The sequence below is a fragment of the Ovis aries genome, chromosome 2, assembly GCF_016772045.2.
Source record: "Ovis aries strain OAR_USU_Benz2616 breed Rambouillet chromosome 2, ARS-UI_Ramb_v3.0, whole genome shotgun sequence".
Lineage (NCBI taxonomy): Eukaryota > Metazoa > Chordata > Mammalia > Artiodactyla > Bovidae > Ovis > Ovis aries.
The window spans coordinates 204,827,072-205,329,226 of NC_056055.1; the positions used below are offsets into that span (position 1 = coordinate 204,827,072).

General features: G+C 37.3%; 7 protein-coding genes, 1 non-coding gene and 1 pseudogene across 51 annotated transcripts; 5 read left to right on the forward strand and 4 right to left on the reverse strand.

Annotated features, from left to right (window-relative positions):
* Positions 1 to 24,434: 24,434 nt before the first annotated feature.
* On the forward strand, positions 24,435 to 103,866 carry FAM117B (family with sequence similarity 117 member B). 2 transcript variants are annotated; one of them, XM_042244965.2, is made up of 8 exons: positions 24,435 to 25,251; positions 61,179 to 61,330; positions 68,303 to 68,395; positions 69,381 to 69,494; positions 82,632 to 82,775; positions 84,110 to 84,335; positions 86,419 to 86,539; positions 102,349 to 103,866. In XM_042244965.2, the coding sequence occupies exons 1-8, from the start codon at positions 24,651 to 24,653 to the stop codon at positions 102,506 to 102,508; spliced, it is 1,611 nt and encodes a 536-aa protein (XP_042100899.1). In that variant the 5' UTR covers positions 24,435 to 24,650; the 3' UTR covers positions 102,509 to 103,866. The 2 variants fall into 2 exon arrangements, with proteins under 2 accessions (XP_042100899.1, XP_042100897.1); XM_042244963.2 differs by lacking the exon at positions 102,349 to 103,866 and adding an exon at positions 91,840 to 95,737.
* On the reverse strand, positions 100,633 to 160,962 carry ICA1L (islet cell autoantigen 1 like). 2 transcript variants are annotated; one of them, XM_027965101.3, is made up of 13 exons: positions 160,810 to 160,962; positions 140,012 to 140,180; positions 137,096 to 137,168; positions 132,801 to 132,924; positions 131,444 to 131,642; positions 126,383 to 126,508; positions 124,939 to 125,037; positions 123,649 to 123,734; positions 121,749 to 121,792; positions 116,500 to 116,574; positions 111,711 to 111,965; positions 110,493 to 110,582; positions 100,633 to 103,741 (listed from the first exon to the last, which is right to left on the reverse strand). In XM_027965101.3, exons 2-13 carry the CDS (start codon positions 140,171 to 140,173, stop codon positions 103,626 to 103,628), a joined length of 1,449 nt encoding a protein of 482 aa, XP_027820902.1. In that variant the 5' UTR covers positions 140,174 to 140,180; positions 160,810 to 160,962; the 3' UTR covers positions 100,633 to 103,625. The 2 variants fall into 2 exon arrangements, with proteins under 2 accessions (XP_027820902.1, XP_042100900.1); XM_042244966.2 differs by lacking the exon at positions 160,810 to 160,962 and adding an exon at positions 160,123 to 160,691.
* On the reverse strand, positions 128,638 to 131,436 carry LOC101111780 (transcription factor Spi-C-like). Its single transcript, XM_042244967.2, has one exon. The coding sequence runs from the start codon at positions 129,503 to 129,505 to the stop codon at positions 128,756 to 128,758; it is 750 nt and encodes a 249-aa protein (XP_042100901.1). The 5' UTR covers positions 129,506 to 131,436; the 3' UTR covers positions 128,638 to 128,755.
* Positions 160,963 to 163,223: 2,261 nt separating the features above from the next.
* On the reverse strand, positions 163,224 to 194,239 carry WDR12 (WD repeat domain 12). 4 transcript variants are annotated; one of them, XR_009599404.1, is made up of 14 exons: positions 193,520 to 193,711; positions 189,016 to 189,110; positions 186,675 to 186,769; positions 185,710 to 185,816; positions 184,661 to 184,776; positions 183,902 to 184,056; positions 182,611 to 182,656; positions 180,340 to 180,425; positions 171,877 to 172,017; positions 171,604 to 171,709; positions 170,838 to 170,970; positions 169,903 to 169,975; positions 165,076 to 169,105; positions 163,224 to 163,981 (listed from the first exon to the last, which is right to left on the reverse strand). XR_009599404.1 is itself a non-coding variant. In XM_060410275.1 (14 exons), exons 2-14 carry the CDS (start codon positions 193,558 to 193,560, stop codon positions 169,028 to 169,030), a joined length of 1,272 nt encoding a protein of 423 aa, XP_060266258.1. In that variant the 5' UTR covers positions 193,561 to 193,567; positions 194,185 to 194,239; the 3' UTR covers positions 163,224 to 169,027. The 4 variants fall into 4 exon arrangements, 3 of the variants coding, with proteins under 3 accessions (XP_060266258.1, XP_060266257.1, XP_060266256.1); XM_060410275.1 differs by adding an exon at positions 194,185 to 194,239 and having other exon boundaries at positions 163,224 to 169,105; positions 193,520 to 193,567; XM_060410274.1 differs by adding an exon at positions 194,037 to 194,234 and having other exon boundaries at positions 163,224 to 169,105; positions 193,520 to 193,567.
* Positions 194,240 to 194,340: 101 nt separating this feature from the next.
* CARF (calcium responsive transcription factor) lies at positions 194,341 to 280,910 on the forward strand. Of its 33 annotated transcripts, none has more exons than XR_009599389.1 (23): positions 194,341 to 194,399; positions 198,763 to 198,926; positions 201,552 to 201,704; positions 204,022 to 204,151; positions 204,591 to 204,818; positions 208,653 to 208,773; positions 209,800 to 209,929; positions 210,803 to 210,887; positions 215,345 to 215,534; positions 222,085 to 222,205; positions 228,479 to 228,622; positions 229,214 to 229,447; positions 231,289 to 231,451; positions 232,423 to 232,486; positions 239,504 to 239,634; positions 240,020 to 240,386; positions 242,372 to 242,831; positions 244,629 to 244,657; positions 259,425 to 259,568; positions 269,583 to 269,778; positions 272,974 to 273,142; positions 279,370 to 279,572; positions 280,731 to 280,910. XR_009599389.1 is itself a non-coding variant. In XM_060410267.1 (17 exons), exons 4-17 carry the CDS (start codon positions 204,083 to 204,085, stop codon positions 242,488 to 242,490), a joined length of 2,166 nt encoding a protein of 721 aa, XP_060266250.1. In that variant the 5' UTR covers positions 194,341 to 194,796; positions 198,763 to 198,926; positions 201,552 to 201,704; positions 204,022 to 204,082; the 3' UTR covers positions 242,491 to 245,553. The 33 variants fall into 33 exon arrangements, 15 of the variants coding, with proteins under 15 accessions (XP_060266250.1, XP_042100904.1, XP_060266253.1 ...); XR_009599393.1 differs by having other exon boundaries at positions 242,372 to 242,550; XR_009599392.1 differs by having other exon boundaries at positions 242,372 to 242,550; positions 273,026 to 273,142.
* NBEAL1 (neurobeachin like 1) lies at positions 279,472 to 438,330 on the forward strand. Of its 4 annotated transcripts, XM_015093498.3 has the most exons (56): positions 279,751 to 279,869; positions 280,731 to 281,009; positions 301,089 to 301,180; positions 306,137 to 306,298; positions 316,807 to 316,888; positions 317,442 to 317,569; positions 322,406 to 322,488; positions 326,465 to 326,550; positions 329,164 to 329,470; positions 331,142 to 331,248; positions 337,528 to 337,614; positions 339,981 to 340,064; positions 342,010 to 342,108; positions 342,200 to 342,780; positions 343,688 to 343,820; positions 344,430 to 344,549; positions 345,504 to 345,807; positions 348,488 to 348,573; positions 349,350 to 349,439; positions 352,442 to 352,610; positions 353,036 to 353,169; positions 353,625 to 353,784; positions 353,893 to 353,995; positions 354,496 to 354,652; positions 355,928 to 356,086; positions 358,879 to 359,038; positions 362,154 to 362,242; positions 365,230 to 365,805; positions 366,143 to 366,318; positions 367,147 to 367,300; positions 367,584 to 367,712; positions 374,112 to 374,417; positions 374,513 to 374,662; positions 378,530 to 378,687; positions 381,831 to 381,955; positions 384,979 to 385,105; positions 390,924 to 391,072; positions 391,672 to 391,805; positions 394,174 to 394,275; positions 395,637 to 395,732; positions 396,130 to 396,254; positions 398,703 to 398,843; positions 401,778 to 401,908; positions 404,730 to 404,839; positions 407,799 to 407,916; positions 410,570 to 410,667; positions 413,718 to 413,834; positions 416,316 to 416,405; positions 417,880 to 417,989; positions 418,432 to 418,604; positions 419,588 to 419,682; positions 423,570 to 423,686; positions 424,065 to 424,226; positions 425,759 to 425,907; positions 428,266 to 428,401; positions 431,064 to 438,330. In XM_015093498.3, exons 2-56 carry the CDS (start codon positions 280,959 to 280,961, stop codon positions 431,163 to 431,165), a joined length of 8,169 nt encoding a protein of 2,722 aa, XP_014948984.3. In that variant the 5' UTR covers positions 279,751 to 279,869; positions 280,731 to 280,958; the 3' UTR covers positions 431,166 to 438,330. The 4 variants fall into 4 exon arrangements, with proteins under 4 accessions (XP_060266249.1, XP_014948984.3, XP_027820909.2 ...); XM_060410266.1 differs by lacking the exons at positions 279,751 to 279,869; positions 337,528 to 337,614 and adding an exon at positions 279,472 to 279,572; XM_027965108.2 differs by lacking the exon at positions 337,528 to 337,614.
* LOC105610298 (uncharacterized) lies at positions 310,177 to 311,949 on the forward strand (annotated as a pseudogene).
* A 5,806-nt stretch (positions 438,331 to 444,136) lies between the features above and the next one.
* LOC101104050 (cytochrome P450 20A1) lies at positions 444,137 to 486,992 on the forward strand. Of its 4 annotated transcripts, XM_060410272.1 has the most exons (14): positions 444,137 to 444,261; positions 444,890 to 444,950; positions 449,316 to 449,365; positions 449,979 to 450,145; positions 451,422 to 451,564; positions 464,290 to 464,457; positions 468,375 to 468,453; positions 470,348 to 470,463; positions 471,264 to 471,318; positions 474,111 to 474,231; positions 478,576 to 478,687; positions 479,750 to 479,814; positions 486,455 to 486,544; positions 486,719 to 486,992. In XM_060410272.1, exons 2-14 carry the CDS (start codon positions 444,927 to 444,929, stop codon positions 486,867 to 486,869), a joined length of 1,341 nt encoding a protein of 446 aa, XP_060266255.1. In that variant the 5' UTR covers positions 444,137 to 444,261; positions 444,890 to 444,926; the 3' UTR covers positions 486,870 to 486,992. The 4 variants fall into 4 exon arrangements, with proteins under 4 accessions (XP_060266255.1, XP_027820910.1, XP_042100910.1 ...); XM_027965109.3 differs by lacking the exon at positions 444,890 to 444,950; XM_042244976.2 differs by lacking the exons at positions 444,137 to 444,261; positions 444,890 to 444,950 and adding an exon at positions 444,957 to 445,039.
* TRNAR-UCU (transfer RNA arginine (anticodon UCU)) lies at positions 455,253 to 455,325 on the reverse strand. Its single transcript has one exon. It is a non-coding gene; the product is annotated as a tRNA-Arg (tRNA).
* Positions 486,993 to 502,155: the final 15,163 nt, after the last annotated feature.

The window sequence follows — 502,155 nt, forward strand, 5'->3', positions numbered from 1 at the left end:
GCCTAAAAATGCTATTCATCCTTTGACCCAGCAATTCTGTTTAGAAATGTATTCCAAGAAAATAACAGGACATGTGCCCATAGAATTAAATACAAGGAAAAAATTAGAAACAACCTATACTAGTTTGCTAGGGCTGCCCTAACAAAGCATCACAGACTGGGTGACTTAACAGAAGTTAATTTCTCACAGTTCTGGAGGCTAGAAATCCGAAGTATCAGCAGGATTGATTTCTTCTACGGCTTCTGTTTTTGGCTTGTAGATGGCCATCCTCTTCCTGTAACTTTATAGTCTTTCCTTTGCGTATGTCTGTGTCCAAATGTCCTCCTCTTATAAGACACCCATCATAGTGGATTAACGCCTGTGCTAATATCCTCATTTTAACATAATGACCTCTTTAAAATCTAATCTCCCAAGTATACTCCCATTCTGAGACACTGGACTTCGGACTTCAACATAAGAATTTTAGGAGGACATGATTCAGCCCATATCATAACCTAATCCAAGAATTGGAAGTTAGGTAAATACTTTATGATTTATTCACATAATTATACATTCACATAAGATATACATTCTAGTTCGTGTGCAAACTTTTAATATTGTCATTAAAAATAGCCCCAGTAATCTATATTTCACATGGAAAGAATTTCATGATGTAGGTTACTCAGTGAAAAGAATAGGCTACAAATTAATATGTGTATTATTATTCTCTTCTATGTGAAGAACATACACAAAAGCATAGAAATTACATTAAGGGTATGATGAGTGTTTTTCCTTTGTTTTATTTTTGTTAACTTATTTTTTCCTTAATTGTACATTTAAATTTTTTCCACGATAAATTTTTGCAATATTTAAAAAAAACTCCTCCCCCCTGCCCCCTCCTCCTCCTCATCACACACACACACACACACACACACACACACACACACACACACACACAGAAGATGAGGAAATCTACCTTTTACCTAAAGCACGTTTTAGGTGGTTTTCCTTCAGCTTTCTTGCTGCTAAAGTGAGTTTCAGTGGGATATGAAAGCTTACTCAATGTTCCTGACTGGTTCTATTTGCCCCTATATAGGGTTGGCCTGCTCATTTAAAGCTCAGTGAAGTTCTCAGTGTGCCCTTTTCCACTGTGCTCAGACTGTACTTAGTGTAGTCTTTTTTGGATGCTGTTTGGAAAGGTTTTTGTGTAATCATAAGACGTTGCCAGTGACATTATAACTGAATGATTCATCTTGGTTTAGAGCTTATGATCAGACAGGCTCAGAACTCTATTTTCAAACTTAGAGAAGCAAAACTTTAAGAGGGTAGGTTCCCAAAAAGAGAGCAGGGTAGATATGTTCAGAGTCCTAATCTCTATGATTTCTAGTTTAGGAAGCAGAAGGTGCTTATTCATATCTCATTCAAGGGAGAATTGACTATAGGCATTTTTCTTTTAAAGTCTGCTATTTCTTATAGGCTGGGCCTACCACTCTACTTATTTTCTTATAGTCCTGTCTCTTTCCTTTCCCCCACTTGTGTAGCATGGGTAATTTATGCTCCAAACAGGTACTGCTTGAATAAAAGTTCAAGATGTCATAAAGTAATTCAAGGTTGCCTATGCACACAACTCAACAGGGTAAGCTTTCACTTTGTAATATAATACACCTACATGGCCATCAAAATGCAGCTACTACCCTGGTTGTTACATGGAGTAGCAATGGATTAGCACACTATACTTGTATAAGTAGGTAGTGTGCAACAATGGCAGAACTTGAAATTTTAATTTTACAATAAAGAGGGTCTCTTGAATTAAGCACGTTGCTTACACTTCTGAAAAATCTTGAGACTACCTCTAGAATGAAGAATCCTCTGCAGAGGCACACATGTCACAGACCCCTTCTGGCTCTCAATTTCCTAAACAGAAAGAGATGCTTATGCCAAGTTGTCCACTTTCAGAGAAAAGTCATGTGTGTGTGCGCTCCAAGTTCCTAGCATTTTGCTTTGATCCCTGATAAAATGTAACTTAATGGCTATTTACATCTATTGTGTATAGTACTCTCTGTGAACAGCTTTGATATTCCAGCGTCTGACCTACCATGCTACTGGCCAGTTAGCATGAATTAGGAATGCTCTTCAGGTGGGTTTCTGCCCTGACCAGGCAGCTCCTACTCCTTGCAATACTTGGGACTTGTTGGAGATGCAAGAAAAGAAAAGAAACCAGGAAGTTGCCTACTAAGATGCCTCTGGCAAAACCTTCCTGAACAGACTGAATTTTGTTTGATCTTTGGTCAGACCGGTAGTACTTAGATTAGAGATTATCTATGAATACAGAGTCTTAGAGGTGTTTCCTCTAGGCCATCAGCTCCTCAAGAGCGTGGGTGGTATCTTTTTTGTCCTGAGAGTGAAGGCCAGGCACAGAGCAAGCAGATAAGAGATCAAAGGGATAATAATTATAATTATCTCTTCGGTTGAGTTCACAATCAGCTATCTACTTGCTCACCACCTTCTTTACATATATATTTTTCTGTTACTAATCTGGGGTAAGATGAAACTGTGTTAGTGTTGTGAGGCTTGAGTGCTGTCCTAATATTATTTTAAAACATTAAAGATGAAGTAGACCTTAGAAATAGCTTACTGTAGAGTACAGCCTTGAAAGCAAAAGATGCTTGCTCCTTAGAAGAAAGGCTATGACAAACCTAGACAGCATATTAAAAGCAAAGACATCACTTTGCTGACAAAGGGCCGTCTCATCAAAGCTATGGTTTACGGATGCGAGTTGGACCATAAAGAAGGTTGAATGCATATGAATTGATGCTGCAAACTATGGCGCTAGAGAAGACTCTTGAGAGTCCCTTGGACTGCAAGGAGATCAAACCAGTCAATCCTAAAGGAAATCAACCCTGAATATTCATTGGAAGGACTGGTGCTGAAGCTGAAGCTCCAATACTTTGGCCACCTGATGGGAAGAAGAGCTGACTCAGTGGAAAAGACCCTGATGCTGAGCAAGATTAAGGGCAGGAGGAGAAGAAGGCAACAGAGGATGAGATGGTTGGATGGCATCATCCACTCAATGGAGCTGAATTTTAGCAAACTCTGGGAGACAGTGAAGGACAGGGAAGCCTGGAGTGCTGCAGTCCATGAGATCCCAAAGAATCGGACACGACTGATCGACTGAACAACAACAGCCTTCATTTTGTTAACCTCTGGGAAACAGACACCCAGAGGTTAAATGACTTTTCAAAGCTAGTTAGTGGCAGAAATAGAGGCAGGAGAATGCATATCCCCCTGGCTCCCAGTTTGCTACTAAACACTCCAAAGCCACTGAGGAGACTGCTTCCGCTTTAGCTTATACTGTTTTGTTTTGATTTTTTCCTTTTTCTTCTTTCTCTCTCTCTTCACATGCTTTATCCCACTACTTTTACAAGAGATCAACAGGCAAATCAGAGAATTTAGAACTTTTTATAAAAATCAGGGCTGTTGTGTTGTGGCCCAGTGTGGTGGGGGTGGAACTTTCTCTTTCTGGAAAGGTTTTATATTTACTCATGTTCTCTGGGCCATAGTTGAATGTGGGAGCCTTGCCCAGGTGCGAGCATCTTTACTGTTCAGTAGAAGTGCCTTGCCCTGGAATGTCAGGAGACCTGAGCTCTCACCTTGACTTTGTCACACTTTTGTGGCTGTGGGAAAGTTAATGTTCCTCTCTAGGCCTCAGTTCCTCCTTTAAAAAGCATGAACTTGAACTATATGAGCTCTAAAATCCTATGAGTTTACCTGTTTCCACCTCTGAATTATGAAGAATTAAAACTGTTTTCTATTTTTAAAGTAAAAGCCACACCTAAGCTCCATGGAATTTGATCACCCTTACATTTTTGTGTGAGTGTTGACAGGCCTTCTTTGCTCTGCTTGGTATAACTGGAATGATTTAATTTCATTTCAGAGGTTTTAATTATTGGCTTCCATTTGTCATTCTACCAAGGAAGTAATTGGCACAATTGTTAAAGGTGATCTATGACTCAGTTCTTTTGGGTCCTGTTTCAAGTGTTACTTTGAAAATCTCTAGACCTCCTCCCCTCTATCTGTTACTCATCCGGAGTTGGAAGATATCCATGGAACCTATCTTCTTTTTCTTCTTGTGCAATTGGGAGAGAGGGCATAGGGTCTCTTTAGGATCAGGGATCCAGGGAAATGCCTGGAAGGGGGAACATTTTCTCTAAGTAGATGGAGGGAAAGCTGCCAGGTTGCTGACTCTGCTATAGCAGGTGATAAGGAGTTAGTTGCAACCTGACTCCTCTCCCCACTGTGGGGTTACTGACTTTGTGTTGTCTCGGCAAAGTCCCCTAGACATGTCATGGCAGCCTATCCCTTGCCTTCTTCTGCCTACACACCCAGGAATGGAGAATCAAGAGATCAGCTTTCTGGCTGCTGTTGAAAGGATGCCCTGTTTTTCAGAGGCAAGTGGCCTGCCTTACACTGAAAATCGTCCTGATGTGCAGAGCTGCAGAACACATAGATATGATTCCTGCTCTTAAAGGAACATAAGACCCAGTGTCACATTACTTTGTTTGCCTCTAACAGAACTTTCTTTTTTCATCGACTGTTTCACACCATTCATCACTCAACAGCATTTATGAAGCACTTCCTTTAAGCCTGAAGGAAAGGTTGGAAAGGAAGAAAAACGATGATCTCTGGCCTTGAGGACTAAAAACTTGCTGAGGAGAGACTTGAGAATGCATAAAAACATGAAGTACTACACAAACAAGTAAAAATTAACATAATGCAGAGTATTTCTGGACAAATTTAGAAGTTAATTGGCAAGATCAAACTTGGGGGGAGTTAATCAGAGAAGGCTTCTTAGAAGAAGACTTCCCTGCAAATGTAATTTTTAGACTATACTAACTTACTTACCAAAGAACCCAGGGACAGTTTTCCAAAGTTTAAATGATTAAAGAAAGCCCCACAGAGTCATATTCCAGAGAACACAAAAGTTGCAAACATGGCAAGCTGTGTGGAAAGGGTTGAATAGACAGAGAATGAGGAAGCGAAACAGGGTTTTGTAGAAATATACCTGAAGCCCGAGTTGAAGAATTTGGATCTGATAAAATTTGTGATAGAGAGCCTCTGGAGATTCTTAAGCATGGTAATGGTATATGAAATTGTCTGAGGAAGATTAATCTTCCTCCTGTGTATAAACTAACATGGAAAAGCTAGTAGCGGTGCTCAGATTAGAGTTGCAGCTATGAAAATGGAGAGGTGACCTGGAAGCATAGGATGGACCAGTGAACAGAGCTTGACCATCACTTTGACAATTATCAGGACCACCCCACCCCTCACTGAGTGCTTTCTCTGTGCCTGTCACAAGGTAATAGCTTGCTATGTGAATTAATGTGTTTAAACTTCAACAGAACTGTTTGAGAAGAAATTAAATAACTTGCTCCAGATCATACAACTATAAGCAAGGAACCAGAGTTTATATCCAGGCACTCTGGCTCCAAAGCCACTTAAGAACTAGGCTGCATCTCTGAATTCAAAAAAAGTTAGGAAGAAAATTACCCTACCGCCATGGTTGAGACTATGACCCCTAGATTCAGATTCCCTGGGATCTCTGCCTATGGCACTGACTAGCCACAAATGCCTAACAATCCACTTAAAAGTCTACCTTTCCTTTTCCTTATCTATAAAAAGAGATAATAGCACCCAAGTATAGGGTTGCTATAAAGTATAAATGTGCTATAGTGTGTGCTGTACTCAATCCAGTTCCTGACACATAGTGAGTGTTCAATAAAGGTTAGTTATCAATAAAATGGTTATTATCACCCCATGTTTTAGAACCTGGCAGGACAGTACTATAATTGCCAGAATAAGAAAAGGGAGGCATTTAGTTACTTCCCACACACAAGTCCTTTGCTCTTGAGTTAGAATATTTAGGGATCAGTAGAAATCATGCTGCGGAGAAGGCGATGGCACCCCACTCCAGTACTCTTGCCTGGAAAATCCCATGGACGGAGGAGCCTGGTAGGCTGCAGTCCATGGGGTTGCTGAAAAGTCAGACACGACTGAGCGACTTCACTTTCACTTTTCACTTTCACTTTTCACTTTCATGCATTGGAGAAGGAAATGGCAACCCACTCCAGTGTTCTTGTCTGGAGAATCTCAGGGACGGGGGAGCCTAGTGGCTGCTGTCTATGGGGTCACACAGAGTCGGACACGACTGAAGTAACTTAGCAGCAGAAATCATACTGAGAGAAGTGAAGAGAAATTAAAGAATGTTCCAAAGAGAAGAATTAACTGAAAATGCCAGTCATTCAGAGCATTGGAGAAAAACTATATAGAAGTGAGAGAAAGGGAGGGAGGCTAAGACTTTGGTTGGTGTGGAGCCTCTGTTTTGTGGGCAGGAAGGAGTGGGATTGTTACTTTATTAACTTACATATTGAATGTGAATTTAACTTCCCTTTTGGTTTCTGCTTTTTCATCCTCACTGTTAATAGATGATGCCCATATTAAGAAGTAATCCATGCTGCAACTCTCCTTCAAAACTCTGAGTACTTAAAGGGAGTTATGGGTGGGTTTTAAAGGACATTGCTTTAAAATATAGGAGAAGGCAATGGCACCCTACTCCAGTACTCTTGCCTGCAAAATCCCATGGATGGAGGAGCCTTGTGAGCTGCAGTCCATGGGGTCGTGAAGAATCAGACACGACTGAGCAACTTCCCTTTCACTTTTCACTTTCATGCATTGGAGAAGGAGATGGCTAGCCACTCCAGTGTTCTTGCCTGGAGAATCCCAGGGACGGTGGAGCCTGGTACACTGTCGTCTATGGGGTCACACAGAGTTGGACACGACTGAAGCGACTTAGCAACAGCAGCAGCTTTAAAATATATATATATACAATGAAGAGAACATGATAGGCAATTGTCATTGTTCATAGGTCAGAGCTGCTAGTTCTATACCAGCTTTTCTCTCTAAAGAGATCTCTAAGGAGAAAGGTCTTTGTGCCCCATGTAATGACTACTTGGGAGCTGAGTCAAACAAGCAGTCTTATTTCAGTTCTCTAAAGACCAAGTCTGGGCAGGCCTATGCTTTCACTACATGGGAGGGGTAAGTGATTAAGTTTATTCACATGTGAACTGCCTAAGTCATCTCACAGGGTACCATGGCTCAATTAATTCTCCCAGCTGACTGGAGACACATGCATGGGGGGCTAAGCTACTCCCCACTGAATCTAACAGGAAGCAGTGATTTGGCACTCTGCTGTTTGGATTTGTTCTGTATTCTGGCATGACTAAGTGATACTGAGCAAAGATAGTGAGTGGTAATCACTGGTGAAATTAGTGACCTAAAATTACCCATCCACAAATATTTATTGACAACGATGAGTATAGAACACAGTACTAGTACCTAGTAAAATCTCACATTTTGTTGACTCCAAACCAGTGCTTGGACTGTACATTTGTCAATATACAGCATTGAACTGCATTTCTTTCAGCAAAGTTCAACTGTATCTATAAAGCAAAAGCTTAGGTAAGAAGGAGTGATTAGGTACAATGTAAACTGACTATTTTTCTCTCTTCTGTTTCCCTCTGTTAAGAAATCCAGCTCCAGTTCAGCAATGGTACAGTGACTATTACATAGCAATGATTGGTAGCCTGTGAGCTCACGTTGAATGCTTGTTATAGAATTTGAAAGGGCAAACCATATTTTGTGTACCAGCCCTCAACTATCTCCATCAAGTTGTCACCATAGAGACAGAAAATGTAGAGGCTTCCTTACAATCATTTGAGAAGGGAAATGTCTATTTCTGGCTGAGACTTGGCCTCTCCAGGGTAGAGCTTGTGAAGAATTTCTTACTGTCTGCCATGTAGTGAAGAATTTAAGACAAAATATGGAGCAACTTTATGGGGTAAGATGATCAGCAATTTTAAAAAAGGAAAAACCTACTTTGATTACCGTAGAGGTAGATCCTACAGGTCAGTTATGACCTGGAGGTAATTTAGCTACTTTTGCTTGCTTGCTAAGTCACTTCAGTCGTGCCGACTCTGTGCGACCCCATAGACGGCAGCCCACCAGGCTCCCCTGTCCCTGGGATTCTCCAGGCAAGAACACTGGAGTGGGTTGCCATTTCCTTCTCCAATGCATGAAAGTGAAAAGTGAAAGGGAAGTTGCTCGGTTGTGTCCAACTCTTCACGACCCCATGGACTGCAGCCCACCAAGGCTCCTCAGTCCATGGGATTTTCCAGGCAAGAGTACTGGAGTGGGGTGCCATTGCCTTCTCCATTAGCTACTTTAGAAGTAGCTAAATTGGGCTTCTCAGGTGGTGCTAGTGGTAAGAACCTGCCTGCCAATGCAGGAGACGTAAGAAATGCAAGTTCGATTTCTGGGTCGGGAAGATCCCCTGGAGAAGGGCATGGCAAGCCCACTTCAGTATTCTTGCCTGGAGAATCCCGTGGACAGAGGAGCCTGGAGGGCTACAGTCCATAGGGTCGCACAGAGTCAGACACAACTGAAATGACTTAGCACACATGCACTTTAGAAGTAACTTAACTTCATGTTCTGTGGCCTGCCTCTTTCTGGAGTGTGGTTGAATAGTTTCTTGCCCTAATTATTCTTGTAACTTACAGAGCAATCACTGCCCTGAGATAGATCTCCCACAAATAATTAAGTCATAAATTAAAATGTCAGTTACCAAAGATCATTTGGTTTAAACAAATTTTTTTAACTGCTACTTCCTTAGGTCCTTATAGGTAAATAAGACCAAGTACCTCTTTATAAGTTTCCATTTTTGCCTCTATTGCAAATGGCCTTTATGGAGAATCTAATTTTGTTTTCTAGAAAGGTGAGAAATTCTTATCTTTCAAATAGCCTGTATTAGCACTAATTCTGAAACCAAGTAGGACCCATGGGGAAAAAAAAAATTATTTCAGTCTATTTTACCTCTTGGAATGTTAATTCCATAAGGAAAGCATTTTATTAAATTCTGCTGACATTTAAAACTTATAAAATGCATTTACTTAGTTCTTTTAAACCACATTAAACTTTTTTCTTTGGATGCTTCTAAAATTGCATTGGAATCTATCAAATTTTAAAATGCATACCCATAGATACCACAATTTCACCTCAAGGAATTTTTTCCAGAAAAATATTTCCATTAAATAAAAGTCTATTCTGAACTTGAAGCTACTCAGCCTAATTTCTACACTTGGCTCCAAGAATACCAGACAAGATATTGGTGGATTCTCTTTTGAAAAAATGTAACATCTCAAGAGAAATTATATTTGGGGGCTCTACAAATAAAGCAGGTGGATTCCTGCTTCATGACCCCAAAGTAAAGCCTACCAACAGACAAGCACTATTGGAGTACACAGAGCTACTGATCAGCTATTATGTGAAAGTCACTTGACCTTTGAGGATTGCCTCCATCATGAAAGGCACATTCCAAAACAAAAGGATTTAGAGGGAAAAAGAGACAATGCAGGAAGATAAATTATATCCACAAAACACGAATAAACAACAATGGAATGCTACTGAAAAAAAAAGGGGGAATGATCATAGAATAAAGGGAGCTTTTGGAAATGAAAAATATAGTGACTGAAGTAAGAAATTTGTAGAAGGGTTCGGAGATGAAGACAAGGAAATTTCCCAGGAGGTAGATCCAAGAGATGAGATAGAAAATAGAAGAGAACATTATGGGGTTAGTCCAGGAAATTCAATAATTCTTGGAAAATGGAAAGAGAGAGAGAGATTGAGAGCAGATTGTAGCAGTCAGAGTCCTAACAGCAAACCCAACTGACCCTACATGGTTCTGATAAAGTCATTTCTGTAAATGGACTCCTTATGGAAATGTGAGAAGGAAGGATTAAGGGAAAATAAGGGTGGTATAGTGTCAAGGCTCTTCCCAAGTTGTGCTAGTGGTAAAGAACCTGCTTGCCAATTCAGGAGATCGAAGAGATGCAGTTCAATTCCTGGATGGGGAAGATCCCCCTGGAGGAGGGCATGGCTACCCACTCTAATGTTCTTGCCTGGAGAATCCCAAGGACAGAGGAGCCTGTAGGGTTGCAAAGGGTCGGACATGACTGAAGCAACTTAGCATTGCATACATGCGTAGTGTCCAGAGACTAGCAACAGTGAGAAGCTGTTACACTCCCAGGGCTAAAGGGATGAGGTTGGAGGAGGTGGTATACACAGAGCCCAGTGAGAACTGCAGCCAAGGAAGTAGGGCTTCCCAGCAGGAAGAAATGTACCCAAGAAATGTGGCTCCACTTCAGGGATTCATAAGCAGGGAAGAATCTGACTTCTCTGACTACTCTGACTTCTCTCTTTGTGATCTGATCTCACATTGGCCAAGCCTAACCAGAAACCAGTTGATATAGTCTATAGTGTACAGGGGTCATTCTCTCAGAGCAGGGCAGGACTAGCATATGAAAGGAAATAATTTACTGAAGAATAATACTGTAACAATTTCCCTTCTGAAAACCATCTGGTGACCATCCCAGAGAATGTGACAAAAAAAAAAAAAAAAAAAAGCCCAGCAAAAGCACGGAATAATGAAATTTCACAACCCCATTAATAAAGAAAAGATCTTAAACGCTTCCACAGAGGGAAAAACAGATCTTATATAAAGGATCAGAAATCACAATGGCACTAGGTTAGATCAACACTGAATGGTGTATGACAATGAAAAATTCTTTCCAAGCCAGATCTTCATTAATTGTAAGGATGGAAAAAAAACTTTGGCAAACATACAATGTCTCAAAAATTTACCCTCTAGACACCCTTTCTTAAGAAGCTATCACAAAAAACAAAGGAGTGAACAAGCAAAGAAGCAAAAACAAAAGTTTCCTGGGTTGAGGGAACATGTTGCATAGCCAAGAAGTGAAGAGAAATCCTGGCTGACAGCTAGGCAGAAACCCTAGAATATTTCTAGGATTTAAACAGAGCAGGAGAGAAAAAGCTTCCCTTAAGGCATCTTTAAGGAAAAAGACAAACTACTAATCATTTTCAGAGACATTTACCAATTCTTTGGAGGATTTGGGAAGGGCAATGAAAGCAAATGGCCATTTAAGAAAATCATCTTTCTAAAGCTATTTGACTCCTTAATTTGTGTATATATATAACTAAGATCATGGCATCTGGTCCCATCACTCCATGGCAAATAGATGGGGAAACAGTGGAAACAGTGACAGATTTTATTTTGGGGGGCTCCAAAATCACTGCAGATGGTGTCTGCAGCCATGAAATTAAAAGACGCTTACTCCTTGGAAGAAAAGTTATGACCAACCTAGATAGCATATTAAAAAGCAGAGACATTACTTTGCTGACAAAGGTCTGCCTAGTCAAGGCGAAGGTTTTTCCAGTGGTCATGTATGGATGTAAGAGTTGGACTATAAAGAAAGCTGAGCGCTGAAGAATTGATGCTTTTGAACTGTGGTGCTGGAGAAGACTCTTGAGAGTCCCTTGGACTGCAAGGAGATGAAACCACTCCATCCTAACGGAAATCAGTCCTGACTGTTCATTGGAAGGACTGATGCTGAAGCTGAAACTCCAATACTTTGGCCACCTGATGCGAAAAGCCGACTCATTTGAAAATACCCTGATGCTGGGAAAGATTGAAGGCGAGAGGAGAAGGGACGACAGAGGATGAGATGGTTGGATGGCATCACCAACTCAATGGACATGAGTTTGGGTAAAGTCTGGGAGTTGGTGACGGACAGGGAGGCCTGGCGTGCTGCAGTCCATGGGGTTGCAAAGAGTCAGAGACGACTGAATGACTGAACTGAACTGATTGCATTTATGCAACATTAAATTTAAAATACCCTCACAAGAATGCAAAGTATATGTACAAAGATATCATTCCACCATGGTATGCTATCTCAAAAAGTTGAAAATAAACGAAATGTCCATTAGTGAAAGATTGGTTAAATTATGGTGCTCCCAAATGATAGAATACTATATACCCTTGAAAAGGAATGAAAAAGAATCTAGATGTATACTGAGCAAAAAGATGTCCAGGCTATATGTGTAAAAAAAAAAAAAAAAAAACAGATCTCAAAATTTTTATCCAAGATGTGACTCTATTTTTTAAAGTAAAAAACTTCTTCTATATATTACTTTATACATAGAAAAACAAAAGTTTGAGGAACTGTGGATTTTTTTTCCTAATTAAAAATTTTGGTGTTGAATTGTTGTTCATACTGAGGATGGACTTCATGTGCTAAGAAAAATCAACACAGATGAATTTTTAGTTTTATTTATTTTCATTTTTTAAAATACAGTTGATTTATAATGTTGTGCTATCTCTGCTGTACAGCAAAGTGACTCTGTTATACACATATAGATGTTCTTTTTTTTGTATCCTTTTTCCTTATGGTTTATCACAGGGTACTGAATATAGTTCCCTGTGCTATACAGTACAACCTTATTGCCTGTCCATCCTATATGTAATAGTTTCAGATGAATTTTTAATAAGATTACTTTGGAGCTTAGAAATCAATTTTTCTATACTTTCAGATATCATGATTCATTCATCAAAATACTGTGTTTGGTACTAAAAGACAGAGATGGATAAAATACCTTCCTTCAATTTTATCACAGTCTAGTGGAAAGGTTTTTAAATTGTCTAGTGCTTTAGGGATGGAGTAAATGTTTGATCTGAATTTCATTTCAAGATATATTTAAATATTAAAACACCTATAATAAAATCAATTAATTTAGTATAATAAATATAGCTGTGTGGCTATCAGCACTGAATTTTTCCTGTTATTTCTGAGCATATATTTGAATTTATTGTAAACATGTCATTACTTAGAAAGGTGTAGCTTTAGGCTTCCCTGGTGGCTCAGTAGTAAAGAATTTGCCTGCCAATACAGGAGACACAGGTTCAACCCCTGATCCAGGAAGATCTCACATGCCTCGGAGCAACTAAGCCTGTGCACCACAACTACCGAGCCTGTGCTCCAGAGCTCGGGAGCCCCAGCTACTGAGCCCACATGCCACAACTACTGTGGCACGCTCACCCTGGAGCCCAAGCTCTGCGACAAGTGAAGCCACTACAATGAGCAGCCCGCACACCACAGCTAGCGAGTAGCTCCAGTTCACAGCAACTGGAGAAAAGCCTGTGCAGCAACGAAGACCCAATACAGCCAAAAATAAAATAAAATAAATTATTTTTTAAAAAGATTGTAGCTTTATATCGGTCTTTTAAAAAATCTAATCTGCGTAAATGTGCTTATATAGTAATTGCAATGAGACTATGCAACCACATATGTACTGAACCTGACTAAATACACAGCAAAGTTCAAGTTCATCTGCTTGATGGACATTCTTATGTGCCGTAACAGATAAATGTATAACAGGTAGGGTAGATAGGATTTTGCAGATCCTTAAAGTTTTATTAAGTTTTCATTGTTTGACTTTTGTAGTAAAGCATGTGAGCAGTGGTTGGCTATTTTTGTGAACCAATTTGTAAATCATTTTATTATGAACACTTTGAAATAGATACAAACTGAACAATATAGTAATGAACAACTTTACACTTATCTCCCAGCTTCAACAGTTATAGTCTGCCATTCTTACATCATCCAAATCTCCATCTGTTCCCTACTTGATTATTTTTTCTAATAAACATTTTCCATTATTCCTTTTAATCTGAATCTGTCCAGTTGAAGAACAATTACAAGAACACTGTTACCATTTGTGATTCCTTATCTTTGTTAATCAGGATTTCCTCAATATTACTCAATCGAAACAAAATAGAGAAATATTTTGAATAGAGAAGCTTATATAAGACTACAGTTTTAAAAAAAAGAAAAAGAAAAAGAAGAGATTTTCCTGGTGGTCCAGTGGCTAAGCTTCTGGGTTCCCAATGCAGGGGCCCTGAGTTTGATTCCTGGTCAGGGAGCTAGATCCCACATGCTGCAACTAAGACCCAGGACAGCTAAATAAATAAAATTTTTTAAAAAGATAAAGACTGCAATTTCAAACCTGAGTGTTTACCAAAATAATCTGGTTTTTGAGAATTTTTTATATTTTTTTTTGCTAAAATTAATACATAAAGATGCTTTAAAAGCTTCAAATATAGTACAAAGAGCACACATAAAAAGAACATTTTCCTCCTACCCCTATCCCTCCCAGTTCCTCTTTTCAAAGACCAGATTCTTGGGAGAATTTCCAGAAATATGCTATGTGTACACATACAAGCGTGTGTGTAACTATAATCCTTAAAGAGAAAAGAAAAGCCTTATTGGCAGTGCACACTGTTCTATATCATACCTTTGTTCATTAATGTTTCTTCTAATACACAGATCAAAGAGTTTCTGAAAAGATACAAAACTGCTGGTTTAATGGGAACCATATCTCTGACAGCACAAGATCAAGGAACAAAGAGAGGAGGGAGTGAATACCTAGGTTTTGGGAAATGAAAAAGGCCATGTGATGTTTTAGCTGAATCTCGATGGAAAGGCTCGCATGGCAGAGAAGTACGAGAAGCTTTTTTTTAAAAAAATAATTGTATTTATTTATTTAGTTAGTTATTTTTGGTTGTGCTGGGTCTTTATACCTGTGCAGGCTTTTTTCTAGCTGCTGCGAGCTGGGGCTACTCTCCAGTTATGGTGTGCAGGCTTCTCATTGCAGTGGCTTCTCTTGTGGAGCACGGACTCTAGGGCACGCAGGCTATAGTAGCTGGGGCTCCCAGGCTCTAGAGCACATGCTCAGTATCTGTGGTGCATGGGCTTAGTTGCTCCGAGGCATGTGGGATCTTCCCGGATCAGGGGTCAAACCTGTGTTTCCTGCATTGGCAGATGGATTCTTTACTGCTGAGCCACCAGGGAAGCCCTAGAAGATTGTTTTAAGTAGTAATACTCACTGTTCCAAACCTGATTCCTTGTTTTTTCTTTTTTCTTTCTTCACAGCACATGTGAATTAGTAGGTACAAAAGGTCTGTCTAGTCAAGGCTGTGGTTTTTCCAGTGGTCATGTATGGATGTGAGAGTTGGACTATAAAGAAAGCTGAGCACCGAAAAATTGATGCTTTTGAACTGTGGTGTTGGAGAAGACTCTTGAGAGTCCCTTGGACTGCAAGGAGATCCAACCACTCCATCCTAAAAAAAATCAGTCCTGGGTGTTCATTGGAAGGACTGATGTTGAAGCTGAAACTTAATATTTTGGCCACCGGATGCGAAGAGCTGACTCATTTGAAAAGGCCATGATGTTGGGCAAGATTGAAGGCAGGAGAAGTGGATGACAGAGGATGAGATGGTTAGATGGCATCACCAATTCAATGGACATGGGTTTGGGTAAACTCTGGGAGTTGGTGATGGACAGGGAGGCCTGGCGTGCTGCGATTCATGAGGTCACAAAAAGTCAGACACGATTGAGTGACTAAACTGAACTGAACTGAAATACCCAGAGCAGCTGCTAGTCGGTTGAAAGTCATCCCTGCTATGTTGAAAGAATGCTTAAATTTGAATCAAAAGACCTGGGTTCTAGTTTTAAGCAAGCCCATAATTTCTGTAATTTTCTATAATTTCTGTAAGAGGGATACCACATTACTTACATTTGTCACCAGGCTTTGAGACTGTCTATTGAACTAGAGTAGCATCCTATGGTGAAAGCAGATTAGATTGCCTTTGGAGTCTAAGACACACAGGTATGAAAAGACTGTTTTGAAGCTGTGAATGGTATAGTTGCAAAATCATTTATTTCATTCACAGGACATTATTGAGCACCTGCTGTATGCTGGACACTGTCCTAAGTGTGAGGATATAAGAGTGAACAAGACAGATAGGAACTTAAGTAGTTTTGAGCATTTGTTATGTTCCAGGCTCTGTGCTAAGGCTGAGAAGTAGTGGTTAATTCTTTAGTTGTCTCGTTTGCTCACATAGCTACAAATAACATCTACATATGAAAACTCCCAAATTTATACGTCCAGGACTACTGTTTCTGAACTTGACTTTTTTTTTAAACTTTTTTTTTTTAAATTCTTTTGTTGTTGTTGTTGTTTTTATTTTAGTTTACAATACTGTATTGGTTTTGCCATATATCAACATGAATCCACCACAGGTGTACACGTGTTCCCAATCCTGAACGCCCCTCCCAACACCACTTTTATATATACAGTGCCTTTTTGATGTTGTTGTTTAGTCACTAAGTCATGTCCGACTCTTTTGTGACACCACGGACTGTAGCCTGCCAGACTCCTCTGTCCATGAGTTTTCCCAGGCAAGAATACTGGAGTGGGTTGTTGCTTCCTTCTCCAGGGGGTCTTCCCAGCAGGGATTGAACTTGTGTCTCCTGCATTGTAGGGTAGGTTATTTAATCACTGAGCCACAAGGGAAGCCCGCCCACCTTTCTGATGACTCCTTTTAAATAAATTTCATAAGAAACTCAAACATAATACATCCAAACCTAGACTGATTTTGATCCCAACGCTGTTTGTCCCTCCTCTTGTCCCCATCTCTGTAAACAGACCGCCATCCGCCAAGGTGTTCAAGCTGGAGACCTGGGGGACTTGCCTGACAGCTCCTCTCCCTGACCTCCCTCCTGCAAGACAAATTAGTCCTACCTAGAAGGCAGATCTTGACACCATCTGCTGTTCGCCTCCCTGCAACCCTCCTTGCTCAGACTTCCTGCAATAGGTGCTCTACTATTTTCCCTGCTTCCTCTTGCTACCTTACACGCCCTTCTCTATACAGTGGCCAGAATGGATTCCCAGTGTGAAAGCAACAGCTACAGTACTGGTAACAAACGCAGCACACAACAAGTAAACAAAACTAAAAATATAAGTATTCTTCATTCCCACTCCTTTCTGGGAAGATTCTTACCCCTGGGCCTGGGGCTTCTGTTGTGTTGTTGAGGATAAATTGGTAGAGACAAAGAAATGATGAGATCAGAAAGGACAGATTGATTTACATGAGCAAGAGCACGAGGTTATTCAAGGATCAAGAATGGTCTCTTTAAAGGTTAGAGAAGGAGGTCAAGGAAAGAAGAGTCAGGTCCAGGTCTGGTCTAGGTTGGGGGTCCTATTTAAAGAGAAGTGCAGTTGCAGACTGTTGTGCTGCGATAGGTAGAACTTAGGGAAATAGATAGATCAAGATTTTTTAAAAAGTACTGTTTACTGAGACTCATACACAGAAATTTCCTTTTGTGCTTATTTCATAAACTTCTATAACCATTTCACTTTTATTTTTAGTACTTGCTGTTTCTTTTGAATGAGACAGGCTATGATGATATAAGCAATGAGGGGGCTCAGCTTTATTCCAAATCCTGTACCAGGGCCTAAAGGATGGCAGATTCTTATTTTAGGTTCTATCTTAAATGTCATCTTTTCAGAATGTCCTGTGCGTCTGTCTTAGCTGGCTTTCCATTGTTGTTCTCTTTGATGGCCCTCTGTGGTTTCGTTCATAGAACTTTGTAATTGATAATTTATTCATGTGTGTGTGCACGCATGTCTGCGTTGTTCATTGTCTCTTTCCAGCAGATGTGCGTCTAAGAGGACAAGGAGTTTGTGGCTTTGTTCACTGCTGTACAGCCAATGCCCCTCTCAGTGCTCTGCACATAGGAGGCTGCAAACGAACACTTGCTAAGTGAACAGATAAGCTCTTGTAGAGCTTAAAATTTTGAGAAGACAGATACTGAACAGATGATCATGTTATGACGACCGCAACAGGGAAGTATGTTCCCTGGGAAGTTACCGTAAACCTGAAGAGGATAATTTATGTAGGGAGCAAGTCAATCCAGGCCTCCCTGATCTAAAAATGGGTTAGGAGTTGGCCAAATGACTAGAGTGAGGGTTGTTTCAGGCAGAGGAATAACACCTGTGAAAGCCTCAGGATACTCTATAGAGTATGGAGTATTGGGGAGAATCAAAGACGACCGCTATGGCTAAAGCCTAGAGAGGAAGAGGTGGGCACATGTGAATATGTGCTAACCCTCAGGATTGGGAGCTTCATTCTAAGGAAATGAAAATCTTCAGGCAGCAGAGTGAGATGATTAGGTTTGTGTCGTTTTTTTCTTTTAATTTTTATTTATTTGCTTTTGGCTGTATACGGGGCTTTCTCTAGTTGTGGTGAGCAGGGACTACTCTTCATTGTGGTGCCTGGACTTACTGCAGTGGCTTTGCTTGTTGCAGAGGATCGGCTCTATGCATGTGGGCTTCGGGAGTTGCAGCACATGGGCTCAGTAGTTGCAGCTTACAGGCTTAGTTGCTCTGCAGCATATGGGATCTTCCAGACCAGGAACCAAACCTGTGTCCTCTGCCCTGGCAAGCAGATTCTTAATCACTGGAGTACTAGGGGAAGTCTGGAGTCTGTGTTTTTAAAATACCACTACAGCTGTGTGGGGAATGGATTACAGGTGAGAAATAGAGCACAAGGAGAAGGGAGGAGCTTGGAGGAGGCCAGGGCTGAGATGATCTTGGCTACAGTGGCTACGTAGGAGCACAGGCCAGAGAAGATAGAGGCTTGTCTAGAGAAGTTGGCAAGTTGGCAGAATAATGGTAGATCCATTAGAGATTTAGGAGCTACAGTAATTAAGATATGGTGGGTTACTGGACTTGCTGTAAGAGAGCCAGAGTGGGAGGAGCAAGATGATTTCCAAAGTTTTGATTTAGATGACTGAGTGGTACCATTGAGAGAGATAAGTGAAAACTGGAAGAGGAGCCAGTTGTTTGTGGGTAAGTGGTGGGAGAATGATGAATTCAGCTGTGGACACAATTTGAGGCACGTGTGAGATACAAGACATGAGGCTGAGTAGACAGTGGAAAAGATGGCAATATAATGGTCAGCGGGAGTCTGTGTACACATGAATCTATCTGTCTATCTGTCTAGGAAGTGAGTGGAGTGAAGGGCTTAGGATGAAATCCTGAGATCCTCTCACCACTTTAAGGATCAGGTTGAAAAGGAGCCAGCAAAGTGACCAAGGAATAGTCAGAGGGTAAAAGTAACACGGGACTGTGTGGTGCTATGGAAGGCCTTGAGGAAATGGCCTAAGACCAATGTTTCAGTGAATTAGCAGTCAAATTTTAAGCAGAGAACATCACTCAATAATTTAAATTCTGATAATTCTCCCCTTTTATTAGGAAATTGTATATCAAAATTTCTTGGGGGAAAAAACACCTCCTTTACTCCCACCTTAAAATAACTATTTTATTTTCCTATAAGTATTTTATCTTCCAGTATTTATTTATAATGCCTAAACATTTTTGCATGGCTGTAGCTAAAATGAATACATACTTTTAATTTTTTCCATTTGAAAGTGAAAGAAACTTAATGACTTCCTAACTGTCATTTTAGTGGCTGTGTAATGTTACATTCAATGACCTTTCAGAGATCTGTAAAGAGATATGGCCTAGTCTATCAAAACTATAGGAAGAAAAAAAAATTACAGGAAGATCAGCTTTTTCTCACAACCCATCCTCCTTTACCATTAACAAGATCATTTAAAATAGTTTAAAAACCATGGAAGCAAATGAGTCTATTGATAATCCTGTCTTCTCAAGATTAAATACCAATAAGCCAATTCAATATGTTGCTTCTTCAACTTCATACAGTCAACCTTGGAGAGAAAATGGAAAATTCAAATTACATCCTAAGAACAGGGTTAAACCACAGGGAGGCATGTTTATTTCACTGAGTCTTGAAATACATGGACTGTGTTTGCAGATCAACTAGCAAACTGAGTATCAGTGATGAGCTGGTTGGATGGCATCACCAACTCAATGGACATGAGTCTGAGCAAGCTCCAGGAGTTGGCGATGGACAGGGAAGCCTACTATGCTGCAGCCCATGGGGTTGCAAAGAGTCGGACGTGACTGAACTGAACCTTGATGCATGTTGTTTTGAATCTTTATCAACAGATAATGTAAGTCAAGGGCAAGAGTTAATAATGCTTTTATGCATTGCCATCAAATCTTAAAAATGGATTGAAGAGTTCTCAGATATCCAAACAAGTATTTTTTTTAATAACATAAAATTCTATTATTGTAAAAAAAACAAGAAGAATAACAACATGCACATACTAATAGATAAATAGGTTTAACAGAAGTTTTTCTCCCAGGGTAGAACTATGGTTATTTTTTCTTTTTTTTCATTGGAGGATAATTGCTTTACAGTGTTGTGTTGGTTTCTGCCATACAGCAGTGTGAATCAGCCATTAAGCATACACATCTCTCCTCCCTCTTGAACATCCCTCCCACCCCGTCTCTCCCATCCCATCCCATCCCTTTAGGTTGTTACAGAGCACTGAGTTGAGTTCCCCGGCATTATATAGCAATTATGTTTCAATGCTACACTCTCAATACGTCATACCCTCTCTCCTTCCCCTACTGTGTCTAGAAGTCTTTCTCTGTGTCTGCGTCTCTATTCCTGCCTTGCAATAGGTTCATCAGTACCGTTTTCCTAGATTCCATATATATGTGTTCATGTATGATTTTTTTTCTCTTTCTGACTTACTTCACTCTGTATATCAGGCGATTCATCCACCTCACTAGAACTGACTTGAATTCTTAGTTCCATCTTTTAATGAGACTATTTCTTGAAATACTGCTTAAAAATGACATCTTAAGTATCCAAGGGTTTTGTCAATTTTGGAACAGATGAATGGATAAAGAAGATTTGGTGTATACAATGGAATATTGCTCAGTCATTAAAAAGAATGAAATAATGCCATTTGTAGCAACATGGATGGACCTAGAGATCATCATTCTCAGTGAAGTAAATCAGAAAGACAAATACCACATGCTATCAGTTTGTGTAGAATGCAAAATATGACACAAGTGAACACACCTACAAAACAGAAACAGACGCACAGGCGTATAGAACAGACTTGTGGTTACCAAGGGGGAAGAGAAGTGGGGGACGGATGGATCGGGAATTTGGGATTACCAGATGCAAACTATTACATATAGGATGGATAAACAACAAGGTCTTACTGTATAACACAGGGAACTATATTCAATATCCTGTGATAAACCATAATGGAAAAGAATATGAAAAAGAATACATATACACACATGCACCCATACACAACCGAGTCATTTTGTTGTATAGCAGAAATTAATACAACATTGTAAATCAACAAAACTTCAGTAAAATTTTTTAAAAAGTAATTGATCAGGAAGTCTAAGACATTCAGTTCAGTTCAGTTCAGTTGCTCAGTCGTGTCCGACTCTTTGTGACCCCATGAATCGCAGCACGCCAGGCCTCCCTGTCCATCACCATCTCCCGGACTTCACTCAGACTCACGTCCATCGAGTCCGTGATGCCATCCAGCCATCTCATCCTCAGTCATCCCCTTCTCCTCCTGCCCCCAATCCCTCCCAGCATCAGAGTCTTTTCCAATGAGTCAACTCTTCGCATGAGGTGGCCAAAGTACTGGAGCTTCAGCTTTAGCATCATTCCTTCCAAAGAAATCCCAGGGTTGATCTCCTTCACAATGGACTGGTTGGATCTCCTTGCAGTCCAAGGGACTCTCAAGAGTCTTCTCCAACACCACAGTTCAAAAGCATCAATTGTTTGGCACTCAGCCTTCTTCACAGTCCAACTCTCACATCCATACATGACCACAGGAAAAACCATAGCCTTGACTAGACGGACCTTAGTTGGCAAAGTAATGTCTCTGCTTTTGAATATACTATCTAGATTGGTCATAACTTTTCTTTCAAGGGGTGTCTTTTAATTTCATGGCTGCAGTCACCATCTGCAGTGATTTTGGAGCTCAAAAAAAGAAAGTCTGACCCTGTTTCCACTGTTTCCCCATCTATTTCCCATGAAGCGATGGGACCGGATGCCATGATCTTCGTTTTCTGAATGTTGAGCTTTAAGCCAACGTTTTCACTCTCCTCTTTCACTTTCATCAAGAGGCTTTTAGCTCCTCTTCACTTTCTGCCATGAGGGTAGTGTCATCTGCATATCTGAGGTTATTGATATTTCTCCCGGCAATCTTGATTCCAGCTTGTGCTTCTTCCAGTCCAGTGTTTCTCATGATGTACATCTAAGACATTAGGGCTGTGCAACTCCCTCAGTTTAACTCGGTGAATATGTGTTGGGTTACTATTTTTCTTCCTGATAGTTCAGTTGGTAAAGTATCAGCCTGCAATGCAGGAGACCCTGGTTCAATTCCTGGGTCAGGAAGATCTGCTAGAGAAGAGATAGGCTACCCACTTCAGTATTTTTGAGCTTCCCTTGTGGCACAGCTGGTAAAGAATCTGCCTGCAATGTAGGAGATCTAGGTTCCATCCCTGGGTTAGGAAGATATCCTGGAAAAGGAAAAGGCTACCCTCTCCAGTATTCTGGCCTGGAGAATTCCAAGGACTGTATAGACACAAAGAGCCAGACACAACTGAGCGACTTTCGCTTTACTACTCTGCATAGGACAAAGTGCCAGATAACAGTTTCTAGGGTAGCCTTGTGGCTTATCTTCTCTCTTACTCATTAAGACTAGCTTTAGCTGTCTGCATGGGTGTTTGCAACTTCCTTCTCCTTGTCTAGGGAGAAATTGCTTTTGTCTTCATTCCAGGTTATTGGGATGAGTAGTGATGTTAGGTCTATCTAGAGCACCAGCCAATTTAAGGAAGGTCCTGGGATAAGGCCCTGGGGCCGTTCTTTCTGGTAGGGAAGAGAGGAGGAATGCGTGATAAGGAGAGACATGGGCTTCTGAATCACATGGAGACTCAAAGTACTGAGTACTTTGTATGTACCATGAAGTGAAGTGAAGTCGCTCAGTCGTGTCCGATTCTTTGCGACCCCACGGACTGTAGCCCACCAGGCTCCTCCATCTATGGAATTTTCTAGGCAAGAGTACTGGAGTGGGTTGCCATTTCCTTCTCCAGGGGATCTTCCCAACCCAGGGATCGAACCTGGTTCTCCCTCATTGCGGGCAGGCGCTTTACCGTCTGAGCCAGCAGGGAATCCCTAAAGCGTCCAGCAGAGGGAGCCAGAAGGTGAAAGTGAGGTCGCTCAGTAGTGTCCGACTCTTTGCGACCCCACTGACTGTAGCCCACCAGGCTCCAGGGTCCTCCATCCATGGAATTTTCTACGCAAGAGTACTGGAGTGGGTTGCCATTTCCTTCTCCAGGGGATCTTCCCAACTCAGGGATCGAGGCCAAGTCTCCCGCATTGCGGGTAGACGGTTTACCTTCTGAGCCACCAGGGAATCCCTTGTATGCACCATACTCTCATTTAACTCTTGGTTGAAAACCACAATTGTATGAAGGAGGTGGTATTGTTTAACTGCATTTTACAGATAAAGGAAAGTGGCTGGTGACTTATCCCAGCCACAGAGTATGCTGTGGATCTGGAATATGAATCTCTTTCTTTAGGTCCTCAAAGGCTCTCCACCACAGTGTATAGGACCCAGCAGAATTTCAGGTCCAGAGCAAATCAAACTGGGCCCTCCACTCCCATATTTTTATAGGATGAAATCTGTCTAGAATATTTATCTAATAAAGTACTAAAGGGAAAACAGGTCATGGACAGGGAGTTTATAGCTTGGGAAATGAGTATGTGGGGTATGGGTTCACTTGTTTTTTTATTTTTTTTGTCTTGATGAAGAACCTTTCAGGTTATTTGAGAACTAGTGTTACTGATTTCTTGCCCATTCTACAAAGACCTGTTTTCTCCACTAGACAAAAATATGAATGGCTGTCCACTTCTGTCTCAAATAATGACTGTGAGGATAAAATAGGCCCTTTGAAAACTATGGCACTTAACAAACTTGTAAGGCAGCAATCGTCTTTCCAAGGTATCGGGGAACTCAGAAGTAGTTGATTGAAATAAATTCTTGATTACTTGAGATACAGGAGATGTAGCAATAGCATTTGGTTACTGCACTTCGTTGATACAATCTAAAACGGCATTCTAACCAGCAGTTTTAATCTTTCTAAGATTTGGCTCTCTACAGAGCTTAAAAAAGAGACAAAGTGTAAAATGCCAATAACATTCGTTAAATTTCTTTTCCTTTGAACCCTGTCAAGACGTTGATGGAATTAGGATAGAACAAAAAGATCAAGGGAAAACAAAAGCCAGAAAGAGACTCAGGAACACAGACTGTGCTAGTAAATACCGATTTAAGGAAATGAGTTGGGGGGAAAAGACTTGAGACATCCCTGGGGACCGCTCTGGTTCGGGGGCAATCCCTTTGGCAATATTCCAGAATCTGAGTCCCCAGGGCTCCCCCCAGTGGGAAGGGAAAGATGCGCGTGGCCAGGCGCGCGCGTACGCGTGTACACTCACGTGTACACTCACACGCGCGCGCGCGCACACACTACACATACACACAGCCTGTCTCCTCCGCTCCCCCTCCCCCCGGGGGGGCGGGTCTCTTTCTCTTTAAAGAGCAGACGGTCTCCGCGCAAACCCAGGTTCTCTAAGGCCCCGGGGCCCGGGACCCGAGCTCCTCGCAGCCAATGGGCGCGGTGGAGTGGCTCGAGCGCGGCTGACGCTGCACCAATGGGCGCTCGCGAGGGGCGGGGGCAGCGAAGGAGACACTATTGTTGATGAGGAGGAGCAGCGGCGGCGACGGCTGCACCACCTCGTTGCTGCCGGCCGCGGCCCGGGCGCCCCCAGCACCCCAGACTCCGGCTTCGTCACCCCGTCGCGGAGGCCTTCCCTCCAGCCTCGAGAATCCTCCCCCTGCCTTCTAACAACAAAACCACCCCACGTCTCGCCCAGTCACCGGGGAGGGGGGACCATGTCCCAGCGGGTGAGGCGCAATGGGTCCCCCACGCCGGCCGGCTCCCTCGGGGGCAGTGCGGTCGCCACGGCCGGGGGATCCGGGAGCCGCCTGCAGCCCATGAGGGCGACGGTTCCGTTCCAGCTGAAGCAGCAGCAGCAACATGGCAGCCCCACGCGGAGCAACGGCGGCGGCGGCGGCGGCAACAACAACGGCGGCTGCTGTGGTGGCGCCTCAGGCCCCTCGGGCGGCGGCGGCAGCGGCGGGGCCCCGCGCACCGCCTCGCGCAGCACTAGCCCCACGCGGGGCGGCGGGAGTGCGGCCGCGCGCACCAGCCCCACGGTGGCCACGCAGACGGGCGCGTCCGCGACGTCCACGCGAGGCACTAGCCCCACGCGCGCCGCCGCGCCCGGGGCCCGCGGAAGCCCCCCTCGGCCGCAGCCGCCGCCGCCGCTACTAGGTACCGTGTCGTCGCCCTGCTCGTCGCCCACCCACCTGTGGACTGGAGAGGTGAGCGCGGCCCCACCCCCAGCCCGCGTCCGGCACCGGAGGAGGTCCCCGGAGCACAGCCGAAGCTCCCCGGAGAGGAGGAGCCCGAGCGCCCCGGTTTGCAAAGCTGGTACGTGCTGGGGGCTGCGCGAAGAGGGAAAAGGCAGCGGCGGGAAGGGGTCCGGGGCGCGCGCCGCTACCGCGCGGGGACTGCGGCGATACCGCGGTGCCGGGGTGGCCGTGGGCGGGGCTGGGGGCGGGACCTGGGCGGTGCGGCCCCGCCTTCCCCGGGCCAGCCCCGCGTCCCCTCCGCCGCTCCCGGGCCGCCTCATTCATCCCTCGGTCCGCCTTGAGTTGGTGCTGCTCCGTGGAGGTGCGGCCGCTAACCTTGTGCCTAGGCAGATGTGTTAATGATAAACCTGGGGTTCTGGCCGCCCGCTGGCTATTGCTTACCCTCCCTTGGGAGTGAGGCTGAGTAGTTTGTCACTTTAGTGACGTGGTTAGTGTTAGTATATTACATGTTTGTTGGTAAGCATTTCTCTTTGACAAAACAGTGTCAGATTTGGGGAACTTGAGTGCACTAGCATAGCAGGTTTGGTTGGGTCCCTGAAGAGACGTGAGGCTGGGAGTGTGTTAGCATTTCCTAAGACTAAGTGGGTAGCAAGAAGTGAGAAGTAAGTTAAGCAAGATTCCTGTGGAAGGTTTATGGGCTTTGAGGGTCTGGTATATTTCTGATACACTGATTTTGTGTTTAGGATATAAAACCATTTTTTTAAAGAAAAGAACAAGACCTAAAGGTTTGTCTCCTTGTTATTTTAGAGACCTAAAAATTGTTTTTCTCTGGACCTGGGAGCTTTTTTTGGAAAGGTCCAGAATGGAGCTGTTGAATTCCTCAGGAGTCATTCATAAAGAGAAATTCAGATTGTAGAAACTGAAAGAAATAATATTTATCATCTGATTGTCTTTGTAGAACCTCCTGAAAAGAGGAATATGTGGTTTCTAGCTTGTGTTTTAATACTGCCAGTATCTACCGTTGTCTTACCCTGTTTGAGAAACTTGTTAGAATTTTTAGGCAGAATGGCTGGTAATTTCAGGAAACTTAGTACTGTACTTCCTAACCAAATAAAAATGATAATGAAATGGTTTCAAGGGTTCATTCAGAATTGGAGGGAATGGGATGAATCTTTTCTACCATTTATTTTATCAAAGATTTTAGATGGTGGATACTTTGAGGGGAGAGTATTGTCCTGAAAAATGATTGATACTGTTTTCTGACTAAAACAAGAGTACTGTTTTAAACCTTTCAAACATGCAAAATGCTTTTTTCTAAACTTTGTTGAAGAAAAAAATCCCTCCTCCTCAAATAATAGCTCTTATTTATTGAGCTCCTACTTACTCTGAGTGACTTACCTCCTGGTTCTTTCTTTAACTCTCACAGGAGATTTTGGAGAGCAAGCAGTGGAGTGGATTTTTGAACTCTGAAGAGTGGTACTCCAAAACCATGTCTTTTACATTGTATCAAGGAGGAAGCTTCATGGTGTGTGAGATAGTACTGGGGAAATATGTAGCACACCAAAAATGACATGTGCTTAGTTTCCCAAGCAACTCTTAGAGATATCTGGTGAACATAATTGATTCAGTTTGCTTTCAGCCTTCTGGAGACGGTATAATGTGGCAGGTGGAAAGAAAGGAGAGCTACTTAGGTAGGCAGTTAAGATGGAGGAAGCAGGTGGTGATCTGATGGTCTGATAACAACATCTGAATACTCTCTCAACTATTTGACCCTTAAAAAGCAGCGACCTGATGAGATCCGGGTTAAATTAAGTATTGGGAATGTGTGGAGGAAGGTGCTCTTTTCTTATCTTTCTAGAAGGGCTCTATTTTCCAGCATCTCAGACTCCTCATATGCCCACTTTTCATGTTTCCCAAAGCTTCTTTCTCTCAGATCTGTCATTTCATAGAGTATTCATGCTGTGAAATTGACTCTTTTCATTAGCCCTCTCCTCCTCCCCTCCAACAAAAACAGAAAAATAAAACCTTTTTCTTCCAATGGAGTGCTCTCACTTGGGTGTGAAAAAGGGATACTGCTTGTTACTGAGTTACATCATCTGAGTATCTGACAGCTTCCTTCCCAGGAATGTGTTCTTGTTTCACTCTGGTGAACTTCTATGCAGAGTGGGACAAGTATTTTCTGATTTTGTCCTCTTCAGTTCAGTCACTCAGTCGTGTCTGACTCTTTGTGACCCCGTGAATCACAGCCCGCCAGGCCTCCCTGACCATCACCAACTCCCGGAGTTCACTCAAATTCATGTCCATCGAGTCGGTAATGCGATCCAGCTATTTCATCCTCTGTTGTCCCCTTCTCCTCCTGCCCCCAGCATCTCCCCCCTCCTCCCAGCATCAGGGTCTTTTCCAATGAGTCAACTCTTTGCATGAGGTGGCCAAAGTACTGGAGTTTCAGCTTCAGCATCAGTGAACACCCAGGACTGATCTCCTTTAGGATGGACTGGTTGGATCTCCTTGCAGTCCATGGGACTCTCGAGAGTCTTCTTCAACACCACAGTTCAAAAGCATCAATTCTTTGGCGCTCAGTTTTCTTCACAGTCCAACTCTCACATCCATATATGACCACTGGAAAAAACATAGCCTTGACTAGGTGGACCTTTGTTGGCAAAGTAATGTCTCTGCTTTTCAATATGCTATCTAGGTTGGTCATAACTTTCCTTCCAAGGAGTAAGTGTCTTTTAATTTCATGGCTACAGTCACCATCTGCAGTGATTTTGGAGCCCCCCAAAATACTGTCCTCTTAGCACAAACTAAATCCGGAAGAAAAGGAATAAATCATGAGAATTCCTTTAAAACTTTCTTATTCCTTTTTTTCCCCTCTGGGCGCCCTACATGGCATGTGGAATCTCCCCTGACCAGGGATCCAACTCATGTCCCTTGCAGGGGACGTGTGAAATCTTTACCCCTGGGCCACCAGAGAAGTCCTTTATTATTTTTAATTGAAACATAGTTGATTTACAGAGTTTCAGGTGCACATCAGAGACTCCCTTTTTGATTGAAGGATATTGTGCTAGTTTTCAGCTTCAGTGAAATGCAGACATCCTTATTGGTAGAGGCAAGGGTCTACCTTATTAAATAAACCTCATGTAACTCAAATTCCAGGGTCCATCTAGATCAGGCAGTTAGCTTGTAGGTGAGTTGGATGCCCTAATCTTTGTTAGGAATCCAGTCTGAAAGTCCCCTGTTTGAAGGTCTCAGGATCTTTTGAGGGGTGTCCCTATTCAGTCAGCTCCCTCCCCAGTTGCTTTATTCCCCTGGGGTTACAGTTAATCATTGGCTAATTGAGAACTTCCTTCTCTTGAGGACTATAAGGTAATCCAAGCACCTGTCCCTGGGAAGTTGATAGCTTCAACTTCCCACCTTCAGTGCCTGCCATTTCCAGGGCCAGGTGATTTGTCATTAGAAGCTGAGATAGGCTTAGAGAAGATAAGTAGGCAGCAGTGTTAGATGTAGATTAAATGGTGAAGAAGGTGAAGTTTTTGTTCCTTCCCTCCTTTTACCTGACTTTGTCTTACTCTGTATAATGTCAGATGGATGCATTACAAGTAGAGAGGTGGCACAAAGAGGGCAGGAGCACAGGCTTTGGGTAGACATTCTGTCTTCTACCACTTAGAAGCCATATGACATGGGGAAGTTTAACTTTCTCATGTGTATTAATATAATCAGTGATGATGTTTACTTCATATGGTGGTAAGGATTAAATGTAAGAAAAGTGAAAAATACCCAGCTCAGTACCTCAGTATAAAAGTTAGCTTTTGTGTGTCATACTAGTTTTTGCTTCTAGTTTTAGTGGATATAGCGTGAATTGCCACTGTAGGCTTAGTTTTCATGGTTGTATGAAATTTCAAGTTGCCAAGAACATCCAGAACTGTTTGGAGTGTGATCTGTGGTTCATTTGTATCAGAATCATTTAGGGTCTTTGTTAAAAAATGCAAGTGCCCAGGCCCTACGTACTCCACATCTTGAAAGTACCTTGCCACCTCTTTGATTTTGCTGAATTCTGTGTTTGAAAAACAGTTACTAGAAGCAACAAAGGGAAGTAGTTTGAAAACTCCTCTTTGGAGAAAAAGGCATTCGTACAGTATGTGGAAAAGTTATTTTTGCAGTATGGCTGACTAATAGGTAGACGGCAAGTTGTGTTTCTGCTCATTTTCCCATTACTTCGGATGCATTTGTTGTGTATGAATATGGTTGTTAATTGAGCTGGGGGTGCGGCAAGAGCAGCAACAAGAGATGGACTTCTCTGGACTGATAATAAGGAAGTAGTGAAAGGGAACTTCATATCGGCGCCATCTTAGACGTCTGCTTTCTAGGACTTTGTGAAGTATGCAGCTTTGAGACTTAGGTGTTTCTAACCATTTGGAGGATTGCTGGTAATCTCACACTTTCAGGGGAATCCTTTTGGTTTTAATATCTGTATTTTACAAACATTGAAGACAAGGCAACTGGAACCTTATTATTAGTTCAGCATCTTGGCTAGTAAAATTTATATTGAATTAAGTTCAATTCTGTAATCTTTGAACTACTCTATGTGTTAGTAACTGTGCAGTGTGCTTAGTTGCTCAGTTGTGTGCAACTCTTTGTGACCCCTTGGGCTCTAGCCTGCCAGGCTCCTCTGTCTATGCGGATTCTCCAGGCAAGAATACTGGAGTGGGTTGCCATGCCCTCTTCAACTGTGCATCAGTTCAGTTCAGTCTGTCAGTCGTGTCCGACTCTTTGCGACCCCATGAATCGCAGCACGCCAGGCCTCCCTGTCCATACCCAACTCCTGGAGTTCACTCAAAGTCATGTCCATCGAGTCAGTGATGCCATACAGCCATCTCATCCTCTGTCGTCCCCTTCTCCTGCCCCCAATCCCTCCCAGCATCAGAGTCTTTTCCAATGAGTCAACTCTTCGCATGAGGTGGCCAAAGTACTGGAGTTTCAGTTTTAGCATCATTCCTTCTGAAGAAATCCCAGGGCTGATCTCCTTCAGAATGGACTGGTTGGATCTTCTTGCAGTCCAAGGGACTCTCAAGACTCTTCTCCAACACCAACTGTGCAATACAGGAATGTAAAAGAGAACTCCAAAGACACAAACCAGCCTTGTAAGACAGGTTCCTAAGTATGTAATATGAGTGATTTGGGTTCATAGAGAAGTGAGTAATTCTGTAGGGAGTGGGTATAGAAATTCAGAGGAGATGGATTTTGCTTTGAGTTGGAAAGAGAGGACCAGAATTTTATAGTTGGATTATAGAGGTGTGAACAGATGCATATCATATTCAGTCCTATGTCTTAAAATGTAGAGTATAGGATGTTTGGGGAGGAAAGAGAGCAAGCAGTCGAAAAAGAGAGTAGGAAGGTAAGTTTACAGAATGGCCTGGAATAGAATATGTGAATTCAGATGTATCCCATGCATAATACCAGTGGAGCCAGACTGTCAGGTTCAAATCTTGGTATTACTGCTTACTTAGTAGCTGTTTAACTTTGGGCAAATTCACTTCACCTGTAAAAATGGGGTACTAACTAATATTTAGTAATAAGTTGACCCTTGAACAAAGCAGGTTTGTATTGTCCTGCTCCATTTATACATGAATTTTAAAAGTCTAAATCATGCTATAACATACCAGATCTGAGCTTGATTGAATCTGGACATGTGGAACTGTGGAACCAGATGGCCGACTCTAAAGTTATATTCGAATTTTTTTCTATGCAGAGAGTCGGTGGTCATAACCCCTTGTTATTCAAGGTCATTGTTGTTCAGTTGCTCAGTCGTGTTTGCCTCTTTGCAGCCCCATGGACTGCAACATGCCAGGCTTCCCTGTCCTTCACTGTCTCCCAGAGTTTGCTTAGACTCATGCTTATTGAGAGAGTGATGCCATCCAACCATCTAATCCTCTGTTGCTCCCTTCTCCACCTGCCCTCAATCTTTCCAGCATCAGAGTCTTTCCTGGTGAGTCAGCTCTTTGCACCAGGTGGCCAAAGTATTGGAGCTTCAGCTTCAGCATCAGTCCTAATGAATATTCAGGATTGATTTTCTTTAGGGTTGACTGATTTAATCTTCTGTCCAAGGGACCCTCAAGAGTCTTCTCCAGAATCATAGTTTGAAAACATCAGTTCTTTGGTGTTCAGCCTTCTTTATGGTTCAACTCACACATCCATACATGACTACTGGAAAAACCCATAGCTTTGACTAGATGGCCCTTTGTCAGCAAAGTGATATCTCTGCTTTTTAATATGGTATCTAGGTTTGTCGTAGCTTTTCTTCCAAGGGGCAAGCATCTTTTAATTTCATGGCTGCAGTCATTGTCTGCAGTGATTTTGGAGCCCAAGAAAATAGTCTGTCACTGTTTCCATTTTTTCCTCATCTATTTGCCATGAGGGGATGGGACCGATGCCATGATCTTAGTTTTTTGAATGTCGAATTTTAAGCTGACTTTTTACTGTCTTCTTTCACTTTCATCAAGAGGCTCTTTGGTTTTTCTTCACTTTCTGCCATTAGGGTGTATCATCTACATATCTGACGTTATTGATTTTCCTCCTGGCAATCTTGATTTCAGCTTCAGTTTTATCCAGCCCAGCATTTGTTAGAAGGACAAAATGTTTGTAATTTCTGTGTGGGAATAATAAGGAATCTCTTGATATTAGCTATTTTCACATTATTTTTATCATCCTCATCATCCAAGGGTTTAGGCATTAAAAATGAATTGATTACATTACATTGAATACATAGAGTTGGTAAATATCTCGGATGAGTAGACTACAAATGTGAGATGGGAGAGACTGTTGGATAGTACTAACAAAGGCATCAAGCACATGAATTTAGTTGCTTTGGCAGTGGGAGTGGCAAGGATAAAGGAGACTGAGGAAACTTGGGTTCAGTAACCTGTTGGATGTAGGGGTGGAGAAAGGAGGAGTTGAGGGTTGGATGGTGGTACTAACTGAGATAAACAACACTGTGAGTAATGCCAGTTTGGGAAGAGAAAAATGAGTTCAGTTTTGGGTATACTTAGTTTGTGCTCTCAGGAAATTCAGGTAATTTTCTAAATTGTGGCAAATACAGTTTTAGAACTTGGGGGTACAGTTTGAACTGGAGGCAGAAAATTGGGACTTGTTTATTTCAGCTCAGTAAACATTGATTTAACTCACACTTCATGCTGAGTGTTTGTGTATGGGTGGTAATTGAAATGACTAGTTACTAGGATGGATAAGATGATGGGAGAATACTGAGGATACAACGGTGGGAGAATACAAGCATTTTAGCATACTATTGACTGGGGAAATTTTTGTAGAAACTAATGCCTGTGGCTCTAATAAGTCTCCGGTCAATAATTTGTTAAGTGAAAGTTGCTCAGTTGTGTCCGACTCTTTGTGACCCCCATGGATATACAGTCCATGGAATTCTCCAGGCCAGAATACTGGAGTGGGTTATCTTTCTCTTCTCCAAGGGATCTTTCCAAGTCCCCTGCGTTGCAGGTGGATTCTTTACCAGCTGAGCCACCAGGGGAGGGTAGACAGAAAAGCCAAGGAAGAAGCCTGAGAATGTGGTGGTAGGGTAGTTAGTGTTGAGAAAGCCAAGAGAAAGATTTGGATTTCAAGGAGGAGATGGTAAAGATTTTAAAATTCTGTGGTGGTAACAAGTAGGCTGAGCCTGGAGAATAGGCTTTTGAATTTGACATTTCAGTCCAGTTGTTAATGTTAGAATAGCATGTTGGGGACACAAATCAGGTTAAAGTATTGGTCGAGGAAGTAGAGGTAATGATTATAGACTGCCCTTGCGGAGTATTAACTACTGTCTCACTGTAAGGAAGGTGACAAAATGGGACCAAGAGGTGAGCTGAAGTTCACTTGTTTACTTATAGGATGGGGAAAACTGCAGCATGTGTTATAGGTTTGGGGAAAGGATTCACAAGAAAATGAAAGACTGCAAGTTCAAAGGGAGGAAGTGATAGATGGAGCAAGGTCATGGAAAATGAGAGAGGCAGTGGGCTCCAGCACAGGGTGTAGTCTGGAAATCTCAAACAATTAAGGACTTCTTTCTCCGAGGATGGAGAGGAGGTAAGGGTGGGTTACGATGATGGGTGACTCAGCAGTAGACAGGAAGGGAGTAGATAAAGTAAGCTATTTCCGTTGCCAGACTACTTGAAGAAGAAATAGTATGTTTGTCAGATACCGTATTTTAAAATTTAAATTTTACTTTTATCAAAGTACACGTATGTAATTTAAAATGTCAAGTAACACTAGAACTTATAATCAAATGCAGTGTTTCCCTGCCACATCTCTTTCCACTCCCACTTCTTGCCACTTTGAGACAGCTGCTTTCACCTCTTAGTGGTTTCTTCAGGTGTTTGCCTACATAAATCTAAATACCTGGTAACTGCTTCAGGGTTTCTTTGTTCATCTTTATGTGTTATACAGTGACTTCCTACTTTGACAGCTGTAGACTTGGTCCCTTATTGTCCTACCCAGTCCTCCCATTGTAGTTACAGCACTCTTGGTTAAATTATTATTAATGTTTACATTATTATGACTGTGTAAATACTGTTTACAGCAGAACCTTGTGGTATGCTACAATTATATTTCCTTTCTTTTATAACTTTTTAGGCTCCTTGAGATTGAAAAGGCTTTTGGTTTGCTTTATTTTCTGTGTACCTCTGACTAAGTCATCCCCAAACTTTTCATAACAAACTTTCTTTTAAGTATTTTAAAACACATCCTGTACTTGTCAGCTTTATTATTTTCTTGAAGATCGCCTTTCTGGAATCGCCTATCCTCCTATTCCCAACTGTCACATTGATTTCCAGGTCAATGCCATGGCCTTTGCCTTGGAACGTCTCTGGAAACTCCTTCACCTCTGTTTTTGGACACCCTGATCTCTGGGACTTGTTTTACTAGAGCATAACCTCCAATGTTTTTTTTAAGACCTTGAATGTCGGCACTTATCTGTCTTTGCCCTTAATGGTTTAACTCGGTATAGAATTCCAGGTTGGAAATAATGTTTCTACTGATAGTTGAAAGGACTTCATTTTTTAGGCTCTAGAAAAGCCTTCGGGAAGTCTGAATGCCATTCCGATTCTTAGTCCTTTGTGTATTGTGTGTGTGTGTGTGTGTGTGTGTGTGTGTGTGTGTGTGTGTGTGTGTGTTTCTTTATGAAAGCACTACCACTGTTCTGAAGTGATTGCCTTGGTGTACGATTGGTTTTCCCTCATTCAGTTTGCTGGTTACTCTGTGAATTTTATAATCTCAGGACTTTGTTTCTGGGACCTTTTCTTCTCTCATTTGTTCTCTCTGTTATCTTTGTTTTATCTTTTTGGAACCACCACTATGTAGAACCTCTTGGATTCAATCTATAATTTTCTTATTTCTGTCCTAGTTTCCATATCTTTTTTTTTGTTGTTATTCTAGCAGATACATTTTCTATCACTTCAACTGAATTTAATTTTTTTTTGGACATAATCATTTTTGGGAAGGATTTAACCTTACTTTTTGTGTTAGTATCTTTTAAGTTATTTTTTGTCTTGTCAGTGTCTTGTGAAAACATTTATAAAAGGTATAAATACCCTCCAAGTTTTCTTTGCCTTCTTCATTGTCCTGAGAGCCCTTTTTGTCTTGAGCTGTGTCTTTCTGGTTGGAAACTTTCCTTAGTTTTCTATTAGTATTTAAATAAGATACAAAGTTGCTGATTAGGTTTTCAGTCTGAGTGCAGGTCAGTCTGGTAGATGGGTGGATCTCAAAGTTGAATGATGATGCAGGGTCTCTCAAAAGTAGGTTTTTTTTGTTTTTTTTTTTTCTTCTCTTAGGCCAGTTTCTCCTGGGAAGAGTCCTACAGTAGCATGCCTGAGGATCTGTCTTGTGTCCTTAAATACAGAGCCTGTCTAGTTAATCTCTCTCAAGCAGTTTCTCCCAGTCTTTTTGCTCTGGAGACACCCTTGGAATAATTTCCATTTCTCAGGGAACCCCTGCATTAGTGATCAGTAAGTTGAGATACAATAAAATAATATTGTTCTGAGTACAGACTAGTTTCTCTGTGGATCTTTTTATTTGGCCAGTTTATAAGCCTATTCATTTTATAAGTGTTTAGGTGTAAACAGATAGCTGTATAGCTTTTACCTCTACCCTTCTTGGATACAAACATAGTTGAGCTTAGCTTACCTTTCTTGGTATTAATCCCTTTTCATAGATTTTTTTTTAAAAGCTCAAAGGCAACCAAAGTACATTGTGATTAAATAATTGGCTTAAGCCAAGTGAGGTTTAATTTTTCTAAAGGTAGACACAGTAGTTTTAATGGGGCTTCCCTGGTGGCTCAGACAGGAAAGAATCTGCCTGCAACGTGGGAGACCTGGCTTTGATCCCTGGGTTGGGAAGATCCCCTGGAGGAGGGCACTGCAACCCAGTCCAGTATTCTTGCCTGGAGAGTCCCCATGGACAGAGGAGTGTAGCAGGCTACATTCCATGGGGTTGCAAAGAGTTGGACATGACTGAGTGACTAAGTACAACACAGCAAAGGTAGGCTCAGTAGATTTAATTTAAATAAAATTAGTAAATTTATCCTTTTATAATGTGAAAATTTATTGAGAAGATTGTACAGTAAAACTACTAAAACTATAAGCCAAGATAATATGACAAAAATTTAGCCTGAAATACAAGTTTGTTTGAATTTGAAAAATTTCCAGTAACATGTAGCTGCTCAGTTGCTCATTTGTGTCTGACTGCAGCTTCATGAACTGTAGCCCGCCAGGCTCCTCTGTCCCTAAGATTTCTCAGGCAAGGATCCTAGAGTGGGCTGCCATTTCTTCCAGGGGATCTTCCCAACCAGGGATTGAACCTGCGTCTCCATCATTGGCAGGCCATTCTTTACCATTGAGCTACCTGGGAATCCCCTTGAAGTAACATCCCCTGTCTCAAATGTAGGTTTAGCAGAATTACTGGCATAAATTGACTTTGTGACCTCATTTATAGATCTATACATAAAAAGTGATATTTTAAAATTTATCTTTTTAAAGTGAAATGTGTTCTTGAGGTGTTTTTTTTTTTTTTTTGTATGTGTGTTTTCTGTACAAATAGTCAATTCTGAGTTGAACTAGAAATGAACACACCCACATTTCATTTTCAAATGAAGTGAAACATTTGTTTCCTAGCTCTTGATACTTGTTAAACAATTAAATTTGCTTATTCATATAAGAAGTTGAAAATGCAGCAAATTATTCACTGCTTTCCTGTGAATGACAAGATACTTTCCTTGCCACAGAAATCTAGAATTTATATCAGGGCAGATCAGGAAGTCTTGATTTGAGTTTATAGTCAGACTGCAGCTAAGTTACCACTTAGACATCTGCTTTGGAAACTTCATTGAAACCTCTTTTCTGCTCTTGCCTCCTTCCCTGTCTGTTGTCTTTGTAAGTAACATGTTTTTATTTCTTCAGTATTATTTTAATTGGAAATCTTTGCTACTTTTTCTGATAAAGGCTAGCATGTAGTCAAGGTGAAATTAACTATAGTTTATTCCAAAATGAAAATGCATATAACATTTTTAATTGACCCACTTTTCTTTATGAACTAGTATAAATTTCTTTTGGAAGTAAATTTAAATTTGGTGGGATTTCTTGCCTCCAAGGAGCTAATTCTGGAATTGTGTATTTTACAAGTTTACCTCCTGGCCTGTATTCCTCTTTCCCTCCTTCCCTCTTTTACCCCCTTTCTTCCTGCCTTCCCTCCTTCCCTCCCTCTCTTTCTCTTTTCTTTCTTTCTGTGCAGTTAATATATCCACATGATAAAAATTATAGATAATAAAAATAATACAGTAAGTAGTCTTCCCCTACTTGTCTTTAAGTTCACTCTTCTCAGAGAAATAGTTAGCTGCTGCTTTTGTATTATTCTACAGTTATTCTATGCATGGGCTTCCCTGTGGCTCAGATGGTAAAGCGTCTGCCTGCAATGCGGGAGACCCAGGTTTGATTCCTGGGTCAGAAAGATCCCCTGGAGAAGGAGATGGCAACCCACTCCAGTACTCTTACCTGGAGAATTCCGTGGACCGAGGAGCCTGGTGGGCTACAGTCCATGGAGTTGCAGAGTCGGACATGACTGAGCGACTTCACTTTCACTTTCATTCTGTGCACATATGCATATATGGGTGTGTGACTTTATGTTTGGGTCTGCTGCTGCTGCTGCTGCTGCTGAGTCGCTTCAGTCTATAGACCATGTTATTTCCTCAGACTTCTGTTTTGAACGTTTAGATCATTTTCCAGTCTTCTGTTGTTAAATGGTCCTATGTTGAACATTCTTATTTATACTTCTTTATGCACTTATATATATATAAATGAGCTTATCTGTAGATAATTTTTAGAAATGAAATTCTTGATCAAAGAGGTACATTTTTTCTTTCTATTGTAAAATATATTTCAGGAGTCAATATCAGTTCAGACTTGAATTCTAAGACCCTGCTTCTTTTTTCCTATCTTTGTTTGGATTATTTTTATATTAATTTTATCTCTACTATTAGTTATCAGTTACACCTTTTTTCATTACACTCGCTGTTCAAAAGAACTTGGTGCAGTGATGGAAATGTTCTGTATCTGTTACCTAATACTGCACGTTAGAACCTTATAGTAATATACTTCTGTTTCCTGCCTCACATCTTTTGTGCTATTGTCCAGTATTTTGTTTTTCTGTTGTAAATCCCACAGTACATTGTTACTCTTTTTACCTTAGATGGTTATTTTTTATCTTTATTCTCATTTTCATCATTCTTAATTTCTTTGTGTGAAATAGGGTGGTTGTAGTGTGAGTGAAAAAAGGCTTATTTGAGAAGCAAAGAAATAACAGACCTTGTTACCTGATTAGATTTGCTGGGTGAGAAGATGAGAGGTCATCATTTTGACTGAGATTTCCAACCTACCTGAGTGGTTGAGTTAATAATGTTGTCATTATTAACTGGTTTGGTAAATTCTATTATATTCAGTATGCATACAGAGTAGGCCATAAACTTCTGAGGCATAATGCGCTAAAATTTTTTAACATTTCAAAAGAAATAATATGGAAAATTTGGAAGATAAAGCCTAATTTTTTTTCTGCATATGCTCTTTCCAATTTATTATTCTTAAAAATTTGTAATAGTTATTTTACTTACTGTCCTACTGTGGTTACTGAGATCTATGTAGTATTTTCTGAAAAACTTTCGCATTAATTATGTTTTCCCATTGTGCATGTATGCTGATATTTTTAAAGATAAGGATGAATGATGTCTTTAAAAAATTGTTTAAGGCGCCTGCTGATCTTTGCTCCTTTTCTCTGGTTGCAGTGAATGGGGTTACTCTTTGTTGCAGTGCACAGGCTTCTTGTGGTGGCTTCCTTTATGGAGCACAGGCTCTAAGCACGTTGGCTGCAGTCGTTACGGCTCAGTTGTGGCTCGCAGGCTCTAGAGCACAGGCTCAGTAGTTGTGGCGCCTAAGCCTAGTTCCCTGGCATGTGGAATGGTCCCTGACCAGGAATCGAACCTGTGTTCCCTGCGTTGGCAGGTGCATTCTTATCCAGTGCACCACCAGGGAAGTCCTGGTGATGTCTTTGTATTCTTTTAGAATCCATGCTCACTCTGTGCAGAACAACATGTAAGTCATTGAGATGGCATCTCTGACCTTATGGGCTTTAGAATTAAAGAGAGAGACAGTGTGGATTTTCGTATTATTCAAGGATTAACAATAAAAGTAAGAAAATATGTAGTATTACTAAGAAGAGTATTACTTAGTTGCAAAAGCCTGCTCTGGCCCTGTGGGACTCTGTTTTGATTCTGAGTGCTTTGTGTGCAGTCAGGAATTGCTAGGTGACTTGTAGCATAGACATTTGTCACTTCTCTAGAAAGCAGTTGCCATTAATACTGTGCCTGGAATTCTTGGAAAGTCTGCTCCTGGAAATTGATTTAGTGTCACAGGAATGCTGTTGTCCTACTTCAGAGATGTCTCTATTGTATTAGGAAGAATTAGGATCCACAAGTTAAACTTATATTCTCCCAGATAGCCCATCCAAAACCTCCTTTGTAATTAAATCCGTTACTCTCTCCCCTCAGTTGGGGTATTAATAAAATGGCAAGATTTAAATGAGACCCAATAAAAACTTTGAATGAACGGATGGCTTCCTATTTTAAAGCAGTGTGAGCCTGAAGACCCATGCCTGTCTTCTGTGTGTCTTTTGTCTGTTCCCTGGTTTGGAGTTCTTGTGTAGCACTAGGTTTTAAGCACTACTGTTTTCTTATAATTGAGCTTTGCTTATGAATATTATACTGCTAGCTCAATATTGAGTAGAATATCTGTAATAATCCTTGGAAGGCCTGTTGGACATCCTGCTGGATAGGGAAGTTGCATATTTCTAGTAATGGTTGATGAGATTATACTGATCCATCTATTAATACATACTCTTGTCTGATACACATATTTTTTTGAGGGGGGCGGCCTGTCCTGGGTCTTTGTTACTGTGTGGGCTTTTCTCTAGTTGTGGAGAGTGGGGACCACTCTGTAGTTCTGTGCAGGCTTCTGATTGCTTTTCCTATTGTGCAGCACAGGCTGGAGGGTCCGTGGGCTTCAGTAGTTACGGCCTGCAGTCTCTAGAGTGTGGGCTCAGTAGTTGCGGTGTATGGGCTTAGTTGCTCCAAGGCATGTGGGATCTTCCTGGACCAGCGATTGAACTGATGTTCTCTGCATTGCAAGGCAGATTCTTAACCACTGCACAGAATCCTGATATATGTTTTTATTAATAGTATACTTTTGACTGGTACCTGGGTTTAAGGCTAAGTATAGTGAGAGGTTATAGAACAGCTTCCCCTTTGTAAAACTTTATAAACTTTGGCTTAATCACTCTCCTTTTTAGTGGATTTCTATTTTCTTTCCTATAAATTACCTTAGTAAAAATATATTTAAAAATGTGTGTGTTTGGGGACTGGTATAAATAAGTGTATGTTGATATATATCCTCTTTAAGAAAAAATATTTCCAAGATTGAGATTATTTAGTTGTTTTAAATAATTTGCTGCTTTGTAGCACTACTTACCAAAAAATAATTGAGTCAGTTTACCCTGTGAACAGAAAGAAGTGTGTCTACCTGTTGCTGTGAAGCCTTGTCATAATTAGACTTCATATCTTTTCTTTAGTTTTATCAATTCAGTGTGTGTAATAGAGTACCTCATTGCTTCCATTGATATTTCCTTAATATCTATTTCTTGGAGTCATAGAGAGTACTTGAGATAATATATTTAATAGCTTCATGTAGTAGCCATGTAATACCATTTAATAAGAAATAATAGTTGTTATTAATTTGGCATGGAACAACAGACTGTTTCCAAATAGGAAAAGGAGTAAGTCAAGGCTGTACATTGTCACCCTCCTTATTTAACTTATATGCAGAGTACATCATGAGAAACGCTGGCACAAGCTGGAATCAAGATTGCCGGGAGAAATATCAATATCCTCAGATATGCAGATGACACCACCCTTATGGCAGAAGGTGAAGAAGAACTAAAGAGCCTCTTGATAAAAGTGAAAGAGGAGAGTGAAAAAGTTGGCTTAAACTCAACATTCAGAAAACGAAGATCATGGCATCTGGTCCCATCACTTCATGGGAAATAGATGGGGAAACAGTGGAAACAGTGAGACTTTATTTTTTTGGGCTCCACAATCAGTGCAGATGGTGTCTGCAGCCATGAAATTAAAAGACGCTTACTCCTTGGAAGAAAAGTTATGACCAACCTAGACAGCATATTAAAAAGCAGAGACGTTACTTTGCCAACAAAAGTCCATCTAGTCAAGGCTCTAGTTTTTCCAGTGGTCATGTATGGATGTGAAAGTGGGACTATAAAGAAAGCTGAGTGCCAAAGAATTGATGCTTTTGAACTGTGGTGTTGGAGAAGACTCTTGAGAGTTCCTTGGACTGCAAGGAGATCCAACCAGTCTGTCCTAAAGGAGATCAGTCCTGGGTGTTCATTGGAAGGACTGATGTTGAAGCTGAAACTCCCAATATTTTGGCTATCTGATGCGAAGAGCTGACTCATTTGAAAAGACCCTGATGCTGGGAAAGATTGAAGGTGGGAGAAGAAGTTGACAATAGACGATGAAATGGTTAGATGGCATCACCGACTCAATGGCCGTGAGTTTGGGTGAATCCGGGAGTTGGCGATGGACAGGGAAGCCTGACGTGCTGCAGTCAGTGCGGGCGCAAAGAGTCGGACACAACTGAGTGACTGAACTGAACTAAACTGAATATTCTTTTTATTTATTCTATTTTATTTTTTTTGTCCATGCCACAGGCTTGCAGGATCTTAGTTCCCCATACTGGGATTGAATCTGGGTCACGGCAGTGAAAGCTCTGAGTCTTTTAACTACTGGACTGCCAGAGAGTTCCCGCATATGGTATATAGTACTATAGGTATATAATACTGTACTGTGGTGGTTTAATTGTTAAGTCGTGTCCGACTCTTTGTGACCCCATGGACGATAGCCTGCCAGGCTTCTCTGTCCATGGGATTCTCCAGGCAAGAATACTGGAGTGGGTTGCCATTTCCTTCTCCAGGGGATCTTCCCAACCCAGGAATCGAACCCGGGTCTCCTACATTGCAAGTGGATTCTTTACCAACTGAGCTATGAGGGAAGCCCAATACTATACTGTAATAGTTTATAATGTTTTTCACACAAATAATACATAAAAAAACCACAAAATTAAAGAAGACGTTTTTAATCTTACAGTACATTAGCTTGAAAAGTATAGTATAGTTCAGTACAAATGCTGGTTATGGGGCTGGCCTCGAGTAAACAGGCAAGAAAAGTTACTAACTGGAGGTGGGAGATGGTAGAACAGCTACATCACCATGCTTTTACGCTTGCTTCCAGACATCCTGGTCTTGAAATAAAGACACTGTACTATTGTACTCTATACACTACTGTACAGTACAGTACACAAAAGCACAACCAGTTGTAGAGGATGCACGCGTGTGACAGTGTACATGTGTGAACTACACGATCGGACATGCGAATGCACATTCACATCTTTGAAAGTTTGCAACTTGGAGGTTCGTAGGGGACTTACCTATATTCTTTTTAAGTGCTTGTTCACTCTTTATGTGAAATATATAATTCTGTTTATATCTGTTAACTGATCATTTTACTCCTTGAAAGTTTAACTTTTTTAGCTCTTACTGTTTTAAAAAGATTTTCTTCATTTGGTAGTTGTGTAGAGTATGAGGTTTATTGAGGTATAATTTACATACACTAAAATTCATCCTTTTAAATATATACTGTCGTATGCACTTTGACAAAGAACACAGTTGCATAATCTCAACCACAATCAAGATATAGAACATTTCTGCCGCTGCTGCTGCTAAGTCACTTCAGTCGTGTCCGAGTCTGTGCGACCCCATAGACGGCAGCCCACCAGGCTCCCTCGTCCCTGGGATTCTCCAGGCAAGAACACTGGTGTGGGTTGCCATTGCCTTCTCTAATATAGAACATTTCTATCACCCATAAAGTTTCCTCATACTTTTTAAAGTCATTCCTGTCAGTGGTTTGCTGCTGCTGCTACTGCTGCTAAGTCACTTCAGTCATGTCCAACTCTCTGTGACCCCATAGACTGCAGCCCACCAGGCTCCCTCGTCCCTGGGATTCTCCAGGGAAGAACACTGGAGTGGCTGCCATTTCCTTCTCCAATGCATGAAAGTGAAAAGTGAAAGTGAAGTTGCTCAGTCGTGTCTGACTCTTCATGACCCCATGGACTGCAGCCTACCAGGCTCCTCCATCCATGGGATTTTCCAGGCAAGAGTACTGGAGTGGGGTGCCAGTGCCTTCTCCTCAGTGGTTGCTAGGCCATAGCAACTGCTGATTTGTTTTTGGTTCCTGTAACCTTTACTTTTTTCAGAATATTATTTATATATTTGTACAGTACTTAGCCTCTTTGTCTTCATTTGCTTAGCATAGTGCATTTGAGATTCATTCATGTTCATGCATGTATTGGGAGTTCACTGCTTTTATTTCTGAGTAGTATTCCATAATATAACTGTATCCCAGTTTGTTGATTCATTTCCTAGTTGAAAGCTATTTGGTTATTTTCATCCCTGATATTGGAAATTTGTATCTTTTCTTTTTCCCTTAGACATTTTTACTACAAGTTTATGATTTTTATATACCTTGTCCTAGAATCAGCTTTTAGTTGAATTTACATTGTTATATTTGTTTCATTGCCACTCCTATCTTTATTTTTTTCTTTGTTCCACTTGCTTTGTGTTTAGTTTTTTCTTTTTCTAGTTTTTCTCAGATGGAAACTTAAATTATTGGTTTGAGACCTTCTTTTCTAACAAGAATTTAATGTTTAATATTTTTCTTTAAGCAGTTGTTTAGCTGCTTCCCACAAAATTTATTGTATTTTATTTTCATTTTAATTCATTCAAAGTATTTTCTAGTTTCTAGTTTCTCTGAGGCTTCTTTGATTTATGGATTATTTAGAAGGGTTTTGTTCAATTTCTAAGTATTTGAGAATTTTCCACATAGCTTTCTCTGATTGATTTTTAGTTTGATTCCATGCCAGAAAACATACGTTCTCTGAGTTCATTTCTTTTAAATTTATTTAGTAGTTGTGGTGCCAGCTCAGCAGTTGCCATTTCCCAGGCTCTAGAGCACAGGCTCAGTAGTTATGGTGCCCTGGCTTGGTTGCTCTGTGGCATGTGGGATCTTCATGGATCAGGGATCGGACCCATGTCTCCTGCAGTGGCAGGCAGATTCTTTACCACTGAGTCACCAGGGAAGCCCTCAAAAATACTTTTTTTTAATTGAAGTATAGTTGATTTACAATGTTCTGTTTAATTTCTTTTTTTTTCTGTTTAATTTCTGTTCTTTGTATACTTTTTTGTCATTGATTGTTATGAGAATTATAATATACATACCTAACTTTTCATGTAATCAGATAAAATGTAGAAATTATATAATCAATTATGTCTTTCTGGCCTCTTCCCTTTATATTAGAGTGTTCATGTATATTATATCGTTAGACATTGAAAATGCTGTACAGATCATACATATGACCGTATGTATATGCCCTTACAATTTTTCCTTAAGAAACTGTGCATGAGTGTAATAATTTTTACAAAGGAAAACCCTTGATGATAAAGGCCTTAATTGATAAAATTTGAGTCAAAAGCAGATTGCATCTTTGCTGTAAGCTTTACATTAAAGGGGATTGAAAAAAGAAATTATTTTAGCAAAATAAACACAAAAATTGAAAAAAATTAAAAATAGTCTACCTATCTTCTTTAGTAAAGTAATAAAAAATTAATGGACTCATTAGAATTTGCACTGAAAGAATACTTTGTTGATAAAAGATTAATTAATGTTACACATTCAGAAACACATACACAACATACTATATAAACACAGCTTTGGTCAGGATGGACGGGATGAAGGCTTGAAGAGTCAGAGAAGCTTACACTGCCACATCTGTTTTTTTAAAAAAATTGTATCTGAGTGTGTACATATGAACATTTATATTCTGAAAAATCTCAGACTCTACTGCCTGCTAGCTGGGTTTCCACTGATGGCATGGGGGAATGCAGCACAAATAACTTTTCACTTTCTGCTTTATCCAGTTCCATTTCTCTTAATATTTTGGTAGCATGCTTCATTTCTATAATAAAAAGCTAATCAAAATTCTGTGTTAATAGCAGTGACTTACAATGGAATTAAGTGTTGAGAAAAGAAAGGATGAAAAACAGTAAAAGCATTACCACTGAGATTTGCTCTAAGGTTCTATTTGGGCTGTTTTGGTAGAGTTTTCTTTTTAACATGGTCCTAAACAAGCTTCTTCTGTGTGTGTCCCCTATTTCCATAAGAGAAGTGATATTCTGTATTGGATCCAGTTATTATGATGAAAATAATTGCATCTAGAGAGAGAGTTGTGTCAGGATGCCCTTGGAAGGTATTCCTTGTGTTGTGTTTTAGACTAATCTCAAAATGAACCTTAGCCTTTGGGCCCCACTGGATTATTTCAGGATGTAAGCTAAACTAAGTAAGTTGGGTTACACAGTTCAGTAGTATTCTGGGTGTGTTGATTTCTGCTAGGTTTCATTCTTTTTGAAGCCTTTGGAATAGTGGCTGGTGAGGAGATAAACAGGTATGTAGTGGAGTAAATTAAAAGACGCTTACTCCTTGGAAGGAAAGTTATGACCAAGCTAGATGGCACATTCAAAAGCAGAGACATTACTTTGCCAACAAAGGTCCATCTAGTCAAGGCTATGGTTTTTCCAGCGGTCATGTATGGATGTGAGAGTTGGACTGTGAAGAAAGCTGAGCACCAAAGAATTGATGCTTTTGAACTGTGGTGTTGGAGAAGACTCTTGAGAGTCCCTTGGACTGCAAGGAGATCCAACCAGTCCATCCTAAAGGAGCTCAGTCCTGGGTGTTCATTGGAAGGACTGATGCTGAAGTGGAAACTCCAATACTTTGGCCACCGCATCCAAAGAGCTGACTCATTGGAAAAGACCCTGGTGCTGGGAAAGATTGAGGGGAGGAGGAGAAGGGGACGACAGAGGATGAGATGGTTGGATGGCATCATCGACTCAATGGACATGGGTTTGGGTGGACTCCGGGAGCTGATGATGGACAGGGAGGCCTGGCATGCTGCGGTTCATGGGGTCACAAAGAGTTGGACAAGACTGAGTGACTGAACTGAACTGAAACATCTGGCATGGCTCAACCACAGAAGAGTGGATAAGGCTATAGAATAATAGTGCTGTTAGAAGTAAAATCACTGTCACAGCAACATACATATGCCTGGTCAAAACAACTAGGTCCTAAACATCAATGGGCAGAACTGCCCTACACACACAAACATTGGTTTATCTAGAATCTAAACACACCCGGAGTACAATTTTTAAGAAGTCTGTTTTCTCTTTCTAAGGAGAGATTAGTAATAGTAGGATAGCGAATAGACTGATAAATCAATGGATGGAAGGGGTCCAGGAAAATTTGTAGAAGAGGTTAGAAAACAGGGCATTTTAAGTAGAAATACTAATCTCAGCTCTTGATTTCGTAAATACAAATATTATGCTGTGATGTTAGAAATTTTCAAAACAAATATAGTTTAAAAAATAAAGTGATTCTAGGAGAAAAAAATTTTAGTTTCTAAAAAACACATACTCTGCTCTATCAGTCATGTAATATCAGAATAGATAGGTCTGCTTACTTGCCAACAGGTTTGTCAATCACACATAGTGTGGATCCGAGTTTTTTAATTTCTGGAAACCTGATTTTATTGCCAGAATTACAGCAAGAAATGTCAGCTTTGCAAAATAAATTATATAGGGAGGATAAAATTTGCTTATTTTTGAGGGGCAGCAATCTAGAAGACATTTCCCCCTGAAATTCTCCAGACTATTTTTTGAAAATTACTTTGTTAACTGAGACAAGCTTAAATTATAAAACCTATCCTTAGAGATATTTTGGCCAAGCAGGAACATAACTAAGGGAAGTGTTCCTCACATTGTTTCAAGTGGAATTTTGAGACATGTCATTGTGAAAGTATTTCCTTAGATCATCTTTTAGAGGAGTATTGCTTTTTTTTTTTTTTTTCCTTTGAAATCCTTATTTTTGAGTTTTTTATTGGGTCGAAAATGAAGGAGTATTGAGGCACCAATTTGATTTATGCTGTTTTTTGTTTGCTTGAGGTAGTTTTTTCTAGCCTCTTGGTTGTAAATGACAAACCAACTTAAATTAGGTCGAATGACAGATTTGATGAAATTCTGAACAACTAAGAGCTTGGATTGATCTGTCCACAAGGATCAAATGCTTTCAGGATACTTTCTGGTAATCCTTTAATTTTTCATCTTTGTCTATCTCTTAGCTTCATTCTGTCCTGTTGACTCAAATCAGTAGTCCTTCATTGAATACGTATTATGTGCTAGACATGATTTAGGTTGGTGGAGAAGCAAGTGCTAACATAAGACAAACTAAGTCTGTGTCCTCAAGAAGCACTCTTTCTAGTGCAGGGACTTGTTCTGCATAGCAGGGGACAAGGCCAGAGACATTATGGACTTGATTTTCATCTGTAAGACCCAGGAGGCAAGAGGGGGTCTCCCTCACCTGCTCTCCTAGAAAAATTCCAGGGAAGGACTGTGTTAGGTTGATCCCATTCTGCAATCAGTAACTGCACCCAGAAGGGTAAGACACTGTTACTAACTAAGCCTGGGTCATTTAAACTCAGTATGCAAGGACCAGAGTCTGTTACCAAAAGGAGGAAAGGCAAAGATAGTAGCTCTTCTTGGCATTTGCATTATGAAGTTTGACTTCTTGTATTTGTGCTTCAGATAAACATATCACATATGCGAAAGCTTTACTGATTTTGAAAACTTTAAAAAAATGTTAGTCTTTCTCCTCACGTCTAAATCTAAAGTAATTGTGAACTTCAGTTTGATATGCGAAGAGCCAGATAAATAATTTAACATGTTGCTTCCCACATAATTCACCACATTGATAGGAAAGTTGTTGTCTTGTAGATTATAAAGACATGGTTTTGAAAGCTAATGTTGCATGGTGTTTTAGTTTGGTTTCTCCAAAACACGGACTTGTTTGTTTGATTCCAGGAAGAGATGTTAAGGAAGTGGTGAAAAGATGGGGAAAGGACAAAAGCCAGTATGAATGTGTTAATAAGTAGTATACCACAGTGGACAACAGGAGCTCAGGCCTACTAAGCACCTCTGATTGGTCATGTGGAACATACCTCAGAATTGTCTCAATGAGGAGATAAGGAAGCTGGGGTATTTATCCATCACCTTGTGTCCCTCAGTGGTTGGTGGTTTAAGGGAAGTTGACTTCCAGCCACTTCCTGTTTGGCCTGCTGCCTGTTGAGTGTTTTCCTTCAGTTTAGAGAAAGCTCTGAGGCACAGAGGGACAGATGCTTGAGAATTGTTCAGAGAACTATCCATAGAAACTGCAGGTGTTCTCCATAGTGGCTGTGAATGGATATGGGTAGGGCTTTGATAGTTTCTGTCCTTTATCAAGCCCATCTTTGCATGAAATGTTCCCTTGGTATCTCTAATTTTCTTGGTGTTGTTTTCCTCTATTACTTTGCATTGATTGCTGAGGAAGGCTTTCTTATCTCTCCTTGCTATTCTTTGGAACTCTGCATTCAGATGCTTGTATCTTTCCTTTTCTCCTTTGCTTTTCGCTTCTCTTCTTTTCACACCTATTTGTAAGGCCTCCTCAGACAGCCAGTTTGCTTTTTGCATTTCTTTTCCATGGGGATGGTCTTGATCCCTGTCTCCTGTACAGTGTCACGAACCTCCGCCATAATTCATCAGGCACTCTGTCTAGCAGATCTAGTCCCTTAAATCTATTTCTCACTTCCACTGTATAATCATAAGGGATTGATTTAGGCCATATTCAAAAGCAGAGATATTACTTTGCCGACTAAGGTCCTTCTAGTCAAGGCTATGGTTTCTCTAGTAGTCATGTATGGATGTGAGAGTTGGATTGTGAAGAAGGCTGAGCGCCGAAGAATTGATGTGTTTGAACTGTGGTGTTGGAGAAGACTCTTGAGAGTCCCTTGGACTGCAAGGAGATCCAACTAGTCCATACTGAAGGAGATCAGCCCTGGGATTTCTTTGGAAGGAATGATGCTAAAGCTGAAACTCCAGTACTCTGGCCACCTCATGCGAAGAGTTGACTCATTGGAAAAGACTCTGATGCTGGGAGGGATTGGGGGTAGGAGAAGAAGGGGACGACAGAGGATGAGATGGCTGGATGGCATCACTGACTCCATGGACGTGAGTCTGAGTGAATTCCGGGAGATGGTGATGGACAGGGAGGCCGGCCTGGCTGCGATTCATGGGGTCGCAAAGAGTCAGACACGACTGAGCGACTGAACTGAACTGAACTGATACCTGAATGGTCTAGTGGTTTCCCCCACTTTCTTCAATTTAAGTCTGAATTTGGTAATAAGAGTTCATGATCTGAGCCACAGTCAGCTCCCGGTCTTGTTTTTGCTGACTATATAGAGCTTCTCCATCTTTGGCTGCAAAGAATATAATCAATATAATTTCTGTGTTGACCATCTGGTGCTGTCCATGTGTAGAGTCTTTTCTTGTGTTGTTGGAAGAAATGGTTTGGACCTAACAGAAGCAGAAGATATTAAAAAGAGGTGGCAAGAATACACGGAAGAACTGTGCATAAAAGAGCTTCACGACCAAGATGATCACGATGGTGTGATCACTCATCTAGAGCCAGACATCCTGGAATGTGAAGTCAAGTGGGCCTTGGAAAGCATCACTATGAACAAAGCTAGTGGAGGTGATGGAATTCCAGTGGAGCTATTTCAAATCCTGAAAGATGGTGCTGTGAAAGTGCTGCACTCAATATGCCAGCACATTTGGAAAACTCAGCAGTGGCCACAGGACTGGAAAAGGTCAGTTTTCATTCCAGTCCCAAAGCAAGGCAATGCCAAAGAATGCTCAAACTACCGCACAATTGCACTCATCTCACATGCTAGTAAAGTAATTCTCAAAATTCTCCAAGCCAGGCTTCAGCAATATGTGAACCGTGAACTTCCTGATGTTTAAGCTGGTTTTAGAAAAGGCAGAGGAACCAGAGATCAAATTGCCAACATCTGCTGGATTGTCGAAAAAGCAAGAGAGTTCCAGAAAAACATTTATTTCTGCTTTATTGACTATGCCAAAGCCTTTGACTGTGTGGATCACAATAAACTGTGGAAAATTCTGAAAGAGATGGGAATACCAGACCACCTGACCTGCCTCTTGAGAAACCTGTATGCAGGTCAGGAAGCAACAGTTAGAACTGGACATGGAACAACAGACTGGTTCCAGATCGGAGAAGAGTACATCAAGACTGTATATTGTCATCCTGCTTATTTAACTTCTATGCAGAGTACATCATGGGAAACACTGGGCTGGAGGAAACAGAAGCTGGAATCAAGATTGCTGGGAGAAATATCAATAACCTCAGATATGCAGATGACACCACCCTTATGGCAGAAAGTGAAGAGGAACTAAAAAGCCTCTTGATGAAAGTGAAAGAGGAGAGTCAAAAGTTGGCTTAAAGCTCAACATTCAGAAAACGAAGATCATGGCATCTGGTCCCATCACTTCAAGGGAAATAGATGGGGAAACAGTGTCAGACTTTATATTTTGAAGCTCCAAAATCACTGCAGATGGTGATTGCAGCCATGAAATTAAAAGGCGCTGACTCCTTGGAAGGAAAGTTATGACTAGCCTAGATAGAATATTGAAAAGCAGAGATATTACTTTGCCAACAAAGGTCTGTCTAGTCAAGGCTATGGTTTTTCCTGTGTTCATGTATGGATGTGAGAATTGGACTGTGAAGAAAGCTGAGCGCCGAAGAATTGATGCTTTTGAACTGTGGTGTTGGAGAAGACTCTTGAGAGTCCCTCGGACTGCAAAGAGATCCAACCAGTCCATCCTAAAGGAAATCAGTTCTGGGTATTCATTGGAAGGACTGATGCTGAAGCAGAAACTCCAATACTTGGGCCAACTTATGCGAAGAATTGACTCATTGGAAAATACCCTGATGCTGGGAGGGATTGGGGGCACGAGGAGAAGGGGACGACAGAGGATGAGATGGCTGGATGGCATCACTGGCTCAATGGACATGAGTTTGAGTGAACTCCAGGAGTTGGTGATGGACAGGGAGGCCTGACATGCTGTGATTCATGGGGTCGAAAAGAGTCAGACATGACTGAGCGACTGAACTGAACTTAATAGTTTCAGCTATAAATGGTGAAAGATATGGTATATCCTCAAGTAGGTGGGTTATTCCTTTGATTTTTCACCAAAATTCTAATGTAGTGCTAGAACAACATAAGTACCTATCCTGACCACCCACCCCAGTTCAGCTCATTTTCTCTACATTATTATTGTTGACACTGTCGGGGGAAATATACTGCAGAAATTTCAGGGGCTCAACAAAGGTTTATTGTGGCCAGTGTAGGTTCGGTGGCTTTCTGGAATTGCTTTCCTCCAAACAATGACTCAGAGCTCCAAGCTGAAATTCTACTGTCCCAGAGTACTCCTTGTCCACCAAGTGGACAGGAGAAAGCATGGAGAGGGGACATGTCACTTCAGTCACATAGTGTGTGGCCAGAACCAGTTACAGGGCTCCAGCCTAATTTGAAGGAAGGCACTGTCTCTGACCCATTTGGCAATGAAGAATTTTCACTCAGCTGTCAAGATTTCATGAATGTTAATGGTGGTCTGCAAGACCCTTAAGTCACATTTCTTCTTCCTTAATAGTATTCATATTTTGCACATACACAATAATTACCATTTCCTTTATTGATGGTTAAATCACAAATGGTAAAAATAAAGAGCAGTTATTTACTATTCACAAAACTGAAGATTCTTGCTTTGTCATTAATTTGGCACCCGGCAAAGAATTACAGCAGAATTTCTTAGTTTCCCCTTTAAAGTTTGGCACCACTTTTCAAAAGGATTGTTTCAGTGGCTAATTTATTCTACATGAACAAATGGTAGCAGAGTGTAGGATGGGATGGTGGGAGGAGAAGCCAAAGCTGATTGATGTAATTGTCAAAGCACGAAGTGATGAAACCTGAAATTAGGACAGATGGAAAGAGTCTTCCTGTAATGCCAGAGACCCAGGTTTGATCCCTGGGTTGGGAAGATCTCCTGGAGAAGGAGATGGCAATCCACTCCAGTATTCTTGCCTGGGAAATCCCTTGGACAGAGGAACCTGGTGGGCTACAGTCCATGGGGTCACAAAGAGTTGGACACAACTGAGTGACTAACACTGATGGATATGGAAAGGAAGGAATGATAAGGAAGTATTGTCTTGGTGAATCTGACAGTTTTTGTTTGGGAGAGTTTACAGGAGGGGAAAAGGTAGAGTGATTTTGGAAGCCCAATAGTGCTTCTCCCGCAGAGCTTTTTCCCAAGCTGCTCTTCTCTCCAGCTGGGCCACCCCTCATATACTCTTTCCTCTCTCCTGTGTCTGTTCAAAGGCCTTCCTAAGTTCTGTATAAAATGGCAACCTCACATAGCTCGCTCCTCTGCTGCTTTGCCCTGCTTTCTCCCTGTTATTAGCACCTACCATATTGGTTTTATGAACAACTTCCTCTATTAGAATACAGGTTTTGCAACGGCAGGCATCTTTTCTCTTGTTCATTCCTGTATCTGTAATAGGTACGCAATAAATGTTTATTGAATGAAAGCCGTGGAAGGTAGGCCACTCAGGAGATGAATAGACGTGGTAGGTTTAAAATTGCTTTGTAGCTGACTTCTTTAGACATACATGGCAGGCAATTCTAAAATGTATTTCTTAAGGGATAGAGAATTGAAGCTAGTGGTGTAGATGTTAACAAGTGCAACATGACTCATGTACTGATTGGTATTAAAATTCCAAGTACCTCTTGAAATAGGAAATTTAAATTCCTTTTTGTTTTTTGTATTTTATTTATTGTTGCTCTTTGAAGACTCGTATTAACAAGTTTTTATTGGTTGCAAAAGGATCTGTTTATTTTAGTTTTTTAAAAGAATTGTTTGCAAGAGAAGTGTAAGACTGCAGTGGAAGCCCAGAAAGGAGCTGTGGCATGCTGTGAACTAAGATAGCATGAACTTTGGTTACAGCTGGCTGATGCCGAGAATGCTCAAGGGCTAAGTCCTTGCTTCACTGTTCAGTATTTCCTCTTAACTGTTTGTTTAGACTTGAATTTAGTGTAAAAAATTTGCTAGCGCCTGCTTTAGAGTGATGAGTTAAAGGCCAGTTATTCCTTCTTCTCCATTTCTTTTTAAAAATTTTATTGAAATGTAGTTGCTTTACAATATTTTATCAATTTCTGCTGTAAAGCAAAGTGATTCAGTTATACATTTATATATTCTTTTTTATATATTCTCCCCTTCTCCATTTCTTAAAGGTTTTACTTTATACTCCTTTATAGGGAACCTTCTTTAAAGGGTCATGTCTAACTTCTCAGATCCTATTAATGCCTCAGACTGTACAGTATGACTTCTGCCTGTTGACTTTATTGACATATCTCTTGAAAGGGAGGGAGTACAGTGTTCTCTACATGCCAGGTATTTTATGTATTTTTTTCTGTTTGATCCTCACAGCAATCCAGAGACAGCCTTTCCCCCAAACTTCTCTTTGCAGGACCCTGAAATGTTCTTGTTTCCCAAGATTCCATTCAGTACCCCCGCTTCTCTTACGCTTCATCCGTTGTGTATGCACCAGTGGCTTTACCCTGTATAGACAGATTACTTCTAAGTTTCTCCTTCTGACGCAGCTCTAGACAAACTCACTAATGTGTAAAACTGACTTAGGTCTCAATTTAATATCCTACAACTATATCAAACCCAGAGTTTGAAACTGAATTATAGACAAGTTGCCTAAGCCTGCAACTTGGGGAAATCATCATCATGCTAGATGCTATTTACTAGATTTGCGCTCTGTACAGAAATATTCTCATTTAATCCTCACAACAACCCAGTTTATTTTACAGAAGCACTAAGAGAGATTTAGAACAGTAAAGGAGTTTAACCAGTCGGCAGTACAACAGATGGAGTTGGGTTTGAACAGAATATGTGTAGTTGCAAACTCCATATTCTGTCGGTTCTGTGGCACTTCTGGTCCCCGTCCCTTCAACATGAACACAGCACATGTACACACCCCTATGAGCACCCACTACTGCTGACCTTTTGAGTTGCTCTGAAATATTTCATGTTTCTTGATTCTGGTTGCCTTCCTTACTTGGATTATTGCAATAGCCACTTAATAAATCTTCCTGACTCAGTTTCTTTTACATCCATACTGCTGTCAAAAAATTTCTTCTAAAATGCAAATTTGATTGTGTCATTTCCCTTATTGCCTTTGGGATAAAATACTTGGCACAGTATTCAAGACCTTCTTTGTTTGCAGTCATGTTGTGAGCACGGTCCTTTTGTTTCAGCCATTATAAGGTACATTTACGTCCTAGAGCTATATTTCAGGATTACGTATGTTCTTCGGGCATGCCCTTTAGTTGTTTCATCACTGTCAAATTCCATTTTTAAGACTTGCATCAAGTGGCAGCTTTTCCACAAAACCTCTGCTCTTTCAGCATTTCCTTTCCCTTTGAGTATCCTCATTTGTGATCACTAGGACCTTGGTCCTTATAGGTATGACCTCTTATAGGTGGGGAAAGGAAAGATGCAAATGATGATGGAGAAATTTAAATTTGGACTATGAGGAAGTTGTAGTTGAGAGCTCAGAAGGAGATGAGAAAGATGTTGTTGAGACTGGAGAATGGGGCATCCTTGTTATGTTGAGGCAGAAAATTTAGCAACACTGTTGACGTTAGTAGCATGGAAAGTAGGGACTATGCCTAATAAACAGGACGATCTAGCTAAGGAGATTTCTAAGCAGTGTGAAGGTGCCAAGCAGTTTCTTCTGGCTGCTTATAGCAAAATGTGTGAGGTGCCCTGTGACCTCTTAACACTGTGAACTTATCACTCTTCTCTCTTTTTTTTTTTGGTGTGTGTTTTCTTAATGGAAGTAATAGTTAATTTACAATGTTGTATTAGTTTCTGGTGTACAGCAAAGTGAGTCAGTTATACATACATCTCTGTATGTGTGTATATATATTCTTTTCATATTCTTTCCCATTATGGCTTATTGTAGGTTAGTGAATATACAGTAGGACTTTGTTTCAATCCCAGTCTCCCAGTTTACATGTCCCTTAACCCTTCTCCCCTTTGATAACCGAAAGGTTTTTTTCTGTGTCTGTGGATCTGTTTCTGTTTTGTAAATGAGCTCATTTGTGTCATATTTTAGATTTCGTATATAAGTGATACCTTATGGTATTTGTCTTTCTCTTTCTGACTTCACTTGGCATAATAATCTCTAGGATCATCCATATTGCTGCAAATGGTATTATTTCATTCTACTTTATGGCTGAATATAGGTTATGCACCACACCTTCTTTATCCATTCCTCTGCTCATGAATATTTAGGTTGTGTCCATGCCCTGGCTATTGTAAATTAGATTTTTAAATTTCTAGAATAGACTTTTTTTTGATACCATGTCTATAGGAAACCAGTTTGGCTAATTTGATTATTTAGTTCTTATTAGGGTTAATCATTAATTTGGTACTGCTGTGCCTGCATCAGTTCTTGATGTTATCTGTTTATGTTTCATTGAAAACTTAATCAAAAAATTAACTGAAACCTGGAGTAACTAAAGAAAGTATGAAGTAGAAATAAATTATGGAAGCACATACTTTTCCCCTAAATTTCCCTTAACAGATGATAATAAAGTTCTCATGTTTATCATTTTAAAACATAATTTTTAATAATTTTACTATTCCGTTATATTTTCCATCAGTTTCCTTAACCTCCAATATTGGCTATATTTTTTATGGTTTTTACTATTGGAAATGTTATGAATGTCTTTGAATTTAAAACCCTTTCCACATTAAAAAAATACTTAATTTATTGGCTGCATCGAGTCTTACTTGCAGTATGCAGGATCTTCGTTGTGGTGTGTGGTCTTCTCTTGAGTTGTGGTGCGAGGGCTCCAGAGCGTGTGGGCCCCAGAGTTTGTGGCCCACAGACTGCCTAGTTGAGGTGCTTGTGCTCAGTAGTTGCAGCACACAGGCTTAGTTGCACTGAGCTGGGTGGGATCTGAGCTCCCTGACCAGGAATCGAACCCACATCCCCCGTACTGGAAAGTAGAAGCTCAACCATTGGACCACCAGGAAAGTTCCCCTTTTCTACATTTGATTATTCTATTTACATGCCTAGATAGAGAGTCGTTGAATCAAAGTTTATGAATTTTTTAAAATACAGGTAGTAAATTCACATGTAAATTTTAAAATGTATAATTAGAAGTACAGTGAAATAACTCCCTTGCACCTCTCTTGTCTGCCCACCATGCAGTTCCCCTTTGTGGAGTCAGCCATTGTCATCAATTTTTTGTGTTTCTTTCCAGAGACATTTTAAGTATGTGGATGTCTGTGTGTGTGTAGGAGGTGGAAGCTTAGACAGTGGATGAGTAGACATACACTGTTACAGGCATTTAATCATACTATGTGTACTATTTATGGAGTAGGAGATGGCAACCCACTTCAGTATTCTTGCCTGGAAAATCCCACGGACAGAGGAGCCTGACAGGATACAGTCCATGGAGTCGCAAAGAGTTGGACATAACTAAGCGAGCACACGTGTACTATTTAAGATAAAATTAACTACATGTAACTTTACTAGAATTTAATAAAAGAAGAGGAAGGTAAAATGAGATTGAAGGAATTTCTTTTGATTTAACTATTTCTTGAGGATTCCCTGATGGTCCCATGGTTGGGACTCTGCTTTCACTGCCTAGGGCCTGTGTTCAATCCCCGATCAGAGAACTAAGATTTCTCCTGCAAGCCACACAGCACAGCCAGAAAAAAACACAAAAGCATTCTTCATCAGAAGAAAATTAAAATACTTACAGTACTAGTAATATATAAGAAATATAAATTAGCAGTAAAATTACAATTTTTAGAACTCAACAACAATTGAAATGCAAATAAAATGATATTTTTAATCTTTGGGAAAATTGAGGAAAATTAATGAATATACTTAAGGATGTGGTAAATGAGTATTCTTATAAGGGCAAAATTCTTTCTGGTGGCAGGTAATTTGGCAATATTTAAAATTTTAATACGTGTTTACCCTTGGAGATACAAAATTTGATGTCTAGAAATTTTTCATAAAGAGATAAGTAAGTGTAAAATGATATATATCTGCTGCTGAAAATGTCCATCACTATAAGATTAAGTTATGATGTATCCAATCAATTGGATACTGTACAGCTGTTAATATTAAAAATGGTGATGAAAGAAGGAGGGGACATGTATACCTATGGCTGATTCATGTTGATGTGTGGCAGAAACCAACACAATATTGTAAATCAATTATCCGTCAATTAAAAATAAACTTTAAAAAATGGTGATATAGATTCGTATTTATTACAGTGGAAATAGGTCCTTGACATGCCCTTTTTCTTTCTCAGCAATAAGTAATAGCGTGCCTAATGGGACCTCATTTATATAAAATTGTACATGTGTGTAAATGTAGACAGATTTCTGGAAATAAATACTGATTAAAATGATTCTCTGAGTGGTGGCCTTTTGGGATTTTGTGGGGTTTTTTGTTTTGTTTTGTTTTAGTACTGTTTGGTTTCTTTATATTTAATCTTTATCATTTTTATGCCTGAAGAAAGAAGAGTATTTTTCCCCTTTCTGAACAAATAAATATGTCTAATTTATCCCTTCTGCTTGTTAATTGACTTTGTGGATAACAAGAAATACAGCTTTTAAGCCAATACCTGATAAATTCTAGAAATACCTAACTCTAACAGTGTCTGTAGAAACTTTCTAATGTGAAATCTGAGGGCCATGGTTTGGGATGCTCTACTGCTGCCATTGAAATTACCCAAGAACTGGTGCCTATAGTTGCGGAGTTCTGAACTCCAGACCCCAGGGCATTTACTGAAATTTTCATTGCCACACCCTGCTGTAAGTGCTTTAAGACTTAATTTTTAAAGAACAGAGTCAAGTTTGAACCCTTGTTTTTGTTGCTTTGATTTACTTTTTCTCAGCTTTGTTTATACTTAACGAAGAAGATTGTTAGATATATAAAGCATAGCTCATAATGATGTAATAAATGTATACATTGTGAAAAGATTCCTCTCATTTGGTTCATTAAAGCATCCATCACTTCACATATTTATCTTTTTTTCATTTATGCGAGAGAACGTTAAGTTCTACTCTTGCAGTGAATTTCACTAATACAATATAGTGTTAACAATTGTATTACCACCTCAGACCTTATTTATTCATTTATAGCTGAAAATTTATACTCTTTCATCAGCCTTTCCCTGTTTCTCCCATACCCCTGGCCATCACTTTTCCTACTATCTGTTTCCATGAGTTTGACTTTTTAAAAAAGATTGTACATGCAAGTGATACTGTGCAGTATTAGTTTTTGTTGATTTACTTTGGATTAACAAAGTATCTGAATTTATTGCACACACCTGCCCTTGTTGATAAACAATAGAAATATTAGAAACCATTCTCTTTTCTGCATATATGTCAGGTATTGTTTAAATCATTGGGTTGAGGAAAGTAAAATTCCTGCCCTCCAAAATCTCACTCTCCTAGAGCACAGGGACAGTCAGGAGACCATTTCAGTGAACCATGCTAAGGCAGCACACAGGAGGGCTTTTGACCTAGATGCTGATGTATCGTTTTTTTGGGTTTGGGTGACTATTCAAGGAAGATTTATTTTCAGAGGAAACATTTGAACTGAATTTTGAATTTCAGTTCAGACATCTGAAGTTTCAAAGATTAAACATAAATTAGCCAAACCCAGGAAAGGGATATGAGGGTAATGTAGGTAGAGACAAACTCTTAGAGGCAGACAGGGCATGGCACATGCTGGGAACTGTAAGGCCTTCAGCGTGGTTGGGATTAGAGGCAGTCCAGGCAAGAAAAAGGAGATCATGAAGGGTCTTGTCAGCTGTCAGCTGACAGTTTCTTTCTCTGGAATTCCATGTAAATACAGCCTTTGTTCACATAGACGGGAATTCTTTGAGTCATCTTTGACTCTTAAGTCTTCCTCCCTTCCCTTAAACTTCCTCATAATTAGGCACCAAATCTTGTCAATTTGGGGAACTTGGATTGAAATAGAATAATGACAAGCTAGATGTAGACTCGGTGTTCTTTATGGCAGGCTGTAACTTAGTCTTTTTAATTTCTAGGGCTTAGCACTGGCTTCCAGACCCTTAGTAAATGTTTACATGAAGGGAGTTCAAAAGAAAATGTTTAGTGTTTTTATGTGTGACCACATATAATTTTTCTATTCTCCCTTGTGTTATGGAAAATCAGTCTTAGAAAGTCTAGTTGAAAAGTCAGTGCTTGGATAATATAAAATCTTGATGAAATCAGACCTATTTGATTAATACACTGAACAGTGATGGAAGCAATGTTGTAGTTAAGGAAGAGAAGGGCCAGACAGCTTTTAACAATTGGATTTTAATGAATATACTCCAGTTTACATAGTCTGTGTCCCTTTTTTGTGGCCAAGAACAATAGTTTTGTGACCATCCCGGTAGAGATTCATTTTTTAGTTAAAGGAAAAATCATGTACATGTATATTTATTGCTTTTCACTTGTTATAGGTGAGTATATGCTTCCTTGAACTTATGGATATGTACTGTATTTATTTTGTGTTTAACTATAAAAGGAAGACACTGCAGAGATATGGTTAGCATTTGCAACATTTAGGCATTGTTTTAGTGAAATAATTGTGCCATTTTGAAAACAAATTATGTATCTGAGGCATATCTTGTGAAGCAACTTTTATGATTATCAGCAACACAGCTGATAAAACTATTATCTTGGTGGAATTGAATCTCTTATTATTTGGGTCACATAACCAACAACTGAACTTTTATACTTGTAACTATATAAGACCCTTGTCAAGAAATAATGTGATATGATTAGAAGAGAGGCATCCTAAAATGTTTTCATATATGGCCTTAAGAAAAACAAGGTATTTGTTATATAGAGAGAGCTAGAATGGTAGCATTATAATGTTCATGTTTCATATTTTTAAATCCTTTAATTTAAAAATTTTTGTAATATAATTAGCTAAGCCTATTACTTTCCCCCTTCAAAAAAGAAAAAAAAAGGAAATAGAGTATTTTTTCTGTATTGCTCTAACTTCCTATTACCTCTAGTTTCTTTTCTTTTTTTTTTTATAGTTTTTATTTTTGGCGTATATCTAAATACATATCCTGTATCTTGAAATGGAAAATATATTTGCATATATGTCTTCAAGTATAGCTCCTATAGGCTGGTTAGTTTGGTTTCTTGAAGTCTATTTATTATAACAAAACTCAGTAAGACATGTGCCTGACAGAGCTGATTAAAGTGAAATTTTACCTGTAACTTTATCTTAGCTGCCTTATTTCCTTTTGAGTGAGTATAGGTGGTGTAATAACAAGTGATATTTACCTATTACACGTACTTAATCTTAAACCCAAGGTGAGCATTTTAAAAATGGGTAGATAAGGATGGTGGCCTTTCTTATTATGCCTTTTTGTCTCTTAGGACACATTAAGCTCGTAAATCCTCTCATGGGTAATATTGATACATTTGTCTTATTTTCTGTTTTTTTGTAGAGATTAATTGTAGTTGTAAGAAATACAGAGATCTTTTGTACGTTTAGCCTATTTTCCCCAGTGATAACATTTTTGTAGGATTACGTAGGATTTTGACGTTGTACAAACCACTGTTCTTACTCAGATTTCTTCCGTTTTTACTTGTACTTGTGTGTATGTGTTTTAAATTCTCTACTGCTTAATCTTCTTTTTATGTTTGTACATCCCCACTACAGTCAAGATGCTGAATAGTTTCCTGTCACCAAAGGGTCCTGCATATTGCCCTTTTGTAACATCTGCTCCTCTCCTGTACTTCACTTTCCCTCTTCCTATCTGCTAGTGGATCCCTGGCAACCATTAATCTTTCTTCCATTTCTAACATTTTGTCATGTCAAAAATGTACAAATGAAGTCATAAGTAGCCATTTGAGAGTGACTGTTTTTACTTAATATGTCTGGAAATGAAATGAAGTTGCTTCAGTCATGATCAACTAAGTCTTTGCGACCCTGTGGACTGTAGCCTGCCAGGCTCTTCTGTCCACAGGATTTTCCAGGCAGGAATACTGGAGTGGGTTGCCATTTCCTTCTCCAAGGGATTTTCTCGACCCAGGGATTGAATCTGAGTCTCCCGCATTGCAGGCAGACTCTTTATCTTCTCAGCCACCAGGAATCCCTTAATGTGAGAGCCATCCAAGTTTGTGTGACTCAGTAGCTTATTCCTCTTTGTCACTCACATTTTATATTTAAGTTAGAGAAACTCTACCTAGTTTCTGCTTTGTTTCCTTCCTAAGCTATTTTTTAAATAAATGTATCTGTCTTAAATCTAGGGGACAAAACGAGACCACCTTCCTCCAGCCCCTCTAGCATCATCCGCCGTACCTCCTCCCTGGATACACTCGCTGCTCCGTACCTAGCAGGGCACTGGCCTCGTGATGGTCATGGGCAAGCTGCTCCTTGCATGAGGGACAAGGCCACACAGGTAGGTTTATTACAGTTCTTATCTTGAAGTGTTTCACTCTGAAACCATTTCTCATAATATTGTTTATTCTACTCTGCTCTCAAATTCTTAAAACTAGTATGTATTAGCATTATCTGGGAAGCTTATCAAAAATGCAGATCCCCAGGCTTGACCTTGAATGTTCTCCAGTAGGTTTTGGTTGAGTCTTAAGAATGTGCATTTGAAACAGTTCTCAAAGGAATTCTGATATATGCAGTAATTTATGGACATGTTTTCTCTCACTTTTTTATAGTTTAGAACATCACAGTAAATTTAATTTATGGAATTTGGACTTAAAAATTTGTTACAATAAAGGTTACTTTTTCATCCCACCTTATATTTTTGTGCCAAAAATCTTCATGTTTTGGGAAATGGGGATGATTTTATATTGCTGATAGAATCTATAAATGTAGATATCCTGACAAAGGGACTCTGGAAACAAAGTTTTGTACTTTTAGATTTATAAAAAGTTTTAATTAAAGGGATCTTAAAGGATCATTTGATCTAACTCCTAGTTTTACGGGTGAGGAAACTAAAGTCCAAGATCATAAAGCCAGTTGTTGACTGTGTCTTAGTTGGGTGTAGTTTCTGTTGCAGCAACTTAACTACAATTATAATTTAATTAAATCTTTGTATAATCATTTAATGTTTCTCATAGTCATTAGATGGCAAGCCCATGAAGGCAGGAACTGTCTGGCTTGCCCATTTTTATATTTTCATCCTCAGAAATTAGTACTATACTAGATGGAATAAGCACTCCAGGAATATTTGCAATGGATTGAATGAGCAGAACAGTTAAAGCTTTTTGGCTAGTGAAGAATGAAAATCATTTTAAAGAGTTAAAAGATCCTTGATACTGACTGTTGAAAATCAACTAAGGTACATCTTGATTTAGACTTTAAATTTACGTCACTTGATGGTTGCTTGATCTCAGCACTTTATGAGAGAGCGTTCTTTTACAGGACCAAGTACATACACTTTGCAATGGTTTTTAGATTTACATATTGGTTTCCAGAATTCCATTAGTTTGTTTTCTGTTTTCTGTTCTGATACTCTTAAAACCGAGTCCCACTATTAGGGTAGATACTTAGGATTCGAAATTACCTCGAGGGTTATACTCCAGTTGCAACTACAGAAATGAAAGTGCAGAGTCTGTATTCTGCATTGAGTCTTGTACTCATCAAAAGTAATGAGTCTTTTAAGAAATTGTGACCTTTTAAGCCAAAGAGTTCTGCGGTGGTGGTTTGGTGGTTTAGTCGCTAAGTCGTGTCTGACTCATTGCGACCCCGTGGACTATAGCCTGCCAGGCTCCTCTGTCCATGGGATTCTCCAGGCAAGAATACTGGAGTGGGTTGCCATTTCCTTCTTCAGGGGATCTTCCCAACCCAGGAATCGAACCCAGGTCTCCGGAATTGCAGGCAGATTCTTCACCAATTGAGCTATGAGGGAAGCCCTCTGCATTTATTCTAAATCTGTAACTTTATTGAGATTAGGGCATGGTCATATAGAAAATGAGTAAAAATTCTTTTCCCATTTAGGTTATTACAGAATATTGAGCAGCATTTCCTGTCCTATACAGTAGAATTTGAAAAAGAATAGAAGCCCATATATGTATAACTGAATCACTTTGCTGTATACCTGAATCTGGCACCTTATTAATCAACGGTGCACCAATATAAAATTAAAAAAGGAAAATGAATACGGTCTCTACTTGATTTAGCTTCATCCAGATGTGATGTTTAAATTTGTGTGAGTGTATTTCCTTCAATATTTCTGCAACCCTCTTTATTTCCTCTGCAGTTTCAGATTCAGTGGGTTCAGATATTTTGCCTTACCAGTAAGAATATATGGTTTTATAAATCGCTGGGAGCCCCTTGTTCTGTGGAAGTTCAGTAAGTCTCTTCAGCGAGTTGCTGTGATCTAGCTCTAGCTATCACTTGACTGGTGTTCCTGTCGTTTGTTTTGTTTGTAATGCTTTCCCTGGATAGTTTACACACTAATGCTCACAGCAGCTGCCCCTAATCCCATAGAATCTTGCCTGCCTACTTTTCCTGTCTTTCCAGGTTTGGATTAGGTGCCTTTCTTAGGGGACCTCAGTCATCATGAAAGGTTGTTGTTGAATCACGACGCCGGGATTCTTGGCCTCCGGAGGAGAAGAATTCAATCCGGGGCCAGAGACAGGCTTGATCGCTCAGAGCTTTTGTGTAATAAAGTTTTATTAAAGTATAAAGGAGATAGAGAAAGCTTCTGACATAGGCATCAGAAGGGGGTAGAAAGAGTACCTGCTTGTTAGTGTTAGCAATGAAGTTATATACTCTCCAGTAAATCCAAAGAATGTCTGGATGTTGTAAAGACCTCACCAGACCTACTCCCGTAATTTACATTTTAAGATAACAAAATTAGCCAGAAGGTTTAATCCAGAGACTGTCCTCAGGCAGAATGCATTGTTGTTATATAATCCTTATAAAGAGCAGGTCTACTTCCATAATTGACAGAATTAGCCATAAGGTTTAATCCAGAGACTGTCCTCAGGCAGAATACATTGTTGTTATATAATCCTAAGGAATGTAGAGAAGGAAAAAAGTTTGTCCTTTCTTCCTCCTTGAGAATTCCAGACCCCTCTCTCCTTGGGGACCCCTAGACTTCTTATCAACCTGCCTAGGAAATGACTCTCTCAATCACATCGTATCCAAATTGGCTGTTTATCCTTTCTCTCCTAGAAAAAACTCTTTGAGCATAAAAACTGTATTTTCTCTCTAACTCCAACACCTAGTGTAGGACCTGATAATGTTAGAAGATACATATTGCTTTCCAGTACACAATGCAAAATTGAACAAAGTTGAAACATACTTAATTAAAACTCAATTTTACTTTGTATTAATTCTTGAGTGTCTTATAATAAAGGCTTGGCTTCTTAGTTGAACAAAGAAAGCAATTATCTTTTGAATTAGGAGGTTAAGTAAAATTAACGACTTTTGCTGAATATTTTTTCCTGCCTGAACATCTTATCACTGAAATTAACAACGCTGTCTTTTGCTCTTTATGCTTATTTTTATTTGTTTTGCTAATTAATACTCGTTTACTTTGTTCTTAAATCTATAAGATTTAATGCTGCTCCTTTGCTTTTCCTTGAATTTTTATACTTATATTGAATATCTTTAGTAATTTGTCTAATTTTTAAAAGCTTTTTGTTTGGAAAAGTCTCAAATTTATAGAAAAATCACAAGAATTAAGATTGAGCACCCAGGTACTCCTATATTTAGCAATAAACATTTTTGCATATTTTGTGTTCTTTAATATATAATTGTTATTATCACTGATGTTATTATTTGCTCTTTGTAATTTACAGACATTGTGACTCTTCTCAAATACCTCAGAAAATATATACGAACACAGACTTTAAAAATTTAATTATCAAATTCAGAAGATTTAGCGTTGATGCAATTCTGTTCTTTATTATGTGGATACATAGACACATGTTTTTTGGTTTGTTTCCCCAGTTATGTTCTCTGTAGCAGTTTCTTCCTTAAGCTAGGATCCAGTGAAGGAGCACAAGTCAACGTTTAAATGTCATATTTCTTTAGAATTCTTTAATTTGGAACAGTTCCTCAGCTTTTGTCATTTGTGACATTGATATTTTCTATGGGTGCAATGTGGTATTTTGTTGAATCTTCTCAACCTGGGTTTATCCATTTTTTAAATGATTCAGTAATAACATTTTTTACAGAAATACTGTAGTTGACCTATGTTCTTTGTGCATGTGCATCAAGAAGTGCCCAATGTCAGTAATGTTGTTTCACCCGCCGGATACCCTTTGTAACTGTACCTGCATAGGCTGTGGGGAAATACTTGAGACTATAAATATCCCATTCCCCAACAGACTTTCACCCATTGTTTTTAGCGTTTGTTGATGATTCTTGCTTAAATCAACAATTACTGTAGAAGTTCCAGATGATGACTTTCTAACTCTTGTCATTCTTCCTGCCTTTGTTGGTCTAATACTTTTTGATAGAAATGGTTCTTTATGAAATTGTCCAAAATGGATTTAAAATGTCAATTGATATGACTTAAGATTTTCTTTCCCCCTCTTTAACTTTTTACTAAGAGAATGTTCAACATACAAACAACGGGAAGGACATTCTAGCTGTCATTAGATTCAGCAGTTTTAAACATAGCCATGTTTGTTTTACCAACCTTTGTGCTTTTATGTGTGTACTTGCTGCACTTTCTCAACGCGTGTTGCAGATTTCACAACATTTTATCCCTAAATCTTTCAGCATATATCTTCTTGTATAATCACAGTACCATTAGCTCACCTAGGAAAATGAATAATTACAAAATATCACGTCACATCCAGTTCATGTTAAATTTACACAAGATTTCTTTCTTTTTTACCAGGATCCATTTGGAGATTCAAGCATTTTACTTAGTTTCTCTTAGTTCCTTTTAATTTAGAACAGTTCATTTTCATTCTCATACTTTCTTTCAGTTTTAATAACATTGTTACTTTATGTTATTTTATGAATGACATATTTGTAAAGGAGATACTTTATCCTTTTTGAATTAGGAAGTAACTGTAGAATATGTCTCTGCACCAGTGACTATCCTGTTCCTTAGTAACTTTTCACCTAATGTTTTAGTGTCCATTGATAATCCTTGCCTAAAGGTGATTTTTTTTTTTTCCTTAAACACAAGATAGCATATTCTATACATTATTCTGCAATTTTGTTTTCACTTAAAGGCATCATATAGAAAAACTTCCCCTGGTGTTAAAAGTTTTTTTACATCATATTATGTAAAGAGGTATTATTTTGAATAGGCTATGCATTTTTCATATAGTACAGAATTTGAGAGACATCCTCTCCTGAGGCAGCCACTGATACCAGTTTCTTTTGTTACCATGTATACGCTACATGTGTATATATTCTTTCTAGCAGTCCTATCTATAAAGGTAGTTGCTGTACATACTGTACTGAGCCTTGATTTTCTCATTTAACAGTAGCTCATGGAAATTATTTTGTATAAGTATATTTTAGATTTCCTTATTCATTTTTATAGCTGCGTATTATTCTGTTGTAAAGATAAGCCATAATTTATTTGGCCAATCCTCTGTTTGGTTATGGTGGTGATTATAGTCGCTAAGGTGGTTAAAGTCCCTGATGCTGGGAAGGATTGATAGCAGAAGGACAAGAGAGCATCAGAGGATGAGATGGCTGAATGGCATCACTGCTGCAATGGACATGAACTTGGGCAAACTCTGGGAGGTGGTGAGGGACAGGGAGGCTTGGCGTGCTGCATTCCATGGGGTTGCAAAGAGTCGGACAAGACTAGGTGACTAAAAACAATAGTCACTAAGCCTTGTTCGACTTTTTCAACCCCATGGACTGCAGCCTGCCAGGCTCCTCTGTTCATGGGATTTCCCAGTCAAGAATACTGGAGTGGGTGGCCTTTCCCTTGTTCAGAGGATCTTCCTAACCCAGGGTTTGAACATCTCCTGTATTACAGCCAGAATCTTTACTGCTGAGCCACCAGGGAAGCCCAGTCCTCTATTAACATTTTTCTAATCTCTTGCTTGCACAAATGGTGCTGTAGGGAATAATATATGTCATTTTGTGCATAGAGGCATAAATCTGTAGATCTGTGATATAAAGTACCAAAAGGTCATTGTGTCAAACAGTATGTACATTTGTAACTTTGACAGCAATTGCCATGTCACCTTCACTAGACTGTACCAATTTTACATTACACCAGCAATGGAGGAGAGTGTATGTAATCAAATTGCCTAGTCTTAGTGACCTTAACTTGCATTTCTTTTATTATGGGGTGAGGCTGAGCAGTATTTTCATGTGCTGAGAATGACTTTTTCCCCTGATACAGTGTTTTTAAGTTCTGGATTTTGTGTAACCACTAAGAATGTAACATTTTTGAAGCTGTACTCTGCAGTTATTTAAACCAAGAAAAGACATAATTTAGAGATTAAGATGATAAACTCTGGAATTTTAGGTTTATATCTTTGGCTTCACTACTTCCTGGCTGTGATACCTCAGGCAACTTCCCTAACCTCTCATTGTCACAACTTCTTTATCTACAGACCTTGAAGAACTTTGTGTATGTTAAATCAGATAGCACAGTGATGACCTTTCATTTACTTTCATAAAGCACAGTACCTAGCACATAATAAGATCACAGGAATGTTGGCTATTATCCGTATGCATTTGTTCAGTAAATGGGATGCTTATAATTTATAAAAATAGTAATTTTTATTAGTAATAGAAATGAAAAATAGGCTAAAGTATTGCAGTTAGGTAACTTGTGCTGAAGAATTATGGGTAAGTTGTGTTATTTTAAATATTTTGTAATACCTGATTTTTCTGTAATAGGCATGTATTTTGTAATAGAAAAATATGGTATACTTTTTTTAGAAAGGAAAAATGTTTTCAGGTTTATTGAGATATAACTGACATATAACACTGTAAAATTAAAGCCGTACAGCACAATGACGTGACGTGTGTAGCAAAGTGATCACCATAGAAACATCCATTACTTCAGAGTTGCCAAAAAAGTCCTTTTTCCTTGTGATGAGATCATCTAGGATCCACTCTCTTAGCAACTTTCTAATACACCATACAGCAAGTGTTAACTATAGCCATTGTGTTGTATATTATATCCTCAGTACTTATTTGTCTTGTAACCGGGAGTTTCTATATTTTGACCACCTTCATCCAGTTCCCCCTCTGTTAACCACAAATCTGATCTCTTTTTCTATGGCTTTTTTCTTTTTTGTTAGATTCCATGTGTGAGATCATACAGTATTTTTTTATGTTTGTCTGTCTGACTTATTTCATTTAGCATGATGCCCTCAAGGTCAATCCATGTTGTTGCAAATATGGCATTCACTATTGTTAAATGATTAACTATTTTATTAAAACCTCTTTCTTCTCTTTCCCATTATAGACAGAGAGTGCATGGGCTGAAGAATACTCTGAAAAGAAGAAAGGGTCTCACAAACGTTCAGCGTCGTGGGGCAGCACAGATCAGCTTAAGGAGGTCAGAAAAATGGTTCTAAGGAAGTGGGTGTGAAAATTTGATCCCTTGGTTGACTAGTTCCCAGAGGCTGTGAGCTGCAGAGATTTGTCAGTTCCATTGTTTTTTAATTTCTTTCTTGTTTTTTTGGTGGTGGTTTTGTTTACTTGAGAAATAACACCAGGAAAACAGAAAGATTTGAATAGGGAAATATACATGTAACTTACCTGATTGTTTTTTTATTTTTTTCATGAGACTCCATAGCTGTTAATATAATTAAATATCAAATGTATGAGATTGTAGTGATACAACAAATTCACTGTTATTATTTCTATATACAATGGTAAGTATTTTTGATATTTAGTAACCCAGTGTAACCAAGTTGATTATGGCCCTATGTTATGATTACTTTTTTTGTGCCTATAATTAGCACATTTGTGTTTTAAATATAATGTAGCATAAAACAGAAAAATTCAGTCAAGGAATAATATTATTAATATTAATATAATCAATAATCAGATATTAATCAAAATTATATTTGTTATTTAAAGATTGTATCTGAATGCATTTCATGGCTGGAATTGATTTTTAAATAATACTGTTTACTTTTTTGGAGCTGTTGAAGGTAAGGTATTTGATAAAGAAATCTAATTCTGAATAAAATGTGACTCACTATAAGGAAAATCAGAGAATAATTATCATTGTTTTTGAACTGTGAAAGCTATACGGTATAATTGCTAAAAGCTTCATTTGTTTAATACTTTTGGGAAGCTTAAAGGTGCAGAACAGTGTTGGAACATAATTTTTTCTTTGAAAGAAACATACATTTATACGTATATAGATATGTGTATATATACATATAAATTTTTAAAAGTAAATCAGATATTTGTGGTATGGTTTAAAAACTCAAAAGATATAATAGGGTTGAGTTTTATTGGTTATTATTAAGCAAGGATATGTTTTATGTGATGTGGAAGACACTCTGACGCACTTATTTTCCCCTTTTCAGATTGCAAAATTGCGCCAGCAATTGCAGAGAAGTAAACACAGCAGTCGGCATCATCGAGATAAAGAAAGACAGTCTCCATTCCATGGCAACCACGCAGCTATTAACCAGAGTCAGGTAGGAGCACAAGATACCACAAGATCCAGACAAGGGATATGTTGTTTTCCTGGTGTTATGTTATTGCATAGGTAAATGTTTATGATAAAGATGTTCAAAAGCATGTTTGAAACAGTGATTAAATACTGAATCACAGCCTTCATTAAAAAAAAAAACCACAATGCTAAGTTGACAAAAATGATATTTTCCTTTAATGATATGACTTCTAAGAGATATAGCTGGTTACATATTCTGATTTTTGTCTTTGTCAGTTTGGTGTATTGGAGGCAGAATAATACAGATGAGCTTGGCTGTGGAACTAGAGCCTGGATAAGTAACCTGTTCAAAGTCTCAGTTTCCTCATGTGACAACAGAGGATGATAATGATACCTGGCGAATGAAGTCTTTTAGTAGAAAAGGTCTTTAACTGCTTTGATTTCTTAATTGAACCCTATGAACTGCTCTTGATTGCTCACCCAGGGAGCATTTCTCTTCATACTGAATTGAAATTGGATGGCATCCCTTGGCAAAGAGAGAGCAAGAAAAATTTTGCCTGTTCCTTTTTTAGGTTGATAGCTTCTGATGATTGTTAAGTATATGTGGATTGTTTTCAAGAGAAAGTATGGGTGAAGGTATATATTTTTTTCACGCTAACTAATTATGTCTTAAAACAGTGATAGATAGGCCAAACTTGATTTTACAGATTTATAGTTTGATTGCAGTTTGGCTTCCAGTAACTTTTTTCCGTATATAAGGCATTTTAATTATAAAATATGAATATACATTGATGCGTTTAAAAGCCTAAACAAACTGCATTTATATTTGGAGAAATGGAAAATGCAAAACTGACCAAGTAAGAAGTGAAAAATTTGAATAGACTATTGGAATACTAAATATTCCACTCACTCACAAAAGGCCACAGACCCACCTGGTTTTACAGGTGAGTTTGCCAACCTTCTGCTCCCTCTAATTCATCCATAAGTAATTTAGATGTATTTCTAAGAGATAAATCCAGTTCTTATTTCCTATTCATATTTTTACTCCAAGTAGAATAGAAGTTAAAACTGAGTTTTATTGAATTTTAATTGATGGATTTTAGCAGTTTATAACTTTCTGAAGTGGTTTTTTAAAAAGTTGTATTTAAATTAACAATTACTATGGTAAAATTATGCAAAATTTTTTTCCCCTGCAAGTTGAATTTGCTTAATAAAGACTATTGAAGTTCACATGAACTTCATTTTTGTCTAAATGAAGGTGCCTCTTTGTGGAGAAGGTGAGGACTAGAAAATAACTTGAAAAATAAATTCACGTGGCTTGACTTTTGTACACTTGACACGTCAATCATCTGACTACTTGACTTGCTTTATTGAGTGTTAAAGCCAGTCAGAGAGCAAGCACGTGTATTACGATAGCTATGCCAGTAGTATTCAGAGTTAATTGAGACTTTAAGACTGTGAACATGAAAATATTACTCAAGTCATGATTGTGGCTTTGTTTAGTGGATTTTCTCTCTAAAGGAGGAAGTACCACTTTGAGATATGTGTGCTTTGAGGCCATTCCTCCATCCATGCAACATTTATCAAATATCTGCCATATGACTGGTATTGTAGTACTCATTAGGGGATGCAGTGATAAATGAAATGTTGGGGCTTTCCCCCCACCAAATCTCAGATAATAAGTAAACAGTTAATTTTTATACAGTATAATGAGTATGTTGATCAGGAAGTGTTCAGAGTATTGTAGAAGGAGCATTTATGCTTGAATTGACAACGAGCCGTCTAGAAAGACTTCTATAGAAAGTGGTGTCTAAGTGATCCATGAAGGATAGGTAGAATTTAGCTAGTTTTTGGGCTTCCCTTGTGGCTCAGCTGGTAAAGAATCTGCCTGTAATGCAGGAGACCTGGGTTTGATCCCTGGGTTGGGAGGATTCCCTTGGAAAAGAGAAAGGCTACCCACTCCAGTATTCTGGCCTAGAGAATTCCATGGACTATATAGTCCATAGGATCGCAAAGAGTCAGACAGGACTAGAGATTTTTACTTTCACTTTCTGGACGCAGAAGAAATCATGGCTCTAGGGATAGGTGATAGTAAGAGGTTAGGTTAGCCAGAGCTGAAAGTCTTCATGTCTCAGTTGTTAAGAAATTTGGACTTTGTCCTTGAAGCACACCTGAGAGCTATTTTCTCCAATGCAGGGTGTTAACAGGTGGTCAGATATGCATTTTGACATGATCATTATGAGTTCAGAGTAGAGAATGAATTTGGTACAGGACAAGATTAGGATAGGGGCAGGAAAATCTATAAATAGATTTATAATCCATGTAAGAAATGATGGTGACCTAAAGTAAGGTAGAAGCTATGGAACTGGAGAGAATGGACAAACCTGAGTGATATTTAGAAAGCAATAATTAATAGTTGAACTCTCGTAAGTATTTCGGAGAAGGCAGTAGCAGCCCACTCCAGTACTCTTGCCTGGAGGGTCCCATGGGCGGAGGAGCCTGGTGGGCTGCAGTCCATGGGGTCGCACAGAGTCGGACACGACTGAAGCGACTTAGCGGCAGCAGCAGTAAGTACTTACAGTATGGGAACACTGTACTCAGCTTTGGTATATTTAAGCATTTAATCCTCATCTTTGAGATGGAGATTGTTACTATTCCAATTTACAGGCAAAGAATTAAGGCTCAGAGAGTTCATGTATCTTGTTCAAGGTCATATGAGACAGAGCTGGGATTCTAATTGAAGAATTTTGACTTCAGAGTCTGAGTCTTTAAACTTTTTTAGCTTATGGTTGATGATATGGGAATGATGGACATATAGGAGTAAAAGGTAAGGCCAATTCTAGCCTTTAAACGTGATTTAAGAAATATATCCACCTACCTCACACCATGTACAAAAGTAACTGAAAATGGATCAAAGACCTCAATATAAGACTAAAACTAAAACTATAAAACTAAAAACTCTTAGATTAAAAACACAGGCATAAATGTGATGTTGGATTAGGCAATGGTTTGTTAGATATGACACCAAAAACACAAGCAACAGTAGAAAAAGTATAAAAATTGGACTTTATCATAATTAAAAACTTTAGTGCTTCAAAGATAAACTACAAAATAGGCAAAAATTTATACAAATCATATGAAACACTTGTATTTAAAATATGTGAAGAACTCTTGAAACTCAATAATAAAAAGACAAGCAGTCCAATTTAAAAACGGACAAAGGATCTAAATAGAGAGTTCTCCGAGGAAGATATGCAAATAGCCAATAGGTATATGAAAAAGATATTTATCATTATTTGTCTATAGGGAAATGAATACAAATTCCAGTGAGATACTACTTCATACCCACTAGAACAGCTAAAACTAAAAAGACAAATAGCAGGTTTTAGAAAGAATGTGGAGAAATCAGAACTCTTATATATTGCCGATAGGAATGTAAAATCCTGTCAGCACTGTATAAGCTGATAGGAATGTAAAACAGCCTCGTAGTTCCTCAAAAGGCTAAATAAACATAGAGTTACTGTATGACCCAGCATGTCTTCTCCAAATTATGTACTAAAAAGACAGTTGAAAACATATGTTCATGTAAAAACTTGAACACAGATGTTCATAGCAGCATGGCTCAGAGTAGCCCAAAATTGGAAACAACTCAACTGTCCTTCAACCAATGAATGGATAAATAAAATGTAGTATATATCCATACAATGGAACATTCAGTTCAGTTCAGTTGCTCAGTCGTGTCTGACTCTTTGCGACCCCATGAATCGCAGCACACCAGGTCTCTCTATCCATCACCAATTCCCAGAGTCTATCCAGACCCATGTCCATTGAGTTGGTGATGCCATCAACCCATCTCATCCTGTTGTCCCTTTCTACTCCCGCCCTCAATCTTTCCCAGCATCAGGGTCTTTCCAAATGAGTCAGCTCTTCGCATCAGGTGGCCAAAGTACTGGAGTTTCAGCTTCAACATCAGTCCTTTCAATGAACACCCAGGACTGATCTCCCTTAGGATGGAGTGGTTGGATCTCCTTGCAGTCCAAGGGACTCTCAAGAGTCTTCTCCAACACCACAGTTCAAAAGCATCAATTCTTTGGTGCTCAGCTTTCTTTATAGTCCAACTCTCACATCCATACATGACCACTGGAAAAACCATAGCCTTGACTAGACGGACCTTTGTTGGCAAAGTAATGTCTCTGCTTTTTAAAAATATGCTGTCTAGGTTGGTCATAACTTTCCTTCTAAAGAGTAAGTGTCTTTTAATTTCATGGCTGTAGTCACCATCTGCAGTGATTTTGGAGCCCCAGAAAATAAAGTCAGCCACTATTTCCACTGTTTCTCCATCTATTTGCCATGAAGTGATGGGACTGGATGCCATGATCTTAGTTTTCTGAATGTTCAGCTTTAAGCCAACTTTTTGACTCTCCTCTTTCACTTTCATCAAGAGGCTCTTTAATTCTTCACTTTCTGCCATAAGAGTGGCGTCATCTGCATATCTGAGGTTATTGATATTTCTCTCAGCGATCTTGATTCCAGCTTGTGCTTAATCCAGCCCAGTATTTCTCGATGTATTCTGTATATAAGCTAAATAAGCAGGGTAACTATATACAGCCTTGACACACTCCTTTTCCTATTTGGAGCCAGTCTGTTGTTCCATGTCCAGTTCTAACTGTTGCTTCCTGACCTGCATATAGGTTTCTCAAGAGGCAGGTCAGGTGGTCTGGTATTCCTATCTCCTTCAGAATTTTCCACAGTTTGTTGTGATCCGCACAGTCAAAGGCTTTGGCATAGTCAATAAAGCAGAAATAGATGTTTTTATGGAACTCCCTTGCTTTTTTGATGATCCAGTGGATGTTGGCAATTTGATCTCTGGTTCCTCTGCCTTTTCCAAATCCAGCTTGTACATGTGGAAGTTCACAGTTTATGTACTGTTGAAGCCTGGCTTGGAGAATTTTGAGCATTACTTTACTAGCATGTGAGATGAGTGCAATTGTGCGGTAGTTTGAGCATTCTTTGGCATGGCCTTTCTTTGGGATTGGAATGAAAACTGACCTTTTCCAGTCCTGTGGCCACTGCTGAGTTTTCCAAATGTGCTGGCATATTGAGTGCAGCACTTTCACAGCATCATCTTTCAGGATTTGAAATAGCTCAACTGGAATTCCATCACCTCCACTAGCTTTTTTTGTAGTGATGCTTCCTAAGGCCCAGTTGACTTCATATTCCAGGATGTCTGGCTCTAGGTGAATGTGAGTGATCATACCATCATGATTATTTGGGTTGTGAAGCTCTTTTATGCACAGTTCTTCTGTGTATTCTTGCTACCTCTTCTTAATATCTTCTGCTTCTGTTAGGTCCAAACCATTTCTGCCCTTTATTGAGCCCGTATTACTCGGTCACAAAAAAGGAATGGAATACTGATACATACTACCATTCAGGTGAACCTTGGAAACATGCTAAGTGAAAGAAACCAGACACAAAGGAACACGTGATTTCCCTCATATGAAATGTCCAGGAGAAGTAAACCCATAGAGACAGGTTGTAGACTGGTGATTGCTTAAAGGTAAGAAAGTTGAGAGAAGATGGAGAATGACTGCTAATGTGTGAGGGACTTTTTTTGTTGTTTGACTCTAAGATTAATTATGATAATAGTGGTACAATTCTGTTCAATTAATGGTGTACAATTAATAGTGTACTGCTGTTACTGCTAAGTCACGTCAGTCGTGTCTGGCTCTGTGTGACCCCATAGATGGCGGCCCACCAGGCTCCCGTCCCTGGGATTCTTCAGGCAAGCATACTGGAGTGGGTTGCCATTTCCCTCTCCAGTGCATGAAAGTGAAAAGTCAAAGTGAAGTCGCTCAGTCCTGTCCAACTCTCCGCAACCCCATGGACTGCAGCCTACCAGGCTCCTCCGTCCATGGGATTTCCCAGGCAAGAGTACTGGAGTGGGTTGCCATTGTACAATATTTTTCAATTAATAGTGTACAATTGTGTTCATAAGCAGAAGTTGTACACTTGAAATGAGTGAGTTGTATGATACTGTGAATTATTTTTCAATAAAGTTCTACCAAAAAATGTGTACTAACCAACATAAAAATGAATAGATAAAATGCAAATGTAATTGTCTGGAAATAATAGATTAGATGCTAACAAAGAACCCACAAGTAACCCAGGAGGTCTTATAACTGTAGAAGATGAGCACAGGTGCTCTGAGCTCAGATTGTTTAGCGTAAGATCTGAGTCATGCTGCTTGCTAGCTGTTCGAAGTTCCTTGGGTTCTCTGCATTATATTACCTGTTTGTTGTGTTGTTCTGAGGATTAAATGGTGCGTGTGTGTGTGTGTGTGTGTGTGTTAGTCACTCAGTTGTGTTCGACTCTCTGTGTTCCATGAACTGTAGCTCTCCAGGCTCCTCTGTACGTGGAATTCTCCAGGCAAGAGTACTGGTACAGTTAGCCATTCCTTTCTCCAAAGAATCTTCCCAACCCAGGGATTGAACCTGGGTCTCCTGCATTGCAGGCAGATTCTTTGCCATCTGAGCCACCAGGAAACCCACTAAATGGTATTCAGTTCAGTCCAGTCGCTCAGTTGTGTCTGACTCTTTGTAACTCCATGGGCTGCAGCATGCCAGGCCTCCCTGTCCATCACCAACTCCCAGAGCCTGCTCAAACTCATGTCCATCGAGTTGGTGATGCCATCCAACCATCTCATCCTCTGTTGGCCCCTTCTCTTCCTGCGGTTGGCCTTTCTCAGCATCAGGGTCTTTTCAGTTCTGCACATCAGGTGGCCAAACTATTGGAGCTTCAGCTTCAGCATCAGTCCTTTGAATGAATATTCAGGACTAATTTCCTTTACAATTGACTGGTTTGATCTTGCAGTCCAAGGGACTCTCAAAAGAGTCTTCACCAACACCACAGTTCAAAAGCATCAATCCTTCGGTGCTGAGCTTTCTTTATGGTATGCTGCTGCTGCTAAATCGCTTCAGTCTTGTCCAACTCTGTGCAACCCCATAGATGGCAGCCCACCAGGCTCCCCCGTCCCTGGGATTCTCCAGGCAAGAACACTGGAGTGGGTTGCCATTTCCTTCTCCAGTGCATGAAAGTGAAAAGTGAAAGTGATGTTGCTCAGTCATATCTGACTCTTCGCGACCCCATGGACTGCAGCCCACCAGTCTCCTCCGTCCATGGGATTTTCCAGGCAAGAGTACTGGAGTGGGGTGCCATTGCCTTCTCTTTATGGTATAGAGTATTACAAAACAGTTAATGTAGTTCTTGGCACAGAATAACTGCTTAATAAATCTTAGGTTGCCTCCAGTTGGATTTTTCTTTAGGCTTCTCTGCCAATTCATATTTAACTTATTTTCTAAAACTTTAATTATTATAAAAATATTTACATGCTTATTATAAGAAAGTTTAGAAACTAAAGTCAATAGAGAAATTATATGTCTATACTGTACATTTTAAAATTATATAATATGTCAATTATCTCAATAAAACTGGAAGAAAAACTAAAAATAAGAAATATTAGACCTCAGTCAAGCTGTTACTTTAAAAAAAAAATAAAATAGGAAAAAAAAATCATCCAGAGTTTCACTCTCTAAAGATAGCTATTCCTTAAATTCTTTCTTTTTCCTTTTTCATTCCTTGCAGAGAGCATACCATGTATTAGACTATGTATTTTAAAAATTTTATTTAGTGTGGAAAAATGTTTGTTATTCAGAGGGCTTCAGAAACATTTTTAATGTTCCAGATTCTGTAGAGCAATTCTCTGACTTTTTTTGTCATTTAGTTGGGTCCAGTTACTGTGTTCTTAAAGCTTTTTTCTACATTATACTTTTCTAGGGGTAGAAAAATAACTTTCCTTATTTGGTTAATAAGTTTAAATATCTGGAGGCTCTTTTACTTTCCTCTTCCTAGGCTCTCCAAGTTATTACAGTTTTTTTGTTTGTTTGTTTGGAGTTCATGATATGTAGATGATTATTTTTGGAGGGGAGTTCCAGGTTTTATCTTTCCCCCTTTACACAAAACAAAACAGAAGAAATGATACAGGATTAAAACCGCAAAAGTAGTTAATTGATGGAACACATGCATAAAAAGCCAGATAGGAAGATAAGCTTATTTATAATGAGGGACCCAGTGCTCTGTGACTACCTAGAAGGATGGGAGGTGGGGGGCGGGGGGCAGGTTCAAGAGGGAGATGATATTTGCATGCCTATGGCTGATTCATGTTGATGGATGGCAGAAACCAGCCCAATGTTGTAGAGCAGTTATTCTCCAATTGGAGATCCCTGGTGGCTCAGAGGTTAAAGCATCTGCCTGGAATGCAGGAGACCCCGGTTTGATCCCTGAGTTGGGAAGATCCCCTGGAGAAGGAAATGGCAACCCACTCCAGTACTCTTGCCTGGAGAATTCTATGGAGGGAGGAGCCCTGTAGGCTACAGTCCATGGGGTTGCAAAGAGACACGACTGAGTAACTTCACTTCACTTATTCTCCAATTAGAAAGAAAAAAGGAGACATATGTAAATGACAGTAGTTTGTAGTTTTTACAAAAGACATTAAAAAAGAAAAGTCAAATAAATACATGTTGCTATTTGTAGCACACTGTTTACATCAGTATTAAAGGGGAGAAAACACTGATCGAGGGACAGATAAACCACATGGTCCAGGTCTTTAGGAAGATTATTGGGAAATTCCTTTAGCATCCCTTAATGATCAAGGACAGTATTGTTCTGATAGTGGATAGTATGTAACCACTGGCTAACATGAGATCTTTTTCTTGGGCTACAATGGATTTTTTTTCAGTTAGAAAAGAATTCTGACATACTTTTGAGTGATTCTTTCCCTGGAAATTCAGGAGTGGGAACTGTTTATTATGAAGAATAACTGCTGCCAAGTTTCTTAGGAGAGAGAAACTTTTCACGTGTCATTGGTTTCCAAAATTGACAAAACTCTTGGATACTTAAGATATCATTTTTAAGGAGTATATCAAGAAATACTCTCATTAGAAGATGTGGCCAAGAATTCCAGTCAGTTCCGGTGAGGTGGATGAACCTAGAACCTGTTATACGGAGTGAAATAAGTTAGAAAGAATAAAATATTATATATTAACACATATGTGTGGAATATGTGAAAAATGGTACTGATGAACCTATTTGCAGTGCAGGAATAGAGACGCAGACATAGGGAACAGACTTGTGGACACTGCAGGAGAAGGAGAGGGAGGGACGGACTGAGACAGCAGCATTGACCCATTAACATTATCGTATGTAAAACAGATAGCTGATGGGAATTTGCTGTATGATGCAGGGAGCTCAGCCTGGTGCTCTGTGACTACTTAGAGTGGTGGGAGGTGGGAGGGAGGTTCAAGAAGGGGGGACATACGTATACTGGTGGTTAATTCATGTTTGTGTATGGCAGAAACCAACACGACATTGTAAAACAATTATCCTCCAGTTAACAATAAAAAAAATTTTTTTCAAAAAGATGTAGCTAACACATTTCAGAATTGTTTGATGATTAGAGTCAGATGTTAGTAACAGAAGAGCTGGAGATGTAGCATAAACTAATTTAAGAGTGCAAATTTTAAAATCATGCAGGTGTTTCTAGCTGTGATAGGCTCAAACAAGAAAGCCCTCCCATAGGATTTTCTTATTGCTTCATCTGGGCTGGGCACACGATAGTTTTGTAATAGCTTAGGAGGGTTTGAGAGCAAAGGGATCATGAGAAAGAACAGGTTGGGGGGAAACCTGTTTTCATCTGAGAAGTGAGAGAAGCATTGCACTTTAAAGAGAAAATTGCAAAAAAAAAAAAAAAAAAAAAGAGAAAATTGCTTCTTGGCACTGGAATCTTTGTGTGCCTGTCCAGGACATGATTGCTGTGCTTGAAAGTTTCAAGATTTTGCCACTGAGAAATCAAAACAGTAGGTGCTTCAGATGTGACCTTCATTAGAGAATAGCTGTAGCTTAGAAGAGATAAAAGAGGGAAACACATGAGAGGACACTGATCTCTGGAGGACAGAAATAAAGTGATGCTGATGGGACAGGAGGAATCAAGGCCACGTGGAGCCCCCTACCAAAGCCCCTATGATGGGAAAGCTTTTTTTCCCCAGTGCTTTCTAATTTTTTAAGGAATCCATTCTAAACATCAGTTGTGACCACTGTTTTGTTTTATTAGGGTTTCTGGCTCACATTTCTCTCCTAGATTTCTGTTGAATTGCTGAACAGACCTTTTTTTATCCTACACAGTTTTCTTCCTTTGAAAATTTAGCTCTCTTTATCTTTTTCCCTGCTCAGCTACTACTTCAGTAGGTATTCTTCCCATCTTTCCTGAGTCTGCTTGTCTTGCCACAATTTTATCCCCATGCTTTGAAACAGATATTTAAGTTATAGTGTAGACTGGATTCTAATGAAGCTTCAGGGTTAGCCAAACCCTCTCTTGGAGTTCTTTGTTGGTTAATTCACAGCTTTTATGCAATTTGATCTTTAAGCTATAACAGACGGAGAATGTAAATAGCAAAAAGAAAACTTTAAAACCGTGATTCACCTAATTGAAATCTTACTTGAGTGGAAAACTCTGATTTGAACAGAAAGAATCAAGAACTGAGAAAAATAAGAGATCCTTGTTGTTTCCAAAGGTCAAATCTTAGGAGAGAGAGATTTTTCCTTAATAATGGAAGGATTTTTAACCTTTCAGAGCTGTCTAAGGATACCTCTCAGTTAATATGATAACCTGCTTGTATTTGCATATGCTGACATATTTAGAAATACACATTTTTATTACAGAAAGCTATGTAGATGTGGGAAAAATAAATTAAATACACACACACAAAATTCCTTAAGAACCCTTGAAATGAAGCATAAAGTATAATCATTTTTTAAATTTTTAAATATTTTAGAGCATAGTTTATGTAAGGAATAAAATCAAAGGCCTATTACTTTTTATTTATGGAATAATAACAGTATGCTTAATGAAGAAAATATTTCCCAGACAGCTTGGGTAGATTATTTTTCTTCTAATCATATAACTGTTTGCTAGTTAAGTGAATTGCTGTTGAACCTTTGCTTCATTTACCTAAAATGGTGTGTTGACCTTAGGAAAGTGGCCATTTTCTTTTTTTTTCCTTCCGTTCTTTCCTTTGCTTTAAATAAATTAAACTGTTGACACTTGCCACTATTTTAGATTACATTTGAGAAGAACTTCTTACCAATTATCTAGGATATGACTTCTGTAGCTGCCTGGAAAGGCAGTAACAAGATGTCCAGTTAGTTATTACACTGGTGGGTTCCTGTTATGTGCATTTCTCAACATGACACCCAGCAGACTTAAGCTTTCTGTTCCTTGAAGACTTACTAACAGATCCTTATGGTTCCCAAATCCAGAAAGGTCAACATTTTGCAGAAACCTTGACAGCTCATCTTCCCCTTCTAGTCTTCTCCTTCCTCATTTCTGTAACGTTAGCTACAAACCAGATGCAGTCTGGAAATGGCATCCAAAGCAAGCCATTATTCATGTTGTTTTGTGACTTTTAGGAGAGAAAATTAAGTTTAGAATTGAGTACCTTTCACTAAATATAAAAAATAAAATCAAAGTTCTGTTTGTAGTATATATACTGATAACTCCTGAAATCTTAGTCTGTAGCAGTTCTCTGTTACCTCATTATTTTTTGACAGAGGAAGAGTCCAGAGGAAGGATGCCTGCCTGACAGAAATGCTCTGACATGCTCTCCACTGCAGACTAGTGAGCTCTGGGTTTCTTTTAACCCATAGGTGCTTCAGTCCAAATCAGTTTCCTTTCGTCCCTTCACTAGTTTTTGTTTTCTCTTGCCACCACTTTGAGAAAGGTTTCTTTCCTTCCTTGACCTGTCATGAACCAAACCATATTCTTAGCTTCATTCTCCCACTCTTATCCCAAGAGTAAGTACATATCTAATTGGAGAGAGTTTCTTTTTTTTTTTTTTTTAAGCCTGTTTTAGATTATTCTTTGGAATATTATTCTGTTGCTAAGGAAACAAGAGGGTGAGAATAGGTAAAAAAAGAAAAAAGTACCCTTCAAGGTGTTAGTGACAGGTCTCGGGGATATAAAAAACTGATGGGAAATAGCCAGTTTCAGTGACTATCTTAGGCATTGTTTCACTGAAGTAGGAAAGTGAAGACCTTGGGGTGAGAGTAGGGTGGAGGGTGGAGAATGCAAGTTCTCAGAAGAATGGAGGGGAGGGCTCTGGTGTTTACTTTCCTCTTCCTGTCCTGTCTTATCACAGTCCTGTCACAGGGTGAACCAGGGCTGGACTGCTGAGGAGGCTTTCGGGAAGTGAGGGAAGTTACTGGCTTTGTAGCACCAAGACGGAAGGATTGAAGAATAGGGGATCTGAAACCTCCCTGAAAGAGAGGTTTCTCAAAGAGACCTCCCTAAATGAAGGATGAATTAATCACATTTCTTTACCAGACAGCAGGACAATACAAGATGACCTTCTGGCACACTGTTGCTATGAACTTTGGCAGATACCTTGCAATTCTTGTTTCATATTTTATTTTGAGTATCTTGTCAGGAAACCAAGTGATATCCTGTAATATAATCAGTTATTTCTTTTCAAAAGTAATACTGTGCCAGTGGGAACATTTTTTTTAACTAGAGATAGGCTTTGAAACAAAACATTAAAATAATTACAGTGGAAGTATAAATAGATTTCACAGGGAAGTTACTGTATCATCTTGCTACTGTATATGGACTTTGGAAGTGATTTTGTTTTTCCTACCAATTTTTTTTTTTTTGGATAAATTACTTTTTGTTACTTATTTTCTGGAATATAGATAATTATGGCACTGGAGGACTTTAAAGTTATGTTCTGAAATCTGAACTCCTGTAATCATGAAAGAATGTCTGAGGTTAAGATTCTTTTAGTGTTTTCCTGTATCCCTCTTCTCTTTACAGTCCCTCATAAATGTGAATTAATTTCTGAAGTTCTACCTTGATTGTCTGGGATTTTTGCTTTAAATTATATTTTCGTGTATACCAAGGAGCAGGTTTCGTTATTCACGCCTTTGTGAGGTCTGTAAATTTTGATTTATTTTAGAGTTACCCAGATCAAATGGAAGTATGCTTCCATCTAGTGAATGTAAAGGTAGGTAGTAATAAATGTTTTTTCTCCCCCGCCCCCCACCACTTTTTCTTAAGGCTCCTGTTCCAAAGAGTGCACTTATTCCAGTAATTCCCATCACCAAATCAACAGGCTCCCGGTTCCGGAATAGTGTGGAAGGATTGAATCAGGAGATTGAAATAATAATTAAAGAGACTGGGGAAAAGGAAGAGCAACTTATAGTAAGTAATCTTCTACCTTAAAATCAGCCTTATACATTAATTCTTCTAATTATTTTTTTTAATCACAATTTTGGTTTCCATATTTACATGTTTCTTGCTTCTTGTTGAGAATAAAAATTTATCTCTTTTGAAAAACTCTGACCTTGCAAGTGAATGACAGTTTTTGTTTCTTTGCATCTCATAGAGACAACTGATATGACTTAAATTTGGGTCCTTGAACAGAAACTATTTTTTGTTTTTCTGTATTTAAAAAATCACAGATATGCTTCTCATTGTCTATAACTCCATTTAACAAAAGTTCAGCTTAACTGGTTTGTTGGTGGTGGCATGGAATATCTTCTGAGTATGAATATATATCTTACTGTTTGTCAGTTACTGTTTGGTTGACTTTCTCATCATGAAGCACAGGTCTGCTTACCTATAACATGCATAGAATGTGTATTCTATTAACTGTGACATACAAAAGTACAGTTTATATGTAAGACAGACAATTTCCTGTTTATATTTAAAAGCATGTTACAGTATCCTGAAGCTTTCCTTCTTCAGTGAAGGGAGGAACTGGGGAGTTTAAAGCAGTATTTTATTGACGTCTGAGATTTCTCTCCCTTAAGATGAAAGGCTGGTTTAGCTTAGAGAAAACACCACTGCCCACACCCTAACCTCCTCCACTGCACAATGGTGAAACTTCTCCCGATGTATGATAAAGGTAAACGCAGCAAAGGTGTACGGGGAGCCAGTTTCCCTGCTAAGTGAGTCACATAAGCCTTCCTCTGAGCCTTCTCCTTGATTTCCCTCTATAATTAGCAGTGCTGTGATTAACCGTTCTCTCCTTTAGGAAGGTTTCTTGGAGAACACTGTTTGAGGAGGAAGTGAGCAGGGTGGGAGGGCGGCAGGGGCTATCATCAGGTATTACTGGTTCACACAGTGCACAACCTTTTCTTCTCACGTGGAACCTAGAGTTACACCTAGGCTTCTCCTCTGTTATAATGGGGTGTCTTGATCATTTTGAAAATAACAGCACGTGATAAGTAACTCAGTGTTGTTTCATCCTTCAGCGAGCACCGACCACTCATGTGCCAGACCCCTGGGAGTTCAGAGGTTCTGCTCTGCCGCTCCATGTCCAGCAGCAGGGGAGGGCGGGCGACGAGACAGGAATGGCTGTCCCCACAGCCAACACACAGGCGTCTCCCTCTACCGTGAGGCCCGATAAGGAGAGGGTTTCTGACTTTTGAGTCTTCTGCAACAACAGGGGAAGGTTGAACCTTGGGTGCCTTTCTAGGGGAATTTCAAAATCAGTGACCAGAACACATACATTTGAAACATTTCTGTAACAGCCCCAAGACATTCCCGACGGCCACCGTGCGCCTCCGCCCCTTGCGCAGAGGAGCAGCAGCACACGCAGCACCGACACGCAGACGCCCGGCGGGGCCGAGCGGGGGAGCAACGACAGCAGCCGCTCCCAGTCCGTGTCCCCCACAGCCTTCCTCACCATCTCCAACGAGGGCGGCGAGGAGAGCCCGTGCTCGGCTGATGACCTGCTTGTCGACCCCAGGGATAAAGGTACAACACGGGAGGAGTTTGCTGCCACGGGATAAGTGACACCGCTGCTGTATCCTGGTTTCTGTTCATTTTCTAGCGGAACACTACACTTAAGGCCACTAAGATCTTGACTTTGAGATGTGTTCAAAATACAGATTTTAAAGAACTGTAGTACAGAACCATAGGTTTTACTGCAGTACTCAGGTGATGGTCAGGTTGGCTGGGTTTATGGGCTTTTGTAGGTATACTTTTTTTTCTTCTTGCACTTACTAATACAAACTCCTTAATAGTGAGTAACATCCTTTTTGGTATAAATGAGATAAACATTTGTCCTGAAAAGCATTTGTTTTCTGTTACCTTGGTTGTCATGTTTTTACTATCTTACTACTTTTTAATTGAATGTGAAGCCTTCAAGTTAGTGTGTTTCAGGATCTATATTTGTGATATTTCTAATAAGAATTAAGCTGACTTATATCAGTGCAAGATGAGTATTCCAGGCAAGCCTGGAGTAAAAGGGGAGGTGGGATACTTATTAAACCACTTGCATGATCCAGAAAGTAATTGGAGACATAGCACTTTGAATATTAGTTACTAATAATGTTTTACAAATATGATCATCTATCTTTACCAAGGCAGTCTTTTCTTTTAGCCTAAACTCTAGTTATTACTGCATGAGCTTGAGAAAAATGATAAGATAAATCCTATGGCTCAGTTCAGTAGTCATTTATTTAGAACCTCCTACTCGCAGTGTGTTGATTGTCCTAAAATGTTGCACGTCTGATGACAGCTGGTCATTAGTGCCAGTCATCTGAAGTACGGAGACTATAGCGCGTGCAGAAGACCTAAGATTTACAGAGGAAGTCGCGTCAGACTATGGGCAATTGTAAAATCATACTATTTGGGCCCTCTTTTTGTCATCTACAAGGTTAAATAAAACATGGCTATACCCTAGACCAGTTATTAATAAATCACACCCCCTGGGGGCAGGACATAGGCACCAGCAGTTTTCGGTGCTCCCAGGCAATTCACATGCACAGAATTTTGACACCACTGAATTAAATCTTTTGATTGGGCCTTGTGTTTCTTGTCAGGAGTTGACATAATTAATTACTTCTGATACTTGCTGTAAGGATTAAAAGAGAGAGTGATGCAGCTCCGAGTACTTAAGCTCAATCAGATGTACCTGCCCCACCCAACCCACCCCCAGACTAACCATAGCTATTAAAATCTGCCCCTTGATTTTCCGTACTTTCTACTTTTACTTCAGCAGCATATAGGAACTCTGTAAGTTTTGTGTCCTGCTGTATTTGACTATAGGAGTGACTGGTTAACTTCTCTGGATTTCTTTTCTAAGAAAGGGCTACTGTCAGCAAGGACTTGTAGTTTAGTTGACACAGACTGTACATTTAGAACACATAGGTTACATATCAAGAATTCTAAGTTAATGTGGTAGAAACTGAGGACATCAGCACTGAACAGAATCACCAGAGTAAAGAAGTGTTCCCTTGGGTAGGGTTAATTTAGAAAGATAACAAAAACTTTGAGCCAGACTTTGAAGGAGGTTTTGGAAAATAAGCAGAGAAGGACCTCTTAGGTATAGAGAAGTTTGTAGGCAGAAGAAAGTCTCTGCCATACACTGTGCATAGACTGACTATCTGGAGCAGAGATTGCAGTCAGAGAGTAGAGGATCACCTGAGAGATTCTGAGGGGCAGCCAAGAATGAATGACAAGCCACCAGTGAGGAACCATGTTAGTTATTTGTCTTGGGAAGAATGGAGGTGGCATTTGAGCCCATGTGCTGTGTATAGAGTAGAAATAAGAGCAGCATACCGCAGTATTCAGTGCTGAGGAGTAAGTTATACAGGCCTAGGCTGTGGTAATTGTAAGTAGAAAGGAAAATCTCTGGTTTATGCATTTTTTAACAATCAATCAGTCTTTTTTACCAGGAATTGTGTTAGATATTGGGGTAATGTGGATGAGTAAAGCCTTGCTACCCTCAAGTAGTAGCTCATAGTATAGGGGAGGCCAGGAGCAATCAAATACAGTGGGACTATGCACATATGTGCTAGTATTTCTTAGTAATCCAGCATGTTGTTTCTTGCAGAGAATGGGAACAACTCTCCTTTGCCCAAATATGCAACCTCACCAAAACCTAACAACAGTTACATGTTCAAAAGGGAACCTCCTGAGGGCTGTGAGAGGGTCAAAGTCTTTGAGGAATGCTCGTAAGTATCCCCCCCCATCCCACCCCCACCCCAAACTTTTATTATGAGAAGTAATAAAAGAATTTCAAATAGGCTGAAGAACAGTACAGTGACCACTCGTATATCCAACACTAGATCCTATGGTTAACATTTTGCTTTGTCTCTTTTGTGTTTTGGTGTTAGTTTTTACAGAAATGTTTGAAAGTAAGTTGTAGTCATGACATTTAACCTTGAATCCGGTTTAATACTTATTTCCTAAAAGTAACCACTCCTACATAACCACAGAACCATTGTCACACCAAAGAAAATTACGGTTATGCTTAACATCAACTAGCATCCAGTTATTATTCACATTTCCTCAGTCGTCCCCAGCATATCACCCGTGGTTATTTTTGGACCTGTAAACAGTCAGTGCCACACATTGAATTTAGCAGTGTATTTATTTAAGAGACCACAGATCTCAATGCAGGGTGGGTTTCCTCCTTTCAAGGATCAAATTCCCTTCAGTTTTTAGTCTCCAGTTCTTTAAACAATTAAAATATTTTCCTGCCAACATGGGTAAGAGAACTCTATTACTTAGCAGAAACATGTTGCTGTGATCAAGATCATAGAAGAAGCAGAACTTTAAACAGCGTCTGGTACCCTTGGTATGCGATCTGCTGTACTCATGTATTTCTGTTGGCTTTTACTCTAGTCAGGGACTCTGAATTTTAGACTCAGAACCTGCTTAGAAACTATTGCAGCCACGGCCTACTTTCAGCAGCCTTGGCCCCTTGCCTTGTAAGTGATGGCTACAGGGTTGTAGGTATGTATGATGCTGAGCAAATTAGGTGACAAACATTATTTGAAGAGAGAAAGATGGTACATATATAAATCTCACTTTTCAATCTCGTTGCAAGACTAAGAGACACCTTCTGGCTTTTTCTCACTATGAAACTAAAAATACACTGTGGAGCTCGTCCAGCCTTGTTTGGTTCACATAACTTCTTTGTTCCATCATGAGTATCAGAATCGTTCTGAAACATGGCATCCTTTTGCTCTGTGTGCCCCTCCTGTCAGTGCTTCCTTTAATGTCAATTCTAAACAGTTTTCCACACAAAGAGCATTGTCTTTGAATCCCTTCACCTTCTCTACTAGGAGATCCCAGCTGTCAGTCTTTTTGCTTTTGTGACAATAATTGAAAACCCTGTTTTAGCAGCTGCTTATTTACTCTTTGCACCACGTAAGTCTGAAGACATGCTTGGTGCCAGAGTTTAAGCAGTATTTCTCCACACATGTGTTTCATGGACTCCTTGCACCATAATCATCCAGGAAATTAGTTCAGACTACAGAGTCCCAGGTCCCACCCTAGCCCTAGCCCTAAGGAGTGAAAAAATACGGAGGTAGATAGGACCGGGAGTATGCATCTTTAACATATCTCAGAGGACTTTTATGCTTCACTTGAACATGCTGGCTTAGACCTTTTCATGAGAGTTCTTCAGAAATGGTCATTTTCATAGGTAAAAGTTAAATGGTCCATGTGGAACCTTTTGGAGTATTTGACTCATGGCTGATGGACTTAAAAAGCAATTTGAATTTCTGTATAAATGACTTTGAGTGAATATTGGTTGTGTAGGTTGGTGTCCTGTGGCATCTGCCTAGACTGTTATGTTTGGAATAGTTCTCAGTATCTGAACTGTATACATACAGCTGTGTTGCTTGTTTCTAAAGAGGGAAGAAAGGATGGGGAATATGTATGTATTGTGTGTGTATGTATGTATGGATAAATAAAAGGTGAACCATGACACATAAAATGTTTTATGGCATATCTGTTATTAGAAGGTAAATCTCTTCTTTTTTAAATACATAGTTTATTATAAATTTTACTGACATAAAGGATGTGTAGCACACAAAAACCTATTTATTTTTAAATATCATTTTGTATTCCAAAAGGAAATTAATAACAGTAACCCAAGAATGGATTTTTTAGAGCTAATTTTAACCTTCTATCAATAAAACAAGTTACTCAAAGTCTGAAATATTGGTTTCTTTTTGCCTCAGATCTGCATGTCATAATTAGAGCAAAATCCTCTGGACGCACTAGCATTAAAGCAAGGGTGATTATTGGTCCTAATCTTAAAATTTTAGCTTATTTAATCATTCTTTAAAGTATATTTTTCTAAGTCTCCATTTTTGTTTAAAGATAGACTTAAAGATCTGAACCAGCTGTTGTAGTCAGGTGAGGGGTTAATCTCTCATTTGCATGTTTATTTGCCTGAAAGAAAATAGGTAGTTGGATTGGGGCCCAGAAAGGACAAGATCAGATTTTGCTTTTTTTTTTTTTGATACAGCAAAGACCTTAGCCATTCCTTCTGCACTTAGCAAGTCCTTTTTAATGCAGTCACATAGGCTGTTTCCTGATCCCAGTTAATGAACTCCTTGACCTTAGTTATCTTAGGTTCCTAGATATTATGGCCTCTTTGCAGTATAGAGATTTTTTTAAAAGTATGACAGAACTGCTCTTTCTTCCTTTCTTTCCTTCTCTCCCATTCTAAGTGAATTGGAACCACCATTTCTTAGCTGATAATTTATTCCTGACTTTGAAAATTGAATAAGGCTTTTAAAAAAAAAAGCAAAGAATTCCTTACATCAGTATGAAAATATCTATAATAATTATCCAGTCTGACCATCTATTTTTCAGAAATCAGCTAGCAAGCAGTTATCTGTTTTGAGAAACAGTCACTTTTGGTATAACTTATGGAAAAATAAAATATTTAAATTAGTTCTGAGGTCTGTACGTATTTTGTTTTTTGTTTTTTTGGTTTCTTTTGTTTCTTTTCTTTTTGTGTTTCTTTTTGTTTGTTTGTTTTGTTTCTTAAATTGAAGAAAGCTTTGTAGTAGTATTAGAACTTTCAGCTTCTATTAATAGTGGCATAAGTATTACACTGGTCATGCACCTCCGGTAATGAATTTCTTGGAGAATCTTCTCCTAAAAGTTAAATGGAGTAAAAATTGATTGCTTTTGGTGGACTGGGGTCATGATTCGAAGAGGGGATACTAGAAGAGGGGTAGGGGGCGTGATGCTTTTTTTTTTTTTACTGTTAGTGTTTTGTTTCTTGATCTGTGTGCCTGTTAGACAAGTTATGATTTTTTATGTTATTTTGTGTGAGATCTGTTGCCTATTCTGTTTTCGTGAAAGCAGAAAGGGAGTTAAACTGATTTTAGGTTCTGTCATTAAAAAAGTCACAGTTATCAGATCATTAGTTGAAGAAAAACTGAACAGTTTTTTTGACTCTTAAGTATAAATATATGTAATTTTTAAAAGTGTATTTTTGGTGCTGATGGGATATAGGTGAGAGGGAATTTTAGATTCTCTTTTAGCAGTATAGAGGCTGAGAAACTTATTGATAATAATGATGCTATATAATTAATGTTGTATTGAGAATTCATTTGAAATGTGATCCCATTTAGGCCAGAGCTGAAACTTGGAGTAGGTACCTACTTAATAGCATTAACAAAACAAATAAATTAGCCTTAAAAAAAAAAGTCAGTAAGAAGTTTGTCTGTATTTCAGAAACACGAGTTTTCATCCTCAAGATCCATTAGCAGCATTGTGTCTTACGTGATTTTTAGCAAGATAACATCGAACAGTAAATAATTAAAAACCTAAGCCTCATTTGGAGGGTGTGGAACTTGATTAGCCCTTTTTTCCCCTAATATAAGAATGAAAGTTATCTACTAATTCTTTGAAAAAAAAAATGTAAGCATTATTTAATTATACAAACATAATATCAAGTTCCTATCTGCTTTAAGGAATTGAAAACCATTTTGTCAGTAAAAAGAGAGGTGTATGCCCTTCTTACGGTATATCCAAATACACGTGACCCTAAAAGTACTCACCATCTAAAGTGTCCAAGAATAGCAACACACAAGTAAAACAAATTTAAGTGATGTAATTTCTTTCTTCTTAAATTATTCTTGCCAAAGCTATCCATGGGTAGTATTCACTATTAATAAAATATGCCTACCCAAAGCACTGCCTATGTGGAACATTTTTTTTTTTTTTTTGCACCTGCTCCCCAGGTTTGTTGTTTATTCATTCTTTAAAACCCAGCTCAGATGTTCCTTCCTCTGGAAGTTATCTTCCTACCAAACTCCCCCTCTTTCTTTGTGCCAGAGGTTATTTACTCGCTTGTTCTACCTCTAAACACTTTACAGACCATTTTTATCACATCTCTCAGACATGCTTGTGCGAGTTTTTAACCTTTTTTTGCTGTGGACATCTCTGGCAGTTTGTTAAAGCCTTTGATTCATAGCTTCTCTGAATTATGTTTTAAAAACACATTAAAAATTATAAGGGAGACTGATAATACTGGAGTAGAGTCTGTCCCTTATACCTCTCTCGTCCCAAGAACTACATATTTAGTATGTCTCCATGTATGTCACTTTATCTTTAGGTTTCCAGAATCTAGTGCAGACTTGGCACACTTGGGTTTTTATTTATTTTTTATTAGGAGAGATGAGAACCATACTTTCATCGTATGATCATACTACCTTTTCCCACCTGAATCTTGATTTATTTAGTTTCTTCCATTTGAGTTTCTTCTTAATTTTGTGTCACTTCCATGTTACTTTAACAGTTTAAATTTTGTATTTTTACTTTCAGGGAATACCACTAACACTTGTATCCTTTTCCAGCCATTTGGGTTAATTGTCAAGAGCTCCTGAGGAGAGGGAAGGATTTGGTTTCAATAAAACCTTTAGAACAGAGGACTATCATTAGTTTTACCTTGATTTTACATTTACATTATGCTATTCAGGAAATCATTATGGCTGTTAACTCAGAACTGTTTCAAAGAGATTTTTAAGCATGCTTGGAGAAGCCAAGCCCAGCAAGGTTTAGTCACGCAGTGGCAAAGCTCAGCAAAAATAGACATCTTGGGTCATTCATTTCCTTGCCTTTGCCCTTCAAAATAGTACAGACTTTGGAACAATCATAGTGGGACATATTTTTGTCTTTAAACAGCTGGAATATCTTTTGCTTTAGGAAATTCTTTATTCACATTGGCTGTCTTAGAGCTTCACTGAGATGCCTAAGCATCCTGTTTGGAGCCTGGGCTCTCCAGGGAGCTGAAATCAACAGTAAACTCATGTCCTTCCAGCATTCTGAGATGCATAATTCAAATCATGTGTCCTTTGGTTGATGGCATTTGGAGCCTTAGACATAGCTTGAGTTTTGTTTTCCTTTTTTGTGTCTATAAGTTGTTGTTGTTTTTAAAGAAAAAAACTTACTTCTGGTGTTTCGTGACTTAAAAGTCTTGGGTTATTTATTCTGTGTCTAGGCCAAAACAACTTCACGAAATCCCGGCCTTTTACTGTCCTGACAAAAACAAGGTGAATTTCATTCCTAAGAGCGGCTCTGCCTTCTGCCTCGTCAGCATCCTGAAGCCACTCCTCCCCACACCAGATCTTACCCTCAAGGGCTCTGGCCATAGCCTGACCGTCACCACTGGCATGACCACCACTCTGCTGCAGCCCATCGCTGTGGCCTCCCTGTCTACAAACACAGAGCAAGATCGAGTCTCTCGAGGAACGAGTACAGTCCTGCCCCCAGCCTCTCTCCTCCCCACGCCAGAACCCATTGAGGAAGCAGAAGGATAGGTCCCAGTGCTGCGAGGCTGTAGTTCTGGGCAACTGAGAACCTCCTCGACCCCTTGGCAGCGATGGCATCGTGGCTCCTGGTTGGCTGTGACGTGCCCCAGCTCTTCCACACTGATGCGGCGTGGCGTGGCTGCTGGAAGGGAGCGGCCCCTCTGGAGGCCGGCCCTCAGCGCCGAGCCTGCTTTTGCTTAAAGCACCAGTTGAAACAAGAAAAAGGTATCATTCTTTCCTTTTGAAGGGCCAATATCACGTTTTTTGTTCTCAAATTAGACTTTTTTGAAAAAACAAAAACAAAAAACTGATCCCTGCAAACATGATTCCTGAAGGGAGACGTGAATGATGCTGCAAGAACCATCTTTTCTATGAAAATGACTATTTTATACCAATGTTACATTTTCTGGAAACGTAGCAAACAGGATGTTCTTTGGTGGCCTCTGTTTCTTGTTTCCCTTTCTAGATGTGTGCTTTTCTCAGCTGTTTTCAGCTTTGGGACCAAAGGGATTGTTGACATTTTCCTAGCAATCTTAATCTCATGACTGTGTTCTTCTCCCAAACAAGAATTGATAGGTTAATAATACCTTGAACCAAGTATATATATAAAAAAGATAAAAAGCAATATGAGTACATTATGTGACTTATGTTTTCTGATGTCAGAAGTTTGTGCTTTGGGTGAAATATTTGTAAAACTGCTGTTTTCTTCACTACTCCTGTACACATTTCACCACGTTGTCAGAAAAATTATAATCTGGAGACAAGTGCTTTAATATGTTCTCACCCATCACTGGAACTTGGTTTAAAAGTCAGTGAGCCGAAAGGAAACTACTGCCCAGTGTCGACTGCTAGCTAGGAGTAAGGAGCCCCTTGGATTTTCTGCGCAGTATTTATCACAGGAATGCCCTTCTGTCCCGCGGGTGTCATTCTGCCTTTAACCGTCACTGTATCATAGCCCCAAGAGATCCTGGAAATGGCTGTGCATGGATTTCCTCCTCTGCTTTTGTGATGTTGTCGTCTTGTGGATTTGGTCTGGGTTAGTAGTTTGCCAGGAGTGTGATCCATTGAATAGCAACCCTTAGTCACAGAATCTTGAGACTGACGTTTCCTTTGTGGTGGCTGGCACTGAGATATGTTGCCTACAGATTTTGCTAGTTTTTGCTCCAACATTCCACACAGAGGGGGAAAAACAGGCCAGAAGGGCTCTGGAGCATAAACAGCAGGCGCCTTTGAAGAATTTGGGATTTAGGCCGATCTTAACACAAGCACTGCCGGAATCGCATGAGAGCAGACTTCGTGTCTGGACATGTGGTATCAGGAGCAGCGCTGCTTAAAAAGTCACAGCATTGCTGATAGAAAGCATCCTTCTAAGATCTTCATGAACTACCTTACGATGCAATAATTTAATGTTCCTATACACATTATAGGAGGAGAACATTTAAATACTGTAAAAGGGATTCAGTTTAGAAGGTTAATATGTCAGTTCGTCCAGATATATCCCATCAAAGAAAACCTAGTGGTAGCAATAAATCTTCTGAAAGGACTTCTTATATTTAAGTACCTTTAAAACATCTAAGTAATTAAAAATATGCCCTGTTAAAAATGGAGATGGATTTAGGCAAATTAGGTAAACTCAACATTTGAATAGTCTCAGGTTTCAGTTGGTAGGCCTGATGAATTTTAGTACTTTTTCCACCCAAAACTGATTTAGCTGGAATTAGTACATTGTGGCTTCTAAATTGGAAAAGCTCAGTTATTCAAGGTCTAAATGTTCTCTGGTGGGGTGGTTTTTGAGAACCTTGATCATTTGACTTTACTATTTCACCACTGAGAACTGCTCTGTCAGAAGTACAGAAGAAGGGCAAAACAAATCAGGTGAGCTGGTGTTGAAGGTTGGAAGTTAAAAGTAAGGTTTCAGAAAAATCCCCAATCAGTTTTTGGATTACCTGAATTCTATTAAATCTCTGTTCTTTTCCTTGCCTCAGACTTACTTCTTTTGCCGTCTGGACGTGGTCACAGGGGTGTTTTACTAAAATGCCACTTTGTAAAGTTTTTCTTCTTACTCTGTTGTGCACATTTGTCTAACATCTCTCTGTAGAGTATTCATATATCCTTAATCTAAAGTAATTTAAAATCAGAATGGGAGACAGTTTTAAGATACTGTCATTTTCATAATCTTATAGGTGGAACTTTTAATGTTTGGCTGTAAGGAGAATGTGAATTTGCAGGTAAATGAATTATATGGCAACCAGACATAGCCCTCGTGTTTGGGAGAAATAGAGCCTGAGGTATGAAGGAAGGAAAAAAGGTACAAGGTATAAAAAAAACTCTTAACTGCCAGTGCCAAAGGGCTAAATTTTAAGTTTATGAGCTTTACGCCGTCTTGAAAAAATATTGATTGTAGTCCATTTAGCTTTTATTTAACCTTGGTGCACAGGTGGTTGACTTTTTTTTTAAATGGGTCTACTCTTAATAGAATGCATAATATTGTTTTCTAAAATTACATTCCATAATTATCTTGTTATTCTGTAGAAAACTGTACAGAAGGTAAGTAAATCAGAATAGCTTCAATGGAAATACCATTTAAATTTTTTTAAAATTTTGAATAAATTTACTTCCATTGCGGTAAAAGAAACAGGTGGCTTGTATATTTCAGCAAAAGGAAGCTATTCTCTGGTTATTAACTTTGTCAGTGTTGTTATTTTTACTCTTAAACAGTTTCTTCCTTGCTGTGATAAAAATATACATTTACTGTTTCTGATCATGACCAAGTCTGTATTACTTGTCAAATTTAGATCTTAAGTTGTCATGGCTTTTGTGAACAGTTATTCTTTGATTAATATGGTGAGCATGGATGCCAAAATTATTTTTTAATTAGGTTCATTTTATTTAAACTATTTCTGATATTTGTGACAAGCCAAATCAGCCTTTTAGAAGGTGCTACTGCTAACTGTGGAATAACTGGCAACAAGGAAGCCCCCCACCCCCCACCCCCCTTTTTTTTTCTAATGGTTGGCTTTTACTGGGAAAAGGTATTTAAAAAAATAACAGAATTTATAGCCTCCTCTGTGTCCATGATTAGGACTGGATTGTCAGAATTTTCTTTTGTTAAAGGAAGTAAAAGAAAAATCGCCACTACTGAATTTATTAAATACTACTCTGAAGATTCATTCATTAATGCTTAGAATTTTGATGTTTCAAGACTAGATCGGTGGAAGTGCTGAATCTGCATTTAAAAAAGCTAAAATACTTAATGTCGCACTTTAAGGTTTAAGTTTTACTCTTCCTAAATTAGGGATAACCAGATAAGCCCTGAACAATATTTTGTTTATACAATCCTGTTGATGGATATAATTTATGTTTTTTAAAAGTCTTTATTTTTCATCCCTGTTAAAGCTGTGTAAATCTTTTTCAAATGCAATTTTAAAAGTTTTGTTTTTCTAACAAAATTCTCCCAAAAAACTGCATTTCTGATGGTGATAAATATTGTTACTGTGTACTTATGTATTCCCTATATCTGAACACTTGTTGCTGCCTCACAAGAAAATAGAACTTTTATGTTAAAAATAAAGTTTGTTCTTCTTGAGAGTTTTTTTTCTGTGTACTTTTATGAATATTGCCTCAAATGCAAATTTCTTTTCAGATATTTCTGGCTTGAAAAAAGTTTAGTATATTCTTTTTCACAGGTAGAATAATGAATTTGTGTTAAGTAGCAGGATATATAATATTCTCAGTTGTTCTTCCTTATTTCCTTGCTACCTCCTCCTCACCTTCCTCTGGAACTGAGAGCGCCTGGTGTTTGTGGTACGTGCTAAGCAGACATGAAAGTATCAGCAAGCGCACTGAACGATGTACCTGTTTAAATTCAGTACTTTACAGGTTAAGAGATTTAGCTGGGGGCAGTCACTTAATTTCATTCTAAATTACACATAAAGGAGTTTTTTGCCTTTTGGTAATTCATTCTTGCTAAGCCAGGTATATTCTTCCTTTGTGACAACGGTTTATAGATGCAAGGCAGTTGTTTAGGCTGAGGGGTTTAGTCTGTATGAAGATTGTATGCAGTATAATCTCTTAGAAAGCAGGGTCACCTTTTAAGTGTAATAAGTGTCACCATGGCTGCCTGTCATAAAAAGTGGTTGCCAAATTACTTTGTAAGGAATTCTAAAAATTATTTCTGGGGGGAAAAAGTTAACCATAATTTGGATATATATGTGTATGTGTATATATACATACACACACACACATATAAATACATAATGTAACATAGCATCAAATATGAAGAGAATCTCTCAAACTGGTGTAACATTTTCTTCCATTTTTCTTTTTGCTGTCTTTTCCTTCCACCTTTAGAGAGGTTGAGAGGAGAAAATTAGATCATAAGTTGGGTGTGCCTAACTTTCTCTGTTTGATTTTTTTGCTTTGATTCATTAATATTAAATATACCCCCTTCCCCAAAAAGTTTTTAGGTCTATAATGATTCTTTCCCTTTAATTTCTTTTAATTTCTTTTAATTTCTTGGTTGTGAAATACTTAGCATCCCTTCCTAGGAGTTCCCTGCTAATGTTTATCATTTTTTCCCTTACTAAGATTGTTTGCTTTTTAAATATCTTTATTTTAGACCTCTATTAGAATGGGCTTCCCTGATGGCTCAGACAGTAAAAGAATCTGCCTGCAATGCAGGAAACCCAGGTTTGATCCCTGGGTCAGAAAGTTCCCTTGGAGGAAGAAATGGCAACCCACTGTAGTACTCTTGCTTGGAGAATTCCATGGACAGAGGAGCTTGGTGGGCCACAGTCCATGGGGTTGCAAAGAGTCGGACATGACTGAGCAACCAACACTTTCACTTCCATTAGAACATGGCAGGATAATATAGGTGACTTCACAGGTGGTGCAGTGGTAAAAGAATCCACCTGCCAATGTATGAGACTCGAGACGTGGGTTTGTTCCCTGGTTCAGGAAGATCCCCTTGAGTAGGAAATGGCAACCCACTCCAGTATTTTTGCCTGGAAAATTCCATGAACAGAGAAGCCTGCCAGGCTCCAGTCCATGGGGTTGTAAAGAGTTAGACACAACTGACTGATGATGTAATATAAATAACCTTTGTATCTCTTTAGTTCAGTGTTTTCAAACTGTTTGGGTCTTGAAATGAATTATATAGGTCTAGCTAACATTTTTTTAAAATGAAGTATAACAAAAAACATAAGTATATTCAGACATGAGGAGAATAGTATTTGTATGTAAAGCTTTTGCTAGCCTTGAAAGTGAAAGTCACTCAGTCCTGTCAAACTCTTTGCGACCCCTTGAATATATAGTCCATGGAATTCTCCAGGCCAGAATACTGGAGTGGGTAGTCATTCCTTTCTCCAAGGGATCTTCCCAATCCAAGAATTGGGAAGGGATTTGACCAAGGGATCAAACTCAGGTCTCCCGCATTGCGAGCAGATTCTTAACCAGCTGAGCCACCAGGGAAGCCCTTAGTAGCCACAGGGATACATATGTACTAGGTTGTAAAGTAAAATATATTTCTTATTGTGAGCTGTCATCAAAAATGATTTGAAAAATACTGTTGTAGATACAACTTTTGTATATATGTGTTTTGGGGTTGGTCTGCTATCTTAACAGGGAGACTGCAGTCTTTAAGGATACTGTTTCTACTTCCTTTTAGTAACTATCTCCAAATTGCTGGTTTTATTTAAAAATTTCTCTTCAGTGGTTTGCATCTTCTTCACGTGGAGAGTTTAACTCCATATACTCTTTGTTTGATTTTACACAGGAGTATGGATGCATCATACTACATCATTATGTTTTGGAGAAGACTATCATGGAGCTCAGGGCTTCCCTAGTAGCTCAGTTGGTAAAGCATCCGCCTACATCGCAGGAGACCCCAGTTTGATTCCTGGGTCAGGAAGATCCACTGGAGAAGGGATAGGCTACCCACTCCAGTATTCTTGGACTTCCCTTATGGCTCAGCTGGTAAAGAATCCACCTGCAATGTAGGAGACCTGGGTTCGAACTCTGGGTTGGGAAGATCCCTTGGAGAAGGGAAAGGCTACCCACTCCAGTATTCTATCCTGGAGAATTCCATGGACGTATAGGCCATGGTGTCGCAAAAAGCCAGATATGACTGAGCGACTTTCACTTTCTGTCATGGAGCTTTGATGGCCAAAAAACCAGGAGTATGACCATTCATCTCATTTCCATGCCTTCAGCAGTTATTTTTGAGATCATGGGGATCATTCAGAGGAGATCCAGGAAAAGCCCAAGATTTAGGGCCACAATTTGGGAACTAGTTCTGGCTCTGCAGCTTAATGGTCATGGGATCTTAAGCAAAAAAGTCACCTTTTTGAACTTCAGTTTTCTTGTGTTATTTCAGGAAATGCTGATGACAGTGCTAGTCAGTTAGATGGCCAGTGAGTATGAAAATAACAAAACTGGAAGCAAACACATGTTATCTTCTCCTTTCTGTTAGGTAAGTTTATTCATTCCTTAGAAAAGCCACAAGTTGTTGATCAGGGAAAATGATCCCATGAAATTCATTTTACCTTGTAAAGTATAATACAGTCCAGGGTGTTTAGCTGAAATCATAATAAAGGTGGGTAACACTTTCTGATAGCTTTCCACATGCCAGGCTTAGTGCTTACAGAACCCTAGGAAGCCAGATACTGCTAGTTGCTATCTTATAAATCACAAGATCAGAATTAGATTAAGTAACTTATCCATGGTCATATACCTGAGAAATGTCAAAATCTGGCTTTGAACCAAGTCTGACTCCACAACTTAGACTTAACCACAAAGCCTCACTGCTACTTCTCCTGTAACAGTGACATTAATAAAATAAAAGTGTCCGGTATCACTGCAGATTATGTGCCCTTAGGTCATTGCCTCATTTGTTCTTTGTGGTATTCATTGGTTCAGCTGCTGGCAGTTTGGTTCAGAGGGCAAAGAGAAAGTAAGCTGGTTAAACACCAGTTCCTGACCAAGCAAGTTGGTGACAAAAATCCTCAAGCTCTGGTTTTTAATGTTGCTACAGCTGCAGAAATTCAAAAGAAATATTTTCTTCAATTTGAGAAGCATATCTTTTAGGGGCTTCCCCGGTGGCTCAGTTGGTAAAGAATCTGCCTATAACGCAGGACACCCAGGTTTGATCCCTGGGTTGGGAAGATTCTCTGGAGAAGGGAATGGCTACCCACTCCAGTATTCTTGCTGGAGAATCCCATGGACACAGAAGCCTGGCAGGCTATAGTCCATGAGGTCTCAAAGAGAAACGACTGAGTGACTTTCACTATCTTTTTTGGAGAGGCAAAAAGTGGGGCTTTCAATCACATTTTTTGGTGAATTTTTTTTTAATGTGACTTTTTGAGGTAAAGACTTAGAAAAGTAATTTTTAGTCTGTTACTTTGCATGCCCATTTCAGACAGACAGTAAAATCACCCACTTGACAGTTTAGTTCCTGTGTAACATTAACAGGAGTTACCCCTAGATGGTCAGGCTGTGGAGGATTTCTTGGTCGTCTACTTTTCCATACTTTTTAAATGACAACATTATTTTGAAATGGGATGAAGAAACTTTTTTTAAAGGTAGTAACACGCCCTTCAAAATCTTACCTGTTAACACTCACCTCACCTTTATCTCCAGTTTGTACTTAGTTTTTGGATGTTGATTGGTTTTATTTACACCACTGAGGAGAGACCCATGTCTTGAATTTAGATGCCAAGGACAGTTCTTAATGAACTCTGTGTGTGTGCGTGCTTAGTCACTCAGTTATGTCCGACTCTTTGCGATGCAATGGACTGGAGCCCACCAGGCTCCTCTGTCCATGGGGATTCTCCAGACAAGAATACTGGAGTGGGATGCCATGCCCTCCTCCAGGAGATCCTCCCGACCTAGGTGTCAAACTCACGTTTCCTGTGTCTCCTGCATTTCAGGAGGATCCTTTACCCACTGAGCCATCAGGGAGCTCTTTAGTCTTCTTTTAAGTTGCACATAAAACATGGGAGAAGATAGACTGTGACCCATCCTAACATTAAGCATTTCTCTTCCCATCCTGCTCTGAAGGTCTTCTTTGGTGTATTTAAACGAACCCTTATTGTTGTGTGTTTTAAATGCATTACTTTCAATACTGCTGAATTGGTTAATATGTTAAAGTTTAATGTAAAGTTAAAGTTTCCCAGTTTAATGTCTACATCCCAAGATTCTGGGTCTGTTTCACTGCTCAAGGTAAGGAAATGCAGGGCCCTGCCAGTGCTGTGGAAGATAGAAGTAACTGGATCAATTAACCCTGGCTTTCTGTTCTTCCTGTCAGCAAATCAAGTTAAGTAATATGGCTTATATTTCACTGGTTATTGCATCCAGGCTCAGAATTTTGCTGTTTAGTATTCTGTATTTTGTTACTAACAGTATTTACACAAAGAACACACATTCTGTTATTTCCCATATCTTACAAAGTCCCTCCTGCATGAAACAGAATCAGTCTCACAAGGATATTAATTGCCCTGGTTTTATTTTCATTCTGTGGTATCTATATCATTCAATCTATCTTCTTATGGTCCTGAGGTAAAACCAAAGTTTTTGAATAGGGAAACAATAACTACATTTGTATTGAACACTTTAGAAAATAAACTTTTTTATGCCATCTTATAATTTTATTATTAATAAAAGAGGCTCAGAAAAATAGCACATTCAAACTTCCTTTGTTGATACACAGTTAAGACCTTTACATTTTCAGATGGTCTGAAATACAAACTTTTTCATTGTGCAAATACTGAAACCTGTTTTGTTAAAACAGGTTGTTTCTAATCATATCAGAGTTATGTTTTACAATTACTGAAAAATTTCAAAAAATACAAAGTCACACCAATTTGATCTTAATCTGCCCTAAAGTTGGTTGAAGAAAGATTAGGCAAATTTTAGTTCTTCTGGGGGCTTTTCTAAGTTTAAATGTATTTTTGTCTGGTACTAAAAAGTATAAGATAGCTATCTCCCCCACTTAATATATAAAAGCATTCATTTATTTTGATAAGAGTTCTCAGCTCACCCTTGGTTAAGGTTAATTCATTTATTTATTGAATGGTGGTTCTAGATTTAACCAAATAGCAACTAATCACCTTTCTGTTCTGTGTTTATCCTGTCCTTCCTTTCACTCCCTACTGAATATGTGCTTGGTTTGCTATTACACCTATTTTAGGTGTAATATAGACAAATTTCTGTTTCTGGCTCTTAAATTAATGACTGAGCTTCAAATAACTAACCTTGAGAAAAAATAAAGTTTTAAATGTGCACTTCAAAAATGGAGTCATTAGACTTGCTGAAGTTATAACTGGACTTTCTAAGGCAGTGTTGCTTTCGGGTTAAATGAGGAAATGGATACTCTGTTGAAAGCAAAAATGTTAGAGAAACTAAGAACTGAATAATAAAAGTTCTGATATGTTTCTGTTTTTTTTTATAACATTTGCTCTTGGAAAACTGGGGGGCAGTATCCCCCCTACATCCACTCTCAGGGATTTAGGTCTAGTGAGACTAGTGGTTTTCCTCTGCACTGAGTGTCTTTGTTTACACCATAACAAGGACTGCTCTGCATGGATGTGAGGGAGCTATACGAGTAGTTTTTAACTAATGCATTAGTGAAAATTAATGAGAAAAATGGCAAAACTCAAGACAATTAACATTTTCTGAGGTACTCCCAAAGTTGAGAGCTCAGAGTGACCATAGATACAGACTTTAGATTGTGATTCATAATCATGACCCCTGGTGATGGAGTTTTGGTGGAACAGTGTACTATACTGTGGTGAATTTCACTGAATAAAAAGGGAGAGCTACAAAATGCTTCTTAAGGGTTAAACCAAATAAAGAAATAGGAATAAGCACGTGAAAATATTTTAAGGAAAGTTTTACAGAATCTTTTAAGTCCATATTTCTGACCCTCAGTTAAGGTCTCTCTAGCCTACCCACTACTTGACCACAGTTGTGGTTTTCCAAAGAGCCTATGGGCAGTTCAGATCGTAGTTAGGCCAGACTGCTATGGATGGGAAGTGGACTGTGATTTACCTGCCCTAGTCCATTCCTAAGAAAATGTTTTTTCTATATATAGTGACTCAGAGATTACAAGCAATTCTCCTGTAAGTAATAGTTAAGCTTGCTTGGAACTAGGAGTATAGTGAAATCTGCTGTGAACATGTTTGTGAAAATGGTCGTTTATACAGATACAATGGACTGGACCACGATGAAACAGGATACCGGGTGAACTGCCTCGGAACTAAGGCTGGGCAGGAAGAAAGAAGAGGACATAGAGTGACTGTGTCTACAATGGCTGTGCTTATATCAGCATATACTTCAACTTTCATTAAAGCACCTGCCTTCTGATACTTAAGACTCTAAACCTTCCAAGGGTAAGTTTGTCCTTAGTAATCAAACAGAACCTCAGCTGATGCCACCCACAGAAAAGTGAAAAAATGAAAGACTGCTTTACTGATGGTATAGAGCTTTCTGTAACTTTGCCAGAAAGTATTCTGGGTTAAATCATGTTAAGAAATACTGGGTAAGTATTGCACATCTCTTTGAGGGTTAATTAGATTTTTCCCTCATTCAAGTAGACGTTTCCAGGTAATTGCAGGAATACGACTGCCAGTTGCCCAAGGAGTATCCTCCCCTTGGCTTCTTTCAGGCAGCATGTGAATACAGTGCATTGTGATAGCAATGTGTGAAGACTTAGGCCTGAAGACAAAGTGAAATACAATGTCTGAAATACTGTTGGACAGTCCCGTGGTTTATAAGATGGGAAGAGAATTTTCTGTTTCTACAGAGGGTGGACTTAGCAAATATCTCGTCCTGCTACTTTCTCAGAAAATTCAATAATGAAATTGGAGGGTGTCCATGATTTTGTATGAAGAAAAAGAACTGAGAACTACATTTAGCCTCCAAGTGGAGAGAACAAGTACCAAGTTTCTTTGTGATTTCATCAAAGAAAACTGAGTTCTCAAATCTTATTCTACCTTTCTAAAGACAAAACTAGTCTTGTTTCTAGTGCTATATTCCACAACAGAAAATTCCCCCTGCCAGTGTTTTATTTAAAAACCAACCCCAAACCACAACCCAGTTTACATGCTATCCTTTATCTACATATAGAAATCTCACAGCCAGCAAGGCAACTCATACATAAAAGGCTTTCCAAACAAATAAACCCAATCCCTACTGACAGTTATCCCTAACTGTTATTTTAAGTTTTGGTATCAATTTCAGACTCAATAGTTTCTAAAGTTTTCCATATATTACCAACTGCTGCAAATCCAAGATATTAAATAGACACTTAATGTATAAAAATGTGGTTGGTCCTTACCATCTGTCTAAAGTTGGCTGTCAATGGTTAACTTTGCAAACACACTGTCTTTGTATGTGAGTGACAACATAAACTCCTTTCCACTAAGGCAGTAAGTTGCAAAACTGGTGTCTCAAGGCCACTGAAGTGGCATCGTAACTTCAGTCAAGCATTAAGAAGTTCATCATCTGAGTGTCCGATAGCATCTGGGTTTGAAAGTGGATCCAAGTCTGCAAATAGACTGAACCAGGCTGACATGTCTTGGTTACCACTGTTGGGAGCTAGTAAAAAAGAAAAAAAAAAACACATTGAAGAGTCCCAGATTTTTAAAAAATCACATCATTGTACCACACTTATGATTTTAAAGTAGATGCTGCTTCTTTTGAATCAAATTTAAGACAACTGACAAGAATAAACATCGATTATGTCTCCTTGAGGATAATTTTGAAAAGCTAATTGCATGTTGCTCTGAGAAGGACTTGATTAAAAGTGAAAAGGCAGGAAGTAATAGAAGACTCAGATAAGGCTCAAGGTTAAAAGTGACCTTTGTTCCTACACTTGAAAACTTAGTGCTTGGAATACATATTTATTATCAAAGTAATCTTAAAATACTAGATGTAGGGGGGAAAACAATTCCCTAATCCTGTCACTCAGCAGTTGTCATTTTCATTTACAGTTGTTTTGTCTTTTCCATGTGTACTTTACAAACTTTTGATAAATATATTATGGAGTGAATTATGTCTCAGATACAACTTCCCTGTTAACCAACTCTCCTTGTGGAGAATGGAAAATTGCACATATGGATAATTTACAAGTAATGGGCAGATAGTCAAGAATAATACATTTATGCTGAAGGCTGGGACTAGTGAAAGACTGTTCAGTGGCATAGACAGTGGGTCATCTCAGAAGGCCAGGGGGTCCAGAAAGCAGGGCTGAGACCCAGGGGACAATCTGAAGATTACACATGAGACCAGAGACGCAGTGGACAGAGGACGGAAGGCAATCCAACTCATGAGGGTAAAGCAACCCTCTCTTAAAATCATGGCGATCACTTCACACAGATGAGGGGGCTGGAGCCTGGGCTGTGGGAATCCCAAGCCTCAGGGATCCGGACAGAGCGAAAGGCAGCCTTGTGTATCCAGTTCTGTTTCTGGGAACCCCAAGGTAGTGTCAGTGATGCCCACACAAAATTCTGGCTCTGAGTCCTGGGTGTACTACCTACTAATAAGTAATAATGAGCAAGTCATTTAACCTTGGGTCCCCTTGCTTCATTTGTAAAGATCATATAATTTATTATTAAACCAGGATACTTGAGAGGAAGTGGGGTGGGGTGGGGGGAGGCTATTAATAATTAAATTTGAAGAACAGTGTCAAGCAGGATATGTGATCATTTCATTAACACCTAAACTCCCTCAAACAGCTGTTGAGAGGTTCTGATGAGCATACAAAAATCGTACAACACTCTACAAATGTGGCATGGTTTTATATTTATCTGTCACAATGGGAAATGAAGGTCTTAATTACGTTATTTTCATGGGGGCTTTTCTTGGGCACTTTTCTTGCCTACAGAGATTCTTAAGAGGACAACAACTAGAGGGTGAATGAGTGAGTCAGGCGGCACTAGCGGGAAAGAATCCACCTGCCAGTGCAGAAGGCATAAGAGACGTGGGTTCGATTCCCTAGGTTGGGAAGATCCCCTGGAGGAGGGCACGGCAACCCACTCCAGTATTCTTGCCTGGTGAATCCCTTGGACAGAGGAGCCTGCTGGGCTGTGGGTGGCACAGAGTCAGACATGACCACAGCGACTTAGCATGCACACATGTATAGAGGAAAAGAGCCTAAATAACGAATTTTTATACAGTAAAAGCAACCATAAAAATACCGACATCAAGAAACAGAGCATGACCACTCCTTAGAAGCTGGCACCCTTCCAGGCACTACTCACACCACCCTTACCCAACCCCTCACCCAGCATCCCAGATAAAATAAATACCATTTGGGGCTGTTAGCAACAGTGCTGTCAAAACATCCTTTTGCATCCATTTCAGCCAACAGGGGAATGCACTTCTGTTGGAAATGTACTTGGAGTGGAAAGGTACATGCATCTTGTGGTGCGTGTATTTCAGTTTTAGCAGAAACCGCCAGTTTTCCAAATGGTGGTAATAATTTACACTCCCACAAGCAGTGTCCAAGCTCTTCCATATCCTTGTTAGCATGAGCGGTTTTCAGTTTTTATTTAAGCTGTTCTGATAGGTGGGTGATGGTATTATTGCATTTTTGGTTTTAGTTTGCATTTCCTTAAGGTGGATCAGCTAGTAAAGAACTCACCTGCAATGTGGGAGACCTGGGTTCAATCCCTGGATTGAGAAGATCCCCTGGAGAAGGGAATGGCTACCCACTCCAGTATTCTGGCCTGGAGAATTCCATGGACTATATATAGTCCATGGGGTTGCAAAGAGTCAGACATGACTGAGCGACTCACCTCACTTCACTAATGACTAATGAAGTGGGGGGTACTTAATGAGTAAATTTTAAAATTGTTAAGAATTTTATTAAAATTCTAAGGCTTAATTTTGTTGTAGCTTTTTGCTGAAAGCTTTTCCTCTCTATTTTCCCCCCACTAAGCCTCAAGGATTACAGGCAAATAGCAGTGCTCCCAGTATCTCAGCTTTTCTGTGTTCAGCGGTAAAATTTACTCACTTTTTTAATGATTAAACACAATTAAATTTTAGTGAGTTGAAAAAGAGAAGACTAAATAGTCTGAATCCCTAAGGGTGTCTGTGTTCAGAATTGGCTGCTGTGAATCTGTGATTTGCTTGGAATTGACAGATTCCCCAACTGATTTATCCCAAAGTATTAGGAAGAATAAAATAGGATTCCATGAGTCCACAATGATACATATCAACAAGTGAGTAAAAGTGAGGACAAGACAAAGCTTTTCTGTACAGCAGAACGCCAGCTAGTAAACGCAGAAGGAATGACGAAACAGATCTATCATCTGGCAACAACCATAGTAACAGACGTTTCAACCACAGTAACAGGCTTCATGCAGCAATTATCAAGGAATGCTGAGTTAGTGGGTGAAACTTTGATCATCAGGAACAACCCATTCTCACAGTTTCAAAATATTTTTCCACATGATAATCATTCATCACAAAGGAAAAAACAGAATAGTAATTGGATAGTGAATAAACCACCTTAACCAAGTGACTGAAGTTAATAACATCGTAAGCAACGGGGCAAAAGAGGCACTGTGTGCCCCCTGGGGTGGTTTACTAAGAACACACAATGTCCTTCCTGTGCTGCTAGTCCTGACAAAATGCATAACCCGAGTCTATGAGACAGCGTCAGATAGACTCAACTCGAGGAATATTCTACAAAATAAACGACACACACACACACACACACACACACACACACACACACACACACAGCCACAACAATGGAAGGCAAAGATTGAGGAACTGTCCCAGATTAAGAGGCTAAAGAGACGTGACAACAAACACAGTGTGATCCTGGATTGGATCCTGGATTGGTCTAGGAAAATAATCGTTTTCTCTTGTTATAAAATACATTCTATAATTTATAACACTACTCTTTTTATAACAACTGAAAGAATATGAATAAGATCTACGGATTGGATAACAGTAGTAAGGTAATGTTTAATTTCCAATTTTGATCACTAAATTGTGATTATGTAAAAAGATGTCCTTTTTAGGAAACAGATGCTAACATTTTTAGGGGTGAAGGGCATTATGTCTGCTTCTTAAGTCTCAGAATAATTTCAGTTCACAAGAAATTACATATACCACAAACACAGAATAAGGCAAACATGGTAACATTTTTTGAAATCTAGGTGGGAAAATATGAGAATATTTGCTAGTATTTTTGCAAGCTTTTTTTGTAGGTCTAAATGGTTTGAAAATTTTAAAATATTGATACTACGAAGATTTAGACATCAGCCTGAAACTGCTCCCACTGGTCAACATGGGGACAATTTGAGAACCAAAATGATTAAGCACAGTAGTGATTATAAACCACAGAAAAAGTATGAATCCATTCTGACAGTGAATACATATGTAAATAGGGAATAAAAGATAGTTTTCTGCTTACAGCAGAAGGGATAGGCCACTCACTCTAGTGTTCTTGGGTTTCCCTGGTGGCTCAGATGATAAAGAATCTGCCTGCAATTCGGGAGACCTGGGTTCAATCCCTCGGTTGGGAAGATCCCCCTGGAGGACATGGCAACCCACTCGAGTATTCTTGCCTAGAGAATCCCCATGGACAGAGGAGCCTGGAAGGCTACAGTCCATGGGGTCACAAAGGGCCAGACACAACTGAGTGACTAAGCACACACAGCATTGGGCAGGTCAGTCAGGCAGTTCAGTCGCTCAGTCGTGTCTGACTCTTTGCGACCCCATGAATCACAGCATGCCAGGCCTCCCTGTCCATCACCAACTCCCAGAGTTCACTCAAGCTCATGTCCATTGAGTCGGTGATGCCATCCAGCCATCTCATCCTTGGTCGTCCCCTTCTCCTCCTGCCCTCAATCCCTCCCAGCATCAGGGTCTTTTCCAGTGAGTCAGCTCTTTGCATCAGGTGGCCAAAGTACTGGAGGTTCAGCTTCAACATCAGTCCTTTCAATGAACACCCAGGACTGATCTCCCTTAGAATGGACTGGTTGGATCTCCTTGCAGTCCAAGGGACTCTCAAGAGTCTTCTCCAACACCACGGTTCAAAAGCATCAATTCTTTGGCGCTCAGCTTTCTTCACAGTCCAACTCTCACATCCATACATGACCACTGGAAAAACCATAGCCTTGACTAGACGGACCTTTGTTGGCAAATTAACGTCTCTGATTTTTAATATGCTGTCTAGGTTGGTCATAACTTTCCTTTCAAGGAGTTTAGTGTCTTTTAATTTCATGGCTGCAGTCACCATATGCAGTGATTTTGGAGCCCAGAAAAATAGTCAGCCACTGTTTCCCCATCTATTTGCCATGAAGTGATGGGACCAGATGCCATGATCTTAGGTGGAAGTGCCAGTTGTATGGCATGTGAATTATATGTCAATGCTGCTGCTGAGTTGCTTCAGTCGTGCCTGACTCTGCAACCCCATAGACGGCAGGCTACCAGGCTCTCCCGTCCCTGAGATCCTCCAGGCAAGAACACTGGAGTGGGTTGCCATTTCCTTTTCCGATATATGTCAATAAAGCTGTTTAAAAAAATGTGATTAACGGATGAGTGGATAAACAAAATGTGGTATATCCATACAATGAAATATTATTCAGCTTTAAAAAGGAAGGAAATCCTGTCACATACTACAACATGGATGAACTTTGAGGACATTATGCTAAGTGAAATTAGCCAGGTACAAGACAAGTACTGGCAGGACTCTGTTTATACGAGGTGTGTAAGGTAGTCAGATTCATAGAAACAGAAAGTAAAATGGTGGTTACCAGGGGCTGGGAAGAGAGAATAGGAAGTTACTGTTTAATGGGTACAAAGTTTCACATTTTTCACAGCAGTGTGCATATACTCTACTGAACCATACACTTAAAAATGGCTAGGATGCTAGATTTTGTTCTGTGTTTTTACTACAATTTAAAAAAAAGTGTGGAGAGAGTTCTAGGGTTGGAAAATCATCACTTTTCACCTGTAACAGGACAGGCTGAATCAGACAAAAAGCAAAAATGGATGCTAAACCCAAGTGGAAATTCTGACAAAGAGAAAAGAGCAGGACGTGTACAAGGTTTCACAGTGTCTTCCCACAGACTGCTCAGTAATTGTCAGGGAGGATAGAACAAAACAGTGATCATATAGGAGAGAACCTGGGCAACACCCTGGGTGAGTGGCCAACGTAACACCCCTAAGGCAGAGAGGGGCAGCTCTGAGCTGTGAAACGCCGAGAAAGGAACAGCACTTATGTGTACTCCAGTCAGGACAATCTGACTTATTCAGGAAAACTAACAACCTAAATTTAATTACAAGGAGACCTCAAATCAAACTGCATAAGGAGCCTTCTATTAAAAACAACAGTGGAGCAGAGGGACGATATTCTTCTAAGATGCCCATGTCCAAAAAAGTCAAAAGTTGTGGAAACATTTCAGATTAAAAGAGTCTAATGAAATATGGCAACTGAATACAGCACACGACCACAGACTCCCCCCGCCCCCTGGCCTGCCAGGCAGACTCAGGACAGTGCTATAAAGGACATTACTGGGTCAACTCAAACACAAGATACAAATACTTAGTAGATTATAGAAAAGTGTGTTAACATTTCCTGACATTACAACCATGTTGTGGTTGTACAAGAGAATATACCTGTTCTCAGGAAACGCAAGCTGCAGCGTTTAGGAGGAAAGAGTCATGGTGCGTGTAACAAGTGGTTCAGATAAAACAACACATGCATTACACACACGCCTGTATAAAGCAAATGGGATAAATGCTAACAATAGGGAAATCTGCACGATGTTCTTTGTGCCATTTTCATTTATGAAATATTTCTGTGTGTCTGAAATTCTGTCCAGTTAAAAAGCTAAGTCAACGTCAGTGGCTAGGATTAGTACGTATAAGATCCTATAAGACAGGGAATGGGTCTATTTTCTACGTATATCCTACATGGTAATTACAACATGAACCAGCTATGCAGACAAAATACAGTAAGCACTCAATATATGTTAGCAATTACTATGTACCAGGTCCTATGCTACAAGCCTGAGTGCATTCTCTGTCAACAGGCATCTTGTGCACAAAGAACATGTTCTATTCTAATGGGATTATCCATTATCAATAAACTTTAACACAAAACACACAGGACTGAAGTAGAGGATACAGTTTACCATGGCAAGCCCACAAAGCCTAGTCATTACTTTCCACAGTGAGGGACAGCCAAAGACAGCTTTCATTTTAATTCATTATTAACAAAATAATTTTCTGGACAATATGAGGCAAAGGCTATAAAATGATTCTTTTCTAAATTTACTTGAATTTGACTTATTATGATGGCAGATAATGTAAATAAGTAACTTACATTTTGTTAATTTCTTTGGACTCTGTGAAGGCACTGGCTGGTTATCAATGTGTGAAAGAGGAAATTCTAATCTACCATGGGAGGCCCAGCCTGGGGAGAGAAATAATGAATAACACACTGTTAATCGAATGGAAAGTAGCAACAGAAAAACAGGGGAAAAATATCTAATAAAAGTCCTCCAATCTTTGTACCAGGGTAATATTCCATAATATAATTAGGGTTTGGGAGACCTGTTAGGTGGAGTCACAGTAACCCAGGAAACCTAATGAGGTTCTAAATGGAAGAGCAGTGGGATATTTGAGACACATCTTAGAAAGGTAATTGATAGGACTTAGGAACCATTATGGAAGTGGGGAACAATATGATTCCTAAGGAGTCGAGCTGGACACAGAATGGTGGAACAGCAGGTGAGTGGAGAGACTCCCTGACATGTAAACAAAGCAGGTGGCCCTTTCCTGCTCCCAGCTTTCCACACAGCCCTGCACTCCCATCACCTTGCCCGGAAGGCTGTCATGGAACCAGCTCTGGAGTTGTTCCCTTTTCTTGTGTCATCTCTGAGCTCACAAGAAGAGAACGCATCAAGTTTTGCTAGGTGGAAGAAACAGTGTCACCTGCCCTAGGCAGGGATAACTTAGCAGATCAAGAATTTTAAACAAGACACAGTTTTCTACATAGAGAAGATACCTGGGAGAGTCAATGAAGAAAATATGGGGCTTACGGGAGGTGGCAGGAAAACAGCCTTTGTTTCACTCTCCTTGACAGACTCCAGTGATATCTGTTGTTTTTCTTGTTGACTGGTATGACTGAAGATTTTATCTAGCAGTAATGATGGAGAAGGCAGTGGCAACCCACTCCAGTACTCTTGCCTGGAAAATCCCATGGACGGAGGAGCCTGGTAGGCTGCAGTCCATGGGGTCGCTGAGGAGTCGGACACGACTGAGCGACTTCACTTTCACTTTTCACTTTCATGCATTGGAGAAGGAAATGGCAACCCACTTCAGTGTTTTTGCCTGGAGAATCCCAGGGACAGTGGAGCCTGGTGGGCTGCTGTCTATGGGGTTGCACAGACTCGGACACGACTGAAGCGACTTAGCAGCAGCAGCAGCAGTACTGAAGCTAACTTAGTGTCCTTGTTGATTTCAGCATCCACATGTACCTAGTTTTGCTTCACAAATATACAGCAATTCAGGGGTGTCCAAATGATGCACAGACACTTACTATTGAAAGCTCCAGCAGCATGAAGGCCAAGGTCAAAGAGCTGTGAAGGAAGGAATCCTGCGGAGTGAGCAAGAGGCTCAGAGCCCCCAGAAGGCTCCTGGCATGTGAGACCGGCTTTGGGGCTTCCAAAGACAGCCTGGCATTCCTGGGAAGATTCACCAGCACTCCAACAACCAGGACTTAGGAGGCTGTTCAGAAACGAGAATTCCTTCTCAAAATCATCTTCCAATGAATCTACCGGCAAATCTTTTGCAACTGTTGAGTGAACATAAAAACAAAATGGCTTTTATCTTTTCAAGGAAATAAGAGTAGGATATATGGCAAATCAAGTTTGTTTCATTCTCATATTTTATTAACATAATTTTAACAAAGTGATTAGAAGTTTATGTGAAGATAATTTCTAATTAGGTAGGCTACGTATCAAAATTCTTAAATTCTTAAAGAATTCTTAAAGAAATTTGTGGAAAATTCTTAAAGAAATGGGAATATCAGACCACATTACCTGCCTCCTGAGAAATCTGTATGCAGGTCAAGAAGCAATAGTTAGAACCAGATGTGGAACAACAGACTGGTTCCAAATTGGTGAGGGAGTATGTCAAGGCTGTATATTGTCACCCTGCTTGTTTAACTTATATACAGAGTACATCATGAAAAATGAGCACAAGCTGGAATCAAGACTGCCAGGAAAAACATCAATATCCTCAGATATGCAGATGACACCACCCTTATGGCAGAAAGTGAAAAAGAACTAAAGAGCCTCTTGATGTAAGTGAAAGAGGAGAGCGAAAAAGCTCGCTTAAAATTCAACATTCAAAAAACAAAGATCATGGCATCTGGTCCCATCACTTCCTGATAAATAGATGGGGAAACAATGGAAACAGTGACAGACTTTATTTTCTTGGGCTCCAAAATCACTGCAGATGGTGACTGCAGCCAGGCAATTAAAAGATGCTTACTCCTTGGAAGAAAAGCTATGACCAACCTAGACAGCATATTAAAAAGCAGAGATTACTTTGCTGACAAAGGTCCATCTAGTCAAAGCTATTGTTTTTCCAGTAGTCATATGGATATGAGAGTTGGACTATAAAGAAAGCTGAGCGGTGAAGAACTGATGCTTTTGAACTGTGGTGCTGGAGAAGACTCTTGAGAGTACCTCGGATTACAAGGAGATCAAACCAGTCAATCGTAAAGGATATCAGTCCTGAATATTCACTGGAAGGACTGATGCTGAAGCTCCAATAGTTTGGCCACCTGATGTGAAGAACTGACTCACTGAAAAGACCCTGACGCTGGATAAAATTGAAGGCAGAAGGAGAAGGGGACAAAAGAGGATGAGATGGTTGGGTGGCATCACCGACTCGATGGATATGAGTTTGAGCAAGCTCCAGGAGTTGGTGATGGATAGGGAAGCCTGGCGTGCTGCAGTCCATGGGGTCTCAAAGAGTTGGACATGACTGAGTGACTGAACTGAAAGATCAAAATGACATTTCACAATGAAATTAACAGCTATAAATATTTATGTATAAAATAACTAAGCAACCACCTGTGTAAGACAGAAACTACAGGAAACGTGAGGAAAAACAGAAGCTAGTAACAGGAGACTATAATATACCAAGTTAAAAAACAGGCCACGAGGACAGAAGGAAAGACATAAAATATCTAAACAACATAATCAATAAGTAGTTTTTTTTCCCCCCAGGCATGTGAGATTTTAGTTCTCCAACCAGGGATCAGACCTGCAACCCTTGCACTGGGCATACAAAGTTTTAACCACTAGACCTCCGGGGAGGTTCTACTGTGGTTGTTTTTGAATATATACAAACCCTAATTAAAATATACCTTCTTTTGAAGCACAAACTGAAAATTCATGGAGATTAGTAACTAAGGCACACACACAAATCAGTTTCTTAAAACAGAAATATTACAAACAACATGCTCTGATTATAATGAAATAAAATGAGACAATTCTTGGAGAAGGGAATGGAAACCCACTCTAGTATTCTTGCTTGGGAAATCTCATGGACAGTGGAGCCTGGCGGGCCACAGTCCATGGGGTCACAAAAGAGTCAGACATGACTTAGCAACTCAGCAACAACCACAATTGATTACAGGCAGGTCTTTCAACTGTCGGAGGATGGGGGCCCAGAACCCCCACTGAGTTCAAGTATCAACTGTATTTGGTCTTGTGACTCCTATATTTATGTATGAAACAAAGACTTACTAAATTAGTACCTTGAATAAAGTTTGACTAAGGGAAAAAAATGAGATCATTTTTAAATGAAACCAGAAACTAAAGGGTCTTCTGCCTGCACGTTCTTAATACCTTCTTTTAAACAACTCCTGGTTGAAAGGTGAATGTAATTTCTGAAGACTAGTGATAAAGAAGACATTTCATATCATAATCATGGGGTATTTAAATAATAATAGAAAAATGACTACATTTATCAATAAAAATCAAAGAGGCTTCTGGCATGACAGAATGATGAGGTCTAGGGACCTGCATATCAGTTTTTAAGTAACTGGTGAAAATTATTTTAAAATCTCTGGAAATTTTCCAAGGACATACTTCAAATGAAGAAACATTTACACAAGAAAATCTATTACAGTTCAAAAAGAATGAAAGACTATGGTATTTGAACTAAGAACCATTCCTTTCCACCCCCCCTTTCTCAGTTCACCAAGATGAAAACTTGCTCTAGTCTGGTGGGAGTCAGGGAGGGGGCCAGGGAATAATTGCAAACAAGCAAGAGAGAATTTGGAGGGCAATGGAAATATTCTAATTCTCAACTGCGATGGCTGCCCAGCTCTATAAATACACTAAAAGCCACTGAATTTTACACTTACAATGGGTGAATCTTATGGTATTTAAATTATATCCCAATAAAACTGTTAAAAAAAATCAAAAGAGACTTTGTACAACTCTACGCAAATAAATCTGAAAACCCAGGCAAAATGAATAATCTCTGAGAACAATATAACTTACTAAAATTGGTCCCAGGACAGGTAAAAAGGTTAAACTGATCAATTTTCACAGAGAAGAAAACTAAAGAAAATCACAGGCTGAGATATTTTCACAGGGAAATTAATATCAACATAAACATAGTAAATAAAATATCAACAGACAATGCACGATGACAAAGCTGGATTTATAACTGGAATCCTATTAATATAGCTCACCATCTTAATGTATTTAAGAGCAAACATCAAATAATCACTGGTATAGATGCTGAAAATGCTGTTGGCAAAATTCAACAAGGAGTGGGTATGCAACCATTCCTAATAAAATCTCTTGAGAAAACAGTAATGTGTGGATACTTAACATTATAAAATATATACCTCAGTCTAAAAGCTAGCATCTTAATTCAGAAACAGGCACTGACACCAAGATCAGGAAATGCTTGCTGTTATTTCACATTGTTGTGGAGGTAGAAACCAATTCAATTTTAAAAAATAAATTAATTACAGTCACAGGAGTTGTTAAAGAAAAAACTAGACTATCTGTGTTTGTAGAAGACATGATGGTTTACCTGGAAAGTTCCAGAAAATCACTCATAAAACTAACTCAAAGTATAAACAAATTTAGCAAGGTAGCAGGATACAAAACTAATATGCAAAAATCAATAGCACTTACATACACAAAATAGTAACCAATTAAAGATGAAATGGAAAGAAAATGTCATTTATAATCACAATAAAAGAGAATATTCAGAGATGATCTTAACTAGAAATGTTCAAAACCTACATAAAAAGACTATATATGAAAGCTAGACAAGTAAACTTTAACAGAAAGATTCCCCTTGTTTGACATCATCAACCTGTCAGTTTTCAGAGTTAATGTGATCACAAAGTATCAATGAAACTTTCTTACAGAGCTAGACAATAAGTCTTTAAATAAAAAATGTGGCAATGGTGCATTGACACATCTATAAGCTATAAAGGAAGTCTAGAAATAGACTCAATTACGTATAGAAATCTAGCATATGAGTGGAAGTTAATCTCAAATTACTGGGGCAAAGATGGCATTTAAAAAAATGAAGGATAGCCATTTGGAAAAATATAACATTCAATCCATTGTTCCAATACCACTTACGTGAATAAACTCCAAATGAATTGGAGATCTAAACGTTAAAAAAAAAACAACTATATAAATACTAGTAGAAAGCAGTAGCAGTAGCAGCAGAAAGCATAAATGAACTCCTCACAATGGCACCCCACTCCAGTGTTCTTGCCTGGAGAATCCCAGGGACGGGGGAGCCTGATGGGCTGCCGTCTGTGGGGTCGCACAGAGTCCAACATGACTGAAGCGACTTAGCAGCAGCAGCAGCAACCTGGGCTTTGCATAGGACATAAATCCACATCCAATAAAATAAAAGATTAATAAATTTGACCTATATAAAATGTTTAAAATTTTTTCATGGCAAAAAACAACTATAAGAATAGTCAAAAGACAAATAAGAAACTGGGAGAAAACGTATGCAACATAATTGCTTGGAAGAAATGTTCAGCGTAGTATTCACTGAGTGCCTACAGTGATAGGTGGTAGAGAAACATGAGACAGTAAGATAAACAATAGTCCTGCATGTCCTCACAGATACAGATGCATCCCACAGGGCCGAAACATACAGAATAAACAATTTTCCACTGTGACATGCTATGAAGTAAAAGTGCAGGACTGCATTCCTGTGTAAAGACCTATCAGATTTTCATGTTATGAAAATGAATATATAAATAAAAACTAAAGAATTTTAAATAATAAATTATCTATGTATATAGTGAAATTATAATATACCATTTTCAGAGTCAGAAAACTGAGGTGCTACAAATTCTTTTATTCGAGAATGTTTTTCCTTATGATCTTCAGTTGCTGAAACAAAAGCACATGAAAGATTAAGTTGAAGAAGAAAAAATTTAGCATGCTTATTTACTATAGTAGTTTATAATAATTTAAACCCAACTGTTCAGCTGACCAAATCAGATTATAATCCATATATGTAAAATTTAAAGATCTATAGATAAAAATTACATATGCATAAATATAACAAATAATTTTATAATATCCACAAATATTCAGGTCCTCTGTTATAGCCATGCCCTCTTAAAAGTTTTCACATTCCATGTAATTGGCACAGTGGCTATGGAAAACAATATGGAGGTTCCTCAAAAAAACTAAAAATAGAACTACCATATGATCCAACAATGCCACTTCTGAGTACTTATCCAAAAAATGAAAACAAAACCACTATTTCAAAAGGATATATGACCCCCCATTCACTGCAGCATTATTTACAATAGCCAAGACACTGAAAGAAACTAAGTGTCCATCAATGGGTGAAAAAAGAAAATGTGGTTCATGAACGCAAGGGAACATTATTCAGCCATAAAAAGAATAAAATCTTAACATTATGACAACATGAATGGATATTGAAGGCATTATGCTAAGTGAAATGGGTCAGACAAAGACACATACTGTACCATCTCACTTATACGTGGTGTATAAAGAACAAACGATACCTGAGCTCATAGATTTAGAGAACAGTGGTGGTTGCCAAAGGCTGAGGTGGGGGCACAATGAGTGAAGGAAGTTAAAAAGTACAAACTATCAATTATAAAATAAACAAGTCATGGGGATGTAATGTACAGAATGTTGACTATAGTTACTACTTTGTTACTATTGTTCAGTGGCCAAGTGTCTGAAGGAAGTTAAAAGTACAAACTATCAATTATAAAATAAGTAAGTCATGGGGATGTAATGTACAGAGTGTTGATTATAGTTAGTACTTTGTTACTACTGTTCAATAGCCAAGTGTCAGACTCTTTGCAACTCCAAGGACTGCTGCAGATCAGGTTTCCCTGTCCTTCACTATCTCCCTAAGTTTGCTCAGATTCATGTCTATTGAGTCAGTGATGCTATTTATAACCATCTCATCCTCTGCCACCCTCTTCTTTTGCATAAAATCATACCCAGCACAAGGGTCTTTTCTGATGAGTTGGCTCTTCACATCAGGTGGCCAAAGTATTGGAGCTTCAGTTTCAGCACCAGTCCTTCCAAAGAATATTCAGGATTTATTTCCTTTAGGATTGACTGGTTTGATCTCCTTGCAATACAAGGGACTCTCAATCAAGAGTCTCCTCCAGCACCACAGTTAGAAAGCATCAATTCTTTGGTGGTCACCTTCTTTATGGCCCAACTCTCACATCTGTATGTGACTACTGGAAAAATGATAGCTTTAACAATATGGATCTTTGTCAGCAAAGGGATGTCTTTGCTTTTTAATATGCTGTCTAGGTCTGTCACAGCTGTCCTCCCAAGTAGCAAGCATCTTTTAATTTCAAGGCTGCAGTCACGGTGTGCAGTGATTTTGGAGCCCAAGAAAAGAAAACCTGTCACTGCTTCCATTTTCCCCCCTTCTATTTGCCATGAAGTGATGGGACTGGATGCCATGATCTTAGTTTTCTGATGCTGAATTTTAAGCCACCTTTTTCACTCTTCTCTTTCACCCGCATCCAGAGGCTTTTTAGTTCCTCTTCACTTTATGCCATTAGAGTGGTATCATCTGAGGTTGTTGATCTTTCTCCTGGCAATCTTGATTCCAGCTTGTGCTGCATCCAGCCCAGCATTTTGCATGATGTACTCTGCATATAAGTTAAATAAGCAGGGTGACAACATACAGCCTTGATGTACTCCTTTCCCAATTCTGAACCAGTCCTTTATTCCACGTCCGGTTCCAACTCTGGCTTCTTGACCTGCATACAGGTTTCTCAGAGACAGGGAAGGTAGTCTGGTATTCCCATCTCTCTAAGCATTTTCCACACTTTGTTAATATAGACGGTCAAAGGCTTCTGCATAGTCAATGGAGCAGATGTAGGTGTTTTGCTGGAATCCCCTTGCTTTCTCTATGATCCAGTGAATGTTGGAAATTGGGCCTCTTGTTCCTCTTCCTTTTCTAAACCTTATACAGCTTATACAGTTAGTAATCCTTTCAAATACTGCATACTTGAAAGCTGCTAAGAGAATAAATCTTAAAAGTTTCCATCACAAGAAAAAAATGGTAACTGTGTATGAGGATGGATATTAACTAGACTTACTGTGGTGATCATTTTATAATATATACATATAGCAAATCATGTTGTACACCTGAAACTAATATAGTTATATGTCAATTATACCTCAGTATAAGTAACAAGTGTACAACATAGTGATACGCAATTTTTTGCTTATGCTCCACTTATAATCATTATAAAATACTGACTATATTCCCTGTAGTTTATTTTATACATAATTGTATCTCTTAATCCCTTAGCCCTATCCTGTCCCTCCTCCCCTCCTTGTCCCTGATGGTAACTACTAGTTTTCTCTATATCAGTAATTCTGGGTTTTTTGTTGTTATGTTTAATAGTTTGTTTAAGTTTCTAGAGTCCTCATATAAGCGACATTATATAGTATTCGTCCTTCTCTGACCTATTTCACTTAGTTCATCCATGTTGTTGGAAATAGCAAATTTTCATTCTTTTTTATGACTGAATAGTACTCCTATATGCACACCACATATTCTTTCTCTATTTTCATCTGTTGATGGACACTTATTGCTATGAACAATGGGATTCGTGTATCTTTTCCAATTATTGTTTTGGGGATTTTTTTCGGATATATATACCCACGAGTGGAACTGCTTGCTCATATGGTAATTTTTAGTTTCTGAGAAACCTCTATACTGGTTTTCATTGTGCCTGCACCAATTTACATTCCCACTGGCAGTGTAAGAAGGTTCCCTTTTCTACATATTTTCACAGGTATTTATTATTTGTAGTCTTTGTGGTGACAGCCATTCTGACAGGTGTGAGATGATATCTCATTGTAGCTGTATTTATTTTTAAACAGTTATTTGGCTGTTTCAAGGCCTTAGCTGGTGCACACACGCTTGTCAATCTTCACTGCAGCACGTGGAATCTTTAGTTGCTGCATGTGGGGTACAGTTCCCTGACCCAATAGTGAAACCAAGCCCCCTGCATTGGGAGCAGAAAGTCTCAGACGCTGGATCACCAGGGAAGTCCCTCATGGTTTTAATTTGCATTTCTCTGATGATTAATGGTGTTGAGCGTATTTTCATGTTCCGGTTGGCCATCTGTATGTCTTTGGAAAGATGTATGTTCAGGTCGTCTGCCCATTTTTTAATCAGGTTGTGTTTTTGATCTTGAGTTGTATGAGCTGTTTATATATTTTGGATAATAATTTCTCATAGGTCATATCACTTGCCAATTTTTGTCCCATTCCACAGGCTGTCTTTTGATTTTGTCAATGGTTTCCTTTGCTGTGTGTGCAAAAACTTTTAAGTTTAATTAGGTCCCATTTGTTTATTTTTGCTTTTATCTCCTTTGATTCAGGAGAAAGATCCAAAAGAAAATTTTGCTGTTTATGTCAGCAAGTGTTCTACACAGGTTGTCTAGGAGTTTCGTGGTTTCTAGCCTTACATTTAGGTCTTTAGTCATTTTGAGTTTATTTCTGCCATGTATAGCAACATGGACGGACCTGGAAGGTATTATACTAAGTGAAATAAGTCGGACAGAGGAAAACAAGTGCTGCGTATCATTTATATGTGGAATCTACAAAGCAGAATAGACTAGTGAATGTAACAAAAAGGAAACAAACTAGTGATTACCAGTGGGGAGGAGGAGGAGGGAAGGGCAACTTCGGGATAGGAGGTTAAAAGATACAAGCTGTTATGTACAAAATAAGCTGGAAGCACATTATATAACAGTTTATATAACAGTATAACACAGGGAATGTAGCCAACAATATCTATAAATGGAGCATAATCTTTAAAAAGTGTGATCTGTTGTGTATCTATAACATATAATATTACATCAACTGTACTTCAGCAAAAAGGGGATATAACTACTGATACAGCAGGTTTTAAAAGATAAAATAATACTATAAGTGGATGTTGAAACTACAATGCCCGTTATATTTCATTTATGTTGGTTAAAAAAATATTCTCTAATTGGATACAGGATTATGTATGCACAATTAGATAACATTTGGGACGTATGTTTGATGGTATGTTAGATATATGAGCTCATGACTATTATAGTTTTTAGTTTCTTTCATCAGTATGGTCTGTATTTATGTGTATGCTTAAAAAATATTGGACACCTACTATGTGCTACATAGTTTATAAATATATCTAGCATCCTGCCAGGTAGGAGTGTATGAGTCATTTTTCTAAAGAGAAATATGAAAAAGGCATAAATGACTCATTTTTTAAAAAATGTTAGCGTTCAAATCCAGATTTTTCTGGCTCCAAAGCTACAGTAATTCATATATATGTTGATTGTACATATAATGTATATTTATTTTAAAATAACATACATTTAAATATGAGAATAATTTTTGAAACAATCATACTGCCCTGTGAAATGAATATCTACACTAAAAGCAACTGTCTTTAAGAAGGCCAGAATTCCCTAAAGAAGATAACTGGACACTCTAATTATGATCGCCTGAAAGCTAACTCGTTGCCAAGCACAGCCTCCAGTTCCACCCGAGCAGGAAGCCTGGACTGAGACCCTGGGCGGCTGCAGAGCAAATCCTACCACCTGCCCAGGCAGGGAAGCAGGTGAGCAGTCCCGCCCAACAGGGGAGCGTGGTCCTTGGCCCACCTGACCAGGCTGCCCTAAAAGTGACCCTGGGGAGCCTCCAAGCCCAGCTGACAGTACAGCCAGCACCACATCCCAAATTAAATATAGTAACTATGTGAGGTGATGGATGTGTTAACTAGTCTAATGGTGAAAATCATTTTGCAATACATACAAGTACCAAATCACCCAATTGTACACCTTAAACTTACAGTGTTACATGTCAATTACCACTCAAAAAGCTGGGGGGAAATGCGAACTCAGAAGTGTTTGTACAGAGACATAAAGCGACTTAACATTTTTTAATTAAATGGATATTAATACAGTCTCTCTGAAAAGGCTGCAACAAGCTGTTTTCACGTTTGTATGTGAGCATTTCACATTTTAATGAATCTACCATCTTACCTGGTTCACTTCCCAAGTTTACTTCCTCATCTGACAAAACTAACCTAAAGTAAAACAGAAAAAGGAAAAGATTTTGGTTAAAATACACTGAGGATTCATACTCTACAAACAGTTCTGTGTGGCTTAAAAAAGTTTTTTTTGTTTTAACTGAGGAGGCAGTTGTCTGGTAGATCTCCTAAAATCTGAGACAAATCTTTTCTCGAGCTACAGAGACTGTAAAAATAACCGTTCACCTCTTATTCTTTAAATGCATATATACTGAGTATTGATTGAAGCACCAGGTACCATGTTCAGCATGGTGAGCACTGTGCGAAATACTACACACAGAGAACATCTGTCACCACAGCCGTCCAGGATGAAGTTCAGTTTTCAAGCATTAAAAAGCTTTTGCTCAAGAATTCTTGGCAAGAATTCTTGACACGTACACACTGCTGTATTTAAAACAGATAACCAACAAAGATTTACTATTTAAAAAATTAAAAATTTTAAGAAAGAGATTTTTAAAAAAAAGAGTACTTGGGAACTACAGGGAATGAAGAACTGCAAAAAAAAAAAATGGAGTACTCTATTTTGAACAAGAAATTGATGGTTAGAAAATAAGGCACATTTGGCTAAAACACTCTTGACCAAAACTAATTATGGAAAGTGTTATCATCCATCTGGTATAATAATTTTAAAAAATGAGATACAGAAAGTTTTATCATTTTTTTTCCTCACGGTACCGAGCGGCATGTGGGATCTTAGTTCCCAGACCAGGGATGGAACTCATGCACCCTGCAATGGAAGCACCGAGTCTTAGCCACTGCATCACCAGAAGAGTCCTGAGATACAGAACCATTTTTCATAATTCTTGCAGAATAAACTCACAACTCTAGTGTTGGGTTTTTTCTTTAATAAGCCTTTAAAGACACTTAAAAGCAATACAGTATTTATTTGCAAATACCACAGAAATAAACCTACAGAACAAATAGATAGTTTGATATGGAATGAAATTTTCAACGATAGTATACATAGATTGTGTTTTAAACATTTTGGACAGAAGAGAGGGTGAGGTGCTTTGGAACCTGTTAGTTAACGTGAAAGGCAGCTTTCATAATGCTGAAATGTGTAAGGAGATTTTGAATAAAACTTCCATAAAATGTGATAACAAATATAGTTACTAAATTAATAAACAGTGTACAATTTAAAGTCTCAATATATGTAACTAAGTTAATACATTTAATTTATATCTATATATTTGATTACTTAATCTATATTCTAAAACATTTGTATATCCAAGGTGGTTAAAAAAAAAGTTGTTTGGATATCCCCCTAGGGAAAAGGGTGAAATGCCTATATTTCAGATCACCTTTCCACTCAACAATATAGTGTTGTCATTGTTTGGGCCTATTTCTGGGATCATCATTATACTCAGTGCAATCTAGTTAAAATGACAATTAAGTGGTGGGTCTGCAAGGAAAACAAAGGTAACATGTAACTAAAGGGAAATGGGCGACATGAAGGATGAGCACAGCAAGGGCCTCCCTTTCTAGGGAACCAGTCCCAGTCCCCTCTGTGTTGTCTCGGAGGACAAACTGTCACCAGCTTCCATCGCATAGCTACCAACACCTCTTTCTTTTTCAACCTGTCCCTTCTGGGATTCACTAGAGACAGACTCTTGGTACAAGACCCAGTCTCCTACACTAAATAACTTGGGGTTATCACCCAACTGTTCTATATTCCTATCACCAACTTTGCCTGCCATGCCAAAACTGGGGCGAGGGGGTAAGTTTCAGAGCAAATGTCTAACGTTAACTGGAAAAATGACATAGAAGTATTCAGTATTTGGTAAACCAGAGAAGAAACAAATACAATGGTATCCAGAACTTCATAGCACCATCTGTAACTTTTGTCTGCTTACCCACTGAGGTTTTCAGAGAGAGAACTGTCTTCTATTCGTTCTTCCTTGTGGTCTTCAGTAAGCCTCATTGGAATGTCTTGTAGTTGCTAAGGATAAGAAATTTCGTGTTAAGCAAGTGGGAGGAATCTTTTTCTCTCTTTGTACAAACAAAGGTGAGAATAAAAATTCTAAAGAACAATATAAAACAGGAAGAGTTCTGAAGTCAAGAGTGGGAGGTGTATGCTGATATAATGTGACCTGAGCCCTGTGTCCTCTGTATCCTGGCTGCCCGTGGCCATGACGCACGCTATGGACTGGTCAGGGGCCCACCACTCTAAGATACGCCACAGAAGTTGCTGGCCAGCCCTGTGATGCTCTAAACACAACTAAAGATTTTCAACTTTAAGTCTGAGCTGAAATTGGATATGAAAGTTGCCTAAATACACAGTATGTTATCTAGTAAAACATTAACATAGAAAAGTAAAAAACCAAAACACACATATAACAACAACAACAACAACAAAAAAAAAACTCCGAATCTATTAGATTGGAAGATGCTGTCAGGACCTGACTTAAAAATCTACACCAAGCCCCAGTAACACACGGTTATAGGATATGAACCCATCACAAACATCACATCCAGCTTGGGCAAAGTTAACATTTTCAAGTTCTACTGAAAATAAAGCAGAATGATTAGTTCAAAGGAACTGAAACGTAGCCTACTAGAATGGATGAAATGATTAACACAGTGCATCTCTGCTGGATAAGCCACACACACAGAACGCTGACAGGAAGAGTACGTTTTACATGTAGGTGTTAAGGAAATGGAAAGAGCTGACCTAATTCGGTACTCCTCAGCAGCAGTCACACATACATGATGACCAAAACTGGCATAATGGTACCATAGATTATGACATAAGTGTAAAAGGAAAGCAAAGAGACTTTAACTCCTAAAATTGTCAGGTAGGTAATGTGGTCATTTTTGAAAACACATGACCACTTTCCATCACCTGTTCCCCTTTCCATTACCTTTCCTTTTTGCATTTAATTTTCTCTTCACTTTTTCTTTTATTCCCCTCTCCCCCACTCTACTAATACCTGACCCACCAGCAGTGCGCCCATGTATTTGTTTAGAGCTGCTGGCAGCATTTGTTATCTGGGAACTTCAAAAAACGACTAGCTGAAAGAGTATAGAGAAATGATTCCCTGTGTTTTGTAAATTTGAAATTAGGCTTAGCAAAAAGCAGTCTCAAAGTTATCATCCAGATGAAGTGTCATATATCTAAGAAAAGAGCACTGAAAGGAATGTACCTTGAGAGCTACAAAGTCGTATGGATGAAGGCCCATACAGGTCCCATGAATCTGGGACATCATTCGAGCTGTTTTCTCCCAGAATCCAAGCAGTGTTCTCTGTAGAGAAAGAGAAGGTGACACGGCAGTCCTGCTTCTTTCAGTGCTGCTTTCCCTCACTATCGTAGACAAATAGTTGTTGTCAAATAACAAGCAGCAGGACCTAAAATCAACGTCCAGGTCTGGGGAACCCGAAAGCTCTGTAAAGAGTGACTCTGCGCAAGGACTGGCACCGTGTCTGTGTGCATGTGCGCCCGTGTGTATACAGCACTGACACCTGGCCGGAGCAGCCCGGGAGGAACTGCAGGCAGGAGAAGGACGCTGGCGGTGAGCACACCTCCGAGGAGCCCAGGAGAAAATGCTCAAAGCACCAAAACATCATACTTGCATCAAGGTGTATGTGTAAACTTTTATGTTGGTAAGCATGTATAAACCTTTATTAACTGAAGTAAAATAATTTGTACCATTAAATTTGGACTTTCATTTAGGGTTCAAGAAAGGCTTGTCAAAAAAAAAAATGTGTTATCAAGCTAACTCAAGTAATTGAACATTTTCCTTGCTGCTTCAAGGTTCCCGTTCAAAGTGAGGGGGCGAGGGAGGAGAATAAAGTAGAGCTGGGCCAACAGCCGCTGTGTTCCCGGCATCATGCTACACAGATGACCACACACTTTTATTTTCAAGCGTCACTTGTCTTGATTCTTAAATTCCACAGAATTGAACTGAACTAGGTAGATTCCTTAAAAGCAGCATCGAATGCCATTTCCTTTAGTTTATTATTATTCTCCTATGCAAGAGTTTATTGTATTTTGCCACTGACTGATAAAATCAGTAACTGTTACCTGTTAATATCTAACTTACTCATTGTATGCTATTTATGCGTGACTTGGAATGAAGTAAGCACAAATGAGACTTCTGAGGTTACAGTGGTATGGAATGGCGATTTGGCGGAACTGAGCATAAGACTTAGAAAACCTAAGTTTTTAAGCCCAACACTACCATTTCCTTTAAGTTTCATTTAATTTTCACTTTCCTCATCCACCAATGGTAGAAAAGTGTTAAACTTGTGGGTCATAGCATCTTTGCTTCAAATGAAACTGTGTGTAGAACTAGTTCAAAGTGGAGCATCCCTGAATGAACCAGGCTGAGAGGCCTTGAATCCTGACCCCTCTCGAGCTCCTAAATGTCTGTCTGTCTCTCCTTCCTAGGAGTAGGTAACCGCTAAGGCCTTTTCCAGTCTAGTATTCTATGATTCTGGATGTCATAACCTTAGTAAGTCAAGTTTAACAAAATCAAAGGAATCTGATCAATTATACAATTTTTTTTGCACCCTTTAAACAACTTTTAAAAAGGAATCTCACCACTCATCTTTTTACTGCAAGGACATGCTGACCATGGAGGTGGGTACCTGGTAGGTAGCGAGCGAATGAGACAGCATATTGCAGCGACTAGCTCCAAGTAAATCCACTTTCTGACAAACATCCATCTTTAACTTGTCAAAAGAAGTTTTGCTGTTTCTCACTTGGATCTGTACCTGCAACCACAAAAATGTAACTTATTAATACTTCTAATACAGAAATAAATGTACCACACAAGTTCATGATACATGTTTTAAGACACATGAAATTGTAACAAAGACGATTCTCCTTCCCTGAAATAGTATTTCATGATTCATCGAAAAGATTTTGGCTATTTTTGGTAAGTGTGGGAGATTCTTTCCACCAGGTATCTTTATGCTGAGAAACTATGTGACGAAAGACAGGAAAAAAAAGTATATATCTAAGAAGAAAAAACAGATTCCAAGTAAAAAGAAACATCCAAAATTACTGATAGATAATATTTAGCTAAGAAGTAGTAGTAGAATAAATGGAAAGGGGACATAGTTAAAGTGTTATAAAGCATTAGTAATAGTTCTGAATCATACAGATGTATTTATGAACTTAAATACAGGCTTATATTTCTTACATACAAGGTGAGTCATCTGCCAGTAAGTCATGTGAATATTCAACTTTAAATGTACTCATTCATTCATTCAACGAATACTTAAAAGGCATCTAATATGTGCCAGGCACTGCTCAAGGAATGGGGATACTGTGGTGAACAATGTCTTCGCCACCATCCCTGAGTGAGGGGGCACAGGAAAAAAAGGAAGTAAATAAATATATAAGATGATCTCAAGTCACAAAGATAGCATATACATGAAACAGAACTGAGAAATGACTTTTGATAAGATGTCAGAAAGCCACTGGTGAGCTCAATGCATGATGTCTGAACTGGGAGGAGGACAATGAGAGGATGAGAGGACCATGCTAGGACACTGAGGAGAGCCTGCTAGACCCAGGGAAAAGGAAAGACAAGTTCTAGGTATGGGGGAGGTGTCTGCAGAAAGGGGAGGAATGGGGTAGAGCATATTCCTTCCTTAAGCACAGAAAGTAAGTATGAGAGGTGGCTGCAGAGGGCCCAGGGAACGGAGCGTGCAGGGGTATTTGGGTCTAGATAGGAGGTGTGGATCCTATTCTTTTTGTTTGTTTAATTGAAGTGAAATTCACGTAATATGCACTTAACCATTTTATTTTGTTTTTTTGTTTTTTGTTTTTTTGAATCTTTATTTATTTTATAGAAATATAGTCGATTTACATTAGTTTCAGATGTACTACATAGGGAGTCAATATTTTTCTAGGTTATACTTTATTCAAAGCTATTAAAATGTTGGCTACCTTCCCTGTGCTGTACATTACATTCTTGTATCTTTTCTGTTTTATATTTAGTAGTCTGTACCTCTTAATCCTCTATGCCTATCTTGCTCCCCTCCCCCCAGCCCTCCTCCTACTGTTCTCTATATCTTAGAACTAGTTTGTTCTCTATATCTTTAAGTCTGCTTTTATTTCATTATTTTCATTTGTTTCAATTTTTAGATTCTATATATAAATGATAACATATAGTATTTGTCTTTCTCTGTCTGACTTATTGCAGTAAGCTTAATATCCTCTAGGTCCATCCATGTGGCAAATGGCAAGATTTCACTTTTTTGGCCAAGTAATATTCTCTGTGTGTGTGTGTGTGTGTGTATACCACATCTTCTTCATTCTCTTGTTGGCTAGAAGGTTGCTTCCATATCTTGGCTATTGTAAATAATGTCACTATGGGAGTTCCCTGGTAGTCTAGTGATTAGGATTTGGCATTGTCACTGCAAAGGCCTGGTTGGGAAACTGATATCTGACAAGCCACACAGTGCAGCCAAAAAAAAAAATTGTCTCTTTTTGAATTAGTGTTTTCATTTTCTTTGGATATATATCCAGGAGTGGAATTGCTGGATCATATACTAGTTCTAGTTTTAGCCACTGAAAATTTTAAAGCCCTGAATATAATTTAGCAGGAACACCATCACAGGCAATCAGTTTTTGTTCTGTTGCTAAAGCTATTGGACATATGCTAAAGTGATTCTTTTTTTTTTTTTTTTTGGTCTGAGTGTATGACAAGAAAATAAGGTTTAACCAATATGCAAATCAAATGGTCTCCACTGGTATTATTAATCTAGAAAGAAATAATTGCATAGTTACTAATAAGAGGAAGGACATTTAGTCTATACTTTCAAATGGGATAATCATTCTAAAGAGCTGGCAAAATTTCTCCCCAAGTTAGTATAGATTATATGCTATGTCATAAAAGATAGCAATCATGAAGTGTGTGTTTTTTTTTTTTCAGTATTTCCTTTTAGAGAAAAATCCTAAAACTTGTAGGGACTTCTGATGTCAGAAAATTATGAAATGTAAGAGTATATTTAGCAATCAGGGTGACTCAGCTCATGGTAATTGGCATATGTATAATTATAATTTGCATTCCAGTTATTTAAACTGAGATATCCTTGATCAGGTTGAACATACTGTGAATAGAAGATCTCTTTTTCCAAGAAGTAAGGTGCAGACAGTCTTTGGAGAATGGCCTCACTGAACTGGTAAGTTAGCTTTCTCCGGATTTTGATGATTTCCCCAGTTCTTCCATAATTCCTCAGTGCTCTGGCCATTTTCTGGTAAGTCATGGTCTTCCGGTTGCCTTTTCTTTTTCCCCAGAGTTGGGCAAGTTTTTCTTTGTTTTTTTTTGATACAAACTGAAAGATTCCTTTGGTTTGATCTATCCACTGAATACAAGATGCCATCTCTGGATTACATAGGGATTCATGAAGGTATTCAAACAGTCGGAGCTTCTTCCTGCCTTTTCCTCCCTTTTGCTGGAGAAGAACAGGTTGTACCAGCTGGTTTTTGGGGACGTTCTCCAGAGATTGATGAATATTTCCTTCAAAATAGAGGTCTGCAGCACTGTTTATGACTGTTCTCCAATTATAGATGGGTTCCTCTGCAGGCTGCACACCATAGCTGTTGGAATTTCCTCTGATATGAGAACGGTGGTTGATAAAAGCCAGGTAATTTTTGTAATCTGAGGAGTACTGAAAGTCTCCAGGTGAATGCTGCCTCAGTACTTCAAAGGCATCTTCAAATGCTTGACCCAGCTTGTCTTGTTCAGCACAAGCCATGCTTCATTAAAAAATTGACAATTCTGTCCATCAGAGGCCAATGCAACGTTTATAAGTGCTCCAGGTGGAAACAACTTTCCCCTCTGACGCACAGGTCTGCAACACTCTCCGCACTTAACCATTTTAAAACTGTACAATTTAGTGACATCAGTGCACTCACAGTGTTGTGCAAGCACTCCCTTGGATTGTATCTGTCAAGGATTATAAAGGGGATAGAATGACAGGTTGATTGAGGCCATGTGTCCATCTACTGCCCATGTCTCTTGGAGAAATCAATGAGGCAAAGCACTTGTAACAGCTAGTAGAAAGATTCCATCTATATTAAATATAAGTATGAATTATTACAGCTACTTTAAATATTTATAAAATGGAGTACATTAAAAAAAATATTTATTTGGCTGCAGCGGGTCTTAGTCATGGCATGAGTGATCCTTTAGTTCAGACATGTGTGATCTTTTAGTTCAGGCACGCAGCATGCAAACTCTTAGTTGGGACATGTGGGATCTACTCCCCTAACTGGGGATGGAACCCAGGCCCCCTGCATTGAGGGCATGGACACTTAGCCCCTGGACCACCAGGGAAGTCCCACAGTGAGTGAATTTTACTATTTATGTATGGTAAATTCAGGGGATACAACTTATAATAAGTAGATTATTTAGCTTATTTAACTAATATGCAGAGTACATCATGTGAAATGCCAGGCTGGATGAAGCACAATCTGGAATCAAGATTGCTGGGAGAAATAATCAAGAGCCTCAGATACGCAGATGACACCACCCTTATGGCAGAAAGCGAAGAACAACTAAAGAGCCTCTTGATTCAAAGAGAAGAGTAAAAAAGTTGGCTGAAAACTCAACATTCAGAAAACTAAGATCATGGCATCCAGTCCCATCACTTCATGGCAAATCGATGGGGAAACAATGGAAATAGTGAGAGACTTTATTTTCTTGGGCTCCAAAATCACTGCAGATGGTGACTGCAGCCAGGAAATTAAAAGACACTTGCTCCTTGGAAGAAAAAAAGTTATGACCAACCTAGACAGCATATTAAAAAGCAGAGACATTACTTTACCAACAAAAGCCTGTCTAGTCAAAGCTATGGTTTTTCCAGTAGTTACATATGGATGTGAGAGTTGGACTATAAAGAAAGCTGAGCACTGAAGAATTGATGCTTTTGAATTGTGGTGTTGGAGAAGACTCTTGAGAGTCCCTTAGACTGCGAGGAGATCCAACCAATCCATCCTAAAGGAAGTCAGTCCTGAATACTCATTGGAAGGACTGATGCTGAAGCTGAAACTCCAGTATTTTGGCCACCTGATGTGAAGAGCTGGCTCACTGAAAAGACCCTGATGCTGGGAAAGATTGAAGGCAGAAGGAGAAGGGGATGACAGAGGATGAGATGGTTAGTTAGCATCACTGACGTGATGGACATGAGTTTGAGTAGGCTCCGGGAGTTGGTGACGGACAGGGAAGCCTGGCGTGCTGCAGTCCATGGGGTCGCAGAGTCAGAAATGACTGAGCGACTGAACTGACTGAACTGATATGTTCACATATACAGTTGCTTTAAAAGTTTGTGGTCAAACTTATGTATTGTGGCAGAATGAAAACTTTGATAACCTTAACTTATAATTAATAATCACTTAACATGTGTTTTTATGTAAGTACTTTCCCTACTTAATGAATGATTTTCCTCCTGCAAACCACTCCTAAAAGCCCAGGTAAGCAACATTTGAAAGGGAGTTATATCTACTATGCCAAATGGTGGGGGGAAGAAAAAGTGCATGACAACCTTTTATATTTACTTCAACTGGAGATTTCTAAGCAACTTAAGAATTTGTAATATAACACATTTTCCAAAACTAGTCTGATGTTTTTTGCTCTTGATTAAGTTATTCTGTAGAGGTTCAAGAAAATAGATTAAAAGGATGCATTTTCCTACTTTTCGGAACTTTTCGACTTGTTTCAAGGTGTCTGGGTCCAGTTCTTGAGATACGTCTTTCATCCACAGCAGGGCTCCTCTGTATTCTGTGCGAGCCCGCTCCATCCGATTAATTGTCGTCCAGGTATCAGATACCGCCCTTTGACTGAATGTTGCTACTTCTTGCTGAAGTCGAGACAGGGGAGTATACAGGGCCAATCTAATGACAGAGAGGTAAAAATCAGAGGGATGTACATCCCACAAGCAAAATAAAGACAACCATAAAGCAGAATTTGCTATCAAGATGAGTCTAAAAACAGGAAATTATTAAGATGCCTAAGAAAATTAGAAAGCAATAAGGCTCACACAGCTAACTTTGAATTGTTAATAAAAGGTATGTTCATATTTCTTTTTCTTCTTTTAGGGAATACATCATTTTTGCAACATTTTGGGATGTTTACCATGTATAAATAATCTGCCAAGTAAATCTGCCATTTAGAAAAGAATTTCATGAGTAAATGAGATCCTATATTTACAAAGCATGTTCCCATAAGCAGAAAGTTGGGGTTTTTTGAAAAATTGAAGGAAAATCTGGGTGTTAGAAAAGTAGATAAAATGCTAGCTGAGCTAATGAGGACAAAATCCATAGCATCTGAGGATGAGAACAAGAGAAAAAAAAAGGTTTAAGAAACATAAGTCAAACCCAGTTTCTCTACCTGCTTCTGACTCTGACTTAGTGAATGGAGGGACTTGAATTTCATGTCCCTCAGTTATCTCCTTAAAGATGGACTTTTGCACTAATGTGGTGTTTCAGCATAAAGCCACTTAAGTTATGCAATGCCATTTACAGGTCTGATAAAGCCTGTTTTTATTTTTCTCTAGAAAAAGGAAATATGTTGGCTGAATTCAGTAATTGCAGGGGAGTCTTTGTAACAAGTATCTTTATGCTAAAAAGTTATAAAATAATAAATGTAAAGTATATAATTAAGAAGAAAATATTTCCTCTGCTTATAAAAGACATGTTCCAATGTAGTCATAGATGGTAAGGTATCCAAAAAATGAAAAAATATGTATATACACATACTTAAATTTTAGCCATTGTGTGCCTCTATTTCACTAAACCACTTAAGAAACTTAAATACAGGCCTAAAGGCTATTTCCAGGAATTAAGCAACCCATGAATATAAAATTTTAAGTAATGATTTAAGTACAAAATAAGAGTTAGGCATCAAAACAGTTATATACTGCAATATACAATTCTTCTCTTTTAACCTTCCACTGGAATCAAGAGAAACCTTAAAATATTCAAATCTAGCCACATACATCAAAACTGTCATACTGACTATAAAGTTAAAGATGATGCAAAACCATGATAAACCTTTGCTTGGCTGAAGAACAGAGTGCCTTGCCAGTGGCATCCATCATTTTGCCAGCCTGCGTTGTATCCCGTTCTGCTTGGAACTTTAAAAAGAGCCCTAGTTCGTTTTCTTCCTCCGATATAACTAGGGGAAAAATTACAGTATAGTTCATTGTTTCATTTCATCATTTGTTTAAAACACACACATATACAACTAACATTCTAACAGCAGTAATTCTCTATACTTAACAATAAGGGGCAGGAGGAGAGAGACTTGTTTTTAAAATGTAAATTCCTGAGCTCTGTTTCCAGAGACTTTGATTTTACAGGTCTGAGGATCTGCCTTTTTTTTTTTTTTCTAACAAGAATTCCAGATGGTTCTGATCAGTGACTCCCTAGACCTCACTTTGAGAGAGACTGATCTTTAATGAAAAAAAAAATTCCAAAAAGATAAAACCACAGATGACACATTTTCAAATGTGCAGAGATGCATATTAGGATCATTAGCACTTACAAAGTATTTGGTTTCCTATTTAAACTTATTCTTGTCTCCCATCCTGGCTTCATCGTCTATGCTCAGTATTACAGATTCACAATTGTCCACAATTTTGTTGCTAAAACCCTAAAAGTTGTCACATAGTGCAATACTACTCAAAGTGTGGTCCGTGGACCAGTGCCAGGCTAGTCCAGTGGTCTGGTCTGTGAACCATTTGCTACCAGCTTGTGACAAATACTCACACTAAGATCCCATTAAGAAACTTTTACCTGTTTGACTATCTTATATCTATTGACTCTAATCACCAAAAAGTATGCTTATATTTGTGCATGTCTTCTTTAATTTTTTCTAAAAATTTTTTATTGTATTTTCAAAAGTGTCAGCTGACAACAGATTGAAAGTAAAACGATGACCCTTCACCACAAAGTTTTAGAAGTACTGACCCAGCGGAAGATGACTTTTTATCACAATAAGACCAACAGGTGAGGGGAGCCCATAAAGTGTTCAGACTGTGAGCTTAAAGTGAGAAACCTAACAAGTGTCATGCCTCATTCCACTCTGGTTTACTGATGGGAAAACTGAAGTTAAAAACTGAAAGGGAAGTCCCTTGTGTCCCTCTGAAGCAGCAGGGGAACTCGGGTTTCTCACTTGCTAGCTGCCCCCTCACTAGTCCTCCCACCAGTGGTGCCTACAAGGAAGTCCCTGGGAGGGCACGGCAGTGTTTGGGAGAGGGCGTCTACACATCTGTAGTCTCGTCTGAAAAAAACATGTGCTGCTTTATGAACAGCTTGCCTGATCAAGAGTGGACTGGATCTGAGGATTCTTGTTAATATTCCGATTACTTCAGAGATGTGCCGGTTACACATTTCCTCTGAATCAGAACTTTACAAAATTCATAAAATATACCTCAATGAAAACTACTAAAAAAAATATTAATTTGTACATGATGATCCAGAAAAGCCTCACAAAACATGGACCACCTCCTTATCAAATATCAACTGAACATTAACCGTAACTGAGCCTCATCCTTATCAGTGCAGAAAGGGAAGGAGATGAGGCTGAGTCTGCGCTGATTTGGTGTTGAGACCTGATACCAAAACCCACCAAGACCCTACTCCTATGTGTCCTTCCCCAGTCAAGAGATTCTCATAAAGGTTTATAGTGCTGGAAGAATCTATGCAATTGTCTGATGTTAGTCTCAACAGAAGATCTATTAACCAAATAGTCTTCAAGAAATCACACAATTATATACAATCTTAAAGAGAAAACTATGACAAGCCTAGACAGCATATTAAAAAGCAGAGACAGTACTTTGCCAACAAAGATCTGTCTAGTCATAGCTATGGTTTTTCCAGTGGTCATGTATGGAGGTGAGAGTTGGACCATAAAGAAGGCTGAGGGCCAAAGGATTGATGCTTTTGACTGTGGTGTTAGAGAAGATTCTTGAGAGTGCCTTGGACTGCAAGGAGATCAAACCAGCCAATTGTAAAGGAAATCAGTTCTGAATATTCACTGGAAAGACTGATGCTGAAGCTCCAGTACTCTGGCCACCTGATGTGAAGAGCTGACTCATTAGAAAAGACCCTGATGCTGGGAAAGATTGAAGGCAGGAGGAGAAGGGGATGACAGAGGATGAAATGGTTGGATGGCATCACAACTCAATGCACATGAGTTTGAGCAAGTTCTGGGAGATGTTGAAGGACAGGGAAGCCTGGCGTGGTATAGTCCACGAGGTTGCAAAGAGTTGGACACGACTGAGCGACTGAACTGAACTGGGACATTTCAGGATAAAGATGTGCAGATATAGATTTTATCATATACTTTCTTTTTATTGTTGTTCCGTCACTCAGTGTGTCTGACTCTTTGTGACCCCATGGACTTTAGCACACCAGGCTTCCCTGTCTGCAGGGTTCCCTGAAATGCTCCACCGGCATGCTAAATGATCTGGTGATTCCAGGACGAAATGCAGGATGCACAAACCGGCCAGTGTTTCCTCACATTTCCATCACAGAACTCCCTTGGTCCAGTGACTGCTTGATTCAGTGACTCTCTTGGTCCATTTTACTGCTTGGTAAGATATTCAGGGTCCTTAGCAATCCGACTGGGACCTTCCTTTGCTTGTATATCACCCTATTATTCTCCTTTACAAACTCTTCTGTCATGCAGACTATTCTCACCCTTCAACTTTAGTCCCCAAACCCTTTGAGTTTTACTTCCATTCCCATCTAAGTAGCTACCTTTACCAATCTCTCTAATACAGTTATTTTTTACTCCAAGAGAATTCAGAGGCAAGTCTGTACCACAATCCTGAATTCAGTTACATACTATTCTTTGTCTCTTATTTTATTACAGAAAGTTGTTTCTCCAACTGTTTCCTGGGGAAAAATACATAGTTTTACACATGGCAGGCACTAAAAAAATTACCATGCTATAATGGATTTCTTGCCTTAATGGGACAATATATGAACTTTGATTATCAACTTTTGAGACTAATTTACATTGCCGCACAAAGCAATCATTCTTCGAGCAAAGATGCACAGCATATGGACTACATGCTGGACAATGTTTCCAGGCTAGGAGGGACAGAAATAAACACATCAATTTCTATCCTGAAGGAGAGAATACTCTAGTGGTGGTGAGAAAAACAACAGATAAAATATACAGAATGTTGAATACTGTTAAGTGCTATTGTTAAGTAGCCAGAGATTGATGAGATAGAGGGGTATATTTCAGATATGGGAGTCAGAGAAGGACTCACTAATAAGAGGACACTTGACCAAATACCTAAAGAGGATTAGGTATGCAGATAGACTACTGTAGAGGAGATTAATGGCTCAGAAGGACAGAGTTTTAGGAGATGAGACCAGGGAAGAAACCAGGATCAGAGAGGTGGCCACGCCTAGTAGGGAACTATAAATAAGGCAGGAAACTGAAGTTGCTCAGTCATGTCCGACTCTTTGTGATCCCATGGACTGTAGCCTACCAGGCTCCTCAGCCCATGGAATTTTCCAGACAAGAGTACTGGAGTGGGTTGCCATTTCCTTCTCCAGGGGATCTTCCCAACCCAGGGATCGAACCTGGGTCTCCTGCACTGAAGGCAGATGCTTTACCGTCTGAGCCACCAGGGAAGCCCATACAAGGCAGGAGGGGAGACTCAAAGATTGCGTTCTAACCAGAAGAGGCGAAGAAGAGAGGAGATTCCAGCAGTCACAGGATACTGAGAAGGAACGACCGTTAAGAAGAAATCCAGGAATGCGGGTACCTGGAAGCCAAGTGAAGAGAGTAGAGTGTCTTAAGGAGGAGGGAATAATCAACTGTGTTAAACAATGTGACAACGACTGAGAATTGGTCCCAGAATTAAGTTCTTCACGACTATGACAAGAGGGATTTGGTGGAGTGATGGGGATGAAAACTTGACTGGGGTGAGCAGAGGAGAAGGAGAACGAGAAGGAATAGAGGCTGTGTGCACAGAAAATTACCTCAAAACTTCCTGTGAAAGGAGCAGAGGAATGAAGGGGAACTGCTAGAGCAAGTAGGGGTTGAGAAAGAGCTTTTAAATGATGGGAAAAAATCCACTTAAGACTCTGGGAAGGAAAACTAAACTCAGCAAAATCGATCTGTGTCAGAGGATTTGATGAACTGAGCATGCTGGGGGATTTCAGGGTAGATCACTGTAAATACTCATTTTTGTCATAAGAAACGATCCCAAAATAGTTCAGTAAATTACTATTTTTACATTAAATCTTTCATCTTCAAAAAATGCAAATGATATTTATTTTAAGCAGGAATTGTTGGTGGATAGATATCTATGATTTCATACCATTGAGTCTTAGCTGATATTTCTCAACTATCTTCAGAAGTTCAGTACATGTCTCTTGAATGGAGTGAAAAACCTTTGAAATATAAATTTTATTAGGACAATTTAAAGAACCATAAACAAATACAAAATATAAAAAAACACTTCAAAAGCAAAACATTTTCTTATAGGTATTGTCTATTTTCCTTGACTGTGATATACTTCAGTTTTGGTTTTATTTCAGATGTAGAAAGCACATTTAGCTTTCTCCCATTAGAGTTGGAAAAAATCATGATAAATACATGGAAGCTAATAAAAATTTATGACTGTGGAGTTTGTCTTCCCCTCAGCTCCAAACTATCTAAACAGCAATTTTAAAATGTACATTAAATACTGTCTACCACAGATGAAAAGAGTATAGATAGTTTTAGAAAATATTAAGTAACTTAGAGTCTGGCTTTTCTCCAATATTGGTCTAAGAAAAATAGGTCAATGGATTTACCATAAAAATTAAATAATGTTGTTATAACAACAAACTTTCAGAGTATTTTTGTTTAGAATTTTCCATGAATATTAATCCCTTCATTACGACTGCTGCCAATAGCTAACAAAAAAATAAAATATCTAATAGACTCCCATTTCAAACTTAGTTGCTCAGTCGTGTCCAACTCTTTGTGACCCCATGGACTACAGCCCGCCAGGCTCCTCTGTGCATGGATTCTCCAGGCAAGAATACTGGAGTGGGTTGCCATGCCCTCCTCCAGGGGATCTTCCCAACATAGCGATCGCACCCAGGTCTTTCGCATTGTAGGCAGATTCTTTACTGACTGGGCCACCAGAGAAAGTAAAAGTGAAAGTTGCTCAGTCGTGTCTGACTCTTTGTGACCCCATGGACTATATAGTCCATGGAATTTTCCAGGCCAGAATACTGGAGTATGTAGCCTTTCCCTTCTTCAGGGGATCTTCCCAACCCAGGGTTTGAACCCAGGTCTCCCCCAACGCAGGTGGATTCGTTACCAGCTGAGCCACCAGGGGAGCCCAAGAATACTGGAGTGGGTAGCCTATGCCTTCTCCAGGGCGTCTTCCTGACCCAGGAATCAAACAGTGCAGGGGTCTCCTGCATTGCGGTGGGTTCCTTGCCAACTGAGCTGCCAGGGAAGCCCATCTCTATAGTAGTTTTGCTTTTCTTTTGACGTTTGATCAGGCCAAAGGAAGACTGATAACAGATACTAAATTCTAAATGCAGGAGTGACCGTCAATTTTCCACGTAAATCTAAGTATGTTTGAATTGCACTTGGTATATGTGTTTGTGTGTGTGTTAACTTGCTCAGTTGTGTCCGACTCTTTGCAACCCAACAGACTGTAGCCACCAGGCTCCTCTGTCCATAGAATTCTCCAGGCAAGAATACTGGAGTAGGGTTGCCATTTCCTTCCTTATGGGATCTTCCCAACACAGGCATCAAACTTGGGTCTCCTGCATCACAGGAAGATTCTTTACCATCTGAGCTACCAGAGAAGCCAAAGCTGCTGTAAGTCCATGTGGAAGGAGATTAGAAAACAATACAAAAATAATAGTTCTATTAACACTATGATGAAGCAATTACGGTTGATTTCCCGCCCATGGGTCCTTGAAAGATATATATACTATTGCTTTTCATTTTTACAACAAAAATATTTTTGTGTTTTAGTGAGGTATAAAATTGTAATATATTTAAAGTGTATAACATGATAATCTAAGTACATACTTGATGCGTATGTATACTTGAAAATATTTCTCATTCTTAAAAAAGATAATACAATTGTGGGGGAAAGTTCTTGGCTGATTCCAAATAATTCTCTAATGGACAAAAATAACACTGAATATAAAATGTCACCCACAGATTACCTATCAGTGTGAAACAACACACAAAAAACTACTTCCATGGGAACATATGAATGGGCAGTGAAGAGTTCCCTTAGTGCTAAAACATATTACTTATAATAAAGTCCCTTCATTTTTTTCCCACAATTTGTCACTCAATCCTAAGAAGAATACTTTTTAACACAAATAGTAAAATCTGGTTAAATAGAATTAATTTTTATTTTCATATTTGTTATGGCAGTGGTAAAAGTTTATTTTTATAGAAAAAATTACTTAGTAAATTAAGACCTATTTTATTAGACTTATATTTATTTATTAGACCTATAATTATTAGACCTATATTTTTAAGAATCCCAACAAATCATTATATTTCAGGCATAACAGAGCCTCTGGCTAGAAATGTTTGTAAAAGGTTACCTAAATTAGGATATACACATGGAATTAGAAAATGTGCATTAAAAAATTCAGACTTCATTAATATACATGAGACCTTTCTTCTAATTAGCTTGATTACTTAAAACTATAAGATTACATATAGGTTTAAAGTTGTTTCATATTAATTATTCCTTTTATTTAAAATAAAAAACAGCCAAAAATACATTATGGCATACTTCAATTAACTCCATCCTTAATAAGAGAAACAAAAACTCCAACTTGTAAAATCCTCACTCACTATTTGATTTCAGTTAATCTATAATTATCACTATGTCAGTGAGGTATAGACTTCAGATAAAAGTAGTACAAAATACCAATGACACAATACACAATAAGCATATGGTCCCAGTTAGGAACATACTTAATTCACTTTCATAGCACAGAAAGTATTACACTACTCCCAGAGAAATTATCTAGTTCATGATTTACCTAATATGAACTCCAGCTCCGCCAGTGCACAATTTGTGACAACTATGGCTTGCTTATCCAGAAGATCTGATGAACAAATGGATACAACTATTCTATTATCAAACTCTACACGTATCCAGGTCAGCTCTTCAGTGTGAAAGCTTGTCATAGTCCCTCTAGTAGTCCCAAATAATAACAAGTTATATGCAATACGTGGAATCCTTAAAAGAACTTACCTCAAGTTTAGCATCCAGTTCAGCATCAGATGCCACCACATGCTCATCTTCCTTTTTTCCGGTTGCTTTGATGAAGACCTGTTTGGTTTTCCAGTATTTCTTCTGCATTCTACTGACAACTGACTGGTTAGCTTCTGGTCTGTGCTGCCCAAAAAAATCCATGGAGTGACTAGAAAAAACAGACTAAAATTAAATTTCTTTAAACATATTTTCAATAATAAGTATCTACTTAGCCAGTATTTAGTTGAATAACTGAAACAGATACTAAATAGAGTATTAATGTTAACAGATAAACTAATGTTTACTTAGTATAGTCTCAATTTATATTTTAATTATAACTTGCATAAATAACAGGCAGAGAGATTAATGACATAATAATTAGGTAACAAAATGATCAACTGTTATGATTTTCCAATAATGACTGGAAATAATTTTTTGTTCAACCAAGTGTCTACTTGCAGACACTTTTTAGTTTCTAATTTTTGCTTTTGTAAAAATACTGACAAATGAACTTATATACACATCTCTGCATGCTGCTATTATTTCCTCAGGAAAACTTCCTATGGATTAACTGCTATTTCAGAAGAAAACACTTTTATTGTATATCCTCAGCTATGCAAAGATTCAGATACATAGTCTTCTTTAAAAGTCACTTAAAGGAATATTTTAGCATCCAATAAATTAAAAAATAAATATCTTAAATATAAGGGACACACGTTGTAAAAGAAACAGAGGTGAAAACTGAATCCATTTGTAAACTTAAAAATTAATGTCTAAGTAATTGTTCTTAACAAGGCTAACATGGCTACATTTAGGAAATGCAAATGTGAAGTGTTCCTCAATGAAATGTAAAAAAAAAAAAAGAAATAATAATAAGAGTTTTAAAAGCCCAAATTATTCCAATCAATGGTGGGAGGCAGGAACAAAAGGAGGTACTAAAGTGTGTGACTCATTTCGAGGGGAATCAGCAGATGACTAATGTATTCTTAATGCTGGGAAAGAAACAGAAGTTTCCTTTCTTTTTACTTTGAAGTAATTACTAATCAAACAAAAATAGGGTGTCTAATTTCTAAATTACTAGGAGCAAAACAAGGCAACAAGAAAAACTAGCAAAAGCAAAAGAAGACTGAAACAACAGGAGCAAGGCAGCATAAAACAGTGCAAATGAAGATCACAGAATAAGAACGATTATACTGTTTAGTATAATAAATGCAAGTTTCCGCTTAAATAATAATTCTTTAATCTCAAATCATTAAAAAAAACAAAATACTATATCCAACTACATGCTATTCGGGATCCACCTAAAATAAGATGATAGAGAGAAGGATTAGTTAAGACATTCCAGGTAAATATAGTGCAAAGACAATTAAAGCGGGGATGGCTGCATTAATATCAGACAAAGTAGGTTTACATAGAAAGCATTATATGGAACAAAGACAAAAATATAAAGTCCACAGGTGGCCACTCTTTCAGATACTTGCTGGATATTCTCCTTTGTGTATCCTACTGGATTTTTGGACATAGAGCTCAGTCATCATTTAACCATACAACCTCTCGTGTGCTATGTTGGTACCTTGGCTGGACATGATTTGGGATAGAAAGCAGCACAAAGGGGTAATGGACCTGATGTAAGCATTACACTGTCTGACACACAGTCTTGAGGGAAAACTTGCAGCTCATTTCCCCTCTTCAATTTCTGCCTGTCTTTAGTTGCTCTTGATGGTTTTTCAATTAGTTTTCCCATCCCATCAGTATGAGGGTCATTATATGACAAACTGCTGGTCTCTTCAACTACAATGATGCTCTGTTCTTGCTGTTTAGTTGCTAAGCTGTATCTGACCCTTTGCAACCCACCCCATGGACTGTAGCCTGCCAGGCTCCTCTATCCATGAGATTTCCGAGGCAAGAATACTGGAGTGGGTTGCCATTTTCTTTCCCAGGGATCTTCCCAACCCAGGGATTGAACCTGAGTCTCTTGCATTGGCAGGCAAATTCTTTACCACTGAGCTAAGAAAGGCAATGCCAAAGAATGCTCAAACTACTGCACAATTGCACTCATTTCACACGCTAGTAAAGTAATGCTCAAAACCTTCCAAGCCAGGCTTCAGCAATATGTGAACTGTGAACTTCCACATGTTCAAGCTGGTTTTAAAAAGGCAGAGGAACCACAGATCAAATTGCCAACATCTGCTAGATCATCAAAAAAGCAAGAGAGTTCCAGAAAACATCTATTTCTGCTTTACTGACTATGCCAAAGCTTTTGACTGTGTGGATCACAACAAACTGTGGAAAATTCTGAAAGAGATGGGAATACCAGACCACCTGACCTGCCTCTTGAGAAACCTGTATGCAAGTCAGGAAGCAACAGTTAGAACTGGACATGGAACAACAGACTGGTTCCAAATAGGAAAAGGAGTACATCAACGCTGTATATTGTCACCCTGCTTATTTAACTTCTGTGCAGAGTACATCATGAGAAACGCTGGGCTGGAAGAAGCACAAGCTGGAATCAAGATTGCTGGGAGAAATATCAATAACCTCAGATACGCAGATGACACCACCCTCATGGCAGAAAGTGAAGAACTAAAAAGCCTCTTGATGAAAGTGAAAGAGGAGAGTGAAAAAGTTGGCTTAAAGCTCAACATTCAGAAAACGAAGATCATGACACCCGGTCCCATCACTTCACGGCAAACAGATGGGGAAACAGTGGCTGACTTTATTTTTCTGGGCTCCAAAATCACTGCAGATGGTGATTGCAGCCATGAATTTAAAAGACGCTTACTCCTTGGAAGGGCAGTTATGACCAACCTAGAAAGCATATTAAAAAGCAGAGACATTACTTTGCTAACAAAGCTCCGTCTAGTCAAGGCTATGGTTTTTCCAGTGGTCATGTATGAATGTGAGAGTTGGACTATAAAGAAAGCTGAGTGCTGAAGAATTGATGCTTTTGAACTGTGGTGTTGGAGAAGACTCTTGAGAGTCCCTTGGACTGCAAGGAGATCCAACCAGTCCATCCTAAAGGAAATCAGTCCTGAATATTCATTGGAAGGACTGATGCTGAAGCTGAAACTCCAATCGTTTGGCCACCTGATTCGAAGAGCTGACTTATTTGAAAAGACCCTGATGCTGGGAAAGATTAAGGGCAGAAGGAGAAGGGGACAACAGAGGATGAGATGGTTGGATGGCATCACCGACTCAATGGATATGGGTTTGGTTAGACTCTGGGAGTTGGTGATGGACAGGGAGGCCTGGCGTGCTGTGGTTCATGGGGTCACAAAGAGTCAGACATGACTGAGTGACTGAACTGAACTGAACTGAGCCACTAGGGATGCAGGCTTCGGCAAAATCAGTGAAGAGTACAAGTCTTCACAGTATCAGAAGAGAACATCTCTTCCCTACCCCAACTCACATGCTAATGTAGCTCAAAAGTATATGCCTGAAAAAAAAAAAAAGTATATCTCAGGCCTGTCTCCACTCCCTTACTAGTTTCTTCATAGGAGACAAAGAGTAACTTATCTGATTGGTGGTGGTTTAGACGCCAAGTCATGTCCAACTCTTGCAACACGATGGACTGCAGCCTGCCAGGCTCCTTTGTCCATGGGATTCTTCAAGCAAGAATACTGGAGTGGGTTGCCATTTCCTTCTCCAGAAGATCTTCCTGACCCAAGGATCAAACCCAGGTCTCCTGCATTGCAGGCAGATTCTTTACCCGCTTAGCTATGATGGAAGCCCTATCTGATTGGATTTCACAGTGATAAACTTAGTCCTCCCTCTCCTGTTTGAAATCTATCCTGCCTGCAGAGAGCACACATTCCCTGGCAAAGGGAACGCAGTGGCTGGGTAGGTAAATCTGAGAAAGGTGAGATCTGCACATCTGTGGGTTTTTTTTTTTTTTTTCATCTGTGGTTTTTTGATAGAAATGAAATGTTAGTTGCTCAGCCAAGTCTGACTCTGCAACCCTGACTGTAACCTGTCAGGTTCCTCTGTACATGGAATTTTCCAGGTAAGACTGAAGTGGGTAGCCATTTCCTTCTCCAGGGGATCTTCTGACCCAGGGATCAATCCTGAGTCTCCTGCACTACAGACAGATTCTTTACTATCTGAGCCACCAGGGAAGCTGTTTTTGACAGAGAGTACTGCTAAATCTGCTAGCCACTGGGGGGTGGGTTGAGTTAGATTAACACAATGAAAACCACAAATAGGCACAGCCTAGATAAACTGCTTAAATCCAAAGAGAAAAACCTATCTTGAAGCAGAGAAAAATGGAGTATCACATAAAGGGGGAACAAATGCATAAATGAGATACAAGTTCTCAAGGAAAACAACAAAGCCCAGACTGTAATGGAAGGATAAACTTAAGGTGTTGAAAGAAAGAAAAACTATCAACTCATAATTCTCTATTGAAACTGTCCTTTAAAAATGAAATCAAAATAAAGACATTATCAGATAAAGAACTGAGACAATTCATGGCTGGGGACTTTTAGAAATGCTGCTGCTAACAAATTCTAAAGGGAAATTACAACAGTAATTTGCATCTTCCAGTAAAGAGATGACTGGAATTGTCTGAGTAAACATAAGACTTGTCTTTTTTCTTAGTTTCTTCAAAAGTTTTATATAGTTTAACATACACGGACAACAGTGAAACGGTGGCTCAGCCATCATTCTGTCATTTCTGGTCATTTATATGTCTTCCCTACCACCTTACTCCATAATCGTTTTCATCACCATTATATGATTCCTTTTGGTTAATTTCCATACATTGAAATGTATAATTTCTAGCTATATACTTTTGACAAATAGGTATTATGCTATAGACCATTTCCAGCACCCCAGGAATTCCCCTTGTGCCCTTTTCCAGCGAATGCCTAACCTACCATACGTAATGTTTTGCTTTTCTCTTCACCTTAGTTTCCCTTTCCCACTTCCTTCTTTCTTATCACTGAATAGTAATCCATTGTATGAATATTAACACCACATTTTAACTTTCAACTTGGAATTCATTGTAAATAAATCTGCTGTGAACATGCCTAAACAAGTCTTTTCATGGGCAAATGTTTCACTTTCCTTCGATAAAACCTGTAAATGAATTTTTCTGTCAAAGGATTGGTGTACACTTTATAAAAAATTGTCATTTTACATTCCCATTAGCAATGTGTGAGAGTTACAATTGTTCCACAATCTCAGTAACACTTAATGTTGGCAGACTTCTTAGTTTTATCCATTCCAGTTATGTATTGGTATTTCCCTATGGCTTTAATGTGTCTTTTTCTGATGACTGACGGTAGTGAATACTTTTTCATGTGCCAACTGGCCTTCTGTAAATGCTCCACTGTTTTAAGTCTTTTGCCCATGTTTAAACTGGGTAGTCTTTGTTTTTTTGTTTTTACTATTGAGATGTAGAATTCTAAGATTTAGATTGGGATGGCACTGAATCAGCAGATCAATTTGTGAAGGACTGGCATCTTAATAATTTTTGAGTCTTTCAACTCATGAATATAGTATATATTTAGGTCTTCTTTGATTTCTCTCAGCAGTGTTCTGAAGTCTTTTTTTAAGTATAAGTTTATTGCTTTTAATTTATTCCTAAGTATTTTTTGTCTATAGATGCTTTTATAAGTAGCACATCTCCTAGCCTCACAAAGCTCTTTCTATCTGTATATTTTACTTTATTCAATTCCACATTTTTATTTCCTGATGTTCGCATCATTACATGAAATTGTGGAATCTTTGAGGGGACCCAAAAAATGGTATACCTTTTCCCTGAATTAGTCTAAAGTGAAAGGTGAAAGTGAAGTCACTCAGTCGTGTCTAACTCTTTGCGACCCCATAGACTGTAGCCTACCAGGCTCCTCTGTCCATGGGATTTTCCAGGCAATAGTACTGGAGTGGATTGCCATTTCCTTCTCCAGGGGATCTTCCCAACCCAGGGCTTGAACCCTGGTCTCCCACATTGTAGACAGACGCTTTACCATCTGAGCCACCAGGGAAGTCAAATTAGTCTAAACTAGTAAGAAACAAATAATGTAGTATAGTATCTGGAGGTCAAAAAAAAAAAATATATATATATATATATTTACAGATAATAGCAAAGTTTGTGAATATAGTTTAGTGTGAGGTAACTGGTCCTCCTGAGCATCAGTACTAAACAAATTCACCAACCAGTCAGGTAATTCGGTTTATGGCAGGCTTCCCCATATGGGAAGTGGAAGAAGATTATTTCTTTTATCCTATGCTTTCGTTCTTTCCTCTTATATAGGACAATACTTTAAAAGTTCTTTTAGTGAGTTCTGTAGGGAGAAATTCTCTGTTTTGGTACCTATGAATCTCTATTTTGCCTTCATTCATAAATGACAGTTTAATTGTTTACAAAAATATAAGACTGGCAACAACTTTCCTTTTTTTTTTTTAAAGCTATCATTATCGATCCATACAAGACTCATTATTTTGTTTCTTCACTTACTTGTACTTTCCTTTTTTAACCCCTTCCTCATATCCATCTCCCCTCACAATCATTCTAATGTGTTTGATGTGTGCCTTTTAATCTGAATGCACTTTTTTTTTTGAATGCATTCTTACTGTCCCTCCTTTTTCCTCTTTGAATCTTTGAAAGTGTTTTAATCTGTGATGTCCTGAGGTTGTCTAAGATGCATTTATGTAGAGTTCTTTTCCATTATGGAGGTTCATATCTCAACCTTTCGCACTAGAAAGTTCTAAGCTATTCTCCCTTCAAAGATTCCTTTTCAGCCATAGTTTCTTCTTTTATCTGACTCTTCTGTTGGGTGTTATTCTTGATATGTCCTATGTTTTGGATAAAAATGGTTCATTTTTTTATCTGTTTTTCTGTCCTATATTTTGGACAAGTTCTTTAGTACAACCTTCCAATTTCTAAATTCTCTTTTCACTTCTGTCCAGGCTAGAGTTCATTCCACTTACTGAGGTTTTTTTTTTTTTTTCAATCCAGTGACTTTTTCTTTTTTAATGTCCAAGATTTCTAATTGACTTAATATTGTAATTTTGTATCCTTTTTAATAACATCATTACATAGTTTTTCTCTTTAGCACTCTAAATATATAGAATTCTTAGACTTTTTACCTGGAGTAAATGCATGTTCCAAATATTGATTTTACTGGCTGAATTCTACACGCTTATTATATAATCTTTACTTTTTTTCTTCCTTCCTCTCTCTGGTTAATCGTTGTTATCTAGTGATTATAGATCACTAGACCTATAATCCTTAGTTGTCTCCACTTAACTTTCAGGGTTTCTACTGATATTTTAGGGCCCCTGATACTGTGGTGTTGGAGAAGACTCTTGAGAGTCCCTTGGACCTACAAGGAGATCCAACCAGTCCATTCTGAAGGAGATATCAATCCTGGGTGTTCTTTGGAAGGAATGATGCTAAAGCTGAAACTCCAGTACTTTGTGCATCTCATGCGAAGAGTTGATTCATTGGAAAAGACTCTGATGCTGGGAGGGATTGGGGGCAGGAGGAGAAGGGGACGACAGAGGATGAGATGGCTGGATGGCATCATCGACTCGATGGACGTGAGTCTGAGTGAACTCCGGGAGATGGTGATGGACAGGGAGGCCTGGCGTGCTGCAATTCATGGGGTCCCAAAGAGTCGGACACTACTGAGTGACTGAACTGAACTGACTGAACTGATGCAGTGCTATCTGAAATACCTTTGGTTTATTCAGGTTATTGAAGGGCCACTGCAGGTGAAACACTTAATTTCTACCAAGCTACAGAAACTAAATTTCCAGAAACAAGGACCTAATGTTATATTGAGAGCTCACACCATTTGTTCCAGTCCACTCACCTCTCTGTCCTTCTATTTTGTTTCTAGTCCATGTTTATCTTATTATCTAGCCAAGATAAACTTTCTGGGCTTTATTTTTTATAATTACTAGGAGTTTGATGCAAAACTTACTATGCCATCTAAACTAGAAATTTCCTTTATTTTTCTTTTTCTGGCTTCACCACAGGGCATGCAGGATCTTACTTGCCTGATCAGGGATCAAACCTGTGCCGCATGCAGTGGACACAGAGTCCTAACCACGGGGCTGCCGGGGAAGTCTATAATCTCCTTTATTTCCAGAAAGTGTACAATATTTTTCACTTGAACACAGTCATCATGTAGAACACTTTATTCATTTTTGCACTATATAATATTTAAATCTGTATTTGCAGCTATCTCCTGGATATGGAATACAAATATTAGAATAAAACAAATCAGTCTTCTCTTTAGAGGTAGTTCTGTACTCACCTTACTTATTCCATTACTGTGTAATCACTAAGAAACAAGCAAAACAGACCGATGGCAATATGCAAGCTGAAGCACTGAAATCCCCTGGAGAAAAATGATCTGTGAAGGCTTAACTAAATACAACATCACTGTTTGATGCAATTAAGGAAATAAATTAGACAAGTTTGCTATTTAATATTAATGTAGTATTCTTGATTACTCTGGCTCTGAAGCCATGAATTTTCTTACAAATACAATCAGCGTTTCCCGAAAGATTCAGAGTTTGCTAGTAAATTCAACTTGAGGGAAGGCAAAACTGGGAAGAAAACACTCCAAAATGTCAACAAAGGTTTTCTCTGCAGTGGGATAACAGACGAGTTTTCTGCAGTTTCCAAGTCTGCGACAATTAACATGTACAACTGGCTATTGTATCACTCTTATGAAAAACGTTTACTTGATCATCAAGGTTTTTGCTTTTTTTTTTTTTTAAATTTACTGCTGTATATTGTCACCCTGCTTATTTAACTTATATGCAGACTATATCATGTAAAATGCTGGGCTGGATGAACCACAAGCTGGAATTAAGATTGCTGGGAGAAATATCAATAACCTCAGATACGCAGATGACACCGTCCTTATGGGAGAAAGTGAAGAGGAACTAAACAGCCTCTTGATGAAAGTGAAAGAGGAGAGTGAAAAAGTTGGCTTAAAACTCAATATTCAGAAAACTAAGATCACGACATCCGGTCCCATCACTTCATGGCAAATAGACAGGGAAACAACGGAAACAGTGACAAACTTTATTTTCCTGGGCTCCGAAATCAGTGCAGATGGTGACTGCAGCCGTGAAATTAACAGATGCTTGCTCCTTGGAAGTAAAGCTATGACCAACCTAGACAGCATATTCAAAAGCACAGATATTACTTTGCCAACAAAGGTCTATCTAGTCAAAGCTATGGTCTTTCCAGTAGTCATGTATGAATATAAGAGTTGGACTATAAAGAAAGCTGAGCACTGAAGAACTGATGCTTTTGAACTGTGGGGTTGGAGAAGACTCTTGAGAGTCTCTTGGACTGCAAGGAAATCCAACCAGTCCATCCTAAAGGAAATAAGTCCTGAATATTCATTGGAAGGACTGATGTTAAAGCTGAAACTCCAATACTTTGGCCACCTGATGCCAAGAGCTGACTCATTGGAAAAAACCCTGATGCTGGGAAAGATTGAAGGTGGGAGGAGAAGGGGGCAACAGGAGATGAGATGATTGGATGGTACCACTGACTCTATGGACATGAGTTTGAGTAAGCTCTGGGAGTTGGTGATGGACAGAGGGAGGTCTGGCATACTGCAGTCCATGGGGTCGCAAAGAGTCTGACACGACTGAGAGACTGAACCGAGGAACTGATTACTATTTAACACCAGCAGCCTTTATCCAAAGTAAGAACCATTCATTTATTATTATATATTAAGTACTTATATATATATAGCTTCCCTGGTGGCTCAGAGGTTAGAGCATCTGCCTCCTATGTGAGAGACCTGGGTTCGATCCCTGGGTCGGGAAGATCCCTTGGAGAAGGAAATGGCAACCCACTCCAATATTCTTGCCTGGACAAGAGGAGCCTGGTAGGCTACAGTCCATGGGGTCACAAAGAGTTGGACACGACTGAGAGACTTCACCTCACCATCTATATTTTTATGTAGCAATTTTACTTATCTGAAACATGTCAGAACTAGTTTAACTGCATAAAAAAATCTGAGAAGTCAGAAGAATGCCCTGGTGGCCCAGTGGTTAGGGCTCGGAGCTTTCACTACTTTTGCCTGGGTTCAGTCCCTGGATGGAGAACTAAGATCCCATAAGCTGTGTGGCATGGCCACAGAAATGGTGAGGAGTTAAACTAGTTATTACAAAGACTATCACATACACATTATTTTTAAGGGAGCTCCTATTCCCCTCTCCTGCTAACAACCTCACACTGTCACTGTTTGCAGGTAACATGATATTATTCATAGAAAATCCTAAATATACCATGAGAAAACTATTAATGAATTTGGTAAAGCTGAAAATTACAAAATTAATATGCAGAAATCTGTTGTATTTTCATATGTTAATAATGAACTATTTGAAAGAGAAATTAAGAACAATCCCACTTACAATCACATCAAAAAGAATAAAATACACAGAAATAAATCTAAGGAGGTAAAAATCCTATACTAAGAAAACTGTAGAATGATGATGAAAGTAACTGAAGACTACTCAAATAGATGGAAAGATAAGCTGTGCTCATGGATCAGAAGAATTAATACTATTAAAAAGATCATACTACTCAAGGAAATCTAGAGTCAATGCAATTCTAACAAAATACCAATGGCATTTTTCACAGAACTAGAACAAATAATTCTAAATCTGTATGAAAACACAAAAGACTCTGAATAGCCAAAACAGTCTTGAGAACGAACAAAGTTGGAGGGATCATGCTGCTTGATTTCAAACTATACGACAAAGCTAAAGTCATCAAAGCAGTATGGTATTGCCACTAAAACAGATACACAGATCAATGAAACAAAACAAAGAGCTCAGAAATGAACCCACACCTACATGCGTAATTAATCCATGACAACGGAGGCAAAAATATCCAGGGGAGGGGGGGGGGAAGAGAGCCTCTTCAATAAACAGCTTTGGGAAAACTCAACAGCTATGTGCAAAAAAAATTCAAACTGGAGTACTTTCTCAATGATAAAAATAAATTTTAAATGGATTAAAGACTTAAATATAAGACCCCAAACCATAAAACTTCTAGAAGAAAGCATAGTCAGTATGTGCTTTGAAATTGATCTCAGTAATATTTTTTGACCAAGTTGTAAAGATAGTTATTAGTTCACAGTAACATAAACACTTACTTGGTTTAAAAAGATTATAACACAGCTATATTAGGGAAGAACAAAAGGGGATTGTGGTGGTGAAGGAGAGCTAGTCCTCATCTGCCATATAGAAAGTTAGATAATGTTTTAAATTAATAAATCAAAATGTAGCAGATAAACATGTGATTTAGAAAATACCAGCGAAAACACAGAGGTGAAGGTATGTGACACTGGAGACTGGAGCAGGAGCAGGAATGGGAGAACTGCTTTTAAACGTTATAATCCTTTTAACACTTGACTTTTAAACATCATGGACATGTACAACTTTAACAAAATAATAATTATGAAAAAATAAGCCTGAATGTGAATCTTACTGATTAAAACAGAATGGCACTGATACCAGAACCATAAAACAGTGGAAACGAAAAGAAATACACAAAGAGATTAACAAAAAATAAAAAGAATGTAGTATATGGTCTATATGTTAATTTCCTAGGGCTGCTGTAACAAATTATCACAAAGTTGGTGGCTTAAAACAATAGAAACTTGCCATCTCAGCTCTAAAGGCCGGAGATCTGGAATTAATGTCTTAGCAAGGCTGTACTTGCTGTGCGACCCTAGGGAGGAAAACTGTCTTCCCTCTTCCACCTTCTGGTGGCTGCTGGTAGTCCATGGCCAACAGCAGCAGAGCTCCGATCTGCCTCTGTCTTCCCATCACCTCCTCTTCTCTGTGTGTGTTTCATCTCTCTCTGTCTCTCTAAAAATTGCGGACACTTATGATGGTTCTTAGGACCCTCCCAGGCAATCCAGAATAATCTCAAGATCCTTCACACAATCTAATCCTAGTCACATCCATAAAATTTTTACCATATGAGGTCATATATACACAGTCCAGGAATTAGGACCTATTATCTTTGGGGGTCACATTTAGCCCACTACAATGAATGTAGCATTTCAAATCACTAGAAAAGGGATATATTATTCAATAAATATTGTTGGGATAATTAACTGTCTATTTGGAGAAAAAAAAGTGTTTTATCCTTAGTCAGTATAAGGATGGTTCAAAATTTAAATGTTAAAATCTTGTAACAGTGACATGTGAAAATACAGATGAATGTTTGGGGCCAGAAACCTTAGGTGGAACCAGGCACAGAAATCACATAAGATATTGTAAAAAATCCCAATTCATATAACAAAATGGGCCATAAGTAAATCTGGAAAAGAAATAACTGGATAAAGTGAGATATAAAGAAGAAAAAGTATTTTTAAATTAGAGAATTCATAACTCAATAGTGAAAAGATAAACTAATTTAAAAATAAGGGTGAAACAAGAACAGGCAATTCACAAAAGGACTTCAAAAGCCCAATGTTTTGTGTAACATTACACAAAAATGTTATTTAATCACTTTTGTAACTAAAGCACAAACAAAAGAAAAATACATTTATCCTATTAGATAAGCAATGATTTAAAAGATGAGGGAATGAGTGCATGTCTGTATCATTCCTTTCCCTGGAGAGAATACTTTCTTCCATCCAGTAGGTTGTCTTCTCATTTCGTTTATGTTTCCTTTGCCTACAAAGCTTTTAAATCTAATTAGGTCCCACTTGTTTATTCCTGCTTTTATTTTCTTTGCCTTAAAATTAGGCGGAAGGGGATTTCCCTGGTGGTCTGGGGGCTAAGACTCTGCACTCCCCATGCAGGTCTCCCAGGTTCCATCCCTGGTCAGGGAAGTAGATCCTACACGCTGCAACTAAGAGTTCTCATGTCACCACACCAGCTCTCTCATGCCATAACAAAGATAGAAGATCCCATGTGCCACAACTAAGACCCAGCACAGCCAAGAAAAGAAATAATTTTTGTTTTAAAAAGGCAGAAGATCTGAATAGACATTTTTTCAAAGAAGACATACAGATGACCAACAGGCTAATGAAAAGATGCTCAACATGGTTAGACAACAGGGAAATGCAAATTAAAATTCCACAACAAGATATCACATCACACCTATCAGAAAAGTTTCCATAAAAAAAGAATACATACAAAAAATACTGGGGAAGATGTGGAGAACAAGAACCCTTGTACGTTGTTGCTAAGAAGATAAATTGGTACAGTCATTGTCGAAAACAGTATGGCAGTTTCTCAAAAAACTAAAAATAGAACTACCATATGATCCAGCAATTTCACTCCTGGGTGTACATATCAGAAAAAAATAAAAACACTAATTTGAAAAGAGACATGTATCCCAATGTTCATAGTACCATTGTTTACAGTTGCCAAGATATGGAAGCAACTTAAGTGTTCAGGGCTTCCCTGAAGGCCCAGAAGGTAAATAATCTGCCTGCAATGTCGGAGACCCAGGTTCAATCCCTGGACAAGGGAATGGCAACCCACTCCAGTATTCTTGCCTGGAGAATTCCATGGACAGAGGAACCTGGCAGGCTACAGTTCTTGGGGTCAGAAAGAGTCAGACATGACTGAGCAACTAACACTTCTACTTCTACTTACTAAATGTCCATCAATAGACAAATGGATAAATAATATACGGTATATATACACACAATGGAATACTACTCAGCCATAATAAAAGAATGAACTTTGTCATTGGCAACAATATAGTTGGACTTGGAGGTTATCTTGCTAAGCAAAAGAAGTCGGAGAAATACAAATACTATATGGTATCACCTATAACCGGAATTTAAAATAAAGCAAACTAGGGAATATAACAAAAAGGAAACAGACTCAGATATAGAGAAAAAAACTAGTGGTTACTAGTGGAGAGAGGAAAGAGGGGAGGGGGAGATAGGGGTAGGAGATTAAGAGGCACAAACTCCTATGCATAAAATAAACTGCAAGGATATACTGCACATCACAGGGAATACAGCCAATGTTTTAAAATAACTCTAAGTGGTGTATAACCTTTAAAAATTATTGTACATGTAAAACTTATATAATATTCTACATGAACTATATCTCAATGATAAATACATTTTAAAAATCCCTCTATTTGTTAAATTAGGTTCCCAATGAGAAAAAAATTACCACATCTCATAGCACTGACCATTCAGGTATGACCCACATTAAATCCCTTACAATTATATAGTAGAAGTGACAAATAGATTCAAGGGATTAGATCTGATAGACAGATTGCCTGAAGAACTATGGATGGAAGTTCATGACATTGTACAGGAGGTGGTGATCAAGACCACCTCCAAGAAAAAGAAATGCAGAAAGGCAAAATGGTTGTCTGAGGAGGCCTTACAAATAGCTGAAAAGAAGAGAAGTGAAAGGTAAAGGAGAGAAGGAAAGATAATAGCCATCTGAATGTATAGTTCTAAAGAATAGCAAGGAGAGATAAGAAAGCCTTCCTCAGTGATCAGTGCAAAGAAACAGAGAAAATCAATAGAATGTTAAGGACTAGAAATCGCTTCAAGAAAATCAGAAATACCAAGGGAACATATCATACAAAGATGGGCACAATAAAGGACAGAAATGATATGGACCTAACAGAAGCAGAAGATATTAGGAAGAAGTGGCAAGAATACACAGAAGAACTGTACAGAAAAGATCTTAATGACCCAGATAACCATGATGGTGTGATCATTCACCTAGAGCCAGACATCCTGGAGTGTGACGTTAAGTTGGCCTTACAAAGCATAAAGAGGTGATGGAATTCCAGCTGAGCTATTTCAAATCCTAAAAGATGATGCTGTGAAAATGTTGCACTCAATATGTTGGCAAATTGGGAAAACTCAACAGTGGCCACAGGACTGGAAAAGGTCAGTTTTCACTCCAATCCCAAAGAAAGGCAATGCCAAAGAATGTTCAAACTGCTGCACAATTGCACCCATCTCACATGGTAGCAAAGTAATGCTCAAAATTCTCCACACTAGGCTTCAGCAGTATGTGAACCAATAACTTCCAGATGTTCAAGCTGGATTTAGAAAAGGCAGAGGAACCAGAGATCAAATTGCCAACATCCATTGGATAATAGAAAAGCAAGAGAACTCCAGAAAAACATCTACTTCTGCTTTATTGACTATGCCAAAACCTCTGACTGTGTGGATCACAACAAACTGTGGAAAATTCTTTAAGAGATGGTTATGCCAGACCACCTGACCTGCCTCCTGAGAAACCTGTTTGCAGGTCAAGAAGCCAACAGTTGGTACAGGACTTGGGACAATGGACTGGTTCCAAATTGGGAAAGGAGTATGTCAAGTCTGTATATTGTCACCCTGCTTATTTAACTTCTATGCAGAGTACATTATGTGAAACGCTGCACTGGATGAACCACAAGCTGGAATCAAGACTGCTGGGAGATAGATCAATAACCTCAGATATGCAGATGACACCACCTTTATGGAAGAAAGTGAAGAGGAACTAAACAGCCTCTTGATGAAAGTGAAAGAGGAGAGTGAAAAAGCTGACTTAAAACTCAACATTCAACAAACAAAGATCATGGCATCTGGTTTCATTTCATGGCAAATAGATGAGGATACAATGGAAACAGTGACAGACTTTATTAATTTTCTTAGACTCCAAAATCACTGCAGATGGCGACTGCAGCCATGAAATTAAAAGACGCTTGCTCCTTGGAAGAAAAGCTATGACCAACCTAGACAACATATTAAAAAGCGGAGACATTATTTTGCCAACAAAGGTCCATATAGTCAAAGCTATGACTTTTCCAGTAGTCATGTATGGATGTGAGAATTGGACTATAAAGAAAGCTGAGTGCCTAAGAATTGATGCTTTTGCACTGTGGTGTTGGAGAAGACTCTTGAGAGTCCCTAGGACTGCAAGGATTTCAAACCAGTCAATCCTAAAGGAAATAAGTCCTGAATTTTCATTGGAAGGACTGGTGCTAAAACTGAAGCTTCAATAGTTTGGCCACCTGATGTGAAAAACTGACTCACTGAGAAGACCCTGATGCTAGGTAAGACTGAAGGGAGGAGGAGAAGGGATCAGAGGATGAGATGGTTGGGTGGCATCACCAACTTGATGAGTTTGAGCAAGCTCCAGGAGTTGGAGATGGATAGGGAAGCCTGGTGCGCTGCAGTCCATAGGGTTGCAAAGATGCGGACACGACTGAGCGACTGAACTGAAGTGATAGCACTGAAGCCAATGAATAATGTGAGATACAATGAAGTCTGCATTAGATTTAAAGAGGATGTCCAAATCTGACCAGCATCTCCTCTAATCTGAAGCAGGTTCAGTTTTGGCAAATTGAGTAGGTTCTGAAGAACAATTCCAATAATTAATCACTAACTTGAAGATGTGAATTCTTGTGCAAGCACAGCCAGACTTAAGGAGACAGTTTACTTGGCCTGTCTTCCTATACTATCATATGCTTGCAAAGAAGACTACTGAAGAAGAGATCATTGTGTTTATGGCGGGAAATGTTTGTTTTAAGCTCTTCTGGTTTCTATGAAGGGAAATTTTCTATAAATATTTCCAGCCTCTTGCCCTTTCTCTCCTACAGTGAGAAACCTGACTGGTGAATTAATTACTGGTCCACATTTCTTGACTGAGTAGAGCTAATCTATCAAGCCAGAGAATTAGTGAATTAGGTCTTTTTTTAACCTCTAATCCACCACTTGCAACCTAATCAGAATGAGGTAAAAGTCTTAGGCAAGTGTGTCTATTATGAAGACCCAAACTTTCCCTTGAATGGGCTATTTCAGGTATGGACTAGGAGACAGAAATATTAAAAGACCATTGATATGATACACATCCTCTAACAGTTCTCTCAATATTAAAGTATATCTCCATCTGCCTAGGTCTTGACCACAATCAATCTTCAGTTCAGTTCAGTTGCTCAGTCGTGTCCTACTCTTTGAGACCCCATGAATTGCAGCACGCCAGGCCTCCCTGTCCATCACCAACTCCCAGAGTTCACTCAAACTCACGTCCATTGAGTCGGTGATGCCATCCAGCCATCTCATCCTCTGTCGTCCCCTTCTCCTCCTGCCCCCAATCCCTCCCAGCATCACAGTCTTTTCCAGTGAGTCAACTCTTTGCATGAGGTGGCCAAAGTACTGGAGTTTCAGCTTTAGCATCATTCCTTCCAAAGAAATCCCAGGGTTGATCTCCTTCAGAATGGACTGGTTGGATCTCCTTGCAGTCCAAGGGACTCTCAAGAGTCTTCTCCAACACCACAGTTCAAAAGCATCAATTCTTTGGCGCTCATCTTTCTTCACAGTCCAACTCTCACATCCATACATGACCACTGGAAAAACCATAGCCTTGACTAGACGGAGACTTAAGGGATAACAAAAAGGTGAGAGGTATTATGTACTGGGCTCCCTAAACTCTACAACAGCCAGGGTGTTTTTAGTTCTCCCTGCCAAGAGGAGAGGCATGGCTGCAGAGAAACTGAACAACGAGCTGGTAGTGAACTTTGCACAGCACACAAAAGCACCCTAGGATAATCACAGATTAATCAGTATTCACCTGCCTCTGGAACCAGTGACTACACATGCTAAGGGAAACCGCTTAAAGAGAGCATATAAAAAGTGTCCCCAAGAAGCCAATTAAAGAAGAGATCACAATAAGGTACCCATTCTCCTATGTAGACTCTGAAACTGTTATTCCAAGATACAGGGATATATAATAACTACTTCACTACTCTTGGGCAAAAAGCAGGCCAGAACAGAACTGCTCTTTCCAACAATAACATGCAAAATAAATAACATGAAAAAGTAGCACTACAGGAAAAGAAAGTGGAACTGAAGTCGCTGAGTTGTGTCCAGCTCTTTGCGACCCCATGGACTGCAGCCGATTTTCCAGGCAAGGATACTGGAGTGGGGTGCCATTTCCTTCTCCAGGGGATCTTCCCAACCCAGGGATCGAAATCAGGTTTCCCGCGCTGCAGGCAGACGCTTTACCATCTGAGCCACCAGGGAAGCCACAAGAAAGAAGGAGGGATCATAAAGCGAGAAAGGGGAAGAAGATAGACATCTGAAAAGTTGCTTCATAGAACAGGTTTAAAGAAAAACTGGTCTGCCTGAAGATAAATGGAACAAACTCCATAAAAGAGATTTTTTTAGTAAGAGCTAAAGGAAGCTAAATATATAAAGAAAAATAAGAGAAAAACACCAGAGGACTCAAAACTACATTAGAAACAATTCCAAGTAGAATAGATACTTTAGAAAACTAAGTTAACAATACTGATGACAAACCTGGGAAGATCATTCAGAATGAAAATTATAAGATAAAGGTGGTTAGATTTAAACAAAGTGGTTAGACAGAACAAAATGATGTATACGTTTGGAATATAAACAATTGAGATCTAATCTATGTAACACTCTTGGATAGAGAAAGACATACAAGGAAAAGCCAAAATATTCAAGAATACAAAGCTGAAAACTCAAGGGGTTCATCATGTTCCAGGTAAAATCAATACAGAATGATCAAGAATAAGATATACTGTGGAATGTTGCTGAATTTTAAAAGGTAAAAAAAGAATGCTACTAGGATCTAGACAAAAAAAAAAGGACCACCTACAAGTTAAATTATTTATCCTGACCTCAGGCATCTCCTCAGCCATATTACATTATGGATAAAAGTGAGACTGTACAGTGTTGAGGGTAAAAGAATATGACATGGAATTTTCTACATAACTGTAATACAATTTTAATGGATATATAACATTTCATTTGTATGGATGTACTATAATCTACTTGACTGGGCTATTACTGATGGATATTTAGACTGCTTCTAGATTTTATTATTTCAAACCACATTGAAATTAATAAACATACATGCATTACTTAAAATACATGTTAAGTATACTATAAAATTAATTCCTGGACAGATAAGGGCTGAATCAAGAGTTCATGCATTAAAAAAACTTTAAACCTAAAGTGATATTTGCAAATGACTCAACAAGGGCGAAATCATCATCATAATAATACAATAAAGAATTACATAGAAAGTAAATATTGGATGCGAGCAGAAGTTTGAAAAGTCTGACTTCAGAATAAAGGAAACACATAATAGATGAAAGAAAAACACAATGGAAAAGGGTATGAGGATATTATATAACAAAAGCCAGTTCACATGAGGAAATCTTTCCAGTCACAGATATACCGAAAAGTCTTTCACACACCCCATCTGTTGTTGTTAAAAATTTAAAGGAGGCACAATGAGTATTGAAAAAGGTAAACAGCAAAGGAAAAGGGAAAATTTTTAATAAAAAGCATGTACTACTACACAATGAAATATAGTTTGATAGTACAGAACAAAACAATACTGCTTTATATCTGATATTTAATATTTTGTCCTAGTTCAGTTATTGGTATAAATTTTATTGCTTTATAATAAATATTTCTAAAAAAATATGGCTTCCTAGTTTTTCCACCAGTCTTATGTTTGCAGATTTTACACTTTGGACTGGCTGATCTCTGAGCAACCACCTAACCCGAACATTAATTACTGTTAATTAGAACAACTTCTTGCACATAACTGTTTCAACGTCAAGATGTACAATAATTTTGCACTAATAAATACAAAAAATTTCAAAGAATACTGGATATGTCAGGCAAATAAGAATACAAAAGCAACTAGAAAGTTTGGTCATATAAAAAATATATACATACCATTGGATGATGTTTATTTGGCCAGTAAATTATTAGTATAATTAACTCCTACTAAAGGGTGAGGCACCTGTGGCTACTGCATAAATATTGATGTGAAGATCATTAAAGGAATATCACGTTACAGTACGTTAACTGAGTCAGAACCAAATAAATCAATACATACTTAGAAAAAAACCCCAAACCATGGTTAAACGTTATCTTCCCAATAAGCTATACCACAGTGATCCACAGCTTATGATCGTTTTTATGCTTCGTGCATTAAGATAATCTATTACTTGAAAAATAACCCCACCCCCTCTACTGGCAAATCCACAGCATCGCGGGTTAATTGCCAGGATGGATTTTTTTTTCCTCCCCTCTCCATCTTTCTCGGAGCATCAGGTATATAACCGCTGACAGCACTTGGACACTGACCAGGTGATCCGAGTTTCCATGACCGCCTAGGATCGGTCCGTGGCGCTGGGATAAAGGCCTCGGGCTGCAGGATTTGTGCGCCGGGACTCTTTGCAGCTCCTGCCGGCCGCACTTCGTCTTAAACCGCGCCTTGACTTAGGTTGTGTTTTTACCCCATTGCTAGCCATTTCGTTTCTAAAGAAGACATTCCCATTACAAAATAACGACAGGAAAATAACAAGATAAAAAGGAGGTCAGCAGGAAAGCACCTAAAGGCCGGGAGCATCTGCTTCTAATGGAAGCGACCTCCACCTTCGAGAGAAATCACTCAATCAAGCCTGAGGCCCCGGCGCTCCTTCGCTCCCCGGGGGGAGCGTGGGCGGGACTCCCTCAGTCCCGAGGGGACGCAGGCAAGCCTAAAACCACTGCCAGCCCGATCTGCCCAGAGTAAGCCCGGAGGAGCTCGGCCAGGACTTCGTCCGGGAGGGAGGCCGCAGGGGCCGGGGTCCCCAAGGGAACCGGGAAGGCCGGCGAGGCCCCGAGAGACCGCGTGCGCGCGTGGCGGGCGCCTCCCGCCGGCGCAGCCACCCAGGGGCGTCGCCATGGGAACCGAGGGTTTGGCCTCCAGGCCCCGGTCGGCCGGGGAGGGCGCGGCCCTTCCGCCGCCCCGCAGGATGGGAGCCCGGGGAGGCCGCCGCCGACGCTCACCTCGACGTCGGAGTCGCGACGCGCCCGTCCTCTGCCGCCTCGGGTCCCGCTCGGCCGCGCGGGGGTCTGTCCCGGTGCCGGTTCCTGCCGCCGCCGCCTTCGCCGGGGCGCTCCCGCAGCCGGTGCCCCTCCGCACCAGAGCGTGGAGGTGTCGGGCTCCCGCCGCGGGAGGCGGGAGATTTAAACGCTGCGGCCTGGCGCACGCGGGAGCCGCGCTGCCCTCGGCGCCTCGGCCCGGCGTCCTCCGCGTTCACGCCTCTCGCTCCCGCCTAACCCCGACCCACGGAGGCGCCGGTTCTTGAAGAAACGCCGGGACCCTCTCTGCTCCTCCTTTCCGGAATCCCTCTAATAAAGTGAAATGACAGACACCAAATCGTTAAGGTACTTGAGTGGGCGACCTCCGAGGCGTAGGGAAGTGGAGGGGATTCTGCGCTCGTTTTTCGAGCCCGGGACCCCGCCGCCTCCCAGCCCCACTGCACCTGCGGGCGCTGCGCTGCCACCCCTGCGGGAAGAAGCTTCTGAGCCCTGGTCATCCCTCAGTCCTCGGGCGCTTCTCATCACGCGTGGCGGCACGCGGGAAACGTCCACCTACTGTACAGCTTATTCAAAAGTGTAAAGAGGATTAAATCAGCGATTTAATAACTGACCTGAGGTGCACATTTGTGCCTGAGTGCTCAGTAATGTCTAACTCTCTGCGACCCCATGGACGGTAGCTCCGCCAGGTTCCTCAGACCATGGGGTTTTCTAGGCAAGAACACTGCTGTGGATAGCCATGCTCTTCTGGGGATCTTCCCCCTCGCACCGAGGGATCGAACCCTTCTAAGCCATTGGGGAAGCCCCAACTTAACCACAGTTTGTCATAAATTAATCTTCAAGAATCAAAGGTAAAATTTGCACCTAAATACCTCAAGAAAAAATATTGGAAATAAGGCAAAAGTAAAATTCTGTTATTGGTAAAAGACAATTTAAACTCAAAGTGCTTTCTTTTTATTTATTTGGTTGCCCTGGGTCTTAGTTGCAGTATGTGGTATTTTTAGGTTGTGGCCCGTGGGATCTGGTTCCCTGACCAGGGAACAAACCTGGGTCCTCTGCTTTGAGAGCATGGTCTTAGCCACTGGACTACCAGGGAAGTCCCAAAGTGCTTTGTTTTAACACGTTAACAAAAGTTATCAACTTTAAAACTTTACAAATATGAATTAGTCACAGCTGTGACATATGGGTGAGCAAGGAAAAATAACGAGGTGGTAAATAAAGCCTATAACATTATGAAAACCATAAACATGGGGTGAGATTCTAGAATATTATTACAAAGTACTTAGCTTAAAAATTCGGGGGGAAAAGGTTTTATAATAAAAAGGGTAAGCTATTTATACTACAGAGCTAATTTGGACTGAAAATCAAGTCTTTAGACCAGGAATTCTAACCTTGAGATATATGAGGTTTAAAGGTGAATACATGAAATAATATGCAGAAATTTGGCTTTTTTTTTTTTTTTTTAAGAAAAAAATCTTCAGCTCTCCTTAGAATCTCACAGTCCAGATCCTTAAACCGGTAAGAGTTATAACTTGTCAAATATGATGTTTGCTGTAATTCCACAGATCTTTCCTGACTCAGGAGTCCTTCCTAAAGGCATACCTCTACTCTCAAATTCAACTCCTCTGCTGTATTTACCTGCCTGTCTCTCCACTGGGTGCTTCTCCACATGCATGTCAGTAGCCTTTTCTATTAGCACAGTGCCTAATGCACACTTCCTTATGGATGAATGTTTATTCAATTAATAAATGAACAGAAAGGATAGCTAACTAACAAGTATACAATGTTAATTACCTAAAAAGAACTGAACACCTTTCTCCTCAAAGAATAAATGCTTCTAACATGGTAAGCAAGATGACTTCAAAACTGTTACTATCAGCACAGTAAGTTTCTTGGGATATTTTAGAAAGGGCTTATTCCAACTGGATGAAGTTTAACTCAAAGAGGATATTCAACTAATAGCTTCTACAGGTCAACCTGAAGCAGAGAAAGGGCCTCCAAGGAACACAGTAGGAAGTCAGGGTAGTGACTCTAGGGCCCAAACTGTCGGTTTTGCTCAATTAGGGAAAATTACCGAGAGATATACAATGTCTCTGAGCCAAATAATGTAGCATTTACACATCACTTTGCTTTACAGGTCACTAAGGAAAGCGTGCAAGTGGGAGCACAGTATAGGAATGGTGTCAGCAAGCAAGGTAGAGCTACTGACACTTCCTGGTCAGGAATCAGGTCTTCTCACTCATGGTGTTGGATTGATAAGAACTATTTAAATGTCCTTGTACAAATCCCTTAAAAATGAGGCAGCAGCAGTAGTTAAAATTCAGTGTTTCATTAAAAGAAAAACCTTTTTTATAAAATGAAAGGATTTAACACAGTGAAAATACTTTATATGGGAGGATTTAATTTCATTAAGAAGTGACAAACATTCAGAGAACTGCTATTTCATTTCCTTCAACATACTAATTGATTTATCCCAGGATAAGCAGTGTTTTCCTCCATTTCAGGCTTCCACAAGCTAACTAGAAAAGAGGACCATTAGATGGCTTGGAATGTGGAGATCCACAATCTAGGATCCCAACCTGGAGTCCAGATTTCCTTAGTGAGCAATGATCTTTACTTTTGTTTTTGCACCATCAAGCAAGCCTCTGGTTGTTGTTCAGTCACTCAGTTGTGTCCAACTCTTTGTGACCCCATGGACTGCAGCATGCCAGCCTTCCCTGTCCATCATTTCCTGGAGTTTGCTCAGACTCATGTCCATTGAGTAGTTGATGCTATCCAACCATCTCATCTTCTCCCCTTCTCCTCCCGTCTTCAGTCTTTCCCAGCATCAGGGTCTTTTCCATTGAGTCGGCTCTTCGCATCAGGTGCCCAAAGTATTGGAAGTTTAGCTTCAGAATCAGTCCTTCCAATGAATGTTCAGGGTTGATAAACCTTTAGGATTGACTAAAGCATGGATTATGATCGATAAGCCTCCAGTTAACATCCCAAATAAAACATCAATTGATATGAGAAAACACATTAAGGATTCTACCCTCCTGTTTTATTCTTAAGGATTAGGGACCTGTTGAACCTGATGTCCTGAAGCCTGATGCCATGGAAATAGCTCCAGTTCTTCCAGGTGCTCCACTTTCTTTGTAATCTGATTTTATCAAGGAAGTCAGAAGCAGCAGGTCAGTGGCAGTCAGTCAGAGTGTGGAGAAACTATCTCCCCCATGCTCATGCTGGTAATTACTTACACATGGCAAGGTGAGTATGCTTACTTTACCATACTGCATTTTTGTTGATTCTATAAGGCTAGAATTAGTATTAGTGAAATGAATTGTTTAAAATGTGAATTGTTAAGAGACATAAAAAGGTATTTCCTCCTCTTGAAACAATCATTGAACTTTTTTTGATAATTTTCAAAGTTCCTATTTTGCTTATATTTCACAATTCCTATGTGAAAATATAGCAATGGATCTTGAAAGTATACATTTACATATTATGGTAATACATTAAGTGGTCTACTAAAATCGAGATCAATTCTAAAGGCAATAACATGCAAAGCTGAACATGGTAATTTGGTACCAAATAAATGCCCCTTATATTTGTATACAATCTTTCTTTCATCTAGGTGAAGACATTTTTCCCACTTACTCATCACATGTATAAAGAATAATTGTTCTTATGCATGACTTAAGAATAGGCAGAATTTGTATGATTAAGAGCTTGAACTCTGAGATAAATCCAAATTCGGATTCTTATTCTGCTATTTACTGGCTGCATGAAATCTGGTCAAATAACTTGACCTCTCTAGCAAATATTCTTTAAAAAAAAGATCTTTTATTTTAAAGGACTCAGTGCCTTCACTGCCATGGCAGGGGTTCAGTCCCTGGTGGGGGAACTAAGATCTTGCAAGCCCCGCAGTGCAACCAAATAAAATAAATCTTTTAGTAGACATGTCAGAAGATTGTTAGAGGGATAGTTTTTGGCTCTTTTTATAGACACCACTGGAAGATAATACACTTCCTCAAACTTGGGAACCAATGGAACTAATATTGGAATAACGATAGTTAATCTAATTATATTAAACCAAAAAACCCCTTTTCTACTAAGCTACATTAGAGATATATTTGGCTTCTGTAACATAATAAAACATGAATGTGGTTACTAATAGAAGTCTACAATAGTTAAAAAATGTCAGTATTAAAGTGACTTAACATGGGAGAATGGCATTGAAACACGTATACTTACTATCATGTAAGAAACGAATCGTCAGTCTATGTCCGATGCAGGATACAGGATGCTTGGGACTGGTGCACGGGGATGACCCAGAGAGATGTTATGGGGAGGGAGGTAGGAGGGGGGTTCATGTTTGGGAACGCATGTACACCTGTGGTGGATTCATGTCAATGTATGGCAAAACCAATACAGTACTGTAAAGTAAAATAAAGTAAAAATAAAAATTTAAATTAAAAAAAAAAATAAAGTGACTTAACAAAATTCCTGCTGATGTTATACCTGGCAATTTCTGATTTGCAAAGTTTAGATATCACTTGTCAAATGAAACCTGATTCTAATTAGTGGCTTTTTAAATAAAACATATTAATTGAATACCCTTGCTCATGCATACTGTTAAAGTGTCATTTTTTTTCCCTTTTAAGAATGGTTTAGTGTGTTTGTGTAGTTCAGTCGTGTCCGACTCTTTGTGACCCTATGGACAGTAGCTCGCCAGGTTCCTCTATCCATGGGGATTCTCCTGGCAGGAACATTGAGTGGGTTGCCATGCCCTCCTCCAGGGGATCTTCCCAACCCAGGAATCGAAGTGGGGTCTCCTGCATGGCAGGTGGACTCTTTACCAGCTGAGGTACCAGGGAAGCCCAGAAGGTATGATAGTATATAACAAAGATTAATATTTTTCCTTATAAGCAAATGATTTTTCAAAACTATAACACTGGCCAACCCAGTACACCAAAATAATTTTTATAAACAGATTTCAATGTTATTATCGAAGTTCCCACATAGGTTCACTTTGTAGGGCTGTTTGTTCAAATGTGTATTTTATGTCAATTTAAAATTTGATTTGTACTTTCCTCCTGATAATGCTGAGAAGCATTCCAAAATATTATGCATTGTTGACAACAGTTCCAATATGGTCATTCTAAATTCAAAGAATATGAAAAATATTGGTCATCTATTCATAGAAAAGCTATTATATCATTTTATATAGAATAAAAATCTTAACTAAAATTTCTACTTTAATAATCTCTAGGTAATCATCACAGCCAGGTTTTATTTTCAGATTCCAAATAGGAAGATCATCATCTTACATAAGACCTGGAAGGCAGCTTTATTTAAGAGGAAAATAAAACTTCTTAGCAAATGAAAATATTCTGCTCACTTTCTGCCACAAGGTATTTCTGAGCTCTCATTTCTGATCTTTCTGTGCTTCCTCCCCTGCCAGAAATAAATTCCATCTTCACTTCCCCGACCAAATATCTGTCCAAATCTCGATCAGATGTCACTCTTCTACATGCCTTTCTTGGTGGCCGCTTTGATCCCCACAAAGCCAACTGCTCCTTTGTCTATGCTTCCTTTCTACCTTAGATTCACATCTTTCTTTGCACTTTAGGATACTGTTGTAACCAATTTTTAATTGAGCATCTCCCATGTGAAAATGCGATCTTTTTGAAGGTAGTCTCCATACATCTTCCCCCCTCCCCTCCACCCCAGCAGAGACCCTGGCACATGGTAGAAGTGAAGTTGCTCTGTGACCCCATGGACTGTAGCTTACAAGGCTCCTCTGTCCATGGAATTTTCCAGGCAAGAGTACTGGAGTGGGTTGCCATTTCCTTCTCCATGGGATCTTCCTGACCCAGGGATCCAACCTGGGTCTCCAGCATTGCAGGCAGACACTTTACCATCTGAGCTACCAGGGAGGCCATGGTAGGTCAGCCTTATTCCTTGGACTGACTTTTTCAGCAATTAGAGTATATTTTGAGCCTAACTTTAAAATTAGGAAGTTTGTTGCCAAACAGAAATTTCTTAACACTTTGATGGGGTAAAAATAAGGATTAACATGTTTATGAACGGCATTACTATGGCAAGACAGCATAGATAACTCTGTCCTGGTCTGCAGGTCCTGAACACTGCACTGTCTGGTTCCCAAATTCTAGCTGTGAAAAAGCAGCTCCAGTCATTTCTCCAAGCAAATCTTAGGAGCAAACAAGTCCACATAAGGCCTCTGTCTCTGGTGTAACTAAAATGGAGGAAAATGGACTATTGAAAGGGACCCTCTACTTTTTTAGACAAGACAAATGATGGGAGGAAGGAAAGCACTATGTTTTAAAAGGACTTAAGTCTTCTAGGTTTCTGTTGGCCTCTCATGCTCTTCCTGTTTGGAGAGTAAGCTCTAACCACTTGAGTTACATAAGAGGTTTGGTAAAGATCAGTCTTTTTCTAAGAGACTTGGCCACTGATACTACATCCACCGCAAAGGAGAATACCTAAACCATGAATGTATCCTGCATTGGCACCATCGTTAAGCACAGGCTTGGAAACAGGTTTTGTTGCCACTTCCTTCTTTGTCCTTCATTTAGTAAATAGGCCTCTTTGTGTCTGTGTTAGTCGCTCAGTCAGTGTCCCACTCTTGGCAACCCCATGGAGTCCGTCAGGTTTCTTTGTCCATGGGAAACATACTGGAGTGGGTTGCCATTCCCTCCTCCAGGGGATCTTCCCAACCCAGGCATCGAAGCCAGGCTTCCTGCATTGCAGATAGACCTTTACTGTCTGAGCCACCAGGGAGGCCCTCTACCTTCACTTTAACATGTAGTATGCTCACAGGCATGCTACATGTGAGCAGAACAGATTGGGCGAATTAAGAAAAATATTTTCTGCAACTCTGTTCTTAAGGTTCATTCAGAAAGAACCATCCAGAACAGGAATATAAACTCACTGTTGTCCTTTGAAACACAGGGTCAAGAGGGAGTGCAGGTTCTTAAGGAGTGTGGAACAAAACCCCTTTAACAGTACTGGACTGCCTCTGAACTTCCATATACTAGAGGACTGATCATTCACATGGTTTAATCCACTCAGTCTGGCTCTCAGTTGCAGCCAGGTTATTCTGGTTGTTTCCTAGACCTCTGTAATAGGAAACTTCATGAGATACACAGCATTAGAGTCTAATGATGAGACCAAACTAATTTCCTGTTTATTATTTAGAGGCAGAGGTGCTCTGCTTGAGAAATACCAATCCATTAAAGTCACATTTTAAGACATTTACTTTAAATATCTGGCATATAATAAATGGATTTAGATAAGTGCTAATGGTACAAAAATTTTAGAATGTTTTTACCTAAAACTTACTGAAAGGTTTTGTCTGAAGAATTCTTATCTATACACAAGTATAAGTGTGGGAGAGAGATTCCTGGTTACCATGAAATCTGTATGCTATTTCTAAAGGATTCTGACTTGTCTTTATATATTTTTAAAATCTTTTATTTATTATATTTTTGGCCACATTATGCAACTTGTGGGATCTTAGTTCTCTAATCAGGGACAGAGCCCTGGCCCCCAGCATTGCAAGCATGGTGTCTTAACCACTGGATCGCTAGGGAACTGCCCTGACTTATCTTTAAAACAAAGTACTTCACTTAAAATATTTCAACAAATTCTTAATAACTGGCAACATCTACATGTTTTAATGTTCTGAATACTTACAAAGGACATTATTACAGTTACAGAATCACATTTTTACCAAACACAGATTGTATTTCTGATTTTTTCTCTGTTAAAATTTATTTCTTTTTAGATGCTTTTTTTAAACGCTAACTTTAAAGAGTGAAGTTTCTCCCTCAGAAATAAAAATCTGAACAATTACTGAACTTTTAATACATACTTTTATAGGACTTCAAAAGCAAATCGTAATTCAAACCAATACCTTTAGAAGAAAAATTAAAAACTCAGTTTAATTTCAAAGGTTTTCATAAGGTAGAGAATGCAGGCCATGTTTTATATTTAATAAACACAACTATTGTATAATAAATACAAAATAAAAAGACAGTGATAACACTATCATCAAGGGGGAAACAGTACATTAACTTTAATCTAAAAGGCTGCTTCCTGTATCTGTCTTGGTGTTAGCTGAGTATTCTCTATTGATTTTATTTACAGAAGGAATCTCTGTAGTCAGATTTATCTTTCACTTTCATGCCCCCACATGGGAAGTTGTAGGTGAATATCTGTAGGAATACAATTTATTGTCTGCTCCTCCACTCAGAAGTAACTGCATAAAGCGAGAGGGGAAAAAACAAACACAGAAGTAAATACAATTATATCATATGATAGCTAAACCTAATTAAACTATCAGTAGATATTCTGATTACAGAAAGAATTACAGATAAGCAATTAACTTGCATTGACAGTTAATACTCAGATGGGCCAATTGCATCAAATTTCACTACTATAGCACACACACACATATACACACACTATATTAACACTTTAAAAGTGATGATTTTAATTTGGCTAAGGCATAATATGCTATCATACTTTCTATGAAGCTTTTGCTAAGGAATCTTAATAAAATTAAAAGTTTGAAGGGTAATATAGTTTTACCCATTTAAAAAAATTGTTTGTAAAGAACAGCACATTAATTGTTTATAGATAAGTGGGTATTCCAGATTTTTCAAATAGCCCTAGGACCTGTATTTAGAAAGAGTTCTTAGGCAATAAAAAACCTAAATTGTAATTAAGTACATTTTATAATATAGCCATATTTGTAATATTTTTCTAAGTAGGAAATACTTTGACACAATTAATCTGAAGCAGCAAGTTTACGGATGTAAAAATTTTATTAAAAATACTCAAGAAAAAAAAACTGCTTCAAAATATTCAAATTTTTCTACTCCTAATAGTAAAGGATACTTTTTTCTTCTTTAAATGATGAGATTTTATGAGTATTAACTTAGAATACAGAATTATAAATATCAGATACATTGAAACTAATAACTATGAATACAAACAATAAATTTAATCTAATAATATAGTTTCCTCTCTATCAAATAACTGATAAATTCTTACCCCTGAGTCTGTCCAGTCTACACTCAGAACTTTGTCTTCATGAGCAGCCAGATCATAGAGAGGAGCCTTACAACTAAAGATGAAAATATTAACATGTTATATGCATTTCATAGTATTAAACAAATATATGTGCATAATCACTTACACGCTTCTGAAAATTTTAGTTTGCCATCCTTGTCCCAATAACCATTTAATCTTAAAATTCTGAGTGTTTTCTTGACTGTCTCTCCCTGTATCATTAACAGATTATGGGTTTGGTTATTGCCTCTCCATTCTACTTGTAGAAATATGTAAATAAATTATATATACACTCTCTTGGAGGCCCTTTGCATATATTATTATTGTAGCCCTACCTAAAGAAAGGAATCTGTAAATTTTTATCTTTAAAAAGTATATATTTTTATTATGCATGGGGATGACCCAGAGAGATGTTATGGGGAGGGGAGGTGGGAGGGGGTTCATGTTTGGGAACACATGTAAGAATTAAAGATCTTAAAATTAAAAAAATAAAAAACTAAAAAAAAAAAAGTATATATTTTTATTTAATTTCCTATTAACCTAATTTCTAATTTGATCAGTTTCATTCATTTAGGCCACTTGCCTTCCAATTCTGTGTCATATTAAGGCTCAGGATTCTTTTTTGCTATTTTATGTAATGAGGTGAGAAAGATGGATTTCATAAACTTGTGTATTTTTTTTTTTTGGCAAAAGATAAAACTATCACAAATTCATCCAGAATGCAAAAGATAACATATTGAGAAAATTCCTTTGATCCTGGCCTTTCTTTTTGATACCAATTATGTATCATTTCAGGGCATATGACCAAGAACATGTTTTTCACTGTTCTGCTTTTGGATAGTTATTTCAGTGTTCATTTTCTTTGTATTCAACAGGCAATTGATATACTTCTTTTATTAATCATAAACAGGAATTACCTTCTGGTATCCCACAGCTTAACCATGTTATCTAAAGAACCAGAAATGAGCTGCTGTTCATGGGTAGGAGACCACTTTACTGATGTTACCCAACCTGTATGTGAGGTTAGGGACAGCGACACCAAAGAACCATCTGAACAAAACAAAACAGATAACGATTATTAAATTTTAGAAAAGAGAAGTAGGCAGAACACCTCCCTCGCCCCCCACATCAAATTTCTAGAAAATTATCTTTCAAAGGTCCGTCTAGTCAAGGCTATGGTTTTCCTGTGGTCATGTATGGATGTGAAAGTAGGACTGTGAAGAAAGCTGAGCACTGAAGAACTGATGCTTTTGAACTGTGGTGTTGGAGAGTCCCTTGGACTGCAAGGAGATCCAACCAGTCCATCCTAAAGGAGATCAGTCCTGGGTGTTCTTTGGAAGGACTGATGCTAAAGCTGAAACTCCAATACTTTGGCCACCTCATGCAAAGAGTTGACTCATTGGAAAAGACTCTGATGCTGGGAGGGATTGGGGGCAGGAGGAGAAGGGGATGACAGAGGATGAGATGGCTGGATGGCATCACCGACTCAATGGACATGAGTTTGCGTGAACTCTGGGAGTTGGTGATGGACAGGGAGGCCTGGTGTGCTGCAATTCATGGGGTCGCAAAGAGTTGGACACGACTGAGCGACTGAACTGAACTGACCTTTCATATACAGCTCTAGTGAGAAGAGACATTGATGTTATTCACCCATGTTTTCTCCTGGAGATTTACATAACTCACCTTTAGTTCGGGGATCCCACAGTCTGATATGCCTATCTGTACTTCCAGATGCTAAACGTTTACAAAGTGGAGAATAGGAGATACAATTAAACACTTTATTTCCTGTCTGGGAAGCAGAAAAAAAAAGGAAAGAACATGTAACCAGAGTAGGCTAAAAGTGATCATCTCCTAGAAGTTTACCACTTAAAAGCTCAAAGTTAAAATAAGTAAATTTTTAATTAAAAAAAAAAAAAAAAAGCTCTATCAGAGAAGCACTGAATTTGTAACTCTTACCAAAGTTGACTTTAGACTGCCAGACTCAACATCCCATACTTTAATCGTGTGGTCCCAAGACGCACTGCAGATTTCTTCAGCATCTGACCACAGAACTGAGGAAATGGCTTCCTTGTGGCCAGAGAGGGTCACAATGGGAGTCTAGAAATGAAAAGACACCCAAAAGGGAAAGCATTTTCAGTTCAGAGTGATCAAAAAATAATAGTAGCTATTACTTCTGAAACCCATATGCCAGATATTTTGTCAGGTGCATTAGCCCTCCTGTCCTGCCCTATTTCATCTTTACAGCAACCCTCTAAGAGACACTTCAGTTGAGAAAGATAACTTGCCCAAGGTCATGCTGCTTAAAGAAGGCAGATTTGAGTTTGAACCCAAATATTACTCCAAAATTTGTAGTCTTTCCACAAGATTCTGTTGCTACTCCATCTGCTCTACTTTTCATTTTCAGGGATATTAATATCGACACTAAAGTTTCCCAGTTGACAAACATGTCACATGTAGAAGCTAGGAGGAAAAGCCCTGAGGGCAGAAAGATGTAGGTTTGAGTTAACGTGCTGCCATTTTCTACATGACTCTTCCAGGTTTATTAATTTCAATAAGTTGTTCTCACCGCCTCATTTCTTCAGCATCCAATCTTTAAATAATATCCCTGGTTCATTTATTAAAACTCCAAAATCTCTAACGTCCCTCTCAAATTAAAATCCTCAAATGAGGTAAGGTGTCTGTATTAAACACAAGGAAAATGTAAAAGAAAGAGGGAAAGAGCTCTGAAATGAGGGATACTTTTTTAACTCTGTTACATTTCACTTCCTTACATGTTAAGGGAATTACAAAGGTCCAGAAAGAAAAACAAATTTTAGCCTTTCCAGGCCACATACAGTCTCTTCTACATATTCCTCTTTGTTTTTAAAGCCTGTTAAAATGTAAAAATCCCTCAGCTCTCTATAGCACAAAAATAGGCCAGAGTGACAGCTCCTGTTGGGCTGTTATTTGCCACCTCCTGGACCAAATGATCCCTAAAATCTCTTTTCCAGCTCTAAAATTTTCCTGAAAGAGGTAAAGCAACCTGACAGAGAAGTGAGGAACAGGGCAGCCTCTGTTGTGATCCAAAACAAAAGTAAGGTAACATAGAGATAATCAGAGATTCCAGGATAGGAAATGACATGTAAAATGATGGGTAGACTTAAATGAATAAGCAATTCCATTCCTAGGTATGGAATTGGAATTGAAAAATGAAGACTTTTCAAGAAAAATGGAAACTTAGGTTCATACAAAACACTGCCCACAAGTGTTTCTAGCAGTTTTATTCATAACTGTCAAACCAGAAACAACCCAAATATCCTTCAACTGGTGAATGATTAAACCAACTGTTGTACAATATATCCATACAATAGAATGCTACTCAGAATTTGAAAGGAATATAAACCATGACATGGTGCTTCCCTGGTGGCTCAGACGGTAAAGAATCTGCCTGCAATGTGGGAGACTTGGGTTCGATCCCTCGGCTGGGAAGATCTCCTGGAGGAGGGCTTGGCAACCTGCTCCAGTAGTCTTGCCTAGAGAATCCCTATGGACAGAGTAGCCTGGTGGGCTACAGACCATGGGGTTGCAAAGAGTTGGACACTACTGAGCGACAAGGCACAGCACAAACCATGATATACCCAATAACTTAGATGAATCTTTGTTGTTCCCCTCAAATATATTATTGTGTGGGGGAAAAAAAACCCTTGATGCGAAAGGCTACATACTGTGTGATCCTACTTATATGATATTCTAAAAAAATTCTAGGAATGAAGATTTGATAGAAGTTGTTAAGAGTATATAAATAGAAAAGGTTGACTACAAATGGGCAAAATGAGTTTTAGGGGATGGCAAACTGTTTCATATCTTGAATATGTATTAGTTACATATTATATGTATTTACCAAAACTCAAAAGCTGTACACCAAAAAGAGTGAATTTTCTTGTTTTTGTTGTTTAGTTGCTAAGTTGTATCTGCCTCTGTGAACCCATGGACTGTAGCCGCCAGGCTCCTCCATCTATGGGATTTCTCAAGCAAGAATACTGAAATGGATTGCCATTTTCTTCAACAGGGGATCTTCCTGACCCAGGGACTGAACTAGTGTCTCCTGTATTGGCAGGCAGATTCTTCACTGCTGAGCCACCAAGGATGTAAATTTTTTTTAAAAGAGGTAGAAAAGTCAACTTTGGCACTGTTAACTGCAAACAAACTTCAGCAGAGTGAAAGTGAAAGTGCCACAGTGGTGTCCGGCCCTTTGCAACCCCGTGCCCTATACAGTCCAAGGAATTCTCAGGCCAGAATACTGGAGTGGGTATGCCGGGAGCCAGAGTGAGGAATCCCACCCGTGACAAGGTCATGCGGCAGAGATCTGATGGGCAAGGTCGAGTCAGATCTCAGGTTTCCCCCCTGGTATTTCCTGAGTGTGTACCCCCCAAAATAAGAATATGCCTGCCTGGAAAAAGTCATCTCAAGGCTTTAGTCTTCTGCATTTGAAAGGGTGTTTCAATCCAAAAACCCTTCTGATGGCTTTTTAGCCTGCCTGCAGGACTCGTATAGCTGCGCATGTGATTGTTTGAGGCCTCCTGACCGCAGGAGGCACAGGAAGCTTAAAACATCCTAGGAACGTAGGGGCTTCCGAGGAGTCAAAATCATTAGAATAGGACTGATTAAAGGTTTCATTTGTTGAGCCAATACTTGCTGCCAAATGTTCACATCTTTTACTTGTTGATATAGTTGGTATATAGAAAAAACAAGTAGCAACATTAGATCTTTGAGTTAAGTACCTTCTTTGTTATAACCCACTGCGCCTCTGTTCTATAGAGATGTAACTTTAGTGCTTTAAGGAGATGCAGATTAAAGAAAAACACTTCAGGGGAAACGAGATTAACATTCATTAAGGAAGAGAGCCAAAAAGTGTTAACAAGCCTCTTGGCCAAGATAATGTAAATCACCTGAGACCTTTTGTATACAAAAAGATATACAGAAAGAGTCTGGGCTGCTAACGCTGCATAATTTTGTATTACCCATTGATCTCTCTGTATAATCAAATGTATAAAAGGCCTTGAAGGACAATAGAGTGGGGCCAGTCATTGGAAGGACTGGTTTCCCCGTGTCTCCTCTTTACTCTAATTTCAGGCTGAATTCCTTTGGAACGTGGAGGCTCACCAAGTCTACTTACTTGTCCCGGCTTTTAAGATCCGTAAGAGAGAGAGCCCAAGGCGCCGGCGGCCTAAGGTAGACGGTGCAAGTTCCTTGTCTGGAACTTTATTGGTTTTCCACGTAAACCAAGTTAATCAGCCTCTTTTCTCCACTTAATTTTCCTACTATACTATTTCTTCCTAATCTAATCGTATGTTAATAAATAAATAAGTTTTTCCCTCGCCAACGCCGTCCCCGCTTCGAATTCCCTGGATCCACCGGGGCTGGACCCCGGCATGGGTAGCCTTTCCCTTCTATATTCAGTAGAATAATACTGGAGAAAAGCCATTTTGAGAAAAAATGTAGAAAAAACCCTATTATATGTTAATGTATTAATATGAAACAAATGACCATTAAATGAACTGACTGAGAGTGTTATTCGTGTTAAGAGAAGTCAAATACTAGAAAGAAATCTAGAGAGAAGACAACTATTTTTGAAATTTGTCTTATTTTAGTCTTCACAACCCAACTTTTCCTATTATTTCTGATTTTCACTTCAAATAGCTCTTCTAGTTTTTCTCTGCATTCACAATTTGGCTAACTGGTACAAGGGTCCTAGCTTTTTGGCTTCTCTTAGCTTTTGACATGCCTTCTTCACTAAGCTTAATCATTTCCAGCTTTTGATTTAAAATGTGAGACATGAGACACTGCCTTTCCCTTCAACACCTAGAGTCCACTATAGCGGTTTTTAACTGGCCTGATTTCAATATTATCGAATCTCAGGAATAGGGAGGCCCAAGGAGGGAGACAGAAATGGGGGAGGAGCTTGTCGGTGGAGCAGTCAGGACATACACATTTACTGATTAAGTTCACTGTCTTACAGAGGTATGGTTCATGGCACGCCAAAGCAATTACAATGGTAACTTAAAAGACCACTGATCAGGACTTCCCTGGTGATGCAATGCATAGCAATTTGCCTGCCAATGCAGGAGACGTGGGTTTGATCCCTAGTCTGGGAAGATGCCACATGCTGCAGAGCAGCTAAGCCCGTGCGCCACAACTACTGAGCCTGCGTGCTGCAACTACTGAAGCCTGTTCACCTACAGCCTGTGCTCCACAACAGGAGAAGCCCCTGCAGGCACAGTCAAGAGTAGCCCTCTGCTTGTCGCAACTGGAGAAAGCCTGCTCAGCAACAAAGACCCAGGGTAACCATAAATAAATAAATAAAATTCTATAATAAAAAAAGATCACAGATCACAATAATAATAATTTAAAAGTCTGAGGACTTCTCATGGTGGTCCAGTGGTTAAGGACAGTGAAGGACAGGAAAGCCTGGCATGCTGCAGTCCATGAGGTTGCAAAGAGTCAGGCATGACTGATCGACTGAACAACCAGGGGTTAAGATGCTGCGCTTTCAATGCAGGGGTTGCAGATTGGATCCCTGGTCGGGGAACTAGGATCTCACATGCTGTTTGGTGCAGCCAAAAAACAAATACATTAATTTTTAAAAATGTCTGAGATATTATGAGATTTATTGATATCAAAGTGTGACACAGACATCAAGTGATGAATGCTGTTGGAAATATACCAACAAACCTGCTTGATACATAATTGCCACAAAGCTTCAATTTATAAAAACATATTATCTGCAAAGTGCGATTAAAAATGAGCTATTGGAGAAGGCAATGGCAACCCACTCCAGTACTCTTGCCTGGAGAGTCCCAGGGACGGGGGAGCCTGGTGGGCTGCCGTCTATGGGGTCACACAGAGTCGGACACGACTGAGGCGACTTAGCAGCAGCAGCAGCAGCATGCCCCTATATATGAAGTATAAAACTAGATGAAACTAATCTAAGTGATATAAGTCAGAAGAATGATCACTTTTAGGAGGCTACTGATTTCAAGGGAGCCTAGAAAGAGTCTTCTAGGAGGTGTTGGTAATTCTTGATGTTTTGCTTTGGATAGTGATTACTTGCGTATACATAACTAAAAATTCATTGAGCTGCATACTTCACTATATGTATGCCAAGCTTTTAATTAATATAAAGGTTTTTTAGAAAGCTGCCTTAGGAGTAAAGAATTTTGATCATTCAAGAAGTCTTTTTCTACTCAAGACATATTCTTTAAAGGTTGATCAGATATATGCATCAATAAATTGCCACTGGCACATTATCCAATTGATAAGGCATTTATAATTTTAATTTGTCCTATGAGAAAAATGATAAGGAAGCTGAGTTGCGAATCATTCCACTTGCAATTCAGCAGTCTGTGTTTAAATGTATAAATTGTAAATCACTACTTCCTATTGAAAACAGTAAGTGCTACTATTTATTGCAGTCTACCTGAGTTTGATGAATTATTTGTGATAATACTTTATTCCTCATTTTCAACAACTTTATAAGCTATCTTTTTATTGGTGACTATAAGAATTAAGGTGCAAATGTGTACCTAATTCACTGCATATCCATTAAAGCTGTGAGATAATGAAAGAAATATGATTTCCTACATCTGACTCAGTATTGTTCCTCTCATTAAGTATATTAATTCAGGGCAGATCATAATAAATATCCTTCTAAAGGAACAGAGCAAATATGAATGAACTTTCTGAGTGTAATTTAATTGGATATACTAGTGAAATGATGGAATCAAAACTTCAGAACTCTTGATTTCTAGTGATTTAGGAGATGTACTAGAATTACATCTTTGATGTATGAAACATTAATATTATTACTACTTTTATTACAAGATATTGAATATAGTTTCCTGTCCTATACAGTTAAGACCTTGTTGTTATATATAGTAGTCGGCTAATCCTAAACTCCTAATGTGTCCCACCCCAACCACCACCTTTTCCCTTTTGGTAAACATAATTTTGTTTTTTACGTCTGTGAAACATTATCATTCAACAGTTAGGTAATGAGATACTTAACTTTGTGTAAGCTCTAACAATTAAAAGATCTTACTTTAAAATTCACCATGAGATCAAATAAAATAGCTAAATAACCTACCAGCCTGTAAGCCTAGCTTTTTATTGTTGTTTAGTTGCCAAGTTATGTCCAACTCTTACAACCCCATGGACTACAGCACGGCAGATCTCCCTGTCCCTCACCATCTCCCCGGAGCTTGCCCAAGTTCACGTCCATTGAATCGGTAATGCCATCCAGCTATCTCATTCTCTGTTGCTGTCTTCTCCTTCTGCCTTCAATCTTTCCTAGCATCAGGGTTTTTTCCAATGAGTTGGCTGTTTGCATCAGGTGGCGAAAGTATTGGAACTTCAGCTTCAGCATCAGTCCTTCCAATGAGTATTCAGGGGTGACTTAAGATTGACTGGTTTGATCTCCTTGCTGTCCACAGGACTTTCAAGAGTCTTCTCCAGCACCACAATTCAAAAGCATCAATTCTTCAACCTTCCTTATGGTCCAGCTCTCATGTTCGTATATGACTACTGGAAAGACCATAGCCTTGACTATACAGGCCCTTATCAGCAAAGTGATATCTTTGCTTTTCAACACACTGTCCACGTTTGTCATAGCTTTCCTGCCAAGAAGCAACCATCTTCTAATTTCATGGCTATAGGCAGCATCTGCAGTGATTTTAGAGCTCAAGAAGAGGAAATCTGTCACTGCTTCCATATTTTCCCCTTCTGTTTGCCATGAACTGATGGGACTGGATGCCACAATCTCAGTTTTTTAATACTGAGTTTTAAGCCGGCTTTTTCAGTCTCTTTCTTCACCCTCATCAAGAGGCTCTTTAGTTCCTCTTTGCTTTCTGCCATTACTGTGGTATCATTCGCATATCTGAGGTTGTTGATATTTCTCCCAGCAATCTTGATTCCAGCTTGTAACTCATCCAGCCTGGCATTTTGAACGATGTGCTCTGCATGTAAGTTAAATAAACAGGGTGACAATAAACAGTTTTGTTGTACTCCTTTCTCAATCCCGAACCAGTCATTTGTTCCATACAAGAATCTGTTACTTCTTGATCCGCATACAAGTTTCTCAGGAGACAGGTAAGATGGTCTGTTCCTATCTCTTTAAGAATTTCCCACAGTTTATTGTGATCCACGCTGTCAGAGGCTTTAGTGTAGCCTATGAAACAGAGGTAGATATTTTTCTGGAATCCCCTTGCTTTCTCAATGATCCAGCAAATGTTGGTAATTTGATCTCTGAGGTCCCTCTGCCTTTTCTAAACGCAGCTTGAACACCTGAAGCTCTCAGTTCACGTACTGCTGAAGCCTAGCTTGAAGGATTTTGAGTATAATCTTACTAGCATGGGAGATGAGTGCAATTTTACAATAGTTTGAACATTCTTTAGTATTGCCTTTCTTGGGAGTTGGGATGAGGATTGACCTATTCCAGTCCTGTGGCCATTGCTGGGTTTTCCAAATTTCCTGACATGCTGAGTGTAGCACTTTTATAGCATCATCTTTTAGGATTTTAAATAGCTCTGCTGGAATTCCATCACTTGCACTAGCTTTATTGGCAGTAGTGCTTCCTAAGGCCCACTTGATTTCACACTCTAGAATATCTGGCTCTAGGTGAGTGATCACACCCTCGTAGTTATCAGGGTTATTAAGATCTTTTTTGTACAGTTCTTCTGTGTGTTCTTGTCATCTCTTCTTGATGCCTTATGCTTCTATTAGGTCTTTACCATTTTTGTCCTTTATTGTACCCATGCCCATCTTCAGATGAAATGTTACTTTGATTTTTCCAGTTTTCCTGAAGAGATCTCTAATTGTTCCCCTTCTATTGTTTTCCTCTATTTCTTTGCACTGTTCATTGAAAAAGGCCTTCTTGCCTCTGCTGTTCTCGGAACTCTGCATTTAGTTGGGTGTAACTTTCCCTTTCTCCCTTGCTTTTTTGCTTCTCTTCTTTCCCCTGCTATACACAACCACTTTGCCTTCTTACATTTTTCTTTGGGATGGTTTTGTTTGCTGCCTCCTGTACAATATTACAAACTTCTGGCCACAGTTCTTCAGGCGCTCTGTTTACAAGATCTGCTCCCCTGAATAAAGTGATGAGGCATGCCGTGCAGGGCCATCCAAGATAGACAGGTCATACTGGAGAGTTGTGACAAAATATGATCCACTGAAGGAGGGAATGGCAAACCACTCCTGTATACTTCCCGTGAGAACCTCATGAACAGTGTAAAAAGCTTAATGTCATTATATTCAGTGACTCAAAATGCAGCAGTTTCATAATAAAAATTTAGTAATCTACTAAAAGAAAGTCTAATTATGGTTGAAGTACCAAGACAAAAGGAAACTAAGTACAGTAAAGTACTGTCAGTTCTCACGAATACTTACCCTTGTTAGTCCCAACTGCTCTGTTTTCTGTTTCTTTCTTGGTCGATTTGTGGATTCTTCCATTTCATCTTCTTCATCTGTAGGAACTATATCATAGAGAAGTAGATATGATAAGTTTAAAATTTAAAGTAAATATTAATTACAGACAATCTCAAAGGATTCTTATATTTCCGGGCATATACTTCATGTTATCTCAACTGGTTAGGAATGAATATATATTTTTTTATTTTGGTTAATGGAAAATCCTATCTAAAAACAATACATTGGTTACCAATCTTCCAAAAGGAGAAAGCAAAAAATAAAGTACATTAAAATCCTAAAATCTAACCAGTTTGGTATCTTATAAAGATTATCATTATCAACCTTCATCAGTTACCAGATCTATGAAAAGTTGCTTACTACTTTAGTTGTAGGAGAGTTTTGACAAGAGTGTATTTAAAGGGAATGATATGGTAAATAAACACGTTAAAAGGACACACATTCCAGCCGTCTTTATTTTTCTTGACTACTTCACTTTTATTTTTACTGCATTAAAAAAAATTAATTTTATGTATTTATTTTTGGCTGTGCTGGGTCTTCACTGCTGCATGGCCTTTCCTCTAGCTGCAGTGAGCAGAGGCACTCTCTGGTTGCAGTGCCAGGCTCTCGGGTGTGCGGGCTCATGAGTTCAGCCCCTGGGCTCTAGAGCACAGGCTCAATAGCTGTGATCCATGGGCTTAGCTGCTCTGCAGCATGTGGAATCTTCCCAGACAGGGATCAAACCCACGTATCTCCTGCACTGGCAGGTGGATTCTTTACCACTGAGCCACATGGCAAGACCTATTTCACTTTTCTATCAATAAATTAAAAGTGTTTCATAGTTTTATTAAAAAAACAAAAACAAAAACAAAAAACTTTGCTATCCAGCATTTGGCTAGGTAGGAAACCCAGATAAACAAACCATAGAGCTTAATGTTTTCTAACTGTTTATAAATGTCATGTGCTTTTCCCAGAATGACTATAAGCATCTTAAGGGTAACTATTCATTTATATGTCATCTACCCAGCACTATCAAAAAGTATTTCACAAAGGAAAAATTCCTCCATAAACGTTTTGCCTCAAAACTGCTTGTTTTAATGAATTTTGGGAAAAAAATAAACTAAAATGGGTTTGTATTTCCTGCCATCTTACACATAATTATTTAAAACTGTTTAGGCTTTTCTTGATTATCTTCCGCTCCCCACTTCTACTCTGTGAACTGAATTTAGGGTGGGGATGGCAGTTTAGTCTCCAAGTCGTGTCTGACTCTTGCGACCCCATGGACTGTAGCCTGCCAGGCTCCTCTGTCCATGGGATTCTCCATGCAAGGATACTAGAATGGGTTGCCTTTTCCTTCTCCAGGGAATCTTCCTGACCCAGGAATCGAACCTGGGTCTCCTTCATTGCAGGAAGATTCTTTACCAACTGAGCTATGAGGGAAATTGTACAGTAGTAATAGAGCAATTTCCTCAAAAGTTAGCAGAGGTATTCTGTTAACCTGTGCAAGAAATAGTTCTGTACTACTATTCTTTAAAACATATGTGGGTTTTTCCCCTTCTTTTCTTCCAGAAGTGTCTTTTTACTATTATCAAGGAACCTTCCTTGAGCCCCCCTTTCCCTCTAATTGTTCCTTCTATTTTTTCAAAGTAAGAAAGTTGAGTAAAATCGTATTAAAAAAATTATTTAAACTAAGCCACCTTAACTAAGAAATTTCTCTAATACTAAAGTATCAATATGACTCAGAAGATTAGTTATTTCCAGGTTTCTGAATAAGGGAACTCTGAGAACTAAGGTAGTTAAGTCCCACTGCACCAGATGTGTTACTGATACTTGCAGGGATTCAGTGACACTACCCAATAAATAAGGGAGTGGTGGGGCAGAAAGACAGAAATTACTAATTTTTCTCTCTACTATAGTACTTTGTTTTGGGCTTCCCAGGTGGAAACAGTGGTAAAGAACCCACCTGCCAAGACTTCGGTTTGATCCCTGGGTCAGGAAGATACCCTGCAGGAAGGCATGACAACCCACTCCAGTATTCTTGCCTGGAGAATCCCATTTACATTCTGGCGGGCTACAGTCCATGGGTACAAACAGTCGGACATGATTGAAGCGATTTAGCATGTATATAGTACTTTGTGACCCAAAAGCCATGGTCCAATTTTTATGGCAAATTATGGGCTAAAAAAGTATTTTTTACATTGTAATTCTTAAAATACCACTAATAAGAGAAAGTAGAAGAAATATTTCATTTACCTGTAGACCAAATCTTTAGCATCTTATCCCAGGAGCCACTGCAAAACTAAAAAAATGAAGGGAAAAACAGGATGAAATATAATCCATCATATTATTTGCCCTTTTCCCCCCTGCTATTTAACTTGAAACCTTTACTTTGCCATGAAATCCTTACGACTATGGCATCATCTTTCTGCTTGTCCTCCTAGTCTCTGGGAAGTTGTATCCTCAATCTCATGGCAGTTTAAAGAACTACCATTCTTACGGGGCCTGTACCCTGGTCACGGTTGCTTAGATCAGGGTGGGCCACTGACCGACGCTGTGCCAATAAGTCTCTTCCTCCTTCAGAGCCTGTTTTGGGAAAACTTGTGTTCTAGAGAGTTGAAGTTATTCATTTCCCAGAGACAGTACAGGGTGTAAAACCTGGGAATACTGAAGGCTAGGTTTTATTGCCACGTACGGAAACCGGTTTGAGGTGAGAAAATGAAGTCAATATGGGGAGACAAGAGAAGGAGGCGGTATGCCACATGCAAGCTTCTACTCCACTAGTTTGAAAACGATCATCACCCTGCTCATGATGTGATTCATCACTCCTTCCTTAGATTTTTTAAGCTAAAAAATTTCAGGATGAGTTTCTGTCTCTTATAGCCAAGAGACAGGGAACAGTTAATTCACTTAAAGTTCGACTCAACAACATGTAAACCTTCATTATGGCTCAGAATGAATACACATCAACCTTTGAATGCAGAAATGTCCTCTACTATGCTAACTGGCAAAGAACTATTGAAGAAACAGTCTTAAATCTAGAATACGTAATTGTGGTTTGAAGAATTTTCAGATGAAGAGTTTATAACCCCTCTTAAGTAAAAACTGTGTTGCCCTCACGGTTTGTTTTAACTTTTACCATTCTGTCATACAGAGTAGATCAGCAATAATTGTAAAACAACCTCGATTAACACCAACTTTAGTGTATGCCAAGCCTTAGGTGATCAGCTAGACATTTTCAACTGATGACAGCACTATGAGTAGTTGAAGGACTGAAAATGGAAGGTTACACAAAGAAATTACTTGTTTACTTGAGTTCTTAAAATTTCTGCAGTTTATATAAAATTCCAAACCAAAGATACCTAGAGTGAGGGAATGCCTCTTGATATGTCTAATCATATGAGTATTTACTTCTGGTTTGAAATCATATTCTTCAGCTGTTATAAAAGTAGGCCAATCATAGTGACTTTATGAAGAAAAGAACTTACTCGCACAAGAATCTCAAATTCTAACTCAACACAGTACTACTAACCCAATAGCTACTTACTTTGGTTCCTGTGCTGTCCACAGCTATGGAATCCACACTGCCAGCATGACCCCTGCAGCAGTGCAGAGCCTTCACCTTGTTCCTTTCCACGTTCCACTCCCATAAGAGAATAGTCTGATCCATAGAGGCACTCAGTAGTAGACAAGACAAATTGTCTTAAGAAAGGAGAACACAAGAAACAAATTAGTAGAAAAATTTTACAGTGTTCTAAAATAAAAAATTTTTTTACAGTGTTCTGAAACTAAAGAAATAAGTTTTTTTGTGGTTGTTGAGAAAGATGTTAAAAAGGTAAAAGACCTCATATAGCCACCTTTGGGAAAAAAGCTAGCTTATGGTAAAAAGGGAAGATTCCTCAAAAATACTATAGGGATTTCCTTGCTGGTCCAGTGTGTTAAAACCCTGCAGTTCCACTGCAGGGGGTGCAGGTTTGATCCTTGGTCAGAGACCTAAGATCCTGCATGCCATGTGGAGCAGGCCAAAAAAAAAAAAAAAAAACACTATAAAAAAGATATGCATTTAACACACTCACTATTAACTTGAAAATGTATATTACAAGACATAATTTTAGGATTCACTTCTACTGATTCACGGATTTTTAGAAAATATGTCTTTTCTTAAACACTGGGTATTTTAAAGTCCCCATAATAACTAAGGCATGAGACATTTCCTATCCTGCCCCAATTCTGCCCCAGCATTGAAAATGGCTTATTTCCAATTCCCTATCTAGGATTCCTCTCAGTGTAGGCAAAGAGTCCTAACCTTTTTTCACCCAGGCCACATCTTTTACAACATCTGTATGTCCCACAATTGTCATTATTGATTTTCCTTCCAAGGACCAGATCCGAGAAGTCTTATCATAAGAACCAGTCAAGATCCTATAAGGAGGAAAAAAAAAAAGTCCTATGAAATACAAAAAGCACCTTTTTCAAACCCTGAAATCAATTTTCTTTCTAAAGCAATGATAAAGCAAACCTTGCAAATTATATTTTCTAACCTTTAATATAAAGATTAAGACTTCAAAACACACTAGAATAAATGTTACATTTGGCTTTTCCCCTTCCTAAAAATAAAAATATAATCGACAAACTGTAAATATCATTTTTATTATTGTTGTAAAATACTACCACTCCCAGGGAAGCTAAGCAAATTGTTTGAAAAGCCTAATAGTCCTTTGTATTTAACCAGTGAAAACCATTAAATAGAAAACCAGTAGAACCATTTAAAGTAAAAAGTAAAACCAATAAAAACATAACTATGTAATAACTCTGGGGGGACATTTTCATTGAATGCAGACTCCTACTACGATCCATTATTGATGTGTTTTTCTACAAGTAAGGCCAGTAGGGTTTTGCTCTAAACCCAGTCACACCTTCTGATTCCAATCTGCTCTTTTCAGCCCTAAAATAGCATGACTTGCATCTTCAGGGTAGTAGGTTAGCAGATCTGTGGCTAGAATAGGTTTTTTTCCCCCTCTATGAAACAAGTTATATTCTTAGTCTTAAAAAGCAACATAATCAAATAAATGCCCTAAGAGACACAACATATTCGGAAGATGAGTGTCACTATGACATCTTGAGACAGAAAAGAAAACCTATTAATAGGTATATTTCTTCTTGACTATACTAAATTTAAAGGTCTTTGGCATGGTGACGAGATATATGTGTGTGTGTGTGTGTGTGTGTGTGTGTGTGTGTGTGTGTGTGTATATAAATATATACATATATAAAAATTACTTTCACAAAGAACAGGCAATCAAAGAAAAATATTCACATATTACATTTAAAACAAGAACATTCATCTGGCAATACCATTCCTCTGTCCCTTTGATTGCACTGATCCAGTCATCATGGAACATGCATTGTTCCGGCTGAGGGGCAGTGTACTTCTCCACGTACTCTAGTTCCACAACTTCTTCCTAGTCACAGAGAAAAAGCAGAAATCCATCAGGTGGTGCAGTTTTTAAATAGTACATTATGAAAATAAAGGAGCCCCAGTTTACCTCCTTCATATAATTCCTCTTCCAAATCCAAAAATTTTGGAGCCATATAGAAAGTAAAAACTTTATTTGACCTAACAGTATGCTAACAGTAATATTAACAAATATTAATGATCTTGGAAAACTTAAAGTGGAAAAAAAGAATATAAGAAACTATAAAATCATAAAGCATACAATTTAATGGATACAGAACTTCTCTTTAAGATGATGAAAAAATTCTGGGAATGGACAATGGTGATGGTTGCATAGCGTTGGGAATGTACTTAATGAATTGTACACTTAAAAATGGTTAAAAGATAAATTTTATGTATATGTTAATTACAGTTTCAAAAATTGTCACCTTAATTATAAAAGCAATTATAATTTATATTTTATTTTATAAAAGCAATAATAAGGTAAGTTTGACAATTAGAGGAAGAGGGCAATCACTAAAAATCACATAAACCCAACCCACAAGCTTATATATATGTACAATCATTTTATATACCTTTACTAGTAGTAAACATATTTGCTTAATATGTTTCTTGATAACTTCACAAACATGAAATTATCTTTCCATATTCATTTATCTGCGTTCTTTGAATAATTTTCTTCTCTTAGAAGAAAAGAGAAGATTTAAAAATTGAACGTGCAGAAACTGAGGTTCAAATTTTTAGGAAAAAATAATAATCAAAAGGCTCTTGGTTGCTGTAGATTCAGGTTGATTCTAAATGGAGTTTTCCTACATTATCTGGTAATACCTTCAGTAAAATAGAGCAGGTAAACATTTGAACTTACTGATGAGATGTTTTCCAGTTCCATGTGTTTGAACAAGGGCATTCGTAGAAACTGGCCCTTGATGAGGAAATCAAACTCCACATGTTTGTGGAACTCTACAGAAAATACGTAATAAAATTATCAGTATTAGGACCTGAAGTGGTATTGGCAGACATAAATGAGAGACCCCAAAACAAACAGGTACCTATTATCCCAGTGTGGCCTCCAAGTTTCCCTAGACTTTCCCCATGGTACAACAGGACCACATATTCCATATTATGTGATTTTAAAGAACAGAAATACTTTGCTCTGTTGGTATTAATATTTTTACTGTGGATAGTATCACCATTCTGAGTAAAGAAAACCTTTGTATTCTATGAAAAATCCCAAAATATCCAAAAGTAGAAATAACATAATGAATCTTCATTTGAATCTTTTGGCAACTCATGGACAATCACCTGTACTCCTCCTCCTCCTCTCCTGCTGGTTTATTTAAAACCGAAACTCAGAAATGATATAATTTCATGTGTAAATGCTTCAGTATGTATCTCTAAAATATAAAGACTTTTAAAAAGTCACAGTGTTAAAAATTAAAAATTATTTCTCTTAATATCATAAAGCCAGACAATATTCGCATTTCCTTGTTTTGTGTCTTTTTACAGTGAGTTTTTTTAGAATTGGCATCCAAAGCCCTCACATTATATCTGATTAATATCTTTAACAGTTCTCCATCCTTCTTTTCCTCTGCCTTTTATTTACTGAAGAAATTGGGTCTAATACTCACATACTGGCTTTGGTTGTTTAAATCTCCAAGGTATCCCTTAACATGTTTCTCTACCACCTACATACAACCTGTACATTAGGCAGACCTAAATGCCTGATTAGACTTTGGGTTTACTTTTGGCAAAATATTTACACACAGTATTTTTTCCTATTGTATCACATTAGGAAGCACCCGGGGGCTTCCCAGGTGGTGCAGGTAGTAAAGAACCTGCCTGCCAATGCAGGAGACATAAGAGACATGGGCTTGATCCCGGGGTTGGGAAGATCCCTTGGAGAAGGGCATGGCAACCTACTCCAGTATTCTTGTCTGGAGAATCCCATGGACAAAGGAATCTGGCAGTCCAAGTCCATAGGGTCACAAAGAGTCAGACACGACTGAAGCGTCTTTGCACACAAGCATGAAGCACGCTACTTCACTGTGACTCTTTTTACGATATTAAATTATCTCTGAGTTCAGAGGCTGTCAGTCTGTTCCCATCCATCACAATGTTCTTTGTTAGCCTTTTACCTAATAAATGGCTTTAGTCGCTACTGATAATCAGTTCTTAAATCCATCACTTCATCTGGAGTTACGAAATGCTAAAAATTCTTCATTCTATCTGATTTATTAGCTATACTCTTTTTTAAAGAATTCTCCGTCTCTCTGTCTTGTTACTTTTTAAAAATCTGCATCACAGAATTAACAGAACGAACTTATGCTTACTGGCGGGAAGGGATAGTTAGACTTTGGGATGGACGTGTATATACTGCTATGTTTAAAATGGATAACCAACAAAGAGATATTGTACAGCACATGGAACTCTACTCAATGTTACCTGGCAGTCTGGATGAAAGGGGAGTTTGTGGGAGAATGGATACATGTATATGTGCAGCTGAGTCTCTGTGGTTCCCCTAAAGCTATCATAACATTGTTAATTGGCTACACCCCACTACAGAATAAAGTTTTTTAAAAAAAATCTGAATCATTTGCATCTTCAACTCAAAAGCAATAACAGTTATTCGATTTATACAGAAAGATATATGAATGTTCTTCTACAATTTAGAAAACTATGCAAATATTTGCTTGAGTGCTCAGTTGTGTCCAACTTTTACTTGGGTAACAACAAAACCATGTACTCGTATTACAAAGCCTCTATTCCAAGAAAATAATTCTTATTCTAGTTTGAAAGTTTTTCAGCGAGCAGGATATATGACATCTTTGAAATGATGTCTGATGATTCTATTCATCAGAGTCTCTATATTATATCCATGATAAAAATGATAGGAAATGCTATACAAATATCTCTGTATCAAGAACTTTTACCCTAAAAATCTTTATTCCTAAATCTCAACCATCTTCTCTCCATATTGCCTTAAAAGCAGATTAAACTGATTTTTTCTGCTAAAAACTTATTTAAAACATTTTTCAAAGTTATCATGTAGGAGAGAAATTATATGTTATAATTTATAAATTTTAGCATTATAAAATGCATGCAGTATTATAGAATAATGTCCCCAAAGGGCTATAAATAACAATGTGATGTACTTTATTTAGTTAAGTCATTTTGCCCTCTCCTAACTTTTCATGGTATATACCTACCATTTTTGGCCTCCAACAATTTATTGATGATGTTACTAAGGTCAGCAATTTCAGAGGCTGCAGGTATGGAGAAGGGAACATCATCTACCGCATATCTACAAAAAGGAAATGATACATCAAGTCTACAAATATTTTAACAAATGTGCATTTATTCATTCAACAAACATTTACTGGGTATCTAATACATGCCAGACATTTTGCTACATGGGGTTAGCAAAAAATGAATTAACCTGTGGTCTCTGTACTTGAAAAGGGTTTATAAATAAACAAATACAAGGAAGCTGTGTAAGAACGATGTAATAAGTAATACATAAAATGAGAGAACAAGGAAGCAGTAGGGTATTTCAACCAGAGAAAAGGAGGATGAGAGAGCAGAGTCTGAAAGGATGTATAAAAAAAGAAAAACACTCTTACACTACACATAGAAAAGTAAGTTTTCCCTGGCTGATGCGGGGGAAGACAGAAAGAAAGGGTGCAAAAAAGCAGCATACACAAATAAAAAGCTAAGTCATTAAACTGCCCAACCAACCTATTCCAAAGTGTTATTTTACTCTAGACAGTGACCAAGGACAAGGCTAACAAGATGTGCATGGATTGGCTTGGATGCTGTATGCAGTACTTTTGACTTCTTTCCTTAGGCAATGAGGAACCACTGTCTAAATCAAATAACAAACATCATCAAAATTTTGTTTCATTAGATCTCTCTGGGGCAGCACTGTAGTGACTAGATTAGAGGCACCCACAACAGGAGGCAGATCAGAAACTCTTGTAAGAGAGAATGGGAGAAAATTCTTGCAAATCACATATCTGACAAAGAACATGCATCTGGAACATATAAAGAACATTTATAACTCAATAATAAAGACAACCCTATTTTTAAAATGGGCAAAGGATCAAAATAGATATTTCTCCAGAGAAAACATACAAATGACCAACAGGCACATGAAAAGTTGAGCACTGTTAGTCACCAAGAAATGCAAATCAAACCACAAGGAGTTATCACTTCATACCCACCAGGATGTTTACAATAAGAAAGACAAGATATTAAGTGTTTGTGAGTAAATGGAGAAACACTTATTCATTGCTGGCAGGAATGTAAAATGGTACGATTGCTTTGGAAAAATCTGGCAGTTCTTCAAAAAGTTAAACATGGAATTAAAACTTGACTCAGCAACTCCAGTCCTAAGTACATACCCAAGAAAAATAAACACATATGTTCACACAAAAACTTGTGCACAAATAGTTCACATTACCACTATTCTTAATAGCCCCAATAGGTGAAAACAACCTAGAAGTCCATCAACTGAACAATGAAAACAAAATGTGGTATAGCCACACAATGGAGTATTATCATCTGTAAAAAGGAATGAAGCACAACATGGACAAGGCTTGAAAAGCACCACACTAAGTGAAAGGAGCCAGTCACAAAGGACCACATATTATATCAATCCATTTATAGGAAATGTTAGAGACAAAAATTGAATAAGTGACTGCCCTGGGCTGGGGGTATTTGGAAATTTTTGGAAGGGTGGGGGGGAAACGGTAACAACAGCAAAAGAGTGATGAAAAATGTTCTAAAATTTTCTGTGGTGATGGTTGCACAATTCTACAAATATACTCAAAATTAGTGAATTGAACACTTCAAATGTGTAACATCTACTATACGTGAATTACAGGTTAATAGTTGTCACAAAAACCCAAACCAAAAACGTCTCCATAATGTCTAAATTACGGCTTTATTTGTGCAGAATGTAAAAGAGGTTTAGGTAGAACTTACAGGGCTCATCAAATCTATAAGAAATCTCTTTCTGCAGCAAAGGGAGTTGGGGGAAGAGGCTTCAAATCTTGTTAAAATGTAGATTCTAAATCAGTAGATCTGAGGTAAAGTCTGAGATTGTGCTTTTGCTAACCAGCTCCCAAGTGACGCTGGCCTTCAAACTATACTTTTTTGAGTAGTAAGGCTATGGATATATATTTACCATGTTGAAAAAAGTAAGGACTTATTTAGGTTCTCCAAAAGGTATCCAAACCTAGAAACTGGAAGTGTTGGTTTACTGTTTTGGTCAGTAAGATGGGAGGTGGCGGAGGGGGAGAGAAGCATAATTCACACACTTATACATGAACATACATGCATATGTAAATTATATGCATCAGTTCAGTTCAGTTGCTGAGTTGTGTCCGACTCTTTGTGACCCCGTGGACTGCAACACACCAGGCCTCCCTGTCAATCACTAATTCTCAGAGTTTACTCAAATTCATGTCCATTCCGTTGATGATGTCATCCAACCATCTCATCCTCTGTCGTCCCCTTCTCCTACTGCCTTCAATCTTTCTCAGCATCAGTCTTCAAATGAGTCAGCTCTTCGAATCAGGTGGCCAAACGATTGGAGTTTCAGCTTCAGCATCAGTCCTTCCAATGAATATTCAGGACTGATTTCCTTTAGGATGGACTGGTTGGATCTCCTTGCAGTCCAAGGGACTCTCAAGAGTCTTCTCCAACACCACAGTTCAAAAGCATCAATTCTTTGGTGCTCAGCTTTCTTTATAGTCCAACTCTCACATCCATACATGACTACCATATGGAAAAACCATAGGCTTGACTAGACGAACCTTTGTTGGCAAAGTAATGTCTCTGTTTTTTAATATGCTGTCTAGGTTGGTCATAACTTTTCTTCTGAGGAGTAAGTGTCTTTAAATTTCATGGCTGCAGTCACTATCTGCAGTGATCTTGGAGCCCCAAAAAATAGTCTGCCATTGTTTCCACTGTTTCCCCTTCTATTTGCCATGAAGTGATGGCAAATCTCAAAAAACTAAGAGCATGGCGTCCGGTCCTATCACTTCACGGCAAATTATATGCATATACATGAATAAATCTACTTTCCCCCTTCATTTTACTGATCAGAACATACTATATAAAAGGGAGAGGAAAGAAGTTTAATTTCTAGATTTTGTTAACTTTTGGGGAAATCTAAATATATAAACAAACACATATACACACATTTGGCATTTATCCATTTATCACAGCAATTTAAATAGAGTTGCAGTTGCTCTAGTATTTCTTAAAATTTTGTGTGAATCAACAATAATCTCCATAAACCTGTTAATTAGAAAAAATACAGCAGTCATGCTATTGCATCACCTATTCCTTTAGAACTATTTAGACTAAGTATATATACTCATCTGTATTGATAATACAATTCATATATGCTGTATGCAACAGTACAAGAGGTGTGAGTATGATTTACCAGGTCAATTCATAAAACTACAAACAAGGAATAAAACATGTAATCTTAATTGATGGGGAGTTTTTTAGTTTTTCAGTTCAGTTCAGTTTAGTTCAGTGGCTCAGTCCTGTCCGACTCTTTGCGACCCCATGAATGGCAGCACACCAAGCCTCCCTGTCCATCACCAACTCCCGGAGTTCACTCAGACTCGCATCCATCGAGTCACTGATGCCATCCAGCCATCTCATCCTCTGTCTTCCCTTCTCCTCCTGCCCCCAATCCCTCCCAGCATCAGCGTCTTTTCCAATGAGTCAACTCTTTGCATGAGGTGGCCAAAGTACTGGAGTTTCAGCTTTAGCATCATTCCTTCCAAAGAAATCCCAGGGCTGATCTCCTTCAGAATGGACTGGCTGGATCTCCTTGCAGTTTTAGTTTTTAGCTGACATTAACTTGTTAATACAGCTTATATTTATTATTTATCATCAGTACCAGAAAAACTAGACAAACATTTGTTGACTCAATCAATCCAATTAGCATAACGTAGTCTCTACCATCAGGAGACTTACAATATAGCTGAAGAGACTAGGCAAACAAAAAGAAAAATTAATAGTGTAATATATGCCACAAAGCAGAATACAATTACGCTTCAAACGATTGCTATGTATCTGGGGACCATTTGTAAAACTGGTAAAATGTTCATATACATATACGTATACACATACGGGTGTGTATATATGTATACACACACATATAACATGCATACGTATATGTGTAGATATATGTATATAAATACCCAAAATTATAACTGAATTGACCTCACACTCTTATCAAAAATCAGTTCTACCAACTCCCTATTGGGAGCTCCACCTTCTAGCGTGGTTTGGAAAAACATCATCTATCACCTACTTAAGAAAACGAAGTTCATGTTTTCAGACACCACCACTAGCCGCCAGACTCTAACGACATGGTCCGTCGTTCACTGCTCAGTTGCATAATGCACTTCATTCAGGAAGCAAACCTGAAACCCTTCAGGTCTCTCTACCCTTACAATTCAAATTATATACAGCCTGAGAAGCTAGGCAGGAACGATGGGAGAGAAGTCCTCGCAAGGTACCGCAGAAAACGCGCTGAAGCGACGAATCCAGTCAAAAAGGGAACAGGTAAATTGACGGCAAAGACAACCAGGCATGCACAAGGAAGAGGTCCTACGAAAGAATTCCGGGGGCCGGGGGCGGGGGAGGGGAGGGAGTGAGGAAGGGAGAGAGAGTACGCTCACTTACTTCTTGTTGTCAGTGAAGAAGCGTGTCTGGAGCTGAGCCATGGCGTACCTAGAGAAACGTATGAGTAACAATCAGACAATCGGCACTCTGGTCTTTCAGTACTACAAAAACGGGGATCTCAAAATGAGGCTGCACGTGTCAGAGAAAAGATGCAGTCGATCCCAGGGCTTCCGCTTTCTTTCCCCGGGCCTCAGCCAGAAGGCACCACGAGGCTGCCCTTCCTCAAGATCCAGCCCACAAACATCAACTACCTATTCCTAGAGTAGGAATCGTCGATTAGTTTTAAAGGCGTCGCGTCTCTTAAATTTTTTTTGTATTTAAAAAAATATATATATTTAAGCTTGCGATCGATTATGGAGATAGAAAGAGGCCCGTTTCAAACCGACTTCTCTCCGTTTGAAATGTTAACAGGCTATCCTTAGTCGCGATAATTCAGACACAGCTCTTAGATACTACGACTCCCAGAAAGCAGCGCTTCTCAGATGATATAGCCACTGGGAATTGTAGTCTTTTTTACCACGCTGCCCTCAGGCTATCTTCTTTGCATTAAACCTTCCCGACTCCAGGCAACGACCTATTATATTTCCTCGGCCTTCAGCTTTAATTTGCTATAGTCTTTCCGGGTTTAATTTCTCAAGCATACTCCCAATCAAGACTCAGTCTACCGAGATTTTTCTAGGGCTCCAGCTACTAGCCTCAGGCTTTAGATCCAGGTGAGAGGCGGGGATACGGGGAAAAAAAAAAAAAGAACCAATCAGGAAGGAAACACGCGACGGTGGCTGATCAGGATCTTTTCTAAAGCGGCTGCGCTGCGCGCTCCCGGTGGCCGCGGCTGCGCACTGTACTGGTCTCCATGGCGCGGCCTCGGAACCAAGACGAGGTTGAGTAGACTCGTTTTGAATTTTCTCCCCTCTGCTCCAACACTTTGTGGACTTCCCTTCTCGCCCTCTAGGGCGCTCTGCGGCGGCGGGACTGGGGAAGACGGAGGTTTGGTAGAGCTGTCTACGCCGGCGGGCGAGACGCTACCTCCCAACCCGCTCCCCCCCCCGCCCTTTCTTTCTGCTGCCTCCTCCTCCTGTCACCTCCTGACCCGCCGGGTCCCTGAGCAAGCGCCAGCCCCCGCCCCCGGGAGCCGCGGGCCTCAGTGGCGTCTTCCGGGCCCCGCCTCGGGCCGTGTTCGGGGCTCCACCTGAAGAGGCCTATTGCTCCCCTCCCCGCCCCCGCCCGGATGGGGGCCCCGGACCCGGGACAGGCAGGCTGGAGGAGATCCGAGTTAGGTGTGAGGAGGGCTGCCGAGCCTCAGTACGCACTGGCACGGAAGAGGAGGACAGGACCCCTGGGCGGGAGCGCCCACTGTGTGGTCCTTTGCGCGGCCCCGCTTTTCAGGGTTCTTTTTTCTCTTTATGACATCCTTTATACCTTCCTTAGGCTTCCCTGGTCGCTCAGAGGGTAAAGCGTCTGCCTACAATGCGGGAGACCCAGGTTCAATCCCTGGGTGGGGAAGATCCCCTGGAGAAGGAAATGGGAACCCACTCCAGTACGCTTGCCTGGAAAATTCCATGGACGGAGGAGCCTGGTAGGCTACAGTCCATGGGATCGCAGAGAGTCGGACACGACTGAGCGACTTTCACTTTTATACCTTCCTTATGGAAGGCGAAAGGCGTCCTCCCACACCTCCTCCCTGCGCTTTTTTTTTTTTTTCAACTTTTTTTGGTCTTGACATCCAGACGCCTATATCTTATTCTCAAACGGTCCAGAGAACTATTCTAATGGAATGTAGTTGTTTTTCTGAGGGAGGATGGATGGAGAGATACTATCCAGCTCTCACAGTCGCTTTTTAAGGCGTTCGCCAGAAAAGCTTCAAGAGGGAGGCTTAAAAAGACAGCATTTTAGAGTAAGGCACAACTGGATTGCAAGATTGTGGGCAAAGCGGGCCGTGTGCAAGTGTAGACAACTGAAGCGTTCCTCTATTACGTTGCTTAAAGATGTACTACAAAAGACATATGGTGTTTAAGTCAACCATAGACTATGAGAAGGAATTTGAGCAATTATAAGCGAAAAATAATCAGTTAACAGAGCGCAGTGATAATGAAACTAGGAGTATTTTCAGTTTACTCACCTTCCTAGAGTGCAGGCTGTGGAACCTGAAGGCCTGGGTTTAATCCTGCCTCAGCTTATTTATGAACCTCTCTGTGCCACATCTTGGTCAGCAGTGAGATTAAGTGCCTCATAGTAGATGTCAACTATTCCATGGTTGTCCTTTATGTATTAGTTTAACTAGGAGCTCTGCGGATGTGAACAAATTAAGAAAGACTAGCCTCATGGTTAGAGGAATAAGAAGAGAAAACCTCTGTGCTAATGGGTCTAGAAAAGGACTGGGCTTGCAGATAGAAGCGGTGGCCATGTAACCACGTGATTCATTGTAATTGTGAGGGTTTGTATGCATTATCTAGACCACCTGAAACTTGAAACTCTCAATTGAAGTCTTGCAACGTAATACATAGTTTTGAATTTGGTGGAAGTAAAAAGAAATTTGACAACTTCAAACATCATTTGCCTTTAATCATAAGTGATTCTTTAGTTACAGTAGTAAAATTGTCTGAATTTAAAATCAGAACCTGAAATAAATCTTATAGGTTCTTCAGATAATTTTTAGTTGATAATATATTATTTGTTAAAATGCAGCTTTAAATGTGTAATCAGGTTAATTCATTTTTAGCTATCGATTTGAAATTTATCAAAATAAAATACTATTGTGATACTCAATACAGGTTCATCCTAATTCAAATGAAAAATTTTTCTATGATCAGTAAGATACAGAACCTAAATATGTGCTTAATAAGATAAAACTTCAACTTGCAAAGTAGAATGTTGAATTCACTAAAATACACTTTTCATTTGACTGAGACCTTTAGTTAAGGGATACAGTATTATATCGCTTATATGGATATGTAAGGAGATATATATATATATATATATATATATTATTTTTAGTTATGATAACACTTCTAGTTAAGGTGTTTCAAGATACCTGAACACCTAGTATGAGGGCTTTGGTTTTATTTCATCAGTGGCTTATGTGTCATATTTGGTGTTTCCTTTATATAATACCTAGAGTAGTTAGTATTTTTACTTTTGAATGTTTTTCTTAACTGTATTAGAACATTTACTTCAAGCTTTTGGTTCTAATGATTTCCTACATGATTTGTTTATTAAGGTCCTTATGGAGACTTTGTTTGGATAACTACAGTTGGAAAATGTTTCTCTTTATTAAACTTTTGTCTGTCTGTAATGGCATGGTGTGGTATGATATTAATACAAAGACGGCGTGGGTATTGGAGTCCTATTGATTTTGGTGATTTTTTTCCATCTTAGTTTTGAATGTGAACTGTAATGTTATGTGATCTTAAGTTACTTGACATCTTTGGTTTTCTTATCTATAAATAGAGATAATAAGGTCTATCTCAGAATCATTGTAAAGATTAAATGAAATAATTTGTAAATCCCTCAAAGAGCAAAGAGATAAAAAGAAGTATGTACAGGGTAAGTAATAAGTAGAAACCAAGGTTACAGGGAAGTTTCTAGAGAGGGCTGCTGCTGCTGCTAAGTCACTTCAGTCATGTCCGACTCTTTGCGACCCCATATACGGTAGCCCACCAGGCTCCCCCATCCCTGGGACTCTCCAGGCAAGAACACTGGAGTGGCTTGTCATTTCCTTCTCCAGTGCATGAAGGTGAAGTCACTCAGTCGTGCCCGACTCTTTGTGACCACAAGGACTGCAGCCTACCAGGCTCCTCTGTCCATGAGATTTTCCAGGCAAGAGTACTGGAGTGGATTGCCATTTGCTTCTCCAATAGAGAGGGCAAACCTTAAATAAAAGTAACACTGTAAATAGTGACCTTAAGTTTTTTTCACTGAAAAATGAAAAGTTGAAATGTATTGCTTATTGTTTATATATATTTGAGTACATTCACCATTTTGATGTTGCTCTAACACACTGTAACTTTCAAAGTCCATCTGTTAAAAAATACTTCGTAAAATATTTGTGAACTAGGAGTCTTGATGTAATTTTTGACACCACTGATTCATAGCAATTTTGTATACATCATAGAAGGAACATTGTGTTGTTTTACCTACCCTAAAAGGTGAGGGAAATTGTATTTTCTAAAGTACTTTTGAGCAGTATTTTTTTAATGTAGTTTAATAAAGATCAGACACTGATTTTAAACATAAGATTTTAATATCTTTTAAATCTTGGGACATTGATCAGGGTACCTAGAATTAAGAGAAACTCTAAACTGAAGTGGCTTCATCTTTCAATTAATCTGTTTTGGGATTTACTCTTAGATTATTGGCTTTTAACAGATAAATTTTACCACACAAAAGCTTCTAGCAAAAACAACAAAACAATCAAATATTAAGACAATTTTTTAGAACTTAAGAGTGAGAATTACCTTTAATGTTTTGAACAAATAAATTTGCTGTTAAACAAAATCAAAACAGAGGTAGCCCTATTACAATCCACGGAGATTTGAGTAACTACAGCGTGAATGGCGTCTTCCCCTCTACCATATAGTCAATACATGTGTATAAATAATAAAAAGCCCCTTTTTCCTATGAATTTAAAACATTCTGATTTAACAATTTCTTCCTATTTGCTTTCGGTATAAGATAAAATCCACTTTTTAAAATGCGACATGAAATATTCTATAAAGCAGTTTGCCAGCAAAATTTAATGGCCTTAGTGTGGGTTCTGAACGCCAATTATTTTTAACCTTCTAGATTATAGATTTAATGCTTTCTTTTTTCTTTCTGTTCTCTTTATCCCATTCCATACTACTTAGGAAACAAGCTTATCAATTTAATCCCAAGATTTTATAGGAGGTGCTGTATGAGAAGGGGGGCCTTTATTCTCAAGCTTCTGTGGCTCCGAATTAGTAAATATGTCCAATCACTAAGTATTTCCCTTGTGGAGAAAAATGCAATTTACTGTGAACATCTTTGTTTCTGTAGTAGTTACAGAATGTGAGAGTTTGAAACAAGGCATTAGTCTGAATGCCCAGCACAGAGAGGTAATTGCAGTCTTCCATAAAGGTACTTCCAGGCTTTGTTTCACTTTGAGTTAATTGTTGGGTTAACTATACCAGACTGGTAATGGCTACAGTAAAATCTGCATAACAAAAGCTAGTAGATTTCTCTATGTGTAGGAAAATAAATATACATTGAATACCTTCTCTTTACAGAAAAAATACTGCTGTGAAGACATAATTATAACTTTCACATAAATGAAGTCACAACCATCATGATTTACTCCTCCCCAAAGGAAGAAATTCAGTGGAAAAGAGGGTGTTTTTGGGGATAGTAGAATGCATGAGACCTGAATTTAAACTTGAGCTACTGCCTGAAGGTAATAATTTTATTTTTTGACTAATTGAAAGTAACAGCTCTATAAAAGTTAACTATTCTCTATTACATATTAATGAAAAAGTCAAATTACGCTTTTTGTATAGGTACTTTGTTTTGTTTATGGTTACCAGTTGAAAGAGAACATTTTATTCCTAGCAATTTAGTCTTAATATCTTCATTGTTTGAAACCTTACTTTGAGGTGGTTAATTGAAAGTTAGGGATAATAATCTATAGTATGTGCTGCCATCGAGGTTAGATGGGAAATTTGGGTATTTTAAGTCACTGCAGTTGTCAGGATTGAGGAGTATAATGCAAATTGATGGAAGAATTAGGGAAGGCAGGAGTAATAGTTTTCACTTTATTCAAATTATTTTTTGAAAAGGATGTCTGTAATTTTAAAAGTATTTTTAATCTCCATTTCAACAATAAATCAGGTCAACAGATATTGACACCCACTTTTTCTTATAATAACCACAAAAGCCTTTTTTATCATGTAGTACTACTCCATACTAAATGTACTGCATAAAGGAAAATTTTGAGTTTTGAATTCCCAGAAGACAGTAGGAAAGAAGTTACCTTTCTTCCATTTGCAAAATTCCAGTCTGGTCAAGGAGAAGGCAGTGGCAACCCACTCCAGTACTCTTGCCTGGAAAATCCTATGGACGGAGGAGCCTGGTAGGCTGCAGTCCATGGGGTCGCTGAGGAGTCGGACACAACTGAGCGACTTCACTTTCACTTTTCACTTTCATGCATTGGAGAAGGAAATGGCAACCCACTCCAGTGTTCTTGCCTGGAGAATCCCAGGGACTGGGGAGCCTGGTGGGCTGCCGTCTATGGGGTTGCACAGAGTCGGACACGACTGAAGCGACTTAGCAGCAGCGGCAGCAGCAGTCTGGTCAAAGTTCTGAAGTAAGAAGTTTATATGTGGCAAGCGTCCTGTGTTATTATCCCATCCCTTTACTAGTGCGGGCTTCCCTTGTGGCTCAGCCAGTAAAGAATCTGCCTGCAATGCTAGAGACCTGGATTCAATCCCTGGGTTGGGAAGATCCCCTGGAGAAGGGAAAGGCTAGCCACCCCAGTATTCTGACCTGGAGAATTCAGAGAATACAGTCCATGGGGTCACAGAGTGGGGCACAGCTGAGCGACCTTCAGTTTCACTAGTGCCCTTCTCCAGGGCACTCATCGTGCCTCCCTCTTCACTACAGCATCTCACTCAGGCCTGCAAAATCCCTTTTAAAGTGCTCCGAGCCTCAAACGTACTTGCTTTCTAACCTCCAAGTTCCAATTTTTCAAGGTAGTTGTTTTTAACGTATGTTAAAGGAAAAAAGTTATTATATAAATATATACAAATTTGTCAATGACTGATAATCTCTCCAGAGTTTTTCTTTTTAAGAAAAAAGACCTTGTTAACTCCAATGAAAATTTCATTGATCAAATTTCAAATAGGGTAAGGAAAAGCAAGTGAAGAAAAGTGTATATAAACCAGTAAGGGGTGATTTGCAGTGGACTCAGGGTACATATTAGGAAACTGAGAGTAAGTTTTCAGAATTTTTCCCCTAAGCTGTTTTTACTTTTTACCTCTCTGTCGTAAGGTCTGCTTTTGGATCTGTTTACAGAATATTTTCTCAGTGACTGCAGTTCCTGCATAGTTAGAATTCTAGCTTTTTCATGAGGTCAGAGATGTTTAGATTTTTTGTAGGAGGGTTTTGTGTGTTAGAGACTGCCTGTAATTAAATTTCAACCAGGAATAGTTGAGAACAGAAGTGAATGAAGAATTTCTTTAGCACGTTTAGTTTGCCAACCTATCAGAAAACAAAACAAAACATTAAAGCCATGACTAATGAAGAAAGGGATTCCTTGATGGGTCAGCAGTAAAGAATCAGCCTTCAGTGCAGAAGACACAGGAGATGCAGGTTCCATCTCTCTGAGTCGGGAAGATCCCCTGGGGAAGAAAATGGCAACCCACTCTAGTAATTTTGCTTGGAAAATCCCATGGACAGAGGAGTCTGGTAGGCTATAGTCCATGGGTCACAAAGAGTCAGACATGACTTAATGACTAACAACAACAAGTAAGTCTTAATGCCTTACATGTAAAACTGGACTAAGTAACTGAATCACAGGGTTGTTGAAAGGATTAAATAGAATGACATGTATACAACACTGAGCCTAGTGCTTTACTGTGGTAAGTGCTCAATAAAATGATAACTGTATAATGCTGAACCTCAATTTACTTTTCTATAAATTGTTGATACTAGATCCTACATCACAGAATAAGAGTAATTATTAATAATACTAGCTAGTAATTAGTAAGTGAGCTTCTATGGTGACTCAGATGGTAAAGAATCTGACTGCAACCCAGGGTTTGATCCCTGGGTCTGGAAGATTCCCCGGGAGAAGGGAATGGCTACTCAATCCAGTATTCTTGCCTAGAGAATTCCATGGACAGAGGAGCCTGGTAGGCTACAGTCGATGGGGTTCGAAAAAAATATGATAAGCATTCAGTAAGCATTAAATTATTTTATAGCTATGATTAAATTAATAATCCTTATTCTGTTTTAATAGTGCTGATATTTAAAAATTAGAATAAAGTCTTAAAATATTTCTTTTTTTTTCTTTTCATCAAAGGTTTTTATTTCAGCTGCCTAAGGACTTTGGCTTTCTGCTTTCTGGTTCTGAACACAGCCTAGATTTTCTGACCACTGGGAAAGGGCAATCCAGATTCGTTGCGACCCCATGGACTGTAGCCCGCCAGGCTCCTCTGTCCATGGGATTTCCCAGGCAAGAATCAAAAATATTTCTTAATGTCACCATGTCTAGATAGTGAATATCTCAATGTATTTAATTTACTTTAAAAAATTGTATTCTTGACAGCAGTAGTTTCAATTTTAAGTCCCTCAGTAGGACGTGAATTAATTGGATCTAAACTCTGTGAACATTTTTTGTTTGAATAGTTATTTTTATACTCAGTGCACATTAGAAGTCAGTCAATAAATGACAGTTAAATTAATTTTAGAAGTCAGGATAATCAACTATTAGGAACATAAAATCTTAGAACTGAGTGGGATCTTTAATGAACTAGTAATTGGAGTTCAGAAAAGTTGACATTGTTTTTTTTCATCAAATCTAGACTGACCCTTTGTTTTTTACTACATGTAAGATGTTGAATTTAAAACAGTAATATTGAAATAGAACTTGTAGATCATCTGAAAATGTAAGACTTTTTGTGATTTTTTTAAAGATAGTATAGAAAAGTACATATAGAAGCTTTATACTAAGCCCAGGTAAATTTTGATTACATCAATGAGATGACTGATATTTAACAGATTTTTGTCTTCAAGAATCAAATTATTTATAGATAGGTATATTTTTAATCTTAGTTTGCATAATTATAGGTAGTAGGAATAATTTATTAGGTACTGACAGTGTCCTGGGAATTGCACCAAGCCCTTTGCATACATTATTTTGTTTAATCTTTTTAACAGCCTTGTGAGGGAGATGCAGTATAAATGCCAATTTGCAAGAGAGAAAAACTAAATCTCAGAGTAGTTAACTAAGTATAAAGCTGAAATTTAAACCCAGACCATTTGACTACAGAACACTGTCTTCAACTGTTTTATACAGTTCTACAGACAAAGCTTTCTCAATTTTTATTTTATAAGTTAATGAAGAAGTAATACATTCTCTCGTTCATCCTAACTGCAGCATTGTCCAGAGTGCAGTAACTTAACCAAAAATTTCAAGATAATTTTTAAATTCATATACTATGGTTTGTTACTGGCTTTAGTTTACAGACACTCTGATTGCTTTTTAAATATAAGGGTTTTTTTTTTTAGAAAGATTTGTTTTGATTTTTTTGGCTGCACCACGTGGCAAATACGCGATCTTAGTTCCCCAAGCAGGGATCGAAACCCAGGCCTGGTGGTGAAAGCACTGAGTTCTAACCACTGGACTGCCAGGGAATTTTCTTCCCTTTTTTTTTTTTTTTTTAAACCCTCTTCATCCATATCTCCCACTGCCAACCCCCTTGCTTGTGGCAACCACCAGTCTGTTCTCTGTATCTGTGAGCTTGCATTTGTTTAAGATTCCACATATGAGAGAGGTCATACAGCATTTGTCTTGCTCTAGCTATATAGTTTTATGGCTTCTTTAGTGAAGTGTCCTTCAAATATGTTGCCTACAGTTGATTGGGTTGTTGTCTTATAATTGAGCCAAAGCAGTTCTTTACAGAGTTTGAATACAGAAAAAGTTTTTTCCAAGTGTATGTTCTGCAAATATATTCTCCTGATCTGTAATGAGCAAATTTCATCACTTTAAAAAAGTCAAATTTGTAGACTTTTGTCTTTTATATTTCATGCTTTTTGTGTCCTATTTAAGATATCTCTGCTAAACACAAAGTCAAAAGATTTTCTCTACTGCTTTTGTCTAGAAGTTTTATAGTTTTATAGTCTATGATACATTTCAGGTTAATCTTTGATATGAGGTAAGGGTCAAAGTTTATTGTTTTACAGACAGTGATTTAGCAATATCCCCAGGGAGTAAGGCAATTTTGGAGGTATATCTGGGGGCAAAATTGCCACCTGTTGAAAACCAGTGTACTAGACCTAATCTTTTTGGAATACAGATTTCTTCCTTTTCAAAGCTTGTCATTCCAATGTTAAGTGGTATAATTGTATGTTATGGTAAGAGTTGTATGTATATAATCTCCATCTGCACCAAAATATCTTTTAAAATTATGTAATGGTATCATATGGCACATCTCATAAAATTAAACATTTTCATTTAGAGTAAATCTTTGTAAAATGAGAATTTTAGAAGTGTCTGAAAGCATGTAACAACAGTGTTTGTCACATAGCAGCAATCTTAATAAACCAGTACATGTGTATAATTAAGGATAGGGTGAGTAAACTACATAACACTAATCTTTGCTCTGCCTTGAATTTACTCTGGTGCCTTTGCAAATCATTTAACAAATTTATTTTCTTAATCTTATAGGGTATAAATGACTTAACCTAAGTTGTATGGGGTAATACAGAGAGATGAGGAATTTATTTAAGACAAATATTCTATAAAAATATTATGTATTTTATTTGATCAGGCATTTAAACTCTTTCAGCTATTAAACAACAGAATAAAATGGAATTGAATATGATATCAGCATGGAACAGTCTGTTGATTCATTAAAAGTCAACCATAATGATTCTGAAGAGTCAAAAACAGATTCTCAGGTATTTGAAGTAGGAATTCAACTGGGAACTTTTTTTCCATTCAAAGGGAAAACAAATAGTATTATATTTAATATATTCAAGAATTTTAACATTTAATTTTCCATAATCCTGTCATTTATTTAATTTTATATTATAGAACTTAATAAAGTGATATATTCATAAAGATTTATATATAAAGAAAAACCTGCATGTTGAATTGCATTTCATCATTTCACATGGTATTCCAATGAACAATTTTCAGTAAAATAATAATAAAATTCAACAGTTTCACTTAAGAACTCCTGTCTGTATCAGTCTGAATTGATAACCCTTACAAAAAGTAAAGTGAATAATGAACTAAAAAATGAATGTTTCTATTTTTTTATCATAACCATTCTATGTTTTAAAAAATTGTGACATATTTTACAAAACACTCAAGTGACTTTTTTGTTTACAAAAGCATCTAACCTATATGGACTCCAGTGAGCCTTCTTTTGGACAAGATGGTTCGCCTAGAGTTTTACCTGTTACTACTCCTGAAGAGGACAGTTCACTCACATCTCAGAATATACCACGGCCCCTTACTCAGACACAGACCCTTTCTGCAGAGCAGTTTCATCTAGTGGACCAAAATGGGCAACCTATTCAATATGAGCTTCAGTCATTGGGGGATTCTAACGCACAAATGGTGAGTAGGTTTTTAAAATAAGCAATTTTCTGCTGTTTGGCAAATGTATTAGTCTAACTTGATGACCTTAATTTTTTGACACTATTGATTTGCATTCCTTTGAAAACACTGTCTCTATGATACTCATTTTTAAGTTATGTAAGGATTTTAAAAGATTTCCTAGGAATTCTCTGCTGGTCCAGTGGCTAACACTCCATGCTTTCTTTGCCTTGGGCTCAGGTTTGATCCCTGATTGGGGAACTAACGCATGCTGTGTCGTACAATCAGAAATAAAATGAAATAGATTATTTCCTTTCACAACTACAAATAGTACTTCAAACCAATATAGCCCAGCTACCACCTTGTCTAGGCAAACTTGTGCTTTGAGACCAGTTGGAAATGTAGCGTAATTGGTCACTAGTGCTAATGTGCCAGAGCTTACATATAACTTACATTTATTTTTTGTTTGTACATTTAACTGAACTCAAAGTTATTTGCTCTATCAGTATCTCATTTACTGATTTGCATGCCACATGCTGGTGTGCTTTCTTGAAGAAAAAGAAAGCAGTGGAAGTACCAATGAAATGATGGAATTTAGACATACCCTTATTGATTTTGTAGGTCAGTATGTAGATGTCATGTGAATAACAATGTATAAAATTGAAAATGGTGCTTTAAACTGTTAGCCAGAGGTATTTATGACCAAGTTCATAAGTTGAGTAATAAAGGTGAAAGATGGTTTTGATTGAAATAAAATTGAGAAAAACTTCTAAATTGCTCTCTGATTAATAATATATTAGCAGTAATATGAACAATAATATATCTGTTTTGGTTGTTTTTTCAAATTTTCCTGCAGTGAGTTTCAATTTAGTAATAAAAATTACTTTTAAAATCTTAACTTCAAATACCAATTATGCTTAAGTAGGCAACCATTTATGATAACCCAAAATTAACCTTTGTTTTTGTTTCTAGTCTAGAGCATTCTAGAGTTAGTAATCTATGTCCTTTGGCTCCCTTTTAATCCAGCTAAATTTTGGGGTTGAGAGTTATTGACTGAGAGGGGGCTAATTGTAGACAACTTTTTTGTGTTATGTTCAAGCTCAACATTTTAAGGGCTTCAGGACTGAAATGCAAAGTAAGGGTAAGCTTCTGTAACCATACTGTTATCACCATCAGAGATTAATAAACAACAAATAATTTAGATGTGAACGGATCCATTTTCATATTTCATGTTCAGAATGAAATACTTCTATAATTTCCCCTGATATTTGATATTTATTCTAGTTTCTATCAGAACATTTAGAAAGTCTGTATATTCTAATGGAAGGATATGAGTCTGAATGTATAAAGGGTGCTCATTTTACACGTAACTTTCCTAAAAAGCATGTTAAAATTATTTATTTATCTGGGTCTGAAAAAAGTTGGAGGTTTCATTCTCTCTGTAATTGTATTAAATCTTCTATCTGCAGTAATTATAGAGGGGATTTTTACACTGTTTGGGGTAGGAGGTGATATAGAGAGTTATTTGAAGTTGTGAAATAAGGAAACATGTCATGAACTTGGAAATAAATGTAAGCAACAAAATGTAACTAGTTACTTTCTCCAAAGATCAGAAGCTGGTGATATTCTGGGAAACTTAGTGGAGATTTTTAATTTTTATTGTTTACTTTAAAATAGACTTTTAATTTTAAGATCAGTTTTAGGTTCACAGTAAAGTTGAGCAGAAAATACAGATTTCCCTCCCATATGCCCCCTGCCTTCATATATGCATAGATAGCTTTCCCCATTATCAGTATCTCCTAACAAGTAGAGCTTTTGGTAAGAAATGACTTTTTTTTTTAAGCTGTCAGTGAACTAGCAAAGTTTCTGTAGTGGGTGAATCTCCTATGGATGGGAAGAGGTTTTAGAGTGAATCAGGGGTGATATTTTTTATTTACTAGAAATATTGTGCACGAAGAGCCCAGTAAATATAAAACTACTCGTCAGCCAAGATTTTCTGATAATTTTCGTGGTTGGCCTCAAATAGAATGTATTGCAGCAGATGATTCTTCAAAGCTATGTTTGTTTTCATAGCAAAGATTAAAAATAATTACTTTTTTGGTAATAGAAGCAGTAATGTTATTATCACCACTGACAAATTATATGAACTGAAAATAGTTTTTAAGGTACCAGGTGGAATAAGCTAAGAAAACAGAAAATAGAGATTCTCTTTCACTGTTGGGAAACAGTTTCAAAATTAAGAGGATATTCCATAAATTATTCTTAATTATGAAATTTCCATATGGTTGAATAAATTATAACTTCATTATATATATATGTATTTATTTGGATTTAAAAATAACCACAACACTCTTATAAGAATGAATGAAATATTTTTCACGTATATCTAATCTCATTTATATGGAAAGAATTTAAAACTGTTATTATTATTGTCTTTTAAAGTCCAGCAGGGTTTTTGTATTGTTTTATTTTTGTCTTTTTTTTTAGGTTAAGTAACATCATCAGGTATTGGGAGGCAACATAGTACACCTGCGATTATGGGTAGAAGACTAAGGCAGTACAGAGTAGTGGTTAAAAGGAGTAGGACTGCTTGGGTTTGAATTTCAGCTCAGAACTGTATATATAGCTCTCTGTTACTTTGCATGGGTTTTGTAGCCTCTGTGTGATAATTTCCTCATGTATAAAATGTATATAGTTTATGAAGATTAAGGTACTATGTGGAAAGTCCTGCCACTAGCATGTCAACCAATGGAAGGCAGTTGTCATCATCAAGGGTTTACAGTGGTTTTTTTCATGCTGAGGTGATAAGAGGTATGGCAAGATATGTTTAGCTCAACAAACACGATAAACATTGGTGGAAGGAAACAATTCCTAATCTGAATTTCTGGGAAATGTTTATGATTGTACTTAAGGCATTCTATTTTGTTGCGGTTTAGGTTTGTTGTCGACACCCCCCCCCCCCCCCCCCCCCCCTGCAAATGTAAAGTTTTTCAAATGACCCTCTTGAGTAAGAATACTGTCTCTATCAGGCCATTAGTAATGTTTCCATGTTTTACATACCAAAAGGGAGACTTGAGGTTGGAATGCTTAAGGAGAGTTTCCTGCCTTAGGGAAAACTGAGGACAGGGGGTTTTGGGTAAAGCAGTAAAACTGTTAGTAGTTTTTTAGGTAATAAAGTTTATAAGGTGTCTAGAAAGTCTGGAAACAAAGGATAAACTTATTTTAAAATAATATTTTGGTTATATTTTAAGTCATAGGCTCACAATGTTTTTCTTCAGCTTACATGCTTTCTCAGTTTACATTCCTTTAAATTTGAGGCAATGAATTCATTTGCTAAACTGAGAAAAAAAAGGAAATAATAAATATACAATTTCCATATGTTTTCAAACTTTGGGGGCAGTTTGTATTATTCCTTATGGATCAAGACAGCATATAAAAAATGCGGAGCTATAAAAATCCTGTTTAAACATTTTACAAGTTACTGTTTTTAAATGAAAATTAAACTGTGAGACTAGTGATTATCATACAAATAGGTCAAATGTGTGGATAATACATTATCTTTAATCCAGTCAGAGACTTGTTCAGCTTACTAAGTAATTAGACTTCATACCCATGCAATGATTAAGATCATAGAACATAGGGTCAGACTACCTGTTTTGAATCCTAGCTTTACCGTTTATCGACTGAGAGACTTTGGGGGGAAGTAAAATGTTATGTACCTTGTGTTTACATCTATAAAGTGAGGGAAATGATAGTATCCGTTGTTGAGATAGGCATGTCTAACAGTTTTCTAAGTAGTGATTCTGTTGAATCATTATAGACTTATGCACTTGATTTTTTTAAAATGCTTCCAAGATGATTGTTGCCAGCCCATCAGAAAATGGACAGGTGCTGCGTGTAATTCCATCTCCCCAGACAGGAATGACACAAATGATTATACCTCAGGGACCACTTGTGGATGAGAATAGTCCTCAAGGTGAGTAATTATGGGATATAGGGGATTTAAGAATGTTTTAAAGAACAAATGTATATTTCAGAAAATCACCCCATGAAAGTCAGTGCTAAAGTGGATTTCTTTGGGTAAGATTGTGAACTGAATGATTAGAAAAAGTTTCTTAGCCCAAATAAATTTCAAGTTCATTTTTCAACTCCTGTCTAGGTTAGCTGTCTATTTCATTTTGGAATTCTATGAAGCTGGTTGACTCTTGCTTCCTCCCAAATGACCAGTGAGCATAAAATAAATTCTTCTTAACTTTAATAACAGTAATAATAACAGCAATAATAACAAGAACATAGTGCTAATAGCTACTGGAGACATTTTATATTTGTATTTTTATCAATATTGTTGTTAGGCATGTGACATTCATTTGTAAAATATTCTTCTCATCTCCTCTTTGCTCTTTTCTTCTTTACTTTGTTCCTTCAGATTGCAATAGAATCATGCTCCTTATTTATTTTATTCTTTCTTTACCTATTTGATAATATCCCTATTAGTTCTCTTCCTTTTGCTTTCTTTCCTTTTCCATCTATTTGAATCTCTTTTCTAACATCATAGCTACACTGTTGTGGTTTTTTCTTAGATAATGATTTAGGGTAGATATTCTTAATTTAGTGTTACGATTCTGTGTCTTTGATAGCAGTTGTTAAAACTTAAGAGAAAAAAACATAGTTTGCAGAAAACATAAACATGATGTAGAAACAAAAAGGAGTTAGTTTTACATTTTCTTGTTATATTGTGGTTCTTTTAATATAAGTTGCTTCTGCCATTTTTATATCCAAGCTGTTCAATATAAGTTCCAAAACTTAATTATAAAACTTCAATAATCAGTTTTACAGTTTAAAAGCAAGTTTATCAGAGAAATTACCTGTAAAGTATAAGTTTTATTATCTTTAGCTTCAGAGCATATCTTCCCTTTCCTGTTTCACATATATTAGTTTCAGTTAGTTACATTCTCATCGTCTTTTAAAGTATTAATGTTGCTTTGCTCTTGTTCTTGTTAAGATGTCTCCGAAGAGAAACCCAGTGACAGAAACTTAGCAGCTGTAAGAGTGGATGCTCTAGCAGACGGTGACAGTAGTTACATTCTTCATCCACAGGCATCCCTCACATTGCCCAAAAAGACAGTGACCAGGTGAGTCAGTGAGAAAGAGGAGCTCGTCTTTGTATATCACCATGGAAATCACTTTTTACGATATCACATTTAAGGCTGGCTGCCTATAGAGAAGATCAGAAATGCAAGGAATGGAACAAGGCATCATCAAGTACATCCTTAAATCATTTTAATAGCATCTTGGCAACAAGGAAACTACTTAAGAAGCTGTAAAAGATCAAAGCGCTACTTTACCTCAGTGACACTTGCTTGTTATCTTTGAAGAACTCTGAAAACAGCTAGCATTAATAGAGTTTTTAAAATAAATATGTATTCTAGGTCCTATAATTTTTAATGGTTCATCACATTTTATCACCTCTGTGGTAAATTGTTTAAAATGTTTTTGTTGATATCTATTTCAGCTTTTATTTTTGCCATAAAATAACCCTCTTTATAATAATTTAGGGAAATACAGACATGGGTTTTGTATTGATATTTTAATTGTTCTGTGAAAATATTTTAAAGTTAACACAAGTTAAGTGACATTTAATCTTAAACATAATATCATGTTACTATTAATAAGTCACCTGAAGGTGGTTTATTAGCTCATTTTTTGTTAAATGAAAAATGTATAAGAATACAAAATAAGCTCTGAGAAAGACATATAAAGCAGTTGAATTTGTTGAAACTACAGGTATTTGGAAAAACAAACTTAGACTTTACTTTAGGAATTGATAAAATAGTAGTGATTGAAAAAAAGCATAGTTACAGCCATCAGAATAATCTTTCATCATGACAGTTTCTCCTTGATGACTTCAGTATTGTCTTTGACTGGCAAGAGGAAAAAGCAACTGAATGCTCTGTGTGTCTGTGTACCTGGTAATATATATTAATATATATTCTCACCTATCCCAGGATACCCGAAGAACCTCTTTTGGCTCCACTCCAGCCACTTTCTTCTAACACACCTATATGGGCCTGCCGTCTTAGGAGCTGTGAGGTGAGTTAAAAAGTAATCCTTACGTAGATTGACTTAGTTGGTTATAAATATAATTCATTGTCTACTTGAGTATAACTAATAGAGGCTGTGTCTGTAATATTTTATGTTTGTGCTCCTTATCTATTATTTTATTCCTTAGGGATTATAAGATCTGTTAAAGCAGAGATCATACAAATCCCTTCATTCTTCACTTACATTTCTTCTCTTATAATCTTTTCCTTGTCTTCCATGAAACTTCATGTTTCTTTATGTTTAATCTTTTAATCATTCCTTCACTTTCTTTGCTTGCACTTTTTTGTTTTCACATTCTCAGTGGAAATTCTTTAAGGTTCACTGACCTTATCTTGTTTCTCTATTTCTTATCCCTCGAAGAGCTTCCCAACTTTGTTGACTTTCAATTCTCATTTTATAAAAATGATCCCAATTCTCTATGACCAGTTCTTTAATTCTTCCCTTGCTTTTGTCCCAGATCTCCAGCTACTTACTTGAAGCTTTACTTGAACTTTACCTCAAATTCACCATATCCTAAACAGAAATCATCTAACATACAACAACTAGCTCTATTTCCTAAATTTTTTGTCTGTATAATGACAAATACCATTTTCTTAGATATAAAGTTTTCAATTAATTTTTTCCCATATTTAGATAATCACCTGATATTTTTAGTTTTTCCTTTAAAGTGGTTTAAAAAGAGCCTCTTCCACACAGCCTTTTATAATCTTGAACTCAGTTATAGTAACAGCCCCCCCATTAATCTCTTTGACTTTTCCATTTCTAGTCCTTACTGTGTGGTTTTCTAAATCTACCAATCTTTTTTTTTTTTTTTGATGTGGGCCATTTTTAAAGTCTTCATTGAATTTGTTACAATATGGCTTCTGTTCTGTATGTTTTGGTTTTTTGGCCATGAGTCATGTGGGGTCTTAGTTCCCTGACCAGGGGATTGAATCCACACTCTCTGCATTAGAAGGTGAAATCTTAACCACTGTACCACTAGAAAAGTCCGTAAAACTACTTATCTTGACATACTACTTTCATTATCTTTTCTCACTGCCCAGTAAGCTCAGTGTTATTTTTTCCACATCATTTAGCCACTTGTTACTGGCTTTCAAAATCATTCATAATCAGTTATCACTTAATCTTGTCCTATTTTATTTCTTACTGTTCTCCAGTTTATCTTTGATATGTATTAGCCCAGTCTTCTTACTTTATACTAGCACTTTAGAATCTTCCTTTATGTCCCTCTTCAATTGTTTTTATATCCATTTCCTAATGTTATTTTTTTCCTTCTACTTACCTTTCAACTACTATTCTTCAAATCCCAGTGCAAGTCCTATATATCTTTTCTGAAATATTCGAATAATTATTTTTTGCCTATTTCTCTCTCAAAATTCTTTGAAAATTATTGCCATAACCATTCTTCATTATTTGCTAGCTTGGGTTATTCATTATTACATAACATTTAGACTATATACTTTTTGAGGAAAGGGATCATGGTTTTCTACATATAAACCATACATGATAATTAGTATTTAATTATTAAAATGCTTCATTGTTTTAAACATTCTTAAAATACAAGAAGGAAAAGCATTATGTTGGTTTTAGCATTTTGAGGAAATTTCTTATCATGAAGTCAAATGATGTATTATGTATGTTAGGACATTATTACTGTTTTTGCTTTTCTAAGTTACATACTTGTTTGTATGTATAGATAGTAAGATTTTTTTTCCCCTCACCTTTTTGTTAGTCATGGTTTTTCAATGGTTTCTTCCTCAAGTTACTATCCTTGTTGTTTGATGAAGGGTTTTGTTGTTTGTTTTTTTTTTAAAAAACCAGAACGATTTGTCAACCATGAAATTTATATACTTTTGGCTCTGCTGGGTCTTCATTGATTCTTGTGCAGGTTTTTCTAGTTGCAGCAAGTAGGGGCTCCTCCTCATTGCTGCGTGTGGGCTGCTCGTGGCAGTGGCTTTCCTTGTTGTGGAGCATAGGCTCTAGGCTCACGGGGCTTCAGTAGTTGCGGCTCCTGGGCTCTAGAGCGAGGGCTCAGTAGTTGTGCACAGGCTTAACTGTTCCATAGCATGCAGAGTCTTCTCAGACTAGGAATCGAACCCGTGTCCCCTGCATTGGCAGGCAGATTCTTATCCACTGTGCCACCAAAGAAGTCCTGATGAAACTTTTTAAAATCATTATCATAAACTTTATTAAATGCTGTGGACATTAAAGCATTGGCAATTAAGTGGCCAAATTACTTCATTTTATACCATGGTACATTGTGTAGCTTATCTAACATATATCTTGCAAGAAATTAGTTGAAGCTGTTTAACAGCCTGAATTAGTTCTAGTGAAGGATTCTTTTTTTTTCTTCAAGCTATATCAATAGTAAAAAACATTTTTGGTTAATGACTGAAGAAGTATTTTATGCATTTTGCTTTAAAATATTGTTTCCTAGTCCTTTTTACTTTTTGTGTTTCTATTAATGATGTTTTTCTTATAGGCATTTTTTAGATTTGACCAAAATTTATTAGTTGGAAAAATTTCAATACTGAATTAAACTTTTATCTCCTGATATGGGTTTGACTATATTGTAGTTCTGAACTTTTCCTTTCCCTGACAAGATTATATACTCTATTTTATTTGTAAAAACATGTCATGGCTAGACTTTATGTCCCTGCTTTTATTTGTAGATGATATTTTGATGAATAACTATCTAGGCTAGAAGAAAATTCATAAGCACAGGCATTTTCATTATTTTTAAGGGAAATTATAGATAATGTATTGTTTGGCATTAGATTGTCTCTCTTTTATTACGGCTCAGAGTATACCTACAACAGTGTGTTCATACCTTACTTTTGTTAACTGTATTCTTGCCAGGTGAAATATTTAGTCTAATTAGGATCAACGAGATCCCTGTTCCACATTTCTGCTCTTATTCCCTATAAGGGAGAAACGTGAAAGTGAAGTCACTCAGTCCTGTTTGACTCTTTGCCACCCCATGGACTGTAGCTTGCCAGGCTCCTTTGTCCATGGGATTTTCCAGGCAAGAGTACTGGAATGGGTTGCCATTACATGGAGTCAGTTCTAGATCTAAATGCATTTCAGTTTAAGTGATCACAGTTAAAAAAAAGTTCTCTATTGGTATAAAGAAAGAAAGAAAGAAAGAAAGTGAAATTGCTCAGTCATATCTGACTCTTTGCAGCCCCATGGATTACCAGGTTCCTCTGTCACTGGGATTTTCTAGGCAAGAGTACTGGAGTGGGTTGCCTTTCCTTCTCCAGGAGATCTTTGCGACCCAGGGATTGAACCCAGGTCTCCTGCATTGTAGGCAGATGCTTTACCATCTGAGCCACCAGGGAAGTCCAATTGATATAGAGAAGTCTATTGGTATAGAGACAGCTTTTTTCTTAGTTGAGAGATAGATAGATACTATCAATTTATTTACATGATAAATTTATACATTGCCTTGTTTCAGGGAGAATTTAAGACAGCTTACAAAAATACTTAAAAATAAATTAGCAAGGTAGAAGTTAAAATGGAAGCTGAAGAATAAAGAAAAACAAGAATGGAATTATGAAGTGAAAGTAAGAATGTTTATCTTAATGAATTATATGTGTGTGTTTACATGCACACACATCTGTAATCTAAGTATCTGTATTTAAAAAGGGGAAACCTAGTTAGTTACTAAGGTCTGTATGTGTTAGGTAAAAGTAATTATGTTAATTTCCATAAGATAAAAGAAAACCTAACTATTTTTGATACTAGGCCAGAATTTCTCTCAGAGGAAGATCTTCATTAAAAGAATATTGATATAATAAGCAAATTCTTTGACATCATTTTTTATAAGAGATAGCCATCACAATTTTCATAGGTTTTCAAATAGATTCATTCGTCATATTAAAATGTTATTTCAGGAACTTCCCTGATGGTCTAGTGGTTAAGACTCAGTGCTTCCACTGCAGAGAGCATGGGTTGGATTCCTGGTCAGGAAACTAAGATCCTACATGCCTTGTAGCCAATAAATAAATGAACAAATACATTAAAAAAAAAAAAATCTAGTTCAGTAGAAGAAGCCCCACAGGGAACCAGTACTTTGTGGCTAATTTTATGTTGATCTGGTTGGATCCGGGGGTAGAATTTTATTTGGGAGAATGAATACATAATATGTTCTTCAAACTATCTTCACTAAGTATTAATTCTCTCAAACAAGATTTTAATAAAGATACTTTGGCAGTGAGTTTGGCATTATACTCGAACAAACTACTACAAAATATCTATTTGATGATGATGTTTGCATTCAGCTCAGACCTACTGGTTGTAATAGACACCATTGACCTGAGGGCAGAAATGATGTTCTTTTTTGCAAGATTATGAGTCTTTCATCTTAGGCCACCACCTTATTAAATTTCTTGTACAATGAAGCACAATTGTTGATTATTTTGTTACTGAATTTCTACGTGCAGAAAATTGGAGATTCATACCGTGGCTACTGTGTAAGTGAGACTGAATTGGAAAGCGTCCTAACATTTCACAAGCAGCAAACACAGAGTGTTTGGGGGACCCGCCAGTCTCCGAGCCCAGCCAAGCCAGCTACGCGCTTGATGTGGAAATCCCAGTATGTCCCATATGATGGAATCCCATTTGTCAATGCAGGTACTTTAGTAAAGATTTATTTTTAAAAAGTTCAGCAGCAGCCATGATCCATTGTGAAAATGTGATTTTCCTAAGGTGATACATTTTTATTTTGGTAGATGACAACTGACTGTTAATTGGTGAAAATGTGTATTAAACTGAAAAGAAAACTTACAGTAAATACAACCAATCATTTTATGTTGTAAAATTATATTTTAGTATGTTAGGGTAAATAAATAATACTTTCTACTGAAAAATGAGAAGTAAAAAATAACTAAATTCAAGGTAGACCTATTTAATAAAAATTAAACCATAGAGCAGTTTTATTATTTTAAATATGTGTAGCTATTGTAGTTGGGTTTTTTTCCCCCCATCCAATCCAGATATTCTTTCCTTCTGTCTTGATTTGTCTTGTGGGGAAAAAAAATCAGTTTGTTTTGTATAGCTTATAACTCTGGGGATACTGTACAGGATTGGTATACAATTTGGAATTATGATATAGAATTCTGATATTCTGACATCAGGTGTGTTACAGCATTCTCAGACACCGTGCTAGTGCTTACTAAAGCAATAGAGTTTCAAGCAAGTCCCAAAGTGTCATCCTAGGACTAGTCAGACCACAAAGAACCTAAGAATAAGTTGTTCGTTTCCGAACTATGTTGGGTGAGCCATTCTACCAGAAGAGTTGTAGACTCATCCTGGACCTCTGAGGGTAAAGAAAACTCCTTAGAGAAAGATGAGATAAATGTAACCCCTTCTGCACAGGTTTTATTCTGCTGCCTAGTTCTAATCCCTTTTTTTGTTTTAATTAATTTATTTTTTAATTGAAGGATAATTGCTTTATAGAATTTTGTTGTACTCTGTGAAACATCAATATGAATCAGCCATAGGTATACATATATTCCCTCCCTCTTGTCTAATCCCTTCTTAACTCTCCTCAGGCAGCTACTCTGTGAATATGGTATGTATTTTTGTATTTCATCATACATATTTGTATTTATAATATTTTTTATTATTCTAAATATTTTATAGTATACATAAGTAGTAAAATATAGATATTATTAAGTAAACTTTTCACTGACTCATTTTGAAACTCTCTCCATGATACTTACAGATTCTGGTTAATTCTATTTCATTATTATATAATTTAATATCATATAATATGGACTATTACATAATAATAAACTGTTGCTTAAATTTGGTCTTTTCAGCATGTGACCAAACTGCAGTCATTTTTCTACTAATGGTCATTTACGTTGTCTCCAACTTTTCAATACTACAAAGAATTCTGTAGACTAACCTTCAATTTACATATTTTCTGTTCAAAAGTGTAAGTAGTTTTCTAGAATATTAGTTTGAAACACAGTTTCTGTGGGTCAGAAATCCAAACTAATTTTTTAGTTTTGTGTGCGTTAAAGTAGAATTGCTGGGTTGTGAAGTAGTCTCACTTTGTCTTCACAAGATTATCACAAGTTTCTCTCTAAGATGATAGTTCAGGTCCAAATCCCTTCTCTAAATTTTTTTTTCCAGATGTATTTCAGAATTCTAAATTTTTTGGATGGTAATATGATAATATTACAGAATGCTCCCAGCAAGTATTCTATAGGCAATATTACTTGCTCAAACCTAGTAAGACTTTATAGTTACAGTAAAAGGAATAAATAAAGACTATAAATAGCCCTGTGAAGTTCACACCAGGTTTTACAGCCAAATGTATTCCAAACAGTTTTGTTTTCTCTGCTTTTTAAATTTCAAAATCATACATGAGGGATTGACAACCTGTATTAATTTTTAGTCCTTTCAGCAAGTATGAAAACTTCCCTTGCCCACATTTGTTCTATGATTTAGCATTGTCAGATTTAAAAACATCTTTATATTATGGGAATTTTCATATGGATATCAAAGTAGAGGTGATAATATATGAAAGTTCATAACTCCATGTATCCATTCTCCAGCTTCTACAAGTATCAGAATATGCTCAGTCTTGTGTCATTTATATCCCTATCTACTTCATTCTCGAAGGTGATTTCACAGGAAATTCCAGATATTATTTTATCTATAATTACTAAGGTATATAATATATACTAAAGTATATGTCTGAAATATAAGAACTCTTTATATATATAAATGTAACAACAGTTCCATTATTGCACTTTAAAAGAATTAATACCAATTTCTAATGTCATCAATTGTCCAATGTTCACGTTTCCACTTAGCTCATAATTTTTTTTTTCAGAGGTTTGTTCAAATTCACAGGCAAACCAAGTTCACAGATTAAATTTGGTTAAGTTTCTTCTCATCTAAAAATTTCTCTCTTTTCCTCTGGGTAGTTTGTTCTGTAGAGTTTGCCATATTCAAGATTTTGCTGCTTCCGTCTCAGGGTTTTTTTTTAAAGTGTTCTTTTATCTCCTGTATTTCCTATAAACTGTTAGATAGGAGTTTGATTAAATGAAGATTTAGTCTTCATCAAAGTATTTTGGAAGAATACTTCATAGGTGTGCTGTATACTTGTTATTGCTACCTATACAGCATTTTTAGCGTTAAGACTGATCAGTAGATTCAGTTGTTTAAGAGTATTGTCAGATTTTTATTTTTGTCAATTTGAGGAGTGTGAGAGTATTTTAGTGTTTTAATTTGCATTTCCCTGCTTACTAGTGCATTTGAGCATCTTTTTATTTGTTTATTTAATATCCTTTTTTTTCTTTCTGACTTGCCTGTTCATAGTCTTTGCCCATTTTTCTGTTTGGTAGTTAGTTTTTATTTTTAAAAAATTATTTATGTTTCTTTTATTCTGCATATTAATTCTTTGTTTTATGTATTATAAAATAGTTTCTCAAGCTGATTTTCCTTTACCATTACTTAGAAGAAGTTAGTATCATTTTTATCAACATTTTTATTCATGATTGGTGTGTTTGGCTTTATATTTGCAAGGTTTGCTATACCCTACATAGGTTAGGATATTCAGCTTAGCGTCTTAAATTGTATCGTTTTCACATCTACTTACTTGTATTATATATTGCAGTGTAACAAATTACCCCAAATGTGGTGGGTGAAAACTACGAACATTTACTGTCTCACAGTTTCTGTGGGTCAGAAATGCAGGAGCAGCTTAGCAAGGAGGTTCTGCTGCAGGTTCTCTCACAAGAATGCAGTTAGTTGGCTGGAGCACAGTCATCTTAGGGCTTGCCTGGGGGTGGATCTGCTCCCAAGCTGACTCCTGTGGCTGTTGGTAGGCTTCTTTCTTGCTGGGTGGGCCTCCTCACAGAGCTGCCTCACCATGTGACATCTGATTTCACGAGAGAGAACAACTGACCAAGAAAGTATCTTAAGATGGGAGTCATAGTCTTCTTATAACTTAATATCAAAAATAAATCCTGTCACTTTTGACATCTGAGCCACCAGGGAATCTACAAATGGACACACCAGATGGTCAATACCAAAATAAGACTGATTATATTCTTTGCAGCCAAAGATGGAGAACCTCCATACAGTCAGCGAAAACAACACCAGGAGCTGACTGTGGCTTAGGTCATGAACTCCTTATTGCCAAATTCAGACTTAAATTGAAGAAAGTAGGGAAAACCACTAGCCCATTCAGGTATGACCTAAATCAAATCCCTTATGATTATACAGTGGAAGTGAGAAATAGATTCAAGGGATTAGATCTGATAGACAGAGTCCCTGAAGAACTATGGATGGAGGTTCATGACATTGTACAGGAGGCAGTGATCAAGACCATCCCTAAGAAAAAGAAATGCAAAAAGGCAAAAGGGTTGTCTGACAAGGCCTCACAGATAATGGAGAAAAGAAGAGAAACAAAAAGCAAGGACAAAAGGAAAGATATACCCACTTGAATGCAGAGTTCCAAATAGCAGGGAGAGATAAGAAAGCCTTCCTCACTGATCAATGCAAAGAAATAGAGGAAAACAATAGAATGGGAAAGACTAGAGATCTCTTCAAGAAGATTAGAGATTCAGAGGGAACATTTCATGCAAACATCGGCACAATAAAGGACAGAAATGGTATGGACCTAACAGAATCAGAAGATATTAAGAGGTGGCAAGAATACACAGAAGAACTGTACAAAACAGATCTTTATGACCCAGATAATCACGATGGTGTGATCACCCACCTAGAGCCAGACATCCTGGAATGAGAAGTCTAGTGGGCCTTAGAAAGCATCACTACAAACAAAGCTAGTAGAGGTGGTGGAATTTCAGTTGAGCTATTTCAAATCCTAAAAGATGATGCTGTGAAAATGCTGCACTAAACATGCCAGCAAATTTGGGAAACTCAGCACTGGCTATAGGACTGGAAAAGGTCAATTTTCATTCCAATCCCAAAGAAAGGCAATGCCAAAGAATACTCAAACTACCGCACAGTTGTACCCATCTCACAGGCCAGCAAAGTAATGCTCCAAATTCTCCAAGCCAGGCTTCAACAGTACATTTACCATGAACTTCCAGATGTTCAAGCTTGATATACAAAAGTCAGAGGAACCAGAGATCAAATTGCCAGCATCCATTGTATTATTGAAAAAGGGAGAGTTCCAGAAAAAATCTACTTCTGCTTTATTGACTATGCCAAAGCCTTTGACTGTGTGGATCACAACAAATTGTGGAAAATTCGTGAAGAGATGGGATACCAGACCACCTGACCTGTCTTCTGAGAAATCTGTATGCAGGTTAAGAAGCAACAGTTAGAATTGAACATTCAACAACAGACTGGTTCCAAATCGCGAAAGGAGTATGTCGAGGCTGTTATATCGTCACCCTGCTTATTAAACTTAAATGCAGAGTACATAATGAGAAATGTTGGACTGGATGAAGCACAAGCTGGAGTCAAAATTGCTGGGAGAAATATCAATAACCTCAGATATGCAGATGACACCACCCTTATGGCAGAAAGGGAAGAAGAGCTAAAGAGCCTCTTAATGAAAGTGAAAGAGGAGAATGCAAAGGCTGGCTTAAAACTCAATATTCAGAAAACTAAGATCATGGCATCTGGTTCCAGCACTTCATGGCAAATAGATGGGGAAACAATGGAAACAGTGAGAGACTTTATTTTGAGGGGCTCAAAATTATTGCAGATGGTGACTGCAGCCATGAAATTAGAAGACCCTTGCTCCTTAGAAGAAAAGTTGTGACCAACCTAGATAGCATATTAAAAAGCAGAGATACTACTTTGCCAATAAAGGTCTGTCTAGTCAAAGCTATGGTTTTTCCAGTAGTCACATATGGATGTGAGAGTTGGACTGTAAAGAAAGCTGAGCACCAAATAATTGAGCTTTTGACTGTGGTGTCAGAGAAGACTTGAGAGTCGCTTGGACTGCAAGGAGGTCCAACCAGTCCATCCTAAAGGAAGTCAGTCCTGCATATTCATTGGAAGGACTGATGCTGAAGCTGAAACTCCAATACTTTGGCCTCCTGATGCAAAGAACTGACTCATTTGAAAAGACCCTGAGGCTGGGAAAGATTGAAAGTGAGAGGAGAAGCGGATGACAGAGGATGAGATGGTTGGACGGCATCACCAACTCAATGGACATGAGTTTAAGTAAACTCCAGAAGTTGGCGATGAACCGGGAGCCCCGGCATGCTGCAGTCATGGGGTCGCAAAGAGTCAGACATGACTGAGCGACTAAACTGAACTAAACTGTACTGAGCACTGAATAACTGATGCTTTTGAACTGTGATGTTGGAGAAAACTCTTGAGAGTCCCTTGGAGTGCAAGTAGATAAAACCTGTCCATCCTAAAGGAAATCAGTCCTGAATATTGATTGAAAGGACTGATGCTGAAACTGAAACTCCAATACTTTGGTCACCTGATGCAAAGAACTGTTTCATTGGAAAAGACCCTGATGCTGGGAAAGATTGAAGGCAGGAGGAGAAGGGGATGACGGGGTGAGATGGTTGGATGGCATCACCGACTTGATGGACTTCAGTTTGAGTAAGTTCTGGGAGTTGATGAAGGACAGGGAAGACTGGTGTGCTGCAGTCCATGGGGTCACAAAGAGTTGAGCACGACTGATCGACTGAACTGACTGATGACTTCTGCCATAGTCATTAGAAGTAAGTTAATAAGTCTAGCTCATGCCCAAGGGGATGGAATTACCAAGGATATGAGTACCAGGAGCCAGGATCATTGGGGGCCGTCTTAGAGGTTGGTAATCATGTGATTCAAACAGCTCAACTAGAAATAAGGAAATCAATTATAAAAGGAAATAAAAATATAAAAGACTTTCATATTTGTTAACAAATGTAGCATTTGCTAATTTCTACTTATAAGGTAATAAATTTTATTATTAAAATTATGTGTATGTAAATATCAGTTGACATTCAGTAGATGTGGTGTTTGCTGATTTCCTCACATAATTTGATACAATTGGTAAATATTATAATAAACTTTTATATTTATGTGTTTGTATATCTCAGTCAGACTGATATTTTCTTTCCTTAAGATTGTGTAATTGGAAGTATAGATTTTGTCACTGCTACTACCAAGTTGTTTTTAATCTAGCACCCAGTGCAGATGGATACTTGAATTAATATCAATAGTTGGTTTTGGCCCACAGGGAGTAGAGCTGTGGTAATGGAGTGTCAGTATGGGCCAAGGAGAAAAGGTTTCCAGTTAAAAAAAATTGGTGAGCTGGAAAATAGGTCTTGTCAGCTCTACAAAGCCACTTGTCCAGCCCGGTAAGCTTCATTTTCTTTTATTTTTTATTAAGTACTTATGTTTGTATAGTTAATATGCACATGTGCATGTTTTTATTACATTTAAGCTGTGCTGGAAACTAAACAGTGAAATCTGTTTCCTCTTACCCTGCATGTCCCACTTGAAGGCAACAACTCTTACAGTTTCTTGAGTAACTTTTCAAAGATATTCTGTATATATGCCTATATATGTGTATATATATCCCACTTTACCCTCATAAATGTTGACGATTTCAATAAAGATTACTAATATTTTCTTTCCTTAAATTTGGGTAGTAGCATACCTTCTTTTCTTCTATGAATTCACATGGATATATTTCCATTCTGAATGCCTAATGTGGTTATTTGCTCAAAACGATTATGTTTCATACTAGTGTGATTGTAGAGACATATACTACTATATACACTTTAAAAAATTGTTTTAAATTTAGGTATAATTGATTTATAATGTGTTAGTTTCTGCTATACAACAAAGTGATTCAATTATACATGTAATTACTTACTCATTTTCATTTTCTTTTCCACAGTAGTTTATCACAGGATATTAATCATAGTTCCCTCACTATATCATAGCACCTTGGTGTTTTACTCTATGGTTTTTTTATTCATTCCCAATATGTCTCAAAGCTGCCTCCATGTCTGTATATAAATGAGCTGATTCCTTCTTTTTATTGATTGATCAATTGATTTTAAAAATTGGAATAGAATTGACATATAACATTATATTGGTTTCATGGTTCCTTTTTAATAGCCATATAATATTCCACTTGTAGATGAATTATCATTATTAACCCTCTGCCAATGAACTGTAGGCACTGAGAAGTATTCTTCATTATTATTTATGAAGCTACAGCTAATAACATTGTAGCTATTTCTATATCAATGGACTAAATTCCTTGTAATTAGATTGTTAGGGCAAGTATTGTGTTCTTTTTAAATGATGGCAATTTTTGGAGAGTTGGAGAGTTGCTTGGTGGTGATTTTACCAATTATATTCACAGCAACAATATATAAGACCAACATAGTTAGTTTTAGGTAGAATAGGACTACTGAGTTAGTCGTTGCTTTGACTGAGGATGAAAAATGTACACGAATGAAAGATTTTTATAATGTCTTTCAGTAATAATATTCTGTTTCACACATTTATAGTGTTTCAAATCATAAGATAAAATTTAAAAGTAACATGTAAATGTTAAATTTAGTTGAGCTTTGAAATGCTTATTTCAGCAATACATCTCATATCACAGTCTCATCGTTCTCAAATAATTTTTAAAGCCAGTTAAGCTTTAATCTGATAATGTTAACTTTAGACAGTGTTAAAACCTGACCGTTAATCATGACCCATTAAACAATTGCTTTGAAGTATAACCAATTTAGAACTTTAGACCGAACTTGGGAGAAAGTCACTATATGTGAAGAAGTTATTTTATTCTCAGTCATTCTAAAAGTACTTTTTGAGTATCTGCTATGTACCAGAAAGAATGAAGAGACAGAGGCAAAGCAAAAACAACACCCAGTTGTGGATGTGACTGGTGATGGAAGTAAAGTCTGATGCTGTAAAGAGCAATATTGCATGGGAACCTGGAATGTTAGGTCCATCAGTTCAGTTCAGTCGCTCAGTGGTATCCGATTCTTTGCCATCCCGTGGACTGCAGGACACCAGGCCTTCCTGTCCATCACCAACTCCCGGAGTTTACTCAAACTCATGTCCATTGAGTCAGTGATGACATCCAACCATCTCATCCTCTATTGTACCCTTCTCCTCCCACTTTCAATCTTTCCCAGCATCAGGGTTTTCAAATGAGTCAGCTCTTCGCATCAGGTGGCCAAAGTATTGGAGTTTCAGCTTCAGTATCAGTTATTCCAATGAACACCCAGGACTGACTTCCTTTAGGATGGACTGGTTGGATCTCCTTGCTGTCCAGGGGACTCTGAACAGTATTCTTGAATACCACAGTTCAAAAGCATCAATTCTTCAGCACTCAGCTTTCTTTATAGTCCAACTCTCACATTCATATATGAATACTGGAAAAACCATATCTTTGACTAGATGGACCTTTGTTGGCAAAGTACTGTCTCTGCTTTTTAATATACTGTCTAGGTTGGTCACAACTTTTCTTTCAAGGGAAAAACATCTTTTAATTTCATGGCTGCAGTTACCATCTGCAGTGATTTGGGGGTCCAAAAAAATAAAGTCTCTGACTGTTTCCACTGTTTCCCCGTCTATCTGTCATGAAGTACGGGGACCAGATGCCATGATCTTACTTTTCTGAATGTTGAGTTTTAAGCCAACTTTTTCATTCTCCTCTTTCACTCTCATTAAGAGTCTCTTCAATTCTTCTTCACTTTTTGTCATAATGGTGGTGTCATCTGCGTATCTGAGGTTATTGATATTTCTCCTGGGCAGTCTTCATTCCAGGTTGTGCTTTATCCAGTCCAGTGTTTCTCATGATGTACTCTGCATATAAGGTAAATAAGCAGGGTGACAATATACAGCCTTGACATACTCCTTTCGCGATTTGGAGCCAGTCTGTTGTTCCATGTCCAGTTCTCTGTGTTGCTTCTTGACCTGCATACAGATTTCTCAGGAGGCAGGTCAGGTGGTCTGGTATTCCTATCTCTTCAAGAAGTTTTCACAGTTTGTTGTGATCCACACAATCATAGGCTTTGGCATAGTCAATAAAGCAGATGTTTTTCTGAAATTTTCACTTTTTCAATGATCCAACGGATGTTGACAATTTGATCTCTGGTTCCTCTGCCTTTTCTAAATCCAGCTTAAACATCTGGAAGTTCACAGTTATGTACCGTTGAAGCCTGGCTTGGAGAATTTGGAGCATTACTTTGCTGGCCTGTGAGATGGGTACAACTGTGCGGTAGTTTGAGTATTCTTTGGCATTGCCTTTCTTTCGGATTGGAATGAAAACTGACCATGAGTTAAGGCAGATTGGAAGTGGTCAAACAGGAGATGGCAAGAGTGAACATTGACACTTTAGAAATCAGTGAACTAAAATGGACTGGAATGGGTGAATTTAACTCAGATGACCAATATATTTACTACGGTGGGCAAGAATCCCTTAGAAGAAATAGAGTAGCCATCATAGTCAGCAAAAGACTCCAAAATGCAGTTCTTGGATGCAATCTCAATGATCTCTGTTCATTTCCAAGGCAAGCCATTCAGTATCACAGTAATCCAAGTTTATGCCCCGACCAATAATGCTACAGAAGCTCAAGTGAATTGTTCTATGAAGACTTACAACACCTTCTAGAACTAACACCCCAAAATGATGTCCTTTTCATTATAGGGGACTGGAATGCAAAAGTAGGAAGTCAAGAAACACCTGGAATAACAGGCAAATTTGACCTTGGAATACAGAATGAAGCAGGGCAAAGGCTAATAGAGTTCTGCCAAGAGAACGCATTGGTCATAGTCAACACCCTGTTCCAACAACACAAGAGAAGACTCTGCACATGATCGTCATCAGATGGTCAACACCAAAATCAGATTGATTATATTCTTTGCAGCCAAAGATGGAGAAGTTCTGTACAGTTAGCAAAAACAAGACTGGGAGCTGACTGTGGATCATTTATTGCCAAATTCAGACTTAAATTGAAGAAAGTAGGAAAAGCACTAGACCATTCAGGTATGACCTAAATCAAATCCCTTATGATTATACAGTGGAAGTGAGAAATAGATTCCAGGGATTAGATCTGATAGACAGAGTGCCTGAAGAACTATGGACAGAGTTTCATGACATTGTACAAGAGGCAGTGATCAAGACCATCCCCAAGAAAAAGAAATGCAAAAAGGTCAAATGGTTGTCTGACGAGGCCTTATAAATTGCTGAGAAAAGAAGAGAAGGGAAAGGCAAAGGAGGAAAGGAGAGATATACCCATTTGAATGTAGAGTTCCACAGAATAGCAAGGAGAGATAAGAATGTCTTCCTCAGTGATCAATGCAAAGAAATAGAGGAAAACAATAGAATGGGAGAGATTAGAGATCTCTTAAAAAAATAATAGAGATACCAAGGGAATTTTTCATGCAAAGATGGGCACAATAAAGGACAGAAACAGTATGGACCTAAGAGAAGCAGAAGATACTAAGAAGAGGTGGCAAGAATACACAGAACAGCTATACAAAAAAGATCTTCACGACCCAGATAATTACGATGGTGTGATCACCCACCTAGAGCTGGACATCCTGGAATGAGAAGTCAGGTGGGCCTTAGGAAGCATCACTATGAACAAAGCTAGTAGAGGTGATGGAATTTCAGTTAAGCTATTTCAAATCCTAAAAGATGATGCTGTGAAAATGCTGCACTCAACATGCCAGCAAATTTGGAAAACTCACCAGGACTGGAAAAGGTCAGTTTCCATTCCAATCCCAAAGAAAGGCAATGCCAAAGAATGCTCAAACTACCGCACAATTGTACCCATCTCAGGCTAGCAAAGTAATGTTCAAAATTCTCCAAGCCAGGCCTCAACAGTACATGAACCGTAAACTTCCAGATGTTCAAGCTGGATTTAGAAAAGGCAGAGGAGCCAGAGATCAAATTGGCAACATCCATTGGATCATAGGAAAAGTGAGAGTTCCAGAAAAAGATCTACTTCTGCTTTATTGACTATGCCAAAGCCTTTGAGTGTGTGGCTCACAACAAACTGGAAACTTCTTGAAGAGATGGGAATACCAGACCACCTGACCTGCCTCCTGAGAAATCTGTGTGCAGGTCAAGAAGCAACAGAGAGAACTGGACATGGAACAACAGACTCGTTCCTGATCAGGAAAGGAGTACGTCAAGGCTGTATATTGTCACTCTATTTTACTTACATGCAGAGTACTTCATGAGAAATGCCAGGCTGGATGAAGCACAAGCTGGAATCAAGATTGTCGGGAGAAATATCAATAACCTCAGATATGCAGATAACACCACCATTATGGCAGAAAGGGAAGAAGAACTAAAGAGCCTCTTGATGAAAGTGAAAGGAGAGTGAAAATATTGACTTAAAACTCAATATTCAGAAAACTAATATCATGGCATCTGGTCCCATCATCAAGGCAAATAGATGAGGAAACAATGAGAACAGTGAGAGACTTTATTTTTGGAGGGCTCCAACATCACTGCAGATGGTTACTGCAGCCATGAAATTAAAAGACACTTGCTCCTTGGAAGAAGTTCCGACCAATCTAGATAGCGTATTAAAAATCAGAGATATTACTTTGCTAACAAAGGTTCATGTAGTCAAAGCTATGGTTTTTCCAGTAGTTATGTATGATTGTGAGAGTTGGACTATAAAGAAAGCTGAGTGCTGAAGAATTGAGGCTTTTGAACTGTGGTATTGGAGAAGACTTGAGTGTCACTTGGACTGCAAGGGGATCCAACCAGTCCATCCTAAAGGAAGTCAGTCCTGCATATTCATTGGAAGGACTGATGCTGAAGCTGAAACTCCAATACTTTGGCCACCTGAAGCAAGGAATTGATTCACTTGAAAAACCCTGATGCTGGGAAAGATTGAAAGTGGGAAGAGAAGGGGACAACAGAGCATGAGATGGTTGGATGGCATCACCGATTCAATGGACATAATTTTGAGTAAACTCCGGGAGTTGGTGATGGACAGGGAGGCCTGGCGTGCTGCAGTCCATGGGGTTGCAAAGAGTCGGACATGACTGAACTGAACTGAACTGACTGTGTGCCCAGCAACAACATTGTGTATCATGAGAAGGAGGGAGTTGGAACATTGAGATGATAAACTTCACATGAAAAGCAGTATAATATTTGAAGAAGTTAAAAGATGGATAAGTAAACTGGAATCATATAGAATGCTCTGAATGCTGCTAAATGACTTTAACTTGATTAAGGAGCAAATAGATTTCAACAGTGGTATAAATGTGAAGAATTATTATGGCATTGATGTATCACATGGATGTAAAAATTGATATAATGGCAGCTAGAAGCCCCAGAAGGAGGGCATTACAGTAATCCAGGCATGAGCAGGAGAATGGAGAAGAGACAGATCCAGGAAAAAAAGTTAGTTGCATAGTATTTAGACATTTTTACTAAAGTAATGACTACTGTTAATTTGCTAAAGTACTATATACTGAGAATATGGCATATCTTTCACATAATGATCTGAACGCTTTCTAGATAATCAAATTTTCTCTAAACTTTAGTAATGCTTAAGTTAAACTTCTGTTTGACAAGTTAGATAATCTTGAGATTATAATTTAATGGATCAAATTCTTTTTTTTCTTATGAAAAGGATTTACATTAAAAAAGTACAGAAATTTCCTGACTATAGAGTTCCTACAGACCCCAAAATTGACAGGAAGATAATCCGAATGGAGCAGGAGAAAGCCTTTAACTTGCTAAAAAAGAACTTGGTAGATGCTGGTGGTGTTCTTAGGTAGGACGTTTACATTGTTCTTGTATTTACAAGTTACTTTGCTTCTTTTGCAAGAATTCTGTCTATAAGAGAAATTATATTATGTTTTCCAATTATTCCATTAAGAAATGGTTTCTAAAAGGTAGATGTTTTATTAGTAGCTTCCTAGGTATTAAACTGATTTGCCATGTATAAGCCATTGAGTTTATCAACCACATGTGGATAATTTTGACCAAAGAATTCTGTATACCATATGGAAGTTTTTTCCCAACATGATAAATTCATATTTGGAAACACGTTTTATTATATATTTAGTACTTTGTTACAACCTAATTTGCTATAGCCCACCAGGCTTCTCTGTCCATGGCATTTCCCTGGCAATAATAGTGGAGTGGGTCACCATTTCCTTCTCTGTTGGCTCTTCTTGACCCAGGGATCAAACCCACATCTCCTGCATTGGCAGGCAGATTCTTTACCACTGAAGTACTTGGGAAGCACTTAATATGATATTATTATATATAATTTTTCAAAAAAATATTCTTCTGATGAGTATTAACATAAATATATGATTCTTTTTCTAGTAATATGATTTTAAATATTTTCTCTCATTAGGTGGTATGTACAGTTACCTACGCAGCAAGCTCATCAGTATCATGAATTAGAGACTCCCTGCCTCCCTTTATCGTCTTCCTCCTTTCCCATATCTTCTCTTGAAGAAGAGGAAGCTGCAATTAGAGATGAGAACTGTACATTGCCCTCACGTCTACATCCTCAAGTAGCACATAAAATTCAAGAATTAGTATCACAGGGAATAGAACAAGTGTATGCAGTTAGGAAACAGCTAAGGTACAGTAGAAACAAATTGTTCTTTTATGTTTTTCACTTTTGTTTGTTGGTTTAAGTAATACACTTAACATTGTAGATATACTCCAGGATATATGCTGTCAGAATATATAGGGAATATAGTTTATTAAATTATTAAAATAATATTATTTATGAATTGATCACTTTTAGCAGATGCTTTGCAAGCCATGAGTAATGATTTGAATTGCTCATTTTAGATAGTCCATGTTCAGATTTGGGAAATTAGACTATTTTTAAATGATATATATATATTGAATTATATACTAAATACCTTTATAGAAAGAAAATTTTTAGAAAAGATTTTAAAACATTGGCCAAGATATTTGTTTTAACCCATTTGAAATGTGCAGTTAAATTTTATTGAAACAAAAGAATATGAGCAGTTTTTTGTCTAATGAAATTTTATATGTAGTACTCTGTGTGTGCATGCTAAGTCACTTCAGTTGTGTTCAACTCTTTGTGACCCTGTGGACTGCAGCCTGCCAGGCTCCTCTGTCCATGGCGTTCTCCAGGCAAGAAGACTGGAGTGGGTTGCCATGCACTCCTCCAGGGGATCTTCCCCACACAGGGATCAAACCCATGTCTCCTGTGACTCCTGGATTGCAGGTGGATTCTTTACTGCTTAGCCACTGGGGAAGCCCCATGTAGTACTCTGGTCTAATTTTATTGGTACTCAGGATATAATAATAATTATTATTATAAATATGAGGCAGTTACTATGTGTGTGCCAAATAGTATGCTAAGTACTTTATAGGCACAATCTCATTTATTCCTATGACTTTATAAATTTAGTGTATTTATCCTCATTCTTCAGATCAGGAAATGGAGACTTGGGATGTTTAAAGAGATACAGCTAGAAGTAAAGTGTAGGTGTACAACCTTGCTCTTCATCATGATTTCTGTTTCTTAACTGACTTTATTCCTGCTGGTAATTGTATAGTTGGATCTGAACAGCAGAATGAGTATTTCCCAGGATTATTTCCCAATGAATACGTGACTTTGGTTTAACAGATTTCTTAGACATTTTATGTTTATTTACATTGGGGCACTGTTAAAACAGAGCCAAAGTTTGGTAAGCCATCCACTAGTTTACTAAACCTAAATCTTAAGAACAAAAGTATGATACAGCTCTGCAGTATGGCCTACTGAATATAATGCACAAAGCATGTGTATATTGAATTTTATAATTTCTTTTTATATATTTACTTTTTATACCATCTTGTGACAACATTACCTTTTATTTCTATCTTCTCTTTGGTCTACTTGTAAAATTTGAACAGATTGTATTTCATATATTATCTGAAGACTTCTGAAAGCAATGAAATATGATGTTTATATGTGTAACTTTGGTATAGGTCCAGTCTGTCTTAGTTATTAGCGTCGTGTATGACTTTGGGCAAATTACTTAATTTCTATAGCCCTTAATTCCCTTTTCTGTAAAGTCAGAATGTTTATTATATTTACCTCACAAGATTATAGGATGGGTTAAAGGAGATACTAAAAGTATTCAGTGACTGACAGAGTAAGCATTCAAAGACATACTATGTTTGAACTGAAAATAGTGATTTCATTAAATTCATAAAAATATCAAAGCTCATTCTAAGATATACAGGTGTTTAACCAGTGAAAATATTACCTTTCATTTAATCTGCATGAATTCTAGGACTTAATGTGTAGGAAAAAAGTAAAAAAATATAAATTACTTATAAAGCTATAAATCATACTTTACAGAATTATATGCTAAAAGAGAACCTGTCTCACTTGAACTAAATTATTAGATTGCTAGATTGTTTATGTTTTTATTCTATTTTATATTTCCACAGAAAATTTGTGGAAAGGGAACTCTTCAAACCTGATGAAGTACCTGAAAGACATAATCTATCCTTTTTTCCAACTGTAAATGATATAAGAAATCACATCCATGAGGTACAGAAATCCTTGAAAAATGGAGATAATATATATAACTCAGAGATTATTCCAGCAACGGTATGATTACAACTGTAATTTCTTGTTTTATTACAGTAGTCTTTCTCAGCTAATGCCTGGTTGCTACTAGGCCATATAAATAACTGTGATGTAAGGAAAAATAGTGTTTTTCCCCAAAATGTAAACACTGAACTCTTAGGTGATGATTTAACTAAAATGTTTTTTATTACTCCCATAAAAAAGAAATTTAAGTGAATTTCTAGCTGTGACTATAATAACAATAGTAATCTTCACTTAAAAATCAACATATTTTATCTCCATAAAAGTATATCTTACTTATGTGACAGATATTTATTGAGTGCATACTATGTATATCTCCACCTCTTTTTAAATATGTTCAGCAAGTTTGAATAGAATAGCATAGACTTGACTGTGATGATGTTGGTTCTATATGCCCTCTGTGGATGTAAAGCTTACCTCATACTCTGATACTGTAGTTTCCCCCAGAAAAGTGGCCATTTCTACCTACTCTGAAGAGAGTAGAAACTACCCAGAAACTGCTGATAGTAATATACACAATGGTTTCCCAGAAATTACCCAGAAACTACTAATTGTAATACACACAATGATTTTGGCATTAAAATCTCAAGTAACAATATCCTTTGCTGTCTGCAGTTTTACTGTCTAGATTCAGTAACTGAATAGTTTGAGATTTTTTTATTAAGCTTGAGCTACTCTTCTTTTCTATCCAAAATGCTTAGTTATTCACTGTCCAAAATTCAGAAACTAAAACAGATTTGAGTACCGGTAGTCTTTGTCAAATTCTTGCTATCTGAACTAGGGAAGATAATTTATTTGATTAGTTAAGTATACTTATGCTTTGAGAATGTGAACAAGTGAAGAAAGTAATTATAGAATAAAGCACATTTATACTATGATTGGGTAAGATATGACAGTTGCATTGTTATTTAAAAATAGTTTTAGAGATAAATGCTTTGTTTATTTTACTGAAGTAAGTGTTCCCATTTCAGCTTCAATGGACTACAGATAGTGGGAATATTCTCAGAGAGACTGTGACAGTTACGCTTGCAGAAGGTAGGTTATCTTGAATAATTCAATTTCAAGATATAAAATCAAGCAGTGTTAAACCTGGAAGATATTTAAGATATTATCTCATCTAATTTGTCTCATCTAAGTTATGGATAAGGAAACCATGGCCCAAAGAAGCAAGAGCAACTACATTAGGATTTATCAAAAATATTTCTAGCTATTTAAATTTCCTATGTATATATCAGATTTTATTCTTTATGATTGAAATTTTGAGGCTAATGATGATTAGCATGGTTTACTCTAAAGCTAGGCTAGTTTCAGTAGTAATAACCCTAAGACACCTTGATCAGGAAACTGTTGTCCATTTTGTATGGTTTGCTTTTTCTTGTATGTTTCTTACTCCTGTGTTCTCTCAGTATTCTGGGCTTATTTCAGCCCTTTTGTTCTCTCTTCAAGAAATGTCTCTTCTCCTCTTTTGCTTGGCAAACTCCTCTTACCACTCAAATTGCAGTTTCTTTGGCTTTAGGTGCTTTCTTAACTTCCTCCCGCTATGTAAATTTGGATATTCACTCTTTTTTATTTACCTCTGCATTTAACATGCTATTCTTTGTTTATGGATATATATCTTTTATTATGATTTGGGAATTGTGTATTTTTTTTTTTTGTTGTTAAATGCAGGTACAAAGTTTATTACCAGAGACATAGCATAAAAAGTGGGACAGTACACAGAGAAACGGTTAGTTTAGTTAAGCTGGAGAGGCAAGGCAGAGATAAACACCCAGAGAGAAAGGGTGTTGGCATCTAGTTCTTAGCATAGTGGATTCTAAAAACTTAACATGTAAATAAATACTTTAAAATAAATTTATAATATGTAGAATACAGGTTTTTTAAAAAATTCTTTGGCTATGGACCTTGGAACTGCTTTGCTTATAGAATAGCTTGCAAATTTTAGACTTATTCTTTCGTTCTGTGTATATTTAATTCAGTGTGATAAATGCTAAGCATAGAAAAGTAAGTCTCTGCTTCATTGAATTTAACTTTTAGGAAGAAAAAAAGACTATAGTGTATTCTAACTAATTACTATAATGAATAGTAACAGTATTACTATGAGAGAGAGTTGACAGTATTACCATGATAGAATTGTGCCAGACTGTGTGGGAACAGTGATAGAAATATGTAACTTAGTCCAGAAAGTAGGGAAGGGACATTTGAGAAAGTGACTTTTATTTTTATTTTTTTAAATTGGAGGACAGTTGCTTTAAAACAGCAGTTAGTTTGTGCTGTAGAGCAAAGTGTATCAACTGTATGTATACACATATCCTTTGTTTTTTGGATTTCCTTCCCATTTAGGTCACCACAGAGCACTGAGTAAAGTTCCCTGTGGTATACACTAGGTTATGATTAGTTATCCATTTTATGTACAGTAGTAGAGAAAGTGACTTTTAAACTGAGAACTGAAGAATGAATAGGAATTTACTAATCAAAGGAATAGCATGTTCAAACGCTAAGCAAGGAAGAGGATACCATGTCCAAGGAACTTAATGCTTAAGTGGTCTTAAGTAGAGACAGTGCTTGGAGATAAAACTGAATAAGCATAATAGATTAGGAGGCCCTTTCACCTTCCAAGTGAAAGGTGATAGTGGTGTTGTTTGCAGTTGGTGACATTTATACAAGTATTGGGCACATTTAAGAGTTGTCTTCGGTTCAGTTCAGTCTCTCAGTCTTGTCTGACTCTTTGCAACCCCATGGACTGCAGCACACCAGGCCTTCCTGTCCATCACCAACTCCCGGAGTTTACTCATTCTCATGTCCATTGAGTTGGTGATGCCATCCAACCATCTCATCTTCTGTTGTCCCCTTCTCCTCCCGCTTCAATCTTTGCCAGCATCAGGGTCTTTTCCAATGAGTCAGCTCTTTGCATCAGGTGTGTCGTCTGCATATCTGAGGTTATTGATATTTCTCCCGACAATCTTGATTCCAGCTTGTGCTTTATCCAGTCCAGCATTTCTCATGAAGTACTCTGCATGTAAGTTGAATAAGCAGGGTGACAATGTACAGCCTTGACATACTCCTTTCCCGATTTGGAACCAGTCTGTTGTTTCATGTCCAGTTCTAACTGTAGCATCTTGACCTGCATACAGATTTCTCAGGAGGCAGGTCAGGTGGTCTGGTATCCCTGTCTCTTCAAGAATTCCACAGTTTGTTGTGATCCGCACAGTCAAAGGCTTTGGCATAGTCAATAAAGCAGAAATAGATGTTTTTCTGAACTCTCGCTTTTTCGATGATCCAACGGATGTTGGCTATTTGATCTCTGGTTCCTCTGCCTTTTCTAAATTCAGCTCGAACATCTGGAAGTTCATGGTTCATGTACTGTTGAAGCCTGGCTTGGAGAATTTTGAGCATTACTTTACTAGTGTGTAAGATGAGTGCAACTGTGTGGTAGTTTGAGCATTCTTTGGCATTGCCTTTCTTTGGGATTGGAATGGAAACTGACCTTTTCCAGTCCTGGTGAGTTTTCCAAATTTGCTGGCATGTTGAGTGCAGCATCTTCACAGCATCATCTTTCAGGATTTGAAATAGCTCAACTGGAATTCTGTCACCTCCACTAGCTTTGTTCCTAGTAATGCTTCCTAAGGCCCACTTGACTTCACATACCAGGATGTCTGGCTCTAGGTGAGTGATCACACCATCGTGACTATCTAGGTTGTGAGAATCTTATTTTTATAGTTCTTCTGTGTATTCTTGCCACCTCTTCTTAATATCTTCTACTTTTGTTAGGTCCATACCATTTCTGTCCTTTATTGAGCCCATCTTTGCATGAAATGTTCCCTTTGTATCTCTAATTTTCTTGAAGAGATCTCTAGTCTTTCCCATTCTGTTGTTTTCCTGTTTCTTTGCACTGATTGCTGAGGAAGGCTTTCTTACCTCTCCTTGCTATTCTGTGGAACTTTGCATTCAAATGGCTACATATCTCCTTCTGTCCATTACCTTTTGCTTCTCTTTTCTCAGCAATTTGTAAGGCCTCGTCAGACAACCATTTGACCTTTTTGCATTTCCTTTTTTTGGGGATGGTCTTGATCACTGCCTCGTGTACAATGTCATGAACCTCTGTCCATAGTTCTTCAGAGACTCTGTCTATCAGATCTAATCCCTGGAATCTATTTGTCACTTCCACTGTATAATTTTAAGGGATTTGATTTAGGTCATACCTGAATGGTCTAGTGGTTTTCCCTACTTTCTTCAACTTAAGTCTGAATTTGGCCATAAGGAGTTCATGATCTGAGCCACAGTCAGCTCCCAGTCTTGTTTTTGATGACTGCTAGAGCTTCTCCACCTTTGGCTGCAAAGAATATGATCAGTCTGATTTCGGTGTTGACCATCTGGTGATGTCCATGTGTAGAGTCTTCTCTTGTGTTGTTGGAAGAGGCTGTTTGCTATGACCAGTGCATTCTCTTGGAAGAACTCCATTAGTCTTTGCCCTGCTTCATTCTGTATTCCAAGGCCAAATTTGCCTGTTACTCCAGGTGTTTCTCGACTTCTTACCTTTGCATTCAGCGCAGTCAGCTAATGATCTTATTTTTGCTGACTATATAGAGCTTCTCCATCTTTGGGGCACTAAGTGCATGGGACCTTTTGAAGGAGGTCGCCATTATCTTCCTTACCTCTAGCATTGTTTGGCCTCAGGTCAAATAACAAGGAGGGAACACAGCCCTGCCCTTCAACAGAAAATTGTATTAAAGATTTACTAAGCGTGACCCTGCCCATCAGAACAAGACCCAGTTCCCTCCTTAGTCAGTCTCTCCAATCAGGAGGCTTCCATAAACCTCTTATCCTTCTCCATCAGAGGGCAGACAGACTGAAAACCATAATCACAGAAAACTAACCAATCTGATCACATGCACCACAGCCTTATCTAACTCAATGAAACTATGAACCATGCCATCTGGGGCCACCCAAGACCTTCGGGGTCATGGTGGAGAGTTCTGACAAAACGTGGTCCACTGGAGAAGGGAATGGCAAACCACTTTAGTATTCTTGCCTTGAGAACCCCATGAACAGAATGCAAAGGCAAAAAGATAGGACACTGAAAGATGAACTCCCCAGGTCAGTAGGTGCCCAATATGCTACTGGAGAAGAGTGGAGAAATGACTCCAGAAAGACAGAAGAGACGGAGCCAAAGCAAAACAACACCCAGTTGTAGAAGTGACTGGTGATGGAAGTAAAGTTTGATGCTGTGAAGAACAGTATTGCATAGGAACCTAGAATGTTAGGTCCGTGAATCAAGGCAAATTAGAAGTGGTCAAATAGGAGATGGCAAGAGTGAACATTGGCATTTTAGGAATCAGCGAACTAAAATGGACTGGAATGGGTGAATTTAACTCAGATGACCATTATATCTACTACTGTGAGCAAGAATCCTTTAGAAGAAATGGAATAGCCATCATAGTCAACAAGAGAGTCCAAAATGCAGTTCTTGGATGCAATCTCAAAAACAACAGAATGATCTCTGTTCATTTCCAAGGCAAGCCATTCAATATCACAGTAATCCAATTCTATGCCCCTTCCAATAATGCTGAAGAAGCTGAACAGTTCTATGAAGACCTCCAAGACCTTCTAGAACTAATACCCAAAGAAGATGTCCTTTTCATTATATGGGACTGGAATGCAAAAGTAGGTAGTCAAGAAATACCTAGAGTAACAGGCAAATTTGACCCTGGAGTACAGAATGAAGCAGGGCAAAGGCTAACAGCGTTTTGCCAGGAAATGTACTGATTATAGCAAACACCCTGTTGCAACAACACAAGAGAAGACTCTACACATGGACATCCCCAGAGTAATCTTAGAAACTGGTTATTGATTGAATAGGTGTGAGATGTAATGGAGTGGGAATGATCTGGGATGACTCTTGAGTTTATTCCATGAACAGCTCATTGATCGTGGCATTTACCAAGCTCAGCAACACTGGCATAAGAGTAGAATATTGGTTAGCAGAGGAGAGAAGATTCTGAGATCAAGTTTGCAGAAGCATGAGTACCAGAGTCATTTCAGTGAGGCGGACTGGGAGGAAGCCGTATTGGAATGACTTAAGAGTGAATGGGAAGTGATTGAAGAAGTGTAGATAGTGTGGACAACTTTTTCAAAAAGTTTGCTATGGTACGGGGTTGAAGGAAAGTACGTTAGGAAGGGAGAGACCTGAAGAGGTAGATAAAGAGGAAGGTATTTGCTAGCTTTGGCGATGGATAGCTCATAGCTTCTCTTTTCAAGTGAGAGTGCATCGAGTTCCATCACTTCATGGCAAATAGATGGGGAAACAGTGAGAGACTTTATTTTGGGGGGCTCCAAAATCACTGCAGATGGTGACTGCAGCCATGAAATTAACAGACGCTGGCTCCTTGGAAGAAAAGCTATGACAAACCTAGACAGTGCAGTAAAAAGCAGAGACTTTACTTTGCCAACAAAGGTCCATATAGTCAAAGCTATGGTTTTCCAGTAGTCATGTATGGATATGAGTTCAACCATAAAGAAGGCTAAGCACCAAAGAATTGATGCTTTTGAACTGTGGTTCAAAAAAGTTGGAGAAAACTCTTGAAAGTCCCTTGGACAACAAAGATCAGTCAGTCCTAAAGAAAATCAGTCCTGAATATTCATTGGAAGGACTGATGCTAAAGCTGAAGCTCCAATACTTTGGCTATCTGATGTGAAGAGCTGACTCATTAGAGAAGACTCTGATGCTGGGAAAGATTGAAGGCAAGAGGAGAAGGGGACAACAGAGGATGAGATGGTTGGATGGCATCAGAGAAGGAAAAGGCTATGCACTCCAGTATTCTGGCCTGGAGAATTCCATGGACTGTATAGTCCATGGGTTCTCAAAGAGTTGGAAATGACTGAGCATCTTTCACTTCATCTGAGAAAAGTCCCTGGAAGAATAGATGTTGTGGTCAGAGAATGGGATGTTTGAAAAAAAGATTTTACATGTGGAATAATCTAGGGCATGCTCATAGTAGTGGGAGAATGCAGCAAATTGAGGTGGGACAGTTAGAAATGAAGAAGCCTAGAAATGTGAGAGTACTGTTAATTCTCAGTAGTCCTTTGAGAAAAATTCTCTTATCCTGAATTTACAGATGAGGAAAATGAAGATTAGAAACTGTGTCAACTGGCATGTTGGCACTTAACATGTTGCCAGAGAAAAACCAGTAGTACTTAAATCCATCCTTGTCTGATAGTAGGCCATTTTTTAAAATTACTCAGTTACATGGGTGCAATATGCAGTATAGAAGCAATAAACAGTTGTTTTTTGTTTGGTAGGTTTTTTCTTGGCTGCACCATGTAGCATGTTGGTTTTTAGTTCCCTGACTAGGGATCGAACCCATGCCCCCTGTATTGGAAGCATAGATCCTTAACCACTGGACCACCAGGGAAGTCCCATTAAATAGTTAATTGATAATTTGTTTTTGATTGACTTAAAGAGATGAATATATTTGTGTTGACATATAAGAATTACATGAGGAGGACTCAAATTCCCTAAGGACAATTACCTTAAAAATTGAGATATTTAGAACAGAAAGAAATTTTTACTCCTATTCATTTATTCCAAAATGAGTTGTTGAAAGAAATTTAATACTATTATTATTGAAGACCTGCTTTATGCTAGGCATTGTCCTAGGCACTAGGGCTACCAAAGATGAATTGAGTTTTGTCTTTGTAACTGAGAAGCTCAGTAAGTGTTCCATATCTGGAGAAGTGTAAGCCCAGTATTACAGCATAAAAAATGGACTAGGTTAGAACTACAGGTATAGAATCTTTCAAGGAAAAAAAAATAATTTCTTACAACCCATCCTAGCTGTGTTGAATTAAAATTACTGGAGGTTAAATCTAGGAATTTATATTTTTTAAAAGTTTTCTTAGTGATTCTGATGAACTATGGGGTTTTAGAAATAGTAGACTGGATAACTAGATATAACTTCTTAAAGTCCTTTGACCTTATTTCCTATTCCATTTCTGATAGTAAAGGTTGTAATAAAGTGTAGCCATAATTAATAATTTATTTTTTATATAATTTAGGTAATTCACAAGGAGAATCAGTTTCCAGCAAATTGGAAACAAATCAGACAAGGAATTCTTTATCTCCAGAACCAGCCCACTTGCTCTCCTCACTTTCTTCATTTCAGCCAAAAATATTCACACACCTGCAGGTAAGTATCCAGTGTAATACCGGATTTGAGGCCCTTATCTTTCTTCTTCAGTTTCTCTTCTTTTCTTTGGGATTTTATAGAATTGTTATGGAATTATGAACATGATCTGTGATGTTTTTATCATGTATTTTCTGACTTTTTTGTGTCTTGTTTTAAGATGATAATTTAAACAATATGTTTTGGAAAAGTTTGAATTGATTATGCATGCAAGAAAATTTAGTAGTGCAGTTTTCCTTTGGTTTTTGTTTCTGTCCTCACTTAATATTTGTTAGTAACTATACTCTTAGCTTTTATTCTAAGTTTGGGTCAAAAGAACAGTACATTCAAAGCAAACAACATACACAGTAAATTCAGACATTTGATATAACTCTTTTTGGTTCAAAAGGGTTTGCAGTTACAACCAAGATTCACTTCTGATGGATCACCAGCTCTAATGTCAGTGAATAACCACCCCTCCTCCAGTCCTTCAAGACTTCTGGATTCAGTAGAAAGTGTTGTAATGAATAATAATTCTCTACTGCTTGGTCAGACTCATTGCCTTCAGACAGATTCACCTCTAACCCCAAACAGTAGTATTTCTTCTACCATGAGTAACCTTCCAGGACCAGATCAAAATCTGGTTGCAGTGGATCAGCTGGTAGAAGTTGAAGATGTTGAAGATACAGAGACTCTGGAAGGAAATGTTCATCGGATTCTATTGGGAAACGTGCAGACCATACCAATACAGATTATAGACAGCCCGCCAGTTCTTAGTAAGTTAAAATCATCTTTTTTTTTTTTTACCCTTTATGGACTATCATCAGTATTACAATATAGAAAAAAACTATTGTTCTTTATTCAGTGAGTATATAATATATAAATAAGTAAAATAAAACCAGAAGAAAGAAGTTTTGTGAGCATGAGTTTAATAGCTTGTAAACTTAATTTTTTTTCTTTATCGAGATTATTCATTCCCTAACTACTTAATTTTACATGGAGAATCTGTGGTGATGTGAAATCAGCAAGGTCATTTTTGTATACATAATCAAAAATTAGAAAAACTAAAATCTACCCAGTATAAAGGTTATCATAGAAAAATTGCAGCACGAAACAGTGGGGTGAAGTTTGCAGATGTAAAGGTTAAAAAGGATTTTGAGTTGTAAACTTACATGTTGAGTTCTATGGAAACTGAAAGGGAATTAGGAAGACTTGAGGACTTGGGTTTAATCAAGACTTTGTTACCTTCACTTTGGAATGAAACCAGTCAACATAGTAATAAACTCTGAATTCCTACCTGATGTATGCCACAAATTGTTCTGGATTTGGCATTTTTGTGAAGAGAGATTTGCAGTTTGCCTTGAAGAAAAAAAAGTCTTCTTAGAAATTATCCTTAGAACATATATTTTCCCTCCATGTATGAGATAGTTCCTTCCAGAAAAGAATCATTGTCTTTTAAATTTATTACTTTTAAGAAAATTTATCCAGAGGGCTATGGCAGTTGGCTCTAGGAAATTTAGTGGAAGAGAGGAACAAGGAATATACATGAAGTGATCCTTACAACTGCTCCATGAAATAGCCAGCGATGTTCCCATTCTGCACATGGGGAGGCCAAGCTCTGGGAGGTTTACATAATTGCCTTAAAATCACATGTAGTAAGTGACAGAGAGGACATTTGAAGCCAGATCTGTCTGCCTCCAAAGCATCTTCCCGTTCCAAGATGCTTCCTCCCTCTGTTGTGCCAGGGTATTTCTGGGAGCTCTAATTTAAATTGCCTTAAAAGAGACCCTTTTTGGATCTGAACTTGCATGATGTATCAAGTTAGATCATGATCTGAGAGACTATGTCACCTAAATATGAATTTGCAGGATTACTCAAATCTATCCTGTATTGGTTTTCTTGATATGGCATAAGCTAAACTCTAATCCATATGTGACAATCATTAAGTGTGTTCAGTGCACTTCTGACCAAGTAGAATCCCCTTAAGTTTGGTTGCCTGTAGCAACTGAAAAACTGATATTTTCCTGAGAATTGGTAGAGAAAAAAAACTGATAGATTTCTGAGAAAGAGAAAGATTTTATAGTGGGTATCCTGGGTGCCAGATGTCAGTAGTGTTGCTGGTTTGCTGCGTTTGCATTAATTTGCTCATAAGTACTTTGAAATCAGAATGGTTGTACATTCTGAAATATTTCAGATAAGCAACACCTAGCTGTGCAGCTAAGTCAGAGCCATCATTTAAGATGTGGCATATTTTCTTCTGAAGTACAGTTTCTTTATGGAGAGAACATTTTTTAAAAATATATAAACATGCATGAGAACCATATGAATGGTAACACATCAGTGATTTGTAGTACATGCTTGATGTTTGTAAAAAAGAAAAAAAATTTTTTTCAAATAATGAGAGGCGTCCTCACTTTTGGGCACACAAGTATTTAAAGACAGTTAAGTTTAACTATGAGATATTCCTCATAATTTCATCAAATTATGGACTGCTTTTTGGTCAGAGTATCTTTTGAAGAGAATAACTTTGCAGTTTTATTGGTTTCTTATTTTTTTTCCATCCTAAAGGAATTTGCTGTGAATGACCATTAAGATGTCAGAAGCACTGAGTTCTTAAATACACCAGTTTATTTTCTAAATTACTTGGTTCTAGCAAAATACTGTTTTTGTGCTTTGTTTCTAAATTCATATAATTTTTAAGATTCCAGTATTATAACTTATATTAACCATTAGGGTTTTTCTTTTATGTTTGGTTTTGAAGTTGAAGAAAATTCAGAAGGTACCATTTCTGTGAACCAAGTTAAGCAAGAACCCAAAGAACCAGCATTGTCTCTGGAAGCAAAACCAAATTTGGACTGTAAGAAATTGTCTGCTACATAAATTATTGAAGCTTTTCAGAATTTACAACTCTGGTGACTTCTGATGTCATAGGAAAAGAAGGTGAATGTAATCAAAGCACAGCGTTGGGATAAGTGGACTGAAGACTGGGCCAATGAGCAGCTTTAATTCAGAACTGGCATTTGTTGCTATTTTTACCTTGAGAGATATTTTACTCTTATTTTATATAGTTCTTATACTTTTTGATTATCTGATAAGGCCAGTATTTCAGAAGATCATCTGAACTTATCCACAGTGATGTAGTCTGAACACAAATAGTTATCTAATTCATCCTTTGAAAATACCTAATTTTGGTTCTTAAAAAAGAACATCAAAAACAGTATGTGAGTATCTATGTGTGTATGTGATGATTTTTTTAAGTTTTAAAAGAACTTACTCCCTCTTTAAAGTTATGAAGAAAAATTTTAAATTAATAGACAAGAGAATATCTGAAGTCTGTCTCATTTGGAAAGAAAAACAACAGATTTTGCATCATAATATTAAGCCCAACATTCACATCTGTGAAAACTATGTAGTTGCATTTTAACTTCTTCCATAACTAGAAATAAGTAGTATACCAATGGTCATCTCATATAAATTTACTGTGTCATGATTAAGTACTGAGAATTTTAACTTGAGTCAAATAAGGAAGAGAAATAAATGCCTTTTGCATGGATTTATATGGTGTTATAGTTAAAAATACTACTTATAGGTTGAAAAATGTAGAAACGGAGAGAATTCAGAAAGAATAATAGAATTCCCTGGTGTTTATAAATAGTCAGGGGAACTTTTTGATATCAGCAGAAGATATTTGTTCCTATTTTGTATTAAAGCAGCAGCTCTGGTTATAAAAGAATTTGAGTTGTACTTATTTTTCTGTGCCAGAGTTCTTAATAAATTGATGGTATTTGAAAGATGGTAATCTTTCAAGGTAAAGATTTATAGTTTAAAATTTAGCTCATGTTTAAAACTTTAAAACAACTAGTGTATTATATTTGCTTGTTGAATAAGCATATTTACTTCAAATACTGAATAGATACTAATCAGTATATTCATTATAAGCTTCTCTTTTCTGGAAGGTTGGTAAATTAGAAATGTCAATTACAGCTATCAAGAAATCAACCTAAAGCCTTCCCCCCACCCCAACCCAGAGACCTTTTGTGTGTATATTTAAATTTTCATTTCAAAAATAATAATGATTTCCAATGGATATTAGTGTTTAATATTCAAAGCATACAGCGTATGAAATTTAACTTTAGTACTTTATATGAATATGAGTCCTTTTGGCTTTTCTAAGTCCAGTCTCACATTCTTAATTCACTTTGTTTCAGGTACACAACATGTATCTAAGTATAAAGCACTGTTACTTTAGAAGTAGATAGAATTCTAAAATTCCTTGCTCTTTATATTTAAACCCTATTTAACATAAAATTTATAATTTATACCTCTATTTAATGCAAAGTTAATATTCAGTTACATACATGATTTTTTTCATAATTTTTAAAAATAAGAATTGCTTTTCTTTTTCTTAAGAATCGAAAATACTTGATGTCAGCATTTGTAGAGGCAGGCTGCCAAATCTGTGTTGTGTGTGCATGTGTGTGAAGTCAGTACAAAGCTGAACACAACTCTTAGTTACCTCAAACCCAGATTTTTCTTAGTTTGTGTGTACTTAACGGATATAAGTCCAAATTAATTTATAGTTTAATATTGCATTGTGGGTAATATTCTTTTCATTTGTTATTTCTAGTTTTTATGGAAACTTTTTTCAGTATTTCAAGTAATAGATCTTTACTTTTCATTAATGACAATAGATAATTATAGTTTCTTGAGCTATATTCCTTTGGAGACATTCCTTGCTTTTTGATGTTGAGTTGTTAAGGAGAAATGCTTGTTAAGATACAGACGCTAGTCAGTTACCTAGGACGATGAGAGATGGTAGAGGATCCAGACTTTGGCACCTAAAAAAGAACAAAACATAGTTGAGAAACATTTCTCACTCCATTCTACGTGACTGTCTCTTCTGACATTTTTTTCATGAGAACAGAAAGTTGCAGTACATCCTTCCCATAAGCAAAAAGAGAAAGAAAAAAAGAGCATGAAGGTTTAAATCCCTAATTGTATACTCTTTTGGTTTTTAGGTAGGAACTGGAACTATCAATATTTTCATGTAAGTATTTTAATGAGTAGCTCTTTAAAAATGCTTTCTAAATTAGTTTATAAAAATTCGTTTGTCCTTTAAATGCATGTTCAGTTACAGTATATCAGTATTGTATTTTAAAGGTGCTTAGCATTGCTTTTTAAAAAGATGTTTACATATTTTCAATATTCAGTTAATTTTTAAATGCCCAGGGTATTAAATAGAGCACATAGAGTTTTCAGTATCTGTATTTGGCATTCTCCTAACAGCTCTACAGCAAAGTTTGACATATGCTCTTTTGTGTCATGTATCACATGGTGTAATATCTGTAGTAGAAAGTGGGTGTTCAAAATAAGCACTCAGAATTCATTATTACAGCTGAGCTTGTTTCTTCATTGTGGTTATCATGTTCCAAGCCTCTGAGTGAACATTATATATACTACAGTGAATTATAGATAAACACAGCCATGGTGAGTCTTTCCCTCAATTTTCTATGTAAGTGGTTAACATACTTAAAAAGCTTTTATGTCTTATACAAGGTAAATGTTTCCTAAAAGTCACAAAAGTAATTGAATATAGACTTGATGATATGGTCCTGCATTAGAGTTTCTAATCTTGAGGCCTAGCCGTGTGTGTTCCATCTTTATATCCTGTCAAAATACATACTTAATCATGTGAATATGAGAAAGATGCAGTTTAATTTTGTACCAGGTTTTCTAAAAAGTTTAAAATGTGTGTATATATATGTGTGTGTGTGATATATATATAGTAACTTAATGTTTAGTGTCCTTGTTATAATTTTTTTCATTAAAAAATCTTGTTATTTTTTTCTTACACTTGTTAGTTTTCTTTTTATATATTTCCTGGGCATAGTGATAATTTTGTTCATCTTGAAGATGCTAAATAAACACATTAATACCTGAAAATATTGGCTAGAGATTTATGTTCAATTTGGAACCTGGACATTCTAAAGGATAACTACCAGTAATTCGTGTTATCATTATGTTAGGGAATATATATGTATTTAGTGCTCTCAACTTAGCCAACTATCAGCATTTTAAAACAATGCATGTAATAAGGTATAAATAATTCTTCCTCCCTCCCCTCCCCCATATTTTTTGCATTATAACATCTTCAAGTACAGTTTTACATTTTTGGAGTAATAAGAATATATGATTTAAAAGGGAGGGATCATTAATTTTTTCCCTCTTGGCTCTTTTTCTTTCTTTCTTTTTTCCCCTTTATTCCACTCTGCCTGTTTTTCAGGATCCTAGAGTATCCTACTCTCTCCAGAAAGGGACTGTATTGACTCTTTCCCATCAACTGATTAGGCTTTAGACATTTTAAATAATGTACTATTTTTATCTAAATATCTGTTCAGTTCAGTTCAGTTGCTCAGTTGTGTCCGACTCTTTGCAACCCCATGAATCGCAGCACACCAGGCCTTCCTGTCCATCACCAACTCCCGGAGTTCACTCAAACTCATGTCCATTGAGTCAGTGATGCCATCCAGCCATCTCATCCTCTGTCATCCCCTTCTCCTGCCCCCAATCCCTCCTGGCATCAGGGTCTTTTCCAATGAGTCAACTCTTCATGTGAGGTGGCCAAAGTACTGGAGTTTTCAGCTTCAGCATCAGTCCTTCCAGTGAACACCCAGGACTGATCTCCTATAGGATGGACTGGTTGGATCTCCTTGCAGTCCAAGGGACTCTCAAGAGTCTTCTCCCAACACCGCAGTTCAAAAGCATCAATTCTTTGGCACTCAGGTTTCTTCACAGTCCAACTCTCACATCCATACATGACCACTGGAAAAACCATAGCCTTGACTAGACAGACCTTTGTTGGCAAAGTAATATCTCTGCTTTTCAATATGCTATCTAGGCTGCTCATTTCTTTCCTTCCAAGGAGTAAGCGTCTTTTAATTTCATGGCTGCAGTCCCCATCTGCAATGATTTTGGAGCCCAGAAAAATAAAGTCAGCCACTGTTTCCCCATCTATTTCCCATGAAGTGATGGGACCGGATACCATGATCTTAGTTTTCTGAATGTTGAGCTTTAAGCCAACTTTTTCACTCTACTCTTTCACTTTCATCAAGAAGCTTTTTATTTCCTCTTCACTTTCTGCCATAAGGGTGGTGTCATCTGCATATCTGAGGTTATTGATATCTGTAATTCTACTCAATTAACTTAGTGATGATGACAAAGCCTAGTATACTTCGGCCACAGACAGGTTAGCTATATTCTGTAATATAAATGTATTATAAATGTTCATTGCTGACTGAATTTTTAAAACTTAAGGAATAAAATTAGAATTTTTTAAAAAATCACATTTGTTAATGGAAAATTGATTTCTGAGGAAAATTATGATTAGTATGGAAAATGTTTGAGAATGCAATATGGGTATAAGTGCAGGGGAGATGTTGCTTAATAGTGCAAACTTGCAGCTTGTAGTTATGTAAGTCCTGGAGATCTGATGCACTTACTGCATGGTGACTATTGTCAACAATACTGTATTGTATATATCAGAGTTGCTCAGAGTAGATCTTAATTATTCTCACTACAAAAAAGAAATAATTAGTAGGCATAGTAGAGGTATTAGCTAAAGATATAGTGGTAATCATATTGCAATATATAAATTATCAGATTAACACATTATATACCTTAAATGTTATATGTCAGTTATATCTCAATTTAAAAAAGAATTTTAAAACCAAAGGACAGAGTGGGAGTCAGATACCAGCAAGAGTTTTTATTTTTTAACTATCTCTGTTGAAGTGGGTAATTGACATATAATAAACTGCACATATTTAAAGTGTACGGTTAGGTAAGTTTTGATGTATATATATACATCTATAAAACCACCACCACAGTCAAGATAAGGAACATGTCTATCACCCCAAAAAGATTTTTAGTGTCTCTTAGTAATCCATTTCCATTTCTTCCTGCCTCTACTCCTACCTGCCCTACCCTGTCCCCAACAATTACTATACTGCTTTCTGTCACTAGAGATCAATTTATTACATCTACTAATTTATAAAAATAAAATCATGTAGTATGAACCTTTTAAAAATCTGACTTTGTCACTCAGAATGGTTATTCTAAGGATCATCTGTTTCACAAGATATATGAATAGTTCATTCCTTTTTAATGCTGAGTAGTATCCCGTTGTGTAAATATGCCATAAATTGTTTATTCATCCAGCTGTTGATGGACATTTAGATTGTTTACAGTTCTTGACTATTACAAATAATGCTGCAGTGTTCATTTGTGTAAGTCTTTGTATGGACTATGCTTTCATTTCTTTGGGTTAAATATCTATAGGAGTGGAATTGCTGGGTCATATGGTAGGTATAAATTTAACTTTTTAAGAAACTCTCAAGTGATTTTCCTAAGTGATTGTACCATTTTTACATTCTAATTTGCAGTGTATGAGAGTTCCAGGTGCTGTATATTGTAGGTAACACTTGGTAGGAACAGGCTTTTACATTTTAGGCAGTGTTAATAGGTGTGTAGTAGTAGCTCGTTATCATTTTAATTTTCATTTCTCTAGTGACTAATACTGTTAAGCATCTTTTCATGTTTCATTTTCCGTCTGTATTTCTTCTTTCAGTGTCTGAATCGTTCACTTGTTTTTAAATTGAATTGTTTTCTTACAGAGGTTTAAAAAGCATACCCCAGATATAAGTCCATTACTTGTACGAAACATGTTTTAACATGTATTTGCACCTGATGTTTTTACTCTCAGGATCTTTTGAAGGGCAGAAGTTCTTAATTTTGATATCTAATTTATTGTTTTTTTTCTTTAAGGATTATATTTTTATGTTGTATCTAAGAGATCTTTGCCTAACCCAAGTTTAGATTTTCTTCTATGTTTTCTTCTGAAAATTTTGTAACTTTGGGTTTAAATTTAGATCCGTGATTCATTTTGAGTTAATTTCTGTATACAAGTACAAGGCATAGAGTGACTCTTTTGAGCATTTGAGTATTGATTTGTTCCAGCATCATTTTTTGAAAGAATTATACTTTCCCCATTGAACTGAATTTATCCCTTTGATAAAAATCCATTTTTTCTCTCTTTCTCTGTGTATGTATATGTGTGTGTGTGTATATGTATATATACACACACACACACACACACACACGCACATACGTGTCAGTTTCTAGACTCTGTTCCCTTCCATTGATCTCTTGTCTATCTCCTATCTCAGTGGTCTCAACTGAGTCAATTTTGTCTCTAGGGAACATTTGGCAAAGTTTGGAGACCACTTTAGTTGTCAAAACAAGGCCGATATCACTGGTTTCTGGTAGATAGATGTAAGTCAGAGATGCTGCTCAGTTTCATATAGTACATAGGACAGATTCCGCAACAAAAATTGTCGGGCCTAAAATGTGAACAGTACTGAGACTGAAAATCTCTGGTCTATTTTGACATCCAGTACCACACTGTCTTGATTACTCTACCTTCATAATAAGTCTTGAAGTCAGATAGTGTAAATCCTTGAACCTTATTCTTCTTTATTTTTTTTAATATAAATTTATTTATTTTAATTGGAGGTTAATTGGTTTACAATATTGTATTCATTTTGCCATACATCAACATGAATCTACCACAGGTATACACGTGTTCCCCATCCTGAACCTCCCCTCCCTCCTCCCTCCCCGTACCATCCCTCTGGGTCAACTCAGTGCACCAGCCTCAAGCATCCAGTATCATGCATCGAACCTGGACTGGCGATTCGTTTCACATATGATATTATACATGTTTCAATACCATTCTCCTAAATCATCCCCCCCTCGCCCTCTCCCACAGAGTCCGAAAGACTGTTCTATACATCTATGTCTCTTTTGCTGTCTCGCATACAGGGTTATTGTTACCATCTTTCTAAATTCCATATATATGCATTATTATACTGTATTGGTGTATTTCTTTCTGGTTTACTTCACTCTGTATAATAGGCTCCAGTTTTATCCACCTCATTAGAACGGATTCAAATGTATTCTTTTAATGGCTGAGTAACACTCCGTTGTGTATATGTACCACAGCTTTCTTATCCATTCATCTGCTGATGGACGTCTAGGTTGCTTCCATGTCCTGGCTATTAAAAACAGTGCTGCGATGAACATTGGGGTACACGTGTCTCTTTCAATTCTGGTTTCCTCAGTGTGTATGCCCAGCAGTGGGATTGCTGGGTCATAAGGCAGTTCTATTTCCAGTTTTTTAAGGAATCTTCACACTGTTCTCCAGAGTGGCTGTACTAGTTTGCATTCCCACCAACAGTGTAAGAGGATTCTCTTTTCTCCACACCCTCTCCAGCATTTATTGCTTGTAGACTTTTGGATCGCAGCCATTCTGACTGGTGTGAAGTGGTACCTCATTGTGGTTTTGATTTGCATTTCTCTGATACTGAGTGATGTTGAGCATCTTTTCATGTGTTTGTTAGCCATCTGTATGTCTTCTTTGGAGAAATGTCTATTTAGTTCTTTGGCCCATTTTTTGATTGGGTCGCTTATTTTTCTGGAATTGTGCTGCGGGAGTTGCTTGTATAGTTTTGAGATTAGTTCTTTGTCGGTTGCTTCATTTGCTATTATTTTCTCCCATTCCGAAGGCTGTCTTTTCACCTTGCTTATAGTTTCCTTTGTTGTGCAGAAGCTTTTAAGTTTAATCAGGTCCCATTTGTTTATTGAACCTTATTCTTCTTTTTCAATTTTGTTTTGGCTGTTTGTTTTTTCATGTGAGTTTTAGAGTCACCTTGTCAATTTCTTAAAAAACAAGCAAACAAACAAAAAACCTGATAGAATTTTGATTAGAATTATGTAGAATATACAGCTGAATTTGGGAGTAATTGAAATCTTAATATTGACTTATTTTTTCTCTGCGATGTATTAGATTTTTCAGTGTAGAAATTTGACATATCTTTTGTCAGATTTATCACTAAGACTTTATAAATGATATTGTTCTTAATTTCAGTGTCTGATTTTTGCATTAGTATGCAGATAAACAGTTGATTTTATTTTTATGAACTTTATATCTTGCAACTTTATTAAACTCATGTGTTCTAATAATTTTTTGGTAGTGTCTATCAGATTTTCTACATAAACAGTCATGTTTTATATCTTCCTTTCCAGTCTGGATGACTTTTATTTCTTTTTCTCAGCTATTACACTGGCTAGAACCTGAAGTACAATTGTGATTGTAAGTGACTGGAGTGGACGTACATACTTTGTTTCTTATCCTTCACCATTAAGTCTAATACCATAATTTTTGCATAAGTCTTTTATCAAATTGAGTGAGATTCTTTCTGTTCTGGGCTTCTTGAAAGTTTTTATTAAGAATGGATATTTGATTATATCAGGTGCTTTTTCTGGAGTTATTGAGATGATTATTTGGTTTTCTTACCTTTGTTGTCGGAGAAGGCAATGGCACCCCACTCCAGTACTCTTGCCTGGAAAATCCCATGGACAGAGGAGCCTGGTAGGCTGCAGTCCATGAGGTTGCTAAGAGTCGTACATGACTGAGCAACTTCACTTTCACTTTTCACTTTCATGCATTGGAGAAGGAAATGGCAACCCATTCCAGTGTCCTTGCCTAGAGAATCCCAGGGATAGAGGAGCCTGGTAGGAGGCAGTCTATGGGGTTGCAGAGTCGGACACGACTGAAGCGACTTAGCAGCAGCAGCAGCAGCAACCTTTGTTGTATGTTTGCTTTTATTGGAGAGCTTTCTCATTCATAGTTTTCTTGTTTCTAGTTGTGGCCTTTTCTAGCTAGAGAAGTCCCTTTAGCATTTGTTATAAAGCTGGTTTTGTGGTGCTGAATTCTCTTAGCTTGTCTGTAAAGCATTTGATTTTTCTGTCACATCTGAGTGAGAGTCTTGCAGGGCAGAATATTCTTGATTGTGGGTTTTAATGTTTCATGACTTTAAATATATTGTGCCACTTCCTTCTGGCCAACAGAGTTTCTGCTGAAAAATCAGCTGATAATCTTATAACAATTCCCTTGTATTGTATTTGTTACTTTCCCATTGTTGCTTTTATTCTCTCTTTTGTCTTTGAAAGTGAAAGTGAAGTCGCTTAGTTGTGTCGGACTCTTTCCGACCCCATGGACTGTAGCCTACCAGGCTCCTCCGTCCATGGAATTTTCCAGGCAAGAGGCCTGGAGTGGGTTGCCATTTCCTTCTCCAGGGAATCTTCCCAACCCAGGGTTTGAACCTGGGTCTCCTGCACTGGAGGTAGACGCGTTACTGTCTGAGCCACCAGGGAAACCTTATTTAATTTTTCATCAATTTGATGCGTTCCTCCTTAGCTTTATCCTGTATGGGAATCTCTGTGCTTCCTGGACTTGCGCTACTCTTTCCTTTCCCATGTTAGGGAACTTTTCAGCTATTACATCTTCAAATATTTTCTAAGGCCCTTTCTGTTTTCTCCTGTTGGGACCTCTGTAATGTGAATGTTGATGTGCTAAACACTATCCTCATTTCAGTTCAGTTCAGTTCAGTCGCTCAGTCGTGTCTGACTCTGCAACCCCATGAATTGCAGCACGCCAGGCCTCCCTGTCCATCACCAACTCCTGGAGTTCACTCAGACTCACGTCCATATAGTTGGTGATGCCATCCAGCCATCTCATCCTCTGTCGTCCCCTTCTCCTCCTGCCCCCAATCCCTCCCAGCATCAGAGTCTTTTCCAGTGAGTCAACTCTTTGCATGAGGTGGCCAAAGTATTGGAGTTTCAGCTTCAGTATCAGTCCTTCCAAAGAACACCCAGGACTGATCTCCTTTAGAATGGACTGGTTAGATCTCCTTGCAGTCCAAGGGACTCTCAAGAGTCTTCTCCAACACCACAGTTCAAAACCATCAATTCTTCAGCACTCAAGCTTTCTTCACAGTCCAACTCTCACATCCATACATGACCACTGGAAAACCCATAGCCTTGACTAGATGGACCTTTGTTGACAAAGGAATGTCTCTGCTTTTGAATATGCTATCTAGGTTGGTCATAACTTTCCTTCTAAGGAGTAAGCGTCTTTTAATTTCATGGCTGCAGTCACCATCTCCAGTGATTTTGGAGCCCCCCAAAATAAAGTCTGACACTTTTTCCATTGTTTCCCCATCTATTTCCATGAAGTGATGGGACCAGATGCCATGATCTTCGTTTTCTGAATGTTGAGCCTTAAGCCAACTTTTTCACTTTCATCAAGAGGGTTTTTAGTTCCTCTTCACTTTCTGCCCTAAGGGTGGTGTCATCTGCATATCTGAGTTATTGATATTTCTCCCGGCAATGTTGATTCCAGCTTGTGCTTCTTCCAGCCCAGCATTTCTCTTGATGTACTCTGCATAGAAGTTAAATAAGCAGGGTGACAATATACTGCTTTGAGGTCCTCCTTTTCCTATTTGGAAGCAGTCTATTGTTCCATGTCCAGTTCTAACTGTTGCTTCCTGACCTGCATACAGGTTTCTCAAGAGGCAGGTCAGGTGGTCTGGTATTCTCATCTCTTTCAGAATTTTCCACAGTTTATTGTGATGCACACAGTCAAAGGCTTTGGCGTAGTCAGTAAAGCAGAAATAGATGTTTTTCTGAACTCTCTTGCTTTTTTGATGATCCAGCAGATGTTGGCAATTTGATCTCTGGTTCCTGTGCCTTTTCTAAAACCAGCTTGAACATCTGGAAGTCCACGGTTCACGGCTTGGAGAATTTTGAGCATTACTTTAGTAGCGTGTGAGATTAGTGCAATCGTGCAGTAGTTTGAACATTCTTTGGCATTGCCTTTCTGTGGGATTGAAATGAAAACTGACCTTTTCCAGTCCTGTGGCAACTGTCCTCATTTCTTTTTATTCTTTGTTCTGTTCGCTCTTGGTGATTTCCCCCATTCTGTCTTCCAGCTCACTTGTCTGTCCTTCTGTCTCATTTATTCTGCTGTTGAGTCCTAGTGTGCTTTTCATTTCAGTTATTGTACTTGTTCAGCAGTTTGTTTATTTTTAAAAATCTTTTATCTTGTATTTCTTGTATCTTCTTGGTGTGCCTCTATTTTTCTGATATCTTTAATCTCTTTACTCTCATTACTCTGAATTCTTTTTCAAGTGGATTTTCTATTTCCACTTCACTTAGTTATTCTTGTGGTGTTTTATATTGTTCCTTCTTCTGAAACATAGTCCTCTGCCTCATTTTGTCTGACTTCCTATGTTTGTGGTCCACAGGCTGCAGGACTGTAGTTCTTCTTCTGATGTCTGCCCCTGGTGGGTGAGGCTGGTCCAAGAGACTTGAGCAGGCTTTCTGGTGGGAGGGACTGATCCCTGCCCCCTAATGGGTGGAGCTGGGCCTTGTCTCTCTGGTGGACAAGGCCATGTCAAGGGATATGTTAAGAAGAAGCTGTGGATCTAAAGTAATTTTGATTGATTTAAAGTAATTTCCAAGAACTGCATGTTTGGAAAGCAACCACCTGTGAGGGTATAGTTTCCAATCCTCACTGTTGTCACTGTTTCAATCCTAATGATTCAACTTTGTGTGTACCATCATGACAGAGGTAGGTGCCATGTAGGATACCAAAAGGAATGATTCAAAAGTTTCCCTCCAGGAAAGTAAGTGTCTATTACATGAGATCTTTAACTTTATACAATATAGAAAATGGTGAATTTGATAATAGGAATTGTTGTTGTTCAGGAGGTAAATTTCATCCAATAACTTGCAACCACATGGACTGAAGCACGCTAGGCTTCCCTATCCATCACCATCTCCCAGAACTTGCTAAAACTCATGTCCATTGATTCGGTGATGCCATCCAGCTATCTCATCCTCTTTGTCCCCTTCTCCTGCCTTCAAGCTTTCCCAACATCAGGGTCTTTTCCAGTGAGTTGGCTCTTTGCATCAGGTGGCCAAAGTATTGGAGCTTTAGCTTCAGCATCAGTCCTTCCAGTGAATATTTAGGGTTGATTTCCTTTAGGATTTACTGATTTGATCTCCTTGCTGTCCAAAGGACTTTCCAGAGTCTTCTTCAACACCGCAGTTCAAAAGCATCAATTCTTCAACACTCAGCCTTCTTTGTGGTCCAACTCTTACATCTGTACATGACTACTGGAAAAACCATAGCTTTGACTATATGGACCATGTTGGGAAAGTGATTCTCTGCTTTTTAAGACTTTATCTAGATTTGTCATAGCTTTTCTTCCAAGAAGCAAGTGCCTTTTAATTTCATGGTTGCAGTCACCCTCTGCAGTGAAGAAAATCTGTCACTGCTTCCATATTTTTCCCTGTCTTTGCTGTGAAGTGATGGGACTGAATGCTGTGATCTTAGTTTTTTGAATGTTGAGTTTTAAACCAGATTTTTCATTCTCTTCTTTCACCTTCATCAGGAGGCTCTTTAGTTCCTCCTTGCTTTCTGCCAATAGGGTGGTATCATCTGCATATCTGAGATTGTTGATCGTCCTCCTGGCAATCTTAATTCCAGCTTGTGATTCATCTAGCCTGGAATTTTGCATGTTGTACTCCACATACAAGTTAAATAAGCAGGGTGACAAAATACAGCCTTGACGTACTCCTTTCCCAAATTGGAGCCAGTCCGTTGTTCCGTGTCCAGTTCTTGAGCTGCATACGTTTCTCAGGAGGCAGGTAAGATGGTATGGTATTTATTCCCACAGTTTATTGTGATTCACACAGTCAAAGGCTTTAGTGTAGTCAGTGAAGCAGATATAGATGTTTTTCTGGATAATAGGAAGACAGATAAAATTATATATAATAATTCAGAGGAAGAAAGACATTACTTACAAGGAACAGAACTGAGATTTTAATGAGTACTAGACATTGTGAAAGTGAAAGTCGCTCAGTCGTGTCTGACTCTGCGACCCCATAGAGTATACAGTCCATGGAATTCCCCAGGCCAGAATACTGGAGTGGGTAGAGCTTCCCCTTCTCCAGGGGATCTTCCCAACCCAGGGATCGAACCCAGGTCTCCCACCTTGCATGTGGATTCTTTAGTAGCTGAGCCACAAGGAAAGCCCAAGAATCCTGAAGTGGGTAGCCTATCTCTTCTCCAGGGGATCTTCCCAACCCAGGAATCGAACCAGGGTCTCCTACATTGCAGGGGGATTCTTTACCAGCTGAGCTATGTACTTATGCTTTATTTATTTATTTATATTTGTTTTGGTTAAAGCACTTGGCATTTTGCCTGGGATAAAGTAAGTGGCTTCTTATTACTAGAGCTTCGACTTGTGGTTAATAGCATATGCTAGGATTTGAATCCTACTTGCTCTTTACTAGCTGGACAAATTACTGTGATTTTAAGTTTTCATTTTTTTAATCTGAGGGAGTAGTAGTCATAGCTACCTAACTGAATTGTTACGAGGATTTAGTGAGTTAACCCATGTTAAGATCTTAAACAGAATCTGATACATGCTGGTCAATATATGTTAATTTTTATAATTAATCTTATTAATAATGAGCTTTAAAATCTGGAAATGTAAGCATTATCCTTACTTTCAAGATAGTGTATCTGTTAGGGAACACCTTTGGCTACTCACAACAGAGACATCATTATGGGAGCTTAATCAAAGAGTTTGGTTTTATTTTTCCTATGAAACCAAGTCCAAAGACAGTCTAACCAGACTGACTAGAGGTGGTTGCTCTACCTCCAGCAATGATCAACATTAAGACAGGAAGAACTGTCTTAAGACGTGATGTGAAGGAAAAGACCCATTGGAAAAGACCCTGATGCTGGGAAAGATTGAAGGTAGGAGGAGAAGGGTCCCGACAGAGGATGAAATGATTGGATGGAATCACTGACTCGATGTACATGAGTTGAGCAAGCTTCAGGAGTTGATGATGGTCAGGGAAGCCTGGGGTGCTGCAGTCCATGGGGTCACAAAGAGTCAGACATGACTGAGTGACTGAACTGAACTAAAGACAGGAAGACTGAAATAGGAAAAGGTCTGAGTGAGTGAGTCAAAGATAATTATCAGAAGGAAAAGCAACTTCCACTTTCAACTTATTGCTTACAACCATTGTATGATTACCCTCGTTACAAAGGATTCTAGAAAATACAGCTCTTTTTAAAGGGCACTTTACCACCCCAAGAAAAATTGTGGTTTTGTAAGAGAGAAAGAATTCATTGAATATCGTTAAGCTACTATCAGTGTCTCCCACAAATTGGATAACTGAAATTCAGAATTAAATAATTTGCTAGAGGTTGTTACATAACTATTAAGGGATAAAGCTCTTTTTGGTACCAAAGTCTGACCAATACCATTCCACATTAGTTTTGCTACGCAGTCCAGAAAAGCAAGTGATATTTTCAGAGTAGGATTTTTACGCTGGATCTTTCATGACAGGCTATGACATGAGAATAAATTGCAGATGTATCGAATTCAAGGAGCAAGTGGAATTATATAGCTCATTTTGAGGGTGGTTGTAGGTTCATTGTGGTGAGAACTTTATTCAGGGAATTTAGGGAATTTAAGAAGCAGGGGAAATAATAGGTTTGAAAGATAAAAGACAGGTTAAATAATAGCAAGTCTACAGGGCTAGGCTAAGGTTTTACGTTTTGCTTAGTATGTGTTTAGAAGTCTTATTTAAATGATCTATTAAAGCAGCCTGTTGAATCAAAATGCTTTCCTAAAATCTGAGTGAAAAATTAAGCATCACAGATTTTTGAAAATAGATATGGCGATCCAATGGAAGTGATAGGGTAATTTATTGGGTACTGTAATGTTAATAAAATTGTATAACATTTTTCTGGCCATGACTATTACATCTGTAATTGCTTTTAGAATCTCTTGTGTTTTTTATACTTATGTTCTATAAAAACATTCTAAAATCTTATAGATGGACATTCATTCATTTAAGAAAACAGATTGCCTACCTTTGGGGAGTTTATATTCCAGTAGAGGGTGATACACAATAAATAATAAACAATATATGTCTATTATATGTACTTATATGTAATATATATGTGTATAAAGTACTTCTATGTTAGGTTGATAAATAATATGGAATGAAAATGGAGCAGAGAAAGGGTTCAGTGTGGAGAGAATTTCCATTTTGAATAGGGTAAGCAGAGTGGGCTTCATTAAGGAAGACGTAAGCAAATTTTTAAAGAGTAAGATTGTTAAGGCAGATAGCATGAGGAATAATGCAGTTAAGAGGGAACTGCAAGATTGAGAAGTACTTGCTCTGCTTAAAGAAGCATGGGTACCTCATCTATGGATGGATGATGACCAGACGGACTACATGGGTAAAGATGCAAGTGGGTGGGTACAAGCGAAAATCTGTGGAAATACTACTCTTACTACTTCAGTTTTCTCAGTTAAATAAGAAGCAAGACCCTTAGGGGAGTGTGGAGATTGGTGCAGGGGTGAAGGGGGGTCATGTGTTAGTTGAGGAGAAAAGCTAATAAAAGAGTAAACTAGGAAAGAATATTAATAGTCCTACTTGATTAAAGATTCATTTGAGGTCATGTCCATAAATTGAGAATCGGATTAGTCAGCAGGTTTGTGTGTTTTTCTCCACTCATGGGTAATAGTGACTTGAGTATTTATTGAGAACCAGACAATGTGTTCCCTGCTGACTGTAAGAAAAATGAACTGAATCTAATCCTAGCCCTACAGGGATTCAGTATAGTGGCAAGCAAACATTTAATCAACCAATTGTAAAATTATGTGGTTCAGTTCAGTTTAGTTCAGTCGCTCAGTCGTGTCTAACTCTTTGCGACCCCATGAATCGCAGCACGCCAGGCCTCCCTGTCCATCACCAACTCCTGGAGTTCACTCAGACTCACGTCCATCGAGTCCGTAATGCCATCCAGCCATCTCATCCTCTGTCGTCCCCTTCTCCTCCTGCCCCCAATCCCTCCCAGCATCAGAGTCTTTTCCAATGAGTCAACTCTTCACGTGAGGTGGCCAAAGTACTGGAGCTTCAGCTTTAGCATCATTCCTTCCAAAGAAATCCCAGGACTGATCTCCTTCAGAATGGACTGGTTGGATCTCCTTGCCGTCCAAGGGACTCTCAGGAGTCTTCTCCCACACCGCAGTTCAAAAGCATCAATTCTTCGGCGCTCAGCTTTCTTCACAATCCAACTCTCACATCCATACATGACCACTGGAAAAACCATAGCCTTGACTAGACGGACCTTAGTCGGCAAAGTAATGTCTCTGCTTTTGAATATGCTATCTAGGTTGGTCATAACTTTCCTTCCAAGGAGTAAGCGTCTTTTAATTTCATGGCTGCAATCACCATCTGCAGTGATTTTGGAGCCCAAGAAAATAAAGTCTGTTACTGTTTCCCCTGTTTCCTTATCTCTTTGCCATGAAGTGATGGGACCAGATGCCATGATCTTTGTTTTCTGAATATTGAGCTTTAAGCCAGCTTTTTCATGTTCCACTTTTACTTTCATCAAGAGGGTTTTTATTTCCTCTTTACTTTCTGCCATAAGGGTGGTGTCATCTGCATATCTGAGGTTATTGATATTTCGTGGTAAGTGCTATCAATTCTAACAAAGGAAAAACCATTTTAAATCAAAGAAGTTCCAGGCTGTTGAACAATTCAGGTTGTGTAGGGAATAGCAGACCATTAGACCAAAAATGCAGAAGATTGTGAAAGACACTTCTAAATTCTCACCTCCCTTTGTGCAATCAAAAAATATGTAATAAAAATTTTCCCTATTTCCATTCAGATCCCCTGTGTTGAAACTCATCTTAAACCAGATCCCCGAAGCTCATAAAGATTGTACCTCTGACTTCCCTGTGAAGACTGCTAAGACTGTCAAAATAGTATTCTCCCTACTGCAGTAAGCAAAAAACTCAGTTTTGCTTTATCAACAGGTAATTTTGGAAGTATTTTAAAGGAGCCAATATATGACTGTTTTGGAGGTCCCATCAAAATCTGACCAAGTTGGAAACAGCATGTTTTTCTGAGGCCCTTTGAGCCTGTGCAGGGTCTTGGAATGACAATGGTGAGATGGTGAGGTAAGTTCATATCGGGTTTGAACTCTGATTTCTTTTTTTTCTTAATCAAACACTACAAATGCAAATGCTAAGTTTTGTTTGTTAAATCTGAGAGTAATATCTAACAAGAAACTCTTTAAAAATCCATTGATTAATCAGACTGAAAAACTTATTTTGGGAGAAATCTGTATTATTACTGACAACACTACTGTGTGTCCTTGTCATTTCTTCATTGTGCATCTATAAGTGGAAATTCATAAGGATGAAGATGAGGAGAAGTTTTGTATATTCAGAAGGTTTCTCTTCAGACTAGCATCCCTGGGAAAAACTGTCTCAGGTCACTTATGAAAATCTTATCAGAACTTTACTTACTGTTGTTTTATTTTGTCCATTGGAAGTCCAGTTCTTGTTGTAGGGAGGGGCCCCTCGGTACAAAGTAAATAAAATTTGACTTACTGGTGCCAGTTTATCTTTAGTCTACTTCTGCACTCACTCTCTGCTGAGCTCCTGCATCTTATCTGTATTTGTACTAAAATCAAAATGTGTAGTCTTAATTTTCTAAATGATAGAAGGATTATTTAGAATTTTAATGGTTGCTTTGGGGGAGCTTTTGATATGAACAAAATTTTTCCTTTTGGGAGGCACTTTGAAGCAAAAAAGCAGGAACATATGAAACATACCGCCATCTATATTTTAAGGCAAGAGGAAACTTCCAGAATATATTCCAGGGATTATGAAATTGCCTCCTTAAAAGATTCCTTGGCAAAGGCAAGGGGAAAATGAAAAAAAAAAAAAGGAAAACCATATTTTTTTGATCCTTTCAAATCATAATTTGTATATAATGTCCTTTCTTCTTCTTTCCTCATCCTGTGTTCCTCCATTTCCCTCTGTTCTGTCTCACCTTCTTTTTCTTCTTCCCTTCAAAATACCTCAGAAGGAGGTCTTATTTATCTAAAAGAGAAAGATTACTTTGTTTAGTATGAGGTTCCCTCCCTATCATTACTACACAAGTATTAACAAGTACTGGCTTTTTAATCATGTAAATCAAATTGTCAAGTGACCTGAATTAATGTTTAAACCAATTATAATGATTCTCTCACTCTGTCCCTCCCTCCCTCCCTCTCCCCCGTGCATGTATGTCAAAATAACTTTTGCTGAATCTTTTTCCCATCTCTTTAATTAAATAACGATAATTAGTCTTTTAATGTTAATTTTGTATTTGACTAAAGCGCCCTCTCATTTTTCCATTTTGTTCCTCTTCTGCTTTTCCCTCCCTAGGGAAACATTAAAGATTAATTGGTGAAAACAATTATTCTGTCATCGTGTGCTCAGTCTGGCAATATCTAGTGAATTTCTAAAATGGAAAGAAAAATAATGAAACAGTTTTTGTTTCTTTAAAATTGCTCTTAAGAGACACTTCTGGTTAAAACTATAAGAGAAAGAAGTCTTGTTTCCAAGGTGAAGGGCTCTGAAACAGGATTTTTGAAGTTTTTGTACTTTTATTTATGATTATGAACATTATATAAAAGTGAAAGTGTTAGTCGCTCAATTGTATCTGACTCTTTGCGACCCCAATGACTATAAACCACCAGGGCTATAGCCCTACTCTGCCCATGGAATTCTCCAGGCAAGAATACTGGAGTGAGCAGCCATTCCCTTCTCTACCTGATTTTCCCAACTCAGGGATGAACCCCAGTTTCCTCTATTGTAGGTGGATTCTTTACCATTTGAGTCACCAGGGAAGGCCTGAAATTTATATACTTACATAAAAAATTTTCATACAATATTTCTGATAAATAGATGAATCATTAGATAAATTAGAGTGAATTAATCATACTGGTTTAAAGGACTGAAAAACAATTATCTTTTCCTGACTTTAATATGTGAAATTACTGCCAATACAATATTCTAGATTATACAAGAAGATTGAACATCTCATGATTTAAACTATCTATATTTTTGCATTGGTTTTATGGGCCAAGTGAGGTAGCATTATAGTTTATATTTCTATGGATTGTTTAACATTACAAAAATTTAGAACCATTATTATTCAGTTCAGTCGCTCAGTTATGTCCGACTCTTTGCGACCCCATGAATTGCAGCATGCCAGGCCTCCCTGTCCATCACCAACTCCTGGAGTTTACTCAAACACATGTCCATCGAGTCGGTGATGCCATCCAGCCATCTCATTCTCTGTCGTGCCCTTCTCTTGCCCCCAAACCCTCCCAGCATCAGAGTCTTTTCCAATGAGTCAACTCTTCGCATGAGGTGGCCAAAGTACTGGAGTTTCAGCTTTAGCATCATTCCTTCCAAAGAACACCCAAGACTGATCTCCTTCAGAATGGACTGGTTGGATCTTGCAGTTCAAGGGACTCTCGAGTCTTCTTCAACACCACAGTTCAAAACCATCAATCTTCGGCACTCAGCTTTCTTCACAGTCCAACTGTCACATCCATACATGACCACTGGAAAAACCATAGCCTTGACTAGATGGACCTTTGTTGGCAAAGTAATGTCTCTGCTTTTGAATATGCTATCTAGGTTGGTCATAATTTTCCTTCCAAGGAGTCAGCATCTTTTAGTTTTATGGCTGCAGTCACCATCTCCAGTGATTTTGGAGCCCCCCAAAATAGTCTGACACCGTTTCCACTGTTTCCCCATCTATTTGCCATAACGTGATGGGACCAGATGCCATGATCTTCGTTTTCTGAATGTTGAGCTTTAAGCCAACTTTTTCACCCTTCACTTTCACTTTCATCAAGAGCCTCTCTAGTTCCTCTTCACTTTCTGCCATAAGAGTGGTGTCATCTGCATATCTGAGTTATTGATATTTCTCCCAGCAATCTTGATTCCAGCTTGTGCTTCTTCCAGCCCAGCGTTTCTCATGATGTACTCTGCATAGAAGTTAAATAAGCAGGGTGACAATATACAGCCTTGACGTACTCCTTTTCCTATTTGGAACCAGTCTGTTGTTCCATGTCCAGTTCTAACTGTTGCTTCCTGACCTGCATATAGATTTCTCAAGAGGCAGGTCAGATGGTCTGGTATTCCCATCTCTTTGAGAATTTTCCACAGTTTATTGTGATGCACACAGTCAAAGGCTTTGGCATAGTCAGTAAGGCAGAAATAGATGTTTTTCTGGAACTCTCTTGCTTTTTCGATGATCCAGCAGATGTTGGCAATTTGATCTCTCGTTCCTCTGCTTCTTCTAAAACCAGCTTGAACATCAGGAAGTTCACGGTTCACATATTGCTGAAGCCTGGCTTGGAGAATTTTGAGCATTACTTTACTAGCATGTGAGATGAGTACAATTGTGCAGTAGTTTGAGAATTCTTTGGCATTGCCTTTCTTTGGGATTGGAATGAAAACTGACCTTTTCCAGTTCTGTGGCCACGGGTGAGTTTTCCAAATTTGCTGGAGTATTGAGTGCAGCACTTTCACAGCATCATCTTTCAGGATTTGAAATAGCTCAACTGGAATTCCATTACCTCCACTAGCTTTGTTCGTGTGATGCTATCTAAGGCCCACTTGACTTCACATTCCAGGATGTGTGGCTCTAGGTCAGTGATCACACCATCATGATTATCTTGGTCGTGAAGCTCTTTTATCCACAGTTCTTCTGTGTATTCTTGCCACCTCTTCTTAATATCTTCTGCTTCTGTTAGGTCCAGACCATTTCTGTCCTTTATTGAGCCCATATTTGCATGAAATGTTCCCTTGGTGTCTCTAACTTTCTTGAAGAGATCTCTAGTCTTTCCCATTCTGTTGTTTTCCTGTTTCTTTGCACTGATCGCTGAGGAAGGCTTTTTTCTCTCTCTTCTTGCTATTCTTTGGAACTCTGCATTCAGATGCTTATATCTTTCCTTTTCTCCTTTGCTTTTTGCTTTGCTTCTTTTCACAGCTATTTGTAAGGCTGCCTCAGACAGCCATTTTGCTCTCTTGCATTTCTTTTCCATGGGGGTGGTCTTGATCCCTGTCTCCTGTACAAGGTCACAAACCTCATTCCATAGTTCATTAGGCACTCTTATCTATCGGATCTAGTCCCTTAAATCTATTTCTCACTTCCACTGTATAATCATAAGGGATTTGATTTAGGTCATACCTGAATGGTCTAGCAGTTTTCCCTACTTTCTTCAACTTAAGTCTGAATTTGGCAATAAGGAATTCATGATCTGAGCCACAGTCAGCTCCCGGTCTTGTTTTTGCTGACTGTATAGAGCTTCTCCATCTTTGGCTGCAAAGAATATAATCACTCTGATTTCGGTGTTGACCGTCTGGTGATGTCCATGTGTAGAGTCGTCTCGTATTGTTGAAAGAGGGTGTTTGCTATGACCAGTGTGTTCTTTTGGCAAAACTCTATTAGTCTTTGCCCTGCTTCATTCTGTATTCCAAGGCCAAATTTGCCTGGTACTCCAGGTGTTTCTTGACTTCCTACTTTTGCATTCCAGTCCCCTTTAATGAAAAGCACATCTTTTTTGGGTGTTCTAAAAGGTCTTGTAGGTCTTCATAGAACCGTTCAACTTCAGCTTCTTCGGCATTACTGGTTGGGGCATAGACTTGGATTACCATGATATTGAATGGTTTGCCTTGGAAACGAACAGAGATCATTCTGTCATTTTTGAGATTCCATCCAAGTACTGCATTTCGGACTCTCTTGTTGACCATAATGGCTACTCCATTTCTTCTAAGGGATTCCTGCCCATTGTAGTAGATATAATGGTCATCTGAGTTAAATTCACTGATTCCATTCACCCATTCCATTATTAGTAGAACCATTATTTTAACTAGGTAAAATTATAATGGTTCAGTTCAGTTCAGTTCAGTTGCTCAGTCATGTCCGACTCTTTGTGACCCCATGAATCGCAGCATGCCAGGCCTCCTTGTCCATCACCAACTCCTGGAGTTCACTCAGACTCAAGTCTGTTGAGTCAGTGATGCCATCCAGCCATCTCATCCTCAGTCGTCCCCTTCTCCTCCTGCCCCCAATCCCTCCCAGCATCAGAGTCTTTTCCAGTGAGTTAACTCTTCGCATGAGGTGGCCAAAGTAGTGAAGTTTCAGCTTCAGCTTCATTCCCTCCAAAGAAATCCCAGGGCTGATCTTGGTATCTTTAAAATGTTTATTGTTATATTTTGATAATATGAAAATTCTTAAGAACTTCATATTTAACTGAAGTTGTAATTTCTAGGTCCTTGAAGTGAAAATTGCTCAGTCATGTCTGACTCTTTGCAATCCCATGGACTGTAGCCTGCTAGGCTCCTCTGTCCATGGAATTCTCCAGGCCAAAATACTGGAGTGGGTAGCCATTCCCTTTTCCAGGGTATCTTCCCAGCCCAAGGACTGAACCCAGATCTCCCTCATTGCAGGTGGATTCTTTACCATCTGAGCCACCAGAGAAGCCCCAGGAATACTGGTGTGGGTAGCCTATTCCTTCTCCAGAGGATCTTCCTGGCCTAGCAATCAAACCGAGATCTCCTGCATTGCAGGTGGATCCTTTTACCAGCTGAGGTACTGGGAAGATCGTTAGGTAACTTAAAACAGGTTAGACAGATATTAAACTGAGTTATTTGATACATAATCTTTGAATACTTAGACAAAATCTAAAAAACAGAACATTGGCCACTAAATAGTTTTCTCTTACTGTTGCTATTGTAGATTTAAAAATAGATATAGATCAATAGGATGTGAAAATGCCTTTGGATTTTACTATATACATAGCATCCTTAAAATTTATCAATATAAAATCGTAAGCATGCTCATTAGAAAAATACAGTTCCTGGTGTTCTGTCTTTTAGTTGTCTGAGGAGGGGAAAAAGTTGAACATCTAGGTTAATGCAGCAATTAAGACTGTATTCATATTAATACAAAGGGTTATGAATATGTATGCAAGATAATTTATGTAGAGGCAGTCCAAGCGCAGGTGGGAAAACAATTTCCAGACTCAGAGTATTGCAGAAAGGAGTGAGTTTATTAAGAACAAAGAGCAGAGATAAAATCAGCAATGTGAGCACAGAGAGCTGACAACTCCTGACAGACCAGGGAGAGCCGACAGTTTTCATGAGTTAATAGTCAATTTTTATAACCTCAAGACAAAATTCCTGCTGGAAGGTTGGTATTAGGTGATTGGTTGGGGCAGTATAGGATATTTACTGGAGTGGGCATCTTTGTCTAATTGCCAGTCGGGTAGCTTGTTAGTAATGCTCATGAGCTTTTGGCAACAGTAACAAAGGAGCTCAGTCAACTTCCAAGGTTTCCTTGAATCTGGGCTCTGCTTCTGTGGCCTTGGTGCAGGGCCTTGCACCTGTGACCTTGGGGGCAGGATTCAACAATTTATGTAATTTGTTTCTTCAAGAAATTGCTGCAGTTAAGTTGGTAAATTCATAGAATGATGAAATGGCCTTTCAAAAGCAGAGCCATGCATTAACTGAGAGGCAACATTCTGAAAGTTTGAGTGCTGTCCTTGGTGATACAGTGTATGCATTACATCAAAGACCTCTGGATGGTGCTGTGTTCCAAACAGGAAGAATGCATGAGCCTAATAACAGAGGGGCAGAGGCAAGAGTGGCCGCATTTACCATCATTCCCAATGACACACTGGGAGATTTTGTGTTTCCCACCTCTTCAACTGTGGGCCCTGCAGGATTGTAGGCCCTGGTCCCCAAAGGGAGCATACTTTTGCCAGGGGGAACACAAAGTTTTAGTGGAATTTACAAGATATAGCTGAAGTCAGGACATTTGGTGTCCTTGTATCCAGGAACCAGCCGGTGAGAAGAGGCATCCACATTCTGTCTGGGATGGTGGATTCTGATCAGCAGGAGTTAGGGCAGGGAGACTATATGTGAAACCGAGATGATCCATTTGGGCACCTTTTGGTGCCCCATGCCCTACTGAGAAGGCACTGGCAACCCACTCCAGTACTCTTGCCTGGAAACTCCTATAGACGGAGGAGCCTGGTAGGCTGCAGTCTGTGGGGTCGCTAAGAGTCGGACACGACTGAGTGACTTCACTTTCACTTTTCCACTTTCATGCATTGGAGAAGGAAATGGCAACCCACTCCAGTACTCTTGCCTGGAGAATCCCAGGGATGGAGGAGCCTGATGGGCCGCTGTCTATGGGGTCGCACAGAGTTGGACACTTAGCAGCAGCAGCCCTACTGTAAGGGTGAACAGACTTATGCAGCAGTGTCAGCATGAGAACAGTATGACTGCTAAGACCTTTCAGGAGTTAAGATTTTGAGTCATACCACTTGCAAGCCACCAAGATGTGATGAGGTGATAGCTGAGGGTGAGGGAGAGTTTATCAGTTGTGACCCCAAAGATCTACTGTGGTGTCAGAGGTCCTGTCTGAGTTTACCCTCAGGAAGACAGGCCCGCAAGAACCACAGAAGACCTGTACCCTGAACCTGTTTGCTGAACCTGTTTAGCACAAGAGGTGAGCCTTGACAGCTATGAAAAGGAGCCACTTGGAGCTCTTGCTTTGGGGTGGAGTAATTGGCCAACTGCCCCAACTGCTATGCTCTGGATCTAGCATGGTGGTGTGTAGAAACTGTGCTGCTCACAGGCTACTCCCAGCCGATGACTGAGCATGGCAAAGGTAATGAGGCAGGCCCATTTCTGTGAGAAGGGCTCTTTGATGGGTAACTTTGGCTTAGGTCTGCAGACTTCACCCAATACCTCTCAAGTTCTTGCATTGAAAAACAGCTTAAACTAGACTCCCCTGCCAAACTAAATATCTCACCGTTGTCTTTCCCCCAAGAGACACTATTCAGATTGTCAAGGTAGTATTTCTTACATCCGTAAGCAGGAAACTTAGTTTTCCTTTATCAGCTTATTATTTTGGTGATATTTTCAGAGAGAGAGCATTCAACAGATGGAAAGAACCTATCACTCAAAAAGCAGAGGGAAGACCTTCACAGGTAGAAGAAACAGTAAAATGCAAAGGCCTTGAGGTAGGAAAAAAAAAATGTGTTAAAGGGTTGAAACAAATGCCAGCAGGCATAAGCTTAGAGAACAATACAGAAAATGGTTTGAGATGAGGTCAGTCAGGTACAGAAAGCCTTGGAATCTATGCTAATCAGAGGGTCAGTTTCATCCTGAGTATCTTTTGGGGCCAGTGTGAGGAAAGCAGGAGAGACTCCATCTTGAAGCCTGTTCATCTTAAAGACAGGATGTGAACTGGGCCTGAACCCTGCCCAAGAGTGAGGAAACTGTTACTAGTGAAAACCAGGTCTCCTGGAGACTTCCCTCCCTACAGATTACAAACCGAGATTGTAGTTGAGTTCGGCTGCCTCTGTTAGATTAACCATGGAGACATCCCCCCTTGATGTATAATCATTGTTACCCCGCTTTAACCTTAATTGTTTTCCTAGCCCCTACTTGTAAAACTCAATTATATACAACAAAGAGGTTGCTAACATGTAACCAATCACCTAGTCAGGGGCTATAAAACTGGCCTCTGAAACATTAAGGGTCTTTGTTGGGAACTGATTCCCTTTAGAAGATTTTTAGTGGAGAGTGATACACCTTGCTTTGTATGTTGTAGGAGAGTGTATTATATAGGGACACAAATGGAAGTGGGAGAGCAATTATAAGTTATGGGAATTGCACACGTGAGAGCTTAGGTGAACTAGAGCGATAGTGATACAGCAAGCAAAGAGAAATGGACAGATTCAGGATATATTTTGGAGAGAAGAGCAACAAGACTTGCTGACTGAAGGGCTGTTGGGAAGTGGGTGTGGGGATGGTAAGTGATGGAAGGGGGGAAATGAAGAATGACTGCAGGGTTTTAGCCTTGAGCAACTACAGGGATGGTAGTGAATTTTACTGAGTTGAGGGAGACCAATTTGGGTTCAATAGATTTGGAAGAGAAAATCAAGAGCTGTCTTTGGACTGGTTAGTTTGATTTCCAAATGGAAATGTTTAGTAGGCACTTAAGAATATAAATCTAGAGGTCAGAATTGGAGATAAACATTTTTGTGATTTATCAACATACAGATGGTTATTTAAAAACAGAAAACAGAGAAGAAACGTAGATAAAGAAGAATGCTCAGGATCTAGCCCTAGAGCCCTCCAACACTTAGATCAGGTAGAACAGGAAAAACAGCTAAGAAATGCAAAGGAACGCCAATAGTGCTTCACACTGGTCAGCTGAGTCCACTCTGGAACCTGTGAGCGAACTTAGGGGCAGAAAGTACTTCAGATCAGTTGCTAATTGAAGCAATCTCTTCAGTCTCTTAATCAACAAATACTTATCCGGTGAAACAGTGGTCTCCAAGAGATACTGCAACAGGAAGGAACTCCAATCTAAATGCCTTTTGTGTGTGTGCGTGCTCAGTCATGCAGTCATGTCTGGCTGTTTGCGACCCCATGGTCTGTGGGCCACCAGACTCTTCTGTTTATGAAATTTTCCAGGCAAATTACTGGAGTGGGTTGCCATTTCCTACTTTGGGGGGGGGGTCTTCCCCACCCAGGGATCAAGCCCACGTTTCCTGCCCCTCCTGCTTTGGCAATTGTTGTTTAGTCACCCAGTTGTGACAGCTCTTTTGTGAGTCCATAGATTGAGGTTTGCCAGGCAAGAATACTGGAGTGGACTGCCATTTCTTTTCTCCAGGGGATCTTCCCAACCCAGGGATCAAACCCGAGTCTCCTGCATTACAGGTGGATTCTTTACCACTGAGCCACTGGGAAAGACACTGAGCCTTGTGGCTTATTTTTAACTACTCTATAATACACTATATTTACATATACCACTCCCCTGTATCTGAGGGGATTCAGATTTCTAGGCTTGATTATAAAAATATTTCAGAAATTTTTTTTCTTTCTAGTCTTTCTGCTTTCTATTCTTTTTAAAAAACTGCTTTAAACTATCATTTTTTAATTCTCTTTTTATACTTTATTCAATTGTACATTTAATAAATTACTAAACTTGCTTTTATCTAAATTTCAATTAAGTGGCAGTATAAATTCTGGCTTTAAATAGACAGCTAAAATTATGTAAATATATTAACTGTCCTAAGAAGATGTTTCCTCTCTTTTCAGGATTAACATTTCAAAATACATTGAAATGCTTTGGTATGAAAATTATATTAATAAAAAAATACGGGTATATTTAGACCTTCAAGAAGAATTTAACCAGACTATGCTGCTGCTGCTGCTGAGTTACTTCAGTCGTCTCAGACTCTGCGACCCTACAGACGGCAGCCCACCAGGCTCCCCCGTCCCTGGGATTCTCCAGGCAAGAACACTGGAGTGGGTAACCAAAGAGTATAGGCAAGAACAAAACAGCTAAAAAACATCTAGCTTGTAGTAGCTAAGACACAAGGTGTGACTTTCAGAGTAACAGACTTCTCTATCAGTTGCATAATAGTTTTTTATTCATGAGGTCTTTTTATTTCCACGGAAACACTGAAGTCATTTTAATTTTTAATTAACACTTAAGTTTATAGTTTCAGCGATTTTAACTCAGTAGTAACTACAGAAGCTAAAGCTTTACCTATTTCTATTTTTAAAAATGTAAAGGAGGAAAAGATGGTTTAAAATGGTCATGCATTTCATTTAGTTACATCTTGTATCTGTATATTGATTCTTTATTAGTGGCCTGTGGGATTTTAAGTTCCCTAATCTGGACCTCCACAGTGAGAGGCAGTTCTAACCACTGGGACCATCAAGAAATTCCCCTTGTTTCTAATTTCACCCAAACCTACCCCGCAGTTATATCCAGTTAATTGTTTTTGTCTATGTGTGCCTGCTCAGTTGTGTCTGACTCTTGTGACCCATGGACTGCAGCCAGCCAGGCTTCTCTGTCCATGGAATTTTCCAGGCAGGAATACTGGAGTGGGTTGCCATTTCCATCTCCAGGTGATCTTCCCGACCCAAGGATTGAACCCACATCTCCGGCGTCTCCTGCATTGGCAGGAGGATTATTTACCACTGAGCCACTTGGGAATCCACATGGAATAGTAGTTGGAGTAGTCAATTTTCATAATGGTAGTATTACTACTAAACGTGCTGATGCAGGAGACGTGGGTTCATACCTGGGTGGGGAAGATCCCCTGGAGAAAGGAAATGGAAACCCACTCCAGTATTCTTGCCCGGAAAATTCCATGGACAGAGGTGCCTGGCAGGCTAAAGTCCACAGGGTGGCAGAGAGTCAGATAGGACTGAGCATACACGCACTACTAGTACACACAGTATAAAAACTTGCTCTAGACTCTGATTTTCTAAATTAATCTTACCTTTATACTGTTATATTTGATTAATACCTTGTAGTACTAGTAGTAATAGTAGCGGTTAAAGTGTTAGTCCCTCAGAGTTGGACAGGGCTGAAGCAACTGAGCATGCAGGAAGGTAGGCATAAGATATGTAGGATTTATTATTTACCTTATTTCTAAATATTTTCACAAGTTGTTTAACTTCACAAAATTTCTGTGGTAGAATTAAGTCTGAGTATATTTTTCTATTCCCTGGTGGCTCAGGGGTTAAAGCGTCTGCCTCTAATACAGGAGACCTGGGTTCGATCCCTGGGTTGGGAAGATCCCCTGGAGAAGGAAATGGCAACCCACTCCAGTATTCTTGCCTGGAGAATCCCATGGATGGAGGAGCCTGGTGGGCTACAGTCCATGGGGTCACAAAGATTTGGACATGACTGAGCGACTTAACTTAAAAACTTAAAAAAAAAAAAAAGGTAAGGACACAAAATTATAGGGAATAATTTTTTTTTTTTGGTAATACTTGTGAAATGATTTGGAATTGAAATTATATATGATCATTTGAAAGTAATTTTCTGAAACATAGCTGAGTAATTTTAAAATTTGAGATTAAATAAGCCACAACCATTATATCTTGGAATTCTTAAATTTCCTTATGTTTCCTAGCTTTGCAATAATTCTGTTCACAATTCAGGACTTAAAGCATTGATTTTTAAAGAGAAAATGAACAGAAATGAACTGAATCACTTTTTATGAAAAAGGAATTATGTTTACTTATAAAGAATTGTCTGAACTTTGTACATAGATAAAATCAAATTCATAGTGAATGACAATACATTTAATCATTTGCTTTTCAGTAATGTACATGGAACTTGTAGTACAGGCCTTAGGGTTTTGAGAAGTCATTTAAAAGGAAGAATTGCATAATGCCTTGCTACCTAGCAGCATGTATTTCCTATTTAACTTGTCTGCCCTACCATTCCCCAAGCTATACAGCATTTGGACTGTCAACAATGGTAGAAAATAAAAGTGTTGTTAATTTAACATGTATTTACTTAACTTAGTTTCAAGATATGATAATTAACATTTATTGAATGCCAGATGCTTTTTATTTATCCTCTCAACTGGCCTGGGTATTATCCCAATTTTTATGGAAGAAAAATAAACTCAGAGAGATTAAATGCCTTATAGCTAGGAAGTAAAGAACTGAAGCTCTAAAACTAAAAAAGATAATAAATTTTTTTCTTCCTTTAATTTCTTTAATTTTCTATTCTCCCTCTTAATTTATACTGAAACAAACTTTTGTTTCATTCACACTTGTTTCTTTAAGGCACTGTTTTCCATATGCTTATTCACAGCTGGAAACCATAATCTTCTTGACCTACTAATATATTTCACTATGATGAATCATGTCATAAGCAAATGCTAATGATCCTTTTGGCAGGAAATATATGTGAGAATAGAATGTTCAGTAAACAAAGATCTTTTTCCTTATATTAAATCCATTATAATAAAATGGGGAAAATGAAGTAATTTTTTTAGAAATGTCCTCAAAAAACTGAAGCATTTCCTGTTTTAACCATTGTTGACTGGCTTTAATATGTGTCAGACTATTAAAGAACTACTTGATCTCAGATCTTTTTAAATTGTTATTTGATTACCATTAAAATTTTAGTATAAGAAAGTTAAGCCTAATGAGTCACGGTTACAGTCATTTACCCCTGAAACTCTAGATCTCATAACCTTAATTCCAAATAAGCTGATAATTATTAAACCACTTTACTACTCAAACAGAAAAAGTAAAAGAAGCCAATCATTCAAATGAATATACAAGTCAAAAGAACTATCCAAAACAAACACTTGAAAACAGTGCTAGATATAGTTCCTAGGAACACTAATTAATTGTTAGAAATATCATACATTCTTTAAATTTTTTTTTGATGTGGACCATTTTTTTTTTTAAGTCTTTATTGGTTTTGTTACAGTATTGCTTCTGTTTTGTTTTGGTTGTTTGGCCATGAGGCCTGTGGGATCTTAGCTCCCCGACCCAGGATTGAACCTGAGTTCCCAGCTTTGGAAGGTGAAGTCTTAACCACTGGACCTCCAGGGAAGTTCTTTTCATTTTTTTCCATGAAAAATGTAGGGAAAGAAACTGAGATATGTGGTGGTACAACAGGTACAGGAACAGAGATTACACAAAGTTTTTTTTGTAATTCTTAAAGTGAGCTTCCCCAGTGGCTCTGACGACAGTAAAGAACCCCTCCTATGATGCAGGAGACCTGGGTTCGATTGCTCGCTTGGGAAGATCCCCTTACCTAGAGAAATCCATGGACAGAGGCGCCTGGCTAAAGTACTGCATTGCTCTGAGAAAGAGATACTCCTTGATACGTGGTAAGTAAAGAGACTTCTTTGGAGAAGACCCCAATGATGGGAGAGATTGAAGGCAAAAGGGGAAGGGGACAGCAGAGGATGAGATGGTTAGATAACATCACCAACTCAATGGACATGCATCTGAGCAAACTCAGAGATAGTGGAGGACGGAGGAGCCTGGCGTGCTGTAGCCTTTGGAGTTGCAAAGAGCTGGACATGACCTTAGTGACTGAACTGACAAGAGACTTCAGATGGTGATTCACTTGAATTTGAATTACAGCAATTGAATTTCAAGAAAGCTGCTTTCTTAGAACAAGAAATCTCTTCCAGTCTCAAAATTTTCTTTCCTTCACATTTAAGAAGGAAATGAGAATTTTAAAGAAAAAATATTGCCTTTTAAATTAAAATTTCCTATAATTTCCTTTTTCTTCTTGATTAAAGAATTGTTCCTTATTGTAAACTAGGTAAGTATTAACTTTCAATTACCTTACCAGCCACCATAGAAAGTTCATTATACATGAAAGTGAAGTGGTTTTCTTTCATGTTTCAACTGAATTTAAATTATTGTATTTAATTTGTGTGTGTGTGTGTGTGTGTGTGCTGTGTGTCGGGAGTATACGATTACATCTTGCCTTCAGAAAGATATCACGAGGTCTGAACAACAAATATAATTTTAATCTTGTCATCTTCCTACTTAAAAAACTCTAATTCACACAGAATGGAGTCAAAAATCAGTGATCCAGCATTCAGGACACTCTGGTAAGCTAGTTACAACCTATATCTTCCCAACCTCATCTCTTTCATTTTTCTACCTGAGTTTGACTGCTCATGGTTTTCTAAAAATTTGGGAAAGAATTTCCCCAGGAATCAATCCTTTACCTAAGGCCTTCTTTTTTCAGAATTATCTTTCTCTTCTTTCTTGACACCCAAATTCTAACATTCCATCACAGCCTTGCTCAGGTACCACTCTCTGCTAAAAGCCTGCCTAAATCATACTAGTTATTTGGTGGTATCTCCCTGCAACTCTCCCCATTAAATATACCTTTACCTCAGTAAGAGTCCCCTTTACTCTTGTTTCCCCCCTTTCTTTATCTTATGCTTCAGATCTGCAGTCTTGAGTACAAAAAAAATGTTAGATGGTTATCCAAGTAGAAAGTACATGTGTGTTAAATTCAGAGATTGCTAATCGGTATGAATTTTGCCTCTCTTTTGCTAGCTAGCTGTGACTTTGTGAAAGTGCAAGTGTTAGCCACTCAGTTGTGTCTGACTCTTTGTGACCCCATGGACTGTAGCCCACTAGGCTCCTCTTATCCTCTGTCCATGGAAGTTTCCAGGCAAGAATACTGGAGTGGGTTGCCATACCCTTCTCCAGGGGGTCTTGACCAGGATTGAACCCAGGTCTCCTGCATTGCAGGCAGATTCTTTACCATCTGAGCCACAGTTCCTTAAACTTTCTGAACTGCAGTTATCTAATCTGTAAAATGAGAATTCCATTTGCCTTGCAATGTTATTTTGAGAATTAGAGAGAAAAGATGTAAAGCACATGGTACTGTGTATGTAAAATACATAGTGCTGTGCACATAGTAGGTGCTCAACAAACAACTATTAAGCATACTTGATTTTTAGTCTTAGTTCTGGTGATAGCCACCAATAGCAGCCCAGTCTTGAGTTAATTTACTTTTTTGGGGGGGTGGGGTGGGTGGTGCCAAGCCAAACAACTTGTGAGACCTTAGTTCCCTGACCAGGGATTGAACCTGTGCCCTGACAGTGAAAGTCTGAGTCCTAGCCACTGGGCCACCAGGGGATCCTCTTAATTTGCAGTTTTAAAACTAGATCACATTCTTGACGAAGTTTTCAGTACACTATTAAGTAAGCTGGATCTACCTTGCCTCTCTTGGGGGTCCTAAAGGACATCTTATGTATCTAGGAAATCCTGGGATTCAGAGGTTCTCAAATGAGCATAGTTTTGCCCCCCAGTTTTTGTCCCCAGGATATTTGGCCTTGTCTGGAGACATTTTTGGTTGTTGTAACTGGAAGACATATTGGCATTTACTGGCTGGATGTCAGATGCTGCTAAGCATTCTTCAATGCACAGGAAAGCTCCCTAGGACAAAAAAGTACCCAGTATAAAATGTCAATAGTACTGAGGCTGAGAAAATTTGCTCCAAACACATCAACCTATGGACTCTGAAAAGGCAGCACACTATAGTAAAAAGCAGCCTAGAATTAAGGAGTTCTGGGTTCTAGTTTTGTCAGCCATATGCAGTGTGCTGCAGGGCTAGTCAACTCCTCCAGACCTCAATTTATTTTTAATATCATTTAACTTATTTCTTGATCCTCTGTGTTTTCTACAATGCAAATTCACTCTAGAGCTGCACTGTGCAACAGTAGCCAATAGCTACTTGTGACTAAGTTAAAAATAAACAAAAAAATTCATTTCTCAGTTGCACAAGTCCCATTTCAATTAGTCAGTGGCTACATATGGCTAGCGGCAACTGTACTAAATAGCACAGATTTAGAACATTTCCATCATGGTGGAAATTTTTGTTGGACAATGCTTGTCTACCGGCTTGATTTGATCAGATTCAGGCCTTAATTTTTTAATATTTAAAATGAAGATATTGAATTACATGATCTCTAATGGTAACTTCCAGTTTTCTAGTTCTGTGATTCTGAAGGACAATACAATAATTCTCTTATTTTGAGTGAATAAAGTAATCAACTTTAATAAAAGAGTCTGTAAATGGGTGGAAAATTCTAGAAAAACCCATGTTTCATGTATTTATGTACACCCATGTTACAGTCAATGTAATCAGAATTAGAGTGTTTACATTAGCATGTCTGATCATCGTTTAGACAACTGTGTGGTACCTACTGAAAAGGTATGGGACAGGACTTCTAGTTTTTGGTTCAGCATATAAGGATCTTGAAAATTGTCACCCCATCCTAACAAGTAAACAATTGAACAAACTAAAAAACCAACAATTCTTCCTAGCTCCATGAGAGATGAGAGGTCACAGGGCAAACCATTACCTGCAGGTGACAGGTGAGTACAGAGAATCTCAACTTACCAGAACAGAAACCCTCAGCAGAATCCTCCATAGCAGTCCATACTGGGTTGGAGAAACTTGCCTATAATTAACAAACCTCTGGAGGCTGAGTGGACAAGTCTGAGCATTAAAGGAGGTTCCAGCCTCCACTTTTATGAATTTTATTGCTAGGAGCTCAATGAGGTTGTCACAGTAAATACTGGAGAAAACTTTCATGTTGCTGGCAGAGGGAGGGGGAGAATAACCATTCTCAAATCACCAGAGGTCTGCCATTAAGAGAAACGGTTTTACCAGAGTTGAAACTGTTGGGGTTTTATCAGAGTCTAACTGATCTAGGGGATGTTAAATAGCCAACTTTAGTACACTCTAGCCATCCTGTCCCTCTTAAGGGGCAGGGGAGTGACAAAGCACTTGTGAGGTACACCATTCAGAGATCTAAAAGACTGACCTAATCACAGGACTGTAGAAAGCTTGCCCTCCTCTAACACACCACCATCTTATTACTAAAGGGTTATTTATTGCAGTTCCTTTGCTCAGATTATCATGTCTGGCTACCATAAAATTACAGAGCATGTTGTTCAGTTGCTCAGTCATGTCTTACTCTGCAACCCCATGGACTGCAGCATGCCAGGTTTCCCTGTCCTTTACCATCTCCTGGAGTCTGCTCACACTCATGTCCACTGAGTCGGTGATCCCATCCAACCGTCTCATTACAGAGCATACTAAAAGGGGAAAATAATCACAATTTGAAGAGACCAAGCAAGCAACAGAACCAGACTTATATATGGCAAGAATGTTGAGAATTATCATAGAGAAAAATTTAAATGGTTATGATGAATATGCTAACAGCTGTAGGAAATAGCATGCAAGAAGAGAAGGTCAATGTAAACAGAGATGGAAATTCTAAGGAAAAGAAATGCTCCAAATCAAAAATATTGTAATAGAAAAGAAGCAGCCTTTGATGAACTCATTATTCGACTGGACACAGCTGAAAAAAGCATCTTTGAGCTTGAGATATGTCAGAAGAAACTTCCAAGATGGAAAAACAAAAAGGAAAAAAGACAAATACTTAAGAACTGTGGGACAACTACAAAAGATATGTGTATAATGGGAATACTAGAAATAAATGAAAGAAAGGAACAGAAGTAATACTTGAAGCAATAAATATTGAGAAATTTCCCAAAGTAGTGACAGACAAGATTCGGGAATCTCCAAGGACACCAAGCAAGATAAATGCCAAAGGCTACACCTAGGCATATCATATTCACAATTAGAAAAAGAAAAATCTTGAAAAGTCAGAGGGGAAAAAAATCACTTTTCCTATAGAGGAACAGAGACAGAAACTTAAATCTGACTTATCTTCAGAAGTCATTCAAGCAAGTAGAGAGTGGAGTGAAATATTTAAAGTGCTGAGAGAGCAAACATGCACCTAGAATTCTGTACCCCATGAAATTACTCTTCAAAAGTGAAGGCGAAATAATTGGGGGTGGGGCACACAGCATGGCATGCAGGATTCTTAGTTCTCTGACCAGGGATAGAACAAGTGCCCCCAGCATTGGAAGCATGGAGTCCTAACCACCAGACTGCTAGGGAATTTCCTGTAAATACTTCCTTTGACAAAAAAATACTGAGGGAAATGGTTGCTAGTAGATCTGTCTTGCAAGAAATAGTAAAGTTCTTCAGAGAGAAGGGAAACAATGCATCAACAATCATATACTTGGAAAAGAAAGGAAGAGCATCAGAGAAAAAATAAGTGAAAGTGCTTGTTTTTTATTTTTTTAGGCCACACTATGTGGCTTGTGGGATCTTAGTTCCCCGACTAAGGATGTAGCCTGTGCCCCCTGCATTGGAAGCACAGTCTTAACCACTAGACCCAGGGGAGTCCCAAATAAGTGAAAGTAAAATTAAAATTTGTATTTTTCTTGATAGGTAGTTGTTCAAAATAATATGTTCAACTGTGTATGCTTATGTATACTAAAGAGCCTCTTGATTAGGGTGAAAGAGGAGAGTGAAAAACTGACTTAAAACTCAACATTGAAAAAACTAAGATCATGGCATCTGGTCCTGTCCCTAGTATTATTTGCTCAGTCGTGTCTGACTCTTTGTGACTCCAAAGACTGTGACCCTCCAGTTCCTCTGTCCATGGAATTCTCCAGGCAAGAATACTGGAGTGGGTTGCCATTTTCTTCTCCAGGGGATCTTCCCAACCCAGGGGATGAACATGGATCTCCCGCATTGCAGGCAGATTTTTTACCATCTGAGCCACCAGGGAAGCTCCCACTTGGGTGAAAAAGTAGAAGCAGTGACAGATTCGATTTTATTTACCGCAGATGGTGACTGCAGCCGTCGGTTGTGTTTTGGAAGGAAAGCTATGACAAACCTAGACAGCATATTAAAAAGCAAAGTCATCACTTTGCCAACAAAGATCCGTATAGTCAAATATATGGGTTTTCCAACAGTCATATACAGACGTGAGAGCTGGACCATATAGAAGGCTGAGCATCAGGAGAATTGATGCTTTCAAATTGTGGTGTTGGAGAAGATTCTTGAGAGCCTCTTGGATAGCAAGGTCAACCCAGTCAATCCTAAAGGAAACCGGCCCTAAATACTCTTTGGAAGGGCTGATGCTGAAGCTGAAGGAAGCTCCAATACTTTCGTCAGCTGATGCGAAGAGCGGACCCATTGGATAAGACCCTGATGCTGGGAAAGATCAAGGGCAGGAGGAGAAGGGGGCGACAGAGGGTGAGATGGATGAGTGGTGTCACTAACTCAATGGACATGAGTTTGAGCAAACTCCAGGAGATGGTAAAGGACAGAAAACCCGGCAAAGCTGCAGTGCCTGGGGTCGCAAAGTCAGACACGACTCAGCGACTACCAATCTCATGCGTCTTCCCCTCTCAAACCCCTCCAACCCCATGCCGCTCAAAGTTATCTACCTCTCTATCTCTAGTGAATGCTGCCGTTTTCCTTTTTCTTGTAAGAGCAAAACCCTTTTGAAGCCTTTAGTAGTTTTGCACTTGACACTCAGCGCCAGCGAAAGTTTGACACGGGGTGGCACGGGGCCTTGGCACAAACAAGATTAATGGAAAGGATTTTGGACTGGGGGGTGGTGTGTGGGAGCACGTGTATGTTCTCACAACACACTGCCCCGACCAATCCCCTTTTTACAAATATAAATAAAAATGAAATCCCCTTCAGTTATCACCGTAGGGTTCCCTGCCCTCAGATGACTCCCGGAAATGACGCCAACAGCCCTACGCTCCGTCTGCCAGTCGGCAGCAGCGGCGGGCGGTAGACGTAAGCACGTCTGTCCTCCAGCTCGTCCAGCTCGGGAAGTCTAGAGAAGTCCGCCGGGGACCGCCGCTGGGTCTTCAGGAGCCGGGTCGACTGAGACTGCGCAGGTATGCAGGGGCGAGGCATCAGATAATCCCGCCCCTTCCAGCCTTTGCGGCCAATGAACAGCTAGTGACCAGGGACGGTAAAGCCTTAAAGGCCGGAATGATTAGCCGAAAAGGCACTCCCGCCCCTGGCTCCTCCCAGCCTTCGCGCCCCGCCTCGACCCGTCACCGCCCCGCCTCCCTCTCCCGGCCGCCTGCCTGGCTGCGGGGTGACACGGGGCTTTGGCTTGGGAAGAGGGCGAGGGAAGCGAGTTAGACGTCGGCTTGGCGGCGGCGGCGGCGGCGGCACAACCCCCCAATGTGAGCGCGGTGATGGGTAGCGGGTCATAGGGGAGCGAGGGCCGCGTGGCAGAAATGGGAGGGCCCCCGGTGCTTGGTGGCGAACGCGGGCTAGAGTGAGGGGCGGCCGTGAGGGGGCGAGGTTGACCGGGGCGTGTCCCGGTGCGGTCGGGAGGGCGTGGATAGCGGGTTGGGGGACGCCCTGCTTTTCTTGTCTCCTTTCCAAAGCTTCTCTTGGCAGCTTGGCACAAATTAAGTTTGCCTCCCTTTCGGTTGTCTGGGTTGCGAGGTGGAAATTTAAAGATCCCCCAAACACTTGGAGGCTTTCCCAGGGTGTTTTCCTTGCTGGTGCGTTTGTGCTCCTTCTTACTGGATGGAGAGGTAGAGAGGCTAGGTGGGCTGGTCGACCTTTACTGTTTGAGGATTGTTCAAACAAACAAACCAGGAATTCTTCACCCTCCTCCCCACGCCCTGCCCTGCAAAACAACAGCAAACATTCCCAACAAGTTTTAAGAAGCCGACTGTAAAATTCTGAGGTTTTCTATGTCTGCAATGTGTCAGTAGTAAGTTGTGCTCTTTCTTAAGTTTATAGAAAGTCTATGAGTGGCATTTTGGCTGTTTATTATTATTGGACAAATTTGTTTGTTATAAGTACTCATCTTTGAGTTCTGTCCAAGGGGATTCTGACTTTATGTTGATATGAAATACTGCATTAGTTGTGATGTTTTCCTGAAACAAGTTTCTGTGAAATTCAGTCAGTTGTAAAAGCTTAGCCGGTTGTTCGTGGACGTGAGGTAGATAAATTTCTAGTTCTGATAAACCTGCAGTTACTATGATAGCCTCTTTTTAAAGCAAATGCTTGCATGTTTTTCTCTTTCACAGATTTTTATAATTATCCAACGACCACTGATGAAGATAGGTTGGAGTAACTGCTGAAACTGAATTTTATTGACCAGAAGGCAGTCCATTTGTTCCACTTCTTTTTGTTTTCCTTACTGCTTTGAGCTTTACTGTAACGGCTGAAAAACTTGGAAAATAAAATGAACACTCTATGGTCTTGAACTTTTTTTTTTTTTGAGGAAAAATTAAAGTGCCAGAGTGAAAGCCAGAATGGCATCTAGAGAGAGACTCTTTGAACTTTGGATGCTTTATTGTGCAAAGGTAATTGCTTTCCTTTTTTATTTCTAATTTTAAAATACTTTGTTATAAAATTTTGTGACTTGCCTTATCAGCAATTTATTTAATGGATAATGGCATATTTATTCCCAGTACTGACTTTAAGAACACTGAATTTTCTTTTTTTCCACTTTATCAGATTTGAACACAAACACAGTATTGGCATGCTATTAAAAACTGTAGGGTGTGGTTTTAATTTGTCTTCAGTGATCCTAAAATTATATAAGTAAAATTATGACCTTTGAGAAAAGTAAAATATTTGTACTTTTGTTTGCACTAGTTTTTCCTCCTACACTTCGGAGTAAAAATAGAGAGATTTTTATGAGAAGAGAATTAAGCATTTTTCTCATAATTAACCTCTTAAAAGATTATTATATAAAAAGGCTATTGATTTGAAGTGGTTACTGTAAGCTTGCCCTGATGTTAGCACCATGTCTCCCTGATCCTCACAACAATCTTGGGAAATGTGTATTGTAATTACCCACCGCCCCTCCCCCCCACTTTTTTTTTTTTAATTAATGAGAAGAACTGATGCAGAATTTAAAGGGGTTAGTGAGAAGCAGCCCCTTCTGTTTCTGAATATAGCTGGGAAGTCAGCACTGCTGATTCAAGTCTGTGCTCTTATCTATTATGACTCCTCACTATTTTTACTTTAGTCGCTCAAAAATTATTTTTTCTCTGTTCATCTTTATGTGAATTTTTACATGTTAGTTTTGATTGCATGTTATTAGAGGAGAATGGAGCTACTTAAAAACATGTTTTTCAAGTGAGGAGCTACATTACTACTTTGAAGATACTGGCGTGTGTTAGAGTAACATCTCTAATTCATTACTTAAATTACTTTCGGTCTCTGTGAAGGTCTCAGCTTCTGTTCCTGCATTATCCCTTTGGGCTCCCTTTCAATACTTTGAGTTCTTTAAAGAACAAGTTATTCTTTAACAGATGATCTCAGTTATCTTAATGTTAAATATTAGAGCTCACACTGGAATTTTCTGTGACTTCCTGGTTTGGTATTTCTTACTGAAGGATATATACTTTGAAATATTTAATATGGATTTTTGAAATAGTTTTTAGTCTTGTGTAATTTAATGCCAGAAATGAATTTTTAAAAATAGGCCACTCTTCCAATAAAAAAGGAATCCAATTCATTACTTTTGAAAATAGTCACTAACACATGTCAGCCAAAAGTTAAAATGCGTTTTACCTTTTAGTATGTGAGCCCAGTAGTTTGAAAATGACTCCTTTAAAAATCCATCAAACTTACTAGGTTTTTACACTTTAGGAATGACAAAACAGTAAATGGAGTTACACTCTCTTACTAATTAGTCATGTTGTTTCTAGGTCGAGTTCATGTTTTATTCAAGGGACACTGTGCTTATTGAAAAGATAGTGCAGTTTTGTTGACATACGCAGAATTTTGTTTTTAATGACTTAACATAAATGTGAATCCTTACTATTTTATGAGAATGTTTGAGTAAATATTGAAGCCCTTTTGTGGTCAAATTTTGAAACTTATGCTTGGGCTGGAAGATAATCCCATTTTTATTTTAAGATTTAAATCACTTATGCTCTCAATAAGATTATATTTTTTTTCAGCTGTTTTCATAAATCATTATTTAAAGTAATGCTTTTTGTTTCAGCAACTCATGAATAAGCTCTTGTAAGCCAGACAACAACTTTCTTTTCTTTCAACACCTTGAATTCAGCTTCCAAATATGCATCATAGATTTAACTCTTTTGCTTGCTAGTGAGGATGATTCCCTAATACCCAGTTCTTTGTGGTACCATCTTCTAGCCTCACCGCTCTCACTCTAGCACACAGTCCTTCAAACCACCTGGCTTTCTCTTTTTCTCTTGACTAACATTTAAGACTTTCTTTTTACACCTTTGATGGGCTTTCTGACTACTTCAGCACTGCTCAGATCTTCTTTGAACTTGGCTCAGACTTAGACCTCTTTTTGGGCTTGCACTTGTGGTGTCTAGTTTTGGCTCTGCTGCTTTGTTTTGCAGCCTTGCTCAGGACTTATCTCCTTGGGTCTCAGTTCTCTTATTTGTTAAGTAGTACTGTGTATACAAGGAGAATTCTTGTCTAACTCACCATATGATTCTCATATGATTTTCATTTGTTTTGACCTCTATGGGACAAGGCTCTTTTTTTAACCCCTATTCTGTGGATTATCATGTGATACTTTTTAGTTCATCTTTCTTTTTTAAACTTTCATTATGGGAAATTTCAAACCGGTACAAATAGGATACTGTAGTGAACTCTTTCGTATCTGTTACTATGCTTCAATAACTATCAGTTCATATTCAATGACGTTTCAGCTATAAGCCTCCCCTCCCCTTCTCCCCACCCCTGAATTATTTTAAAGGAAATCCCAGATAACATATCTGATCCATAAATTTTTTCTTAAATTTTTAAATTGAAGGACAATTGCTTTACAGAATTTTGTGGTTTTCTGTCATACATCAGCAAGAATCAGCCATGGGTACACCTATGTCCCCCCTGCCCCCAACCTCCTTCTCTTCTCCCTCCCCATCCCACCCACCCTTCAGCCTGTCACAAAGCCCCTGTTTGAGGTCCCTGAGTCATAGAGCAAATTGCTATTGGCTATCTGTTTTACATATGGTATTGTAAATTTCCATATTACTCTTTCCATACATCTCCCCTTGATCCATAAATATTTAAAAATATATCTGTAAAGTAAGAACTCCTCTTAAAAACATAATCTCAGTATAATTCTTTAAATTATCAAATATCTGGTCAGTTTTCAAACTTTCCTAAGCTGCTTAAGTGTTATTTCCCTCCTGTTTGACATAGTATTTCAACAAAACATACTTGTATTTTGCTGAAAATTTATCTGTGAAGTCTTAATCTGTGGGTTCCCCCTCACCACACTTTTTATCCCTTCTATTTATTTGTTGAAGAAACCAGGTTTTGCATGTTGAATTCCCTTGATTTTAATTGTTGGGCTTCCCTTGTGGCTCAGCTGGTAAAGAATCCACCTGCAATGTGGGAGACTTAGGTTTGATCCCTGGTTTGGGAAGATCCCCTTGAGAAGGGAAAGGCTACCCACTGCAGTATTCTGGCCTGGAGAATTCCATGGATTGTACAGTCCATGGGGTTGCAAAGAGTCAGACAGAATGGAACAACTTTCACTTAGTTGTTACTTCTGCTGGTGTTTGCACACTGGCAGATCAGGAGGCTTCATTGATTCACATTCTGTTCAGTGTGGGGAGGCTGGTATAATTCATGAGTGTCTTGGCCATCAGTGACCTTTTGCCTATACATATTAATTATTTCAGTAGGAGTTTGAAAAACTATGATATCCCAATTTTATCTTTTATTTATTAGTAGAACATATATAGAAAAAAGTCTCATCAATTATTTGATGACAGTTCCTTAAAGGGAAGTCAGGCAAAATAAATGTTTGATTCTTTCTCTTTGTTTTCAGAATAATGCCTTGATTACTAGCATCCTCCCAAGGTGACCAGTTAATTTTCTTGACTGTCAAGTTCATCTTAATGAGTAAAATTTAAACACTGTCTTCTGTTTTGCTGCCGTAGTTGGTATTCCATTCATATCAAACACTGTACACATACCTGACTAAAGAAGACTTTGAAGATTTATGAAGATCTGCTTCAGGGCAATATGTATGGTTAAGACATCTTCCCTGTTTGCTACACTCCAAACCTTGGCCCAGATATTCCTTAGTGTATTTGCAGTAAATGAATATTAAGATGCTGTCATAATGTTCTGTCTAAAGTGATGTATTAAAGGTTGCCATTGAGCATTATCTCCAGGCCAGAATACTTGAGTGGGTAGCCTTTTCCTTCTTCAGGGGATCTTCCCAACCCAGGGATCAAACCCAGGTCTCCCACATTGTAGGTGGATTCTTTAACAGCTGAGCCACAAGGGAAATCCAAGAAGACCTGAGTGGGTAGCCTATCCCTTCTCCAGGGGATCATTCCAACGCAGGAATCGAACCAGGGTCTCCTGCATTGGCAGATGGATTTTTTATCAGTTGAGCTATCAGGGAAGCCCCAAAAGAACTTCATGAGAGGTTTATAAATGTTTAAATAGGACTTTTATCAGAAAGAACCTTTGGGTAAATACTGCTTGGTCAAAGGAATACTAAAGAGATGGATAAAGATGTCTTCTTCCCATTAGTCTAGGTTTAGTTGCAAGCCTAAATCCTAGTATTAAAGTTTTAAAGTAGAATTAAGATAAATCCAGTTTGCCAGGTGGGTCTCACATATTAAACTCAATATTTCAGAAAAATTTGGCTATAAAACTTTGTTCTTTTTTAACCAAAGTTTTCAGGTCTAACTTTTTACTTTCTCTTTCTAGGAATTGGATTTGATTGTTAAAAACATGCATCTTCCTTGTAGGCTATTTATTAATCTCATGTAGTTGTTTTATCGGAGAAGGCGATGGCACCCCACTCCAGTACTCTTGCCTGGAAAATCCCATGGACGGAGGAGCCTGGTAGGCTGCAGTCCATGGGGTCGCGAAGAGTCGAACACGACTAAGAGACTTCCCTTTCACTTTTCACGCATTGGAGAAGGAAATGGCAACCCACTCCAGTGTTCTTGCCTGGAGAATCCCAGGGATGGGGGAGCTTGGTGGGCTGCCATCTATGGGGTCACACAGAGTTGGACACGACTGAAGTGACTTAGCAGCAGCAGCAGCAGCAGTTGTTTTTATATAATCGAGGCAGGATGATTTCTGATTACCCGACATGCCTGTTCTGTATAGAATCTTGCCCCAGTGTATAACACTAGTAATTCAGTTATGTAGTCTGAACTTTCCTTGTCTCCAAACAGGCATCCCCACCCAGGGTCAAGGATTTCATCAACAATGCATTTCATATAGCTCTTGTAAGTTAAACATTAACTTGGAAACAGGTTTACTCTTGTTCCTGGATTTTAGTTGAGTGGTTAAGTACTTCTTGTCTGGGCATATTTTTCTGAAGTGTAGAAAGCAGCTTTATTTTTTAATCTCTAAAGATTTTAGTTTATTTTATCTGTGTTAGGCACCCTCTTATTCCCTGTATCTTTTGACATTATTTCTTTGCTTAATGTGCTTATGGTAAGAGAGATGGTGCTGAGAATAATTTTGGTGTGTACATTATCATACAACTTTTAGGAATTCATACATTGGGGAGCAGGCATGTATGTATCCCTGTCACAACTGTTCCCCTTAGAGGGACTAAGGATATATTTCTGTTCAACATTTGTTCTTTTGGAAGTCCTTCAGTTGGTCACCAAAGTATGCAGAAGATAAACTGAGTTCTCAGATTCTTTGATAAAGTTGGTTTTGGTCTATGTAGTAGAAAGTATCAACTGTATTAACTCAGTAAAAAGATACAAAGTGAGTAAAAAACATATGTTGAAACTTGGCAATGTGAGTTGAAATTCATAGTTCATTTTTGACAATGGCTTTTTTTTTTTCCTCCAAGATTCAGTTTACACTGAAAAATTCTGTGAAACTTCAGAATTAGAGCCAAGATTTAGTCCCAGTTCTCTTTCTGATTTTAAGGACCCAGATCAGGTTATGTAATTTCTTTATGTTTCAGTTTTTTCATCTGTCAAATGGAAAATAAAGCTATTTTGCATATCTTCCAAAGTTGTTGAGAACAAAACAAATTGACTGTATTTAAATGCATTTTAAGGGTTAGAAATATAAAATATCATCTTTAATAGTATTTAAAGAACACATATATGATCATGTGAATATGTGTATCAAGATTACTTCCATTTTGTTTTTATATTGTATAATGATAGTGGGAAATATTCTCTTGTTTTAACCAGTAGTGATGAAACTGTGCTCATGAATGTCTTAATTTTTAATTTGTATTTACATTTGCTTCCAAGCTTAATGCTTAATTATCCTAGTAATGCTTCGGGATATTTTTCTTTCTTTCTTTTTTTTACTCTAAACCAAGTTTGTTTTGGATCTTGGTGATGCTCCATTTCCTGCTGTTGCCCTTTGTCCTGCTAAATCTGGAATATGACTGAAATAGATAGTTTTGCAATGAGCTCAGAGTAAACTTCCTTTTCAGAATAAAAGTTTTGCTTCATAAGGAAGGTAGACTTCAGAGGTATTTTATTTAGATAAAAAGGCAAATACCTCTTTTGATACATAGATTTGGAAAAAATGGATGAATGAATACTCTTCTAAATCAGAAAATTATAATTTATTTTTACAAGTTTAGTTATAATAAGTGAAGCTTTTGGCAGGGTGTACCAATATACATCAACCCTTATAATTTAACTCATTTTTAATAAGTCTCTGGTATGTGCAAAATGTAGATAGAAATAGCTCTTAATTTTCTCTGGCTTAATAATGACTTTGTATATAAGGAAAGTGGTGTTGTTTGACTCTGAGGCAAAACAAAACCATCAGCTTAATAGTATTGGTTATCAATTACATATTTATTTTAGGAAGTTAGATGTGAAAGAAAGCAAGAAATGAGTACTTTTTGTTAATAGAGTTGCCCTTAGGAAAGGAATATTACTAGCTTTGTAGTTTGACTTGTGAACTTATACACTATACTAAAAAGTTGTTAAGATGCATGAAAATTTATTTTTTTCTTTTGAATACCATAATTTAAGTTTCCCTGGTAGAAGGTTGAATTGATAGCCCATCAGTGTGTAGATGTGGAGGAAGAGGGAAAAGGTAGAGCCTAAAATAATTTTCAGATTTTTGGATTTTACAAACTTGGTCATCCCATTCAGCAAGTTGACTAAGTTTTCAGGTGAACATGTGAATTTGCAGTGCCTGAGGGACGTCTAAGTAGAGAAACACCCCTACAAGATCGAGTTTAGAAGGTGATCTATGCTGGAAATAAAGATCTGAGAGTTGTCACAGTGGCAATTATTGAAGAGTTACTTGAGAGTAAGAAGAAAAGAGGATCAAAGTCAGGGAGTCCTGAAGAACATTATCATTTAAGAGGAGGATAGAGGAAGAAGAGTTAGGAGTTGGAATGGGGGGAGAACCAGGAATGAGTGGTTGCCTCTGAAAGTAGACAGGCATTACAAAGAAGGGAGTAGTCAGTGGTATCCAATTCCACATAGCTTTGAAGTAAAGCATTATGGAGCATGTATTGGATTCCACAGTTAAGAGATTATTGGTGGCTTTAGCAAAGTAGTTCTAAAAAGAATGGAGAAAAAAGATGTTAAAAATACAAGTCCCTATTTTAAGTTGAATTCAACAGAATTAAAATTATGACAGACTGCCATTAAAGTTGTAAATGTTTACTCTTGATTTTTGTACTCATCTACCTTTCAAACTTATTCTTAACTACATCCAAGGAATATCAGCATTTTCTTTGAATTTATGTATTGTGACTTAGATTTAGACTGGTAAAATTACTCTTTGGTTGAACCAAAGCATTAACTGGTCCATGCATTTCACAGAGAAGTCATTCAAGCATTTCAAAAGTTTGCCTCTTTAAAAAAAAAATCAGTGGTTTTATTTGATGCATTTGGTTTAACTACTACATACTCTTTCCTGATAATAAACCTTAGAATAGTAGGAAAGGTATGTACTATTTCAGCTTACACTGTCACTGTGAGGTGAGTTTATACTTTTTTATTGAATAATTTTGACTTAGAATTTTTCTCAAAATATAAATTTAATTTTAAAATATAAAATTTCATTTTTCTAATGAACTTCATTTGAAGCATGAAAATATATAGACTTTCTAATTTTGGTTTATGCTCTAAGAAAAGTAGTAAAGATGTTTTACTGAGTTTTAAAATTTTTTAAGAAAAAATTTAGTAAAATACAGATATGTAAAAAGTAAAAATTTCATTATTCAGAAATTTTTAGAGTACTTTTATGCATGTGATTGAAATCTGTAAATTAGTTAGATTTGCTACTACAAAACATTAAGATATAAATTTGAAAAACTTCCATCTGATGTGAAACTTGAACATTGTTTTAAGCTTCTAAGCCTCATTTTAAAAGTGTCAAAGTTGTATTTATTTAATGGCTATGTAGCGATATCCTTTTCCTTTCTAAAGAATTTATTTTAGTCCAATTTAGCTAGTTTTATTGGATGCCTGGGACTTCCCTGTAGCTCAAACGGTAAAAAAATCTACCCGAATTGCAGGGGACCTCGTTTGATCCCTGGGTCAGGAAGATCCTCTGGAGAAGGGAATGGCAGTCCTCTTCAGTACTTTTGCCTAGAGAATGCTATGGACAGAGAAGCCTAACAGGCAATAGTCTGTGGGGTCATAAAGAGTCAGACACGACTAAGTGACTAACACACACACACACACATTGGATGCCTGCTGTATACACATGTTATTTACTGTCATTTTATCTCTTGAATTTTATATTTTTCCTGTTTTTAGAAATTTGGTCATTTAAAAAAAGTAAATTATTTGTTTAGAACAGTTTCAGGTTCACAGCAAATTGAACAGGAAGTTCCTGTGTATCCCTTGTCTCTATATATGTACAACCTTCCCTGTTATTGACATCTGACACCATACTGGTAAATGACCACTTGACTGATGCCTGAAAACACTTGAACCAGGAATGTTTTTACCTGTTCACTGTGTGTAAAACTCCAAGAAAAACACAAAAAGTTAACAGGACATACCTAATATTCCAACATTTAAGAGGTTGGTCTTTATAAGCTTTGCTAATATTAAATGATAATTTTCTATACTCTGTTGATCAAGTATAGCATTTTATTAACCCTGTGTGTGGGTAGCTCAGTGGTAAAGAATCTGCCTGTCAATGCAAGAGATACTGGTTCGATCCTGGATTGGAAATATCCCCTGGAGGAGGAAATGGAAACCTACTTCAATATTCTTGCCTGGAAAATTCCACGACAGAGAAAGCTGGTGGGCAGTAGTTCATGGGGTCACAAAGAGTTGGACATGACTGAGCATGCATACACAAATGAATAGTTACTTAAAATCTAAGAAATATCTAAAGTAAAAATTAAAGTCTTTCTCACTAGGGGTGGCTCAGATGGTAAAGCATCTGTCTACAATGTGGGAGACCCCCGGGTTCGATCCCTGGGTTGGGAAGATCCCTTGGAGAAGGAAATGGCAATCCACTCCAGCACTATTGCCTGTAAAATCCCATGGACAGAAGAGCCCAGTAGTCTACAGTCCATGGGGTCGCAAAGAGTTGGACACGACTGAGTGACTTCACTTCACGTCACTTCTTCGCTAGGGGTAAAGAGATGGGAATACTAGACCACCTGACCTGCCTCTTGAGAAATCTGTATGCAGGTCAGGATGCAACTGTTAGAACTGGACAGGGAACAATAGACTGGTTCCAAATTGGTAAAGGAGTACATCAAAGCTGTATATTATCACCTACTTATTTAATTTATATGCAGAGTACATCATGAGAAATGCTGGCTGGGCTGCATGAAGCACAAGTTGGAGTCAAGATTGCTGGGAGAAATATCAATAACCTCAGATATGTGGATAACACCACCCTTATGGCAGAAAGTGAAGAACTAAAGAGCCTCTTGATGAACATGAAAGAAGAACATGAAAAAAGTTGGCTTAAAGCTCAACATTCAGAAAACAAAGATCATGGTGTCTGGTCCCATCATTTCATGGCAGATAGATGGGGAAACAGTGGAAACAGTGACAGACTTTATTTTATGGGGCTCCAAAATCACTTAAAGCTCAACATTCAGAAAACTAAGATCATGGCATCTGGTCCCGTCACTTCATGGCAGATAGATGGGGAAACAGTGTCAGACTTTATTTTTTTGGGCTCCAAAATCACTGCAGATGGTGATTGCAGCCATGAAATTAAAAGACGCTTACTCCTTGGAAGGAAAGTTACGACCAACTTAGATAGCATATTGAAAAGCAGAGACGTTACTTTGCCAACAAAGGTCTGTCTAGTCAAGGCTATGGGTTATCCAGTGGTCATGTATGGATGTGAGAGTTGGACTGTGAAGAAAGCTGAGTGTCGAAGAATTGATGGTTTTGAACTGTGGTGTTGGAGAAGACTCTTGAGAGTCCCTTGGACTTCAACGAGATCCAACCAGTCCATCCTAAAGGAGATGAGTTCTGGGTGTTCATTGGAGGGACTGATGTTGAAGCTGAAACTCCAGTACTTTGGCCACCTGATGCGAAGAGCTGACTCATTGGAAAAGACCCTGATGCTGGGAGGGACTGAGGGCAGGAGGAGAAGGGGACGACAGAGGATGAGATGGCTGGATGACATCACTGACTCGATGGACATGAATTTGAGTGAACTCCGGGAGTTGATGATAGACAGGCAAGCCTGGCGTGCTGCAGTCCATGGGGTTGCAAAGAGTCGGACACATCTGAGCAACTGAACTGAGGCGTTGGTATATTCTAGCTTATTTTTATGCACAAGCCTCTTTTAGAATATAGTTTCTTTTGTTTGCACTAAAATGGCTTCCAAATCTTTCCTGGATGTGACTGGCTTTTTATCAGAATTTCCATCAAAATTTTATATCTTTAATCTGTTTGATTGACTGTGACATGCTTTTCCAATTGGAGTCAGTTTTCCTCTTAGATTGTACGATGTGAGACCTAAGGGAAGATGAATGAAGTCATCAGTGATCGCTTAGTTGAAGAGGTAGCATTTGATCAAGGTTTTAAATTGAAACTGCTAGTGAAGTTTGCTCATTTGTGTCCAACTCTGTACGAGCCCATGGACTATACAGTCCATGGAATTCTCCAGGCCAGAATACTAGTGTGGGTAGCCTTTCCCTTCTCCGGGGATCTTCCCAACCCAGGGATTGAACCCAGGTCTCCCACGTTGCAGGCAGCTGATTCTTTACTAGCTGAGCCACAAGGGAAGCCCAAGAATACTAGAGTGGGTAGCCTATCCCTTCTCCGGCAGATCTTCTTGACCCAGGAATTAAATCAGGGTCGCCTGCTTTGGGGGCAGATTCTTTACCAACTGAGCTATGAGGGAAGCCCTAGTAATTTTAATAGTCACAGAGGATGTTTCAGACACACAAGGCATGACCAAAAGTACAAAGGAAAAGTGATCTTAATATAGATTTGCATCATTAATGTCACGTTGTACCCTGCTGCTCTGTTTTCGTGCATATCTCTGTACTGAATAGCTCCATTTTGCTGCCTAATTTAGTATAATTTTTTGAAGACATTTTGAACAGCAGTTAATCTCAACATCAACAGCAGCTGATGTTGGAGTATCAACCGTGCACACGCACCTAGTGAAAGAACATCAGTGTGAACGCCTGCGACTAGGGTTGCACAGGCTATGACAAATATGTCCTAACAGCACCCTTCCTGAGAGCAACTGTAAGATGCATTTTGATTTCAAAGATGCCAAATTGTAAAAAATTATGTTTTAGAATCAGAGAAATATAGTATACAAGTGACCTAGCAGTTTTAAAAATGAATGTCTAGAAATAGAAAAGAAGATCCCAATAATGATAATTAAAGACCAATAAAAAGGATATGAGTTTAGATAGCTGAAGAGAATTAGAGAGTTGGAAGGAAGATCACAAAAATTCTTTTAGAATATGTCCTAGAAAGTCAAGGAGTTGGAAAATATGGAAGACTGAATAATGAGAAGATTTAACACATATTTAATTGGTCTCAAAAGAGTAAAGAAAGCATGAAATGAATGTTAGTATTTGAAGAGATTGCAGGTGAGAGCTTTCTAGGATTGATGAAAGTCGAGTGAAACCCACAGAGAACAAATAAAACAAATTCCATACCAGTATACGTCATAGTGAAACCTTAGTTATTCTGCAGAAAACCAAAGCAAAAGAAAGAAAGCTTAAAAGCTACCGGAGGAAAAAAGAACTGTCTTCAAAGGGATTACAAGTTAACACCTGATTTTTCAATAATAATGATTGTAAGGAAAGGATAATGGATTGATATCTTTAAAGGAAAGACTAGTGTAGAATTTCCAACCAAGTGACATTTCTTCAAAGAGAAAATTGAAATAAAGCCATTTTCAGCAAAACAAAAGCAGTTCAATTCATCAGGAAAATATAACAATTTTCGGTACTATTGTTGTTTAGTTGCTAAGTCTTATTGGACTGTTTTGGGACCCCATGGACTGTAGCCTGGCTCATCTGTCTATAGGGTTTCCCAGGCAAGAATACTGAAAAGTGAAAAAGTGAAAGTGTTAAGTCCCTCAGTTGTGTCCGACTCTTTGCGACCCCATGGACTATAACCTGCCAGGATCCTCTGTCCACAGGATTCTCTGGGCAAGAATACTGGGAGTGGGTTGCCATTTCCTCCTCCAGGGGATTTTCCTACCCAGGGATTGAACCTGGGTCTGCCACACTGCAGGCAAATTCTTTTTGTTTTTAAAAATTTATTGATTTTTAAAATTTAAGGATAATTGTTTTACAGCAATTACCTGTCAAACCTCGACATAAATCAGCCATAGGTATACATACATGTATCTCCTCCCTTTTGAACCTCTCTCCCGTCTCCCTCCCATCCCACCCCTCTAGGTTGGTACAGAGCCCCTATTTGAGTTTCCTGAGCCATACAGCAAATTCCTGTTGGCTATCTGTTTTACATATGGTAATGTAAGGTTCCATGTTACTCTTTCCATACATCTCACCCTCTCCTCCCCTCTCCCTGTGTCCGTAAGTCTATGTCTATTTCTCCATTGCTGCCCTGTAAATAAATTCATCAGTACCATTTTTCTAGAAAACGTATGCATGCATTAGACGGGCTGACTCTTTACTGTCTAAGCCACCAGGGAAGCAAGAATACTGGAGTGGGTTGCCATTTCCTTCTCCAGGACATCTTCTTGACCCAGGGATTGAACCCGCATGTCCTGCATCGCCTGCATTGCAGGTGGATTCTTTTCCACTGAGCCACCAGGGAAGCCCAGGAAACTACAACAATTTTAAATCATGTGCACCTCATAACATAGTCTCTAAAACAAGCATTGACAGAACTAGAGAGGAATAAACACATGACAGTCATGATAGGTTTTTTTAAGTTAACATAGGTTTGTAGTTTTTAAAAACACATTTTCTCAGTAACTGATAGAATGAACAGACCAAAAAAAAAAAAAAAATCAGTGAAGATACTGAAGATTTAAACAATGTATGTTTTATGTTAGTTGCTCAGTCTTGTCCAACTTTTTGGGATCCCATGGACTGTAGCCCACCTGGCTCCTCTGTCTGTGGAATTCTGGCAAGAATACTGAAGTGGGTTGCCATTTCCTTCTCCAGGGGATCTTCCTGACCCAGGGATTGAACCTGGGTCTCCTGCATTACAGGCAGATTCTTTACTGTCTGAGCTACCAGGATTGAAATAGTAGGGTTGACAAATTAAAAGGGACTTACATAGAGCATTATACCCATACATTCCTTTCAAGCACACATATTTACAAAAATGATGATATGACAGAAGTTAAAGCAAGTTTCAGCAAATTTCAGATTATCGAAATAATAGAGTATGTTTTCTAATGAGAATGTAGTTAAAGGAGAAATGCAGCTAAGGAACAAATTGCAAGAAGATTTTTTAAAAAGTCATACAGTTTAAAACAAAGGTTTGATTAAAGAACAAGAAAAAAAGGAAAATTGGAATTTTTGTGGGGGAGAGCTGAATGATAAGAGTACACATTTAGATCCTTTTGGGAAGTACCTATACCATTACCTGGGAAAATTTGTGGCTATAAATGTGTTAGAGAAAAAGGCTAAAATGAAATGAACTAGTCATTTGTGGTAACCAAGCCTTCAAGATCCCACCTTGTCATATGCATGCCCTTTTACAGTCCTCTTACATGGTATTGGTTTGTCTATGACCTGTAGAATTTTTGTTGTTATTGTTAATTTATTTTTTAATTGAAGGATAATTGCTTTACAGAAATGTGTTGTTCTCTGTCAAACATCAGCATGAATCAGCCATAGATATACATATGTCCCCTCCCTCTCGAACCTCCCTCCCATCCCACCCCTCCTCATTGTTACAGAGCCCTTGTTTCAGTTCCCTGAGTCATACAGCAAATTCCCATTGGCTATCTACTTTATATGTGGTAAAGTTTCCATGTTACTCTCTCCCGATGCATAGAATTTGGAAACAGTGATGGTATATTGTTTCTGAAATTAGAAAAGACACTGTTTTTTCTACTGTTTCCATCTCAGTTGTTCTCTTTTCCCTGTATCATTTGCTTTCTGGGAAGCAAACTGCTGTGTTATAAGCAGCCCCGTGTAGAACCCTATGTGAACACCTGAAACCTGGCCAACCACCACCTGAGTGAAGCTGAAAGTAGTTTCTCCAGCCAGTCCGTCTTTGCTGTGACTACACTCTGGTTTCTGTCTTCATCACAGGTTTGGGAGAAATGCTGAGCCAGAACCACACAGCTAATGTTTTTCCATTCTTGGCTCTAAAAATCTGAGATAATATTTGTTGTTCAAGCTCCTAAATTTAATTTGTTATGCAGGAATACATTAATATTATAGATAAATTATCCATTTCAAGACGACAATGAAAGAATAAAATAAGCCCAAAGTAGAGTGAGGAAATTGTAAGTTTTTTTTTTAATGTAAAATTATGAACTTTATTATGTTTATTTTTCAGTTGTTCGGGGAAGTGTACATAAGTAAGAAGATTGACAAACATTAAGGAATGATTAATAAAAAATTATCCATTATTTAATACCTTGTGTAAATAGCATAAACACAATCTGTATCTGGATATAATTTTAATTAAGAATCTGGAAGTGAGATTGAAAGTAAATCAATAATAGCTCTTCATTCTGCAAATCTTTCTAGTAGTCCTGGTGATATCATAGGGGAATTATAAGGTTTATTATAGAAATTACTCATAATAAAATACTGAATCTAGGAAAAGAAAATCAGTAGTTCCAACATCACAGAAGAGATAACTAGATTTATATCTTCTGAAGGACATATATAACATACCTGTGTTGTATTTTTTGCCAGAAAATCCCTAAATCTGACAATCTCTAGATTTACTACTTCACACGGGAAATACAGAGGACTGAGAAACATGTTAAATGACAGTCAGCAAAATCTCTAATGTGAGAAATATTAAATCACCAATGGCGTAGTGTCTTCAGCAAATAAATTAGAGAAAAAAGAAATGTAATAGAAACCCATTGGTTTAAAAAGACTTAAAACATATACCAACAAATTGCAATTTATGGACTTTCTTTGGGTCCTGACTTTATCAGATAGTTTAAGAAAGGCAATTCTGAGCAAGTCAGGAAAATCTGAACATCAACGGATGTTAAAGGGCTACTAATTTTTTCAGATTGATAGTATTGTCATATTTTAAAAGGTGTATTTTATGGTTATGTATTGAAGTATTTGTGGTTGAAATATGATGTCTGGATTTGCTTAAAAGTAATTCATTAGAGGATGAGGATATAGGTGAAATATATGTGTGTATCTAAAAGTTTATAAAACTTGAAAGAATGTGTGTGTGCGCCTTGTGCTCAGTCATGTCCAACTCTTTGCGCTTCATGGACTGTAACCTGCCAGGCTTCTCTGTTGATGGGATTTTCCAGGCAAGAATACTGGAGTGGGTTGCCATATCCTTCTCCAGGGGACTTTCCCCACCCAGGGATTGAACCCATGTCTCCTGCATTGTTGGCGGATTCTTTACCCACTGAGCCATCAGGGAAGCTTGAAAGAATATTAAAACCCAAATATCATTATGTGGAGAAAGGAAGGTGTTCCCGCTATTCTTATTGTAACCCTACCCCATAAGAACTTGGTGAAATTATATGGCTCTCATAATCCTATTACTACTAAAGCCTCCCAGTGGATGTTTTGAAAAGGTAAAAATTTCTCATGCTTGAATGTAATTTAAGTCATCACATTCAGCTAGTGGTCACTGCATTGGACAGTACATCTCTAAGTGTTTAGACGTCATCCTCTGGTAATGAGGAGCCTTTGAGTGTATTTGAGCAGAAGAGAAAATTATATTTAAATTGAACAAATCCCGTTAGTAGCTGTGTGTCACTGGGAGGAACTAAAACTACAGAGACCCGTGGGGAGGTACATAACAGTCCAAAATGAACGATTATTTTAGTGGCAGATGATTGGATGGATATTTGAGTATAAAATCAATAAAATTGATCTTCAATTATTTTATAATTGCTTACTTTATGACATTGGATAATGACCAACTTGATAGCAGAATCTGTGTCTTATTAATGGTAGCCGACATGTTTTAAGCATTTGCTAAATGTCGGGTATTGCCAAATGCCTTACATGTATTATCTCATTCTGCTTTCAACAGTGCTGTAAGGAGAGTATTATCTTCATTTTATGAATCCAGAACAGATCAGAGAAATAAAGTTACCTGCCCAAAGTCACACAGATAGTAAATGCAAACAGATGTGAAAGGAAAAGTATACAATTAAGATCATATGGCACTGGGGATCATGAAATATTTAAGTATGCATATGGGTAGCTTAGAACGTTCTTGTTTGGGAATGTTACCTAATTTAGGCACATAATAGGTTATAAAAATAACTATACTTAGCCTATACTATGTGCTAGGCATTGTTCTAAGCCGTTGACACTTACTAGGTTATTTCATTTTCACAACCCTGTAAAGAAAGGTGCTATGATTATCTTCATTTTTACAGAAGAAACTTGTGTATACGTAGAGTAACTTGTTCAAGAAAGTGCAGAGAGGGGATTAGTGTCCCTTTAATTTGACCTCAGTGCTTCTGCAGTACTTTGTGTTTTGTGTTAATAAATATTGTGCAGCTGGGGAGATAGACCCTACTGTGTTATTTTATCGTACTACACTCTCATAACCATGAAATTGCCTAAGCTTGAGATTTAATTGTTTCTGAATGTGTGGACTTTTTTCCTTTTATGACCTTTGGCAGTTAAGTATAGGTCATTTTAAGGGTTTTCTCAGGCTGTGTCAGATGTGGCTTTTTTATGTATTAAAGTTGTTTATGCACTTGAGTGTACTGATCCTGACTCAGTTCCTCTTTTCCTCTTTTTGCTCACAAAGCCAAAACTCCATTTTATTCCTGCTCACAATTCAAAGATAGTGTAGTATAGTGGAGAGGACACAGTTGGATTCATATATCTTTGCATTTTAATCCCTGCACTATCAATGACTAGCTGTATGACTGTGGATAAGTTATATATCCTTAGAACTTTGCTTTTCTAACCTGTAAAATGAGAAAAATGAAACCCTCTCTCAGTGGTTGTAAGGAGTAAATGGGATGATGTATACTTTTAAAATAGCTGCTGTAGTACTTGGTGGGTTTCCCTAGTTGGTCAGTGGTAAAGAAGCTGTCTGCCAATGCAGGAGACTCAGGTTCCGTTGGAGAAGGAAATGACCACCCACTCTAGTATTTGCGTGGGAATCCCATGGATAGAGGAGCCTGGTGGGATACAGTGAATTGGGTAGCAGACAGTCGAATACAACTTAGTGACTAAATGACAACAATAGTACTTGGTACATTGCAGAATCTGAAAAGACTGTAACTGCTTCACTTCTTACTAAGTAAAACATTTCCAGGTTTAAATACCATTTCTTTCCTTATAGTTAGCTGTTCAACTTCCTAAGAGAACTCTGTACTTAGCAAACACTTGATAGCCCTGACTTTCAGACTTTGAACTAGATACTGTAGAGTTTCTAAATAATCTATAAGGAGAAATACATTAATTCTTTATGGCATTTTGAGCTGTTTTGTGTTGAACTTTTACACAGTTTATTAAAACTGCTCTATAGAGGCAAACTCCAGCTACTTGTATTTCTGGAGTCTTATCCTGAATGTATGAATGAATGGATGATGTGCTGATTGGAAATGAAAAAAACAATTAATGAAATCCTTGAGAAGATTTCTCACAAGAGGTAGTTCTTTTTCTGAAATATTTCCATCGTCTCAGTGATGATGTGGATTATAACAATTTATGATCTGATTTTGGAACAGTGTATTAATAGAAAAAACAAATACACAAAAGGTCAGCTGTCTGCATATTCTGGGAACATTCTTTTTAGGAATTCTCATTTGTGTATACTGCTTTTATTTTAGGGAAATAAATTACTTGAGTTCTTGTTATCCAAGAGCAGTGCCTAACCAATGATAAATAAGACTCCTGAGGGTCATGTTGAAATTGACTGGAGTAAAAAAGTGTTAAGAACATGAAGGAAACATTTTGAACATCATTTTTAATGATGCAATTTATACTTAAAATAATTTATGAGGAAGCATGGTTTTTTTCAAATCATCTTTGAGATATAACTTACCACAAAATGCACAGATTTTGTGTCAAATTTGATGAGTTTTGGTATGGCAAACATTTGTGTAACTACTGCCTAATAAAACAAATAGAAAATTTCTATTACCTGGGAAGATTTCCTGTGTGCCCTTGTGTAGGCAGCTGTCTGAAAGACAGTGATCTAATTTCTGTCACCGTAGGCTGCTCTAGAACTTTTACAATTGAAATCACAATTTCAGCATGCTTTAATGCCTGGCATGTTGCTCACCATGTTTTTGAGATTTCTCACTGTTGTCATATCAGTAGTTTATTCATTGTTATTGGAAGCTAGCATTCCATTGTGTGACTATACGACAATTTATCAGTTAACCTGTTGATAGAATTTTGGTTTATTCCCAGCTTAGGGCTATTCAAAATAAATCTTCTATGAACACTTTGGTACAAGTGTTTTTTTGTTTTTGTTTGTTTTTTCTCTTGAGAGCAATGACTGGGCATGTGGTAAATTTATGTTTAAAAGAAACTGCTAAACTATTTTCCAAGTGATTGTACATTTTATACTCCCACCAGAAATGTGAATTCCAGTTATTCCACATTTTTACTGATACTTGATATGGACAGTCTTTTAAATTTTAGCTTTTCTAGTGGATGTGTGATGGTGTTCCATTTCATTTTAATTTGCATTTCCCTGGATAACTAGTGATATTGTAAATGTTTTTGCATGCTGCTTGGCCATTTGTATTTTTTCTTTTGTGAAACATCTGAACCTTTTGCCCGTCTTTAAATTGAGTTGTCCTTTTTACATTGATTCATCGAAGTTCTTTTTATATTCTTGGTACAAATCTTTTGTCACATATATGTACTGAGAATATTTTCAGTTGATATATGGCTTGCCTTCTCCTTTTCTTAATGGTGTATTCTAATAAACAGAAGTTTTAAATTTTGAATAAGAGCAATTATTATTTTTTTCTTTTTTTGGTTTGTGATTTTTGTGTCCAAGCTGAAAGATCTTTGTGTGCCCCAAAGTTGCAAAGGTATTCTCCTATATTTTCTTTTAGAAGATCTTTTAGTTTTTATGTTTAGGTTAATGACCCATCTCCAATTTTATTTTATTCATGTTTTTTATATTTTTCATTAATTCATTGGACAAGTATTTGTTGAGTGCCAGGAACTGTTTCAGCCACTTGGTATCCATTAGTAAACAGAATAGTCACTTGTGGTAAGCCTTTAGATAGGCCCTATGATTGTGAAGTCCTCAGTCTAGGGGAACTGACAGGTAATGAATAAATTCTAGAGTGTGTGAGAAGGTGAGAAAGCACCATGAAGTGGGACAACAGAATAGGGTATAAGGTAAATGTTGGCTTGTAAGGCTGGTAATTTTAGGAAAACATGGTCAGAAGGCTTCTAATTTTAAGAACGGGTAGTAAAATTTGGCTTCATTGAGAATAAGCCATTTAAAGAATGACTTGAAGAAGATGCAGGGGTTAGCCATTCAGCTATTGGGAGAAGAATGTTCTAGATAGAGAAAACAGCCATTGCAAAGGCCTCAGATGGGAACATGTCTGGCTTGTCCCAGTAACAGTCAGGAAGCCAGTATGGTACAGGGTGATAGTGGGTAAGATCACAGAGTTAGAAGAAGGCAAATTGTGTAGAATCTTACAGAATATTGTTAAGACTATAGCTCTTTGTGTGAGTCACATGGGATCATTATACTTAATACACATTTTAAAACAGCTCTTATGTCTTCCTGAGTATCATTTAGAGATTTCATATTATTACTCCTTTAGATTATCAGTTTATATTTGCTCAATAGGAGTTAAAACGTTTTTTAAAAAAGACTCCTAACATAGTTAATATTATGATGATTTTCTTATTTCAGAAAGATCCAGATTACCTGAAGCTGTGGTTGGACAGTTTTGTTTCTAGCTATGAACAATTCTTAGATGTTGACTTTGAAAAGCTGCCTACCAGGTATGTAGAAACACTTAGTTTCCTACCCTTGGGTGAATTTGTTAATTCTTATCATAAAAACCTCATTGAGGACATATTAAAAGGATGGCAATTATATGACACACATGCCCCTCCTGCATAACCCTGCTTTCCTAGCAGACATTTCTGATTGATCACAGTCATCTTTCTTGTTGCCTCTTCTTTGCTTTGTTAAGGCACTGGCAACTGAGTGTCCTGCAGTTCGTTTCAGTTCTGATATTACCCAGAGTTAGTGCTATATGCCACGAGTTAAGGGTAAAGTTCTCTGCGAGACTGTCCTCACTTCAGTCATTATTAGCAAGTCTACGGAGAAGGCAATGGCACCCCACTCCAGTACTTTTGCCTTGAAAATCCCATGGATGGAGGAGCCTGGTGAGCTACAGTCCATGGCGTCACACAGAGTCGGACACGACTGAGTGACTTCACTTTCACTTTTCACTTTCATGCATTAGAGAAGGAAATGGCAACCCACTCCAGTGTTCTTGCCTGGAGAATCCCAGCGAGGGGGGAGCCTGACGGACATGACTGAAGCGACATAGCAGCAGCAGCAGCAGCAGCAGGGAGACCTTGACACTTCTGACCAACAGGCTATACATTTGGAAGTCGTCATGACTCCCTCACATTCAGTAGTTTGCTACAATGACTTAGAAATCTCACTGAAAGTCCTATATGTAGGATTACAGTATTATTATGAAGGATACACATAGGAACAGGGCCAGGGTCTGGGAGGGCCTGGATGCAGGGCTTCTTGCTGTCTCCCTGTGGGGTGAGGGTGTGTTGCTCTCCCTGAACATCAGTGTGTTCAAAGAAGGAAGCTCTTTGAGCTTTGGTTTTCCAGTTTTGTTGGGTCTTATTACATCATTGACTGTTCGATCGACCTTAGTCTGTACTTCTTCTCCCCTCTCAGAAAGTTGGGGGGGTGAGTCATTCAGATATGACCAGCCTATTTTTGAAACTATCTAAGGGTCCACCATGTGTCACTCCATTCATTTGCCCAAAATTTCTTTGTTATATGACAGGCATTGTAGTTGAAACTTATTTTTCCTGGCCTATAGTAAGGCCCTGGATAACGCCTTGGAGTAGGTCAAGTTTTCAGATTTTTAAAAATTGGATTTGAAAATCATAAAATAGGGGAAAAATTAAAATCTTGGAGAAATGTGTAAGTGAAAGTGCAAATATTTTCTCCCATTCCTCTGCCTGCCACCATTTCCATAGTCTCACAGTTCCCAGGCCCACTTCCTTGATAAACTTTGTATTGTATCTCAAGTCAACTTGTGGACCTAATCCTTGTTAGGCAGCAGAGGTTAGGTTGGCTGTGGTTAAGGAACAAAAGGAACTCAATATGTAGAGATGTATTAAGAGGGGAGGGGAGAAATGGCTGGTGGTTGATGATGAAAAAGAGTATCTGGAGAATTGGGACTTCCCTGGTGGTTCTAGCTTCCCAGGTGGCACAGTGGTAAAGAAGCTGCCTGCCAATGCAAGAGCTGCAGGAGATGGAGTTCCATACCCGGGTCAGAAGATCCCCTGGACTCCAGTATTCTTGTCTGGAAAATTCCATGGATAGAGGACCCTGGCGGGCTGTAGCCCACGGGGTTGCAAAGAGTTAGATGTGAGTGGGCACGCTGGTGGTTCAGTGGTTAAGGCCCCATGCTTCCACTGAAGGTGGTGGGAGTGTGATCCTTAGTTTCCAGGGAACAAAGATCCTGCATGACCTGTTGTGCAATCCCACCATTCCCCCCCCCGCCCAGCCCCCGCCAAAAAAAAGAGAATCTGAAAAATTGAAAATCTTCAGAAAGGAAAATGTTTGCAGATTGGGGGTAGAGGTAGGCACTGAGAGTGCAGACCAGGTGAGTTGAATTTGGAGAATCAAATTGGAGCCAGATCATGAGATGCCATGAATGCACTCCCCATGGACTTTGGTTTTTTGTTATGGAAGATACAAGGCTCTAGGCAAGGGATTTTTTCTGTAACAGTATTGTGATCAAGTTTTTTTTTTTTTTTTTTTTTAAGTCATTTAGGTGGCATTATGGAGGTTGGATTGGGAAGGGTTGAGATTGAAGGCAAAAAGCCCCATTAAGAGGTGATTGTAATACTTCAGAGAAAGAAGATCATTTGAGTTTTTGGACCAGAGCATTGAACTTAAGAAATGATGTGGTTATGCTCAAAAAGCACAAGTGCTTTATTGTTTATAAATGCAGTTTCAGAGTTCTTTCACATTAGATTATTTGTTACAAGTTTATAAAGGCTGAAAAATCAGTATTAAATCTTAACTCAGAATAAGATTATGTGTTATTGATTTCTACTCATAAAAGAGTATTCTTTTAGTTTATATTGTGTGCGTGCATGCATTCTCAGTTACTCAGTTGTGTCCAACCCTTTAAGACCCCATGGACTGTAGCCTGCCAGGCTCCTCTGTCCACGGGATTTTCCAGGCAAGAATACTGGAGTGAATTGGTATTTCTTTCTCCATGAGATCATCCCAACCCAGGGATCGAACCTGGGTCTCCTTCATTGCAAGCAGATTCTTTACCATCTGAGCCATCAGGGAAATGAACCACCATTTATACTTAGAAGTGCTTTTATTATAAAAACTTACAGCTCACTCTAAATCATGAATGTGAGAGTTTTTATGGAGTCAGGATTTTGGCCTTTGAATGCTTGGTGTTTTGTAAGATGCACTTGTTATCATCCATCTGTTATAAATGTCTCCTGTCTTCAGAGGTTATTTCTAAAAACAGTACAAAGAGTTATATTGCCGCTACATTTAAAGTAAGATGAAGAATGCCAATAGCGTTTTTACTTGTGACTTAGTTTGTTTTTTAAAAATTATTTTTCATATTTTTGTCAGAATATGGATTTAGATTTTGCTAGTAGTAAATTTTCCATTTTTCAAGTGTATAGTATATGTCAGATGTATAAAACTAGCCGTCATCTTAAAGCAGCTCACAGATAATCCTCATTTAAAGTATACTGACTTTATAAAATTTCCATGTGAGAATTCATAATACAAAGCAAGGGTTGCTTTTACCAGATTACAAAGCCTTGAAATTTAAGCTGGACTTTTTCCTGTGTTAGAACAATTGGCAGCTGTTTACAGGAGACATTGAGTAGGCGAACAGAGGAGTGGAAAAGATTTCTGAAGTTTGGGAAATTTCAGCAAAAGGAGCTTAGAATTTTGGCAGTGAAGTCTTAGAGGTGGGAACATACTTCTAAATTCTGAAATCTTTATCACATTAGACCAAAAATTCCAGCTTGGACTATAAACCATGTTCTAACTAATTTTATGAGTGTCAGTTAAGAAAAAAGATTACTCTTTTAGAAGCTGGTATTTTTTTCTGCCTAGGAAAATAAAAACATATGTAAATAGAAAAAGGGACAACTAAGGACAAAAGGAACAAGTTTTAAATAACTAGAATGAAATATTGGGAAATCTGATGTCTTCTTTCTTGCTGACTTACATTTTTGGAAAAGTGAGGAGGAATAGTTTTGCCTAGTCTTGAAAATCAGTTTTATTTAAATATTTGTTATTTTGAAGTTGCTCTGTTTTTTCTAATCACCTTTTTTTAGCTCTTCAGAAAAAATTAAATATAAAAATGAGTGTTTCTTTTGCCATCTGTAAATAAGAGAGAATTAAAGAATCCAAAGTTGCAAGTGAAATGATGCCCAGACTAAAACGAAGCATATTTTATAACATAGTTGTAGAATTAGGCAACCTTGGTAGTCTGCTTTGTGACTTGTATTTATTTTATAAAACACTTTATTAATTTATGTTATAGGGTGGTTCAGGAAGAGGCTAATATTTATCATGTGTGTTTATGTGACTGCTGCTGAGGTGCTTCAGATTTTTCTATCTACAATGAATACCTTTTACTCAGTGTAAAAATAGTACTAATACTTCATGTTAAGCACTTTCTGAAAAAGAGACCATTATAAAGTATAATTGTCATTCTTCACAGTGCTTCTTTATGATTTGAGCATTTTCCTAATAGAGATAGGAAAATTAGTATAGTGACTTATGAAAAGATTCTTAGGCTTTAGAAATATTTAAAATGTATTTAAAATGTATTACATTTTTAGAGTTCTTCACCTATTTTAAAGTGGAAAATGCACATTGACTACTTGGTTTCAGAGCCCAGTGAAATAGGGCAGATATCTGATATTACAGTTTCATAGAGATATTACAGTTTCAGAGATGAGATTAAATGGATATGTTACAGAGGTGAAATTTAGCATTCCGGCTTCTGAAACTGAATCTAGGGGATTTTAATGTCAGAGTCACGTGCAAGAAGTCACTTATATCTGGTGTTGGTTTTTGCCCTGTAGAACCAAATAGTTTTACACAGAAACCACTTGTCACAAAATATTGATATATCACTTTAAAAGAGTCTTCTGTTGATGTTTGTGCTTGGAGTTCTACATTCATCTCTTTCTCCTTTCCTTTTGCTAGTTACCTTCTCTCCCTCTTCTGATCAGATGGCTTAGGGAGCCTATAGGTAGGTGAATATTGTTCATTTAGTGAAGCAGTTAACAGATATTAAACTAGTTATGGGTACTTCTTTTATATTTGCTAGTTACTGTTTCTTTTTGAATTGGTATAGATACATTTTATTTCTAAGTAATAGAAGGTGAACTAATATATTTTAAGTATATTCCTATTTTAAGTATATTCTTTAAAAGTAGCGCAGTTGAAAATACTATATAGCATCTTTTTTTCTCTTTTCAGTAAGCCTCCTCTGAAGTGTTACTAATCACTCTGCTCTAATAATCTTTTAAAATATCACTAATCATTTGGTGGTACCTTGCAGAGAGGAGGCACAGAATTTGTGACCTAGAGGAGCTTCTTTAGGACTTGAACTGAAAATGTAGTTCCTTTAAAGTGCCAGAGATTTTCATCTTGTATTTAAACACTCTTCTTATTTTGTTCGCTTTTTGTTGTAGGGTGGATGATGTGCCTCCCGGAATATCTCTGCTTCCTGATAATATTCTGCAGGTTCTGAGGATCCAGCTTCTACAGTGTGTTCAAAAAATGGCTGATGGGTTAGAGGAAGAACAGCAAGCCTTGTCAATTTTGCTTGTCAAGTTCTTCATTATTCTTTGCAGGTATCTGGTGCAAATAAACTAGTTATCTGTTTTAAATAATAGCAAACTAACAATGTATTTATTGGTTATTAATGATGTTTGTTGTCCATGTGGTTATTAATGATGTTTGTTGTCCATGTGGTTAATAGCAAACTAATAATGGCATGTATTGGTTATTAATGATGTTTGTTGTTTATGTGGAGCTCTTAAGGATGAGTGCAGCTTTTGAAGTAGGCTTGTAGTTTGTTATTATATTGGAAAGCCTTTTAGTATACCTACATAGAGATATTCAGCCAAGATAAAAGAATAAGTGCTTTAGAGTTAAGACAATGACAAGAGCTGTTACTTAAGAATTTATTGCACTTGTATTTTCTCTATGGTCCTCACCTATAAACATGTACATACACATTTTTATACTGTGCATTGCCATTTGCAAAATGTATTTTTCTAGTCTTTCATTTTATAATTTAACCAAAGTAAGTATAATTATTCCATACCTTATATTTCCAGATTTATAGATGATTGGGTCTATGGTACTTAAATTTGGTGTGTATAAATAACAATTGGGAAGCTTACTAGAAATGCAGAGTTTGAGCCTTCTGTATGGAAATTTGGATCTAAAAGAGCTCATGCATTCTGATTTTCACCTATTCCACGTTAATCTGCGTATAAAAATTTGAGAGCCATTGGGTTAGGAACATCATATGCTTCTTAAAATCTGTCTTCTTGTTCTTAGAGGAAAAACTTTTAGTCTTTTACCATTAGTTTGATATTTGCTGTGAAATTATATATAGATTTTATTAAGTCAAGACAGTTTCCTTCTATTCTTAATTTGCTGGGTGTTGTTCTCAGGAAAGATTGTTGAATTTTCTCAAGTGCTTTTCGTGCAGTTAAAATGCTTTTTAACTGAGATGATCATGTGGATTTTTTCCCTTTATTCTGTTGATGAAGCATATTGCATTGGTCAGGTTTCATATGTTGAACCAGCCTTTCATTTCAGGAATGAGTTCCACTTGGTCATGGTATGTAGTCCTTTTAATAGGCTGTTGAATTCTCCTTACTGGCATTTTGTTGAAGATCTCTGCATTAATGTTTATAAGGATTTTGGTCTGTAGTTTTCTTGGAATCTCTTGTCTGATTTGGTATCAGGGTAATACTGCCATCATATAATGATTTATAAAGTGTTTCTTCTTCACTTTTTGGAAAGACGTGAGAAGGATTGGCATCAGTTCTTCTTTAAATGTTTTGTAGAATTTGCCAGTGAAAACATCAGGTCTAGGGCTGCTTTGTTGAGAGAGTTTTGACTGTTGATTCAGTATCCTTATTAGTTGAAGATCTGTTCAGGTTATTTATTTCATCATGGTTTAGTCTTAGGAGGTTTTGTGTTTCTAGGAATTTCTCCATTTCACCTATGTTATTAAATCTGTGTACAGTTCTTCATAATACTGTAATAATTCTTTTTATTTCTTTATAATCAGTACTATGTATCTTTTTATTTCTTTATAATCAGTCATGTCTGACTCTTTGTGACCCGATGGACTGTAGCCCACCAGACTCCTCCATCCATGGAATTTTCTAGGCAAGAGTACTGGACTGGGTTACCATTTCCTCTCCAGGGGATCTTCCTGAACCAGGGATTGAACCCGGGTCTCCCGCATTGCGGGCAGACACTTTACCATCTGAGCCACCAGGGAATCCCAATTGGAGAAGGGAATGGCAAACCACTTGAGTATTCCTGCCTTGAGAACCCTATGAACAGTATGAAAAGGCAAAAAGATAGGACACTGAAAGATGAACTCCCCAGGTTGTTAGGTGCCCAATATGCTACAGGAGATCAGTGGAGAAATAACTCCAGAAAGAATGAAGAGATGGAGCCAAAGCAAAAACAACACCCAGTTGTGGATGTGACTTGTGATGGAAGCAAGGTCCAATGCTGTAAAGAGCAATATTACATAGGAACCTGGAATGTTAAGTCCATGAATCAAGGCAAATTGGAAGTGATCAAACAGGAGATGGCAAGAGTGAATGTCGACATTCCAGGAATCAGCAAACTAAAATGGACTGGAATGGGTGAATTTAACTCAGATGACCATTATATTTACTACTGTGGGCAAGAATCTCTTAGAATAAATGGAGGAGCCCTCATAGTCAACAAAAGAGTCCGAAATGCAGTACTTGGATGCAATCTCAAAAACGACAGAATGATCTCTGTTTGTTTCCAAGACAAACCATTCAATATCACGGAAATCCAAGAAAAGCAAGAGAATTCCAGAAAAACATCTATTTCTGCTTTATTGACTATGCCAAAGCCTTTGATTGTGTGGATCACAATAAACTGTGGAAAATTCTGAGAGAGATGGGAATACAGACCACCTGACCTGCCTCTTGGGAAATCTGAATGCAGGTCAGGAAGCAACCGTTAGAACTGGACATGGAACAACACACTGGTTCCAAATAGGAAAAGGAGTGCGTCAAGACTGTGTATTGTCACTGTGCTTATTTAACTTATATGCAGAGTACATCATGAGAAATGCTGGGCTGGAAGAAGCACAAGCTGGAATCAAGGTTGCCAGGAGAAGTATCAATAACCTCAGATATGCAGATGACACCACCCTTATGGCAGAAAGTGAAGAGGAACTAAACCTCTTGATGAAAGTGACAGAGGAGAGTGAAAAAGTTGGCTTAAAGCTCAACATTCAGAAAACGAAGATCATGGCATCTGGTCCCATCGCTTCATGGCAAATAGATGGGGAAACAGTGGAAACAGTGTCAGACTTTAGTGTTTTGGGCTCCAAAATCACTGCAGATGGAAGAAAAGTTACGACCAACCTAGACAGCATATTAAAAAGCAGAGACATTACTTTGTCAACAAAGGTCTGTCTAGTCAAGGCTATGGTTTTCCAGTAGTCATGTATGGATGTGAGAGTTGGAGTATAAAAAGAACTGAGTGCCAAAGAATTGATGCTTTTGAACTGTGGTGTGGGAGAAGACTCTTGAGAGTCCCTTGGACTGCAAGGAGATCCAACCAGTCCATTCTGAAGGAGATCAGCCCTGGGATTTCTTTGGAAGGAATGATGCTATAGCTGAAACTCCAGTACTTTGGCCACCTCATGTGAAGAGTTGACTCATTGGAAAAGACTCTGATGGCTGGAAGGGATTGGGGGCAGTAGGAGAAGGGGACAACAGAGGATGAGATGGCTGGATGGCATCACTGACTCGATGGATGTGAGTTTGAATGAACTCTGGGATGGACAGGAAGGCCTGGCGTGCTGCGAATCATGGGGTCGCAAAGAGTTGGACACGACTGAGCGATTGAACTCAACTGTAGTGTCCTTAATTTTCACCTTGCAGGACACTGTTGAGCATTTTTTGCATGGTTCACCTAGTTGGCACAGACTCCATTACTTTTTGTTTTCTAGAAATGTGTTTGTTTCTCCCTCACTTTTGAAGCAGTTTGCCAGATATTGGATTGTTGGTTGATAATTTTTTCTTTTAGCATTTTGAATATATTCTCTCACTGTCTTCTGGCCTAAGTTTGTTATTAGAAATCTGCTGATAATTGTATTGAGGATATCTTATATGTGATGAATTATTTCTCTCTTCATGCTTTAAAGATCCTCTCTGTGTCCTTTGAGAGTTTGATAACTTTGTGTGTCTCAGTGTGGGTGTCTGTGAGTTCACCTTATTTGGAGTTTATTAAGCTTCTCGGCTTATTGTTTATTTTCATGTCTTTCTTTTCACCCATTATTTGTTCAGGTGTTCTCTGTCCCCCTTTTTCTTTCTCTTCTTTTTCCAGAACGCAAATATTATTATTTCTATTATTTAGACTTGTTAATGTCCATTGTGCTGTCTTTAGGTTCCCTGATTCTTTCTTCCCCCTCTTCAAGTCTGCTCTTGGGGGGCAGCGGCGGCACCCACTGGCGTAGACACGCTCCAGCCATGGTGGTGGTTGCACCCGCTCAGAGCCTGGCCGCCGGGGCCCCTAAAGTACTGCTTCTGTCTGGCCAGCCCACTGCTGCGGCCGGAGCCCTGGCTGGCCGGGCTCTGCTGGTCATGGTGCCAGGCCAGCAAGGGGCCAGCCTGGAGAGGGTGAGGGGGGCTCTGCCCCAGGCGTGCAGGTGACAGCGCCTCATGCACCTGAGCCCGGAAGAGAAGGCGCTGCGGAGGAAACTGAAAAACAGAAGCAGCTCAGACTGCCAGAGACCGAGAGAAAGCTCAAATGAGTGAGCTGGAGCAACAAGCGGTAGATTTGGAAGAAGAGAACCAAAAACTGTTAGAAAATCAGCTTTTACAAGAGAAAACTCATGGCCTTGTAGTTGAGAATCAGGAGTTAAGAGCAGGTGGGGACGGATGCCCTAGTGGCTGAAGAGGAAGCAGAGACCAAGAGGGACGGAGCAGGGCTGGTGGCCGGGTCTGCCGAGTCCACAGCACTCAGACTACATGCGCCTCTGCAGCAGGTGCAGGCCCAGTTGTCACCCCTCCAGAACAACTCCCCATGGACTCCAGTGGTGCTGACTCTTCAGACTCTGAGTCTGGTATCCTGTTGGGCATTCTGTTCAACTTGGACCCAGTCATATTCCTCAGATGTCCTTCCCCAGAGTCTGCCAGCCTGGAGCAGCTCCCAGAAGTGGACCCAGAAGGACCCCGTTCCTTACCGGCCTCCCCTTCTCCATACCTGGGGACATCATCAGCCAAGCTGGAAGCCATTAATGACCTGATTCGTTTTGACCATGTATATACAAAGCCCCTAGTCTTAGAGATGCCCTCTGAGACAGAGAGCGAAGCCAGTGTGGTAGTGAAAATTGAGGAAGCACCTTTCAGCCGCTCAGAGAAAGATCACCCTGAATTCACTGTCTCAGTGAAGGAAGAACTTGCAGAAGATGACTTCATTCCAGAGCTGGGTATCTCAGATCTGCTTTCAACCAGCAACTGCCTGAAGCCATCTTCCTGCCTGCTGGATGCTTACAGTGACTGTAGCTATGAGGGCTCCCCTTCTCCTTTGAGCGACATGTCCTCCCTGCTTGATGCAGACCATTCTTGGGAGGACCCTTTTGCCAGTGAATTTTGCCCAGCTGGTTAGTGTCTAAGGAGTGATCCAGTACTGATGCTCTTTTCTTGACTGTGACACTGCCTAGAGGACAGCACAAAGGCCTGTGCTTCGTCCAAAAAGCCAAAGTAGAGGGGTGTGGTCCTGGAGAATTCCTCTAAAGTATTTGTTCAAGCCTCCTAGGTCACCCCAAGTATTGTCCTTTGACCTTTAGTGGTCCAGGGTACATACATACATTACTATGATCCAGAATTACAGCTTCTGAGGGTGTACGTGTATCTTAAGGGTGGTGGTTCACCCTGAAGTACTTACACAAGGGTCATGGGATAAGTGTTCAGACATGGAGTTAAGGAATGGTCCTTTATCAGTTTCTCTTTTCCCTTCTTAGCATCCCAGGCTTGCCTCCGATTTTAGGTCCTTTAGTTTGGTTCTGCAAGCAGAACACCTACCTGAAGGGGCTCCTTTTCCCTCACGTACAGTTCAAGTAAAGATCAAGAATCTTTTGTAAAATTACAGAAAACTACTATGTAAATGCTTGATGAAATCTTTCCGTGCTAGCGTAACTTTTGGAAGGTGCTTTCTCCATTTATTTAAAACTACCTGTGCAATTAAAAAGTACAATGCAGTGTCAAAAAAAAAAAAAAAAAATCTGCTCTTGGATTCCTCTAGTGAATTTTTCATTGTAATGATTGTACTTTTCAGCACCAGAATTTCTTTTGGCTTCTTTTTAGTCTTTTAAATCTCTTTATCAGTATTTCCATTTTGTTTACACATTAATTTCTTAACTTTCTCCATGCCTACCTTGAATATTTCGAGTGTCTTGAAGACAGTTAATTTGAAGTTTTTTGTCCAATAAGTCTTTTTCAGGGAGTTTCTGTTGATTTCTTTTTTCTTTTGACTGGGCCATAGTTCCCTAGTTCTTTGTATATCTTCTGATTTTTCTTTTTAATTGAATGCAGGACATTGAATCTAATAACGTAATGTTGAAAATCAGATTTACCTCCTTTCCAGTTGTTTACTGCTTTTTGTTGTTACTTTTGTTTGTTGCTTTTATAATATTTTTTATTCAGTTGAGTTCAGTTCAGTCGCTCAGTCGTGTCTGACTCTTTGTGACCCCATAAATCGCAGCACGCCAGGCCTCCCTGTCCATCACCAACTCCCAGAGTTCACTCAGACTCATGTCCATCGAGTCAGTGATGCCATCCAGCCATCTCATCCTCAGTCGTCCCCTTCTCCTCCTGCCCTCAATCCCTCCCAGCATCAGGGTCTTTTCCAATGAGTCAGCTCTTCGCATGAGGTGGCCAAAGTACTGGAGTTTCAGCTTTAGCATCATTCCTTCCAAAGTAATCCCAAGGGCTGATTTCCTTTAGAATGGACTGGTTGGACCTCCTTGCAGTCCAAGGGACTCTCAGAAGTCTTCTCCAACACCACAGTTCAAAAGCATCAATTCTTCGGTGCTCAGCTTTCTTCACAGTCCAATTCTCACATCCATACATGACTGCTGGTAAAATCATAGCCTTGACTGGACGGACCTTAGTCGGCAAAGTAATGTCTCTGCTTTTGAATATGCTATCTAGGTTGGTCATAACTTTCCTTCCAAGGAGTAAGCGTCTTTTAATTTCATTGTTGCAGTTACCATCTGCAGTGATTTTGGAGCCCCAAGAAATAAAGTCTGACCACTGTTTCCACTGTTTCCCCATCTATTTGCCATGAAGTGATGGGACCAGATGCCATGATCTTCGTTTTCTGAATGTTGAGCTTTAAGCCAACTTTTTCACTCTCCTCTTTCACTTTCATCAAGAGGCTCTTTAGTTCCTCTTTACTTTCTGCCATAAGGGTGATGTCATCTGTATATCTAAGGTTATTGATATTTCTCCCGACAATCTTGATTCCAGCTTGTGTTTCTTCCAGCCCAGCGTTTCTCATGATGTACTCTGCATATAAGTTAAATAAGCAGGATGACAATATACAGCCTTGACATACTCCTTTTCCTATTTAGAACCAGTCTGTTGTTCCATGTCTAGTTCTAACTGTTGCTTCCTGACCTGCATATAGGTTTCTCAAGAGGCAGGTCAGGTGGTCTGGTATTCCCATCTCTTTCAGAATTTTCCACAGTTTATTGTTACCCACACAGTCAAAGGCTTTGGCATAGTCAATAAAGCAGAAAAAGATGTTTTATTACAGATTGTCTTTGTGCTGAGAATCAACCTGAGTTGTAAACCTGAGGTCTGCTCAGATCTATTATGATTTTCCCTCAGCATATGTGGTCACTCTCTAATTTTCCCCATTTATGCCATCATTTTTGAATATCCTCATCTTTAATATCTGTCTCCCAAAAGGGGAGAAAAAAATAGAAGATGATGGTGGAAAGGGAAATGACTCATTAAGTCCCATGGAAATTACATTGCCCGTAGAGGGAAGAGTAATAACTGTGGGGGTAGGTGCAATAGCAGTGGCTGCCTGTCTGTTTCTGTGCACCTTTATAATGAGGTGTGCCGGGGTCCAGCTCTGGTGGATCCAGGTAATTCGAAGCGGGGATGATGTTGGCGAGGAAAAACTTATTTATTTAATTAGAAATATAAGATTAGATTAGGAAGAAATAGTGTAGTAGGAAAATTAAGTGGAGAAAAGAGGCTGAATAACTTGGTTTATGTGGAAGGCCAGTGAAGTTCCAGACAAGGAGCTTGCACCATCTACATTAGGCCACTGGTGTCCTCTTGAATATCGGAGGGTGCCCCACCTTGGGCTCCCTCTCTCGTGGATCTTAGAAGCCGGGGCAAATAAGTAGACATGGCGAGCCTCCACACCCCAGATGGGAATTCAGCCAGAAAATAAAGTAAAGAGGAGACAAGGGGGAAACCAGTCCTTCCAGTGACTGGCCCGACCTCTATTGTCTAGAAAAGCCTTTTATACCTTTTTGATTGTACATAGAGATCAATGGGTAATACAAACTTATGCAGCGTTAGCAGCCCAGACTCTTATCAAAACCAGGCTTTTCTCTCTGCATACCTAGTTGTATATACAAGTCTTAGGTGATTTACATCATTTTCCGGCCAAAAGGGCCAATTAACATTTTACAGCCTTTTTTCTGATAAGGGTTTGTCAACCAGAAGACTTATTTGTGTTGTTCTTCTCAAAGTCTGGTGCCACTCTCAGAAAGCACTAAATAAAGTTACATTCTTACATAGCGAAGATACAGCAGTTTATAACAAGTAAAAGGAGTACAGTGATTTATAACAAAAGTGATTAACTCAAAAGTCTAGTGTTGCTAACATCAAAACTATTATATATCTTTTCCATATCCCATTTACATTGATTAACATCCTCCCAGGTGCCTAAAAGATAAAGAATACGGAGGCCTGGCGGCAATCATCGAGTCAACAGTGAAAACCCGTCACCAATATGATTTTTAGCTCTTTAGAAAAGGTTCTGTATCTTTAAGATGCTTTTAAGCTTTGTGCCTCTCACGGTTGGGGGGCTGTAAGCAATTCACAAGCTGTAAGAGGTCTGGGGGAACCTGTTAGGCAAGCTAGAGAGTTAACAGAGGGGTTTTAACTGAAACATCCCTTTCAAATGCAGAAGGCTAAAGCCCTGAGTTGACTTTTTCCAGAGACTATCAGAAAAGCAGAGTACAGAAGCTGGCAGATTTTTGGTTTTGGGGGTACATGCTCACGAAATACCAGGGGGACACCCTGAGATCTGACTTGCCTTGCCCATCACATCTCTGCTGTGACCTTGTCACGGGTGGGATTCCTCACGCTGGCTCCCAGCAGAGATGCAGCAGTTGGTGACCAGAGAACAGATCTCCAATACTTGGGGACAGGGTCCTTTTTGCCCTTAATGGTTCCTGTAAGCTTGCTTCCAAGCTGCTTCTGGAACATATGCACAGCTGTTTACCACATGTCTGGGATGGGGATTGGTAGCTGCTGCTGTGCTAATAGCTGAAATTTAAATTAATGTCCATAATGTAGGACATTAATTGCAATATACCATCCAAAACTTCATATGAAAGTTACCAGCCTTCATTAGAGGCTCAAGGTTTCCAAAATACTTACATCAAACTGATTTTGACAGTGTAACTGTTTCTAGGTGGGGAGACAGATTCCTTGTGCTTCCTACTTGGCTGTCTTCCCAGAATCCTCCACAGGCTTTGAATGTTACCTCTGCCTTTATGCTCTGCTTTCTCAAAGATGTCCTGCCATTCTGACTTCTTAAGAAGTCTGTTAATTCAGTTAATTTTTCCTGTTCTTTTAGCATCTACTGGATTTTAAGATACAGAGTATTTTTCAAGGTCGCAATGTCTCAGAACTTAATAGAGTTTTTGTCTTAATAGAATTTTTTTTTTAATCTGTAAAGAAAAAGACTGGCGAGGTTAGATAGAGTACACTTTAGCATTTTATGTGTCATGGAAAAAATGACTCTTTCGACCCTCTGGGCTGTAGCCCACCAGGCTCCTCTGTCCATGGAATTCTCCAGGCAAGAATACTGGAGTGGGTAGCCATTTGCTTGTCCAGTGGCTCTTCCCGACTCGGATTGAACCTGGGTCTCCTGCATTGCAGGTGGATTCTTTACCATCTGAGCCACCAGGGAAGCCCCTTTATGTGCTATACCTCGATCTTGTTAAAAAGGGAATAAAAATGAGGGTCAGATTTTAACTGAATGCCATGCCCTTGTTAATCCAGTGCTTTACACAAGGCCTGTGCTCTGCCCTCTTGGAGTATGTATAGATATCCACCCTTCTTTCATGCTTTTTAATACAGTTGAAGAGATATATTATGAGTCTAAAGAAAGTGAAAGAAAGTGAAGTTGCTCAGTTGTGTCTGACTCTTTGCTACCCCATGGACTGTAGCCCTTCAGGCTCCTCCGTCGATGGGATTTTCAGGCAGGAATACTGGAGTGGGTTGCCATTTCCTTGTCCAGGAGATCTTCCTGACCCAGGGATTGAATCCAGGCCTCCCACAATGTAGGCGGACGCTTTACCATCTGAGCCACCAGGGATGAGTCTAAAAGGAGAACCCAATTTCAGAAAGCAAGATGATAACTGTAAAACTACACAAAATGTCTTATAAAGGCCATGATACGTAAAAAAACCAAGCTAAGAATCTACAGAAGAAAATAGCAACAAATCTGGAAAGAAATAATCCACAATGTATGTATTTGCTAATGTTCGAGTTGTAAGAACATTAATGACTTTTACTCTTTCTACTTTGTGATACTTTCCAATTTTTCACAATAAGCAAATGCTAATTAACAAGTATTTCTTATTCTCTGTTTATAGTACTTAAATAGTGCTTGAGTTGTGTTTTGCATTCTCAGTAGGAAAGCAATTATATAATCAAATTGATTTTAAGTTTTAATGAATGTTATTTGTACTTCATTTGCTAACAAGTGTTCTGAAAATCAGTCTGAATATATGAGCATGCATTTTTCTCACCATTCATATGCAATAAATATATGGCTATTCTTTTTTTTTCTCTCACAGAAATCTGTCTAATGTAGAAGAAATTGGGACCTGCTCATATATCAACCATGTTATCACTATGACAACACTCTATATTCAACAAGTAGGTGTGAATTAATATATTCCTTTTTGTTGCTTTACTGAGAGTAATTAGTTTTTACTTTTTAAAATTTAGTACAGTTAAATGTTTTCAGAGGAGGTATTAATTGAGAAGATCATTAAATTATCATTGAGCACATTATTCCAGGCATCTGATGCATATTAGCTAAAAGTAGAAAAAGTTATTAATACATTTTGTTATTTTAATTTTAAAATTGAAGCATTTTGTAAATGGCTTTTTAAAATTGCACAGTTTGTCATTTTATGTTTTTATTATTTATTCATCAAATAGCCCTCTTACTGAAAGCATGTTCAGTTTTGGAAAAATGTTTGGCTGACAGTTTGAAACCTTTCCTAGAAAATATTTAAAATTTGAGTGGTTATATCTAGTCAATATGATTAACTGACCTGCAACTGACCTGAAACTTAGGCTTATTTGAATAAAAATTGTTTGTTATTATTAGATGAATGAAACATAGTAATCTCTTAATGATATTGCACAGTATGTCATATGGCTTAATATTTAAGTGCATATAATTTTATATTTAAATTCTCAGTTGAAAAGCAAAAAAAAAGAGAAGGAATTGGCAGATCAGACATCTATTGAAGAATTTGTGATCCATGCATTGGCATTTTGCGAAAGTTTATATGATCCATATCGGAATTGGAGGCAACGAATTTCAGGGTATGTCTTACAGTGTTCATTTGCACACTTAAGGTCCTAGTGAATGTAATTCTTCAAAGCAGGTCTCATTCTCTATGAAAGCAACTGGTAAGTTGTGTTTTAGGCTCCATCTCTATCTCTGAAATAGAGAGGTACATTGGAGGTAATGAATTAGTGATAAATGCCACTTCTGGATAATTAATTCGCTGTGATCTTTTATTTTGTAATGCAATTGAATGGTAATAATCTGATGGTAAAAAATCTCAGAGCACAGTAGCATCAAGTAGAGTGTACATATTTTTCAAGGAAATTTCTCTTTTTATAAAAGCATATTTCATAATTTGTAAATGAATTTTAATAATGTTTTATGTATTAATGTTTATTTTAAATTGTGGACCTTGTATCAGCCAAGGTCTAGTTAGGAAAACAGAAACCAGTGCTTTAAAAGAAAGCATATAGCAAAAGGAAAATTTTAAGTAGGTATTAGTGAAATTGCTCAGTCGTGTTGGACTCTTTGTGACCCCATGGACTGCAGCCTGCTGGGCTTCTCAGTCCATGGGATTTTCCAGGCAAGAGTACTGGAGTAGGTTGTCATTTCCTTCTCCAGGGGATTTTCCTGGCCCAGGGATTGAACCCAGGTCCTCCTGCATTGTAGGCAGATGCTTTACCCTCTGAGCCACCAGGGAAGGATTAGAGGATTCAGAAAGCAAAAGGGGGGACACTGGTGTAATATAGAAATAGTGGCTTTAGGAAGCAGCTCCTTCCCTGGGGCTGTGGGAACAAAGGGAAGAGTTTGGAGTTATCAGAAACTAGATGTTTCAGAGAAGGAGTCCTGCAGTTCCTGGGTGTGAGATTTCTGGGGAAAGAGCCCTAAGGCAGTGCTGATATCACTGAGCAGCCATGAAGAGGCTGGTTCTGGGATTGCCAAAAATAAGCTGAAGACAGAAACCAACTGTGAATGCCATAGTTAAGAACTGTTGGCTGGTGAAAAAAAGAAAAGGAATAAAGAATCATTCCCCTTTCAACCATTCAGTCTTCTAGTCTCCGTTTAGTACCACATGTTGATGAAACCAAGACTGAGGTACCTGGAGAAAAAGAAATATAGTTTGTAGCATGCCTATTGCAGCATCACAAAGCAGATGAAATGTGGAATGGTGGATTGGTAGCTTAGCAACAAAGGCATAATTACCAGTACACAGCTCAAAGAGTATAAAAACTCAGATGACTTTCTTACCTGTGGGAAAAGAATAGGTATATTGTCACTTACAGTCAGATCTCTTTTTTCAGTCTCCCTGCTGCTGTACTTTCAATCTGAAGATTTTTTATTTTCAATGTAATTTGTCTTATTTATAAGTAATTCTTACTTCCTACAACATTTCGTTACTAGAATGTTTTGATTTTTTTAAAATAGGATTTTCAGGATTTCCAGGGTGCGATACCCTCACTTTGAATAGCCACCATTGAATAGTGGTTAAGAATTAATAACTAAGAGAACATGTATATAGACTATGTGGTAGTACTTTGTATGTTCTATATAGTAAGTAATATTTTATTGAAATAACACATCTTTTAGGTAAAGCAAGGAGAGTTTAATAGAAATAATAAGAACAAATACTCCAGCTATTGAATATAACTGGCTTCCCAGGTAACTCAGTGGTAAAGAATCCACCTGCCAATTCAGGAGATGCAAGAGACACTGGTTCGATCCCCTGGGTCAGGGAGATCCCCTGGAGGAGGAAATGGCAATCCACTCCAGTATTCTTGCCTGGAAAATTCCATAGACAGAGGAGCCTGGCAGGCTACAGTATATGGGGTTGCAGAGTCAGAAATGACTGAATGACTTATCACTGCCATTAAATATAATGATCCTATCCACTTATACATTTGGTTACCTTTATATATTGAAAGAAGTTGTCTTTTGTTATAAACCATGGAGGAAGAAAGGAATTCATAAGTCCGTACCAGTGATTGATTGATAAAGATAGGGAGAGAGAGAAAAATAAGGGAGTAGAGAGGACTCTTGCTTCCAGTAGAAGGGCAAATGACAATTAGGAATGCACAGGGGATGCTGATGTTTGAAAAGAATCAACATTTTGGACACATTATAGGAAAGTTAGGAATCCCAATATACAGCGGCGAAAGTTTGGTAAAGAACATGGGTTTTGCATAATTTTAAAATGCTTCTCTACAGATTAGTTTCTTGTTGCAAAGGATAAATTAGTAATTATTTTGTACAGTACTGGATAGTACATTGACTGGATGACCAAAGTTAACATCATCATTGAGAAACAGGTGGACACCCTGTGCCTGCAACTGTGATAATGCTAAGAAGGACCCATCATTGCATGTATAATAGTCCAGCTAAGAATGTGTGATCTGAATCTTAATTGTATGGAAACATGAAGCAAACTCCAAAGGGACAACATTTTAGTGAATAAAAGGAAGAGTTAGGAGACAGCAGTCTTTAAAAGTATGACAGAGAAAATGTGTGGAAATGTTTCAGATTAAAGAAGGTAAAAGAGGTGTGACTGCCAAATGCAATGCCTGACCCTGGATAGGAAACTATACTTAGGGCCTAGAAGGTGAAATGCTATAGGACACTGTTAGGTCAGTTGACATATTGGATTATAGTAGTAGTTTCAATAAATGTGTAACATTAATGGTAAGTGTATTGAAATTTATAACAGTACTATAATATTATATATGACAGTATCCCTATTCCTAGGAATTATTCATTATCAAGTATTTAGAGGTAAAAGGGGATAATATTCATAATTTCCCTTAAATGTTCTGAAAAATTATAGGTCTCAATATGTGTACATATGTAAATACACATATATATAAATATATATGTATATATATTTTAGGGGAAGAGTAAGCAAATTATAAAGCATTTAGGATAAAATTTTAAACAATGACCCTGAGTAAGCACTTCTTGAAGTTCTTTATACTATTTTTATTCTGGCAGTTTTTGCCAGAGCTTGAATTTATTTCCAGATGAAAAGTTTAAAAATTGAGAAAAAAAAGCGTATGTTCTAGGTATGATGAGAACACAAAAAAAAAGCATAGAAAAATTGACTGGGGGACATAACCTTTAGAAAACTGAAATGCAAGCAAACATTTTGCATCCCTCTCAGCAACCTGTTGATATGTATTGGCCAGATACCAGTTAATAATGGAGCAACCAAATATACTATGTTTTAAAAATGGTACATTATTAGCTGTTCTGTTTTAACCTATTGAAAGCATGCAGTGCAAATTACTTATGCTCTGATACCTGTTATAATTGTTTTCTCCTCTTTTAATTCAGCTTATTAAATTTTACCACAAGTATAATGGAAATTATTTATGTTTGAATGTCACATCTAATATAGGGCCTTTAGAATGAGTCATTAATCACATATCACAAGAGTATATTTTTATTGTGTTAGTCAAATGAGAATTTTTATTGTTGTTTGCAGTACAGGATCTTTGGCTAGGATATATATTCTATTAGTTAATATCATAATTAGTAATAAATGTGCAAAATGTAAATAATATTGTGGAAAAGCCTAACTGAAGCTAAATCAGATTTCATCCTTTTAGAATTAATTTTTCTACAACATGACTGATTTTTTAATTTTTTTTGCAATATTACTCAGTTTTTTATTTGAAACTAGTAATATTTATATTGTTTAAAGACATGCACAAAAAACCTTGGTAAGGTCTTAATTAAACAGGAAGATCCAGTGATGTTCTAAGATGTTATGTTTGTAAATACAGAAGTATGATAATTCCTAAGCCCTCTGGAAAATGGAGATAGGCATAGATTTGGAAAACAGTGCAGTAACAAATGGTGTCTGATATGATTTCTAGTGAATCTCGATATTAGAGCTAAATCTTAGAACATTTTACTTGATTAGTACTGAGTCCTATCCTGTTTGTCTTATTCTATGGTCAGTTGGCTTTTCTTTCTTTACAGTTATAAGGAAAATAATTTCAATAACATAATGGAGTATTGTTCAGATTGTTAAGAAGGCAGCTTAATGTAGTGCTTTATCAGTAATTCACATTTAAATATATTGAATTTCTATGTGGTTGTTCTCCAATATATTTTGTTGGCTCTAACAGTGTTAAAAGCGTGTTCAGGGAATGAGGAAAAAAATGTATATATATATTTTTCTAATTTTCCAGCAAGCCACCAGTTGCTGATGTATCATCATAACAGTAACCTTTGTTCCCTAAACCCCACACCCACCATGCCCGTCTAAGATATACTCATTTTGTGTTGAATTGAAATGTTCTTGGTAAAAGCACGTGCTGTTTGTGTTGGCCTTACTGAAGTCAGTAGAAATATTTCAGCCATCAAAACTACTAGAATTGTGATTAAAAACAAAAGTAATTCCAGCCCTCTAGATCAGTATCCTTCATTGTGGAGGAAGCCAGTAGTATGGAGTCTGTGCACCCAGATAAAATTTCAGAAAGTGGCACAAAATAGCTTGATTTTAGTTGTGCTGTATAAGCTACTGCCTTAGGTGTCAGATTAGCAGCACTATTGACTAAATTCTTTTACAGGTTGGAAATTTTAAAAGGCTAGTTCCTTTTTCTATTTCCAGTTGTTATGAGGCTTTTAATGTGGCTGCTATGTTTCACCAGTAACTATTGTAAATTTTTTTGCACAATTCAAAAGAAAAAATCCTTTCAGTTGATGAGCATTTACATTATTGGCCAGACTTCCCTTTCAAGATTATTCCAATTCTGGTGGTGTATTTTTAATATACAAATGAAAAGCAAACTATTGTTTATCATTGTTTTTGCAATTGTGCCTTCTCCGTTTGCCCATGTTGTAATATACCCTTAACTTCTTTTTAATGGTAGACGAATCTTTAGTACTGTGGAAAAGAGCAGACAGAAGTATAAACCAGCTTCTCTCACAGTGGAGTTCGTCCCTTTCTTTTATCGTAAGTAACAGCTCTAATTTCTCTTGCTTTGATTCTGATGTTACTCTGATTATTCCTTATTCTTATTCTGATTCTGACCTTGTTTCAGCTTGTGTATTTATAAGATAAAGATTCTAAGAACCTGTTACTAGAGTACTTGATTGTTATTTTGCTGTGATTATTCCTCTTGGTTTCATTTAATTTACTGTTCTCTAAGTGTTTTTCTTTTGAGAAGAGCTGAATGTTTTAAAGACAGTAGTATATTTTGGAACTTCAGAACTTTTACTGAAAATAATCTTGAGAGAATTGGTTCCTATTTGTATGATCTATATGGACTCTAGTTTTCTTTCTTTAAAAATTGATTATGCTGTATTTCAAGAATATAGAACATTTTGCAGACTGTAATAACAACCCCCTGTGTTTCCCACTCAAATTTGTCAGATTTTAACCTTTTGCCATTTTACCACATTTTTGTTCACCTTTTTTCCCCCTAAGAAATAAAATAAGACAGAAATAGTCCCTTGTAGGGCAACTGATCCTGCCCAAAATGTCTTCCCTGATGGCTCAGACGGTAAAGAGTCTGCCTACAATGCAAGAGACCAGGTTTGATCCCTGGGTCGGGAAGATCCCCTGGAGAAGGAAACAGCAACCCACTCCAGTATTCTTTCCTGGAAAATCCCATGGTTGGAGGATTCAGGTGGGCTTCAGTCCATGGGGTCGCAGAGTCAGGCACAACTGAGCAGATAACACAAAATGTACATAAAGACATTTGGTTCTATGTGGTTGGAAAGAGTCAGACATGATTTAGTGACCAAACAACAGCAAAATGTCCATAAGACACGTGGCTATGCCAAAAGGTCCTTGAAATTTGGTCCTATCCAAAATGAGCATATTTGGTTTGTGCTGAATAGTTTTGGGTAGGACCAAATATCAAGGAGCTTTTGGCATGGACCAAATATCTTATGGACATTTTGCACAGGACCAAAGGTCTGCTTATCAAGTAGTTCTTTGATTGCTTGGTTAAGATGACTGCAGTACTTTGTTTGACCACCAGTAGTGATACTGTCTTTAGCTAGATAATCAAGCTCATGTGTCCACACTGGGAAAGCCAGCGTTCCAGTGAAACAGTGTAGGCATTTCTTTTCAGAAGGAGATCTCACAACATTACAAGGGCTTTACTTGGATTTTCCAAGTGAGGGTATGAAACCAAATTGATGGGTGTGTGAGCCACCCTGGCTTTGAAGTGCAGTATCCCATTAGAAGACGTTTATACCATTATACCCGTGAATGTAACTTCTAAATCCTAGGAAAGGAAATGCCTAAATTACAATTTACACTGAAATCAGGAAAGCCCAGGGTTATAAGTTCCCATCAGGTTATTTATAGTCATCATAATCTTTCTAGTCCAGATCAAGGGTCATTACCATGAACAGTGTTGCCTGGTAACACATTTGTCACACATTGACTATCTGCATTTGTCATATTTCCAGTGATTTAATTCTTGGTGCATTTTCTTATAGAGAAGGAAGAAGAGTTTTTCTTACCCTGCATAGAGTGAATATCTTATTTTTCAATACTTTTCCATTTAATATTTTTGCATTCATTGATGATACTTGCAGTTATTTCATTCAGGGTTGCAATATTGTCTTCAAATTCCATTCTTATACTTCCATAAGTTGTTATATTCTGTAAAAAGAATTTTCCCTCATCAATTGGAGATACATTATAATTATTCCTAAAAAGGCTGCATAAAGTACTTAAATCTTTCTCTTTTACTGTTTTCAAAATGAGTTCAAATAATACTTAAATAATACTCAAATGTTTTATTTCTCCCTTTTTTATGTATCACTGTGGACTCAGTCTTTTATTTACTCAGTATTTTAGAATCAGTATAGGTTTTTTTTTTTTTAATACTTGTTTTTATTTCTTTGGTGCTCCAGGTCTTAGTTGCAGCACGTGGGGTCCTTGACTTTTGTTGCACATCCAGGATCTTAGTTGCACCATGTAAAATCTAGTTCCTGACCCCAGATTTGAACCCTGGGCCACTTGCATTGGGAATGCAGAGTCTTAGTTATAGGACCACCAAGAAGTCCCTCAGTTGTAGTTTTTGATGGTAAAATTATTCTAAGCTTGATCACTGAGAATATTTTCTCCTAGAATGTTTATCTTTTCATTTGAGTCTTTTAAAACATAGAAATTTTAAATCTGAATGGAGTCTAATTTATAAAATTTTTCTAATGATCTGTGGTTTTTGTGTCTTCCCAAAGAAATCTTGCTAATTACCTCAAGGTCATGAAGATTTTCTCTTATGTTTTCTTTTGTTAGGTCAGTTACCTGTTTTAAGTCAGTATGTTGTATCTAGCCTAAGGTTTCTCATTATTGTTCCAGCAATATTTGTTGAAAAAACTGTTCTTTCTTCTATTGAATTACCTTGGCACATTTGTCAGAAATTGGTTGATGGTAAAACATGGGTTGACTTTTGGCTTCTCCTTTTTGTTGCGCATGTCTGCCTTTATGCTGTTTCCACACTGTACTGATTATTGTGAGTTGATATCGAGTCTTGAAGTCATTAAAACCTCCAGCCTTATTCTTCTTTCTCAAGTTATTTTTGCTATTCTGCTTCATTTGCATTTTAATATATATTTTAGAATCCATTTTTAAGTATTGTTACAAAAAAGCTTGCTGGGATTTTGATTGGGATTGTATTGAATCTCTGGGACTATTTGAAGAGAATTGCCACTTTAAGAATATTTAGACTTCCAACTCATGAGTCTGATGTATCTCATCAATTATTTGTATGTTACTTATTTTTTCAGTCAATTTTACATAGTTTTCAGCATGTAGATTGTGCACATATTTTGTTAATTTATCCCAAAATATCTATCTCAAGTGCTTGTAGATGTAAAGTCTGTAAAATAAACTATTGCAGATCTTTTAAAAAGCGGTATTTTCATGTCTCTTTCTATCCATGGTAATATTCTTTGCCTTGCCTTGATAATATTTCTTGCCTATTTTGTCAGATACTAGTATATTGCTGACACTCCAACAGTCTTACGATTAGAATTTCCATAGTGTATCTTTTTTTACATCCTCTCTATGTGTTTCCTGGCTGAATAGAACTCTGTCATGTGTGTGAAATCTGCCCATTCGGTTTACAACTTCTTGTAGGTTTTTGCCTGTCTGGTAGGATTTCATGGTTTAAATAAGGATTGGTACTTGGACTCAAAGTGAGCCCTTTGCATATTTCTGGATTGCTTTCTCTGCATAGCTTCCTCCCTTCTAGTACTGCTTTATGAATTCCAGTTGCCTAGGCCTCCCCCAACTTGTAATCTGTCTCCTATCTCTGGAAATAGCCATGTTCCTTTAGGGTTCCCCCTTTCTGTACATTTGTTCAGAAAATGTCTGTAAACCGGAAACCGAGATGATCCTTGAGTTCACTTTCAATTTCTAGAACCAAAAAAATCTCTAAAACCTATTTTGTCAAATTTTCTAGTTATTTATAGCAGGAAACCTTGTATAGTAAAATTATTCCAACATAGCTGAGATGTCTTAATGTTTTAAATTTATCAATACTTTTTAACTTAAAATTGTTCCTTTTGGAATGTTTCTTGTGTCTAAAATTGGAAATCATTCTCATGTTATAATCTTGTCTTTGTATATAGTGATATATGTGAACGGATATTAATTACTGGATTGTTAGCAGTATCAAAAGAAAGTGAAAAAGCATAAATGTTTATCAGTAGAGAACTAGTTAAATAAATTAAGGTATGACATTGTAGTGGAATGCTCTCTAGTCATAAAAATGAATAAGGGAGATATATGTTAAGATTGATGGTTTCTCTTCTTTTTTCTTTGGAAAATGCATATTAACCTTGCTTTTTAATAACTTTCAGCTTTTCACAAATAATTTTTAATATTTCCATTCAAACATTCCTTAGAAATCAATCATACTGTAAAAGAGAAATCTCATATAGTTATTTGTGTATTGTATTTGCAGAGTGTTTTCAAGAAAGTGAACATCTCAAGGAGAGTCTTAAGTGTTGCTTATTGCATCTCTTTGGAGCCATAGTAGCTGGTGGGCAGGTGAGGAACATGTTGAAAGTTAATCTGTAAAATGACAGTAAACAGTACAAACAGTTTGCCATGGATTATTTAATGAAGTCTTTTTGCAATTTAATGAACAAATATTTTTCTGAAGTTAAATCTTGTTTAAAACTAATTTACTTAGTTTTATTTATAAATTTCAAAAACACTGAAGTAATAATATTAGCATTCACTATAAAATTACTGCATAAATAGTTAGATTTAACAGTTTTTGGTATATGAAGTTCTTAGTTGTATTGACTTTCAGCTTCCAGTTGTTACTTTAGAATATAGAGGATAGTCATCTCTAATAGTTCATTTGATGAAATCAGACTTTCATTTCCTAGGACATATGAATTTAGTCACTTTTCTGTCTACTTGTAATTATTAAGTTCATACGTACATGGTTTATATGCATTTTTTCAACCAACTCAACTTTTAAAAATTATTTACAATAAAGAAGTTTGAGTAATGTTTATTTTTTTCAGTTGAATGTCTTAACAACTGTGGTAAACTTTGAGTCTAACTGCTAGTTGAAAACAGGATTATAGTTCAGAGGGAACATTCTACTTGTTTTATTTAACCACAAATTTAGATCAGAGGTTTCTGACACATTTTGTACCACATACCCTTTTGGCAGTCTGATATAGCCTCTTGTCAGAATGTTTTCACATGCCTGAAAGAAAATACACACCATCACAAAGGAAACTATACTGAAATGCAGTTACTAAAATATTAATAAAACAAGTCTGTTACATAGTAATGGGCTTCTTCATAACATACCAAATTAAAAAATACAGTAGCAAGTCTAGTGACTAATTTCAAAGAAGAGATTAGCATAAGTGATGTTTAAAGACACTGTAACTGTAATACATGAAAATGTATATCGTTTCTACTGATGACAAAATTATGGGTATTGCTAATAATTCTGCTTGGGTTTCCTAGTGGGTCACCTTGCCCTCTCCTCTTCACTCTTGTAGAAGATAAAGAGTCTCCGTTGTAAGAGGAATGGTGACCAGAATCTTATTTTTCACTTTATTTGCTTTGTCACTTTCCTTTATTGGCTAGTATCCATCTTTTGCTTCAGTTCCTCCCCATTTCCGTCATTTCTTCACTACTAAGAATTAGTAAGTGTACAGGAACAAAATTGGAAATGGCATTCTTCTTGGCTAATGGAGAAGCTGGTTTGAGCCCATACCCTTTTAGAACAAATCCAGACTTGTTAATGCCTCCAGGTAATTGAACCCTAAGAGATTTCCAGTAATTAAAACTCACATGGAAATCAAATGGATATTTAAAGGCCAGTTTATTATTTTACATATGTAAAACAACTCAAAATCTTATGATTGGATCATAGCTATAGTTACAACTATATTGAAATCATAAGACTGTTGAATATAGCCTCAATACAAGGGTATTTAGATAAATTGAGGATCTAAAAGACACCTTTATCATAAAGAGTTGGAGATTTAAAGTCCAGTGATTGGTCTCCCTTTCCTCAGCATCATGCCTGGCTTCCTACTAGCATATTTATGCTGTTTCATGCTATGTTAAGAGCAAGGGCTCTGGAGCCAGGCTGAATCCTACGTTATTTCTAACCAGTTGTATGACCTTGGATGAACCATTTATGTGTGTTTTAGTTTCTTTATTTATAATGTGGAAATAATAACACACAAGGACCAAATGACTCATTGTATATGTAAAGTACTTAACAAAGTGCCTGTGATTATAAGCATGAGTATATCATGGGTGTATCAGATTTATAACTCCTTAAAAGTAAAAGTGAAATTCGTTCAGTCCTGTCCCAACTCTTAGCCACCCCATGGACTGTAGCCCCCCAGGCTCTATCCATGGGGATTCTCCAGGCAAGCATACTGGAGTGGGTTGCCATGCCCTATAGCAGTAAGTAGTAAAGTTCTAACAGCTAAAGTTAGAAGTTTACCGTTTCTCTCATTTAAAAAAAAAAAAAAAAGCAGTAAACAGTCCAGAGTGAATTTGGTGGCTTTATGATCTTCGGGGACTTGGGTTCCTTTTGAATGTCAATTTGTTATCCTTACTGTTATGTCTTGGGCTACAAAATAGCTTCTGGAGTTCTGGCCATTGTGTCTGCCTTTGGACACAAAGATAGGAGGTTAGTGAAGAAGGAGACAAATGGCAGGTGCCAGTTAATTTTGAAGGAGATACGGAAAAGCTGACAGCATCTTATTTGCAAAACTCCATCAGATAGCTGCACAGTTGCAAAAGGTGAAAAGGCCAAGATCCAAGGATCGTTCCCTCTTTTATTTGTAAAGCGATATCCTCTTCCTGGTCTACTGGCATGTATTCTTGACCAAAGACTACCCCTAGCTACAAGGGAGGGTGATGAGTACATTTTCTGTATGAGCAGATGACTCTCTGAATAAAATTAGAATTCTATTAGTAGTGAAGAAAAGACTTAATATGTGTAAAACACCAGCAGTGACTATCAGAGTATCCATGTAAAAAATTTTTAATGTTGGTTTGTAAAGAAAAAACTTGTCTGCAGATTTATTAAATTCTCTTTGTTTTTGCAAATGTGCAGCACTTCAGTTAGGTTTGGATTTCACTTTTTTTTTTTTGTCTCTCATGTTTCAGAAGAATGCTTTGCAGGCAATTTCTCCAGCCACCATGGAAGTTCTTATGAGAGTTTTGGCTGACTGTGATTCTTGGGAGGATGGAAATCCTGAAGAAGTGGGTAGGAAGGTGGAGCTGACTCTGAAGTGCCTTACAGAAGTGGTGCATATCCTTCTCACTAGCAGCTCTGATCAGCGTCAGGTGGAAACCAGCACTATTCTGGAGAACTATTTTAAATTGCTAAATTCAGATCATTCAGCTTTACCTAATCAAAGGAGGTCCAGACAGTGGGAAAACCGGTTCATAGCTCTTCAGATCAAAATGCTGAGTGAGTATTAGATGAAGTTTATTCTGTTCAGTTTTCTTTGAATCTAGTTGTTTTACATTTCTATTCTCCATTTTCATTTAGAATTCATGGCCATTGTATAGAAAACAGTGAATGTTTAATTTAGATTTTGTGTGTTTATAGATTTTGACTTTAATGTGGAATTGATTTGTCTTTCACATATTTGCTTTAGCAGTGACAAAATTGAGCCATTATATTCTGTTTTGAAAGTTGTAATCCTCTCAAAGCATCAGTGTTAAAAAAGAAAATCAACTGTGATTTTGAAATTTTAGGAGAAGTAAATTTTCAGGAAGTGCCATTTGTAAATTTCTAACCTACCACAAAGGGTCATACGTAATCAGTTTTTATGTGTTTCTCTAACATCTCTATAGCGATTGCTTCAGCATGGCCCTCCTCTTGAGAGTTTCTGGTTTCTTGTTTTGTTTTGATTCCTGGGATCCTCTGTGTGTGTGTCTTGCTTTTCTTTCTTTCTTTGTGTTGGTGGTTCTGTGTCACTGTGGTTCTCTCTCCCCCTCCTTTCCTCCCTCACCCAATTCCTTTCCCTCTCCCTCTCTCTGCTGCCTGCAAACTCCTTAACCAATATATGTGGTTTCTTTTTGTATTCTTATTAGATGAATAGGTATACTGATATTATTAACTGAGAGTTCCTTTTTATAGAGATAAAATATTTTCATTATAGCGAAACTAGAAAATTCAGAGAAGTTAAAAGAAAAAGGTTTTTATATGCTTCCATCTGACATAACCATGGCATGCCATGATTCATGGGGTCGCAAAGAGTTGGACACGACTGAGCGACTGAACTGAACTGAATGGTTTGTTGTATAACTCTAGAGACTTTAAAAATTGTGTGGGTATATGTGTGGTGTCCAATTTAAAAAATACTGGACATCAAAATCTTGGTGAAACTTAATGATTCATTACAACAGTGTTTTGTATACAGATTCACATTATATAGTTTCTATTCTGTGTTATAAAATGTAATGTTTTAAAATTATAAATATGAAGTTTATAAGGAAATTTGAGTCTTTATTGCATGGACTTCTTTTTTTGTTATGAACTTTCATATTACCTATGTCAATTGCCCCTTCATTTCCAAGTGAGGACATCGTTTTAGTAGGAAATAGGACCAAAGCATCATCACAAATAGATTAATTACCTAACTCTCATTTTCATGATGGCTATATGTTAATTTTATGCTGTATAAATGAAACTGTGTTGCCAAATATAATCAGGTGTTGCTTATTCATAGCAAGTTGGAAACCACAGTTTGTTACACTTATAATGGAAGAAGACCTAAGTAAATCTCTGAAAAATGTTTATAATTTATATATGCAAAAATAAATATTTTTGATAATAAAGTATAAAAATGTTCACTTTTCTTATCAAGAAATAAATGACTGAGTGAGAGTGAAAGTCACCTAGTCGTGTCCTACTCTTTGCAATTCTCTAGGCCAGAATACTGGAGTGGGTAGCCTTTCCCTTCTCCAGAGAGGTACATGATTTGTTTTCTATTCCACCTCCTTATTATTTCCTATTAATTTACATCTATTTGTCAGCTGAAATGCCTAAGTTAACTATACAGCTAGAGTGAATGTTTCTGTTTTCCTAAATATTCCACTTAATTAATGGATAATTTTGTTTTTATTTTCCTAGATACCATCACAGCCATGTTAGACTGCACAGATAGACCTGTTCTTCAGGCTATTTTTCTTAACAGTAACTGCTTTGAACATCTCATACGACTGCTACAGAACTGCAAGGTATTTTTCTGTTATTACTATTATTATTGTCTTTAATTTTAAGAAGCTATTATTTTATGTTTTGATTTTATCTTGAGCATATTATAACCATAGCTAAATTTTTTATTGTGGTAAATACACATAACATACAATTTACCATCTTAATCATTTTTAAGTATATCATTTAGTGGTATTAAACACATTCTCATTGATGTTGCAGCCATTACCACCATCCATTCCCCATAACTTTTCATCTTGTAAAACTGAAAGTCTGTATCCATTAAACAATTTCACATTCTCCTGTCCTTTCAGCCCCTGGCAACTACTATATTTTCTGTCTCTATAATTTTAACTACTCTAAGTACCTCATATAGGTGGAATTATGCAGTGTTTGTTTTTTATGACTGGCTTATTTTACTCTGCATAATACCTCAAGATTCATCCATGTTGTAGCATTTTGCAAAATTTCCTTTCCTTTTAAGACTGAATAGTAACTCATTGTATGGATATATATGTGTATGCCACATTTTGTTTATTCAGTCATCTGTTGATGTTGATCTTACCTTTTGGCTATCGTGAATAATGTTGCTATGAACATGAGTATTACCAATATCTCTTCCAGACCCTACTTTAAATTCTTCTCGGCGTATGTTCAGAGTGGGCTTGCTAGATCACATAGTAATTAAATTTTTGATTTGTTGAGGAACTGCCTTACTGTTTTCCATAGTGGCAGCACCATTTTACGTTCCTGTCAACAATGCACAAGAATTCCAGTTTCTCCCATAGTCTCATCAACGTATGTTTTCTCCTTCCTCCTCCTCATTCTGCTTTTCTTCTTCTTCCTCTCCTTTATTTTTGATAATAGCCATCCTAATGGGTGTGAGGTGGTATCTCATTGTAGTCTGATTTGCTTTTCTCTAATGATTAGTGATACTGAGCATCTTTTCATGTGCTTATTGGCCATTTATATTGTCTTTAGAAAAATGTGAGGTTCCTGGTGCATTTCTTAATTTTTTTGTTTTTAGCTTTTTTGTTAAGTTTTAAAATCTTTTTTTTGTTACGCATTATTAAAATTTGGTATGAGCATTTGATAAGCATATGTTTTTGTACTTTTGTTTCATTTAAGATTATTTCATTAGCATTTTCCAGAGAAAGCAATGGCACCCCACTCCAGTACTCTTGCCTAGAGAGTCCCATGGATGGAGGAGCCTGGTAGGCTACAGTCCATGGGGTCACAAAGAGTCGGACACGACTGAAGTGACTTAGCAGCGGTAGCAGCAGCATCATTAACATTTTCATGTGTTGTGATTTTAATATTTATATATTATTATATTAAGTGAATATATAACTTACTTAAATATTCCCTATTAGTTAAGTATAGTATTAGTTAAGTATATAGATACTTGTTTGCAGTTTTGTTTGCTATTACATAACTCTTTAAAGTTTCATGGAACAGAATTCTATTTCTAATACAACTATTAGATCAAAGGGCATACATTTTTTAAAGCAGGGAGCACTGTATGGAAACAACTTATAAGTGGAAAATGTAGAAAAGTCAAAAAACAAGAATACTATTAGGGTTCTTGATGTATACCTCCAATTTGCTTATTTTTAAAAGTTTTTACTGATTTACACTTGTAGCAGATGTGTGTATGACTACATAGTAACTAATATCTCTGATTATTATATATTCCCATAAATATCAAGATGCCACCAGAAACCTTTTAGAGAGCTTCTTGAAAACCCTTTGAAAATAAAATTACTTCAGAGAGCTTTTACTTTCTATTTGAGGTGTTCCTTTCATGAATTCCCAGTTGAAAAATACTAGGGGTTCATTCTGATTTTGTGAGAATATTCCAGAATAAAAATTTTAACATCAGCTCCTTGAAGTTTTCCACACAGTTAGGAGAGTATCTTTGAAAGCATTATGTCACTATGTTGCTTAGCTTACAGTAAAACTATAAAGAATAGCATAAAATAGTAAATAATATATTGATAAAATAAGTCAGAATGAATACTTACGAAGTCAACACAAGTACCAAATTACCACTGAAGCGTCAAGATTTCTCTGTCCACCTTTTAAAAATCATTCTTGGGGAAGAAATCCTAGGGAGGTGAAAGTGACATAAGAGAAATGTTTGTAAAACCTCTGTGTTGTAAAAATGCAGTGTGGCTTTATGGATTATAATGACAACTTCAGTGGTAGACAAGATCTCACATGTGTAGAGAAACTGTCAATCACATACTACAGAAGGATGAATCACTAGGATAAAATAATTTCTACTAAAATGTTTAGTGTGCATTTATACAGTATGTGAAACTAAGAGATAATTTTTAAAAATCTCTGTCATATCATGGTCAGCAGTACGTTTTTAAAAAATACAAAACTGTTTGACATAGCTGTCATAACAACAAGCTAATATTTATTCTTTCTACCATGTTAGATCAAAGTTTCTTATAATTTAGACCTTGAAACTTGCTGATGGTCATAATGTTTTAAAATTTAATTATTTGGTGGGCTTTCCTGGTGGCTCAGTGATAAAGAACCCTCTTGCAAGTGCAGGAAACACTGGTTTGATCCATGATCTGAGAAGATACCACATGCCTTGGAGCAGCTAAGCCCGCGTGCCACACTGTGGGGCCTGTGAGTTGTAACTATCGAAGTCCACAGGCCCTAGAGTCCGTGCTCCATAACGAGAGAAGCCGCTGCAGTGAAAAACCCACACACTGCAACAATAGAGTAGCCCCTGCTCTCCACAAATAGGGAAAAAGCCCATGCAGCAATGAAGACCCAGCACCGCCAAAATAAAAAATAAGGAAATAAATAAAATTTAACTATTTTATGCCATTTGGGCTTCCCTGATAGTTCAGTTGGTAAAGAATTTGCAGTGCAGGAGACCCTGGTTTGATTTCTGGGTCAGGAAGATCTACTGGAGAAAGGATAGGCTCAGTTCAGTTCAGTAGCTCACTCGTGTCTGACTTTTTTGCAACCCCATGGACCGCAGCATGCCAGGCTTCCCTGTCCATCGCCAACTCCTGGAGTGTGCTCAAATTTTGGCTACCCATTGCAATATTCTTAGGCTTCCCTTGTGGCTCAGCTCATAAAGAATCCACCTGCAATGTGGGAGACCTGGGTTCAATCCCTGGGTTGGGAAGATCCCCTGGAGAAGGAAAAGGCTACCCACTCCAGTATTCTGGCCTGGATAATTCCATGGACTGTATAGTCTGTGGGGGTCACAAAGAGTCGGACACGACTGACTTTCACTTTCACTTTGATGCTATTTATCACACATTTTGCTTTTGAGAAGAAACCCATTTTGGAGAGGAAAGCTAGGTTTTGGGACCTGAGCCTTTTATCCTGGCAGTATTCTTTATTTGTGGAATATTCTAGTCAGAATCTGTGTAGATTCCTCACTAAACATTAGAGTCATTAAGTTATTATTTTTTTTTTTTTGTAAAAAGTAAATAGCTCATAGCTTCATTGAGTTACCCAAGCCCCTTCACCATGATAAGGCTATGATCCATGGTGTATTGGGATATAGCCAATTGACAGTGTTGTGATAGTTTAAGGTGAAGAGCAAAAGTACTCAGCCATACATATGCATGTATCCATTCTCCCCTAAATTCCTCTCCCATTCAGGCTGCCTCATAACATTGTGCAAGGTTCAATGCGCTCTACAGTAGGTCCTTGGTTATCCATTTTAAATATAGCAGGGTATACATGTCCATCCCCAAAGGACTTAAGTTTTAAAAACAAAGGAGAACCTTGGAAATAAACTGTCCCAACTCTCTTCTTATACAAATAAGGAGATATGTCCTAAGAGAGTAACTGACCAGTCCATGGTTAATGCTAATATATGATGGAGGTAGGATTTCTTACACAGGTATTCTGACCCTAAGCTCATTGTTACATGTGGTTTTCTAACTGTATTATTGGTACTTAAAGTCAATGTTTAGTCAGTAGAAGAATGTTTTCTGTGTATTAGGAATAAGAGAATTACAGGTTTTATTCACTGTATATACAAACATTTGGTGGAGATAGGTGATATGATTTATGAATGTATAAAAATGTTTGACATCTTGTGAAAACTTAAGTTCCTAAATGTGTAATAGGATGCTACAGATGTGATTGATTTCTGTTTAAATTTTTTTTAAATAAGTAATGAATCATTTATTCTTTTATATAATAATACAGAATCAAGACAATTGTCATTTAAATATTCATACCCATTTGAAGCATTGTCAACTAAAGTTTAAAGTATCATAAACAATTCATGAATTACATGGAAATCTTTAGGCTTTCTGCTGCAGTTTCTACGCTTTCTTTTTGCTCTTCTTGTGTGACATTCACCAACCAGTTTAAATACACATTAATTTCTTTGAATATTTGTGTAAAAACTAATGAGTTTCATCATACTATAGCATATTTTAAATATATTTCCAAGGAATCATATATTTAACTTTTATAATAGGTATGATGAACTTTAAATACTTGAGCATTATTTTGTTTTACTATATTGAATTTTGAAAGGGGAGATATGCTTTGAGTTTATGAAAATTTTTTTTAAAGTTGTCCAAAAATATTTAAATTAATGTGAAGAAAAGAATGGCAAATTTCTAGCAGCAAAGAGGATGCAAAGCCATTATGCTGACTTTAGTACTTTGCTAGTTGAAATCATTTTTAAAAAGTATACATATGTATATAAAGTTTCATTTGAGGACTTAAGATTCTGGAAAGCTTTTGATGTTGTGGCCTTGCTCATCTAATTTGTTTTCTTTACTTTTTTCTCTTTCTTCTTCACATCTACTTTAAAATCAACTACCGTAGAAATTCATCATCATGACAGTCTTAGTAGAAATGAGAATTTAGGAGAGGAACAACGAAAGAATACCTATGGAAAAGAGTGTTAGGAGTGAATAGACAGAAAGGTAAAGTTGAAAGCCTGACTTTGGGAAGCACACCTCTGGACACACATTGCCGTAATGACTTTTGACATTGAACAAGTTTCTTTTTATTTTTAAAATATAGATTTTTATTTATCTTGTAGAAAAATACAGTGTGGAGGTTTCAAAGGAAAAATAAATATTAAAATATATTTTAAATATTTTTTTCAATGCATATATATGTGCATAATATTTAAATTACCACAAAATATAATAGCAATATTTTTGTGTATATTTTTAATGTAGATGTATTTTCCTTTACAAAATTGGAATACTACTGAGTGTTATTTTGCTCTGCTTTTAAGTATTTTATATCATAAATCTTTCCATAGGCCATCATGTATTTTTTGAAAGATTACTTTTAATGACTGTAAATATTTCAACCGAGCAGTTCTCAAATCATGAGATCCCCAAGACCATTTTAGAGAGTCTTCAAAGTCTGATCTTAAAAAAGTTTCTTTTTGAGGCTAATTTTCTTATTGAACTTTAACCAAAACAACATTATAAATGTCTGAATGCAGAAGCAGATAGGAGAGTTCATTTGTTTTCTCTTAAGCTGGACATTTAAAAAATGTGCAAAAAGTGTAAAAGCAGTACCATCCTTATCAAGGTATATTTTGGAAAACACAGTTATTTTTCATAAATATGTAATTCATAGATACTCCTAATCCCTCTTTCTAGTATACAAGATAGTATAAATTATGCTTAACTCTTGATAATTTTGGAGAGTACTGCTGTAAATTTTTAAAAATTTATTTTTAATTGAAGGATAATTGCTTTTACAATGTTGTGTTGGTTTCTGCCATACATCAACATGAATCAACCCTGATTTTTGAGAATATTGCTGTAAAATTTTTAACAAAATATGTGGTCATAAATTTGGGAAATGCTACACACTGACCTCCCTTGTCAAAGTACATATTAGCATATTTGATTCTCTGCGAAGTATTGCCAGAAAGACCCCTTTTTAAAAGTTAAATAGTAATTCACAAGCATGCATGGCTACAGAACCATTACTATACATTATTTACTACAGTATCTTTAGTCTGTCTCAGTAGCAGTTTCCTTCTTTTCTGAGTCATTCTTTGCTGATTCTTGAAGAATTCAAGAAAATTAACTAAGTATTCCTAATAATTATTTAATTATTGCTGTTGTTTCTGAATAATAATTAATTATGTCACATATGTTGGTCATTGAAAAAATGGATAGTCGATTGTCATTTTAAAGTGGTATACTTCATGAGTGGCTTCCTGGATTTATTTTCAAGAGACATGGCAATCCATTTAAGCTTCGCTTCTACTTGTAGGTAACAATTTAATTTTCTTTCTCCATTATTCTTATCTCTGTTTTTAACAGCTATTTTTAAATGCTAACAGTAAGGTGGCAGACAAGAACGAGAAAGACCTTGCCAACAAATTACTGACAGAAATGAATGAGGACCAGGTATCTACAAAACCTGCATCTTGTATCAGCTGAAGACCAAAATCAGTCAATGGGAGCACCTGTTCCTGTACTTTTCTTCTTATGTTTTAAAGTACACAAACCGTATCTATTTCTAATCTTGAGTATTTTTGAAAATTATTTTTAAAATTAAAAATTGCTTTTATCTAAAAGATAAATATATTGAAATCTTGCTGAAGGATATAAACAGTCAACAGTATCCCATGCATGTATGTGTGTTTTCTTTTCAGTTTGAGACATAAAGTACAGGAATGGGATCCCAGTTTCAATGCTGTCCACCTGGTGATGACTCCATATTTTGGGGGCTTCATTTTCTAAGCATTGTGGTGTATTGGGATCTAGGGCTTTGTTCGTGAATATGTTTGATCAATTTTAATATCTTGATTCTTTGCCTCTTGTTGACAAATAATGATTATAATCCAATGGACAACCCAAATCTTGGAGGAAGGGAAGAAGATGCCAAACTCTTTGAGTCTTAATTTAGCATGTTTTTCTTTTCTAAAAATTCAACTGTATATAGGTATCAGACAGAAAAATAAAATTCATCTTGGTTTTCATTATGCATTAGATAGTGTAGTTTGGAAAAATCTACCTATAAAAATTGCTTTTTTGTCTTTCCTAGAATGTCTGAGAGAGCTCACATACCTGATGTCTTTTATTAACATCCTTAATGACCAGATGTATATACAGATCTATGGTATAAAAAGAGCCATGATAATCTATTATTTTCTCTTCTGAATGTGAAATATCAGTTACAGACTGCTCTTCTGTATTTCTCTATCAGTTATAGTTATCTTTTTAGAGGTTTACAATTAGTATTCCTGATTAAGGCACTGTGTGCCTAGTCCTCTTCTATAGAGTCTAGACAAAATCTTAGTTGTATGAAATTCTTTGTGCTAGTAGTTTTCACACTTAGTTGTATGCAGAATGTTTAATGACTATGATATTTATTATACCTGTTCCATGTTTATTTTATGCAATAGTGCTTAATAAACAAACAACATCCACAAAAGTCAAGATACCAGCTTTAAATAGCTTGCCTGAAAGTGGTAGAGGTTAGCTTACAGTGACAAAGATCTAATCATTGCCCTTTTGCCCACACCATTTTTAGTGGGAGGAAAAGAGGGGAATTCAATTTGTGGGATAATGAGTTTCCAGTCATAGTAACATATTTCCCAAAAGTAGATTTCGTGGACTGGTAATTTTTACAACTTTCTAGTCCTCAAACTGTGCTTTGTGGTCAACTAAGTCCAATCTTTAACATTCATATTCAGTTTTTTTTAATATCATTGATATTCTATTTTGGTTTTGTTTTCAGTTTGCTCTGAATGCACTACCCTGAAATTTCACACATCTCTTCTTATAGAGGCTTCCCTGATAGCTTAGTTGGTAAAGAATCCATCTGCAATGCAGGAGACCGTGGTTCGATTCCTGGGTTGGGAAGATCCCCTGGGGAAGGGATAGTCTGCCCACTCCAGTATTCTTGGGCTTCCCTTGTGGCTCAGCTCGTAAAGAATCCACTTGCAGTGCGGGAGGCCTGGGTTCGATCCCAGGGTTGGGAAGATCCCCTGGAGAAGGGAAACTCTACCCACTCCAGTATTCTGGCCTGGAGAATTCCATGGACTGTATAGTCCATGGGATTGCAAAGAGTCAGATACGATTGAATGACTTTCACTTTCTTCTTTTTGATGAAGCTTAAACAGACAAAATGGAGATGGTATTTATTTATTTTTTCTTAACAGCTTTTGGCATTAAAGATTGCTGTCTAAAAACATGACAGTGCTTATAGGTACACACTTCATTTTCTGTGCTGCCTCAAATTCTGCATTTTATGTACAAATAGATGTACGTTGTTTGCAATTGTGATTGATAGATTGGTATAGGCACATACCAATTCATTTATAACATAGGGTTTGGAAAATATAGAGACAAGACTGTTTTATGCACCTTATTATACTTGCTAATGAAATTTTAACCTAGGTAGTTTCAAGTGTATTTTTGAAGGAAAATTAAAACATATCATGATAGCCTTCCCTCCCTTCCTTTTGAGATTGTCCATTACTTTTAAAAAGCATGTATGAAGCTTGGTGTTTTTTTTTCCCCTCCCAAAACATTTTAGTGTAATGAGTGAATGTAGCCTTATTCTCTTTGACACATGGCTTATTTTCTGTCAAGTATGTAACTTGTCTTACAGGTTTTGCTGCTTCAGAAATCCATGTCATTGGAAGAGGAATGTATTGCATGTTAAATAATTATTTTTTTTCAGGTTTTCAGAGAAAAGGTTTCCTAACTGAATATAAATCTTGAATACATTTATTAATTTCTTTTGTTTATTCCTTTTCTGCTAGGTGTTTCAGGGACAGTTGGACTGTTTGGCTGTATCAGCTATTCAGGCTTTGACAGCAGTAATGAACAAATCTCCAGCTGCTAAGGTAAAACATAAGTCCTCAAGCTCTAAAAGGTCATCTTAGATATACCAGTTTTCACTATGTAATTCCGAAAGTAATATATGAAGTATATAATACATATAGTTTCACATATAAAATGAAATAGTTCACAGAATATCTCATTTTTGCATAAGAATCACTTTGCTGATAATTTATTTTTTATTTTCATTTTTTCATTTTTATTTTTACTTTATTTTACTTTTACAATACTGTATTGGTTTTGCCATACACTGACATGAATCCACCACGGGTTTGCTGATAATTTAAAAGACGGAGTGCTTTTATTCACTGAGGACTGGCTGCAAGCTCCGGAGCTTTACAGCATCAGTCAGTGATTGGGAAGAGAGCAGTGGGGTTAAAATGTTGAAAGCATCATTTTAATTGATTGTTTGATTAATGCATTTACAGAGTTAAAATTTATATCCTAATTTTTGTTCATTAATAAAGTAATCACCCTTTCGCTATTTGGTCAGTTTATGACTGCCTACAGTTTGAACACTTTTCATATGTGACTAGACCTATCAATTTGGGACTTGTTTTTCCAGATGGCCTTGGAAATTCTGCTTCTTTGTTTGTAGTCACTGATCCTCAGGATTTTCTTTCCTTTTTCATTCACTACCACTGACTTTACCCTGCAGTCCACTTACACTGATTTTGTGCTAGTAGTTTTGCCACTGAGTACTTTTAAGGATTAGTGGTATCTTCTATGTAAAATGGTAAGCAGAGTGCCAGGCACATGGTAAGTGCTTAATAAGCATAAATGTCTACTATTATTTTCACCATTTTACTTTCTTATCTGCCATCTCTTATATATTTCATTCTTCTTAGAATTAGAAATGAATGATCCCTTGTTCCCTAAGCCATGCTTTGAGTCATATTTCTTACATTCCATTGGTTTTTGTTAGAAGACTAACTCTGTCCTATAAGTGTTACTATAAATAACTCATGGCTAAATTACTACTGAATAGGTTTTGGCAACTATTATAGGCTGGCATGGGAATCTAATCTCCATTTATAATAGTTACTTAAGGGAAGAATTATTTTTAAGTTCTAAGTAATTGGTTTATGAGTATAATGGATTGCCTATACTGTATTATAAAATTTAAATCTGAAATGATGTCAAAGTCTTTTTTTAATATAATTTTTAAAACTATGTTATGCATTGCATGGTTTAAAATTGAAAGATTATTTTTTAAAATGCCTTTGGCAAAGAGATTTTCTTCCTGTGTTTGGCCCACAGTCAGTGATTTCTCCTTTTTAGAGACAACTAACCAGTCATGCTTGTTGTGTTGAAAATCTTTTGATTTTATGATAAGTGTATATATTTTTGCCTAACTTACTGAACCAATTTATTATTGATAGGTTTTTTGGTTGTCTTTACAGTTTACTTTATGACTTTGGGTGCCCACTATTTCAGAAATGCATGTGACTTAAGAGCTTATTAAATTGAACTTTGTGCTCCAGATATTTCAGACTATTTAGATACAAAGAACAGAGAGAAAACCATACCCAGTGTTTTTCTGGCCACCACTCAAAATTGCCAGGAATCTTTAATTTAGTTCTTTGAGGCTGCTGACTCCTGTTATCCCTAAAATCTCATTTTTTTCTCCATTTTTATTTTGACTTCAAGTAGTACTGTACTAATAACAAAGCAAGTGAGGAAAGTAAAGGGATCTGCAAGTAATAGAACAGTTTTATAACACAATTTTTTCAATTCCAATTGTTTTACATATTTTATAACATTGTATTCCAGAAGGTATATGGAATCTTGATATTTAAGATGAAGACATCTAACTTAAGAAAACAGAAATATTGAACTCATGATCTTTTTAATATTGTTAATTAACTTAAATGAATACTATTCACCATCTTTAATATTTTAACAAATTCAGTCTTATCTGCTTTGATGTATTAATTTCTTCTCCCTTAGGAAGTATTTAAAGAACGAATTGGTTATACACATATGTTTGAAGTATTAAAATCACTGGGTCAGCCACCACTGGAACTACTTAAAGAACTTATGAATATGGTGAGACTCTTTTTAGCTTTATTAAAAGAAGTTCCATTTTCTTTGTATCAAAGATGGTGTCTAATTTTTTGTTTCTTATGTTGCTTTACAGGCTGTAGAGGGTGACCACACTTCAGTGGGTATTTTGGGCATTAGTAATGTCCAGCCTCTCTTGCTTCTTATCCAGTGGCTTCCAGAGCTAGAATCCCATGACCTGCAAATCTTCATCTCAGATTGGCTGAAAAAAATCTGTTGTATTAACAGGCAGAGTCGAACTACTTGTGTCAATGCAAACATGGGAATTAGAATCATTGAAGCCCTTAATTCCCATTCTTCCCTCCATCGAACTTGTGCTGAGAACTTGATCGCACTCCACGGTTCCTTGGGGAGTCAGTCAGTGAGCTCAGAAGAAATCCGTCAACTACTGAGGTTGCTAAGAGTGGATGAATCTGAATCTGTTCACCCCTATACCACTCCTGTAGCTCGAGCAATCCTGACAATGGCCCGAAAACAAAGTCTAGAGAGCGCTCTTCAGTATTTTAATTTGTCACATAGTATGGCAGGAATTTCTGTGCCTTCCATACAGAGATGGCCAGGGTCTGCCTTTTCTTTCAATGCTTGGTTTTGCTTAGATCAGGATCAGTTGACTCTTGGCAACGCTAACAAAGGAGGAAAAAGAAAACAATTATACAGGTACTGGTAAAAGTTATGGAATATAAATGGATCCTGTCCTAACAATATCTGCTGTGATTCTTCAACAGGAAAATGCTTTTCAAAGCTTCTACTTTTTATATATATAACAATTTATCTGAAGCCTCTCCTCAGGATGTACACAGTTTAATTTTAAGCTTATTTCATAGTAATAGTTGTACATTCAAACATTTTGCTAGTTCTGAAGCTAATTTGGACACAAAGTTCCTTCTTAAAATTATTGTAAAAGTGGAAGAAAAAGTAATAGTAAACTTGAAAGTGATTGGTGAATTCTCTGTTCAATTGAGGATGCTACTATACCTTTATATGAAGGACCTGAAAACCTATGTGCTTCCAAACTTGTTATTTCAGTAACTAATAATTTTTACTATGCCTTGTGATTTTTTTTTTGGAAAGTTATACTTTTCTAAGAATTTGTCCATTTCTTCTAAGTTGTCCATTTTATTGACATGTAATTGCTCATAGTAGTGTCTTAACGATCTTTTGTATTTCTATGTTGTCTGTTGTGATTTCTCCATTTTCATTTCTAATTTTATTGATTTGATTCTTCACCCTTGCCTTGTGATTTTTTAAAGACCTTTATTCATGCTTTCTGAATCTCACATGGAAGAATTTTTAAGATTTTAAAATTTACAGTTTTGTTAGCAGTTGCTAATGGCATTCTGTGTCTAAGGCTACTTTTTATAATTAACTAAACTAAACCTGTGCCTAAGAAAGATTTAAAAATCATCTCTGAGGCAAGGTGGAATTGATGAGGTATGACAATAGAATGTAAGCCACAGTGTGTTTGATAAAGATATTCATGATGAAGTTATAGTTTTGTGTACCCCAGTGATGATAAAACTGGATAGCTGATTTCAAAAGTTCTGATAATACGTATTTTTGTTAGCTTTTTTACAGGAAGTGGTATGGGCTTTGAAGCTTTTATTACCCATTCAGGTATGTTGGTTGTGGCAGTGTGCACGAAAAGAGAATATGCGACAGTTATGCTTCCTGACCACAGTTTCTGTGATTCCCTCTGGGTAAGACTTTAGGGCATCCACATTTAACTTCCTGGTTCTTTCCTTTAAAAAACACATTTGATGCATGTACATCAGGTGTTGTCATCTAGTTTTTGAGAGTTCATGTTAAATTTTACTTATAAAGGAGTTAATACCATTTGTCATAATAATTGTAATTTCAGCAGTAATAATTTTTCTGCTAAAAATTATGTTGAAATGTTATGATTTCTTTCAAGTTTTCTAGAATCAAATTTGATTTTGAATTTCAATTTTAAATGAGAACAGAGGTTGTTAAAAATAATACATTTCCATTGCTTTTCTTAAAAAATAAAATGCTTCTCATTAGAAAAAATTATTCTAAAGAATGCACACAGACTTGGAAAATGCAGAAGAGGTACTATGTTATAGTTGTGTATAGATTTTTTAGAATATTGAGAAGTGCTTTTATAGCACTTCAAGCAAAATTATTATTTACTGTAACAACATCATTTTAATCAAAATTTAGTTATGCTTAAACTTACCCTTTTACTGTTCACACGAACTAGTTATGTAGTAATACTCTGAAAACATTTGTCATCCCAAGGACTTAATGCAATTTTTACTTTTTAAGTATATGTTTTACTTTACCAGCACAACATAACCATTGTTCACATGCCCGGAAAAAGGCCCTTTGGTCAGAGCCTTGTCTATATCTATGACAATGGACAGCAGAAGGTCTCTGCCCCTCTGAGATTTCCTGCGATGAATGAAGTAAGCACATCTAACCTACTCTTTATGCAACCAGTTGATTGTGAACTCTTGAACACTTTTCCAACTTAATATGTAAGGTTCTATTTATTCTAAATATGTGCCTCTAGGTTTTAGTATTTTCTATATACTAAGATACAATAAGTAATAATTCTGTTTGCCTGTCATCAGTAGATGAAGTCAGAGTATCGTATAATAAAGAAAAACAATTCAGGGAAGAAACACATGTAATTAATGCTCAGAAGAAAAAAAGGCTCATGACAGGATAACCAAAGAAATTGACTAGACCAGGCTGAAGGATCATTTAATAAAGCTCTCCACGTATGTGAAATAATTAGATGGTTATTATGATGGACTCTTTGCCATCAGTGAATTTAAAATAGTGAAGAAACTTTAGATTTTTATATTGTAGTTAGGTAGAATTTATTTACTGGGGGGATTCTTACAGAACATTATGAAAGTTCTTTGAGAATTTCTGGATATTTTTGAAAGAGCCTTTTCTGAAGATAGTGAAATGGATTAGATTATTTCCCAAGTCCTTCTAGGATTCCAGTAATTTCTTATTGTTTATGTCAGTGATCACTTCAGGATAACCTGTAACTAGCAGTATTATACTGATATGTAATTCTTTGTTTATAAATTTTAAGGGAGAAAGGTGGTTTTCTCTATTTTAGAATGCAGTAAAAAAATCATTAAAAAATACATTCATTAACATTCAAAATTTACAAAAGGATGTAAAGTGAGTTTTAAAAGTAATGCATCCAAATTCCACAGGCCAAATGTAACATCTGTAATGTTGTCTTATGTGTACACACACACACATCATGATCCAGTAAAAATAAACCTTTGTTTTTTTAGTGTGGTGCTAAATTTTATGTAGTTTCATTTTAAATATGAGGATGAAGTTTTACTTAAAATGTGTAATTTATTACGTTTGTTTGGTTCTTACTATTTTAGCCTTTTATTTCTTGCTGCATTGGTTCGGCTGGGCAAAGAACCACCACTCCCCCACCATCCCAAATCCCAGATCCACCTTTTTCTTCTCCTATTACTCCTCATCGGACATCGTTTGGTGGAATTTTGTCTTCAGCCTCCTGGGGAGGGACAACTGAAAAATCAAAATTGATTACCAAATTGATATCAGCTGGAACCCAAGACAGTGAATGGGGATGCCCCACATCTCTGGAGGGTCAGCTGGGGTCTGTTATCATCTTCTGTGAAGCACTGCAGCCTCCTCAGGTGAAGGCATTATATTTAGCAGGTGAGCGTGTACCATCATACTGCCTAATTAAATTGAAATAGTGTTTTCCTGTTGCCTAAATTTACTCTGGGGAATCTATTTTGTCTGAAGAGTGTACAGTTGGCCCTTAAACAACTGTAGGATTAGGGGGTGCCGACCTTTCATGCAGTTAGAAATCCAGGTATAACTTAGAATTGGTCCTCTGTATATGTGGTTCCTTTGTATGTGTGGTTTTGTATTGTAGATACACAATTGTAGTAGTGTAGTATTTACTGTTGAAAACAGTCGCGTTCAAACCCATATTATTTAAGGGTCAATTGTGCTTGTTTTGATTGAAGCTGAAAGTGAAAGAGAAGCCTATCGCACACCATACATTCACTCCCTTTGGCTTTATTGTGGTTTTGACAATATAATGTAAGGTTAAGGTATGCAATGTGCTGATTTGGTACACACATACATTGCAAAATGATTACCATAATAAAGTTAGTTAACATCTTCATCTCCTTCCATAATTACTATTTTTTAATGTGTGTGTTAATAACGTTTAAGATTTACTCTCTTAACAACTTTCAAGTACATTGTATATCATAATTAATTATAGTACACTAGTGGTAAAGAATCCGCCTGCCAATGCTGGAGACCTAAGATATGCAGGTTCGATACCTGGGTCGGAAAGATCCCCTGGAGGAGGGCATGGCAACCCACTCAAGTATTCTTGCCTTGAAAATCCCATGGACAGAGGAGCCTGGCAGTCTACAGTCCATAGGGTCACAAAGAGTCGCACGTGACTGAAGTGACTTAGCATGCACGTACCTTTTTTTGGTAGGCATAAATAAAGCAAACATTGGGAAATATTTCAAAGATCATCAGTAATACTGTTTGTATTATTCTGTTAGGTCTGCCATAACAAAATACCACAGACTGGATGTTTAAACACTGTTTTCTCATGTTTCTGGAAGCTAGAATTCTAAGATCAGGTTTTCGTCAGGCTTGGTTTCCTGTGAAGCCTCTATTCCTGGCTTGTAGGTGTCTGCCTTCTTGCTGTCCTCACAGGGAATTATTTCCTCTTTTTATAAGAGGCCGTATTAAATTAGGGTCTGACTCTTATGATGTCATTTGGCCTTAGTTACCCCTTAAAGTCCCTATCTTCAAATGCGGTCACATTGTGGAATTTTGGACAGGAGGCGCATAATACAATCTATGATACTGCCAATACTTTTGACAGATTTAGTGCACTGATGAAACAAAATGTAAGTCTGTCTGTATAAGAAATCACATAATTGATTCTAAAATCATGAGTCTTATTCAAGACTTGTCATTTTTTATAATTTATATAGTAATAATCTGAAGAATTCATGAAGGCATTAAATAAAGAGTCCTTTGATAAAATTACAAGCTGTTTTTGTTTTGGCCTTTTTTTTCTTTTGGCTCTGATTTTAAAGATGCGTGCTGGTTGTTACTGGATCATAACTGTTTTCAAAATTATATCTGTATTTTAGTAGAATGTTTAGGAGTTAAGCCTACAACTAGTTATGTGTATTAAATCAACAAATTAGCTTAGTATTTGTCAAAATATCTTTTTAGATTACATGGGGTTTTGAGATGAATGTCTCTGTCCATACTTTAACAGTTTGTATTAGGACCTTGTCATTATTTTAAAACTCATCAAAACATTTGAAGTTGATCTTTAATTTAAATAAATTCCAAGTTAATAATAAATCATTTAGTATAGTCATTACAGCTATATAGCTTAGATTTTGCTCTTAGTTTTTCCTACATCAAATTTTACTCCTATGAATAATAAATAATTGTTTTATAGTATTCATTAAATAGTAATGTTTTATAGTAATCATTAAAAATAATTATTTTTAATGGCTACATGATATTTCACTGAATTCGCTATGTATGATTTAGATTGTTTATAATTTTAATATTGATAAAACATCAAATATTAAATATAAAATACTATACCAATTTTTTTCATGTTTTGGTGGATTTGCTTATGATAATTCCCAGGATAAATATTTAAAGTGGGTGAATATTTTTTGGCTCTTAATTACATTTTACCTAATCAGTTTCCATAAGGAATATACCAATTGGCAGTGTCTACCAGTAGCAAATAAGTATACCAGACTCACCACTGCTGCATTAAGATGGAATGATTAATATTGTTTCCTCTATTGTACAAAATGGAACCTTTATTTTTTTTTTTTTAATTGGAGAAAAATTGCAATGTTGTATTGGTTTTGGAACCTTGTTTTAACTTTTTTAAAAAAAATTTTGTTAGTAAAGTCAATAAACTTTTATTTGTATTTGTTATTCCACTCATTTGTTATTCCATTTCTATAATAACTATTCACATTATTGATTAGTTGTTTTGCCATTTTATCTTACAGTTTTGAATTGTTTTACTTTTAATAAGTATATAAGCTTTGTTATATTTTATATTAGTTTTTGATGCTATATAAAATTTCTTTTCTGTAGTAGACATTGAGCAACCCTCTCCTGCAACTTTACTTGTGTTGGATAAATTGGAGGTGATATAAAAATAAATTACATCTTGGCTAGTGTGTTTTAACTGTATTATAGAAGAAGTTTGAAACAGCTAATTAAAAATTTCTTTCTGATTACACAGAACTGAGGAGGCCATATATATTCAATGATACGTGTGTGTTTGTGTGTGTGTATAAATAATTTTTAGGTCCAAACTGTTTAAGCCCTTGGAAATTTCAAGAGTCTGACATGGCTGACCTGCCTGGTAACGTCCTTCTTCACTACACTGCAAAGGTCAGAGTAAATATGCAGACTGTTCATCTAGCTGTAACTATGTTGTGAACTAAAATTCCATCTTTATTCCTTTTGTCATTTCAATGGGTAATTGAGAAGAAGGGGCTTGAATTATCATTAAAAATTATTAATTTTTAAAAGAAAATGGGGAGCAGTAAAAATTATGTTGCAGCTCTCAACTAGAGTTCAGATGTTATGTCATTCCAGTATTATAAATGGGAATGCTTGTAGTGGGAATTTGTACTAATGAATCAACCTGAATGTGAAGTTCCCTGCTTTATGAACCTTAATGGAAGTTAACAGATAACTTTAGTAGTTTAGCAGAAAAAGCTAATTTGAATATAACTAAAATTGTTGGTAATAAAAGGGAAAATAGTGTCTTATGTCAGTGGTTTAATTTTTCTGTCATTATAGTTTTTGTACTAATGGGACTAAGATGTTGAATTTTAAAAAAAGTAAAATATCTGTTTTGCACATACTGGTTTAGAATAGAAAGAATTTTAACTCATATGATTAGTGAATGATAAGTTCTAGCTCAAACTTATCTGTCAGATGACAAGCAGAAATGACCTGCATTTTATGAGTGAGTGTGTTAGAATCTAGTCCTTGATTCTTTTGAAAGACAGAGAATAGTAATACTAAACTTAATATTGTAGGCATCTTATCATTGAGTATACTATATACCTTTTAAAATTATGATGAAATGTTCCATATATAAAGTTATGTTTTATCTTAATTGTGCTTAGCCGTTTGTCTTCTTTTTCTTTTATTTTTAGGCCTGCAAAAATTCTATCTGTCTTGATTTATCTACTAATTGTTTCCATGGAAGGTTAACAGGAAACAAAGTAGTAAACTGGGACATTAAGGTAAGTTAATGGTGAACACTGGGCAGCATATTATCTAAGTTGACTGATCCTTTAAAAGCATTTGTCTTTTGAGCAGCCCCAGATTGATCTGAGTAAATCCAGTTTGAAATATCTGCAAGTGAACAGTTTGAAGGATAAACAAATAAGTAGTTGAATGACTATTTAATTTTTTTGTAACTTAGTTATCTTTTTAAGTTATGCTGTCAGTTTTCATAAGAAAAATATGCTGCCCTCATTAATTGCTCCATTTTTAAGGTATTTAATCCCTGAAACTATGTAACAGATTTCAACCCCTCAGAGACTTCATTGATTATCCCTTTTCTCCTATATCATACACTTCTTATCTAGTCTCCTGTCCATCAGCTTTAAACAAACTTAGATCGTTCCTCTCTGAGGTTAAAGAGTAATGTTCCCTCTTCTCCAGCACACCGTCTAGCCATCACATCTGGTTTGCCTTTTTCGTGTGACTCATATTTATGTCTCAGCTGGATATAGTATTTTTGCTTCTGTCTAAAGGCCTCTACTTATTTGTAAGACTGAGTTAACTCTTCTTCTCATGAATACTTGTAGCAGTTTTTATTATTTCCCTCATCATGGTGAATAGTTAACAATTTGCTTGCTTGATTCTCCAGTAGTCCTTAAAAACTTCAAAGGAGGGACCACTGCTTTTTCCAGCAGTGCCTGGCACCTGGGATATACAATAAGATCATTGACTGAGTGATTATAAATTAGTAAAGATTATTTGGGCTAATGTGAAAGTCAGAGACATCCTATTTCTAAAATATAGAATTTCTTTAAAAGATATATTAAATAGAAACTATAGCCTAAGTACAATAAAAATCAAAGACATTTATGTTGGAACTTGCTGGTAAATCAGCAAAGAAAACAAAACCCTTTTATCTTCTAGTCATTTAATACCAATCATATAAACTTATTGTTTCAATGAATAGAAATCATTAGGATAATTCTTCCTGGGCTAAAATGAATCCATCAATTTGTATTATTCTCATGTTATTCATGTTATATAAAGCTTTTTTCTCTTTGAGATAACGCTTATTCTTACCTGTTAACATAGTTAACTTTTGATGACCTATAAGATTGATTTTATAAGGCCAGTTCTATGGATTACTTATATAGAGAAAGCTGATTATTTGTCATACATTATACTTGAAATTCAAGCAGTCTTTGAGCCTTGAAATAGCTATGCAGAAGTCGAAAAGAAAGAACTATCAAAAAAAGACTATTGCTCTTTTATACTGCAGCAAAATCAAAGACAAAAAATTTTAAATGACAACTGGAAAAAAAATGCTTTCCATCCCAAATTCTAGTTTACTGATTACAGAGCCCTTAAAAATCAATATGAAAAACAAGCAAAGACTAGGAAGAGGTTGTTTACAGACTTAAGCTATGTATACATAGCAGTTCAGAACATTTTAGCAGTCTAATCTTACATAGCACCCGCTGTATGTCAGGCACTAAGCACTTTTCGTGTGTTAGCTTACCTCATCCTTGTAACAACTTTACAGAGTGGAAATTAATATTATCTTTATCTTACAGATGTGGAAACTGAGGCCTGGGAAATAACTTGTCTAAGATACTGAATATATCTGAATATATTTTGCTATCCACAATAGTCACTTTGAACTTAGGTTGAAGCCACTGACTCCACTTTTCTGTAAACTTAGAGGAGTCAGTCATATTTGTAATACAAATACATTCTGTTTTTTCATGACTTATTCTCCTGTTTGTTATGCCTTATTGCCTGTGACAGTTGGTATTTCTTACATCATTAATGATAATGATATGTACTTAGAGGGTCATGTTTGGATTGCCTATCTTTTGAATTTGTAAACTTTGGAAAACAGAGGTGCATTAAAAATGTTCTGGCCTGGCTAATAAACACAGGAAAAGATGCTCAATATCACTTTTTATTAAGAGAATTGCAAATAAAAACTACAATGAAATATCACCTCACACCAGTCAGAATGGCCATCATCAAAAAACCCACAAACAAGTGCCAGAGAGGGTGTGGAGAAAAGGGAACCTTCTTGCACTGTTGGTGAGAATGTAAATGGATATAGCCAGTATGGAAAACAGTATGGAGATTCCTTAAAAAACTAGAAATAAAACTACCATACAACCCAGCAATCCTACCACTAGGCATATACCCTGAGGAAACCAAAATTGAAAAAGACACACGCACTCCAGTGTTTGTGGCAGCACTATTTACAGTAGCTAGGACGTGGAAGCATCCTAGATGCGCATTGACAGATGAATGGATAAACAAGCTGTTGGAATATTACTTAGACATAAAAAGGGACACATTTGAGTCAGTTCTAATGAGATGGATGAACTAGAGCCTATTATACAGAGTGAAGTAAGTTAGAAAGAGAAAAACAAATATTGTATATTAATGCATATACATGGAATCTAGAAAGATGGTATGATGAACCTATTTGCAGGGCAGCAGTGGAGACACAGACATAGAGAACAGACTTACGGACATGGAATGGGCGAGGAAGGAGAGATAGATGAATAGAGAGAGTGGCAGGGAAACATATACACTACCATATGTAAAATAGATAGCCATTGGGAATTTGCTGATGAAACAGGGAACTCAAACTGGGGGTGTGTAACAACCTAGAGGGGTGGCAAGGTGTGGGAGGTGGGAGGGGTGTTCAAGAAGGAGGGGTGTATGTGTACCTAAGACAGATTAATGTTGATGCATGGAAGAAACCAATGCAATATTGTAAAGCAATTATTCTTCAATTAAATATAAATTTTAAAAAATGGTCTGGTCTTGTCTCTCTTGAGTATTCATTATGGTGATCCTTGAGGCCGCCCTTAAAGCGTATGCCCATACAAGGGTTGCGTTAGCTTAGGCTGTTGTACACCTTGCTAAAAACTTAAGCAAATTATAACCTCATACATGCTGTATAGGTATTAAATGATAAAATTTCCCATGCATCATAAGATTAATCAACTGTAGTTTCCTCTTTCAGGACGTTATAAATTGCATAGGTGGATTAAATGTACTCTTTCCTCTATTGGAAAAAATCAGCCGCTTTGGTGAAGGACAGATTCCTGAAGGATTGAATGAAAGCACAGTTTCTGAGTTGATAACACCTGTAGAAGGAGATTGGGTGGTATTGACCTCCACAAAGGCATCAGGTATTTAGCTGAATTAATGTGAAATGGTCATTGAGAAATGTGAGAATTAATTGGAAATGTCTTGCTTCCATTTGTAGCTGAAGTGGTCCATTCCTAATTTTCCTAATGGAGTTCAGAAAATTCATAATACTTTGCTCAAAACACTTATGATGTTGACTGGACTCTTGACTATCCTTAGTTTGTACTGTTAGCAGAAATCTGACAACACTTAAATTTATCGTAGAGGAAATATTTACATGTATATATAAATATATAATATGCAGTTACTGTTTTCTGTGATACTTATGTTCTGCAAGTGACCTTTAGGATGCAAATTCCTGAGCCCAATTACTTGTTTGTTACAATATGCATTATGATATAGAGCATCTGATATAAAAGTAATTAGAGTAATTATGATAATTAATGACTTGTTCACAATCCCACAGAGTCAAGACTCGAGAGAAATTTAATTGCAACATTTATCTTGATTGTGAAACACTTTATTCAAAGACATCCTATTAACCAGGACAACCTTATTCACTCCCATGGAGTTGCTGTTCTTGGAGCCTTACTTCAGAAGGTGAGCTAGTCTAATATTCTGCAGATATTTCTGATGATTGTAATTACCAGTTAGTATTGAGACTTTTTCTTTCCAGTACATAAATATATTTTAAAAATTATACTATCATAACTTAAGTTATATTAGAGAATATAATTTATTTCACAAGCAGCTTTTAAAAATTTCTATGAAATCACCTTATATAAGAACTACTTATCTTACATAACAGTGTATAATCTTTGATATTCAGGACCTTATGTGTTAACTTTGGTATTTGCATTATTTGATCATTTAAAGACTATTTTAGGAATATGTTCTAGAGTTATATCAGAAAAATTAATGTTTAAATTGTTTATATTTTTCTAACCAAGATTTTTATATTTAGTAGATGTTCTGAATGAATCATTTCAAATTACAGCTTAATGACAATTGTTTAAACTGAACTTTACAAAAACCTTCTTCTGTTTGGATTTCAGGTGCCTAGCGCTTTGATGGATGTTAATGTATTGATGGCAATTCAGTTACTCATTGAACAGGTATCATTAGAGAAAAATATGCAACTCCTGCAACAAATGTATCAGTATTTGCTGTTTGACTTCCGTATTTGGAACCGTGGAGATTTTCCCTTTCGAATTGGTAAGCTCAGGCTGTTGGATAAAATTCTGTAGTTGGTTTAGAAATTTATTACCACCTATGTGACTTTTATTTTAAGTATATAATTTAAGAGTAAACTTTCTATTTTAGGTCACATACAGTATCTTTCTACCATCATCAAAGACAGCAGAAGAGTTTTCCGAAAGAAGTATGGTGTACAGTTTCTCCTGGATACGCTTAGGATTTATTATGGGTATGATGTCCTTCTCAGTTTGATAATGTGTCTGTCACTTGTTTGGAGCACTTAGATTGTTATATTTTCTAGCAATTCTGATACCTTTAACTTCAGAGAGCCAGGACATTGTGAAGGTTAAAATAATGAACAAGGATCACATACAAGGGCAACTTACACAACTTTTCTGTGCTAAGGTTTTCTGCTTTGTGACAAGGACAACTGTATGATTTCCCATGTTTATTTTGAGGATTAAATAAAATGAAATAATAATGTGTAAAGCACTTGAAATTGTGTCTGCTACATAATACATAAATATAAACTGTTTTTAACAATTTATATCTTTATTATTGCAACTCCTAACTTGAAAAGGTTTTTCTTAAAAAGAAGCCAAAGATACTATGAATTCTAATAGTTACATACAAACATCTTCTTTTAAACTATGGATTCTTTTATATATAAAAGTACAAAGATGTAAAAGTTAAAAATTTCAATTGTTTCTTGTTTACTTTCTGTTTTAGGAATGATTGTAAATATAGTGAGCTGTCTCCTGATGATATTCGAACAATAAGGACTTCTTTGTATGGACTGATTAAATATTTTCTGAGCAAAGGTGGAACTCATGAAGAGATACAAAGTATTATGGGTTACATAGCTGCTATCAATGAAGAAGAACAGGTATTATGCTCTTGATAAACCTGTTAGTTTTAATAATTAAGTTGCTGTATCATAGGCCATGTTTAACTATGTTTAACTATTAACAAAAGCTACTAGATAGATTTCTCACATAAATTTTAGTATTTAATAGGTTCATAAAAATTTTACATAAAGAGTAAATTATAACTTTTTATTTTTAAATTCTTCCACATACACTATTCATTTATACTTCAGAACTACCCTTTAAGACAGTGGTTCTTAATGTATGGACCCACTTACCTGAGAATTTTTTAGAAATCCAAATATATGTCGAAATCAAGCCCTCAAGGTGATTCTGATGTATGGTAGAATTTGACCACTGACATAAAATATACAGACCAGGATTACTCTTCCCATGTGTACATTTGAAAATATGTGCTCAGGGAGATTAGGTGACTTAACTTAAAAAGTCACACAGCGGATAAACCTGGAACTATATAACCCAGGTGTTTTTGTTGCTGTTTCTGTGTTCTTTTGGTATACCACTCTCAACACCAAATCTGAGCAGCCTTAATTTATGTTGACTGAAGAATTTTGTCCTCTATCATGAAATATGCATTGTGTACTCAGGGGTTATATGACTTCATAGTTGGTATTATATAGATAAATTAACTTAGGCTATTTCCTTATAAGGTTGAACTACTTCAAAGGCTTCTCATTATTTAGAATAATGAACAATCATCTTATTTCATGATTGCTATATTGTCACCTATGCTATGATTCATTGCTAATAATATTTTCTTGATCAATTTAGTCAAACATTTATTACATACTTAACTATATATTTATTGAATACTTACTATACATATATATAGAATAATACTAGATATTGTAGGTATTTAATGATGAAAAAATTATCATTCTTGTTTTTAGCCTAATAAAGGTAGGGATTGATAAGAAAGGTTTATAAGTAATTATGAAAGTAAAAAAAGCATGAAATATCTGTAAGAGAAATATGAAGTAACATGAGATTGCCATAGGAGAGTGTTAGATGTTGAGGAGCCAGGAAAGACTTTATGGAAGAGAAAGGTTCAGCAGGTGAATGTGGGTAGTGAGAGGATGTGCAAAAGGAAATGGAATAAAACAAAGGCATAATGAAGGAAAAGGCAAGGCAGATGCAGACTTCTGATAATCTAGTTAAGCTAAAACATTAGGGGATATTGAATTTAGTTAAGTAACTATTTGTGGTGTATGACTTTTGTTTGTGTTTCTGTATACGAGTGTGGTTATTTGTTTTCTGTTGCTTAATTTTAAAAGCTTCTTGGAATTTTGGACATACTCTTCAGTCTCCTACGTACCAGCCCAACTAGAGGTCAGCTTTTCTTACTGCTGTTTGAACCTGGAAATGCTGACATACTTTATGCCTTACTCTTAAATCAGAAGTACTCTGACAAACTAAGAGAAATCATTTTTAAGGTACAAACATGTCTTAAGCATCTTTATATTTGAGGAGATTTGTGGGTATATGAATTTACTTGGAACATATCCATTCTGTGAATGTTAATTCTTTTTTCATGTCCCTACTTCTATTTTTTTTTTTTATAGTATTTTGTAACAGGCTTTTTTTTTTTTTTAACTGTTCTTAGATCTATTGAGATTTATTTATTTATTTACTTTTGTCTCTGCCTTTTTTTTTTTTAGTTTTTTATTTTTTAAATTTTAAAATCTTTAATTCTTACATGCGTTCCCAAACATGAACCCCCCTCCCACCTCCCTCCCCATAACATCTCTCTGGGTCATCCCCATGCACCAGCCCCAAGCATGCTGCATCCTGCGTCAGACATAGACTGGCGATTCAATTCTTACATGATAGTATACATGTTAGAATGTCATTCTCCCAAATCATCCCACCCTCTCCCTCTCCCTCTGAGTCCAAAAGTCTGTTATACACATCTGTGTCTCTTTCCCTGTCTTGCATACAGGGTCGTCATTGCCATCTTCCTAAATTCCATATATATGTGTTAGTATACTGTATTGGTGTTTTTCTTTCTGGCTTACTTCACTCTGTATAATCGGCTCCAGTTTCATCCATCTCATCAGAACTGATTCAAATGAATTCTTTTTTACGGCTGAGTAATACTCCATTGTGTATGTCCCTACTTCTAATTTTAAATTGTTCGGTTTGTTTTGATATATATTTTTCATGTTTGTGTATTTAAAAACTATATTATTATAATCTGATTAGTAATTTCAGTGGAAAATCCACTTTGTCATACTCAATAGAAAAACTCTTAACCTCCTTTAGACTTCCAGTGGGTCTGTGTAGCCCATCATACTAAGCTTCTTTAGCACACACTATTTATCAAGCACTAAGCCCATTTTGTGGCTCAGAGGGTAAAGCGTCTGCCTACAATATGGGAGACCCGGGTTCAATCCCTGGGTCGGGAAGATCTCCTGGAGAAGAAAATGGCAACCCACTCCAGTATTACTGCCTGGAAAATCCCATGGACGGAGGAGCCTGGTAGGCTATAGTCCATGGCGTCACAAAGAGTCAGACACAACTGAGCAACTTCACTTTCACTTCTTTAAGCCCATTTAATGTATAGTTTATATAGTCCTTGCAGCAACTTTATGAAGTGGATATTATTATTATCATGTTACAGATGAAACTGAAGCGGAAAAATTAATAACTTGTTAAAGGATGTAGGACATGTTTTATTAAGCTTTCCAGAATATCCCAGACTTTGAATTTGGACTGAAGCCACCCCCTCCACCTTTTTGGTTAACTAAAATTTTAAAAGTCAGTCATATTTCTACTGCAAATGCATTTTTTTCATCATTTATTCTCCTTTGTTATGTCAAATTGCCTGTGACAGTTGTTTCCCCCTACATCATTAGTGTGACATAAAGTCTACTCGTGGGGTTATGTTTGGATTGCCTTTATATGGAATTCCTAAATTTTGGAAAACAAAAGTGCATTAATGATGGTCTGACATAGTCTCTCCTGAGTATTGGTTATGGTGACCCCTGAAGCTATTCCTTAAAGCATGTACCCATATAGGGTTCCTATATGGAGATTTAATGTCATTTCTTCAAAAATGGCCCCTCAGAGGTTGTTCATGATACTCTTTTGCCAAGATTCAGTTCAGTTCAGTCGCTCAGTTGTGTCCGACTCATTGCGACCCCATGAATTGCAGTGTGCCAGGCCTCCCTGTCCATCACCAACTCCCGGAGTTCACTCAGACTCACATCCATCGAGTCAGCGATGCCATCCAGACATCTCATCCTCTGTCGTCCCCTTCTCCTCCTGCTCCCAATGCCTTCCAGCATCAGAATCTTTTCCAATGAGTCAACTCTTCGCATGAGGTGGCCAAAGTACTGGAGTTTCAGCTTTAGCATCATTCCTTCCAAAGAAATCCCAGAGCTGATCTCCTTCAGAATGGACTGGTTGGATCTCCTTGCAGTCCAAGGGACTCTCAAGAGTCTTCTCCAACACCACAGTTCAAACGCATCAATTCTTTGGTGCTCAGCCTTCTTCACAGTCCAACTCTCACATCCATACATAACTACTGGAAAAACCATAGCCTTGACTAGACGGACTTACCCTTTCATAAAAGCTTTCAGTATGTCACTTTGTAAAAGTATTGATTTACCTTCAGGGTGTTTGAGGTTACTAATTCATTCTTCCATTTTAACATATGGATGAGGTATTTCACAGTATTTCCTTGTTGTTGAAAATTATTTTGACAACTATCACATAAATAGATTACTAGATTAATCTAGAAGTGTCTTTTTTATATTTCAGAGCACACGTTTGTTCTTGCAAGCTACAGGATTTTTTCCCTCTACACTTAAAGCCATTAAAATAAAAATTTTAATTATTTCTTTTATCTACCAAGAAATTGATATAAATTGGGGTTTGAAACATATTAATTATTCAAATGCAGTTGCTTTTAAGTTCACTTTTTAATGATAGCAAGATACGGAATAGTCTTCCTTATTAGTGCTATTTTTTTTTAATTCTTGAGGAATAAAATGATGCTTCAAAAACATTGGAAAGTAAAGTGAAGTCACTCAGTCGTGTCCGACTCTTTGTGACCCCATGGACTATAGCCTACCATGCTCCTCTGTCCATGGGATTTTCCAGGCAATAGTACTGGAGTGGATTGCCATTTCCTATTGTACACTAATATTTATTCAATATTAACCTAAGTGACAACAGTTCTTAGTTTTCTATATTGAGATGAATATATTACCATTGTGACCAGGTTATGGAACAGATGTTGAAATGCACAAATGTTTATGAACGAAGTAAACAACGTATTCGACTCAGAGAAGTTGGCTACTCAGGATTTGGACTCCTCCTTAATGAAGCACCTGTTAATACTTCTCTCATTAAAAGTCTCACCAATCAAATTATAAATACAGGTATGACTGAGGCTAAAAATACTAATGCATAGAAATGTTCTTCATCATCAAATAATTCTACTTGATGGCTCTAAATTTTTTTTTCTTCTGAAGGTTCTTTCCCCCTCCTTCCTCAGGTTGCTTTAAAAATTACCTGTTACTAAAAAAAATGAAATAAAACTGTTTCAAATATACCTTTGTTGTTTTTCCCCAGAGCATAGCATAGAGCCTTACTTGGCATGCCTTCAGTAGATGTTTATTGACTGAGTGGTAAGCAAATAATTGACTATGTAAAAAGAAAAGGACATTAGAGAAAACGTGAACGAGATATTATTTTTCTTTACAGAGCTTGAAGTCTTAAAGGAAAAATGAAAACAAATTTTAGATATTCTTTTTTGTTTCTAATTTTGCTTTTATAAACCTTTTTGTTAGTACTTTCTATGAACTATAGGATCTATATCAGATGTTAGAGGTTCAGAAAGATCTAGGACGAGCTTCTTTGATAAGACATTTATATAAGAAGGTAATCCAAGTATAAGATCCAAGCAGCATGGACAGTATGTTTAGGCAGTCAGAGAGCAGCTATTTTGGGTTTCCTGAGGAAGATGGTGGACCTTCTAAGCCTATTGTCTTTGTAAAACTTAAACATATCTGTGATTCTCACCTAAAATGAAGCAGCTATTTCAGCATTTATGTGACTATTATGTATCATTCTGTTTTTGAGAAAGCAGTATGCTGGAGGCATCATTCTTTGGGATTTCAAACTATACTACAAAGTTATAGTAGTCAAAAGAGTGTGCTCCAGTATGCATAAAAATAGTCACATAAAAAAGTAAAACAGAATCAAGAGCCCAGAAATAAAACTATGCATGTACAGTAAACTAGTATTTGATAAGGGATCCCTGAACTCAATGGAGGAAAGATAGTCTCTTCAATAAACGTGGTTGGGAAAACCGAATATCCATTTGTAAAACAATGAGAATGGACCCATACACCACCCACAAAAATTAACTCATATAGATTACAGATTTAAGTTTAAGAATTGAACTGTAAAAAATACTAGAAGAAAACATAGGGGAAAAGCTGTTTGACCTTTGTCTTGGCAATGATTTTTTGCATATGACAGCAAAAGCAACAAAAATCAAAATAAACCATGGGATTAGATCAAACCAGGAAACTTCTACATAGCAAAAGGAACCATCAACAAAAGGAAAAGTCTTTTGTACTTTTATACAAAAAGTATATACATACAGTATATAGTATGGGAGAAAATGTTTGTAAATCAAATCTTATAAGGAGTTAATATCTAAAACATACAAGGAAATCATACAACTCAATAGCAAAAAATCCAATTAAAATATGAGCAAAGGATGTGAATAGACATTTTTCTAAAGAAGATATACAAATGGCCAACAAATACATGAAAATATACTCAACATCCTTAATTTTAAGGGAAATGAAAATCAAAAGCACAGTGAGATATCACCTCCCACCTGTTAGTTTGGCTGTTACCAAAGAGAGAGGAGATAAAAAGTGCTAGTGGTGACGGTGAGGAGAAAAGGAACTCTGTGTGCTGTTGGTGGGAATGTATTATAAATTGGTGCGGCCACTACTGTTGTTTTTTAGTCTCTTAAGTTGTGTCTAACTCCTTGCAGTCCCATAGACTGCAGCATGCCAGGCTCCTCTGCCCACGGTCTCCTGGATTTTGCTCAAATTCTTGTCCAAATTCATGCCAGTGGACATGAGTTCATTAAATTTGAGCTGACTGTCCATTGAATTCATGTCTAGTCAGCTCAGATTCAATGGATATGAATTTGCAGCCACTTTGGAAGGTTCTTGAAAAATTAAAAATAGAACTACCACATGATTCAGCAGGCCCTCTTCTGGGTATATATCTAAAGGAAGTGAAATCATATCTCAAAGAGGTATGATCTGCACCGCTATGTTTATTATACCATCATTCTTGATGGCCAAGATACAGAAACAACCTAAGTGTCCAGTTCAGTTCAGTGCAGTCACTCAGTCATGTCCGACTCTTTGCGACCCCATGAAGCGCAGCACGCCAGGCCTCCCTGTCCATCACCAACTCCCGGAGTTCACTCAGACTCACGTCCATCGAGTCAGTGATGCCATCCAGCCATCTCATCCTCTGTCATCCCCTTCTCCTCCTGCCCCCAATCCCTCCCAGCATCAGTCTTTTCCAATAAGTCAACTCTTCGCATGAGGTGGCCAAAGTACTGGAGTTTCAGCTTGAGCATCATTCCCTCCAAAGAAATCCCAGGGCTGATCTCCTTCAGAATGGACTGGTTGGATCTTCTTGCAGTCCAAGGGACTCTCAAGAGTCTTCTCCAACACCACAGTTCAAACGCATCAATTCTTTGGTGCTCAGCCTTCTTCACAGTCCAACTCTCACATCCATACATGACCATAGCCTAAGTGTCCATTGACAGATAAATAAGTAACAAAAGTTAGGCATGTATATATATACACAAAATGGAATATTGGCCATATAAAGAAGGAAATCCTGCCGTTTGCAACAACATGGGAAAGCCTAGAAGGCAATTTGATAAGTAAGTCAGGCAAAGAAGGACAAATCCCGTGTGATCTCATTTAACCTGTGGGTGAAAAAAGTGAGAAACAGGGTAGACGGATTGTTGCCAGAGTGTGGCAGTGAGGGAAACGGGTAAAGGTACAAAGAGTGAAAACTTTCAGTTGTAAAATAAGTATGTTTTGTGGATCTAAGTTATAACATGGTGACTGGAGTTAACAATACTGTGTTGTGTGTTTGTAAGTTGCTAAGAGAGCAGACCTTAAATGTCCTTACCACAAAAAGAAATATGGTAACTATGTCAGATAATGGCTGTGTTAAATAGCCTTATTGTATAATCATTTCACTATATATATGTGTGTGTATATATATATATATATATATATATATAAAATCATTGTGTTTTGCACCTTAAACAGTGTTTTTATGTCAATTATATCTTAATAAAGTTGGGGGAAAAAGCATGTTTGTTGACAGCAGGAAAAAAGTATAAATAAAATGAATATGTCAGCTTATATATAACTATTAACACATTTCTTTCTTGTTTTTTTCTCTAGTACTTAATTTTAACTTTTTTTTCTATCATAGATCCTGCTATTAATTTCAAAGATCTGTTATCTGTGGTATATATTTCTCACAGAGCCTATATAAATGTCAGGGTGGTCATCTGCAGAAAGGTTAGTAAGCTTTAAAATATACTCTAAGAATTGCAGTATTATTATATTGTGAATAACCTTTAGATTAAGTGTTTTTCACCAGATATAAGTTCTAATATCTTTTATATGACATAATGTTATAGTTTAGTTTTTTGAAGGGAATTAACTTTATGTAATAATAAGAAATATAGCATACAAATTTGTTCTTCTTCACCATACATGAGCTCCTGGAAATAATGCCCTCCCCAGAGTCAAAAATATATTCCCAGAAACTATTTTCTGTATTAAGATCCTTCAGTTGTGACCTTTCTAATTCATATACCATATTTTAGAATTTCTGAATCTTTTGACCTTTATGGAAAGGGTTTTCTGTAGTTTATGGGTGTATTCCAACTATGATTTACCTTCAGTCCACTCATTTAACATTTAAGTAAGTTTATGAATGGTTATCCCATTTGCTTCTTCCTGCTTAAAACGTTTTCTACTGGTAACCAATGACCACTCTGGTATTTAATTTGCTTCCTTGCTTTTCTTTTTAATTTTGTTCCCTAATTATGTCACAGTACTTTTCCACCAGTAAATCTGGATATATATTTCTCCTTTTTTCTTTAATTTTTATTTTATTTGTTATTTATTGATTTATTGCACTGGATCTTTGTTGCTCCACGCAGGCTTTCTTTAGTTTTGGTGAGCAAAAGGCTTCTCTTTGTTTGATGAACAGGCTTCTCATTGCAGTGGCTTCTCTTGTAGAGCGTGGGCTCTAGGTGCTTGGGGTTCAGTAGTTGCAGCATGCAGACTCAGCAGTTGTGGCTCACGGGCTCTAGACATGATGGGCTTAGTAGTTGTGGTACACGGGTTTAATTGCCCTGCAGCGTGTGGAATCTTCCTGGACTAGGGATCAAACCCATGTCTCCTGCATTGGCAGGTGGATTCTTATCCACAGTATGACAGGATAGTTCCCATGTTTCTCTTTAACAGCTGCATGGTTTTTTATTCTATGACTGTTCTATAATCTGGTTTCCTATTGATGGACATTTTAGATTGTTTCCTGTTTTACCATGTTAACAAACATTCTGTTAGGAGCTTTTTTTTTTTTTAACACAGATATTTACCTGTCTGTGATAATACATATGTGGGACATAATTCATGAAATGCAATAGCTCTTCAAAGAGTTTTCATATTTTATATATTAATGGATTTTGCTATATTTTTCTTGAAGCAAGTCATGTAAATTAATCTTTTTTTCTCTCAGAGTGCAATTAGAAACCTCTCCCAGTACGGCCTAGTTTTTATTCATTGTATGTTTATAAAATAGCTGTAAGATAAGTCTTATTTCATGGAAAGTTTAAAATCATGAAAAGTGTCTTTGCCTACCAATATTTAATATGTTTAAAGCTGATATTTTGTACTGGCAGAGGCATAGTAGCTCCTGATTGCAGCATTAAGTGAGGAAAGACACTTAACGTGTCATTGTAACTCACTTTGACTCAACTACTGTCTGTACCAGCATCAGTGTACATAAGAACCATTAATTCTGAAGTCCACATTGACATAATTCATCTCCTGCTATGAAATTTGTCAGAGTTAGAAATTCTGATAAAGAGATACTCTATAAACACTGGGAGCCGAAATTCTTTCCATCTTAGAAGTTAATTGGCTTTGTGATTTAAATCTTAAGATCCTAATGGCATTTCTTATAATTTTTTTTTTAATAATTTTTTTGGAATACAGTTGATTTACAATGTTGTGTTATTTCTGCTGTACAGTAAACTGAATCAGTTATACATATACATATATCCACTTTTAAAGATTCTTTTCCCATATAGGTCATTGCAGAGTACCGAGTAGAGTTCTTTGTGCTCTACAGTTGGGCTTTGCTCTTCCCCAGTACCCTTCCTATTCTCTACCAGAAGGCAGTGTGGTGTAGTGGGGAGCACTTGGGTTCTGGGGCCAGACCACTTTTAACAGCATTTCTGATATAGTATTTGAAAATTTGTTTTTATCCAAAAAATGTGAAGTCATTTGGGATTCTAGAGATCATACACATTGTCACGTCAATACCTACTCTTTAATTTCAGTTTCTTATTCTAGCTAAATAGCAGCACCCATCTCACTGGAAATAATTTTCTGGAATTAAAGTTCAGTTTTTGTTTGTTTGCACCATGTAGAGTTAATGAAAAAAAAATGTTTTTGCAAAAGCAACCCATTAACTTTGCTTGGGGGGAAAAATGATATGGGACATTATTCTTGGTGTACTTAGGGTCTTTCAAAGTTTCTTATGTGTTCTAATGATTCCCCAAACCCTAGTGTCAGAACTGTGTGTGGCGCATAGTTGTTGTTCATTTCTAAGTCATGGCTGACTCTTTGTGACTCTGTGGACTGCAGCATGCCAGGCTTCCCTGTCCTTTACCATCTCCAAGAGTTTGCTCAAGCTCATGTCCACCGAGTCGGTGATGCCATCCAACCATCTCATCCTCTGTTGTCGCCTTCTCCTCCTGCCTTCAATCTTTCCCAGCATCAGGGTCATTTCCAATGAGTCAGCTCTTGGCAATAAGTAGCCAAAGTCTCGAAACTATCCAGTGCTTTGGCACATAGTTGATGTTCAGTATCTGCTAAACAAATATAGTAGGCTCATGGAGAGTATTTTGTTGAGAGGATATAACTTTATTACATTAAATCAGTTTATATTTTTTCTATGACCAAATTAAGTTAGTAACATGAGTATGTTGGTATGTGGAGGATTATTTTATCTTATTTTCCTTTTTTATCTTTCAGCAAATATTTGAATATATCCCTACTCTAGATATACAATGAGTATATCTAGATTAGTTGAGAACCCAGTGTCTGCCCTCGAAATAGTTTCTAATCTAGTTAAGGACGTAATCTGTTGAAAATGTATCCTCCAAAGTTTCTTATTAAATTACTTTGTCATGAAATAACTGAAACTGTTCTGAGGTAAAGTACCATTTACCTTTTGGCAAATTTTTGCATTCTTAATCTCTTTGCAGATTTTACAGATTTTGCAGTCCCAGCCAGATGCAGCACATCAGATATCTCAACAAGTGGGCTGGCAAGACACCTTAGTTAGGCTTTTTTTGAAAGCAAATTTTGAAAATGGAAATACTCTTCATAAACACAATAGGGCTATTATAATGAAAGACAATGATAAAAATATATCAGTGGAAGATATGAAGAGGAACTTTGACGAAAAGACAGATGAAGAAAAAATTGCCTCTTTTGCCTCAGCTCATGTGTCTTCAGATGAGTGGAGTTTGGAGGATAGACATTCTCTGGACTCAAACATGCCATTATTTCAAGAAGATAGCTCGATGGGAGAATTATCTTTCAAATCAGAGAATCAAGAAGAATTCTGGCATGATAACCCTTCACCTCTGAGTTTAGATCTCAGTGGAATTGACTCATGTGAACTGAGTGATGGTGGAAGTCAAATGCCAGACAGCCTGCCTAGCACTCCTTCCCCGGTAGAGTCCATGAGGCCGTTTCCTGTGCAGCCTGACAAAGAAAGCAGCGTCACAAATGATGTGGGTTTTAGTGATGACTTCTCTTTACTTGAAAACAAAGAGGTAAGATGCCTTATTTGTCCAAATGTATTTTTATTTTTATATGTCTAACCCCAGAAATGTGTAATTGTTAATAGCTTCATATATTGTTCATGTTCCAAGTCTCATGATTGAAGATATTGGACACCTAGAAGTCCCACAGTAGTGAGTGTCTTGAGAGCAAAGCCAGTGTCTTGTTCTTCTTTACATCTCTGGGGCCTTCCTAGTAAAGTTCTAGGTTCATCCAGACACCTTAAAAATATGTTAAATGATAATAATCTATGTACCTGATGGTTCTGTTTATGTGTTTTTAACAATCCTTCCCTCCAATAATTTAATATTATTTTTATGTTTTTTATAGAGATGTGAGGAGGAGCTTATTCAGTTACTGACCAATATTTTGAGCTGTATAATGTGTAAGGGACTAGAAAAGTCTGATGATGATACTTGGATTGAACGGGGACAAGTGTTTTCAGCACTAACTAAACCAGGAGTATCCAGTGAGCTACTTCGACCATCAGATGAAATAAAACTAGTGTAAGCATTCCATTAGTGATATCCCCTCTCCTTTTGAAAGTGGGCAGGAGTCTAAAATATTTATTATTGAACATTTATTCTGTATTCACTGGGTAGGGAGAGAGAAAAGGGGAAGCTTTGTACTCAGCCCTCTTCCTGTCTGTTGCCATTCTAGTGGGATCTAGAGAGAAATACAAAGCTAACTCCAATGTGAGAGATTTAAATCTTACATTAATTTGGGTTTGAGGTGATTATATACTCATTGTTTCCATTGTTCCCTGTAGTATCTAAGGACTTGGTGCTTTGTGTTCTATAGTCTAGCCCAGGTTTGAATGCTTCTGTGCTAAAGGAAGGGAGTAGTGTTTTCATGAAAATTACTCCTCTAAAGCTTTGAGTTCCAGGCATATGATAGGACACTGTAACAGTAGCAGACTACAACAGAATTACTTTCTTGTTTTTCCATGGAGCTAGACTCTGTGTAAGGCATAAAGCTTTCTTCCCTAACATTTCCAATTTCAGCTTTAAAAGAAACTTTTAAATATCTCATGGCCAGAATGTGAATTATTTTCATAGCTTTTTTTTTTAAAGGGCAAGTCAAACAGGTAACTTTTACTCTGCCTTTTAGTATTAGGTTATATTAAAGATAGATACTCCAGAGATGGAAAAGTGGTTTTATTGTTACTAAAATCCATCCACAGTGTCTTGTGATACCTGCCAGTGAGAGTGTATCTTTGGAAATACACTGCTGTTAGTAAATAGCTGGCTTTGCTGTTGCTGTTTTCTTTTCATTTTTTTAATGACCTGTTATTTTTATAAGTATAAAGTGGTTTTACTTTGCTTTATACCTAGTTTGCTACAGAAGATGTTAGAATGGGCCGTCACAGAAAACAGAGAAGCAAAAACGAATCCAGTAACTGCCGAAAATGCTTTCCGACTCACACTGATCATACAGAACTTCCTGCAATCAGAGGGACTAGTCAATTCGAACATGTGGACTGAGAAGGTGCATAACGTCTCTTTGATTTTTTTTTGGTAGTGGGAGACTTTATTCAAAGAAAGAAATTGTATATCATCTCTTATCAGATGCAATAAACAATGGATAAGATGTGATAAATAGTTACAGATTTTGTTAACTATTGCTAGGATAATTATTTTGGTTTTTTTACCAGCTGAATATTGAATCAGCCTTGCAATATGTATGATCTGTATTACTATTGGGGGAAGCTCATCATAGGTAGATTTAAAAATGGGAATATTTTTGTTTCTCAATTTTTCCTTTGTGTTAGCTTTTAGAGGATTTGATGCTGCTCTTCGACAGCCTGTCAGTTTGGTATTCTGAAAGTCCAGTGTGGGTGAAACTCTCTCAGATTCAAATCCAGCTGCTGCTTGGCTTCATTGGAAGGGGTAATTTGCAGGTTTGTTGATTCTTTTACATTACTTTATATACTTACATGCAACATATGAATTTGTGTAATAACTGAATGGCAATTATGTTTTCAGCACTTTAATTTTTTAGTTTTAAAAATACCGTGACTTAACTCTGCTTTCAGTTTTGTAGGATTAGAAACAAGCTTGAGAGGCAGCTAGTCAGTTATTTTTTCCCTAATGTTTGTGACTCTGTATAATTTGTGGTTTTCTTCTAAAGCTTATATTAGAGGGTGTTACTCACATCATCTGTATTTAGCATAGCTAGAAGTTGTATAGCCTGCATAGACTTTTTGTACATGTGCAGTTTAGGGCTTGCATTTTTTTTGTTTGTTTTGATTTGTTTTGTTTTAATTTTTTTATTGAAGGATAATTGATTTACAGAATTTTGTTGTTTTCTGTCAAACTTCAACATGAATCAGCCATAGGCATACATATATCCCCTCCCTTTTGAATCTCCCTCCCATCTCCCTCCCCATCCCACCCTTCTAAGTTGATACAGAGCCCCTGTTTGAGTTTCCTGAACCATACAGCAAATTCCCGTTGGCTATCTATTTTGCATATGGTAATATAAATTTCCATGTTACTCTTTCCATACATCCACCCTCTCCTCCCCTCTCCCCATGTCCATAAGTCTATTCTCTATGTCTGTTTCTCCATTGTTGCCCTGTAAATAAATTCTTCTGGACCATTTTTTGAGATTGTGTATTTGTTGGTTAGAATATGATATTTATCTTTCTCTTTCTGACTCACTCCACTCTGTATAATAAGTTCTAGGTTCATCCACCTCATCAGAACTGATTCAAATGCATTCCTTTTTATGGCTGAATATTCCATTGTATGTATATATACCACAGCTCCTTTATCCATTCATCTGTCAATGGACATCTAGGTTGCTTCCATGTTCTGGCTATTGGATACATGTGTCTTTTTCAATTAGGACTTGCATTTTTGAGAAAATGTTTTAAAATTGCTCCTGTCAAAATCTTTTTCTATATTAAAACACTACTTTTAGTAGTGTTTTAGTGTTTTACATTTTTCTCATTTTTTTCATTTATTAAGCACTTGGTGAAGACCAAGTATAGCTTTGTGCTAGGTTTCTGTAATGAAGGTGAATCAAAGATGGACACACAGAATATTCATTGTTTCTGTTTTAAATTAAAGTGTCAAAGGTTAGAGAAGTTCCCATGCAGATTTTAGTCTGCCATCTTTCTGTTTACTTGGCTGTTTGTGATGACCTGGGTTGAATTAGTCATGGCATGTGTCCCATGGCTAGTTCAGTTCACTTCAGTACAGTCACTTAGTCGTGTCTGACTCTTTGTGACCCCATGGACTGCACACAGCACACCAGGCTTCCCTGTCCGTCACCAACTCCCGGAGCTTGTTCAAACTCATGTCCATCGAATTGGTGATGCCATCCAGCCATCTCATCCTCTGTCGTCCCCTTCTCCTCCTGCCCTCAATCTTGCCCAGCATCAGGGTCTTTTCCAGTGAGTCACTTCTTCATATCAGGTGGCCAAAGGATTGGAGTTTCAGCTTTAGCATCAGTCTTTCCAAAGAACACCCAGGACTGATCTCCTTTAGAATGGACTGGTTGGATCTCCTTGCAGTCCAAGGGACTCTCAAGAGTCTTCTCCGACACCACAGTTCAAAAGCATCAGTTCTTCAGTGCTCAGCTTTCTTTATAGTCCACCTCTCACATCCATACATGACCACTGGAAAAACCATAGTTTTGACTAGATGGACCTTTGTTGGCAAAGTGATGTCTCTGTTTTTTAATGTGCTGTCTTAAGTTATGTCTGTGTCATGGCTATTTACCTGACTATACATTCATTTTTGATGTTGGAATTTTAAGTACTTGGGGTATGGGAGTTGTGGTGTGTATGGTATCTAATATAAACTTGCTATAATATTGATAAGAGCATGAGGATGTTAAAATACCATACGTTTGCTGTTTTTAAAGAAGGCCATACTTTTCAGTAAGTATTTTTTTCCAATCAGAAAAGAAAATATGCTCATTGTAGAAAATACACAAAAAACATAAAGAGGAAAAAAATAGGTAAAACATGCTTTATTCTGTAGCCAAAGAACGATCTCAACATTTTAATATTTTTTTCTGTGTGTATGTATATATTTTTGGGGGGAGAGATGGAAACCATCATATATTTTGATAATTTTGTGTTCTTTTCTATTTTTCTTACAATTATATTAAACTTATTTCCCCGTGTTACTAACTTTTTTTAAGATAGTGGACTTTTCCCCTAATCATGAAGGTAATACATTGTCTTTGTAGAAAACATGGAAAATACAGAAAAGCTCAACAATACCAGATATTCTGATATATAAATAATGAATGTTTGAATTGTACAGCTTTTAAATACAATTTGAAAATATATGAACTAAGAACTTTTATAAAGATTGTTATACTCTTTGTCTAGTAATTCTACTCTAAAACTATATTCTAAGGTAATAATCTAAAACATCAAGCAGTCTTTGTACACATAGCTGTTCATTGTCATTTTCTTTCTCCTCCATGTAGGAATAGAACAAAGATAACTTTTTTGACTTCTTCACTGAAATGAACCTGGTGGCTGTTAAAGCCCTTGGAGCCAGCATGCTGGGTAGCTAATTGTTTTAGATGTTAGGACTCTGTTTTTTCCCACTGATAATCACCCTCAGTGTTTTTCTCCTTGGTGAGATTTCTTTCTTTCTTTTTTTTTTTTTTTTCGCTTGGTGAGATTTCCAAGGAGAAATAACATGTGTATTATAATTTGTTCACCATTAAATATCCAGTGCCTGTCCCATAGTAGGATTTTATGGGAGTCCTATTAAATAAATGAAGAGTTGTAGAGAAGGCAATGGCACCCCACTCCAGTACTCCTGCCTGGAAAATCGTATGGACGGAGGAGCCTGGAAGGCTGCAGTCCATGGGGTCGCTGAGGGTCGGACATGACTGAGCGACTTTCCTATCACTTTTCACTTTCATGCATTGGAGAAGGAAATGGCGACCCACTCCAGTGTTCTTGCCTGGAGAATCCCAGGGATGGGGGAGCCTGGTGGGCTGCTGTCTGTGGGGTCACACAGAGTCAGACACGACTGAAGTGACTTAGCAGCAGCAGCAGCCGCACCTACAGCTAAGACTTGATTCTGTCAACCAGTAGTTAGTGATCTAGAACATTCCTCTCTAGCTACTTGTTTAATTCACTCTCTCAGGCTAAAAGCGGATTTCCCTGAGGTTGTGCATGTTAAAAAATTGGGAAAGGAACCCCTTCCCTCATAGGGGTTTAAACAGAATTGCCTGCAAAATGAATCTGGCCAGCAAATTTGTTTTCTTTGGCCCATTTATATTATTTAGTTCCCAACATTTAATTATCAGGAGATTTCACATAAATGCCAGAATTTCCCAGCGTGTCTTTAAAGCAGGACCAAATAGCTGTTCATTTCCTTAGATGCTGCATATGGTCACTAGTTTGTCTGGGTTTCTGTTCCCTCAATGGTCTTAGCTCATCTAATGGTTCTCTTCACTAGCTGCCCGTGAAATCACCTAGAGGAGCTTTCTAAAAATGCCTTTGTGTGCTTTGTGTGGGGCGTCACTCAGTAATTAAGCAGGGAACTAGGGCATTGGTGTTTCTGTCATTTCTCAGGTGACCATAATATAGTACTCTTTATAATGTGAGGGCAGGGGGATCATATCTATGTGTGTGGGGGGGTGGGCAGTGGTATGTAAATCATTGTATTCACTAAAAGTGTCTTTATACTTTTAAATAAATGTATAAAATTATAGTTACGTATTACTGTGACACTAGTTAGAAGCAGAGCACTGAATATTCGACTTTTTATGTAAACAGTGTTTTTAAAAACATGTAGCAAAAAGATCTAGAGTATTAGCATTGGTGTTTCCTGGAAAACGAGATTTTATGGCCTTTGGTCTCATATTTGTTGCCTTCTATTGGGTTTACACTGCTCTAGTCAGATTAAAGAGTAAAGTGAAGGGGTTTGGGGGAAACCTGAGGAGAGCAGAGATGCTTCACAAGTGGAAGCTTAAGTTAAAAATAGAAAAGTTAAAATTTTAAACCATCTTAGAGGTTATTTCCTCAAATGCTGTTTGCTTCTTTAAGTTTTCTTTTATGGAAAGACTACCTGAGATCCCTTATTGTTGCCTTGGCCTTTGAAGACCTGTGCGTACAGCTCAGATGAGTTTTTGGCACACTTAATTCTTGAAGTCATGTTGGTTTCTAATAATTCCTTTTTGTTTCTCTTGCTTTTCTTTATTTTTAAAATAATATGATCCAAGATTGGGATATAGGTGAAGGGAAAAGGAGGCGCTTTTTTTTTTTTTTAATAATTTGTCTTCTTATAGTTTTAAGACTTACATCTTTCTCTAGTCTCAATGAAAGGATGCCCCTTTGTGACCTAATTTACCTTTTTGCAATGAAGTTTGAGGCCAGAGCTTAAGAGTAATATAGAGTATTACTTTGTGTGAGTTTGTGCCCTAAATATGTATTTACCTTGGGGACTCTGCTTCTCAGGTGGCTCAATGGTAAAGAATCTGCCTACTAATGTAGCAGATCCAAGAGTGTGAGATTTGATGCCTGGGTTGGGAAGATCCCATGGAGAAGGAAATGACAACCCACTCCAGTATTCTTGCCTGGAGAATCCCATGAAGAGAGGAGCCTGGTGGGCTACGGTCCATGGAGTCGCAAAGAGTTGGACACAGCTTAGAGACTGAGCATGCATGCATGTATCCTAAATGTGTATTTTCTTCGAGAACTTTACTTGGTCTCCTATGTACTGTAATTCATCTGTAAGAATGCTTGTAATTCCAAATAACAGAAATGTCAATACAAGATGACTTAGTTAAGAAGATTCATGTAGTTGAAAATTCCATAGTTAAGATGAGTTCAAGGCATGATTCCATCAAGGCTCCATCCGGTTGCATTTGTTTGCTGTTCTTGTAGCATGGCTTTCCATCCTGTGCCAGCTTGTCTTAAACTGGCTGCGGTTACCATCTCAGAATGACTGCCAGCAGAAACTGAGGCTGCATGCTTGCTTGTGCATATTCAGAGAAAGAGAGTGCTTCTACCTATAGTCCTTGTTGGTAGACATTTCTTCATGGATCTCTTGTGAATACAGACAGTGGATGCCTTTGTTATGAACTGTCTTTTTGAGGATGCATGTATAGTAAACAGCTTGAGGAGATAGAGATCATATCTCCCTCCAGACTAAAAGGCAGGTTTGTTTTACTGTCCAGGTCAGAAAGATCCCCTGGAGAAGGAAATGGCAATCCACTCCAGCACTGTTGCCTGGAAGATCCCATGGACGGAGGAGCCTGATAGGCTATAGTCCATGGGGTCGCAGAGTCAGACACAACTGCGCAACATATGTATGTATGTATGTATGTATGTATGTGATAAAGACAATATCTCCCTCCACGGCAGTGTTCAGGCACCTTTACTACCCAGGGTAAAAGATTTGGATTCCCTTTGCTTGGGGCCACTCTCTTATAATGCAGCCATTGTGTGTGCAAGCATCATCTCCTATTCATTTCTCACCATGAAATTAGTTTGGGAAACAGGGCAAATCCTGATATTCTGCTGCTGCTGCTGCTGAATCGCGTCAGTCGTGTCCGACTCTGTGCAACCCCATAGACAGCAGCCCACCAGGCTCCTCTGTCCCCGGGATTCTCCAGGCAAGAACACTGGAGTGGGTCGCCATTTCCTTCTCCAATGCATGAAAGTGAAAAGTGAAAGTGAAGTCGCTCAGTCATGTCCTACTCTTCACGACCCCATGGACTGTAACCTACCAGGCTCCTCCCTCCATGGGATTCTCCAGGCAAGAGTACTGGAGTGGGTTGCCATTGCCTTCTCTGCCTGATATTCTGGTTATTGCTAATGCTGTAGATCATTGTTTCTGATCCAGGAGTCTCATTCTTCTGCCTGTGTCTGTGAAACTATGGTAAACTAACTTGTTAGCTTGAAGGTTTGGTAGTATCCAAGCCCTTTCGTGGTTCTTTACAGTTACTGTATAAAAGTTCTGACATTGCACTAATAAAGCTATACCTGACCTGAATGAATCCATGCTACAAATACAATGACAAGTTGACTGAGAAGTGAGTTCCCTGAACCAGTCACTGTGGCAAGGGGTTGGATATTCTGTTTGGCTTATATCTTTTAGGACCTGAGTTGGAACTGGAGATGGAATCATCCCCCTCTTCTTGCAGACTATAAGAAGGAGTAGAGTGGATGCTGGGATGATTAGTTATCAACCTTTTAACTTTTCTGTATATTCCATGGGTTACTTTTAAAATTTATTTTTAAATACAACTTCAAGAAGAGCCAAAGAACTTTGCTATCACTAAATATCTGCTCTATTTTACTATTTTTCTCCAGGTTTGTGCAGTGGCATCTGCTAAGCTAAACACCCTTCTTCAGACCAAAGTGATTGAAAATCAGGATGAAGCATGTTACATTTTAGGGAAGCTGGAACATGTTCTAAGTCAGTCAATCAAGGAACAGACTGAAATATATTCATTTCTGATTCCCCTTGTCCGTACCCTAGTTTCTAAAATTTATGAGCTTCTCTTCATGAACTTGCATCTACCTTCTTTACCTTTGACTAATGGTAGTGCTTCATTTTTTGAAGATTTTCAAGAATATTGCAGTTCAAATGAATGGCAAGTTTACATTGAAAAATATGTAAGTTTTATCTTTATTGAGTGAGGTTTTTTCTACTAAAGTATCATTTTTATGGAAGCATATAGTAAATTTTGTGTATATATATTTTTTATAAGATTGTACCTTATATGAAGAAATATGAAACCCATACATTTTATGATGGTCATGAGAGCATGGCACTTTATTGGAAGGATTGTTATGAAGCCTTAATGGTGAATATGCATAAGCGAGACCGGGAAGGGGGAGAAAGCAAGCTCAAGTTTCAGGTAAAAATTATTAGATGTTTTAATATTTAGTTTTTTATGTTGATTTCAAGCAGTTAATGTTCAAATGAGAATAATAACAAGCCTGAACTTTGAAAACAAACAGTATTTCTTACTGTTTGTCAGAAAAGTATTTCAGAATTAGAAGAAAAGAACTGATAAGTAGCAATTTAAAAATTTATATCAAAATGTTCTATGCACAGTGATTATGTAAAATGTCTATTAAGCTGATAAGGTATCTTTAAGGAGGCTGAGTATATACCAGTGCTTAGAGGGTAATTTATAACACAAAGTACTTGTACTAAAAAAGAAGAAAGACCTCAAATTAATAAGTTCATTCCATCCTAAGAAACTTGAAAAAGTAAGCTAATCTACTGTAATTTTTTTTCGCCTGTGCTGCACCTTTTGTAGAATCTCAGTTACCCCACCAGGGACTGAATCCTTGCCATCACAGTGAAAGCACCGAGTCCTAACCACTGGACCGGCAAGGAATTCCCTACATTAGTTTTTAAATAAGAAATTATTAAAGAGCATAAAATAATGAAAATGAAATCAGAAAAGCAATAGAGAAAGCCAATGAAACCAAATCTGCTTCTTCAAAATATCAATAATATATTGATAGACTTGTAGCCAAATTGAGGTAGGGGGAAAGGGGGAAACAGGGAAACAGTACTCCTACCAGAAATTAATCACCACTGACCTCACAGACATCAACATGCTAATTGGATTATTGCAGCCAATCTGTGCACATAAATAAGATGCTTTAAATGTAATTGATCAGTTTCTTCACAAATACAAATTTCCAAAAATAATTCAATAATAAATAGATAACCTGGCTTGTCCTCTATCTCTTAAAGAAATTGAATTTATAGTTAAATAGCTTCTCTTGTGGCTCATCTGGTAAAGAATCTGCCAGCAATGCAGGAGACCTGGGTTTGATCCCTGGGTTGGGAAGATCCCCTGGAGAAGGGAATGGGTATCCACTCCAGTATTTTGGCCTGGAGAATTCCATGGACTGTATAGTCCATGCAGTCACAAAGAACTGGACATGGCTGAGCAACTTTCACTTCACTTCACCTTCCAAAACAGAAAACTCTAGACCCAGATGGTTTCACTGGCAAATTTTACCAAATATTTAATGGAGAAATTAGACCAGTTCTTTGGAGTCTGTTTAGAAAATAGAAAAGTGGCATAACTTTCCACCTTGTTATATAATGGCAATATTACCCTCATATTGAAACCATACAAAAATAGCATAAGAAAACTGAAGACAGTATCTGTTTTGGAACATAGATATAAACCAAATCTAGCAATGTATAATAAAATAACATCACAACCAGGATAGTTTATCTTATATGCAAGGCTGATTGAATATTTGATAATCATTTGATAATCAGTCATATTAATAAACTTATCAAAAAAAGATACATGATCATATCAGTAGATGCAACATTGGCAAAATTCATCATCCATTTATGATCAAAGTTTTCAGCAAACTAGGAATAGAAGGGAAGACCCAAATCTCTACAAAAATCCTACAACTAGCTTCATATTTAATGATGAAAAACTGAGTGCTTTGCCCATTAAGGGTGGAATGTTCACTTTCATGCTTCTTTGTATTGTACTGTGAGATGTAGCAAATTCAGTAAGAATAGAAAAAGAAATAAAAGACATATTGGGAAAGAAGAAATAAAACTATTTACAGATCACATGATTATCTGTGATCAATATACAAAATTTAATCATATTTCTATACAGTAGCAATGAACAATTAGAAACTGAAATTTAAAAAAAATACTATTTATAGTAAGACTAAAAAGAATGAGGTACTTAGATACCAGTCTAACAAAATATGTACAGAATATATATACTAAAAACTGTAAAACACAGATGAAACAAAGATCAAATAAAATAAAGCTTTATTTCATAACTTAAGTGTAAAAAGAAACATTTGTAATCCACTACTACTAACATTTTGCTGTATTATCTTTCCTGTATCTTTATGTATATATAATGGTTTAAGTGAAATGATGGTTTCATTTGCTGCTACTTCAACTTAAAATGTGTCATGAGTATTTTCCCATGCCGTTATATGGCTAATATTCCATAATGTTATATATTAGAAAATTTAAACTTATTTCCTGGTTTTGGATCTAATTTATGAGTTTTTTCCTTATTGTGGATAGTACTGATCATCTCTCTAGTCATATTTTTGTGTTTATCCAGAATGACTTCCCTAGAATAAGTGGCATTACTGGTATGTAGCAATCATAATAATTATTATTATACTTCCCTCATAGAAGTTCTACCAGTTATTATTCCAACCTTTCTTTTCTCTGTAATTTGACCCTTAGCTTCTAGAAAAACCTAATTTATGTGCTCAAATATCCTCATGTGCTCAAACTGCAAAGCTGTGAAATTGATGTTTAATTATCATGGAATTCTCATGACTTCTTCAGTTGTCACAGCAATGATCTGTTTTAAATATTTGAAAACATTGTATCCCAAATCATTGATATCCTATAAATCTAGCAGTAATTACAGTAATGATTATAATAATAAGTAATTTATTGAAAGCTTGCTACTTTTCTAGCACTATATTAAGCACATGACAATTATTGTCAACCTCAACTTACAGGCGATGATGCTGAGCCTCAGAGAATTAAGTAGGTAAGATTTGTACTGAGGTCTAGCTCCAAAGCTTGTATTCTCAACCAAATAGTACAGTATTAACTCGTTTGAAGATGTCTGGTAGGGACTTCCCTGATGGTCCAGTGGTTTAGACTCTGTGCTTCCACTGCACAGGCTCAGGATTGATCCCACATGGAAGCTGAAATCCCCCAAGTTGCATAGCGTTACCAAAACAAAATAAGTAAAAGATGTCTTTTAAATCCGTATCTTTAACCATTCATTTTAATGTAATTCACTGTTGATTTGTTTGAAACAAGTTGAATATTATTTTAGTTCCTAATATTTCTTAATTAATCAATGTCAGTGTGAGGTAGGTAAACCAGGCTTCCATGCTCATTCGGTCAGTTGTGTCCGACTCTTTGCAACCAACCCCATGGACTGCCAGGTTCCTCTGTCCATAGGATTTTCCAGGCAAGAATACTGGAATGGGTTGCCATTTCTTCCTCCAGGAGATCTTCCCCACCCAGGGATCAAACCCATGTCTCCTGTATTGGCAGGCAGATTCTTTACCACTACGCCACCTGGGAAGTCCTAAACCAGGCTTACCTCTTATCTTTCTGAAAACTTTAGAATTTTAATTTCAGGGTTTAGAGTTATACCTTGGTAGAATTTATTACCAGAATCTTATTTTATCCTGAAAACTGAAATAGGTATATGAATTCATTTGCTAGAGAGGATGCTATTCTGAGAGAAGCACTCCTAAATGATGGAATTTTTCACTGTGAGAGATTTACTCCTACAGATTTCTTTTGTCTTTAGCACTGCCTTTCAGGCCATCAGTAGTAGTGTGGAATGTGGTCCTATTCCTTTTACTTTATTTGACTTGACTCAGATTCCAAATGCCTTATAAATCAAAAGATCCCCAAAGAAAATCATTTTACTTGATGGGATACAGTTAATAATTCTAAGTCTTAAATAATACGATTTTGAGGCACTACAGGTTTGAAGTTCTTCCCATATTTATTGTTGGCTTGTTATTTTCTTATATTAAAGAAATAAGTATTATAGCTATAGTCATATTAATGATTCTAATGGAATAAGAAAATCCTGTTGGTTGCCAGCTTCTTTCTTTTCATTTTATGATTTTATTGAGTCAGATTTCTAAAATTATGACATTCAAATTTAAACATGCCTCTCAATACATGATTTGGTACTCTTATTTATTGCTCTTTCTTTCAGGAGTTTTTTGTGGAGCCATTTAATCGAAAAGCACGCCAGGAGAACTTGAGGTATAATAACATGCTGAAACAACTTAGCAGTCAGCAGTTAGCCACTCTGAGACGCTGGAAGGCAGTAAAGCTTTATCTTACATGTGAAAGGGGACCTTGGGCTAAAAGGTAGGATTAGCTGTCATTCATTAAATGCCCTCTTCTTTACAACTCTGATCTATAACTTCATGAACCTCTCCAGTGACCTCTCCAATCCAATTTTTACAAGATTGCTTTTAATTAATTTGCTTGTCTTTTATGAATTATAGCTTTGTGTAAGTGTACAGATTTGTGTTTATATGTTTTTCACTGTGGAGTTGTTTCCTTTACTCTTACCCTTTAACGTAGAATTTGTTTTGAATCCATTTACTTCTGTCTTCCTGACACTACCTCTTTGAGCTAGGGTTAGTGATGCTGTGTGTTTAAATATTTTGCTATTTCTTTACTTGATCAGTCATTCTTGTTTTGCTGAATTATATTACACACACATTTTTAACAGCCCTTTTTTATTCTAGTAAAATACACAATACAAAATTTTCTCTTTTAACTGCTTTAAAATGTATAATTTACTGACCATAAGTACATTTCTTTTTTTTTTGCTTTTTTTTTCTTTCTTTCTTTCTTTCTTTCTTTTTTTTAATTTTAAAATCTTTAATTCTTACATGCGTTCCCAAACATGACCCCCCCCTCCCACCTCCCTCCCCACAACATCTCTCTGGGTCATCCCCATGCACCAGCCCCAAGCATGCTGCACCCTATGTCAGACATGGACTGGCGATTCAATTCTTACATGATAGTATACATGTTAGAATTCCCATTCTCCCAAATCATCCCACCCTCTCCCTCTCCCTCTGAGTCCAAAAGTCCGTTATACACATCTGTGCCTTTTTTCCTGTCTTGCATACAGGGTCGTCATTGCCGTCTTCCTAAATTCCATATATATGTGTTAGTGTACTGTATTGGTGTTTTTCTTTCTGGCTTACTTCACTCTGTATAATTGGCTCCAGTTTCATCCATCTCATCAGAACTGATTCAAATGAATTCTTTTTAATGGCTGAGTAATACTCCATTGTGTATATGTACCACAGCTTTCTTATCCATTCATCTGCTGATGGACATCTAGGTTGTTTCCATGTCCTGGCTATTATAAACACTGCTGCGATGAACATTGGGGTACATGTGTCTCTTTCAATTCTGGTTTCCTCGGTGTGTATGCCCAGCAGTGGGATTGCTGGGTCATAAGGTAGTTCTATTTGCAATTTTTAAGGAATCTCCACACTGTTCTCCATAGTGGCTGTACTAGTTTGCATTCCACCAACAGTGTAGGAGGGTTCCCTTTCTCCACACCCTCCAGCATTTATTGCTTGCAGATTTTTGGATCGCAGCCATTCTGACTGGTGTGAAGTGGTACCTCATTGTGGTTTTGATTTGCATTTCTCTGATACTGAGTGATGTTGAGCATCTTTTCATGTGTTTGTTAGCCATCTGTATGTCTTCTTTGGAGAAATGTCTATTTAGTTCTTTGGCCCATTTTTTGATTGGGTCGTTTATTTTCTGGAGTTGAGCTGCATAAGTTGCTTGTACATTTCTAATGTTGTGTAATCAGCTTGAGATGAGAGCACTGTCCAGCTTGAGAACCTTTTCATCACCTGAAAAAGAAACCCTGGAACCAGTAATAGTCACTGCCTATTAACTCTTCCCCTGATCCCTGGTAACTGCTTGTCTGCTTTCTGTCGCTATGGATTTACCTATTCTAGGTATTTCATATAAGTGAAATCATACAATAGGTGGCCTTTTGTGGCACTTCTTTCACTTAGCATAGTGTTTTCATTTTGTGGTAGCATGTGTTAGTACTTTCTTTCCTTTTTATGACTGAATAATATTCCATTGTATGAAATGGATAATGGATATTTGGGTTGTTTTCTTTGGGCTGTTGTGAACAGTGGGCTTCCCAGTGGCTCAGTGGTAAAGAATCTGCCTGCCAGTGCAGGAGCCACTGGGGATACAGGTTCGATTCCTGGGTTGGGAAGATCCCCTGGAGGAGAAAATGGTAACCCACTGCAGTATTCTTGCCAGAATAATCCCATGGACCGAGAAGCCTGGTGGGCTCTAGTCTATGGGGTTGCAGAGAGTTGGACACAAGTGAGCACACGCATGTTGTGAATAGTATTGCTTTTGTAAACATTTGTGACCAAGTGTATGCTTCAGCTCCTGTTTCTAGTTTTCTTGGTTGTATACCTGCAGATAGCATTGCTATGGTAATTCTGTATGTAACCTACTGAAGAATTGCATAACAGTTTTTCATAGCAGCTGCCCCATTCTTATCAATCGTGCTTGAAGGTTCCAGTTTCTCTGCAACCTTCCTATAATACTTGTCTTTAAAAAAAAATTTTTTTATTATGGTCATCTATTGGTTATACAGTGGTATTTTATGATTTTGTTGCATTTCCCTAATGACTAATGACAGTATCTTTCATATACTTATTGATCGTCTGTATATGTTTTTTAGAGAAATGTGTAAGTCCTTTATTTTTTGTCCTTTGTCCATTTTTAACTTGGATTGTTTGACTTTTTGTGGTTGAATTGTAAGAGTTCCTTTTATTTTCTCAATAATAGGCCTTTATTGGATATATTGTCTATAAATATATAGGTTGTCTTTTCACTTTCCTGATAAGTGGCCTTTGGTGCACAAAGACTTGAAGGTTAAGTCAAGCTTATCTGTTTCTTTTGTTGCTTATGTTATTGATATTGTATTTAAGAAACCATTTTCAAATCCAAAGTCATGAAGATTTACTCCTATGTTTCCCTTAAGAGCTTTAACTCATGTTTAGATCTTTGATCCATTTGTAATTATATTATCTTTATTTGTAGTAAAATTATTATTTTATTTTGAAAACTGTATTTGGAATAAACTCATATATAGCTAGTTAAGAAACTCCTTGTAACAGTGAAAGAGTAAAATATATCAAGCTATAAGTCTGAAGATTTTTTGTTCAAACCTTATTTCTGATGTCTGTAAACTCCATGGCATCTTAGGCAAGTAGTTTAGCCTGTCTTAGATTCCTTAGCTATAAACTGTTGATATGCATGCTAACATTGGTTTTTTTCCTCAGGATTGTTTGGGTCAAATGAGATATGAATGTGAAAGCTTTTATAAAATGATGCCAAAGAAACGTAAAATACATGTTACTTTTTTACTCTGTTTCAATCAGCTGACCTTTTGTAATTTTAAGCTAAAATAATTTTATTTGTTTATTTATGAATATTCATAGGAAACAAAATCCAATTCACTGGAAACTAGCTAATGTAGAAAATTATTCCCGCATGAGACTTAAGTTGGTGCCAAATTATAATTTCAAAACCCATGAAGAAGCTAGTGCTTTGAGAGATAATCTAGGTGAGTTCCAATGGCTATTTAATTATCTATTGAAGATAAAGAGAGTGGTGGTAGGGGTTGGTAATTGTTTTTATTAATTGTTTGAAAATTCTTATAAAAAAAAGAAAATTCTTTATTCTTGAGAGAGGGTGATGTTTTATAATTGATATTTAAATGGCTGTCTATGTTGCCTTTGTCAAATCTTAGTCAAATCTAAAATGACTTCCAATTTCAGTTGATTTTTGCAGTTTTTCAAAGAAAAATATAAACTCATAAAATTATACAGCAGTTGGTGTGAAATGTGTTGTCTCTGTATCCATTATGGTATAGTAAAATACAGTACTTTAACCTGAGCCTTTTGCCTCCTAAAACTGAGGCTAATCTTAAATATATCTTGAACTCTTAGCAACTCTTTAGGTCTTTCTTTTATGATCTATTCTTCTTACAGAACTCCAGACATTTTAGTATCTAGATGGGTCAATGCCTTTGTTCTAGGAAAAAAAAAAAAGTTTAAAAATATGTAACCTAGCAATATATCAAAACAGGTTTTAAAGAGTGTCTGTAATTCTTTAGGAAGCCCTTCCTTTATAAGCCCTTCCTTATGAGACTTCCCTGGTGGCTCAGGCGGTAAAACGTCTGCTCGCAATGCAGGAGACTTGGGTTCCACCCCTGGGTTGGGAAGATCCCCTGGAGAAGGAAATGGCAACCCACTCTGGTACTGTCTCCTGGAAAATCCCATGGACAGAGGAGCCTGGTAGCTACAGTCTATGGGGTCGCAAAGAGTCCGACACGACAGAGTGACTTCACTTTCACTTTCCTTTATACCCATCTGACTTGACAAATCCTTTTCTTTTTGAAGAAGGGTTTCTGAAATACCCTAAAATATTAAGAGTCATGCGTATACTAAATTGTAGTTACTTTACCCAAGCTAGTTGTGCATCTTGTGTTTAATGACTAAGTTACTGATAAAATGAGTACCAATTTTTAAATCTTATTTTTAAAAAATTGCCGTAATAAATTGGCCCATACAGTAAGTGCCATAAAAATAAGAGAGTTATCATGCCTGCCATTTCAAATCTTACATTCTGAAATAAATGAGACTCCGTAATTTTCCTTAATGTAAAATAATGGCCTTTTCCCTCATATAAACACTAACTTTGAGATTCTCTTATGTAGGAATGGTCACTTGCATACAAGCTTGTCCTCCCTGTTTGTGTCCTGAGACTATTATACTTTTCTACCTCTTGAAATTTTATACTTGTCACTCAGAAGACATCTTTCGGTGAATGACTTCAATTTAGTAACATTTAAGGAATAGTATTCTCTATTTTTCTTCATTTTTATCAGGAAATATCACTCCAGGAAATTCCTTGTCCCTTTCCTCTCCTTCTTCATCCCTCTTAACACATGTACATAGATATAATTTTGTTTCATCTTCTTGGTCGCAGTTGTTTTAAGTTCAGGAAGACCAGTGTCCTTTCTGTTTCTCCATCTCTTTCTCTCTTTACCTAGTTTTCAAAATTATCCCAGGTATAATGGTGATAATAAAATTGTACAGAAGTAAGAAATCATGCATTTCAAAGTGAAATTGGTAATAGTAGAAAACCAGTGGTATCAGTCTCTAAAACTTTTAAAGTTCCCTGAAGCTTACTCCAGAATTACCTGCAGAGTGTTTTACCTACTCCATATGTTCGTCTATAAGTATTTTCATCAATATTATTCTATTTATATCAGATTATCTAGACTTGTGTGATCAAAGCAGATTTATAAAGGAAAAATGCAACTGTAAATTAGGTTAATTCATTTTATGTTTCAGCAAGGATACCATTTGAGAAATTGAGTGGTTCTGTCATCTTTATAATGTTTTGTTATTTAGCATGAATTATTTTTCTAAATATGAAATGTCTATATTCATAGTTAAACATATGAATTTTTTCCAGTCCTATCTATAAATTATGCATATATTTTCATTACTACTCTTATGCCACTCAGATAATTCAGAGGTAAATATACAGTAAGGATAGCTACCATATATTTTATGTATAATGTGGTATATCTCCATTTCACAGTTACAGAAACATAAGTTCAAGGGGGTCATGTGGTTAATAAATGGAATTTGAATTTAGGTTTACCACTTCACAACCCATGTTCTTTCCATTGCACTAGCCTAGCCTTCTTACATAATGCATAGTTCATTACATTTGTGGCATATATATGTATCAGAATTATCTATTCTATGTACTCCAGAAAGGAACACTTCAGAATGGCCTATGTATTATCTTGCAGTTAACAATAATTTTTCACATTCTTTCATAATATTTCTATAGTACAAATGCGCAGTAAGGATAATTCTGTTGAATTAATGTAGTGAGAATAACACTTACTGGCATGCTTTGGGTCGCTAAGAGTCGGACACGACTGAGCGACTTCACTTTCACTTTTCACTTTCATGCATTGGAGAAGGAAATGGCAACCCACTCCAGTGTTCTTGCCTGGAGAATCCCAGGGACGGGGGAGCCTGGTGGGCCACCGTCTATGGGTTCGCACAGAGTCGGACACGTCTGAAGCTACTTAGCAGCAGCAGCATCAGCAGAAGTAAATATGGTTAAAGAGGTTACTTGGCCTGTTTCTGAAACATAAGTAATACCATCGTTAAAAACAAGTACCATTTTAAAAACATTTATTCCTTTTGTTATGTGTATAAAGTTAGTTAAGTCGCTCAGTCATGTCCGACTCTTTGCGACCCCATGGACTGTAGCCCACCATGCTCCTCCATCCATGGGATTCTCCAGACAAGAGTACTGGAGTGGGTTGCCATTTCCTTATGTGTATAATAATTTTAAAAAATCAGTTAAGCAGCATAGATAACTCTAACTTATGTATATAACAGCTTTTCTGTAGTAAATCACTTTTTTATGCTAGAAAATTTCAAGCACCTTCTTATAATACACATTATTATCATATAATTAACAGTCAGAAATTACAGAAGGACTCCGATATGATTTTTCTACTTTGTGTTTAACAGATATTTTGTGTTTAAACAGGTATCCAACACTCACAGCCTTCCAGTGATTCATTGCTTCTGGAAGTGGTGAAACAAGTAAAAGTTAGTGATATGGAGGAGGATAAATTAGATCTTCCTGAAGAGGAAATAACAGCCAGAGTAAATATGTATGTATCAGTACTTGAGAGAATTTAATATTACTTTATTCTGAGAAATGGGATTGTAAAATTGTGGAAAATAGTTGCTTGAAATTGTAATACTATACATTTCCATGATCCAATAGTTTATACTATATCAACTGTTAGGAGTCTATCAGTGTCAACGGAAACCATTGAAGGCTTCTTAGAACTGGGTTAATTTGGAGCTGGAGCGTGAGATTAGAAAATATTTTGAGCTGAATGATAATAAAAACATTACCAAATTTATAGATACTACTGAGGTGTTTAGATGGTAAGTACAGGATGAAATATAAGCTCTTAAGCAAAAGGAAGAAATTATTATAAAGATAAAAGCAGAACTCCATGAAAGAGAAAACCAAACAACAAAAAGAAAAAGTGAAAAAAAAATGGTCATTAAAAATCAGATAGTTCAGTTCAGTTCAGTCGCTCAGTTGTGTCTGACTCTTTGCGACCCCATGAATCGCAGCACGCCAAGCCTCCCTGTCAATAAACCTCTAGTTAGACTATTTAGGTAGTAAAGACAGCATAAATTACCAGTATCAGGAATGAAAGAGGAGAGGACATTACAGATATTAAAATGATTAAAAAGAAATACATTAAAATAATTAAAAGGAAATGACAACTTTATGCCAATAAAGTTGACAATTTAAATGAAATGGATAAATTCCTTGAAAAATATAACTTATCAGACCTCTACCAGGAAAAATATATATCCTGAATAACCTTGATGCTGCTGTTACTTCAGTTGTGTCCGACTCTGTGCGACCTCGTAGATGGCAGCCCACCAGGCTCCCCCATCCGTGGGATTCTCCAGGCAAGAACACTGGAGTAGGTTGCCATTTCCTTCTGCAATGCATGAAGGTGAAAAGTGAAAGTGAAGACGCTCAGTCGTATCCTACTCTTAGCGACCCCATGGACAGCAGCCTACCAGGCTCCTCTGTCCATGGGATTTTCCAGGCAAAAGTACTGGAGTGGGTTGCTATTGCCTTCTCCATGAATAGCCTTAGATATACTTAAACTTTTTGAATTTGTAGTTTAAAAACTTCCCCTGTGCTTTGTTGCTCAGTTGTATCCAACTCTTTGTGACCCTGTGGACTGTAGCCCACCAGGATCCGCTGTCCATGGGGATTCTATAGGCGAGAATACTGGAGTCAGTTGCCATGCCCATGTCCAAGAGATCTTCCCAACCCAGTCATCAAACCCAGGTCTCCTGCATTGCAGGCAGATTCTTTCTCATCTGAACTACCAGGGAAGCCCAAAAACTTCCCCTAAGCAAATGTAAAACATTTTCATTTCTCATGTCTCCTTTGTTTTATTACCATAATATTAAACCTTTTTATATTTTAAGCCCAACAGCACAGCTTATGCTGTTACTGTATTATGCACTTGTCTTAAAATCAATTGAGAATAAAAAGCTATGTAATTATGTTTTCCTTTATATTCTTTTATATTTGCCTGCATAATTACCTACCTATACACCTTATTTCTTGGTGTACATTTGTATTACCATCTGGTGCATTTCCTTTAAGCCTGAAGGACTCTCTTGAGTATTTCTTATAAGGAATGTCTGTAAGCCACAGATTATCTTGGTCTTTTGTCATCTGTGGGGGTTTTAAATTTGTCTTCATTTTTGGCTGCTTTTTAAAAAACTGAGGTTTTTTCGTCTATTCACAGAGTTGTGCAACATCACTACTATCTAGTCCAAGAACGTTTCCATCACTCCAAAAGCAGGTCTTCTACTTTTCAGTTCAGTTCAGTTCAGTTCAGTCGCTTGGTCATGCCCGACTCTTTGCAAGCCCATGAACCGCAGCATGCCAGGCCTCCCTGTCCATCACCAACTCCCAGAGTCCACCCAAACCCATGTCCATCGAGTCAGTGGTGCCATCCAACCATCGCATCCTCTGTCGTCCCCTTCTTCTCCTGTCCTCAATCTTTCCCATCATCAGAGCCTTTTCAAATGAGTCAGCTGTTCGCATCAGGTGGCCAAAGTATTGGAGTTTTAGCTTCAACATCAGTCCTTCCAATGAACACCCAGGACTGATCTCCTTTAGGATGGACTAGTTGGATCTCCTTACAGTCCAAGGGACTCTCAAGAGTCTTCTCCAACATCACAGTTCAAAAGCATCAATTCTTTGGCGCTCAGCTTTCTTTATAGTCCAACTGTCACATCCATACATGACCACTGGAAAAACCAGAGCCTTGACTAGACGGACCTTTGTTGGCAACATAATGTCTCTGCTTTAGTACTCAGTTCCAATTTTCCCTCCCTGCATCCTCTAGCAATGGCTTATTGACTTTCTTTTAGTATGGATTTGCCTGTTTTCAACATTTCACATATTTCATATAATATGTTGCCTTTCAGGATAGGTGGCTCAGGCGGTAAAGAATTTTCCTGCATTGCAGAAGGCTCGGATTCAATCACTGGAATGGAAAGATCCCCTGGAGAAGGGAATGGCTACCCACTCCAGTATTCTTGCCTGGAGGATTCCATGGACAGAGGAGCCTGGGAGGCTACAGTCCCTGGGGTCACAAAGAGTCAGACACGACTGAGCGACTAACATTTTTACTTTTTTTCCATAATATTTCTAGTATTTATCCAGGTCATTGAATCTAACAATATTTATTTTTTTTTTGGCGAAATAGTATTCCATTATATGAATATATTATTTTTGTTTATCTGTTCATCAGTTGATGGACATTTCTGTAGTTTCTATTTTTTTAATGATTATGACTAATACTGCCTTGAATATTCATGTATACATTTTTGTATCAACTTATGTTTTCAGTTATTTTGAGTATAAAAAAACTTAGATTTGCTGATCATGTGCTAATTATATGTTTAACCTTTTGAGGAATTATGAAACAGTTTTCAGAATGACTACGCCATTTTATATTTCAGCAATGTTTGAAAGTTCTGATTTTCATATTAGATTCTCCAGTCCATTCAGTCATCTGTTGTTCTCTCTTTTTTAGAAGTTAAATTAATTTATTTATTATTTTTGGCTATTCTGTATCTTTGTTGCTGTGCAGGCTTTTCTCTAGTTGCATTGTGTGGGGACTGCTTTCTAGTTGTGGTACACAGGCTTCTCTTTGCAGTGGCTTCTTTTATTGCAGAGCATGGGCTGTAGAGCACGAGAGCTTCAGTAGTTGTGGCATGCGGACTCAGTTGCAGTTCCCAGGCTCTGTACCACAGGCTCAGTAGTTGTGGCACATGGGCTTAATGCTCTGCAGCATGTGGGATCTTCCTGGGTCAGAAATTGAACACATATCTTCTGCATTAGCAGGCAGATTCTTTACCACTGAGCCACCTGGGAAACCCTTTCTGTTGTCTTTGTAAAATTTATTATATCATTCTAGAAGGTGGTGGGCTTCCCTGGCTCAGATGGTAAAGTGTCTGCTTGCAATGTGGGAGACCCGGCTTTGATCTCTGGGTCAAGAAGATCCCCTGGAGAAGGAAATGGCAACCCACTCCAGTATTCTTGCTTGGGAAATCCCATGTACAGAGGAGTATGACAGGCTATAGTCCATGGGGTCTCAAAGAGTTGGACACAACTGAGCAACTTCACTTTCAGAAGGTGGTATCTAGTGGTTTTAATTTGCAGTTCCCTAATGACTAGTGATGCTGAGCATCTTTTCATATGTTGGCCATTTATATGTCTTTTTTGGAGAAATGTTTATGAAGATCTTTTTTGTACTTTTTAATTGGGTTGTCTTTTTGTTACTGAGGTTTTTTTTTTGTTGTTACTGAGTTATAAGTGTTCTTTGTATATTTTAGCAACAAGTCCTTTATTAAATATAGGATTTACAAAAATGTTCTTTCCATTAAATTGGGTTTTTCACTTTTTTGTTGGTATTTTTAATTTTGATGACTTTCCTTTTATCTATTTTTTTCCTAAGAGTTTTATATTTTATCTCTTATGTCTTTGATCCATTTTGTGTTAATTTTTGTATGTGGTATGATGTAGATATCTGTTAATTCTTTTGCATGTGATTCTAGTTGTCTGAGTTGCTTTGTCTTTGATGAATAATTTTGCTGGTTATAGAATTAATTCTTGGTTGACAATTTATATACTGTATTGTGATGCTTTAAAGTTATTCTTTTTGTCCTTAGCTTTTATTACCTTGACTTTCTGTCCATGTATGGATATCTTCATGTTTGTCCTGCTTCGAGTTCACTGAGCTTCTTGGATGTGTAGATTAAATTCTTTCATATTTGAGAAGTTGCTACCATTGTTTTTTCAAATGTATCTTGGCCTTTTTCTCTATTCTCTCCTTCTGGGTCTCCATTTGCACTTACGTTGTTTTGCATGATAGAACCCTCTGAGGTTCTTTCATTCTGCTTGATTCTTTTTTTCTTTGTATTCTTCAGATTGGACAGTTTCTTTTAGATCTATCTTCAAGAGCTCTGCTTCTTTCTCCTGCAGATATACTGTTGAGTCTTTCTGGTGAATTTTTCATTTAGTTATTATATTTTTCAATTTCAGAATTTCTCATTTGGTTCCTTTTTATAAATATATGTATAATTACTATCTCTTTATTGTAATCTCTCTATGAATAGACATTTTTGCCATAATGCACTTTGGTTCTTTAAACGTGGTTTTCTTTAGTTCTTTTCATGTATTTTTATGATAGCTGCCTTGATGTCTTTGTCTAAGCTGAACTTCTGAGGTCCTCCCTGAAATAGTTTCTTTTTAACTTCTTTTGAGTTCATGGTCCATAGTTTCCTGTTTCTTGCTATGTCTCATAATCTTTGTGAAACCCATACATTAAAAAAAAATTATATCCACTTTGGTTTCTGATCTCTCCCTTGTTTTTGGTTGTTGTTATTGTATTTTTGTTTGTCTAATGACTTTGGTAGATTAAGTCTGTGGAGTCTGTTTTACCTGTAGTGAATGCCATTGATGTCTGTACTTACTGGGTTTTTGTTTTGTTTTGTTTTTAAAACTCTGCTTGTTGGGGGTTGCCTCTGGATCAGCATAGCTTAGTGGTCAGCCAGTAGTTAGTTTGTACTTGTGTTAAACTCCTTGATCAGTAATACTACCACTCTTTGCCCATGGATCTATAAGTGGTTTAGGGAATTCATTCAAATCTGGTGATTTACACATCTGCCCTGACTTTTACTATGATTGTAAAGCCTCACATTCAGCTAAGAATGAGTAGCTAAGTCTCAAGTTTATAATTTCTTCTGAGCATCACTTTGTTTAGGTTATAAACAACATATGGCAAATATTTCTTCTGAAATTATTTTAATATTACAAACTGACCAGTTTCAATAATATCTTTTGTTGGCGGTTCTTTGTATAATTTTAATGATTTTAAAATATTTCCTTGATTATTTTTAGCAAACTGAGTAGACGTGTTTGTCTAGGGAGCTCTTTGATTTGGGTAGATTTTTTTGGTCAGCCTTTTAATGGGGTTTTATTTTCTTTCTTCAATGACTAGTGAATTCAATGGATGTCAGTCTCATTCATTTTCAAATGAAAAGCCAAAACTTCTTTCATAGAATAAAATAAGCAACAGACTATGTACTGCCTTAAGTTACTTATTTCTCAATTTCATCACTGTGAACTTTAGAATTTGACTATTTAGGAAAACATTCTTAGTTTTTTTTGAGCTTAGCTTTAAGGATTGCAGTATTACCTGTTAGGTTGGTGAAATATGCAGTGGAATGTTTTTTGTAGAAAATTCAAGTACCCTTTCTTGGATAGTGATTTCACAGAAATGAGATTTGAATTTGAATATGATGTTCTTTTCCATTTACCCAGAATACATTGTTGGATCTTTTTTGTTTGTTTTTTCCCTTCAGTGATGAGAAAGAAGAACAAAATCAAAAAGAAAAATTGGTGTTATCAGAAGACTGTGAACTCATTACAATAATTGATGTAATTCCTGGCAGATTAGAAATCACTACTCAACACATTTACTTCTATGATGGCAGCATTGAAAAAGAAGATGGTGAGGAGTTCTGGGGGAATAATTTCTGTTGTTCAATAGTTAAGTATCCAGTTTATCAATCATTAATGAGAAGAAAACAATAAGATGGGCCTGTAAAATTGTAGTCTCTCATGTAAAAGGAGAAATGGAAAGTCAGTGTGGGTTTAAATTCATTATTCAACAATGTACTGAGGGGAATGCTTCTTTTTTATTATCAATCTTTTTTTAAAAGGTTTACCTATGGGGATTGCTATAAATTTAAGTTATAAATGCAATATTTTATTTATATGTACTCTTGTTCCTATAGGCTTTTCACCTAATCCTTTATCTGAAAATAAAAAGATATTTAAATCTAAGCTGCTAACAGAAAGAGAAAAGGGAAAATGTTTCTAAGATACAATATTCAGAGTTATTCTCTATTCCAATGGAAAGGAAGTAGAAAAAGCTATAGAATTTTAAAATAGTTTTAAATGCAATACATTTAACAGATGGTTTTTATCATATAGAGGTTGAATTCTTTTTCCCTAAATGCTATTCTTGTCAGGAAAAGGAGATTATTTTCTGCATAGCATATGTAACTTTATGTGGTCCACAGTCACAAGATTTTTTTTTGTTTTCAGGAGTAGGCTTTGATTTCAAGTGGCCTCACTCTCAAGTTCGAGAGATTCACCTACGACGGTACAACTTAAGGAGGTCAGCCCTTGAGATTTTTCATGTTGACCAATCCAACTACTTTCTCAATTTCAAAAAAGAGGTTTGTAAAAGGCTACCTTTCTCCTAGACTGTTAGCTTGAAATAATTTTCCAACTAGTAAGCTGTAATGAAACTTTACACTCTGTTCTTGCGCTGAGTCAGAATATTAGAGAAAAAAGATACATACTTTGGGACTAAGCAGCATATGAATTTTTGTTGGAATTTATGTTTGAGTGTTTGGAGGATATTTTATATACAGATAGATAAAGAATTGAGTAGAGTTTTGAGTGTCAGCAAATAGATGTCTCACATTGTGAAATACTATGGTGTGTATATATATGATATAATTGGATTTATGAAATTAGATTGGGTTGAATTCAACAATAATGGAGTATGTGTAATCAGAAAAAAAAATAATGGAGCATGTAGTTCTTTTAGGAATAGCGTAAATTCTAAAATAGTATAAGCAATTAAGAGATTGCCACTGAACTCAGGTTCCCTGGATCTGAAACCATTCCACCCCTAGCAGTGTAACCTTTGGCACATTACTTGCTCTCAACCTTCCTTCTCTTTGGCGTATACTTGAGGCCCGACTTGCATCGCAGTTTGATAGCTTTCTTTTACCTTGCCTAGCTTTCTCTCCATTTTCTTTCTCTGGTGTCTCTCCTAATAAAATCCTTATGTTCAATTCTGTCTTAGCATTTGCTTCTCAGATTACCTGGATTCAGTTCAGTTCAGGTCAGTCGCTCAGTCGTGTCCAAGTCTTTGCAACCCCATGGACTGCAGCACACCAGGCCTCCCTGTCTATCGCCAACTTCCAGAGTTTACTCAAACTCATGTCCATTGAGTCAGTGATGCCATCCAGCCATCTTATCCTCTGTCGTCCCCTTCTCCTCCTGCCTTCATTTTTCCCCTGCATCAGGGTCTATTCCAATGAGTCAGTTCTTCACATCAGGTAGCCAAAGTATTGGAGTTTGAGCTTCAGCATCAGTCCTTCCAATGAATATTCAGGACTGATTTCCTTTAGGATTGTCTGGTTGGATCTCCTTGCTGTCCAAGGGACTCTCAAGGGTCTTCTCCAACACCACAGTTCAAGAGCATCAATTCTTTGGCGCTCAGCTTTCTTTATAGTCTAATTCTCACACCCATATGTGAATACTGGAAAAACCATAGCTTTGACTAGATGAACCTTTGTTGGCAAAGTAATGTCTCTACTTTTTAATATGCTGTCTAGGTTGGTCATAACTTTTCTTCCAAGGAGCAAGCGATTAGCAGAGTCAATAACTTCTTCCAAGGACCTGGATTAGCAGAGTCAATAACTAACTTTCTATTCCTTTGAGATCCAGGTATATTTATAAATGAGATCCAGGTATATTTATAAATGATTTGATTCAGAACTTTGAGGAATATTTTTATATTTTTACAAAAGGGTAATTTTTCACTATTAAAAATAAATATTCACCCATAGGAAAATACAATGTATGTGTTTTTTAGAAAGCTATTTTATGTAATTAAACTAAGCACACTCCTGCTGTATGTAGTTTTTTTTTTTTAATTTATTTTTTTTGGCTGCACCAGATCTTAGTTGCAGCATGTGATCTCTTAGTTGTGGCATGTGGAATCTTGTTTCCTTACTAGGGATTGAATCCGGGCCCTCTACACTGGGAGCTCAGAGTCTTAGCCACTACACCACCAGGGAAGTGTCTTGTATATAGTCTTTAGAGCATATTTATATGTGGTACCTAATCTTCATAACAATCTTCAGATTAGATATGGAAAATTCCATTCCTTTTTTTATAGATGAGGAAGCTGAAGTTCAAAGATTAATTTCATTTCTTTACGTTTGCATAGCCCTGAACAATCCACAAAACTGTAAAGGGTAAGAGATTATTATATTGAACACACAAATGAGACTCAGTAAATTAGTTGGTTTGTCCAGATGCTTAGTAAATGACAGAACTAGATTTGAACTGGAAGTGAGCTAGTTTTCTGATAGAATGTGTGATGATTGCTCTATTAATATACTGTGACATTCTAAAAAAAAATGTGTGTCATAAGTTTGCTAAGCCTAGTAAAATAAAGAAGTTAAAACCGTAATCTTCTGCTTAAGTGAAATGTTCAGATTAGGCCAATCCATAGTGACAAAGTTTAGTGGTTGTCAGAGGACGAGAGGGAAATTGGGGAGTGAGGGCTCATAAGTATGTAGTTTCTTTTGAGGATGACATAAATGTCCCAGAGTTAGATGATGTGAATAGTTGCACACTCTGTAAATATTTTTTTTAAAAAAAGAGAAAAACCTCACTGAATTGTATACTTTAAAAGGGTGAATTTATGGTATGTGAATTATATCTCAATAAATCTGTTAATAAAGCCATAATCCTGTTTTGTCTTATTCTATTTTTAACCCGTAAAGTGCTGTTTTTTAATAGGTTAGGAACAAAGTATATAGCAGACTGTTGTCGCTTCATTCTCCAAATAGTTACGGAACCAGATCACCCCAGGAGTTGTTCAAAGCATCAGGACTGACACAGGTAGGAAATTTTAACACTGTTTGGTGTTAATTTTGTATCTTAGACTTTTGCCTACAAGTAAACCTTCCTTCTGACTATTTTATTTTGATCATACAACTGCTGTTCCATTCAGGTTGATCTTTTGAATTGTCTTTGAGTCTTTCTGTTTCCCTCACACATAAGAGTACCCTGTCCTCCAGCTCCCATATCGTTCAGTTCATGGGCACATCTTAAAACTTCTTTCATTATAATGTTCTTTAAAAAAAAATAATGTGGAACTTTTCTTAATAATAAAAATCTATGCACAAGAAATAATGAAAAAATACGATACACCTTGGAATACAGGCAGAGGAAAGTTTCTCCTATCTTTCTATCTGTCAAAACTGACTAATGCTTCCACGCATTTTATCCTCGTATAATCCCAACATCTCTTGAATTTGCACTGTCAAAAGCCAAGGAAAGGCTCTTGTTTTTTGCTCTCTGGTGTTGTTAGTAGTCTCCTAATTAGGTTCTCTGCCTCCTGGCTCTCTCCTTCCTCCTACATATGTGTTAATCTTAATCTTTAAATGTTGCCCTTGTTCAAAAGCCATCAGCAATTTCTTCCTATTGTTTATGGAATAAGCTTTATTTAAAAGTATATTCCCTGCTTTCTGTGGTATAAACTTTATTCATTAAAGTACTGATTCCTCAATTTGGCACGTAAATATTATTGTACTTTCTATACAGATAGATTCATTTCTTACCATTTCTACAAGTCTTTTGTTTAAGGCACACAGTAATCTTTAAGGTGTATGTTAATCTGTCTTCAAAAAAAAAATGTTTGAGTATACTCACACTGTGTAGAGTAACTAGTAGGCTAAATATAACAATTTGATAAAAAAAATAATGATTATGTCTTTCTTTAGAAAGTTTTTTATCTGTTATAGCAAAATCCCACCTACCTTTACTGAGCAGAGATATAATAATATAATGTTTTTTAAAATTTGTAGATCATTTAAGTACATTGAGATACTGATATTTTAATATTTATACTTAGGAAGATTTCAGTTAATGACAGAAATTTAAAATTTGGGCAGTCCTTCTAGCATTAAACATTTATATTCAAATAAAATATTTTTTAACTAAAGGAAAAACTTAATTATTATAGGAGATCTTTTAGACTACAGTGTGAGAACTTTGTTTTCCTTTTCTGAAGACCAGTTTTTAAAAGGAAGTGAACTTAGGAGAAGTATGTTGATTTTTCTCCCTGTTAAATCTTTTTTTAAAAACTTCTTTTACCAGAAAGATGATATAGTGGATGCAAGATTATTTTAGTACTATCAGTAATAGTTACTGATTTCTAAGAGATGTAGACTAATTTTTATTTTTTCTGTGCTATCTAGAAATGGGTAAACAGAGAGATATCAAATTTTGACTACCTCATTCAGTTAAATACAATGGCAGGACGAACCTATAATGACCTTGCACAGTATCCTGTGGTGAGTTTTATAAAAATCCTGTAAATATACACTTGCCTTTCAATTTTATTACATACAAACATATAAGTGGCTTATATCTAGTTTTTATTTTTAAAAAGATGTAAAAACTATTTTTGCCTTTCTATTTATTTCTTACCCTGCTATTTTCAAGAAGTATATAAGTATGAAGGGCATTTTAAAAATGAAAGTCTTTTTTCTTTCACTTCATTGAGAATATTTCAATGGAATTATAGGAGATAATGCTTCTGGTTATCGAGCTAAAGATGAATAAACATTTGCAACAGGGAAAAAGTAAAGACTGTCCCTTTTTGTCTTTAGAAAAGTGTTTGATATTAGTTATGGAGCTGGTAGCATCCCTTGGAAAGAATGTCTAAATTGTAAATTGTGGCTCTTTTAGTTCCCCTGGATTTTACAAGATTATACTTCAGAAGAGTTGGATCTTAATAACCCATCTGTATTTCGAGATCTATCCAAACCAATTGGGGTAGTTAATGATAAAAATGCCAAAGCCATGAGAGAAAAGTAAGTGCCTTTCATCTGCTTTGAAAGATATACCCATAGCAGTTTGAATCTGTATTGATTTCGCCTATGGCTAACCAAGTGTTACTTTTTAAAAAATGCACAACTACTTTTGCTAATTAGAGTCTGATAATTCCTTCACTAAGTTTTCTTGAAAATGTTATCAGTTGTCTTTCAAATATCTTGACTATAGTCTGTGTCCCATCGTTATCAAATTTAGATTAATGTTGTTTAGAATTTCTTTTCTCCTTGTAATAAGAGAGTGAAGTCATAAAAAGAAAAACAAATATCGTATATTAATACATATGAAATCTAGAAAGGTGGTACAGATGAGCCTGTTCGCAGGGCAGGAATAGAGATGCAGACATAGAGGACCGACTTGTGGACACCGGTGGGGGGGTGGGGTGGGGTTGGGGTCGCAAAGTGTGGGATTAATTGAGAGCGTGGTACTGACATGTAAACAGAACCTTGTGTAGCATAGATAGCTAGTGGGAAGCTGCTCTATAGCACAAGGAGCCCAGCTCTGTGCTCTGTGATGAGCTAGAGCAGTGGGATGGAGGGTTGGAGGGGAGGGAGGCTCAGCAGAGAGGGGATGTGTATATGTATAGCTGATTCACTTCGTTGTACGGCAGAAACTAAAACAACGTTGAGAAACAATTATCTATCCAATTAAAAGATAAAAAGTATGTGTGCAAAGGTGGAATTCTTTATTCCTAGGTATTTTAGACTTAATAACCTACTAATCTAGCATTTACATCTGATGTACTATTTTGGTAGATACCAAGTTAATAATGCTAATCTTTTCAGTAATAATGTGAATAAAAAACAGTGAAATATAAGAAAATTTAGAAAGTAACATTTGAAAGGAAAGAAAATATTTATAGTTGTATATATTTATGATCATCCTGTAAATGTCTCATAATTTTTTAAATTCAAAACAAGTGGCTGACAAGTAAAAGAATAATTTTAATTTTCCTTTTTCTCCATGTGAACTTATGAATAACTTCCAGGAATAAAGACAAAAGGTTTTGCAAATAAAAACTTAGTTGTAGATTTTTTTGAGAGTTGATAGTACATTATTTTTTTTCCTTTTTATTTGCAAATCTTCCATAAGACCTTTTTGTAGTGTTTAATATTTGATTTACTAATGGAATTTTGTTGTATGTATATTATCTCACTGCTGTTATTCAAACTATTAACACTGTCCCATAGGAAATATATTTCATATAGGTTAACTTATTTTGTAGATAATGGAAGATACAATTTAATTTATGTTCTAATAGTATATTTTTCTGCATAGGTACAAATGACTTTGGCCTAAAAAGTCTCTTTATTCTCCTGAATATTAATGATTTCTATGTAAAAAGGAAATTGACCTTAGCTTGACAAATTGATTAGTATTTTGGTTTAAAATTTTAGTGTGTATTGCTTCCAAAAAACTGTTCATTCTTATTTAGATTTTATGCCCACTAACTCAGATGTCACCATTCAGAACAATTACATTATTAGTGATAGTGCTTGAAGAGTTATATATATGCCCTTTGCTAGTAACCTGACTTAGGCCCTCTTTCTGTTCCACTGTCTACTTTTTTAAATTTAGTTTTATTGGAGTAGAGTTGATTTACAGTGTTGTGTTAGTTTCAGGTGTACAACAGCGTGATTCAGTGATACACACACACATTCATTCTTATTCAGATTTTTTCTCATATAGTTTATCACAGAATATTGAATAGGGTTCCTTGTGCTATAAACATCTATTTCCTTCTTCTACCTTTGAACTATTAGACATTCATTTTCACAATTCTTGACTGACCCTCTGTATTTTTTTCTATTACCTTGGCCATACTATGATGTCTAATTATCACATTCTTACAATAGCAGAAAAATAGAAATAACTATCTATAAATAAATAGTTAAATTGTTATATATTCTAAGATTATGTAAAAATTTTTTCTTGAAGTGTAGTTGATTTACAGTGTTAGTTTCTGCTATGCAGCAAAGTGAGTCACTTATTTATTTTGTAAGATGTTAGTAGAAAATTGTTAGATGAAAAAATAAGTTATGGCCAATATACTAGGTGTAACAGTTTTATATTAAAATGTATTTTATATTAAAATATATATTAATTCATAATTGACAGATATTTGCCAGAATGTTATTATATATTATCTCTGGAAAGTACAATTGTAATTGATTTGAAGTTTCTTTATTTTTGGTTCTCTGTGATTTCTAATCTATCTGTAGTGAAAATAATTGTTGCATAATACAAAAGTATTCCAAACTCCACTATTAGTGCTCCTTTATTGTTCAGAAAGTATTAGTAATTTTTTTCACTTATTAACGTGATGTGATGATATGAATACATAGCCTCTTAATAAACTGTTTTCAGCAAGCATCTGTCCTAAGTTAATTTTGCTCTTGTGATTATAACACTTTAGTTTCTGTTTTTAGATATGAAAATTTTGAGGATCCTATGGGAACTATTGATAAATTTCATTATGGTACTCACTATTCAAATTCTGCTGGAGTTATGCACTATCTTATTCGTACAGAACCATTCACCACTCTCCACATCCAGCTTCAGAGTGGAAGGTATGTTTTGGGTAAATAAGCTGTTTTCTTAAGACTATATGATAGTGTTGAAAACTGTTCGCCTTCATGTCATGTACTGTTAAGGGTTTCCTGATGGTTCAGATGGTAAAGAATTTGTCTACAATGCAGGAGATGATGGCTACCCACTTCAGTGTTCTTGCCTGGAGAATTCCATGGACAGAGGAGCCTGGTGGGCTACAGTTCATGGGATCATAGGAAGTCAAGCACAATTAAGCGACTAACACTTTCACTTTCATATACTATTATAACAGGACCTTACCTTTTTTATTCTCCTCTTTTTAGGTTTTGATTCATATAATAGCCCCTAGATAAAAGTAGCCAAACTAATTTGAGAATGGGTCACTCAAACTGACTTACACAAATAACTTTTAAGGCAAATTCCACTTTATTGTTATCCAGTGTACTTTTGTTATTTTCAGCTGGGTTTAGGAATCTACCAGAGATTCAGACTTAGAACTGATTTAGACCTTGATCCAAAACCTCTACCAGAGAAGTCTAACCAGTGCCTCTGAAGTCCTCCTAAAAATATTGATCAATAGGAATAAAAATAGAGAGGAATGAGGGCCCTTACATTATTAGTAGCAGCTCAAACAGGTCTGCAATGCCACTGTATTATTGTATCACCTGTCTATATTATACTTTACCTAAGTTTCACATTTTCTTATTTATCCTAAAGAAAGAAACTTCTTCAAGAATCCTCCATTCCCCAGCGTATCCTCCAGGTGCCTCTCTACTTACTCTCATTTTGTCTCTCTGTTGCCTTAGTCTTTAACATTATCCTTTGCCTTTTCTGACCAATCAGAAACTATGTAAACATTGCCTGTTCTGCTCTCTTTCCATGTAACGTTTATCTCTCAAAATTAGCCTGGGTTCCTTATTCCTGTTTTAGTTCACTGAGCCTTGTCTTTCAAGGAGAGGCTTAGATCACTACATATCTCCAAATGTTATGTTTGCCATGAAATCAGGTAATTTTCCTTCCAGGAAAGTAAACCTGGGCCTCTTCAGCTTTTAGTGATTTTACAGCTTTTAAATGATTTTTTTAATAAGACTTCAAAAATAGATTCTGTTTGTGCTTCAGAGGACATCATCAAGAGAGTAAAAAGACAACCAGTTCAGTTGGAGAAAATATTTGCAAATTATAGATCTGATAAAGGACTTGTATCTAGAATATAAAAAAAAAATCCTTGCAATGCAACAGTAAAAAGACAAATGACTCAATTGAAAACTGAACAAAAGATCTAAATGGACATTTCTCCAAAGAAGATTGCAGATGTCTAATAAACACATGAAAAGATGATCATCATCATTGGTTATCAGGGAAATTCAAATCAAAACCAAACTGAGATACCTCTGTACACTCACAAAGATGGCTGTAATAAAAAGATAGATAATACCTACTGTTGATGAGCATGTTGAGAAATTGGAACAATCATGTACTGCCAAGTGGAAATTTAAGATGATGCAGCCTCTGATCAAAACAGTCTGGCAGTTCTTCAAAACATTAAACATAGTACTACCCATGACCCAGCAATTCCAGTCCTAGGTATAGACCCAAGATTATCGAACACACATGTTTATGCAAACACTTGCACACAAATGGCCTTAACAGCTTTATTTGTAATAGTCCAAATATTAAATTACCCAAATGCCCATGAACTGGTAAAGGAATAAATGAAATGTGGTATACCCATGGTGTGGAATATTATTTAGCTATGAGTTAAGAGAAGGAATGAAAGATTGATATATGCTACAACATGGATGAAACATGGATAAAAGCAGTAATATGTTGAATGACATAAGCCAGGCACAAGATACCATATGTTATGTATGGTTTACATAACATGGCTAAAAAAAACCAATCCTTGGAGACAGAAGGTAGATCAGTAATTGCCCAGGGCTGGAGGGAGGGTGAATGGAGAGTGACTGCTGTTAGATACAGGATTTCCTTTTGGAGTGATGAAATGTTCTAAAATTGTTTGTTGTGATGGCTGCACAGCTCTAAATATACTAAAAGCTATTGAATTGTTCCCTTAGAGTAAATTACATCTATGTTAATGATATATCAGTTAAGCTGTTCTCCCCCCACCCAAACAAAAAGATTCTGCCCTTAAAGCTGTACCTTTCATTGAATTTGAATATATCATTCTTAGACTTTATTGATGACCCAATCATTGACTATAGTTAAATTTAGAGTTCTGCTAAGTTCAGCTATGCTTCAAAACAAGATTGCTAGGCACAAGAAGGGTCATATTAGTCATCAGTTGTCACTTAGAAGACATCATTTATAGGATAAAACTGGGAAAACAACGTCAAAGGAGATGAAACAGAAGGGGTTTATGCTGTTTGTGATTAGCTAAAACATAATAAAAATTGCCGTATGACCATTTCTTTCAAGTACTGTAGGCCCATGATGGAACTTGAAAATAAAGTTAAAATAAGATAATAGTATTTGGAAGTAAAATATAAAAGCTTTAGCTACAGAATTTATTTCCCTAACTCACCATCTACTTTTTAGCCAAAGAGTTTGTAAAGGTATTTTGTATCATAGATTAATCAGCAGCATTCCTATAGATCTGTTAACTATGTCATAAATACTGTAATACTTAGTGATAGTTAAACTCTGTAACTTTAAAATATCCAAATAATATTTATTTACACTCTGTAATAAATTTTACTCAGCAGAATTATGCCATTTTCATCTAAGATGATACTAGTGATTAAAATTATAGTATTTCGTTCCTGACAACAAAATAAAGATTCTCATAAGGAGAGCATATTTTGTTTTTAGATGTTAAAGAGAAAGGGTAAATAAAGAGAAACTAAATGTGAGGCACCCTGAAGAAAGTGTAATTTTGTTTTAGCCTGTTGTTGCTCAGTCAGGACTCACTGCTCCCTTCCCATCTCCGCATGTAGGTTCGACTGTGCTGATCGACAGTTCCATTCCATCCCTGCTACCTGGCAGGCTCTCATGGACAATCCATATGATGTGAAGGAACTTATTCCTGAATTCTTCTATTTCCCAGAGTTTTTGGAAAATCAAAATCGTAAGAAATAGTTTAAAAACTGGATTGAATAGGTCCCAGTGGAGGATCTTGAAAATATCTTTTAGGACATTTTTTGTGATGACCTATAGATTATTTATTCTGTTTTTATTATTCAGTGACAAGGCTTAACTTAATATCCAGGTACTAGTCTTACCTTCTACAGAACTGCTAAGTGAATAAGATAAATGAGTGAAATATGAATTAGCAAGGGAAATTTATCCGAATACAGTGTTTACTAGTGAAGCAAAAAGTGGCTGCAAGCTATTTCAGCCATACAGCTGCATGAGTTAAAGTGTTTGAGTTAGATAAGATGAAGGTTTATATCAGGGGTCAGCAAACTACAGATTCATGGGCCAAATCTGTGAGCAAACTAGTATTTATCAATAAGGTTTTTTGGAATACAACTGGCCAATACATTTACATAAGCTGTGGCTGCTTTCACAGTATAATGGCAGATTTGACCAGTTGCAGCAGAGACCATAGGTTCACAAAGCCCAAAACACTTATTCTTTGTCTCTTTGTAGAAGTTTGCTAACTCCTTTTAGAGTAGAAAACAGGAGGCAATTTGAAAATAATGACTGAATTTAAGTTACCACAATATTTGAAAAACCATATTATTATTTTGTTATTGTTTTAAATTAATTTTTATTGGAGTATAGTTGATTTATAGTGTTGTGGTTGTTTCTGCTGTACAGCAAAGTGAATCAGCTATACGTATCAGGTTATGTTTCTGAAGAAAAGAATCACAGAAGGAAATATGGTCTTTAAGAATATCCAAATACATTTTCGATGACTTAGTTTTAGATTTAGGTACAAATAAGAAAATGGCAAGATCGTTCCAATTGGGTTCTTTAGGGAAATTCCAGGGTCAAGGGCTGTAAACAACTTCCTTTTCTTCCCCTAGCATGAAATGTTAATGTTTGACCCATTGCTTGCTCAGTAGAATTTTTTGCCATGCTGGTGAGAGCATATCAAGGGTCTCATGACCTTTGATCATGCCCTCTAGGACCGGCTGTTGGATCCAAGGCATCTGATTCTCGGAGAAAGGCAGTTCCAATTGATCACCTTCAGAAAACTGAGTGAAACTGTTGACAAATCTGACCCTAGGCAGCCAGAGGACTGGATCTTCTAGGGCAGGGTATCCAGGATAGAAGGGATGAGCAGATTAAATTTGGACCCAGAATTCAGGGTCTGCTTAGCATGACAATTTCTGACATTCACCAAAGCCAGAGCTAGTTGCTCTCTGTTACTACTGTCCTGGTGGCCTCCATTTCTACTTATCCATTGCCAATTTATTCAAAATGAGCTGGGTGGGAGAAAACAAAGTATATTCATTAGAATGACAACAAATATTAATAAAAACCACTCAGAATTGTATGAGGAAGAAAATGTCAGTATTTATTTTCCATAATAAAAATCCTGAGATATGGTAACTTAACAGCATCCTCAGAATCAAGTTTTTACTCTGCTGTTCTGAGTGTTTTAGATTTGTTCTTGGCCAGTTACTATCCTGACTAAAAAATTCTAGACATCATAGGCAGATGCAACATTGTCTTAGAAAGAATTGAAACTTTTAATTCTTTGTGTTGTTTCTTAAGAATGAAAAACCCTTTCTCATGATCTCCCTTCACTGTCCAGAGCTGGGTCATGTACCAACCCCTATGCCAGTCACCTGCAACAAGCATGAAATATAGGGCAGGATGCACACTTGAATAAAATAAAGTTTCTGCTATTAGATAAGGAAGGGTGGCTGTCCAGTGGCCACCAGTATCTGCCATAAAGCAGTTAAGTTAAGGCCACAGACCCTGCATCGTGATATTTTATGACATTTAAACTTCTCTCCCACTTTAAGGACACACTGATATTTTTAGATAACTTCTTTAATGAAGGACTTTTGTGTTAACACTTTTCCCTTTCCATATGTATGAACAAGAAAATCTTATCTTTGGGACAGTTTTGTCAAAATACTGTCTTCTATCATAACTAGTATGAGCAAATGTTTATTATGTCAGTATCTATTTAAAATAGTGTTGTAGAAATACATTGTCCTTCCATAAGGTAAACTTGAGTGAGTTTAAGGTATAAGTTACACCCAAAAACTTTGTCACTGGATTTTGTAAATTAACCATTAGAGGAACTGTGTTAATTCTTTTTAATGTATGAAGAATATTTACTATTGCATTTTTGTTCAGGTTAAGATTTTGGTCATATTTATAGTTTTTCTCACTTTTCTCAGCAAAAAATAGCCTATTAATTTGACTTACCTTCTAATAACTAATTGTAGTTTATTTTTTTCTGATAACTCATTTTAAACTATCTTATTTTCATTTACTTTTTTGATAAACTATAAAAATACATTCTAATAGTTGAGTTATTTTTACCCGCTCAATAAATTTACTCAAGAAGGGAACTTAATAAGTGGGATAGACTGTGAGTTTGAGATTGACATGTACATTCTGCTATATTTAAAATAGATAAACAGTAAGGACTTGCTGTGTAGCACAGAGAAGTGTACTCAGTGCTCTGTAATAACCTAAATCAGGAAAGAATTTGAAAAAGAATAGATAAATGTCTATGCATGGCTGAGTCACTTTGCTCTATACCTGAAGCTAACACACCATTGTTGATCAACTGTACCCCAATATAAAATTAAAATTTTTTAATTGATTTTTTAAGTCAAATTTTATAAAAACTTGATTCTCATCTTTTACTCTTAATAAATGAAAAAACTTAGTTTTGCTAAGGAATATATCCTTTTATTTGTTTTACTTGATTTATTTAAATCTAAAATGATTTGATACATTTATTTTTTATGTCTTAGAATTTAACTTGGGTCGTCTACAAGTTTCCAAAGAACTAGTAAATGATGTCGTTCTCCCCAAATGGGCTAAGTCTGCTGAAGATTTCATCTATAAACATAGGAAAGCTCTGGTAAGGTTTTTATGTTTAGTTATTAAGCAGGTTAATAAGATAAAGATACATGTGTTTTCCAGAGGATAATGGAATAAAGTATAGCTATTATTTTTCTTCATTAATTTGTAATCTATATTATATGCTGTTTTAGAAAGTATAGTAATTTATTTTGAAGTTATGAATCTTCTGATATAGTGAGACTATAGTAGTACCGTCCCTCAGATATATAGCAAAAAAAAAAATTCACTTCTGTAAGACATCTGCCTGTTGTATGTGTGTTTCAGTCACCAAGCTTGTGTAGTTTGATATATCATAGATCCCATATTTGTTTCAAATCTATCAAGGATAAGAAAATTGTTTTTTCCTCTGAAGGAATTCAGTAAGTTTTTAATAAGATAGCTAAATAAATACTAAATACTACTTAAATGTTTTGCTAGTTTTTAGCAAAATTTCCATTTTGGAGGTGAAGGACTAGTAAGAGTTCATTTAATATTGCTGTTATGTTATCTTGAAAACACTGTTTCCGCCTCCACACCCACAGAGCCCACCTAGCTTTCTATCTAAACTGAAATGTTTCAGATTCTAGATGTAAATGGCCAGTACCTGGGAACATTCCTTATTGTTAGTAGGTAGTTTGCCAAACTTCAAAATTCTGGATTAGTTTATAATTTGTTGTTGTTTTTCAGTCGCTAAGTAAGGTCCGACTCTTTGTGACCCCATGGACTGCAGCAGGCCAGCCCTCCCTGGTCTTCACTATCTCCTGGAGTTTGCTCAGATTCATGTCCATTGAGTGGGTCCATTTCATCCTCTGTCACCATCTTCTTTTGCCTTCAACCTTTCTCAGCATCAGGGTCTTTTCCAATGAGTGAGCTGTTCTCTTCTAGATTATAATACTTGTTAGCAATAACCCCATGCCTGAATAAAGAGTTGGGGGGAAAAGTAAAACAACTCTGAAAGATAATCTATCATTTTTTAACTAGGCAGAAACTGTTCAGATGCTTCCTGTGAACTATCTGGTTTAAGCTAGGAACTGTCACAGTACCACATATGCCTTCCTCTCTAATGGTTAAATAGTAACAGGATCAGTGCAGATTCCAGAGGAAAGAAAGTAAAACCCCATCTCTTAATGGTGGGAGTGAGAAAGAATTGCAACTATCTTTAATCTACCACACAGAGGCTGCCCTTTGGCCTTGAAATGTTTACATTCCTTCCGCATGCAAAATGAGCATACTTCCTCTTAAGATCTTCCCACAGTCCCACCTCATTAAGGCAGGGTTCTGCAGACCTTTTATAATATTTTTGTTAGCTCTAAGTTTAGTGTGTGTTGAAATTCTCCCATTCTAGTGCAAAAGAAAATAGGATATGGCTGTCTTCTACTCATCTACAAATCTGAATGCCAGTAAGGTTTGTCCCACAAGCAGTAGTTTTGCTGATCCCTGCAGAAAGCCATGAGGCCTGAAGTCCAGAGTCTTATTAGTCATCCACATCAAATCCATGTGTGGATGAAACTACTCCAGTGCATCTCCTCTTGGATCTGGACTGTGAAGTAGATACAAGTTAATCCCCCACATAACAACAGTAGTGTAATAAGGACAGGAGAACTATAACAGACACTAACATTTGAAAGGGAAAGAGAAACCAGAGGCACCTAAGTTCTTACTTCTTACTGTGAACTTCTAACTGTTCACAGCAGTTCAGAATTATAGCCTGGACACGCTCTCAGTTCCTTTATAGCCCACTGCTATTCCATGATAATTGGTTTTCCATGGATCATTTTGTTCTACCCTCAGGCGTTTGGGTTTTTGCTCTGAGTCAGTCTTTTCCATAAATACTAAAACAAAAAAAAATGTTGCTTTTACAAGAGTATCTTTGCCAGCCTCTTTCCTAATCATAGTTAAGTTGGAAGCCAGTGGTAAAGAACCCATCTGCCAATGCAGGAGACTCAAGAAACATGGGTTTGATCCCGGGGTTGGGAAAATCCCCTGGAGAAGGGTAGAGCAACCCACTATAGTATTCTTGCCTGGAGAATCTCATGGACAGAGGAGCCTGGTGGGCTATGGTCAGACATGATTGAGCGACTTAACATGCGCATGCATAAGAGTATCTTTGCCTGCCTCTTTCCTCATAGTAAGTTGGAAGCCAGAAGTCTTATTTTTTGAACAGTTTTTATCTTTCTCAGTTTGAACTAATGCGATTTCTTTTAAAATGTTGTGGGTTTCTTATAAATCAACTCTAGTTGGGCAAGAAACAGTCCACAAACAAGATTGTCCATTTTCTCCTTTGAGCTCAGTTCAGTTCAATTCAGTCGCTCAGTCATGTCTGACTCTTTGCGACCCCATGAATCGCAGCAGGGGAGGCTACAACAGGAAAATGTTCCTAATGTTCTTAAGGGGCTCTATTTTCTAGTTGAATGGGTCTGTGACACACAACCTCAGACCTTTGACATCTCAGTAGATTGTCTTGTGGCCACGCTCTTGATCTTGATGTCTCGGTGGTAGGGAATCTGCCAGAGACACAGGAGACTCGGGGGTTGATCCCTAGGTCTGGAAGATCCCCTGAAGGAGGAAATGGCAACCCACTTCAGTATTCTTGCTTGGGAAATCCCATGGACAGAAGGAACTGAATTTCTAGACAACTATTTCAGTAGAAGTTTTACAACAAAAATATAATCTACAGCTATCATTAACTTTTTTGTTGTTCACATTTGGACTATTAGAATATATGTTATTTTCTTCACCCAATAGTTAGATATATATGTAATAAATATTAGTAAATATGGTATCTACATTTTCCTAGATATAGTCAATATTTGTAATAGATGTTAGATACATACTTAATGTCATTTTGAGATGATTTTATTACAGCATTAATATTTGTATGTGGAAATGTTTCAAATGCTCTTACTTTTTCAAAAGACCCATGTTTATAGTGTAGTCAAAGGTAACTATATTAATGATTAAATTTTTTCTCTTTCTAGGAGTCCGAATATGTTTCTGCTCATCTTCATGAATGGATAGATCTGATTTTTGGCTATAAGCAGAGGGGGCCGGCTGCAGTGGAGGCACTCAATGTTTTCTATTACTGTAGTTATGAAGGTATAAGCCTATATACTTTTTCTCTTATATCATGTTGATAGAAAATATTATTAGAAATTCCCTGACTGTCCACTGGTTAGAAATCTGTTCTTCCGCTGCAAGGGGTATGAATTTGATCCCTGGTAGGAAAATAAGATCCTGCATGCCACAGGACTCCGTCAAAAAAAGGGAAAATATTATTTAATATGTATTTATACATGGTATATTAGACATAACTGTTTAACATGAGAAAGACTACATTTTAAAAATAGTTTTAGGGACTTCCCTGGTGGCCCAGTGGTTGAGAATCCATCTTACAATGCAGGGGACGTGGATTCCATCCCTCGTTGGGGAACTAGGATCCTACATGCTGTGGAACAACTGAACCCATGTGCTGCAACTAGAGAAAGCCCATGCACCGCAGTGAAGACCCTGCACAGCCAAAAAATTAAAAATAAATAATTAATTAAAAGAACACCAACCATCTACTTGTGGGGGGTTATCAAGATGGTGGAGTAGTAAGTAGGATGTGAAGCTCACTTCCTCCCACCAAAAAACCCACAAAAATTTAAAAAAAAATAGCTTTCATGACCTTTTGTATTTGAAAGAGTTCATTTTTTAAACAATAGTTTCATTTATCCCATCTCTAAATTTTAAACATCCATTTGATCATGATTTGACTCAAAATATGGAGAGTGAAATCTACTTGGCCTCAGTAGAAAGAAAATATAATGAGTTGTCAGCACCAAATCTACTGTATATTATCTCTTACCATAGATTCATAGTAAACTTCATCTTAGTTTTAACATAGAAGATTGAACTTCTCTTTAAACTTGAATGGAAAATATCTCCATAAAATATTTTAATGAAATTCTATCTTACATAAGGAATTTGAGATGCTTTAAAGCTAGGAAGATATGACAGAAATAACCACAATATTTTTCTTGAAGGGACGTGTAGAATTTATGAACTATCATGGAATTGTTATGTACCAAATGTGTACTAGAACTTCTGAACAGGTTTTCTTTAGGATGAATGAAAATGAATGTAAAGGTTGAGATAACAGGGCCTCATATGTCTTTTAAGTGTGAGCAACCCCAACCCTTTTGGATAGTAATATCCTTGAGAAGCCTTGGTGAATCTGCTGCATCTTGATGCTATAAATAATTGGGTTGAGTACTGGTGGAAATAAGAGGTAAATATTTGCCATTGTTGCTGTGTTCCTTGTTTAGTTGCTAAGTTGTATTTGACTCTTGGTACCCCATGGACTGTAGCCTTCCAGGCTCCTCTGTCCATGGGATTCTCCAGGCAAGAAAAATGGAGTGGGTTGCCATTTCCTTCTCCAGAGTGCTGCTTTAAAAAAAAAAAAAAAAAGGTACATATATGCAAATCAAATTATAAGGATCAAATATTGGTGGTATTAAATATTTTGATCTCTGGCCATATGTGTCCTGTTCGGGCAAATCTGAATATACAGTTTTAAATTGTAACACACTTTATAGAAGACTTTTTAGAATTATGAATGAAATATTTTCCAGTGATTAATAAGATGACATTATTTGAGCAAACTCTGGAAATAATGAAGAATAGAGGAGCCCAGCATGCTGCAGTCCATGGGGTTGCAAAATCAGAGGTGACTTAGCGACTAAACAGCATTCTGATGTCTAGCTCAGGATCAAGTGCATTTTCTGAAGTCTTTGAAAGGCTTAAGAAGAATTTCTTCTATATAATACTTTTGTTTATTTTATTTTTGATCGTGCTGGGTCTTTGTTGCTTCACGTAGTCTTTTTGTAGTTGTTAGGAGAGAGGCTACTCCTCGTTGTGGTGCATGGGCTTCTTTGCAGTGGCTTCTCTTGTTGTGGAGCACAGGCTCTGGGCATATGGGCTTCAGTCTTGTGGCACACGGGCTTAGTTGCTCAGCTTCATGTGGAATCTTCACAGATCAGGAATAGAACTCATGTCACCTGCAGTGGCCAGTGGATTCTTGTCCACTGTACTACCAGGGAAGTCCAGGAGTTCTTTCTAATCCTTCCATAGAGCTAATACTTCTAAAGATCATGAATAGTATGAAGTTTTGTGAATCGAACAGAGCCCACTTGACTTTTGGTAAATAGACAAGCTTGTTCTACCTTACCTTACTTGGTTCATTTGGTAACAGTTTTGTAGGGAGGTAGCATAACATGGTGGTTAGGAGCATAGATTTTGAAATCAGACTTTACCTACTTTGGTCAAATACTAGCCATGTAACAATCCCTATTAAGTATGACTTGGTATAATCAGTTTGCCAGAACATCACTTTCCCCAACTTTTATTAGATAGACAGTATAGCAGCGTTTTTGTGTGGTTTTTACACTTGTTTCAGCTTAACTATCATGAAGAAAGCAATCAGGTGTACAATGAGTATAGTGTGTATTTTTCCAAGAGAAACTTTCATAGACTTTTATAGAAACTTTTATAGTTAACTTTTGGTTAAAGCCTTTTTCATTGTAAATAGTGGGTGGGATTTATTTTTATGCATATTTAATATCTGAAGCATTACTGATTTTTTAAAAATTTACTTATTTCCATTCAGAATATTTTGTTGAAAATATACTAATCAGTCTCTGATATTTTAAACAGTTGCGTGGCTTACTGATTTGTTTTCACTGTTTTGGCTTCTTTTTCTTGGTTTTAGGAGCTGTGGATCTGGATGCCTTAACAGACGAGAAGGAAAGAAAAGCCTTAGAAGGGATGATTAACAATTTTGGGCAAACACCTTGTCAACTGTTAAAGGTAAAGCGTGAAAGTTACTAATTACATAAGTCTAGAAGTTAATTGCTAAGGAATAGTACTATCGTTATTTTCAATAATTTTAATGATTTAAAACTTTATTTCAGAATTATCTAGAATTTGGAAAAAAATTTTACTGTGACTAAAAAAAAGTAAATTTAAATGATTCTTCCTAATTTGAATAACAGAATATTACAGTTGAAATTCACATATTCAATCAATTTCTCTTGAGTCACAGAGGATTTATATTTACTCAAAAAGCCAATCACCTTTTGGAGAAGGAAATGGCAACCCACTGCAGTAACCTTGCCTGGGAAATCCCATGGACAGAGGAGCCTGGCGGGCAAAGAGTCAGACACGACTGAGGGAGGGGCAGGCGCTCGCCAGAGGCCCCAGAGCTTTGGATGGCAGAGCCAGCACTGTGGCTGAGGACACCCGGCTCTCCAGGCCTCTCTCACCAGACAGGAGCGTGGAAAACTAGAGTCTAAAATACGCCTGAGGGGTTTTCTGGCGGCTCAGTGGTAAAGAATCACCCCCCCTGCCAAAGCGGGGGACGCGAGTTCCACCCCTGGTCTGGGAAGACCGCAAGTGGCAGAGCAGCTGAGCCCGTGCATCACAGCCACTGAGCCGGGGCTCTCGAGCCAGGGAGCCGCAGTACTGAGGTCTGTGCGCGCCAGAGCCCATGCTCCGCAGCAAGAGGAGCCTCCGCGGTGAGAAGCCCACGGCCCCCACTGGAGAGCAGCCCCTGCTCGCCACAGCTAGAGAAAAGCCCACGCAGCAGGAAGACCCTGCACAACCATAAATAAAATCATTAAACAAACAAAAAAGCCAGTCACCTTTATTTATTTGTCTCCTGAGAGGAAAAGGTGAGGTTGAAGGTCCCTGTCAGGTGAGCTATTATTCCCTCCTTTGTTTAAATGGAGAAGGAGGACTTGCCTGGTGATCCAACGGTTAAGAATCTGCACTGCCAGCGCAGGGGCCACCGGTTCAGTCCCCGTTTGTCCACCCAGGGAAAAAAGGAGAGAGAGAGAAGGAAAAAAAATTATCATAGAAGTTAGTCTAATATTAGTTTGCAAAGACATTTTTCTCTTTGTTAGTGTGAATTTAGAAATGAAGAATACATAATAGCATTTATTGATACTGTCCTATGCTAGCACTATGCTAAGTGATTACCTAACCCTCACAGTAAATATTCAAAAATTACCCTTATTGTTTTAGATGATAAAGCTCTATTTCATAGAAATTAATGCCTAGCCTTAGAAAAGTCAAGTACTTTTTGCACCTTTACACAGCTAGAATGTGACTGGGGCAGAATTTGGATGCCTGATCATTTAACTCCGAAGCCTTTCTGCCATCCCATGTTTCTCTGCATTAATATCTGTAAGCCCCCTTGTTGAACTTGTAAATCATTTTTCCAGTTCTTGTGGGTTGCTGTTTACATCCTAATTATGACATTTTCTGACTTAGTTGTTTATATACCCATCTGCCTCACTACATTATAGCTATGTTAAAGGCAATAACCTTCTTTTAATCATTTTTGTATCTTTCTTGCATATAATTTGTGTGCAGTAAATATTTGTTGAATTGACATCTCCATAGCTATAATCACAAAGGTATATCTAAATTCTGGCATATAGATGTACTTCATTAATGCATTGATCAGACTGAGCTTTATAATTGTTACTGTTTATTAGCAACAGCTTATTTGAAGTCTCCAATATTGATCTTTACAGAATATCTATATTTGAAATCAGTGCTTTAAACCTTATCTGCTGACAGAGGTAAAAGTAACAGAATAACAGAACACTTCATTGGACTTTGAAATAGATTCTATAGTAATTTTGCAGCAGCTTAACTTTTTTTTTTTTAACAAGGGTAATGTGAATTAGTTTTTATGATAAAAAATGTCATTAAATATCAGCTTTTGATTTCAAATAAAGTGAATACTCACATGGTTAATTGAGAGCTAAATATTGAATTAGAGCTGTCAAATCTATTTCCCATGATTTAATATTTTGGAGAACACTCTTGAGAGTCCCCTGGATTGCAAAGAGATCAGACCAGTCAGTCCTATAGGAAATCAGCCCTGACTATTCAGGAAGGACTGATGATGAAGCTGAAGCTCCAGGACTTAGGTCACCTGATGCAAAGAGTTGACTCATTGGAAAAGACCCTGATGTTGGGAAAGACTGAAGACGAAAGGAGACGGAAATGGCAGAGGATGATATGGTTAGATAGTATCACTGACTCAATGGACATGAATTTGAGCACATTCCAGGAAAAGTGCTGCAGTCCATGGAGTTGCATAGAGTCAGACACAACTTAGTGATTGAACAGCAGCGATATTTTACAATAGAGACAGAAGAATCCTCTTTAGATAGAGTTCTATTCTGCATTTTAACTGTGGCATTGGAATATTAATCTGATACTGTCTTTTGTCTGTGACATAAATCTAAGAAATAATAATAATTTATTTGAAAAGCAGTGCAGCAATATCTGTGATTTAATTCCAAAAATATGGACATTCAGATCTTAATCAAGAATTATAAAGATTCACCCATTTTATAAACTTTGACTTTTGAATAACCCATTTAAGTTTACCAGTATATATACATCAGTGTGTACCATATTTATGATACTCTTCTACATGTTCAAAATCCAAAACTGAATAAGATTTACTTTCTTACTTTAAGATACCTATTGTCTAGTTGGAAAAGACCATAACCAACTATATATAAACCAACATAAAAAGAAATAAGTACTGAATAAAATGCTAAATAATGTAATGTGCAGAAGAAAATAATGAAAGAGAATAATTAATTACTTCTGACTTAGAAATTCAAGGGAGATATCAGTAAGAAAGACTGTAGGCGTTAGGGTTTCTCTAGGAATGAAGAGAGCTGAACTCTGCTGAGGGAATTGTCTGAGCAGTTCAAGTTGTCAATAGTGCATAGAATGTAATCCATTGAAGCTAGAGTCCAATATATATGAGGGAATATAGTGAGAGGTGCTTTAATGTAATTATGAATTATTTTTTCTTAATTTTTTTAAAGGAACCACACCCTTCTAGATTATCAGCAGAGGAAGTAGTGCAGAAGCAAGCCAAAACAGACACTTCAACCTTTAACCTATTTCAACACCTCCCTGAACTCAAGTCGTTTTTTATAGAGGTAATGTACAACTTGATAATATCAATGAATTTTCTCTCTCAATTCTGTTCACTTCCACATTCCTTTTATACATTAATGGAGAGTATAGCTGTTAATACTTAGTCCAAAATAGTAAATAATTCTTCACTTTTATGTTCTTAGAATTTTTAAAACAACCTTGTTGAACGGTTTTGTTTGCTGCTGAATTTTTTCTCCTAGCTTTCTGTCTTCTAATTTCATGTTTTCCTGAAGGAAACATAAGAAAGAAGGATAATTTGATTTAAATGGCTTCTTATGTCAGTTGAGATGATACATAGAGGAAATCTAAAATAACTTTTAGTTATAGTGTCTATTCATATATAAAACATGGCCCATGAGTCAACTTGTTAACTGCTAATATTAGAAGGAATAGTCAGTGAAGCAAGATAAGTTATTAATGCAGTTCTTGAAAGACTATGTTCAAATTCAAATGTTTAAATATTACAGTTGATCCTTGAACAGCACATGGTTGAACAGTGTGGTTATACTTATACATGGGTTTTTTTCAATAGTAAATACTAGAGGTGCTACATAATCTCTGATTGGTTGAATTTGTGGGGCAGAACTGCAGATAAGGAGGAACTGCAGGTACAGAGGACTGACTATAAATTATATAATGCATGGAGAGTTGGTATCCCTAACCCTTGAGTTGCTGAAAGGTCAGCTGTTCTTTGAATAGTTCAGAATGTGAATGTGAAATGTGTTCATACCTATAAATGTGGTTAGAACAGATAATATTAACTCTTTTGAAAGAAGAAAAATGATAAAAAGGTATCAAGAATAGATTGAAGATGTACATAGAACGTGTAATAACTTTTATGCAGCATAACAGAGGTTGGTAAATGTTTTCTTAAAGGGCCAGATAGTAAATATTTTGGGCTTTGTACCCATATATAATTTGAAGGTGCTTAATTTCTTCCAGTAGTGAAATGGGACATGTTTTTGTGTCCCAGGGAAGCTCATAAGTGACTCAGCACCCAACAAATTTATTGGGGGCTGGTCACTTAAGTACCCTCTGCTTAGCACATTCCAAATTCTAGACTCTCCAAAGAAAAGCAGGTATTTAGACGATTGTCTGCACAAACAGTCTAGACATAGTGAGCCACGTGCATCATTGAAGACAAGTTTTTTATCCATGTAAGGAAGTCTTTGCCTGCCAAGTTCCCTGATGCCAGCCAATGGCCAGCCTTGCAAACAGCCTTTCTAAGGAGAGCAGTTTCAATTCTGCTATGTTATCTTTTTACTATACAGAGAAACCCATAAATTCCTGTTTGACCCCTAAACTGAGGGACATGTAAGACTATATTTACTATGTAACTCTGATAAGTATTTTCACTGCGTGTAATAACTTACGGCATTTTCTGGGTTCTGTCTGCAGTGCAGTGGCATTTGCCCCTCTCTGCACCCAAGTTACAGGGTAGCTTTCCTAGGGCCAGTATCTGGATTAGGCTAAAGAATGCAATTGATATCCTTGGGTACCAGTAATTGTTAATCCCTTTTCATCATCGTAAAAGAAGGTGTTTCCCACTCACTCATATGAAAAGAGACCTCTCTTAGGTCTCTTCATAGGTATTAAAATAGTGAAGAAAATTGATGTAGCAGTGAAAGCAAGAGCTTATTAAATAGATTCCTTCAGATATCATTTCCATTTATGCTCGTGTAAATGTCAGTCATCTTCTCTTGATTAATTCACAGTATGAAGAGAAAAGATATATTCTAACTTCGTATGGCTATAATTAATTATTTAGTTCATATAAAAGTCTTAGAAAAGCACCTGGCATGTAGTTTGTACCTAGTAATATTAGGTTATAATTTACCTCATAAATGTTAACTGTAATTTATGAACTATTGTCACATCAAGAACTTCAAATCCTTGTTCTCGTTAACATTGTAATAAAATAATGGTAAAATAATAATGATAATAATGTAATAAAATAATAAAATGATGTTTTCCAAGGAGTGTCTTATTTTCTGGTTCTTTTGTTGTGGCTTTCAGGAAAGGGCCTCAGGTAATGGAACAGATCTATTTTTTGAAAGTTAAACCCAAAAGGAAAAGTCTATAATATATAACTAGTTTTTCCATTTCGCTTATTTGAGTAATGTTTTCTTATAAAGTCTATATTTTCTACTTTATATTCATGTCAGTATGCATGGGAAAAGGAAATATTGTAAATCATTGGTTATTTTAGATGGTTGACACTCCTTGGAATCTACATCCTTGTTTAACAGCAGGGTAGTGGAATACAAGAAAGTGATGGGTTTCAGAACTTTCAAGTATGCCATTCAAACGCAATATAAAATTTCTTTCTTGTATTTTGAATTAACTGGTAATATGTTTTGGATAGAGTAAAATGCTATATTACAGGATTTATCTTTATTTAAAGAAACAGAAGTTTTCAATAATTTTTATCTAATAAAGATAAGAGCAACCAGCCACTAAAACCTCTGTCCTTTATTTTATAGGGAATTAGTGACGGAATTCCACTTGTAAAGGCAATTGTTCCCAAAAATCAGTCTCGTTCTTTTATGTCACAAGGAAGTCCTGAGTTACTGGTAAGTTGGTGTATACCTTTTTCACATGGCCATGTCTATATCCGTTACAACTTACTGAAAAACTTGAGAAAGTAAATTTTTTTTAAGTCTTTTAAAAAATTAATAGATAAGGGAATTCCCTAGCCATCCAGTGGTTAGTGCTTTATGCTTCCACTGCATGGGGGATGGGTTTCATCTCTGGTTGCCTGGTTGGAGAACCAATATCCCACATGCTGCTGAACATGACCAATAAAAGGAAAAAAAGATAAAATTTTTATAGAATTAATTTGACCAAGTATAAAAATGTATCTTTTATGTACATAGCTTTTAAGTAGTTTTGTAATTCTAAAGTTTGTTTGGAATAATAAATATGTGAAAATACCAGGAAATTTTGTACAAGAGACTGTGCGACTTCACTTTCACTTTTCACTTTCATGCATTGGAGAAGGAAATGGCAACCCACTCCAGTGTTCTTGCCTGGAGAATCCCAGGGACCGGGGAGCCTGGTGGGCTGCCGTTTATGGGGTCGCACAGAGTCGGACACGACTGAAGTGACTTAGCAGCAGCAATATCTTATTAGATATTAAAATTTATCATAAAGCAGTGAAAATGAGATATGATACAGAATTGATAAAGGTCCTACTGCCTGCAGGACATATTAGTGATTATGTGAATTTTGTCATTTACTCCTCGTAACAATCCTGTGAGATAGGCACGATTATTATTATTTCCCTTTTACAGATGAGGGTTAAATCTCAGAAGTCACTTGCTCAGAGTCACAAAGCTAGCAAGTAAGGGATCTGGGACCCTAGCAAGTTGACCAAACATAGGTCTGTCTTATTTTATCACTTAGAGATGATAAGAATTTGAGCATAGCACAGTGAACAGTAGAGATTTCAGAGTTAGACCTATTTTTCTAGTTAGGCGTATTGTGTGTTTGCTTAGATAAAACATCTTCAAAGATTAACAAAAATAATAAGTACTTTTTTTTAAGTGGCAGAATTCTTAAGTTATCTGAATTTCTTTTGGGAAGTCTGTCACTTTCATCAGTGGGGAGTAAAACTTTCCATTTTTTAATGTAAATATTTACTATTACTGTCCCTCCTAAAAGGACACCTCTTTAACAGTTCTTCACAAATTCTACTTAGGATTTATGTTCTAAATGATAAGTATCTTTTTTTTGTGGTAAGACTTGATCCTTAATTTCTTCTGACTGCCAACTAATAGATGCTAGTATTTGAGAAATTTTGAGGAAAATAATCTTACTAAAGGAGGATATATTGGGACATCTTATTTTGTAGTATGATAACAATGAGCTTTTTAACCATTTGAATTATTTTAAGACTTTTTAAATGAGTCTCATGTTTTAAATATATAATACTGCACTGTTCCCTAAATGACAAAAGCTAATAACATTATGTGGGCATTTGGTTGTTTTGAGTTACTTTCTTAAATCTTCTCATTGAAGGTTTGTCCTCATGTGTTTCTTTTCCAGATAACAGTAAGCATGAATTACATTATTGGAACCCATGGCTGGCTGCCGTATGACAGAAACATTTCTAATTACTTTACATTCATCAGGGATCAAACTGTGACAAATCCTAAGTAAGTAAATGGACATTTAAAACAAAACAGCTACCTTTAGTATCTTATTGCCAGGAAAGGCAAATAGATTAAAATTTCCAACTCCCAAGTTTCCTGTTCCTGACATCCCTTTATCTTGTCTTTATCCTTTGAGGGTATTTACAGAATTGAGTCTCACTAAATTGGTTGTGAAAGTCAAGATTTAAATCTTTTTCACACCTTCACCAAACCCACTTGCTTTACACTTAATCCTTGAGACTATATTGTTATATATATTTTTGTTTAATTAATAATATCAATAAGATTAATGTATTTTTTGAATGTATCATTTATTAATAGATATTTCAAATTAAACATTTGAACAGACTTATTTTTTATTTCTTTTGGGAGAGATTAAAAAAATCATTGATATCAGTTCAAATGATCTTTTACAGAAGAATCTAATATTTAATTGTGTTTACAGAACTCAGCGTAGTATGAATGGCCCTTTTGCTCCAGGGCTGGAGATCACTTCTAAGCTATTTATAGTATCACATGATGCGAAGTTGCTTTTTAGTGCTGGACACTGGGATAATAGCATTCAAGTGATGTCACTTACAAAAGGCAAACTTATTTCACACAATATCAGACATATGGGTAAGCATTAACTCCCCCCACCCAAATTTTTGTTTTTAATTTCTAACCATAATAGTAGTACATGCCTCTTATATTATAAAAGGCATGAATTTTACCTTTGAAATTGAGTGAACTTTTTGATAGAGTGTTATGAATATTCTTTCTTTAAAAGTGTCTAATGTATTTTGGGTATACTAAGCATCATATAAATTAAATACAGCTTCACAGTATTGGAAAGATGCTAAGGTAAGTCTTTGGAAAAATTGGTTGATAGAATCAGAATTTTATGACAAAATGGTAAAAAAAAATCTCTCATAGTTGAACTAGAAGTCACCTGTTCTGTTACTTTGTTAGTGGTAAAACATGAATGAAGTAAAAGTGTTGAATATAGTTTAATCTGGTGCTTCCTAATATCTCAGTCTTTTCAATGTAAGGATAAATCATTGAGTAGATTTTTTTTCCCCAATAAAGCTGTTAAGAAAGGGAAATAGAGTCTGCTACTAATTCTGGACCAGTGACTTCCAAGATGTCGCTTAGCTCAGGTTTTTTCAGTTTAGGAAAAGTATATTTTGTATTGTGAACTTATGGTGTAATATGTACTATTTTGGTTAGGGACACATATTCGATAGGATTGTAGTTCCAGTAGCAGTAGAAGGTAAATGGAGATGAGAGAGTGAGTGACAGAGAAGAGTATCAAAATAAGTGGGGATTCATTTAAAGCTACTTAAACTCATGCCAAGATTCTGTCAGGCATATCTTGCCTTATGTCTGGTCGTCACCCTCGAAGAAGGGTGGCCTCACAGAAGGCTCTCCTACAGGATTTGAGTGACATCCTTTCCTGTGTCACTCTTTCCCAGTGCTTTTCCAGTGGCATTCGGTACATTTCTTCCTGCTAGAACAACTGAGTTAGTGGTAGTTTGAACATAACCTAAAATTGCCCCTGTATTTCTGTTTCAGTCAAACTATGCCATTTCATTTTTTTTTTCATTCTTTTTTTCTTACAGATATTGTGACTTGTTTAGCTACAGATTATTGTGGAATACATTTGATTTCTGGTTCCAGAGATACTACATGTATGATATGGCAGATTACCCAACAGGTAGTCACACATTTAAATACTCTAGGTTTAGATCAGAAATTCTCCCTGGGGATATTACTGAGATGTCTTAATAGACAGTGAATTTTTCCCTGATGTTGAATGATTATTTGAGCTCCTTTGCCCTCTTTTACCCCTCATTCTGTTCTGGCTTAATCACCACTTTTCTCCTAGGTTTATTGTCCTGATTCATGACCTTATCTTGTATTGCTTTCCAAAGATAGCTCCTTGTTAACTTCTTCTAGAAAAATGGTTATTTTTCTTATCTTTGTTTATATAATATTCCTATTTTCCTTTCAAGTGCAAAAACTAGAAATTAGAAATTTAGAATTTTCATCAACCTTGTTGTGTACTCTCATGATAATGTTGATGCAAGGAAGTGTCTTTCTCTTTATGGCTTCTGGATTTTCTACCTTGCTTAGAAAAATAAACAGGCTTTCTCTCACTCCAAATTCATGAAAATATCTAAAATATTTCTTGTAATACTTTTCTTATTTTTCTACATTTCAATCTTTAATCCATTTCTAAATTTTATAATATAGAATATTTAATATTAGATGTATTAGTTATACAGATACATTATTTATATATTATATAACCAAATAGAATATAAAAATACATGCTTTTATTTATTTATGAGTAGAAGGTCATTTATGCCAACACAAATGATTACCCACTGAATTGGCTCTTTTTCTAGATTTCCCTTTCTTCTATATCTATTCTGTATCAACATCAAAATGACTTTTAGTAGTTTAAATATTTGGTAAGCCAAATCCCCTCTCACTGTGTTTCCTTTATTAAAGATTCTCAGCTATTTTTTTATGAGTTTTTATTCTTCCATATGAAATTTCAAAATATTTTAACTGTCCTCAAAACATTTCATTTTAATCTTAATGAAATTATATTTAATTTCTATATTATTTTAGTGTGGATTGCCATTTTATAATTATTCATATTGCAAATGAGGAAATGTCTTTCTGAATTTGTTTCAGGTCTTTTTTCAATGTCCTTTGGTAAAATTTTTAAATAATTTTTTCCCCATTTTGATCCTGTACTTTGTTATGTTTACTTTTAACTATCATTTTTTTATGACTGCTTCAGTGGAATTTTAAAAATCATTTTTATTTCTAACTGACTATTGCTAAAGAAGTCATTGATTTCTATACAGTTATCTTGTACCTAATCAGTTTACCAAATCCTTTTATCTAACTCATAATTATTAGTATTTCTTGAATTTTCTGAAAACAGGGTAAATACACATTCATGTGATCCGAAAATAATAGTGATTTTCTTTACTTTTTCCAATATACTAATATATATTTCCAATATACTAATTACTTCATGTTCCTATTACATTGTTAGTGAATACAATAAAGCACCAAAATTCTAGTGAGCATCCTGTCTTCATGTCTGATTTTGATGAACTTGCCTTCACTGTTGTACCATTTAGTATACTGTTTGCTGTTAGGTTTCACTAGTTGTGGGTTTTGTGGGGTTTTTTTTTAATACTTTAGCAGTTTCCTTCTTTCTTTCTCTTTTTTTCCCCCTTTGGTAACTGTTTAGTTTTAACAAAATTTCAGTTTACCAAAAAGATACAGAGGTAGTACATTTTTGCCATTTGCCTTAACATTCTGTCTCTATCTTTTTCCCCTATCTTATTTTCTTCCTGAACATTTTAAAAGCTGGAGACTTCATGTTCCTTTACACCTAAAAAAAGACTTTCTTACATATAACTACAGTGCAGTTATCAAAACTGAAATACTGAACATTTTTACAATACCTTTATCTGATCCACAGTCCATGTTCTAATTTTGTTAGTAGTCCTCAGTTCAGTTCAGTTCAGTCGCTCAGTCGTGTCCGACTGTTTGCGACCCCATGAATCGCAGCACGCCGGGCCTCCCTGTCCATCACCATCTCCCAGAGTTCACTCAGACTCATGTCCATCAAGTCAGTGATGCCATCCAGCCATCTCATCCTCTGTTGTCCCCTTCTCCTCCTGCCCCCAATCCCTCCCAGCATCAGAGTCTTTTCCAGTGAGTCAGTCAACTCTTCGCATGAGGTTGCCAAAGTGCTGGAGTTTCAGCTTCAGCATCATTCCTTCCAAAGAAATCCCAGGGCTGATTGCCTTCAGAATGGACTGGATGGATCTCCTTGCAGTCCAAGGGACTCTCAAGAGTCTTCTCCAACACCACAGTTCAAAAGCACCAATTCTTTGGTGCTCAGCCTTCTTCACAGTCCAACTCTCACATCCATAGATGACCACTGGAAAAACTCTTGACTAGATGGACCTTTGTTGGCAAAGTAATGTCTCTGCTTTTTAATATGCTGTCTAGGTTGGTCATAACTTTTCTTCCAAGGAATAAGCGTCTTTTAATTTCATGGCTGCAGTCACCATCTGCAGTGATTTTGGAGCCCCCAAAAATAAAGTCTGACATTGTTTCCACTGTTTCCCCATCTATTTGCCGTGAAGTGATGGGACCAGATGCCATGATCTTCGTTTTCTGAATGTTAAGCTTTAAGCCAACTTTTTCACTCTCCTCTTTCACTTTCATCAAGAGGCTTTTTAGCTCCTCTTCACTTTCATGTTCTTTTCAGCTATTTTTCCCAGTTTCTCTTCCTTTTTTAATGTATAAGTTTTTCTTTTACTTTTTTTAAAAGTAATGTATTATGTTGGGAAATGTCCTAGTTTTGCACCATCCTTGAATTTCTATAATAAACCCATATACTTCATACTGTCTTGTTATATTTTACAGCAAGATTTTCTTTGCTAGTACTTTATTTTTCTACTTATATGTGAAAGAAATCTGGTTTTATTCTATCTTTGCATGTTTAGCATTGGAATATGCAACTTTTATAAAATGAATTTGGGAAGAGTCCATCTTCTTTAAATAATATAGGAATTATTTGACTTTTCAAAATTAGATGGAGTACAGTAAGCACTCAGACTGATACTCTTAGAGGAAGACAGATATGACCCAAGTAATAGAGTATCAGGGAGAATTCATCTACATGTGTAACGGAGGTAGAAATTCTGGACATTTATCCATGGTAATCATAAGTCAAACACCATGGCAAGTACTCAAGCATTTTGTAGCATAGAAAGTACTGTACCAAACAAAGCATGCTACAAACATAAAAAAAAATAACTTTACATACAGAGAGATTGCCTGCAATAAGTTGTGCTATTAGAAGAATAGAATAATAATATTAACTGAATAAAATAGGACCTCAAGGATGAAATTATAAACTAGCATAATGAAAGGGAGATTGCAGAAGAATCAAACTGAGATTAAAATCAATACCATTATAATTATTTAAAAAAATGAAAAAAAAATCAATACCATTATAATTATAAATAAACCCAAAGCAGAAAAAGCAAAGAACAAATTTAATGTGACTGAAAAATCAAATTATTAGCATGGAAGAAAGATTTAAGGTAATCAAAGTAAATAGAAACAGCAATTAGAAAAAGGATGATAGTTATAGAAATCAAAGACAAGTCAGCATAAAGATAATTGATGTCCCTGAAATAGGACTCCAATAAATAAAAAAGAGAAAGTATTCAGAGATGTAATAGAAAAAGTTTCTTTGAAGTAAAGGAAGAAGAATTCTGTAAAGGGTGAACAATACACTTGTTAAAATTAATCCAAAGCAATCAACTTTGAAACTCTTCATATTATTAATATGTTTTTGAGGTTGAAAAGATTGAGAACTATTTGAGAATCCAAGGAGAAACCCAAGAACAAGTACTTCTGAGAACAGACTTAGTGATAAGAACTAGTTGCAGTGTTGGCTTGTGACTAGACAGTTAAAATACAGTATAATTTTTTTTTTTTTTAAAGAAAATAGTGTACAAGAAAGTGACCTTTGCTTTTCTGCTTGTATATTAGGGAGGTGTTCCCGTGGGCCTAGCATCTAAACCCTTTCAGATTCTGTATGGACATACTGATGAGGTGTTGAGTGTCGCCATCAGCACTGAGCTAGACATGGCGGTGTCAGGATCAAGGGTAAGACTGTACCTTTAAAAATACTGATTTTTTTAATACAAATTCAGAGACAATATTTATGTTATATAGGAGAATTGGTAAAAGCATAAAAATTTTATGCTAAGTTTGTCCAGGACTTTGCAGAAGTAGAAAAATTCAGCAAGAAAAAATTTAAAGAGACTGGATTCTATTTGTGGATTTTACTGGTCTTATTAGTTAAAACAAGGCCATTTTATGAAATAAAATGCCATTTGAAATTTCAAGATTGGAATTTTTCCTAAAGTACATGTATTATTCCTTGATGGAATAATCATTTTCTCAGGTCCTTTCCCATATTTCTTTCTCTTGCTCCATTTTTTCCTTTTTCTGTTCTTATTTTCTAATATTTTCTGTGTGTAGGATGGCACTGTGATTATACATACCATTCAGAAGGGTCAGTACATGCGGACTTTACGACCACCTTGTGAGAGTTCTCTGCTCCTGACCATTCCCAATTTGGCTATATCTTGGGAAGGACATGTTGTCATCTACTCCAGCATTGAAGAAAGTGCCACTCTAAAGGTATATAACAGTTTCATGCAGTATGGCTAGACCATTGATGAGATTGTCTTCTCCTTTCCACGTTGTATACATTGTGTACATGTGGGGCATTTTGAAGAAGGAAAGAGCTGCTGCTGTTGCTGCTGCTGTTGCGGCTGCTGCTAAGTCGCTTCAGTTGTGTCTGACTCTGTGACCCCATAGACGGCAGCCCACCAGGCTCCACTGTCCCTGGGATTCTCCAGGCAAGAACACTGGAGTAGGTTGCCATTTCCTTCTCCAATGCATGAAAATGGAAGTGAAGTCACTCAGTCATGTCCGACTCTTTGCAACCCCATGGACTGCAGCCTACCAGGCTCCTCTGTCCATGGGATTTTCTAGGCAAGAGTACTGGAGTGGGGTGCCATTGCCTTCTCTGAAGGAAAGAGCACAGTATTTTGAAAAGGGTATTTTCCTTCTGTCACAAGAGTGTATGTTCCTCGATTCTTTGTCTCGTCACAACAAAGATTTGGAGTGACGGACATTAAAGCCCCCTTGGCGTGTCAGAGCTCTCAGGTCTTGGATAGACCGTGTTATAGCTCTCAGGTCTCGAATGGACCATGTTGTAGCTCTTAGACAAATCAGTGTTACAGCTCAGTGTTACAGCTCTATTTTATTTAGAAGATAGCAGGAAAATCCATCTTCAAGGCGTGAGGGCACATCGATCCAAAGACACGAGGAGAAGAGCGCCCCAGTGCGCAGGAGAGAGAGAGCTAGCTTTGGCTCCTCTATTTATGTGTTTCTCTCTCCCTGGGCCTGTCCTATGTAAATTGGGCCAGCCAGGAGTGTTGCTTGTTTTACCTGAGGTCCTCACTCCGCTCCTCGGACCTTTTGTTCCATTTTCGTGGGCTTTTCCCTTCCTTGTCTTGTAGCCACTGCCATTTTGGACTCCTTTTCCCTGTTCTACCTACCTAACACTTCCATCATGCAGTTTGTTCATTCCCTATCACAATATTAGCCTCACGTTTTTTTTGTTTGAGGGCTTTTTATAGTCTTTGGAGAAGGAGATGGCAACCCATTCCAGTATTCTTGCTTGGGAAATCCCATGGATAGAGGAGCCTGTCGGGCTACAGTCTGTGGGGAAGAGTTGGACATGACTGAACAGCTAACACTAACTGGCACTATAGGCCTATATGATTTCAAAAATAATTTCTAATTGTGTGGCACTTCATAAGCTTAGATGGAAATTATTCTTTTTGCACAAGGCAGGGTATAAATAAACCATGAATTTTATATTTTTATTTCATTTCAGTGATAAAGCTTTTTAAAAATTAGAAGAACTTTAAAAAATTATTTTGGAGGGGTGAGAGTTCTTGTTTAATATTTATTTACTTAGCAATCTGATTAAAATCACTTTAACAATATTGTCTACATATTTTCTCTTTAAGTATAACATATGTTTTATCCAAAATTTTAAACCCAGTTATCATTCTGTTATTAGTCATAGTTATAATTAAGAAATCTGAAACTCAGTTTTAATTTGAGATCATTAAATTTTCTTTAACTAATCTTTGCAGGATAAGAATGCATTGCATTTGTTTTCTGTAAATGGCAAGTATCTAGGGTCTCAAGTCCTGAAGGAACAAGTATCAGATATATGCATAATTGGAGAGCACATTGTCACAGGCAGCTTACAAGGATTCCTGTCCATAAGAGATCTCCACAGGTAAATAATAGGAAGTATTAAAGTATCACTTAGGAAAAGACAGTAGTATTTTCAGAGAATAAAATCTGTAATCTAAGATTTTTAATCTTTTTATCATTTATTATGAACATTTTGTTTTTGGTAACTATAAAAAAGTTGGGGAAGCTAAATTATTTCTGGATTAGTAAATAAAATTTATATGCTGTATACATATATGTATATGTTGTATACATTTTACCACAATTACAACAATTTTTTTAAATAGCCAAAAAAAAAAAGCAATTTTCAAAGTGTCAAGCCTGCATTATGGATTTGGGAATATGTCCAACTATAGCTTCAATTTTTTTAGAAACTAAAGTTGGGTTGGGTTTTTTTTTAATTGAAGGAAAATTGCTTTACAGTGTTGTATTGGTTTCTGCTGTGCAACAACATGAATCAGTCATAATTATACATATGATCCTCTTGCTCTTGAGCCTTCCTCCCCTCCCTTCAGCACACCCCTCTAGGTTATCACAGTGCCTTGCTGGACTCCCTGTCTTATATAGCAAGTTCCCACTAGCTATCTGTTTTGCACAGGACCATACATATATGTATATCTTTGCTCCTTTCTCCATTTGTCCCACCCGCTCCTTCCCCTGCTGTGTCCACAAGTTCATTTTCTACGTCTTCATCTCCATCCTTTCCCTGAAAATAGTTCATCAGTACTATTTTTCTAGATTTCATGTATATATATACACGTTAATATATGATATTCGTTTTTCTCTCTCTCACTTCATTCTGTATAACAGACTCTAGGTTCATCCACCTCACTATTGCTGACTCAGATTTATTCTTTTTTATGACTGAGTAATGTTCCATTGTGTGTATGTACCGTATCTTCTATATCCGTTAATCTGCCAGTGTACATTTATTTATGTTGCTTCCATGTCCTGGCTATTGTACATAGTGTTGCAGTGAACACTGGTGTACCCATGTCTTTTAGAATTGTGATTTGCTCAGAGTATATGCCCATTAGTAGGATTGCTGGGTCATATGGTAAATTTATTTCTTGTTTTTTAAGAAATCTCCATGCTGTTCTCCATAATGGCCGTATCATGTTACATTCCCTACAGCAGTGCAGGAGGGGTCCCTTTTCTCCACATCCTCTCCAGCATTTATTGTTTGTAGATTTTTTGATGGTGGCCATTCTGACTGTATGAGGTAATACCTCATTATAGTTTTGATTTGCATTTCTCGAATGATGAGCAGTGTTGAGCATCTTTTCATGTGTTTATTGACCATCACTGTCTTCTTTGTAGAGATTGTCTGTTTAGATATTCTGCTTATTTTTTGACTGAGTTGTTTGTAAAGTTGGGTTTAAAATATTTTTTTCAGTTGTAATCAAATAAAGTCTTTTTCAGGCTAAGTCTAGCATATCTATTCATGTTATGTATATGTGTGTTTAAAATTGGTGAAAGGCTTTTGTTATTTAACCCAGTGAAGGAAAAAAATCTTTGTAAAGTAAGTACGTTTTTAAGTTTGTTTAACAACTTATATTCACAAAGCATTGTTTTCCCTTGCATGCCCAAATACATTCTTTTCTTTTCTTGTCTTCTCTTTTAAACTTACTGTGACTTATTTATATGCCTCTTAGTATCTTGGCCTCTCCCTAAACCCTTTCTTCTTAATAGTTTCCTGATCCAGAGTGTTCTCTTACTGCCTTCATATTAAAATCATTTCTGTATCAATATCACTTTTTATTTTTATGTTTTCCTTCTCATTTTTGTCAGTCTTTCCCATGTGGTAGAGCATTAAGTCTACATTTCAATAATATCTTTCCAACATTTTATATTACAACCCTGATTTTAGGATATTGTTAGGAGAATCCCAAATTAGAAAAAATTAATGGAATCTTTTAGCAAGTTAGTCTAGAAGATAGTGTGTACATCTAAAATTCTTCATTCTCTAATCATAAAAGCTGTGAGCATTTATCAAAATGACATGTTATATTTTTATACCACAGTATATTTTAAAATATATATTGCATCCTTTATGACAAAGCAAATATACCAATTTTATTGACCTTATCCCCCACCAGCACATACTTTTTGGGCTTTTACCCTTTTGTTTATCCAACTTTCATTTGTTAATCATTTCGTGAGAGCACATAAAATGGTTAGAGGGCAAACAGATGTTGGAAATAGAGAAAAAGTGTATAAAGTATTTTGAGTAATGCTATAAATATTGGCTCTTGTGTCACTCAGGTTTTCTGAACTTAAGTTCCCACATTTATAAAATTAGAATGTATAATTAGATGACTATTAAGTTATCTTCTAGTTATAAAGTTCTATGAATCCATTGTATATCTGTGTAACTATGTGCTTTCTATTTCTCTTCTAGTTTGAATCTCAGCATCAACCCATTAGCCATGCGATCACCTATCCACTGTGTTTGTGTAACCAAAGAATATAGCCATATTCTTGTAGGATTAGAAGATGGCAAATTGATTGTAGTGGGTGTTGGCAAGCCAGCTGAGGTAAAACCTAGCATCACGGATTTAGTTTCCCGTACTTTTGGGGATTCCCTTGGTTCTTCTTTATTCCAGCTAAATCAGACGTCTCCATTATGGATAAACAAACTGAAAAACAAATTTGATTTTTCAAAGTACAGTAAATGAAAGTGAACAAAGCTAGTATTCAAGAGTGATAGTTATATTATTATATTATTGAAATCACATATTTAGCAGTTTTCATTTATAACTCTAGATGAGTAAGAAAGTTCTTTTATTCTGTCTTTCCAAATGTAGATTTAAAACCACACACTTGCATTTTTAATACATATAAAAGTATTTATAAAAAATGAAATTGGACTAAATAACAAAACAGTTTACTTTATTATTCTTTTGTAAATTTGGCCATGCTGTGTGGCTTACAGGATCTTAGTTCCCTGAACAGGGATCCCACTTGAGCCCTGGCAGTGAAAGCACTGAGTCCTAGGCACTGGACTACCAGGGAATGCCCCAAACTATTTTAATTTCAACAGATATTTAGCATAATTGTATATCAGTTGTACTTTTGTAAAAGCAGCTTTCTGTTTTTTACTTGGAACTACAAATATCCCCATATAACATGCTAATTCTCAGTGAGTTTCCTATAGTTCCTGTAAATTTATTTGCCAATGGCTTATTAATTACTGAATATTCAGATATCATAAATCTAAGACTATTCCTAAGAGAACTTAGAGGCTGTACTCCAAGTAATCTAGTGATTCTTTTAGGAAATTTATTTTATTACATAGACTCATATTTAAGTATTATAAATTTTTATTGATATCATTGGTCTTTTCTGAGAAATCTAGAATATGACATCTGTGGGGGTTATTTCAAGAGAAGACATTATTGAATAACATACTGTCATTGGTTATAATAAATCCATTATAGATCATATGAACCTCTTTGCCAGATACTTTCTTCCAGGATATTAATAAAAGAAGTCTTACTAAAGGGACTACAACAACATTTAGTTTCAGGTCTAATGGTTCCCCAAATAATGTCAGCATGTCTATATTTCAATATTCCACTTATGCTTAAAATATTATACAGATTTTTACATTCAGTAATAGAGTTTCTTGATTAATATACTCCCCAAGTAGAGTTCCCTCTTGTCTTTTGCTAATGTGATGATTACTTGAGAACTCTGCTCAGATACTACTCTTTGAGTATGTTTGTTTTCACTTTCTGTGGTTTACTTAAATGCCTTTAAATTTGCCTGTCCTCCAGTTCAGGTAATTTGTTAGCTTACAATTTTACTGAAGTTTTAAAAAATGAAATGCCCTTGTGCACACACATTTAAAAAAAATTAATTGGAAAAAAAATACCTACATAGCTTTATTTCATAGGCCTAATAAGTCAATGTTCTGTAATATTTACCAAATAAGTTTTTGGTCCTCATTGAAAGATTTATGTAGTATACAATTATAGAATTTGAATTGTGTGTAGATTTTGATTAAAAATATTTTTTATCTATTTTTACATCTTTGTGAAATTCATCTCTCATTAGCTGAATTATGGATCTACTTTGGTAAATAATATAATTAAATGCTTAGAATTCTGCATAATTAAAATATAATTTTATGTGAAATTTTATATAATTTTATGTAGAAAGTAAATAGATCAATAGTTCTGAAGAGTTCTAGTTCAACATCTATTTTTATCTAAAAGTAAAAAATGTTGGTTAATGTGTATTTTTAAATCATGTATCAGTTTTATATGTTATGCTGTCGTACAGAATCCATATTTGTAAATTAGGTGTTCAAGTGGAACTAGATGAATAGAAATAATGGTTTTGGAAATACGTCTGGATGAAAATGCAGAGCAAACATGCCAAAATGTCTTTGCTTGAGGCCTGTCTTTTATCATTAATGAATGGACCCTAGAAAAGTAACCATTAAAAAAGGGTAGCAGATAAAGCACCGTTAAAAAGTAGATTATTCTTGGGAAAGTAATTCCAACAAATCATATGGTTAGATAGAGAAACGTTATACTTTCAGAGGGGCATTAACCCATTGATTCAGTTAATTTTGATTAATAATTGTTATGTGCCAAGAAGTGTGCTAAGTGGTAAAAAATTTAATGGTGGAAAAATGTGATTCTCACTTTCGAAGAGCTTATGCTGTTCTTATTTTCTAAATTACTTTTTATCATTCTATTGATAAAGAATTTTTAAATTTCTTAGATCAAACTATTTAAAAATTACTTTCTTTTTATTAAAATGTTATTTTACTTTCTTCTTATGATTGTGATTGTCATTAATAGTACTGTAATTAGGAGAAAAATCCTCAAAGGTATGTGTCTTATTAGCAAGATTAAGTATAATTTGAAATTATTTTAATGAAGTGAAATGTAGTTTTGTAAATATATAATGTAAGGGAATCTTGTAATTTTGATATAACCGGCACATTTAATTAAAAAATTTATTCATTAGCATTTGATCTTTCTCAACTAAAAGACAATCAGTGTAGAAAAGCCTTTCTTTAATTATTATTAATTAAGAATCATTAAAATGTTAATGATTCTGCTAACCAAACATATTCCTATTTCTTTTGCACTCTACAAAATCATTATCTTATATATTAATTTCATGTATTTTTTTCATACTTAATAACATTTATTCTTAATTTCTCTGGATTACTTTAAACAGATGCGCTCAGGTCAGCTTTCTCGAAAATTGTGGGGATCTAGCAAACGGCTCAGCCAGATCTCAGCTGGAGAAACTGAATATAATACTCAAGATTCCAAGTGATTGTTATTTCTACCTTCTGTCATGGATAACTGAAATTTGATTTATCACTTTGTCACTTTAACCACATCTCTCAACTATCTCAAATGCTTCAGGTCTGCTATCCCTGAAAAACATTCAGGGTTTACCGAAATTTGGTATGGCATATGTATAAATTTAGTCATAGGTATTACTGTTATCCACTTAAAAATTTTCTGGTTAACATCATTGAATCTATCTTATTAACTAATTCATAGTCTACACTAAGATGAATTTGAGAAAAGATATTTGATTAGATTTAGTGGTTTATTCCTAAGGATAATTAGATCTTTTTTAAAAAATAAACTTCTAAAAATGAAGAAGTTAGATTCAACTCACTTACTATAAACAGTGAAAGTTGTATTTCTAATAAAAGAGTAGATAGAGATAATGGGACAGTTGAGAGATATGGCTTTTAATACTTTCTTTAGTTAATCATTCTATTTCCTGACCACCATATTTAAAAATATGATTTATTTATGGAACTTCTGATCAGAGGTGATATTTGAAAAGCATCTGTTGCATACTTGTATTTTTGAAACTGGTACATTGGCTCATCCCGCTACTACTTAGCATATTACTAATGAGAATTTATTGCAACATATTATAATCCTTAAATAATAAAGGTTGAGTAGAAGAAACTAGAGATACATTTTACAGATATATTTCACTAGTAGTATAGTTAAGGAAAAATGCTAATTATGATTTTGACATTTGGGTCCTATATAGCATTTGCAGCTCAATTTATATATGCAGAGTACAAAATTTCTTGGCTTTTTCTTTATTAAACACTATGTTTTCCCTCAATAATTTTTGGAGTTATAAATGATACCCAAATAATTATGTTTTTACTTATTTCATATGATTGATGAACTGAAAAGATATGCGTAACTTAAACTAGTCATTTAGGTATAGTAATTTAAACAACACACATTTCTGTTTCATGTTATGTATAATTTAGGATTACAATTTTATTACACATACCTAGATGTTACACTATGCTTTGCTATTCAAGATTTTAAAGTACTGATAGATTTATTTTAGAATTGAAAGAGATTGTTAAACCTTCTACTTTTGTAAGGTCATGTTTTGAGTAAGGTCAGAAAGCTTTTAAAACTATTTGAGTGTCCTTAATCTGAGATTCCAAAGGTTTTGAGAGAATTTATGAATCCCTTAAAATTGTGAGGAAATTCCGTTTGTTAGCTGCTTTTGTTTTTTCTAGGAATGGGTGGTTGAGTGGCTTTCTAAACGGGGTCTGTGAAAAAAGAGGAGGGAAAAAAAAAGACTTTTTACAATGACACCTTTTAAAATAATAATATTCTTTTTTTTATTCCGGAAACTATAGAATTCCTTTTATCCAGTTGTCTTCTCAATTGAATCTTTGAAAAAATTTTCCTTTGCAGTCCTCTCCTGTTGCCTGTTGCCCACATTTGTCTAATACCCTTTTCTTTATAATCCTATGAGAGAGTAAAAAATATATGAGAAGTGAAGGATTCTATAATAGGGAAACTATTTGATAGATTTGATCGGCTTGTATAAGAGCTAGCAAAAAGTTGTAGACGAATATTCTTTCCAGTCATTTAAAGTCCTCTCTTTTCTCAGTAAAAAGCTTATGTTTAGGTGAATCACACTGACCTAAACTGATGCAGTATAGAGTGGGACATCTGTAACTGTGAAGGTTTCCTTTTTTGAGGACTGCAGTAATGTGTGGTAAGAATGCCTCAAAACAAGTCAATAGAGAGAATTATGCTATATTAAGATTAATTTCTTCTATTAGTTTTTTCATTCTTGTAAAATATTCATCAATATTTTCATTTTTCATCTTATAAAATGTAGGTTATCCTCCAAAACCTATTTTGTTAGGTTTGAAGTCAAGAGAATCGAAATGATTGATTTTTGGTATTTTAAATGTTGAAGTTTTTTAAAAAAATGTTTCTAAATCAAAACTTTGGAAATGTTTCTTTTGCCTATTTAATTTAGGGATTTTGGTATAAGGATGCCTTCTTTATTTTTAAGGTTATTTAATACTGGTTTTGGAAGTTATTGACTTTGAAGTTACGGAAAAGTTTAACTTAGATTATTAGGGGGAAATGCCTAAGTTTTTGGTACTTTACTTTGCTACTGTTGGGATGGAGTAACTAAAGAAGCAGGGTTCATTTTATAGCACAAACATGAAGAAGTTTTCTTCACAGTAGATCTTTTATCTAGAGCAATAGTAGATGTTCAGAGCAGTAGAATTCATCCTTACATTTTCCATAAAGTGAAAACCAAAACCTCAAAATTTTGAGAAAAGTCTTTGAGAATACTAGCAAGTCTAGAAGAATGGAACTTAAAGTTTATTAAATAAGCAACTAGAGTAGTAGCTTTGGCTGAATAGGGCTCCCCTGGTGGCTCAGCTGGTAAAGAATCTGCCTGCAATGCAGGAGACCTGGGTTTGATTCCTGGTTTGGGAAGATCCCCTCGAGAAGGGAAAAGATACTTATTCCAGTATTCTGGCCTGGAGAATTCCATGGACGGTACAGTCCATGGGGTCGCAAAGAGTCCGACATGACTGAGCGACTTTCACTTTTGGCTGAGTAATTCCTCTTTTAAACAGTTTAGACCACTGAGTTAAAGCTTGCTGGGTAAAATCACTGAAAAGATACACTTTGAGGGATTCTGGTGTATTTAGATGTTATCCATACAAATTAGTTCTGTATTGTATAATGGGAGAGATGAATAGGATCATTAATGCAGTAACAGGTGGACATTTTAGACGATGAATATAATAACTTAGCTGTTACATGCAATGTGTGGTCTTGAAGAACTTTTCTTCTGGTTTTGTTTCTTGACACAAATGAAATCTCCGCATCCTGATGATGTGGAGTGATTTATAGTAAGATAATGATTTTATTTTTAGAAAGTGAGGTCAAGTATTAAAACATATAATACAGGTACTACTCATTTGGAGAGAAAAGAAGCTTTGTAAGATTTTTTTCAATTCTTCCCAAACAGTATTCTGTCATTACTTACATAAAGTTGGAGGAGAGAAGGGGAAAATAGAGCAGGGCATGAATGAGCCTGACCAGCTGTTTTAAAGTCTTATAAGCCTGTGAAGCTCATGTCATTTATGAATCAATTTCTATTAATTTCCTTTAGTCACAGTGCTTTTTCAGGTCACATCCTTTTGTAGACGAGAAAATGTCAAGTATTCATTTGTCATGAACAAAGAACAACAGGCTTCCTTTTTTCTCTGTGTTAAGGTATATAACAATTATCTTTTAAGAACTAGTACTGAAAATCACTTTTATCCTTCTGAAGGACACTATTAAACGTGCCCTCATAATTAATTAGAACTTAGATTTGAAAGTTGAATCTTAATCAAAGCTTAAATAGAAGTAGATAGAGGAAATTAACTTGAATACCCTATTTTTATTTAATGATGACACCATGACATGGCCTTTGCCTTTAAGTATATTTTGTATTGTTATTATTAAAAGAATCACTAGTGGAAATCTCTTAATTGAATTTAAAGAGCTAACGCTCCTTTTATATATTTATTTTTATAAAATGAATAGCATTGTTTTTATCACCTTTCCAATGAAAAGATGCAAGTACATGGACTATTTTAAATATAAAATTACATAAATATTAAATAATATCATGTAACATGTAATATCATGTATGGGTGTATATATATGAAGGTTGGTCTCTTCAAATCATTAAATATGTCATCCATAAATAAATTCTTAAACCTGTCTTTAGGATATAGTTTTTGACTGATTTAAGAAATGAAATTCATTCTTTTAAATCTAATCTGTTGTTATCAAGCAGACTCATAGCTTGTCCTAACTCCCATTTCTCTGATCAACTAAAACTGTCCTTTCCCAGTAAGTGACTAGTCTTAAACACTTTTATCACTCTAAGCAAATACTGTTCTCAATATTCTTTAAGCTTTATTTATTTATCATGCATACATTTGATTTGCTTTTAAACTTGATCATCCAGAACATTGTTCTAGAGAGTTTCCCCATATGAGAGCCTTGTTGTCATCATTTCAGTATTATTGAAATGATGAGTCATCATTTCAATATTATTAAAATGTGGGCCACAGCTTTATTTAATTTGAATCTAGCATTTTTCAAGGCCATTGTTTCTTAACTGAGATTACAGGTAGACTTCTCTGTGAAGTTTTATAAATATACAGAAGTTTAGGCACTACTCTGGATATTTTGAACCTCTTTACCTGATATTCTTGGTATAAAAAAACTATGTCTCAGGGTTATTAAATCAAAATATTTTCTGCTATAGAAATTATATCCATTAATTTTTTATAAATCAGATCCGGTATTCACAGGCTTATTTGAAAGTAGGTGTGATCATTATCCTTGAGGACATTTGTTTCTAAAATTTGCTTGGAATGGCTTTCTTATCTGTTTTGCATGCCACAGTAACAACTAAATTTCCTTTTCAGTTTGCATTATTCTTATCATAAACTCTCTTCAGACCTTTCATATTTGAAAATTGTATCTAATATCTGTCTCCAGAAAAGTGTTTGCTTGTATTAGTTCCTAGTGACTATCAGTGAATATTTTGCATATCTGAATTAGGTAATATTTTTAAGTGTTAATAAAATCATGAGTAACAAAATGCTAGATTTAAAACATTGACTTAGATCTCTTAAAGCTTTGAAGCTACTAATCAATAGTTTTCCTAATTAAAAGCATTGACTTAAATTCCCTAAGCACTTCTGAGGACTTTTGTAGGAGGTGTAGCCTCTGTATGGAAGTACTCCTTAATTTTTCATATGAAAAGTCCCAGTATTAAGAAAAAATAGAGAATTAACATTTAAGATATTTAAGCCTGTATTGAAAACAATTAATTTTCTGCTTTAAACACATAGGGCCATCTTAGATTATAGAAATTATGATTTTCATCAGTATAAGAAAGTGTGTAAAAGTGGCTATCTTACCAAGTACTTTTCTGATGTATTGTAGTAATTCATCAGATATATCTTCTTAGATTATCTCACTGACGTTTGTCACATGTGGGTGGTTTTTAAAGACACTGTAGGATTTGGACCTATAAAGCTAATGGCTTTAGTGAAAAAAGGGCAGAGATAAAGTTGTATTTACTTTTGTCTTAATGCCTTTAATCTTATGAATTGAAAATTCAAAGGAAAAGAACAAGTAGAAAGTCAGTTGGTCAACATTTGTTTTCCTTGATTTAATGTTTCCTTGGAAACTTATTTTGCAAATATTACCATAATAATGATAATACCACAATATTGTCATTGAAAAGGTTACCCATTCTTTTTTAAAAAAAATTCCCATTCATTTTTCAAAGTTGACTGCTAGTGGGCTCGCAGTTGACTGCTCGTGGACTCTTGGTATTTGTGTGTGTGTGTGTGTGTGTGTTTTCACTTAAAATGGCTGTCTCATTATTTAAAATTTGTTATTATTTTTGAGTGTACAAACTGATTAGCTATTTATAATACTATTACAGTACAGCATTGTAATTTGAGAAAGAAAACAAGTTAGGATTTAGGAGGGATTGAAAAATAAAATTATATTTTATTGATTAAAATATAAACTTTTTAAAAAGTCTTATTCCAATGGACCTTTTAAAATTTATTTTTATAATAATATATTGTACTTAATGTGTATAAAATTAGAGGCTTTCTGGTAGCCAGTATTCCAAATAAATAGTTAATATTCAAAGGCTATTTTTGTTGTTCCTTATCTTGGAAACATTTTCCCACAACATCTAGGCAATGTGTTTTAATATTTACTGGACTCAGTCTACAGATTCAACAAATATTCCTCTTGCATTTTGGAGGGAAAAAAGCTTATCTATGATAACATATTTTTCTCTTTAGAATACTAAAATTATATTAATCAATAAACAATTTAGAGAGTAGTTCTGGTAAGGTGATGTCAGTTGTCAGACTTAATTGAAAAAATTTCAGCCCCTTAGTTTCTTATATAGGTATTAAAGGGAATAATTTTAATCCTTTGGGATTTCAACTTTTGCATGGATAATTTTCAAAATATTTAATTACAGTAGTTTCTACATTTCTTCCAAAATTATCACATATTTCAGTACATCTTACTGTTAAAGATCTTTTATACTTTTTTTTTTTTTTTCCTATTGTACTTTTTAGTGGTCTCTCCAGTTCTTAAATACCATCACCAAAAAGTTTTTGTGGCTACTGTTTTACAGTTAGCTTTACAGAAAACCATATGGCTGGTCTATTCTCTTCAGAAATTCCTAATGGGTATTGCTTTCCTTCCCCTAACTGTTTGCTTTTATATAGATTTGGAGCAAAAATATTAGCAAAAAAAAATCATCTAACCAGTCATTTTCTGTCAGGCTCATTGCTATAGAAGTGAATTACATGAAGATTGAAAAATATTGAACACGTATGATTTGCCTCACGTCAATCTTTCTGGGACCCAGATTAAATAGGAGTATGTCAGTGTTATAGAGGTGACAGTAATTTGAGAGTGTGTGTGTGTGTGTGTGTGTGTGTGTATGCACATAGTCAATTCAGAGGAGAGGAGGATAGCTAAAAATTCAGAATTACTTGTTTAAAAAAGTACTTGCAAATTGTGCTGCTACTTAAATATTTAAGGAATTCAAAAAGTTATGTATTTATCATAAAGTATTCCTTCTCATTTGTTCTACTGGAATTGACCATTAAAAAGAGAATATTAAGCCTTATTTATATCTGATTATTGACTGCAAACTGTGACTCAATGAATACTTGTATGCCAAAAAAAAAAAAGGTTTTAAAGTTGAGATAGTTTTAGACTTAATAAAGATGTATAAATAATTGTGATTAGTATTCTCATTATAATGAAGTTACTGTTAATTTGGTGCAATACATTCTTCCCTTTCTCATCCTTTTAAAATTAAATATATAAGATGTATGTTTTGTTTTGTTACATTGAATGTTTTAAAATTTTTCAGTGTGTGTATATGAGCTCTTGTTTGATTGTTTCTGTATAGCATGATTGAAGATAATTGAAAAATTTGCACATTTTTTAGTCATTTGGAAATTTGTATTCTAACAGTTTTTAAGAATATGCATTTATTTTGTAAATAATAAATTAGCTTTGTATATGAAAATGGGTTTGAATCAAATAAAAAAGTGATGTTACTTTCTTCAGCTCATTTGTAATTCTCAATTTATATAGTCTGATTAGAATTTAACATTAGCTAAGCTATTTGAACTTAGCAAATTATAGACCTAAATGTAAAACCATAACTATCAACTTACAGATGAACCTAAAAGAATGCATTTCACACTCTTCTGTCACAGCTGAAGAATTTGAGTTTTGGAAAGCTGAATCTTTTATAATGGGCTGCAAACAAACCTTCCTGACCTTTGCCCTGGAGGGAAACATACTGATGAGTAAGCAAACCTGCCTTCTATTCCAGAAGGAGACTCTCTGCCTTCCAAGGTTGTTTGCTGTACAGATGTCCTTGAAAAGACATGTCCAGAACAGAATGGCAGTTTATACCTTGCTCTTAACAGACTCAGTTTCCCAACACTACCTAACATCCGCTAAGTCTTGTCAGACCACCATGTCTTAAGGACCATAGGGAAGAGGGAAGCTGCCTGAGCAAGGATCCCAGATCTCCAAAGTCTCCACTACTGTTGCGCCAGTGCCCCTTCCTCAGCTAATAATTGGTTTACAAGTCATCTTGTATGAGTAGCTAAGAGGAGAAAAAAGACCAAGCTGCATTTACAGAGGGGATGATTCAGTATGTGAGTAAAGACAAAAATGGATAGAAGGTGAGTTGAAGCCTTACTTATGGGTGGTCTTGAAAAACAGTGGCAAGGGAAAACCATCTTGGTGGGCAGATTTTTAGTGGCACACCATGTCATTTACTTTGGATGGAAAGAGAAGGGGCCTAAGGTTAGAATATAGATAGGAATCATGGGCCATGATGAAAGGCCTGGCCGGCTGATGAGAGACATAAATGGAAAAAGATTTTTCAGATTGGGGACATGAAGGTGTCAGATACAAGTGTGTAGATAGACATATAGGATTAGGAAAGAAGCATGAAAATCTTTGCGTCAAATATTAGCACTCGTCCGGAGCATCCACCATGAAAGAGGCATTAAGCAATCAAGTGGACCAAACAAGAAATTCAGATCATGTCACGTGGCCCCTGCATTGGCCATTCTAGGGCCAGTACAAGGGGGAGGTACATGAACAAAGTGGCCACAATGGCAGAAATGGAGACTATCCATGGGCTTAGTAGGATGAACCCTCCACTTCTCAAGGCTGGTCTAGCTATTGCCGCCAATGAATGTCTAATTCATTTACTAATAACAATGATGATAAATGCTTAGTGCCCAAGCATTCCTCATTCCTCAGTGGGTCACATGCTGGCAAGTTATGTATTTTGGGCCCCTTCCATTCTGGAAGGGCTAGAAGCTCATTCTTATAGGAACAGACATGTATTTTATGTACATGGTTTGCCTTTTATGTCTGCAGGGCCTTAGCCAGCACTATTATCTTAAGGACCTTGGAGTATCTTAAGGACAGTGGAGTATTAATCCATTGGCAGTGGATTCCATATAACATGACCTTAGATCATAGGACCCACTTTACAGGAAGTAAGTGCTGGAGGGAGCCCATGACAATGGGATCACTAGTCATATCATATCCATTACCCACAAGCTGCATGCTGATAAAGCATCAGAACAGCTAGCTGATGTGAGGGGTAATTGACCTGGATAATTAGGGAGAGGGACAGCTGCCACTACATGACGGAATATGTAATAGTGTAGAACCTAGGCGATCTCCTTGGGCACTATTTTGTACTTCTTTGCCCAAATGTGTCTGTAGATAGAGAAACCATAGTCTGAGAAGTACATGATCACCAGGGACTCAGGCAGTTCAGAATAACTCATTCATTCTTCCAGGCTAACCAAGCAAGCCTCAAGACTTGGTGAGTAGAGATTCTAGCATGGATAAAGGAGAATGAAGATTGTAAGTATCAATTGTGGCCCTCAGAAAAACTGCAGAGGCTAACTTCCAAGTTTTTTCTCAAGAAGAGAGTAAGGTGGTACATAGAAAAAAGGCCCAGCAAAGCCCAATTATCATTGTAATTCTCATCCCAAACTCCCCACTAGGTTGGTTTAGGAGTTATGGGGGCTGCATCATAATTCCACTTCCTCTCTGCCCAGTCCAGGTTTCATCCTTCACAAGTATTCAGTTCAGTTCAGTTCAGTCACTCAGTCGTGTCCAACTCTTTGCGACCCCATGAATTGCAGCATGCCAGGCCTCCCTGTCCATCACCATCTTCCGGAGTTCACTCAAACTCACGTCCATCGAGTCAGTGGTGCCATGCACCCATCTCATCCTCTGTCGTCCCCTTCTCCTCCTGCCCCCAATCCCTCCCAGCATCAGAGTCTTTTCCAATGAGTCAACTCTTCGCATGAGGTGACCAAAGTACTGGAGCTTCAGCTTTAGCATCATTCCTTCCAAAGTATTAATCCCCACTAAATATCTGGCATTTTAAACTCTATCTCAGACTGCTGTTACAATATGCAAGTACCTCATGCCACTCAACCTGTAGGCACTTTATCACTATGCCAGACTCCTAAATAATTTTTGAGATTTCTCTTTGACTTTCTGGCATGTATTTTTTTTAAGGCATCTAGGGAATTTCTACTTTATGCTCACCAGGTCTCAATAGTATGTCATCAGAGTAATGGACAGGCAAGATATTGTGTGGAATACCATTACAAACAAGTTAGAGGTATATGTGCTCACATCACAGAGGAGAAATGACAATGTCCAGGAGTATTATACTGAAGGTGTAATACTGTTTCTTCCAGGTAAAAGCAAACTGTATTTGATTACCCTTATTCATTAGAATTGAGAAAAAAATTTTGCACCTACCAAATAGGCAAATTTGATGATGATAATTACCATGTGGATCAGAGTCCCAGCAGGAAACAGATGGCATGCTGGAATTAGTAAGAGTTCAAGAATGGAAACTTTTATGAAGATGTGGGAAAGGTTTAAGGAAACCACAGGGTTTCAGTGCCCCAAGACAAGCAACAGTGGTGAGCTGTCATTAACCCCAAGCCTGAAGTGAGTTCCAACTCCTAGAAAGGGTATCTGTGTGGGGGTATTATGACAGAAGCTGCACTCAACAGTGAGTCCACAGCATGAAAACCAGGAGAATGAATATCCAGACTTTCCTTTCATCCTAAGCTACTATTTCCTGTTGGCCAATCTAACCAGAAGTCAGAGGGTTACGAAACACACTGCATGTCCTTTTATATGGATAGTACTACCTATAAAACAGGGCAAGACAGGCCCCTGCCTTGGGCCCCATACTCAAGAGAAACCCACATATCACAAATCCATAAAAATGGTCAAATTTTTATGCCCACATGGGCAAATCAGTATTTGGCATTCAGTCAGGATTTAGTGGTTAATCAGGATTTTGTGGTCAACTGAACTTTTAATATCTCCCTCATAGCTAACACTGCTCAGGCTCCAGGGAAATACTAAGGGTTTGTAGGTTATGCTTTAAAGTTGGAGGAGACTATAACAGTGGAAAGAGTATTTGAGCAAGTTGATAAAAATAGATAAATTAGCAATCTTTGTTCTCAGAATAAACACAATAGATTTGTGCCTAATTAAAAAACATTCAGTTCCATTCAGTCGCTCAGTCGTGTCTGACTCTTTGCAACCCCATGAATTGCAGCACGCCAGGCCTGCCTGTCCATCACCAACTCCCCGAGTTCACTCAGACTCACGTCCATCGAATCCGTGATGCCATCCAGCCATCTCATCCTCTGTCGTCCCCTTCTCCTCCTGCCCCCAATCCCTCCCAGCATCAGAGTCTTTTCCAATGAGTTAACTCTTCGCATGAGGTGGCCAAAGTACTGGAGCTTCAGCTTTAGCATCATTCCTTCCAAAGAAATCGCAGGGCTGATCTTCAGAATGGACTGGTTGGATCTCCTTGCAGTCCAAGGGACTCTCAAGAGTCTTCTCCAACACCACAGTTCAAAAGCATCAATTCTTCGGCGCTCAGCCTTCTTCACAGTCCAACTCTCACATCCATACATAACCACAGGAAAAACCATAGCCTTGACTAGACGGACCTTAGTCGGCAAAGTAATGTCTCTGCTTTTGAATATACTATCTAGGTTGGTCATAACTTTTCTTCCAAGGAGTAAGCATCTTTTAATTTCATGGCTGCAGTCACCATCTGCAGTGATTTTGGAACCCCCCAAAATAAAGTCTGACACTGTTTCCACTGTTTCCCCATCTATTTGCCATGAAGTGATGGGACTGGATGCCATGATCTTCGTTTTCTGAATGTTGAGCTTAAAGCCAACTTTTCTGCTTTCCTCTTTCACTTTCATCAAGAGGCTTTTTAGTTCCTCTTCACTTTCTGCCATAAGGGTGGTGTCATCTGCATATCTGAGGTTATTGATATTTCTCCCGGCAATCTTGATTCCAGCTTGTGTTTCTTCCAGTCCAGCGTTTCTCATGATGTACTCTGCATAGAAGTTAAATAAGCAGGGTGACAATATACAGTCTTGACGTACTCCTTTTCTTATTTGGAACTAGTCTGTTGTTCCATGTCCAGTTCTAACTGTTGCTTCCTGACCTGCATACAGATTTCTCAAGAGGCAGGTCAGGTGGTCTGGTATTTCCATCTCTTTCAGAATTTTCCACAGTTTATTGTGATCCACACAGTAGGGTTCCATTAATGGACTGGAAGCACTTGACAATTATTGTGGCAAACATAGTGGTTGCAACTGTCAGCTTAGGAACACTTTTCCATATTAAATTCCTTTTAAAATAATATATATGTAGGTCTAAATATGATGTAAAGTTCTTTACACTACCCTACAACTTTAGTTGTTGCTTTAAGAGATGGTGAGGGCTGCCCTGGTGGCTCAGAGGTTAAAGCGTCTGCCTGCAATGCAGGAGACCTGGGTTCAATCCGTGGGGCAGGAAGATTCCCTGGAGAAGGAAATGGCAACCCACTCCAGTATTCTTGCCTGGAGAATCCCATGGATGGAGGAGCCTGGTGGGCTACAGTCCATGGGGTTGCAAAGAGCGACTTCACTTTCACTTTAAGAGATGGTGAGAATCATAAGTGATACAATTGTTACCATAAATTTAAACTGTTTTACAATATTTGCTGTAATAACAATGGTACCATATGTAACAACTCCATTACAGTTGAACATCATAGATAAGTCAGTTCATTTCTGAAGCTAAATATTAACTATAAATTTCTATCGATAATTCCAATTGCTACCGCCTGGAATTTTGCTAAGAGCGAAATTTCTTCAATTTGGAAGTATTAAAGAAAATCCCATATATTAATTATATGACTCAATAAACCTGAAAAGATTGTTTTAAAATAATCTATCAAATCTTTTCAAGGACCACAATGACTGGGAACAGGATAATTTGGCATTTCTGGCAAGAGAAGACAAATGATGTCAAAATCTTGATGATAAAAATATAGAGATCATGCTGAAATAAAGGGAAGACATATTTCATGAAGTAAATACATAATAATTGTGAATCATGTGTCCATTTATTTGATTCAAAAATCACTAGACTGTGGTAGAAAATCCAGACGTGCAACAACAAAGATTAACTTGAGCTGTTTTTATTTTGATATATGCATTTTAAACCCACTTGGAAAACGATAACTCCTAACGTTTTCTAGAAGTCGGGGTCCCTCTTCCTTCAGCAACTGGGTCCGGGAGTCGTGGGCGTGCTCGGAATCGAATCCGCCGGAACCGCGCCTCGGTCTCCCTGTTTCTCGCCGCCAGACCGCAGGGCTGACCACGGCACGCCCCCAGCGGCCCAGGCCACGCCCCCGGCGGCCCAGGCCACGCCCGGGCGACCTATCCGCTCGCAAGTCCCGCGGGCGCCCCGGCCCACCCCTCTGTCCCTCTGGTGCGCCAGGCTGAGACGCCGCAGAGGAGCGCGGAGCTGAGACGTGGTTCCCGGGCTGAGGCACCATGTTGGACTTCGCGATCTTCGCTGTTACCTTCCTGCTGGCGTTGGTGGGAGCGGTGCTCTACCTCTACCCGGTAACCGCCATCCCGGCCCTCACGGGCTCAGGCCGCCGCCCGCATCCACGTCGCGCAGCCCGCAGCGGGCCGCAGGGAACGGGCCCCGGGGGAGGGCTCCAGCTCCCGCCGCCACTCTGCCCCGCTCCCGGAGCACGTGACGCCTCGCAGGCGCGCGCGGCCGGCGCTGAAGACAGCAGGGCAGGAGGCTCGACCACCCTCGGACGCCGAGAGACGCACGGACGGAGGCTCGGCGGAGCGGGCGCGGCCGCAGGGGCCTGAGGGCTGGTTGGCGGGTCCGGCCTCCGTGTCCTCGCCGCGCCGCTGTGGAGGGCGGGGCCGAAGTGCTTCGGTGGCTTTCGAGCAGTGACTGTGCCCACCCCACTTCCATTTTCTAGTGTGTCTGAGAGGAAACTCCAGGCTGCTCGTCGCCTTTATCCATTCCCAAGGATTTTCCCCTAGTGTTTCTTTTGTCGCCTGCTTTTCCGTCTGCCTTTCGACTTTCATTCCTGAAATCTAAAGTCCTTAAGGTCCGGACCGGGTCTTGTTCCTCTTGGGCCTCACATGCTAAAGGGGTCGTGGAAGGAGCATACAGCCAAGTGCTGTATCTCTAATCTCCTTCTGACCTTTCTCTGCTTACCTTCTTCAGCCTCAAAAGATGCTTCTGAAAACAAAGAAGCTAACGGATGAGGAATCATCTACAAAGCAAGGTGGTGGTTTTGTAGAAAAATTTGTAAAGCAACAGAATACTGGCAAGCACATCCCTGATATTGACAGAACACCTTAAATATTCTTGCTGGTAAATGAATTTGATTGGAATGTTAGAACTACCCTATCTGGAACTTTCAGTGTTTTTTTATTTTATGAGAAATAGCCTTCTAGGTCAGAAGAGTGAGGGAGTAGAGATTTCCAGACAACTCATTTGAAATTCATGAAAGTAAAATAAGACTAGGCAGCAAGCTGTGTGTTCCTCAGCTGTTTTCCTTCAACTATGTGGCATCAGGGCAGTTGACAGAATGTTGGATTTAATTAGGGTTTGTGTTTTGCTAGGTACTTTTGAGCAAAGGAAACAGGGCAAGAGAGTGATTAAAAGGCACAATGGAATCTGAGCTGGATGGCTGGAAAAGGAGTATAGGAGTAATTGGGTTAACAGTCTGTTTGGGGTAAAAATAGTTTTTGGAGTCAAGATATTAAAAATAGAAGGAGAAATAGGAGGTGCTTGGAGATTTGGAAGCTTGATGTTAAAACTCCAGGAATGGTAAAGTTACTGGTAATGTCAAGGCCTAGTGCAACCATAGGAATGAACGGCTGAGATCAGGTCGGGTTTTGAGTTGGGGACAGATGGGTCAGGAAAGAAGACAAACTTCTGTAGGAATAAAAAGTCTAGGGGATGAAGGAAGACCTGGGGATGGTAGTCTTGGGCTTAGTGTGGTATCTAATATATGTAAGGGAAAATGTCATAATAACATTCTGGATGGTCTCAAGGAAGATGATAGTGGTGAGGCTGTGATTATCAGATTGAAGTTTTGCTGGGGTTTGTGAGGGGCGTGCCAGGTGTGGGGATTGATCTCATTATTTTAGCTATTTCAGAGTTGTGAATGTAGTGAAGCACAGGGGAGTGTTTTGGCTGGTATTTTGGGGCTCACTTCATTTCTCATGTTGAAACATGGAGTCCGGTGTGGGAGCCATTAATCCAGAGCACACAGAGTTCTGAGGCTCTCTGCACGCCTGCTGTTGGAGCTGTAGACCTGTGATTAGGGCGGAGGGGAGTGGTTGTACTTACTATTTGCATAGAGTTTCTTTACTTGTGCCTGTCAGTAGTTTGGGGCAAGTATCTCACCATTTCTGTCATAATGCTTTTCAGTGAGCTCGTTCAAATATTCAAAGACATCAGTTCAGGCCAGTCACTTGGTCATGTGCGACTCTTTGTGACCCTGTGGACTGCAGCACACAAGGCTTCCCTGTCCATCACTAACTCCCGGCGCTTACTCAAACCCATGTCCATCGCATCAGTGTTGCCATCCAACCATCTCATCCTCTGTTGTCCCCTTCTCTGCCTGCCTTCAATCTTTCCCAGCATCAGGGTCTTTTCCAATGAGTCACTTCTTTGCATCAGGTGGCCAAAGGATTCAACATCAGTCCTTCCAATGAATATTCAGGACTGATTTCCTTTAGATGGACTGGTTGGATCTCCTTGCAGTCCAAGGGACTCTCAAGAGTCTTTTCCAACACCACAGTTCAAAAGCATCAATTTTTAGATGCTCAGCTTTCTTTATAGTCCAACTCTCACATCCATACATGACTGCTGGAAAAATCATAGCTTTGATTAGATGGACCTTTGTTGGTAATGTCTCTGTTTGTATTTATTTTTATGGGAAAAAATTCAGAATTGATATTCTCTTTGCGTTTGTTGTATACCCTGTTTCCTGGATGCCACGTGAGTCTCTCTCTCTGTCTCTTTCTGTTTAAATTCTTTTATTTGCTGCAGTGCATCATTTTCCATAATTTCTTGAGGGAGTGTGCATGAAAATTTTTTTGAAATCTTGCTTGTTTGAAAATCTATCTTTTCTAGCTTCACACTTCAATGATAGCTTGGCATGGTATAAAATTGTAGGTTGGAAACAGTTTTCGCTTAAGATTATCGGGGATGCCACCCTCCAACCTGTTGTTCCTGAATCTAGAATCTTAAGGTCTCTTTCCAGAAGGATGGCAGTCACAAGAATGATGTCTAATGGATCTGTATATTGACTTTTTGCTTATTGTTAAAGTCCTGCATCTTACTCTGCCTTTGTGGTTACAAGTACAAATCTGATTGCTTCCTGTGGGAATCCTCCTTTGCAGACCCCAGAGGAGGCCTCTCAAGGTCAACTAATCACTGCTCCAACAACTAACACTTCCAAGAAAACTGGTCAGATTATTCATCCACTATTGCCTCCTCTCCCATTCTCTTTATCCTTATTTTGTCCTTTTTTATTTCTTCACTTTCATTTTGTGGGATTTCAGGAAGAGATCACTGATGAGTGTTGTCACTCTATCATATTTGAAGAGAAGTCACGAAGCTTGCTTCAGTCATTAATAATTTCAACCTAGAAAATAAAAAGTAGGGTCTTTTTTTTTTTTTTTTTTTTAGTATCACTGACTTTAATTATGGAGTTCCTTCCATTCTTTCCCCCACTTTTTATACATTAAAATTGACGAGTTTCCATTGTTGATGAGGCTGTAGGATAACATCTTACATTGTAGGTTTCACTGTCATCAGTTAAATGCAAGTTGCACATACTATCATATAGATAGTATTCTTGTAGTATGTAGTAGAAACTGTAAAACTCCTTCGTTAGTACTGTTGAACTTAGTGTATCTCTTGGCGTACATAATCCAAAGGAGGAAAAAAGTGAAATTGTACAGTGATTTTCATGGCACTACCTGTAACAATGAGAAAATGAAAGAAATAGCCTAGATGTTTTACAACCTATGGTAGGAACATGATTATGCAATTCTGAATATGTAATGGAAGACAGTTTAAACTTTAAATGTTCAAATAAACAACTATTTACTTATATAATGTTAAGTAATGGCACACCACTCCAGTACTCTTACCTGGAAAATCCCATGGATGGAGGAGCCTGGAATGCTGCAGTCCATGGAGTCGCTGAGGGTCGGGCACGACTGAGCGACTTCACTTTCACTTTTTCACTTTCATGCATTGGAGAAGGAAATGGCAACCCACTCCAGTGTTCTTGCCTGGAAAATCCCAGGGATGGGGGAGCCTGGTGGGCTGCCGTCTATGGGGTCGCACAGAATCGGACACGACTGAAGCGACTTAGCAGCAGCAGCAGCAGCAGCAGGGGGAGGAAGGGGCAGAATGCCAAACTCTGATTAATAACTAGTTAAAATCATAGACAAAATTCAGAGTTGATTCTAAAGTTGAATATTTTAGGTTATTTTTTCTATAGATATTTAGCTAATTTAAAAATTATAAGAAGTCATTTTAAAAGTGATACGCTTGTTTTAAAATAAAATAAAAATGCTAACCTCTAAATACAGTAACCATAAACCCAATATAAAATTGTAAAAAATTAAAATTCCCCCCAACTTTTTTATAGTTCATTCTTCAGAGGCTGTCACTTTAACAATTTGGTATAAATTATTTTGTTACTTATTTGTATACCAGGTGATCTCTCTGACTGTATTACTCTGATAATGATAACTACATTAAAGCAAAAGATAAACGTGTGTGTGCGCTCACTTGTGCAGTCATGGAGACCCGGACTCTTTGTGACCCCATGGAGTATAGCCTGCCAGTCCCCTCTGTCCATGGAATTTTCCAGGCAAGAATACTGGAGTGGTTTGCTATTCCCTATTCTAGGGGATCTTCCGAACCCAGGGATCAAACCTGAGTCTCCTGTGTCTCCTGCATTGGCAGGTGGATTCCTTGAAAGTGAAAGTTGCTCGGTTGTGTCCGACTTTGCGACCTCATGGACTGTGCAGTCCATGGAATTCTCCAGGCCAAAATACTGGAGTTGGTAGTCTTTCCCTTCTCCAGGGGATCTTCCCAACCCAGAGACTGAACCCAGGTCTTTTGCATTGCAGGCGGATTCTTTACCAGCTGAGCCACAAGGGAAGCCCGGCGGATTCCTTACACTAACCTGGGAAGGCCTAAAATATGAATATCACTTTGTATTTTGACAAATTCTTTGACTTGAAAGAGAACTATTTTAGGAATGACACTATTATAATTATGACATTAAATTTTTTGAAAGCCAAGCCAGACGAGACCATTTATAGTCTCAGAACAAAGAAAAATGTGCTTGGTTTTATATATTAATTGATATATAATAGATGTTAAATTCTTCAGACACCTTAGTTTAATTGACAGAGAGGAGGAATATTAGGATAATTCTTTTCAGTACAAAGAATCCAGTTTTTTTTTATTTTAGTAGATAAATAATCTCTGAGATTCAACCAAATTGAATAACCATCATTTAAGGTCCTGCACATGTCTTGGCAAAACACATCTGACTTATGGGATATATGATCATTCGTTATACTAAATTATTTAAATTTTTTTCCCTAAGGCTTCCAGACAAGCTGCAGGAATTCCAGGCATTACTCCAACAGAGGAAAAGTAAGTTGGCTTTTTGGCTTTTTTAAATCAGGTAAAGTCAGCTCTTAGTTTTTGGATAAAAACTAAACCATATTTTTAGATTGCTCAGTTTATTTAGTCCCTTTGTTTTCTTTAAACTTGTGTTTGGGCATACCACCTAAACTTTGTCAATAAATGAAAGGAAGCCTGTATAAATCAAAACCTTTAATTTTTTTCACTTCCCTTAGCCAGAGAGTGTTGAAAATAGAAAGACAGAATTAAGATGGAATAAGAAAAAGTTGCCATAGCTGATTTAAATTCACCTGTTATTTAATAGCCAGTGGTGGCATCCATTGCTGTCTCAGAATGAGGTGCTGCAAACTTGGATCATTTTCCAGTGTCTAAGTCAGATGTTCTTGTGCAGCTTTGTTGATGTGAAGTGTTTTGAATTCTCAAAATATCAGACAAATGCATATCTAAATGTAGCTACCAAAAGTGAGAAGTCAAATATAATAGTTTTGGATTTTGCAGTAATTTGATTTTCGTTTATCTTTGTTTTCCTCTGTTGACACAGTTAATTCAGAATCAACTAGTATTTTTGTTTTTCTGATTCTTCCATATTAAATTATTTTTTCAAATATTGCTCTTTTTTCAGAGATGGTAATCTTCCAGATATTGTGAACAGTGGAAGTCTGCACGAGTTCCTGGTTAATCTGCATGAGAGATACGGGCCTGTGGTCTCTTTCTGGTTTGGCAGGCGTCTTGTGGTTAGTTTGGGCACTGTTGATGTACTAAAGCAGCATATCAACCCCAATAAGACACGTAAGTCTGATTGTCTTTCTAATTAGCTGATCCTTATCTTTTAAGAATAGATGTCTATAGATGAAGGTCCATACACTGCTCTTAGGAATAGCTAACATTTATTAAATACTTTATATGTCAGGCATTGTGCTGAAGTCTTTATATTAAATCACCTCACTTCACTTAAGACACAGTATTTTTAAATGATCATTTTCTTCCTTCAATTTATAGATATATATGAAAAATACCCCAGTGCAAATGCCAACAGGATTTTTTTTTGAACCTGAAAAAATAGTTCAAGGGTACATCTGAAAGAGTAAAGGTGTAAGAGCATTTGGGCTTCCCAGGCGGCTCAGTGGTAAAGAATCCACCTGCTACTTCAGGAGATGTGGGTTTGATTCTTGGATGAGAAGATTCCCTGGAATAGGAAATGGCAACCCACTCTAGTATTCTTGCCTGGGACATGAAGCGAGGCTGTCTGGGTTGAGTCTGTGCTCTTAATCACTAAGTTTCCACAATATGGAAGGCTGTCTCTGTTAGGAAATACAAAGATGAGTAAAACCAGACATGGCCTCTGCTCCTGTGGAATTTATAGTTCAGTGGTGGCGAGTTGGGAGCTTGTAAATGGTATTTGAATGATTAGGAGAGTGAACTGAGAGATGTACTCTGAAAGAAGGGACTGTAGTTCTTTGCTAAATCTGACAGATTTTTCTGTCTTTTGCTGGTAAAAAAAAATGTTAACAACTATTAAAAAAAAACCAAAAACCTCAGATATTTAACAGTGAGTATCTCTTGCGTGGTGAGATTTAGATGAATTTATTTTCTTAGTATCTTACTGTGTTTTAATTGTTTAAAGTGACAGTGTATTTGTGTATATGTGAAAACAGTATAGTCATTGAAGAAACACATAAAAGTGAGTGAAAGAGAAAAGAAAAGGTTTTGGACTCAGCTAAATAGTTTTAACTGTAATACTCGACAGTTACACATACAACATTAATTTTGTCTTAAAATTGATGGAGTGAGTTCTTTTACAAAGATACATGCTGTCATGCAGTGGAAAATTTACTTGAGTATTAATGGTTTACAGTGGAATTCCCAATTTACTGGGTATTGTTTTGTTGGCAATTTTTATTGTCTCTTGAACTGTTCACATTTAGAAAAGACAAAGGAGTTAGGAAAAAAAGAGTTCCTGGCCTCTCTGCTATAGTCCCATACCTTTCTGATCTCTGTTCTTTTGCTGGAGTTTTTTTTTGAGTGATTACTTTGACTTAGAAATGTTTAATCATGTCTGTTTCAGTGGACCCTTTTGAAACCATGCTGAAGTCATTATTAAGGTATCAGTCTGATAGTGGGAACGTGAGTGAAAATCACATGAGGAAAAAATTGTACGAAAATGGTGTGACTAATTGTCTGCGGAGTAATTTTGCTGTCCTGCTCAAGGTAAACTAGTTTGATCTGGATTTCTGTTTTACAGATAATAATATATGGATCTTCCTTGATTTACAATCAGGTTAGGTCCTGATAAACCTATCGTGAACTAAAAAAATATCATAAGTTGAAAATGCATTTAAATACACTTAACCTGCTGGACATCATAACTTAGTAGCCTAGCCTGCTTTATATGCACTCAGAACACTTTTGCTAGCCAGCAGTTGGGCAGAATCATCTAAAACTAAGCCTTGTTTTATGATCAAGTGTTGAATAGCTCATGTAGTTTATTGAATACTGTACAGAAAGTGAAAACCAGATGGTTGTCTGGGGACAGAATGTTTGTATACTTAAGGGCTGTTCGCTCTCATGATCACGAACGTGGCTGACTAAACTGTGGCTGCTGTTGCACCCAGTGTTATGAGAATATCGCACCTCCTATCACTCACCCAGGAGAAGATCAAAATAAAAAAAATTCAGAGTATAGTTTCTTTTGAATGCCTATTGCTTTTCTGCCTTGTTGAAAGTTGAAAAATTGTAGGTTGAAGACCATCTGTATATTTTGGCTATTAGTGTGTCTTTGTCTTTGGTATTCTTGCCTTCTTTCTCAGCTGATTTTTATTCTCCTGAAATTCTGAAACAGAAACAAAAGCAAAACAATTTTAACACCTAGACTTCCTGTGTAGGTTGGAATGATGGGAGTGGAGAAAAACTGAAGAAAGTTTTTTAAAATAAAACCTTATGTTTCTTTACTTTTTTAATAATTTGTTTTTTAATTGAAGGATAATTGCTTTACAGAATTTTGTTGTTTTCTGTCAAACTTCAACATGAATCAGCCATCAGTTCAGTTCAGTTCAGTTACTCAGTCGTGTCCGACTCTTTGCGACCCCATGAATCGCAGCACATCAGGCCTCCCTGTCCGTCACCATCTCCCGGAGTTCACTCAGATTCACGTCCATCGAGTCCGTGATGCCATCCAGCCGTCTCATCCTGGGTCGTCCCCTTCTCCTCCTGCCCCCAATCCCTCCCAGCATCAGAGTCTTTTCCAATGAATCAACTCTTCGCATGAGATGTCCAAAGTTCTGGAGTTTCAGCTTTAGCATCATTCCTTCCAAAGAAATCCCAGGGCTGATCTCCTTCAGAATGGACTGGTTGGATCTCCTTGCAGTCCAAGGGACCCTCAAGAGTCTTCTCCAACACCATAGTTCAAATGCATCAATTCTTCGGCATTCAGCCTTCTTCACAGTCCAACTCTCACATCCATGCATAACCACAGGAAAAACCATAGCCTTGACTAGACGGACCTTAGTCAGCAAAGTAATATCTCTGCTTTTGAATATACTATCTAGGTTGGTCATAACTTTTCTTCCAAGGAGTAAGCATCTTTTAATTTCATGGCTGCAATCACCATCTGCAGTGATTTTGGAGCCCCCAAAAATAAAGTCTGACACTGATTCCACTGTTTCCCCATCTATTTCTCATGAAGTGATGGGACTGGATGCCATGATCTTCGTTTTCTGAATGTTGAGCTTTAAGCCAACTTTTTCACTCTCCTCTTTCACTTTCATCAAGAGGCTTTTAGTTCCTCTTCACTTTCTGCCATAAGGGTGGTGTCATCTGCATATCTGAGGTTATTGATATTTCTCCCAGCAATCTTGATTCCAGCTTGTGTTTCTTCCAGTCCAGCATTTCTCATGATGTACTCTGCATAGAAGTTAAATAAGCAGGGTGACAATATACAGCCTTGATGTCCTCCTTTTCCTATTTGGAACCAGTCTGTTGTTCCATGTCCAGTTCTCTTCCAACAACACAAGAGAAGACTCTACACATGGACATCACCAGATGGTCAACACCGAAATCAGATTGATTATATTCTTTGCAGCCAAAGATGGAGAAGCTTGATACAGTCAACACAAACAAGACCGGGAGCTGACTGTGGCTCGGATCATGAACTCCTTATTGCCAAATTCAGACTTAAGTTGAATAAAATAGGGAAAACTGCTAAACCATTCAGGTATGACCTAAGTTAAATCCCTTATGATTATACAGTGGAAGTGAGTAATAGATTTAAGGGACTAGATCTGATAGATTGAGTGCCTGATGAACTATGGAATGAGGTTCGTGACATTGTACAGGAGACAGGGATCAAGACCATCCCCATGGAAAAGAAATGCAAAAAAGCAAAATGTCTGTCTGGGGAGGCCTTACAAATAGCTGTGAAAAGAAGAGAGGCAAAAAGCAAAGGAGAAAAGGAAAGATATAAGCTTCTGAATGCAGAGTTCCAAAGAATAGCAAGAAGAGATAAGAAAGCCTTCTTCAGCGATCAATGCAAAGAAATAGAGGAAAACAACAGAATGGGAAAGACCAAAGATCTCTTCAAGAAAATTAGAGATACCAAGGGAACATTTCATGCAAAGATGGGCTCAATAAAGGACAGAAATGGTATGGACCTAACAGAAGCAGAAGATATTAAGAAGAGGTGGCAAGAATACATGGAAGAACTGTACAAAAAAGAGCTTCAGGACCCAGATAATCATGATGATGTGATCACTAATCTAGAGCCAGACATCTTGGAATGTGAAGTCAAGTGGGCCTTAGAAAGCATCAGTACGAACAAAGCTAGTGGAGGTGATGGAATTCCAGTGGAGCTATTTCAAATCCTGAAAGATGATGCTGTGAAAGTGCTGCACTCAATATGCCAGCAATAGAAAACTCAGCAGTGGCCACAGGACTGGAAAAGTTCAGTTTTCATTCCAATCCCAAAGAAAGGCAATGCAAAAGAATGCTCAGACTACCGCACAATTGCACTCATCTCACATGCTAGTAAAGTAATGCTCAAAATTCTCCAAGCCAGACTTCAGCAATACGTGAACTGTGAACTCCCTGATGTTCAAGCTGGTCTTAGAAAAGGCAGAGGAACCAGAGATCAAATTGCCAACATCTGCTGGATCATGGAAAAAGCAAGAGAGTTCCAGAAAAACATCTATTTCTGCTTTATTGACTATGCCAAAGCCTTTGACTGTGTGGATCACAATAAACTGTGGAATCAGCCATAGGTATACATATATCCCCTCCCATTTGAAACTCTCTCCCATCTCCCTCCCCATCCCACCCCTCTAGGTTGATACAGAGCCCCTGTTTGAGTTTCCTGAGCCATACAGCAAATTCCCATTGGCTATCTATTTTATATATGGTAATGTAAGTTTCCATGTTACTCTTGCCATACATCTCACCCTCTCCTCCCCTCTCCCCATGTCCGTAAGTCTGTTCTCTATATCTGTTTCTCCATTGCTGCCCTGTAAATAAGTTCTTCAGTACCATTTTTCTAGATTCTGTACATATGTGTTAGAATACGATATCTATCTTTCTCTTTCTGACTTAATTCATTCTGTATAATAGGAGAACCGGAAGAAATTTTTAGAGCAGTGTTGTATCAATAGATCTGTTCTTTGTTTTCAGACCCAACTCAAAACCAGCAGCACGTAGAATCTTTAGTTGTGGCATACAGACTCAGTGCATCTCAAAGTTATTTATTTTGTTGTATGTTTTATGCAGCTTCTTGGTAAATAGCAATATGGTATAGAGCAGAGACACTAAGTTTGGAAAAAAGGCTTTCAGTCTTATTTCTGTCATTTCGTATCTGCATGGTTGACCTTTGTGAGTTTTTATCGCCTATGCTGTGCAGTATATGGGATCTTAATTCCTTGACCAGGGATTGAACCCATGCCCCCTGCATTAGAAGTGCAGAGTCTTAACCACTGGACCACCAAGAAAGTCCTATTGCCTTATCTTAAATTGAGGATAATATTAATAGCATCCACATTACAAATTGGCTGTGAGGATTATATGAGGTCATGATGTAAAATTCCCAACATCAAGTCTTACAACACAGTCAGTACTCAAAAAAATACCTTTCCTTCCTCTGCTTGAGGTTTTCCTGCTGTTTGTTTCCTGCTCCCCTGACTCCTTGTATTTTTCTTGTTCCTCTGAAACGGTATCTCCTTGTTAATGTTTCCAGTTCATCTAATGTGTTACTTCTTTCATGCAGGGTTTTAATAGTTGATGGACCTAAATCTGTCCCATTTGGAAGGTTACATGGGAGTCCTTTCTGTTCTATATAGAGTAAACCCACATACACTCACAAGTACACAAATACCTCTCACTGTCTCTCACATTACATAGAGTAAATAATTTTAAAAATCATGGAAAATTTAAATAAAAATAGAATACTATAACACACATCCGTATGCTCATCACTAAACTTTTTAACAGTTATCAAATTCAGTGCAGTCCTATTTTATCTTTCCCCTACTTAACTCCCCTGTTTTCTTTCTGGGTTGTATTTAAGTAGATTCCAGACATCATATAATGAGGTCATCATCATATAATGAGGTCATGCTTTTTCAAGGACTTAACGGGATTTAGCATGTAGTAGCTACTTGGTCCATTTTCTTTGACCTTAAATATGTTCATTCCTTCTAAAATTGTTCAGACTGCACATTCTAAGCACTTTTGTGACTTTTTTGAGTTGTAGGATAGTTGATAATTCTGAAGAGGATGCCATTTTGATTCATCCTATAGTATCTGCTTTTTAAAAATTATATTTGATAAATGCTTAATACTATTTTTTCCCCTTATTCTCCAATTCTGTTTGGAACTCACACTTTACATTCAAGATTTGAGGCTGGCTTGAGTCTGGCTTAAATCTCAAACTCACTGGATTCCAAGTGAGTTTACTGTAAGCATTAATTAACATGTTGGCTCCTCTCTGCACAGTTTTGCTTCCGAAGAGAAACTGATCAAGGCTTTTACTCATAGCTGATTAGTCTTTCTCCTTTCCAATTCCCTTTTCTCACTGATAGCCACTATTCACAGGGCCGTCAGGAGATTTGTATATCTAATGTCTACCTTCTCATCGTTGTCAGTACTATTCAGTATTATATGTTCTCTGGATCTCTCAGGCTGCCTGCTTGGGTTGTCATAGCTGGTCCTGTCACACCCGATTGTCCTCCTGAAAGCAGTTATGTTACCTTTGTCTAAGCATTCGTGAATCAGAATCTTTCTATCTGTTTAAATACATGTGTCCATAAGAATCTTGGTATATAATTGTATATCTCCAGGGAATTTTACCCATTTTCTCTTTGCTTTGCTTCCAGTGATTATGCTTTTCAGTACTTTTTATTGTTAAAAGCTTTAATTAGTCTTTCTTCTCTGATTTAAGTAATTCAAACTTCATTAATCTTTTATCGTAGGCTCTGTTTCCCAAATGTTCAATCTTTTTTATTGTTTATCTGTATTGTGTTTTTTTCCTTTTCCAGTCTGATCAAAGGCAAATCAAAGTGGAAATTATTTCCCAATTTAAACGTTTCTTACCATCATATTTTCAAGCTTTGGCACATAGACTGGGTCCATACATGAGAAATGTGTTTCAGGCTTATATTGTCAACCCCTTAGCACAAGCCAGTTACTTAGCTTATTCATTAGTCAGAAATACCAATTAATATTTAATCAGCAAGAACATGATTGAAGAGGACGTGGTCTGAGCCTCCTCTTCCTCCCTACTAATGGTTTTCTGTAGAACAGGGGTGTTTACCAGTTATCACTCCAAAGTAAGTTAATTTCATACTGACACAACAAACCTTTTCCTTGTTTTTTTTTTTTTTGATCCAGATCTGAGTTCTGTGTTCTGACTCTTCTCTAACCCTCTCAAACCTCATCCTGTAAGTTCTGGCTCCTTCCTGCCCTGTCTCTGCTCCAAGGCTGTGTGTGAACCTGCACTCTAATTCTGTGAGTGTAATTTCTGTCTTCAGTGCTTCAACCCCATATGCTCCTATGACTTTTGAGTTAAACTATGATTTAACAAATATTTCTGGATCTTAGAATTTATGACAGTTTTACAGAATCCTCTCAGTTGACAGTTCAGTAGTCATATGTTAATAGCCGAAATTATTGAACTCATTGATTTAACAGTCAGATGAAGCTCAACAGATTGTTAGCATTCCCATCTAATGTATATAACCAACATTCATAAACCAAAATTCATAAACAGATTCAAGATTCATAAACTAAATGAGATGCACATAAGCTTCTAGCAGATGCATTAGCTTTGTGTCTAGAATACAAAAATGTATGAATCATGTCTAATATTTGCATTGTATTGTAAAATACTGTGCAAAATAAATGGATGAGCAGATCATAATACAGTTCTGTGATACAATGATAGTATTGATAATAAAATTTTTATGGCCAAGGCTTAAAAGAGGGTAAAAAAAAAAAGACTCCCAGCATAGATTGAAAGCATTTAATCTGTTCGTTACACAGTCAGCAATGATCTGGTACTGGGGGGAGGTATTCACAATTAAATTCTCTGATAAGCCGCATGTTGTCTGAATAGGTTTTTAGGATACCATTTGGAGCCCAGGTTTGGTGTTTGGGAGTACCATTTTCAGGTTTTTTCTTTTTTTAGTGTGTAATAGTTCACGGAAGAAAGGTCACCAGAAAACTGTTGAGTACTCATCACTTAGTACTGGAGAAAGATACATCCTGGACTTCATTTAAAAACCAGCTAGGCACAAAGCTCTTTATTTAAAAAAAAAAAAGATATAAGCCCCAATAGAAACATGGCTAAAAAAGTGAACATGCAGTACTTTATGGAAAACATGTAGAGGGCCATTAAATTTGAAACTTATCTGGAGCCTATCAATAATTAGCATGAAATAAACCAAGTAAAGCAGTGTTGGGGTTTTTTTACCTGTTAGACCGACAGAGATTTTATAAAATGACAACACTTAGTACTATCCAAGGTATGGGAAATGGGCATTTTGCTGGTAAGAGTATAAGTTGATATATGCTTTCCCCAGTGGAGTGTGGTAAAAGCTTAAAAAATGACTTCTTAACTCAGAAATTTCATGTCAAAAGAAGCCAAATGGTAAAGATAATTACCGAAGCATTGTTTATTGAGGCAGAAATTAGAAAATACTTAAATGTCCAGTAGTAGAGGATTATTTGAATCGTAAATCCTTGCAGTGGATGAGAATGAAAATGTTACGGAAGATGGCAAAGACATTTATTTACTGACATAGGGAGATGGCTTTAAGGTGATATATTAGTTTGCTAGGGCTAGCATAACAAAGTACCACAGACTTGGTGGCTTAAACGACAGAAATGTATTGTCTCGCAGTTCTGGAGGCTGTTGGTCCAGGATTCCGGTGTCAGCAGAGTTGGTTCCTTCTGAGAGCCTTGAGGAAAAGTCTGTTTCATGCCTCGTTCCTAGTTGCTGGTAGTTTGCTGACCATTTTGTACATTTATCACCTCAGTCTCTGCCTTCTTGTTTATAATGAGGTCCCCCTGTGTGTGTGTTTGTGTGTGTGTGTGTATGTTTCAGTGTCCAAATTTCCCCTTTTTATAAGGACATGGTCATATTGTGTTAAGGCCTTAATGTGCACATCTTAAATTATCTGCAGAGAACCTATTCCCAGATCAGGTAACATTCACAGGCACTGCGGGAGTTAGAACTTCAGGATCTTTTTTTGAGGGGGGCACAGTCAACCCATAACAGATGATAAGTGAAAAAACCAATATATAGAACAGTTTGTAGAGAATTATTACATTGTTCAAAGTATACCTCTACACACACACATATGTACACATATACATAGATACATTATAGAAAAACATGAAAAGCTGTATAGAAAAATGTTATCTGTAATTATCACTGCTGGATTGTAGGGTGATTTAAATTAATTTCTGTATTTTCATTTATGTTATTTTTTATTAGTTATTATTTTCTACATATTAATTTTCTTTTACACTAACCTGTGTTACTATCCAAAAAAAAAAACAGTGAACCTCTTGACTAACAGTGATAGTCTTAATATTCATTAAATTTTCATTAGAAACAGAGCTTAATAATGTTGTTTTTGTTGTTCAGTCTCTAAGTCATGTCTGACTCCTTGCGACCCTATGAACTACAGCACTCCAGACTTCCCTGTCCTTCATATCTCCTGGAGTTGGCTCAGATTCATGTCCATTGAGTCCATGATGCTATCTAACCTTCTCACCCTCTGCCTCCCTCTTTTCCTTATGCCCTCAGTCTTTCCCAGCCCCAGGGTCTTTTCCAGTGAGTCGGCTCTTCGCATCAGGTGGCCAAAGTATGGGAACTTCAGCTTCAGCATCAGTCCTTACAGTGAATATTCAGGGTTGATTTCCTTTAGGATTGGCTGGTTTGATCTCCTTGCTGTCTAAGGGACTCTCAAGTGTCTTCTTCAGCACCACATTTCTAAAGCATCAATTCTTAATGGTGAATAGAAAGGGAAAAAGTGGCAGAAGTAGTGACAGATTTTCTTTTCTTATGCTCCAAAATCACTACAGTGATTGCAGCCATGAGATTAAAAGACACCTTGGAAGGAAAGTTATGATAAACCTAGAGAGCATATTTAAAAGCAGAGACATTACTTTGCCAACAAAGGTCCATATAGTCAAAGCTATGATTTTTCCAGTGGTTATGTATGGATGTGAGAGGTGGACCATAAAAGAAGGTTGAGTACCAAAGAATTGATGCTTTCAGACTGTGGTGCTGGAGAAGACTCTTGAGAGTCCCTTGGACTGCAAGGAGATCCAACTAGTCAATCCTAAAGGAAATCAACCATGAATATTCATTAGAAGGACTGATGCTGAAGTTGAAGCTCCAATACTTTGGCCACCTGATGCAAAGAGCTGACTGATTGGAAAAGACCCTGATGCTGGAAAAGATTGAGGGCATGAGGAGAAGAGGGCAACAGAGGATGAGATGGTAGGGTGGCTTCACCAACTCAATGGACATGAGTTTGAGCAAACTCAGGGAGATGGTAAAGGACAGAGAAGGCTGGTGTGCTTCAGTCCATGAGGTTGCAAGGAGTTGAATGTGACTTAGCAACTGAACAAGTTCAACAAGCTTGTTTCGATGAACAGATACTAATTTTAGTGTAGTCTGACTTTTTTCTTTTCTTTTTTTCTTTTATGTTTACTGCATTTTAAATCTTACATAAAACGTCTTTAACCTATTGTCAGGAATATATTCATTTAATGTTTGTTCTCAGAGTTATCATATTTATCTTTCAAACTTTGATCTATAATCTGTTTAGTGTTTATTACTGTGTGAAGAACGAGGAAGGGATTAACATTTTTTTTCCTATATGATTATCCGGTTGATCCAGCATAACTTATTGAAAAGATCATCCTTTTTCCATTGTACTGTAATATTCCCTTTATTGTAAACCAGGTAACTGTATAGGTCACTTGATGTATGTATAGTTTTGTTGGCTGGAGAAAAGTCTGCAACCTACAAATTGTGAGTTATGTTTTATTTGGGGACCTTAGTGGGAACAGTAGCATGGGGAACAGCCTCTCAGATGGCTCTGAGGAACTGTTGTTGAAAAATTTTATTAATTTTATTTATTTCTCATTGTGCTGGGTCTTCATTGCTGCACTGTCCTTTCCTTAGTTGTGGAGAACTGGGGCTACTCTCGAGTTGCAGAGTGCAGGCTTCTCACTGTGGTGGCTTCTCTTGTGAAGCATGGGCTCTAGGGAATGTGGGCTCAGTAGTTGCAGCTCCCAGGCTCTAGAACATAGGCTCAATAGCTGTGTATGGGCTTAGCTACTTCACAGCCCATAGAATCTTCCTAGATCAGGGATTGAACCCCTATCTCCTGCTTTGCCAGACAGAATTGTCTGTAGAGGTAAAGGAGAAGCCAGGATATACTCCTGTGTATCCTGTGAAAACTGTGTAGTCAAACATCAAAAGACTACTGCTGATCACAAAAACAGGACTTCACAAATTAGTGACTTTAGTGCTTTTCTTCATATGAGAAATTTATTTAAGAGTCTGGGCACATTAAAATTATTCCTCAGATACACATCTACTTACCTAGGACCATCTAGTCAAGGCTATGGTTTTCCAGTGGTCATGTATAAATGTGAGAGTTAGACTATTAAGAAAGCTGAGCACCAAAGAATTGATGCTTTTTAACTGTGGTGTTGGAGAAGACTCTTGAGAGTCCCTTGGACTGCAAGGAGATCCAACCAGTCCATCCTAAAGGAAATTAGTCCTGAATATTCATTGGAAGGACTGATGCTGAAGCTGAAACTCCAGTCCTTTGGCCACCTGATGCGAAGAGCTGACTCATTTTAAAGACCTTGATGCTGGGAAAGATTGAAGGCGAGAGGAGAAAGGGATGACAGAGGATGAGATGGTTGGATGGCATCACCAACTCAATGGACATGAGTTTGGATAAACTCGGGGGGTTGGTGATGGACAGGGAGGCCTGGCATACTGTAGTCCATGGGGTCGCAAAGAGTCAGACATGATTGAGCAACTGAACTGAACCTAGGACCAGTATCCTGTTTTTCTTCATTCTGAATCCCCTCAGGGTACGCTGTCTTGGGAAGAGGGGCTGCGGTGACTGATGGCTTGATGGCAACATGCCTTGTTTATTGGAATGGTAGGCAACATTCCTTGTCCACAGTGTTATGGAATTTTCCAGTCCATGAATATGGAAGAATACCCTCCCACTTTTTGGTTTTTAGTTTTTCTCAATAATTTTTTCACTTTTAAGAGATCTTATATATCTTTTATTAATTCTACTCTTAGATAATTAGCAGTTTTTTAAAAATACTATCATAAATGGTACAGTTTTAAAATTTCATTTTTATTTGTTATATATATGGTTGATTTCTGCATATTGATCCTATTTATAGTCATTAACCTTGCCAAATTCCCTTATTAACTCTAACTTTATCATGATATCTGAGCTCTCATTCCCATAGATGTCTCTTCTCCCAATCTCTTCCTTCCCTGTCTTCTTGGTGTTTATTGCTTGTCCTAATTGTTGTTTCATTCACCAACTGTTGCAGCCAATACCTGCATCTTTAAATGTTTTCAGCAGAAGTCACCTAGGAACCTGTCTTAGCTGTAGGAATGCTCAGAGTTGGGCAAGTCAGGGACTGTCCTTAATGAGAGTTTTCAGGTTAAGACTCACAGCCACAATTTTTTTTTACCAAAATGACTGTATTGCTTTCTAGCAATTTGCAGTAGGAGTATGTGCTGCTGTTCTCTTAGCTGCTGCTTCTCTGGGATATGGGAATCAGACCAGGTTGTTTAAAATGCCACAGTACTTCCTTACCTCAGAGCAGCTGCTGCTTTCTTCATCAAGCCTTCCCCTAATTGTTTTTTTTACTGTATTCCAGAGTTTTTCAGAAGTTGATTCTGACAGGTTAGCTAGCTCATTACTTAATTTTGGGGAGGGATAAAGCCTTGGGGTTCCCTAGTTGTCCATTTTCAGTGACCATTTTGGTCAGCAGTGGTGATGGTGCTTTTACTAGAGCTGTTTTCTGCAATGCTGCCATTGAGATGGGGAGAGAAAGGAAATTAAATAATGTTAGGTTAAAAACATCAAAGACCTCACTATCTTACCAAGGTCCAGTTCCTGTTGAGTAGACACTTCACATTGAGTATTGAGTTTTGGTTAATTGCCAAAGTGCTAAAATGGTTAATGTTAGTTATTTAGTGGTTTTGCACATATTTTCATTGTTTTAAAGGCAGAGTGAGATCACCAAAGTCTTACTCCACCATTCTGGAAGTCAGTCCCTCTTCTGGAACTTTTTGAAACAGAATTGTAATGGGAAATATAAAGGTACAATAAATTTTCAAAATTTATGATAGCAGCATATGTGTGGACCCTTTACACTATGACAGAACTTTCATAGAGTTGATACGGCAAAGTAGCTTAAATTTGAGTTCCTAACATGAAAGGGTCTACGTATATTTTACTTTACAAACCTAGTTACTGTGTTTTGTGATATAAGTACGATTATCCCTATCACAGCAACCATAAAAAGTGGGAAATGTCATCCCTGTTTAACTTTTGAGACACCTACACCTTGGAAAAGTCAAGCAAGTTGCTCAGTTACATTGCTTCTAAGAGCCAGAAGTAAACCCAGGATTTTTTGACTCCAAAGCTTTTGATCTTTTTATTACACATTGTTGGGCTTCCCTGGTGGCTCAGAGGTTAAAGCGTCTGCCTGCAATTCTGGAAACCTGGGTTCAATCCCTGGGTTGGGAAGATCCCCTGGAGAAGGAAATGGCAACCCACTCCAGTATTCTTCCCTGGAGAATCCCGTGGACGGAGGAGCCTGGTGGGCTACAGTCCATGGGGTCCCAAAGAGTTGGACACGACTGAGCGACTTCACTTTCACTTTTTTACACATTGTGTTTTGTTCCACAAGGGATTTGATAAATATTCAGTGGATGAAGGAATGACAAAGAGACCCTGGAAAGAGACCCTGAGAGATTTCCGTCACTGAAGCTTATCTAAGACTTTCACACATTTGTATACTTATTGTTTACTAGATCACAGCTACTCTGTGGTGAATCTTTACTATTTTTAATTTGATACTAAGACTCTAATATTAAAAGTTCCTTTAGGTTCAAGGTTTTCCCAGCCTTTAAATGACTTGTATTTTCCGTTCTTATTGTTGTGGTTGTTTTGTTTTACATATCAGCCCTTTGACAGAATCTGAACCTAAACTGCTAGGGATGTAATTATTGGTAGAGCCAGTATTAGTCTGACAGATGAAGTAAACACCTGAATGCTTGCCTTGGTTACAGAATTGAACTCTGTGAAATGAATCTATTTGATGGAGTTATCTAAGATTTAGTAGGAGGGAATAGAAAATCATTGTGGTTTTCTGTTCTGTTTCAGCTTTCGGAAGAATTATTGGATAAATGGCTATCGTACCCAGAGTCCCAGCATGTCCCCCTCTGCCAGCATATGCTTGGCTTTGCTATGAAGTCTGTTACACAGATGGTAATGGGCAGTACATTTGAAGATGAACAGGAAGTCATTCGCTTCCAGAAGAATCATGGCACAGTAAGTCTAGGGCCAGATTTAAGTTTACTCTTTCATCAAATTGGATACTTGAGGAATGTAGACCTCGCCTCTTAAGAAGTTTTAAGATTCTGTAGAACAGAGTGTCCTTGTTTGTGGCTAAAAACAATGTAAGAGAGATAATTGTTGCCTTTTTTAAAAATTTAAGAATTACCTTTTTAAGCAGTTACCTTTTGAAACTTAAAAAATGACTAAAACAATTGTCTTGAATACTTAGCAAGTATGTCAGGAGTTCCCTGGTGGCCCAGTGGTTAGGATTCTGGGCTTCCACTGCTGTGGCCTGGATTCAGTCCCCGATTGAGGAACTGAGATCCTGCAAGTTGTACTGCATGGTGGAAACAAAAACAAAAACCAAGTATGTTATAATGATAATTTCTAGGATAAAGAGAAAAACTGCACTTAGTAGCACTAGACTGTGTCCTCTACTGAAAGAAATTAAACTTGATGGAGCATTAAAGTACTAATGAAATGAATATGATTTGAAAAAAGGATAATTCATTGAAGATTGAGTTACTATTTGCTTTTTTCTGGACTCTCATATGGACTTTATTATTCTCTATTTTTACCAGTCTCAACATTATATTAATTTGTTTTGAATTGTACTTAAGTCATTTATTTCACTGAAGTTTTGGATCTCTGATCAGTTATTCCTTATTTTCTTCAAATCTATAAAAACAGGTTAAATAATCAATGCAATGCGTGTAAAACAAAATCACTAGGAACTGTGGCTTAGTACTCTGTCACTGTTTAATATTATCCTTTTTCCCATTAAGATGGTTTTATTACTTGTGTTTGATGATTGAAAAATGTCCATTTCTTAGAAAATGTTCACATGTTCAGGAGTATAAAAATGAAACTGGAAAAAATCATCCTAAATTCCACTTCCTTTAATAAACTGCTCAGGGTATCCAGGTAAAATAAATTGGCTAAAGGATTCCTAAAATGTTTTCCTATTTTAATGAAGAATCAATTTTTGACTCAGTTGTGGATGTCTGATTTTTTTTCACGTTGATGAGAGAGCATTTTTAAAAAAGTAACTCCACTGTTATTTCTAGGATTTTATTCCAAGCTGCTGATACCTGTTCCTATTCTGGGTTTTTTTTTTTTAATGTTTTATATATTTATTACACATACAGCATGTGGAATCTTAGTTTCCCAACCAGGGATTGAACTCATGCCCTCCATTGGGAGCTCAGAGTCTTAGCCACTGGACCACCAGGGAAGTCTCTATTCTTGGTACTTTTAAGCTGACATTTTTCTTTACTTTTCTTTCCTTAGAATTTCAAAGTAGAAGTCATAATTTCAAATATACAGAAATGTGGCAACTAGTACTAGGAACTCTCATGATATCCTTCAGCTGTTGTTTACATTTTGCCCCATTTACTTTTTCCATTCAGTATCCGTTTGTCTATCCATTCATCCTTCCATCCATTCCTCTCCTCCTTACCCAAAACATTTGAGAGTAGACACTTTACTTCTTTCCCCCTAAATGCTTCAGTTTGTACATCACAAAAACAAGAATATTCTCTCATATAGCAACAAAATAGTTGCCACACTTGGGAAATTTAGCTTTCATACCGTATTTTTATCCAGAGCCCATATTCAGATTTCTTTACTTCTAGTGGTCAAACCTCTTTAACATGAAATGGTTTTTCAGCTTTTCTTTGTTTTTTGATGTTGACTTTTTTTTTAAGTACAGACCAATTATTTTGTAAAATGTCCCTCATTTGGGTTTAATTTGACTAGATTCAAGTTACATACTTTTATGTGTGACTAGATACAAAGTCTCTATTTTTGGCAGGAATCTGTTTTTTTTTTTTTATTTTAATGTTACTGGAAGTTGTCAAAGGAAAGTTTTCATACCATAATCATGACCTAAAATCCTGCCTTAAGTGATTTTTAATGTCCTTAATGTCTGAAACTCTAAGAGGGTGCTGTTGTCCAGCCAAGCCACCAGAAGTACTAACCGGGTTGTGAATGCTGGGGCAGCGTTCCTGCACCCTGCCTGCTGCTTGGCGGTCATACTTGGGAGATATCATCGGCTCTAAGATGCGTTTCTATTTCACAGGTGTTAACGTGAAAAATGTACATCTCACACCCAGTTGCATACTGTGTTTCTGAAGTGCCCTCCAAAAACATGGTCCTAGTTATTATCCCACCAACATTAGTGTGCTCTTTCCTTGTTTTTGACACAGTTATTCGTCTTTTAAATATTTGCCTATCTAGTAAGTAAAAAATGATCTTTCATAATTAAAATTTGTGATTCTCTTCTTGTTTGTGAAGTTAAACATTGTTTAATATTTTTGCTGAGCAGCTTGTGTTTCTTTTTTGTGGGATGCCTTCTCATGTCCTCTACCTGTATTTCAGTCAATGTCTTTCTTTTTCTTACCAAGAGCTTTTAATTTTTTATCTCAATTTTCATTTGCTTTTACTTTTATTTATAGTGCATTTTAAAAGACTTTTTTTAAAAAAAGCAATTTTAGGTTTACCTGTTTTTGACTGTCAGAGTTGTGTATAGTGAATCTCCAGCCGTTAGTCAGTTTGAGTTCAGGTTCTCCTGCCCCAGCGCTGGTTCTGAGGTAATTTCCACCTGTAAGTCTGCTACAGTAAGACGTGCCTCCCATTTTCACCTCTCTCTCCAGTCTTGGGGGCCTCAGTTTGCCTAGGGCCCTATTCTATCTCAGAGACCCAAGAAGAGCTGTTGCTTTTTCAGTCTGTTCAGCTTTTTTTTTTGTTGGGGTGGAATAGTTAAATTAACTCAACTTTTTCATCATAAATTTTTACCCTGTGCTCTTTGTTGTACTTAGGCACTTCTTTCTCACTTAAAGGGTATTCCTAATATAAACATTTGCTGCACGTTTTTACAGTACATTTAGTAGGTTAATTTTTTACATTTAAATAGTCTGAAAGGCATATCTTCATAAGGTAAGACTTGAGGACTCATAACTATGAATATTTTTAAAATACCTATTTATTTTCTTTTTTCCACAAGTTCTTTCAGAATTTCTCAATTATCAAGAAAATTTTTCGTGACTAAGTATCCAGTATTGAAATCCTATTGTTTACTCTTTCCAAACTTTAGACTAATTTTTAACCTTTTTCTAGATCTTAGCCAGTGCTTACCAGTTATCATCTTAACTTTATCTTTGAGGTGCAGAACAAAAGGGAAGAGTGAAGTCGAGTGAAGTCGCTCAGTTGTGTCCTGCTGTTTCCAACCCCATGTCTTGCTGACCCAGGGATCCAACCCAGGTCTCCCACATTGCAGGCAGACTCTTTACCAACTGAGCCACTAGGAAATCCCTTCCAGTTATCATGGTAAAGTAAAAATTTGGAATTCATCTCAGATGGTAAAGAATCTGCCTGCAAAGCAGGAGACCTGGGTTCAATGACTGGGTCGGAAAGATCCGCTGGAGAAGGGAATGACAACCTACTCTAATATTCTTTCCTGGAGAATCCAGTGGACAGAGGAGCCTGGCAGGCTACAGTCCATCAGGTCGCGAAGAGTCGGACGTGACTGAGCAAATTCCATTTTACCATTTTACAATGAATTTTACTTACCCACCAGTGCCATTGTAATAAAAAATTGAAAATTGACTCTACTGATAGTTCCTCTTCCTTTTCATTCATATTCCTTTGAAAATAAGGAAACTGACTTTTTAGTTATAATTAGTTTGAAAGTACTTTGAATGAAATTAGTAAGATATATATATATATTTTTTTTAGTAAGATATATTTTGTGCCTTATCTTCAAAGACAATGGAATAAATGATTTCCATGTGAAAGGGAGAATTTAACAGTTCTGTTGGTGAGACAGAGGTTCTTCAGTTATTAGCTTAGATTGCATGGTATTATTTGGAAAATTTATGTACTAAATAATAGGTATACTTTGCTATTTTCAGGTTTGGTCTGAGATTGGAAAAGGCTTTCTGGATGGATCACTTGATAAAAGTACAACTCGGAAAAAACAATATGAAGATGGTAAGTTTTTTCACTCTTAATTTTTAGTAAGGACAAAAGGAAATGTGCCCAGTTTTAATAGGGTTATATCTGATTCATGAAGTTATAGGTCATGTGTTTTTTCTTCCTTTTATGTTTTTTCCTACATTTCCTATTATGAAAGTTTTTCTTAAATAAAAGAGAGGGAAAGGCTGTCAATTAGTCAATAAACTCTAGCACTTGCTCAGAATGAGAGTACTGTAGTGCTGGTACAGCCTACAGGATTAATGGAAAGTGCAAAGGTACAGTCCTGGGAAAGCAATTTAAAAATGCATGTTAAGTAAGAGTTATAATGAGTGAAATTATCTAAAATAAGAAAATACCCATGAATATCTTTGTAGTGATACTTCTACAAGTAGAAAAACAGAAGAAAATCTAAATATCCAATAATATAGGAATTGCTAAGGAAATAATATCAACATGACAAATGTTATAAAAGAAACATAACAAAATAAAAAAAAATTCTTACTATTATAATGTTGAGTAAAAAAATATTTAATATTTTATAAATACATCCACATGACCAGGGGGAGAAAGAATATTCCATGTAGAGGAAAAGTAGTTAGAAAGTCTTTGAGGTAAGATTCTTCCTGATATATTTGAGGTACAACAGGGAACTCCATGGCTGGAGTGAAATGAGTTAGGAGAACAGAAGACCAGAAAGACTGATGGGAGTGGAACAGATTTTGTCTGGCTTTGGTGTGACTGGGCTGCTGTCATCTCCGGGCTCAGAACAGAAGCAGGGAGACTAATTAGGAGGCTACTGCAGGGAACTGGGCAAGAAAAATAATGAGGCTTGGGCTAGGTGGAAGGTAGCAGAAAATAGAATATTTTTTTTAAAAAAAGAATAAGGGAGAATAATTCTATATTTTGAAAATTAGAACTGCCAACATTGATGGCCAGGTTAGATGTGAGGTATGAGAGAAGGAAATACCAAGGTTTTAGACCTGAGTAATTGGAAAATGAAATTGCTAGGAAATCAGATGGGACAGATACTATGGGACGATCCAGTTTTGAAGGGGAAGATCACGGCTTCAGTTTTGGATATGTTATGTTTAGTATACTTCAGACATCTCAGTGGAGATGCTGAGTTGATTGTTTGATACAAGTCTGAAATTCAGGGGAAAGAGGTCCTAACTGGAAATATAAATTTGGGAGTGTTCCATCCATAGATTGTATTTAAAGCATGAGAATGGTTATCACCAAGGTAATGAGTATAAATAAAGATCTAAGAAAAGGAGTCCTTAGCCTTGGGCATTCCATCATTAAGAAATTGGAGAGATGAGAAGGAACTGACAAAGGATCCTTAGAATGAGCAGGCAGTAAAGTGGGAGCAAAGTGTGAAGCCCAGTAGAGTGGATCCTGGGAGCCAAATGAGAGTGTTTCCATCAGGTGCTGTGATAGGTCAGGTAAGATGGGGCCTGAGAAATGATCTCTGGATAATTTTCTTGGAAGTTGGATTAATCTTCTAGGTTATAGAAATTTACTTTTCTGACTATTTCACACTTGTTGAAGTTTCTAAATGAGTGATGCTTGATTTGGGAGAAGAATGGAATTAAGAGGACAGAATTTAGGAGGAAGGTGAATAATACCAGCAGAGGGGTATATGTGTAAAAGTCCTCTAAGGGGTAGAATTGTTCTACTTTTTGACCTGGGCGTTTGATTTAGTTGTTAAATTGTGCATATATGTTTTATGCATTTTGGTACATGTGTTCAAGTTAGAAAAATGAGAAATATTAGACTTTAAATTAGCTTTAAAAATTATGTTATTATTCTCTTAACTGAAAGTTTTACTCTGTACATAGGAACATTGTAGAAATACAAAAAATTGTTCAATCCTCACAAATGAAAATCTTTTTTGTTTTTCTTCTCTAAGCCCTTATGCAACTGGAATCTATTTTAAAGAAAATCATTAAAGAACGAAAAGGAAGGAACTTCAGTCAGCATATTTTCATTGACTCCTTAGTACAGGGAAGCCTTAATGACCAACAGGTGATGTAATTCTTAAATGTTTATTAAACCAAGGATAATCAGACATGTATAGAGTGTGCTTTTTATTCGTTTTAACCCAGATGCCTTCCTAGAATTCAATGGCTCTTTCCTTTTTTGTTGTACATCATCCATAAATAGTATTTAGATTTGCTGTCCTGTTATTTAGCTCTTGGAAGCAGCTATATAGTATCTAATATTTGAGTAAGCAGATACTGAACCAAAGTTCTGTGGTTGTTACAGAGGAGGGCTTGGGTGAGCCTTTTTCGACTAAACAGCTCTGCCCGTGTGACCAGATGTGGCAGCGTGGCTTGTTCCCAGTGTGGATCTGTTGCCCAGCACACCACTGGGCTACTGTGTGTTTGTGGAGTGGAGCCATTGCTGCCACACCTGTTCACTGTAGGAGTCTTCTGCCTCCTCTGTGGATGTAAGTCTGCATAGACAAAAAGTGGTTTTCTGGGTGTGTGTGGGTACAGAAATTAAATCACGCTCCAGAACAGTGGCAGGCTCCTCACTCTTGCTGAGTCTTCATTGCTGCACTCAGCCAAGCTAGAAAGATAAGACTGAGCACATGAGCCAGTGATATTACTGGATAAATGTTCACTGTCAAAAATGCAGTGCAGTGTTTAGGTTGGCTTTTACATTATATAGATTTTATTCAAGTGAAAATGTCATAAAGGAATAATATACTTTGTTCCTTAACTCCCAGTGCTATACTGTAAATGATTTTACTAGGTCTAATACAGGGTCTAATACAGGCCACCTTACATGTCACACTATCTAAACTTAGTTTTGTTTCCTAGATCCTAGAAGACACTATGATATTTTCTCTGGCCAGTTGCATAATAACTGCAAAATGTAAGTATAAACTGATTTCTTTTTGAGATAGATTATAAAATACAGAAAGATAAAGCTATTCTAAGATGAAGGAAATACTGTTTGTGAGATCTGTTTATAATTCCCTTAGCTCTTATTTTTTATTCCTTTTTGAAAGGCTAGATTCACACAGTGCTCCTCCTCTGCCCCCCCACCCCCGCTTTTCTTAACCCCAGGTGCTCTGTGCCACCTCTGAACATTGCCATAAATTTCCTGACACAGTTTATGGATTGTGAATCCTAGTTAGTGCCTTTAAAATGAACTGCTGTTGACACCTTTCCAACCAGAGCTGCAAGCTCTTCAGTTTCCTGCTGCGGCTTTTCACTTTGACTTCAATCCTGTCTACTATTAATAAGATCTACCAGCAGCGAATATAGGCCACAGAAATCATGATTTAAAAGAACTTCTTGGTGAAATTAAAGGTGATTATTATTTAAAATTCTAAAATGGGTGGTACATTTCTAAGCTTTCTTACTGGTTTTGAGTTTATCAGACTACCATTTATTTATACAGTTTTTAAGAATATGTATATCCATAAAATTGTGTTAACAAAAAATGCTAAAGGAAGTATTAAAGCGCAAGTTGAAAATCTAAAGAATTTATGTTTATCTGAAGGATTTTGTTCACAACTTTTTCTGTTTAAGAAAATTGAAAAAGCATGAGCACAAATGTGAAGTTGCTGTAAGTTTTTCTTCTTTGTATACTTTTTTGGTATCTAGAGATGTCCCAGATTTTATAGATTAAGTGGAATATAGGTAAGCATGTGTCGAAAATAATGTCTTGAACCTTAAAAAAAAATACTTGTTTAAAAAATGTATTACTGTTAAAATATATCTTTGCTGAAGACCTTCAAAAAAATCTGAATCAGGGACTTCCCTGATGGTCCAGTGGCTGGACTTCATGCTCCCAATATAAGGGGCCTGGGTTTGATCCCTGGTCAAGGAACTAGGTCCCACATGCTGCAGCTAAGACTCAGCGAAGCCAAATAATTAAGTAATAATAAATAAATGTTTAAAAAATCTGAATCAGTTGTACTTTGGATATTATAAAAATCGATCATTTCCAAGGTTGACTTAATATTTTAATCTTTTTTGTAGTTTTGGGGGAAAACTTGCCTTTAAGAGGCAAGATCAGCAGGAAACCTTGATTAAAGTCCCTCCTCTGCGATTTAGTAGCCTGAAGCAAGATACTGACCTCTACATTTTTTTTCCTCTTCTAAAATAAGGATGACCTCCAAGGTTTCCAACTGTAAATTGGTGTCTTGATTCAACATTGTAATTAAAGAACATTAAGTGGCTTAAAATCACATTTTAAAGCTATACTCTCTGTCCTTTAATAGAGTTGTACAAAAAAAACAGTGTTTGAGGTTATTACACAGTTATATTAATTTTAAATGATAATGTAGTCAGGGTGTAGCGTGCCTACTGTATCCAAATCCTTGTGCTATATCTTTCAATGTTATACATTACTACATATTATTGTAAGATTGCATACATGTACATACATACTGTCTGCATAAGTGTTCACATCACTTGTGAAATAGAAGTTCTGCAGTTCACTCACAAGCCATAATAAAGAAACATATATAGGAAAAAAGTTAAAGTGAGTTACTCATATGCCTTTTATGAACTCTGGATGTGAATAAATTATCAAAATAATTGAGTACCAGGTAGCTATTAATTTACTGATAATAATATTAAGTGCAGAAAGTGAATTATGTATTTACATTGGATTTGGATAATATGTGACTTTGGCAAATATTAAAAATAATTAACTTTAAGGCCAATTTAAGCTAGCCCTTTAGCTCAGGAAAGAGATAATAAGTAGAAATAGAAGTTATTAAACACAGTTGAAAAAGTAGTTGACATAGAAAAAGTAGAGCTGTAGATAGAGGCATATCAGGCTTAATCTAAGGAAAGCGATGCTGTGTGTCTGGATGGTTCCATTTGAACAGTTATAATCCCAGTGGATCCCTAAGGGAAATATAATTATTTTATATTTATTTTGTAATTAATTTTCTTACCTTTTGATTTCCTCAGTGATTATAATCCGTAAGCCATTTTCAGAAAAAGTAAGCCATAAGCCAGTGAACTCCAGTGTGGGCGTTCATCAGAATAACTGATATTTATTAGGAATATAGAGACCCTGGACACACCCTAAACCTACTAAGTCAGGATCTGTGGGTGGGGGGATTGTGTCATCACACAGTCTCTGACTCCCAGGAGATTTTTGAGAACCACTGTCCTAAGCAAGTAATCAGTTTCAGTTCTTGAGCCAGTGTATTACAAGTAAAAACTTAGAAGCACTGATTTATAGGTAAATCTCCTGCTATTTTTACTTGTGTGAATCATTTCATTAGGGCTCCTGAGGAAACTGACAAGTCAACTATTTTATTTTACATGGTCGAGTGAACCAGTCCATCACAGTTGCCAGCATTTAACACTTACCCAGATGTGAAATTTATTTATTATCCTTACTGTTTTGCTTAAGGTAAAATGCATCAAGTGCCTTTGACTACTTGCCAATTTTATGAAAGAAATTTTCTAGATTTCACTGTCTCTCTTTGAGAATATTCTGTAAATGTTTATGTTCTGTTGAATGAAGCACAAATCTCATGAACAATCTTGTTTTATCTTCTGGTAGCATTTATGTATCTTCTGTATCAGGTAGGGGGAAAAAAAGAAAATACCAAAAAATAGTAAGTTTGTTTTTTATTCAGCACCCAAACTATGAATTCGCTGCTTTCATTGTTATTAATATAAACTTTCACTTAGTGTGCACCTGGGCAATCTGTTTTTTAACCACCTATGAGGAAATTCAGAAAAAACTATATGAAGAGATTGACCAAGTTTTGGGGAAGGGACCTATCACTTCAGAGAAAATTGAGAAGCTCAGGTAAGAACCTGAGGAAAGGGAGGGGCGGGGAGATCTTTAAAATTTGAATTGGTTTATCTTATTTAAAACTAATGCTAATATGGAGGAAAGCTATCTATTTTTACAGGACTTAAAGTATTTACATATAGATTTTAATAGATGACTTAATTTGCTTTTTAAAATCATAAGGCAGTCTTAGGAAACTTTTACATGGGCCCATATAAAATAGCATCAGTGATGTCTAATAAGTGGAACATTCATACATTGATGGTAGGAATGCAAAATGGTACAGTTCTGTTGTAAAACAATGTGGCAGGATCTTACGAAATTGTACAGTATGACCCAGCAGTTCTCCTAGGCATTTACCGGAGAGAAATGAAAACATGTCCACACAGTGACCTGTATGCAAACATTTATTGCAATATTATTCATAATAGCAAAAAACAGGAAGTAGTCCAAATATTCATCAACTGTTGAATAGATAAATTGTGTTATATCCATACAATGGAATAGTACCAAGTAATAAAAGGTAACATAAAATCAATACACAAAACAACATGGATAAATCTTATTATGCTAAGTGAAAAAAATCAAGCACAAAAATAGTCTACAGTGTGTTTCATTTAGGTGACTTTCTGGAAAAAGCAAAGCTATTGTGATAGAAAGTAGGGCAGTGATGGCTGGGGCCCAAAATGGGGAGGGGATCAACTGCAAAGAGGCATGAGGAAAGTTTTCTAGTGAGAGGGAACTGTTATATATCTTTCTTGTGGTTGTAGTCACATAGTCATATATGATGACTAAAATTCATCAAACTGTACAGGTAAAATAGATGACATTTTTATGTGTAAGTAATACCTTAATGTAAAAGATTTTTAAAAACAGCAACTGTGACTTCTTAGGGGGTTGGAAGTCTGAGACTGGGTAGCAAGCAACCTTACTTTGGAGCATCTTTCAACTATAGAAAAGAAGATACGGATACAGCCATTAGAAAGAACTCGAAACCATGGATTTCACAAGGAGACATTTGTTAGGGATTCTTTAAAATGTTGAAAGCTTTATTGATTACAATTTAAACAAGTCATACATACTTGTTTTTTGAAGTTTTTATTATGCAGAAGTGTATGACATAGAAGGGGAATGTCCTTTGTAAATGAGGACAAGAGAGATAACAATTGTTAACTGTCTATATTATTTTTCCAGACTTTTTCTATACATATATATGTATGTATTTAAAATGAAAATTTTAAAAACATTTTTAAGTACAAAGCATGTAACTCTTCTGTAAATTCCATGTTTTCTCTTAATGTGTTGTAGACAGTGTTCTATACATAGTAACTCTACCACGTCTAGTCAGTGAGTAAGTTTTGTTGACTTTATTTTCCAAACAGCATTTAGTTAGAAGTTTAGTTTTAGTTCTTTCCATTGTCCCCCACCCCCACCCATGAGGAGCACCACCAACTTATCTGGGGCATTTCAACAGCCTTGTGTCTTTCTTCCTCCTATGAAAGTGAAAGTGAAACCCTCTCAGTCTTGTCTGACTCTTTGTGACCCCCATGGACTGTACAGTCATTGGAATTCTCTAGGCCAGAATACTGCAGTGGGTAGCCTTTTGCTTCTCCAGGGGATCTTCCCAACCTAGGGATCAAACACAGGTCTCCTGCATTGCAGGTGGTTCTTTGCCAGCTGAGCCACGAGGGAAGCCCAAGAATACTGGAGTGAGTAGCCCATCCCTTCTCCAGTGGATCTTCCCAATTCAGGAATTGAACTGGGGTCTCCTGCATTGCAGGCAAATTCTTTACCAACTGAGCTACTCCAGATTGCTCTTGAAGCCAGTGACGGTACACTGATCTGTTCAGATGCTTTAAAAATATACATAACCTGAGACTAATCCCAAACCAACAATCTCTGGGCATCAGAAAGTTTCAGAAGCTTCTCAGATGAGCTAATGTGTAGTCAAAGTTGAGAATCACTGTGCTAGTCATCTTTCTATATCTGGGGAGTTGTATCTGATCATGCTGCTGCTAAGTCGCTTTGGTCGTGTCTGACTCTGTCTGACCCCCTAGACGGCAGCTCACCAGGCTCCCCTGTCCCTGGGATTCTCCAGGCAAGAACATTGGAGTGGGTTGCCATTTCCTTCTCCAATGCATGAAAGTGAAAACTGAGTGAAGTCGCTCAGTTGTGTCCAACTCTTCGCGACCCCATGGACTGCAGCCCATCAGGCTCCTCCGCCCATGGGATTTTCCAGGCAAGAGTACTGGAGTGGGGTGCCATTGCCTTCTCCGGTATCTGATCATACTCCCCTGTGTAAAATCCTTCAGTGACTTCTGGTTGCCCTTAAGATAAAATTTATACCCACTAACTTGGCTTATGAGGCATTTCAGCTTTACTGAAATTCTTTTGTTTCTTCAAATGTGAAGCACTATTTTAGTCTTCTGACTTTTGGCTTCTTTCTCTCTTCCTCTGTCCTCTAGCTGAGTCCAGTTTTTTCTTCGGGTCTCAGGCTAAGTGTTTGAATATCTGTAAAGTCCTTTCTCCAGTTGGGTACTCCTGCCATGTGTTCCCCGACACCCTGAACTTCCTTTATCATAACAGTTACTGTGCCTTTTTAATTGTTCATCCTTGATGTTCCTTCCTCTGTCCTTTCCCCTGCCAGCTAGACTCTGAAATTCTTTGAGGGTTTTGTCTTGTTGACTGTTGTAGCTTAGTATCTGATGCAGTGCTTCTAATGTAGTAGGTACCTAAAAATATTTGTTCAAAGAGGAAAGGATGTTTCCTTTTTTGTTTTTGATGTTTTTAGAAATTATATAAATCAATGTTCCTATGCTTACATCTTTGCAGATATTCCCAAATCTTTCTATTAATAAGTTCCGAGAAATGAGATAATTATTTAAGAATGTATGCAGTAGTGTAGTGTTTACGGTTAGGGGCTATGGGGTAACAGACTTGGGTTTGAATCCTGTCAATACCACCTACCTGCTATGTGATTTTTTTTTAATTAATTAATTTTAATTGAGAGGCTAATTACTTTACAATATTGTGGTGGTTTTTGCCATACGTTGACATGAATCAGCCATGGGTGTACATCCCAAACTCCCTTCCCACCTCCCTCCCCATCCCATCCCTCTGGGTTGTCCTAGTACACCAGCTTTGAGTGCCCTGTTTCATCCTGCTGTGTGATCTTAAACAATTGCCTCATTTTTAACATCTGTAAAATTAAAAACAGTAATACCCATGAGTTTCTTATAAGGATTAAATGAAATACTGCATAGAAACTATTTAACAGAACTGGTGCATAGCAAGATTTCAATATATTTTAGCTTTTATTCCTCTCCTTGTAATGCAAACTTTATATTTTCATATATATTGTCAAGTTATCCTTCATCAGAGATTCTCTGGTGGCTCAGATGTAAAGAATCCGCCTGCAATGTGGGAGACCTGGGTTCAGTCCCTGGGTTGGGAAGATCTCCTGGAGGAGGGCATGGCAGCCCACTCCAGTATTCCTGCCTGGAGAATCCCCATGGACAGAGAAGCCTGGAGGGCTAGTCCATGGGGTTGCAAAGAGTCAGACATGACTGAGCGACTAAGCCCAGCACAGCATCCTTCAGTAAGGTTGTACCAATTTATACTTTCCCCAAGTGAATATGAATGTCCATTTTCCTATTTTTTATTAGCATTTTCTAACAGTACTCTTGTTCATATTTGTTAATCTGGCAAGTAAAAAAATTTGCTTTGATTGGCAGTCTTTCCATTGTTAATGAGGTTGAGTAGTTGAGTATCATTTATGTTTCCATGACATTTGCAATTTTTTTTCTTTTTTTGTGGATTGCTTTTATATTTTCTGTCCATATTCCTGTTGGGATGTTTGATCATTTTAATTTGGGATTTTAAAGAGCTTTGATGCATTAAGGATATATTTACAGTAAATAATTTTTCTACTTGGCTTTTAATTTTACTTAATGATGAGTTCAAATATGTAGAAATTTTTCCGTGGTCATGGTGTTTTTCTTTATGATATCCATCATTGTTTCAGTATTTTTTCTAATTTTGAAGTAGAAAAGTCTTATTAAAATTTTTATTAAATCCTTTATTAAAAATAAAGGATGCTTCTGCACACAAATTTTTAAAATATTGCTTTGAGTTTTCTTCTGGTACTTTTAAAGTTGTTTTTATTAGTTTAAATTCATACTCACCTAAACCTAAACTTTATATCCTTCTAGTATACACTGTGTTTTAAGCAAATAAGAATTATGATGACTATTCTGTTAGGAAGGTTATTAAAATTGTTGAATGACACTTTAAAATGTATATACATTTCAAATTGGTTCTCCCAAAATAAGGATCCTCAAAAAAAATTTTTTTAAACAGGTATTGTCGACAAGTGCTTTGTGAAACAGTTCGGACTGCCAAACTGACCCCAGTTTCTGCCCGGCTTCAAGATATTGAAGGAAAGATTGACAAATTTATTATTCCTAGGGAGGTAGGAAACATTTGGTATTCTTAACCCATTCAGTTATTCTTTTCAACTCTTTTAGTGTGTATTTTTAAGCTTTGTTGTTTAAAGTATCCAATAAATGCTACCTATTGTTAAAAGCCAGTTATTTTAAATTACAAAATGATATATGCTTGTTTTAAGGTTCAAGCAACATAAAAGAAAGACTCCTTTCTCCCTAGGTCCTACTGTGAATCGTTTAGTATATATTTTGTAGGTTTTTTTTCCTGTGTATATGTATTATTCTATGTATATATACATATATATGTATGTATTTTAAAAACCTAATTTATATGTGAAAATATACTCTATATGTTGTTTTTAATTTTCTTCTTTTATTGAGGCAATTAATACAACTGGCACTTACTATGGATCCAATTCATTATTTTTAATGGATGTATAGTACTGCATTGTATGAATGGACCATAATTTAAGTAGTCCTCATTGATGAAAATTTAGATTGACATTAATTTTTTTCATTACTACAAGTTGCCTCTAAAAGGCAATTTATATTTTGAGCAACAGTGTATGAGACTGCTTTTCCTCTCCATATTCTTTACTACCTCTGGATTTATGAATCTTTTATATATTATGTGAATCATATATAAAAAATTATCTCATAATTTTAATTTGCTTCCCCTATAATTTGAGAAATTGAACAGCTTTTCATCCGTATACTCACAGTTTGTATTTCTTTTGTGAATTATTTTCTTTCTAGTGAGGTTATATGTCTTTCTGTAGATTATACATATTAATTCTGTTAGTTTTATGGTAAATCTTTTTTTTCTGTCTGTTGTTTATCTTTTACTAGTTTTATGGTGTGTTTTGTTTTTACTGGATGCCAGTTTTAAATTTTCACATAGTGAAGTCTGTTATTCTTTTATGACTTCAGTGTTTTGTGACATGCTTAAGGGATACCTTCTCACTATGAGATCACCAAACTAATGGCCTGTGTTTTCTACTGTTGTGTAATATTTTTATAAGTTGGCTTTCTGGGAGTCATTTTGTCTCTGTTAGACTTTTCATAACCAGAGTATTCTTTTTTTGCAGACCCTTGTCTTGTATGCCCTTGGAGTTGTGCTTCAGGATCCTAGTACTTGGTCATCTCCGTACAAGTAGGAAATTTCTGTCATTGTCTTTGCAGTTCTTAATTTTTATGAGTTTGCGTGTTTTGTGTTCTCTTTCTATGTTTTGAGGAGAAATTCAGTATGTAACAGTGATATAAAAACAGAAAGCCACCGCCCTCCCTGTATATCTTCTGCTCAATGCTTTTTCTTTCATGAATCTGCTGTCTTCTACTCTTCATTTCTCCTATTACCACTTCTGTCCCAAGATCTATTTAATTACTTAATCTCTACAATTATCCTTTAATTTCAGTGGTATTTTGGAGTTCAGTTACTGGTAAATGGGTATTGCCTATGCAGTTTCTTTGTTTTCATTCTATTGGTCTCAGTTATTAAGCTCTTTGGCTGAATTCAGAAAATAGGTATTGTGTGTATATTGTCTGAGAGAACAGCAAGGAAGGGGAACGGTGAAGAACAAAGCTGATACTGCTTGCCTCCTCAGTAGGCATCTGGTAAAATCTGCCTTAAAAAAGTAGGTTAAGATCTACTGGCCTAAAAGAACGTTATCTGTTGAGTTGATGAGGGCTAAAGCTATGTGACAGGCAGGGGGCAGAGTTGATGGCATGGTTGAAGTAAAAGAAAAACCTACTTCCAGAGTATAAGGCCTGGGACATTTAAGCATTAAGTAATTTTAGTTTTTCACATTACAGTGATATTAAAGGGAAATCTATTAAGAAATTAAATAACAGTACTTCAAAATCTACTAAAAAATTAAGTAAATTTAGTATTCTAAGGGGCTTTCATAGCAGAATTAAAGATATACATTTGTGAAATAAAACTGTTATAAAAAATTAAAATTTCACACTTCAAAATCTTTAAAAAATTCTCATATGGAAAAATGCCAGATTTTTTATAAACTTTTAGATGTAATACAAAAAGCATAAGAACTTTGCTAGAACTTTTGACAGTATTCCTATCCTCAAAACACTCAGAGAATCAGGGTCACAGACTGAAGATACAGAAATATGTGCTAAAATGTAGAAATCATTTTTAGGAATCAAATGCAGTCGAATTTAGGAAATGTTACTGGTAATGTTGTGTGCCAGGGAAAAGGCTTCTTCAGTTGGATGCCTCATCGCCCATCCCTTGTGGAAACTCCAGAGAATAATTTGTGTCAGCGCCTTGAGATGATCCTTGAGAGACTGCGGCACACTAGCCGAAATGTACATAGGATTGAGGTAGACCCTGTAGAGATGACTGACTGATTACAGTTTAAATATAACCATCACATAGAGGAAGATGGAGAGATTGACTTTTTCCACTAAATTTAATGCTCTTGAGATCAACAAGGGGTGTTGCATATTTTTTATGGCTGAGTAGTAGTCTACATGTGCAGAGTTTGTTCAGCTTCCACCCTTTGACCCACTAAAGGACATTTGGCTTGTTTCTAATATTTTGCTTATATGAATAAAGCTCTTATGAACATTTGTGTACAAGGTTTTGTGTGAACATGGCATTTCATTTCTTAGGAAAAATGCCAGAGTATGATTGGCTATATGGTTAGTGCATACTGAATTTCACAAGAAACTGCCAGACTATTTTTTATAGATTCTCAGCAGCAGTGTTTGAGAGATTTAGCTTCTCTGTAGCCTCAATAGCATTAACTATTGTTTCTATTTTTTATTTTAGTTCTAATGGGTATGTGGTGATATTTCATTGTGGTTTTTAGAAGTTTTCTTTTTGAGTAACTGACATTACCGTATTCTCCTTATAGAAACTGTCTAGACATTTATTTATAGAAATAAATGCATTATTGCTTTTATTGTGTTGGCGGTGTCTCAGAGGAAGAAACCCTGACTCAAATTCTCTGATTTAAATTGGTAATAATGTAAATGCATCACCGACTCAATGGACATGGGTTTGGGTGGACTCCGGGAGTTGATGATGGCCAGGGAGGCCTGGCGTGCTGCGGTCCATGGGGTCACAAAGAGTCGGACATGACTGAGCGACTGAACTGAACTCTAAACCAAATAATGAAATATTATCAACTTAAAAAAAATAGACTGAAATAGAATTCTCAACTAAAAAGAACTAAGGCAAACATTAAAATCCTTAGTATGGACAGAGACCAAGATGGTGATATAGCAGGCTCATGAATTTCCTTCCTCACACAGATGCTCTGAATGTAGAGCAATTCCCTCTGAGAAAAATCCAGGAACTAGCTGAGTGACTCCTCCACATTAGGTAAATGAGAAAATACCTGCATTGAAACAGGTGGGAAAGGCTGAGACATATTCTTGCCATAAACTCCACCCCCTACACAGTGCCATACAATCAGGAGGGAACATCCAACTCTCAGCTGCTTCTTGAGGATCAAAGGCTTTGAACCACACATTCTGTGCCCCAGTTTTAAATGCTCCCACCTGAGGGATGGGCTTCCAAAACATCTACTTCAAAAGCCATCTGAGCTTGCGTTCCTGAATCACACAGGACTGTAGCAAAGAAGCAGTTCCTAATGGGAGCATGTTGGGAGCACAAGCATTCACCATGGCTGTCCCCATAGGGCTCAGCACAGAAGGAACAGGCAAAAAAGCCTATCTCCCACTCTTTCCCTGGAAGGGGGTTGATTGCTTACTTTACAAGCTGCTGCCTGAAGATCCAGCTTCTTAATGAGCATGCATTTAGAAATACTGGCTGAGATCCTCTCCAGAGGATCAGTGGACGCACCCCCAACCATAAAACCAAGTTGCCAGCATCTCCCTTTCACACACATCGAGTGTCCCAACTTTTATGGCTGCCATCAAGGGAGGGATATGCCCCAAATTTCCCTGTTCTGTTAACTGGAACGTCTTGCATTCGTAAGTCCCACAGGATCGTAGCAAACAAAGAAGCATATGTTAATGGGAATGGAGGTACTGGCTGTGGTTAGCCCCCACATTTCAATGCAGAGGGAGCCAGCAAAATGCCTATCTCCCAATCCTTCTCTGGAAGGAGTTCAACTACATACCTAGAAAATTTAGTGTATTTTCAAAATTCTGAAAACCTAGGATTTGGATGGAGAAGGCAATGGGACCCCACTCCAGTACTCTTGGCCTGGAAAATCCCACGGACCAAGGAGCCTGGTGCACTGCTCTCCATGGGGTCGCTAAGAGTCGGACACTACTGAGTGACTTCATTTTCACTTTTCACTTTCATGCATTGGAGAAGGAAATGGCAACCTGCTCCAGTGTTCTTGCCTGGAGAATCCCAGGGACAGGGGAGCCTGGTGGGCTGCTGTCTTTGGGGTCACCCAGAGTCAGACACAACTGAAGCAACTTAGCAGCAGCAGTATTTGGATAACACTGTCATTTGCTACATATTTTATAGTCTTGTGTTGTAAATTGAGTTAAATTCATGATGGAAAATAAAATTGAAATTACCTCTTAACCTGAAAATAAATAAACAAATAAAATAAGTGTTATGGAAGTTTTTTTAAAAACCTCAGTACTTGAGATTAGATTACCTATTCATTTTCATTTATTAATCCTTAACATTATGAGATATTTAACAATACAGTTGGATGTCTCTGGGTCTTTTTTGGAGAAATGTCTTTTTGGATCTTCTGCCCATTTTTTGGTTGTGTTGTGTTATGGATATTGAGCTGCATGAGCTGTTTGTATATTTTGGAGATTAATCCCTTGTCAGTCACATCGTTTGCTAATATTTTGTCCCATTCTGTGTGTTGGTCTTTTCACTTTGTTTATGGTTTTCTTTTCGCTGTGCAAAAAAGTTTTTAGGTTTAACTAGCTCCTATTTGTTAGTTTTTACTTTTATTTTCATTGCTTTAGGAGATGAATGCAAAATGATATTGTTGTGATTTATGTCAAGGAGTGTTTGTCTGCCTGTGTTCTCCTGTAAGAGTTTTATGGTATCTGGTCTTACATTTATATTTTTAATCCATCCTCAGTTTATTTATGTGTACAGTGTTAGAGAATGTTCTAATTTCATTCTTTTAACTGTAGCTGTCCAGTTTTGGACACCACTTATTGAGGTTGTCTGTTCTCCACTGTATAGTCTTGCCCCCTTTATCATAGATTAGTTGACCATAGGTATGTGGGTTTATTTCTAGGCTTCCCGTTGATCTCTGTCTTCAGGCCAAAATCATACTGTTTTGATCACTGTAGCTTTATAGTACAGAATGAAGTCAGGGAGCCTGATTCCTCCAGCTCTATTTTTCTTTCTCTATATTGCTTTGGTCATTTGGGGTCTTTTGTGTTTCCATACAAATTCTAAGTTTTTTTTGTTTTAGATCAGCAAGAAATGCTATTGATAATTTGATAGGGATTGTGTTGAATCTGTAGATTACCTTGTGTAATATAGTCATTTTGACTTTGATTCTTTCAATCCAAGAATATGGTATATCATCTATGTCATCTGTGTCATCTTCTATTTCTTTCATCAGTGTCTTATAGTTTTTGGAGTATCAGTTTTTCACCTCCTTGCATAGGTTTATTCCTAAGTATTTTATTCTTTTTGATGTGATGGTAAATGAGATTGTTTCCTTAATTTCTCTTTCTCGTCTTTAGTTGTTAGTGAATATGGCTTAAAACACATGAAAGATGCTCAGCATTACCAATTATTAGAGAAATGCAGATCAAAACTACAGTGAGGTATCACCTCATACTGGTCAGAATGGCCATCATTAAAAAATCTACAAGCAATAAATACTAGAGAGAGTGTGGAGAAAAAGGAGCCCTCCTACACAGTTGATAGGAATGTGTAAATTGCTACAGCCACTATGGAAAATAGTATGGAGGTTTCTTAAGACTCTAAAAATCAAGCTACCATATGATCCATCAGTCCCACTCCTGTGCATACATCTGGGGAAAACCATAATTCAGAAAGATACATGGACTCCAGTGTTCATTGGAACACTGTTTACAATAGTCAAGTCATGGCATCAACCTGTGTTCCTCAATAGAGAAATGGTTAGAGAAAATGTGATACTTATATACAATGGAATATGTTGTTGTTTAGTCGCGAAGTCATATCTTACTCTTTTACAACCCATGAACTGTAGCCCACTAGGCTCCTCTGAATCTTCCTGACCCAGGGATTGAACTTGTGTCCCCTGCATTGGCAGGTGGGTTCTTTACCACTAAGCCACCAGGGAAACCTGCAATGAAATATTACTCAGGCATAAAAGAGGATGAAATAATCCCATTTGCAGCAACATGGATGGGCCTAGAGATTATCATACTAAGTGAAGTAAGTCAGATACAAAAAGACAAGTATCACATAATATCACTTATATGTGGACTCTAAAAGAGTGATGCAAATGAACTTATTTACAAAACAGAGACAGACTCACAGACTTAGAAAACTTTCAGTTACCAAAGGGGAAAAGTGAGAGTGAGGGATAAATTAGGAGATTTGGATTAACATATACACATTACTACATATAAAATAGATAATCAACAAGGACCAACTATATAGCACAGGGAACTCTACTCAATATTCTGTAATAACCTATATGGGAAAGAAACCGGAAAAAGAATCTGTGTGTATGTATAACTGAATCATTTTGCTGTTCACTTGAGATAAATGCAACGTTGTAAACCAACTATATTCCAATATAAAATAAAAAAAATTTTTTAAGTTGGAAAAATCTAGTTTCATTCTGTTTTAACCTGGAAACATAGATATCTTCAAGTAAACACTTAGGGTCCCAATTTTCAAGTTAGTTTACAAAAGGAAAAAGATGATTACATTTGATATAATTTTTCTATAGACTAATGTAAATAGAGTATATTCCAAAAGTAAAAGATAATTTATACTCTTTAAAAAGGCTATGAAAGCAGAATTCTTTTTTTTTTTTTTTTTTCATAGTAGAGCTTAGATCTTTTAAAAACATTTGGTTTTGAGGGGAATTTCTATGCTCCTTGGTGGGTTGATTATTTTGTTTTAATATATCCATTTCCCCATGACTCTTTACAGAGTAAAACTTTTTTTCTGTACAGTAAAAAATCCTTGGTGATGGTGGTCTAGTTGCTAAGTTGTGTCCAACTCTTGTGATCCTGTGGACTGTAGCCAGCCAGGCTCATCTGTACATGGGATTCTCTAGGCAAGAATACTGGAGTGAGTTGCCATTTCCTTCACCACGGGATCTTCCCAATCCAGGAATTGAACCTGGGTCTCCTGCATTGCAGGCAGATGATTTACCAATATTTCCTTCACTTATTAATAAGTCTGGGCCTCATGTAATATAATTTTGATGTGTATAATTTCAAGTCTGGTGACTTCAATTTTAAGAAATGAAATTTAATTGAAAAGGCAGTGTAAAATGCTTTGCATATTGATTTGATGGTCTCATGTAACATATTTTGAACACTCTTAATGTAAATACTCACTATGTGATTTTGTGTGATTTATCCTTACATCTCATAAATGATATAAGTGCCTGTTACGCTTTTATTCCTTGATGATTCTAGAGAAGTGTATTTTGTGCCTATTGTTTAGAAATAATAAAGTAAGCCAAAAGAGACATATGTTCATTAGTTTAGGAACATAAAAAGTCAAAATGAAATATAATGTGACAGCAGTTTCTAGCTTTAGTAGTTTTTAAACTTTATTACATACCTGTGTTCTTATAGTGTAAATACATGCCATGCCAGTGGAGCTCTGTTTGACTGGCCCCAATTCTTCTTTTTAGGTTTGATCCAGAGCGTTTTGATGATGAATCTATAATGAAAACTTTCTCCTTGCTTGGATTTTCAGGCACACGGGAATGCCCAGAGTTGAGGTGAGATGATAAAGGAAAATGAAAGGAAAGAAGTCAGACTTTGTACTTAACATTTTGATAATCACTGTTGATGAGAATGAACAATCTGTATAAATTGTATAAATTAAATTTAAAAGTTAAATTGTATAAATAATCACTGATCTTTGGTAACCATGTCACTCTCTTCCTGACTAGGTTTGCCTATATGGTGGCCGCAGTGCTTTTGAGTGTTCTGCTGAGGAGACTGCACCTCCTTTCTGTGGAGGGACAAGTTATTGAAACTAAGTATGAACTGGTGACATCATCCAAAGAGGAAGCTTGGATCACTGTCTCAAAGAGATATTAAAGTTGTATGCATTTAACTTTGTTGAAGAAAATGATCATTTAGAAAATCTGTATTGAATCCTTTTAGAAACCAAGCATCATTGTATAAAATAAACACCTATTAATAAATACTTCATCATGTAAATTTGGACTTTCGTATACCGGAATTTCTTGATGCACCGTATACACTGATATTCATTGGATCAGTATAGTGATCATTTTAATGGGAGGCCTTCTGCTTTTAACTTTTGTCTTATCGTTTTCTATGCCATTATTTTCATTTTCTTAGCCTTGGTTTGATTTCTAAAATTAATATTCTTGAAGATAAATTATTTTGCACATTAATATTTTCCAGATGTTTGTAAAAAAGAAAAATAATATTAACTCCTTTTCATAGTTATGGTAAATCACCTTAAAGGGGGGAAAAAGGACTTCATAATTTTATTTATTGGATTAATGTTTTTATTTTCAAAGTATAAAGTCATTTGTGTTTAATTATTGTTATTAGGTTTGAGTAATTCAGTGAATAATATACCTTGTATTTGCTATTGTGCATTCCCAGACAACAGTGTTCATTTCATGACTTATACATTGCTCATCATTTTGAACAGTTCTGAATCATTTGGAAAATTATATAGTTGTTTTTGAGTGTGTTTTGAAATGTCCCTCCTAAGAAGCAAATCAAGAATGAGGCTTGTCTGTCCATTTTTGCTGAAAATCTTAGTAGCACTATATTATTCCACTAATTCTCATTTGTAGAAAAAGCAATTCCTAAATTTACTTATTATGTTATATCCTAACCATAATGAACTTATGATTAAGAAATGAGAGAACATTAACTAAAAACCAAACCAAATTTAAAACAAAGAAATATGGGTGAAAATTTTTGCAGTATATATGACAGAAAGGGATAATATCCCATATTACATATAAAAAGCTCACACAAGTTGGCAAGAAAACATGCAGTAGAGAAATGGACAAAACAGCTTCTACTGGGAAACAGCTAATAAGCTTTTAGAAAAATGATTAATCTCATTAGTAAGAATTAGTAAGCAATACTTTTTTATTGGAGCTTTTTAAAAAATATTTGAAGTATCGTTCCAGATTTACATTTTAGTACTGATAAGTTTTATATTTAATACTTTTTTATTGACAGCATTGTATTTTAGTTTTGCTTTTTTTTGGTGGTTATGTTGTTCTTGAAGAATTTCTTTTAAATACGTTTTTAAAAAGATAACTGAAGGAAATATGCCAAGTGCCAATAGAGAGGAAAGGAAGAATAATGATAAATGTTTGCAAATGGACTTATTATTGACACTGCTGAATTTCTCTTGTAAGTTTAAGTTTCAAGAATGTACTCTGGTTAAAGAGTCATTTTATGCTGTGTTTATGGTTATATAGCTAACATTTCAGACCTAATAGTGAGTTGTTAAACATAGAAACTAAGTAATAACTAGATGCAGCCTTTATTTCTGTCAAAAATATTTAATTTATGGAATAATTTAAATTTGGAAACCTTAAGTGAAATGTCCTAGATCTTAGCATCATGTTGTTTCAATGAAGGCATGTTTTACATTTATTTCCTCTTACCTTCATTTTCTATGGCTTAGTGTATACAGAGCATCTTCCTTTATTATTATCTAAGTACCTTATTTGGCTTTGAAAATGGCAGTGGAAGGTTAGAGGAGGCAGATGATGTGTATGCCAAGTGTCAGTAAAATCAGGTAAGTGGAATTCTAGTGAGACGAGATTAGCAACAATAGGGTAGCTGAGCCAGAGTCAGGGTGTTGCCATATTGCCAATAAATGAAAAGAAACAGTACTTAATAATGATTGGATTTGAGGAAAATAGAGAATAGAAGAATCAGGTACATAAGCAAATTTTTCCAGATTTACATAACTAATTTGCAACATTAAAAATAAGTCATTTTCTCTAAGATTTTTTAAAAATACTCTTTATCATGTGTGAAATAAGTTATCCATTCACTGTTGGTCTTGGCCCTTTGTCAAGCAACCTAAATTTTAGTAGTCTCAGTATTATTGATGCTTGTAACATGCCTCTGGCTGGACTCTCAAGTTTTATAGCTGTTTAGCTTTTTAAAATCTATCTCTTCACTGGTTTTAATCTGCATTCTTTTTGATAGTTCAGAAGTTTATTTTTAAAAACATCAACACAACACATTTCTTATGGCATGAAAGGGCTCTTCCATACTTTGTGCTAATAAAATTCAAAACAGAATTAGTTCTGGGCATGTGTTTGGGAAAAAGGAAAAACACATGTCTGGCCCACAGATGTGCAGTTTTATATATATATATATATATTCTATATTCTTTATAGATCCAATATCAAAATTTCATTTGTTTCCCTTGTATTAAAGTAGTTTGTATTTTAAAGTAGTTTGTATTTTAAAGTATTTAGTAGTTTGTATTTTAAAGATAAAATGTTCTATTTTTATTAGAAAAATTATAGGGGTTATTGTAGAAAAATCAAGGAAATATAGAAGCACAAAAATAGGAAATTCCATCCCCACTATTTGAACTTAACCAGTGTTCAGCTTCTGAGGTTAATCTTGTTACTCTTTTATCCACATATACTTTTCACAGATATACATAAAGTTCTCTCATTTAATGTGTTATTAACCAATAACGTTTTCTACAACTGAGACATTACTGTTCTCACTCAGAAGGAAATACAGACTTGCCAATTTTTTTCCTCCCCTTTTTCTCTTCTCAGATATTGTTATTCTTTTCAGCTTTAAAAATGGCCTTACTTCTCCATCCATTCTATCAAAACAGTTATATATTAATAAACTCAAGCTGCTAAAGTCAAAACATAATGTAGGTATTACAGTGAGCACTTAAAAAAATAAAATTACTCCACTAGCCTAAGAAAAATTTTTGATATAATTAAGTTGAAATTGGGGTGGCATTTTACCTTTTAAGAGGGCATTTTAAGAATCTTTGTTGTCGTTTTTGGACTCTGAGGGAAACATTAACATTCTTCTCTGAAGACATCTTGATTTTTTTCTTCAGATCCATAAAAAGTACTGTCGCCTGTTATAAAATGTACTTTTTTTTTTCCACATGTGGTTATGTTGACAGATTGAAAATTGCTTAAAAAAGTATAATTCTACTGAGTGTATAAAAGTGAAGACATGGCCAGTAGAATCAAGGAGTCCTTTGGGAGCTTCGAGAAGACAGCTACAAGAGAAACAGACACTATTTCAAGGGTGGATTTTGATAATGTCAACAAAATGATGCTAGTGGCCTTGTTTTTCTTCTTTGCCAGTCCCGTGCCTGTTTCCTAAGTTCCTGAGACCAGTGATGAAGGTAGAAGGGGAGGAGTAGGGGGAGGTAACAAAGCTGTTACTGTTCCTGCAGAAGCCAGAAACCCGCACGGCCAGCAGGGCTCCATACAGTGTTGCTTTGAGTGTGGTAAGTGACCTGCACTGATAAAAAGGAGTGAGACCCAAACTTGCTGGAAGCAGAGCATGGGACTGGAGAAAGCGTTTGTTACCAACCAGCTTCTTTATATACCCATCTCATTTAGTCCTTAGAAAGTGACTAGTTGCTAGTGGGACTAACTTGAGGTGGGTGAACCTAGAGCCTATTACACAGAGTGAAGTAAGTCAGAAAGAGAAAATCAAATATTGTCTATTAATGCATGGAATCTAGAAAGATGTTACTGATGAACCTATGTGCAGGGCAGCAATGGAGACAGATGTGGAGCACAGACGTGGGACACAGTGGGGGTGGAGTGGGTGGGATGGATTGAGAGAACAGCATGGAAACATATCCATTACCAAATGTAAAACAGACAGCAAGTGGGAACGTCCTGTGTGACAGGGAGCTCAACCCAGGGTTGTGTGACAACCCAGAGGGGTGGGATCGGGTGAGAGATGGGAGGTGTGTTCTGGAGGGAGGGGCCGTAGGGAGGGGGCTGATACTTGCTGATGATATATGGCAGAGGCCAATGCAATATTGTAAAGCAGTTGTCCTCCAATTAAAACAAAAAATAGTTCTTCATTCTTGCAAGAAGAAATAGAACTGTGTATGAAGATAGCAAATACCAGCTAAGAAACTCTGAAAGATCTAAACTTCAGATTATCTTAATATTGTCAGTGGGGTATAGAGGGGTTTTGTTCTTAAGAGAGAAGCAGTAGTTTCAAATGATGTACAGTTTATAGAAGAGCAATGTAACAGAGGTATTAAAAGAACTCTCAAAACTAATACTGCCAACTCAATTGCCATTTGTACAGCTGTTTAAGTTTTTTGCCTGTTCGCACATACGTATATTTTTACCCATTGTGGTCAGAACAACATGGTCTACTTTTTGTTTAATACATTTTTAACATTTTCTTTTGTTACTTCATTTTTGTAAGGTCTTGTTTGAGGGGGGTAGACTTTGAAAGTAGAAATTAATTTTATGTTTGATTTATAGAATTTTATGGATAATTATAAAATTTGAGCTTGAAGCAATTTTTTAAAATATCCAGACAATAAACAAAAAGGCAGGAAATGACATTCCTTCTTCCAGTGTGCTTCCCATTCAGGCAGTTTATGGTTTGGTGGCTGTCTTTCTTCAGATGAGAAGCAGATCTTGTTATAGCATGGAAAACGTGCCAGGAGTAAATAAATCACAAATAATCCTGTCTGGTAGTTTTTTCAAAAAAAAAACTTGGTTTTATGTATGTCTAAAATACTTGCAAATTCTTGTTTTAATTTTTAACACTTGATGGTAAAAATGAAACTGTTACCCTACCATGGTAACTATCATGGATAAAGTTGTAAGGTACCTGTCTCCAAATGGCAATCAGTAAATGTTTTTGAATAAATGAATGAAATCTTTATTGAAGTTTTCTATGCACATATAGGAAATTATTAAAGGTACTTAATAGTTGATAAAGAAAACCAAACTACTTCTAATACTAATAGTACTTTGTGATATGTATTGCTGAAAGTATTTAAGAAGATGTTTTATGGACATCTTTCAGTGATGTCTGTATTAGGTGTGAACATAGATTTATAATCAGCTATAGTTCTACAAAGTATCAACCAGAATAGTTGGTAAGCAAGGAGACCTTTGTTCCTCTATATCTTATCATCAGATTATCATTAAACTAGAAAATATGTAAGGATCAGAGTTCTTTATTATGTTAGCAAGAGCATTATTTCCCAAAGTGTCTCATGGTACCCTATCCTCTGAGATACTCTGAGAAAAAGTTTCCTTGATCATATTCATTCTCAGATTGTGTATGCATGTTCTTTCTCAGACACCTGTAAATGCATATTATACTGGAAGAGCTGAGAAGTTCTAATGTAAGGAAACCTATTTTAACTTGATGTAACACTGAATGTTCCAAATGTATTTGATGAAGGTACCCCTTTACAGGTTACGCCTATTATCCTGAAAAACTGGTGTTTCATGGAAATGTAGTGTTCACAGAACAGAACCCTTTTTGTCCAAAGTGATCTATATAGACAAGTAGGAACATCTGTCTTTGCTAGTTCTTTAATCTGTGCATGGTCCAGAAATTCTCCAGGCTAGGAGTGACCTAGTCATTCCAATTCACCTGAATTCCATATTCTCTCACTCCCTTACCTCTACTATGTTTCCTTGTTAGAGCCCTTGTACTCTACTGACTCTCTCCTCATGACTTCCATTTCTGTCTAGAGACTGTGAACCATTTAGTCAGGCAACATTTTTTATTGGTCCCTTCCTGTATGCCAGATCTTATGCCAGATGCTGGGGATATAGCAGTGAGCCAAACAGACATGGAACTTACTGTGCTCTCTGTCTTCTGTGCTTCACCCCAGGAGGAAGAACCCCAAAATCTCATGTGCCAAAGCTTAACTTCCTAGCACTTGAGTTCTCTAGGTCCTTGGTTTGGAAGCAACTCAAAGACCCTTCAGGTTAGTGGCTGAAAGGGGCAGAAGAAGGAACTTGCAGCTGACTACACGACAAACAGAAGGCTTCCATTACAGGTACAAGGAGGGAAGAAGGGCAAGGAACTGTTGGGAGTCAAACCATTATTTTTGTTATTTTTAGTTCATGAGCAAGAGAATTAAACTACATATCTTACCAAGGAAAACTGTCAACATTGATGATGAACAGGAATACTGGAGATCATTTAGAGTGACAAGAAACAAAGCTAGGAATTGGTTTGACTAGGTTAAACAGAGATTTTTGTCCAAATTTCTATGACTTGTTCAAGTATACTGTATCACTAAGTTGTTTATCTTTTATGATTTGTTGTTTGTATTGCAAGGTCATCAGCTAATAGATAATTAATTTTTAGAGCTTAAAAGGATATTGTAGAGATTATGTGGTAACCTGCTCACAGTTTAAAATTTTGGAGGGAGAAGCCTAGAGCCTCTGGGAGTAGAAGAGTAATATTCTTGGGCTTTCATTTTGGATTTTCTTAATAGCTTCAGATAGCTTTCTGAAGACGGGTGCTTAAGTCAGTGCTGCTGTTATATTCATAGGGATTTTGTTAAGCTTTCAAGGAGGTGTAGATTCAGAAGGAATTGGGAAAAAATTTTTTTAATATTCTTGATGCAGAGGCTTTGAGGGAGATGCAAATGTGTTTTGAATGTTAAACTTACTTAGATTTAAAAATACATATCTTCAAGCAAAGTTGCCATGACAACCTTTCTTAATGTGTGTATAAAATTTATGTGTCTCTGAGATTTTCATCTTTCCCAATACAGGGTTTAATCACAAGAATTGGGCACTGTGGTATATTTCTAGCTAGATGATGACCTGTGAGAATTATGTAATTTGGGGAAATGCAAATCAAGTATTACAGCAGTTGTGTAGCATGATGATCCCACCAAGGTAAATTTCACCTTGTTCTCTCCATGATCAGAGATTGATCTGGCTTGAAATCTAAGCTGAAATTCTATATGCAAATAGAACCATGTGTCTGTTTTGAGTTTCTGTTTTGTTGTATTTAGAGGATTTGTAGGAGAGCCCTTGGAGGTGTGGGAAATTTTGTACTAAATCTCTTGGATAACCACCCAAACTGATCCTGTCTCTTTGGGATCATTAAATCTAATCCATAGTTGATAGCATAAGTTGACTCAGAACCACAAGAGACATCTCTGCAATGGCCAGGCATGTGCACACAGATACCACAGAGACTCCTGGCCTGAACTCCAATCCAGCAATGCTGAGAGATACTATTATCAGACCTCTTCACTTCCTTTTACTTCACTTCAGATATTTGTCTGTCAGACTCTCTTTTGCACGTCAGGGGCCAGGAGAAGACTGCTAGGATTTTGGACACTCAAACTTTGGAAGAAAGGAATTCTCATCCTTAGTTTGGGAAATACGAATTTATTTAGCAATGGAATAAGGAGGTGATCACTGGTGCCTTTTAGTAACTATGACTTGAACTTAACTCTTAACATGGCTACTTGAGATTTTGAGATGTTTGCAATAGAGCTGTTATGTTTTATATTTTAGTTTTTCCGCAGCACAGTCAAGAACCCTTGAAAGTAATTAATTAAGGTGAGGTTAGAAGTATCATCTACTAATGTGCTGGCTTTGATTTAGTCTTACAGACTTTGTAAAACTATGTTACATTTAAGAGAACCCATGGATATGTTCTAATCTAATACCCTTATAAAAGGGGAAAATCAAAGCTGAGACAACTTATTTTATATGAGAGTTTGCCCATACTAGTACAGTTTTTTTTTTTTCAAACTTTTTCCAAATGTGATTTCCTTTTGATTTTATCTTATTCCCTAAAGGATGAATTTGAAACCAAGGAAAGGACCCCTAAACAAAAACCACCTAATTTAGTATACTATGCTTTTGATAACTGGGAGAAACAGGATAATAGTCTCCTAAAAACAAACACTTAAAAACAGTTGTCCTATCTGTGAATGGGACATGCTATGATATTTATAAAGGTTTGGGGGTTTATTTTATAAGAGGCACAATCAGGGCCAGCTACATAATTTGTATGCTCAGTGCAAAATGAAAGTGTGGGGTCTAAGCTGGTGATGAAGTCAATCTGTCCTCACATGAGTTTGCTCCTGTAACCCATGGTTGATGAGAGGGTGACCCCCAAGGGATTGAAGTCCCCATGCTGGGACAGTGTTGTTTATCTGAAATGGGATAGGCAAAGAAGCCCCATCTGGTGAAAATGCTGTGGTGTGGCCAGCCCAAGGCAGACATGACTTCTTGCCCTGCCTCAAGATTGCAGAGCAAACTGCTTGCTGGATCCCAGCCCTCCCCACACCTGCTCCCAGGCCCCCCACTGGAGGGTGACATGGCAGAAAGTGGGCCTCCCTCATCAGCTATCCTGCTAATGCAGTCTTACTGCTGCTCCGGGTAGAAAGCAGCCATGGTAATTAATGGGTGGGGGTGGGGGGAGCAAGGCCAGACAAGGTCCAAAGCACCAGGAAGCTGGTAACAGAACATGTCTAGGGAGGCAAGGAAGTAAGCTCTAAGTCCCTGGTATATACTCCAGGGTCCCATTGGACTTCATTTACAAAAGACAAATTCACAAGTAAAATGTGAGAATTTCGCTGCAGTGCCCTCTCAGTGTTATACCCCAACATGAGGTCCTTCTGAGCAGTGGGCTTCTGAGGGACTGCACTGGTTGCAGCCCATGAAACCAGCCCTGGGCACATCTCACCTTATACATCATTGAACTGTGACTCAGTGGTTTTTGAGCACTGCGTTTTCTGGTTTATGCCAGTCATTCTTGCAAATACCCATAAATGTCTTTTTTATGATTTATCCTCAAGCGATTCAAGCCTCTCTAGGATATCTTAAAATTATTTACAAAATAAGCAACAAATAGATGCCAAACATAAAAGCAATTTCATAATACACATTTTTATTAAAGTTGCAAAATGATCCAGTACACTAATAGTGGATTAAATCCTAAATCTTAAGCCTCATATAAACTCCTGTTTTCCCATATTTTAATCATAATTGCCAAACATTTTGTTCTGCTGGAAGATAAAGTGGGATTTTTCCCCTGAAATAATCAACATAAAACCCTATGAAATATTTCAATGATATGAGTCATTCACTTATTCATATGGTTGGACATCTAGATAATAGGAATAGATAATAGGAATCTGTGAGAAATATATTGTTAATTCCCGTGGAGGAGGAAGTAAGAAATCCTACCAATGTATTTTCAGTGTAGTTAAATTCAGCATTCTTTTCCATTTAAAAATACCCAAATTATTCTCTTCTAGTCTTTTCTTTCCAAGAGGCTACATAAAATTACTTTGACAAAGAGAATCATGAGTCACTTTTTTGCTGTTAACCGCTTTTACATTCCATTTCATGAACATAGCAATCATGAACAATATTCTTATTCTTAGCAACCTTGTGCTACACATGTGAGTCTTGTTAACAGATACCATGATGTTTAGTTAGCAGTCTTGTCAAAGTATAACCTATTTGTTTGCAATATTACTGAAACTGACAAGTAATATTGTTGTAAAAAAAAGTTAGCAGCTTTGGAAATTATACATGCTTCTGTGAATATTCAATATACAGGTTCTAATGGTATTAATGCATAATCAGAAAAACTGGTACCTTTCAAACTCTTAGCAATTCATGTTATTAAGGGAAGTATAGTTATCAGTAATAAAAACCTAGTTAGTACATTTTGAGACTTGACACTCTATAAACCTTTAAGATAAAATGTGAACAAAAGTAGCTAATTTTAGAAATCCAGTTTTTGTGAACTGATTGGTGATCTGTTCTGCTATGGGAAACAATGATCTGTTTTATGCTTTAGCTCTGAAATTTATGTTTCTCCTATGGGGGGAGGGAATATGTAAAGCCAGTTTCAGTGGAAACTAAAGATTTGAGGAATTTGTATTCTTCAAAAAATACCTTTCAAGATCAATTACCTACTCCATTGGTTATATCTATACACAGAGATATATTATGGAAGAATTTCAGGTTTATATTGTCCATTCTCATGATTTAATGGGAAAAAACATCTTATTTTTCACAGGGGAGGGAGCTATTTTGTGGTCTATCACAGGAAACTGTTAGGATCCTAAATATTTAAATATAATCCTTTCAGGTTTTATCTTGGAGTATATGTTATTTCTTCTCTTTCTAAGAGTAATTTCTTCTTGAAAAATGCTTTTATTGGGTGTCAGGTAGTATGAGGGGATTATTGTTGATTTTGTTAGATTTGCTAACAATATTGTGGTTATGTGGCAAAATACCCTTATTTTTTTGGAAATTTGTAATGAAGCATTTAGGAGTTAAATGTCATGATTACTATAATTTTCTTTATAATTCTTTAGCATAAGAATAATATTTTATGAGTTAAAATAGAAGCTATTTGTTACATCTAGTCAGTGGATATTTGTGTTGTAATTACACCATTTTCCATACTGTATATTTGTAATTTCTAAAGTAGACAAAAAATGACTTTCAGTACAAATGAAAATATATGTTTGAGAGTTGGGGACTACTGACTTCCTGAAAATGGGAGGGGATTTTTTTATTCTTATAGACTAATTTTGGAGAATTATTCTTTCCAATCATTTTTAATTTATTTCTTAAAATGTGCATTCATACAGTTATAAAGCATGGGAAACTCTATTACAGAGTAAGGCTTTAAGAAAAATATATTGGTAACACTTTAAACCATTAAATAAATATCCCTAAAATTGAGACCAAGATTTAAATAACTAAAACTGAGACCAAAATTTCATATGATAAAGTATGCCTAAAAATATAAGGCTTAGATCCCAGTCATTTATTTTTTGATTACATATAGAAAATTTGTTTCAAAGATTTAATATGTTCAAATTATATGCACTTGGTATTAAAATTTCCAGTGTCTTAAATTTGATTAAAACTGTAAATATATATATATGTGTATGAACATATTAATCACTGATAACTATTTTTCTTGTTAGGAAGTAAGAATGGGAACTAAGTTAACCATGTCATTGCTTGAGTAAAAAACTCTGCTTTGCATTTCTCCTGATTATTACTATAATATATCAAATTATATTACTGTAATAAATCCCTGTTTGATACTGTAATATATCAAATAGAATTTAATTACTTAAAAAGGAATTCTTTTAAATTTCATTGAAATATATGTTCATTGAATTGTATATGCACATATATATCAAGTATTGCCTGATAAAGTTATATAGTAGCCAGAAAACTAGTTTTGAGATTCTCAAGGTAAAGAAAGAAAACAGTCCAAAGTATCTTCATGAAGAGTGCTTCCCTGGTGGCTCAGCAGTAAAAGAATCCACCTGCCAGTGCAGGAGACACAGGAGATCCATGGAGATGCAGGTTCGATCCCTGGGTTGGGAAGATCCCCTGGAGAAGGAAATGGCAACCCGATCCAGTATTTTTGCCTAGGAAGTCCCATGGACAGAGGAGCCCAGGGGGTTACAGTCCATGGGGTCATGAAAGAGTCAGACCTGACTTAAGTCACTCAACAACAATAAATCTTCATGAAGAAGGATGATATTCTTATTTAATAGTTTCCAAACATGAGAAACGCTGGGCTGGAAGAAACACAAGCTGGAATCAAGATTGCCGGGAGAAATATCAATAACTTCAGATATGCGGATGACGCCACCCTTATGGCAGAAAGTGAAGAGGAACTAAAAGCCTCTTGATGAAAGTGAAAGAGGAGAGTGAAAAAGTTGGCTTAAAGCTCAACATTCAGAAAACGAAGATCATGGCATCCGGTCCCATCACTTCATGGGAAATAGATGGGAAACAGTGTCAGACTTTATTTTTTGGGTCTCCAAAATGACTGCAGATGGTGATTGCAGCCATGAAATTAAAAGATGCTTACTCCTTGGAAGAAAAGTTATGACCAACCTAGATAGCATATTGAAAAGCAGAGACATTACTTTGCCAACAAAGGTCTGTGTAGTCAAGGCTATGGTTTTTCCAGTGGTCATGTAAGGATGAGAGAGTGGGATTGTGAAGAAAGCTAAGTGCCGAAGAATTGATGCTTTTGAACTGTGGTGTTGCAAAAGACTCTTGAGAGTCCCTTGGACTGCAAGGAGATCCAACCAGTCCATTCTAAAGGAGATTAGTCCTGGGTGTTCTTTGGGAGGAATGATGCTGAAGCTGAAACTCCAGTACTTTGGCCACCTCATGCGAAGAGTTGACTCATTGGAAAAGACCCTGATGCTGGGAGGGATTGGGGGCAGGAGGAGAAGGGGACGACCGAGGATGAGATGGCTAGATGGCATCACTGACTTGATGGACGTGAGTTTGAGGGAACTCTGGGAGTTGGTGATGGACAGGGAGGCCTGGTGTGCTGCAATTCATGGAGTCGCAGAGTCGGACACAACTGAGTGACTGAACTGAACTGAAACATTTAAGGTAAAACTAGGAAGTTCCGTTGTGTTTAAATGAAACAGATGGTATTATTCTTTAGGTGCCATAAATGTTATTTGTTCTCTAATCTTTAAAATGTATGAGAAAATACAATAATACTAAGTACTAATTAATACTCAGTGCTATGGATTTTAGGCTGGTAGGTTGATGTCATTTAAAAGTTTCTGTTGTTTATTGTTTAGTTGCTAAGTCATGTCTGACTTTTTGTGATCCCATGGACTGTAGCCATCCAGGCTTCTCTGTCCATGGGATTTCCCAGGCAAGAACCCTGGAGTGGGTTCCGGTTTCCTTCTCCAGGGGATCTTCCCTACCCAGGGATAGAATCTGTGTCTCCTGTGTCTTCTGCATTGGCAGGCAGATTCTTTACTGAGCCACCTGGGAAGAGAGACTGATAATCTGGAGAAAAAAAGATTTACTGATGAGAGCATTGTTTATGATGAATTATGTCAGTGATGTGCAGGAAGAATCTGAGGGGAAAGTTGGAAGTGAATGGACATGTCTCCTAGATGTAAGAGAAGCAATTGTAAACTTCTCAGTTAAGCAAATTTGTTTATTTAGAACCCATACTTTAAGGCAATATATTATTGTGCTTTACCTTAATTTTCTCATTTAGGAGTGATATACATCCAGAGAATTCCACAGTATCTTTATTTCAGCAGAAGAATTTGACACTTTTTCACCAGTTAAGTGATCATGATGAAATATTTGATAAATGTGAGTCCTTTGAGGTACAATCACAACTGGCCCAATTCAAGGTATATTGATTGTGGCTCTGACCAACTAAGTGAGCCTTATTTGGGCCAAGCCATTAGGCCCTCTTCTTGGCCTTGATTTATTCAACATTCTTATTAAAGGCAATAATGCATTCCAAAGTCTTGCTTATTAAATCTGTAGAAGATGTGAATCAAGATTATTTCAATAGATGGTAATGAGGATTTAAATTTGGTGAAAAGTCAAGGCACAATTAATTGGAAATAAATATTAGGACCTGCCATTTGATTAAAAAAAAATCAACTGCACTCAGCATGACTGGGTTAATATATTAAAAAATCTACAAAATTTTAAATGCTTACTTTGAATCAAATTGGTGATAAAATTGCTTAAAAATGTTGTCTTGGGCTGCATTAATAAAAGTGTTCTTTCTGATTTGGGGAGATAATAGCCATACTGGTCTCTTAGAAAAATAATCCATGCTCATTTTGGAAAAACTTAACGAGGAGCAAGAACAAACGTCCTACAATCCCACCAATTATATATGCACACTGATGCATGTAGTTTTTATAGATTTTGTAGTTGTGTTTTTTACTGAAATGACCTTGGTGACAACAGAAGTGTGTATCTATGTTCTTTGATCCTTAGATTTTGCTGAATATTAAAAGGCCTTCTCTCCGTAGAGAGTCCCAGTTAGGCCTTCATAGCCAGAAGGGCAGTTTCACTGGCATCACCTGGGAGCTTGTTAGAACTATAAATGGGGGCAGGCCAACTGGTTCAGAAACTGTAGGGGTTTGGTCTAGCACTTCTGTGTTTTAACAAGCCCTGCAGGTGATTCTAATCCAAGGAGAAGTTTGAGAACTGACCTGAGTTTAACCCTTTGATTTTTCAGTTAAGGAAGCTAAAATCTGAAGAAGCTGTCACAAATTAATTTGAGAAAGTACATACTAGAATCTTTCAGTGATTCCTAGGATGATGAGTCAGCCCTCTGGGGAGAACTGTTTATTGGGCTAATTACTAAGCAGTACTTGAAAGAATGCCAGGTGGAAACAAGTGATGGGGGGAGAGTGTTTAGCATTTCACTTAGCCTGGTGGACATCTTACAGCTCAATAGTAGACTTTGATTCATTGAAATTAAGTCTAAAAGAAGTTTGCTTGATCTAATAATGTTAAGCAAGTTTATGTGCCATCTAAGTAACTACTCCATTCCATCACTAAGGCTAATGAATATCTCTAGAGTGTGACCCTAGAGCTCTCATTTTAAAAGCACCTCACACTTAAGTTTGAGAACCACTAATACAGAAGATATCTTAAGTGGTTAAGAATAAAACCAGTCAGACTGGAACATTTTCAGTATCCTTTAACTTGGGTTACACAGAAAAAACTCAAAACAATTTGCCAATGTGTATATCAAAAAGCCAATAAAACAATAGGAAAGCATTAAAGTGATTTGAGACAGTAATTTCCTCATTATCAGGGGAGAAAAAAAAAGGAGGGGCAAAATCACTAGGCGGGCCAAGAGATCACAAATACAAGACTTGAAATAATAGATCTTGCTCTAAACTGCAAAGGCAGTCAGCTTTGACTTTCCATGGTACAAATAAAGGTCATGGACTTTATAATATCTCAGCAGTTGTCAGAAATTTCAGTTTTTAAAAATTACATGTGTGGAGTAGTCAGATTTAGGGGAAAAAAAATATACAATACAGAATAGTAACTGCAAGACCAAAATGGTCTACCTTGAATTTTTGTGGCATTTAACGTTTTCCAAGGTGCTTTCATATAAACTTTTATCCATGTAATAGCCCTGTGAGGAAGGAAAGTACCAGCAAAATCGTTTTTTAAACTTTAAATCCTTAGTAGATGAGGAAAAAAGTTGATAGACTCAGGAAAGTGATAAAAACGATTGTCACTGAAGAGTAGCACAGAGCAAGTGGGAAAAGCTGAAGGCCAGAGGATGGGCAAAGGAGAAAAGAACCGAGGCTAACCTGGCAGGGGAAACTGTTGATTGGCAAACAGGTGCAAAGAAGCTGGAGGGCAGGAAATTTGGGATTAGGAAACTGAAATTTATTTATCCAAAGAGGATGAATACGGTCAAAGATGAGAAAAATTAAAAGTGGGGCGCAGTTAAAGCTGCATGGGAGTTCAGTGGGGCTAATATTATCCCTCAGGCCCACTACCATAAGGTTGGGCCCCAGGTTGAGGATAACGCCGAGGAAAGT

What these genes read in the sequence shown, in the direction of transcription:
- FAM117B (XM_042244963.2), top strand. Translation starts at nt 24,651, where the DNA reads ATGTCCCAGCGGGTGAGGCGCAATGGGTCCCCCACGCCGGCCGGCTCC. An exon ending in TGAGGGACAAGGCCACACAG is followed by an intron (nt 61,331 to 68,302) that starts GTAGGTTTATTA and finishes TTCCCATTATAG; the next exon opens with ACAGAGAGTGCATGGGCTGA. An exon ending in GCACAGATCAGCTTAAGGAG is followed by an intron (nt 68,396 to 69,380) that starts GTCAGAAAAATG and finishes TCCCCTTTTCAG; the next exon opens with ATTGCAAAATTGCGCCAGCA.
- LOC101111780 (XM_042244967.2), bottom strand. Translation starts at nt 129,505, where the DNA reads ATGGCTTGTGCTGAACAAGACAAGCTGGGTCAAGCATTTGAAGATGCC.
- ICA1L (XM_042244966.2), bottom strand. Translation starts at nt 160,142, where the DNA reads ATGGAAACTCGGATCACCTG. An exon ending in TGTTCTTCAGCCAAGCAAAG is followed by an intron (nt 131,643 to 132,800) that starts GTTTATCATGGT and finishes CTCTGTCATTAG; the next exon opens with ATTGGCCCTGTATACTCCCC. An exon ending in ATTCGCTCGCTACCTACCAG is followed by an intron (nt 125,038 to 126,382) that starts GTACCCACCTCC and finishes CTTTCTCTACAG; the next exon opens with AGAACACTGCTTGGATTCTG.
- WDR12 (XM_060410275.1), bottom strand. Translation starts at nt 193,560, where the DNA reads ATGGCTCAGCTCCAGACACGCTTCTTCACTGACAACAAGAA. An exon ending in ATTGTTGGAGGCCAAAAATG is followed by an intron (nt 186,770 to 189,015) that starts GTAGGTATATAC and finishes TATTTTCTGTAG; the next exon opens with AGTTCCACAAACATGTGGAG. An exon ending in TAGACTGGACAGACTCAGGG is followed by an intron (nt 169,106 to 169,902) that starts GTAAGAATTTAT and finishes CGCTTTATGCAG; the next exon opens with TTACTTCTGAGTGGAGGAGC.
- CARF (XM_060410267.1), top strand. Translation starts at nt 204,083, where the DNA reads ATGGAACAGTCTGTTGATTCATTAAAAGTCAACCATAATGATTCTGAA. An exon ending in GGGATTCTAACGCACAAATG is followed by an intron (nt 204,819 to 208,652) that starts GTGAGTAGGTTT and finishes AATGCTTCCAAG; the next exon opens with ATGATTGTTGCCAGCCCATC. An exon ending in GATGCTGGTGGTGTTCTTAG is followed by an intron (nt 228,623 to 229,213) that starts GTAGGACGTTTA and finishes TTCTCTCATTAG; the next exon opens with GTGGTATGTACAGTTACCTA.
- NBEAL1 (XM_015093498.3), top strand. Translation starts at nt 280,959, where the DNA reads ATGGCATCTAGAGAGAGACTCTTTGAACTTTGGATGCTTTATTGTGCA. An exon ending in GTTCGTCCCTTTCTTTTATC is followed by an intron (nt 322,489 to 326,464) that starts GTAAGTAACAGC and finishes TTGTATTTGCAG; the next exon opens with AGTGTTTTCAAGAAAGTGAA. An exon ending in GATTTCCTGCGATGAATGAA is followed by an intron (nt 344,550 to 345,503) that starts GTAAGCACATCT and finishes TTACTATTTTAG; the next exon opens with CCTTTTATTTCTTGCTGCAT.
- LOC101104050 (XM_027965109.3), top strand. Translation starts at nt 444,190, where the DNA reads ATGTTGGACTTCGCGATCTTCGCTGTTACCTTCCTGCTGGCGTTGGTG. An exon ending in ACTTGGTCATCTCCGTACAA is followed by an intron (nt 479,815 to 486,454) that starts GTAGGAAATTTC and finishes TCTTCTTTTTAG; the next exon opens with GTTTGATCCAGAGCGTTTTG. An exon ending in CGGGAATGCCCAGAGTTGAG is followed by an intron (nt 486,545 to 486,718) that starts GTGAGATGATAA and finishes CTTCCTGACTAG; the next exon opens with GTTTGCCTATATGGTGGCCG.